This window comes from Lepidochelys kempii, chromosome 19 (assembly GCF_965140265.1).
Source record: "Lepidochelys kempii isolate rLepKem1 chromosome 19, rLepKem1.hap2, whole genome shotgun sequence".
NCBI lineage: Eukaryota > Metazoa > Chordata > Testudines > Cheloniidae > Lepidochelys > Lepidochelys kempii.
Window position 1 is genome coordinate 2,496,282 of NC_133274.1, and position 527,261 is coordinate 3,023,542.

At 51.9% G+C, this 527,261-nt stretch overlaps 12 protein-coding genes and 1 long non-coding RNA gene across 38 annotated transcripts; 7 read left to right on the forward strand and 6 right to left on the reverse strand.

Annotated features, from left to right (window-relative positions):
* The first annotated feature begins 93,936 nt into the window (after positions 1 to 93,936).
* On the forward strand, positions 93,937 to 115,584 carry CSF3R (colony stimulating factor 3 receptor). Of its 2 annotated transcripts, none has more exons than XM_073317624.1 (16): positions 93,937 to 94,158; positions 96,050 to 96,187; positions 97,366 to 97,665; positions 98,273 to 98,396; positions 98,685 to 98,872; positions 100,306 to 100,460; positions 102,197 to 102,350; positions 103,374 to 103,456; positions 103,803 to 104,016; positions 104,902 to 105,093; positions 105,903 to 106,004; positions 106,569 to 106,715; positions 109,644 to 109,784; positions 110,811 to 110,901; positions 111,543 to 111,624; positions 112,306 to 115,584. In XM_073317624.1, the coding sequence occupies exons 2-16, from the start codon at positions 96,121 to 96,123 to the stop codon at positions 112,837 to 112,839; spliced, it is 2,574 nt and encodes an 857-aa protein (XP_073173725.1). In that variant the 5' UTR covers positions 93,937 to 94,158; positions 96,050 to 96,120; the 3' UTR covers positions 112,840 to 115,584. The 2 variants fall into 2 exon arrangements, with proteins under 2 accessions (XP_073173725.1, XP_073173726.1); XM_073317625.1 differs by having other exon boundaries at positions 112,309 to 115,584.
* Positions 115,585 to 118,485: 2,901 nt separating this feature from the next.
* MRPS15 (mitochondrial ribosomal protein S15) lies at positions 118,486 to 130,799 on the forward strand. The gene is made up of 8 exons (XM_073317598.1): positions 118,486 to 118,682; positions 120,786 to 120,848; positions 121,356 to 121,431; positions 124,698 to 124,746; positions 126,273 to 126,357; positions 127,762 to 127,820; positions 129,539 to 129,730; positions 130,594 to 130,799. The coding sequence occupies exons 1-8, from the start codon at positions 118,559 to 118,561 to the stop codon at positions 130,711 to 130,713; spliced, it is 768 nt and encodes a 255-aa protein (XP_073173699.1). The 5' UTR covers positions 118,486 to 118,558; the 3' UTR covers positions 130,714 to 130,799.
* A 919-nt stretch (positions 130,800 to 131,718) lies between these two features.
* LOC140900323 (cornifelin homolog B-like) lies at positions 131,719 to 139,983 on the forward strand. Its single transcript, XM_073317452.1, has 5 exons — positions 131,719 to 132,028; positions 133,524 to 133,657; positions 133,992 to 134,128; positions 137,735 to 137,832; positions 139,907 to 139,983. The coding sequence occupies exons 2-4, from the start codon at positions 133,546 to 133,548 to the stop codon at positions 137,828 to 137,830; spliced, it is 345 nt and encodes a 114-aa protein (XP_073173553.1). The 5' UTR covers positions 131,719 to 132,028; positions 133,524 to 133,545; the 3' UTR covers positions 137,831 to 137,832; positions 139,907 to 139,983.
* A 105-nt stretch (positions 139,984 to 140,088) lies between these two features.
* On the forward strand, positions 140,089 to 158,697 carry OSCP1 (organic solute carrier partner 1). Of its 3 annotated transcripts, none has more exons than XM_073317449.1 (10): positions 140,089 to 140,291; positions 151,345 to 151,499; positions 152,208 to 152,375; positions 152,833 to 152,913; positions 153,584 to 153,687; positions 154,141 to 154,269; positions 154,953 to 155,022; positions 155,815 to 155,954; positions 156,742 to 156,805; positions 157,547 to 158,697. In XM_073317449.1, exons 1-10 carry the CDS (start codon positions 140,180 to 140,182, stop codon positions 157,661 to 157,663), a joined length of 1,140 nt encoding a protein of 379 aa, XP_073173550.1. In that variant the 5' UTR covers positions 140,089 to 140,179; the 3' UTR covers positions 157,664 to 158,697. The 3 variants fall into 3 exon arrangements, with proteins under 3 accessions (XP_073173550.1, XP_073173551.1, XP_073173552.1); XM_073317450.1 differs by having other exon boundaries at positions 151,345 to 151,484; XM_073317451.1 differs by lacking the exon at positions 140,089 to 140,291 and adding an exon at positions 145,395 to 145,452.
* Positions 158,698 to 161,546: 2,849 nt separating this feature from the next.
* On the forward strand, positions 161,547 to 163,400 carry LSM10 (LSM10, U7 small nuclear RNA associated). Of its 3 annotated transcripts, none has more exons than XM_073317360.1 (2): positions 161,547 to 161,636; positions 162,433 to 163,400. In XM_073317360.1, the coding sequence occupies exon 2, from the start codon at positions 162,589 to 162,591 to the stop codon at positions 162,958 to 162,960; it is 372 nt and encodes a 123-aa protein (XP_073173461.1). In that variant the 5' UTR covers positions 161,547 to 161,636; positions 162,433 to 162,588; the 3' UTR covers positions 162,961 to 163,400. The 3 variants fall into 3 exon arrangements, with proteins under 3 accessions (XP_073173461.1, XP_073173459.1, XP_073173458.1); XM_073317358.1 differs by having other exon boundaries at positions 162,572 to 163,400; XM_073317357.1 differs by having other exon boundaries at positions 161,548 to 161,636; positions 161,934 to 163,400.
* On the forward strand, positions 161,548 to 236,170 carry STK40 (serine/threonine kinase 40). 12 transcript variants are annotated; one of them, XM_073317346.1, is made up of 14 exons: positions 161,548 to 161,636; positions 187,568 to 187,680; positions 190,009 to 190,128; positions 191,174 to 191,259; positions 191,798 to 191,941; positions 194,008 to 194,235; positions 195,453 to 195,505; positions 204,669 to 204,784; positions 208,629 to 208,773; positions 209,201 to 209,320; positions 210,075 to 210,159; positions 219,899 to 219,988; positions 230,415 to 230,532; positions 230,817 to 236,170. In XM_073317346.1, the coding sequence occupies exons 2-14, from the start codon at positions 187,662 to 187,664 to the stop codon at positions 231,218 to 231,220; spliced, it is 1,728 nt and encodes a 575-aa protein (XP_073173447.1). In that variant the 5' UTR covers positions 161,548 to 161,636; positions 187,568 to 187,661; the 3' UTR covers positions 231,221 to 236,170. The 12 variants fall into 12 exon arrangements, with proteins under 12 accessions (XP_073173447.1, XP_073173445.1, XP_073173444.1 ...); XM_073317344.1 differs by lacking the exon at positions 161,548 to 161,636 and adding an exon at positions 170,661 to 170,791; XM_073317343.1 differs by lacking the exon at positions 161,548 to 161,636 and adding an exon at positions 170,661 to 170,761.
* Positions 236,164 to 253,184, reverse strand: SH3D21 (SH3 domain containing 21). Its single transcript, XM_073317356.1, has 15 exons — positions 253,091 to 253,184; positions 250,654 to 250,769; positions 249,711 to 249,801; positions 248,534 to 248,628; positions 247,990 to 248,065; positions 247,393 to 247,493; positions 246,409 to 246,507; positions 245,302 to 245,338; positions 242,577 to 242,645; positions 241,642 to 241,759; positions 241,121 to 241,185; positions 240,303 to 240,418; positions 239,021 to 239,187; positions 238,218 to 238,281; positions 236,164 to 237,681 (listed from the first exon to the last, which is right to left on the reverse strand). Exons 1-15 carry the CDS (start codon positions 253,131 to 253,133, stop codon positions 237,571 to 237,573), a joined length of 1,368 nt encoding a protein of 455 aa, XP_073173457.1. The 5' UTR covers positions 253,134 to 253,184; the 3' UTR covers positions 236,164 to 237,570.
* Positions 253,185 to 261,201: 8,017 nt separating this feature from the next.
* THRAP3 (thyroid hormone receptor associated protein 3) lies at positions 261,202 to 333,310 on the reverse strand. 5 transcript variants are annotated; one of them, XM_073317338.1, is made up of 15 exons: positions 333,201 to 333,310; positions 322,897 to 322,980; positions 321,306 to 321,570; positions 300,506 to 300,597; positions 297,326 to 297,566; positions 283,488 to 283,649; positions 278,859 to 279,764; positions 276,356 to 277,096; positions 272,935 to 273,107; positions 272,249 to 272,360; positions 270,660 to 270,744; positions 268,150 to 268,334; positions 265,033 to 265,225; positions 264,221 to 264,367; positions 261,202 to 262,730 (listed from the first exon to the last, which is right to left on the reverse strand). In XM_073317338.1, exons 6-15 carry the CDS (start codon positions 283,622 to 283,624, stop codon positions 262,509 to 262,511), a joined length of 2,901 nt encoding a protein of 966 aa, XP_073173439.1. In that variant the 5' UTR covers positions 283,625 to 283,649; positions 297,326 to 297,566; positions 300,506 to 300,597; positions 321,306 to 321,570; positions 322,897 to 322,980; positions 333,201 to 333,310; the 3' UTR covers positions 261,202 to 262,508. The 5 variants fall into 5 exon arrangements, with proteins under 5 accessions (XP_073173439.1, XP_073173438.1, XP_073173441.1 ...); XM_073317337.1 differs by lacking the exon at positions 297,326 to 297,566; XM_073317340.1 differs by lacking the exons at positions 297,326 to 297,566; positions 321,306 to 321,570.
* LOC140900361 (uncharacterized) lies at positions 303,823 to 315,476 on the reverse strand. The gene is made up of 2 exons (XR_012155611.1): positions 307,897 to 315,476; positions 303,823 to 307,818 (listed from the first exon to the last, which is right to left on the reverse strand). It is a non-coding gene; the product is annotated as an uncharacterized lncRNA (long non-coding RNA).
* An 8,170-nt stretch (positions 333,311 to 341,480) lies between the features above and the next one.
* MAP7D1 (MAP7 domain containing 1) lies at positions 341,481 to 379,426 on the reverse strand. 3 transcript variants are annotated; one of them, XM_073317555.1, is made up of 18 exons: positions 378,688 to 379,426; positions 357,945 to 358,952; positions 357,292 to 357,360; positions 355,862 to 356,025; positions 355,290 to 355,404; positions 351,917 to 352,027; positions 349,001 to 349,123; positions 348,018 to 348,163; positions 347,331 to 347,464; positions 346,816 to 347,087; positions 346,230 to 346,413; positions 345,761 to 345,929; positions 345,013 to 345,117; positions 344,286 to 344,339; positions 343,771 to 343,834; positions 343,124 to 343,241; positions 342,677 to 342,873; positions 341,481 to 342,212 (listed from the first exon to the last, which is right to left on the reverse strand). In XM_073317555.1, the coding sequence occupies exons 1-18, from the start codon at positions 378,740 to 378,742 to the stop codon at positions 342,202 to 342,204; spliced, it is 3,099 nt and encodes a 1,032-aa protein (XP_073173656.1). In that variant the 5' UTR covers positions 378,743 to 379,426; the 3' UTR covers positions 341,481 to 342,201. The 3 variants fall into 3 exon arrangements, with proteins under 3 accessions (XP_073173656.1, XP_073173655.1, XP_073173657.1); XM_073317554.1 differs by having other exon boundaries at positions 347,331 to 347,467; positions 378,688 to 379,425; XM_073317556.1 differs by lacking the exon at positions 351,917 to 352,027 and having other exon boundaries at positions 347,331 to 347,467; positions 378,688 to 379,425.
* A 15,177-nt stretch (positions 379,427 to 394,603) lies between these two features.
* Positions 394,604 to 405,023, reverse strand: LOC140900428 (uncharacterized). Of its 3 annotated transcripts, none has more exons than XM_073317707.1 (15): positions 404,646 to 405,023; positions 403,809 to 403,984; positions 403,157 to 403,317; positions 402,812 to 402,971; positions 401,945 to 402,115; positions 400,630 to 400,721; positions 399,883 to 400,040; positions 399,295 to 399,398; positions 398,729 to 398,953; positions 397,801 to 397,886; positions 397,353 to 397,489; positions 396,769 to 396,858; positions 396,136 to 396,344; positions 395,548 to 395,754; positions 394,604 to 395,219 (listed from the first exon to the last, which is right to left on the reverse strand). In XM_073317707.1, exons 2-15 carry the CDS (start codon positions 403,965 to 403,967, stop codon positions 394,932 to 394,934), a joined length of 2,247 nt encoding a protein of 748 aa, XP_073173808.1. In that variant the 5' UTR covers positions 403,968 to 403,984; positions 404,646 to 405,023; the 3' UTR covers positions 394,604 to 394,931. The 3 variants fall into 3 exon arrangements, with proteins under 3 accessions (XP_073173808.1, XP_073173809.1, XP_073173807.1); XM_073317708.1 differs by lacking the exon at positions 404,646 to 405,023 and adding an exon at positions 404,434 to 404,623; XM_073317706.1 differs by lacking the exon at positions 404,646 to 405,023 and having other exon boundaries at positions 403,809 to 404,600.
* Positions 405,024 to 408,662: 3,639 nt separating this feature from the next.
* On the reverse strand, positions 408,663 to 430,330 carry LOC140900407 (angiopoietin-2-like). Of its 2 annotated transcripts, none has more exons than XM_073317655.1 (9): positions 429,740 to 430,330; positions 422,557 to 422,712; positions 421,632 to 421,753; positions 419,270 to 419,502; positions 418,607 to 418,731; positions 417,741 to 417,842; positions 415,655 to 415,821; positions 411,129 to 411,259; positions 408,663 to 409,229 (listed from the first exon to the last, which is right to left on the reverse strand). In XM_073317655.1, the coding sequence occupies exons 1-9, from the start codon at positions 430,043 to 430,045 to the stop codon at positions 409,069 to 409,071; spliced, it is 1,503 nt and encodes a 500-aa protein (XP_073173756.1). In that variant the 5' UTR covers positions 430,046 to 430,330; the 3' UTR covers positions 408,663 to 409,068. The 2 variants fall into 2 exon arrangements, with proteins under 2 accessions (XP_073173756.1, XP_073173757.1); XM_073317656.1 differs by having other exon boundaries at positions 409,092 to 409,229; positions 411,129 to 411,392.
* A 23,133-nt stretch (positions 430,331 to 453,463) lies between these two features.
* TRAPPC3 (trafficking protein particle complex subunit 3) lies at positions 453,464 to 461,624 on the forward strand. Its single transcript, XM_073317467.1, has 5 exons — positions 453,464 to 453,631; positions 458,046 to 458,143; positions 458,639 to 458,738; positions 460,105 to 460,287; positions 460,867 to 461,624. Exons 1-5 carry the CDS (start codon positions 453,590 to 453,592, stop codon positions 460,984 to 460,986), a joined length of 543 nt encoding a protein of 180 aa, XP_073173568.1. The 5' UTR covers positions 453,464 to 453,589; the 3' UTR covers positions 460,987 to 461,624.
* Positions 461,625 to 527,261: the final 65,637 nt, after the last annotated feature.

A 527,261-nucleotide genomic window follows, 5' to 3' on the forward strand; every position in this document is an offset into this window, starting at 1 on the left:
AGAGACCGGAGGAGCCGCTCTCCCATGGCCTAGGCAGGGCTAGCGAGGCGGCGGAAGAGGGAGAATCGTACCTGGGCCCTGAGCTCAGGGGACCCCCCCCCAAAACACCTGTGTAAATGCAGTAAAATGGGAGAGGGTGGCGCCCCAGCAAACAGGGACTGGAGCCCCAAATTTCTCTCCTGGGCCTGCCTACAGGAGCTCTGAATGCAGACAGTTCAAGAGAGCAGGGTAGATGCTGAAGGACTGGAAAGCACGGTCTTCTGTGGAGTTATTTTTAAGCTTGTGTACATGCCAGATATGACGTTGCATTAGAAATGCAGGTGGAGAAATTAGGGAACTAGGCAGCTAGAGGCCGCTTGAAGGGCCCTGTGACGTGTTCGGAACAGCGACCCCTGGAAACGCTCACACCCGGCAGGTTGTATTTTTCCTGCCAACTTGCCCCCACAGGTGTCGTTGTCTTTAAAATACGCGGGGGCGGGGGGGGGGGGGTATCTGTACATTTTTAAGTGAAATTAAATAGCAGTGAACGCTGGGTCTGATTCTGCTCTCACTTTCCCTGGTGAGACGTCAGTGGTGATGTCAATAATGGCGCTCCTGATCTGCAATGGTGCGGGTGAGATCAGAATCAGGCCCTCCATCTCCCCACTACTTCCCCCACCTCTTTAGCATATTTACTGGAGGAGCATTTAAAAAAGACAATAGCATCTAACTACTGGTTTTATATCGGCTGTAAGGAGACAGCTGGACTCAGTGGCAAAGCTCCCCTTGAGTTACACAGCGCTAGGATCTGGCCTTGATTCTTAGGGTCAGTGTTGAACCTCAGTAAGATTTCTGTTCTTATAGCTCAGGACACTCCTAAAATTAAATTCTAGTCATTCCCTGCTGCAGAGCCATCCCCGACGGTCACTGAATTAATTCTGAAGTGGGTCGAGCCCCTTCCTCCAGCACCATCTCCAAGACCTTCCCCTGGCCTGACAGGTTCTGATGGGGGAGAGTGTGGTTTTCCGAACTTGACTTCTTTTCCAGCTAGCTCCAGACATAGACTCCTCGCCCCCAAACCTGAGTTGCTTTTGGTGTCTTTCTTCTACGGCTAATTGTGAGCCGCCCTCAATGAAATTAATGCTGCCACTTCCGGCACCAAAGGCAGCTCAGCCAGAACAGTAACTTACAAGAGTCTTCGAATCTACCTCAACCTTTTTGTGAGGTCCAGTGGAGCTATTATTTTGAATGATGCGCAAACCCATGTGGGAAGCAGGAATCAATGGTGGGTTGAAAGGCTCGGTGCAGGGGGCCTCCCATCGACTTTCTGAAGAGAGGAACTGCCTGGGGGCTTGGCTTTGTTTAAATATAAAAGTGGAACAAGGATTCTTTTCTGATGTTTCCTGGGTGTTTCTTCCTATTCTCTAGCTAACAGAAGAAACTGATTCCAGATTGTGTTTCTGTGTTGAAGGCAATATGACAATCTTATATTTCACTTGTGGGCCTGAGGACAGAGCTCTATTATTCACACTCTGACTTTAACTTATAGCAGTTTTTGCGTCAAACGTACTAATTCCAACAGATTTAACGGAGCTGTCCTCTGTTCCCCTTTCTATGTGGTAGCTGATATTTTCTACATAGATCAACTGTATCTACAAGCAGAAGAAAAATCTATTACACCTGTGACTGTTGGTTTAGAACAGCGTAAAGGCAGAGTAGAGGGTTCCTGCTATGGTCAGTTGAAAGTCTACACAATGTGTACTGCTGTGCATGTGTGTGATTGTGTGTGTAACTGCTTGTAGGTGTGTAACTGTGTGTGAATGTTGGTGGGTTGGGCATGTGATGTGGGTGTGTGATTGTATGCACGTACGTAGACCCAAGAATGTGTGTAACTGTGCGTGTCATGTGTGATTGCGTGTATGCAAGCCTGTGAGACTGTACATGTGTGTGCATGTTGGTGCGGTTGTGCACATGCATGAAGGTGTGTAACTGTGTGTATGATAGTGGGTGTTTATGCGCAAGATTCCCACTGTGAAATCAAGTGACTGCATTTTTAAAATTACACATTAAAATAAGTGGCCAGTTAGTTGGTGTTGTCTGCAGCTAGCTTCCCTCTACTGGCTCTGCTCCCAGCACCCCTTGTGTTTGTGGGGATACATTGTGAGGGAGCGGAGATGGGGCTCCCGACACCCAGCGTCAGACCCAGGCGATGCTCAGCCGATTCCCTTGCTGGAGGAGCAGTTTCCATGTTCTCTCTCCTGTGTAACGATTAGAGGTGGGTCAAGCTAGACAGGCAGGATGGTCTTGTGGTGCAAATAGTGAGCTACCGTCAGGCTGATGCTGGTTCTATTCCCAGCTGTGTCTACAAGCTCTCTGAAAGCTTTAATCTCTTGGGGCCTTGCTGGCCCATCTGCAAAGGGGGAATAGGCTGTTTCCCTCCCTCCCCTGGGTGCTGCGATGATAAAGTCATTAAACTGTCTGTGGCTCAGAAGCTGTAGCAATGAGGGCCATAGAAGTGCCCTCCTGACAGGGTGGGCCAACAGATGAGCCCTGTATACAGAGCAGGGGGATTTTATTTTAGCAAAGGGCAGAGCTACCCCTCTTTGCACACAAGCCCCCTCTTCACGGTCCTGCCAGTGCACACTGCAGCCAGCACAGGCAAAGCGTCCCTTCCCGTCAGCGCCCAGGGCTGAGTATCCTTGGAAGGGAATCTGAGCCACCCCTGAATGCCCGGATGTCTCAGAGAAACCCATGGCTGGGCTGGAAGGCTGGCAGGAGGAAGGAGCAGAAGCCATGCAGGGAGAGGGGACAGGGGGGTCAACAGACATAAGCAGTGAAATCCTGGGCCCCTTGAACTCAAGGAGAGTTTTGCCTTTGTCTTCATTGGGCCAGGATTTCACACAGGGGCTTCAGCAGTACAGAGCAGGGACTGTTTCCCATTTGACTAATGGGCAGCTCTGTGCATGCACTGCCGAAGAAGAAGAAGAATTTCACTTAGCACCTGCAGAGTGTTTCTATCTTCATAACTCCTTGCAAACGTGATGCTAATGAATTCCAGCAGTGTCCCCAGGCAGGAGGTTCAGTATTATAATCCCCATTTCACAGATGGGAAACCAAGGAGTGGAGACTTGGCCAAGGCCACACACAGTGAGTTAGTGGCAGAGCCACGTCTGGAGCCCCTGAATGACAAGTGAGCCTGCCCTTGAGAAGCAGTCAGTTCATACTATGGTAACTCTGATTTGGATCATATAAGCTAGAGATGGAGAAGGCCTTATATCGTTGGGTCCAGCCTCCAGCGGGCAGAGGATAGATTTCTCCTGCAGGGAACCTGTACTGAGCATGCTGGACGTCACCTTAACCAGAGGAACAAGATGGAGCAGCTGCTTGTGCCTAGCATCTGTGAACTGCACAGTGAGACTCCAGCCACAGTGGGTTCCCCACTGATTACAGGCAGCCCCCACTCAGGCGGGGGTGATGGGGCCCGGTGAAGCTAAAGGGTTTCTCTTCACTTGCCAGGTACATAAGGATGCAAGAATTAGTGCTTCAGATTGGGCCATTGGGCCATCAAGCACAGGGCCCTACTTCCTGCAGCAGCCAGGGAGATGAAGAAAAGGGAAAAACCTGCCTGTTTGTGGAGTGTTCTCCACCCCCCACCACAATCCAGTCCCATTCTGACCTAGGAGAGCTAATTACTTTTATGTCAGCAGGCCCAAAGTATGATCTAGTAACACTCACAATGAGAGGGGCCCAGACCAAAGTCCCGGCTCCAGAGGTTCCCAGATGTTGGTGGTGTTTGAAATCCAAACCCAGATTTACACATTCATTTTGGAAATGGGGCCTATTTCTATAGTGGCACTGTGATGGGGTGTACCCGCCGTTGGCTGCCCCGTGCTGAAGGCCCCCCTCACCATGGCACACCCCACCCGAAGAAGGTGTCCTTTTGGGGAAAAAGAGCACCTGCTTTAATTCTCCAGGAACTGCCTAAATAAAAACCACCCAGGATCAGCTACAGTGGAACCAGTGAGTATCGGTCCTCCAGTGCCTGGAAGGGCTGGGATCAAGCAGAAGCCAATCAGGGCCCAGCAGGCAGGATAAAAAGGACTGGCTGCTTCTGCCAGGGGCTAGTCCTGGGTGAAGGTGGGGTTTGGGGGAGGAAAGGTTGCCTCTTGTCTTAGTCCAGGAAACCTGGCCAGGCCTTAACTCTGACCACACCTGTTTGTCTGAGCCACTGCCAGACTATTCTGTTTAGTCTGTGGAGAGCAGCTGAGTTTCTTACGCTGTCACTTGCAATGATTTCATAAGAGTTTTCTCGGCGTGTGTTGCAGTCTGTTCTCGTGGCAATGACGATATTAAGCATGGCAGCCAGGCTCCTGCACAGCTGTCTCTGAGTGACATTCTCGGCAAACACAGATGACATATGCAGCATTGAAATGGCTGAGATTTTCAAACTCAGACTATAAATCACAGGAGGGTTTTTTGTAGTTGTTGGTTGTCGGGCAGGGAATGCAGGTACTAATCAGGGCAGCCAGCATCACAGCGCTCTCCTCCCCCATCCCCAGGTCTGGAATAAACCTGGCTCGAGGCAGCTCAAAATTGCCTTCCTACCTTCTAACTTTCTCCCAAGACTGTCTGGACCATGTCTCCATCTTCCCCATTCCCTCGGCTCACCTATTTGGGAAAGCTGATGAATAGATGGGATATATAACATGTTGGATGTACTGTGCAAGGAAGACAAGTAAGTAAGAGGAATTATAGCCCTGTGCACTGACGGTCTGATCCAAAGCCCACTGAAGTAAATGGAACAATTCCCACCGTGGGTTAGGCATTTAATTGGGCTCCTGCTTCTAGCATGTCCCACCTTTCTGCGCACATGTATTTTACCACAGCAATTACCAGATAAAGGTGCCGGGAGGAGGAGATGGGGAGGAAATACTGCAAATCCTTTGACTAATTAGTGAATCATTTCCATGGCTACAGCAGCAGCTGCCCATTGATCTTGGCCTTTTGCTCAACAGCAGTGAAGAGGGAAGGTGACCACGGTGCCTGATAAACGGGGATGATGGCAGGAGAATTCCGAACAAATTTTAACACAACTCGTGATATTTAAGCCCATTGGTTTTGGCTTGCACTCCATGCAGCAGGTACAGGCCAAGGGGCCGCTGGAGCTGCTGGAAACTGACCTTAATACATCAAACAGAGGACTGCGAAGATGGGTTTGAAAGGAATCTGCCCTGACAGCTCATGGCTGAGAGCTTGTCTCATCTGCAAGAGAAGGGGACACAGGTGACTCATCTAGAAATACTGATATGAAAATTTAGCCAAAGGGGCTTTCGCATGGACTAGAGCCGCGTCTGTGTGTGGGTAATGATTGCTGCACATGTTCACGCCAACCCACCCCCCGCATCACAGCTCAGGAGTATTTCTGGGGAGACTGGTGCTGGCTTTTTCAATTTCAGGGATATTTTTGCCATAGAAAGAGCACAGCAGCAGGGCAAGCGTTAACACTCCTCACTATGGTCAGCAGCTGGAAGGGAACCAGCAAACCACAGAGCTAAGAGCATGCCCCTCCACGGCTGGAGCTAAAGGGTTAAGTTGCCTCTCTAGGAGCTGTAACAGACTCATAGCCTCTGGCTAAGAGGGAGGCCATGCCACACACTGAACAGTGAGTGCGGCAAGCTCACACGCCCACCATAACCCTTCGTGGATGGGACGATCCAAAGAAGAATTTGTTCAGTCTCCATGTCCCACTCCATCTTTGGCCTCTTGCTGTGTAATAAAAGCCGATGCCTTAAAACAGGCTTGTGATTTTCTGAAAACGAGATTTCTGTCCACAGAGCCACTGCTCCTGTAACCACCTGGCAATCTGCCCACCTCTTAATTTTTACAACTAATTATCTCTAATTATCTCATGTCATGACAACAGCCATCAAGGAGATAAATAATTAATTGGCAAGTATAATGCACCAGGCAATGGGCCCCAAATGGCTTGCTCACAATTGCAAACATCCTTTTCCCCCTTAACCTCTTTAATTTGCTCTTTCATTAAGCCAAAATGGTGAGAGAGACAGAAAATCTGAGAAATCAAAGCTCATTATTGAGTCAGCCCTGGGTAAAGCAGGTGAATGCCGGTGCAAAGGAGCTAGTGTCGACCATATCAAGGTGTGACGTTATCTGATTTAAATATAACCATATAGATCATTGTTACAACCACTGTTATGTATTTGCAACAAATCTTGTACAAAATGTGGCATGTAAGGTGTCTATGAGAAGGTTATGATTTGCCGGTTAGGATTAGGCTATCTGTATGTGTGTATCATTTTTGTATTTGAAGTTCTGCGTATTGGCTCTGTACTAGGGCTGTTGATTAATCTCAGTTAACTCACGCAATTAACTCAAAAAAATTAACCACGATTAAAAAAAATTAATCACGATTAATCACGCTGTTAAACAATAGAATACCAACTGAAATTTATTCCATATTTTAGATGTCTTTCTACATTTTCAAATATATCGATTTCAGTGACAACACAGAATACAAAACGTACGGTGCTCACTCTATATTATTTTTTATTACAAATATTTGCACGTAACTGACAATGGAGACACCCATCTACACTGAATGGACTGTCCTGTCCTACAGACCTGCTGTCTGGGGTGTAGGTAATGATCTCCTGCAATGACTAGGCATAATGCATGGACATGTGACTTGTCCATGTGACTCCAGCCACCATCTTGTTACTCTAATTTTCCACAGTAAGAACAATGGCATTCCCTCCACATGGCAGAAGATATAAATGGCCCTGGAAACTCCTCCATTTTGCCTCTTTCCTGCTCAAACCTCTGGACTATAGATTTATACTAGTGGGGGTATTCTAACCAAGGGACTGAGGGCCTTCCAATGATTTGGAAGCAGCCAGAGACTTGACTTAAGCCAGCAGTTTATTCCATCACTGCTACAAACTTGAACCAAGAACTTTGCATTTATTATATGTATTTGATTCCTTTAACCAATTTTAACTCTCACCTTTCTTTTTTTTTAGGAATAAGCCTTTAGATTTTAGATACTAAAGGATTAGCATCAGTGTGATTTTTGGGTAAGATCTAAGCTATATATTGACCTTAGTGTGTGGCTGGTCCTTTGGGATCAGAAGAACCTTTCATTTGATTAAATTGGTTTTAAATAATCAGTCATCTCTCAAACCAGTGTTTTTGGGTGGTGATATAAAGAACTGGAGTGTCTGAAGCAACTGTATTTAAGACTTCTTGTTAGCCAGTGTGGTGAAACAGAAGTTTACTTTTGTTGCTGGTATATCTTATGGAAGAATAACCACCAGTTTGGGGTTGTCTTTTCCCTATTTCTCAGCAGTTTGCCCTGAATTTAGCGTTCTCATTTATGACCCAAGAAGGCATGGTGACACAAGGATAGGTGTGTGGGATACACTAGCCAATGAAAGAGAAATTTAGAAAACAGGAATCTGTATTAAACTGCCAATACCACGAATCACCTTCTGTGTCGCAAGCAGCAATGCTGGTGATAACACGAGGAAATGATTGTTAGTAATAGTGAATAAATCAGGACTCAGAGAAAACTTTGTATTTGGTTCTAACTTTGGAAAATATCATTTAAAAACATAAATTGCTCTTTGGTTGTGTGTGTGTGAGAGTGCCCGTCTCAGAAAACCTCAGGGCGTGCTGCTGTTACACTGATAGTGACCATTAATCCTTAAAGCTGTGTCCCACGCAATTTTCTGCACGCAGGACTCTTAGACAAGCCCTCAAGTGCCCAGGCCCACTTGCGCCGTGTGGACATTGACAACCCACAGCACTTTCCACAAGATCCTGGTGCCCTTGTTCAAAACCCCCTGGCGTCCGTCCAGTTTCCATGTTATGTTCCCGTTCCTGGCTTCCCTCTATCCCAGCCCCGGATGCACACTGTAGGTTAAGCAGTACTTTGGGGCTCAGAGGGTGCCGTATGAATGGGAGCTGTTACTGTAACAGGGGTAGAACCCCTGTGCATCTCAGGGGCATTGCAGGCAGCAGACACATACACACACAAGCCCGTGAAGACAGTGGATCACTCCTTCTTTCTCCTCCCCACCTCCCCCCAGCACACAGAGTACACGCACTGGGAAAGCCCTGGGCGTTTTAAACACAAGTAACAAACACTCTGCGGGACATGAGACATGGAAGTGTTCCATAAGACCGAGGCAAATTTCCTCTTCTTCAACTATTTTGCATGATTTGCTCCAGTAGCCCCTATGTTGTGCTTGGAGAATAGCAAGCAGAAAAGAAGGGTTCACACGTTAAGCAGACAGACAGATCGAGAGGTTTAAAGGGTACGGAGCAAAGCATTCTAGGAAACCCTAATGTCATGCCATCACAAGGAGAAGTTCCTATTTTTACCATTTCCTGCTTTCACCATGATCCAAAAGCTCAGTCAGGACTCCTGGGTTCTAATTCTGCTTCAACGTTTGGTGTCACTCAACTTTTCTGCTCCTTGCTTCCCAGCCCCTAAGGGGGGATAATGATATTTGCAGTTCCTGCCTCTCAAGAGAGTTGCAAGGGCTTGGAACTCCTCAGATGCAAGCCTGTACTGAAGAGCCGTGTATCCTTTCTATTGCTACAGCGACAGGGGCCAGGGAAATGGAAGCTTTGACTCCTTTGTCCTCAGAGAAGGAGGGATTTAATTTCTCCCAGAATCACAGTTGCAGCCGGAGGAAAGGGAGGCTTAGAGATACATCCTGCCTTGTTTGAAGTTAGGAAGATAAGGCTGCAATTTTTGTATTAAAATAATAAAGTTATCAAGAGAACAGCATGGTCTCCCGAGGCTGCTGGGGCCAGAATTGGCACCTGCTGCTCCAATTCAGATGGTCCCTTTGACTAATCCCTTGGCCCACAAGGTGGAGATCTGCTGTCTGGAAGCAGGGCCTCTGCAGGATTAGCACTCTTCCTGGACTCCACGCTGCTAGGCATTTCTGCCGGCATCCATTTCCAGCTTAGGGAAGCCACCAGGTGCCAGCCAGCCAGATCATTCTGCAGGAAGGAATGTCATGCAAAGGTTATCACAAAGTTAATGGGGTACTAGACGGGTTGCCTGCTGGTCTGGCTGAAATGGCAGCCAGAGCAGGCCAGCTGTCCAAAGAGGTTTCTCTTTCAACATGGTTTTCTCCGACATTCTCCTCAGTCTGCATGTGGATTTAACCTAGTGCCATCCTACAGGCAGAGCGGTACCCACTGCAGCAGTTCTCACAGACAAGAGAAGAGCCCATCATGCAGCCCCGCCAGCCACTCTTACCCAAGCAGCATTGGCCCTGCACCCAAGGAAAGCTACACACTCTTCCTATTGACTGTATCGTCCCTTGAAACCTGCCGCTAGGAGCAATTAACAGACCAGCCACCACAACCGCAGGGACAGGTTTCTTCATTCGTTCATTCTTCGGCTGCTGGCAATGGGGACTAGTCTGAGCAGAAGAAGGGCAACAAAAATGATTAGGGGACTGGAACACATGAGTTATGAGGAGAGGCTGAGGGAGCTGGGATTGTTTAGCCTGCAGAAGAGAAGAATGAGGGGGGATTTGATAGCTGCTTTCAACTACCTGAAAGGGGGTTCCAAAGAGGATGGCTCTAGACTGTTCTCAATGGTAGCAGATGACAGAACGAGGAGTAATGGTCTCAAGTTGCAGTGGGGGAGGTTTAGATTGGATATTAGGAAAAACTTTTTCACTAAGAGGGTGGTGAAACACTGGAATGCGTTACCTAGGGAGGTGGTAGAATCTCCTTCCTTAGAGGTTTTTAAGGTCAGGCTTGACAAAGCCCTGGCTGGGATGATTTAACTGGGAATTGGTCCTGCTTTGAGCAGGGGGTTGGACTAGATGACCTTCTGGGGTCCCTTCCAACCCTGATATTCTATGATTCTATGATTCTAAGAGTTCTACTGAGATGGGCCCCCAACCAAATCCCCAGATTAGGGGAAAGTCTGGATGTGGGTCTAGATCTGAAGTCTGTATCACAGGCCCATGTCTAGATTCTCCTGATCTGTAAATGATGTTCCAGATTCAGCACTGCCAAATCTAAGCAGTCAAAAATCCTGAGTCAGTCCCAGAAAATTCTCATGAGATTGGTTCTAAAATCATGACGTGGCTTTATTTTTGTTTTGTTTTTGTTGTTGGGAAAAAGGGGCAGAGGATTGTTTTTTAAATAGTAACTTTGTGGTTCTGTTTACTTGTCTTCTGGTTTTCAGGCCTAGGGGGATCATATTTTCACACTTTTCTCCACAACCATGTGCGTTAGAAATGTACTTTTTTCTTTTAACGAAAGTTCAGAGTCTCACATAATCAGGTTTCAGAGTAGCAGTCGTGTTAGTCTGTATCCACAAAAAGAAAAGGAGGACTTGTGGCACCTTAGAGACTAACCAATTTATTTGAGCATAAGCTTTCGTGAGCTACAGCATCCGATGAAGTGAGCTGTAGCTCACAAGAGCTTATGCTCAAATAAATTGGTTAGTCTCTAGGGTGCCACAAGTACTCCTTCACATAATCAGACGTTTTAAGGAGCTGGGAGTCAAAGGAGAATACCAAAGATCACAACACATCACCAAATTCCAAGAGTGGGTAACACTGCGGAACCACACCTCGTCCATGGAGCACTGAGTGTCTAACTACTTGAGCTAAAGGATCAGTGCGGATGAAATCCAGGCCCTGTTGAAATCGTTAGAAATTTTGCCATTCACTTCAGTGGGGTGAGGATTTCATGCCAGGTCTGTTAGCCTGGAGGTGGTAGCAGATTCATAACCCTCTGCATGTGGTCCAGCCAATCTAGAGAGCCAAAGGCCCACACTGGGTTAGAGTGCGTTACGCTTTGCATGGCAGAGAGTAGGGTTGTCTGGGGTGATGCGATTGTTGCTTTGACCTGACAGAGTTCCAAGGAGCATTGCTGTTTTACTGAAACTAGCCAGTTCCACACTGGATGCTGAATCCATGCTGGAAGCTGAGCATTTCTGATCCCACTTCGCTCTCACGGTTCTGCGCCCGGTATGGGCGGAGAGTGGGCAAGGGCCCTGGCTCAGTAGTATGGCGTTTTGCCTGAGCTTCTAGCAGACTCCCCAAAGGGACTTCCACCTCCCTCACTGGCAAGGGGCAAGAGAAGCCAAGGGCTGATGGTGCCCACAGAGAGAGAACTCCTTGCCCCTTGACAAGCTTCTCCTTGGGCCGAGTTTGGGACACCTTGGAATGGTGAGATGGCATTGCCCCTTGGGTGTCCGTCCTGCAGATGCACTCGTGACTTGAGGCTGTGACTCAAGTGCCTGCCATCAGAAAAAGACCCATACTAAGCCCGTTCCTTGCAGGGCTAGTGCGTGTTGTCCAGCCAGGTGCTCTAAATAGACCCAGTGATTAAAAGGAGGCAGACAGGCTTCAGCTTCGAATCACTCCTGCTGATGCCTTTGCTCTGCAGACAAGCTGCTCGGGGAAATACTTCCTCCCTGCAGCTTATTTACTTCTTTGTTGCTTGTCCAAAAACTACCACCAGCCTGCACCAACCGTCCCTTTGAGACTACATGTCCGATGGAGAGTGAGCCCACAAAAGCTGGCATAAAAGTGTGGGACTGATGAGCCCAGACATTAGCCCGACCAGTAATTTGCTTGGCTAAATCTTCCACTTCCCAGCCATTGGCAGAAAGCTAATCATGGCTAAACACTGGCAGCTCTATCGTTATCGGACAGTGACATCCTCCGAAGCGCTCCCTCTCTCTCTCACACACACCCTGACGCTATTAATACCCTGATAACACTGTCCTAATTGTATTCTATGGATGATAACACAAGATTAGCCCTCAGACACACCAGCGGAGCAGCTCCCCGGCCAGCATGTGCCGCTCTCTCTGTGCCGCGACTGCAATGTCCCATTATTCAGCTATCTGCTCCAGTCGCATGGGTCCTTCATGGGGTGTGTGCACTGAGCCAATAAATTAAACTGGAGTGGCTTCACCGTTATTAAGTTAGGTGATACTTTAAAGAGAACCTGAGCCAGGAAACTGAACTGTCTGTTAAAAACAAAAGCAACTCTATTAACCCTGAACTGGTCCCACTTGTGTCTGTAGCAGCTCCCAGGATTTGGAGGTTACTATATTATTGCCTTTGGAGCCGTGGAGTGAAATCTGCTGCAGGAGCTCTGTTGGGAACTGGACGCCAGACCTAACTCAGAGGAGAGATGTTGCCTGGCACAGTCATTAGGGACTTTGGGCCAGAATTACCAAGATATTAGGCTCCTCAAGATGCCAATGGGGGTTTACAAAACAGATTAGGTACCTAAGTCCCATTGACTTGTCCCTTTATTCAAGCCATACATCTCGGGTCCTAACGCAGATCCCCATGAGCTTGCAAACTTCTAAACGGGAAAAGGCTTCTGGGCAGGAGCTCCATCAAAGACAACTTCCAGAGGGCTGCTTTCTGGATTACAGGCTCTCTTGGAGAAAAGACTTGGTAGTTTTGGCAAGTACCTATTGATTTACAAGCCCTGTTTCATGCATCCACAACTAGCTGGCCCAACAGAACATGGGGCAAATACCATGGAATAAATTGCCAGTCACCAATCCCTAAATTTCATCCCTCAGCACCCGCATGAGCATAGTCAACCGTGTGGAAACAGGCAAGCTTTTGCATGCACAGCTGAGCACTCACTCACATGAGCAGCCATTGCCATGAGCCCAATGCTTGTTCTGTGCACAAAATTACTGGTCTGCCCAAGCCAGCAGAATGAATCCAGGCGGAATCTCTGGGCCACACCAAGTCTGCTCATCACTAATTACAATGCCATGCTTGAGGCACGTGCACCCATAACTCGGAGGCCATCATTCACTAAGCCTTAGGCCTGCAACATTCAGAACCTGCAACCCAGGTTCAAATCCCAGCAGGTTCAACACAGCCTTTCATCCTTCTGCTCTTGATCAATTGAGTAGTGTGACATTTACTCCTGGGGATAACCAAGGTCCTGTTTGCTCTGCATGGGCGTTAAATGTCCCATGATATTTTTCCTTGTAATATTATTATGGCTTGCAAAGAACCATAGGAGCGCAGAACGCTTTACATATATGTGGGGCCAGATTTTCAAGGGGCTTTAGAGTCTAGAAGTCCCTGAAAATTTGGCCCCTGTTCCCTGTCCTGCTAAGCTTCAGATCTAAGGAAGTTGAGCTCCACTGTCCCTGACAAAATCTTCCCTCCCCTTGTTGTGGTGCGCTCCGCTGCGGTCTGCCCGCCATTCCCGAGACGGCTGCGCTCCGTTGGTGCGGGCATGCGCACCTCGTTTCTGACGTTCTTTGGGGAAGTTCCGTTTACTCAATGATCACAGCTGGAATTAGAATGTCCTGCAGGAACAGGATGTTCTTGTGATGTCCACACACACCTGTCCTGCCTGATGGGGTACCCGCCCAGCTCATCGAGGGGCACTGAGTTATACACCTGGGTAAGGGTTTCCTGTGGCGTGGCCTGAGTGGCCTATGGACCAGGTGGAATTGGCAGGCAGTATGTGGGCCAAGTGACGCTGGCAGTCATTCTTGCTATTCTTTGGGTTCTCTGGTTTCATGTTTGGTTTCCTTTTAAACCTTTAGCAGACAGACGGCAGCCATCACTGGATACCTCCACCAGCAGTGCAATCTCACTAGCCAGTAATCCGGAGCAACCCTGAAAAGAACTAACTCCATTTGCGTAGCTCAGCAACCCTACAGTAACAAACCCTGTGTGCAGCTCAGCATTCACAAGCAACCCTACAATAACAAACCCTGTGTGCAGCTCAGCATTCATAAGCAACCCTACAATAACAAACCCTGTGTGCAGCTCAGCATTCACAAGCAACCCTACAATAACAAACCAGGGTTAGGATGTGCTCAGTGAGGGTTGGGGAAAATCTGAAGGAGGAAAGTATCAAGTGTCCTAAGTGGTTTTTTCTACACAAAAGCATATGGGAACTCCCTAGAGAGTGTCACTGAATGTGCTGCCAGGAGACACTGCATCCCAAACTCACTGTACATCTCAGGTAGTTCTCTTCATTCCCTTGGAGAATAAGACGTGTAAAGGTGCTTCCGTCTACATTTCAGTAACTAGACTGGAGTAATATGAGACATCATTGCAAACTCTGCTCTTAATTTTGGTTGAGAGGTGGAGAGAGGACAGGGTTGCGTTTGTTTGTTTGTTTGTGCGGACTGTAAAGTGTCCTGGAGTAGCAATGTGTAGCTTAGTGAGGGTTCTAGATTAATAGCAGAACAATGTCTCCTTAGAGGAGTAGCCGCTTGGAACCCTGGACAAGAATTCTCCAGCAGAGTCATTCTGCAGCCTAAGTGTCCTCTGCAGTGCCGGGACTTCAGGAGGCGGGACACACATGATGCGGGGTGCAGATTCGGACTCTGCTGAACCAGTCGGGCTCTGCGTCTTCTGTCCAGTTGTTCGCTCGAGTGAAAGGATGCGGCCGGCTGAGCTGTTTATTACATTTGTTTGCACCCTTGAGTGCACAGCAGCCCCGGCCTGCTGGGATGCACATTTCGGGTTCAGTGAAATTTATTCCGATTTCACAAGCTCACAGCTCAAAGATCCGGTACAGGCGCCAGCAGACGTGAGGTACATGAGCAACAGGACTGTGATGGCAGCAGTGGAGTTGGGGGTTCACCAACTCTACGTACACAACAACACGGCCATGCCAGTCAGCTAGCACGCTCAAAGCCTGCTCCCCCAGCTCCACTTCCGAGGACCTCAGTGATGCCTGGTCTGTGTGCCAGCCCTTTCCACACAGCTGGATGCCTTCTCTTGCAGAGGCCTCACTTCATGGCACCTTCATTAGCACGTGAGACCCAAACAATTGCACATAAGCTCTAAAGCTGTGGAATCTCCTTGTGGAAGGAAGGAAGAAGAAGAAGAGATCGTGAGCGAAATCTTCGGCAGATATAACGCAGAGGACATCCTCCTTTGGTAGCATACTGCGGGTTCTCTGACTCTCACGTAGTCCCTTGCCCTCTGCAGAGAGGAATCTCTCCGAGCGTGGTGCCATCTCGGTACCCTCTTGTCCCAGTCTGGCAAATAGAAAACATGCTCAGACAATGAACTGAGCGCAGAAGGAGTTAGAAAAGGGGCGAGTCACCTCTACGTTGGCCACTGCTTCTCCTGGCCCTGCAATCACTGAGTCAGACCCTCCTGAAAGCACTGGAATAACCTCCCACACCTAGGAATGGAAGCCGGAGCCAGACCCAGGGTAAGGCAGGGAAGAGAGGGAGAGAGTTTTAAAAGCTTCCCTGGCACAGAAAGGCACATCTGGGCTGAGAGACCCAGCACATTTGAAAACAGAATGGTTTCTTCAACTCTGAAACTCCCCGAATGGCTGATTGAAGTGACTCGATAAATGTAGGGTTTGCCAAGCTCCGAGAGGGATGTAATTTGCAAGGTAAAGACTCTCACCCAGCCGGTCAGGGAGAGTGAGCGCCCCATTGCAATCACTGCAGGGAAGGAGTTTGCTTGCTAGGAAAATGGACCAATGCTGCCATCTGCTGTGTTTTATTTGATTAGGCTGGTTCACACCCTACATTACTCTGGCTCTAATTAACTCTTTGTTTCACCGAACGCCTGATGAGAGCCTTATCCCTTGGAGGCAGTTGTCAGCAGCAGGAAGGGCTGTGATTTGCTCTGATCACAGGTTTTCCAAATCAATTTTCTGCCAGCAGGAATGGACTGGGGCTGTGCAAAATGGAGATGTCTTACTCCACTGCATTGACAACTCCACCAAGAATGGTGCCGGCAGCCTGGTGCCATTCGTGGGCCTTTATTCTGTGCATCGTGCAGGTTCCAGAGAGATCATTGCACACATCTCAACGACCTTCTGCTAAGGGGCGCATCATCGGTAACTGACCAGTGAGCTGGACTGCAGTTAGCTTTCTGCTCCTCAGCATTTGCAGGCCAGATGGGACATGCTGCCTGCTGCAAAGGGATGCAGATCCAGCAGTGCAGAATAACTTTAAACCACACTGCAGCCACCCTCCAGGCCCACCTCTAAGCCTAGCCCAGGGACACCAACTGGATCTTCCCCTCACACGAGGGCAGGGCCGCAGTGGAAATCGGTTATTGATTTCCAATTTCAGAGAGCCCGGGACATTATGAAAACCCACAGAAATGCAAACATTTCCTCCCCAAACACACCTGCAGAAACACACACACATGACATCAGCTGATCTGAGTATCCTGTAAAATTCCTGGCTGGTAATTTAATGCCATGAGATCCCAGATTCCCTTTCAAATAACAGCAACTAGAATCACTATATCAGCCAGTGAGAATGGCTCCTTGCTACAACTTTAGCAGGAAAGCAATTTTGGACCTGGTTTTGAAACATGCCTTGTAATGAATTGTGAACACATGCTACCTAATTGCACCCTCAAAGTGTAGTTAGATGACTAACTTGCATAGTTTCAGGTGTCATAAATCAGTGGTTCTCAACAGGCTACATAAAAAGCAGTAGAGAAGTCAGTACAAAGTAAAATTTCACACAGACAGTGACGTGTTTATACTGCTCTGTGTGCTACACGCTAAATGAAAGAACAATATTTATAGTCCAATTGATTTATAAGTATATGGTAAAAATGAGAAAGTCAGAGAAATTTTTTGGTAATAGTTTGCTGGGACACTTCTGTATTTTTAAGTATGATTTTGGAAGCAAGTAGTTTTTAAGTGAGGTGAAGCAGCGGTACACAAGACAAATCAGACTGGAAGGGTTGAGAGCCCATGCCATAAATTATGGGTGTAAAACTGACCTCAAAAAATTTGAGCTGATTTTCAAATAGAGAGCTTTCAAAGTAACAGCCGTGTTAGTCTGTATTCGCAAAAAGAAAAGGAGGACTTGTGGCACCTTAGAGACTAACCAATTTATTTTAGCATGAGCTTTCGTGAGCTACAGCTCACTTCATCTCAACCTGTGTAACGGGGCTCAGTGCCATTGACTTCAATGTAGCTGCCTCCCTTCATACCATCTGAGGAAATGGCCCTGCGATGGGTTAAACATCCTGCAAAATAAATAATCCTCAAAAGACATGTGGGGCGATAATGTTTGTGTTTTGTGTATTTACATGTGTATGGGTAGGGTCCCACAGTGTAATCAACAGTCCCTGTCTATGCTGTATTCTGATAATTCAGAGGTCAAAAGAACATCCTATCATTTAAATGAATTGTAAACACAGGATATCTCTGTATTCATCTCTTTGAAATGTATAGCAGATAATCTGTGAATGGTGGAGGAACAAGCACATTGCCTTATGTTAATGCTATGGCTAAGTACCGGTGATGGGCCTCCTTCAAAGTTATCCTAATTGCCTTTTGTTCCTGGAGGAACTCCCAACTTGTCAAAGAAGACATGAAATTGTATAAAAGATCCTTGGGTCCTGATTTTGTCATCTCAGATCTGCTTAGGCTTCAGCAGGGGAAGTTTGAGTCGCAAGACTGAGGTCCCAGTTATGCTGGTACGCCCTGAATGTGAGATTTGGACATTGGACTATGACCTATGAACTATTTCTGAAAGAACTCTTTGCAGCCACACAACTCACCATCTCTGCTACGAATCTGCACCTCGAAGAATTGAACTCATGTCTCTATGACTTTTAACCATACTCTCTCTCTTTTGTTTTTTCATAAAGTTTAGTGTAGTTAATAAGAATTGGCTGTAGTGTGTATTTGAGTAAGATCTGGAATATTCAATAACCTGGGAGGTGATGTGTCCGATCCTTTGGGATTGGTAGAACCTTTTCCTTTATATAATGAAATAAGATTTACAGAAATTTTCATCATATTTGACGTGGGTACCAGGATGGAGGCCTGAGGCTGGATCACTTTGAGGGAAGCTGTTTTATGCTGGCTTGGTAAATCTACATATTGGAGTATCCACCAGCTTTTTGGGGATTGTCTGCCCCATTCTTTGCAGTTCACCCTAATTGAGTGACCACGGTAGGACCCCGGTCACAGGCCCACAGCCCTTTTAAGTTCTCAAGAAGAATATGAGCAATCCAATTACACTGAGGCCAAATGAGTCCCAACCACTTTTCATTCCCCAGTATTTAAAACAGCAATGAAAATCTCATTGATTGCTTCATCATGGGGGTCTGGATGGGTAACACAGCTCTATGGGCAAATGGAATCAGAATGTTGTGAACTAGGCAGATGCTTTAGCCCAGGAGCCATAGGAAAATGCTATTAATCTCCATGCAGAAGTCTTGACCTGTAAACAGTATTACTCGGCAATATGTCTCATGCCAAATTACTTCTCTCTTATTACAAATGGGCTAGTAAAGTGTCAGGCTGCAACAGTATTCTTGTGCTAGCTGAATATTAAGATTCTTCTTTATCCAGCTCTCTTTTCTTGCTTCACATTCAGATTTTTCTCTGTGCAGTGATAGGTGGTCACAAACTGCCATGATCACAAACAATACAAGGAAGTCTATTCTGGGCTCTGAAATAGCTGACTGTTCAATTTAAGGCTCATCACATCATGGGTGCCAATAGCACTAGGAACCAGAGATGGGAGATCACTTTTGGCAGATTTTGGTTGTCATACTCTTCGTATGCTGCTTGAAATGATTGAATTGTGGTGCTGTTGAAACAGCTGCCATGCTCTGCCCCAGGAGTGGCTACCTCACCCAGTTACTCCTGTATGGTTTGTACAAGGTATCTTGGGAACAACCTGGATGGAAGATACTATCCATAAGATGAGAAACATAAGTACATCCATACTGGGTCAGACCAAAGGTCCATCTGGCCCAGTATCCTGTCTTCCGACAGTGGCCAATGCCAGGTGCCCCAGAGGGAATGAACAGAACAGGGAATCATCAAGTGATCCATCCCCTGTAACCCATTTCCAGCTTCTGGCAAACAGAGGCTAGAGACACCATCCCTGCCCATCCTGGCTAATAGCCATTGATGGACCTGTCCCCCATGAATTTATCAAGTTCTTTTTTGAACCTTGTTATAGTCTTGGCCTTCACAACCGCCTCTGGCAAGGAGGTCCACAGGTTGACTGTGTGTTGTGTGAAGAAATACTTCCTTGTGTTTGCTTTAAGGTGATAATAACAATAGGACTAAGTAGAGAGGCTAAACTTAGGGTAACCAGGTCAGGCTAAGAATAGGGCAGATATCTGGCACATCAGACCAGCGAAGCCCAGAAAACGTTTGCAAGAATAAACCGGAGAAAAGAGATTTCCCCAAATCCTGAGTCCGTTGAGCGGCATGCTCAGCACCCGGCGCTGCGCCCGAAGACCCCTCGCCTGGGAGCAAAGGCAGAATGCACTTACAGTAATGGAGCATTCATAGCTGACACCTTTTAATTCCTCCAGTGATTAACGTTCAGTGGGTTAGAACCAGGATGGCTATTTAATTAGCAGGCATGTCAAGCTTGCTTATGAGTCATTGAAAAAAGAAAAACACCCTGGTGATTGACTTGTTAATATGGAGGAAATCAATTACCTTTTTTTCCACTGAAGTTTTCTGGCTTCAGCCACAAGGGTGGAGGGAAAAGGAGCCCAGGTTTGAGCTGAGCTTTGTTCTTGGTGACAGAGACTCCTGGGAATGCTCGAATCCCATAGATACAAACACACATGAAGCAGGGCACTATACATCTCTGTTTCCTCCCGCACCCCATGGCTCAGAGGCTGCCGGGTAGACGCAGGGGTGCGTGCATGTGGCCATGAAGTCATACAACACCTGTGCTCCTGTCATTGTTAATTACTGCTACCGGAGGCACGGGGTGGGCCAGTGGCTAAGGGCACCAGCCTGGGACTCCTGGGACCTCAGGCAATTCCCTGTTCCGCCACAGACTCCCTGTGGGCAAGTCACCGAGCCTCCCTTTGCCTGAGCTCCCCATCTGCAGCAGGGGGTCGGGAGCTCGAGGCCTGTGAGGCACACGCTGCCTGTAGGAATGGGACCAGATAAGTAGCTAGGAGACGTAGATTATTTATTTGTGTTACCATAGCACCCAGGGGCCTCAGTTTAGGATCAGGACCCCCTTGATTTGTCTTGAAGTCAAGCTGCAACGAGCAGGTATAAGAATCAGATGGCAGGAAGGAGCACTGAAGGGACAGCGGGACAGTACCAGTGTCGGGTGCATGCCGGACATGGACTCGCCCTCTGCTCATCTGGTTGGTCTTGAGCCAGGTGATTTTGTTTTAATGAACCACTGGTTCATTAAAAGTAAACCCTAGTTTACTTCTCCCTCCTGTAAACGCAGCTGCCAGCCCAGAGGTGAGGGCGCAGATCGATGGCTGGCTGCAGACAGAAGAGCCGATTCAATGGGCTGTAATAACAGCGCTCCCACGCAATGGGCCCTCGTACAGAAGCAGCCTCGCCACCCCTGCAGACAGGCAGCACCGTAGCTGACGGCTCAGGCCGCTTGTTTAGCTGTCACACTGCTGTGCGTAATAGGGGCCTATAGAAAGCAACTTGCTGGGAGCGCCAGTGGGAAGCAGCAAGCGGCCACTTTGAAGAGCATTTATGTAGCTGTAAAGGCTGCACCGTTCACACCCACCTCCCACTTCACTTATCACCCACCAGGCTGGGTTGGGGAGGGACAGTGGGTGTGATTAGTGCAGGTAGTTTGAAGCGGAGGAGGGGACAGCGGAAACCAGCCTGGGTCACCCCTTTGGGCAGCTTGCATTTGAACACAGGAACACAGTGACTTGCAGCTGCAAATGGGCAGAGGAATTGCAAATCAGCCGTCAGCATGTGCTGGGGAGGGGACCTGGCTGCTGCATTACAGTAATACACAGGCTGGGCCACACCCAGGGTAATCCCTGATTGCTAAAACCAAAGGCCTGGTTTCTAGAGGAGCTGAGCGCCTGCACCGAGGGGTAGCAGGATTGGAGCGCTAGGGAGTGCTTGTACATTTTATTAGGTAGGGCCAGAAAGAAAATGGCAGGGTTCAGAGGGAGGCTGACTTGCCAGCACTTAGCAAATGGATAATCCCTCTAGCCTACCCAGTGCCTGCCACCAACCCCTTCTCCTTAGCCCCTCACCCCATTCCTCAGTCCCCCATCACCGCCCCCCCAGGCCAGCGGAGATATCCACAAATCCGTTCTGTCACTGGTATGTTCATCTTTTTCCTTCAGAGGTCAGACATAGTGCTGGTATAATGCTGGTGAAGTTCCAGTGAGCTTGGTCACCGTTTGCGGAGCCATTTGCAGATCACCGTACCTGCTGTCTTCCCAGCACCGTCTCCCCCCAGCCCACTCTCCTAGCTGATGCCCAGGAAGAATCTCTCTTCCCTTTTCCCATGGCTGGAGTTCTGCAAGGCCAAACTCTCAGCGGGCATAAATCAGTTTCTATCAGATGAGGATCCGCTGCTGGCTCTTCAGCTCAGCGAGGGAAAGGGTCTGCTCGGCCCCTCTGCTCTACTAGTTCTCAGCAGTGTTCCCCTCACACCCGGGATTTTTCGGGCGGTGCTGTGTTTCCTATAGTTAGTCAATCCCGACTCAACAAAATTTCCGCCCTGAAGTTGACTCGCTCCACAAAAGTTCCCGAGAGCTGGGGACACTCTGAGGCCATTTTCCCCTGCAAGGAGTGGGGCAGACACGGCTTGTTTGGACTCACAGAGCTGCTGCGTGATTTCCCCTGTATGTTAATATGTTACAAACACAGCATGGGCCGACAGGCAGAGGCACCGAAGATAGATCAAGCTGCAGAGAGATGCCAGCAATACAAATGCCCCTCCGGTGCCTGAAGCGGACTCGGAGTGACATGACAGTGCAACACACTTTAGTCTGGCTCTGGGAGTTGACTCCGTCAGAAGTAGCCAACAGGGTTAATTGCGGCCATCGGGGAACCGAACAACGCCCCTCGTCCTGTCTGCTCAGGTTAGGAAGGGTTTGCAGCACGCTGCACTTGTGGGTGCATGGCAGCAGTTGGTGCAGTGAGAACTGAAGCCCACACAGGAGATTTTGCTGCTGGATTAAGCAGAGGTAGCAGTTCCTGTGACTTGGCTCAGGCTGGTTCAAGGCCTGTGTTCATGCTGAAGACAGCGCTTTGGAAGATACAGGCCAAGATTTTCCAAACTGGCTCGCGATGTTGGGTGTTGAGCATCCACCCACTGAAAACCAGGTCCCTTTGAGGGGTCTCAGTTTGGAACTCCTCATCTTGTCCATGGTTTATTAGCAAATGTTTGGGTGCCAAGCAGGGGAAGAATGAAACAGGAACAACCAAAGCCAATCTGGGATGCAGGCCACAGGATGCCTGGTATTGTAGATACAGGGGTGCAGGTACTGCCAGGTGCTGTGTCATGGTGTTGCCATAAGCCAGGAGATGAAATAGTAATTTCCTGGGGGAGGGGTGATTTTTAACATGCTACCAGCCCTCTCAGTGTGCTGTACCCCTGGGATTAGAACTGGCTGGCCTGTCTAGGCCTCTTTTCCTTGCAAGGCTGTGGGTGTGCGGCCAGTAGCTCAGTTGAGGTATGTACCTATTTCAAAATGTCCAGCTGCCCCCTGGAAGACAGATTGCTGTGTCGCTGGCTGAGCAGTCCTGGGGCTTTAGAACGGGACCTGCCTTGCAGGGGGAATTCCACTGAGTAATGCTGGGGTCCGGGAGAAAGGCACTTCCCTTCCAGGACTGCACCCATCAGCCGGACACCGCAGAGTGCCTGTTTGACACACCAGACTCCAGCAACCAGCAAGGGGATAGCAACTGAGAGACTGACTGTCCCACTCCTTAGGGACCGGGGGCGTGGGGGAGGGCTCTTATCAGTTCTGCGGCTGGGATTTTTAGTCTTATACTTCGAAAGTCAAAGGATCTGGCGGTGACAGCAAAGGGCTAATGGAAGCCTTGTTAAAATGTATCCTGCAATCTGCTGAGTTAATGATTACATCAGAACAATGCACAGTGTCTCTTAGCAGGCTGCAAAGGGCAGGGCTGAGTGGTGAGTCTGGAGGAATATCTGATGAATTTTGGGGACAAAGAGGAGCTCAGGAGAATGTGGGGGTAAAGGTTTGCCTGGGATGAGGGAGAGGAGAGAGTGACCATGAACGCTGAGTTGATGTCTTTAAAAGCCATGAGCTCAGCCAGAGATGTAGAGGAACCACCTGGCACTGATACAGACGAGTCTGTGCTTGATAGCTCCCTCCCCAGGCAGTTTAATAGCACCTGTGCCATAACAGCTGGGGTTGTCACATCTGGCTACTGGAAGGAAATTTCGCTGACAAGTTACTTTCTGGGGTTACCCAAAAGTCCTGTCTGTTGACAGCAAGCATCTTCTGTCTTTGTAGGAACATAGGAATTACCTAAACAGAACAGACCCATTGCCCTTCTAGTCCCAAATCCTGCCTCTCACAAAGGCTAATGCTGAGTGCATCAGAGATAGACAAAAGCTAACACAGGGTACAAGGATCAATATTCCTTAGTATGGTTATCCAATATAATATAATATAATTATAATATACCCCTTTTTTCTAATACCAGCATCCCACAATTGGCACCAATGTCAATCCTCTGCTGAACTGTGGCTGAATCCTGGGCCGAAAAGCTGGCTTCCTAGTGGAAAAGTAATCAGTAATATAGACTCTGGGTATATGCTACATGTCACTTGTTTTATTGACATTATAAACACCAGTCCTGGAACAAAGGTTGTCAAAAAGCATATGCAAACAAGCTCTTTTGCCAGAAATCTGAGCCTAATCCCAGTTCCCAGGGAGCTACGCTGTCTCAAGAATTTACTCAAATATAAGGAATAAGCCAGAGAGAAAACTGCTCTCTGCCATGGTTTCTTTTCAAGGATCACTGCCTAACTAACTCACAACAATACAGCATTCCTTCAAAGACTAAAAATTTGCTCACACACACTAAGAAAAAGAACTTGTAAGTCTATATGGAACAGCGCTCTCTGGTGATTCCTGCCATAACAATGTAATATAATATCATCTGGCTCCACTCCTCTCCTCCTCTGAACCCTTCTTAGGGCCTGATGATATTGAAATTAGGGGAAGGTTGGTTTGCTGTGGACTTCAGTGGGAGGAGAAATGTAGCCCTAAATCACACTCCTCTCGTAGTCCTGCCAGTGCAAAGCCCCAGACAAAGATGTTTTACGGGAAGTTATGATGAATCCCCTTCTTTTTGAAATTGACTTCACTGTCTGGCCACCCACTGTATTATGCCTCTTCTCCCCCACACTGAAGTGCTCGCAGTTTCAGAGCAAAGTACAGCTCTGCCACATCCAAACCCTGCCTGTGTGCAAAGAAAACGCAGCCTCATTGGGTCACTAACAGCGATTTAATTGCGGGTGCTGAAGTAAGATTGCCCTGACGCAGAAGAAGCAAATTGCAGTGCTGCAGGTGGGGAGGAAATAGCTAAAATGAGGCCACAACAAAATGTGTGGTTGTGTAGGACCTATTGTGTAGGGGAGCCATCCAGCACCAGGAAAAGGATGGGCTGGGGGACCTGATGGGCCATTTCTGGCTCTAGCTTCTGTGATGTTCTTACTGACTCTTCAGGGGAGGCCAAAGGGCCCTGGGGAACAAAGGGTTAACAGCACAAATGGCCCAGGCTGGAATTTTCAAAGCATTCTGTGGATCTCAGGTGGGTGCTTTTAACTGTGTGTGTGTGAGTGGGAGACATGCACATCAGGGAACAACCACCCCTTGCAGACAGGCCAGCACAGGACTGATGCAACAGCTAAGTCCTATTTAAACCCCACTTTGAGCTCTTAAGTGGTTCATAGGCCTCATGCTAGCCCTTTGCACAGGGGTGAATGTCACAGGTAAGGATCAGATTTGCAAAGCAAATATGCACCTTGGATATCTTTCGACAATTCAGATGGGAAAGAGGGTGCAGAATAGAACCAAATAGGCCTAGGAATATGATAACTAATGTCGGTGCTCATGTAATTCTAAACACTCTGATCCAACTCATCAGCACCCCCAAATGTATCCTGCTGGGCTCCCCATGACCCCACAGAAATGTTGGGGTACTTTCTTGAAATGGTGGATGTTTCATGCTTTTTTCATTTTCCAAGAGGCAGAGCACAAGGGGTTAAAGTGATCTCTTGCTTGGCATTATAAATTGCACTCTGCAGAGTCTGACTTTGGGAACAGAAATTCTGATTGCTTAAATTGTAGATTGCCTCTTGACATTAATTACTATGTAAATCCTTCAGATTAACATTGTCAGATGATGAGTGGCAAGTTTCTCTTGGAGACAGTTTCTCCGGTGCTTGACTGTTATATAAGTTGCCATAGCAATCGTCTCTTTTAAAAAAATAAAATAAAATATTGGAACCAGCACTCCCCAGCCCCTCCCTCTGGCCGTTTGCTGATGGTCACGAGGTCCTGGAGCCAAGCTGCAGCCTGAGACAGTCGCCAGCAGAGACAACCCGCCCGCAGCACCTCTGGGCTGAGCTGAAGAATGTGACGGTGCCTGAAGGGTCAGGCCGGGGACTAAAGATCTGGCCTCTCCTCCCAACCTGGTGACCTAGCACCAGGAGAAGATATTGCCAGGATAATAGCAATTATTGCTATTATCCTGGGCACACTCTGAGTCCAGCCCCCTGGAGCTGCCCTCCCCCGCCACAGGCAATTAGCCCTTCTATTGACTTCAGTGAGCTTTGGAGCAAGCCCTTCCTGCAGTAGCTTCAGGGAAGGGTTTTTCGGCTTTGTTCACTTGGGGGTCCTTCACGTTGGAGCCAAGGGGCCTGCACAAGGCTTGTGCCCGCTAAGCAAGCCGGACATGCGGCCTAGTTCTGGAGCGGGCCCTCGCTACGGGCACTACAGAGGAGACTTGGGGCAGGTCTACAAGGTAACTTACATCGCTCAGGGGTGTGAAAAAAGCACACGCGCGCGCACAGCCTGAGCCACGTAAGTTACAGCGACTAAGTGCTGTCCACACGGGGGCGCTATGTCGGCAGGAGACGCTCTCCCATCGGCAGAAAAAGCGTCTTCACCAGCCGTGCTGATGTCACGTTTCTGGTGTAGACCTGACCAAAGAGAGAGAGACGGGAGGGCCTTGTCCAAGCCAGGAAACTTCACGCAGCTGCACCACCACTTGTTCATGGCAAAGCCCCCTGCGGTACTTCTTCCGTCCAGGCGCCCTCAGCCTGGCGTCCCCCTGCACCACGCTCGGGCCTTCCCATGCACACCCGGGCGAAAAGCAGGGAGAACTAACACGAGAAAGAGGAAGAAGAGATTGATGCCTGTTCTGCACATGCATTTACACACACAGAGACACACACACACACCCAGAGGGACTACAGACATGCTGCCAGGTCAGACAGAGTCAGCAGCACACGTACAGTGGTGTCTGAGAGGCGGGACCGTGCGTATCTTCTGTAATTCAATGGCACTTCTCCACCAATAGTAGCCACAGACCCTTCAAGATACAGGGCAACTATCGTCACGTCCCTCTGTCTCAGACTTCCAGCCCAGGATAAATGTTCCCGAGGTCTTCAGGAAAACCGGGTTCTAAACCACTGTAAAGTGCTGCCAACCATCCCTTCAGTTCCCAGACATTTCTCCACTTCAGACTCGGACCAGAAGATGAAGTCGCATTTTGACGCATCAATGGATTGAATGCTCCTTGGAGTATTTGTCTAGCCGCTCTTGGTGCCTAAATGACCTTGATGGGAGAGATTATTGCCACTTCTGCAGTCTCTGCAGAGCAAAACCTGTTTTCCTCTGCTTGGCTTGCCCCTGCCCGTGCCGCCTGGGTGCCAGCTGAGTCCGGCGGGTATCGTGTTGCAGGGTGATAAGCGTTCCTTTGGTGGAGAGGAGCTGCCATTGCATCCTTCAGGACCGCTTGAGAAGGAGAGTGGATTGTTGTCTCTGGCTCTGAAATGGAACTATATAAAAAAAAACCCTGGTTTTCACTAGAGATCAAAGACGTAGGCTCAGCATTGAGCAGGGCTGCTTGTCACAACAGAGAGCTTTTAAAGGTGAGCTGCAAAGCTCACTAGAGAAATAGATAAACTGCCTTAGATCCTGCATCAGGACCAGAACGCAGGGGGAGGCTTAAAACACTGACAAATGGGATGACACTTTAAAAGAGCAAAGCTTTACAATCGCCTCCACTCACCTGCAAATCCAGGCGCCATCAAATCACCGAGCCATTGAGATCTCCATGTAGGATTGTCCCCTCTGCTCTATTTCCTGGGGCTTAACCCACTCTCATTTTAAATGTACCAACTCATGGGGCTTCCACCATGTCCCCTGGGAGATTATTCTATTGCCCAGTAGAGCACATAGGTCTCAGCTAAAAGAGATTCGCTTTCTTTGTCTTGCCTTGTTCAGTTTGACTTCTCTGTGCCTGGAGACATGCCTCTTGCTATGTCTACAAAGTTGAGTGCAGCGTGGCATTGCTGTGAGCCAGCCCAGAGTTGTTAATCTTCCTGCAAAGCCCATCTTGTAATGTAGGTGTGTGGATCAGAAATGGGGTGAGAGAAGTATCTCCCCGGGAGGGGGTGAGCAGATGGGTTTCAGTGTCCGTGGGCCAGCCCATTTGGTAGGGAGCTTTGGATGTGGATTTTGTACTAAATGTGTGTTTAAAAGAACCAGGAAGAGCTTAAATCTCGTGGCAAGAGCTGTGAACACTTAAATAACTCTAAACACAAATAGAATAGAATATGGATTTGCAGCCTGAGGGTGGGAGAAATAGATTCCAGTAGAAGAAGATGCTGATATTGACGGTTTTATTGTGGCTGATTTTCCCACTGCAGTACAGTAGAATTTGCCTCACTCTCCCACTCACTCTGGAGGATCACACGTGTCTGTGCGTGTGTTACTGGTCCCCATACTGTGCTGATCTGCAAAGGTTATAAGATGTCACAGCCCCCAACTACAGAGCCTTGACTCATTAGTTCAACCTGTAGCAATTCATGGCTCCGGCGGACCCTGGTCCAAGTCCTGGTGTGTTGGCCAAGAAGGCAGCCATTACACTTCCCTCTTAGTGAGATGGTTTTAACAGAGGCTCCCTGGATTTCCAGCCATTCTGGGGAAATGGGCATCTCCAGTACAAGCCACACCCCATGGTCGTTCTGGCAAAGCCCTGACTCTGGATAGGGCAGAAGAGGAGAGAGGCGTCCATGCACCTAGTTAGCTGAGGCCAACAGCAAAACGAGGCAGAGAACAAAGGACTCAGGAGGGTGGCAGCTTCTGTACCTTTGCATTTGCTTTGGAACCACTGCAGCTGGTGGCATGAGAAACAGGCGAAAGGGGAGAGGGCGCTCCAGATGGGTCCCCCTGTGATGGGGCCTCCTGTGGCTTTCCAAAGCTAGTCTGCATTAGGATGGGACTGTCCCTCGGGCTGCTGTGTCTCTTGGGAGAACATCTTCCAGCTTCACCTGCCCTGCACCCCCTGCTTGATGGAGCATCCAAAGCAATTTCAACGTGATATTTCATTGTCATGTTTATTTGCCAGGGGTGTCGTTCAGTGGCAGAGAGTGATGAGCTGCTTTTCCCTTCTCCTTCCCAGCAGCTAAACTGCTGCTGCATCCGTTACTAAAACAACAAGAGTTTTCTTGAGGGAAGAGCCAAATAGCTGTTGTTAGATTTCAGGGGTTTAGAATAAAATGTGACAACCTTGTGCCTGGCAGTCAGTGGTGTTTGTAGCAGAATGGAGTCTTTAAAGAAGTGAGCCTGTGCCGGGGATAATGCCGTGGCAGAAGGGGAGGTACCTGAGACTCAGTCTATGCCTCTTCCTCAGTTTTTTTGAAATTACGACTCCCAGAGGACTATCTAGAGAGCCACATCCACGGAATTGCCAGACTGGGTCAGATTCATGGTCCATCGAGCTCAGTGTCTCATCAGCTACTTCAGAGGAAGGTTTCAGAGGAGCAGCCGTGTTAGTCTGTATTCGCAAAAAGAAAAGGAGGACTTGTGGCACCTTAGAGACTAACCAATTTATATGAGTCTAAGCTTTCGTGAGCTACAGCTCACTTCATCGGACGCATTCAGTGGAAAATACAGTGGGGAGATTTATATACACAGAGAACATGAAACAATGGGTGTTACCCTACAGACTGTAAGGAGAGCGGGGATCAGGTAAGGTGAGCTATTACCAGCAGGAGAGCGCGGGGGGCGGGAGGGGGGACCTTTTGTAGCGATAATCAAGGTGGGCCATTTCCAGCAGTTGACAAGAATGTCTGAGGAACAGTGAGGGGGCGGGGGACGAATAAACATGGGGAAATAGTTTTACTTTGTGTAATGACCCATCCACTCCCAGTCTCTATTCAAGCCTAAGTTAATTGTATCCAGTTTGCAAATTAATTCCAATTCAGCAGTCTCTCGCTGGAGTCTGGTTTGAAGTTTTTTTGTTGAAGAATTGCAACTTTTAGGTCTGTAATCGAGTGACCAAAGAGATTGAAGTGTTCGCCGACTGGTTTTTGAATGTTATAATTCTTGACTTCTGATTTGTGTCCATTTATTCTTTTGCGTAGAGACTGTCCGGTTTGGCCAGTGTACATGGCAGAGGGGCATTGCTGGCACATGATGGCATACATCACATTGGTAGATGTGCAGGTGAACGAGCCTCTGATAGTGTGGCTGATGTGATTAGGCCCTCCTATGGTGTCCCCTGAATAGATATGTGGGCACAGTTGGCAACGGGCTTTGTTGCAAGGATAGGTTCCTGGGTTAGTGGTTCTGTTGTGTGGTGTGTGGTTGCTGGTGAGTATTTGCTTCAGGCTGGGGGGCTGTCTGTAAGCAAGGGCTGGCCTGTCTCCCAAGATCTGTGAGAGTGATGGGTCGTCCTTCAGGATAGGTTGTAGATCCCTGATGATGCATTGGAGAGGTTTTAGCTGGGGGCTGAAGGTGATGGCTAGTGGCGTTCTGTTATTTTCTTTGTTGGGCCTGTCCTGTAGTAGGTAACTTCTGGGTACTCTTCTGGCTCTGTCAATCTGTTTCTTCACTTCAGCAGGTGGGTATTGTAGTTGTAAGAATGCTTGATAGAGATCTTGTACACAAAGTAAAACTATTTCCCCATGTTTATTTCCCCCGCACCCCCCAACTGTTCCTCAGACGTTCTTGTCAACTGCTGGAAATGGCCCACCTTGATTATCACTACAAAAGGTCCCCCCTCCTGCCCCCTACGCTCTCCTGCTGGTAATAGCTCACCTTAAGTGATCACTCTGGTTACCGTGTGTATGGTAACACCCATTGTTTCATGTTCTCTGTGTATATAAATCTCCCCACTGTATTTTCCACTGAATGCATCCGATGAAGTGAGCTGTAGCTCACGAAAGCTCATGCTCAAATAAATTTGTTAGTCTCTAAGGTGCCACAAGTTCTCCTGTTCTTTTTTCAGAGGAAGGGGTGAGAAATCTCATAATGGGCAAGTATGGGCCAGCCTACCCACAGGGACAATTCCTCCTGACCTCTGTCAGTTACTGGTCGGTTTATGCCCTAAAGCATGAGATATGTGCTGATACGGCAGCAACTGGAGTATTGTGTCCAGTTCTGGGCGCCACATTTCAGGAAAGATGTGGACAAACTGGAGAAAGTCCAGAGAAGAGCAACAAAAATGCTGAAAGGTCTAGAAAACATGACCTGTGAGGGAAGATTGAAAAAATTGGGTTTATTTAGTCTGGAGAAGAGAAGACGGGGGCGGAGCGGGAAATGACATGATTACAGTTTTCAAGTACATAAAAGGTTGTTACAAAGAGGAGGGAGAAAAATTGTTCTCGTTAACCCAAGAGGACAGAACAAGAAGTAATGGACTTAAATTGCAGCAAGGGAGGTTTAGTTTGGACATTAGGAAAAACTTTCTAATTGTCAGGGTGGTTAAGCAGTGCAATAAATTGCCCAGGGAGGTTGTGGAATCTCCGTCATTGGAGATTTTTAAGAGCAGGTTAGACAAACACCTGTCAGGGATGGTCTAGAATGATAACACTTAGTCCTGCAACGAGTGCAGGGGATAGGACTAGATGATCTCTGGAGGTCCCTTCCAGTCCTATGATTTTAGATCCCTTACAAATTTTGATCCTCTCTTCTGATACTGTTCTCACTATTCACACCAATGTCTAATCCATTTTGAATCCTGCTAAATTCAAGTCCCTGCTGCTAGGAGTAATCTAGGAGACTGAGACAAATACCTTCCATTAAAAGTAGTGCAAGGTAGCGGTCAGATGCCCTTCAACTGATTTTGGAAACTCAGCCATAGGTCTTGTCCGTGTCAAACATCTATGAGTCTTTCAGGTTGTCTAGTCCATTCCTTTAGTTTTACAGCCAGTGACAATCCAGACCCCAAGCTACCTAGGTGACCTCCCTCTACATTATCCCTTGTCCCTCCAGAGATCTGGCCATGTCATCAGTGCTATCACATTACCATTAGGGCCTCCCCTTGGATTCTGACCAGATAAGCAGAGTCTATTCTCCACTGGCTGAGACGAGAATCTAACTCCTACTGCACTGAACCTGCTGCCACCAAGCTGTAAAAATGTCTTAATCTTATTAACACAAACCAATCCATTAACTCTAATTGCCCTGGTTGTTGGGGAACAGGATTTTAATTAACTCTCCTGGTTTCCCTCGTGAACGCAGAAGGGCACCGCGCACATAGACGGGGCCGTTGTGCCTTTCTTCATTGATTTGTGTATTTGCTTAGATATTCTCTCAGCATCTGTTTTGCATCTATTACCTCCCCCGCCAAGTTACCCATCGCTCCTCTCCTGGGCCAGCCTGTGGAACGCAGGTGCCACCAGTTGACAGTACAGGTGTAACAATGAGCAGAGTAGGAGCACGACAGAGGAGGAAGCAACAGCCCGGAAGGGAGTTACAAACCGTCAGGCAATTATCCAGCAAACTGGGTTTTGCCAGGTATAAACGGGACCGTCCCAAGAAACATCCAGTTCTTCTCACTGAAAAACCAAGGGGGACAATCTACGGCAGAGCCCGTCTGCCGGGGAGCGATGATGTGAGCCGTCCCATTGAGCTCTCAGGGTGAGGGAGGGCTCCTCAGCCCAGTGGGATGACTGCTGGGTTCAGCGCAGGTGGCCACCAGTGATGCTAACACCCAGCTGCCCAGCGCCCCGGCCAGCCTGGCCTCTGTCCCAGAGAGCGGGTTCCAGTGGGTGAGTCAGCAGGCGGGCTAGCACTAGGGACAGAATGGCTGGACATGTGCTAGCCACCTGCCATACTCCCAGCCTTGTAAAGGGCTTTGCATCACCCTGAACGCTGCTTTACGCCCCGCCGCAAGGGGGGGAAGGAGCAGCCCATCCTTGGCCCAGTGTGACTAAGGGCTAGCCTGGGGCATGCCTCATTCCCATCCCTCCACGACTTCCCTGGGGCCCCAGGGTGGGAACATCCCTAACCGCCATCCACTGCGTATTATTGGGTTTACTTGCATCGCAGAAGTACCCCGTCGGGCTGGGAGGGGCACAGACACAGTAAGAGCAAGACGGTCTCTGCCCCGAAAGCTTGTGTTCTCAGCAGCAAAACACGCCCGTGAGCGTAACAAACACAGGGTTGGACTGGGCAGAAGCGAGGGTCACCTGCTCTGCACACGTTTTCCGGGACATTCTTCCAGTGATAGAGACGGGGAATGGGGCGGGCGCCCCTGCTGGGCACGGCGCGGATATACACCTGCTCCTCTACTGCCCATTTCCGCCTTGCCTGTCGTGTAACACGCCCTTTGGGCTGCCAATGCCGCTGTGGGAGTCTTGCCCGAATAAGGAAAGAAACTAGAAGTAAGAAAACCGAGGTTAACAATGTACAACGCTTGAACTCACAAGTGGCCTTGTAAACAACGTTTGGTTAGTTAACAAAGAAATAGTAGGAGAGTAAAACGTGGGAAGTTTGCAGCTGCAGCTTTGGTGACTCGCACGTTTTGGAGCTCGTGGACAGTTCATAATTTGTTTCTGAAACGTGCATGCCTGAGTCGGCGGCGATAATCTGATTCCTCAGGATGTGCTTTTGGAGTTGTGGGAAACTCCCATCCCCACCTCACAGCATTTCAGCTGGATCATCTCAAAACAAAGCTCAGTGAAGAGTCCAGACTCGAGCTAGTTTCCTGGGAAGTGAGTGGAACAGTTGTCAGGAAAAGAATCCCAGCATCCTGCTCCTGTTTCACGGCAACAGCCCGGGTGGGTTCCAGATCCAGAATCCCTCACTAGGAATTACAGCCCAGCGTGGGCTCCGGGACTGGAGCGGGGAGGACTCCATGGGCAATGAAGAGGGCCGCCACCAGGTATTTCCCTAGCTCAGGTATACAGACGCCATATTGTGGGGAATCCCTGCGAGTCCTGGAAGAGCCCTGTGGGTGCAGCGGCTTGAGCAGCTAGTTGCTGTGGTGGTGATTGGGGATCCTTTCAATAGCGGAGAGAGACTGGGCACTTCAAAGCAGTGCGTTGCCAAGAGCCCATCAATCTTGGTGAGCAATTACAGGCCAAGGCGTTTAGCCAGGACATAAGGGCACAGGGGATAAGCACAGGAACCAGGACAGACTCCCATGGCCCAGGCTCAGGAGGCATGGCAGGTGGGAAAGAAGGACCTACGTCTGTTGTCTATAATGAGGCCGGCCAGAGTGGATATGTAATTATGGCTCAGGTTGTGCAGAAGGCGTTGCTGCTTAACCCCTGAGAGATGCAGGTTCTGGCCCTTTCCCTGCTTGTTTCCAGACTCGGCCATTGCACTGTTTTGGTTCTGTCGCCCAGAGCGAGCGTTAACTGGGCTTCCAGGATTCAGCAGGGGGCTGGGCCACAGAGCCCAGAGTCACTAACGATGCTGGAAAGGGTTGCCTTGCAATGATAGCCACAGCAAAGGAGATGCATTCTCCGTCCAAATGCTCTGTCCCGGCCCCCCGGGGCACCCTGGGGCACGAACTGAAATGCAGCTAAGGCTGGTGATTTTAATGGCTCCCATGGCAGAGCAGTGGTAGGGCTTGGCTGTGGTCATTGTAAAGGGGATTCTTTAATGGGGCTGCGGGACACAGAGGCACCCCATGGTTTTCTCTGGCTTTCCAGCTCCTAGCCTGCATAGCTTTAGGTTATCACACAGGGTCTCCCGAAGGCCTGGCCTGGACTGAGCAGAGACTTGATAGGTCACAGTTTGTGCCCTTCTGGATTCCCCTCCCCCCCCCTTCATTGCCCCATTGCACCCTCTGCATCAGTACAGGCACCTGGGCATTTAACCACGCTCACACTGAGAGTGCCTCCCGAGATGGGTCCATGTCCAGCCGCCTTCAAAACAGAGCCATAGTTCCAGGGATCAGCTGAGCTGGGCCTGCATCAAGTGCAAACACACCCACAGGGCCTGATTCACCAGTGTCAGTGACACCCATGCAAAATGGGTGCAGAACTTCGCCACCCCGATCTGGGGCTTTCAGTTTGCACCTGCACGAGCGATGTCACAGGGCACTGGAGAATCAGGCCTGCCAAATGAAGGTTCTGAAATTTACCTGAAACTCCCCCTGTGTTATCCCAACCCTAGACCCTCTGTCCTCCACACTGGCCCAAGGAGAGGCTTCCTCCTGCTGTCAGGGAGTGCGCAGGGTGACTGGGAAGGGAACTCAGGGCTGCCAGCTGGGTATAGTTGGAGTTTGGCTCCTCGTTCCCAAAATGAACCAGGAGCTGTCATGATGTCTCTATTATTATTGAATCTTCCATCATTATTATTTCATCAGCTAGTCCCTGGAGGAGTTCGCCTGACAATGGGGATCACTCAGGAATAATGTGGATTGTCTTGTAGCTCCACAATGTAATTCAGCATAAATTAATGTACCATAGAAATAAAGTGTTCCCAGCTCTCTCCTCCCTCCCGGCTCACGTCTCTCCCTCCCCTGGTCGCAGCTGCCTGCGCACAAAGCAGCACTTGAGTTCCGCCAAACTGCGAGAATATTTTTACTCCAAAGGCCTGGGAGATAATTCAGCACCAGGATGTTGCTAGCTGCCACCCAGACGAGGGGCCTGATCCATGACTTCAAGGGACTTTGGATCAGGTCCTAGGTTCACTCAGGTCATCCCCCTGCTGGATTTATCCCAGCCCAAAGAGCACAGCGGGGCTGCCCGTTGGTATGGTTTTGCTGGCCCCACTGGGCCGCATTATAACAATATCCATTGCCTTTTCCCCCAGCACAGCCAACTGGGGATCTGGCGCAGTATGGACAGGAGTTACAACGCGGGCCCCGATTGGTGTGAAACGACGTATTCACCTTAGCTATAAATTACAGCTGGAAGCTTGTGCAGGGGCAATGGGTGATGTCCCAGCTGGCTCCTTCGCCAGCAGAGAGGCCCAAGGCACAACAGGAGGCGAGCTCCCCGCATGCGGTGTCTGGCCCTTTGCGGGAAGCTTACCCTGCTAATGCCCAGGCTGTGACTGGTGTGGAGAGAGCAGCACCTAGGCCCCGGGGCTCTCAGTCTGGGACATTTCATCAGCACTCAGTTTGCTGCCCACGTTCTGGGGAGTTCTGCGGGCGCCCATTTCCTTGACCCCTGCTCATACGTTGTGTTTCCATACACCCAAAGAGCAGGCTCCTGAGAGCCCAGAGCAGACAGCTCGCGCTGCGTCCCAGAGCAAGTCAGATCACCCAGAGGTGACACGAGGAATGTACCTGTGACCGTTCACTCACAAGAGGGTGGGAGCTCTTTTCTGGGCCACTTGCCCCAGGCCGCCCCAGCCACCTGCCTCTCTGCAAAGAGCTTTGTGCTGCTTGCAGGAGTCCAGCGCCAGTGCATTGCAAGATGGGGAGGCAATTAGGCCCGAGAGGAAAAGTGACCTTCCCTGGTACACCTTTGCTAGGTCTGATGCAGTGGAACGCTGCCAAAGTGCTGTAGCAGCAGGGTGGGCATGGGCCCACACTTGGAAAACAGGGTCTGTTGCCACTGAGAATGGAGGGGCATCGGCCAAGTGGCGTGTGTGGAGCCCAGGCTGGAACAGCAGGAGCTGCTGCAGGGCAGGACTGAAATGCTTTGGCAGAGCTGTGGAGGGTGGTAGCTGGGCTGGAACAGGGCAGGGAAGGAGGTGGAGCGATGCACTGGCAGAACTGTTCCTGGCCTCAAGCATGAGCTAGCGGAAGGGAAGCAGAGGGGCAGAGGCAGCCCTCTGGATGGGCAGTGGCAGGACTAGACCAGCAGGGGGTGCTGTGTGAGGGATGGTGACACAGCACCTGCCTGCATCGTGGCACTACGGGCGTGATTAGCTTAACAGCCTGGCAGGTGTCTGCTAGCCAGGGCCTTCCCTGGGAGCCAGGCTCTGCTCTTCCCCTTGGCATTCATGTCGCTCCTGAAAGCGTCCCTTCTACGAGTCATGTGACACCATCCAAAAGTGCTGATTGGCTGCTTCTGCACCCTCATTCCCAGGGGATGCTCTTTCCTAAACCTGCTACCACAGCACGCTGCTGCAGTGACCCACAATCACTGCATGTGGCTTTTGCCGGCTTCAGGCAGTGCCTGGCTTGGGGGCCCACCTCTGCACCCTGGATTCCTTAATGCACAGTTTTTCTCTCTGAATAAAATTAGACTCTTCAGATCAAATCTGGCAAATTGCATGGGGCTCCTTAATCTCCAGATTACATGCACCCCAGCAAGATTCACATGGAATCTGAAACAACGTCTATTTCATAATGATGCTCCTTGGGCATAGTGCTGGGGGAATCTCTCTCTTAGCTCTCTGGACTCTGACCTTCCGAAATTCAGCTCACAATAGAATCATCTCGCTTTGCTGGGCTAAATGCCTGTTGAATTTCAATGGGGTGTCGTTGCCATTCGAGGAATACAGCCAGTAGCACACTGGGTTTCAGCCTGGTTAAAAAATACAGCTGATGCTTTTGTTGCTGGAATCAATCGAGGCAGGGTTGTGTTCATTTACTTTTTGAACCATAGACTTTCAAGCACAAAAGGTGATTAAAAAATGATCGACCTGACAGAGATCTTCCAGGATATATAAAGTGCTACATGAAAACAGGGTCCTGAATAACTGGGATGGGCTCAAAAATGTCCATTATTTCATTCACATGTAAATCATATAGCTAGTTGGAAGAGAGTGCATGTATAATTAAACATACAGTATAAGACAATGCTCGCTGGTCCTTTGCAGCTTTGTTTGGGTTTCTGCTCTGCCGTGTGAACTGGAAATGTTTTGCAGTCAGCAAATGCCCTTGGAATCCTGATACATGGGGGGAGTTGTTTTGATCAGCGGGCAGAGGGAAACATTGGCTAGGATGACATAACTCGGCCAGACGTTTGTTACAGGGAATGTTCAGAGATGCTCCGTCAGAGACCAAGGCAGCTGCCATGAAAGTACCATTCGGAATGGTTCACACTGAAGGAAAAACCCCTGCAAGTGCAATCAGTCTGACCAACAACATATTGAGTTCCTGCAGGAGGTCAGAGCTTTAACCATAGGAAGAGATATGTGCTCCCCTACCCCCAGGTCTTTGGAGTCTGGGAAGGAGGTTTGTCATATGGTGCCTGTTGAGACACAGAGCCAAGCACTGGTGTGGGTGCCTAGGCCTCGGGCTGGTCCCTCTGTCCAGGCATGCACTTTACACTGGATGGGACTGACGCTGCAACAGATGCCTTTCCATCACCTTGAACCCCTCCCTCGTGGCTCCCTCTACTAGGGCTCTACTGTGCTATCCACAGCCCCAGCAGGCCAGGACTCGGGGCTGCCTGTGCCCTCGCACGAGTGCCCATTCTTTAGCTTACAAGGGGCAGCACCTTCTTCGACACCGTGAGATCATGCCGAGATGAATTTCTAGCAGGGCCCTGGTGCTTTTCCAGCTTTGCAGCCCTTCCCCCTTCCAGGAGCTTCTTTCCATCTCACCTCCCTCCTGAGCTCCAAGAGTCATTACGATGCCAAGCAGAGCATGGAGCAGGCAGACATCTAAAGGCAGCGTGGGATTCCCCCGGGGAAGGCATGTGTTCCCGGGGAAGGAGGAGAGAGAGAATGAAAGGAAAAGATCCCAGCTCTGGCTGGAGCTTTTGGATTGGGGGAAGGTCCTGGTGCCTTTCAATGAGATCATTACCATTCAGGTTGTTTAGTAATTATTTCCAAGAGCAGTCAGTTTGAGCTAAACACTTCCCATTCACCCTATCTGCTCTCAGGAGAGGATCCCCCAGCATTCTGGGCTTCTCCAGGTGCCATCCCCCAGCCCACCCAGAGGGGTGGCTTATGACAAAAGGTGACCTAAAAGCACTTTCTCCCGGTTCTGATCTTTGTGGGAAGCGGGTGAATTGCGTCAGAACGCCTGCTGGGGATGGCAGGTATTTCAAACAGCTCAGATAGCCGAGAAGTGGAATATCTGATGCAGCGATTGTGAGAAGCTACAAGGTGTTACTGAAAAGCAGAAGGTTTCCTTTGTGCCCTGGCTGGTCCTCAGGCAGCCTGCGGGATCCCTCGCAAGAGGTGATAATACCATGTCCGGGGAAAGGCAGTATACTTCAGTAGACTTGGCCTGGAGTCAGGAGACCTGCATTATCTGGCAATGCATGACCTTGGGCAAGTCACTTCATGCCTCCAGTTCCTCTCTAGACTATTTAAACTGCGAGGTCCCTGAGGCAGGGCCTGGCTCTCCCTGTGTGTCTGTACAGCCTCAGGGTGCGCTGGACCTGATCTCAGCTGGGGCCTCTAGAGTTTGTGTGTGTCACTTGGAGCTGCACGGAGATGCCCACCTGGAGCTCCTGACAAGATAGGGACCTAAGATCAGAGGCAGTGATGGCGCTGAGTGTGGTAGCAGAGGGGGGCTGGAAGTTATTGGGAGGTTGCTGCAGAGAAACAGGGTGGGGGCATTAAAATGAAGGGGACGGTTGCTGGCAACTATCTGCTCTGGTTTCCCTTCATAATGATTTTGTTCATGTCCAGCAATACAGCCTCCCTGCATCAGTGTCTGACCCAGGGCCGGCCCTCTGGAAATTCCCTGTGCTCTGACTCCTCCATCGGTGTGTTCTCCAGGTTCACAGCCCAGGGAGCTGAGAGATGTTCTGAGTGAACTTTCCTACGCACCCACTCAGCAGCCTCCTGGGACGTCCAGCAGCAGGCAGACAAGGCAGCTCGTCTTCTGTAAAATCAGAGCAGTTTTCCCCATCTGCCATGCTATGAGCAAACTCCTAGTACCTAAACCAGAGGCTGTGAGTGGATAGATCTAACGTGGTCTCTCCAGCCTGCAGGTCAGGTATGCCAGAGGAGTCAAGACGGCATAGCCGTGTAATCCAGTCTCTAGCAGTCGTGGTAGATTTCACTTCAGTAAAAAGCAGCAGTGCTCCTTGCCCTCATCACTAGGTTCACCTGGTCATCTTGTGCAGGGTGGTGATGGGGGAGGAAATTGGTGGGTCACTGCCTCACCTTGCCCAGCTAATACTGTTCAGTTCTGTCCCCCCAGCTCTGCCAATGGACCTCACCACTGCAGCAGCTGTACCCTCCAGTACAGCCCGTGCAGCTCAGTGCCAGTCTGCGACGGCCCCAGCTTTTCCGGCCCCCACCTCAGTTCAGACCTGCCCACCTGCAGCCACGACAACACCTAGATCAAGTCAGCCCATCTCCAGCGGCTGCTAGATCTTGGCACAGATATTCCAAGAGCAGTCACCCTGTGAGTCTGCAACAGCTCAGAGCAAACTGCTGTTTATTTTGGAGTCTGTTAAAGCTTTGACGTTCAGATCGAAGTTGGTGGCATTTGAGAAACTGCTCATGAGAAGGAGTGCATGCCGCCTGACTCCTGATGCACTGTGCAGCCTTAAACTGAAGTCAGACAGGGCTGGGGAGTTTCACTGAGCAAACAATTTAGCTAGAACACAAACCTCTTGGGAAGTCATTTGAACTGACGCTACTGAAACGGCACAGAGGCTTGACAGAGCTCTTGTGGAAGCTGAAAATGTGCTACGTGGAGCACCTGCTGCGAGCGGGCCGGGCAGAATGAGACAGCTGCCCCATCTCCTGGGGGGCGAGTCTGTTCTGGTAACGGCAGGTGAGAGGCGGCACTGGCAGTGTGGGCACTGCGAACACTGGAGCGTGGGCGTTTACTCTCCAGTTCCAGATCCACTGGGGAAACCAGATCATCACGAGTTCATGTCAGAATTCTGACTGAGACTGATTCCCACGGGCCGTGCTCCCCTCTGTGCGATGTATTCTTCCCTTTCATAATACTTTAGGATCTCAAAGCACATCGCTAACATTGCCAAAGACTCACAGCCCCCCTGCAAGCTAGTGCGGTATTATCCCCATTTTACAGATAGGGAAACTGAGGTTCAGAGCGGGAAACTGACTGGCCCAAGGTCATAGAGTAAGTCAGTGGCAGAGCCAGGAGTAGAACACAGGAGTCCTGGTTGCCTGTAATAACCTTAAGACCACACTGCCTTCCAAGGCAGCCATTAGCACACTGAGCTTTAGGCTTGTCAGCTCACTAAATGCCTACAAGATAAATACAGGCCGTGCCAATTTTGGAGTGCTGAGCCGTCAGGTGTGGGAACTGACTCAAGAGTCTGCCTCAGGAGAAAAAAGTCACATTCAGTATCATCTTCAAGGCTTATTCTGCAATCGCCATGCCACTGTGTAATGCACACGGTACTATGAGCTAAACCTTCTCGCTCAGGAAAAGGCTGCCAAAGGCATTTCATGTGAACAGAACTAGGGTTGCTCTGTGCATCCTAATGCCACATTAACCTGGGGGAAATAGTCAACTCCAGCACCTGTGTATGTCACCTAGAGAGTGACGCTGAACACGAGTGGGATTGTTGAAATACACGTCCAGATCAGTTCATGTCACACTTTCTTAATAATAGACCTGTTGCACTGTCCAGCCTTTCTCTCCTGGGCTCATGACAGCTGAAAAGCAACATCTGTATTGTAACAGGCGAGACACATGCTCTACCCTGCCCCCAGACACGCACTGATTTTATCATTGGTAAGTCCCATTAAAAAAATGCCTTGTGACACAAAGTAACATTAAAAGAACAGGAAGACTTCTGGCACCTTAGAGACGAACAAATTTGTTAGTCTCCAAGGTGCCACAAGTCCTCCTTTCCTGTTTGCGGATACAGACTAACACGGCTGCTACTCTGCAAAAAGTAATATTAGTGTCAGGAAATCATGGCAAGGCCCCTCTAGAGAGCCCCTGTGCTGTCACCCTGATTAAATTAGAGTGTGTCTTTTCCCCTTGCATCCAGATGTTCCATCAATATTCATGAGGGAGACTGTGCTTGTGTATGCCGCAAGTACCCTGAGCTTTTCCAGGCAGGGAAGAGAGAGAGACAAGAATAAGCACCTTTCTGGAATCAGCATCAGCACCATTTGCCAGTCGTGCTGCCGGTCCAGAAATTATGATCACGGACCATTAAAAAGTGGCACAGATGGAAAGAATGTTCTGCGTTCCTGAGACACAAACCGTCTCTGTCCTGAGGAGGGTCTGAACATCCGGAGGCGAACGGAGTTCTTTTTGCTAAGCCAATACTCACCTACACAGCATGCCCAATGGCACCAGTCAAAAATCACGTCTGCCCCTCCCAAAACCACCAGGCTGGTTTAAAAATCATGAGATTTTTATAAACAATCGTAACCTCAGGGCTCCTGCTGGTTTGCCTGCCCCTTTAGGGGTCACGTGTCCAAGCTTTCCTTCACAAGCATGAGGGCAAAAAAACTCACTATTAAAACAATAAGTCAATCAAGTCGAGATTCACATGTGATCACCTGACTCCAGAAGCTGGGACTTTAAAAACGCTGCCAAATATCACCAGACTTGTGGGACAGCTGGCCATGTTACTGACCCCTTGGGCAGGGCTGAGACTCAGAGCTTGGTTATGCCTGGAGGCACAGCTCTGAGCCAGGGATATGCGTGGTTCCTTTCCGAGGCACAAGGCCTACCCTCTTGAGTAGGGATCGGGGGAGCTAAGGCTCCAGGAATACCCCACCACTCTTCATCCCCTCCTCAGCTGCTTGCACTCAATGAGGAGCATCCAGAGAGCAGATGCTACACTCCTCCCCGCAGCTGGGTCACACTAGGCCAAGCCTGGACTAGTAAATTAATTCTCTCTCTGGTTAATTCCATCTCAGGTTGGCAGGCGCCAGAGAAGAGCAAGGGGTTAGTATCAGCTGCCATGGGGGGGTTATGTTTACAATAGACTCCAGGCCATGCTTGCCTTTTCCAGCAAGCAGGCTATTCTGGGTGGTAAATGTGCCCCTTTTCCTAGTGGGGAAGGCATCTGGAATTCTGCGTATTTGGCTCAATATCACGTAGAGGGAGGGAGGTGTAAATATTCCCACCAGCCCCGCTTCATTTCCTGCCCAATCAGCGAGATGTTATAGATGTGGTCCCCTCCCACAAACCAGAGACATCAGCTCTGACTCCAGGAGGAGAGGGACTAAAGAGCACAACAAAGCCCTCAGTGAACTCACTGGAAAGGCTCCCATTGGCTCCAAGCAAGTTGGATCAGGATCCAAGTCTCTGGCTCACTCCCAGCACTCATGGTATGTCTACACTGACAGCAAAGGGGTGACGGCAGCGTGAGCAGGCTCAGCATTGCTAGCTTTCATCATTGGCTAGCAACCCACGGCTGTTCCCAGGTCGCCTGCAGGGCTGTACTCAGGAGGGCCCATTCCGCCACAAATACACAATTACTCTGACCAGTGCTCGCTTGCAGGGGTCTGACTACCTATCTTACAATCATCCCACCCTTACTTTGCAGTGCAGGTGTACTCTCAGGATCCTAGACTGTGAACTCTTTGGAGAAGGGACCGTGTGTGTGTCTGTGTGTACGTGCGTGTCTGTGTGTCTCTGTGTGTGTGTCTCTCTGTGTGTCTGAGTGTGTGTGTACAGCATCCTGCACATTGTGGACCCTAATGAAACACAAATAATAAGCCCTCCGGCTAGCGGTGGGGGGAGCTGAGGTCAGAGCTGTCACAAATGGCGGCTCCCTCTCACAGAGGAGGGGGAAGAGATGCGCACTCTGAACATGGCCTAGCCGCAGTGGGTTTGAAAGCAGGAAGCCTCAGAGGAGGTGGTGGATGGAGACTGGGGATGTTATTTTCATTAGAGATTTCTCACACACTCACGTCCCTTTCCCTAGCCCTGGCTGGGCCAAGACAGTAGCATCAAAAGAGCTCTCATAAACACCTGGGCCAGACCGTTACCACCTAATGACAGCAATCAAATGTCAGTCAGAGATGAGCTGGCCCCAGCGAGTGACTCGAAAAGCCGTTCCACTCATTTGCGGGTACAGGGAGAAAATCCCCTTGCAATCTCCACCTCAGTCAAAACACCAAGATCTTGCTCAGGCTTCCCGCAGCTTCCAAACCGCCCACCGAAGTGGAGAGCCTGCTGCGCTGGCCAGTGCTCCTGCCCAAGGGCCCCCTAGGGATGGGGCTGTCTGCCCCTACGAAGCTTGGGACGTTTCCTGGTCTAACCCTAGAGGCAGGAATCCAACCCAACAGCAACTTCCCCGGGGAGCTCCTGGCACACAGGGAAAGGCAAACCCGGGGCAAGATCTGAGTGAAGCTCCTGAGGTCTGAATTCTGAGAGCTTCTGGGAGCCAAACCAGGCAAAAGCTGAGGAGCCTGCGGAATGGAACTGGGTCGCATGAACCCTGGGAACTGAAGCCGCTGAGCCTGATGGGACTGGAATAAAAGCCACTTTCGGCACTGACTCGTACAACACAAGCCCCGAGTCACTGCCTCCAAAACCGGAGTGATGCGTGATGAACCAGGCCCATGGAGTACACAGCCGGATTCACCCTGGATTCACCCCACCAATGAAGAGAATTTTAAGGTCGTTCAGTGCCTCTCCCTGCCAACACAGGACAAAGAATCACAGACATGTCTGATACAGGGCTAAATTGTGCACTTTCCTCACGCAGGCAAGCACTCATTCATGTGCATTTGAGCACTCACCAGTGGGTACAACTCACCTTTGTGCAGTGCGAGGTCTATGTACCATTTAAGGGCTGAATTTCACCCAGTGGCGAGCCCTTGTTCACATGTGTGTGAATATGTCTACACTGCAGTTAGACGGGCTTGGCTGGTCCGTGCCAGCTGATGGGCTCACGGGGCTTAGACTGTCACTAAGGGACTCTTCAGACTTTCGGTGCAGACTTACGGACTCATGCTGGAGCCCCGGCACTAGGACCCTGCGAGGTGGGAGGGTCCCAGAGCTCAGGTTGCACAATCATAGAGTTGTTCTGACTCCAAACTCAATAGTCACCGAGTCAAAGTATTTCGGGAGCTCTGAGGCCGAAGTAATTCTCCTGTCTGTGTTTTTCATTCTTTAGCTAGCTCTAAAACAGCCTTTCTTACCCTCTCCCACCTATTGCATTTTTAATGGACTTGTTTAGGAAAAAAACAGTTCATTCCCCGGCAAATTAAAGCTACAATTCAATTCTCTAGCTTTATTTAAGAACATAATTAAAGTGGTCTGATATTTGCAGAATTCACAGCTGTAACTTTCCTTCAGGGAAGCATATACTGTAGCCCATGAAAAATCAAAGTGTCAAATTGCTGCTAAAGAAAGGTAGAAACGTGTTTTAATTGATTAAACAAGTCAGAAGCTTCTCTGGTTTCACAAAGATGCTGCATTTTCTGGAGCCTTTTTGTGCTTTTTCCTTTGACATCTTGGTCCAAGTCCCACCCGAGTGTAGCCCCACTTAAGTCAGTGGGGCTGCACCAGGGAGCAGTACGGCTGTTTTGTCTTTCCTTCTCGGGACTCCTGGACACGACTCTCTCTTCACCTGTTTTCAGCTCTGCTGCCAAGACTTTGTGCTCCAAATCCAGATACAAAGGCAGAAAGGCATGAAAGCCTGGCAGAATGCTTCCCACGGGCCGTTATTTCCTTAAAACACTGTGGTTGCTGCATGCTTCTGTCTGTGACAGGGATTCTAAACTATGGGTTCCAGGTCCCTTCTCCCTGTCTGCCTCTCAGTATAAATACGGCCCCTTGTTGGGGGTCCTGCCAGGTTCCTGGGGTCAGAAACCTGGTCCAGAACTCCTCTCTCCATCCTCTGAGAACCCATCCAAGCTCTGCTCTGCGATTTGTTCTCATTATGCGTTGTTTAGCAGCACACAATCCAAGCCCATAATTTCTCCTGGACTTAATAGCAGCATGTCTATATAGCTCAGTGAAAGCAAAGCCCAGGCTAAGCGTCCACCAGGGAGAGGTGGGATATACTGCAGGCATTACCAGCGGTTGGGAGCACTGTTAATGCTGGATGATTATTCCATAACTCTGTGTGCAGCTCCAGAGGTGATCAGTTCAGCGAGTGACAGCACACCCAGGACAACAATGGGGGAGCGCTGCGGTGGGAGCCGGAGCAGACCGTGCAGCCCTGGCAGTCACTGGGGCTTAATGGGGTCATCGTCTGTTTGAAAGGTACTGCCCCAACCCCATCAGGAATCCAGGGGATGAGAAACAAGGATCCCCTCCACCCCCAAGCTTCACTGAAATCTCCACCTGAGCCTTCCTTTTGGAGCCAGGGGGCCCTGACTCCTTATCGCCCTGCTGGTTGCCGCCCACAAGCAGAGGTGCTAAGGAGTAAATGTCGTCCTGGCCAAAGCACCAACCCAGTGCCACAAGCTCAGGAGTTTGGGCGAAACCCCAGTCCCAGGCGCTGCATCCCCACTCCACCAGCAGGGCCAAACTCTGTGCCCCAGTCCCAGGCGCTGCATCCCCACTCCACCAGCAGGGCCAAACTCTGTGCCCCAGCCCCAGGCGCTGCATCCCCACTCCACCAGCAGGGCCAAACTCTGTGCCCCAGTCCCAGGCGCTGCATCCCCACTCCACCAGCAGGGCCAAACTCTGTGCCCCAGTCCCAGGAGCTGCATCCCCACTCCACCAGCAGGGCCAAACTCTGTGCCCCGTGTCCACTCCCAGCCCAGCCCAAGCCCGGGAAATGCTGTCGCCTACTTACTCCTGGGATTCAAGTCCCTCCTAACCCTCACCTCTTCCGCAGGGCCCGGGGACAGGAACCTAATGAAAAGGGAGAGAAACCCACACACACACGATTCCTCCCGCTGGGCTCCCATCTTCTCTCTTATTGTGAGTCTGGCAGGAGCACCTATGGGCCCCATTGCACTGGGTGCCGCACAGATACATACGGCGTGCCTGCCCCAAAGGTTGACAGACAGAAGGAGAAACTTGTATAGATGGGGAAACTGAGGCACTCAGCGACTGATTGTGACGTGGAAATTGAATCCAGATCTTCTGGCTAATCTAATCGCCTTCTATTATGAGATAACTGGCTCTGTGGATGAGGGGAAAGCAGTGGACATGTTGTTCCTTGAGTTTAGCAAAGCTTTTGACATGGTCTCCCACAGTCTTCTTGCCAGCAAGTTAAAGAAGTATGGGCTGGATGAATGGACTATAAGGTGGATAGAAAGCTGGCTAGATCGTCAGGCTCAACGGGTAGTGATCAATGGCTCCATGTCTAGTTGGCAGCCGGTATCAAGTGGAGTGCAACAAGGGTCAGTCCTCGGGCCAGTTTTGTTCAATATCTTCATAAATGATCTGGAGGATGGCGTGGATTGCACCCTCAGCAAGTTTGCAGATGACACTAAACTGGGAGGAGAGCTAGATACGCTGGAGGGTAGGGATAGGATACAGAGGGACCTAGACAAATTAGAGGATTGGGCCAAAAGAAATCTGATGAGGTTCAACAAGGACAAGTGCAGAGTCCTGCACTTAGGATGGAAGAATCCCATGCACCACTACAGACTAGGGACGGAATGGCTCGGCAGCAGTTCTGCAGAAAAGGACCTAGGGGTTACAGTGGACGAGAAGCTGGATAGGAGTCAACAGTGTGCCCTTGTTGCCAAGAAGGCCAATGGCATTTTGGGATGTATAAGTAGGGGCATTGCCAGCAGATCAAGGGACCTGATCATTCCCCTCTATTCAACATTGGTGAGGCTTCATCTGGAGTACTGTGTCCAGTTTTGGGCCCCACACTACAAGAAGGATGTGGAAAAATTGGAAAACGTCCAGCGGAGGGCAACAAAAATGATTAGGGGACTGGAACACATGACTTATGAGGAGAGGCTGAGGGAACTGGGATTGTTTAGTCTGAGGAAGAGAAGAATGAGGGGGGATTTGATAGCCACTTTCAACTACCTGAAAGGGGGTTCCAAAGAGGATGGATCTAGACTGTTCTCAGTGGTGGCAGATGACAGAACAAGGAGTAATGGTCTCAAGTGGCAGTGGGGGAGGTTTAGGCTGGATATTAGGAAAAACTTTTTCACTAGGAGGGTGGTGAAACACTGGAATGCGTTACCTAGGGGGGGGGTGGAATCTCCTTCCTTAGAAGTTTTTAAGGTCAGGCTTGAGAAAGCCCTGGCTGGGATGATTTAGTTGGGGATTGGTCCTGCTTTGAGCAGGGGGTTGGACTAGATGACCTCCTGAGGTCCCTTCCAACCCTGATATTCTATGATTCTATGACACCCTTCCTCCGTCTTCTTCTAGCTCTGTGACTGTGATGCTCTTCAGCACTGGGACAAGCTCGCATTTCTACGTGGAGCAGTGTGGACAAGTGTGTTATCTGCTCTTAAAGAAAGAGCAAAGAGCCTTCGGAGGGGGCACTGTGCTCTAGGAAAAGTGAAACTGGGGCTCCAAGGAGTCCCATCACGCCTGCCCCACCACACAGCATCTTCCAGGGGGTACTTCTTATCTAATTTCCCAGAAACAACAGCCTCCTGTCAGGTTCCCCTCCCCCAATATTTTGAATCCACATAATTATCCCCTGGGCTTCCTTTGAGCTGTGTTTGAAAGGACGCTCACCTTGAAGTTGCAGCCAGGAACTGTTTCATTCTGCCACTTCACCAAGGGCAGCGGCTTCTTTGAGGCAGAAGAATAACTTTTAAACACACGCTTGTGTTGTCCTGCTCCCCGGGAAGGCAGCCAGATTCCCTTCAGAATTACAGTTCTTGGGGCGAGATGCAGGAAGCACGAAAGGCCACGGCAAAGCTTCAAAGCCAAAGGATTGTATGACTGGCATTAGCTTCAAACCGCAAGTAGTTACCGACTTTCCCTTGCAGGGGGCTAGTTGGGAATGGGCTGCTGGGAACGCACCCACAGAGCACTGGAGCAAAGGAGCTAGCTGTGAGATCTCCAGGCTTTCACCCCCAGATTGCCAGTTCGGCTCTGGGCTGGCCAGTAACACCAGGGAGCTCTTCTCCTACTAGCCAGGGACAAGGGAGGTGCCTCCCCTGAAATGAGCTGAGGGGTCTCAGTCCAGTCCCTGTTGTGCAGGTCACACAAACCAGCATCACAATCGTCACCCTTGTTGTGGAGAGACGAAGACCAAGGATACTGAAGACCCCCACACCCATAGAGGTTAGAGCTGATGCCAGTGACAGGAGCGGACAGGGAAGCCTGCCCTGGACCTGCCTGTGCTGGAGACACACAGAGCTCTTTGCTCCCCAGGGCTGTCAGGGCAGCTCCTTTCAACTGCACAATATTCCCTTGAGCAACGAACAAGAAGGGGAGCGCCCAGCACCCAAAGCACCTGAGCAGTTCAAGTCCAGGTGTTCACACGCTCCAGCTCTGAGAGAGCTCCCACAGCAGGTTTTCCCACCCATCTCTGGGAGCAGTGGGTTCCATGGAGTTTCTAGCTCATTAGATCCTGCTATTTTAACACCTTCCTCAGGAGCTTCCAGTGTGGTTTTCCAGGGACAACCCGCACTGCTTTTCTCCATGCAGTTAGTGCCGTTCTAGAGAAGATGCACCACTCAACACATCTGCAAAGAAACAGCCTTTGAAACATACAGTGACACAAACACCAACCTTAACAGGCACACAGACTATGAAACAAACAGCTCAATGGCTGGCACCTAAACAACTTCCACTCTGCCCCTCAATTTGGGTTACCATTTTAAGGCCTGATTCATCTTCCATTGCCAGTGGTAATCTTGCCTCTGGCTTCAGAGGGATTTGGGCTGTAGCTTGTAGCATTATTGATGTGGATAAAGGAGTATGCCTGTATATTATTTGTTCTTAGTGTCAGTTGGAAGGCTGCATGAAGATCCACACACCTGAAGCTACGGCAAGATGTGCTGTAGCCATCATTTGGTAGGTAATATCATCACCTGTGGTTGGGGCACATGGATGCAGAATCCCAGCCCTTCTGAAACAAGATGTGTTTGTTGGTCAGTAGTTGTGTGTTTTGTTTAATAAACAGACTTCCACACATTTCGTTTTCCAACCTTGTCTCCTTTGTTTACCAGAGGCCGCTTCTTGGAACTCTGAGCAGCACACAGAGTCATCTAGCAGCTGAATAATATACTGCAAGTGAACATACCACTGAAACCAATAACAAGTTTGTTACTGCTAACAATGGACATGCTTCATATTTCCAACTGCATTTCAAAAGCAGCACATTGCCACATATTTCTGATGTCCAGAAAAGATTTAGGGCAGCTCTAATAACAGAGAAGCAGGATGGGAAAGGAACAATGACGTTTAGGATTTGTTTTTTTCCAGGTTAGACCTACTTTGTAAGAGGACAAAAGATGTTAAAAGCTTTGTTCAGAGAAGGTAAATGGTCCCCTCCCCTGCAGGGTAATATGCGATTTCAGCAGTTTAGTACAGACAGAAAAGTGTGTTGAAGGAATGTGGAATATTGATTTCCTTTTGTGGGGATGCGTGATTCCTAATGGAGAGCTGTAACGTCTTGTCATACTAGTCTGGGAGGCCTATTTACCACCCTCCTGAAAGCAAAGGTCCCTGTAATTGATTTCATTCTATGTTTACATGCACTTCGCTCCCTTAATGTAACAAGGACAGTAGCAGCAAAATTCTCAAGACCTCTAACTCCAAGAGATAGTGCCTTCATTTGAGATAAGCTTGCTCAGTAATTATATAATTCTAACAGAGGGAACAGTAACTCTCTCCCCTTTATAAGTAGTTTGCATAGAGCTAGGCAAATAATTCACCAGCATTTGTATTGATTCAATGAATTTTGCTGTTTTTTCCCAAATAAAATGTTTCTTTTTCATTATCCGCCCATCTCTACGTTTGAATAGACCCTGAGGTGGCTGCTAGAATGGGGCTGGGTTATTAGGAAGGCAATGAGGAGCCTTCACCTCTAGGCTACAGGCTGCAATCTAGAAGAGGTTGATACAGCTAAAAAGCCATTCCCGTTTTACAGCTGTTTGGAGGCTTCTGTGCCAAGACAGAGTCTAAACTCCCTGCAGGACCCAGGGGAGGGAGCTCACTTACATTATTTTAAACATAGTTTAATTTTTTTTGTGAAACTACTGCCAGGGTTTGAGCCTCACAACTTGCAGCACAGCTACACAGCCCTTGACTTCATGACCTAAGGAGCAACTCCATTAGCTGGCAGCAGTAGTAGGTTGTTACCCTCTATCTACTGCATTTGTATTTGTGAGACTCATGGGATATGTGAGTCTTTAGCCAAGACTGAAACACTGTTTTCTAAACTCCCTCTGAAGCTGTGGCCCTACCAAAGAGCAGAGACCTTCCCTCCCTTGTCTGTGGGGACACAGTCATTTGAATGGAGATGGCACCGAAATAGGCAGCCAGTTCTCGGCAGAGCTCAGCATGCTGGGTGCTTGTTGGGTGCTGGGCTCTGGCTCATAGGTGTGGAGCCCTTGGGAATCCAGCCCTGAGCTCTTGCGAGAACCTGGTGTCACCTTTGACCATTCTGCCCCTCCTGTGCTGAGACTGAGAGACAGCTGTGGTAGGCAAGAGCTGTCCAATGCCCCCCCCCCCCCCGACCCCCAACCTGGCAATCTGTCTGGGCTGGAGTGAACTGATGGCAGGTCTGTCTGTCCATGTTGCTGGGACAGATGTAACCAGCTGCAAAAAATGCAGCCATGGCCCCTTTCCTGGGGCTCCCTGTCTTTCCAAACAAAGGGGTGTGTACCAGAGGGAGGTTGAATCCCCCTGGTCTGTCACTCAACACCCCCCATTCTAATTCTGGGCTCCCCACACACAGCTCTGCAGATGCCCCTGAACCCTGAATCCCAGCACCCCCTGCTAATCCAGCACTGGGCTCCCCGGACACTCCACTCTGCTGATGCCCCCCTTGCCCGAGTCCCGGCCTGGAGTTTTCTTTATTTGAAAATGCTGGTTGGAATGTGTCACCTCAAACTCAGGGGTGGTTTGGGGATGTGGCCAAAAGAAGACTAACAGGAGAGCACCCTAAACAATCCCCCTCGCCCCCCATACACACAGACCAGCGGGCGTACATAGCTTTCCCCAGCAGGCAGGAATTCCCCAAAGCTGCCCCCCCACCCCCAGCTCCATTCTAAAGCACTGCGCACATCTTCTACCCCATAAACCAACAATCAGAGGAAAACGGAGGGCAAACATCTCCTCCGCCTTCCTTTTATAGCTTCATTGGCAGGATTTAGATGACACCCGTCACTTCCAAGCCTCTGTTGTTAACAAGAGCTTCATTAATAGGGACCTTAGGGTCCTGTTCAGCCTCTTTAGACACTGGGATTTGCCAGGCAAGGAGCTGCCTGCCTGGTTTAAGGTATAATTTAAAGTGTCAGGACAGAGAAGTGTTGGGCACCAAGTTGGAGGCCTTGTTTTATGGCTGGTGTTCCCTGTGGATAGACCCCGCCTGGACGGGAGCAGGAGATGCACAGAAGAGAGGCCGTTCCCGGGTATTTCAGAACTAGGCAGAAAGAAAGGCCATTCCCTCACTGTGGAGGCTCCCACATGTCATGGAGATTTGGTGGGGGAGGGGAGGCTCACAAGGATTCCTGTTCTCGTGATGTTTCCAGCCTGATGCCAAACTAAAGAGTCTTGCATGACCTTTGGATAAGCAACCCACCGTTAGCTCCATCTCAGAGTCAAGCCTTTGGAAATCTGTCCAGTGCTAGGAGATACCTGTGCAGTCACACACCAGCCCCAGGCCATGTCCGGTTCTGTTCACCCCACTCAGCTGGGGTGAGGGATTTCTTTTGGCTAGTAGCCAAAATAGCTTTAGGTTTTTCACCATTGCCCACCATGACCAGAGGTGGGCAATATGATACCCAGGCAGATAAATATTTAGGAGTTGTCCAGGCTGCTTCACATTTGTAGGAGCAGGGTTTGAATCACAGTAGCGTCCAGAGGCTGAGATCAGGGATCAGTGTCCCTGTACACCAGGCACTGTAGAAACATCCCGTACAAAAGACAGCCCCGGCCCCAAGGAGCTTACAATTTTAGCATATGATGAGAAACACCAGAGCGGACACAGCCTGTGCAATGGAGGCAAAGAACAGTGAAACAACCGTGTCTAGTATAGCAGGTAGTGGTCAGAGCGCACCAACCTCCCCGGTGACCTACACAGATCTGAGTTCGTGGCTTGGCCGGTTAGGGTAACTGGTCTGCAAGGTTTTGCCTCTGCAGACTGGTGAGAACAGGTGGAATGTCTGCAAATGGAAGATGCTTCCTTTTACCTCTGGTGAGACTCAAGGGCAGAAAACGCTCCAGACTGACTCTACCCTCTTGCATGCAGATGCCTGCAGCCTGCTAATGAGCAGCATTGATTTAGTGACTCATAACAAGCCCCACTTGTTGCTACCAAGCAATAACATTAAATCCATCCCCTCACAGGGCGCCCCGGAGTGTTGTTTACAGGGCATTCGATAACTTTTGTAATTACAGAGCCGTACACTGCGTTATCAATTGTATCCGGTGAGCTGGGATAGGGCCAGCAAATTTCACTTGCCGAGATAAAGCCGGGAGGCTGTAAAATAGTTTTATGGCACCAAGGCTGAGCCTACCCCTGCCATCTGTCCCACCCAGCTGGTGAATGTGTTTCCCAGGCCACGTTGGTTGTTAATTCTTCCAGCCCAGCGGGTGTTTACAAGTGACCAAGAGGGAGACTGCACCGGGTGGCGCTGACTTGACCCAGGATCTGACACAGACGTGTTTGCGTGAAGGGCACAATGCGCCTCCTTGATGCTCTCAGTAGCTCAGTTCCTGTAGCTTGTATCCAGTGGGGAGCAAAAAGGCAGTGCAGAGCCCCAGCCTCTCACAGAGCAAAGCGGGCCATTGCCTCCCCAGTTCCCTAGCAGTCTCCTGTGAGACGAGGCCTCAGTAGGGTCTCCCCAGTTCCCCTGTCCAGAGCCACACCACCGGAGAAAAGCTCCCAGACTAGCCTCCATGTCCTGAACAGAGCCCAGCACAAAGCCAAGAGCCCAGTCGCAGGGTTCGGCAGGCGGGACATGCCATAGCTGCCGAATTACATCGCGAGGCAATTATTGAGCGTCTTTCTATCGCCGCTATCAGTAGGTGCCTATCAAAGTCTAAGCCAGGCTCTGCTCATTACCAGGTGAAGGCAGGCCTCATTTCTTCCCCTAGACTGGCCCATCGTAGGGTGGCACTGCTCACGACAGATTTCAGACAGTTCCTGACAATTCCAAGGACCTGGTCCCAAGCCAAGGGACTCAAAAACTCCTGCAGCCTCCAAAGGGCTCTGGACTGGGGGCTGAGGAGAGCAGCACACCAAAGTGCCCTCCCATAGGCACAGTGGCTGCAATCCCCATCTCTGCAGAGTCATCAATTTTTAAGGCCAGAAGAGACCTCTGTGGCTGTTGTGTCTAGGCCCCACCTCACGGGCCAGCCAGCCCCAGCCAGCGATTTCACCTGCACTGAGCCCATCCCCTCCGTCTGAGCGACAGCCGATCTTTTCGGGTTTAGCACTTCTCAGCTCGCTGTGCTAAATCCAAAGCATGTTCCATGCAGCTGCAGAGAGGCAGCGAAACTGCAGGGCTGGGGCTGGGGTTGCGCTGGCTATAAACCAGCTTTACAATGGCGTCTGCGTTCTTCCTGGTAAACTGGCATGAATGTGGCCGGTGTTTCCAAGCCCCTAATATGGCTCTGACTGTTGCTGGACAGATTAAGCAGCTGGCACTGATTTGCTTGGTTTAAAATATAAACAAGGCACCTCCCCAGCAGATGGAAGGGTCCCAGTGGGTGCTAGAACATGTGTTCCGGTTGGCACAATGGAGGGGAACTCCTGGGCAGGGGAAACCGGCTTCACACTGTCAGGCCTCATTAGCATCCTCTCCTTACAGAAAAGCAGAGGGGAGGGGAGCGCTCTCATTCCGGCTCCAGCAGCCAAAGAACAAACATCACAGCCTCCCCTCCCCATCTCCAACGTGTGCGGACACACACTCACCTGGACAGGTTAGGCCTGATTCACCATTACCCTGCGCCTTGTGCGGCCATTTGCACCAGTGCGAGGCAGGCCCCGAATCCGGCTTCCATTCTGATTAGGCGCATTTCACTCCTGTTTTGCGCTGGTGTAAATGACTGCACGAGGCACGGGGTAGGTAATTAATGACGAAGTGAGCCCTGGCTCTCACACACACACAGGAAATCTTGAAGTGACCGCGAGGCACCAAGTGGCTGCCAATCCCAATGCCTCCTCCACTCCCCTGCAGATCCACACCCCACAGCTCTGAACCAGGACCTCTCTCACACCTAAAGGAATCCAGGCTTCCCTTGCGTGGGATGTCCAGGCCCAGAGCTCTGCAGAGAGAGTGATCTCTGGGGAAATCACTAATCTGACATGTCCCCTGCTTCCAAGGAAAGGGACGGCAATTCTGAAATGAACGCCACCTTGCAGGCCATGTTGCTGCATGTTCGAAGGAGCTCTCTGACTTTTTTCTTCAGTGAACCACGCAGCACGGTGATCCCCTCCGTACTCGGGCATTTCAGCTATTACTGAGAAGCAGAGACAGAGTTGTCAAAGCTGGCAAGTGCTACTTTTGCTCTCCAGGAAGGGATTTAGGAATGGTGGGCTGGCGGGAAACAAACTCAGAGTACAAGGCTTGCAGAATGTAATATAACTGCACATCCAAGGTTGTCTGTTATTAGCAGTATTTCAGGGATGTCTAGCAGACAGCGGGACCAAGGAAGTATCATTTTCCATATCGGGAACTAAGGCCCAAAGACATTAAGTGACTTGTCTGTGGTCACATATGGAGTCTGTAGCGGAGCCATGGATTGAACCCAAATTTCCTGAGTCCTAGCCTGCTGCTTTATTCACTCACCATCCTTCCTCCCCTTGCATTTACCCTACTTTGCCCAGAAACTTTTGCAAAGAGCAGAACCTTTTTTGAGCAAAACCAAGGCAGTCTGGGGGCAGGGATAGCCAGAAATGTGGACCAGCCAGTTTTTGCATCAAAAACGCGCACAAAATTGCATTTCCTTCACATGTTTTCAGTGCAGAAGTCATTATTTTTGAACATGCAAAAGGAGCAACGTCTCCTCAGGAGCAAAAGCTCGTGGAACAATCTGCTCTAGGCCAGATCCTCAGCTGGGGTAAAACGGTGTAGCTGCACCAGTGTCACTCGAGCAACACTGCTTTACATCGAGGATCTGGCCCCTGGGAGTGTGAGCCATCCGCATGGTGCTGGCTGTTCCCCACCTGCTGCAGACCTCAGCAGCCTCTCCTTTCATCTCACCAATGCTTCTCATTAACATCATTTGTCTCTTAAATAAAACATGCATTATCTGACGGGGCGATGAGTGCAAATATGCTTCCAACCCGCTGACAGATGCGGTGAGCATTCCTGGCAGTGCAAGGAACCCAGCTGCCGTTAAATGAGGGACAGGGCCATGCACGGGGACGTTTTTATCTGGACGTGCAGGGCACTAGCAGGTTGCTTCCTCAGAAATCAGCCCGGTGTGTATGGACTGAGGTGGGCCTTGGAGAGAACTCTCTGCAGAGACGGGGGGAAAGGCCTCCAGGGTTCCCAGGGCCACAGCTCTCCTTCAGCATGGCTGCTTCCTCCAGAATTTAAGACAACAGGCTTCTCCATCCCCAGCCAGGAACGCTTGGGCATTTCCAGGAGGACGGAGACCCCAGCTAACTCTCGCAGGGCTCCCACATCACACAGCGAATGGGAGGTTCGCAAAGCGGGGCTCAGCTGGAAGGATTTTCTAGATAAAAGGGGAAACTGCTTTGGCCTCAGATGGGAACTTTTCAGCCTAGGAGACCACTGATAAGGTCCTTTGACACAGACACCTGCTCACAGCAAGTGGTCGGAGATAAATGTATTTCACAGAGGCTGTTAACTAGCCACCCGCAGGGACAGAGTTTTGATCCCTGCTAAACTAGGTGGAGTTTGAACCGGTGATCTAGCAAGGGAGAGGCGTTATTGCCTATTTTCAGTCCCCTAAGCCATCCCATCCTTCTGCCGAGGGGGTTAATGCTTCACTATCCCTAATCATTTTAGCAGGCAGCACCTGGCCTGAGCCTTTGAAAACGGCGGATATGACTGCACAGAGCTCCCCAGAACAAGGGAACTCTGCCCTCGCTCTCTTCCCCGAGCTGAGCCGCTGTTCGGCATCCTCCGCTCCATAATTAAACTGCTTCATCTTTGCAGGAACCGAGACAAGCTTTTAAGGCACCTTCCATTCACTCCGCTCCTTTCTATTGACAGGAGACGGTTCTTTATTCTGGTAGCTGTCGGTGAGCTATACACACTCTCATATTTGACACGTCTGAAATGAAGGTCTCGAGAGCTGTGGTGTATCCAGAGACGGATGCCTGGAGAATAAAAAATATTCTCTGGGAGAGGGATACACACACACACACTTACACTTCTAGCCTAAACAATTATCTATATTTTCAATTTTCCATTGGATTATGTTTTCTTCTTAAAAGATGTTGTCTCCTGCTTCTTGACCTGAATCAGCTGAAAGATAATAGAATCCAGATGGCATATGCACATGCATTAATCTTACACACAGAATGTCTTTCCCATGCTGAAGGGGGAGCGCAGGGAGTGGATCCAGCATGTAATCAGGCAGTGACCTTTAGCTGTGTAATTTCCACACTGCTTTAACAGGAGTCGATGCATTTGTGCACTGCAGCCGCACAGCCACCTCCATGTGTTGTCTGTGCTAAGAGCATAGCACTGAAACACGATCTTGAGTTCAGATGCGAAAGGAGCTTAAGCCTCAGAGCTGCGCAGGGCAAGAACCATGAGGCCCTGTGGTGAGCAGGGATGTGGCCATTTTTAACGGGCTCTCACAAGGGAACGAGGCGGGATAGCAGGGAGGCACTTTGGCTCCAGCTGCAGAGCACATTGGGGCAGCACCGGGCAGACGCTGCAGCACGGATCCTCAGAGACCCTGCTGAAGCCACTTCCCTGGAATCCACCTCATCTGTTCTTCAGAGGGGGTGGGAGCGAGGCTCCTCTCCCAAAGAGTCCCCACCCTCCTACTCCCTCGAGGCCAGTGCCGCTGGAGGAAGGCTGGAACCCTGAGGGCTGCAGCTTTCCTGCCCTCCAAACCCTCGCCACTTCCTCACCTCAGCCCTGGCTGGGTGCTGCCTCCCAGCCCTGGGGGGATCCCAGCTTTATCCCCAGTGGCCCCAGATTGTTCTGCCTTCCTCCACAGCCGCGAGTGCCAGCCCCTGACAGAGGCAGGGCCCTGGACTAGCTGGACCAGAAGTCAGATGTCTTCAGGAGGCAGCCCTCAAAATCAGGCCCCTGGGAGATGGCTCAAACTGGGCACCCAAAATGACTAGCCATTTTGGACACACACGGCAGCAGCCTTTCTACTCTCCACTCGTCTCTCGCACGGTGCTGCCAGGACAGCTTTAAGGCAGGGTGGCTGGGCAGACGCTCTCCATACATCTTACAGCCATGGCCATCTCTCTTCGCATCCCCACACCACTGCCAGTCCTCACCCGTTGCCACATGCAGTCAGATTTAGGCTCTTGGGAGATAGGAATCTTGGCCCCACGCAGATCCATGACAAAACTCCCATTGACTTCGGTGGGGCCAGGATCGCTCCCTTGGGATTTAAGACAAACACCCCAGGTTTTTTGAGGCGGGGAGGGAGATGTTTGCCCTACATTGGCGGCTCACCATCCCCCATGCACACAAATGTCCTTGAGCAGGAACTTCTCTGAGGAATCCCAGCTTCTCTGTCCATTGTGAGGCAAACCGTGAGGCAAAGAGAATTCATGGGCAGGAAAACACTCCTGAGACTCCGAGCATCCTCCCTGCCACGGGATGGAAACGGCTCTTCCAACCACTGACCAGTTCAAGTGTAAACAATCCAGGTGGCTCCGGCAGTCAGCCGGCTGCAGCCACCTCCTTTGTGTGGTAGAAGAAGCAGAAATTGGATTCAGGGAAACAGAAAACAGTTCCCTTGAGAAGATGTGCATTTCCATTATACTTAGGTGCTGAGTAATTGGTGGTAATACAAGAGATATGGGCAGTATCATTATACTCCAGACTGTGCTGGAGATGTATTATCATCATCTGTCATTATCTGGGCTTCCTTGTGGCTGCTAAATTGTAGAACATGATTTTAATAACCCTGGCAGGCAAAAATCATTTTTCTTTTGTCACTTAACAACTCGGCCTTATTCAACAGTTCCTTTAAATAATAAAAAAAAGAGAGAGAGAATTAATTTCTGGTGGAATACGCAGAGCCACAGTTTGCCTTTCTCTGCATTTGCAAAAACTCCCCAGTGCAGCCAGACAGCACTCAAGGACATTGCAGATAATGACGGGTGAAGTTGAGAAAGGTCGGGGACTCGTACAACCATCCAAATGTCTGGACAAGGATGATAACGACAGCAACACCACATGCTCCCCAAACTGTTTTGCAAATGAATGTCCACGTTATATACACTAGGGGATCGCTACCTCCGCTGCTGAAATGCAGCCACCTCTAGTGTAGGACAGTAGCAGCTGCTGGGAAGGGCAAATTGACGCCACACAAGCGTTTGGGGCAGTTTTTTTTTTAGCCAAAGATCCTCAGATCTGCTTGGCCTGGAAGTCTAGTGGCCAAGGGATGGATAGACTCATTCCAGCAGAGGTGGCCGCAAGCAGCTATGGGAAAGGCTAACCTGACAGCCCAGGAGTTGCTTCTGGATCTGACACAGACACCACCCTGCCCTTACAACCACGGTGCTTCGTAAAGCACCTTGCGCTACTCTGGGCTCAAAGACTGGCCCAGGGCAGGAAATCTGGCTTCAAGCCTCCAACACCACATTCAAGCTCTAGGGTGTGTGGCTGTGACAGGGGCTGCAGAAAAACCAACCCCTTTACAAAGCTGCAGAGAAGTTCTCCCACACTCTAGCCAGAAGAACGGTCTTGCCGTGTCCTGCGGCACTTCTCACTCACAATGCTGGAATCAAGCTGCCTGGTGAAATCCCAGTTTGTTTGAATCACTTCAGATCAAATGACCTCAGAGGAGACAGGCTGGGGAAACTGATAAAAGAAAACAGGCTGGTGGGGAGACTGCACGGAGATTGGCTCAGCATTGACTCTGACACCTTCAGCAGCAAACTCACAGAAGAGACTAGATTGAAGAGGAGAGTCCTTAATCTGCCTTGTCAGAAAAGCCTGGCGAAATTAATTGGAATTTGCAGACAACAAACCAGCCCAGGCGTGTAACAATGGTAGCAGTGATAAGTGTTCTAAGCATTCTGTTACTGGGATAAGGCCTGCCACAGCTGTGTCTACAAAATGGATTAGGTGTCACTTTGGCTGATTTATAGCTTTCAACTGTTTAAAGGAGCAGACTTGCCACCTGACACAACCCAGGGATTTTCACTCCGATACCAAGGTTGATGTAGGTTGGGATTTTTTTTCTTTTCCTTTTTAATTGTACTGCGGAATGGAAGGTCTCGCGATATTAAATCCACGGGCCTGCCTGGCTCCATACCTGTGAGGAGCAGGAAGGAGACTGGAAAGAGGCACTAACTTTTAGCCTTTGATACAGGACACTCAAAGGAGCCTAGAGCTGTTAGGTGCCCAATTCCCACTGGAATTCAATGAGCCCCTAACTCCCCTGAGCTCCTTTGAAGACCCTAGCCTCACGTTTCAGACCTCTCTGTTCTGAAGATCCATCCTGTCCAATCACTCCCATGGAGTGAAACTCACCCAGAACCAGGCAAGGCCCACACGCTATTTAGACTCTCACCACTGGACCCAGGGGATGCTGAAATCCTTGTTCTGCCTCCTCGGTGCTAGGGTGAATCTCCTCCTGAGATCAGCCCGCAGTGCTCTCCTTACCCTAATCAGTGTTGTGAGGCTGCACCCCGTATTCTTCATAAAAATATGGTTATGACATGAATATGGCATACCTAAGACATATTGTATGCATGAGGGGTCACGTAAGGTATCATTCGAAAGGTTACGATTTGCTGAATGTGATTATCCAATTCTTGTGCATGTATCATTTCTGTATCTGAGGTTAGGAATATTAACTAAGTAACAATTACAGCTGTGTGTGTACTTGGGGGAACGCGCACCAGACAGTAGGCAATCAGCCTGAATAGGCCATTTAGGAAGGACAATAGAACTTTGAAGATAATACTCTCCCACCTTCCTGAGGAGCTTCCTGGGATGTTGCTTTGACCCTGCAGGGGCATCTGATGATGTCACTTGGTACAAAGTACCACCTTGGACATTGCTGGGATTTTTCCACTGGAAACAAAGGATTCCCGCCTCATGTAAATCCTACTTAAGGCTGGGAAGTGAATCAATCGGGGCTCTTCTCCATTGCCTGAAAGCACCTGACGAGACAAAGAAACTAAGCTGGGGAAAGTCCAGGGCTGAGTCCAGGCTGAGACTTTTTTTGCAAAAAGCTGTGCATATCTCCCTCCACATTGAGGGAGGGGCAATTTTTATGAGCATGCGCTGTACAGATCTCTCTATACAGCACAAGACAATATAATTTTGGGTTTACACCCCAAAGGAGGTGTGCACGTGAGTACTGGGTAAATCCCTGAGCTGAATCCTCCCACAGAGAGTTGATTTCAGTCTGTGTCTGCAGCTGGGTGTGGCCTTACCTGGGTGTTGCCAGAGAAGGCTTGAGGGCCTGGCACAGCAAGGCTGGTAGAACAGGCAGGCTCAGTGGAACCCCAGAACATCAGGTGGCATCCCGGATGGGGGGTCCAACCTGTCACAAGTGTAATTCTGAGCTGCCATCAATCATCCACAACAGACCTCCAGCAGCTCTTGAGGGTCACTTTGGATGCTAATTCATGCCTCTGGCCTGGGAAACTCCTATAAGCAGGGTTTCTCTTGAGATTTCTAGGACTGGGGTGGGAAGCCCACCATAGAATCATAGAAGTGTAGGCCTGGAAGGGACCACAGTAGGTCATCTCGTCTAGTCCCCTGCGCTCAAGGCGGGACTAAGTAATAACTTTTACTAGACTATTCCTGGACAGGGGGTTGTCTAACCTGTTCTTAAAAACCTCCAAGGGTGGAGATTCCACAACCTCCCTAAGCTTAATGACTGTGACAGGAAGATTTTCCTAATGTCCAACCTAAACTGCTCTTGCTGTGATTTAAGCCCATTGCTTCTTGTCCTTTCCTCAGAGGTTAATGAGAACAGTTTTTCACCCTCCACCTTGTAACAGCCTTTTATGTATTTGAAAACTGTTATCATGTCCCCTGTCTTCTCTAAACACACCCACTTTTTTCAATCTTCCCTCACAGGTCATGTTTTCTAGACCTTTTATCAGTTTTGTTGTTCCCCTCTGGACTTTCTCCAGTTTGTCCGCATCTTTCCTGAAATGTGGTGCCCAGAACTGGACACAATACTCCAGCTGAGGCCTTATCAGTGCGAGCAGAGCAGCAGAATTACTTCTTGTGTCTTGCTTACAAGACTCCTGTTAATACTGTGACATGGAGGTTTGAAACTCTGCCCGGACATTCGGAAGCTCAGCAGGTGCGTTCCAGGATGTTCCAGCAGCGCCGCTGATGCATTTGACCGTAGTGTGCCCCATATTGGTCCATCCATGCTGCAGGGCTAGCATACGTCACAGAGAGATGGGGCATTCAGAAGCACAGCAGATGTGTCCATCCACCTTGACATGCCCCGAACAGGTGACAGTACAATGCATGCCTTGTAGCTGACGGCACCTGCAGTTCTGGCAGGGGCCACAGGGTTAACGGCCTCATGTTATTCTGCAAAGCAGTTCCCATTACCCCCTCCCTCCTGCGCAGCACGCCCTGTGCCACGATCTCGGCCTGACGTCTACCCACCAGCGAGAGCGTTCCAGCAGAACGATATGGGCACCCGCGGTTACTGAGACGGGGAGGGGGAATGCACCCTGGTTTATTCTCCCCACTCTCCGAGGCAGACGGAGCACATATTAAAAGGGCCACCCTGGGACACCAAGAGACGCTTGTACTTTTAAGAAATATGCCTTTTTTTTTTTAAAGCGGTTGCTTAGCCCTTTCTGCAGTTGCTACAGGCAACAATCTGCCCAGGCCCCAAAGAAAAGCCATATACAAGAAACACTTAACAGGTCTGACACCATCAGGTCAGTCTATCTGCAGAGCTCACTCTCCCCTGACGGGAAATCAGTAACGCCACAAGTGATAAGGGGTATTTATGTGGCAACAGCTTGTGTGCTGGCAACGGCACCTCACCCTGGGATGCTGCTTTCCATAACCGACTGTCCTCATAACCCAGCCTCATCTCTTCGCCGTCTCCGTCGCTCCTGGGAGGGATAACTATAAGTCGACACCAGCACGTTCATTGGGGCCAATTATAGACCATTTTATTATTATCTGAATTACCTCTGGGCAACGTCTTACACAGGAAATTCATATTTAATGGCCCGGGTGCCGCCGCTGGGGTTCACATGGCAGCTCTGTTGGCAAGGAACCTCTCCCCTGTGACACCTTCTTTTTGCCCATCACGGTGGGGAAAGCACTTTGAAAGCATCACCCCATCTTCCTGGGCAGAGCATCGGTGTTATCCCTGAGCTGCAGATGGGGAAACAGAGCTACAGAGGTTCAGTGACTTGCCCAAGGTCACAGAGAGAGTCCGTGTCAGAGCTGGGATTAGACTGCAGGGCTGGCTGGCTCCCTGGCCTGTGCTCAGAGCCCAGGCCTAAGGGGGGATTGCTGGTGGGCACTGGAGCCTGTCACCTCTAGGCCACCAATTCAGCTCTGCGGCCAGGTGGGGAGCTGGAGCTCCTGGAATCCCAGGAATAACAGTGTGTTGTTATCAGAGAAAGAAAAGGGTCGGCTGGGCAGGGCTCCTGTGGTTAAAACTCTCCCACCACAGAAGCTGCGCTGTGTCCCATGTGCAGAGAAGGGCAGCAGCAACTTCTTATCCGAGCTCCGTGTGACAGACACGTTCCAGGAAACAGGAACATGCCTGTCGTCCCAGTCTGAACCCTGGACTTGGCACCCCCCCCCAATGCAACCCTGCTCCCACCTGGCCTTCCGAGATGCTCTGCCGTGGGCTGGGTCTCTCGTCGCCTCCAGCGACGCAGCACCTGGTTCGAAAGCTCTGTGTTTGTGCAGCACGACCGGTGAACTCCCTCTTGTCTCCACGGGGCATGGAGCCCCGGTGCTTGGGACCCCATTATAATGTCCCCTCATTGTGTTTCGTTTCCAGGGAGGATGCCTCACACCATGTGCTGGCTGGGCACTGAAACGGGTCCTGTGGTCAGCGCCAGCCCACAGCCCAGCTCCTTAAACAGGAGGGATGGCGGGGGGCGCTGCATGCTGCCAGCCCTCAGCAGAACTCAGGAGGGTTCTTACAGGAGCATTTCACTTTCCTGTACCAGAGACACGTCCCTGCAGTGTTCCTGAGCATTATTGCCCAGCTCTGCCTTCCTGGTTAGTTGGTGTATCTGCCCAGCTCCTTTGCTTCCCACATCCCGTGGCTCTTCAGTGAAACGATCCCCTTGAAAGCTGCTGGGTTTCATGCCTCAGATGCTAGAAGGAGTTTAAGGGATCATCCCAGACCGCAGCAGTGATTCACTGAGGTCTCTGGGAAGCTCCTGCTGCTTTGCAAGTCACCGTTTGCATAGGGGCTTTTTTTTCACTTCTCTCTGAAAAGAACCATCAGAGCATCAAGGCTGCGTCAAGCTCTGCCTCCAGCCTGGTTAGCTCACGCAAGGGCTAGCTGGAGAAAGCGGTGTAAGAGTCCATCGCAAAGTCGCACGTGCACCACACAAACACTCACACAAATGTACACTAGCACCAATGCAGACACACACCTAAACACACGTGTGATCACACAAAGACACACTATGTAGTGTCAGGCACACACAGGTGTACACTCATACAAGCGTACGGACATCTACTTGTAGGTACACACACACACACACACACAATCACACACACCTGCTCAGATCTCTGTCACACGTTTGCTCGCTGCATCACTTTCCTTAATCTAAGTAGTTTTTCTGCGGATTGGCAATACGAGTTTCCCCAGTGCCTCATGGCTGACGGAGTCCCATATGGCACAGGCCTGGTCACTGACGGGGGCAGTTTTGCAGGGCAATAGATGCCAGGTGCCCGCACCGGCTGCCAGCTCCCTCGTTGAGACAAGTTATTGTTACAGAGCGATTGTGTCTCGGACGCTGGCCAAGCTGCCGATCAGTCTCCAGCCCGAGGTCAGTGCTTGTTGCATGAGCAAAGGAATCGAAAAGCACCGCTGAAGCCCATTTACAGCTCCTGGGAACTGTTCTGCTCTCAGCATGCGTGTGTGTGTCGATGTGCGTGCGTGGGGGTACATGTGGGTGTGCAACGTGTGCGTGCGCATGTGCGCACAAGCACTTAGACCTAGGCGAGTGTGCAGCACACGCAGCATAATTCAGAGTCCTTCCCACAAAGTGCGGCTCGATGCCGTGCAAAGGGTACCCGCTGGGTGGCCTGGCATGACAGTTCTCTGCCCTTGCTGGAGGGGATGGACTAACCCTTCGCTCAGCCAGACCGCGCTCATGGCAGACGGGCCACATCTTCTCCTGCACGCCCTAGCTCACACCTCCCTGCAGGGCCAGCCGCCCAAACTGCCCCACATCCCTCTGGGCATTCACCAGTGGTGTCATGCCACAGCCCATTACAGAACTCTGTCATCAGGGGAGGAGGTCTGCAACCCCCCGGGTGTGAACAGAACAGAGACAAATACAAAGCCCTGCCCTCAGGCACCTCTGCCCCCGACTGAATGGAGAGAACCCCGGAAAATGCTCCAGGTGGCAACACTGGCAGCAGCTCGGCATTCCCTGCAAACATCCTGCTCTCATGTGCCATCCTGTTCCCCCAGCACCATCCCCTTCTCACTGCACCCCAGGCTCTGCGGACATCCCTTGTGATGGTCTCTGCCCTGGGGACACAACTACAAAGAAAATCGCATGCTCTGGAGGAGTGAGCGTAGGCCAGGGAGTCAGGACTCCTGGGTCCTATCCCAGCTCTGCTTTGGGTTCCCTCTGTGCAAAAGGGAGGGCAGGATCTGGCCCCAGAGGTTCATGGCAGGGCCCTGGCGTCATCCACAAACCCCTCAGTCTTTGCTGATGTTCTCATTGTCACCTGCACTCCTAGCTCTGCACCGCAGCCAGGGGCCATTTATTCAGCTCCCTGCAGGGTCCCTTCCATTGTAAGGATCGCTGCACGTGCCGTACTTCCTGCGGCGTTGCTTTCTCCCAGGAAAAACAGCACCAGAAATCCAATACCTACCCAGCATGAATTCTCCAGCATTGCCACAGCTGGGCGTGAATGGGGCTCTCTCTGCTACTGGGCATGTAGAGGAGAGAGAAGGCTGGATCTTGGCTGGGATTCCTCCTCACTAGCTCTTAGCCCTGTGCAATCCCACAGCTGGCTGCTGGGCTGTGCAGTTAACCCTGGACACAGGGCAGACCGAGCTCCCCACGGCTCACAACGCAGTCCAGGCCACAGCAGAGAAACAAGCCCAGGCCAAGACGAGCCCAGCTCGGCTGCTCACTGCCGAGGAACACAGGCCGCCTGGGAGCCTTCCCTCACCTGGGCACAAACCAGAGGCAAATGTAGCTGATTGTAAACTCGGATGTGGTTGGCTGTTTGAGCAGCACGGAGTGCGCCTTTCCAGAGCAGCTGCGTGGGCCTGGAGGGGCCAGGTGGGCACGGGCAGCCGGGGCGTGGGCAGAGGGGGGGTGGGCTTTGCTCTGACATCCCGAATCCCTGGGAGTATTTAGCAAAAGATAATGCAACTCACAGAACACTAGAGAGGGAGTGTGGGGCAGGACATGCATTCCAGCTGGAAAGTGGCCGCAGGGACCAGCCTGCTTCCAGAGGAGAGAATCCCCCGGCTCCCCGCACGCACCACAAATAAATCCCCCAGCTCGCACGCAGCCTTGGGCCCTAGCAGCTGCTTTGACTGAGGAAGGAGATGTTGGCCAGGACGCCTGAGGGATCTTTGGCAGAAGTGAGACAGGGCGGAAGGAGCTTCACTTGAATGTCTCCTCTGAAAACCAGCAGCTTGGAAGGCCCCTTGCGCAGCTCAGCCCAAGGGCTGGGGTGAGCTTTGCCCCAACCTTGGGAGTTTACAGCTGGGCTGGGACAGTCACCTATTGCGGCTGGAAGGGGCAAGACCAGAGCTGGTGTAATTTGGATAGATACCTGCAGATAGCCACACGTTTCCTCTTTGCTGCAGGAAGACTGTCCCCTCCTGGGGCAGGGAATCCGGGAACTCAACCCCTTTGCCGCTATGCATGTGCCAGAAATAGAGTTGCTCTGAGGTTTCAGTCCCAGCCTTGCCAGTGGCCTGGGACAAGTCCCTGCCTTTCTCTCTGCCTCAGTTTACCTAGTCGTGGGGCTGTCAGGATGCACTGGGGCTCACCGAGCCTCCTACTAAGAGACAAAGAAGCTAAATCCTGCCCCATCGCCTTTCATGGCTGCCAGAAAATGGAGCAGCCACATCAACGCTTTCCCTTGGCCTCTGCCAGTGCAGGCTCTGAGCAGCGCTGACGCAGAATAAGGACAGATCACGACAAAGGAAAGACATAAACGCCTCCCCCAGCCCCGTTCTCTCGCCCTCTCTGGCTCTAGGGGCACGACCCCAACGCACCGTGAAGCCACACTGCGCTCAGAGGCCACGTGTACGAGAACGAGCCCAGGAGAGGAAGCTAGAACCTGCGAGACAGGCGCAGAGGTGGCCTCAAGACCTTAGGGGAGGAGCAGGGCTCTGGGTACATTGCTGGGGTGTCAGACAGCTGTGCCGAGGAGGGCACCATTCCCTCCCTTCCACCAGGATCCAGGTCACTCCCCTGGGGAGACCAGAGCCCAGGGACCTGTCTGTTCCTGAGACGTGCAGGTGGCCAGTGGGGGGACCGGTTAGCTTAAAACATCCCAGCAACTGGCCCCCTGGCCAAGCTGGGGCCTCCATCCTGGAACCCAGTGGAGCAAAGAGGCTGCCGGTTTCCTCCTGAACAAAGGGCTTTTCAATCCCATTCGCTCCATCCTCTCTCCCGCAGCTGGTTTTAAAGCCGGCTCCTCTCCTTTGTCAAGCTGCAGTTGCCCTGTTTAGACAGAACCGTCTGCGAGCTGTCCCCCATGTCTGCGGAAAGCGCTGCGAAAGGGACGTCCACCCCCTTCCCTGGCTGGCCCCATCCCCCAGCATCTCACATGACTATAAGCCCCCCAAGTCAGCCGGCCGACAATCTCTCTCTTCATTCCAAGGGTTTCTACAGCAGACCTGGAAATGGAATGGTGTGATTCAGTCCCCACAGTGAAAATCACAGCCGGGCCGCCCTCCCCACTGTCAGGTGCAGCCGCTGCTTTTGGCTTCGCCCCACTTTCATCAGAACCCCCCCATTCGGTCCTGGCTCCTGACAATATTCACCCTGCCCTGGTCCTCTCCTGCACAGGACTCGTGATCATTCACAGCTGTCTATAATAACCTGTTCTTAGGCTCTGATCAAAGGCCCTTGAGTGGCTTTCCATTGGCTTCACTGGGCTTTGGATTGCATGCCTGCCAGTGCCGCAGGGAGTGAGCCCTGCAGCTGGGCAGACAAACTCACGCTAGCTCAGTTCAAGCTAGTGCACTAAAAATAGCCATGTGGACGTGGCGGTTCGGGCTTGCCCATGGATGTTTGTACTTCCCTGGGGAAAGTCTAGCTCCGTTTTTCATTCACTCCTGCACCAGAATCCTAGTGCACGGAGAGGCCGGAGTCTTACCGCTCAGCATGGTATTACGGATGGCTGGAGTCTCTCTACCCCCTTGCCATGCTGTCTCTGTGCGTCAGATGCTCTGGAAATACAGTGGATGCAGTTTGCTGGTTATATTGTAGCTTTGCAGGTCACAATCTCCTGGCTCCCAAAGCTGGTGTAATAACTGTGGCTGCTTGTCACAACCGCCAGGACGAATTGGGGGATCTGAGTCGTTTTGACCCAGGCTGACATTTTCTGGTTTATTACCCTGAGAATATCTCATTTGTCCCTCCCCTCCCCTTAGCACATGTCGGCATCAGGCAATGAACAAATCAAATTACAGGGAGGCTAATAAAAATGACGGGGAATAATGTACTTTGGGAGGATACCAGGCTGCTCCAATGGGTTTCTAGCTCTATGTATCACTTGATTTAAATCACTGATGCTTGAAACCACCAAATACCCATCATTTAATTTTCCTTTGTGATTATTTTCAACTCAACTGACTGAACGTGTTCATACATTTATGGCTCTGGACATTTCGCCAATAAAAGACGGCAGATCTGCCCGAGCTGCCTATTAGCAGAACAGTCTTGTGGCAGCATTAATCCCATAAGCAACCAGAGGTATCTCCTCCCACGTGCAATACGCACTACGCCAGGAAGCGAGGGATAAGCGAGGGATAGCATGCAGTGAATCCACGTAAAGTGTGCAGAGGCAACATAGGTGGTGGCTCGGGCTAGTAGCCTGAGTGCGTGCCCCATGGCTCTGAGTGCGTGCTCCGCAGCTCTGAGTGCGTGCCCCACGGCTCTGAGTGCGTGCCCAGGGGCTCTCAGTGCATACCCAGGGGCTCTGAGTACGTGCCCCGCAGCTCTGAGTGTGTGCCCAACGGCTCTGAGTGCATGCCTAGGGGCTCTGAGTATGTACCCAGGGGCTCTGAGTGTGTACCCAGGGGCTCTGAGTGTGTACCCAGGGACTCTGAGTGCGTGCCCAGGGGCTCTGAGTGCTTGCCCAGGAGCTCTGAGTGCATGCCCAGGGGCTCTGAGTATGTACCCAGGGGCTCTGAGTGCGTGCCCAGGGGCTCTGAGTGCATGCCCCCCGGCTCTGGGCAGCTCGCCTGAGTGCGTACCCAGGGGCTCTGAGTGTGTACCCTGCGCCCTGACTCAGCAACACACCAGGAGCACAAGCAGCCAGCTGATGTGCGGAGGACCCACGGGCTGGCTATCGGCTGTCCGTCAGGATGGGCAGAGTTTGAGCCAAACCTCTCGAGACGGATGGAAGTTCCCCAGGCACTTAACTGATTCCCGGCTCCTCCCAGCTGCTCCTAATCCTGTGCCGGTGCTAAGCACGAGTCTCACTGCATGAAGGAGCTGTCAAAATATGGCAAGTCTCCTTCTGAACAAAGGGGAAAACCAGTGTTTGGTTGTTAGAACAAAGTATTTTGACAAGAAACAAAAAGTGAACTTCACAGGGTGAATAGCGCTAGATCCAATGTATCCAACATCTAATTGGCACTTGGCTCAGGCATGTTTTATTCATCCCCTTCTAAATGGTTTCCAGTGTTTTCTCAGGAGCGACTCTCCTGCTCCACGTTACCCTGACTATTGATTACGGTGCCTTTGGGACTTACCGGTGGTACTATCGCCGTGAAATATTTCTAAAGATGTTTTAACCAAAGGGAGGAGCCACTGAGGTCAGCCAAAGGGTCTCTGCAATTAATACGGGGTAGCATAGAGGTCTCAGTAGAGCTACAGTGCATTTTAACTCAGGCAGTTGGATGGGCTTGTGATTATGGCCCTGGCCTGGGGTGCAGGAAACCTGGGTTCAAGCCACAGACTCTGTGAGCCTTGGGAAGGGCCCTGGTTTCCGATCTGCACAATCAGGACAGTAGATGTGCTTTGCCTCACAGAACTGCCAGGAGGATAAATACGTTAAGGGTTGCGAGGCCGTCTAAGCCCTAGCACAGACAAGGTGCTGAGCGCCTGCAATGCATGGAAGCCAGTGAAGAGAAGCCAATGAGAACTACCTGCACGCTTAAAGTTAAGGAAGGGCTTCAGGGCTTTGCTAAATGAGTTTGGAGGGAGTCTGAGCCATTGGGGGTTTAATTAATTTCTGAGGCCCGCTCTGCGAGCTGGGCTAATTCAGAACCTGCGCCTGAAAGCTCCAGCTCCTGATCCTAGGGCCTATTCAGCAGGAGCTTCCAGCCGCCCATTTACAAAGCGAAGTATTCTCCACAGGATGGAAATATCGATAGCCCTGTGCAGAAAGCAGTAGTGATTGTGTGTATATTTAGCCAGGCTATTGTGAGATTTTTTTAAAGCATTTCTAGAAACGGTTCTGTTCCTTCAAAAGACAACCCCTGTCAGGCATTCGCTGGGGCTAACAACCTCGTGCTGCAGCTATTGACTAAGAGTAAATAATTTTCGGATATATTTTCCCCCCGATAAAAGCAGAATTTCTCTATTATGTTTGGGGGTGTTTATTAGAGCAGAAAAATGACAGCACTGCACTTTCAGCATGATTGCCTGGAAATGTCAGAAATCAGGCAAGCACCGAGTGGCACTTTGGCATGAAATGCGCCTTTTTGTGCCTTCATCAAAAGGGAAAAGGTTGGGGGTGGGGCTGGGGGGAATTAGTACAAAAATCTGTCTCCTCCAGTAGCTTCAAAGAGGCCACATGGGACTGCGCTGACCTCCTGGGTGGAGGGAAAATCTGGCAGGTGGAGTTTTCGAGCCACCTGGCACCGCTCTAGAGCAGCAGACAGAATGCAAGGGGGATGGGGACCTGCATGGAGAGGACGTGCGTCTTGCTTGGCTATGGCACTGCTGCAGCAGAGGGGACCCCACTCGCTGGATCTGACCTTCCTTTAAGCCACTGTCAGCATCCGAAAGATGAGCATCACAGAGGGTCAGTGAGCACTCGCAATGGGAGTGCTGCAAGGAACAAGCCCGTAACGACCAGCCAGATTCTGGAGGACTCACTCTGCCCCGGCGGAGGCTCAACAGCTGCAGGACCTTCCAACTGACTTGATTTTGAGCAGGGAGGAAAGCGTGAGGAAGGGTCTGACTGCCCCCGGATTTTCCTGCCCTGCCTGCTCCATCCCTGCTCCAGAGGCCTCCCTCAGTAACTGGGAGTTTTGCTTTAATCCTTGTGAGGCCAGCACTGCCCGTGTCATCCCAAATCCCGGCTCCAAGGAGTTAACAGCGCGGCACTTGGAGCTGGACGACTGATCCCCTCCTGTACACTAGATGCAATTTCTCATTTGAGATAACATCATAGAAGCAGCTAGCTCAGACGCCTGCCAGCTTTCATTACCTGGCTAGTAGCAGGTAGGAAAAATGTCCAGTGGCATTTTTCTTTATACTGATAACGGGAACACACCAGATATATTGTTACCTTTCCCGCCGTCTAAACAAAGCTTAAGCCTTGGCTCGCACTGTCTAAAGACGCGCTGTACTGATTGACTGCTGCTGAAATGCCTCATGCTAAGTACCCTTGACAACTGTCTGCTTTTGAGGCAGTAGGGATGTGTCCACGAATATTCCTTCAAGCTAAAAGGGAATTTACATTTGACCCCATGAAAGGAAATACTTTTTCCACACACTTATCCAGTGGAACTCACTGCCACAAGATGAGGCAATGAGCTGGTAGCCAGCCATAAAAACTTTCTGCAGCTTGGCAGCCCCTCCTTCTTCCTCCAAGGCTGGAGCAGCAGCCTGGGGCAGGGCACTGCTCCCAGCCATGGAGAAGGGGTCTCTGGTTGTGTCTGGGGGTTGGGCTGCGCTCAGCTCTTGCTTTGCTGAGGCTGGGGCACCCCGCTGTGAAATGCACTGGGGAGGCCTCGCTCTGCCTCCTGGCAGATTCCCCCACAGTCACCTCCGAGGAAACAACCTCTCCCCCCCACACACCCCAATTCTCAGCAGGGGCAAGGCAGGGGGTACTGTTCCCATAATAAGCTGCGGTTCCATTGTGTCCCGTTCCCTGCTCAGATGAGAGAAGAATAGTCCAATCCCAAGCAGCGACCAGCCCCCTGGCTCCCAGGAGGGATTTTCTGGATCCCAGCAACAAGGAAAATTAATATTCCTTCCTGGTTAATTACCGTACCGTGTCAGGAGCCTTGTTCAAGGTCAGCCTCTTAGACCCTGTGTAATCAATTCATGCCTAATTTACATATGCATCGTTGGCCAGGCCTTCGGCAAAGGGAGCCTTGCTGCTGCTCGGAGGTGATTAACTCCTGTAACATGAGGGGGCTGGGAAGAGCTCCGGTGCTCTTGTTTGTATGGCAATAGCTCGCAGAGGCCTGGGTGAGACACACTCCCTGCCCCAGCGAACTCACCATCTCACTGGGCCAGACAGACAGAGGGGAAAGTGCGGCCAGAACCGGGAAGTGGCTTGCCCGAGGTGAGTCACCCAGCAGGTCAGGGCGGAGCTGCGATCAGCAGCCAGGTCCCCAGGCCACCACTGCTGGGCCCTACTCCCAGGGCCATGCTGCCAGGATTCGTACGTCCTCCTGAGAGATGCTCCCTGCTCTAGCTGTTGGCTCTTATATTTTGTCCATTGGTTAGGCAGGGCCTTTTTCAAAGCCTCTCTCCAGGGGGCCGGCACCTTCACTACGATATTAAAATCCAAACCCAGCAAGACAGGGGAGGATCAGCGCAGCAGGCTCCAGGCATGGCCAATGCAGCTGTTTCACATCAGTCACTAATATTGTTCTGCGGGCACCCATGCCTGTCCTTCTGCTGAGGGCACGAGGTCTGGCAGTGGATATGCCGGAACCACCCTGTGACCAGGAGCCGCGAGGGCTGCAGGGGCAGCTGACAGTGATGTATGGCTACAGAACCACCTTGGGTTTGAGGAGAAGGCAAATGTGTGTGTAAAAAGCTGTGGCGGGATAAATTGCGGTTGCGTGGCAGGCTCCAGGGCAGAGGCAGAGCGAGGAAGGTGGCAGGACATACTGGCAGGGAAGGCCCCTGGTACCCCCCTCACCCAGCAGAGTAAGCAGGAGAGGCCCACACCCGCACCAGGGACATTGTACGCCGAGAGAGAACAAAATCCCAGCAGCAAACAGCCCTCCTGTGACCCCACCGCGAGGAGTCCTGCTCTCAGCATTGCCCGAAGACACTTCTCTTGGCAGGTGGAGTTTCTGGAACTAGTGTCTTCTCCTGATCCCCTGTGTGTGGCACTGAATTGCTCTTTCCTAACAACACATCTCTTACCCGCTTCCAGACTCCTTACACAATAACAAAACTGGCCCTTAAAGAAAAAAGGGAAAATGAACGGGAGGACAACATACTATACAAAGTCACAGCCCTTCTGAAACAGGAGGTGTTATTTAAGGAAAATAGCTACAACCGCAGACACAAATAAAAACTTTTCTGCACAGCTTGAGCCCCAGCTTTGTCTCCGTTGTACACCAGGGATTTCGTCATGCCCGGAACTCTGTCCTGCAAACAGGGACATCTAGTGGCTGAACAGTAAACTGCAAGTGAACATATCACATTCCTGAAGGTGATGCAAAGGGCAGCCTGACCTTTCACCCCTGCGGCTGGGGTTTAGGGCTTGCTTGAGAACCTCCCCATCCAGCGCTCTTGGTTTGCTCTGCAGTCCCCTGAAATTATTCCGCCGTTAAGAGGGACACACCAGGGTGTTTGATGTCCTCTGAGCCTGGGGTGGGGCAGGGTTAGGGTCAGAGGTCGGGCTTCCTGCTACTCACCATCAGTGTCTGCTTGTGTCCCCGAGCGAAAAGACTTTGGGTTTCCGGGGCCCCATAAGACTGACGGGCAACACCTGGTGAGCTTTTAGCATGCAGATAGGAACGTGTATTGTTTTGATGTGTTTTCTCTGCAATGTACGAACGAAGGTGCTGCTTAGAAGGGGCTGGATGGTGACCCGTGGCTCCAGTGGTCATGGCCCTCGGAGAGAAAGCAAAGTGCAGGCGCTGGCCGTGAGGCAGTCTGGCTTGCAGGGGGTATCACAGTGTAAGGCAGGGAGCTGAGCAGCTTTAACCCCACCCCACCCCGAGTCAGAAAGGAGGGGGATAAAGTCCCTGCCCAGAGACAGGTGACAGCTGGAGACGTGGGACCTGGAGTGGACCACGGGGTTGGGGGACAAGCGCAGTTACCCTGAAACTGTGACAGGCATTAACAGTCTCAGGCTGGAGACACTCCCTTTCCCCCCCACCCACCCCGGCCCCAGTGCCTACACTCCCTCCTGACCACACTTTCCCGGCAGGTTCCTCCCTTTGAAGCCCTGCTCCCTCTGACCCCTTGTTCCAGTTCTGAGGGGGACACGCAGAGCCGGGTTTGATGGAGTCAAGTTCTGGGTCTCCTTTTAACTCTTCCTCCTTGTGATGTCGGCGCTCCCGGGTTCCCCTGCCGCGGTGGGTTAACACGGCTCCACAGTGCCGTGTCAGCTGGAGCCCTGGTGCTTCAGAGGAGCTCTCAGCTGTTCGCTGATTCCATTCAAAGCCTCCTGCTCAGGCGGGGCTAGGGCATGGCCCATTTCAGGCAGTTCCCTCCCGACTCAGAGGCTCCCAGTCTCCCCCTCCTCCCGCTTGAGCCCGTAGCTCTCTGCCCTAGCTCCTCGGGCAGTGCCCATGAGTGCAGCATCTGGGGCTGCATTTAGGGCTCTGGAGATCACAACCAACGCCTGGAAGCGCCACTTGGTGCCTGCCCCCAAATCAAGGTTTTCTAACACACAGGGGCCAGGCAAACGGGCTAAACACTGGGCCCTGGGCCCAAGCACAAAGCAAAGCCTGAGCCTTCGCGGAGTGGTTTGCCCCTACACTGCTGGTTCAGCCTTGGCCTGGGAGGAAAAACAGCCAAAATCCACAATTCGTGCTGCATTTTCCAACCCAGACAGACTGGGCAGGGGCGTGGGGGAGACACGCCTTTCCAGCCGGCTCAGCCTCGTTTACAGACCACAGTGCCATGGATAAACTCACATTAAGTTTGCACCATCTGAGCTTCATCTTTCAAATCTAAAGACCACAAAAAGCAAAACACAGCACAGGAGCAGCCTGGCCTCTGGGGTTGTGAGGCCCATGGCATCGCATCCCATTGTGGAGCTGCAATGCTAGCCAAGCTGCTGGGGTAGATGCTCCCCATATGGAGTGCGCGATGGATGGACCTGCACCGTGAACTGCTGTGCCGGGATGTGGGGGTCTCTGCAGAGGGCAGGTACTTGCTGGCAGCCGGCGCGCTCAGAGGCAGGTGCAGGATATAAATTGTGAGCGCTTTGCCCCAGTGCTCGTTCACAAAGGCTGAGGCCACTGGTTTGGGGGCATCTCTGAGCAGATGTTCTGGGCCCTATTGGTTGTCGTGGGCCACAGATGGTTTCCCTGCAGCCTTCTCAGGGGCAGCTTAACCTTCCAGATGCTGGTGTGCCCCCCTTCTGCCCAGCCTAGCACTGCGCTGGGCGGTCAGACGCCACCATCCTGTCTCGCCGGTGAGAGGTGCTGGGAGAGTTTGCTCCACATAAAAGGCTTGCTGCCAGCAGTTAACCAGCATTCATTGCTGCCATATGGAAATCAATTTAATAGAGCAATAAACTCTTCTTAATGAGATTGCTAACCAACTGCAACATCAGCTCTGGGCACAACATTGCCGTGTAACTGAAAATGTTCCTAATTTCTAGGCTTCCGTAATGAGTGAGAGGCTTAATGGCTGGATGTGACGGAGGCCAGACTGGGCGTTCTGGAGTAGTGCAGACCAGAGACTGGCTCTCAAGCCCTGCCTGTGTAACCCACACACCTCCTGGGTGTGGTGTTCTGTCCCATCTGCTAGCACCAAAACCACTTAGAGAGAGACAGAGAGATTAAGGAGTCTACTCTACAGCCTTAGCTAACAGCCAGTTGGCTTTTAGCTCATGCACTAAGCTCCAGAGGCCCCAGGTTCAATCCCACCTGCCGACGACCGGGGTCTGTCGGTGTTACATCTGCACCGCTCCCTGGCCACGGGTGCAGCTGCCTCCCTCAATCTGCGCCCAGAGGAGCGTGAGTACGAGGACTGGGACAAGGCTTCCTGGGGTGGGACGCTTTGGGGGCACGGTGCAGGGAGGCAATGGGAGAAATCTCGCTGTCTGTGGGCAAACAGAAGGCACTCGATTGCGGGGCTGTCATGCCAGCACCTTAGCCACAGCTAAATTCACTCTTAAAATACCTGTCACCGTAAAGGAACACCCGGAGTTTGTAACAATGTGTAGGGTTCAAAATCAGTCACTCTCGGGGGCACCGCAGGCAGCAGTGCCAGCCTCCTGCTCATCGGGCGATTGCTGGGAAGGAAATCCCTCTCATTCCAGGGGTGGTTCAAAATGCCAGCTCTTTGCTCTCAGGGCGTCCTCCCCGGGGGCCAGCAGGCATTGGCCAAAGTGATGGCCCACGCGCCCCAGGGACGAGTCTGAGTGTGTGACTAATTCCTCCACAGCGCCCTGCTACCGCGGCTTCCTCACGCACCCTGCAGGCGCTCCGGCACGCAACTCTGCAATGTGACCTCCTCAGGTCCCGCAGCCAAACTCCAGGAGAGAAAAGAAAACAGGACAGAATAACCCAGAGCTCTTGGGGCAGGATGAGAGGGGCAGCTTTTCCTGGGGCTGCCCCCAGCCTTCAGAACTCGGCTCCTGCAGGGGTAGATGCCCTCGGTAATGGCAGGGGAGAATGGACACAGTCAGATCAGTGTCGCAGGCTCAGCCCCAGACACCTGACCGCATTTCCCAGCCATGGGGCTCCTGGGGGAGCCCAGGGACTAGAGATGGGCAGGAAGTGACTTTTTTCCTGCCAAAAATTTTGATGAAAACGACCATTTTTCTTCTGAATCGTTCAGGTTTTCACAGAACCCTTCCACTCAACATTTTCCATTTTAAACCCCAAAAGTTTTTTTACAAAACCTGGACATTTGCTATAAAAATGGATTTTTTTCACAAAAATTTCCATTTAATTGAAAAGCCACTTCCTAGCCCAAAAAAGGGCAGCAGAAATTTTTCAACCAACTCTAGAAGTAATGGATAAAATTCTGTTCTACGTAGGTTTTTATCCCGCGCCATCACCATAAGGGTCTGAGCGCGTTCCAATCGTGCATTAAGCAGCGTGACTCACATCTGTCCTGGGTAGTTTGTTCTCCCTTCCTCTCCTGGGGGAAGAAGCGTGTGCGTTTTGAGAGGGTTAAATATCCCTGTTGCTCTGTGTTTCTATTAGAGAAGACACATCAAAGAAATGTGCCTTGCACTTGAAGCAGAAAGTGGCGAGGTTTGTGATCCGGACCATCCTGGGGAAGGGTCTATCTCCTGCACAGACGAGTGTCACTCTTATTGTGGAGACCGTCATGTGCCAAAAACTGGCCCAGAAACTGGAGTGAGTTTCTCTGGTAGACCCCCTACCTACTCCCCCACCTCACTTGCATCTGTTCTTCATGCTCCATACGTGTGATGCCCACAAGATGGCGCTGGGCCCCCTTCAGGCATGGGGCTGCAGCTGGCGTTCTCCTGAGGACAGGTTTGCTCACCCCACGGTGTTACTCCGGGTTCTTTCAACCCAAAGCTCTTGGCAGGGTTACTCTGTGCGAGTGGTGTCAGGAAATAACTCAATGGAGACACCGTGGTCCAAAAAGTCTAACACAAGAGCGCTCTCACTTAAAGCTAGACTTTACTGAAGCACTTACATGCATCCACAGAGGGTTAGTAAAACACCCCAAGACCGAAGTTTGGTACCATAGCAGCCGTCTGATTGGCCCATCTTCCTTGGGGAACCCAAACTGTGTCCAGGAAGAGATCCCACTAGTCCAAACCTGTCCCCCCTTATCTATCCTTGGAAGACAATAGCATGTCAAGAAAAACACTTGCTAGTTTCAAAAGCTAAGCCCAAGGTCTCCTCAGGTTACTCGTTAGCCAGCTGTATTCCTGCAGGGTCTGCATGCCTTGAGGCCTGGACAGACACAGCCCAGAAGGCAAGTATAAATAAGCCTCTGGCTTTTCTCCTCAAACACAGACCCCAGCATGTCCAACAGAGACTTCATCCGGAAGGGGTGCAAGGTCAGGCAAAGGTTGAGCAAGAAGTTCCCTTCCCTCTTGGCTTAGTCACTGCACTTGCAGTGGCCTGCCTTATAAGACCTGCTGATTTGGGCTGCTGTTAGTGACAAGTGTGATAACCAATGTTTCACTCTGGGGAGTGGTCCCTGGCCCTTTTACTGCTCCAGCAAAATCTCTCCATATGCTGGGACTAGCCGGGCAGCAGTGTGAGGAGGATGGCTGTTTCTCCTGGGCGGCTGGGTATTTCAGATTCTGGGCCCAGCTGGAAGGAGTCAGGAGGCACTGTGGGAGCTGTGGACAGTTTAAAGTAAGACCAATAAAATGGCCTGAACTATATTTAAACTCCCAGAAGATTCAGCCTGAGATTGGGCAAAGGTCCAGACCAGTTCTGGTTCCATTTACACCGATGAGCCAAGTCCTGTTCCCCTTATTCATCAGTGCCAAAGGGAATGTTGCCGGAGTGAGGAGTGAGCAGGGAAGGCAGGGACCCCGGAGCACTGCCTCACTTTATGAGCATTGTTACCCAGGTGGCCCGGCTGATGCTCCCACTGCCCTGCCATGAGCTGCTGCGCCAAGCACCGTTTGCCTTTGCACCTTGGTCAGCAGCAGGCCCAGCAAGTCAGGCCTGGCCAAGAGGACGACCGTTTGCATTTAGCAATGCAGCATCCAGCCTTTCCCTCCCGCGCACCAGGCTCCCATTCAAGCGCTCGCTCTCCCCTGCCTGCATACGTGGCTGGTTCTGCTCGTTCAGTGCCTGGGCACCCTGAGGCTGAAACACAAGCAAGTGGTGCCAGCACCCGCTTTGCTTCTGGGGATCAGCTGCTGTAGGGCTGGAGCTCAGCATGAATTCCACCCAGCACAAGCCTGGGGAACCAGGAGACTTGAGACCCCGGGGGAGCCCAGCAAGGAGCAGCTACTGAGCCAGGGCCCCCCGCCTGAGCTGGATTCCAGCTCCTGGGTGTGTTTAGATGCCAGTGATGGGGCCCATGCTGTCCCAGGAGTAATGCAAAAACCTGGCAATGGAAAGGTCTTTTAATTGGCCCACTGCTGGTGTCACTCCAACCTGCAGCAAGGAGTGGGAATAATGCAGTCATCAGCTATTAACTATTAGCTTCACGTCGGACTCAGTTTTGTTCTTTATGTCAGTCAGTGGCTAAACTCACTTCATTCAGTCATTACTCCCAGCCACGCCCTGAGAGCCTTACTTGGATTTTACTGTGCCCGGGTCCACACTTAAAATTTACATCGACTTAGCTACATTGCTCCTGAGCGCCATAGGTCAGCCGACCTAACCCCCAGTGCGGACACCTCTAGTTTGACAGAAGAATTCTTCTGTTCCCCTGGTACCACCTCTTGGGGAGAGGGATAAAGCCCTTCGATCGACACGGGAAGCGTCTACACTACCGCCGCTGTACCGCCTGCAGTACAGATGTGCCCTCAGTCCTGACTCCGGCAAAGCTCCCCTTGGTTTCACTGAGAGTTTTGCCTGAGTGAGGGTGTCAGAACTTGGCCGTCTGTCTGGCACCCAGCTCCCCATCTCTCCTGACTGGGGGTGAGTCGCTTTCCTCCTCCGCCACCCTCCTGGCAGGTTTAACTGATTGCACCAGGCACCACAGTGCAGGAGCAGAGACACGACTGAGCCACTTTGCCCCCCGAGGCCCTTGCCAAGCAGTGTTACCCAGGCAGCCTCTCTATTGCATTTGACAGGCCAGGCCCAGGAGCACGTAAACACTCATCGATCACATCGACCCGGCAGCCCAGCCCCCAGCCCACCCAGCAACCCTCCAGCACGGAGCAGGGGCGTCGGCACGCAGAGGCCAGGACAGCCAGGCGTTGCTTCCAGCTTGCTGGCCATGGACCCTGCACTGCTGCTTGCTGGAGCTGGCTGGGGAACACGGCCAAGGAGCCACAGCACACAAGCTGATGCTCCACGGGGACAGCGGGCGGGGTGGCAAAGGTGGGGGAACAGTGCCATCTAGTGGGTGATGGCCGGAGGATCTGGGGAAGGCCTTTTCCGCAGCAGGATTTCGGCTTACTTAGCCCAGCGCTGTCGCATTCCCCCAGTGTGTGGGCGTCACTGGCAAATAGAGCAACAGCGAACCGTGGCAGCTAGGCCCTGAGCTCCCGGCTATGCGCACGTGGCCCTTAGTTTGCTGAGACACTTCGCTCTGCTGTATTGTCTGTGGGTACTGTCAGCCAGTTCGAATCAGGGGAGGCAGGGGCCCTCTCTGAGCAGCAGACAATAAATCAGACACAGCCAAGGCAGTGAATGGCTGAATGCCCCCCACACACACACACACAGAGCCCAGCAACACACCAAGGTTAAACCCAGCAGGAGGCGGATTGGGCGGGATGTGCCAGGCATGCTGTCTGCCCGTGAGTCTCCCTCCTCCAGGACCAGAAGCCCATAAAGAAGCTGGGAAGCCAGAGACAAAAAACCAGTCCCCACTCTGCAGATCTAGTGCAGAACTGTTCCCTCCGGCAGTTTGTCCAGCCTAGTTTTAAAAGCCCCAGTCAATTGGCCCACTGTCTGGCAAACCAGCCTTTAACTGGGGTCAGAGTAAAGTTGCAATGGGGCAAACACTGCCCTGTTGGCCCTCAAAGGCAGCTGCTCCCATCCCTCTCTGCTCTCGCAGCACGTAACTGGGGCCAGTCAAGGGCACAGAGCTCCCATGAGCCAGGGCCAAATACCCGAACTGCAGATGCCACCAGCATATCCCGAGGCCACACAGTGCCACGCGGTGCCATAGTGGGAAGAGGGACAGAACCCTGGCCACATCACGTCAGCTCCCTAAGCACTGTCCCTCTCCTGCAAAAATCTCCTGTAGATCCGCCCGTTGTTTTCCTTTTCCCCTTTGCAGCTGGATTGTTTGTCTCTGCCGCGCCCAGTGCATCGCAGTGGGAATGGAAGCTGCCACCAGGCTGGAGCTGTATACAGTGTTCCCACAAGTAGCTCTGGCTGTGCAAGGAAATTAGCAGCTGTCAGCCTCGGACAAAAGCAGATTAGCAAAGCCTCTGCTGCTCAGGGCCTCTTTGACTTGGTCTGTGATTTTCATCTTTAAAGGGCCTGGATAAAATTTTCATATTTTGCAAATAGCTCTGGATGTTAAGAAACAAACCCATTGCCTGCCTAGAGAAGCTGAAAATGCTTGGTGATTGGAACAGACAAAGATCTTCCCTTCTGCAGGGAACATAATTATCTCTTTGCAAATCAAAGGCCATTTCAAATCTGTCATGTTTTGTATAGATCACAATAGGAGCTAAAGTAATTGAGGCCTGGAAAAGCAACATCAAAATAAAGCGCAAGCAAGATTGCATCTTCCCTCCCACATTAACCAGTGAGTGTCATTTATTATTGCGGGAGCCTCAACTGAGATTGGGGCTCTTTGCGCGAGGTGTGAGACACTCTTCCTGTCCCAAAGGGCTTGCAGCCTAAAGAGACAAGACAAACAGGTGAAAGGAAGAATCATTATCTCTGCTTTATAAATGGGGAAACTGAGGCACAGAGAGATTTTTAATGGGTCTGGTTTTCAGAGGTGCTGGGAAACCCACAAAGTTGGCGTCAACGGGCATTGCAGGGGCTCAGCATCCCCAGCATCAAACCTGGGGCCAGATTTTCCAAAGTGCTCAGCCCCCATGTAGATACCAAACTCAGTAGCTTTGACTTTCCCCAGAGCCCAGCACGTCGGGGCCCGGTTGGGGGCTGAGTGGCACAGGAGGACGAGGTGCATGGCAATAGGGTCATCAAGCAACACAGCTCCGTTCTAGCGAGTGGACCATCTCTGGGCCACGCCAACACACCGACCACCCGGTGGAGGCAACGGCCTTTCAAGAAGCTTCTCCTGGAGCTGCTCTGAGCCACCTCAGCCTCGGGACCTTTATCCTCCTGTCTGCAGTTTTTCATAGGGAGAGTGGGAGGCCACCCTGTCTGGCAACACACCGGGGAGCCACAAAAAGCCTTCCAGCCCCAGGAGGAGGGGCTCGGGCACGCTCTCCTCCGGTCCACGCCTCTTCCCAGGAGCTCTCCCATCTGAGCTGATACCGGTGATCAGGGTATGGCTGCCACGCCAGGGCTGCCAGCAACTGAGCAAGACTCTGCCGTCCTGGCTGGCACCCTTGTCAAGTAGGGTAATGATACTGGATAGACAAGGGGGGCAGACACAGAGGGGTGAGGACAAAAAGGAGGGGGCTGCAAAGTGTCCCTGCCCCCAAGTGCTGGCCGGATACTTGCCAAGGGGGGCTCTGGGGCATCTTCCCTTCAAGATCAGATTTTCAGGCATAACCACAAGGGATTGTATCAATTGCCATCTTAGCTGAAGGGCTGGAAGCAGGAGCCTCAATAGTTGGAGCTAAAGAGACAGGCTCTGCAGCTGGGGGAAAGAGATAGATAGATAGATCGATGGGGTAGATGGAGATAGATAGATGGGGGGGGGGGTGTATGGGGATAGATAGATAGAGAGATAGGTAGATAGATTAGATACTGTTCCCTTCAGCTGGATATAGTAATCTGCTTCGTTTTGTGTCCTCAACTCACGTGCAGCGTTGCTATATTGCATCTCAGTGCAGAGTGAAGTGGCCTCTGTTTTTCTTTACTACCGTCATTTAAAGACCCCGGTGAGCCATCCGGATGAGAGTTGCTGTATAAACGTACAATTATTATCGCCGTCACTGCTGCACAGAACCCCTGAGTAACCGAGGCGATTTGTGCCTAGAAAGCGCACGGCATAAATACATATCGAGGTCTATTTAGCTCCCACTTCTCCGCAGATGATGAAGAATTACCAGGTGTCTGTCAGGGAGGTACACAGAGGTCACCCTGGCTGTGCCTGATTCTCTTTGGCCTTATAGCTGTCTCGAAATGCAGTGGATTTTTTCTTTAGCAGTTCCGAGCAGAGAATTGTATTTGTATCTCCCTCCCTAACTGAGCCTCTTTCTCTCCCATCCCTGGTGCTGGAGAGTCCCCTCCAGTGAGAGTAGCAAATTGCATGGCTTTGTAACACCACTTGTTTTGCCTGCCCTTTCTGGAGGCCCATTCATATCAATTGTCCTTCTGCTGGGTTTGATTTATGGACTGTGTTTTGCTGCGCTCCTGCCTGATGCCAATATGTTTGCAGAGAGGAACTGGCTACAGGGTGGACCCTGTTGTCTGCAATGACAGAGTGCGCACACCCTCTTTTGCTGAAGGGCTGGAACAATATGGTTTGTCTGAATAAATCATGTCGGGTGGCAATTAAACATGTCTCCCAATACATTAGCGAGCGTGTACTAGGAGATGCACCAGATTTTACACTTAGATCTTCATGTTAAGTGACTGGCAATATTTTAATTTTTTATGGAACTAAAAAAACCGTCTTTTGGGGAGTCAGATTCTTGCGGGCAGCTGAGCTGATATGAGCAGGCAAATGTACTTTATACAGCTTAATAGCAACAATCCATCTGAAGGGCTGAGGAGCATGCCTGAGGAAGGAAGAGACTGAGGAACATTTTGAGGGATTTTCTGTGCAGCTTTTTCCCTGGCTGCTGACCCATGAGTAAGGCCCCACTGAATTCACGGTCCATTTTGATCAATTTCATGGTCATAGGATTTTTTAAATCATACAGTTCATGATTTCAGCTATTTAAATCTAAAGTTTCACGGTGTTGTAGTTGTAGGGGTCCTGACCCAAAAAGGAGCTGTGTGGGGGACGCAAGGTTATCGTAGGGGCTGGGGGGGGGGGGTACTGCTACCCTTACTTGCAGCTGCGCTGCCTTCAGAGCTGGGCAGCTGGAGAGCGGCCGCTGCTGGCCGGGGGCCCAGCTCTGAAGGCAGAGCCCCCGCCAGCAGCTCCGCAGCAGTGAGGACAGCACGGTCTGGGATTGCCACCCTTCCTTCTGCGCCGCTCCCTGCAGAGCTGGGCCCTCAGTCAGCGGCCGCCGCGCTCCGGCCACCCAGCTCCGAAGGCAGCAGCGCAGAAGGAAGGGTGGCGTGGTATGGTATTGCCCCCCTTACGTCTGCGCATGGGCGGCAGGTCGCATAGGCAGGGGGAGGCATTGCCTCTCCAAACAGCCAGGAGTGACCCCACCCCCTGCTGTGATGCTCCCTATGTGCAGCTGCGGCGCTCCTTTGGGGCTGGCGGCTTGCCGCAGGACTGTGCCAGGGGCCGCAGTGGGGCGGGGGGGTCTCTGGGCTCCAGCAGGACCTGGGGCAGAAGGGGCGGGGCTGGGGGCTAGCCTCCCCCAGCCGGTGGTTCACACACAGCCCATACTTCTGCGCTGCGGCTGGCGGGGCTCCCTGGGCCATCTGAGGGGATACATGCTTCTTCTGCAGCCGGGGTCTCCGCTCAGCAGCTCCCACTCCTCCTCCTGAGCTCAGCGTTCCCGTGCCACGCGGGGGCACCTCGCGGCTCTGCATGGGGCTGGCAGGCCGACCCTGACAACGCTGGGTCTGTGCCCTGCCCCTCAGCACAGGGGTGTGACAGCTGCCAGGGGACGCAGGGCTGTGAGGCACAGCCAAGGCTCCCTCACAACCCCGCCACTCCCGGGAAGAGTCCCGGGGGGCTATGTGCTCCCCTGGCGTGGCTGCGGGCAGAAAGGCTGCAGAGGGTTACGGGTGGAGGGCCAGGCAGAAGAGGTTCTGGCTGTTTGGAGCGAAGGGGAAGCCCAGCCTGGTGTTCAGGAAGGGTCGCCCCTCACAACACAGACACCTCCTGGCTCTCTAAGGATCTGGGCAGGGAAAGGGGCCGCTGCAGGGTGGAGACATGGGGCCTGGGGCCCTGGGGCTGGAGGGGCAGCAAGGAGCAGGACAGTTACACTCTCTGCAGGCATGGCAGAAGCTGTGGGGTCTCTGAGGATCCCTGGGGACACTGGGATCAGGAGAGCGGGGCAAGGGGGAGGGGGTGATGGCGTTGCCCCTACAGGCCGCTCCCCCTTATGCAGCAGCCTGCGCTCTGAGCAGTGCCGGGGGGTGCCCAGCTGCCCTTCGCTCGAAGCTTTCAGGCTCAGTTACCAGACGGCACCCACACATGGTTACTCTGGAAAAGCCCTGAGGAACAGCCACGGCCACTTCCCCTTTTGGGGTTCCCGCTCTCGCTGTGTCACAGGGCGGGGAGCAAGGGCATTGTTGTGTCATTGACCAGGAGCCTGCTGTTCCCACCAGCTTTCACCTTCACTTCTCCAATTCCACTGGGCAGCCCTGCACACCCCACTCTGCCCTAGGCTGGTGATGCCCAGCACCTAACACTGGGTGCCAGCCAGCCCCGGCCACCAGGGCTCACCTTCCCGTCTCAGAGCCAGCTCCCTCCTTCCCCTTTGTGCCCAGGCACCCAGTGAGGACACCGGTTGGTGCCAGCCACACGCAGGGCTTCTGGTTCCCAAAGGGCCCTTGTCTGCTAGGAGCCAGCCTGATTCCCGGGCCATGACACAGAGCACCGTGCACCATCACCGCTAAGCTGGGCCACGCTCCGCCGGCACCGGGGACATGAGCTCTAGTCCCAGAGCCCTCGCCCTGCTGCACTCCACACTTCAGGGAGTTGAACCAGGCCTGACACAGGGTCCCACACTGCCCGATGGGAGGGAGCAGGAGGAGATTCTCAGGAGCAGCCTCTTCCTGCCCCAATCCCGTCCCTGGAGCAGCTAGTAACTGTGCCGTTCAGCCCCCATCTGTACCCGCCCCTCGGAAACTGGAGCTGCCAGGGGTATTACCAGGGACATGCGGAAAAGCCTGTGTCAGCTGAACCCCACTCACTGGGGCCTTGGGTTTTCCCCACATCCCTGTTAGCTCCTGTATCACGGAGTCCCTGGGCGATGCTCTGGAACTGCTCCCTACGAAGCCAGTCAGGACTCTGGGGAAGTCTCCTTTCTGGGAGCAGCCTGTCTTCAGGGGACACAGCTCACACAGCTTCCACCTTCCTGGGTCTGACCTCGGAGCATTCAGCATCCTCTCCCGCTCCGTGCGCTTCCCACAGCGAGTCCGCTCAGGCGGGGCTCCTGGGGTAGCCAGAGGGTCCTGCCCCCCAACTTTGCAGTCAGACGGGACTCTCAGCCAGCCAGTAAAACAGAAGGTTTATTAGACGACCGGAACATGGTCTAAAACAGAGCTTGTACGTGCAGAGAACTGGACCCCTTAGCTGGGTCCATTTTGGGGGGCAATGAGCTGGACAACCACGTCTACACTTCACTCCATGTCCCAGCCAGCCCCAAACTGAAACTCCCTCCAGCCCCTCCTCCTCTGGGCTTTGTCCCTTTCCCGGGCCAGGGGGTCACCTGATTCCTTTGTTCTCCAACCCTTTAGCTCTCACCTTGCAGGGTGGAAGGGCCCAGGCCATCATCTGCCAGGAAACAGGGTGTCAGCCATTCTCTGTGTCCAGACCCCTGCACACACCTGTCCTCTAAGGCTCTGCAACCATCATACACCCTTCTCCCCCCACCTAGATACTTAAGAACTGCATAGGGGAAACTGTGGTACCCCCACACTATTCAGAGGAACCATTAAGAACAGTCCCACTTCGTCACATCCAGTCTCTGCACTTTCGAGGGAAAACCACTGTGCCAGGCACTGACCAAGCAAGAGACAGGCCTGCCCAAAGTGCTCCCAGTCGGAACTGTCCAGGCAAAGGAAGGATTATTGTCCGTTTTATAGACGGGGATCTGAGGTGCAGAGAGATATGGGGACATGCCCAAGAACCCAGAGGGAGTCAGTGGCAGAGCTGAGAAAGCTCGTGTGCTGGCACCAAGACCCATCTCAATGGATGGACCACTGACCAAAGGGACAGAAACCAGCACCCCAGAGCATGCAATGTTTGAGCAGGGCAGCATCCTGGACCCCATCAGACCCATTGCCAGAGCTGGGGGACATCCAAGACCATGGTGGGGGAGACCACAGGAATTAGCAGGGCCAGGAGAGAGGGAGAGAGGAGAGCGTCAGGGACCTATTGGCAGCTCAAGGAACGAGCCAAGTATTGGCATATTGCACCCCAGGGGCGGGGGGAGGGAGCGGAGCACCGCTGGCTTCAGGCAAGAGGAGAGGGGCTGCGGGGCTCCAGCATGGTGTGAGAGCCAGAACCCAACCCAGTCCAAAGCTCGGGTGCAGTTCACTTGCTCCTGCTAAGACAGGACCCCATTGCTGGGGATCCGAACCTCCATCAGGTCCCCAAGGCCAGCCCCTGAACAGGTCGGACGGGCGTTGGCCCCCCAGCACCCGCTGGAGCAGCCAGGCTGTCGGGGTTGGGCCCTCGGTGTACCCAGAATGCTCAGCACTTCTCTGGCAGCAGCTCCCTTCGCGCCAAGGGTTTCAGTGATGCTTGTACCTGCGCACCCCGGGGTGACCTCCGGGGTGTCCCAGCTCCTGGGCATGGCTGGGCTCAGGTTCCCCCTCTTGGCCCTGGGGCAGGAGGAGAGGGGCAGCAACATTTGTTCTTAATTCCATTTTTTTTGTTTGTTGCTTTCAAGCGGCCCCCCTCCCAGGTTCCCACGAGGACATGCGTGTCGCCATAGTTACAAGAAAAGGAGCTCCCACTCTCTGCAGTAAACAGGCTGCAAGAAGTCAGGTTTCCGTGGTAAAATGCTCAGGTTGCTACACTCAGGGAAGATGTTGCAACCGCAGCCTCTCCTCCCCATCCCCCATCTGCCCCTGCCTCTGCTCCCATCACTTGTCTGCAGGAAATCGCTGCTGGACAGGCGTGGGGTGAGGCGGGCATCAATCAGGGAGGACGGAAGGGCACCCACAACACGAGCGGAAAAGGGTTTCTGATTTTTTTATCAGAACTGCCAAGGCCAAAGTATCCTGGTTCTCCCCCAAACAGACATCACGAGGTGCCCCTCTCCCATGCGTCTAACCCTGGGCAGCATGCCCACACTCCCCACAGCTATACCCGTCGTCGAGATTCCAGCCCTCATTGCACTTGTTCTGGGGCGGGGACTGTCTTTTTGTTATGTACCACACCTAGCACAATGGGGCTTAAGCCTCCTGGTGCTACCTCAAAGTAAATACTATCACCAGTCAAAACTACTAACAATGACATCTGTCAGTCAGGTAAATCCTTGCCCAGCAGTACGTAACAATGCTCGGTGTTGTGTGAATCCTCCCGTATAACAAGAGACTACACTGATGATCCTAGAACACTCCATCTTACAGCAGATTACTGGACCTTTGCTGTACAATGCTGTCTGTGTGTTTTTAAATGTTTAGCAAGGCATGTAATGAAAGACTTTATTGGAATGCATGCGCTCAAGGGTCCAGAGTCCGCACGGTAAGGACTAAAAGCTTCTGATGCTCATTATACTTAGTCCTGCCTTGAGTGCAGGGGACTGGACTAGACGACCTCTCACAGTCCCTTCCAGCCCTACGATTCTATGATTCCAACATTACATTTGAAAACTTTAACCCCTACAAGCTGAGATTTGTGCACTGGGCTTGACTCACTCTCATTAATATGGCTGGACAATCAGCACATAGAACAGGTGCTGAGGGGAGCTTGGCATTTCCCATCTTGGAGCAATTACATTTGCCATGGTAGTGCCCATTCTAAACCCAGAGAATTCCACCAGGACCATGGCACGTGTCTATATCACGGTGCAGTAAAGATCCTGATTTGAAAGGCGCCCGTTCTGGAATGGCTCTGCATTTTTTAAGCTGGGCCCTAACAAAGTGACAGCAAACAGCTCCCAAAAGCACAGGAAGCCAGGGCAGTTTCCATTTAAATTTGGCTTCAGATGTGAGCCGGTGTCCATGTAAGGGACTACTCAGGCAAGGCATGACCTGTGGAATTCAGATGGAGGAGACACCATCTCTGCAGACCTGACTTCCCCAAGAGCACCATGCACTAAATGATTGGTGTTCAGGGATTGGGACCAACTGCTGAATTCTGGGAGGAGGGTTTTGTTTTGGAAATGCTCTTCATTCCAGGAGCCCTGGGGACAGCTCCATGCCAGTCCCACAGCTGATGGGAGTGGCTCAGTCCCACTGCTGTTAGCTATCATACAGTTTTTGCAGCAGGGTCCAGCAGCAGCTGCTAGGGCAATCCCGTCTTATAGGCACAGAACCAGCTTGGCCCTATCAAAATAAAGCCACTGCTGTGAGAGGCAGCAGCAAAGCTGGGTTGGGGAAGTGTTATTTACTGGAAGGTTTATTTATAATCCCATCCCTAAACTCCATCTGCCAGTCTAGCACCTGGGCTAAACTGATAATAGCAGGGAATGGATTTTTGGTGGGATGGGCGGCGGAGGGAGCTCAAGTGATTGAAGCCCTAGCCTAGGCTGTGATGTTCCCTTGCTAATGTTCCCTTGCTAATGGGTGGGATGCAAAGCAAATCATCAGGGAGGAAACAAGTGAGGCAAGTGAGTGTAGGGCAGGATTGCTGGTGCCCAGACCGGGACTTCCTCTGGCAGGAGATAAGCATCTGATAGCTCCAGGCTTATCTCCCTGGCTCAGCCCCACGGAGCCCCCCGCCTGGGGTAACAGTTCCATAAACACTCAGCCCTAGAGAGTGGAAGCCAGCAGGAGCTGAGCAAGATAGCACGGAGCAGTCGCTCTGGTTACTGGTTGCAGGCTGCTTTCCAGCAGGGCCCGGAGCTCTCACTCTTGAAAGACAAGAGACAGATCAGGTTTCAGAGTAACAGCCCTGTTAGTCTGTATTCGCAAAAAGAAAAGGAGGACTTGTGGCACCTTAGAGACTAACCAATTTATTTGAGCATAAGCTTTCGTGAGCTACAGCTCACATGCATCCAATGAAGTGAGCTGTAGCTCACGAAAGCTTATGCTCAAATAAATTGGTTAGTCTCTAAGGTGCCACGAGTCCTCCTTTTCTTTTTAAGAGACAGATCAGTGCAGCACAAAGGGGACTCAGCCTCTCTCCCAGGGAGCCACCCACCAGAGCAGACAATGCTCCCTGCTCCCTCACAGTGAGGAAAGTGGAAAAGCCTCTCACTCAGCTAGCCACCATTTAAGTCCCACCACAACCCGTGGGGCTAGGGTCTTGTGCTGCCTCCTCCCCCCCCCCACGGGGTAGGTTCCACCCCCTCAGTGGGGTTTGGCAAACCCCACGAGTGTTTATCTTTAGTCCACCAAGTCCCTCTGGATGGGGCACGTTCACTGTTATCATTTACAGTGAGGGGAAACTGGGTGCAGTGACAATGGCTACGCACTGGCACAGGGCTAGCCGAGGGGTTTGCTTTGGCCTCCTGCTCCCTTTAACTCAAACTCTACTGTTGTGATGAAGTGCCGGTGTCTCCCCAGTGAATTTCGCCCGGCCAGCGAGAGCTCTCCGACCAGGGGGTCTGGGAAGCGAGCAATACACACCGAAAGGGGCATGGTCTGTTGCATTTCCTAGGGAGCAACCTGGAGGCAAGTGTTGCAGGCTTCATACTGTCCAGAGCAACAGTGGCTTCACGCCCGCAGAGCAATGCAACCCCTTCTGGAGGAGAGGAGAGGAGAGGGTTTCAGAAATAAGCATAACCCAAGCTAGAAACTGTCATGATCACAGTATCAACCAACACACTGGATACTGGCCAATGTATCAGTCAGCAGACTGGTCACTATGTGCCTGAACCAAAGCCCAGTGAGTCAGCGGGACTCTTTCCAGCCTATACTGCCAGTTGGCATACTGGTGCTCACATGTTCTCCAGCTAGAGAAGACACAATATGAGTTGAGCTGGGCGTTATTTCTCTTGTGATGCCTGGGCTCGGGACCTCAGGTCAGCGGGATGCCCTCCGCCCCACCCCCACCCACACCCCAGAGAGAAGGGGGGCTGATGTGAGATTCTGGAGGAGGTGGAGGCATCGGCTCCCCCTGCACACAGGGCCCAGGGAGCAGAGGTGTGCAGGCCTCAGCCTGATGGGTTTGGAGAGGCAGACACAGCAGTTGTTTGTGGCGGGGTGCTGCATGGGCAATGAGTAATGTGCCACTAACGCATATCAAGTAAACAAACACATTACAGATTCCATAGTAAACAGCTGTTTGCACAATAAATGCTACCACTGGAAAGGTCACCAGTGCATCATGGGATTGGGCAATGCTCTGTTTACACAATTGCTCCCGTACTCCAGCTCAGCAAATGCAATGTGCTTGTAACACGGTCTAAGGGATGTGATGCTGCCCTAGGACGTGTGGGTGAAACAACAGAGATGTTTAAAGCGGAGATGTTAAAGTCTAGGAGCCCTCACCAATGACCTGTCTCGAGCATGGCTGTTCCCAAGAGGCAGCTAGAACCCAAAGTAGATCACAGACCTCTACAAGTGAAGGATTTGTTTTCAGCATTTGTATCGCAAAAGCCACCACAAACTAGCCCCTTCATAGGCACAGAACATAGCACCGCCTACACACAGAGAAGTTAGAGAAAAACATCAAATCCTCTTGCCGGAAGGTTGCAACATAACATGACTTAATTTCTTAGAATCAGAACAATAACACAGAAGAACCCAAACTGGGAAGAGACAAAGCAGGCTGCTCCCTAAAATAGAGAGGCCCAACTCACTCTACTTTACACTAGGCTGGTTCTTTGCAGACCAACTCCAATTGCACGCTTCCTTATAGAACCCCCTGGCCTGCAAGCAGGCCCAAGAAAAAAACCTAAAATTTAAAGTGACAACCTACAATTTTAATACAATTTTCAATACACCACAGTTGGATGTCTCAGAAAAAAAGACAAAACTGTGAAAGGGCCCAGAAGATAACGCCCCCTCTGAGCGCTAGAGGGGCCCTGCGAAGGCAGAGTTAAGGGTTATTGTGTTTCTGTCTTGTCATTGCAGTAACTGAGCACTACAGAAACATTGCAAGCGTAGTCTGTGTGGGTAATCAGTGTTATTCCCATTTCACACCGGGGCAAGTGAGGTTCACATGAGGAGAACTACTGAGCAGAGAATCCTCCCACAGTGCCAGGAACACTGGTTAAAACTGTAATGAAATGGAATTCTGAAAGGCCTAGATGAACGCGATCCCACAGGGACAAACCAGCCCAGCTCCGTAAAGGAAATACTGCACCTCTTCAATCTACTAGAGTTCCTGGAGAGGGAGACCCAACTAATGTCATTGATTTGGACTTTAAATAGCTGTTGACAAAGCCCCTCACAAGCAGCTATTAAGGAAACAAAATCAACTTGGGGTGAGAGGCAGAGTATTGTCCTGGGTCAGACACTGGCAAAGAGGCGGGACACAAAGGATTAGATGGCCAGTTCTCAGCATGGCCAAAGGCTGGTGGTAGGGAGCCCCGAAGAGCTGTGCTTGAACTTGCAGTGGCGAATTCTTGGAATGAATCCCAGCAGTGCCATAGTCAAGGCTGTGTCTTGATTTCCACTTCAGTGGCACTTGGACTGTGCGCCCCACATCATCCTGGGGTGAGTCAAACCCATCAGCGTGTTCTCCTGAGCCCCTGGGGCTTTTGGAACGGAGCTGGCTGAGCACATGCTATGCTGGGGGGAGATATGTCCTCAAATCCACAGGGACTTTGCTGAGGTGGGTCTCCCCTTTTCTCGGCAGCCTTTGCTAGGGCCCACCGGCTCATCACCTTGGTGCAGGAAACTCTGGGTGTTTAGAAAACACTAGCTGAGCTTAGCGGGCGGGTGCTGAGTGGGCTCGGTGGCCTCTGATACACAGGAGGTCAGACCAGGTCCCTTCTGCCCTTAAACTCTATGGCTCTGTGACTTGGAGGACCCTGTGTCCCAGCGCATGGCCACTCCAACAGCTCTTACTGGATTATCCTGGATTCAGGCCTTCCCCATTCAGTCTCTGCTGGGAAGGACCCAGGAGCAGACCCCAGGGAGGATGAGGAGGGCGGGCAAGGGCAGCACTCACAGTAGAGACCCTGGAGGGTTATTCTCCGGCGTGGGGTGAGGGGACAGCTGTCACGAAGAGCTGTGGAAGGGCCTGGCCATGGGACCAAAGGTGGAGACTGGGGGATGGCAGGGCTCTCCCCGATGTGCCACTGGCTGGGCAAAACCCTGGAGAACATGCCGCAGATGAGCATAGAATCATAGAATCATAGAATATCAGGGTTGGAAGGGACCCCAGAAGGTCATCTAGTCCAACCCCCTGCTCAAAGCAGGACCAATTCCCAGTTAAATCATCCCAGCCAGGGCTTTGTCAAGCCTGACCTTAAAAACCTCTAAGGAAGGAGATTCTACCACCTCCCTAGGTAACGCATTCCAGTGTTTCACCACCCTCTTAGTGAAAAAGTTTTTCCTAATATCCAATCTAAACCTCCCCCACTGCAACTTGAGACCATTACTCCTCGTTCTGTCATCTGCTACCATTGAGAACAGTCTAGAGCCATCCTCTTTGGAACCCCCTTTCAGGTAGTTGAAAGCAGCTATCAAATCCCCCCTCATTCTTCTCTTCTGCAGGCTAAACAATCCCAGCTCCCTCAGCCTCTCCTCATAACTCATGTGTTCCAGTCCCCTAATCATTTTTGTTGCCCTTCGCTGGACTCTCTCCAATTTATCCACATCCTTCTTGAAGTGTGGGGCCCAAAACTGGACACAGTACTCCAGATGAGGCCTCACCAATGTCGAATAGAGGGGAACGATCACGTCCCTCGATCTGCTCGCTATGCCCCTACTTATACATCCCAAAATGCCATTGGCCTTCTTGGCAACAAGGGCACACTGCTGACTCATATCCAGCTTCTCGTCCACTGTCACCCCTAGGTCCTTTTCTGCAGAACTGCTGCCTAGCCATTCGGTCCCTAGTCTGTAGCTGTGCATTGGGTTCTTCCGTCCTAAGTGCAGGACCCTGCACTTATCCTTATTGAACCTCATCAGATTCCTTTTGGCCCAATCTTCCAATTGGTCTAGGTCCTTCTGTATCCTATCCCTCCCCTCCAGAGTATCTACCACTCCTCCCAGTTTAGTATCATCCGCAAATTGGTAAAGCAGGGTGGTTCTGAGCTCTCAGCATGCTGCCTTGAATGGTGCACTGGGCTGTACAAACAAGGGCACTTAAAGCGCACATCCAGCCCCTCCCAAAGGCTGCACTCTGCTCCAGGGCCCCTTGGATGCTGTATTCCTCCTGCCAGCCTCTCAGAGGCCAGGCTGGCCTGGCTGGCTCTGGCAGGTCACAGCAAACTAGAGTATTATTGCCCCATCCCGGCCGCTCATGGACTCCCTTTGAAGCTCAGTGGGCGGGGGGAGGATGAGCAGGGAGCCCTTTCCCCAGCCACTCGCTGCGTGTGATGTGCTCCTTCCTTCCTGCCATAAAGCCAGGCAGATACAGCCTGCGGGGAAGCATTTTGCAATCACCTTTTCTGAAAGTCAGAGCAATTAACGGCACTGGTTGGTGGGTTTCTTTTTTTTTTGTTGTTTTTTTTTTTCTTTCTTTTTTGAGGAACTAACGGTGAAAGCAACATGTTAGAGAAGAGCTGGAACACTCTGCTCTCCTGGGAGCCAGGGGCCGGTCCTGCGAGGGAGTAGTGAGCCGGCGCGTGCAGCACGAGGCGCTGAGATGAGGTAAGGGATGGAGCTCATGCTGGCTGGGTGCCGACTCAAACTTGGGTTGTACAGAACGTCCGATGGGATCCCACTGCTCTGGCTCGGCTCCATCCTTGGCCAAAGCTGCTCGGGGTGGATCGTCCCACTTTTAACAGGTGGTGAACGATGCATTCTTGTGAATCTGGGGGTCCCGGCATTCAGCGCCATCCTGCTGCTGCAGCTCAGAATCATTCAGCGGCTGTTCAAAGTTTGCACGGTGCTTTGGAGCTGAGAAGTGTTATCCCAGCTCGTTTCCCCGTAGCAGGGGTGGAGAGATGGAATAACCTGTTCTCACACATCACCAAGCACCATGAGCCACAGATCCAGGCTATCATACCATTGACCCCACCCACCGAGGGGATCCTTTTGTGGGACTCAGTGGAGCAGCCGGATATCCAGCCCCAATCATGGTGGGAATTGGCAGCAAGGAGCAGGTGAGGGAGTCAGAACCTAGGACCCAGCAGTCTGGGGTTCAGGAGCAGAGGGAGGGGTGAGGATGGGGGAGCAGGGGTGGGCTGGGAAGAAGAATATGAAAATAGTTTAGAGGATGTACAGACTGCAGAGGAGGGGGAGGCAAGATCCCAGTGGCCTGCAGATGTGGCCTGTCAAGTAGGGAAGCATTTCCTCATTCATTCCTTTCGTGAGTCTATAAATAACCCCAGCCTCAAGCCACCTTTCATGTTTCTTAAACCCACCCATTGGATGGCATGGGAGGTGAAACCACCCTGGCACTGTGGCATGCCACATCTGGACACGAATACAGCCGTCCCTTCTCTGCAGGAGCCAAGGGACCTGCCTGCCTTGTGTGTGGCTGAGTGGAGCTCTGAGCTGGCTGCTGGGGTCGCGCTGGTGGCCGAAGGTCATGCTAGCCTCTCCCCACGCATGGGGCTGGTATACTGCCAGGGTGCTTTCCCATTCTCTGTGCTCTTTGCCAGCCCGGGCAGCACCGGGGCTCTAGGGGGGGGGGAGGTTTGGTTGTACAGGCTACAAGCTCCTTGGAGCAGCAGGGGCAGTCTCTTACTAAGGGGGTGCCTACCCAGCAGCTGGGAGCAAGTTCCCAGCCTGGATGGAGACTCGTGCTTGCGGGGCCAAGCTAGCATGTTATGAACAGCAGGGTGGGTGTTGTGGCTCTGGCCATCTGAGCTCAGACCTGAGGGGGGCAAGTCTCTGCCTGAGCCAAGAGGCAATCGCTCACCCTGGGCATCGCCGCACCCCCAGCCACTCAAGTTACTTTATTTCCCAGGCTGGAGGGGGCTGGAGGGGCTGTGTGAATGTGTTTCTGACCCAGAGAGGTGGCCTGAAAATGGGCAGTGACAGGCTGCAGGCACACAAGCCTTGAGTCCTATGAGCCTCTTCGTCCCAAATGTAGTCAATGGGAACAGCTGGAGGGGCGTGGAACACGCTCACTTCTGTATGTACCACGGGCGAGCACTGAAAGGACCCGTCACATGCCACCACCATCTGTAACACGGGTCAGCACCAAGAGCATTTGTGCTTGGCTCTGCTCTCCCAGGATGTGAACGGTGTGGAAACGCTTTGATGCAATCAACCAAATGTCTCAGACCAAGGAGGAAATTCACAGCCTCAGGGTGCCGATGCAAAATGAAATTTGCTTTGTGAAATACAAATGTAGTGTATATGTCAGATGCCCAGTTAGCGTGTGTGTCTGTGTGAGATAGATAGATAGATAGATAGATAGATAGATAGATAGATAGATAGATAGATAGATAGATAGATAGGGGGTGCATCGGGGTAGATAGACGGATGGATGAATGAACCCAGTACATTTTGCCTGCTATGTAACTCAGAAAGTCTCTGATGTAGGATTGTACCAGGCCAGGTTAATCTGAACACATTCCCATCTCCACAGCCATCATCCCGGGCCTGTAAAGGGGGCTCATTCTGTGAATTCCAGGTGATGCCAAAGCCCAGGATCAGATCATGGCCACACACTGGAACTCTGGGATGCTGCTGGGATGCTCCACACTCTTCCTTCTGCTCCTGGGAGGTGAGTTTCAAAGGGACGTGGTTCCCAGCAAGGAACTGGGAAATCCCTGACTCCGTACAGATGCACTTGACATCAATTCTGTGGCCAGTATGTAATGAGTTCGCTAGTGTCCATATCCCAGACTCGGCGCTGACTGACAGTGGCGGCAGGGGGCTGTGTTGGGGACTAGCCTGATGGAGAGGTGGCTAATCCAGGTCAGGCTGGAGAAGAGTGGTGGGACGGTCCCCCTGCCCTGGCGGTACTGGACCCTGGATCTGTAGATAAGTGGAGAATTTCCCAGCCCAGTGCCATTCGCCAGCCACAAGTGAAAATGATAGATCAATGTCTCAGGGCTTTGAAAGGGAAGAGCCCCACTGAAGTGACCGTGGACCGAGCACAAGAGCCCAAAAGCAAACGAAGGCCCCACTCCTAACATGTGACCCTCTAGGACAGACCCCTGAGCCTGGGCCCCAATCCCAGACCCCGCGGCGTCCCAGTCCTCCGAGCCAACGCTGGAGTTGCTGGAGTCCCGGCGCTGGTACCCTTCACACTCTAACAAAAGGCACTGTCCACATGTCTGGCCCTTTGATTGTTCCTTTGCCATTTCAGACTCCAACATGGCCCCTTTGGTGCTAAGCTCTTGCTGTGCAATGTGATAGCTCCTTAAAATCTCCATTTGGGAAAGAAAAATTCAACCTTAATGGCAGCAAATTTAAAGCTGACAAAAGCAAACACTGTTTTGCACCATTAGCCTATGGAACTCCCTGCCACAAGGTCTCCTTGAGACTGGGAGTTTAGCAGGATCCAAAGCAAGGCTTGGACATTTATCTAGCTAACACCACCATCCAGATTTGCTATAGAAAGGGTTAAAATTCATAGAACTTTGGAAAGGGTATAAAGTCTCCTCCTTCAGGGCATCAGCCAACCAACGGGGCTGGGGGAAACCTCTCCCTGGGGCAGGTTATCCCAGAACTGCAGGGTTTTGGCACCACTCACCCCATGCTGCAGATGAGGCGAGATACTGGGCGAGATGGAGCCCAGGTTTCTAAACATGGGGCTGGCTTTCAGGAAAAAAGAGTAACACACTCAGGCTGCAAGAAGGATTTCCTGGCGTGCCGGTGAAGGAGCAGGCCAGAGGGGCAGCCTCTTCTGCCCCAACGCCCTGTCACCCTGATGTGCTGTTCTCTCTCACTCTCCAGGAGCCCGAGCCTGTGGCTGGGTAACAGTGGACTCACCCACCACTCTCTTGGGATCTACAGTCACGGCCTCTTGCACCATCCAGAGCAACCGCTGCAGTGGTTTGGAAGGGGAGGAAATCCAGATCACATGGAGACTCGACAGCATGTCCATGTCAGGGAGCCAGCACAAGAGCGCAGAAGGAACAGAAGTTTCCAATCTCACCATCAGCCATTTCAACCGAACCAGGGCCAAGCTGTGGTGTTACGTGGTGTGGAACGGCACCCCACAGCGGATAGGCATGGCGGAGATCCATGCAGGCTGTAAGTCATGGTCTCCTCTGGCCTCGACTCAAAGGGCCATGTTTTCCTGCATGTGCAAATAGCACATCCCCGTCCTCTTGATATTTGCACCAGCATCCCTTTCCTTGCACCAAAACCCCTGTGTTTGCACATGCAAATTGGGTTAAACTGAACTCCCAGTGGGGGCAGGTAATTAGGGGCCACTACCTCATTTGCAGGCACGGTCACTCAGACTGCCGTCGGCCATGTCTCCAAGAGGCTGGCTGGATCTGGTGCTGAATACCGTCTCACTTCTTTCTTGCTTTGGCCAGGGAGAGATGGGGTGGGGGTTATCATTTCCTGGTGTGTGGGGGAGGGGAGGTCCGTTTGAGGTCATGTGCAGGTTGGCAAGATATAGCAGTGTGGGGAGGGAGAAGCTTGTGCTTGCTGCCTGGCTCGGGGTTCCAGGGCTTCAGGCATAGGTATCCTCTATACATGTTACAGGAGAGTTCTACAATTGTAGGTAGGTGAATAGTTAACAGACACAGGACCAGTCAATGCTGCTCAAGGACACGCAGCTTAACTGCCCAGACCTGGGAGGTCCACTCAGTGCATCTCAGATCCTTTCTCCCCATTGCTTTCTGCCTAGATCCACCAGCAAAGCCTGACAATCTAACCTGTATGATGAACCTCACTGAGAACAGCCTGACGTGCCGATGGGACCCCGGGCTGGACGGACACCTCCCAGCCAAAGTGGCTCTGAGAAGCTCCAAGTAAGTGTTGAGCCGCAGCCGCATGCATGGCCTCCAATCCATCAGCAGGGCCATGGTCAGGCCTGTTTGCCCATTGCACACCACGCATGGAGAGCCCTAGAAATTATAGGGGAAAGGGGCCCGTTTGGGTCCCCTCCTTCCCTTTGCAACCAGCAGCAGCTGGGTGTGACCGCTGAGTGCAAGTTGAGAGGAAGGTGAGGCTGGTAGCTCGGGCGGATGGGTCTCCAGTGAGAACACACAGAATGTTCGTGGGGACCTACAGACTGACCCTGTCTCGTTGCACTGCAGGAGCAGAGGCCAGTGTGAAGTTTCCCAGGAGGCGATCCCAGACTGTATCCCACAAGCCGGCCAGAACTACTGCACCATTCCCCGCAGGTTTCTCCAGCTGTACCAGAAAATGGACATCTGGGTGTCCGTCCAGAATGCCCTGGGCACAGCTGAGTCTGAGCATCTGTGTATCGACCCCACGGATGTAGGTGTGTAGCGGAGCTGGGGGCTTCCTTTGTAGCCACCTAAATCAGAGTTTGGACAAAAGAACTGAGAGAGAGAGAGAGAGAGAGAGAGAGAGAGAGAGGGAAAGTTAGTTCTGTTAGACCAAGTCCCATTAAAACACTTCAGATTCTTAGCTCACACTTTATTTTAAGGTTCCATTTATAAATGGTTTACGAAGGGTTAATAAAGGATTACTAGCTGTTCTAAGCTGGTTACAGATGTGAGTAGGATGTGTTATCGGTGGTTACAAGCATCTCAGCACAAAATGTTATAGATGGTTATAAGCAACCTGTTGACTGACTGGTCCCGCTAACAGGTGGTTAGCCATTGCTTGAGCTATGTGCAGCTCGAACATTTGGCCCTTCCACCAGCAGCGGCTGATCCAGTCAAAGATATTAGCTCACCCGCCTTGTCTCGCTCATGTATTGAAACATCAGCGAGTCATTTGTTAACCCTTTGGAAACTACTGATCAATGGAACCTTCGTGTCAAATACGATGTATCCTTATTACTATCATTTTGCTGTTTAAGGTCCTGATTCGAAGCCCATCAAAATCAGGGAGAGTCTTTCCATTGACTGGGCAGGCCCTAAGTGCTCATTTCTGCCGGTGAAATCCTGACCCTGTTGAAGCCACTGGCAAAACTCTGGCATAGTGTATCAGTACCTGGGATTTCTGTTACCAGAGTCCCTAGGTGTTGGGGGGAGGTTACTAAGTAGGAGTTAACTCCCAACATCCTGGCCAAATTACAGTGCAGTCGTTATAACTTGCTCACTGCACCCCCCCTCCAGGCGGTTTTGACTGATGCAGGATGATGTTTCTCTCCGCAGCACAGAGCCCTTCTGCTAAACAGCTGCTTCATGTCAGCCCAACATTACAGCACGAGATGGGGTAATTCCTCTCCAGGGTGGGGAGGGGGATAAGTGCATTGGGAGGTTTCAGGAGGAAAGACACAACAGGAATGCCAAAGCAACGATTAATTAATGAGTTATTGTCAATTATTAATAATAATACATTTCCCTCAGTCTCTGATTGGCCCCTTTTCCCCTACTGCAATTATGGATCAATCTCCCCGTAATGCCCTGAGGCTCATGCGTGGGAGATTGTTTCATTTCATTTGCATGTTGAATCCAACTCCTTGACAGATTATTTCTATTTCCCTTGGTCTTTTCATGCTGCATTCTTTTAACCATTTATTTTTCTTACTCACCTCGCCGGGGCTTAAAGCCAGAGCCAAGATTAAGACAAACCCTAAATCAGATCAGATAGATGGCTGGGAACCCCCGTGTGAACCCCAGGGTCTGGGGCACCCACTGACTGCAGGAGAAGGTGTGCCGGCAAACGATGAGTGGGGTCGAGCCCGGGCTGTGGTTTGTGCTTTTCCCCATCTCGCTAGCTACCTATCTTGATTCCCTGTAGCCAAACTGGATCCCCCTGTCCTAAAGAGCATCCAGTCAGTCCCTTTCCAGACTGACTGCATCTCCGTGGCCTGGGAAGGGGCTCCCACCAGCTCCCACATAGAGCAGCAGTGTGAGCTCCGCTACAGGACCCATGAGGACCCTGGATGGACTCTGGTGAGTGACTGGCTGCGGGCGAGGGGGGCTGGCTGGGGCATTGCTCCATGGGGCTGTGTTCCTTTGGAGGAAGTCTGGTCCAGTGGCCAGGACTCCTGGGATCTGTTCCTGCCTCTGTTTCCATGGGGCGACTGAGAGCCCCCCATTTTCCCCATCTGTAAACTGGGAGATTCCAGCTGCTCTTCCGGCAGGGTCCTGAGGGGAGAGAAGTGAGCCATTGGCTTCTTTCTCCTGTTTGGAAGGAGGGAAGGAAACCTCTCCTGTCCCCCTCAAGCCCCCACTCCTAAAATGCAGTGTCTGCTCTTCAGTTGTACCCATTCAGCTCCCTGCCACTCAGGGATAGTCCAGAGACTTATTCTGCACTTCCAGTACCTTCATTTGACCCTCCGCCCCCTCCCCTCGTCACTGGGTTTGCCACACACCCTGTGCCCACTGCTGATGGGGCACAGAAGAGAGGCAGCCTGCTGGGCACTGACGGCTAGATTTCCCAAGAACTCAGGGCTGGATCTCCAAGTGTGCAGCGCCCCCTTCACCCTCCCCCTGCCTCCCATCACCACCACCATCGGAGACAAATTTCCCACCCTCAGGAGCTCCCATTGTGACACTGGTCAGATTTTCCAGAGCTCACGCCCAGCCCCCTGGGCTCTTTGGGCAATCGGGCCACTTGCTTAGATGCCAGAAAGGGAGTAGAGCACTTGGAAATCTGGGGTGACGAGGCTTTCTGAACACTTCAGCCTACGGCATGCGGGGGGCAGACACCAGCCACGGGGGCCAAGATTCTCCAAAAGTGGCTAGTGATTTGGGGGCCTGGATTTTCAGAAAGTGCTGAGCAGCCACCCTCTGAGACTCAGGCCCCTTTAAGGCGTCTCCGATTGGTGGCTCCAAATCAATAGCCACTTTTGCGCCCATTGGGGATCTGGCTCATTGACCCCAGGGGAGCGAGGCTGAGCACCTGCCCCACCAAGCAAAGACCAGAGCAGAGCGATCCAGGCCAGACTGCTTGGAATTCCACCCTCTCGGAGCCACTAACAATCACGTCTTCGTCTGTGCTTCTCCAGCCCCATCAATGCATCTCCTGCCGCCAGCCCGTTTCCGCGCCGCTCCCTGGCAACCTGCGACACAGATTCCCTTTGGAGATGTCCCTCTAGTTTGAAGCAGCACCATTCCCTTGTTTAGATAACAAGTTTTCTGGGCTGATTCTCCCCTCCCTTAGGTGTAACACCCCCCCACCCCGCCCGAAAGGCATGGGGTTCCCCTGGGGAGTGCGCGGAGCCAGGCCCCTGGAGCCTGGCCCTGGCCTTTAAGAGCGGGGCTCTCTGGGAGCACACAAGAACTGATTCCCCCCGGGTCTGAAGGCTGCGCTGGCCGCAATGGACTTTGCCCATCAGATCCCACACTCTGTGTGTGACTCTTCTTTTCGGACCCGTCTCCAGTGGGCTGTGCAGCTTTGTCCACAGAGGGGTGAAAAAGCTTTGCTGGGAAGGAGCAAGAGAGAAGCGGGGCTGGCTTCCCCCGGGCCCAGTCCCTCACGCGCTCAGTTACATCCACAAAAGGCTGCCACAGCAGAACGGGTTGTCAGGGGCTACCCCAGGTAGCTCTTCACGCCCACTTCGGTCTCCTTTGCCCGGGTGTGAACGACGCGCAGGGCCCAAGCCGGGGGAGGGTCGGGGGAGGGTCGGGGCCACATGGGGTTGCCTCTGACAGCTGCCAAAAACGTTGCTTTACTTTGCAACCAGGTCCCCGACATTGTCAGCCCCAACCTGAAGACCCATCACTGCGGCTTCCTCTTTGGGATGGATTATCGCTTCCAGATGCGCTGCAGGAGGGTCACAGCGATGGGCTACTGGAGTGACTGGAGCCCAGAGTGGAATTTCATCACCCACGAGAAAGGTGGGTCCTGACGGGGGACCAGCCGCACCACAGGGTCAGACTGACTCAGGCCCAGGGACCCAGGGAGTCCTTCCCATGCCAGGGCTGTTGGGAGGCCCCGGTGTGAAACAAACACGACAGAGAGCCATCCTCACTGCTGCCCCATACCCACCCCAGCAGCCTCAGCCGAGAGACCACGGACCGAGCCCTAGGGCTGGGACCCCACAGCGTCCCCAGTGCTGGTGCGTTGTGATCCCACAGCGCACCTGGGGCTGTGGCTTTGCCGAGTGACCGGGGCAGGGTGGAAGGACACGGTGACACACGCAGAGCTTGGTGATGGGGCACTGAGGAGGGCAAAGGAAGAGGCCCAGGGGCGCCTGGGGTCCGACCCCTGCTTATTGGCGTTTGCAGTGGGTCTCTAAGGCGCCCCATGCTGGGAGCAGTGCCCATTTACTGCCCCTGGCATGTGGGTCAGGCCAGTTTCACTCTCGCACGTGGCCTGGCTTCTGCTCTGGGGCAGGTGTTGTTCCGGATGATTATTTGCTGGGCGATGGGCCAGTTCGATGCACAACGAGGAGACAAGGGCTCTGCCCGAAGGTGCCCACGGTCTAAGGGCTGCTCTGCACACATGTTTGGTCCCTGTAAAGCAATGTCCCTTAGGGGTGTGATCTTTTACCCATCTGTTTATACCTGTGGGTGCAGTTATAGTGGGCTAAGGGGGCCTTGTCCTGGTACAGCTATTCCTCTTCTCCTATACGGAGAAACTAACCTGGCATCGGGCACCTTTATACCAAGAGACCCACCCACACGGGGACGGTACCAATGTAACTGCCCTGGCAGAGGTCCGGTATAGCTTGTGACCGTAGACCAGGCCTAGGAATGGGGCTTGCAGCTGTCGAAGGTGCAAGACTGAGTTTTAGTGACGTTCCGATCCACTGAGACCAGCACATCTGTGTTGGGTCTGTCACGTGTACCAGTAAAGGGCAGCTGGGAAGAACGGGTGAAAGAAACCCCCACTCCTCCCTCTCTTCTTGCGTGCCCAAGCTCCTGCAGGGAAGCTGGACGTTTGGTGGAAGATGACTCCCGTGGACTCTGGGAAGAGAGCAGAGGTTCACCTGCTGTGGAAGGTAAGGCTGGACATGACCCTAGCAGCAGAATGCACACGTGGCTCGTTGTACGATGGCCCCTATTATTACCCATGGCTTGTCTGTGGGGGAAGAGACAGGTGAGCCCTTTATCATGGGACACACTGAGACTGCCCCAGCCCCTGTCGCTGTCCTGGGCTCCCCATTGCTAGGACAGTCTGCCCCACCCTTTTCTCCCCTGCCCAATTGTTGCTGTAGGACCCGTCCCCCTAAGAGCTAAGCACCAAACACAGTAAATCAGCCCTGCATGGTGCTCTCCACAACGGGTTCTGGTTGCAGGCCGGGGGCCCCACACTAACCCAACCGCGGTTCTACCCACTCTGTGCAGGCTCTGAAGAGGAACGAGATGAATGGCAGGATCCTGGGGTACTGGGTCTCCCTGAATCCCAGACGGAGGAATGTGGAGCTAACAGCTGTCTGCAACACGACAGAGACTCAGTGCAATTTCTCTGTGCTGGCTGGGGTCAGGAGAGTTTATCTCGCAGCCTATAACTCAGCGGGCGAGTCTGCAGCAACAGAAGTTATCTTCCTTGAGAAGAAAGGTAGGGGCTCGCTAGACATCCTTGCAGTCTGTTCAAAGCAGCATGTCTCTGAAACCCTGAAAGCACCTTCAGGTGGGCTCCGCTCTGCAGAAACCCTTTGATTTCTCAGCTCCGCTGCACGTGGGCCAGGAGCCCCCCCTGTCACTCCTTTGTCTGGCTTCAAGAAGTTGGACTGTCTGTATTTGGTCACGGCCCCAGTAATAAGTAGAGGCACTTGCCTGTCGGAGTGTGATCTCTGGGCTCCTCCGTGATCCCGCAGACACGCAGTGACCCCGAGATGGGCACCCCGGTGCACTTCCTGGGCTGCAGAGCATTGCAGGGGAGCCGGGGATGAAACCCGGCCGACACCATGCTGGCCTCAGGCGCATGTTGTAAAGGCTGTTGAGAGTGATTAGCCGGAGGGCCAGCTCCTCAGCTGGTGTGAATCAGCTGGAGCCAACGGAGTGACACCAGTTTACACCAGCAGAGGAGCCAGCCTGTAATCTCAGAACCATCCTTTTGAATGACAAGAGAGCAACTAATGGCCAGGCCTGTGCCCTGAGCAAGGGCAGAGTGCGAGACCCCAGACCAGGCAGTGAGTCCTGACATTCCCATGGCTGCTTGGCAAGAGAAGACGCTTCCCTGGCTCGCAGACTCACAGGCCCCATGCCCTCTCCTCTACCCCAGGCAGCTGCAGAGGGTCCGTGGCATCCTCTGGGTTTTCTGACTCCACGGTGAGCTCAAAGAACAGCAGCACAGATTCTGATGCCCTCCCCGCCGCCCCCCCATCCCTGCCCACCCCCGTCCCCCCCATATCCCACACACAGCTTCTCTCACCCCTCCTGCCTCCTGGGGCTGCGGCTGTGACTGTTTGTGCCTGATTGCGCCCTCCCACGCTGTTCGCAGGTCAGCCCCTGGCCGGGATCCACACTTCCCCCTGCGATGAGCACAGCCTCTGGGTGCACTGGGAGGCCCCCAGAGCCACAGCCACTGGGTACATACTGGAGTGGCGCCAGGCATCCTTGCCGGGGCCAGCCGGCCGCAGCGTGAGCTGGCAGGTGGAGTGGAACAGGAGTGCTACCAAGGCACTAATCCGAGGTAGGGCGCTAAGGGGCAGGGTTTGGGCAGAAGCCTCGGGCGTGGGAGGGCAGCAAAGGTGGGTTCCTGGCCTTTCGCCCCTTCGATTCACTGGTCTAAGGTCTATCCGCAGCACATGGAACCTTAGAGGCTGGACACCTGCCAGGAGGGGATCTGCTGGCCCGGGCTTACAGGGGGCAGCCTGGTTGTGTCTTCTGACTCCCCATGTTTCTGAGCTGCCCCTCGATTTTACAGGTCTCTGCCCTGTATCCATCCACCGAACCCCCCGTCTCTGCTCTGTATCCATCCTGCAACACGCCCCCGTCTCTGCTCTGTATCCATCCACCGAACCCCCCATCTCTGCTCTGTATCCATCCGCCGAAGCCCCTGTCTCCGCTCTGTATCAATCCTGCAACACACCTCCACCCTGTCTCTGCTCTGTATCCATCCACCGACCCCCCTGTCTCTGCTCTGTATCCATCCACCGACCCCCACGTCTCTGCCCTGTATCCATCCACCGACCCCCGTTTTTTGCTCTGTATCCATCCTGCAACCCCCCTTCAGTTACCATGTACCTTCCAAGGTTTGTTTTCATTCCCATAATGTCAATGCTATGCCATTTAACCCCTTGGATGCTGCCTCATGTACCAGGTACATGATGGGAAGTAAACATTTGATGCATCAGCCAACCCGTGGTGTCTGATTGAATGGAGATGCAAGGTATGCTGGCAGTGCAGAGGGCACCCTCCCTGCTTCTGAAGATTGAGTAAAGGGCTCTCAGTGCTTGTAGCCGTGCTGGTTTAATCACCTCCTCTTGTTTTCTCTTCCAGAAAATATTGAACCTTTCCAGCTATACAATATCTCCGTGTACCCCCTGTACGCGGACGCGGTGGGGCTGCCCCTGCACACAACAGCCTATTCAAAAGAGAAGGGTATGTGTTTCTATAGCATCTCCCATCCTGAATGACCCCAAACTGCTTCACAAACTAAGTCCAGGCAGCATGACTGAAATGCAGCCATCTCTGGGGTGGAGGGTGGCAGCCCAACAGCACACATGAATGGGGGTGCTGAAAGACCAGCCCAGGGCAGCGGGCCAAACCCCTGCTCTTATGAAAAGTGTCTCCTGGCTCCGTGGAATTTGGCAGATCAGAGGATTAACTGCAGAATGATCTTCTGCAAGAGATCACCGTGCAAGAACCACAAGACAACCAGACTTCTTGGGTGAGGTGCTCAGCTGGGGCAAATCAGTGTAATCCCACTGACATACTGCACCGGCATACACCAGCTGGGGATCTGGCCCCCTGCTTACAGGGCATTCAGGTGAAGAGGTGTGTGGGTCCTGAGCTCCCCGACCTCCAAGCAGTCAGATTTCTCACAAATACCTGCTCTTATCTAGGCCTCTTTGCCCTCCGGCCCATATTGGGGACCCTATAGGAATCTGCACCACAGTGCCCTGGGCTGCTTTTTGTACCTTTCATGTTCTTCTCCCACTTCAGCTCCATCGTGTGCCCCTAAATTCCACCTAAAGAGCATCAGCAAGTCCCACGCCGAGCTCAGCTGGGACCCAGTCCCCATTGAAATGCAGAACGGCTTCATCACGAACTACACCATCTTCTGGACCAGCACCACCAGGGATGAGCTCCGTAAGTCCTGCCTGCCTCACTGCCACCCTTGCACTCGTCGACCTGCCCAGTGCTTTGTAGCACTGTATTTCCCATGGGCTGGAGGGATAGTAATCCAAACGTGATCCCCTGCACAAGGGCCTGTCAGCAGCAAGGAAGCTCCCACCATGCAACATGCTTAAGGGCAGGAGCAGGGATGGGTGTGGGCCTCATTACAAATGTGGCCTTGTCTGACACCTCTTGCGAGGAACTCATGATGAGATAGATGGGGGTGTGTCTGGGACACATTGTGTCTGATGGCTGGGCTAGATGGGCCTGGGGCATATTAGAATTGGTCTCCTTGTGATAGTCCTTTAAAACAAAACCCTCTGAAATATGGAATTAATGGGAACAGCAGCAGGGGAAGGGGCAGAGAGGGGGCTATTTCTGCAGTGCGCTAAAACGCAAGGTACATTTTAGTCCTAGAGATTGCTAAGAGTTCGCTTGTTCCAGGCATGCAGGTTGTTTCTTTTTCAACCCCAAGCGACTGGGCGCAATGCAGGAATCCCTGCGGGAGGGGCTCTGACCCAGGCTATGCAGGAGTCAGATTAGAGTGTTATAATGTCCTGTCTCTTGTGGCTTTAAAAATCTATGGGGCCAGATCCTCAGCTGGTGTAAATCAGTGTCACCCCACTGACTTCTCAGGATGTGGCCCTGTGAACCTATATCTGTCTGTCTAAGGTATTATACAGCTTCCATCATCACAGTGTCTGAGTACCTCCCTGTCTCTAATGGATCTATCCTCCCAACCCTCCTGTGAAACAGAGACCTGCTCTTATGCCCATTTGGGCAGGTGGGGATCTGAGACTCAGAGACAGGTTTGTACAGGTATTTAGGCACCTAAAATGCAGATGAGGTACAGTGGGATTTTCAGAGGCACCTAGGTGCTGAACTCCTGTTGATTTCAATGAGGGCTGGCAGCCTAAGTGCTTTTGCATCCAAGAGTTTTAAAAGAGCTGGCTGAGGAGCTTGCTGAACCATTATTGTTGTTTTTCAATAAGTCTTGGAACACTAGGAAAGTTCCAGAAGACTGAATGAAAGCTAATGTTGTGCCAATTTTTAAACAGGACGACCTGCGTAATTATAGGCCTGTCAGCTGACATCGATCCCAGGCAAGATAATGTAGGGCCTGATGCAGGACTTGTTTAATAAAGAATTAAAGATGGGAGATATAATTAATACAAATCAACATGGGCTTATGGAAAACAGATCCTGTCAAAGTAACTTCCTATCTTTTTTTGCTGAGATTACAAGTTTGGTTGATAAGGTTAATAGGTAGTGTTGATGTACTAGACCTAGACTGCTGGAAGGCTCTTGCCTTCGTATCACATGCTATTTTGATTAAAAAACTTGAAAGATATAAAATTATCATGGCAGACATTCAGGGGTTAAAAACTGGCTAACTGATAGGTCTCAACATGTAACTGTAAATGGGGAATCATCCCTGAGCAGCTGTGTCTCCATTGGGTCTTACAGGAATTGGTTCTTGGGCCTATGCTATTTAACATTTTTATCAATGATCTGGAAGAAAACATAAAATCGTCACTGATAGTTTGCAGATGACACAAAAATTGTAAATAATAAAGAGGACAGGTCACTGCTTCTGAGCGACCTGGGTCACTTGGGAAACCAGCTGCAAGCAAACACTATGGTTTTAATGTGGCTCAATGTAAATGTATGTGTCTAGGAACACCGAATGCAGGCCCTACTTTCAGAATGGGGCTCTATCCTGGGAAGCCATGATTCTGAAAAAGATTTGGGGGTCAGGGTGGATAATTTGCTGAACATGTGACCATGTGGCCAAAAGGGCTAATGCAACCCTGGGATGCATAAATGAGAATCTCAGGGAGGAACAGAGAGGTTATTTTACCTCTGTATTTGGCCCTGGTGCAACTGTTGTGTTACTAGTGTGCCCAGTTCTGGTGCCCACAATTCAAGCAAGATGTTGATATACTGGAGAGGGTTCAGAAAAGAGCCACGAGAATGATTAGAAAACCTGCCTCCTAGTGACAGACTCAAGGAGCTCCATCTATTTAGCTTAACAACGAGAAGGCTAAGGGGAACTTGATTGCAGTTTATAAATATCTGCGTGAAAACAAATATTTAATTATGGGCTCTTCAGTCTAGCAGAGAAAGATCTAACATAATCCAATGGCTGGAAGTAGAGCCTAGACAAATTCAGACATGGAAATAAGGTATACATTTTTAACAGTGAGTGTAATTAGCCATTACAACAATTTAGCGAGGGGCCTGGTGGATTCTCCATCACTGGCAATTTTTAAATCAAGATGGGCTGTTTTTCTAACAGATCTGTCCTAGGAATTACTGTGGGGCAGGTCTCTGGCCTGTCTTGTACAGGGGGTCAGACTAGATGATCACAGTGGTCCCTTCTGGCCTTGGAATCTGTGAATCTATAAACATCCCATTAGGCGCCTACCTGCATCCTATGGTGCCCAAATCCCTTTGCAAATCTGGCAGGAGAGGCTGAATGACCTATGCGTGGTCACACAAGCCATCGGTGGCAGAGCAGTGAATTGATCCCAGCTCTCCTGAGTCCCAGGCCAGTGCCCATCCTTCCTCTAGGTGTGTGAATGTCGGGGGCTGTACTATAGGTCTGGGAAGTGGGGGGAGGTTTCAGGGGGTCACACTGTTGTGGGGTCAGGGTTTTATTTTCTCTTCTCCCTCATCACCGTCCCCTCTCCCCTTCCCCATTGTTGTCCTGTCTTTTGTTGAGGAGATGGGGGCTCGATTCCAGTCAGACCCACTGGTGCAGGTGACCACGGCCCCAGCGCCGGGCTCTGGATTTAGCTCCTGGAGATGATGCCGGGACTAGGAGCGGGTCCGTAAGGGGTGTGAGCACGTGGCGGGATTGGGAGCTCAGGGTCACTAAGAGCTGTACCTGCTTCCTAGGTGCCGTTGTGAACTCCTCCTTCACCACCTTCACCCTCAGGGGCCTGCTGCCTTCGACGATGTACAAAGTGCACATGATGGCGTCCACAGCAGCCGGCAGCACCAACAGCACGGCTCTGACGCTGGTGACCCCGGCGCTGGGTAAGGCCGTGGGCTGGGACCCCACGGCGTGTGGGGTGGGCCCAAAGCGGTGATCAGAGACGCTATGTGGCCCATGTGGCAGCGGTGGGGGAGGAGATAGCCCTGGGACCACACCCCTCACACTCACACTCACACAGACCGGCACACACGTGCACACAGACCGGCATGTGCACACACACGCACACACAAACACACACACACACACCCATGAACTCTAGGGACAGATGGATCCCAAGTTGCATGTGAACTTGGCCCAGCCCTAGGTGGCAGGGGAGCACATGGGGGTTGCTGAGGCGACTGGGACTAATTCCTGGGTCCACTCCAGCTGCTTAGCACAAAGCACCCCAGGATCATAAGAACATGAGAGCGGCCATACTGGGTCAGATCAAAGGCCCATCTCGCCCAGTATCCTGTCTTCCGACAGTGGCCAATGCCAGGTGCCCCAGAGGGAATGAACAGAACAGGGAACCACCAAGTGATCCATCCCCTGTCATCCATTCCCAGCTTCTGGCAAACAGAAGCTACGGACACCATCCCTGCCCATCCTGGCTAATAGCCACTGATGGACCTGTCCTCCATGAACTTAGCTAGTTCTTTTTTGAACCCTGTTATAGTCTTGGCCTTCACAACATCCTCTGGCAAGGAGTTCCAAAGATTGACTGTGTGTTGTGTGAAGAAATACTTCCTTGTGTTTGTTTTAAATTTGCTGCCTATTAATTTAATTTAGTGACCCCTAGTTCTTGTGTTATGAGGAGTAAATAACACTTCCTTTATTTACTCTCTCCACACCAGTTATGACTGTATAGACCTCTATCATATCCCCTTAATTGTCCCTTTTCCAAGCTGAAAAGTCCCAGTCTTATTCATCGCTCTTCATATGGCAGCCGTTCCAGATCCCGAATCATTTTTGTTGCCCAACCCCCACCTGCCTCGGGGGGATACTCCGGTCACGCCATGCCACCCACCTGACCCCCTTATGCACAGGGCTGAGCTTTTCATACAACCCAGATCCTATCTCTTTTCCAGACGAGAAAGAAATCCAGTATCTCCTCCTGTTCTTTGGCCTCTTGTGTGTCTTGCTCATAGTATTAATCGTCTGCTTCCAGAAGAATCGGAGGTGAGTGCCCATGGATCAGCAGCCCTCTATGGGCTTGGCAGCGCGTTATTAGCCACTTAGCCTCCCGCATTGCAGCTGTGACCTGTGCGGCCCTTCTGTGCGACACACGGGCACCGACCTCTGTCCAGACAATGAAGGGGGCTGGAGTCAAAGGGCTGGGCAGACATTTCCTCCCTCTTCGGCTCAGGGACACTCACAAGTATGGGAGCTTTGTGCTTTTCACACCAGGCCAGATCCCACGCTGGGGTGAATCAGTGGAGCTCCATGGGGTGTGGACTCAACCCCAGAGGAGCGATGTCCTCTTCACTGACGGCAGGTATCTGAACAGAGGCAGAGGTAGGCTCAGACAGGTGCAGTGAAGGACTGTGCACTGCCTCCAGTTATTATTTATATTGTGATATGACAGACGCAGAGCCTCTGCTGGGTGTTGTACAAACACAGCCCCAAGCCCTGGATTTCACCCTGCCAGCTGAGTCTCTGCCAATCTCCCCAAGAACCCAAGCCCTGGATTTCATCCTGCCAGCTGAGTCTCTGCCAATCCCCCCCAAGAACCCAAGCCCTGACAGACCGATCGGCCAGCCGCCCTGTCATTAAGCATCCGCTCGGCCTCTCATTGAGCTTCTTTGTTATGTGACCAACAGAGTGAAGAATCAGTTCTGGCCCAGCGTCCCGGACCCAGCTAACAGCAGCCTAGGCAAGTGGGTGCCGGCCGATCTACAGCAGGTAAGAAAGGGTCCGGCAGGTGTCAGTCCTCCCCCATCACTGCTGACTCCAGAGCACAATATTGAGTCACCCCTCACCAGCTGAGCACCTGGCTGGGAGACTGTACAGTGCCCTGGTGAGAAGGCCAGACACAACTGCGATGGGCAGGGATTAAGCACCAGAGTAGAAAAGAATAGAAACTAGCAGCTGGATCAGCAGCAGCCAGCCTAGCAAAGCTCCTTCAGATCGGCCGGTAGGGCCTGGTAGCAGGATCAGCCCTGCTGGGCAGCCAGGTCTAGCAAACAGCTCAACTGGCAAAGCGTGGGGCCTGATCCTGCAAAATGCCGAACACTGACTTACCCAGCGCCCTGCAGGATTAGGCCCCGTGGTGAGATTGCAGCCAGGCCCCAAAGCAACATGGGATGGAGCGCCGCTTCTGGGTGCTGCAGTGGGGCTGAGAACACAGAGCCTGGCGGGAGAGGGGCAGGACGGGGGTTGGGGGGTCAGAGGGGCTTGCGCAGCAGATGGGCTGGGGTGAGCAGGCGGTGCAGAGAGTGTCCCCCCTCAGGGGTACTGAGACGGGGCGATAGGGGAGGCGGTAGCAGTCAGGAGAGGGCTGTGCCCTGCAGTGGGGCTGGTGGGGCCAAAGCTACGCACCTCACTATCAGTCGGGCCTTCCCTGAGCAAACGCCTGTTTCCCAGGAGACTCTCCAGACAGCCAGTGCGAGGGAGCCTGGCCTGGTGACCATTTCTGACATCACAGTGCTCGAAAAAGGAGCCGAGAAGAAGGCACCGCTCTGGGGGAAGAAGGACCCCGTCCCAGCAGCTGCTGGCAGCTTCCCGGATCTCCCCAAATCCTACATCCACCCCAGCAGCTCCAGCCTGCCGAGTGGCAGCCGAGCTCCCGGAGAGGCGAGGCCGGGCTCCTACGTCAACGGTGCTGGGGCCGTCCAGTACGCCAAGATAGTTGCAGACGGCTACAGGGGCCAGCAGCAGCACGTCCCATCTCCCCTCTACATCCGCTCCGACTCCACTCAGCCCCTGTTGAGCGAGTCGACGCCCAGCCCCAAGCTTTATGAGAACCTGTGGTTCCATGGGGCCCCGCAGACCGGGCTGCACTGCCAGAGTTCCCAGGGGGACGCAGCCTTCCTGGAGGAGCCGCTGATCGACTTCCCCCTGCTGCAGGGCCTGAAAATCAATGGGGCCGAGGACCTGCATGACTTCCAGAGATTCTAGCGCCTTGCGGAGGCCTGGAGAATGGGCAGCTCAAACAGACATGCGGCTCTCCTGGCCAGCCCCTGCCCTTCCCAAAACCTCCATGGAGTAGGCACCGAGCTGCTGTTTGCATTTGCACCACATACTCTCAAGGCAGTGCCTGGAGCCTTGGGGAGGCGAAGGGCTGGCCAGCTGCCCGGGGATGGTGCATCCCACCGCCCTGCAGGAAATCGGAGTCTGGCTCCCTGGCTGGCAGGGGTGGAAGCTCACATCCTGATCCTGCTCAGGGAAGCAAGGAGCTGGGTGCTGTCTGCTCTGCTCTTCTGGACTTCAGCGAGGACAGTGTACTCTGCAGCCCACAGAATCAGGCCCTAAGTACCTTCCCTGAAAGCTCCTCTAGTCTCTTTCTCCCCAGGCCGGCAAGGCTGGGAATACTGAAGAGAGCCCTACGGAGGGAGAGAGCAACCCAGGCAGCCCCGCTGGCCGACACTCAGGGCAGTGCTGACTTACTAAAGGAGCTGCAGCCATCTGCAGCTGGGGGAAGGTGGCTATGATGCAGAGAGGAAGGACGGCGGATCCCTGAAAACAAAACATCAGCTGTGTGCAGGGTCCATGCAGAGGCTGCAGGCTCTGGAGTCCAGACTTGCTCTGCAGCTGTCTCCTTTCTGCAGCTACTGTCCCCTGTGATGCCCTGGTGGGGAGGGAGCCCCGCAGACTTGGCTAAAGACTTTATAAAGCTCCCTATCTTCTAAGGAAATGTCAATGAACAGTCTTCTAAGCTCATTATCCGGCTACCTGGGGTTCTCTGGCAAGGACCAAGCCACGGATCTACGTGGCCCTCACGGAGATGGGTAGCTGAGAAACTTCACTGCACTTTCTAAACCCCAAGTTAATGTTATGCTATTTATTTGCTTCTCTATATGCTCACTTGTTACCCTGGGGACATTTGCAAAGAGTCAGCGCAGCAAGAGCTATCTGAGGTCAGGGGACGGGTACTAAGCTGCTGAGCTGTTTACTGCTAGGTCACCAGTTCAAACCTAACCTAGGTCCATAGTGACCAAAAGTCGGGACCTTTCATGGGTCTTTAGGGGTTGGCGTATGAAATGAACTGGGTGTCCAAGTGGGACCATGTTACCAAAAGGGATAATGAACTCACCGGTCAGCCTGTGAGGTGGGACGTCCAGCCAAGGGCGTGGGGTGCTGTGAGGAACGTGTGCCCTGCCACTGCTCAGGCTGTGCACTGGGGGGCAGGATGATCCCACGTTTAGAGCGCTAGCCTACGATGGGGTCGACCTGGGCTAGGTTCCCTTCCTCACTCCTATGTGACCTTGGGCATGTCGCAAAGGGTGTGTTTACTCTGCAGTGTAAACCCGGGGCTGTGGGACCTGGGCTTGTGGACTCGATGGTTCCAAGCCCTCACTTGAGCATCTACACTGCATTGCACACCTGGGTTTACAGTTGCCGGCCCCAGGTCTCACAGCCGTTCTAATGGGTCCATACCGCACTACGCAGCCCTTCTGACTCCGATCTGTGGCTTGGCCTGCAGCCACGCTGCAAAACAACAAGGCTCGGACCTGACACTCAGCGGGACTCGGTCTCTGACTCACCCCCCCAGCAGGACCCAGGTCCTGAGCGCTTGCTGACCCCCAAGTCAGACTGATTTGTGTGTGGACCGAAGCGGGGCTTGGGTTCAAACCTGAGTCAGAGCCCATGCTGTGTGTGCAATGTAGACATACCCTTCGTCTCTCTAGGCCTTGGCTCCCTATCTGAAAGCACCATCCGGCCTCCTGGTGTGTCATTGGGATAAATGCCTAAGGGATTGTGAGGTGCTCAAATACCACAGCTTTACAGGGAGGCAGTACCATAGATGGCAAGTAAATTAAGGCATTGAGTCTCCCAGCCTGCCAGCCCAGCATGGAACCGCCACTAGCCTGTTTACTTTTTGAAACAGTATTTTTTAATCGATTGGGCTGGCTTCGGAGATGGAGCGTAGCGATTTTCCGTAGCTTTGGAAGGAGTAGGCTGGGCACGGGATGCTGCAGCGGAAGCTGCACTGCAGCAAACCCACCCCCAGCTCACCCTGAGAAGCCCAGAGATGAAATGCAGCTTCTTAAGGCTTGTTCAAAACTCCCCCAGTGTTGGGGTTTGGGCAGTGATTCGAGTAGACCCTTCTTTACACTCAACCAGTTTGCTCATCCTGACTGTCAGCTCAGGAAGTTATTGGTCTGCTCGCATCACAGCAGCATTAGCTGCTGTCAAGCATTAATATAGCCAGTCGCGATCCCTGCTCACCCTGCGAGGCAATGGTTTCTCAAGCTGCACCTGACCTCCGCTCATTAGCCATAGGGTTATTTCCTTTCAGGATTTTCAATCGAGCCATTTGGCAGGCGGGCTGTGCTTCAGTTCTCTCGGTTGCTCTCAGTATTGCACTGGATGGGACTGTTGGGTGGTGGTCCAGGCTGCCAATAAAACGGTTATTATGTGGCAGTGGGGACTGGCGATGCTTCGCAGGTAAAGTGTTGTACAGCCATGTAACCATTCCAAACCTGTATGTGTTGCCCCAGCAGCCACTCCGACTCCGGCTCTGTGTGTCGTATACAATTCGTAGGGAAGGTTTCCCTTTCGGGTTTTTTTTTTTTTTTATGTTACCTTGGTTTGTTTCCTTTGAACACGTCATTGTAACGTTCTGAAATCCAGTGTTTGCCAGCTGTGTGTATTTGTTTCTGTGATGCTGCAATGGTTCTGTCACCTCTTGCTCTCCTCTCACGGGCAGATTGGCAGGGGGGGGGGGGGGGGGGGGCTTCTGTTCCCTCTAGCTCTACTGCAGGAGTGACATATCCACCCATCCTATCATTGCTGTTATTACTCTCCAAGCCAGGCCTGAACTAGCTGCTGGAAAGGGTAGGGGGGCAACATAGTATGGACCTGATCTCCTGAGGTGCTGAGAGCCCCCAAACCCAGCTGAAGTCAATGAGAGCTGAGGGTGCTCAGCACTTCTGGAAATCAGGCCCTAGGTGACGTTCAAAGTCCAGCGCTCCTGCAAAAGGCTGGTTTTCTTGAAGGGACACTAGAGGCAAGCAAGCCAGGCCCCGGCATGTTCACACTGTGCCGGCCAGCAGCAGTTCTGTGCTGGAGCAGGCAGATCACAGCTCGAAGTTCAAAGCACTTTATGTCATCACTAAGAGTCTGAGAAGCGACGCTGCACCGAGTGTGAACGGGGACTGTCAGCCACAGACACCTGACTTTGAAAATCATTCTTATTAAGACACTTGCAAAGCAAGGGGAGAAAAGAGATTTGCTGGCTGGGCTATCTGTTTCTCTGCTCCATGTGCCATCAGTTACCCCGTGCAATGTGAGTGTGAAACACCATCAAATCAGAATAGTAACAATTCATTCCCACTGTGCACTGGAGTAAATGGCTGCACAAGACACAGGGCAGCAGGAAATCAACCTTGTATTTGCTTCTGTGAAACTTACATTAGGAAACCTACAACCAGCCAAAACCCACCTGGCTCAGCTTCCGTTATCGACTCCACTCTCCCAGCTTTGCGTAACCTGGGGCGTTTAAAACGTTTGGTGTTGAAACTAAGTGACACTCACATTTCAATGTGAACTTTGGCTGCTCTTCTCTAAGTTTTACTTTGAGAGTTTGGCGTTGTTCAGACCATGAGCCTCGAAGCAAAACTGGCAAGGGTGACACAGGGAGGGTGCATGGAGCACCCAGGAGGACATGCAAGTAGTTGCCAGCCATGCTGAGGTGGTCTTCATCCTGCGAGAACAGGTGTAGTAATCGTCTGGTAACGGCGCTGAAGCTCGGAACCCTGAATTCTTACCTGCTGCAAAGGCCACCATGATGCAATCCTTAGCCATGATGCAATCCTTATTTGATTGCCAGGGTTTACATGCCATCCTATTTGAAGGCTTCCCCAGCTCACAGGCCCTGGGATGGGCCAGTTCCAATTCAAGCCAACTCCACAGCAACTGAGCATCAGTACAATCTGGCGGCTCTTCAGCAGCCCCCTGGGGAACTGAATGCGGGGAGGGTCTCACTTCCGTTCCCAGAGGCATTTCCCTCTTGTTTGCAGTCACAGTAGCAAGGCTGAGGACTGAATGAGGCAAGGAACCTGCACCTCCTGCTCGCCCTCAGAGGTGAACCCATCAGTGCACTGACGTAGGCTGGAGATAAAATATGGGGGAATCTGCTACTGCCCATCCCATCCCATCCCATCCCTGTTTGGGCACCTCTCCTGTGTGGGGCTCTGCACAGAGTCTCCCATGGGCACTCCTCCCCTGCACATCTAACCCTGTTCATGTTCCTCATTCCTTTGGGGCCCCTCCTGCCTCACTGTCAGGATAGCCTTTGAATGCAGCAGCCATGCCTGGCTGGCACCTTCACTGAACTCCCCTAAAGTAATGTGACGGAGGAAAACAAACCCTTGTAACTAGAAGACAAGCACTTCTCCCTCGAGAGAATGAGGGAGTGACGTGCACTATTTTTTATAAATCCCACGTGTAGCTCAGTTTTCCTGCGTGACGTTATCCTGCCTGACCACACAGAGTTAAATCGAAGGGGAAACTGACAGGAAACAGAACAATGGCAGAGAACAGGTAGTCTCACAGAGAATGCCAAGGGTCCTGGGGGAAACAATGGGGAGGCTGTTCACTGGGGAAGACCCCTGGCCTGGCTCTAACAAGACTGGCAAAGTCTGCTCATTCCCAGGCTTCGCCATGCACCAAAGCGGGTACTAAAACCATAAAGATATTGGCCAAGGAGAGAAGAGAGGTTGTCAGGGGCTGCCCAGAAAGCGTCAGGGAGTGCTGACGGGGATGCTAGGAGACGCCGCAGGCTACACCAGGACAGTCTGCTTCTCCCAGCCCAGAAGGTAAGTGGGCTGAATGGAACTTACCCCAGCTTGCAAGGAAAGATAAATGTTTAGAGGAGGGAAAATATGTGCATAGACCTTTATGGTTTTTATCTTTTACTCTAGGTGCTTTGTACCTTTGGGTGAATAAATACTGCTTGGTTTTGAAGAAGCTGGTTTTGGGTCACTCTAATCAACTCTCTGGGCACAGTTCCCCAGGGGTAAAGGGCTTACAGGTGCCAAACCCCGCTGGGCTGCTTGCGTTAGCACTAGTGGGAAGCGGGGGCACCCGGAGGGCCGGGAGCAGGACGGCCACCGCCCCATCCCCAGGATCAGCACCTCCCTTCGGCGGTGCCTGCCCCTGCCCGGGTGAAATGGCACGCACCCTGTGTGTGAGGCCACCCCGCACACAGGACACCCCTCTGCCAGGCGCCCGCGGGCACGACCTCGCCTACCCCCCGCTGCCGGGGCTGGGGCGGCGTGGCCGCAGACAGACCCACCTCCGGTTTATGTCCGCCCCGGAGAGGGGCGAACCACCCTGAAGCAGGACACCCGGCCGGCCTGCCCCAGGCAGGGTCCCACCCCGCGGGAAAGGGGCAGGGAGCCAGGCCCGTCCCTGCGGGGTGCACCCCAGAGGGGCTGACGGGCCCTGCTCCCCCAGCCCACCCCAGCAGCACTGGGAGCCACGGGAGGAACTGGGCCAGACCCCACCCTCCTCACCTGGGCAAAGGTCCCCTCCCCCCCCGGAGCCCCTCCCCCGAGCCCCTCCCCCGCCCGGGGCCCCGCCCCGGCCTGCCATCGATTAGCTCGGCGATCGACGGGCCGGGTCTGTCCCAAGATGGCGGCGCCCATGCCAGGCGGCCGGTAGGGCAGGGGAGATGCTGCTGCTGGGGCTCCGCGCGGCGCTGGGCTGGGCCCGGAGCTGCCGCCTGCCGGGCCCCGGCTGGAGCAGGGCGGTGAGCGGGGCCCTCCGCCTGCAGGAGACGCGAGACCGGCGCTCGGGTGAGCCGGCCTGCGGGGTTCGGGGGGCCCGCACGTGGGCCGGGGGGCCGGGGAGCAACGGGAGGAGGGGGCTGGAGCTGGGGGGGGAGGGGCGGGGAGAGTTAGGGGAGGATGGGGGAAGGGGGAATAGCTGGGGGGAAGGAAGGGGGGGTCATGGGAGGAGGGGCGGGGAGCTGGGGAAGGAGGAGGGGAGTGGGGAGCTGGGGGACGGAAGAGGGGGGTTGGGGAAGAGGGGTGTGGAGGAAGAAGGGGTGAGGGGAGGAGGGGCAGGGAGCTGAGGGAAGAGTTAGGGGAGGATGGGGGAAGAGGGAGTAGCTGGGGGGAAGGAAGGGGGGGTCATGGGAGGAGGGGCGGGGAGCTGGGGAAGGAGGAGGGGGATGGGGAAGGGAGAAGGGGGGTGGGGAGCTGGGGGACGGAAGAGGGGGGTTGGGGAGGAGGGGTGTGGAGGAAGAAGGGGTGAGGGGAGGAGGGGCAGGGAGCTGAGGGAAGAGTTAGGGGAGGATGGGGGAAGAGGGAGTAGCTGGGGGGAAGGAAGAGGGGAGTCATGGGAAGGAGGAGTGGGGAGCTGGGGAAGGAGGGGGATGGGGAAGGAGGGGCGGGAAGGAAGAAGGGGAGTGGGGAGCTGGGGGACGGAAGGGGGGGTTGGGGAAGAGGGGTGTGGAGGAAGAAGGGGTGAGGGGAGGAGGAGCAGGGAGCTGAGGGGAAGGAGGGAAGAGTTAGGGGAGGAAGGGGGATAGAGGAAGAGGGAGTAGCTGGGGGGAAGGAAGAGGGGGGTCAGGGGAGGAGGGGTGGGGAGCTGGGGAAGGAGGGGGATGGGGAAGGAAGAAGGGGAGTGGGGAGCTGGGGGACGGAAGGGGGGGTTGGGGAAGAGGGGTGTGGAGGAAGAAGGGGTGAGGGGAGGAGGGGCAGGGAGCTGAGGGGAAAGAGGGAAGAGTTAGGGGAGGTAGGGGAAGAGGGAGTAGCTGGGGGGAAGGAAGAGGGGGGTCAGGGGAGGAGGGGCAGGGAGCTGCAGGAGTTAAGGGCCATGGGAGTAAGGGGAGGTTCGTCAGCAATTGTCTGAGGACTGCCCGCGGGGTGGGGGGGCAGGAGTTGCTGGTAGGGTTCTGGGCTGTGAGGTGCTGCAGGGGCGGGGTGTACTGCGGGGGCTCCCTGCAGCTTGCTGCCAGGACAAAGGTGATGGGGGAAGCACAGAGTCCTGCAACTGGGAGATTGGCCCCAAGGGTGGGTGCTGGTCCTCGGGGGAAGGGGGAGTCAGGGGTACTTGAGGCCCCAGGACAGGGTGAATGCCGGATCCCAAGGTGCAGCGTATACTAGAGTGTTAACAGGTTGGGATAGGTGAGGACCAGTAAAGCCAGGAGCCTTCTGTGCAGGTGGAAATGCTGGGTCAGTGGCTTCTTCGTTGGCTGCTGGGGATGCTTGATCCCCGGACGCTGTGATGGTGCATGCATCCAAACACGCGCACAAGCACCAGTTTGGCTGCCACAGGCTTGTTTACCAGCTACTTTAGCCGATTCCTGCCTCCGCCTCTGAGAGAAGCTTCTGTGCCGATATACCATTGCTGCCTGTCTCCTGTTCGCCTCCTCTCTGTCCCGCTATGGAGCTTGAGCTGCTCCAAACCTCCTATTGTCATCAGACCGCATTTTACGGTGTGTTGGTGACACAAATGAACAGGAAATGACGGGCTGGTTAGTACAGACAGAGTGTTCCTGTGGTCATCCGGGACAATTGCTTTAACAGACTGGAGAGCTGCTGCATTAAGATGTAGCGAGGAGATGGTGAATTGCACGTCCTGTAATGCTCAGTATTGGGCAATATCAGCAGGAGCCTGCTATTGAGAGTGCTCTCCTTCAGACTCCCTGCTTCTCTGGACATGCAGCATCCTTGGATTCTGGTGCAATCGAACATCTGCTTGAAATATTTTCTCTAGTGCCTCTGACGCAGACCTGGATAGCTCACATAGAAGCCCAGGCAAAGGGTGCTCTAAAGACAATCTCCCAATACAAACTTATTTACGTTATATTGAGTATATGCTTACCAAATCTCAAAAGCATATAGATGAAAGATATTTATGTGTCTAATAAATCTTTGCTTTCTTCCATGAAGTTTACAGCCCGCTTGTTCAGACAGCCAGAGGTTATGTGAGGCCTGTTAAAAAGAGGAAGCAAGGTATGGTAGAGACCGAATTTTGAGCACATTTCACAATGTTTTATTCTTAATAACATTAAAATTATCACTAATTGGGAGTGGGTAGGAAGGATTGAACCTTTAAAGTATTATTAGACACTTGAATCATGCTGCAGAAATCCTAAACAATTTTCAGACAGTAAGCATGCTGGGTTGTTCAAAAACGTTAATTGGACTGTCATTTCTCGAATACACAGGGAATACTCACTGAAGTCAATAGGAGCATTTGCATTGATCTCAATGGGTTTGGATCAGAACCTAAATCCAGAATACTGAAGCCAGGAAGTGGGATCATATCAACTCCCATCACCTGTCTTCTCCACACTCAAGTTCAATTCAAAACTGCTTTCTTGGTTTGCCCTTCACAGTTGAAAGAGCCATCCCCTCTTTTCTCTTGAATTATCTCCCTCTGATTCATTCCCCCTCCAAGGGTATGAGACAGCCCTGATTTGATGTGCTGTTCCCCATGTGTTGATCTTTTCTTTGCAGCACTCCCCAGCCATCTGGATGACCTTCCTCCTACCATGCTGAAGAAAGATTATGCCAATGTCCCAATAATAGATAAGTATGTTGCAGAGCCAAAGGAAGGGGGACTGCTTAATCACTTCAGAGATTTAATTATTAAAGACATCCAGCCACAGAAAGTCGTAGCTGTAATGCTGCAAGTACTTACATAACACTGTACAGTCATTCGTCTAGAGAGAACTACAGAAGTTTTGAAATAATGGGTCCAGAGTGTGAAATTTGCAGAAGTGGCCACTGATTTTAAGAACATAGGAACTTAAGAATAGCTATACTAGATCAGAGGAACTGTAGGCAGTCCAGAGGGAATGAACAGAACAGGGTGGTCCATCCCCTGTCGTCCAGTCCCAGCTTCTGGCAGTCAGATGTTTAGGGATACCCAGAGCATAGAGTTGTCCCCCTGACCATCTTGGCTAATAGCCATTGATAGACCTTTTTCCATGAACTTATCTAGTTCTTTTTTGAACTCTGTTATACTTTTGGCCTTCACAACATCCCATGGCAACAAGTTACACAGATTGACTGTGTGTTGTGCAAAGTACTTCCTTGTGTTTGTTTTAAACTTGCTGCCTATTAATTTCATTGGATGACCCCTAGTTCTTGTGTTATGGGAAGAGGTAACTAGCTCTTCCCTAGTCACTTTCTCCACACCAGTCATGATTTTATAGATCTGTATCGTATCCCCCCTTAGTCGTCTCTTTTCTAAGCTAAACAGTCCCAGTCTTATTAATTGCTCCTCACATGGCAGCTGTTTCATCCCCCCCATGTTTTTTGTTGCCTCTCTTGGCACCTTTTCTAATTCTAATAGATCTTTTCTGAGATGGGGTGACCAGAACTGCACACAGTTTTCAAGGTGCGGGGTACCATGGATTTATAGAGTGGCATTATTATATTTTCTGTCGTCTTATCTCTTTCCTAATGGTTCCTAGCATTCTGTTCGCTTTTTTGACTGTAACTGCACATTGCGTGGATGTTTTCAGAGAACTATCCAGGATGACTCCAAGATCTTTCTTGAGTGATAACAGCTAATTTAGACCCCATCATTTTGTATATATAGTTGGGATTGTTTTCCACTGTGCATTACTTTGCAGTTATCAACACTGAATTTCATCTGTCATTTTGTTGCCCAGTCACCAAGTTCTGAGAGATCCCTTCGTAATTCTTAGCTGTCTACTTTGGACTTAACTTTCTTCAGTAATTTTGTATCGTCTGCAATTTTTGCCACCTCACTGTTTACCTCTTTTTCCAGATCATTTATGAATATGTTGAATAGGACTGGTCCCAGTACAGGCCCCTGGGGGACACCACTATTTACCTCTCTCCACTCTGAAAACTGACCATTTATTCCTACCCTTTGTTTCCTGTCTTTAAACAGTTACTGTTCCATGAGAGGATCTTCCCTCTTATCCCATGACTGGTTAGTTTGCTTAAGACTCTTTGGAGAGGGACTTCATCAGAGACTTTCTGCATGTCCAAGTACAATATATTCACTGTATCCTTCTTGTCCACATGTTTACTGACACCCTTAAAGAATTCTTATAGATTGGTGAGGCATTTTCCCTTTACAAAAGCTGTGTTTGACTCTTCCCCAACATATTGTGTTCATCTACATGTCTGATCTTTCAGTTCTTTACTCTAGTTTGAACCAGTTTGCCTGGTACTGAAGTTAGGCTTACTAGCATTACATTAGCTATCCTCCAGTCATCTGGTACAGAGGCTGATTTAAGTGATAGGTTACATACCACAGTTAGTAGTTCTGCAATTTCGTATTTGAGAACACTTGGGTGAATATCATCTGGTCCTGATGACTTACTACTGTTTAATTTATCAATTTGTTCCAAAACCTCCTCTAGTGACACCTCAGTCTTGGACAGTTCCTCAGATTTGTTGCCTAAAAAGCATGACTCAGGTATGGGAATCTCGCTCACATCCTCTGCAGTGAAGAGCAATACAAAGAATTCATTTAGCTTCTCTGCAATGGCTTTGTCTGCCTTGAGTGCACCTCAAGGTCCAGTGGCCGGCTTCCTGCTTCTGGTGTACTTAAAAATGTTTTGCTATTTTTGTCTTTTGCTAGTTGCTCTTCAAGTTCTTTTTTGGCCTGCCTAATTATACTTTTACGCTTGACTTGCCAGAGTTCATTCCTTTCTATTTTCCGCAGTAGGATTTGACTTCCAATTTTTAAAGGATGTCTTTTTGTCTCTAACTGCCTCATTTACTCTGTTTTAACTATGGGGGCACTTTTTGGTCTTCTTACTATTTGTTTTTTATCTGGGGTATACGTTTAGTTTGATCCTCTAGCATGGTGTTTTTAAATAGTTTCCATGGAGCTTGCACGCCTTTCACGCTTGTAGTCACAAGAAAAGTTCCTTTTAATTTCCACTTATCTAGCTTCTTCATTTTGTGTCATTCTCCTTTTTGAAGTTAAATGCTACTGTGGTGGGTTTCTTTGGCATTTGCCCTCCTACATGGATGTTAAATTCATTTACATTATGGTCACTGTTACTGATTGGTTCAGCTACATTCACCTCTTGGACCAGATCCTGTGCTCCACTTAGGACTCAATCAAGAATTCTCTCTCTTCTTGTGGGTTCCAGGACTAGCTGCTCCAAGCAGTCATTAATGATATCTAGAAATTTTATCTCTGCATCCTGTCCTTATGGATACCTTACTTTCTGGGTGCCCAACTTGAGATGCCTTGGTGGTCTGATTTTCAGAAATGCTGGGCACCCAGAGGAGGAATCTGTGGGTACTTGGATGGCCCCTTCTAGAAATCAGGCCTTGAGATGTCTCAAGTTAGGCACCCAAAATTAGTGGTCACTTCTGAAATTTGGGCCCAACTGCATCTGTGTGGCTGGACTCTCTTGCCCATGTGGAATCCCACTGACTTTGGGGGGATGCTGCACAGAGATAGTTTGATAGTTCATGGCCTTAATCGGAATCCTTTTGTCTTTGAATGTTCATGGAAAGCTAATCTTCAGCACCCGGATTGCACGTCATGTAGGTTTTGGAAGTTTCAGCACTTCATAGTGAATTGAAACATTTCAGCCGTAGTATCCAATTAAACCAAAAAGCTACAAACTACCTCCACTCTTAGTAATGATTTCTTTCAATGAATGCAAGAAATGGTTTGATTTCCTTATTACTTTATATTGGTAGAAAGCCTAATCTACTCTATTTTAAAGCTCTCTGAAATACTTACAGAAATGCTAATCTGTTCTGAAAATCTAAATCAACCTTCTGAGCTAAAAACAAATAAATACATTGCATGTTCTGCTTTGTTTTATAAATCAGTCTCTGATCTCCCTGCAGGGTTGATGACGTAGTGAAAAGGCTGTTGTCTCTGGAAATGGCCAGCCAGGTTAGTGTCTTTCTGCTTGTGTAAACGCTGGGACTTTGGATGGCAGTGTCTCTGTAAGATCTGTCTATATGCGCAAAAATATTTCGTAATTTACGTCTTCTGGTTTGTTAGTTTTGCCAAGCGACTTCAAACCTGGTGGTTAATAACTCATCCTGATCTGTTGGTAATTAGCTCAAAACACACCTGAAATTCACCAAAAAATTCTCTCATTTATACTAGTAAAATACATGTATGTGCTATTATTTTTTACATATATTAAAATAAGTGAGAAAATGCTAGAAGAATCACAGAAAGAACCATAGGGCTGTTGAGTGCCAGCAAATGATATCTGTTAATTCTAGAAAATGATACACGGTCAAAATTCATTTAAAAAGTGGTTTTATTACTATTTTTCAAGTGCCCCAAAAATGCAGGAACATCAAAGACAAGAGAAGGCCCTCATCCCATGGAGCGGCTTAGTATCTAAATTCAAAAATGTACAGCAAGAATAGGACATATGCAGATAACCTGTAGTTCTCCAACTGCACTGAGAGAGACCGGGCCCAGTTCCTGGTCCTTCATCATGCTGGCAGGAGCTGAGAGCACTTTGGTGTGATCATGGTCAATTCTACAAACTGTTAAATGTCTAAGTGCTGCTCAAATATTAATATCTGGGAAGCATTTAGTATTACTACCCTTGTGAGGTGCAGAATACATAACTTGTGGTTAGGCTTGGAAGAATTTAATTATTTTTATATAATTTTATGCATAATATCCATGTTTATTTTTAAACATTTTTGTATTTTTTCATAGTTGCAGGAAATTACGGGGGGGTCAGACAATAATTATTTAACTACTAGACGTTGAGATTCAAAAAGTTAAAGCTTTATAACCTTTAAAACACAAATTGTCAAAATATACAAAGTAAATATCCTTAAATCAAACTCTAAGTTCTCATGCAGCATTTTTCTTACCTTGCCTACCTGTAAATTTTGACTGTTATTGGGGGAAATGTTTTTTCATCTGTTTGTGTGTGTACATACAGTGATACCATCCTTTACCGACTTTTACCAATTAAAATCTAAACCTTTCAAGCCTAGGCTGGTGTTGCTTAATAGCAGATCTCTCTGGCTAGTTAAAGAGAGAAACTGCCAAGGTTCTGAAGGGGAGTCACGCATTCCGGCAGGGCTGGATGAATGAGCATGTCAGCTGAAGGGAACGAAGGGGGTTGAGTGTGAGCAGGCACCTTGCTTTCCACATCTCTGTGTGTGTCTTTCTAGTGCTTACAGCTGAGACCTGAGTTCTTCTCTGCTATACTCTGACACTGTCACCATCTCACACTCAGTGGCTGCCTTTCCCTCCACTCTTTGCTGGCTGAAGAAGCTCCTGCATTGAGCAAAGCCATTCATAAAATAGTTGGCTTTTCCCCACACTTCCTCTGGGCATGTTGGGTTGGTGTCAGTGCTTTGAGGCAGTGGGGTATCTTGCATCCAAAATAATCCCAAATAGCAAAGCTGAGGGCCTTGGTTTCTGTCTGTTGCCCCCAGAGAGAGAAGGTGAAGATAAAGACACAGCAGCTGATAGAGAAGGTTCGGAGGACTCCCAGTGACAACGGTTCCTTCGAGGTACAAAGTAAGTCCGAGAGCCAGAGGGAAACCCCCAATGGAGATCATCTCTTTGCTTTAATCCCGCTGTTTCCCCTATCATTTTACCAAGGTTCCTGCGGGAACTACAAGAGCCACCTTTGTGGGAATGCTGGGAAGGTGTCTCACCTGCAGTACGGCGCTGGGGGACCCTCAGCATCTGGGAGTGCAACAGATGTAACATGCTTATCCACTGGCAAAGGGAGCAGTTTGAATTTTTCTAATGAGTGCCTCTGGCTGCTGCATTCTTATAGCTCCCTGCTTGAGAGACCTGGGGTGGAGGGTTCCTCTACAACTGTTGATGTTGCTGCAATACTTTTCCAGTAATATGTTTGTTCTGGTTTTTCCTCCACTATTTCTGCAACTGTGATGTCCCATGCCTATCAGAATGAAGAAATACTCTGGGGAGGGAGTGCATGACAGAAATTGTGGCTTTTGAAAGATCACTGTTGGGTTTGGAAATAAAAGTCCTTTCTGTACACATACCAATTGTTTAATGAAACCCCAAAGGATGGGTGCAGAAGTAGGGGTCAGGCTGCTGCATGACAATTCATTTGACAGAGTGTAATCTTGTCCAAAGTTTTGTATGGGGCAGGGAGAGGTGAATCCCTCCAAACATGTGACCCTGCGTTAAAGCTCCACACTGCATCTGGCACCCATTGCCACCCCTTTCCCCATCTGGAAAAAAGAGATTTGCCTCTCCAAGCTTAGTCAAAGTGCTCTAAGATGCTAGAAAGTTCACAGTACCATCATCCTTCCTTCCAATGCTTTCCATTACAAATGTCTGCTAGGAGCCTTTCCAGTTACAACGCGGAAGCGCCACACAACCCAAAGGCAATGTGTGGGTTAACCAATTCCAAGCATCCACGTCGCACAAACCACTGCGGCGGGCAGTTTCAGCACAAAGGCTGAATTGGCCAAGGAAACGGAACTTCTCACCTCCAGAGGCAATCCCTACAGGTCAAGTCTGATGTAAATTGGTAGGGGGCAGTGGGTACTGCCAATACTGAAATTCACTACCAATTTAAATATAGCCACATATTGTTAAACAGACTGGGCTTCTTCCTGTTCCTCTGAGATATCCACCAAGTGGAACAGAGTGAATATAAAGCTGTCAGCAGTTAAGCAGGGCATCAGGCATTTCAGCTGTAAAGGCAGGCTCCCAATTGTTGTTAAAATCATCTTAATACATACTATATAATTTCACAATAATTTTAAACTGATGTTTAGGTTTTTGGTGTTTTTAATTTTGAAGGTTTGTTTTTTGCATTTTTTTTACAAATTCTGTACAAATGCCCAAAGTTCTCTGCAAATCTGATACCCAAAACGTATCCGCTGTAGCATCAGGGAATGCATTGCTGCTTTTATGCAATCTCTTGTTTATCTTTTATAGCTGCTATTTTGACTGCCAAGATTCAAACTCACCGGGAGCACCTGCAGATGCACCCCAAGGTAATTCTCATTAGATATGTAATCTACAAATTTGAGACCAGCCAGTGGGTCTTGTACTTTGGTTCAGAATTAGAGGATTTGAATTGTGTGGAAGATCCTAATTCAGTTTTTAAAATGTCTGTATCTCCTCCCTTCTAAAGCAGTGAGGTCACTGGTAGTGTTTGAAGCTGGAGGGTACTATAGGCAATAGCTCATGTTTCAAGGATTGCTTTGAATTTTGCTGCACCAGACCGGAGAATCTATGGATCACAGTTACATTTTCAAAGATTGAAATTTGTCCAAATATGTTCCTGGAGCAATGGAAGCCACTGACTAGATGCATTTGAATTAACAGCTAAACTAAATCATGCTGCAAGTGCAGACAGGCTTTTCATGTGTTTTGTTATTTAACATTGTATATTTATGTATTTCAGGTACAAACCCATTTCCTTCTGACTATAAAACATTTTTACCAGATGGGATTTATCTCAATGCCACAGTGGCTTAAAATCTAGTCTGTTGTTTCAAGACCTCCTAGGTTCGAAGTCCAAACTTGGATCATCAGTAAAAACAAGTTTGTGGACAAGACACCCTTAGGTTCTTGCTGCAGTTGTACCAGCTTGGAAATGTATTAACAAACATGCCCCCAAATGTGCTTCAGTTTCTCGCATTAAAATTGTTTCCCGTTTATCTTTAAGTTTATGGAATTAAAGTCTTCAGGGTCTGGCCTGCACTCCAGAGTTAGGTCGATGCAAGGCAGCTTACTTCAACATACTTATGGAAGTGTCTACATTTCCATTTTGCTCCCACCAACGTAACTGCCCCACTACACTGACTTAATAACTTCATCTCCATGAGCGGTGTAGAGTCACGGTCGACGTTGTGGGGTCAATGCAGTGTCCATGTAGACTCTGCATTGCTTATGTCAACTGTTGCAGGCTTTCAGGAGCCACCCCAGACTGACAGTACAATCAATACAAGCATTCCTGACACGAGGAGCAAAGTGTAGAGACACACAAGCGATGTAACTACTGCAGTGGCTGTGTGCCAGCATAAGTTTGGTCGACTTAATTTTGTAGCGTAGACTTGGCCTGAGAAGGTAAGGGTTGTTATCCTGGAGTGGGATCCAGCAGCAGTTCTACCTTATGTTTCAGTAGAAAACAGAAACTCTTGCACACTGTCAGCCAAGTACATTTCAAGTGTTGTGCGTATAATGTCGGGAGGGGATTGCTTCTGACCCCTGCAGGAAGTTCTTCTGCCCTGAAGCTGGAGATTCCCTCTAATAGCATGGCTGAATTATCCAAACTCCTTTGCAAAGGATGAACCAATGGACCCTGCCAGATCAAACTGGTCCCAAATGCTTCTGTATGATTTTTGGAACAATAAATGTAAATGGAAGCAGAGGTTTTAGCCAGTAAGACTTCCCCTGCAGACTTTGGCACCTGGCCATTGCAGCTTATGCTAGTGCAGAGGAATGTGAAATTGAGCAGTAAAAGGGAATACACAAATTGAAACTAACCTAGCAGAAAAATTGTAAATCAAATGCAAAATGCAGATTGACTTTTCAAATTTTCTTATAGAAATCTGAGGTGCCGGTTATATCATTTAAAGAAAACGGTTCTTAAAATATTACTCTTAACCTGACTGAGTCCCCGTCCGCAATAACCCAGACTGTTGTGAATTGCTTATTGGGATGGAATTCGTCTGACTGCAACTAACGAATATTAAATCCTCTGCAGGACAAAAGTAACCGGCGTCGCATGCTGATGGCCATAGATCGCCGGAAGAAACTGCTCAAGTATCTGCGTCGCACCCGCTATGAGACTTTTGAGCACACGTGCAAGCAGCTGGGCATCCAGTACACATTACCGCCACTCTATTGCAGGAGAATGACCCGGCGATGGGCCGCTAAGAAGGCTTTCTGCCTCAAGGTACGAAGTGGAACTAGCAAGCACAGCTCAGCATAGTTTCAAGGGGAGCAGGCTGGGGACTTGTTTGCACATCTAGAGCAGACTTTCCTGCTACGGGGCACAGTGGTTTGGATCACTGTGCTGAGGCGTGGGAGGAGGGGAAGTTGTGACTATCCTCGGTTTAGTGTTGCAAGTTTGATCACTCTGGGATATGACTGGAGTTTGAAAAATTAATGAAAATCGGAGGAAGGTATGAGATCTTCCAACAGCTCCACAGAAGGTGAGTTCGGAGCTGGACGTGCTGGAGTCACGGAGTGAGCTACAAGTGCAGCATGCTTTTTAACTGTCTGGAAGCTTCAGGTTTTGTTGCTGAATTGCTCCGAATGGGAGATTCTGCTCTCCATTGCAAACGTGGGACACATCCACTTCTTCAGCGTTCCACTAGGAGAATGAATATGTAGACGTGAAAGTGTGCAAGCTTCTGTTCTTTCCTGGGAGGGGATGTGGGCCTCAGCTGTGGGTCAGTCTAACTTGTCGTCTACACTCATGTGACTGAGAGCAGAAGCGAAAAACTGTATTTAAAAAAAAAAAAACCAAAAAACAAAAACCTGAAAACAAATACAGTACTTTGGCCCAGCAAAAGAACAGCTGCATGGAAATGAATATATCAACTGGAATTCTTGTATTTGGAGTCCCAGAAGGTGAGAGCATGTCAGGTGCAGTTGCTTTTATTGAGACATGTAGTGTCCCTTCTAAACCTTGATGTTCTAGGATTGAATGGATCTTCCCTAAGTTCTTGCATGACCCTGACCTGATGATAGAACTGTTTTCAGCAGGGGTACACAATCTTCTTTCTTCCCTTCCCCCCTACCGCTCTCCTGCAGGTTTTCAATGAGGTACAGAAACTGAAAGCACCCGAGAGGCTAAAGCAGAGACGAGAATGGCAAGCAAAAGCAAGGGCCAGAAAGGAGCAGACGCTGCAAAGTGAAGGGACCCCAGTATAGCAGCACCCTGAGCAGATCTTGCATTCTGTGCCTGCATGTGAAAAGTAATTTGTCCCTCCAAAACGCAATAAATGATTTCAAAGCTACCATTTCCAATGTCTTCATGTGGGAGGAGGGTGTGTGTAGTGTGTCCTCTGTATCGGGTGTAACCTGACTGCGCAGCAGAAATATCCAGGGGGTATAATGAGTAGTTTGAGGCACTACAGTCAAGTGTGCTTTCTTGAGCCTTGTCCTCACTGATTGTGCTAACAAAGCTTTAATTTTAGGGATCCCACTCCATCGTAGGTTGGCGAGTGATTGTGTCTTCAGCATGAAGCTCCCTCCCTTTAGATGGGCGTCTAGCTCAGGGGAGGGCCAACTACAGCCCATAGGCCGGATCTAGCCCATCAAGGCTTTCAGTCCGGCCCACGGGATTGCCAGCCCCATGGCGCAGCGGGGCTAAGGCAGGATCCCTGCCTGCCCTGGCCCCACACTGCTCCCGGAAGCAGCCAGCACCATGTTCCTGCAGCCCCTAAGGGTGGGAGGGAGGCAGAAGGCTCTGTGCGCTGCCCTGGCCAGCAGGCACTGCCATCCGCAGCTCCGATTGGCTGGGAACTGGGGCCAATGGGAGCTTTGGCGGTGGTACCCACAGGCGAGGGCAGCGCATGGCAGAGCCACCTGCCCCACCCCCAGGAGCCACTGCCGGACACGCTGGCTACTTCCGGGAGCGACACGGGGCCAGGGCAGGCAGGGAGCCTGCCTTAGCCCCACTGCATGCCACTGCCACCCCAGAGCCACTCCAAGGTAAGTGGCACCAGACTGGAGCCCGGATCCCAATCCCCTCCTGCACCCCGTACCCTAGCCCCCTCCCTTGCGCCCCCTGCCACACCCCTCCTGCACTCCAGCCCACTCCTGCACCCCAGCCCCGTGCCCTGAGCCCTTTCCTGCTCCCCGCACTCCTCCTGCACCCCAACCCCTTGCCCTGAGCCTCTTCCTGCACCCCGCACCCCCTCCTGCACCCCAACCCTCTGCCCCAGCCCTACATTCATGGCCCTGCGTACAATTTCCTCTGGCCAAAAGGTTTGCCCACCCCAGTCTAGCTCCTCTTATCACACAATGCAAAGTTAACTTGGAGAACTCACTACCCAATATTGCTGATGTCAAGAGTTTAGCAGAATTCAACCAATGATTATCCATAGAAATGCCTGATAAAGGAAACGAGGGGCAGTTTCAGGAAGTTAGCTGACTTGTGATTTAAGACAAAGCCCCTGTACTGTACACTTCAAATACATTTACCCTTTCGGTTCTCTAGCAAGTGAGAAGACAAAGCTTTGAGGTAAGTAGATTTTTTTTCATTTCAAAATGTACATAAATTGCATGTTAAATTACTCTTAGTTATTAATCAGGGGGTAGCCGTGTTAGTCTGCATCCACAAAAACAACAAGGAGTCTGGTGGCACCTTAAAAACTAAGACTTAAAAAGTCTTTAAGGTGCCACCAGACTCCTTGTTGTTTCTTAGTTATTAAACCATTTCTAGTGCATATTAGCCAAGTACAATGTGTGCATATTAATTTGTCATGCATCCAGAACTTTTAAAGCTGCTCTTTGAGAAGCATTCTAGACCTTCAGAATGCTATGTTTACTTAGGGAAAATAGATATATTCACAATATCAGCAGTCTGATTGAAAAGTGTTCTGATTGATATGCCAGAGAACTAGCTGAAAATTTTTCATTTCTATATCAGTGGTTCTCAAACTTTTGCACTGGTGACCCCTGTCACATAGCAAGCCTCTGAGTGCGACCCCCCCGCCCTTACAAATTAAAAACACTTTTTAATATATTTAACACCATTATAAATACTGGAGGCAAAGTCGGGCTTGGGGTAGAGGCTGACAGTTTGCAGCCTCCCTCCGCCCCATAATAACCTCGTGACCCCCTGAGGGGTTCCAACCCCCTGTTTGAGAACCCCTGTTCTATATTTTAATATAGAGGGATTTTTTTAAAAAAAATCCCAGTTTAGTAATTGGGAAACAGTCTCTCTTTCTCTTTATATATAGAGAGAGAGAGAGAGAGAGAGAGCGACTTGGACTTTTTTTGGTATTTTCAAATATTGAATTGCATTTCTAACAAACAATTCTGTTTAGTAACTGATGTGTGGTAAATGAACACCTGTAGATAACTGACTGCAACTGTAAACTCATGATTAAGGATAAGATTATGTCACAGAAGTCATGGATTCCATGACTTTCTGAGACTTCCATGACATTGTCCACTTCAGCCCTGAGGCGTTGGGGCTGCAGCTGGCAGAGGCGGTCCACAGCTCCCAGACACCAGCCCCAGAGCCCTGAGCCACCGTGGGGGGGCCTTGGCGCACTCAACCACCGCAGCAGCAGTGGGTCCTGGACTCCCCCCACCCCACAGCAGGACTTGGGCTCTCATTCCTGCTCCTGCCCCTGGGGATTCAGTCATCTTCCCCCCACCCCAGTCAAACCCTCTCCATTATTTTTAGTAAAAGTCATGGACAGGTTACGGGCTTCTGTGAACTTTTGTTTAGTGCCTGCAACCTGTCTGTGACTTTTACTAAAAAAATAATCATGACGATATCTTAACCCTACTTGTGATTAATCTTGTGTGCTAACTTCAGACAACACAGATTGGATAAGGTCACGCACCCTTTGTCTCCATTTCCCCATATGTCAAATGGAGATTATACTGACTTACTTCACATGAGAAGCAGAGGGCTAATATTGCTCTTTTTATAAGTGCTTAGGCTTACTGGTTCTTTAAGGGGCAAATATGATCTCTAGCTGCACCTTGGGCTTTGTTTGCAGAGGCTGCATTGAGCACTAGACAATGTCCCAGACCGTGATCATCCAGCAACCTGGCTCCGTGGGGTCTGCTGTCATGTCCCCAACGGGTGACTGGAGCACCGGGAGGTACGAATGTTGTGCAGACTGTGCAACATGTAAGTACAGGACTTGCTGCAGTTGAGATGCATTTTTGAGGCAAGCCAGATGATCTCTGAGTCAGGTAACAGGTCTGCCGACTACTGAGGCTCTTTTTGAAGTGCATCAAGCGCTGGGTGAGCATTTCTGTGAAGATATTAAACATAGGAAAATGGAGAGGGCTGAGACCTGACTACGTGTTAAGGAAGTTGAACAAAAGGGGAAGGGGTAGGTGTGCAGAGAGGGAGGAGGAATATAGTTCCTTTCCTAATGGTTCACTACCCCACATTGGCAAAACTGACTGATGAATGACTGACGTCCTGTACGCTGTTTGTGTATACTCTTGTTTTGAAGGCTGTTTAGGTACGTTTTGCCCAGCACTTCTGGCATGTTATGTGGCAAACAAGTATGGAGAGAACTGCTGCCTTGGCATCGCTTTTGGAGGCATGACGGCGCTGCGAACTCACATGCGTCTCTCTTACGGCATCCAGGTAGCCTTGCTTTTGGGAAAATTTCCCTTCTTGTTTCTGTCTTTTGAGCAATGTTTAAATTAGGTCAGGCTATCCGAGCAGCAGGATTCTATTTAGATTGTGAAATGGACGTAAATGGATCAAGAAAGCACCAGCAGCACTGAATGGGAACGGATGGAGGGTAATCTTTGCTGTGGAGATGTCTAACATTGTCTGAAAATAAGAACATATCTGCTGTATTGGGTGAAAGTTAAAGTTCTGCACCCTAGTGTGCTGGCAGGCAATGCCTGATGTTTCAGAGGAGGCCAACACCGCTATCCCCACCCCATTACACAATTCAACAATTGTACAGTGTGGTACATGGGAAGGAGAGATTCCCTCCTGATCACTGTGATGATTACCTTGCACCCTGACTTTTGAGATTTTTATTACCCTTTTTTCACCATGGATAACTTCAAACGTTATTGCTTGCAACACAATCCAGCTACGGTATTTGACTCTGCCTTCCTGTGGGCAGTGATTTCCATGGCCCACCACATACTTTGTGATATATAATTCCTTTCATTTGTTCTAAAATTATCCACCCCTTGATTAACTGACTCCCCACCCCTTAGCTTGTTTTCCAAGATAAATAGCCAAATTCTCAATCCATAGCACGGAAATGCTTCCTATGTTAAGGACCTATCTGACCACACTGGCTGACTCAACCCTCACCGGAAACTCCTTTGTGTCTAATGGTTCGACCAGATGAGAGAATCAGAAGTGTTAGACATGGATAAATCCTGTTAGTCTATCTGCTTGGTGGAGATTAAGGTTTCAGTTTGTAGAACAGAATTGATTATGAAACAACACACTTCATCTAGCTTTGGACCAGCGGCTTAATCATTTTAACTCCTTTGCTAGGACCTTTTGATAGAGAGTGATGTTAAAATCCCTGACTTTTGAACAGAGCTTAAGATCTTCTGTTAATTCCTTACCTACCACACTTGCAAAACCTGCACAAATGAGTTTGTTCTGTTCTGCAACAGCACAAATAACTGATCCCCTGTGGAGAGGGAAATGCAGGTCTCTCTTTTTTTCAATGCTACAGTTTCTCTTTTTGTCCAGCAAATCGTTACATTACAAAACACTTGGTTACTTTGCTGAGGAAGTGGGGAGATGTGCTGTGGCTGCAAACAGCCTCTCCCTGAATCGGAGGCTGCAGTTAGAACTATTGGGCCTCAGCTCTGGTATTCAGCCCACGCATACTGCTTCCCCTTTGCTTTGTGTCAGACAACAAATACCAGGGCTGTCAAGCAATTAAAAAAATGGATCGCAATTAATCATGCTGTTAAACAACAATAGAATACCACTTATTTCAATATTTTTGGACATTTTCTACATTTTCAAATATATTGATTTCAATTACAACACAGAATACAAAGTGTACAGGGCTCACTTTATTTTTGAGTACAAGTCTTTGCACTGTAAAAAACAAAAGAAATAGTATTTTTCAGTTCCCCCAGTATAAGTACTGTAGTGCAATCTCTTTATCATGAAAGTTTGAACTTACAAATATAGAATTATATACAAAAAACCCTGCATTCAAAAGTAAAACAATGTAAAACTTTAGAGCCGAAAAGTCCATGCAGTCCTACTTCTTGTTCAGCCAATCGCTCAGACAAATAAGTTTGTTTACATTTGCAGCAGATAATGCTGCCCGCTTCTTGTTTACAATGTCACCTGAAAGTGAGAACAGACATTTGCATGGCACTGTTGTAGCTAGTGTTGCAAGATATTTATGTGCCAGATGCACTAAAGATTCACATGTCCCTTCATGCTTCAACCACCATTCCAGGGGACATGCGTCCATGCTGATGATGGGTTCTGCTTGATAACCATCCAAAGCAGTGTAGACCGACACATGTTCATTTTCATCATCGTGAGTCAGATGCCACCAGCGCAAGGTTGATTTTCTTTTTTGTGGTTTGGGTTCTGTAGTTTCTGCATCAGAGTGTCACTCTTTTAAGACTTCTGAAAGCATGCTCCACACCTCGTCCTTTTCAGATTTTGGAAAGCACTTCTGATTCTTAAATCTTGGATCGAGTGCTGTAGCTATTTTTAGAAATTTCACATTGGTATCTTCTTTGCATTTGTCAAATTTGTAGTGAAAGTGTTCTTAAAATGAACAACATGTGCTGGATCATCATCCGAGACTGCTATAACATGAAATATATGGCAGAACGTGGGTAAAACAGAGCAGGAGACATACAATTCTCCCCCAAGGAGTTCAGTCACAAATTTAATTAACACATTATTTTTTTAACACGTGTCATCAGCATGGAAGCATGTCCTCTGGAATGGTGGTTGAAGCATGAAGGGACATATGAATTTTAGCGCATCTGGCACATAAATATCTTGTGACACCTGCTACAACAGTGCCATGCAAATGCCTGTTCTCACTTTCAAGAGACATTGTAATTAAGAAGTGGGCAGCATTATCTCCTGTAAATGTAAACAAACTTATTTCTCCTAGCGATTGGCTGAACAAGAAGTAGGACTGAGTGGACTTGTAGGCTCTAAAGTTTTACATTGTTTTTGTTTCTGAGTGCAGTTATGTAACAAAAACCCCTACATTTGTAAATTGCACTTTCATGATAAAAAGATTGCACTACAGTACTTGTATGAGGTGAATTGAAAAATACTATTTGTTATTTTTACAGTGCAAATATTTGTAATAATATAAAGTGAGCACTGTACAATTTGTATTCTGTGTTGTAACTGAAATAGATATGTTTGAAAATGTAGAAAAACATCCAAAATATTTAATAAATTTCAGTTGGTATTCTATTGTTTAACAGTGTGATGAATCAAGATTTAATTTTTTTGAGTTAATCGCGTTAGTTAACTGCGATTAATCAACAGCTCTAACAAATACACATGGGGCACCTCAGAAAATAATACACTACCATCCATGCCCTTAAAATAACAGTACCTAGAATCCATCTCTGTAGCAAAATATACGGTAGTGAGGACTGCCCCTGTTCTTTCACCAGTTGTGGCCTCACTGAGGAAGCCACTGATAGGGAGGGATGGTTAGTGGTATCTTTAATTAAACAAATTTTAAATAAGTCTGTTAAGTAACTGGGTGAGAACTGGCCTTTGGAGCCTCTCACCTCTAAATCACTGAATGAAAATTGTCAAGATGGGTAATGATCAAAAGTCATTAATGTCTGACAGCGCTTTGCCCTAGATATGAAGTGAGTTTTAGTGGTCTCAATCCAGTTCCTATTGGCCATCAGCCTCCTGACAAACTGCTCAAGTGGCTTGTAGTTGAGAAAAGCATGTCCAGTCCAGTTGGGGCAAGTCTATACCTGGTACAATAATTAGGTTATGTCGGTAGGTATTTTTAAACAAAACCTGAAGCAAACCTAGTATTTTGAGGAATGGAAATGTACTATTCAGACAAGGCATTGCCAAGAGGAAATAGCTGCTTATATTAAAACAAAATTCCTACCTACAGCACACAACAGGTGTCCCCAAGCCATATAAAAGCACAAATCTGTGACCATTTCAAATAAACAGCACAGAATATTGGATTTAGGATATGGTTGATAATAGCCCTCCCATTTTATCTGGTGTACACAGGGAACCATCTGCAGGGACGTACTGGCGATGTGCTTTTGTGGCCCTTGTGAGGTATGCAGAATGGCTCGTGAAATGAACATCCGCTCTCCACACTAAAGGTAAAGAGCACTGCGAAGTGGGCACTCGGTGGGTGAAATCCCAGACACGCCATTGTCCTTCTTCACGAGGGAAGAGGCATCAACTTTTGCATGACTGCCCAAAAGATCTCACTCTGTGGGCTAAGGCCCAGACCCCTCCATGCAGTTCCGGTGGTTGGGATGCAGTATTTCCGTTAGAGGATGTGGCTGCAGGGTGAGAGGATAAAACTAGCATGTGTGTGTTGCTGGCTGATAAACGCTGAGTGGCTGACTGGGGCTGTAATGTTCGGGGGGGGTGAGCTCTGTGGGAGGATCTGCAGTAGCTGAGATGGATTGTGGGGGGGGTTCGGAGGGGCCGAGGAGTGGGCAGTATTTGAGGGGACGGGGGAAGGGGAGGGTATATGGGTGGGGGGATTGGGGTGCATGGGGCAGAAGGGTGTGTGACGGGGGTTCAGGGAGGAGGGTAACTGGGAGAGGGGTTACAGTGTGGGGAAGGGGCAGAGGTGTGGGGAGGGGGCACAGGGGTATGTGAGGGATCTTGGTGTCATTGGGGATAGTTCTCTGAAAACTATCTGCAGCGGCAGTCAAAAAAGCAAACAGACTGTTGGGAATCATTAAGAAAGGCATAGATAATAAGAGAAAATATCATATTGCCTCTATATAAATCCATGGTATGGCCACATCTTGAATACTGCGTGCAGATGTAGTTGCCCCATCTCAAAAAATATCTATTGGAATTGGAAAAGATTCAGAAAAGGGCAACAAAAATTATTAGGGGCATGGAACGGCTTCCATAGGAGGAGAGATTAATAAGACTGGGACTTTTCCGCTTGGAAAAGAGATGACTAAGGGGGGATATAATCGAGGTCTATAAAATCATGACTGGTGTGGAGAAAGTAAATAAGGAAGTGTTATTTACTCCTTTTCATAACACAAGAACTAGGGGTCACCAAATGAAATGAATAGGCAGCAGGTTTAAAACAAACAAAAGGAAGTATTTTTTCACCCAACGCACAGTCAACCTGGGGAACTCCTTGCCAGAGGATGTTGTGAAGGCCGAGACTATAACAGGGTTCCAAAAAGAACTAGATAAATTCATGGAGGATAGGCCCATCAATGGCTATTCGCCAGGATGGGCAGGGATGGTGTCCCAAGCCTCTCTTTGCCAGAAGCTGGGAATGGGTGATAGGGATGGATCACTTATGAGGGAGAAGGGAAAGGGATGGGGTAGTGAGGGGTAAGTGGGAGGGGGCAGAGGGGTATGTGAGGGGGAAGGGAAAGGGGGTTGCAATGTGGGGAGGGGTAGAGGGGTATGGGAGGGGGAAGTGAGATGGAGTTTGGGGAGGGGGCAGAGGGGTATGGGAGGGGGAAGTGGGATGGGGTTTGGGGAGGGGGGCAGAGGGGCATGGGAGGGGGACGGGGATGTGGGATGGGGTTTGGGGAGGGGGCAGAGGGGCGGGGCATGGGGAGGGGAGCTGAGGGGCATGGGAGGGGGAAGGGGATGTGGGATGGGGTTTGGGGAGGGGGCAGAGGGGGAGGTGGGGGAGGGGCAGAGGGGCGGGATTTGGGGAGGGGCAGAGGGGGATGTGGGATGGGGCTTGGGGAGGGGGCAGAGGGGGAGGTGAGGTGGGAGAGGGGTGGGATTTCTGGAGGGGGCAGAGGGGTATGGGGGAGGGGCACGAGGGGAGGGGCAGAGGGGGATGGGGGATGGGGCTTGGGGAGGGGGCAGAGGGGCGGGGTTTGGGGAGGGGGGGCAGAGGGGCATGGGAGGGGGACGGGGATGTGGGATGGGGTTTGGGGAGGGGGCAGAGGGGCGGGGCATGGGGAGGGGAGCTGAGGGGCATGGGAGGGGGAAGGGGATGTGGGATGGGGTTTGGGGAGGGGGCAGAGGGGTAGGTGAGGTGGGGGAGGGGCAGAGGGGCGGGATTTGGGGAGGGGGGGCAGAGGGGCACGAGGGGAGGGGCAGAGGGGCGGGGTTTGGGGAGGGGGGGCAGAGGGGCATGGGAGGGGGACGGGGATGTGGGATGGGGCCTGGGGAGGGAGCCAGAGGCGCTGCCCCCCCCCCCGCTAACTCGGGCCTTTGTTTTTGTTGCAGGCCCGGCCCGAGCGGCGGACCCGGCGGGGGCGGGGCGCGGGGGGGGGCCAATAAAGCTGTTACCGACCGAGCCGTCTCCCTGCGCCGCGTGTCGGGGGGAGCCCCGGGGATTCCTGTCGGCCAAATCACCCCCCTTCCCCTTTAAGAGGCCGACTCCGTCAATAAGCCGCCCCCTGATTGGTTGCCGCCCCCTCCTCGGTGCCCTGGCAACGGCGTCCGCGTTTCCGGGAGCCCGGAGCGGGCGGCCCCTCAGGCGCCGCCCGGCCCCGCGCCATGTCGGCCCGCTCGCTGCCGCTGCTCTTCCTCAACCTGGGCGGGGAGATGCTCTACATCCTGGACCAGCGGCTGCGGGCCCAGAGCATCCCCGGGGAGAAGGCCCGCAAAGGTGAGAGCCCGGCCCGGGGGGGGGCCGCCCCCCGACAGAGCATCCCCGGGGGGGGCCGCCCCCCGCCCCCCGACAGAGCATCCCCGGGGGGGGCCGCCCCCCGCCCCCCGACAGAGCATCCCCGGGGGGGGCCGCCCCCCGCCCCCCGACAGAGCATCCCCGGGGGGGGCCGCCCCCCAGCCAGAGCATCCCCGGGGGGGGTCGCCCCCCGCCCCCCAGCCAGAGCATCCCTGGGGACATCCCCCCCCGCCCCTCCCCAGAGCATCCTCCCGGACTCAGCACCCCGCGGGGCCGACCCCCTGCCCCTCCCCAGAGCATCCCCCCCGGGGGGCCGCCCCTCGACACAGCATCCCCGGGGGGGGCGCCCTTCGCTACAGCCCCCCCCCCGCCCCTTCCCAGAGCATCCCCAGGGAGCAGGCCCGCAAAGGTGACAGCCTTGTGCTAGGGGACAGCCCCCAACCGCCCCCCCCCCCCAGCATCCCTAAGAAGGGCCCCAAAAGTGAGGCCTGGGGCAAGACTGCCCTGGTGCTACTCTGCCCACTCACCTGCCATGTATTGGCTTTAGAGCCCCTCCAGCATTGCAGGCTGGTGGAGAAGTTCCTGTGTATCAGAGCCTAGGCTGACACTGGGAGCGGGGCGTAGGGAATGGAGCATGTGGGAAGGTCAGGGCTTTTTAGAGGAGGCAACTTCACCACCACCCCTTTCCCTGCACCTCTGAAATGGACCCAACTTGAGTTCCATCCCTGTGGCAGGCTTCAAAATGCTCTCCCCATGGGGCCAGTAGGAAGCTTTCCTGGAGCAGCTCAGACCCTTATGCAGAAATTAGATACTTGTCTGGGTTTTTTTAAGGCCCCACTTCTTGCCCCAGTGGTTTGAAAGGGGAGTCTTGTGTCTGTGACTCAAACTTATAGTTGCTGTTTAAAGTCCTGTAGACAGCAAACAATCATGTCAATTTCACAGTGGTGCTTAGGAATCTTTGAGCCACAGAGGCAGGGCTGGCATTGTTCACCAATGAAGGGGATATGAACACCAGAGGCTGCGGGTAGGGTGGAGCAGCAAGCCCACAAATCAAGTGCCCCTGCAGGGCCGTGAAACAACACTTTCCCTTCCAGAAGCCAGGAGGGCTGGTGCTTCAAATGTATCAAATATCTACTATGCACAGAATAGAAAAATAGGACAGAGTTTGAAGACCGCACCTGGGTGCTCAGATGCCATGTTGATAAGTGCAATATAAACACCTAGAGAGAATCTGAGCACCTGGGAATAGGGGAGGTGCATTTCTCACCTGTATTATCCCTCCTGCACCTGGGTGACTGTAGCTCTCCCTCTCCTTGCCTTTTGGTTGGCCTCTGGCTAGTAGCTCAGATGCTAGGACTAAGTTCGAGAGCCCTAATGGGGAGGCATCACATCTCCAGATGCTGGTGGTGGATATCTGCCTAAAGACTCAGTTTCCTTTACATGTCTGACATTTCTAGAGTTATGTTCATATTTACACCGCTACGCAATTTAGCTTCATCCCTAAAGAGAGTCAACAAATAATTCACACACTCTTTTGGATCCTGTATCTTTGGCTTTCTGTTCAAGAGGCTTTGTACACTGCCCTCTAAATAGCTGAGACTCCATGAGCAAATTTTGTGCTAAACTGATTTTAAAATGGCTTGTTGCAAGTACATATTGAGCCAAGCTGTTTTTTTCTGGAACCATGTTTAAAATTTGTCTTTAATGGAGTTTTAGACACAGCACTGCTGGATACTTAGACTCATAGATGTAAAGGGTGATGTTACATTTTGAACAGAAAAATTCTGGCTAATGTAAGTGTGTGTGTCGGGGGGAGGATATTGTTGAATGTGGATCAAAGCTACACTCCGGCTGTCTATACTCCTTTTCCATTCTGTCCGGCACAGTCATGCTCTATCCCCCTACCTAATATATAGGTTTCTTCCGACTGTTACATCTTTTATGGAAACCTTGAAATCAACAGTTCCAGTCTGAAACCAAGGTTTGTGATTAGATCCCCTTAATTTAGGGGCAGATGTGAACACCTCGTAGCTGCCTGGGTGGAAGCCTGTGTATGGGAAATGTATGTTCCACTAGAATATTATAATGTAAAACGATACGACGTCGTGCAGAGGAGAAAATGTGCCCAGGTGGAAGACTTTACTGGGTGTGCAGAGGACACATTCTTTGCTGCTTTGGGGAAAGGAATGACTCCTTCCCACTGATCCAGGAACAGACTGGAGGGCAGTATCTACATCTCTGCTCTTGGTCACTGTGAAGTAGAGGAGAGGAGGGTGGGAATTAAAAAAGAAAACTGAGGAAATCCCAGAAGACCAAGAAGCAAATAGAGAGAACACCAGTCATGGATGTACAGAATAAGGTGAAATATTATCCTTCTACTAATTCCATCTACCAAGAAGCGACTTTGCTGCAGCACAAAAATGACCTCAAAGATGTTCATTCATGGTAGTGTCCTGTTTTTAGCAATTTCACTCTGAAATATGATCAATCACTCTCCTGCTCCAAAGTGATCTACCGTTTAGTAGTAAATTAGTCTCATGCAGTCATGTTTGTTGGGTGATAATTTCCCTGTATTTCATTTATATAGGAGAGTTATTAATATACTTACTATGGTATCAGAAGGATCCTGCAAAGACAACATAGTCATAACAAGCATTTCCTAATCAGGCCATTATGGTCTTAGATTAATAGATTCCAAAGCCAAAAGGGACCATTGTGATCATCTAGTCTGACCTGTATAACACAGGCCATAGAACTTCCTGAGAATAATCCCTAGAGCAGATCTTTCAGAAAAGTATCCAATCTTTATTTTAAAATTGTCTGTCGGTGATGGAAAATCTACCATGACCCTTGGTAAATTGTTCCAATGGTTAATTACTCTCACCATTATAAATTTATGCTATCTTACACTAGGTATCTCTCTGGTAATAACTGCATGAAGCTGTTATCATTAGGGCTCCATGTTTGGCACGGAGGTCACGGAAGTCATTGATTCTGTGACTTTCCGTGACTTCTGTGGCAGCCAGTGGGACTGACCCCAGAACTGCCCAAGCAGCTGGATCCAGGGCCAGCTGTTCAGGTGGCCCTGGGGACAGTCCCACTGGCCGCTGCTGGAGCGGCTCGGCAGCTAGCCACTTGGACAGCCCCGCAACCAGCTGCACCAGCCACTGCTGGCACCAGGGACCCCCTGAGCAGCGGTCTCCCAGGCGGCCAGGGTAGCCGCTGCTTGGCAGCCCCTGGCAGCTGGTGCCACTGGCCCTCCCCCCCCACCTCCCCAGCAGCGGGGCCCCCAGACACCTCCCTTAGCAGCAGCAGCCCCAGCTCCCCCTCAGCAGCGCCCTCCACCTCCACCCCCCAAGATTTAGTCAGGGGTATTTATAGTATAAGTTATGGACAGGTCATGGGCCGTGATTCTTTATTTCTAGCCCGTGACTTGTCCATGACTTTTACTAAAAATACCCGTGACTAAATCGTAGCCTTAGTTATCATACTTATCTACATCTCCAGAAAAATCATCACTTCTTTACATACTAGAGATTGCTACACTTATTTCAGTAAAGAGCTGGAATGGGTGGAGGCTTACAATAGAAGAAAGTAAAAACTAAGATTGTGCATTTGGTTATCATGGAAACTCAAATACACTTGAATATCTCTGTATTTGTATTTCGGAGCTTAATGCCTCAGGGATCCATTTATGGAACCAAAATAACTCAAGATTTGGTCTTCTCAACAATATTTTCATTATCCTGGTTCTGAAATATTGCAATAACAGCAGCTGAGGTGTTATTTTTGGAGAAACAAAAACACACAATTTTAAAAATAAGAGAAACATAAATATATGACTACTGGACTTTGTGCCTACCCTAGTAACATGTTTTTGGACCCTGTATTTATCAAGTTGTAGCATCATTATTAAATGTACCTCCCGCTTCGATTTCATACTTACTGCACAAAAGCTCCAACCTTAAATCAGTAGCATTATGCAACTCTCATTGTAACATTTTCTGAATTAAACAAATTAAGGTTAAAAATAAACCACTTTCTTCTCCCAACCATGATTTTATATGGGGCAGGGAAGGAGAGCCCAAGAACTTTAAAATTTCATAACAATAAGAAATAAGGGAAAAGGTTCATTATGCTTTTCCATCTGTCCTCCCAACCTGAAAAAACTGCTTAACAGTAGCAGAGGATAGATTACAGGAAGCTATTTTTAACAATTCATATTATAATGGCTAAAGTAATGACAGGGCTATCTTATTGCACCATCGCTGTGTACTGTTCAGGTGGCTGGAGGTACAAAACTTAGGCTTGGCCTACACTACCAACTTATGTCAGTATAACTACATCACTGTGGGATGTGGAAAATCCACCCTCCTGAGAGACGTAGTTATACCAGTCTAACCCCCAGTATAGACAGTACTATGTCAACAGGAGGGCTTTTCCCACTGACATAGCTACCACCTCTGGGGGAGGCGGAGCACCTGTGCTATCAGGAGAAGCTCTCCTGTTGGCGTAAGTAAGGTTTTCACTAGAGCTACAGTAGCTGCAGTGGGGTAAGTGTAAACAAGCCAGTAAACATAATGACCCATGAGGTGTGAATTAGTGAACAAGTTCTGACACATCTCGATGAGAACATAGGACCTGCACTGCTGTAGCTGCATTTTGCACTCTGGAAGATTCAGGCTTTATTTCGGTTGAGATGTGGTTACAGCTATGTTGTGATATCATTGGTTAGAACTGCGGACTCTCTCTTGTTCACTTGTGAGTAATAAATCTAGTTGTATTGAAAAGAACCAGACACATTAGCTCTTCCCTTTCCCAGCTTGATGTCAAAAGTGCTGAGCATTTGCTTGGGATAAAATTCTGGCCTCAGTGAAGTCAGTGGGATTTTTGCCAATGACCTCAAAAGGGCCAGGATTTCACCATTGGTGTTTGGTTTTTAATGTGAGTGAAAGGTAAAAATAGCAGGCAGCCTTTTCTTGTTAAGCATTGAATGCTGACATGAAAAATAAAGTCCATTAACTAGATTTTTCCAATTTCTTTCTTTTAATCTCCTTGCAAGTATTGTTCTTACTACTTGAACCACTGTTTTTGTTTTGTATGCTTCGTGTAGATGAATGGACAGATGTGGACAGGAAACGAGGTACTGTAACCTTTTAGCTGCATGCAGTAGATCAACACAACCATTTGCACATACGCACACCGAACCCATATGCACATATACACTCCGAACCCTGTTGCCACAGTGTTGTAGTTGTAGCAGTTGTCAAGAACACAAAACAGGTGATTCTTCAACCAAGACTTTCTGTTTAAAAAATACATTAATAATTTTAGATCTAAACACATGTAAATCAAAGACCCTTTAACAATAAATATCTTTCAATCATGCAGCCCTTAAAAATAGCTTCTCTGAAAATTAATTATAATCAGAGCAATGCATATTAATAGATGGTATCTTCACCAGAGAACTTTCTAGCCAAATCTGAATGTCTTAGTTGATTAACCTTATAGAAATACAAGCATATGACTGCATGAGTTCTGTGAGCATTGTTCATGTGTAAAATGCAGGCAGTAATCATGTATGCTGCATAGCAGTATTTCTGTAAGGATATTCCCAATTCCCTAATTCTCTACCTTCCCTGATCTCCAGTTTCCAGGGCCCAACACCTCTTTAAACAGCTTCCTTTTTATAGTTATGATTCAGTTTTCAGAATAAAGCCTTCAGCATTCTCTGTACATTTAGCTAAGGTTCTTTTCACTATGATATATAAGTAGGGCTGTCAAGCGATTAAAAAAATTAATTGTGATTGATCGCACAATTAAAAACATTAATCATGATTAATCATGCTGTTAAACAACAATAGAATACCATTTATTTTAAATATTTTTGCATGTTTACTACATTTTCAAATATATTAATTTCAGTTACAACACAGAACACAAAGTGTACAATGCTCACTTTATATTTATTTTTTATTACAAGTATTTCCTCTGTAAAAAACAAAAAAAATTGTGTTTTTTCAATTCACCTCATACAGGTACTGCAATGCAATCTCTTTATCATGAAAGTTGAACTTACAAATATAGAATTATGTACAAAAAAAAAAGAAAACTGCATTCAAAAATAAAACAATGTAAAACTTTAGCGCCTACAAGTCCACTCAGTCCTACTTCTTGGTCAGCCAATCACTCAGACAAACAAGCTTGGTTACAATTTGCAGGAGATAATGCTGCCTACTTCTTGTTTACAATGTCACCTGAAAGTGAGAACAGGCATTCACATGGTACTGTTGTAGCTGGCATGGCAAGATATTTACATGCCAGATGCGCTAAAGATTCATATGTCCCTTCATGCTTCAACCACCGATCCAGAGGAAATGCTTCCATGCTGATGAGGGGTTCTGCCTGATAACGATCCAAAGCAGTGCAGACTGACCCATGTTAATTTTCATCATCTGAGTCAGATGCTGCCAGCAGAAGGCTGATTTTCCTTTTTGGTGGTTTGGGTTCTGTCGTTTCTGCATCAGAGTGTTGTTCTTTTAAGACTTCTGAAAGCATACTCCACACCTTATCCCTTTCAGATTTTGGACGGCACTTCAGATTCTTAAACCTTGGGTCAAGTGCTATAGCTATTTTTAGAAATCTGACATCAGTACCTTCTTTGTGTTTTGTCAAATCTGCTGTGAAAATGTTCTTAAAATGAACAGGTGCTGGATCATCATCTGAGACTGCTATAACATGAAATATATGCAGAATGCGAGTAAAACAGAGCAGAAGACATACAATTCTCCCCCCAAGAAGTACAGTCACCAATTTAATTGACGCATTATTTTTTTAACAAGCATCATCAGCATCACCTCTGAAATGGTGGCTGAAGCATGAAGGGGCATACGAATGTTTAGCCTATCTGGCATGTAAATACCTTGCAACGCCGGCTACAAAAGTGCCATGTGAACGAACGTCTGTTCTCACTTTCAGGTAACGTAAATAAGAAGCAGGCAGCAGTATCTCCCGTCAATGTAAACAAACGTGTTTGTCTTAGCAATTGGCAGAATAAGAAGTAGGACTGAGTGGACTTGTAGGCTCTAAAGTTTTACACTGTTTTGTTTTTGAGTGCAGTTATGTAACCAAAAAAATCTGCATTTGTAAATTACACTTTCACGATAAAGAGATTGCATTTCAGTACTTCTATGAGGTGAATTGAAAAATACTATTTCTTTTATCATTTTTACAGTACATATATTTGTAATAAAAAATAATAAAATCAGGTGAGCACTGTGCACTTTGTATTCTGTGTTGTAATTGAAATCAATATTGAAAATATAGAAAAACATCCAAAAATATTTAATAAATTTCAATTGGTATTCTATTGTTATAAGTGCGATTAACTGTGCTTAATTTTTTTAATCGCAATTATTTTTTTGAGTTAATCGCGTGAGTTAACTGCGATTTATTGACAGCCCTATATCAAGTGGCATTGACATGTGAATATGCTGGAGTTTGCTTCCGTTCTTCTCTGTGGCTCCACAATGTGTTTTGTGCAGTTACATGTTCTTGCAGCATTTAAAATGTACTAGCATATCAAAAGACTCTGTCAGGCTCTAATGTAACACATTCAAAAGTGGGATGCGGAGGGTAAAACCACCTGATTTTCATATTGATTTGGTCCAAGGCACAAATGTGGATTCCACATAGATCAATCAGTAAAGCTTTAATACTTTCATTGTGCAAGGATTATACAGTAAAAACATGCCGTATCCATTGCTGGATGCTACTATTAAAAGGAAGGATCCCTGAGGAGTCAACAGTCCAAAATCACAAGGTTCTGTTGTTGATGATATCATGATGATTCAGGCATCATCCATCCTCATCTACTTCATTGACTTCAGTTATTTATCATTGATATAAAATTGTTCACGTTTACACAATGAGTAGCTAAAGGAGCTGCTGCAACTGTGTAAAATGTAACCAGTGACTGGTGTCTGAAGCAGTAATTAGTAGTTGGCGGACTGTAATGTGAACATGTATGTGTCTGTTGTTCACGGCTGGAGTCAGTTATAACGTTGGTTGTCAGCAGTTGTGTACCTGGATTTTGTTTTAAATGGAAACTTGTAGCAGGTAAAAATGTGTAACTGTTTTGGTCTTGGATTATTCCTTTGGTTGATTTGAATGTAATCTGGGAAGCATGAGCTTTATCAAGAAAGAAAGTTATCTGCTTCCTGTCATGCTGGTGAGCCATCTGTTGTTAAACTGCATTAGAAACTGAGATGTGTGGAAAGAAAAGGAGGACTTGTGGCACCTTAGAGACTAACAAATTTATTTGAGCATAAGCTTTCGTGAGCTACAGCTCACTTCATGTGACATGATTATGGAAAAACCTCTGTGAATCCTCCATCTTCTCTCTCATCCATTGCATTCTCTCCTTGTGGGAATGTCTCCTGTCTGCACTTGGATCCCTTTCCCTGGTCCTGCTTGCTGAGCTCCCTCTGTGCTTAGTTGCCTTTTTGCTGCATTGCTTAGAGTGACACACCTCTGTTTTTTTTTTATTTTCCCAAACTCAAATGGCTAACATGTTCTCCTTGGGAGAACCTACACTCTGGGATCCCTTTGCTTGATCCAAAGCTATTGTCTTTAGTTCCTATAAAGAAATTAATACCACATTTCACTATCAGAAGTGTGTTGTCAAGGTGTGTTTTTTTGAATGATACTGGGGTTGACTGTGCCCTTTTTATTTGTTTATTTATTTGAATATTTGTTGCTTTCACAGATCTATTTTAAGAAATGTGAATGGTTTTAATTGCAGGAATTAATTTATGTAAGGATTGATGTGTGTGGTTAATACAAGTCGTCCCATTCCATTCCATTCCATTCCATTGTGAAACACTTATAGAGAGACTTTGAGTATTGCTGCAACTCTAAATAGGATTGTTCTGCTACTTGTTTGGATGGCACTGGTAACAGGTGAAGGAGAAGACCTTAATGGATCTTGGTGGGCACAAAAAGTGTGCAGTGTGTGCAAACAGCTATAAAATATTCATGTTCGTATTGCCATGGAGCAGAAGGTCTGATTTTTTTCATGTCTGCCCAGCTGCAAAATAAAGTATGTAATGATTGATACTTATTAACATTGCATTAGATTTTCTTCATTACTAAAGGGATGTTGGATTAAGATTCATTGTACTGCTGTGAAGCAAACTTTTCTGGCTAGGACTGACAAATAAAATGTTTTATGGACAGTACATTCCAAAGGTGGGCAGTGGGGGGAAGAAAAACCTTTTAATCGTAGTTGCTTTTATTTGGGTCACTGCTTCTTAGAAGCTGAGAATAGATTGGGATCCCCTATGAAATGTCTTAAGATGCCCACAAGGGGAAATGCTATTTTGCATCTTTGTAAATATTACCTCCAAGCAAGCATAGAGGGAATTGCATCAGTAGTGACTTGCGCTCCAGCACCCTGAATTATCTGTTTCCAGCTTCTCAGCACCTGAATGGTACCTAGCAGCTGCCCTGGATATCTAACTAAGTTTCCAGTATTATTTAGCGCCAGAGAAGGTGAAAATTGCTGCGACATAGCTCCCGCTGCTGTGCAGTAGACCCACTCACCACCCCCGCTCCCACAATAGTGAGCGTGCACGGCGAACTCTACCAGTAAGAAATAATGTCAGTATTTATATAACTAATCACGACCACCAAGTATCTCTTTGTTCTCTGACTTCTGTCCGAAGGTTTCTGTAATCCGCTTTGAATTTGCTAGCATCACTATCTTTGGTAGTGGTCATCTGCTTGGAAGAGGCTTAATCCTTGCTCTGTAGTCTTGGTATGGACTGCAATATTCGCTTTCATTCAGCATTTCCATAGTGGGACGTGAGTGTGTGTGATACAGAGTTTAGGGCCAAATTCAGTGCTGAAGACAGTGGAGTTACACCTCCTCACATCACTGCTAAATTTGTCCCTGGTGGCCTTGGTCCCTTTCAGAAAAGCAGTGTACAGTGTACTCTTGATGTGTACGCTAGCAGTGTACTCTGATGGTTAGATCAGAGCACTGCGAGGCAGGACGCCATGGTTCTGTTCTTTGCTCTGTCACTGCATCTCTTGAGTAAGTCACTTAACAGCTCTGTGCCTCAATATACATATATAAAAAGGTACTATTCACCTCAGCAGGTTGCTGTGAAGCTTATTAAATGTTTTGAGGTGCTTTGAGATTCTCATATGAAAATCACAGTGGAAGAGCTCAGTATTATCTTGCAGTGATGCCAGTGTTTGAAATGCTTTCCTTACCACCAAAAATCCAAATCTGTGCAACACAAAAACTTCAGACAAGGAACCTTGAATAATTTGATAGACTTCTGTTAAAAAGAGGGAAAAAATGATTTCTTACATTTCTAAAGGGAGAAAAAGATTCAGTTGACTATAATTTATTTTAAGATGGTAATGTGTATGTCCAATCTAATTTAGAACCACAAAGCTTTCCCTGTGGAGCAGAATTACAGCTAAATAGGCATTAGACGCAGTATCAGCCTATTCACTGAACCAGACATTTCTAATTTAAATAAAAAAATAATAAAAGTGATAGACATGACTTTAAAAACAATGCACTAAAACGAGTCTTATTCCCATCAGAAAAAAAGTGTTTGTTGCCTATGGCTATGTCTACATTACAGACTTCTGCCAGCCCAGCTCTGTCATTCGCAGGGGTGAAGAAGTGTGATCCCTGACCTACAGAGCTGTGCCAACGGAAGCTCCTAGTGTAGATCCATTTATACTGGCAGAACTGCACTTTTACCAGTATAATTTGTTTCTCTCATGGGAGATGTTTTTTGTTTAGCTGCGTGCACACTTGAAGTGTTTGCTGGTATAGAATACCAGTATTTTTTTCTGTTGTGGCTCTGTGTGTGGTTTGCATAGGTAACAATTCATATGAATCCTCGCACACCCGACTGTCTGTGTCCTCCATGTGGAACAAAATAGAGCATTAGCTATTTCTGAAATCTGTCAGTATAGAAAATCAACAAGATAGGTTCTTTTGTCTTTACAGTTATGAATGATATCATCACAACCATGTTCAATAAAAAGTTTATGGAGGAGCTGTTTAAACCACAGGAACTCTATTCCAAGAAGGCCCTGAGAACAGTGTATGACCGGCTGGCTCATGCTTCAATCATGAGGCTGAATCAGGCAAGCATGGATAAGGTAAAAAGATTGTCTTCCCCTCATAGATTATTCTAGATATTAGAAGCCATTTGTTGCTTTCTTCAATGCTGCTTCTCACTGGGTGTTGATTGCAGTAGAATTTTTTTATATCATTCTCAGTTTATCAAGAATTTTGTGACAGAAATACTCCATGCAAAAGTTCCTCCTCTTTGCTTTCTTTCTAAACCCAGGAAAGGTGTTAGAAAATACACCTTAGTATCAGACACATTAAGATAACTCAAAACAACAACAAATTCAAAACTCTATGTTTCTGCTTTGATAGTGTGAAAGTGTTTGATTTGGGGTATTCATTAGGTGTGTCTTAATTTTAACTGTGTGTATGCTTATTACTGTTTGGGCATCCCCAAATTCATACCCTCAATTTTGTATGTGCAAATACCTGAATGTGTGCCTGCAAAGAGTATTTCTACATGCAAATAATTGTGGCTGTAACTAAGGAGGTTGAGGGAAGCCCCTGTGAACACTTTACCCTATGGGTTTAGATACTAAAAATTAAATTCTGCATGTAATAAGTATGTATAAAACCTACCAAAGGAATAAAAGATCATAGCTCTTACCATACAGGTATTGGGATGAGTTTTCAAAATCACTTTCCAGATTAAACTTGACTTGACGGTATGATTTGCACTAGATGATGACTGACCTAGGCTTTTTGATCTAACCAGATTTCCCTGTATTATTTTACAGCTCTACGATCTTATGACTATGGCTTTCAAATACCAAGTTCTGCTCTGTCCTCGACCCAAAGACATACTGTTAGTCACTTTCAATCATCTGGATGCTATCAAGGATTTTATACGAGACTCCCCTAACATTCTTAACCAAGTGGACGAAACATTTCGGCAGCTAATCGATGTAAGAGCCCAGTTATTGGATGAACTATAGACCTCCCAGCTGTTTGTTTTTTCACTCTTTTTCCAATGTGGATCTTTTCTTTCAACCTTAGGGAACAACTGAAATCACTCTGCTCCCCTCTGAACCTGAAGGAAGGCTCTGAAGTGTTTTAAAAACACTGCTTGAAACTGAACAGTTTAGAATTCCAGTGTTGTTTTCATATTGGCTCACTTTAAGCTCTTTATTTATTTAAGGCCCAATCCAATTCCCATGAAAGTGTAAGTCTTTCCATTGACTTCAGTAGGAATTGAATTTGGAATTGGTTTGTTAACAATTACAGCTTACCACACTGCCCTTTTTTGATTTTTATTTGCAACACAATTTTGACATTTTTGTGGCCACATTTGACTAGATGGGACAGGTCATTCACAGAACAGCTTAGAAACATTACAGTTATAATTTCTTTTCTGTTCTCTAGATGTACAGTTGTCTCTCTGCTGGTGAATTTCAGCTGATCAGGCAAACACTCCTAATTTTCTTTCAGGACATGCACATCAGGGTAAGTGTCCCATTTCATTAGCCCATAAGAAAAACAGTGAGTTTGATTTTGTGGCAATAAAATGTACGTATTTTGTTATAATTACATTATTTTGAAACAGGTGTGTTTTTGCTGCTCACGCTTGTAACTTGCATTGATGTGCTTGATCTCTCTGTAACTGAAAAAACTGAGCACAATATAAATAACAAGTGTGCCCAAGAGCTTTTACTAAATGAACGTCCCCTTCACTAGAATGGTATGAAAAGCAACGACTGTCCATACTCAGCTGCAGTTCTTTAAATACTAATATACAGACTGTTTTCTGGACTTGCGCTTTTCATTATTGGGAGATTTCACAAACCCAGAGATACCTGTTTATGTACAAACTCGACTGACAAACATTTTTCTTTTTAATTAAAGGCTTGACTAAGAAACCATGAAAAACTGGGGATTGACAGCAAGGATTTGACATTCCTAAATAAAATAAAGGGTTCTGTTTTATTCATTTGAGTATGATCAGTTAAAGTTAGACTAATACTTCCAGTCTGTGGGCGATGACTTTCGAAATATCAGCCTTCCTTTGATTTTTCGCAAGAATTACTATGCAGGAAGGCTGCAGGATCAGGATCCAAATGGTTTACATTAGGAGTCCTTTGACTGGTATTTTTGTGGGTGGGGTGTTTCTTTGCAGGTCTCCATCTTTCTAAAGGATAAAGTACAAAACTCGAATGGTCGCTTTGTGCTGCCAATATCAGGTCCTGTTCCATGGGGAACAGAAGTTCCAGGACTCATCAGGTGATTTCTAGACCATTATTTATTATGTATGCAGCTCCCCCAGTGTGCATGGCTGCCCACAAAGGAGCAGTTGGTACCAACTGTAAAGAGAATACTTGTCCAGTGGGAAGTGCACCAAAACGATCATTCATTTTGCATAGATCACTGAACATCTGTTGGGTATTACTTATATAGCTCAGGATTTGGAACAATCTGGCAATGATCTGGCAATGAAAGGCTTAGTATTTCATCTGTAATCCCCTGTTCCAGCCCTTATGTTCCAGCCCCTTATTTATTCTTTTAAAATTACACCACTGCCTATTATCAATTTAGTAATTTTTTATAATAGTATCAAACATTTGACAGAAGAGAGCTTGATTCCCCATCCTCCAGTATGAAGAGCAAAGCAAGTCAGCACCAAAGAGCATCACTAAATATCTTGAGATAACAATGATTTATTTTTATTCCTTTAAGGATGTTTAATTGCAACGGAGATGAAGTTAAAAGGGTTGAATTCACCAATGGTGGAAATTATATCAGTCCACAAAGGGAAGGTTCATTTGATCTTTATGGAGACAGAGTGCTTAAACTGGGGACAAATATGTAAGTAAACTGTCCTACATAGAAACTACATATAAAATTCTTAATAAAACCTGCTGAAGGTCAGCCTTGAAGATAAATGGCTCTTGATTTGTTGAGGAAAATATGTCTTCAGTCTTTGTATCTCATTGGCTTGTTGATGCCACTTCTGCTGCTCTTTATCAACTTGACACCTTTAGTTTAGTGATGTCTTCCTGGGAGGAGAATGACACAACTAGCAGTAGCTATGTATGGATGTATATAAATAGCCCCAGAAAAGAAACAGCAAAATCTTAACTCCTGTCCGCAGCAGAGCTGAGGAATGGCTGGATCTGGTTTAGTACTACACCTTCCGTGAGCTGCATGTAATGATCACTTAGGTTGCATTCAGGGAATACGTTTGATAACATAGATTTCTTCTGAGTAATTTTGCCATTCAGGAAAGAAGAGTTAGGAGTACTTTTTGCCCATTTGTACTTTTCTTCACTCAAGCACTTTAGCACAGTCCGTATGTCAAAAAACTGAATTAGAACTGCTCATCCCAATTATTCACTGTCCCCAGAAAAGAATGTATGGATATAATGTTATCATCCAGAAACCGTATTTTGAGCCTATGCAGGTAGAGAAGTCTCTTTGGCTCCTACCCTGTGTACAGGAACTGACTGTTTTTTCCCTGCATGCAGTAACTTTTTTATTTTTCCCTCTAGGTACAGTGTTAGTCGGCCAGTAGAGACGCATATGTCAGGAGCATCCAAGAGTTTGGCATCCCACGCAAAGGTCGGATGTCCTTCTATCCCCTTCATGCTTCACTAAGTTCTTGACCTCAGTGACATTCTGTGGCAAAAAGTATTTTGGTCTAATTACGCATTATGTAAAAAAGTATGTTCTTTTATCAGTTTTGGATTTGCCACTGTTTTAGTTTCATTCAATCTTCCCTTGCTCTTTTATGAGACGTGAAGAACAGAAGCTCCCAATCTTCCTTTTCTAGACCATTCAGTATTTTATATACTTTTATCATGACCCCTCCTATTCATCTTCCTTTCTCAGATAAACAATCCCAGCCTCTTAAGGCTCTGTGTATAGGAGAGTTTTTCCAGGCCTCTATGTTGTTCGCCCTCTCTGAACTCCTTCCAATTTTATACTGTCCTTGTTGCCATGGGGTGACCAGAGCATATTAGAGGAAGCTACCAGTGGTTTATATCATGGTTTAATAATTTTTTTCTGTATTGTTCTCTGTCCTGATCTTTATGCATGCTAAAATCGTTGTTTTTGTTGTTGTTTTCCCTAACCAGTTGTTTGACCTATTGAAACAATTGGAAGTTGGTTTTACAGACTTTTCAGCTGTTCAGTTTAGCCAGGCAATTATTTTGTCCTGTATGTGTAACCTCAGTTTGAGTCCATATGCGCTAAACATCAGTCAGCCACCATATTGCTTCTATAATATAAAATATTTAATAATAATATCACACTGAAAAATGTTGTCCTTTACAATACCAGGAACCAGCAAAACGAGTATAGTCCTTCTTTTTCTGTTTGTCCATCCAATGAATCCATTATTGTTTTCTGCAGGAGAATGCAGCCCCTAACCCTCTTGCTAAAGAAGAACTGAACTTTTTGGCTAGACTAATGGGAGGCCTGGAGATCAAGAAACCCAATGGCAGTGAGCCGGGATTCCGATTAAACCTATTCACAACAGACGAGGAGGAAAAGTATGCTTAATTCCAACGCAATTTTGTGTGTGTGGTTTTGGTATTGGGGAGAGGCACAGCATTGACAGTCCTGGAGACTGAAGCCCTTTCTCCAAAGCGAAGGTACAGCACAGGGCAAGCTTTCTATTATGGCTCAATCCTGACCTAGATGGATCCTCTCCAGGGACAAGAGAGGAGTTCAGTCTCTCTGGTGTGTTCACGCCTTGGCCACTGTTGAAATTACCAACCAGAAATCCAGTTAGCACAGGTGGGGGTTTTTTGTAACGTGGAGTCTTCTCCACTATAAAGTGACTGAGACCTCTAATTCCCCATTGGATGGTAATGACTTTTGATCGCTAGTGACCTGATAGATTTGAACTTGTGGCTGAAGCGAAATACTCTCTATCCCATTTCCAATCTCCCTCCAGCTCCTTTTAAGCAAATAAACATTTCACAAGATAAGAGCTTTATTATAGCCTTAATGACAAATCAGCGAATCCGGTCTCTCAGCTCTAATCATCCTAGTCTCTTTGATAAAGGATCTATTTTCTGGCTGCGGGGGGGAGGGAGGGGAAGAGGAAGGCTGCCATTCCACTGTCTGATTAGTTAAAGTTAAAGCTAGCTGGATGTGTTTTGTACTAGAGAAATACTAGCATCTCTTCATAGTTAGCAAAAGAATCATGGATATTCAGGGGTTGCTATATGAAGAAGGATGCTCAGTAAATTAATAACCAACCCGATATTTCCCCTTCACTCCCTTATCTGTCATACATGAGATTAAGTAAACTTTTTTTATGCTTTCAATCAGATATGCAGCATTGACCAGGCCTGAAGAGTTATCTTACAAAGTTATCAACATACAAGCAACCCAGGCATGTATAGTGTATTTCAGATCGTTGATCTTTGTCATCTTTTTGTTTCTGAGAAAATAATTGATAAATTTTAAAAATGTTAATGTATTTTGACAAAACCCTGTTAAGATCACAAATCAGTAATGGAAATTATGTGCAGACTTAGCAATTACAAAGTAATAGAATTTGAAATATAGCAAATATCTGCAACTGTATCTCCTTTACTCACCTGCCAAAGCACAAAGTTTTAAAAATATATAGCCTAGAGAAGGCAGACCCTATGGACCATTTGCCTGCTCCTGTTGCCCTATACCTGCAGATCCTCACATGCTTAACTTTAAGCAGGTGGTTAAGTATGTCACCTGAGTTTTGTATTCTGATTCCAGTCCTGTGGTCTGCACAGGCCAGAACTGCAAGGGCAGGCTCCATCATTAGCTATTGTAAGGGAAAAGAAATGGCCAGTGTTATCATTAACCAATGGGGGGAAGAGGGGGCTACACACTTGTTTTTATTTGTAGTGTTTACAAAACTGGTGGTTCATCAGGGGTTTAGTTAATTTCTCTGTAACTGAAAAGAATATTTTCTTAAACATACTTTTTATGTTAAAATTCATAAAATTCAGAATGCTGAGGGATTTTCTAAGGTTATGATGACAGTTCTAAATTAGGTCAAATTTTGGACCTAAAGTCTTGAGGTGAACTCTCTGACAATAATTGCGAAATTAAGAATTTAGATGTTGGGGTTTTTTTTCCTTTTCAACAGGACCAACAGCAGAATGAGGAGCTGGCTCGAATCATGGGAGAGTTTGAGGTGACGGATCAGCCCAGTCAGAGCACAAGCAAGGGAGATGATTTACTGGCTATGATGGATGAATTATGATACTCTGCTTCCCAGAGGCACAGGCAGAACAAGAAGCTGTTTATTTAGTCACTTACAATTTGACATAGACAGAAACCTGCTGCTAGTCTCCTACCACATGGAGCTATTACAAATCCTGTCTGTGTCATGACTGAATGCACAGGCCAGCCTCTGAGCCCCGAATCAGTCTGGGTGGCATTAATACACATGCTACCAAAACCACTCTAATTTTAAATGTGACCTTTCAATATTTGCCTCCTTCATTTTCTGTGAAAACTCTAGATTGTTCCATGCCTCAGACTTAGAATCTTGAGTATTTCAAGGAAAGGGGAAGTGGGCATTCATGTTCTGCCCTGAACCTTAGCTGGGGGAAGTCTGGATACGTTAAGACACCATTTATAATGGGAAATGTGAAGCTTGGTGTAATATATACTAGCTTGTGTGTGGTTCTTAAACACTCATGGAAGGAACAGTCCCTTCTCTTTGCCAGTTGAGCCAGAGATTTTGTGTGCTTCAATTCATGGAGCTAGCTGTCTGTCCACCACTAAACAGTAGCAATCTCTTTTTTGCTGCACTTATAAACGTGAGAGGCCTCGAAATGACCGACTATCAAAGAAAGTGTTGTCGTTGCGTTTCTATGTACCTGATGTATATTTGTTCACTTTTCAGTAAGGGACGGTAACATTCGTCACTATTTGTTTCTACCCCATCACAAAACAGCGGACACCAGTTCTTCAGAAATATTTTCCCGAGTGCATAGGTTTTTCTGCCTTAGCGTAAACCTGTTGGCACTGAGCAATGTAAACTTCAGCCCCTAAAGGCTATCTACCCCTTTTCTTATTGCCCCGTAGTGATATTCCTCTTTATAAATGTAGCAATTGGAAAGTAACTTTCAGCTGGATTACTTTTGTGGTCTGTTGTTTGCAAGAAATAAGGAACCTTCTCTTGGCTACAAATTAACTTGTCGATATGAATAAGTGGATTTAGTTCCAGTAAAATGTCAATAGTAGATTTACGGTAATAAATCAGGAGCTGATCCTAAATCATACATGCTAGTGAGGGCAGGGGCATTTTCTTTTTATCATTAAAGTAAAACAAGCCTAATATATGGATGAGTATAAGAGGGAGTTCAGGGTAGGGGAGACGGGGGGTGGTTCCATGGCCCAAGGGCGGAGATGGGGGGGTTCTATGGCCCAGGGGGGTAGGGGAGATGGGGGGGTTCTATGGGCCGGGGGGGTGGAGAGATGAGGGCGGATGGGGGGTTCTATGGCCTGGGGGCAGAGATGGGGGGTTCCATGGCCCAGGGGGGATAGGTGAGATGGGGGTTTCTATGGCCCAGGGGAGATGGGGGGTTTCTATGGCCCGGGGGGGGTGGGGAGATGGGGGTTTCTATGGCCCAGGGGAGATGGGGGGGCTCTGTGCCCCGGGGTGGGGTGGGGAGATGGGGGTTTCTATGGCCCAGGGGAGATGGGGGGGCTCTATGCCCCGGGGTGGGGTGGGGTGGGGAGATGGGGGTTTCTATGGCCCAGGGGAGATGGGGGGTTCTATGCCCCGGGGTGGGGAGATGGGGGTTTCTATGGCCCAGGGGAGATGGGGGGGTTCCATGGCCCGGGGGCGGAGATGGGGGGTGGTTCCATGGCCCGGGGGTGGAGATGGGGGGGTTTTCTGGCCCGGGGGCCGAGATGGGGGGTGGTTCCATGGCCCGGAGGTGGAGATGGGGGGGTTTTCTGGCCTGGGGGGGTGGGGAGATGGGGGTTTCTATGGTCCAGGAGAGATGGGGGGGTTCCATGGCCTGGGGGGGGTGGGGAGACGGGGGTTTTTATGGCCCAGGGGAGATGGGGGGGGGTTCCATGGCCCGGGGGCGGAGATGGGGAGGTTTTCTGGCCCGGGAGAGTGGGGAGATGGGGGTTTTTATGGCCCAGGGGAGATGGGGGGGTTCCATGGCCCGGGGGGGGTGGGGAGACGGGGGATGGTTCCATGGCCCAGGGGAGATGGGGGGGTTCTATGCCCCGGGGGTGGAGATGGGGGGTTCTATGGCCCAGGGGTGGAGATGGGGGGTTCTATGCCCCGGGGGGGTGGGGAGATGGGGGGTTCTATGGCCCAGGGGAGATGGGGGGGTTCTATGCCCCGGGGGGGTGGGGAGACGGGGGTTTCTATGGCCCAGGGGAGATGGGGGGGGTTCTATGCCCCGGGGGGGGGGAAGATGGGGGGTTCTATGCCCCGGGGGGTGGGGAGACGGGGGTTTCTATGGCCCAGGGGTGGAGATGGGGGGTTCTATGCCCCGGGGGGTGGGGAGACGGGGGTTTCTATGGCCCAGGGGAGATGGGGGGGGTTCTATGCCCCGGGGGAGGAGATGGGGGGTTCTATGCCCCGGGGGGGTGGGGAGACGGGGGTTTCTATGGCCCAGGGGTGGAGATGGGGGGTTCTATGCCCTGGGGAGATGGGGGTTTCTATGGCCCAGGGGTGGAGATGGGGGGTTCTATGCCCCGGGGGGTGGGGAGACGGGGGTTTCTATGGCCCAGGGGAGATGGGGGGGTTCTATGTCCCGGGGGGGGAGATGGGGGGTTCTATGCCCCGGGGGGTGGGGAGACGGGGGTTTCTATGGCCCAGGGGTGGAGATGGGGGGTTCTATGCCCCGGGGGGGTGGGGAGACGGGGGTTTCTATGGCCCAGGGGTGGAGATGGGGGGTTCTATGCCCCGGGGGGGTGGGGAGACGGGGGTTTCTATGGCCCAGGGGAGATGGGGGGGGTTCTATGCCCCGGGGGGGGAGATGGGGGGTTCTATGCCCCGGGGGGTGGGGAGACGGGGGTTTCTATGGCCCAGGGGAGATGGGGGGGTTCTATGCCCTGGGGGGGGGAGATGGGGGGTTCTATGCCCCGGGGGGGTGGGGAGACGGGGGTTTCTATGGCCCAGGGGTGGAGATGGGGGGTTCTATGTCCCGGGGGGGTGGGGAGACGGGGGTTTCTATGGCCCAGGGGAGATGGGGGGGGTTCTATGCCCCGGGGGGTGGGGAGACGGGGGTTTCTATGGCCCAGGGGAGATGGGGGGGTTCTATGCCCCGGGGGGGGAGATGGGGGGTTCTATGCCCCGGGGGGTGGGGAGACGGGGGTTTCTATGGCCCAGGGGAGATGGGGGGGTTCTATGCCCCGGGGGGGAGATGGGGGGTTCTATGCCCCGGGGGGTGGGGAGACGGGGGTTTCTATGTCCCGGGGGGGAGATGGGGGGTTCTATGCCCCGGGGGGGTGGGGAGATGGGGGGTGGTTCCATGGCCCGGGGGGGGAGATGGGGGGTTCTATGCCCCGGGGGGGGAGATGGGGGGGTTCTATGTCCCGGGGGGGGAGATGGGGGGGTTCTATGCCCCGGGGGGGAAATGGGGGGTTCTATGCCCCGGGGGGGAAATGGGGGGGGTTCTATGTCCCGGGGGGGGAGATGGGGGGGTTCTATGCCCCGGGGGGGAAGATGGGGGGTTCTATGCCCCGGGGGGTGGGGAGACGGGGGTTTCTATGCCCCGGGGGGTGGGGAGACGGGGGGGTTTCTATGCCCCGGGGGGGGAGATGGGGGGTTCTATGCCCCGGGGGGTGGGGAGACGGGGGTTTCTATGTCCCGGGGGGGGAGATGGGGGGTTCTATGCCCCGGGGGGGTGGGGAGATGGGGGGTGGTTCCATGGCCCGGGGGGGGCAGATGGGCGGTGGCTCCAGGGCCCAAAGGGGCGGACGCAGTGAGGGGGCGGGCCTGCGACCTACGCAGGGCGCCCAGCCCCGCCCCGCCCCGCCCCGGACATGAGCCAATGGGCAGCGGCCGCCCTGCCCCCAGACGCGCGTTGAAAGGGGGCGGGCCTCAGCGCCTGGGCCCCGCCCTCTGCTCACTGCGCAGGCGCCGCTGGGCGCGCGCGGTGATCTGGGGCGCGGGTCCGGAAGAGGCCGAGTTCGGCCCGGAGCGCGCGGAGCCTGGGGGCGGGGCCAGCCCGGGGCGCCCCTGCAGGAGCAGCAGCCCGGTGAGCGAAGCCGCCAGCCTGCGTGTGCGCGCCCGCGCGTGGCTCCCCTCCTCTCCCCTCCCCTCCCCTCCCCGCGGGCACGCGCCGGGCGCTCGCACCCGCCGGCCCCGGCCCGCAGCGGGAGCGGGGTCAGCCGGGCCGGGCCCCTCTGTCCCCCGTGGGTGGGGGTCGCTGTCTGAGCCGGGGCGACCCGGCTCCACGGTGAGGGGCTGGCCGAGCCCGTGGGCTGTTCTGGCCCCTCGCGGGTCGGGGCGGCCCTGTGACCCCCCCCCCCCCCCCCACTGTTTTCCACTGCAGGCATCGGATGAAGTGGGCGGCCGCTCAGGAAAGCTGAGGCTCAAGTAAACGGGCCCGTCTCTGAGGGGCCACAAGTCCTCCTGTTCTTTTTGCGGAGACGGAGGAAGGCAAAAACCTGCCGTTTGTCTGAGCATCCGCTTTCCTGGGCGCTTTGGGATCTCCGACTCTGCCGCCCCTGGGCCCCTGCTCGGGCGTCTAGGCCTTGCCGCCTCGTGAAGGGGTGCGTGTCCCCAAAACGGACCCCCCACGGCAGGCACGGCCTTCCCCGGGACTGACTGGTTTCGGCAGAGCGGTTTAAGGAGGGAACGGGACGGAGACCACCCCCCTTCGGCCTGTAGAGGGCGGAACCGGGGCTCCTGTCCTGTCTGAGGCGCCTGTTGCAGAGAGAACTTCGGAGGCTGATGCTTCTGGTTGTCTGGCCAGCGCCGTGTACCAGCGCTCAGTTCATCCTGAAAGCTTCAGCCGTGTACATATGTGTTCTATAATGTGGTCCCGACAGACTGGCCCCAACGTTGCAGAACTCGGGACTAGCGGAGGCCGGGGGCAGTCGGAGGTAGCAGCAGGACCTGTTGGAGAGCGTTAACGTGGGGTGAATTCCGCAAGCGTTACACAGGCTTCTCTTGCGCTTTTCCTTGTAGTTGGGTAGCGCTGTACAATGGAAATCAGCCACTCTGTCAAAGAGCGCACCATTGCTGAGAACAGCCTGGTCATCCTACTCCAAGGTATCCACGGCTACGTCACCACAGTCGATCTCCGCGACGAGAGCACCGTGCTGGGCCGCATCACCAATGTGGACGCCTTCATGAACATTCGCCTGGCTGAGGTGACCTTCACAGACAGGCAGGGCAGAGTCTCCCAGCTGGATGACCTGTTTGTGACCGGCAGGAATGTCCGCTATGTCCATATCCCTGACGAAGTGGATATCAAGGCCACAGTGGAGAAGCAGCTGCAGCTGATCCACAAGGTGCGCTATTTTGGAGGCCGAGACAAAGGGAGAAAGGAATTCCCTACAGCAAGACACAAATAAACTCTCCTGGGCGTTGCCCAGAATTCCCAGGGAGCTCTAACCTGGAACGACAGCTCTCAGATCCCTTATAACATCACCCCCACTTCTGTACTGGAAATCTTCCCGTCTCTGCTACCGTTTTAGAGACTACAACAAACATGTCTCATCCTGAAAGATCCCCTGGGCTGCTCTATCAAATCCCTTCTCCATTTGTTACGGGGTTTTGGTTTCTTAGGGCAGCTTCCTGACATTGGTGTTGGGGGGATGAAGGGGGGGGGGGAATGCAGACAAGGGATCATCCATAGGGGTTTATTTTTAAATTTTAAGGCCTCTGTGAAACCTTCTGGTGTGTTTCTTGATGCTCTGGCAGGTAAAGGGAAGGAGGACACTTTTATATCCTGTCTCGTTCTTAAGTTGATCAGTAAACGTTTTTTCAAATAAAATCTTTATCCAGAAACCAACAGGCTTCTTCTGTGTTATCATTAGGTCTCTCCAGTGCCCTTTGCCAACTCCATTGATCTGTGGCTTGGGCCATCGCTCTATTTTTATTCTTTGATCAATGGCTGGTGGATTATTTCTGTTATCACATAAATCTTTGCTCACCAGCTAAGACCTGAGAATTCGCTACCTTCTCTCCATTAGGAAGTTAGAACCAGAAAGATCCTTCTGAATGGAAGGCAAGATGGAAATCTCAGCTCATGAGACAGGCCAGAGGGCTAGCTAGCAGGGACAATTGGATTATTAACTGACCCCTGGTTGCTCACCTTGTGTTATCCAAATGCTGGAAGTGGTTTTGCCTTTGCAGTGGAAAAGAGATCAGAAAGGCCTAGGTCATTGCCGCAAAAAAACGTAGCCATGCCATCTTTCCCTGGCTGATTAAACCCTGTCATCTCTGGTGTCCTGATTTAAAATGAAATGAAGTGAGCTGTAGCGCACGAAAGCCGATGCTCAAATAAATTTGTTGGCCTCTAAGGTGCCACAAGTCGTCCTGTTCTTTTTGTGGATACAGACTAACACGGCTGCTACTCTGAAACCAGGGATAAGCCATCCTTGCTCTGCTGTGCGTATTCAATCCTGTGTCCGGGTGAGGTGGGTCGCATAGGCTGTGCCAGAGGCAGGAAAGCACACAGACTGCTGATAGCTCAACGGGACGAATCCCCTTCTCTGACACACACACAGAAGGAGTCGCTCCTGAAATAGTTATGCCCTGGTTAACAGCTGACAGCCCCGGAGCTCTCCTAGCCTGTCACTGGTGCAGGTGAGATGGACAGTGACCCCTTGGCCAGTCGGGCTGGGAGCCCTTGTGCCTGGTTTGGCTCTCAAGTGAGACACAGACCAGTTCAATAGTGTCTAGCTGAGTTTGTCCATTTCCTGCTAGCAGGTGGGTGGGAATCTGTGAAGCTGGATCTTAAGGGGGGAAATAATAAAAGGATCCTTCCATGCACATGCTCTGTCGTTTTTGCCAGCCTGGCACCTGCTATGAGAGAGGACTTCGACCCCTACTGCTTTCATCCTGGCACAGTGTACCAGCACTGCATGGCGTAGTCACAGAAGTCACACAGCCTGGCCTAGCCCTCCTCTGCAGAGCACAGTGAGTGATCAGTGCTACGTGGTGCTGACATTTGATTGCACAAGAGACAGGCCATCTAACCCAACAAAGACATGTCAGCCGCAGACCACTCTGTTCATCCCAGCCATCCAGGGGGCAGGGAGGGTTTACCTAATCTTAGTAGAGAGGTGACTTTCACCAGGGAAAGTAATTGGACTGGAATTGCTTTTTGATGATTCACAGGTCTAAATGTCCCTCTGGACGCAGCAAAAGATGTCCCTGCCAGCACTTCAGCTCTCTGCTGCTCCCTCGAGCCAGGAAGGAGTCAGCCTGGGCCACAGCCAAGGGCAATAGATGATTTCATCCTATTTTGACAGGGCTCTTTTTGCCAATCAGCACTATCTGGCTCCTCTGAGATGGAGCTCTGGTCTCTTCACTCAGACACAGCCCAGTCCTGGCCTGTATCACAGGGTGACCGCGCACCCGTTGTGTCCTGTTTATCATTCGAGCGGGCAGGTGTGGGGTTGGCTGAGTCACCTGCAGCAGGTCAGCTGGTAGCTAACACATGGGGACTGTCAGAGCTGGACTGTGGAGCTGGCAGGAGCAGTGTGGGAGCTGGAATGGTGTGGAGGGGAGAGCAGACTGGTAAGCAGAGCAGAGTCTTGACTTCCAGCTGCCGTTCCCAGCTCTGAGAGGGGTTGCGGTCTGGGGACTGGAGCCACGGGACTGGGAGTTGGGACTCCTGGGTTCTGGCCCTAGCTCGGGGAGGGGATTGGGCTGTAATGGTCAGAGCAGGGGAGTGGGAGTCCAAACTTCTGCGTTCTAGTCCTGGCTTTGCCAGTGATGCTCTGTGGCTCGATTTCCTCATCAGTGGCCTGGGTTGCGTGAGGCTGAATCCCTGTACCGTGGAGGGGGCGGAACTTGGAAGCCCTGAGGCAAGGCACTAGCAAGGAAGCTGTCTGATTTACTCTTTCCAGGATCTCTAGGGCAGCAGCTGCTGCAGGGTCAGGTGCAGCCGGAATGGTTCAGGGCCAGCCCCGGCACAAGCATTGAAAGTGACAGCTTGGTCACCACCCTGGGTGGCTTGAGGGTCTGCATGACATTAGCAGACACGGGCTTTATGGCTCCCCAAGCTTTGGGGCTGGGAGGAGTTGTTTCTCCTTGGGGGCTGGCAGTCTGCTGCGATGGTAGTTCTGGGGCAGAGCCTGCACCTTGTACTAACATGGCCCACATGGAGTATGTTTGGGACATGACGCTGGGCTGCCATTCAAGCCCCTCTGGTGGGTGCCGCATGATGGCGCAAAGCAGCCTGCTCCCAATGCTGGGGCGGGCTGGGCTTGGCACTGTCGATGTCCACACTGCTGCTCGGGAGCCTCATGACAGCACAGAGCAGGGAGCCAGGGTTTGTGCAGCAGGCGGCTTTTCCCTGGGCCTTCGGGAGAGGTGACGTTACATCTCCTGGAATATGATCAGGGCCGAATTCCTCATCACTGTGCACCCCCTGCAGCCATGTTTGGATGGGCAGAGGGTGAGGCATTGCCCAGTGACCACGCAAGTGTTTGCACCCGCTCAGCCCAGGGGTGAACAGCCCCCCTAAAGTGCTGGTCAGCAGCGTACTTGGCTCCTACGAGGCAGTTCCCGGACTGGGCTCTGACATACCTAGCGAAGGCTCACCTAGCTCGTCCAGCAGGGGACAGAGCCATGCCGCAGACGCACACAACTAACACATCCAGCTGCATCCCTCCCAGATCTGACCCCTCCACACATCCCAGACCGCCACTCACACATGCATTCTGCCCCCGGGTTATGTTTTTCTCCAGCTAGTGAAAGTTAGGTGGGAAATGCCCTGACTCAGCAAGAATCAGAGGCCGTTTGGAAAACTGAGACATCCGCTTTCACAAGCTGGCTGGTGCTGCCGCTGGGACCTTCTCTGAGTTAAAGGGCCCCCCGGGAGCTGGTGTAGGAGGAGGGGGGCTTGTGCCATCCTTCTTCGGGATCTAGGTTTCTCTTTCTTGGCACACATGCTTTGACTGTTGCTCTGTCTGCCTGAGCAGCCCAGGGAGGCAGGGCTCGACTTAGCTCACTGTGTCTGTGGAAGAAGCTGAGCAGCCCTGTGGGCTGTGGGAAGGGGGGACCAGCTGGCAGCCAGACAGAGCAGGGATGAGCGGCTTTGGGCACTGATTTATAATGATGTGGCTGTGCAACAGAATTAGCTCCATGGTAATCGGCCCCTGATTCCCTCGTCCCACCAGTGCCCAGCCAAGAGCCTCCCGATTTCATGCACTTTATAAAGAATTTGGACCTGAAATTGGTCCTTGTGAAGCAACAAGCTGGCGTCACTGGTGTTCAGTGCAGTGCTGGCAGGAGCTGGGCAAATTCTCCTGCTCCAGCTCTGCAGATAGCCCTCGATCCCAACCCGCAGCCCCCCTGCCATTCCAGTTCCGGACTGGTTGTCTCCTGGCCAGAGCCTGCCAATCGTGCCAGTTTGGGGAGCGGGGAGGTGTGCATGTGTGCGAGGCAGCAAGAGCTGGTGTGTGATGAGAGACTGCAGGTGTGCGTGGGTGTCAGAGGTGAGCAGGGTGTGAAGAGGAGAGCGAGTGTGTGTCTCTCGGAACCCCTGTGAGTGAGCGTGGGAGGGCGGGGCACTGCACCCTGGGCTTGGGGAAGGTGTCAGCTCGCTGGCCCTGCAGACCTACCTCCCCCTCCCCCCAGCACGTCCATCCCTGTGCGTCATCCAATCACCAAGGCAACCTGGCTCCATGACCTCAGGGGTGTAACATCCCAGCAGCTTTGGAGGAAGAAAACAAACCTCCCTGTATCCTAACTACAGCCCGAGCTGTGATAGATGGGGGCTGGCGGGGGGTGCGTAGGGGTGTAGGCTGATTTTCGGGACAGGTTGCAGCTTTGTATCTGTCCCGGTGGAGAGAGCCAGCGGGCCCTGCTGCTGGATTCTGTGCTCCCTCCCAGTGATGTATTTGGTCCCTCAGCACCGTTTCCTGTTCCTGCAATGCTGCTGTTGCATGAATAAGGAGAGGCTCCGGAAGTGACATTGTCCCTTCTCTCTCTGGGGCCAGCGGGGTCTGGAAATAGCTCTCAGCAGTGACAATAACATGATCAAGATCAGTTGGGCATTAAACCCCGCTCTGTGCCTCAGCTGAGACAGAGCCTGGGAGAAACCAGCTAGCCCTTCCCACGAGCAGAAGACCCTGCCTGTCCTGGGGTCAGGGCTTCCCAAAGAAGCATGGGAAACCTCAGGCTGCAGCATTGGGTGTCAGTGCGGGACAGGGATGCTGCAGCCTACCTACATGCACCTCTCAAGTCCCCTTGGGAGACAGGGGCAGCAGAGGGTGTGTCCCATCTACACCTTACTCCTAAAGGCAAAGTGACCCACCCCCCACACACACCTGGGCAGTTTGCAATGTGTCCAGGTAGCTCCCAGGAAGAGGGATGGACCCACAGACCTCAGGACAAACAGCAGCCCCTTCTCTCAGCAGCATTGGCTGACTAAGTACAGTTCAAGCCTGGGAAGTGACTGGAACTGCCGTTTGTGCGGACCCTGGGCCAGTCTGGAGCAGCCGGAGAGACAGCTGCACATGGGTGGGGGGACCTTCTAACAAATCCCAGTCCCATCTACGTCCCACTTTTAGGAGTGGGAGTGTCTAGGAACTAGGCCATGGGGGTTTCCCAAGCCTTCCCAGTAGGGAGGCAAGCACAGTAACCACAGCCCAGGGGCCTTCATTACTCAGCATTTGTACAGTGCCGTGAGATCCTCAGCTGCATCTCCATGTCAGGAGCCCTGGGGCCAGCCCAGGTGTCAATCCTGCAGAGCTCCAGGGCGTGTACGGGGAGGGAGCTGCTGGTCTCCTTAGCCATGCTGGGTCTGGACTGCGGCAGAACTTGACATGTTGGGCCACAGACAGGAGCTTCCCTCCCCGTCCCCTGCCACCCTCTCCTGATGCTCATTAATGCAAGTGCTGGCCTCTCACATGGCACAGTCTAGGAAGGACCATGTGGGCTGTTGGTTCACTCTGCTCCCCTGCAGGCATGATGCTGTGGAGTAACTGGGCATTGGAATATCCCACGGTAATGCAGATACAGTAGAGTCTTCCCTGCCTCCCTCCCCAGTCTGTTCCACCCACAGCTCTCCTGTGGCTGGATGGTACAATCAGGAGGAGGAGAGGAATTGACTAATGCTCCTGGGGGTTTTGAGGTTGCCTCTCCTCCTTCTGTTGCTGAGAGGCAGAGAGAATCCAGAGAGGGAGGAGGGTGCCCTGCCTGTTACATGATTCACCCTGCGTGATGCAATTGCTTTAGAGTACCTGTGTGCAGCTGATTCACCAGAGGAGTGGCAGGGGGCAAAGGCTGGGAAGAGATTGCACCAGCTGCGCGGGGCTGCTTATTGGGCTGCTTCACAGGAAAGGCTGCTCCAGCACCACACCTGACATGAATCACCCCTGGCTAAACCTCTGGGAGTCTCATGAGATCACAGAGGGCTGCCTGCCATCTCTGATGCATCCCCATCACATCCCATTCTGGGTGTGGGGACTCAGAAACCCCCGGGGCGGGTTCGTGCATGGGCCCCACTTGCACTCGCTTTCCCGAAATCGCTGGCCCTGGCCCAAGGATCTGGGAGATCAGCTTACGAACATAGGGACTGTCAGACTGGATCAGATCACTAGCCTGCCTAGCCCAGAATCCCCTCTGTGACAGCAGCCAGGAGCAGGTGTTTCACAGGAAGGAGCCCTGCTGGGGACCTGCCCCCAAGGATAGTTAACCCTGACAGGGAGAGGTTGGCCTAGGCCCTGAAGCAGGAGTATCTAGATTCCTTCAAGGCTGCTAGAAGGGCTTTGTGTGTAATCCTGGCTTTTGGGCTGTGGATGCTCTCCATATCCATAGAAACATCCCATCCTTTTGACCCCTGCTATGCTCTTGGCCTCTCTGGGATCCTGTGCAGGGAGTTCCCCAGGTTAATCATGTGTCATTTGTGTGTACAATGTTGTTGTAGCCACATTGGTCTCAGGCTATTAGAAAGACAAGGTGGTGAGGGAATATCTTTTATTGGACCGACTTCTGTTGGTGAGAGAGACCGGCTTTTCAGCTACACAGCTCTTCTTCAGGTCTGGGAAAGGGACTGTGAGCATCACAACTAAATATAAGATAGTTTAGCAAAAGTAGTTAGCACATATTCTAAGGGACCATTTAAGGTGAAGTGGCCCATTAATATCCCTGTAACCACGGGACAAAAAGGGCAGTTAGCGGGGTTACAGATTGTTGTAATAAGCCACAAATCCAGGGTCTCTGCTCCGTCCAGGATCCTTAGCATCGAGCAAAGTTACGCATTTAAGCTCCCAGGCCCGTCTTTGGCAAGTGTTGTGCAGGTTTCCTCTGAGGATGAGGCCCGAGGGGGTCAGCTGCGGAACGGTCGCTGCGTGAGACACGTCCCCGTCCCCCCCCCCGGGCAATGGGGCGTTTCCTTCCTTCGCGAGCGCGCCCACCGAGCTGCTGCTGGGGCCTTGGGGGCCCTGCATGAGGGTCCCCAGCGCGAGGCACGTGTGGGCCCCACGGCCCGTGACGGGGGGGGGTGGGGGGCGGATCACTGTCGCAGTGCAGCTGTGATGTGCAAGGCGGACAGGCACCCTGGGCATTCGTGGGGAAGGGAGCTCTAGGGGGGCCCCCCCCCGGGGCATTTGCCTCGCAGGGGCGGGGGGGACCCCACATTGCTCAGGCTGCAGAGAGCCCACAGGTGACCCGGCAAATAGCCACCCAGCTCTCCTCCAATCACAGCCAGGCCGCTTTTTAATCCCCCCCAGTTACCCACCAATCCCCATGCTCCAGGCCAGCCCACCTGGGGCACAGCCAATCAGCACGGGAGGTTGACCAGCCCTGCCCAGTCGCCTATCCCGCCCCTGCGGTGATCAGCCAATCAGCAACTAGCACCCTCCAAACTCCTCAGTCGCCTTCCTGCCCAGCTAAGGTTTCAGCCAATCAACATTGGAGGCGCTGGCCCAGCCTTCCAATCAGGAGCGGCTCTGGGAAGATCTGTGACTTCTCCGGACAGCGGCAGCCGCCATCTTTGCTCTGGCCAGAGGCGCCAGAACAAAAGATGGCGGCTAGCAGAGGGGGCGGAGCCGGGCGGAGGCGTGGCTTGGCGTGGTGCGTCACTTCCGTTGTCAGGTGGCCGCCGCCGGGAGCGGAGCGGAGCGAGCCGGGGAGGGGGCGAAGCGGGCCTGGGCTGCGGTAGGGGATCCCTCCGGCCGGGCCCGGGGGTCATGGGTGAGGAGCGCTGAGCGGCCGCCGGGACCGGTGGGGGGGGCGCGGGTCATCCGGCAGGGATGTGGGGCCATCGGGGTGTGGGGGCTATCCCCCCTCCCTTGGGGGGCCGGGGGGCGGGGCGCTTAACCCCCCCTCCCGGGGCAGGGCCCCCCCTTTCCTTTGGGGGGCCGGGGGGCGGGGCGCTTAACCCCCCCCCACTCCCGGGGCAGGGGCCCCCCTTTCTCTTGGGGGCGCGGGGCGGTTAACCCCCACTCCCGGGGCCCCCCTTTCCCTTGGCGGGGCGGTTAACCCCCCCCCTCCCGGGGCAGGGCCCCCCCGTTTCCCTTGGGGGGACGGGGCGGTTAACCCCCCCCTCCCGGGGCAGGGCCCCCCCGTTTCCCTTGGGGGGGCGGGGCGGTTAACCCCCCCCCTCCCGGGGCAGGGCCCCCCCGTTTCCCTTGGGGGGGCGGGGCGGTTAACCCCCCCCCTCCCGGGGCAGGGCCCCCCCGTTTCCCTTGGGGGGGCGGGGCGGTTAACCCCCCCCCTCCCGGGGCAGGGCCCCCCCGTTTCCCTTGGGGGGGCGGGGCGGTTAACCCCCCCCCTCCCGGGGCAGGGCCCCCCCGTTTCCCTTGGGGGGGCGGGGCGGTTAACCCCCCCCCTCCCGGGGCAGGGCCCCCCCGTTTCCCTTGGGGGGGCGGGGCGGTTAACCCCCCCCCTCCCGGGGCAGGGCCCCCCCGTTTCCCTTGGGGGGGCGGGGCGGTTAACCCCCCCACTCCCGGGGCCCCCCCGTTTCCCTTGGGGGGGCGGGGCGGTTAACCCCCCCACTCCTGGGGCTGGGGACATGCCTGCTGGCCTGGGGCTCCCTTTCTTGGCACAGTTGCCCCCTGGCTGGAACCCTTCCCCTCCCCCTGCTGTTCTCCTGTTACCTAGCAGTGGAGCAGGGTTACACCTCCAGGGACCATGGAAACGCCCCTGGTCCAGCAGGGATGGGGGCTTAGAACCCCTCCCCAGGAGCTCCTGGTGTTTAGATAGATAGTGTCCCCCTCTGAAAGCTTTCACTTGTGTTGTGGGGCAGATTATGGGGGGCATAGGCTTGTCAGAGCTCTCCCAAGAGCCCTGTAAGTTTCCCTGAAGGTCCTTGGCATGGGCTCTGCTGCCTGTGGCTGATAGGCACAGCAACAAGAGTGACCGAATCCGCGAAGTGCTCCTGCTGCTATAGTGCTGGGGGTGCGCCCAGCCAATCGAGTAATGAAGCCCAGCACGGGTAGTGATGGGAAAGGCTAGATCTAGTGTCGTATGCAGTGGTGGTGTAGCCACCTTGGTCTTAGGGTATTGGAGAGACAAGTCGGGGAGGTAGTATCTTTTATTGGACCAACTTCTGTTGGTGAGAGAGAAAAGTTTCCAGGCTGACACCTGAAAAGAGTTCTAGGTCTCTCTCACCCACACAAGTTGGTCCAGTAAAATATATTACCTCCCCCACTTCATAGCTGTGTCAGGCAGGCTCCTTCACCAGGAATCTCCCAGGACACTTTGTAGAGGGAGATCCGGGCATTCCTCTTCCGAACCCCCAGCCTGGCAGCTTTGTTTCCGAGGTGACTGATGCATGGTGGTTTATCATTATTTATAGGCTGTTGGGCTAAATGCAGCATTTCCCAGTTTCTGATGATTCGCCCTGTCGGTTTCAGGTTTAACATGTAATATGGTTTGGAGTGTTCTCACCACATCAGAACCCACTTCAGATAGCGCCCGCCCTGTGACTGGCAGCATTGGTTTATTTATCTTGCTGTGTCCTGAAATCTTTAACTACATAGATGACAGAAACAAGAGTCAGCAAAGACCTGTTATTAGTCATATAGTATTGCAGATGTGCCAACTGTTTTCTGATGAGTATAAACATGCTGAGAATGGAGTCCTGGCCTGGAAGAGGCTACGTCTGAATGGGTGAGTGGGTACCATGCAGTGCAAACAGTGTTGCCAGAGAGTATTATCTAGGAGTTTCAGCAGGTCACTGAGACTTTTTGGGCTGTATCTACTGTAGGAAAATTGGCCCCTAGAATCCCCACTGGCTGCGGTAGTGTAGACAGGGGTCAGATAGTTGTACCATCAAGTCATTTATCTTACGCCACATCTTATACCTTTCCTACAGCTGGTGGAACTGCACTGCTGGGAAAGTATAGATAAGCCCTAGGCTCTGTTCTTAGTTCTGCTGCTGACTCACTGTCATTAGGAAAATCACCTTTCCATGCATCTCTACCTTAATCTGTAAAATGTTGGGTATAGTGCCTTCCTGTCTGGCAGGAGGCTTGCAAGTCTTAATGAATATTTCCAATCTACTTTGAGCTCTGGATGACAGGTGCTATCGAAGTGTGATCATGTTGGGGGTGGTCGCTGTAGCTGGAATGCTTGGTGGAAGACTCGGATTCTCAGATTTGAAAGAAAAGAAACATGATGTCTGAGTCTCTGGTTTAGCCCTTGTAAGTGCCATATTCTACAGCAGGGTCAAGGAAACTGCCCCACTATCTGGTTTTTTTTAGCTGCAGAAACTGAGTAAATAACTGGTTGTCTCTAAAACCTGCAATAACTGATTAAAGTGGCTGAGAGAGCCTGAATATTTTCTAGGATTCACAGTGGCTTTCACAGAAACTTAGAAAGAAGCTGCACTGAAATCTTGATGGAAAGCTGGAGGAGAAAATAGTTAATTTATGACAGGTTTCAGTGTAACAGCCGTGTTAGTCTGTATTCGCAAAAAGAAAAGGAGTACTTGTGGCACCTTAGAGACTAACCAATTTATTTGAGCATAAGCTTTCGTGAGCTACAGCTCACTTCATCAGATAGTTAATTTATGCACATATTGAAGCTGTCTGGTATGCAAATATTGTACTTGGGATGTTTAAGTATTGAATAGCCTAGAGAGGTTGAAGTGGTCTTGATCATGAAATTATTCAGGGACTGAAACTCCAGTTCAAAGTGTTCAACTTGTTTGTATGTCTGTCCTGCTATGTGAGAATTGGAAACATAAGCTTGCATGTGAACTCTTACAAGGATAAGTGGGGGAAGGAGGGGCTTGAAAGTTACTCTAACCATTCACATCTAGGCTTTGGATTTAAACCCTGATAAGGCTCCTACTGGTACTTGATTTTCTGCTGCTCTGGTCCTTAGTAGTGATTTGTTCTGATCTGTGAAGATGCAGGCTGTTCAGGAAGGCACCTGGGACTAGGTTGAGTGGTGGTTACCCAGCTGATCAGAGATGCTTGCGCACTGGCTTCCCTGCTAGCCAGTGTTAATCTTACTTCCATAAACATCAAATTAATCCATTGACTCTTTAAAAATATGTATGCACAAAAAAATATTTTAGAGCTAAATGTCTTTGTCTAAAAGTTCTTTAAGTTTGGTATTAATGTTTGTTTAGCACTTCTTGCATGTAAAGTACTAGCCCCGTGCTAAGTGTTCCTTTCTGGTGTCAGTGCACAGAAAAACTCATGGACTCCTGTGGAGAAGATTGCTTTACATCTGTACTGTTAGGAAAGAATCAGATGATAGTTTTACCCACCTGTGTAACAGCTTTGATACTTTCTGATACTTCGATACTTTGACTTTAGAATCGTGGAAACTTAGTCTGACTTCTTTTTCTTTGCAGGTAAAGTAGGTGGGAATTTACAGTGAAGAATTTTAGGGAAAATGTGAGTGACTCTTTAACTAGGTGCTAAAACCTTAAAAGGAAGTTTTGCTTTTAACAGAAATGACTTTCTGAGAACATCGACAACCTTCTGAGTAAAGGTTTCCATCAAACTCGACAATGGAGTTGTAACATCCTGACTCTCTTAAGATCCCCTACTGACTTGCTAGTAAGGAAAAGTGGTTTCATGATGCCATTCAAAATCTAAATGTTTTCTCTTTCTGACCAGGCTGCTGAAGCCGAGAGAGATTTTCCTGGTCTTGCACGGTTTTTTTTGTGGTGTGGAAGCCAGTGGCCTATTGACTCATCTCTTAAGGGTGTGTTCAAAGGTAGCAGCAGTTAGATAGATTTTGGACCAGTTCATGAAACTACAGAAGTGCAACTACATTCACATTGGCCTTCAAACAATTGCCACATTCCCTTGCCTACATTTGGTCAGAGGTAAGCTTCCTGACTTTCACTGAGATAAATTTGCCAAGCCTGCATAGCTTGCATACCTTCCACAACTAACCGCTCCAAAATAGGCTTGTTCCGTAACAGGCCTGTGTGCTTGTGAGGCACTTTGAAAAGCAACTTTTTCTGTCTTGAGTAACATCTGAAATACATTTGTGAGCCTGAAGAAGTGTTTACTTCATTAATTCTGGGTGTGCATAGTGTACATTTATATGTACACACGCTTACTTCAGTAATATCCGCTCTTTTCCAGGATCCAGATTGTTGTGAGACATTAGTTGGAACAACCTACACCTTGTTTGTGCAGAAATGGTGTCCCTAGCCTCTGTTTGCCATAAGCTGGGATTGGGTCACAGGGCATGGATCACTTGATGATAACCTGTCTGTTCATTTCCTTTGGGGCACCTGCCATTGGCCACTGTCAGAGGACAGGATACTGGGCTTGTTGGACCTTTGGTCTGACCAGTATGGCCGTTCTTATGTAAGTCTGAGCTGTCCTCTGCTAACTGATCTTGATGGTTCCCGAGTCTTCCCAGAACAAGACAGTTCAGCACCTTTCAATCATAACTAACAAGTTCTTGTCTAAGATACAGCTGTACTATACTGATGTACAGTACAGGTGCCAGGCAAATGTAGTGTGCACTTACCTATATGCACCATTCAATTGTTTACTCTGATGGGGGTCTCCATGGGGTATGACTGCATGAAATGAAACTAATGAAATTCCCAAGTGTGACTTTCCCCTCTGGTGTTAGCCAGACCGGTGATCTGCTAGGTCACTCCAATCCTTGACTCTGGGAGCCAGCCTGACCCTGCTCTGCTGTGAGAACCCCCACTCCTGGGCTGTTTACGCACAGCCTCTGGCATGTAAGCTGCTCCTTGGATTGTGCAACTGAATGACACTAGCCAATATCTCTGGTCCCAGACACAACCCTAGGAACCTCTGTCTTGCAGTGTCCAGTTATGCCCGCTGGATGCTGCAAACTTATATAAGTTGGTCAATTTAACAAAGAATTGATATGTACCAGGCTTGTTATCCCAAGGGGAGCCTCTGACACACTTCAAACCAAACACACTGCTTCAGGTAGAATAAACAAATTTATTAACTATAAAGATAGATTTTAAGTGATTATAAGTCAAAACATAAGTCAGATTTGGTCAAATGAAATAAAAGCAAAATGCATTCCAAGCTGATTTTAACACTTTCAGTGCCCTTACAAACTTAGATGCTTCTCACCACAGGCTGGCTGGTTGCTCTTCAGTCAGGCTCTCCCCTTTGATCAGTGCTTCAGTCACTTGTGTGGTGTCTGTAGATGTAGGTGGAAGAGAGAGAGAGAGAGCGAGCGTGGCAATTGTCTCCCTTTTATCATGTCCTTTCTTCCCTCCTGGCTTTCCACACCCCTCCGCCCTCTCCCCCCCCCCACACAAGTCAGGTGAGCATTACCTCATTGCAGTTCCACACTGACCAAAGGAAGGGGGGTGACTCATTGGAGAGTCTAACTGATTCTTTTGTTGCTGCCTAGGCCAGCATGTATTGTTCCTGTGAGGCTGGGCTGGGTTTGTCCAATCCATGCCCTGATGAGGTGTGAACTGCCCCTCTGCTTCTGGAGAGTTTTTGTCTGGGCTTGCTTTAAGCCATGGGGATACATTTTCAGCCTTACAACTTTATACATGAAATTATAACCTTACTATAACATCACTATTATAATCATGCTCAGTGCATCATAAGCCTTCCGAAGATGCCTGACATGACAAACTTTGCATTGGATACCACACAATCATTTTACAAGGATGAACATGGGGGTGCTGGGTGTTCCCCCCAGGTAGTGGATGTAACACTAATTTTGCTTTAGATTGATAGATACAACCTACTCATTCATGCAGCAAAGTAGCACATTGTGAACATGCTGAGGGAACAAACAGTTCATGTGTAGCACTATTTCTGTTTTCAATCAGTGTTTAGCAATTTCTTGTCTTTCCTTTTCAGGCCCCAGCAGTGAAGGAGAAAATCTTACATACTTGTCTTAGTTGAGGTGGACAGTGCCGGATAAGAACTGCTTAGACAATAATAAAGCTTTAAAGATGCGGATAGAGGCTAGCAGAAGATGAGTTTCTGTGGCTATGCTATTGTTCCCTTCATTAGAATCATAGAATATCAGAGTTGGAAGGGACCTCAGGGGGTCATCTTAGTCCAACCCCCTGCTCAAAGCAGAACCAATCCCCATTTTTGGCCCCAGATCCCTAAATGGCCCCCTCAAGGATTGAACTCAAAACCCTGGGTTTAGCAGGCCAATGCTCAAACCCCTGAGCTATCCCTCCCCCTTGTTCACCTGAACAAGATAACAGAGAACTCATTTTACTTTGATCTACCTGGGACCTTGTCATTTTGTTCTGTAATTTACTTGTGGCTCTTAACAGTGAAACTTAGATTAAGATGCTTCATTGTTGCAATATATAAAATATCAGTCTTGTCTTAAATTTGTCATTGGGAGAGCCCACAGGTGCCCCTCCCTGCTCACTTCTTCAGAGATGGCAAGAGAGTGTCTGTTGTTCTTGCTTTTATTTTGGCTGCCTAACCACCCCTTCCTTCTAACACCATCTTGTTTATTGTTTGCTCAGTGATTCTGATCTTGAATTTGAATGAGACTCTTCTGTGTAGTAGATGATTCTTTAAGTGCTGAAAGCAGACCAGGAAGCTGCATGTCTTGGTGCTGTGATTGATCCTCCTTTGCAGGAGAAATAGAGAATCCTGAACTCGGGACTTGGCAGCATAAAAAAGCAAAACAATTTTTCTATTTTTTAAAAGCATTTATTTGGCATGTTGCATTGTTTTCAGAATCTCTTGAACATTGTGTTAGCATGGCTGAGGTTTACGAATTAGACTCAATGTACATTACTATTTATATTACATTGCCTAAAAGTATTCTAGGCACCTCACAGGACAAATAAAACACAGCTCCTACCCTGGAGAGACTCCATTCTAATATCCGATATGGTGTGAAAATGGGCTGGATCAAACCAATCTAAAGGTACTTTAATTGTGTGGGCGTTTGTCAGCCTAATCACTTTACAAATAAAGATTTTAAATTACTGCAGTTCAGATTGAACATCTTTTCTCTCTAATTCTTCCCAGACCATGTTACATTGAGTATTGGTCTTCTGGCTCTCCATGGTTGAGCCCTTTCTCTTCCAACTAGTAACTGACAGTTCAATCCCTGGCTCAGTCTAGGCTGTGCTCAGTATAGGAGCCATACCTCTGCTTAGGTTCTGCTGTGGGATTTGCTCTCTCAGATGCTGTGCAAAGCCTGTAATTTTTACTGAGTTTAACTGAATAAATCCTTGAGCACATGTTCATTTTCCCATTAAACATTTTCTAACTGGAGAATTCTTTCCTGGAAATCTAATGGAGAGGCAGCTAGTTAGTAAAGTTTGAGCCTGCCCTGCTACAGTGCGTCTGATACTGTTTTGCCAATGAACGTAACAAGTGATCCTAACCAATGGGAAGGTTTCATCAACCACTGAAAAGCATCAGTGAGCAAAATCAAGTGTAACGAGTAAGGCGCAGAGGGGTTCCTCTGCAGAAGGGATTCTTTTTCCTATGGCTAATTACAAAACTGGTCCAATAGCTATTTGGTCTGAGAAGTCAGTGGTCTCTAGGTGGGGTCAAGAAGACAACAGGAGCTCAGACTCGTGTCTCTGTAAATAGAACTAGGGGCAGCTTCTGGCACATTCTCCTTTTGAAGAAGAGCCTGTATTAATGCCCATTTAGTGAACAGTCCCTGAGCAATGGCAGTCATTAGGATGCAGGAAGTATTTCCCTCATTTTGTAGTGTTAACGCTACATCCTTTCATTGTTTCTCTGTGGCATCCACACAAATGATTTGGTCACATAAACATATTGCTTAAAAGTACCCTCATCTTCAGCTGCTTTTTATTCTTAGAATGTTATGGCATCATCTCCTTTTAAAGACCACACAAAGGGAAGCCTTGTAGGTTGTTAGCTGCTCTTTGATTAAGGATGACCCTATCGATTTCAGCTGCACCACACTTTGCTTTTAGTCTAAATAGGCCTTGTGTTATCTCTGTTTGCAGAGGAGACTTGGAAATGCTCTGGGTTTTCTAAATACGGTACCACGCTCCCATTTGGTGTATTTTCTATTTGGAAGCTGGCGCTAGGATTGCTGAAGTTCCATCCATATTTTAGTTCGTCATCAGGAGTGTCCCTCTCCTGTGAGTTGTAATCGGGATGCAGGTTTTGTGGGTTTATGGTGCTGGTATCAAGCAATGTTTCCTCTAATTTTTTCCATCCATGTGCGGAATGAATTTTGTTATTGCACCAATATGGAGGTGATGTGTGTCGGGTGGGGCCGAGGAGTTTGGAGTGTGGAAGGGGGCTCAGGGCTGGGGCAGAGGGTTGGGATGTGGTGGGGTGAGGGCTCCGGCTGGGGGTGCCAGCTCTGGGGTGGGGCTGGGGATGAGGGGTTCAGGATGTGGGAGCGGGCTCAGGGCTGGGGCAGAGGGTTGGGGTGAGGACTCCGGCTGGGGATGCTCACTGTGGGGTGGGGCCAGGGATGAGGAGTTTTGGGTGCAGGCTGCTGCGATGGGGACAGAGGACCCCCCAGCCTTCTCCCTGCTGCAGCAGCAGCCCCACAGCGAGGAGAGAGGCGTCTCTCCCTGCCACAGCTCTGCACACCCCAAGCTCCCCGCCACTCCCTCTTCCCCACCTCACACCACACCTCTCTCCTCTCCAGGCCCCTGTGCCTGCATGGCTCTCCTCATTGGATGCGCAGCCCTTAATAGGCTCCTGTGCGGCCGTGCAGGTGCGCACCTTAGAGGGAACACCGGTGTCAAGCATGCTGTCATGTAAAACGCTGCATTAGTCGGGTTGTACCACATAAAGACCATGTAGGCAATCTGAAATGCAGCTTTTAAAGTGTTTTATTTCTGCCCAGTTAGGGTTATAGGGTATATTACATCTCCTGTTAAAACCAGCAACGGCACTTCACTGCAAAGAATACAAAATTCAGCATGTGCATGAGTCCTATAATAATATTCTGTGCATGCAAAGGAAGCCTGACTGCAGCTAATTTGTGGAATGCTAAATACACACCATAATTTAAGTAAAATAAAATCCAGTGTAATCAACATCTTATGTGATGGGTACATTTTTTTTTAAAACAAATACCTGAGTGGCTTTATGCAAGTTCTGTGTGAATTGCAGCCCTCTGAGTTAGGGATACGCTGGGCATGGAGTCCCTTTCCAGGCATCTGTCTGCAGGATGCAGCAGCGCTTCATTTGTAAGTGCTCCCTCCGCACTGTGCCATGTCCTAATAGGTTTTGCATCAAGCTTATAGACCATATAAGCAAGCATGTATTTTTTGAATGGATTGGAAACATGGATACTAAATGAAATGTGTTTGATCTGTCTCCAGTACTAAACAGTTTAAGCTTTCTAGTTAGGAAGGGACTGTGTAAAGACATCCCTGTCCTCTAATGTTATAGCCAATAAGAAAATGTTTCTCCGTCACTCCTGCTGACAGTCCTTAACTGTTCTCTTCTATGCCACTCTTCTATAGGCTTTTAATCAGAAAAACTGTTTTGCTTTTCAATTCTAAAGTTTTCTTTTAATCATTCAGTTAGGGGAGGAGCCGGAATCAGTCTGCAGATTTCCAAGGGCACAAGTCAAAGCTTCCTGAGTCTAGACTCCCTCCCCCCACTCCCTCCAACCATGTTTCTGTAGAAGGCTTTGTTCCTCCAAAAGGGCTTTCAAATCAATACACAAGTTCTTTGTGTGTCTCGGTGCTTTTGAATAACTAGACTCAGTCTTAGACTTTGGGCTCTTTGAATCTGTACTGACAGGTTTTCATTTCATGTAATTTAGTTTTCTGAATAGAATTGTTACATTTCTGAAGGTTTATTAGTATTTCAGTTGATTAAATGACCATATAAACTGAATCAGCACCAAATTACTGCCATCTCCGTAAGGCAGAGGAACTAACTTGATTTGTACTTTTTTTTAGAAAGGTCTCTACTTCACTGGCTACCCTCTGCACATATCCTTCTTGTAGTGAAGGGGATTGTCTCCACTGATGAGCCCTTGCTTTGCACCCAAAGGACAGTGGAGCTGATATTTGCATTCGTTTTTGAAGGTAGCGTAGCTGCGGGGAGAAAGGAAAGGTCCTGGCTTGTAGAGTAAGCTGCTGCACTGACCTCTGGTATCACCAGGCCAAGTCGCAACCTCCTTGCTTTATCATGCTTCCTTCATATTTTGAATCTGTCCTACAAAGCTTCCCTTAACCCAGGAGCCAGGGCCTCTTGCTCATCTCGGGTCCAGTCAATTTTGAACAACCAGGCTTCTAGAGAGGTTGTTTAAATAGGTGTCTGAGTCCTGTATTAAGACGATCTGGGCAGCTTTGTCTCAGAAGTTCTACAGTTCTTTCCAAGTGGGAAGTGGCTCATGGAGACACATGAAAATGCTTTTCTTGGAACATTGTTTTTCACCATAATCTTAACCAATTATACATCTCCCAACTGATAAGTCAAGTCATACTTGAGGTTTTACTGTGTTAAACTTCAGTAAATGCTTAAATCGTTCATTTGGATTGAAGGTCATGTCCACTGTGACGTCTCATCTGCACACCAAGTTTAAAAGGCATCTGATAATCTTGATTAAATGGGAATGGATTTTAGCTGGTAAACATTTAGAGGCAAACAGATATATTTTGACCTGTTCTGTTGACTCAAATGTGATCTTTTGCTGTTTAAATTTCAGTAAAAGCTAAAACTGGCATTGAAGCCTGTCTGATCAGGTGCCTGGATTGGAGGAAGCAAGCAGAACAGTAACCTTTGTGCCAACTCTTGTAACTTGTGTTGGAAGTATCCAATCATTTTTGGTCTTATTCTCAAGAGAGCCTACGTATACATTTCAGAGTAACAGCCGTGTTAGTCTGTATTCGCAAAAAGAAAAGGAGGACATCGGATGCAGTGAGCTGTAGCTCACGAAAGCTTATGCTCAGATAAATTGGTTAGTCTCTAAGGTGCCACAAGTCCTCCTTTTTTTTTTTTTTTTTTTTAAGTATACATTGCTGCACATTAACAAGCACTCAAAATGCTGGCTTTTCCAGACAGCAAGTTAAGATGTAAGATGCATTGCAAATGGCTGGGTCTCCTGCAGTTCATCTCTAAAGCTGCTGAGCACTGCAAGGAGATGCTAATGTGGCTTCCCCTTCCTATGAATAAACAGGTCTGAGGGCCTTTGTTCTCTCCCTCGGTGCAAAACCGGTAATGCCATTCTAACTTCTGTTTTGGAAAATGGACTGAATCCTGCAGGGAGAAGCACAGTTATATGGACACTGAAATGTCAGTCATGAGGGCTGACTAACTCCACTGAGAACCAGAATGTGGGTTCCTTGTCTTCCTGATCCAGTAGGTATTGGGAGAGCCTCGCACTCGAGCAGTACTTTGGCCCACTTCTGGCAGCAGTGGGAGAAGGATCTGTGTCCAGTGTTCTGTGCCTAGATGGAGGGTCCCTTGCAGTGTGAGGAAGAGATATATGGGGGAAGCTTTGAACCTCTCTCCTAGCTGCATAGCAGCCAGAGTGGTGATGAGCTGATTTTTTTTTTTATTTTTATTTTTTTATTTTTATTTTTTTGGGCTGTTTCCACTGGCGTCTCTTCCTTTCTGTGTCTTTAGCTGACATTTCAGGTTCGATGACGAATTGTAGCTGCCAGGAGTCTCCGGGGGAAAATGATTCATTTGTCCTGTGTGCATGTTTAAATTAGCAGTCTGGGAACTGCACTTGTAACTCCGTTTGCCTATCTTGTTTTGCCTGCAGTGTTTCCATCTTAGAAACGATACCAAAGTTTCAGGCACTTCAGTAATCACTTCAGCAAAGCAAAAACATAAGAGTGTGAGAATATTCATCGGTTCAGCTTAGAATTGTTTCTGGAGGTATCCTGGTTTCTGAAGGCTGCTATTTGCTGCACGTAAAGCTCAGGGACTCTTTCAAAAACTGCTTGTTCAGCTCTTGGGAGGTGTTAGGTAGCATACGAGATGGTTTGGGGATACTAAATGCAAGACCAATGAAGCAACTTTATTTGGAATCCTCCATTCTAAACCCAGCATGAGCTGTTGTTGTGACAAGCAGCCCTGTGGTAGCTGGTGCATCCAAACTCTGGGTACAAAATAAGACTCGCAGTTTTTCTTGCTTGACTTGTAACCCTTAAATTCCAGCAAATGCAGGTCTCCTTTGCCTTTGATCTTTGTTCCGGGTCAGTCAATCTTTTCTGCTTTTTTCAGCTGACTTCAGGCATTTATAAGTTAGGACAATGCAGAGTTTCCTAGTGACTTGCTAGGTCTCCGTTCTTTTATGGAGAGAGAGCACTGCTGAGCCATCACAATGCCTCCCACAACTTCTGTCCCTAGAGCTAAATATTTTCAGGCAGCTTTTGTAGAATTCTGAGGTGTTCACAGGGCCGTCCCTAGCTCTTCTGGGGCCCTATGCAGCGCCCTCCCCGCCCCCCATCGGGGGGCCTGTGTGGGAGAGGGAGCTGGCTTGTGGGACGGGGGGGAACCACCCCCCAGCACTCACCAGCAGCGTGGCTGGGGCTGGGCCACTGCACTTCCCGCTGCTGGTGAGTGCTGGCCCTGCCCTGCTTCAGTCCTAGGGCGGGAAAGGGCTGGGGCGCAGCAGGGGCGGGAAGAGGCGGGGCTGGGGCGGAGCAGGAGGGGCGGGGGGCCACTGGGAAGAGGTGGGGCAGGGGCTGGAGCAGCATGCAGCTGCGCAGGGCACTAGGAAATGTGGTGCCCCAAATTTCCTGGTGCCTACGCAGCTGCGTACTTTGCGTATGGGTAAGGACGGCCCTGGGTGTTCGTGTCTCATTTTGGCACTTGATTTAGGAAACTAGGTTGAATCCTGTACTATTAAAGTGGATCTCCTTAGGCTCCTGAGGGTGAGAATGAGACCCAGCACTGTTCAAGGCTGTCTGCAGACATCATTGTAGAAGTTCATCTGTGGTTCGTTCTTAACCATCATAATGCTCAAGAGTTCGATTTTCTATTTAAGCAAGTGTAGATTTTAGAGCATGACTGTGTAGCAATCTTAAAATAATTAACAATTATGTTGCAATTTGCATGGATGCGTAATTGTGTTGTACACAGGTCCACTGTTGTTACTATTCATTAACTCTTTGGTTCCCTATTCATTGTGCCTTTGCAGAGCATGATGCAGTAATCCTCAGATTTGTCTGCTTTCTTCTTGTGAGCAAACAGGACAGGGGAAAGCCTCTTCCTACTTTTGCAAATCAGTGGTGGTAAAACATTCTACCAAAAGGAAATTGGCGTTTGGGACATGAATTTGGCCTTTGAAGGAACTGTGACACTTCCTGTTTCTCTCTGGCACCTCCTCCAGCTGATGTAGGGATAGCGTTGATGGGGTCCATTGGCACGTACCACCAGCCTACCTTGTCTGGAAGGAAGCTGTGATTGTTTTAAGGGAGGCTGGGGACCCTGTGAGGCCCTTTGGGGATGGAGGGGACTGCAGATTATTTAGCTTTCTGAGATGCTTGTAGAACCAGATTCCCATCTCTTTCATTGCCCTCTGTGCTCTCAGGAACTGAGCACACAGGCAAAGTGCAGGATAGGATTAGCATCAGTGCTTCCAAACACAGCTGCTGGATCTAATTTTAGGTCTACTGGTTTAGATGGTGTCCCTTTAAATACGATTTAACATATCTTAGATCTTTTCAGAATATAATTAGTTGGCATCTGAGCTGGCAGCCAGACCAGATTTCAGTGCAATTCATAGATTCCAAGGCCAGAAGGGACCATTGTGATCTAGACTGACCCAGAGCAGCTCTGTTGGGAAAACACCCAATCTTTATTTAAAAATGGCCAGTGATGAAAAATCTACCACGACCCTTGGTAAATTATTCCAATGGTTAATTACCCTCACTCGCTTAAAAATGTACCTTTATTTCCAGTCCAAATTTGTCTAGCTTCAGCTTCCAGACATGAGACTGCTATCCCTTTCTCTGCTAGATGGAAGAGCCTATTATCAAATATTTGATACATAAATATCTCCTCCCCATGGAGAGCCCATATAAATGAGTGGTTTCAGAGTAACAGCCGTGTTAGTCTGTATTCGCAAAAAGAACAGGAGGACTTGTGGCACCTTAGAGACTAACCAATTTATTTGAGCATAAGCTTTCGTGAGCTACAGCTCACTTCATCGGATGAAATGAGTGTTATAATGGCAGTGCTCAGGGCTAAGACAAAACAGAAGCGCTAGCGGATCTGCATGTTCTGTATACCTGTGGACTGGGTAGGGGGAGGGGAATCTCCTGCATTGCAGTTTCTTAAGGCTATGAGGATGATGCATTCTGTACAGGACACTTTCAAGAAAAGGCAGCACAGTGGCATTCCTGTTGAAAGGCCTCAATAGATTCATCACCTAGATCCTGTTTTTCAAAGCAATGTATTGTTGTAGGTGAAACAAACCTGTCTCTTTGTGGGCATTCCCTAGTTACTAAGAAAGAAGCTGCACATTGAAACCTGTGGCCTTTTGACCACTTTGCTTGGTTTAACCAGGGTTATGCAATGTCAGTATATGCAGAAAAGGGAACAATCTTCCTGGTATTTGAGAGCAGCTGCCTTTGACTTTCTTCCCTCTGCTTCTGGCACTTTCTCTTTCTATCTTGGGTTTAATTCATGTTCCATTGCTTAAAGGAGCTTCAACATGAAATCCTCTCAATTTCAAAACATGAGTTAAAAGTAATTTCGGGTGCTATCCTTGCACCCGAATCCCCCTGTTAATTTTTGTGGCTTTACAATTGCATTTTCCTATTTATTAAGTTATTCTCCTCCCTTTTGCTGTGTGAGATCCCCAGACTAAACAGGCGAAATGCCCTATAGAGGGAGAAACAGGCTAGACAAAGTGCTGTCAGATTCGCAGACTGAAAACAGGATTTTCTTTAATTGTTCAGTCCTAGCTGTTTTAGACATTGCTTGTAACAACAGTAGGTAAGTTTTCCGACAGGAGTGTGATAGTTAAGTCAATGTCCCTTTAACAGGGCAGGAATGAGATCTCCTCCCACTCTCTTTGTGATAAACTCATAGTGAAAATGCTGCATAGACCATGCTTGTAGGTTTGTGAGTTTGCCTCCTTTGCACTGCTACAGCCCATCCGGCACAAGTCTATAGTAAATCCGCCCCCTCAAGAGGCAACTGCTGAATTGATGGAAGAATTCTTTCCTTAACCTAAAAAAAGAAAAGGAGGACTTGTGGTACCTTAGAGACTAACCAATTTATTTGAGCATAAGCTTTTGTGAGCTACAGCTCACTTCATTGGATTCATGTGAGCTGTAGCTCACAAAAGCTTATGCTCAAATAAATTGGTTAGTCTCTAAGGTGCCACAAGTCCTCCTTTTCTTTTTGGGGATACAGACTAACACAGCTGCTACTCTGAAACCTTTCACTGACCTAGTGGTGTCTACCATCTACTAGCTTAGATCAGTTTAACTACGGCTCTTGGGGGGGGGGTAAATTTTTCACACTGCTGAGTGACATAGCTAGGTGTAGACCAACCCTTAGAAAAATGACAGGTTTCAGAGTAGCAGCTGTGTTAGTCTGTATTCGCAAAAAGAAAAGGAGGACTTGTGGCACCTTAGAGACTAACCAATTTATTTGAGCATAAGCTTTTGTGAGCTACAGCTCACTTCATCGGATGCATAAAGTGGAAAATGCATAAAAAATCCTCACTGAATTTTCCACTTTATGCATCCGATGAAGTGAGCTGTAGCTCACGAAAGCTTATGCTCAAATAAATTGGTTAGTCTCTAAGGTGCCACGAGTCCTCCTTTCCTTAGAAAAATGTTCATTGCAGTCTTAGCTCCTAGTGCGAAGTCCTTTGACATTGTAAGACAAAATATTAAAAATTGACACTCAAAGTACAGTGCTATATGGCCTTTTAAACAAGTCCCAGTAACCAGATGTATTGCGACTTTACGGCTTATCTGACCTCAAAGGAGGTTGACTTTTATTGTGTCCCAAATATGGTCATGTACGGGTTTATTTAGGTTCAGCTTCAGTTTATTATTTAAACAAATACAAGTGGATTAAAACATTTTTGGGTTTAGTAAAGATGAACTAATCGTGTTATACAATATTTAAACCTCAAATGTTTGTAATAATCTGTTGGTTTTTAATACACTGTCTGATTAAATCCTAATTGCAATCCTTATTTGCGCATGACTTTGAGTTGTGACCAGATTAACTGTAAAGATACTGAATTTTAGTGGAATTATCTTTGTCACAGGTTTGCTTGGCCCTTTTAAAGAAAGGTCCTTGTGCAACCAGGATTTAATAAGAAGGTAGTTTCTGGTTAGGACAAAGTTTGATACACTGTCTGAAGTGCAAACTTTGTGCATGTATTAACCCTTTCATAGAACTACAAAAATAGTTGGTAGCCTTGAGGCTAGTACTTGTGTTCTGTTTGTACAATACATTTAACTTTCCAGTAACAGCTTCAGTAGCCCTTCTCGCTTGTCCACAAGCAGCAGCTTAGAGCGGGATCTGGAGGTTATTCTAAGACAAACAAAACATAGATGTTGAAAATTACAGAACTTTTGGTGCCTACCACATTATCATCGTCACAATCACAGAACCACAGCATCAAGTGCATCGCCTTTTACATTTACAGAGTCCCCGACCTTTCGATCCTCCAGCCGTCTCCAGAGTGATGCCTGCTGTTTCCTGAGGCATTGGAAAACCTAGTTTGGAAGAAGAATAAAGATATGGTTGATGCTGAACTACGTGAGTCCTCGGATTTTTTTTTTGTTTATGACCACGCCATGCGCACCAGTGAGTCCTAATAAACACCGATTGCGCAGCACCAGATGTTGCAGCATATGTATTAGCTGGGGGTTTCCTCAGTGAAATTTTGATTGTGCAGGTTTCCATCTGGAATGATTAAATTGCAGGGAATTGAGTGATGTCAGCAAGGTCAGGTAGGAAGTCAGTGATGCAGCATGAGCAGAACGAAGACCATTGTGGCACCGAGATCTTGGTTCTAACCACTAAACATTATGGGTGCCATAACTGAATTCAGTTAATTTCAGTTAATACTTAAGTTAAAGGCAAAACCAAATATATGGGTCAGTAATGGGGGAATCTAAACCTGCTGATTGATTTCATGGAAACATCCCACTTGCTATTATAAAATGTCTTGCTCTGCTGGGCACAGTGCGAAGTGCTTTTGTATAAGTGGTGTCATGTTGAGTCAGCAGTCAGTGAAAAGTTCATGCCACCGGAGGTGTGAACTTCCCACTCTACCTAGTCACGGCTGGAGAGGGGGAAGGATTTATCAGTCTGTCTCATCTTTTAAATATTAGCTGTTTAAAAAGTACTCAAAGCACCCTTCGCCTGCCCAAAAATCATTGAAACTTTGCAAGGAATTTGTTTGGGATAAGTGAGATAGGAAAGCCTGGCCCAGGGGCAGTCCCTATTGAAAGTCTTTTTTTAGTCATTCCTTTTTGAACTGCTTTTAAAATGTGTTAGAATGAAGACAGTTAATCAAAGTGGAGCTGGGGCATCCTCTTTAAAACGACTCCTAAGCCAGGGAAGGGGGTGAGGTGTAAGGGGGGGACTCTCAGCAGGCCGGCGCTCACTCCAGGGATTGCTGCTGCTGGAGTAAGACCTTCACGCTAGCAGCGAACCCACTGAGTGCAGAATGTAACCACTGCAATAGTTTCATGTCCAGCCTGAGGACAAAGTCTCTTGCCAGTGAACTGAGGCAAGGCCTGTCCCCTGTAGAGAGAAACGTGTTGTGACCAATCGGAGACTTGAATTAACCTGGGCCTTTAGATGTTGGGGCTGCAGGGCTATGTCAGTACACTTTCTGTAGGGCTCTGAGGAACAGAAGGCTGGTTCATTTTAGAAGAATCCAGAACATCTCTGCAATCCCTGAATAAGGAGAAGGTAACACACTTCAGAGCCTAGTCCCGAGTGATGATCCATTCCTTCAGTCTGTCTATATATAATGCTGTTATCTGCACATTTGGATGCATGCCAGACACTCCTGTGATGGACAGGAGTATTTTCCTGCATGGTGGTAGAGCAGGGGAGCTCACATCCAGGTTTTTTTTTTTCATTAAGAATTTGTGCACTGCAAAATATCTATTGAGAACTGGTGGCAATGTGTAGTGTGCTTTTTCCTTAGACGAATGTAAAGCACAGAAATACAAGAGAGGCAGTGATTTTTTATACAGCAGACTGAAAGTGCCTGAATTCAACTCAGTCCAGCTGGATGAACATAGTGAAGGGATAAGAGTACAGATTAGGCCATAGGGTAAACAGGGACAAAGAGAGGGGGACTTTAGTTTATACTAACTATAAAATACATATCTATATATAATTTTTCTCTCTCATTTACAAATAAGTTGTTAATTAAGGATGAATGAGCTAATCATCTGGAAGTAACTAATAGAGATGTGTGCTCTCCCTCCGCAATGCTCTGTCCCAGGAAAAGCTGAAATGTTGTGATTCAGCCACATGGTCAGTTTTATTCCTCAGTGCTGAGAACTAAAGACTCTTGTGCTTCTCAATAGCTGGTGAGTTGGCCACAGTCATTAAAGCATAAGTGTTTCTGTGAATAAACCCCTAGAGTCTCATGGGTTGACTTCAGAGTTTTTTGGAACTCAAATTTTTTTAGAGCTCAAATAAATTGGTTAGTCTCTAAGGTGCCACTAGTACTCCTTTTCTTTTTCGAGGAACAGAGGCAGTGTCTTCTGGTGCTTTTTAGAATGTATTCATTCATGTGCTTTATTCTGCTGTAAAAGAAGTCTTAATTATTTAGTGTCCTCTCCCCCCCCCCCCATTACATGTGTCAAATAACTGATCTAGGAACATTACACTCTAATGAAGCTGCCTTGTACCTTCCTGAAATGCATGAAGTCTGTAGCTCCCAATTAATCAACTAGTAAATGAGCCATAGCTTTTTGTTAGTAGGAGCTGCCTTCTACTACACAAATAGGCGGAAGTGCTGTGCATCATCAAGTAAAAGGTTTCCAGTGCAAGATAGGATATAGTGTAAGGAGAAGAGCTTTGTTACTCACTGAAGTGTGATCTTCCCTGTCTTTCAAGAGCTGAGGATGAAGCGGCGAGCATCAGACAGAGGAGCTGGGGAAACATCTGCTAAGGCAAAGGCTCTTTGTACAGGGATTTCTGGAAGTAATGCCAAGAGAGCAGGCCCTTTCATCCTAGGTAAGCAGAAGAGGTTTTCTTCATCCCCTGTGCTGTATGAGGTGGAATGTTAATGGTTGCAAAGCTTAAGGAAAACAGATTCAATAAAATGAGTCAAAGCAGACTTGTAATCTAGGTCTTTGTGCCTAGCAAAATTCGCTTCATCTGATGTTGATAAAGCAGCAATCCTTAGAGCTCCTGTAACTGGAAAATTAAGGGTGTTTGTAATGTGTGTTTAGCAAGACAAGCACAGCCATTAGGAGCACAACTGTGAACCCCTGCTTTTATTGATTTGGGGTCTGAATATTTAAATTGTATCCAAAGGCAAACTCTCTTCTTGAGGATAATGTGTAGTAGGATAGTTTTCCCTAAGGAGCCCTCGGGTGTATGTTCAACCCCACTTCACTCTGAATATGCTGTTAAATTAGCACGCACACAGTTTATTGAAGTAACACAGTGGCTGCTCTCTCCTTGTTGTGTCCTGTAGGCTGACCCGCTCCCCCAGTAGCTCTCAGCTGTCACTTGAATAACGTATAGTTTTTAGTTATTTTGCATGACCCCAAGATCCCAGTGAAGTCTATTTTTAAAACCTATCAGATCATCTGTTAAAAATGGGCTAGTTAAGATGGGGAATCAACACAGTGGGTTATTCTGGTGCATTCAATAAACTGTTAAACTGAGCAGCCCCTTTTAGGAGTGGCAGCTAGGTTCAGAGGTTCAAGAATTCCTTGCCACAACTGCTGATAGCGAATGTAAAACCTATATGGTTTAGGCATGCAGAAATCTGTATTTCTATAAGGTTCAGCTGGACACAGCAGTGTTTTGCCAAAGGTCTCTTCTGTGAACAAATGGACCATTGTCAAGGAGATTCAGAATCCAGCATCCTTTGTTTTCTTAAGAGCAATACAATCTATGGGAAGAAATTGACTGTGGATATTCATGCCCTGCTGAAAAAGGAACTTAATTTAGACTTATGCAAACTGTATGACAGCTGAATATTGACATAACATTGAATTAGTCATAGCTTCTTACAGGAAAACAAATCTGTTCTGCTTTGTGCTGGTAGGTCCACGTTTAGGTAACTCCCCGGTGCCAAGTATTGTTCAATGTTTGGCTAGAAAGGATGGGACAGATGACTTCTATCAACTAAAGGTAAGCAACACACCTGGGGTGCGGATCCTCTGAGACCTTTTAACTCTTGCTCCATTAGAGAAACTGCCTGAATCCAGGGAGAATGCAACAGTCTAAATCCTTGTATACACTGGGGAATGGCTGCTAAAACTTCCTGCCAGCAGTTCAGCAACACTGGTGCAAGTGTTAGCTCTCAAGCAAAGCCTCAGCTGCTGCTGCTCTCAGCAGGGTTAAACAGCCGTGCTTAACACACCAGTGGGTTTCTGGAGCTCTCTGTGCACTACTGCCACGAGGGGAGCTGAGCTGTTGTACTGGCAACAAAGGGGGAAAGGATCTGGGGTGCTTGCAAATGGCAATGTGTTTCCTGTGAGCTCATCAAATTCATTCTGCACATGTTAGTTCAGACACTTTGTGGCAAGCGCATAAGTCAAGCACTGGTGTAATTCCATTCAGCTGTGAAATGCACATGTGAATGTTGAAAATGTACAGCTGTAGCTAAATATTTGGGGTGACTTCAGTTTTCCCTAAAGGAATAAGGCATTTTTCTCCTTTCCCAAAGATCCTTACCTTAGAGGAAAGGGGTGACAAAGGAATAGAAACCCAGGAGGAGCGACAGGGCAAGATGCTGCTGCACACAGAGTACTCTCTCCTTTCCCTTCTGCACAATCAGGATGGAGTGGTTCACCATCATGGGCTCTTTCAGGTACAGCCAGCCACCTCGCAGGCTCTCTGAGGACAGTGGCAACTGCCATGAGCCTGAACTACTACTCCGAGCAATGCACTACTCACACTGACATTCTCATGCATAGAGAATTATCAGGATGCCAGCCATGATTAAGGCTAAGTTTTTTGTCTTAGATATTTTTAGTAAAAGTCACGGAGAGGTCATGGGCAATAATGAAGAATTCACGGAAGCCTCCGACCTGTCCTTGGGTTTTACTACAAATACACGTGACAAAATGGGTAGCCTGGGCAGCTTGGAGGGGCGGAATTGGGAGCTCCAGGGTCCCCCTCCATGGGAGTTCCAGGCTGTGGGCGTCCCCACTGCCTCCCACGGCAGCTAGGAGCTCTGAGGGTCCCCCTGCTGCGGCCAGGAGCAGCAGGGATTCCCCCTGCTGGGGCAGGGAGCTGTGGGGGTCCCCCTTGCTGGCCAGGAGAAGCGGATCCCCCTGCCTCCCGTGGTGGCTAGGAGTGGTGGCGGGAAGCTGTGGGACTCCCCCCAGAGGCAGGGAACCCTGAAGCTCCCAGCAGCTCTGGCCGAAGTTACAGAAGTCTTCGGAAATCACAGATTCTGGGACCTCTGTGACTAAATCGCAGCCTTAGCCATGATTAATCGGTGCCTCTTAAAGCAAGCAAGTGTATTGCAGAGGCAATTAGTGTTAAATACTGATGAAATAAGACTTGTGATGTGTGATATTAGATTATAAAACAGGACATGGGTCTTTATATGTGCACTTGTGAGCCTTCCTGTGCTGCTTAACATTCAGACGTAGCCTAAAGTAAGTACAAGAAACATGAGTGTCGGTCTGAAGAGGCTCTTCTAATATGATACAATTATAGCAGTAGTACCTAGAGTTTGGATCCCACTCCAGGAAAATGGAATTGCTCCATGCCCCTTAATTAACATAAACTGATTTTCAAATGTGAAGCAACAAAGTGCCTTTTTAGAATATCGTCTCTGCTTTCCAGTTTCTGTAATTGGTCTGTTGTTGAATTGGGAGAAGCAGACAAGTTTCCAAGATGCTGTTTCAATATGTTAAAATAAATTTGTAAATGTGCTAATTAGCAATTAAATATCGCTAAGTGAACCAATTGCAGGGCTGTTAACACCTCTGAAACAAGTCATTTATTGAGTCTGTGACATGTTGGCTGATAAGAGATGTTAGCTGTGATGCAGGTGATTGTTCACTTGCTGGCTAAATGTTTGTCAACAACCTGTTTCAACTGAGGCTCTGTCTATACCGTAACAAAACCAGAGGGTCCAGCTATATTAACTGGAATTAATTTGCAAACTGGACACCATCAAATTAGGCCTGAATAAAGACTGGGAGTGGCTGGGTCACTACAAAAAGCATTTTTCCCTCTGCCAATACTCACATCTTCTTGTCAACTGTTGGAAATGGGCCACCTTGATTGCATGGGCCTCATTAGCACTACAAAAGAAATTTTCCCTCCCTTGGTATTTACCCCTTCTTGTCAACTGCTGAGAATAGTCCACTTCCACCTTAATTGAATTGGCTCATTAGCAGTGACACCCCCCCCCACTTGGTAAGACAACTCTCATCTTTTCATGTGCTATAATATATATTCTACTTGATTTTATTTTTTCACTCCATGCATCTGATGAAGTGGGTTCTAGCCCACAAAAGCTTATGCCCAAATTTGTTTGTCTCTAAAGTGCCACAAGGACTCCTTGTTGTTTCAGCTACATTACAGTTAGTCCTGTGTCTGGTTTCTGAGCATGCTGGCATTTGATGTAGGTTTTGCTTGGGTTGAGTACCCATGCTAGTTGAGCGTATTCTCACTGTATCAGTTCTTCACTACTCAGGCCAGGAAATGCAGACTAAGCCCTATAGTTGCTAATCTTAAACCAAATGAGTGTGTCCCAGGTAATCTCTTATCTGTGCTTTCCTTATTTCTTTATTGTAACTATCTAAAAGGCCATATTATTCTCTAATGCTCTGTTCCAAACTAATACATATGTCCCCTGCATGTGCAAACTAGACCATTTATTTAAACTCCATTCCTTGCCTCCCTCTGCCACTGCAGGACCGAACTTGTGAAATCATAGAAGATCTGGAAACCAACAGAATGGTCAGGAAGATGAGGAAGCGCATTTGCCTTGTTTTAGACTGTCTCTGTGCTCACGATTTCAGTGACAAGACAGCAGATTTAATCAACTTGCAGCATTATGTCATTAAAGAGAAGAGACTCAGTGAACGGGAGACTGTTGTTATATTCTACGATGTGGTACGAGTGGTGGAAGCATTACACAAGGTACGGTCTCCATGTAGCCTGTGCACATGTCTTGAGGGAGTTTCATCCCAAATTAACATTCTGGACTTCATAAAAACAACAGAAGGATTACAAAGGATGGATGTCTCAGCTCTTTTCCAAAAACACAATCCTTTTAAAACATTAAGCTCTACACAAGGCTCGGTATTCTGAGCCATACCAGAGCATCACCTCTCTCCCAGGTTGTTTGTTGCTGGCACAACATTTACTGGCTGAGGAGAGAGGGCAGTTGGATTAGATGTAAATCAAGTGAACAGCAAAACTATTAACCTCAACAAAAAGAAACTTTCTGGGTTTGAAGCTAATCAAATCCAGGAACCACTCCAAAGCATTTCCCATGGAAGCAATATAAATCATAAGTAAGATAAAAATTGATCCTGAGATAAAAACCCTGTGCTGCTAGTTTGAGATCAATGAGCTGGAAATTACTGTGCTATAAAAATAGATTCCACTGAGGTTTCTGACTTGTTACGCTGTAAAAAGTGACATCCGGCCTCCCTTAGCAGAGCCTTGCCAGTGAGCTAATAAACATGCACATTCAGAAGAATCTCTCAGTCGAAAGGGGCATTGCCGGGGCTGGGCAGCCCGCGGCTCAGACCCAGCAGCTGCAGTCGGATGTGCCGTGCAGCAGGCCTGAGTTAGCAGGATTCGTATACTGCGGTTTTGAACCCTGGCAACAAGGGTGGAGCAGACAGAGCAGGGCTAGAGCACTGGATACACCCTCAGTGGCAAATTAACACTTTGAATTTCGTTGGGGTGTCACCAAGCTCATTAGATGTAGGGCCCGAGACATCTGACTGTTAGCGTTGTATTATTTGGGTGTAGGCAGCCTTCTTTATGGCTGTTGGCCCCCAGAACCAAGTGAAAAGTACCAAACGGGGCCTCGGCGGTGTTTGCAGACATGTACGTTGCTATTTTGAACGTAGACGGATCCAGCTGTTATCTCTGCATTGTCGGCTTTACCTTCCATAGGCTGCTTGTGTGCAGGAATAGCTCTTGGATTGTATATCACAATAACAAATTCAACAGGTGAAGTGTGAGTGTTTGCCTCTAATATTCTTCTAGTCAGAGTATGATGCAGTCTCTAAAATAGGATTAGTGCTTGTATCCTCTGAGTGCTGGGGCCAGAATTGAACTCATTCTAAGGATGCTTGTGTTCATATATCATCATCTGATCTAATATGGAATCTGTCTTACAGAAAAATATTGTGCACAGAGACTTGAAACTAGGAAACATGGTGCTAAACAAAAGGTAAGTCATTCCTTCTTTTTGCATCTGTTTTGTGGTGCTTCCTTAAGGGATTTCCTTTCTAGCAGACGTCTCCTTCATGGGTTACAGAGGTGTGCAGATCATTAAGTTCACACATGGCTGCTATTCCAGAGATGGTGAGAGGAAAGGAACAGTTTAATCTTTTGTCTGTTGTCCCCTGCCCTGCCAAAATTCTGTTCTTAGAGGTCCCCCAAAAGTGAGCAGAGCCAACCAATCTCAGTTCCCCCCAATGTACTTCCACTGCCCACACCAAGCGGTTAGCCTGTGGTCTAGAGGTCGGGCATGCAGACTCTTGAGTTCTAGTCTCAGCTCTGCTACTGAGCAGGGCCTCAGTTTGCCCACCTGTATAATGTGGATGACGCCAATTGGCAGTGTTGAGTTTTAATGTTTGTCACATGCTTTGAGATTTGCGGATGAAAGTCCCTGTGTAAGAACTGAGCATTACTCCTGTGACTGGATCTTGCCCTCAGAGCCTGGGAATTGTGACAATGATAGGCAAACTGCAGCTTTTACCCTTCCTGGTCTCTTGAAGTGCATCTCCTAGGACCTAGGGGTGACAGTGGACGAGAAGCTGGATATGAGTCAGCAGTGTGCCCTTGTTGCCAAGAAGGCCAATGGCATTTTGGGATGTATAAGTAGGGGCATAGCGAGCAGATCGAGGGACGTGATCGTTCCCCTCTATTCGACATTGGTGAGGCCTCATCTGGAGTACTGTGTCCAGTTTTGGGCCCCACACTTCAAGAAGGATGTGGATAAATTGGAGAGAGTCCAGCGAAGGGCAACAAAAATGATTAGGGGACTGGAACACATGAGTTATGAGGAGAGGCTGAGGGAGCTGGGATTGTTTAGTCTGCAGAAGAAAAGAATGAGGGGGGATTTGATAGCTGCTTTCAACTACCTGAAAGGGGGTTCCAAAGAGGATGGCTCTAGACTGTTCTCAATGGTAGCAGATGACAGAACGAGGAGTAATGGTCTCAAGTTGCAGTGGGGGAGGTTTAGATTGGATATTAGGAAAAACTTTTTCACTAAGAGGGTGGTGAAACACTGGAATGCGTTACCTAGGGAGGTGGTAGAATCTCCTTCCTTAGAGGTTTTTAAGGTCAGGCTTGACAAAGCCCTGGCTGGGATGATTTAACTGGGAATTGGTCCTGCTTTGAGCAGGGGGTTGGACTAGATGACCTTCTGGGGTCCCTTCCAACCCTGATATTCTATGATTCTATGATTCCTCCCAGGCCTTGGGCTGTTCTGTCTCCAGATGGAGTCCTGCTGTTCTCCCACTCTTGAGACCAGGCCCCTGGGGCCACTGTCCTCTGATCCCGTGTGATTACCTCAGCAGGTGCAGTGCCTGCAGTTCTGCTCCCTCTGGGAGTCATGATCAGACAGCCTTCTTAAAGCAAGGTAGTTTGTTTAGAACAGGGGTTGGCAACCTATGGCACGCGTGTCAAAGATGGCACGCGAGCTGATTTTTAATGGCACGCTTCTGCCTGCCGGGTCCCAGCCACTGGCCCTGCTCAGCCCGCTGCCGAACCCAGGCTGGGACCCCGGCAGGCAACACCGTGCCATTAAAAATCCTGCCTGGGTTCTTGCCCCTCCTCCTCCTCCCTCCCGGCTGCTGATCAGCTGATGGCCCTTGGGAAGGAGGGGGAGAAGCAAAGCGGAGTCCCAGCATGCTCGCTGCTCTGGGGAGGAGGCGGAGACGAGGTGGGGACAGGGCTTTGGGGTAGGGGGGTGGAATCGAGGCATATCCCCTCCAGCCCCCTGCCTTGAGCTGCTCTGGGCAGGGGGCTGGGAGCACTCCCACGACCCCAGCCCTCTGCCCTGATCCCAGCACCCCCCTCACACACACCCAGCCCTGACTCCAGCCCCCCAACCCTTTGTCCTGACTCCTGCACCCCACTCACATGCCCCCAGCCCTCTGCCCTGACTCTCCTGCACCCCCCTCACATACCCAGCCCCCCTACACACCCCATGTCTTGACTCTTGCACTCCCCACATTCCCACCCCCACCCTGAGCATCAAGCGGGAGCTCCTACACCCCACCCCCCCACATTCCCACCTGCACTCCTCGCACCAAATGGGAGTTGCCCAGGTAAGCATTACACCCCCAAATCTCCGGCCCCAACCCTGAGCCCCCTCCCTCATTCTAGCTCCTGGCCAGACCCTACACCCCAACCCCCAGTCTGCTCTTTCACCCCCAGCACTGTGCTCAGTGCACTCCCACGCTCAGCTCCGTGCAGAGAGAGAGAGGAAGAGAATGGGTTAGAACCAGGGAGAAGGTAGGTACCCACTATATGTGGGCAGGGCCGGGATCCCGGACCAGTAGCGGGCTGAGTGGGGCTGGCAGCCGGGACCCTGGCTGGCAGGAGCTGGCAGACGAAACCCCAGACAGGCAGCGGGCTGAGCTGCTCAGTCCACTGCCGGTCTGGGGTCCTGGCCACCGGCCCCGCTCAGTCCACTGCCGGTCTGGGGTTCTGGCTGCTGGCCCCTTGCCAGCCAGGGTCCCGGCTGCAGGCCCCGCTCAGTCCCTTGCCAGTCTGGGGTTCTGGCCGCCGGCCTAGGTGAACGGAACCCCAGGCTGGCAGCGGGCTGAGCGGGCCGGTGGCGTAAGATCAGCATTTTAATTTAATTTTAAATGAAGCTTCTTAAACATTTTAAAAACCTTGTTTACTTTACATTCGACAATAGTTTAGTTATATAATATATAGACTTAGAGAGAGCTTCTAAAAAACGTTAAAATGTATTACTGGTGTGTGAAACCTTAAATTAAAGTGAATAAATGAAGATTTGGCACACCGCTTCTGAAAGGTTGCCTGAACCCTGGTTTCGAACAAAAGCGTATAAAAGAAAATATCTGAAAACATTAACTAGTCTATAGGCATGCCCACATCTTCTTCCTCAGAGTTCCCCATTCCCCAACTTCTCTGACACTCCCACAACTCTCACAGGACCTGTCTTTGTTCTTACCAGGAACAGCCCTTGGCAATTGACCCCACTTCCTCTCCTGACAGAGGCTTTTCGGTGTCCTTTGATTTCTTTGTTCCCAGCATTGGCAGAAAGAGCTGTCACTCAGGCCCAGAAGTAGGCCATTGTCCTGTAATTTTGCCCCTTAACCCTTACTGGGAGGCTGATTATTTATAGCTAGTTGTTTTCCTGCTTGCTTTTCCCACAGCCCCTTGTTAAACTAGATCCATGCATTCAGACAGGAGAGTAACCAATCTATAATAACTTAATCTCTCTGACCAGGTCACATACAGTGTTCCTAAATTATTACATTGCAGGTCCCTGTCCATCAGTTGCATCTTGATGGCAGTGCCTTTGAAGTACAGTTTGTGAGAGGCTTGAGGGAACAAAAGTTGTCTAACTTGACTTTGTAAACAAATAATCCAGATTGAATTTCATACCCTAATTCTAGATGGACTTGAGCCTGAAATTTCCATTCTTAGCTTTTACATTGGAGGCTGCTAATACACATGGCAGAGTTATTGCAGATCAGTTTTCAGTTTCTAATTCAAATGGGTAATCAGCCTCTACTAATTCTGAGGCTTCCTGAGCAAAGTCAATGAAAATCTCATCCTTACTGCCAAACAATTAAGGGTTTTTTTCATTCTTTATAGAAGGCAGGATAAAACCTTTGAATAACCTATGGCCAGTGTTAAGACAAAGTCGGACTAGATGATCCTAATGTCTTTTCTGGCCTTAAACTCTACAAATCTATGAAAGAAAAAGTATATAGCAAGGAGAACATAAGTGTGCGGGTGGTGTTTGATGGCCTGTGCTGGATAGGAGGCCAGACTATCGCATCAGTCTTCTGGCCTTAAGCTCTAAACAGCTTCCTTTCTGCAGGCTGGAGAGTGGGTAGGGACTGGATTGGGAAATGGAGTTTATCTCGGTAGGCCATTGAAGAGAGAAGGGAACAGATGCTGGCTTTACCTGTAAGCTAGTAGTTATTGTCTGTCTTCCTGGGATTTTACTAGTAAAGACAAAATGCAAGTTAGCATAGAAAAGAGATGATGGTGTGACAAGTCTAAAGTGCCTGGGTTTTTGTGGGGGTTGGGATGTATGGGATACTAAACTGTAACTCTCCTGGGATTATTCATGTTAGATATAGCTCAGATCAAACTAGCTTTATAAGATCCACTCCTCATTATAGATTAGTGCAGGCCTAGGCTACAGCAGGATATAAAAAGCATTGTATTAATGCAAGATTCCCCCTTAAAGAGCAGTTATAATCTGCAGTCAATTTTACATTTACTTTGCAGGTTTTCATTGTTTGATTTACAGGGCAAAAACTTGCTCGGTTTACAAATCAGATGATTTTTTGGTAACTGACACCAAATTCTGCCTCAGTCTGAAAATGCAACTTTAATGCCTCTTACCTCATCACTAGTAACAAAGATTCTGTAGTTGGGTTGCACAAGGCAGAATAGAATCCTGTTGGTTCTGCAGGGCTAATGGGAGTAAAAGCGTAGTCAGTAAAGTGCAGTCAGATCCCAAGATGTGTAGGGAGCTAGAAATTGGTTCCATATTTACATGGTCACATTTCTCACTAGCACCACACTCTATATTCAGCCTAGGAGCCTTCTGAGTGGTCCTTTTAAAAATCTGTGTTCAGCCAGTTCTACACTGGCTAAGATGACTCTTCTGTCTCTCCCCCAAGTTGTATTTGACATCAGGCACCTGTTTGCTCTTCCTCATTTTTCCTTGCAGGATGGGTGCTCCTAGCCTGTTGCCTTGTGACAGGACCTGCCTTCATTCTGTTGTCGTGCTGACTCCCTTTTCAGCTTCAGTTGCATTTTGCTGCTGCTTCTTTCACAACTGGTTTGAAGTTGCTTAAACTCTGGGACCTGATTCTGCCCTCATTTGCACCTGAGTTACTCCATTGAAGACAGTGGGATTGGATGGGTGTAAAGAAGGCAGAATGGGGCCCTTGTTTTTGTGGAAATCAGCCAGGAGTTAATTACTTCTGATAACTTATTTCAGTTAGGCTTTCAATTTCTCTTCCACTGGCCAAACAGCAAAATTTTCTGTCTTGGAGCCATTGTGCGCTAAGTGTGCATACCTCAGAGGGCAGGATCTGGTCCTTAAGTTATATTTGGAAAATAAAAACAGGGGCTGCCCAGCCTGAAATATCTGAGTACCGAGGTATGTTCCCCTTCTCTGGAGAAAGTGAACTCTCCTGTTCCAGGGAGGTTGGCACAGCTTCCCTTCATTTTTATGGGTAGGAGGTGCAACCCAAGTTCCTAGAAAAGAAGAAAACAGAGCATCAGCCAAAATGCTCATAACTGAAGCGTGACTCATTCAAACCAAATGGCGCTGATGCAAATCTTCGTTTATTTCTCTCTCCCAGTCCTGTTGGAATGGGATTGACTGCCTTGAGGGAATAAAGCCATCATTTCTCTGCAGTTAAACTGTAAGAGCTGGTCACCAGTGACTCAGTAACCAAGTAAAGCTTAAAGTCTGCCAAAAGAACGTGGAGGATCTTTTGAGTTAATCTTGTTTTCTGACACTCATTCAAAACTGGACTTTAATTGAGCAACCAGTGGCTCAGTTCTGAATGCTGCAATCCTATAGTAGTATCTAACACAGCATGCTGCTTTATCCCGACGTACAGTCGGCCTTGTTGGTCTTTCTTTAGTTGTCCCAAAAATCTAGTTTTGTCTTAACAAGACAAACTTAGCTGGTGACTTCTCAAGCCTTTTAAGAATTTCCCTTTGTGCATCAGTGTTAGGGTATTCCTATCAAAACATAAATTGACTTGAAGAAACATTCATGTTCTTTCTGCTCTTAGTCTCTCATCGTTTTTAGCCACACATGTCCTCCCAGAACATGAGCTCCATTACTTAAAATACCTCATTGAACTTATTAGTTCAACATTCAGTGTTTAAAATGCACATGTTTAAAGTAAAATGGCCATCTAAGTTGTTGAGTTACCACTTTACTAAGCTGATGTGATTTTCACAGTAACTTTTAGAGTTCAAAATTTTAGTGACAGTGTTTTAAAATAGCTTAATCAGTCACAACTTTCACCAGAATTGGCAAGATGCCAGGGGAATGTGTTTCCACTTGATTCAGATTACACTGCTTTTCTATTCCACTTCTCTTCTCATTACCCCATGGCAGCACCTTCGTACAATAGTTCATCTGCATAGTCTATATTGTGGTCAGCGTCCAAGCTGTGGAGCATTTCAGACGCTCACTTATATCCAAACTTTGTCAGGGAAATGGGCACTCATTGAGCATCACTTCTGCATGTGCTTCCATTAGCTTTGTGAAGGCTGTTTAAGAGTATTTTGGTAGACTAATCTTATGTTGCCTTGCTACTGTGTTGTCCCTATCTTGCTTCCAATGTCCACATGTAGAATTTTCTTCTTAGAGCTTCATGTGTCTTTGGCCATCCATGTCTCCTGCATCGTGCCTTGGAGGTACTTTCCAGAAGTGCACAGAATTAATGTCTTTTATCCAGTTTCAGATTTCTAGAGCTTTGATTTGGGGTGCAAATAGTGGTCATAGTCTCAGTAGTTCATGTTGGGGCTATGGGGGCCTGGGCAGTCAGTGTGTTACTGAACCGCTGATTGTTAGATGGAAGTTCTATATCAAGCAGTTTCAGGAATGACACGTACTGCACTTGCACATTTCTTCTACTGTTGTACCCTGAGCTAGAGGCCAAGAGGGCACATTTCTTATCCATCTTTCCCTGCAGCTGGTCTGATTCACTGGACGGTGATTTGGTGCTGTCTGGTTTTCTTGTTGGGTGGTGTGATCAGAGAGAAGTTGTGGGAATCTAAAGTCTTATGCTCAGCTCTCCCAATACCAGCCTTCTGCTCCCATGCAGAATCTCTAGACACATGCTGGCTGCGTGTACGAGCCTACTCAGCCCCCAATTCCTATTTGAACACAAACAGAAAAGTCTTTACCTTCCCTGACTGAATTCAGTTGTTCCCCTGCAACGGTTGGTGGCTTTCAGTGCAAGGAGCTGCATTCCCTGTATTGTGTTTAATGATCACAGCTGCAGGATAAGCTTTCTGTTTAACTCATTTGGTTGCTGGAAAGAGGCAAAATGAGACTTCTGTAGGGGTCCTTGCAGAACTCGCTCCTTGCTCCAAATGTCACATGCTGCTGCCGCGGGGGGGCGCGAGCGGCACCAAACCATAGTCAGGTTTGCGCACATGCATCCCTTACTAGCAAGAAGGGAAAGACATTTGAAGTGACACCAAGATGCTTGGCTATAAAGAACTGTTTTAGCAAATATATGCTAGGTTTACTCTTGTCAAAAACAATGAGTTTTATGGCAAGAATGCCATTAACTGAAGAGAGAGAAACTCACTGAATCTTCTACAGCAATGAGCCGTTGAAACTGGGCAGGAAGGTAAGCTTTTGAGTAGCTTGCTGTGGAGAGGGCCAGTGATTTGGGCTGATCAGAAATGTTCTCTGGCACCGAAAGATGCCTGTTGTAGAAACCCATGTTTTCTCTGTTGGCTGCAGCAGTGGAGTTGGCTGACTATTGCTTGATAAAATCCAGACCACAGGCATCACGTTCCTAGGTTAATGAAAATACTGCAGCCGTTGTCACCTGGGAAACAGATCCCTGCATGAAAACCTCTGGCTAGCTCAAGCCACCCCCAAAGTAGCCAGTGCAGCAGCTTGATTCTACATTTGCAAATCAGATCAGATTTCAGTGCCTAAAGAAAGCCAAGCAACCCTGAACATCTTTGTGTCAGTCTAAACACCGAGCCTTTTACAGCGCTAGCAAAGCTTGGATCTGCCATCTTTCCACAGCGTGTCTCTTGATATTCCACTTTCAGTCTCTCTTGACAATAGTCTAATGGGAGTCTCTTGAACATCAGTCTTGTTTCTTAAATAAAAGTAATGAGGAAACTCCCCATTGCCAGCCCACACTTGATTTTGTTTGATTCTTCTAATATTTCTGGATTAAGTCAGTCAAAATTATCCATGAAATATTAGAAGAATCAAACAAAATCAAGTGTGGGCTGGCAATGGGGAGTTTCCTCATTACTTTTATTTAAGAAACAAGACTGATGTTCAAGAGACTCCCATTAGACTATTGTCAAGAGAGACTGAAAGTGGAATATCAAGAGACACGCTGTGGAAAGATGGCAGATCCAAGCTTTGCTAGCGCTGTAAAAGGCTCGGTGTTTAGACTCTAAGGTGCCACGAGTACTCCTTTTCTTTTTCCCAGGGTATAATAGTGTCATTTCCAGACAGTGGCTTTGGCCTCTATCCTTTGAGTTTTATGTTAAGATTCTTAGATTGTTCAAGTGACTATTGAAAGTAACATGGAGGTAATTAATTTCATAATGAGCTTAACTCTGAAAGAATTTCTTAAATCAGATCAGGAAATCCTGTAGAAACAAGGGTATTTTAGTGTGAAAAATGTGTATATCTAAAGTTCTTATCCTCTTTACCTAGAAACAGTTATCCCTAAAGAAACCCCTAGTTATTGATTAACCATTGCCTGTACACTGGGTACTTTCATGGAAAGAGTATCCATGAATGCCTGGTTGTGTGCTGTGAAACCCTGGTGCAGTGTAGAGCTTGTTTGGAGATGGGTCTGTGGAATGATGGGGAGGTGGGGGGAAAGAGGGTCAGCTTCTCAAATGAGAGCGCTGCCATTTCTTACTGCTCACAAGAGGTGGCAGAGATTTTAAAAAGAAGAAAAGGAGGACTTGTGGCACCTTAGAGACTAACCAATTTATTTGAGCATAAGCTTTCGTGAGCTACAGCTCACTTCATCGGATGCATGTGAGCTGTAGCTCACAAAAGCTTATGCTCAAATAAATTGGTTAGTCTCTAAGGTGCCACAAGTTCTCCTTTTCTTTTTGCGAATACAGACTAACACGGCTGCTACTCTGAAACCAGAGATTTTAAAGCCCAACACAGAGGTCCAGCTGGGCACTTTGCCTCTTGCAAATATGTTGCCAAGTCCTGTTTTGGCATATTTAGAACGGCTCTCCTTCAGAATGGGCTGGGTTTATAACCACGGCTGCCAGTGTAAAGCTAGCCTTTGCTTGGCGTTTTACTGACTTCCTGCAAAGAAGTATAGTTGTTTCTGCCTTAGTGTAAACCAAGGGAATCAACGCTGTCTGGCTCCTGACCTGGCTCTCCAATGCCTTGTAATCCTCCCCAGGACTCACCGAATAACCATAACAAACTTCTGTCTTGGAAAGCACCTAGTGAGCGAAGACGACCTGTTGAAGGATCAGCGAGGGAGCCCCGCCTACATCAGCCCAGACGTTCTCAGTGGTAGGCAATCCCTTTCCTTCCTCAGTGGGAGTTCACAGCCCCTGCCTGTGTAGTCAGCTTTGTTTTATCTGTATGCTGCTCTTGTTCCTGGAAGAGAACTCCGCCTAGTCCTTGTTCCCAGATGTAACATACCTCTAAGATCCTCTTACCCACTAATATGAGAGCTAGTCTGTTTTCCACTGGGAGGGGAAGGGAAGAGTGTTTGTAATTCTTGGGTTAAGCTACACTGGAACAATGCTCTCTGACTCTGAAATCAGCATGTCCACACATGGAGTTGGTCAGGAACCCTGATGAATTCCATGTATAGACAAGCTCTTGTGCTCTCAGTCTTAATTCTGTCCCACGAGGGATCTGTGCAGCTTAGCTGGGTGATGGGTGCACACCCCACACAAGAACCAGGGCTAAGTCAGTTCTGACACCGTAGGAGTAGCACTCGCCCCAGGCTGTGCTGTTTGATGTTACACAGCTCCCTTTTGCTTAGTCTCCAGGGGCTGCCCTGGTGGAAACTAAAGATCCCGTGGGCACTTTGTGCTGGGTAAGGGACTCTGACAACGTCCCGGCCTCTGAACCGGCAGCAGCTTAGGAGGTGGTGGTTGTGCTTGACTAGGCAGTGACTGCACTGCCAGTACCTAGTGATCTGCGACTTTAGAGCGTTTAGGGTACCTGGTGCATCGCAGCGTGTCCAGCTGGAATCCCAAGTCTGTGCCGCTACAGCTGAGCTGTTTGTGCTTAGAGAGAACGGGGCTTAGTGAGCCGGGACGTTCAGTGTTGCTTCTGAAAGGCTTAGGAGTCAGCCCTGGCTCGTTCAAGGCCTGGCTCAAGCTGGTGTTTGCCAACTACCCTGAGAGAGCTTGACTTCTGTGTGTTTTGGCACCTGCCTGTTTCTGCTAGGAGACCTCCCTTGGTCTGCGGACTCTGGTGGACCCCTCTTAAAGTATCAATACAAATGGCTTTTTATGTTCCAGGAGGCAGCAAAACCTGCAGACACAGGCTCCCCTCTCTGTCTCTCCCCGTGGTCTGTGTTCTTCCTGTCGGCAGGCACCTCTTAGTCCTGCCTGCAAGGCTTAAGTCTCTTCTCCCTGGCTTCATCCTGCGTGGGTGGGGGAAGAGACAAATCCACACAGCCGTGAGGTGGAAATTGGAGAGCTCTCTGGAGTGTCTGCTTCCCATGGGTGCCTCACTGCCTGTGTCCAGGCCCTGATCCTGAGATACAGCCAGCTTCTGGAAATCCCTGGGCCATTTGATCTGCTTCCTTCCAGGGTCTGTTTTAAGGCCCTGTCATTATCTTATGCGACATCTGAGATCTCTAGCATTGTAGCAGGCCAGCATGTGAGAAGTGAGCCCTGCGTTGTTTGGTCCGCTGTAATCCAGGGGCATCATTTGCCGTGGAGCTTAGCACTAGAGTGTAGTGACTAGCTACATGCCTGGCTGCTGCTTGACTCAATTGCGGGCGAGTACAGAGATCGATGGGGGGACAGGGGAAAGGTGGGCAAATTTTTAATTTTGTTCATCTTATCCTCTCCCCTCAATGCCTGGTACAGAGGAGCCCAGTGAGCCTCCGGAAGGCAAAGCCCCATGGCTCCATGTTACACAGTATCTGTCCTAAGCCAGCAAATGCCCAGGGCCTCTGTGCAGAGAGAATCGCAGGCAGGAACCTGCTGAGAGCTGTGCAGGCCTGTAAGGTCTCTCCTGCTTCTCGAGGTATTGTGAGCTCCTGTGCCCAAGTGGGTGGGGTGAGTTAAGTACATTTCAGGGCACTGGGGCAGTCTGAGCAAAACTGGCTGCTCTTTGTGATGGAGGTTGCTTGGAACTCCCTGCTGCTGTCTCCAGCCCTCCTGCTTTACCAAGCTGGGGCTTCTCCTCACTCATCAGTGGGGTTCTGCAGTAATCCGGTCTGGGCCCAGGCCATGCCTGACCTTGCCACTCGTGGCTGCATAGTGCTATTGGGAGCATTTCTTTGCTTTTCTAAAATCTCCCTTGTTGCCAAATTTGAGGATGACACATCTGTAGGTCCAGCCCTGCAAGGTTCTGGGCACCCTCCAGTCACACTGACTTCCCTGGAATAGAGGATGCTAAGGGCCTTGCAGGATAAAGCCTTGTATATTGGGACAGCCCATAGCTGAGGCACCGATGGCAGACCTACCCAGGCAAAAGCGCTCTGTGGTTCTGGGATGCATCCCTCTGGCATGAGCACCTTCCGAGCCCGTCCTGTGAAAGGGAAGGGTGTGTGTAACCCTTCCACGCCTGGGCTCTACACACCCAGGAGACTCAGGCTGGAGCCTGCAGTAAGAATGCAGCTCGGGAACCACTCAGTCCTTAGCCACAGTATCCTCTGAGCCTGGCAGCAGACAAGACCCAAGGCCATCAGATTTTCCTTCCAAACTAGATGTTCATTTAGTTTCTAAGAGACTGTTCTTGGTGTGGTGGAGCCTCCCTCTGTCTGCATGTCTAATATTCCTGGGTGAGGGGGAGCTAAAGACACAGGGATGATTACTCCTTGTTTTAGGGCTCTCAAAGGAGCTGTCTCCTGCTAAGAGATGGGCTGAATTTCATGGCTGACAAAATGTCACTGCAGGAGAAGTCGGCAAGCAAGGAGGGGGGTGAGGTGCCTCTTGAGTTGCACAAAGCAAAGAATAATTAGTACCGATAGGGAATGCTGCAGCGGTGACTCACTGGTGACTCAGCGGAAGTCGTTCCCTTAATCCTGTGCTGTGGTACAGCAACAGGAGCTTAATGTTCAACCTCCTGCAAGCTCTTACGTGCTTGATTGATGAGGTGACTGCAGGGATTCTAAAGCAGCAGTTCCCTCTAGCGGATTCCAGAGAGCCATGGGGGCTGCAGTGGAGGGTTCCCAGGATGCTGAGGCATGGGGGAGAGGTTCTATGAGCTGTGCCTCGTAATGTCAGACTTCAGCAACCAACTATTTCAGATCTCACCTAAGGGCTGAGGCATGTCAGCTCAGTTGGGTGCATCAGAGCCATATGTGACAAGCTTGGGAGTCTGCACCTCCACATGAATGGTGATGTGTCCTATACAGCCAGGCGATAGGGCCTGTAGCTTTCAGATTGGTGCTGACCTGATGTGGATGTTTTTCCAGACTCTTTTCCCAGCCCCCCACCCCCGCTTCTCATTGCAGGGATCTTTAGTCTTCTGTCGTTTCACTATTGCCAACAATCAAATTCCTCTGAACCTTATGAACCCGAGTTGGAGCAAAACACACCCAAGAGTACTTTGCCCAACACTTGCAGCACCTGGTGTGGTGGACACTGATCATCAGTGCATGGCAGTGGAGTGGGGAACAAAAGAAATGCCCCCAAAGGCCATCCCTGGTGTGGATGTAGAGGAGACAGGACTTTAGAGGAACCCCAGATGGGTTCAAGATACTCATTCTGTCTGCTTCCGGGCAAAGGAAGGGCTGCATGAGCAGTACCAGAATATGAACCTGCAGCTTTAGAGAACAGGATAGGCCACATCCCAAGCTCCTGTGAAGTGCTGCACGGTGTCAGGCCATGAGAACTTGAAAATGTAATGTAATCTCAAGATCCTGTGGTAAATAACTTTTCCCCACAGATGGGAGAAGGCTTCAGCTAGAGAGCAGCTTGACTTCTTACCCATCAGTGTGTGTCCTGCAGAGAGGAGTTCACATGCACACTGCATGCATTGTCTTAATGGACACTCCTTTGAAAGGTGGCTGGCTAGCTCAGGATCCAAAGGGTTCTCCCCATGCTGATCTAATTCTGAAAGAAGAACTTGCTTGGGAGACAGTTCCTGTGCTGTGCCACACTGAATGAGACACCGAGGTCGCAGCATCGCGTGACCTGCTTTTGTCCCTTCCTCTCTCCAGGTCGGCCATATCGTGGGAAACCTAGCGATATGTGGGCACTGGGCGTGGTGCTCTTCACCATGCTGTACGGCCAGTTTCCCTTCTATGACAGCATACCTCAAGAGCTCTTCCGCAAAATCAAGGCTGCCGAGTACACCATCCCTGAGTGAGTGACCCAGCCCCTGGTGCTCCCAGCCCTTAGTGCACGTGTAACAGTGGCTGTGGGAGCTTCAGCTAGCGAAAGGCGCTGGGGGTCAGTGGTGCTGGGTGCAAGTGTCCCAGCATACAGTGGTCTACAAGGATGCAGGAACTGTACTCTGACACCTTGTTCGAAATGTGAGCAAGGCCCTAGCACTGCTGTCCCCAGCTTGAACAAGGAAACACATAGAAATAAAATGGAAGGAAATCAAACCCAGTAGTTAATTTTGAGCTCTGGTGAATCAGAGCACAGCCCCTGCTCTCCTGTCCACTGCCCTGCTCTCCCATCCACTGCCCCACACCAGCCCCCAGCTATTCCTCCCACATTCAGCAATCTCTGGGCTGTGTAACCATCATGGCCTTTGTCTTGCTCTGACGGCATGTTTCTCTGGCAGAGATGGGCGGGTTTCTGAAAACACTGTGTGCTTGATCCGAAAACTGCTGGTGTTGGATCCGCAGCAGCGTCTCACAGCCTCCGAAGTACTGGAATCCCTCTGCTCCATCATAGCATCGTGGTGAGTGCTCCAAGCTTCAGAAGAATGGGGAGTTTGTGCTTCCTGGGGGTCAGGTGTACCTCGCTTGTGCAACAGGAATATGTTGCCATTGAGACTTTGGCGGCCCACAGATTGTAACCAGCAATCTGAAGTCCAACTAAGTAAAACCAGGCATGAGCCCTGGAAAAGGGTACGGGTTAGATGTTTGTTCTAAACTAGAGTATGTAATCATGGGGGGACAGGGATGCCATTTAAGGATAAATCTGACTCTAGAACTATGCACGTACTGAGCAGGAGGAAGCTCCTCTGTCTCAGCCCCTAGCCAAGGGCCCATTCCAGCAACAGTCCCTGCCTCTTCTCTCTTCTCTCCCCCCCCTCCCCCAGCAATTCATTCGAATTACCCCCATGTGACTCCCCAGCTGCACAATGCAGAGTCTCTGCTGCGAAGTGCCCCTAAGCCTGGAGCTGGAGTGGACACCCGGTGGGTCAGCAGTCAGGCGCAGCAGGTTTTGGAGCACGGGCTATTTTCATTTCTGCCTAAACAAGGTGGTAAGAGTGCCACATCCTGCTTAGAGCACTGGCAAAAACCAAGAGTGTGAAGTAGCGTCTTCCTTGGCTGTGGTCTGCGAGGCACTAGAGATGCCTGGTTGGCTGGAGCTGCAGTGACTGCACTGAGGCGCTCCATGGCAGGTGGGATGTACCGTGTCTGTGTGTTTCATGACTCTGGTGTGTCTGTGCCATAAATTGCTAATACACTGTGTTCTCCACGCCCCAGGCAGTCCATGTCCTCACTAAGTGGCCCTTTGCAAGTGGTACCTGATATTGATGACCAGGTGACTAACCCAGAAACCCCACAAGAGGTAAGAATGTAGCGTGGTGGTGAGCTTATTTCACACGGTGTTGAGATATAGGGAGGATTTGATTGTGGTGGGCAGAGAACCAGCTGTCCTGCCGAGTGGGCACATAGGAGAATTTGTTCCTGCTCTGACAGCCAGCTCCTTTCCCCCAGGCCTCAGCACACTTCCCCTTCAGTTGCCTTTCTCCTCAACTCCCACTTTCTCTTGTCCCTTCACTTTCCTTGTGTCTTCTTGTCAGGAGGACCCTTGCCCTCCACCGCACGCCCCCTAAACAGGGAGGGGAGCATTGCTGGAATCACAATGCAGAAGGTTGCGTTAGCTCTCCAATCTCCGTCTGTAACAGTGGCACTGGTCGGGGTAGTCAGTAGGTGGACTGGGCCAAATCCAGGCCGCCAGATACTTTTGAACGGACCCTGACATTTTTTATTTACTTATTATTATTATCATCATCATCATCATCATCATCATCCATCATTATTATTATTATTTTCTCTGGGATCTGGACCTGGAGTATACCAAGAAATTTGGACCCTGGCAACAAATAATTGACTACCCCTGCTGTAGGGGTGGTCAGTTACCCTAGATGTACTTGCCCTGTTTGATGCCTTCCAACAGGGTAATGACAGCAGGGCTATGCAGAGGAAGCAGCCGGCAGTACCAGCTAGCACATACTATGCTGGTCTCTTAGCTTTTCTGTTTAACAATTGGGCTTGAACTTTCCACGTGTCAACGAACTCCCCAGAGTTGCCGCTTCTATGCGGGGAGAACCAGGAAGTGGCAGCCGCACTACCTCTGTGCATTCTGCAGAGCAAATAAACATCCTGTTCTCTTCGCCAGTGCATTTGTGTGGGAAGCGATGGCTGGTGACCTCGCTGCACCGGCATGCCCCTTAGAGCCTTCGTGCCGCTCCACGCTAACCAGCCCGGGCTGCGCTCCGGGTTTTCCAGTTGGGGAAACTGGCTGCCACTTGGCCCACTCACCTCGCTGGGCTCACCGTAAGAGTGGCAGAGTCGTGGTCAAACTACTCCCTGGCAAAGTCCCAGATCAAGTGTAGCTGGCAGCTCTGGGATGAGATGCCCGCTCTGAGTGGGCAGGACAGCTCATGAGTGCCCCATTCCTACCTTTCCCTGGTGGCGACTGCATGGGAACCCTGCACGTGTCTGTGTTAGTAGACAGGATGCCCAGAGGCCAGCATGCTTTAGTTGGTAGCTCAGGACTATCTAAGATGGGTATTGGTGAAGGCGAATAGATGCACTGTGAGTGCCAGGGCTAGAGAGTGCTTGTCTGCTAGGCCTCAGGGGCTCACACCGCCTGGCTGCACACAAGCGTGCTTTGCCACGGGACTGGCAGTCCCACAGCTCTGACTCACTCTGTGTTGTCTGCAGGCGAAGGTGACCGAAGAATGCTCACAGTACGAGTTTGAGAATTACATGAGGCAACAGCTGCTCCTGGCTGAGGAGAAGAACACGCTGCACGAGGCGAAGAGCTTCCTGCAGAAGCGGCAGTTTGGGAACATCCCACCCGTGAGGCGCCTGGGGCATGATGCCCAGCCCATGAACCCTTTGGATGCTGCCATCCTGGCCCAGCGATACCTTCGGAAATAGCTTCCCACGCATCCAACAGCACAAGCACCATCCTGCAGTCTGCCTTTCACGTCGCGACTACAGCTCAACAGCAATACCAGTGCCCTGTGATAGAGAATAATGTAGCAACTCCTTCAAGCTCTGTTGAGGGGGACACACTCATGCTCGCTCTGTTGGAGGGAGAAGACTTTTTCAAAAGCTAGTTTTGGAAGCAGCAAACTCTTGGCATCTTCTGGAATCTCCCATTTTTAAATCCAAGCCTGGATGACTAATCTGCTTTTAATCATGACTTTTTAATCTACCTCTGTCTTTTTAACTGTGCTGTTCTCTGGATCGAGCAAAGCCTCTGGGAAGAGAGAAGATTACTAAGGGTGAAATCGGTTTGCTGGCGCAAGTGCCATGGCTGAGTGTGCAGTATGGAGAGTTGGCTGGTAGCATTTGCTCCATATGGTTTGAATAAGCTTAATTTTATCTGAGTTTCATGAAAGTAACAATTTCTTGAAACCTCCCACCCCTTATCTGCATGAAACCTTCGTTCTATTTTTAACACAACACCTAGGTTGGATATATTTTGTCTAATCCTGGCTGGTGTCTGGCGTCTCAGTAACAGCACTTTGGGCCTTTAATAAGCTTCATATGAATATTAACATCCTGGTTACCTTAGACAGCTAAGAAATGAAGCCTGCTTCCTGAGCAGTAGAACCAGGGTGAGATGCCAATGACCATTTCAGGCCAGCGTTACAAATGTCTATAAAGTCTTTCCAGGCTTATTCAGAGGTTTTGCAGAACCCTATTTAGCCCATCTTAGCCCTGACTCCCCTCTCACCTTTCACGGATTCTTTTAGCTTCTCGAGAATATATGATTTAATCTGTTTTTCAGTAGCTTATCTAAGGTGCAGTAAATTTGCATTAAATCTGTTAGCATTTTCACCGTTCATTGTGGTACAGATATAATATATGAGTTATAATGTGAAAAAGTTCCCCAGCATAATCTGTGTAGAATTAGAGGGAGAGTTGGCTAAAGCCTCTGCTATATGTGCTCTCTAGTTTATCTTGCCATCCCGGTCCTGACATGCGGATCTGGTGCTGTTCCTCTGGTCTAGCCATTGGGAGTCAGCGTGGACAGGGACATCCCAGCTTCCACCACCAAATGCCATTAAATAAGCATTGGGCTGTGTTGAGAACAGGGTAGATCATTTGAGCCTCATTTTGTGAACTGGATGCCTGTCTTGCCAGAGAACTGTTCTCACCAGAGATCCCGTGGCCTACGCTGCCCGATCCAGGCTTCTGATTAACCCAGAAGCCAGTTTTGCTTTTCAAATGCGGTCTTTCCCCTAGACCTGACCACACACTGTTCCCAGTCGTAGCTTGGAGCCCCGCAGCACTCACAGGAATAAGCTGTGATGTAATGGTCTCTTTCCTAGTTGTGGTAACCAAAGAAACCATCTGATTTCAGTGGAGCTACATAGTGAAGCAGTGGTGTGGATAGCTGGGAGCTGGCTGGGCAGGTGCAAGGAAATGCTGGAATAATAGATGTGAGAAGCAGGCAATCCCTGGACCCTGGCATGGAGGTGGGAGTTGTGCGGGCCGCAGGTTGGGCTCAGGGTTGCCGAATCAGAAATACTTCTCACTAGATACAGGAGTTTGTGCTGAGAAGTAGCAACATCTGCCAAGTACCTGGAACAGGTGCTCGCTGGCCGAGCCCCCCGTCACTGGATATCCAGTAGAGCAGCTGAGGGCCCGTCGCCAGCACCAGTTGTTCCGCGCCCCCGTTACGTCCGTGAGCGCAAGCGTGGAGTGAGTCGTGGGATTTATTTGTAGCTTGTTGCCGTCTCTTGCCTAAAGGCTGGAGATGTCATTAGATAATGTTCCCAGTTGTATTTAAATCTGCAGCCCTCTGTCAGTGGATTCTGCCTGTTAATGCACTCGGGGGCTGAACTGAGATTCCTTGGCAGGAAGGTTAATTGTAAGCTTTGGGCATTATGTTCTGCCTCCGAACTCCCTGAAGCAGATTCACAGTGTGCAGGAAGTTAGACTTATGAACACTAACAGGGACTAGAACAGCCTCGCCGAGCTCGCCAGGATGAGCCAGTAGCTTGAAGTCGTCTTAGTCTCTTATTTATTTTGTTCAAAGATGCTACAGACGGGGTGGTACCACTACCCCTCAGTGCCATCAGCAAGAGAGCTGGCATGTGGCGCCCCCTGCCATCGGCTGTTCAAAAATATCAGCCAACCACCACATAACAGCTCTGCCGGGCAGGCTTCCCTGTGGGCTTGCCCTGCACCGTGCAGGAAGGACTTTCCGAGACCTGGACACTGCACACCGCCTCATGGGGCGATAGCCTGACGGCCCATTCTTGCCAGTTCCTCTTCCCCTCCACAGTTCTCACAGCAGGCTGGAGCCCAGGAGCGCTGTGTGGATTGTCACACCTCCGTCCCCCCCCCCCATCCGTCCTCCCGGTCTAGCTCGCAACTTGTTCATGTTACATTTTTTCCCAAAGTTAAAGCAATATTCTGGGGACTCTGCAAAGTTGTATAATACTGAGTATTCCTGCAAATGGCTAATCACCAGTGAATGATCACATGTTTAAATTAAAGAAACTGGAAAAAGATGGCAGTGCATGGGGAGGGTTTGAGAGCTGCTGGGTTTGGTTTCAGTAGATTAGACATATGACATGCTGTAGACAAGGATCCTATTGTAAAAAATGAAGAAGAAAATTTGTATAAAGACATATTTTTGTACTACATCAAAACTCTTCCTGCATGTCAGCAATAAAATTTCATAATGTAGAACTGGCGTCATGTGGCCCAGCGTCGTGCGTTTGTGTGTGTGTGGGTCGGGGCTGTGTGTGTGTATGTGGGGGGGTGACAGCTTGGCCCTAGGCCGAGTAGCCTGAGTGGGGAAGAATAGCGACTCTGCTTAGCCTCCCAAGGAGAAGGGGGTGAGCTGGACTAGCCCATCTGAGAATCCGTAACCCCTCCCACATCTTCCTGCTGGGACTAGTGGGGTGTCTTGTTCCTGCTTTGGGCTTCTGCCTGAGGGGCAGCCCCCAAAGTAGGGCTTGCCAGCTGGGCTCCTGGCTGCAGTTTGTGGGGTGATGCACTAGGGGGCACTCAAAGCCAGAGCCTGGCCCTGTAAGAAGTGTCCTCAGGAGGTGCCCTGGTCTTACTCTGACAGACGTCACCTGGCTGGGGGGAGGGAAACCCCCTGGGGGGTGAGCCTGGGCCAGGGGCAGGGCAGCCGGGCCAGGGGCAGGGCAGCCGGGCCAGGGGCAGGGCAGCCGGGCCTGGAGCGTCCTTGGGTAGACGCAGCTGCCTGCTAACACCGGCCATTCAGCCGTCGTGTCTGAAGTCTTGCTCCTGCCGCGCTGCTGGGGAGCCCACGCCCTTGGTTGGCCTGGCCTAGCCCCCAGCGAGCGGAGGGAGCCGCAAGAGCAGAGTTAACCCCCAAAGCGGACAGAGGAGATAGGGTGGAGGGACGTGTGGGGACGGAGAGGAGGGAGGAAGCACTGCAGGCCTAATGCAGGGGAGTTGGGGGCGGATGCTTTCCATTCCCCGTCACTCCCCTTCACTGCCTGGAGGTTCAGCAGGAGGGATCTGCCAGCCCTCCAAGGCAGCAGCACGTGGGGCCTGCTAACACCCCGATGCTGGGGAGATCTCTGGGACAGGTGACGCTTCTGTCCGAGGCCCCACTCCCAAGGGGACGATTCAGCCCGGTGTGGCTGCTGTGTGAGGAGCCCATGGTGCCAGCTGGCAAGCGCCATCTGAGCGTGACCCAGCCTGGAGGGCTGCCCGCCTCTTTTGCCTGTTGCTGCGGAGGGTGATTCCTAGGTCCCGGGTGCTGCGGGGGTTGGGCACTTCCTAATGCACAGGTTTTGCTAGCCTAACTGGCTCGGCAGGGGTAGAATCATAGAATCATAGAATATCAGGGTTGGAAGGGACCCCAGAAGGTCATCTAGTCCAACCCCCTGCTCAAAGCAGGACCAATTCCCAGTTTAAATCATCCCAGACAGGGCTTTGTCAAGCCTGACCTTAAAATGCTGCAGCATTGCTTGTTGCAGGGTCACTCCTGTGCTGTGCCCTCCCCTGCCCTTCCTCTGTAACTCCCCCATGCCACCTTCCCTGCCCATCTGCTGGCCTGTGACTCTTGCTCCCCTGGGGCTGGGGAGTTACTGACCCCAGCATGGCTGGCGCTTGGTTTGGCTGCGTGCTGGGCATCTGGCTGAGCACGTCCAGCCCTTGGCACCCAGAGCCCTGCATGGACGAGGACATGACTCGGATCCTGCTGTGAAAATGCCCCATGTCCATGTCGTGCCCTGAGTGCTCATCAGCTCACTCAGGCCTGTGCAGGCTCTTGCAAATGCAGGCTTTCCCTGTTTGGAGCTGCATCCCTGAACTGGGGGTAGCACTACCTGGGGGTGGAGGCCATGGGGTTCACCCTGTACATTGGCCTCCTGGGAAACACTGGAGGTTACATGCTGGCTGTAGGAACAATCCTCTGCAGCAAGGGAGGGGCTGTCATCACTGACTGCTGGGTCAAACCTTGCACCCCCACCCCCTCTGGCCTGGGCCCCTAGGGCTTCCCCTCCCCTTGTTAGAGAAAACTAGCAGGGCACCAGGCCCGCAAGGCCATGTGCTTCCCACTGCAGTAGCAGAGTGGGGCTGGGAAAGGAGCCCCCTCAACCTGAGAACAAGCAGGGTCTGGGAACGCTTAGGCCCCAGGGCTGGCGGCTGGCTGCATCCCAGGGATTTTGAGGCTGCTCCTCCAGCCAGTTCAGGGGCTTTTCAGGCTGCCCTGTGTCACGGAGTCCCCGAGCGATGCTCTGGAACTGCTCCCTACGAAGCCAGTCAGTATTCTGGGGCAGTCGCCTTTCTGTGAGCAGCCTGTCTTCAGGACACACAGCTCACACAGCTTCCACCTTCCTGGGTCTGACCTCAGAGCATTCAGCATCCTCTCCCCCTCCGTGCACTTCCCATAGCGAGTCCGCTCAGGCGGGGCTCCTGGGGAAGCCAGAGGGTCCTGCCCCCCGACTTCGCAGTCAGACATGACTCTCAGCCAGCCAGTAAAACAGAAGGTTTATTAGACGACAGGAACATGGGCTAAAACAGAGCTTGTAGGTGCAGAGAACAGGACCCCTCAGCCGAGTCCATTTTGGGGGTCAACAACCACGTCTGCACTTTACTCCATGTCTCCAGCCAGCCCCAAACTGAAACTCTCTCCACCCCCTCCTCCTCTGGGCTTTGTCCCTTTTCTGGGCCAGGAGTGCACCTGATTCCTTTGTTCTCCAACCCTTTAGCCCTCACCTTGCAGGGGGGAAGGGCCCAGGCCATCAGTTGCCAGGAAACAGGGCATCGGCCATTCTCTGTGTCCAAACCCCTGCACACACCTGCCCTCTAGGGCTCTGCAATGATCACACATCCTCACCCCACTACCTAGATACTTAAGAACTGCATAGGGGAAACTGAGGCACCCCCACACTATTCAGAGGAAACATTACGAACAGTCCCGCTTCGTTACACCCTGCTGTGGCAATATGTGGCTGGCTGGTTCGGAACAAGTGCAAGAGCAGGGCCGAGCGCTAGAAGGTGGCCGTGGGCTGAGTTCAGGGCCGGGCCAGGTTGTTCATGTGCATTTAATAAACACCAAAAATCCCCAGCATAGAGAACTCCAAGCTGAACTTTGTGGGAAGCCCCAACTCTGGAACAAACAGGGTAACATGACACCTAGTCTGTCCCCAGTGCTCCCTGCAGAGCCCACCCCAGCCCCCTTCACCCTTAATCCTAGCCCCTTCATCTACCTCAAACCGTGTCCCTGCCTCCCTGGTCCTTGGAGGGGAGCTTGGTGCTGGTTTCAGGGTGTCCGCCCCACCCAGCTGCCCTGAGGGGAGTTTTCCCAGCTGGCAGCTCCCAGTGCCTGGGGTATGATGGGATGGAAGAAAGGGCTCAGGAATGCCACAGGGGCTAAGGGCCCCATGTTCCTCTGGCCCTGCCCACACACTCCTGCTGTTATGGGGGTGTTGGCATGAGGGGGCGCACACAGCCTTGCCCCTCACTATGGTGGTGTCATGCAGAGACCCCATTGATGGATGGCTAGCAGAGCCTTCTTGGTGCCTAAATTTCAAGCCGCTCTCAGGAGCTGCCTCTTACTTACTCTGTGCATTACGGTCTTGCGTAGAGGCCTCAACCGAGCGGGGCCTTGGTGTGCTGGGCACTGCACAAAGCCCCAGTGAAAGCCAGGCCAGGCCCTGCCCTTCATCTGTACAGACTGGGGGATGGGGGCAGAACCAGCCTCACCCTGCCAAGGCCTTGGCTCCAGCAGGGAGATGGGGTGGGGGTGCTGTGCCAGACCCCTGCCCCCCACTGCTCTGACGCCAATCCCCTCTCTGAGGGCTGCGGCCATATGCTGGACTCCCTGGGTGGCCAGGTGCAGGCTGGCTGGATTGGTGCCCTGCTCCCCCCAGCTCTGGCCCTGCTGTTCCTTGCCGGGCTCCTGTGCATGTTAGCGAGTGTGGGGGCTGGTGCCTCTGAGACGCTGGCAGAGCCACCAGTGCTGAGTGACTCCCCCCGAACACGAGGGGTTCCCGTGACTAGGGCCGACTCTCTGCATGGAACCAAGTGGGGCTGGAGCCCAGAGGTTCCCCAGTGGATCCATGTGGGCAGCAGGAGGGACAGAGACTGTTTTAAAAGGTCACTGCTTCTCTGAGCAAGGGGCCAGCTGGTGGCCACATGGCAGGAGAGCGGGCTGGAGGAGGGAGCAGCAGGAAGGGCTGCCTTGTGTATGGACGCTGACCAGCCCTGGGACTCGCAGGAGGGGTGAGCTCGGCTTCGGGGGAGGGGGAGGGGGAGGGGGGGGGCGTTCAGCCCTCATTTGCCCAAGCTCTGCGCCTCGCTGTGCCATGGAAGAGTAAAGTGCCTGGCTAGGAAATCCCTTTGCTGCACCCGCGTTCCTTGCTCCCCTGCCACGACAGCCCTGAAAGAGTTAATCGAACACACCGTGCGACCCCAGGCAGGTGGCCTCGGAGGGGGGGGGGGGGGGACACGTGTCTAAGTGACTGGGACCCTGGCTCCAGGGTCCGGACGGACAGACTTCCCACGTTCCTCATGCACATCCCGGAAGGCGCCGGACGCAGCCTCCTTCCTTGTCCAGTTTTAGAAGCTGGAGCTGAGCCAAGACCCCTTCCCTGGGCACCGCGGCCAGTCTGCGGAGAAGGGCGAAGGCCGGTGCCCGCAGCACCTTGGCTCAGGCCCAGTGACGGTGGACTAGTGTAGCCACTGTCCCAGCGAGCAGAGCCAGGCCAGCTCCTGCCTTGCTCGCCCTCTCCCAGCCCCGAGGGAGTCGCCCAGCTGGGCTCCTGGGGAGAGGTGGGGTGCTGGCTGCTCTCCCCCGCAGGAGTGGTACCAGGCTAGTGCTCCCTCCGCCAGGCTGTGGCTGCTGGCCCTGACACTGTTGCTGAAGGAAGCCAGGGCAGGTGGGCCGAGCTGTGGAGCAGCCGGCTCTGCTCTCACCTCCCGGGGCAGTACTAGACCCTAGAGGGGCCTGGGGGCTGCGAGCTCCTGAGCGGGGGAGGATGGGGCCACAAGCAGCCATTCGCTAGGGGAGAGGGGGCCGGCAGGGCTGCTCCCCTCAGGCTGGGGCCTGTTAAAGGGCCTGGGGGGCTGGAACAGGGATCTGGGTTTGAGTCTCAGCAGCCCGTGTGACTCAGACCCAGTTGCGTATGGCCAGGGGTCCCAGCTCCCAGCACGGCCCCGAGGCGCTGGGCCCTGGGGCATCCAGCCTGGGCTGCAGAGAACCTGGGGCGTCCCCTGGAGCAGCCAGCAGGAAAGGTAGGGGAGGTGGAGGGCTGAGGGGTTCAGATGTGGGGGAGTATCAGAGCTGGTGGGGATGGCAGGGCTTTGGAGCTGGGGGTTGGGGCAGGCCCGTCTCCTGTACAGGATGATGCACAAAGCGCTGCCTTTGCAAAGTGTTTTCCTCTGGGCCCTGCCCCCAGCTCCCGCTGTCTCCAGGGAGCCAGGTTTAACCCGCTGCCCCCCCCCCCCCGGCTTGCGGGAGGGGGGCTGCCATGAGCTGCTCTGGGGAGCGCTGACCGCCAGGCTCCTCCAAACTATTTCCTGTTGCTGCAGCATTAATGCTAAACAGAACTTTCTCTCCCACGTCCCAGCCAAAGTGCAGCCGGCTCCTGCCGCCACCGCGCAGCCCCAGATCCTGCATCAGCCAGGCGGCCCCGTGGCCCCCAGCACCCCTCGGCCCGGTGAGTACCAGCCCCACCAGCAGCCGCCTGCGCGGTCTCCCTTTTGGTCGCTCCTATTCTGGCCTCGGACGGTCCTTTGCAAAGGAAGCTGCAGGGACTAGAAAAGGCATTTGGGAGGGAGCCTTCCTGTCCCAGTGCGGGGGGGGGGCAGCATGGCCCCCAATGGGTCAGAGCTGGGGCCAGGTCACGGCCCCTTCTATCCTAGCCACCGCCGACAGGATGGGAGCAGATGCCCCCAGCCTCTCATCCACCGTACCACAGGCCCCCATCTTCTGTCTGCGTCCTGGACAGAGGCAGGACAGCGGGAAAGCCTGAGCATGCCCCCATCCCATGCTTCATGCTCTGGGCTATGATACGGGGCCCTTTCCACTATGTGAACGTGTCACATTTGGGGGTACTCCCATGCACTGCCCACACCCTGGCTGGCTGGCTGGATTCCCCAGCCTGGCACTCCCTCCTATCGCCCCCAGCCCCCAGCGCAAGGGGGTGCAAGAAACAGGCTCCTCCTTGGGACATGCCAAGGAGAAGAGCCAGGAACCAGAATTCCCTGAAGACGACGGTGCCCGGGCAGCCTGGGTGCCCCCGAATGCTGTCTGCTTCGCTTTTTGCCACCTGGTATCAAAGGGCACGGGAGGAGGCTGGTGCGCAGCTCGCCTCTGCCCTGGCACTGCACCCAGCGTGCTCCCCCCTTACCCCAGACAGTCTAGCCCCCTGTGCCCCATATCCGCCTGGCTGAGCAGGTGCCCTGGCCCAGCTCCCCCTGACCTGCTGTCCTCCCTGCATTGCACACCCTGACTCAGTGTCAATCATTAACCAGGTGCTGCCCAAGGCTGGTGAGTGCCATGGCCCCTCCTCCCCAGTGGGGGCCCTGGCAGGTCCATGCTGGACCAGCTACCGGCTGGGCTAGAGCAGGCAGGGCATGTGGGCTTTGGAGAGTCCTGCAGCAGGACTGGCTCCCAATCTAGGGAACCCCTCGCTGCTGCTGGTATCGAGCTAGACTTCATGTCCCACCCTAGGGGCATCGAATGCATCAGGGACCCAGGCTGGGGTTTCCAAAAGCACCTCAGTCATCTTGGAGCGCCCTTTGCAAGGGCATGCAATGTGCACGCCACAATCACCTCGGCTGCTGGAACCCCTCCAGAGACTCCAAGGGGCTCCCTACCCCACTGAGCTCCTGGGGGGCCAGAGGCAGGTTCCCCATTGCAGGGTGGGGTTCCCTGGGGGCTCTCAGAGCCCTGTGCCAGGGCTGTTGTGCATTGGGAGGGGCCCTGCTGCCTGCGGGGAGCGCTAGCAATGGCCTGTCCAGGGACAGTTCTGCTGATGTGTCACATATTTGCTGCATTTCTTTCCTCATTCCTCCCTGGGTAGAGACATTTCTGGGAAATCAGCTCACCCCTGCCAGGGCCCGAGTGCAGGGAGAGTCGCTGGAGCTCTGGGGGTGTCTTCTACCCACGCTCCTTCCAATTCATCCCCTTGACTCCTTCCCCCACGCGTCAGACTGCACCAGTTCTCGGTGAAAACCCTCATCCTGGCTGCAGACTGGCCCGAGGCCAGTCACATGCGACTCTGGGCCATGCCTGGGGGAGGGGGGCATTTTGGGAAGACTGGGCCATGCCTGGGGCCCCGTGTTGGGGCGACTCTGCTCCGTGGCTGGGGCCCCATGTTGGGTGCGTTTGGGCCATGCCTGGGGCCCCGTGTGGGGTGACTTTGGGCCATGCCTGGGGCCCTGTGTTGGGTGCCTTTGGACTGTGTCTGGGGCCCTGTATTGAGTGCGTTTGGGCCGTGCCTGGGGCCCCATGTTATGTATTTTTGGGCCATGCCTGGGGCCCCGTGTTGGGGGGACTTTGGGCCGTGCCTGGGGCCCTGTATTGAGTGCGTTTGGGCCGTGCCTGGGGCCCCGTGCTGGGGGAACTTTGAGCCGTGTCTGGGGCCCCGTGTTGGGTGCGTTTGGGCCGTGCCTGGGCCCCGTGTTGGAGGGACTTTGGGCCGTGCCTGGAGCCCCGTGTTGGGTGCATTTGGGCCAAGTCTGGGGCCCCGTGTTGGGGAGACTTAGAGCCGTGCCTGAGCCACATTCCAAGGGAGCCAGAGGCTGGAAATTGAGCAAATATCTCAGCTTGGGGTGAGCGTTTCTTTGAGGTTTTTGGCTCGTTGGCCCCCGAAGTAGAAATTAATTGGGCGGTGCTGGGCCCCAGAGGCCCCCTGTGCTTCCCCATGCAGTGCCAGGGGATTAGCTCGTCCCTGCTGTGACCCCCCCCCCGCCCTCCGAAAGGCCCTGTGGATCCACGGGGCAGTCTGAGCAGCAGAGGGACAGAGGGTTCCTCAGGGCCCAGCGCCCCCTTTTCCCATTGCCTTTAAATCTCCCCCCTGCTGAGCTTCCTGCCGAGGGGGGGGGAGGGGCTGGCCAGGGGAGGGACAGGCTTGCCCTCCCCTCCCCTCCGACAGCGACTTTTCCCGCGGGCGCTGTAGCCCGGAGTCGAACACTTATTGCCTGTTCTCACATCTGGAAGGAAGTGAGCGGCTCTTTCCACTGGCCGCCGGCACTGGGGCGGGGGGCTGGCAGCCAGCTCCCGTCCCGCCCCAGCTGCAGAGGGCCCGGGGAGCACCAGACCGGGGCTGCTCCAGAGCCCGCGCTCGCGGACGGACCTGGGGGGAGCCGGGAGCCCCAGAGCCGCAAGGCCCCTGCTGTGAGGGTGGCAGCACGCGGGGTAAGCTGGTGCCTGCAACGGGCACCCCTCCTTTCCTTGGCATACGCAGCGGGGGGTGTGGGGCCGGTGTGGGGGGCGGTTGGGGGCGAGACCTGCTCCTTAATGTCACGGTCCCAGGTACTTCAGCATTAACCCTTGCCCGATCCCTGGGTGAAGCGACACAGGTCTGCTTTCGCCAGGCCCGGGCAGCCGGGCTGTCAGCAGGAGGCTGGCGCCCTCGGCCGCTCTCTGTGCCCGGCTCCCTGGCTGCTGGCGGGTCGCGCCGCGGGGTGGCATTGTGTGCGATGCCCCTCGGCCGCGGGCTGCTCTTGCTGCCCCCCCGTACCCCCCAGGGATCTGGCCTCTGGCTGAGTGACTCCCGTGGCTGGGGTCTCTCACAATGTGGGGCTCTGTTGTGGGCCCCTGGACCACGCTTCCCCCTCCGGGGGCCCCAGAGCTGGGCAGCGCATGGGGCTGTGTTCCTGGAGCCTTGCACGAACCGGGCGTCTCCCTCAAATCCGCCGGCCATATCCCCCCGGGGTTCCCATGTGCAGCCAGGGGCCAGGCCCAGCTCTACTCCCCGCAGGCGGCTCTGTGGATTCCAGCCTGGGGATTGGCCCCCAGGTCCTGCCAGCGCCCCCAGCCAGGAGCCACCAAGTGCTGCCATGAGCTGCCTCCGTGCCCCGTTGTTGGGACCTCACTGCAGCCCCCTGGCAAGTGGGACTCTCCCGCCACACAGCTGGCCCCGCTGGATCGCGCTGTCATGCCTCCCCTGCTCTGGGAGCAAGGGGCTGGGATGGGAAGGGGGGTCCCGGCTGATCCAGCCCCACAGCAGCCAAGAGGCACCCCCAGCCCACCTGCCCCAGCAGCAGGGAGAGCCCGAGGTGTCTGAATTCCCCCCACAGTGGAGGGGAAGGGAGCGAGGGGGCAGGGAGCAGAGCAGACAGGGCTGAAGCCACGCCAGTACCAGCTGGTTATCAAGGCCTCAAAGCAGGGGAGGGGGTCGATTCTGCAGGCACACGGCTGGTGGAGCAGTCGCGGTGGCCCTGGCAGCCTCATGTACCGTCCATGCACCCCGTCCTGCTCTGCCATGCTGCCCGTCAGCCCCGTCCCCGCCTGCACTGGCAGCGTCACTGCCCAGCGTGGGGCACCGAGCCCCGGGTGTAATTCCCTGCTCCCAGGTGCAGGAAGGGGCTGTACGGCGGGGCGGGGCCCATGCAAACCAGTGACATTACTCCACCCCACAAAGCCACCGCTGGCCTGTCCGGGGAGGAAGCCAAAGTTGCCAAGTCTCACAAGATAAATATGCCACTCGGCCTTTCAAAAACAAGCCCAGGCCGCCCCAGAACAAGCAGCTCGGGAAGAGGTGACTTGAGTCCGTCCCCCCGCCCTCCCCAGGCCGGCCAGCCACCCCCGGGTTCCTGGTTCCACTTCCTCCCTCCCTCTGTCTCTTCTCCTACACACCCTCCCCGCCAGGTTCCCAACTCTGGGCTCCCTCCTCTCTCTGCTCCCTCCAACCCCCTACGCTAAGTAAACACATGGCCTGCAGATAAAGTGCTATGGTTTTAATTTAAAAGGCGAGGAGGGGGAGGGAGAAGTAAACTGGCCCCTTCTAGTTGTATTTAGAAACCTGCCAAAGGCACTCATCAGAGTTTCCCACAGATTAGGTTCCTTTGAAACAAATGGTTATTAAAGGACTAAACTTCCCGTCGTCCAGCCAAACGGGAACTCTGAGCCTTCCTCTTCCCTGCGGGGAGCCCGCCCCTCACAGCTGCTAAGGCCCAGAGAAGTTGTCAGTACAGCATCGAGGTGCCAGGCTCTTTAGAAGGGCAGCAAGACCCGGTCCCTGCCCCCAAAGAATTGACAGTAGGTAGGCACCATACCATTGTGGGCAGATGGAAAGAAGGCAATAGAAAGCCAGACATCTAAGCAGCAAAGTAAGGCGCAGTGTCTGGTTAGTTCCCTAATTTGTTTGAAGTATGTGTTGGGAGGGAAGTCAGAGGACTGGCGGGAAGATCAGGGTTTGAAGGAAGACATGCAGACTGAAGGCGGGCCTGGAGGAGAGAGTGGGTACATGGCAGCTTGGTGCTGAGAGGGGGATCATCCAAAGTGCATGGAGTAAGAGTCGGTTCTCCCACTCCCGTGCTCCTGGTTCCCTCACGCCCAGGGCTGGGGCAGCAGGGGGCTGTGGGTAGAGATTGAGAGGTAGGAGCAGATGGTGGGGGAGAATCCAGGGCTGCAACAGCTCGGGGGGCCGGAGATCAGAACTGAGGGGCCATCCGCAGAGCTGGGGGGCCTCGGAACGGGGTCGCGCTGACGGAGGGGCATGGGCTGGCTCCCTCCCTGCTGGCTCTGTGCCTGGCTCCAGCCCATGTTCCTAGCCCTATAATTGCTCAAGTGCTGAATTCATCCAAAACGTTCAGGGGAAAGAATAGAGGCGTTTCTGTGCTCGGCTGCGGCTGGTTTCTGCATCTGCAGCTTCAGAGCCCCCAGCCAAGAGCGTGTGGTCAGGAGCCCGGCGTCTGCAGATTTACTGCCATTCCACGCATTGTTGGGATCATCCTATTTACTCAGCGCAAGCCAGAAACCGTCTGGGGCAGATCTGGGCAGGGGAACAGTGGTGGCGGGGCTGAGCTGGGAGAGCTGCAGCCTGCTGGAGTATCCCAGGGAGAGCCGCTGGGGGCCTGGCAGAGCCACACTTGGGACAGTGGCTTCTTAACATCTGTGTCCGGCTGCCAGCCAGCCCAGGGATGCAGGCTGGCCATGTGGTGTTATTTCATGGCTGGGGGATGGGCAGCTGGCACCCAGAGCTCAGTGCATTGGGAAACACTAGTTAGTGGGGCGCCCTCCTGCGACACGGTCATAGCACAGGGAGACAGTTGTGCTCTCTCCCCCGAGGTGGCTGCATTTGGCTGGTGGTCTCTGCCGAGCTGTGTAACGTGCTCGGGGAGCCCTCAGGACGCTGGAGGAGTGCCAGCATGGAGCATCGCCAGCCCTGCCTTCCTGCCACAGGAGTGACCCTCTCCTTCGTTGTCCTGGAGGATGCTGGGAAGGGAAGGCTATTGACTGGGTTATTTGGCTCTGCTCCATATCCACCGAGTAGATGCATGGCGCAGTCAGCAACTGAGCAAGCTTCCCCCTCTTCTCAGCTCTCAGCGTCCCCCTACGGACCGCCCATCGCTCCCCGGCATCTCCGCTGAGAGGCCAGCAAGGGCTGCAGTCAGGGCCAGCTGTGGGGGGCGGGGAGTTGCCTGATTTCCATGGCTGTTCTCCCCCGGTCTGCTAGTGCCCAGCCTTGCCAGGCTGAGGGCTGGTGGGTGCGGTGGGATCGCCCATCAGATGAGGAGGGCAGAGGAACGAAGGCTCCAGCCAGAGCAGGACCTCCTGAGCCAGACTCCTCTGAACTGTGACGCATCATCAAGGGAGGACAGCAGTGCTCCCCCATAGCGGGCAGCCGGCCCAGCCCTGTGCCCCCAGCCAGTGCCCTGGCCAGCACTTGGTGTCGAGGGCCGGGAGGCGAACAAGGGAGGAGCCTGGGTTTGCTCCCATACCTGATAGCAGCAGCAGGGTGGGATCCCACAGGGGCGTGGGACCCATTGCTCTCAGCCCACTTCTGCCCTGGGCATTAATGGCACCCTGAGCTGCAGGAAGGGATGTTGGCAGGGCTCTGGGCTTTGGACTGAGAGAGGCCATGGCTCAGCATGAGAGGGGTCCCTGGGCGCCAGCCTCAGGGAACGCACCTGCTGCCTGCTCACAGAAAGCGAAATCCCCAGTTCCTGTAGGCTTCTCGCCCAGCTGCTTCTGGAGAGGTTCTCCTAGGAGCCCAGCACACACCATGCACCCAGTTCGCCATGCTCTGCTGAAAGCCTGAAAATCCAGCCCTGTCAGCAGAGTGGTGGCTGCACCGGACTCTGCAAAGCATGACCAGGCCCCTGCCCCAGAGAGCCGACGGCAGGACCTGGGCCAATGGGGAAAGGTGAGAAGTCCTTGCTGAGCTGGAGCCCATGGAGAACGTCAGTGCCCTAAGGCACCCAAGGGCCTGGATTCTCCACCATGTCCACACAGGGGCAGCTGGGAGCAAGTTAGGGTGACCTTGCACCACTCCAGGCTGGGGAGTAGCAGAGCTTGGCTCCACTGTGCCCCTCCGGGGCTGATGGGGGCAGTGGGATCTGTGGTTCCATCTTTACAGAGTCCCTGCCCTACAGTGCAAGGTCCCCGCTGGCTGTCTCCAGCCGTAGCCTGCAGGAGGACCTGGCTCACCCAGGGAGAGCCGGGGCCAGGGCTGCCTAGGACCTCGGGCCTAGTCGAGGGTTATCTGGGTGCAGCTGGGGAGCGATGGGTCACTCCTGCCCCCGGAGCAGCTCTGCCTGGCACACGGCCCTGGCACTGAGTGGGCTATGTCTGGCGTGGTCTACGATGCTCCCTGTGGAGGAGCCGAGGCTGCCCTGGGCTAGGCCCCCCCTGCTTTCGGCCAGAGACGCCCCCCGGCTCCTCCGTGCGCAGCTCCGTCTCCTGGTAGCAGGCTCGGCGCTCCATGTGCAAACAATTCACGCCATGAGCGGGCCCTGGGTTGTCATGACGACAGCATGTCCTCGCCGTTCCGGTGGGGGGATCGTCCCCAGACACTGGCCCGGCTGAGTGGGGCGAGCGCTCGCTCCCTGCTGCACAGTCACGAGCCGGGTGCAGTGGGCCGGGGAGGGGTTTGGCACAGCCGCGCCGGGTCATGCACCAGACAGGCCATGATGGGCTGGGCCCCAGCTGGGGTTGTAGGGCGGAGGGGTGGGGGGGCGGGGTGGGGTTCAGCACAGCTCCCTGAACAGAAGTCTGGGAAAGAGGAGTGGAACTGGATGGTCTAGCATGGGGGGTGGGAGGAACTCCTGCATCCTACCCCCCAGCTCTGGGAGGGGAGTGGGGTCTAGTGGTTAGAGTGGAGGGGGGGGCGCGGCTGGGAGCTAGGATGCCTGGGTTCCGTTTCTGCCATTGACTTTGGTCTTATCACCTCTGAGCTCTGTGCCTCATTGTCCCCTGTGTGACCTGGGAGCGTGCACTCCCCTGTCCCTGGGGCTAGACTAGGGCGATGCGGAGGTTTGCAGGCTCCTTACGCTGGCATGGAGCCAATCGCTGTAGTTTCGAAGCCCTTCTTAGGTGAGCCTGTAACGGAGTGTTTTCCTCGCATTGCCATCCCCCAGAGGGGCATCCCAGGCTGGGTGCTGTCCTGTCACATCCTGCGGCCTGGGCGTCTCTGCTGAGCTCAGATCCTGCCTGGAGCACTCCAGCACTCAGGTCTGGGGGCGCTGGGCTGGAGCCATGGCTGCGTGGGGCACACGCCCGGAGGGACATTCCTTTCACCCGCCCGTTTCCCGAACTGGGTGTGTGCCCGTTAGCCACCTCCTCCATCAGGGCTGCATTCCTGGAGACGATGGGCCCTGGGGGGGCCTGGAATATGGTCTCACTGTGCTGGGGGTCGGGGGGAGGGCTGGAGTGTTTCCCCTGGGGAAGGGGTGCACCGAGAGGTTCCTTGAATGGAAAACTGGGCCCTAGGCAGTAGTTGTCTCTGGCCTCTGGGCTGCAGCACTCCAGGGTGATGGGCGGCACGGGGAAGCCTTGGCTGGCTGGCAAGGGCAGCTGCTAGGGCCCCCGCTGGGCTTTCCCCTCCCTCTGGAGTCAGAGGCCCTGCAGCCTCGGGCTGTGTCTGCTCTGGATTTCCAGCCTCCCTCCACCCACCCCGCTTGCCCTCCCCTCCAGCTGCAATGGGTTTGGCTTTGGCTCCTGCCTCTTCCTTGGCACCAGCACCCGTTGGGGCCTGTGTTCCGGGAGCCAAGGGGCAGGGGCGGGAGTGGTGCGAGGGGGCTGTCAGGGTCACACAGGGAGCCAGGTGCTTCCTCTCCAAACCTGCCCCCGGGGGGGTGGGTCTGCTGCTCACAGCCGAGCCCAGCGGCTCAGAACAGATGGGCAGGGCCCTGGGTGAGCCGGGGCGCTCCTGCACTTACTGGGGCGCTGGCTTCCCACAGCCCCCATATGCTCCCAGCTTGGTGGTGTTTCCTGCTGCCTCCCAGCGAGGGATCCCCTGCTCAGCGCCCAGCTGGCCCTGCTGCGCTGGACTGCGGGGAAGGCTGGGGCAAGATGGTGGCTTGGCACCATCTGCAGGGGGCCTGCTCCCTGGGCCCAGGATCCCGGGGGGAGGGGAAGTGCTGCCCTGAGCACCCTGGCCCTTGCCTGGTCGCGGGGGCCCCCGTTCGCGGCGCAGCGTCCTGGCTAATCCCCCAGCCCAGCGCGCTGCTCCAGATGCCTGGTGTGCAGCTGCATGGACATAATGGGCAGCTCAGCCCCTCCCCGCAGGCAATAAAACGTGGGACGGCTCCGAAATCGGCTGCAGCTCCCCCAGCAGGGCCTGGCGCCCCGAGCCGGTAAGGACTCCCCCTCCCTCCCCCGTGCCCGCGCCTCACTGCCTCCCCCCGTGTCTGTGTGCGCCGAGGAGCCACGTGGGCGCCCAATGCCTCCAGCTAATGGGGCCTTTGGGTGCCTGCAGCGTTGGGCTGGCTTAGGCGCCCAGGTCACCTTTGGGGTGCTGCTCGAGCCCCCACGCTGTGCAGAATCCCTCCCGCTCCCCAGCTGCCGCTGCGCAAAGGACACCGGCTCTGCTCCTGCCCGCCCCAGGAGACTAGCCCAGGCGGTGGTCTGAGCACAAAGCAGGGAGCTGCTGGGTTCCAGTCCTGGCTCTACGATCGAGGGCTAGGCACTTCCCCCTTCTGTGCCTCAGTTCCCCCATCGTTGGCCCAGGGCTCGGGGCGGGCCCTGGGTAGTTGTAAAGCGCTGTGTGAGGGTTAGTTAATGGCCCTCTTGGAGTGTGTCCCGGGATAGTGCAGGTTACACGCGTCTCTGGGGCAGTGTTTCCCTGGCACGACCTATAGGGAGGGGCCTGGCCCCAGAGCCCTGGGCAGTGTAGTGGGGAAAGGATTCCCTGTGGGTGTCTGGGAACGGGCGGGGCGGGGCTCGCGCCTGGCAGGAAGAGCTGGGCTGACAGTCACGGGATGGGGCTGGTGGAGATTAGTCCCAGGGTCTGTGCGCTGCCTTAGTTTGTTCCCTGGGGCTGGGGGGGTTGTGGGGCTGCAGGCAAGCGCTGCCCTCTCCCAGAGCACCCCACTACAGAGGGCCGTGGGCTGGGTTCGGGGAGCCAGCATCCCAGCTGAGAGGGGTGGGCAGCAGCCGTGCCAACTACAGCCCTGCGTGGCAGCTCTCAGCCCCAGGCTGGGCCATGACCTGCGGTGGCGGTGGGGTGTGTGGACTCATGTGAAAACCCCAGAGATTTCCCACACCCACCGCCCTCCCCTCCCGACCCTCCGGGGGCGGGTGGCTGCCCATGAGCTGGTGCCCGGAGTGGCCTGGCGCGTACCCGCGAATCGCTCTGGCTTGGCAGGGGCACGGCTGTAGCGAGGCTCCGCTGAGCTGGGCCGGCCACCTGCCTCCCGTGAGGCGCAATCACAGGAACCCGGAGGGCAGCGGCCTGATTTCGTCCTACAACGAAAATCACGGTGCCTGGCCCCCGGGGCGGGGGGGGGGGCGGCGATTAAATCACTGCCATCAGGCAGCCCCCACCAGGCCCCGACCTTGGGCGGATCTGCGCCTCCGAGCCAGCCATGGCCCTCCCCAGCCAGCAGCTGAGGGGGGCTGGAGCAGGGACAGCGGGGTGGGGGTGCCTGGGCAGCCCCATTTCAAGCCCCCACCCCCCCCCCGTCTCCTAGGTGCAGCGAGCTCGTTGCCCTTCGGCCTGGCGAGAGCCCCCGTGTGCCACGATGGAGACACGCAAGCGGGAGATGGAGCTGCTGAGCAACAGCATGGCCGCCTACGCCCACATCCGAGGTGGGTGTCTGGGGGGGGGGGGATGACCGGGGGGGGCTGTGCTGCCCACTCGGGCACTGGATGCTCCTGGGGCAGATGGGAGGGGGAGCAGGGCAGGTGTTTAGCGCCCCCCCCCCATTTGGGCAGCTGCACAGGGCCATGGGGACTCAGGGCTTGGCAGGCACCAACCTCCCAGGGAGAGCCCACTGGCTGGCTGCCCCCGGGCTGGGCATGGGTGCCAGGCGTGTCGTACCCAGCATGACAGGTCCCTGCGCTCAAGCCCCTCCCCTTTGTTTCCGTGCCAGACAATCCTGAGAGTTTTGGCCTCTATTTTGTCCTGGGCGTCTGCTTCGGCCTGGTGTTAACCCTCTGCTTGCTGGTGATCCGCATCTCCTGCCAGCCGCATGCCCGCCGCCTCCCTGCCAAGCCCCGGCGGCGCCTCCAGGACATCAGCGAGGAAGATGAGGAGGAGGAGGAGGAGACGGTTGACCACGTGGCGGCGGAGTCCCCGCTGCCCGTCACCGAGATCCCCCTAGAGGACCACAGCCCGGCAGATGGCACCTTGCCTGCCAACGTCTTTGCCTCAGCGGAGGAGCTCGAGCGGGCACAACGGCTGGAGGAGCGGGAGCGCATCATCCGGGAGATCTGGCGCAACGGCCAGCCCGACATCCTGGGCACGGGCACCGCGGGCCGCGTCCACTACTACTGACTGCGGGCACGGGGCCAGGCTGCCCAGCTCCCGGAGCGAGCCTGTGAGGGCAGCCTCCCCCCCCAGCCCCGAGGGCCCCCCCCGTGCACGCGCTGCTCTTGGGCACCCTTTCCGGGAGTGCCTGAGAGTCTGGAGATGTTCCACAGCCCTTGGCATAGCCCCTGGGCACTGGTCTGTGTGCGAGCTGGGCGGGGCTCGGCCCCCCCTGAAACGCCCCGTTAGCTGGTGCCAGCCATGCATGGCATTTCTTACTGGCTGAGTGAGGGGCGCCAAGCTCTGCTGAGCAACAAGCTCCTTGAGGAGCTGCTCCCGTTAACTGGCTGCTCAGGGCCCCGCGAACGGCGCAGGAAGGGTCGCCCTCATCGCTGGCGACGGGGATCCCCCCGCTTCCTGCAGGAGCGCCCTGCCCCCACCTGATCAGGGACAGACCGCGCATGCCCTGCCAGACTGGCTTCCCACCCTCAGCGAACTGCGTGCATGGGACGGCAGCAAGGCGAGCGCTGACTGCCCGGCAAGTCCAGGCCCTGGAAAGGCTCCTCCTGCCAGGGCATGGATGGACTGGGGCTTAGCCAAACCTGGCCACCCCCGTGGATGGACACTCCCAGAACTGGCCACCGTGGGTGGAGGCTTTGCCCCTTCCTCTGAAACACCTGGTACTGGCTGGTGTTGGAGGGACAATGCCAGGCTAGGGCCCCCCCCCTCCCCAGTCCAGCCCCCCATGTAGTGCAGAGTGCTAGGTAAGGGAGAGCTCAAAGGCGAGGGGCAGCGCGATCGTTATTGGTCTGTTAGCAGTAGTTCCTGGGGTGCACATGTCACTGAGTGTGGGGAGTCAGGGCCCTGCACCCCCAACTTCCTGCAATTCACTGGGACTCTCAGCCAGCCAGTAAAACAGAAGGTTTATTAGATGACAGGAACACAGTCTAAAACAGAGCTTGTAGGTACAGAAAACAGGAACACCCCCCCTTGCCCCCCCCCCAGCCAGCTCCAAACTGAAGCCCCCTCCAGCTGTCTCACCCAGCCACACACCCCGGCTCCTCCGCCAGCCTTTGTCCAGTTGCCCGGGCAGAAGGTGTCACCTGGCCCCGACCCCCTCCTGGGCTCAGATTATGAGGGGCAGCTGCCATCCTTTATGTGCTGAGTGTCCAGTATCATCCCTCAGTGAAGTCACACCCTTATTTCCCATCCCCATCTAGCATCATTGCAGACAGTAAACTAGTAAAACTCCCATGCAACATTACCAGGTTAATACGCCCTGCTCCGTCACAGCTCGGTTCAGCTGCCCAGCCCTGCCCATGGCTCAGGAGGCAGGCATGGGGACGGGCTGCCCATTTGCTGTGCCGTGACCAGGTCTGCCTTCCTGTGCCACAGGGTGGCGCTGCAGGGGGCCCAGGGCAGCATGGTCCTGCATCGCCCCGCACGATGGGGTCTGTGCCCATGGGGCGCTCCCAGCCCTTGCAGGAGAAGGGAACCCTGCTGACCCCAGGGGCATGCGGCTGTGATGTGACTGGACCCCCTTTCCTGGCACTTTCCTGACAGTGCCTGGCCCAGCAGTCTAGCCCCTCGCCAGCCCCTCAGGCATACAAGCCCCAGAGCTCATGGTGCTGAGCCGCCCAGGGCCCGAGCAGCTCCTCTTGGCCACTGGCTCAGCACGGCCTCCTGAGGGTGGCTGGGGATGTGAAAGGAGCCAGGGGCCCAGCAGCTGCAGGGAGGGGGGTGACGAGCTGGTGCCGGTGACTGTGTCTAGCTCTGGTGCATAGGAAGGGAGAGACAGGGGCAGGGGCTTGGGGCCGTGACTCTTACACTCTGGGTACCCTGTCGGTGCCAGGCCCTGGGGATGCAGCTGACGGCTGGGCTTTCCTGGGGGCTGCTGGAGGCAGAGGAAGCTGCCGTGTGTCTCTGTCACAGGACGAGTTTCCCATGCCCCAGCGGCTCTTAGACCAACTCCAGCTGGGCCATCGCAGCCCCGCCAAGCCCCCGCCTCCCCACATCTGCCTGCAGAGAGACACGCAGCCCTCCTCCCACTCCCAGCTTCACCCCCAGGGCAGCAGGGAGCCTCGCCATGGGCTGTGCCTTCCCCCGCACCCCCAGCCAGCAGTGGCTGGGAGGGGCAAGGGCCAGGGCACGTTGTTTCTCTTGGACACTAGGGTGGCACCATGCGGCGTAGGGACATTGCTGCACCTTGAGCAGTTGGTACGATTCCTTCCGCCCACCCCATAGCCACTCCCTGGGGAGCTCCTGGAAGGGAAGTCATACTCGTGCTGCCCCCCCCCCCCACTCCAGCTTGCAGCCTGGCACCCAATCAGCCCCGTGGGAGCTCACTAGGGTGGGTGAGGTCAGTCACCGGTGCTTCCCTGGGCAGCAGGGGCGCAGCTCCCTGGTGGGACTGTGAGGCCCACGCTGCCATTCCAGCCAGCTTGGTGGGTGCCTGGCCAGCCTGCCCCCTGTCCCCAGAGCATGGGGCACATGGGGGGTTAGAGCAAGCCGGCCCTGTCCCTTGGGGGTTTGCAAAGAACATTAATTGCGGCAACATGGTGAGGGCGTTTGGCCATCTCTGCCCGGGCCAGGGGCACTGGGGTGTGTGCCCAGGAGCAAGGGGCAGCCCCAAAGCAGGATTTTCTGCATGCAGTGCCTGGCTCTGGCCAAATGAGGGTCTTGCCGGCATGGGGCCCGTCTCTAGAGTGCCCCTGGGGCAGTGCAACGTAGGCAGAGCTTGCTGTTACCAGGTCAGAGCCCTCTGGCCCTGGAACGTGCTTTTATAAACAGCATGGAACCATTCCCGAGGCAGCAGCATGGTCTCTCGCAGCCCCCCCAGGGCTCGCCCCCCCGGCTGCTCTCCCCGGGGCAGCAGCCCAGGCTGGAGCTCAGCTCTGCCTGCTGGGAGCAGCCTGTTCCTGTGAGCAGGCCAGGAGAGTGCAGGGAGCCCTGCGCTCCAGAGACAGGTTCCAGCCCCTGCGGCCTCCCCACAGCTCTGCTGCCCCCACCCAGGCTTCACCCAGCGCCGAATCACTGCAGGGCAGCCCCCAGGGGCTGGCAGAGAGAGGCCTGGTGGAGGGCATGCAGCACGCTGGAGACCTGGGTGACGGTGAGGTGGACCCCAGCATGGCCCTGCCTGCAACAGCAGCAGGGCCTCCAGCCCCGTCCCTGCTGTGCAGCTTGGGTCCACATCCCCCCTCTCTGCACCTCAGTTTCCCTGGCTGCAGCCTGGGGGTAAGAATCCCTTTCAGCGGCCACCAGGCAGTAGGTGCAAGGAGTGGTGATGGTCCAGGCATTAGAGCCTGTGCCCTTGGGGGGGGAGATGCCCCAGGGCACCTGGGAGCCCCAGCCCAGCAGAACTGGGCTATGGAGCTGCTCCTGCCCCCATCACCTTGCTCCTGAGCCCGAACCTCCCCCACCCGTGGGGGAACGGCTGTCTGGAGAAACCTTCCCAGGCTCCTTCCCCTCCCCTGGCCCCAGCATTCCTGCTAAAATTAGCTGCTGTCCCTTTCCGGCAACATCTGACCTGCCCCATCAGTCACTCGCTGCTTCCTGCATAGGGGCGGTGCGCGCACGCTACCGGCGGTTCTGGGCTGGCTGCCAGCCGGGTAGGCCAGCCTGCTGTGGTTAGTCCAGCCAGCCACAAGCCAGGGCCATGGGGTGGCTCCCAGCCCGCTGGGGTTTGGGCTGCTTTCAAAGTCCATGGCAAGTTACACCCCCCTCCCCAGCCTCGTGACCCAGGGGCTGCCCTTCGCTCTGCACCCCAGCCAGCTCTGCTGTTCGTTCAGTGCCTTGAGTAAAGACCCCAGGGCATGTGCTCGCTGGAGCTGGCAAGGTGCCCCCCTGGGCTGCCACCCCCCCCTTAGCCAGTACGAAGGAGCCCCCCCCCCCATGGCTCTCACTTCCAGCAGCTGGCACTGATCCTGTGGCAGCCTAGAGCCACCTGCCTACAATGGTGCAGTGCCACATGGCACCAAGGGGCCGACCACTCAGCCTGCTGCATGGGAACAGCTGGCTGCCGGGCAGTGAAGGGCTAGGTCCCAGCCCAGCCCTAGGCGGGCCGAACAGCAGGAGCTGTGCTGAGCCCGGACAAGCCCAGAGCTGCCCCTACCAGGCCACAGCCTCGCTGCACGCTCCTGGGGCAGCCCTCAAGCAACATTTCGGCAGCAGCCCCCCCGCCTTTGTGTGCGTGGGAGAAGAGTGAAACCTTCCCCTGCCTGAGGACACAGCCCCCGCTCCGCACCAGCCCAATGTACAAAAATAGCTCATTCCCACCAGGGCCCCCCCGCCGCCAGCTGTAACAGGACCCAGATGTTTTCCAGATGTGCCCTGCTGGCCCCAGGGCGAGCAAGCTGCCAAGAATGCAGAGAAGCTTGTGTCGACCTGCACCGAGCTGATAAACAAGGGCAGGGGGCTGGGTGCCAGGTGGGCCCCCCCCAGGGGTGAGGCCTCAGGGGGGCAGGGGTACCAGGCTGACAGCAAGGAGGAGATGGGCTCTGCCAAGCCAGGACCCAGGAAGCAGCTTCCTGGGGAGGCTGCCCTGGAAAGGAGGGGGGTGGAAGGGATGCCTGGAGCCTTTGTGGCAGATCCAGAGGAGCAGATGTGACTGCCCAGCCAGGAGGGGCTGGCAGGAGCCGGGAAAGCACTAGGACACAGACTGCTCTTTAACCAGGCAAAGAAAACCCAAACTGGCCTCGCCTGGGTATTTCTCACCACCCCGCCCCGGACTGAGAAATACATGGCCTGGAGCTAACCTGATGAGCTGGCCAGCAGCGAGCTCCTGGCTTTCAGGCTGACCTTTCCCCAGCACTTTGCCTGTGGCTGGACTGTTCCAACTCAGCAGGTCAGGGACCGGCTCTCCCCTCAAGTTTGTACAGCGCCTTGCACATCACAGATGCTGTCAACACTACAGCAGCCAGGCAGCGGCTAAGATTTGTATAAAAATAGTTTATTAAAATTTTACATGTATTTATAAAATAGTTTTTAAAACTTCAGGCTGTCGGCCAGCGGCTCCTGGGGGCAAGGGACATTCACAGTTGTTCCAGACCCACCCCCATGTCAGACAAGCATAGCGGGAACGAAACCACTGCAGAGAGCAGCTCCCAGAGCGAGGGAGAAACTCCCAGTTCTCAGGATTAAGGGGGCCTGGGAAGAGCCAGAGGCATCAGACAGGGCTGCTGATGGGAAGGAGGCTGGCATATATCAAGGGCCACTCCACAGACACCTATGCTCGGTCACATTTGAACATGTGCTCACTAACATGACTAGATTCTAGTGCAGACAGGACACAAGCATTGGGTAACCCTAGGGGTCCAGCCTGCATGAGTTATCACAGGTTAACCAGGATGAGGATTCCCGCCCCCACATCTGGCCCAGGGACAGCTTAGCTAACACATCTGAGTGCCCTAGTGTGGACAGGGCAGGATGCAACATGTTAGCTGGGAGCCCACTCCACAGGGCCAGCTGACCAGGACAATGCAGATGGCTGTCTGCACTAGGGCGAAGTGGTTCCAAACCCTCTTATCCTGGTCTAGTCAGACCCCAGGGTCAGGTGACCCCAGGGCTGACACGCAGCAGACAGGGCTGGGGGCAGTCAGCACAGGGCTTTTTCTCTGGGCGGGGTCAGCATCAGCAGCCCCCAGGGGGTTGTAGGGCTAGGGTCACAGGTGGGCTTTGAGAGTTGTGCTGGGCTAAGAGATGGCTATTCTCCCCCCACACACAGAGGGGCTGGGAACAACATGTGGACGAGACGGCCCAAGGCTGGGACAGGTCAGGGGGGGAAGAGGGGAGCCAGGGGCTCAAGACCTGTCTCCAGAGAGGGACGGATGCTGCTTGGACATGGGGCGGCCTCTCCTGGGGCAGGGGGATGGAGGGGCCTCCTTTGGCCTATATGCAGGAAATTCAGAGCAATGATGACTGCCCAGCGCTGGCTAAATCCAGGCAATGGCCAGGCCCCCACATGAGGCCAGGCCTGTGCACTGCTGGCATGAACACCCTGGTCCTGCTAGGGCATCGCTAACTCCCTTGGTGGCCCCGACTGTTTCCCAGCAGGGAGGTGCCCCGTGCTGCCCATCACAAAGCCAGCATCCCCCAGAGGGTCAGCCCAGCGGGACCCGGAGCGGGCAAAAGGCTGCACCCCACCACAGTGCTCATGGGGCTGCATGGCCCAGGGCTCCTCATAGTGCTTCCCCTGAGGGCCCAGGGAGCAGACGCAGCAGGAGAGGAGCTGGAGGGGCTCTGGGCCTTCTCCCCACTACCCGGGGCAGGGATCCGGCCTCTGCGTGAACGTAAACCAAGGGGAATTAATAGCCAGTGATTCTCTTGCAAGTTTAACGGCCCCAGCAGAGTTTGCAGAGCGGGCCTCTTCACAGTGGACGTCACAGTGTGGCCGGCAGCTCCTCCAATTCACTGCCCAGCATAGCTGCTCCTGCTCCCACCACGTCTGCTCCATCGAGGGCAGGCATCTGCTTCATGCTCTCGATTTCCACCTGCAAAGGAGAGACGAGTGGGAGCGAAGGGAACCAGGGCAAACCCCAGCCCCGCTCGCTGTCCTGCCCAAACAGGGCGCCTCAGGTCGCTGCTCAGAACGGGCATCCCTGAGCACTTGGTGGAGAGCAGCAAGGCACCCAGGCCCCAGGTTACCGATGGGAAAAGCAGGGTCACCACAACCATCACTCTTCAGCCAGTGCCCATCTGCGGGGCATCTGGGCACCACACACAAGGAAGACGCAGTTGCCCTGCTGCCCCCATCCACAGGCTCAGCTGTTAATCCTCCTACATCCAACTCCAAGCACCAGCTCCCACTCTGACCCACGTCCCTCCTCACGGATGGAGGCAAGTGGGATTTCACTGATGGACACGCTGCTATCGCAGAACTCCCTGCAGCAGCATGATGCAGGTTTGTTCTGGGGGGTCAGCACCCCAGTGACAAGCCTTCGGTTTGTGGGATCCCAGTGAGGGAGGGGCTCGGGCAACTCCCACCCCTGAATTTCCCATGCAGCACCGCGTCCCCAGCAGCTCTCACCTGCAGCACCATGCGCTTGGCCCGCTCCTCCTGCATTTCCATCTTGAGCTCCTCCATGTCCTTCCTGCAAAGGGTAGTTCACACAGCTGGCAGGGGCTGGCTCTCTGGGGGCCCAGGGCCGGGGACTCAGGGCCAGACCCTCAGCCAGCTCCAAGAAGTCACCCCAGGCACATGGGACCCAGGAGCACCCAGCTCTGCAGCCCACTGCTTCTCATGGGCCTGAGTTGCAGAGCCTGCCGGAGGCCAGAGGCCAGGGCCTGGGCTGGGCCCAGGAGAAGCAGGGCCTCCCATGAAGGTCAGTTCCAAACCTATCTCCCCAAGGCCAGGGGATGGTTCCCAGGGGTCACCTGATTCTGTACAAACAGAGCAGGACACTGGGACCTCATTCCCCTTCCGGCCACGGCGCCCTGAGCCGATTCACTGCTCTACCGGGTCACATGGACACGACCGGCCCGTGGTGTTCTGATACGCCGGCCACAGGGTTCTCAGCCACGGCTAGCACCAGGCCTGCCCTGGCCGGTGTTCACCGGCCCCGAGTGTGACACTGCCCACCAGGGTAGACGTGCACACAGGCTAGCAGGCCAGGCCAGGGCCGAGGCTGCTGTAGGCAGTTGCCACCAGCCCAGGAGAGAGGCAGCTCCAAGCACAGCTAGGAAGCAAAGTCTCGTGCTGTCCCCTGGGGATGGGGAACGCTGCATGCAGCTGGCAAACTCGGGGCACTCCGGCTGGCCATCTCAGCCACTGGGGTCAGCACCTGCCACGGCTCCAACAGCTCCCACCTCCCCCCACTCAGCCCCACTCACTGGTGCTGCACCCTCATCAGGTCCATCAGGATCTGCAGGGACCGGAGCTCGGCCATCAGCACCTCCAGGGACAGCTTCTCCTGTGCCTTGGGAGGGTCCCCCGGGCTCTCTGGGGGCTGCAGCTCCCTGGCCTGGACGTTGCTCTTGGCTGGGACCAGGGGTGCCTTCTGCAGGAGCAGAACCGATGGGAAACAATCCCAGCAGGGGCAGGGAAAGCCAGTCACCCTTTGCAACTGGGCACCCCCACCTATCAGTCCCAGAGCTATGGGCACCGGGCAGGCGTTGCCCTCGGAAGAGCTCCTCAGGGAACGCAGCAGGTCTCCAGCACCCACCTCCCCACTGGTGCTACCTGGCCTCCTCAGCTGACAGGCCAAGGACAGAATGGGTCCTGCCCGCCAAGCTCCCCCTTGGGTGCTCCTTGCAGGGCAAAGCCATGGCCCTGGGGCCACCCATGCTGCACCTTCTCCCCAGCTCTGAGCACCCGGCCCACATGCCGGGATCCCCAGACGGGAGGGGAGGGGCCAGCATGGGGTCAGAAAGGTGGTTCGGGTGGAGCTCCCCCTACCCTGAGCGCAGCCCCAGCCCCAGGGAAGTGGCCCTGGCCCTGCCTGCCCCACACACGTGCTCCCCTCCCTGCCGTGAGCCTGGCAGCGAGACGGCACCCTGCTCTTCAGCGTCTCCTCCTCCACCACCCTCACCAGCACCCATGTGACTTGTTAACCCAGCTCCTCCTACGGGAGCTCCAGACAGCTCCGGTGCTGCCGACCCATCCTACGGGGCTCCTGGGGCAGGGCCTGGGACCCGCCAGGAGACTGACTCCTGCTGCCCACTGCGCCCCTCTGCCTGTGTGTGGGGCGGGGGTTTTGCTGCTCTATCTGTGCACGGGGTTGGGTCTACACCCTGTGGCAGAGGGCGGGACTCGCTCGCTTCAACAGACCCTGCTCCCGTGGGCCAAGCCTGGCCCTGACCCATGATTTCAGGTCCAAACTATCCAGCCAGCACCTTTAAAACCAGCCGGTGCCAAGGCCAGAGTCTCCGCCCCGGTGCTGAGCACACGCCAGGCCCTGCCGGCTCACAAGGAGCACTGGGTGAGGTGGGACGTTCCTCCCCAGCACTGGGACTCTGCGTTTCGGGGCGGGGGGCGGGAGCAGAGCGGTGAGGGCCGCTCACTCTCCGGACAAGGCAATTGCAGCAGAGAAGCTGTGGGCTGCAAATGCGGCACACAGAGCTGTGCCCACCCAGCCCAGCGAGTCCCAGCGAGGGGCACTGCCCAGGCACTCACCGGAGAGCTAGCAGGCGGCTGGCTGGGCGGCTTCCTGCCTGGCATTTTGGGACGGGTCGTGGTCGGGTGGCTCAGTTTGGCATTGGAGACCAGGATGGCATCAAAGCAATTCGCATCTGCAAAATCAAGAGGCATCAGCAGCCCCCTGCCCATCAGCAAATGCAGCTGGAGCCAGACTCCAGAGAGGCCCCAGGCGCAAGGACTCCACCGGTTCCAAGCGGTGCTGTCAGGCTGAAGAGCTTTGCACCCAGACTGATGCCCAGCCAGCGGGGCATCCACACAGCTCAGCACCCACCCGAGGCACCGAGCTCTTTGGAACACCTGGGCCTTGGGCCGGGCACAGCACGGGGCTGTATGGGGACTGAGCTGCTCCCTCCCCTCCCAAGGCAGGTCCCCCTTTCTGCTCCTGAAGGGAGGGAGACCAGTCGGCAGGACTCCTGGGTTCTGCACCGAGTGGATTAGTTGGGCGAGCCGGCACCGGGAGGCCTGTGACATCGTGTGGGCTCCTCACACACAAACCCCAGCAATTTCCTCACTTTCCTAGCTCAGGAGCAGCCCAGGCTAGAGTGCGCCTGCCGGGAGTGCTCAGAACCAGGGCAGGGCAGAGTCTGGAGGTGCCAGCCCTGACCCAATGCCCTCAGTCCTGCATGTGGCAGAAGACTCCTCCATCTTGCAGGCCTGGCTCCAGTCACAGCGACTGATGGGCAGCTCCCCCTTGGCCCAGGGCTCCGCAGCTGGACACCGGAGGGAGCGATGCTACTAGCCCGCCCCGTGAAGGGGGGGGGGGATCGGAACGTGCCAGGTGGCAACAGGCTTACCTGGGTCCTTGGGCTTGCTCTTCTCCCCACTGGCTGGGGCACAGTTCATCGGGGTACCGGGGGGCCTAGCAAAGGCAGAGACATGCCTGCACATTAGGGGGCTAGCAGCCCGCAGAGCCCCGGCCCCCTTGTGCCTCTTTCCCGCCTCCCATTCGGCTAGGTGCTGTGTCCATCCCATTCCAGTCAGTCCCTGCCCACCTGGGGGGCCAGGCAGGAGCCTAACTCAGTTGCTCTGCCCCTTGCAGAAGTTTAACAGCCACCTGCAAAGCTGGTGATGGCATTATCGGAGCTAGAGGCAGGGGGCTGAGGCAGGGGGCTGAGCCCAGATGGGCAGGGAGGGAAGCGTCTGCCCTGAATACCAAGATCAACCCCTGGAAGGTTTGCGAGAAGAGGCCCCCACCTGACACAGCGCTACTTCCCCACCCCTTGCCAACCTGCAACAACAGGCAGCTCATGCCTAGACCTCCCTCACCAGCTAGAGCCTGCCCTCTGCACAAGGGAAGGGGGCATGGGCCCCTCACCTGCCCATGAGGTTGGAAGCCAGTTTGGTCTTCGCAGGCACGGGAGGGGCGGGAGCCGCTTTCTTGCTGGCAGGGAGGTTCATCTTGGGCAGATCCATCTTCTTCTGCACCTTGGGCACTGGGGGCAGAGGGACGGGTGAGCAGCAGGAGCCGGGCTGTTCCCCAGAAGTTACTGCTCCCAGCCCATGACTGGCCAGTGGCTGCAACCTGGGTCCCAGGACAGTTCCCAGCCAGCAGACAAGGGCCCACAGCCCGGGCCCCATCATGGCCGGGTCCCCCTCAGAGGCACGTTCTTGGCCGAGGTCCAGGGGCGTTGGACCCCGGGGCCATGGACGTGCTGGTGTTATACTGGTCTTTGGACGCTAGCCCTGGCCTGTGCCAGCCGCTACGGAGCGTGGCAGCCTCGGGGCCCAGCTGGGAGATCGGCAGCCTGCTGCGGCGACTCCCCTGCACGCACCAGGGAGCTGCACATGGCAGGAAATGCCTGCTGCACTCTCGCCTCTTCCCCAGCTGCCTTGGAGCCTGGCTGGCCTCAGGGGCTGGAGTCGCCCAGGGCAGGCCAGGGCACAGACCAAAGCAGGAGGGGGCAGGCGGGCTACAGCCTAATGTGGGAAGCAGTTGGCTGCGAGCTGCTGCCCTGGCAGTGCCCTTCCCCTCAGCTCCCCACCTGACCAGGGGATCCTGAGCTGCCTCCCTGGGGCGAGGGGAGGGAAAGCTGCGGCCTGTCGCCCACGGGGAAGGGGGGACTAGCCCCGCACACCCCACCTCTACCAGCCGGCTCCGTTTTATCCAGCTGGGTCCCACGGCACGTGCCCTCACGGGGGAGCAGCCCAGCAGTGCAGGGGAGTAACTCACAGGCACTTGCCACACCCCCCGCTACCAGGGTGGAGACTTGGCACTTCCCCCAGTGCCCATGGCCAGCCTGGCCCATTTACCTTTGGGCTCTCGGGGGGGCCGCAGCTCTGCTTTGCTGGCGCTGGACACTTTCTTCTCCGGCCTGAAGACTGGCACAGAGGAGCGAGAGGAAAAGTGACGTGCTGGTCGACTTGGTGGTGGCGGGGGGGGCGTGCTCCCCCCTGGCACCGTCCCTGCTCCCTCAGCCCCATCTGCCCCAGGACCTTCTTTTTGTTTTTATTTTTTTTGGGGGGGGGGGAGGAGGCTGGGCTTGGAACCCCCCCTGGCCTGAGTGGCCGCCAGGGCCCTGTGAGGGCAGCCAGCCCTGCTCCCTCCCGCGCTGGGACCAGCTCCATCCACCTGGGAGTGTCGCCTCCCCTCAGAGGCCAGGGCTGGGGCGACACCGGGCCACCTCCACCCTTTCACCTGGGTCGGGCGCACTTGCGGACACTGGAGAGACTCCCCGGGGCTGCCCAGGGGAGAGGAGAACCCGGCCCTGCCCAGGGGGGACACTCGGGCCCCACTCCTGGCCCCTGCTCCCCTGCCTGCGGGGTTCTCTGCCCTGTCCGCTCCAGGACAGGGGCAGAGATGGCATCTCGAGCTCGCCCCAGGCCTGTGGGCCCGGCGAGGGGAGCAGAGGTGCTCGCTCAGGGGTGTCAGAAGCTCCTGGAAGGCGAGCGAGTCAGAGGCCTGGGGCTGACACCCACGCAGCCCAGCCTGGTGCATCCGGGGAGCGACAGCGGCACCCAGCACCTGTGTGCGTGCGACGGGGGGGCGGGCAGGATGTGAACAGTCACAGGGACCTGAGCTCCCCCAGGCACAGAGCTTAGAGCAGGGCTTTGGGCTAGCTTGGACTTTGCCTGCACTGCCAGCATCACTGCCCCTGTGCCAAGGGGCACCAGGAGGGGGAGCTTGGCACTGTCCCTGGTGGTGCTCACAGCAGCTGGGATCTCAGAGCCCAGGGTGCCCCCAAAATACACCCAGAGTCTGACCCCCCCCCCCCGTGGGATGAGCTCAGAGCTGGCCCATCCCCCAGACAGCTCCAAGCAGCTCCCCACAGCAGCTACAAAGCCCGCTCCGCTCGTTGTCACATGCGGCCATGGTCCCAGGCAGTGGCGGTGTCCGCAGTCTGCACTTCCTCTGCCGGCTGCTGCCTCAGCACACTCCCCATGCCCCCACCCCCAACACTGCCCCCGTCCCACGCAGAGATGGGCCCCCCACTGCAGGGCAGGCTGCCCTCCGGCCGACAGCCCCAGCCACCTCCCTCCCCTACCCGTCACCGCATCCATGCGGAGGGCCCAGCTGGGAAACCAGCCCCAGCCCCCCCCAGAGCTCTGGGGCGGCTGGGCCCTGGGGACAGGCTCCACCCCACCGCAGCAGCACTGACCCCAGCTCTGAGCAGGCAGTTGGGCTCCCAGCCAGCCCTGCCTCTGCTAAACCAAGCCCTGACCCCTGAGGGTTCACACAAACCAGAGCCACCCACTCACTGATTTCGTCCCTTTGCCAAGCCCCGAGGCTGGGGCGCCCAGGCCACAGTGCCCACGCCTCCTGCCTGGGCCCCATGCAGGAGCTTGTGCCAAAGGGGCAAGAGGGGAGGGGTGCCAGCCCCTCCTGGCAGAGCCAAGGGGAGAGCCCTGGTGATGGAAGATCTGCCCATCCTGGGGCCAGAACGATCCCAGGTGGCAGTGGGTTCAGTCTGCCACTTCCCAACAGATGCCAGCTGGCTGGACCCCTGCACCCCCCAGCAATAACCAGCCACCAGGGGACACTGAGTGGGGCTGAGGGATGGGCTGGATGGGGGGGGCGGGGGTGCCACCCTCCCTCAGCCCCTTGCCAAGCCAAAAGACGACAACACTTCAGGAGCCTGCAAAGCCCCTGGCCCAGCAAGAACCTCCATGCTGCAGACTGCCAGGGCCGCTGAATCCAGCCCCGACCCTCCCCAACCCCGGGGTGCAGCTGCTGTGTTCCCCACCCCAGAAAGGCTCCTGTACGCCCAGCCCGTTGGGATACTCCAGGGTGCTAGAGCGGGAGGGCAAAGGTTGGCACAGCGAGCAGTCGCTCATAGGAGGGACCGCTCCCCTCCATACCACTCTGCACCATGCACATGCCACAGACAGCACAGAGAGCAAAGGGGAGGCAGGTACCTGCCACCACAGCCACGCACGGGGCCTTCACAAGTGTTTGCAGGGGGACGGTCCTGGGCCCAGGCTCTGGACTCCAGCCGTCGGCTGCACTCACCAGCCGTCAGTAGGGACCTGCCCGCAGCTCCGCAGAGCTCTGCTCCGAGCCAGCCTTCCCCAGACTGCTGCTCAGCCCCTGTACCCAGGGCACGTGACGCAGAGGAAACCAGCACCTTGCTGGAAAGGAAGTCACAGATGCAGAGCACCCAGGGCTTTGCCCAGCTCTGCAGGTCAGGAGCCTGCGCCATCACCTCGTCCCCCGCTCGCTGCCTGGCAGCGCTACCGAGAAGCCAGCTAGCCTAGCAGGGGGAGTCTTGGTGACCCCGCAGCACGGACCATGCGCAGACTGCTCTGAGCTGCACTTGGACCCACAGCTGCCCCGGTGGATGAGCCCACGTCCAGCCCAGCCTCCGGGGCTGGCAGGACCCCCAACAGCCATGCTGGCTGCCTGCCTCCCCCTTGGCAACAGCCCAGGACTGGGAGCCAGGCAGCACCAGCCCACAGCCTCCATTGGGTCGGTTTCACTAGGGAGGGGCTCACAGCCAGCCCCCCCCCGCCCCGCCCCCGCCGTGGGCTCCTTCCTTACTTGACTCCTGGCTCCGCGAGGGCACCACCGCCGTAACCTGCAACAGAGCAGAGCACGATGAGCAGGAATGGGCACATCCTGCGGCGGCTCCTGGCCATTCTTCGCCCCGTGTCCAGAGTGTCTGAGCCGGGCCAGCCAGCACCGCACCGGGCAGGCAGAGGGGCCATCGGCTTTCCTGCAGCTGGGAAGGATTCTCTCCCCGCCCCACCCCAGCTCACACCCCGCCAGACGCATCCTGGGCTCTCCCCTCTCAGCAGCTCCGGGGCTGGGTGCTGGCGGAGGTGAGCCCAGGGGCTGAGCAGGGGCAGGGTACCAGGCTGGACGGGCAGAGCTGAGCTAGGGATTTTATTATTCCTATTGCAAGCTTGCCATGTGGATTTCCTCGTCCAGCCACAGCGCCCGCGTGCCCAGCCAGCCCCGGCCCAAGGAAGGAGAGGGACTTCTGGCCCCTGCCCGCGGCCCTGGGGGTGCCTCTCACCAGCTGAGCAAAGGGACGGGCAGGGGCCACCCCTGGGTGTTCCCTCGGGGTCACTGCGCCACCTGCTGGGGGAACACAGAACCTGGAGTGCTGCCGTTCCCGCCCCCACTGCAACGGGGCCAGGAGCCATTTGCCCAAGTGACAGGCTGCTCACTGGGCCCCCGAGCCCCTGCCCCGAGGCCGGCGCCCCCCTGCCCCAGACAGGGCTGCTCACTGGGCCCCCGAGCCCCTGCCCCGAGGCCGGCGCCCCCCTGCCCCAGACAGGGCTGCTCACTGGGCCCCCGAGCCCCTGCCCCGAGGCCGGCGCCCCCCTGCCCCAGACAGGGCTGCTCACTGGGCCCCCGAGCCCCTGCCCCGAGGCCGGCGCCCCCCTGCCCCAGACAGGGCTGCTCACTGGGCCCCCGAGCCCCTGCCCCGAGGCCGGCGCCCCCCTGCCCCAGACAGGGCTGCTCACTGGGCCCCCGAGCCCCTGCCCCGAGGCCGGCGCCCCCCTGCCCCAGACAGGGCTGCTCACTGGGCCCCCGAGCCCCTGCCCCGAGGCCGGCGCCCCCCTGACCCAGACAGGGCTGCTCACTGGGCCCTCCCATGCCAGCCCGCCCAAGGCAGGGACACCCAGCCCCAGCACTCACTTTTGGCACCAGGGACTGCAGCAGCATCACAAAGTTATCGGGGAAGAGGCCTCTCTTGCCATCACATTCCCCTTCCCACCAGCCCTCATCCTCCGTCTCCTGCAAGGCAAGCAGGGAATGCCCAGCTCAGGCCGGGGTGCTACCCCCCGAGGCCCCCCGCACGGCCCAGCACCCCAGCCACAGGCTTAGACACCGCGGAGCACAGGGGGGTGAACACCAGGACAAAGCCCAAGGAGGTGGCACCTGGTCCAACCTGCCCTGCTCCCTCATGGCACCCAGCACTGCCAGCAGATCCCACCCGGGGCCAGACCCCTTTAGCAGGAGGGGCTCAGAGTGCCCTGGAGGTCCCTGGCATTCGGGATATGGCCGGGAGGGGCAGTGAAAGAAAGACACTGGGGGTGCATGGTGGTGCCCACAGCTCCCTCCATGCCGGGAGGGGATCAGAGCCCTGTGTCCCACGCCTTCCTGGCACACGGAGATGGTGCATTGCCGGGGCCCCTGCAGGGCAAGAGGGCTGACAAAGGAACTTGCCCCCAGAAGCTGCAGCCCGTGGTGCTGATGGGACTGGCAGCAAGAGCATCTCAGCCGGGCTCCCAGAGCCGGGAAGCCAGCCAGAGGATTTGGAGCCCCTCTGAGACAAGATGGGGTGTCTTGGGATCAGAGGGCAGTGGAGCTGGGGGGCTGAGACCCAGAGACTTACGTCCTCCAGTGCCAGGCTCCACCATTTGGGGTTTCCCCAGCTGGTTGGTGGAGCAGAGGGGCCAGAGCTGTCGGTGTCCCCTGTATCATGGCCAGAGGCCACAGTGATGGGCCCATGACACAATAATGAGCTGCTCCCTGGCTGGGGGGCAGGCAGCTGCGAAAGCTGGCTTCCCCACCAGTGAGATGGGCAGATCAGCACCCCCGCCCCAGCGGGTTCACAGCTTGCCCTGGCAGCCCCCCCACCGTCCCCAGCTCCCCTTGGCTCACTCCCCATGCTCCCACCTTGCAGAGAACCAAAATGACGTCTCCTCTCTTCAGCTGCAGCTCATCCTGGAGCTCTGGCTCATAGTCGAACATGGCCTTGCAGTACTCGGCTTTGCAGGCTGGGCGGGAGGGGAGGGACTCAGAGGAAAGCCCAACACGGTCACTAATGGGGGACGCTGTGCTGCTCACAGGGAAAGGACCCCCTCTCCCAGGTGCGCTCGAGGAACCAGCCCAGTGAACCCAGCCCGTGCATTGCACTTGCAGAAGCAGGGCAGGACTCAGACCCTGCTCGAGTGGGGGCGGGGAAGGATCCATGCTCCTGCCCTGCAGATGCTGCAGGAGCCAGCAGGAGCACAGGCCTGGGGGCCTGGACTCCAATCCCAGATCCCAGCCCCACCACTGCCTAGGCCAGAGGCTTCCCTGGGCTGTGGGGACCCATCCTTCCCCAGGGCAATGGCTGGGAATCGCTCCTTGAGGACTGTTGGGTTCTCCCTTCCCATCCACTACAGCCCCAGGGATGGCCCCTCCCCAGCTAGGGCCCCCACAGGGGACACGGCTACTCAGCAGAAGCAGCAGACTCCATGGGGCAGGGGAGCACAGGCAGGCCTCACTCACATGGCTGCGGGGGCTGGCTTGGCGGGGAGCTCTGGGCTGCGGGGATGGGCTTCTCCAACTTCTTGGGGGGCTCTGGCTGCAGAGGAGACACGAGGCTCGTTAGCACTCAGGGAGTGGGTGTCTCAGGAGGGAGGGGGTGCTCAGAGCATGAGCTTCCACCCCTCCACACCCCAAGAGCACCCCAGAGTGGGGGCAGACACCTCCACTGACTCCCTTCCTAGAGCCGGACCAAGCTGGGCCCACGTGAGCCTGGGGTAGCCAGCAGTGCCAGGAAGGGCCTGGGCGAGCTCCCCTCAGTCCCAGCTCAACTGGCCAAGCCTGGGTGGGGCTTTATGGCCTGGGCCCAGGAGCAGCCGGGCGGGTTCACCTACTGGGTCAGGCCACCAGCTAGCCTGTCTCTGGGGCTGCTCTGGCGGGGGGTTGGGGGGTGGGGACAGGACAGGACATAGCATGGAAGGTGAATCCCAGGACGGTCCTTCCCCCCTGCCCTCTGCCCACAGTGCCAGGGGCCGCTCCCCCCCCCCCGCCCCCCAAACACACTCACCTGCTCTGCCTCCTTTACGATGAAGGTCTCATCGGTCAGCTTCGGCCTCTGCTTCCCAGCCCCATTCTTCGGGAGGGGCTCCGGGGCCACTAGCCCTGCACACACCATGGTTGGAGCGGGTTATCTCAGGGCACCTGGGATGGGACAGCCCCTCTGCGGGGGGCACAGACGCTGCTCTGACCCAGAGCGCCAGCAACCTGCCAGCTCTCAGGGCGCGCAGACCCTGCCCGCCCCCCGCCCCACATCCCCCACCCCAGCTTGTGGGGACGCAGCACTGAGGGCGCTCACGCTTCATGCCTTGGGGTCTTCCCAGATCAGCCCCGCCACATGCCATGGGTTGCTGTAGCCTAGGGTCTCTCCTAAGGGGAGGATCAGGGCAGTGGAAGAGAAGGGAGCCAGGCCCTGCTACCTTGTGTGACGAAGTGGGACTGTTCTTAATGTTTCCTCTGAATAGTGTGGGGGTGCCTCAGTTTCCCCTAGGCAGTTCTTAAGTATCTAGGGGGTGGGATAAGGGTGTATGATCACTGCAGAGCCCTAGAGGGCAGGTGTGTGCAGGGGTCTGGACACAGAGAATGGCTGACACCCTGTTTCCTGGCAACTGATGGCCTGGGCCCTTCCCCCCTGCGAGGTGAGAGCTAAAGGGTTAGAGAACAAAGGAATCAGGTGACCACCTGGCCCGGGAAAGGAACAAAGCCCAGAGGAGGAGGGGCTGGAGGGAGTTTCAGTTTGGGGCTGGCTGGGACATGGAGTGAAGTGCAGACGTGGTTGTCTGGCTCACTGCCCCCCAAAATGGACCCAGCTGAGGGGTCCCGTTCTCTGCACCTGCAAGCTCTGTTTTAGACCATGTTCCTGTCGTCTAATAAACCTTCTGTTTTACTGGCTGGCTGAGAGTCCCGTCTGACTGCGAAGTTGGGGGGCAGGACCCTCTGGCTTCCCCAGGAGTCCCGCCTGAGCGGACTCGCTGGGGGGAAGCGCACGGAGGGGCAGAGGATGCTGAATGCTCCGAGGTCAGACCCAGGAAGGTGGAAGCTGTGTGAGCTGTGTGTCCTGAAGACAGGCTGCTCACAGAAAGGCGACTGCCCCAGAGTCCTGACTGGCTTCATGGGGAGCAGTTCCAGAGCATCGCCCAGGGACTCTGTGACACCTCGCCCCATTGCTGCTCCCCGCTCCTTCCTACCTGGGGGCAGCCTGTCCAGCTCCTGGACGAAGTTGGAGGGGAAAGCACCAACCTGGCCATTCTTCCTGCCTAGCCACCAGCCATCTTCAATCTGCAGGGGAAGAGAAAGGCTCAGAGCTGAGCCCTGCCAGCCGCTGACCCAGTGTGCCCAGAGCATCTCCAGCAGCCAGGCTTGGAGGGTGCCACTGTACCGATCCCTGCCATCGGGCCAGCCCCCCACTATGGCATTTCTCTTGGCCGTTGGGAGACAGCCCGGGTATCCCAGCCAAACACCAACCTCCTGAAAGTGCTCCCTGCAACAGCCATTGGTCCCGACCCCCAGCATTGCTGTGTGCTGTTATGCCGCGGCCAGACCCCACCCCAGACATGGCTGCTCACGTCAATGCCGGATGATGCGACCCTTGTAGCTTGAACAGGAGATCCAGAGGGGCTCGAACGGGGCCAGGCTGCCCCCGAGGTCTCCCATCACCTGCCCAGCTCCCCACCTGCCTCTGGTCTTTCCTCACCCTGCTTGCCTATCCCATGGCCCTCCCAACTTTGGGGCACTTGCCTGCCCCTGGCTCCCTGCTGCCACACCTCTCCGGTGGAGCTGGGAAGTGGATCTTGCCCTGCCTGCTTGACCTCGCTGCTACCCTCATGGCACGGAGGGGAGGGGGAGGCTGGAATGGGGCAGGCTTTGGCAGCACACAGGCTGGCCTTGGCCCTCTGCTGCTGGGCCGTATCTAGAGTGCCTGCAGACAGCACCACGACCCAGACACAGGCATATCGCAGGTGCCAGGGGCTGGAAACAACCCTCCAGCCACCTCCCACTGCTCCAGCCTTCCTGCCCCCCAGGAAGGAACAACGCACCTGCATCCCAGCCCCCCACCCCCAGCCATTCCCAGGCACATGGGCCTGGGTCTCCTCTCCCTGGCTCTGGCAGGTGCCCCCCAGCCCTGCTCACCTCCTGCAGGATCTGCACCAGCTCCCCGGCCTTTAGCTGCAGCTCATCCGCCTTCTCCGGGGTGTAGCTGAAGTTCGCCTTGCACCAGCGCTGCCCTGGCACCGGTGGCTTCTTCGCTGGCGTGGAAACAGCATGAGACACACGTCACTCAGAGAGGGGAGGCTGGGGGACAGGCTGCACTGTGCCTGCCGGGAAGAGCTCAGAGACTGGACCCCACCCCTTGGTCTGATGCACGAGGGGCAAGCTGGGGTCCCAGCTTCACGGCTCAGCTTATAAGGGGCCACCAGACTTCGCCTGCACTGGGATTCCCCCTCCTCTGACTGTCCTCCTGCAAACCCTGGTAACCCCAGGAATGGGGCTGACCCCCAGCAGCTTGTGAAACCAGCCCTTCTCCCCCAGAGGCTGCTGCCCTGCGCGCCACCATCTCAGCTCTCGCTAAACAGTCAGGGCTTCAGCCCTTAAGGGGGCAAAGCAATGCTTGAAAACGTGAAACCTGTGGGAAGCGAGGCAGCCAGCCTGCCTGAGTCTGCAGACAGCCGGAAACGAGAACTCAGAGGTGGAGAACTGCCCTGTGCATCTAGAAGGGATGTTGACTCTGAAACCTAATGAGGGCATTTCTGGTCTCAGCCCTGATAACCATTGCACGGCTGATTAAAGCAGAGGACAAAGAAGGGTGATGGTGTGGTGCGCGGGAACCTCGTTTTGCTGCTTTGTGGGAATGGAGCTTAGGAAACGATCACCACTTCCACCTCCCACCCTAGTTCGAGCTCCCCAGCCACCCTTTGGGAGCTCAAGCCCTGCTCCCTTACAGGAGAGGACTCGTCCGTAGCGCGCTGCTTTGCTAGTGTAGGGCAGGCGCCTCCCAGGCCAGTCTTGCTGGAGGGAGGCCAGGCCGCGGGGGTGGGAGAAGGAGAGAGGGACTGAGAGCCAGAGAGTTGCCAGTGTCTGGCATAGCTAGGCCCAACTCACTCTCCCTACACACTGACCCCACGCCCCAGGCAGACCCCTCTCAGCTCAACACCGGCTGCGGCCTGGCCGGCAAACCCGGAGCCTTTGGGGGTAAGAGGCAGGAAGCCCATTTCCCCATCTCCCCCCAGCAGGAAACCTGGCTGCTTCCCTACTGCTGGAACAGCCCCACCCCCAGCCAACCCCCCACTCCCTTCCCTCTCACAGCCTGCCCTGAACCCCCATGGGCTCGGTCAGGCTCCAGGCTGCCCCCCATGCCGGTTCCTGGCCCAAGCAGGGGACTGAGGCCTTGGCAAGGGGTCCTATCAGGCCCTAGCACACAGCAGTGGCGGGGCAGGAAGAACGGAGCTGCACCACCCCCCAAGTCAGGAGGCAGCCACACCCCCCCAGCATGGTACCCCCTAGCGGCTCCCGCTCCTGCCCCCAGCCTCAGGCAGTGGTTCAGCAAGCGGATCCTGAGCTGACGGCAGCGGGCGCAGGTCCAGACCCTTACGGGGAAGGCAGCCGAGGCGGCCCACAGCTGAGGTACTAGGAGCTGTTGCTGCCAATCTGTGGCGGGCAGCACCGCAGGGAGCCCAGGCAGGGCAGGGGGCAGTGGCATGGCTCCTTCCCTCCCCAGCCCTAGTGCAGCAGAGATGCTGCCGCTCCACCAGACCCATTGTGATCTGCTGGGTTCCCATTGGCTTGGAGAACAGGCCCATTGTGTACATCAGCCAATCAGAGGCCAGCGTGTCAACAACAGGTCTGCCTGGCAGGCAGTGAAAATGCCACAGCTGGGCCCTGCGCAGAGCCACGGGTTGACGAGCGAAGGGTCCTGAGCTGACGGCTGCCACCATGGCCCAGAGCCCTACGGGGACCGTATGGGGGTCCCACCCCCAGCTCTGGGGAAGGGAGCGGTCCTTGGCAGGCAGGACAGAGGGAGCAGGGGGTCTTGTCCCCCAGGCTCAGCGCACCCAGTCGTGGGGGGAGGAGAGGAGAAGGAGACACGGTCAGGGCACCTGGGTGTGCCAGCTGGGGGACCCAGATGGCCAAGGCACAGAGACTGGGGATGCAGCTCGCCTCTGGCTGGACGAGGAGCCAGTGGGTCTGGGACAGGCAGGTGATGCCGCACCAGTGAAAAGGGCAGTGCGACACCCTGGCTGCGTGCATGGGCGCTCCCCCCAACAGAAGCACCTAGGGACCCTGGAGACTCCTTGCAGAGATGGCAACAGAACCCAGGAGTCCTGGCATCCACTGCTGTGCCCAGCCCCCAGCTCTCCAGCTACCAGCGCATTTTCAGGTGCGTCTCCAGGCCAATCTCAAACCCCGGGTCCCCAGATGCCTCCTTCTCCCCGGTTACTATGGCACCCACCACTTGCACGCCCACCCGACGGTTCGTGCCACGGCATCCTGCAGAGTGAGGGAGCCTGGAAACCGTGCTCTGCACGCCCTGCCCGAGGGGCCCTGCCAGCGCACTGAGCCAGCCACTCACCAAAGCGGGTCGAGCGGGGGCACCTCTGACCTCCGTCAGCCATGAGCGATGCTGGGATTTCCTGGGGCAGACAGAGAACAGGCAGGGTAAGGAGCCGACGTGCTGAGGGGGGGGGAAATGTGAAACCCGCTGCGGCTCGTTGCACCTCAGCTCCTCGGAAGTGAAACTCCCGCGGCCACGGGGACGTAGCAACCTTGGAGATCTGCTCCCAGGTAAAGGGGGAAGCTCAGGGTTCACGAGGCGCCTGGCCTAGATGGAGGAGGAGGAGGGTAGCACCAGTCCCAGCCCCAAGGGCCAGCTTGGGGGCACTCAGGTGGGTCTACTGCACCCCACACTGGCTAGTGTCTAGCACAGCCTGGACATCTGAGAGGAAGGGCTCCCCAAGAGTTAACCCCTCACTCTCGCTAGTCCTCCCTGGCCTGCCACACAACAACCCAGGACACAGAGCACAGTCCCCGCGGGACAGACAGACACGGGTGGGGCTGGGGGGCACTGAGCTCACACAGCAGCCTGGGTAGAGCAGGATTAGAAGCCCGGTGTCCTGACTCCCAGCCCTGTGCCTGAGTCACAAAAGAAAACTCCAGGATCCCCAGCCACAAGCACCCCATAATGGGCAGAAAGCAACCAGTGCAGGGGGGACCCAGCCCCACCCCAGGCAGGGCCAATACCAGCATCAGCCCTCACTCATTTCCAGGTGCACCCCCCTGGGATTATCCAGAGAGGAAACACCACAGAAGGCCCCGCCCAAGGGAAGGGGGTGGGCTCAGTGCTGGGGCAACCTCCAGTCAGGGGCTGCAGAAGGAGCCGGCTCCCCCCAGCTCACCCGTCTCACACAGCAGCCCCCCACCCACAACAGCCCCCTGAGCAGCGGTGGCAAGGGAAAGCAGCTGCCTGTCCTCCTTATATAAGTGACTGGGGAGGGTGTGGCCCAGGGACACCACCCCTTTGCCCTGCCCCCCAGAGAGAAGGCAGGCCCAGGGGAATGCTGGGACACCGGAGGAGCTGGGGCCTGTTTTGCATTGCGTGATTTGCAGCTCCACACTGACGGCCAGTGCTGCTGAGCATCCCCCGACCCAGGAGCTCAGCACCCCTGAACGTCAGGCCGTAGGTCACGCTGGAGGCCTGAGGTGTGTATTGGTGGACACGCCTTCCGGATGGCTGCAGGGCATGGGCGTGCACACCTGTGGGGCTTGCTGCGCACGGTCCCTCCCCCGCCCAGGTCAGGTTTGCTTTGGGAAGCTGCCAAGCCACCTGCAGAACCCGGCCTGCCAGGCTGCATGGGTAACTCATGCAAGAAGTGGCTGCAGCAGGCCGCAGTGAGATGAGCCCCGGGCTGAGGGCAGGAGCATGTGGAAGATGGTCCGGTCCCCTGGGCAGAGCAGGGGAAGTGCTCCGGCTTCTGCACGGCAGCGTGTCCCCCCGTAACCCGGCAGGATCCCCCGCCCCGCTCACCTGCACAAACTGCCGGGGGAAGAGCCCCGTCTTGCCAGCCAGCTCCCCCTGCAGCCACCCCTCCTCCGGGCCCGACTCCACCTTCCGCACGATGTCCCCAGCTTTCAGCCGCAGCTCATCATCCCGCTGCCCGGCAAAGTCCACCAGAACCAGGACCTCCCCTGGCACCGGGAGAGAGTGAGGCGGAGAGGGGAGTTCTGCTCAGCAGAGCCGCCACCCCCCACCCGTGGGGGCAGGAGTGGAGCTTCCCGGACGAGGCTGGGCCCATGGGCCGCCCTCAGTTTGCCCCGCCTGGTGCAAGGGCAGCACCCCAGCCACAGCCCCGGCTCTCTCGCGCGGGGCCGGGGGCCATCGCTCTGGGCTGCCCACCGGGGCGCGAGCGTCAGGGCTGGGGCTCACCTGGAGGGTGCCTCCCTCCCTCGGTTAGACTGTGAGCCCGCTGGGGCCGGGACTGGCTGTGTCTGGGCAGCACCTGCCGGTGGGACCCTGGGCGCTTCTGCAGCCAACTGTTAACGGTAGCAGGGGCTGGCGTGCAGGTGTTCAGTGGGGCAGGGGGCCTTGAGCCGGAGAGCAACGCCAAGGGCCGGGCGCTGCAGGTGGGGACAACTCGGGCAGGCCCCAGGGGGAAGGGGGGCGGCGCGGTCCCCGGGCCCCAGAGGGGAGGGGGGCGTGCAGTCCCCAGGCTGGGAGGCTACTGAGCATTTTGGGGCAGGTGCCTGGCTTCTCCCCCCTCAGCGTGTGGACAGGGAGCAAGCTCTAGGAGCCAGCCCGGCAGGGGGTCCCCACAGAAGCCAAAGTTTTAAGCTCAGGTCGTTGGCTAGCCCCAGTGACACGCGGAGAGCAGCTGGGCTGTGGCCCCTCCGCTGAAGGGGCCGCTCAGCCGAGGCCCAGCCCCTGAGCCTGTGTAACTCAGGGCCACTCCACGGCGGTCGCAGGCAGCATGGCTTGCTCCCGCCTGCCCTGAAGGGGTTAAGATTGCCGCGTGTCTGTGGGGTGAGGTGGGAAGCACCCAATGTCTCCAGGCACATCTCCTGCCCCCCGCCCCTGACCAGATGGCCCCCGTGAACCCCGCCCTGGGCAGCCCAGCCCCAGCGCTCTGGGCTACATACCCATGGTGGTTCCCGCAGCCTCTTGCTTGAGAGCGTGTGAGCAGGCCCCAGCGCGGAGCAGGGAGAAGCGACTCACGGAGCTGGGAGGGGAAGGCCGGTTATGACAAGCCTGGCATGGGGGCCGGGCTCTGGGAGGCAAACAGGCGAGGCCGGTTCTGATAAGTGAAGGCGATGGGGCTTTTTACAGCCTGGAGGAGCTGGGAGCGGAGCTGGAGCCGCAGGACCTTGGAGAAAGGCAGCAGCATGAGAGGACCGGCTCTGCCAGAGCTGCAGGCCAGGCAGCAGGACCGGGGCCTTGCCCCACTCTCCAGGGTCCCAGCCCAGGCTGCAGCAGTGACCGGTGGGAGCCTCTGCCACACAGGCCGGGCGAAGGGGGCTGTGCCCCTAGCAGGAAGCCCAAACACCACGGCAAGGAGAAGGCGAGGGCCAGGGGCTCCCAGCAGGGCCAGGGGTGTGTGTGTGTCAGGGGGGAGCAGCAGGGAAGTGTCTAGTGTCCCCCTGAGCCTCCCAGGCCTAGACAGAGCAGAGCCTCTGTGCACCGCTGAGCTCAGACCCGGCGAGGCGTTCCGAGTCTCGGCCCCGGGTTAGAGGCAAAGGGCCTTGCCCAGGGTGGCACAGAGCAGGGAACGGAACCCAGGAGCCCCTGGCTCTAACCCCGCGGCCCCGGCAAGACCTCTCCGCTGTGCTGGCTGCTTCCCCAGCGCCTCTGCATCTGCTAGGTGCAAACGGATGCCCCAGAAGGGCCTGACAGGCTGCAGCCCAGAGACGTGGCTGGGAGGAGCCCGTCAGACCTGGTGACGGCTGTGGCAGACGGGTGGCCCAGCTGCTGTGCGGGGATCCCAGCATGCTGGGCTCCAGGCAGGCAGCCACCCGCTGAGTCAGGGCGGTGTTCCGCTCTGTGCGGGTTAACAGCACCCAGCCCCGGGCCACCGGAGCTGTGATGGGCTGCTTGCCCCCCAGGGCTGTTAGAGAAGGACAGGCACAGCGACTGGCTCTGGAGCATAGCCATGAGCCCCGGAGCCCCTTCTTGCTTCTCCCCCTGGGGTCCAGCCACGGTGCGGTGCCTAACTGGGAGCTTGTGCGTCAGCCTGGCCCGGTAATTCCCCCAGTGGCTCTGGTGGCAACGTCCCGGGGCGGCTGGTTCAACAGCACGGGGTGTATTTTGTGAAAAGTCCCTGAGGGGACCCCCAGACCCACCGGCTAGCATGTGAGGAAATGCACTCCATTGCAGTAGCTGGCTGGAGCCGGGGAAGGGTGGAGGAGGTGCGCTGACAGGGCAGGATTTAGGGGCTCTGTCTTGGGAACAACTTGAGGACTTCAGCTGACACTGCTCGCTGTCACCATGCATGCATGCTAGCCTTCACTGCATTCCCTCTTTCCTTCCTGCTGGGCTGGCAGGGCGCCCCGTTCCCATGCTGGGCTGGGGCAGGGAGCCCTGCTGAACCCCGGGGCACCGAGAGCTCACTCGGGTTAGGCCAGAGGCTGCTGTCAGAGTTTGATCCAATACATAGGGACTATCCACTGCACCTGCTTCTTCGCCTGGGGAGGGAACCGCCCCACCAGACGGGTTGGTTGTGCACTGGTGGAAGGCGCTCAGCTCCTGGTGAGGAGCGCGCCATAAGAACCTCTCCATCTGCAGGGCTGGGCTCAGCTGCCTAACAGGGTTAGCAGGAGTGTGACCTCAGCTAAGGTGAGACCGTTTCAGGCCAGGTGCCTGCAGCCTTATAGAGCAGGGCTGGGGTTTGTTCCCGAGCACCCAAGATTGAGAGCTGCCCCCCCACCCCCCCAATTGGTGGAGTCCTGCCAAGAGCCCAGAGGGGATCAATCCTGCTTAAAAGATGGCCGAGTTGCCTACGGCGGGGGGGTCCTGATGGAGGTCACTGGTGAGAGCTGCCAGGGATGTCTGCATCCACAGCCCAAGACTCCCGTTTCCTGTCCCTCTGCTATCTCCATTGGAAATGGAGTCCGGGGGCAGATGAGAGAGACCCCTCCACATGCCTCTAGATCTCTGCTGCCCATTTAGGCACCGAAAGTAGTGTCCAGATCTTCAGATGAGCCCAGCCCTTTGGCTGCTGAGCCCTTGGATTCTGTCCCTCGAGGGGGCATGTAGCTGACAGTCAGGGGCTCGCAGAGCGCTGAGCTGGGACTCTGGGATGTGTAGCCCTCGGCTCTGCAGTTTAGTTTGAAAAGCCCCTGGGGGCCATGGGCGCCCTCACAATCACGGAGTGCAGGGCCCAGGCCCACTCACACACCATGTTACCTCTGAGCCATGTTGTTCTCAGGGTTATTTACATTGATTCATTTATTTGTGTTGGTTTGTTTATTAAAGAAATTTTAACTATATGAGCCCATCCCCCCTCTGCATTTATTTCCCCACAGCATGGTCCCGCGAGTTTGGGGTGGGTACAACTGGAGAGGGTGGAGCAAGAAGCACCCGCCCATCGGCAAGGGAGACATTTACTTTGGATAAGAGTAGCAGAGCAAACAGGAAGGAAATACAGGAAAATAAACAGCACCTGATGACATACCTCCCTGGGTTGATTAAACCTCAGTCTGGCAAAGGGACAAGGAACAGGAGAGCCCCTTCTCCACCATCTCTGCACCCTGCCTAACTCCTGCATCTTACCCCGTTTGCATGACCTATTAGATAAGTGGTAGAGGAGGGGTTGGTCCCCTCCCTGCGCCAAGATCACCTAATTGCCTTCCAGACTGTCTTTGGGAAGTTCCAGGATGTCAGCTCAGACACCGAACCCTCTCCCCGCAGGCAGGTGCCTCAGACTGAGGATTCAGCATTGACCCGGCCTTTGCAACTGACCCGTGCTGTCGTCTCAGGGGACATGGCTCATTGGCTGCAGGTTGAAACTATAGAGCTTGTACCTTCACGCTGCTCTCCAGCAACCCTGGATTGCTCAGGGTGGGCCCTCTCCCCCCCGTGGCTTGCATACACATGGGTAAGTAATCTCGGTTGGTGCAGTCATGGTCCCTATGTTCCTCTCCAGAGCTTTGGCCACTGGCCTGTCCTAAAAGCAGAACTGTCCTTAATGTGAATCATTCCGGTTCTCCCCTGACTTCACTGCCCTGGCACCCCTCAGAGCTGCCATCACTACTGCCATGCCGAAGTCTACCTGGCAGAGCAGCTGGAAAAGGGGTGTGCACAACACGTATTGATTGATTGCAGGGTGATGTCAGACGAGAAGGGGCAGTAACTGTCCTCAGCTGTGACAGAAGATCCTGGAGGCAGGATCACTTGGCGATTCCCCATTTACAGCTGCATGTTGAGGGCAATCAGTTAACCAGCTTTTGACCCATTTTTCTGATTCTATTTTTCCCAGCTGATTGGGCTCAATTGTTTTCAGGCTTGTGAAACTGGCCCTTTAAAGCACCAAGTGCGTGTGCGCATGCATGTGCGTGTATTATTCTGTTTGCACAGAAAGGTAATTAGACAGTTGTAACATTAGGTTTCTGGCACCTTCCTCTGAAGCAGCTGGTTTCTGGCCAGCCTCAGTAAGAGGACACTGGGCCAACAGGTTTCAGAGTAGCAGCCGTGTTAGTCTGTATTCGCAAAAAGAAAAGGAGGACTTGTGGCACCTTAGAGACTAACCAATTTATTTGAGCATAAGCTTTCGTGAGCTACAGCTCACTTCATCGGATGCATTCAGCGGAAAATACAGTGGGGAGATTATAAATCTCCCCTCTGTAATTTCCACTGATAATCTCCCCACTGTATTTTCCGCTGAATGCATCAGATGAAGTAAGCTGTAGCTCACGAAAGCTCATGCTCAAATAAATTGGTTAGTCCTAAGGTGCCACAAGTCCTCCTTTTCTTACTGGGCCAATAGTTGATCTGGGACGAAAATTGTTACTTTCCTATTTAGGTGTTATAATACCCAGGTTCTGCGAGGTGACAGGTTTCCGATCTGGGTTTTGTGGGCACGTTTAACAGCTTTTCACATGACTGCACCCCATAGTTTTGAGAGTAACCACATTTTCATGTTTAAATTTGTAACTTTCAGAGACATTACAGTTCTAAGTTCGCCGCGAATGCTGTTGTTGAGCACACCTATCACCACATCACTCTGGTTCAAGTACCCAGGGGTTAAATTAGTGACATCAGTGAGAATATTTCAACTTTGATACCAGTGAAATGGAATTACCAATTCATTCTCTGCCAGTTTATGGAGCTATAGATTTGCACTGTTCGTTTTATTGATGGGAAACTGAATTGGTGACTGTGGGGCCCAATTATAGCTTCAGTCTCTCTCTACCAAGGAAGCTCACTTTTGGAGCATGCTGGTGGGTGGTTTCTCCTTCACCTGTCCCAGACGTAAGTCTCTCTCATCAGACAGTATCACAATACTCTGAGTGCTTTTTAAAGCTGCTGAGCTTTTTACTACTCCTAGTAAGTCAAAGAGAGAAGCTCTGCAGCCTGAAAAAAGCCTTTGAACTTTTACACCCCTCAGGCTGTAGCTCTAATAACCTCATCACTCCAATAAAACCCAGGAGACAAGAACTGGACTGGTGAGATGCTGCTGCAGACAAACTAGCTGACAGGTGACGGATGCAGGAGACCCTCCCTCTGGATGCATACACTAATATTCTAACGTCATTGCTCTGAATTTAAGTGTTAGAGTGGAGCTGCCCTCCCAGTGCTATGTGATCCAGAATGGGCAAGAACCGTATTTCAAGAAAAAGCAGGGTGTGTGCTGTGAATGTGGTTCACTACAACCATACCTGCCAGTGCTGCTCCCGCCCTAAAGCAAGAACAACCTGCCCCAGTTCTTGAGAATTTCATTTGCTTAAGAAACAAAGTCTTTGTGAAAGACAAGGCTTGCTGTGTGTGAAAGTCAGCAGCATCCTGGCCAGGACTGTGCAGTGAACAATTCCCAGTGGGCAAATCCATAATCATTTAGGCAGAGGCATGTTTTAACTGATCACCATTAAGTACAGCACTCAAGGTACAAATAACCACTTAGTGCCCGATTACTGTATCTAATCTCTACTGTACAATCTATGGGGTAAATAATCCCTTACTAGATGATGTGTTAGTATAGTACTGCGGCAAAATAACATCTGAAATAATACAGGCAACAGTGAGTGCATGGAGAAGGCTTGTATTCCTCAGACCCAGTCTCTTGTTTCTACACTACAGAATGAAATAAGGAACGCTGTTAATCTTCTTGTCTCTCTTTAAGTACAGCCCTCCACACCTAGCTAACCATGTGACCTAGAACTTTCTTGTTCTGTACTTTATTTAAACCTGCAGTCAGTGCAAACAGTTGAACAATGGAGACAACCACAAATGCATCAGTTCAGAATTCCCTCCCCACTGTGTGTCACTGTGGCTGATTCCAGTTTGTCTCTTCCAGATCAGTCAGCACTTTTTAAAGCCTCCATTTCCAACAGCACATAAATTGCTCTAGGAGTCTATCCTGTTGCTGGACACAGCATTTACTACTTTTGGCTTCCCCTCTCCACTTGGAAGGCAAAGGTCTGGTGCAAGGGGAGGCCCCGTACTCAGCATGAGAAACAAACTGGAGTTACACCTACGGCTTATTTTATTGTATTTTTATTTGCATGAGGAGTTGAAACAAACTTTAGGGGTTTACTAAACAGGAACTGTTCAAGTCAAACAAACTATAATTAGCAGGTGATAGGGGGAGGCCCAGCAATCCTGGGGAAGGCAGAGATGGAGGGGGGCAGAGGCTGATGTCTTTTTACAACATGTGCACACACTATACCTGTGCATGAATATGCCTCTCCTCCCTACAGGCTCACCAACCACTGAGCTATTTGCTAAACCTCTTCAGAACACTGTAAATGTAAAGCTGAAGGTAAATGAAACCACAACTTTCCTCAGCCAGCACAGGAGGAATTTGCTTTTTTGTTTTAGAAAAAGATTAATAAAAATATTGAAAAAATTCTTCTCCTTTTATATATTTTAACCTAGTAGAATTCAGAAGTTTTTTAGAAAACTATGTTACCCTGGAAAGAACATTCAAGTTCACAACCAGCTGCAAAGAGGATACACACAATGCCTACAAGCAGCTTGGGATTCCAGCACACAAGAACCAGGTCTACCGGCACACACACTAAAATGGGTGAAGAGCAGGGTGCATTTTTGCCATGCTAACTTTAACTTTCAGCATAAAAGAAAAAAATACGGTGGTTTTAAAAAGGCTCTAAACTCAACTTATACATACAAAAATTAGTTTTTAAAAATAATCATAGCAGTTTGGTCCCAACTCCAAGTTAACATTTAGATGTTTATTCACGTGCTTCATTGTTTTCTTATGAGAACCAAAAATAGTTTCCAAAATTAGCCATCTTTAATTGGTGTTACTACATACGCAAAGGCCTAAAATAAGTAGAATATGAATTTAAAAAACAAAATACACAAGAGGGGAGAAGAAAAATAAGCAGGTGAGTTAATCCCCACCTTTATCATCTCTAATTATAAGAGAAACAAAAAATGTCAAGATACTGGGTTAAGCTGGGCACAAACTGAAATCCATATAGTCTTCAAAGACTGTTGCCAAAAAATATCTGACCATCTAATAAGGTCACAAACAAGAGACAAAATTTAGGATCACACTTGATATTGGACCGTATTCAGTCCAGCAGGTAAAGTCTTTGGGAAGAAAGATATACTCCAAGAGTGGATCCGAATGTAAGTGATCAGTCCCAGTCCACATGTATGGAGGCTGAATTTAAAAATGCAGTTAACTTAAGATAATTTCAAAGCTCTTTGGCAGAGCTCTGTTCAGCACATCAGCATTACCCTGGCAGAGACTCCAACACTGCCTTGCCGGATCCTCTTCCTCCTTGCCAGGGTGTTCAGGGACATGCAGACTCCCTGGCTAGTCAGCAGCTGACTGTAGGTTGTCCTTTTCCTCTCGATTCTCCGTTCCACTTTCATCATCCTCGATTTCTCCCTCCTCTCCACTAAATTTGTCGTGGGCCCACTTGGGGCTAGTGCTCGATTTTCTGAACATGAAACGACCTCTCCCTCGGGGGAAGGCACCCCGGCCTCTGCCTCTGTTCACCCACTTCTCACCACCTTCACCCTCCCGGTCATCATGCTGCACAGGGAAGAAATCAGCCAGGTCAGACAACACTCACAAATCACTTTCATCAGTAAAAACATAAATAGGCACAATATCATCCCCTAAAATAACCCCGACTTAAGCTGTGCAATACTGCAGCATAAATCAGATCCCCTTACAGTTTGGGCAATGTGTGTCAAATCAGATGACTAGTGAATTCAATACATAAAAGGCGTTCAAGTACATGTTTGTGTTTGAGAATAGCAGCCCACTGGTTGAGGCTGGAAGGGCATTGCTCACTAAGCATTCTTTACTTTCCCCTCTGTTTTGTGCATGTGTGTTTCTTTTTCTGGCACAAAGCTTTTAGCAGTTTTCTGGACCAGGAAGGACACTGGTGGCACCAACACACTCCAGACTCAGTGGGCCTGCAGCTGATTCTGTGCTTACAGCTAGGAAGCTATTTTATGGAGGATTTTACATGCAGTTATATTCGTCCCACCTAATTAACTCTTCTGAAAAAGCTTTACACACATTTTCAGATGCTCTTTTGACCATGAATGTTATATGTACAATACATTTTTAAAAACTTTTGGGAACATTTTGCATAAGAGAAAGATGTTATTGGGACAGCTAATTTTGATTAGGTTTATGGACTGATTACATGACCCAGAATATTGTATCTAGGAGAGTGAAGTAGAGACCAACACAATATATAATAAAGATTATGTCTTCAACAGCAATCAGAAGACAGGGCAGAAGAAGGGACAGCAAGAGTGATTTAGGGCTAAGCCACATACGACCTTTATAATAACTCTGAAGAAAGATTAGAGGGATCTCAAATATCCAACAGAATGGGGGGGAGGGGGGAGGGTTGGTGAAAATAAGCTATAAAGCTGACACTAACTCAAAAGTGAAGCCCTAAGAGAAATCCATGCAGGATTTTGCCAGACTAGCCGATAGAAAATGAAAGAATGCTACAGCCAGCAATAAAAGTGAATCGCATTAGCCAATCCCAGAAGAAGCAGGCACTGTAGAGAGAGTTGAGATGCACAGCTCAGTGGTTTGAGCATTGGTCTGCTGAACCCAGGGTTGCGAGTTCAATCCTTGAGGGGGCCATTTAGGGATCTGGGGCAAAAATAAGGGATGGTACTTGGTCCTGCTGTGAAGGCAGGGGACTGGACTTGATGACCTTTCAAGGTCCCTTCCAGTTCTATGAGATAGGTATATATCCACATTAAAGTTTCCATACTGCCCATGGAGGACATGTTCTTTTACTGGGCCCTCCAGATTTTGGTTAGTGGCAAACAGTTCTACAACGGTCAGAGCCGACTGCTCCCTAGATGCGAGTAAAGATTTCTAGAGGCCTCTTGTGGGGGACAGTGATTTGAGAACCCCAGAACTGGTATTTTAGATGGCTTGATGGTTGCTGGTTCTCTCTCCCCTGAAGACTACACGTAACCTGTAAAAAGCAGATAGAATGCACAGCAAGGCATGTTCATACATACCCTGGTTCTTCAGAAACATACCAGATAATACTTCTTGCTCTTGGGTGTGTATTCTGGGTCCCACTCCTCATCCCTGTTTCGCTTCTGGAAGTCATTGCCGCTGCTGTTGTTGTTGTTATTGTTTCCCGAAAAGGTACCTCTGCTCCACCCTCTGCCTCTTGCTCTGAACTGGAGTAGCAGCGAACAGAAGAGGAAAAGAAGAGGGGTAGAGAGAACAGGGCTTAGAGAAATGGCATTAGGTCTTGTCTTTTCTGCAGCTCTAACTGTTCCCAAGAACACCTTTAGCCTAGCCACAAGAAGACTGTCAAACACCTATACTCTCATTACCTATTAATATTTTTGACCGTATCTGATCATATAGCTACCCCTGGAAATACACAGCTATCTATCGGTTTATATGCACGTGCAGGGAGTGCAAGGGAAGGCATTTCACACATACAGTGTGCAAACACAGCAGGGCTATTTAATTAAAACATGAGCTATTTCTAAAGGAACCAGTGCAATTGCAGCCAGAAGAGTCATTAAAATGGCTTCATCGTAAGTTCTCTGACACAAGCTCGTCTTTACTCCTGTCAGTGCCGCTGAGCAAATACTGACACACTAGAGCCTACTGGACTGGATACAGTCTCAAACATCATCAGCAAGACTGCCAATTTCAAGCTCCAGAATTTATGCTGGGCTGGTGATTGGGAGCCACCATAGAGTGTAGAATCACCACCAGACTAGTGTACTTCCAGTCACCTTTAAGATCACATTACCTGGTAAAAGCAGCAATTTGCACAAAGTCTTATGCAAAGGTTTTATACTCTTGTTTTTTTTAGGGGGTAACTTACGAAGGTCCCTCTAGCTCTTCCTCTCTCATTTGGGCCAGCAAACTCTTTTGTCCCAAGCCGGGACTTGTCAAACCCTGTGGTACTCTCCTCCCTCTCCTCGCTCTCCTCTGGGTAGTCCTCCCCTTTGTACGAACGAGAAGACTGTGAAGATGAAGAAGTGGACCTGGATCGCTCACGCACTCTCCTGTGTTTCCTGTACCAGGGATTGAGAGGGGGAAAGGGGAAGAGAAAATCACCAATACAGTCACTAACTTGGTACGGTCCTGTCTCTGCTGTGAAGTCACGCTATCACTCCTCCGCCCTCCCTTATTATGTCCGTGCACAGCCAAAATCACAGTTAGTTAACGGCTCAGAATCAGCTACAGTGTGCAGCTCTGAGAGGTCACAGGACAGCTCCTTTCCCAGGATTCGTTCTTACAACCATACACAAATTGTAAGGAGGCATCTGACCCTTTTCAGCTTACACTGTTTGTAATAAGGTAGCAAACTGAAGCCCAGCTGAGAACAGAGCCACATTGTGCTAGACGCTGTACAAACACAGACAGTACCTGCCCTAGAGCTTACAGACAAAACAGATGAGACAGAGGAAGAGGAGATGGGAAGTGACTTCCTTAAGGTCACAAAGCAGGTCAGTAACAGAGCTGGGAACAGGACAACCCAGGTCTTCTGACCCCCAGAGTCCAGGGCCCTGTCCACCAGGCTGTGCTCTCTGATCACAGAGGTCTTTAAACCTATTGTACAGCTATGCAGCCGGGACTAATTTATTCCTCCTACTGGCCTCCTTTCTCCAGTAGGTATCTCGACCTGCATCATTACAGGAGAAAAAAATCCACTCAGTTGAAGAGGCTCTTTTTGTTAAGAGTTTCCAGTTATGGCACACGTTTGTAAAAGAAATCCAGCTGCATTCTGTTATAGGAGAAATTTCAATTTAAGGTAACATCACTCCATGACATGACCAGATTTGCAAACTGTATCTTTATAGGAGGAAATAAAATGGTCAGCAATTGCATGGTAGAAGAACATTACAGAACAATTCCATGAGGCTGAGCTGTTGCTCTAAGCCCGATCCAGCAAAGCACTTAAGCGTGTGTTTAACTTGATGCACGTGAATAGTCACAAACTTTAATGGGAAAACTCATAATTCATGGTAAACACAAGTTTTGATGGATCAGGGCCCAGCCTGCCAATTCAGTCTGAATTTATGAATGTGCACTAAAAGGCTATTTCTTTGCCAACTTTGACAGACATGGTGTCATTCAAAAGCCAGCAGCTTATAGATAAGCAGTAAAGATATTTTATTTAAAAATTAAGTCACCCATTGGTCCAGTGAACTCAAAAACACATCACAAGGTTTCTCCTGGGTTACAAATTAGTCACAGTGCCAAGTGTGCATCAGTTAAAAGGAAAATGGAACCAATGGGAAAGTATTAAAATGAACCTAAGAGCAAATCAGTGGAGTCACTGACAGCATTTCTCCATTCTGTGTGAAGCGAAGGCAGTAACAAAACAAAAAGGTAATTTGCTCATCCTGGCACAAGCAGCCACTTAGTTTGTTTCCCCCGATTATTCAACACGTACGATAGCTGTACTTCCCCTTTGTAGTTCTGCATCTAATCCCAGAAGGCAAGCACAGCTCAGCTCTACTAGTTACAGCAGCAGGCATACTACTAGGGTTGTCAAGCAATTAATCGTGATTAATCGCGCTGTTAAACAATAGAATACCAATTATTTTGAATATTTTTGGATGTTTACTACATTTTAAAATATATTAATTTCAAACAGAGAATACAAAGTTTTAATTTATTTTTGAATTAAAATATTTGTACTGTAAAAAAAGATAAGTACTGTAGTGCAATCTCTTTAACATGAAAGTCGAATTTACAAATGTAGAATTATGTACCAAAAAATCCTGCATTCAAAAATAAAACAATGTACAACTTAAGAGTCTACAAGTCTAATCAGTCCTACTTCTTGTTCAGCCAATCACTAAGACAAACAAGTTTGTTTACATTTGCAGGAGATAAGGCTGCCTGCTTCTCCTTTACAATGGCACCTGAAAGTGAGAACATTCACATGTCACTGTTGTAACTGGCGTCACAAGATATTTACAGATGTTTTTGAGTGCAGTTATAGAATAAAAAACTACATTTGTAAATCGCACTTTCATGATAGATAGATTGCACTACAGTACTTGTATGAGATGAACTGAAAAATACTATTTATTTTGTTTATCATTTTTACAATGCAAATATTTTGTAATATAAAGTGAGCACTGTACACTTTGTATTCTGTGTTGTAATTGAAATAGATATATTTGAAAATGTAGAAAACATCCACAAATATTTAAAAAGAACAGAAGTACTTGCAGCACTTTACAGACTAACAAATTTATTAGAGCATAAGCTTTTGTGAGCTACAGCTCACTTCATCGGATGCATGCAGTGGAAAATATAGTCTGCAATCAATCAGGAAGTAAGGGGGGGAAATGGGAACAGGGGTGGGGAAATTGGAATCGTGTTTTGCTAAGAAGGGGGAAAATGGGAACAGGGACACAGGTAAGGCTCTGTGGTGTCAGAGCTGGGAAGGGGGACACTAAGGAAGGAAACTGGAATCATGCTTGCCGGAAGTTCACCCCAATAAACATTGAATTGTTTGCACCTTTGGACTTCGGGTACTGTTGCTCTCTGTTCATGCGAGAAGGACCAGGGAAGCGAGTGGGTGAAGGAATAAGCCTCCTAACATCTTCCACTGTATTTTCCACTGAATGCATCCCATGAAGTGAGCTGTAGCTCACAAAAGCTTATGCTCAAATAAATTTGTTAGTCTCTAAGGTGCCACAGGTACTCCTTTTCTTTTTACGGATACAGACTAACATGGCTGCTACTCTGAAACAAATATTTAATAAATTTCAGTTGGTATTCTATTGTTTAACAGTGCTATTAATCGCAATTGATTTTTTTAACTGCGATTCATTTTTTTTGTTAATCGTGTGAGTTAACTGCAATTAATCAACAGCCCTACATACTACCAATTCCATAATGCAAGGTCTTGTTTCCAATTACAATAGAAGTGGCAGGGATCATGCAATAAAGAAGTGAAGATTAGCCTTCTACATACTTCTTTTTTGACCCTTTGTGACTTCTCTCTGGTTTCTCAGTTGATCTTTCCCTTGAATGGCTTGAATCTCTTGAGTCCACGGATTCTCTCGACTTCTCTCGTTTAAGATCTCTTTCTTTATGTTTTTTACGACGTTCGATATCAAGGCGCAGGTCAACTGGGTCGTCTTTATATTTCCCTTCAGTCTGCAAAAGCAAGGAATGGGTGAAAGTTTAACAGAAAGGTTTAGCAGCTTATCAAAGACTTCAGCACCATTACTTTGCTACTGTCTGCAGAGACTTCTGGAGGGCATGAGTTTATAAACCAACCATTCAAAAATGCAGAATGATTCACTACAAGAATATAAAATCTTCATTTGAAGTCTTCAGTTTTCCTACATATTGTATTATATATACACTTTTCCCCTTTAAAATATTATAAACATAGCTTGATAATACAGGGATGGGGAGGAAAGGGGAGAGGAGAGAAGGGGAGAGAGCATATCAGGAGACCAAAGACTAACTTGGGTTATGTATCACAGCCAGTGAAAATTGAGAACGTTAGTGGTTAATGGTCCTCTAATGGGAAGTCAAGTCCAACTGACTTTGTATAACTCAACTGGGGCACATATGCAACCCTAGCTCTTTATGTTTCTTGTGCCCCCAGGGGATTGCCACTGAATAACAGAATTCCTCTCACTCCTCAGAGGGACCAGACCCATCTCCCTAAATGTCAGATGAAATTTTAAAGTGCTAGATCTGAAGGCAGCACTGAAAGAGAGAGGGGCAATAGCTATTTGCCACTTGGAAGATGTGATGCTAACATCACGGTTACTGAGTCAAGTGGTGGAGTTACACAGAGGCCAGAGAAAAGCAGCTGTTGAATTTATTCTGGGAACTATGAATATTCTCGGAATCTTGTTTTAATCGCTGTCAAATCGAAACCAAACATCCTTACTAGTAATGATCTTCACAATGAATGACACACCAGTTGCACTTTATTTCACAGAACCAGGGGACATTCTACAGAAGATTTTCCCCTCCATGTGTCTGTCTAGCAGGTCTATTAATGTAAGGTACATTATGAAGAGAAGACAAAATAGCCAATAACCAGAAAAGGTACAGTCGAGAATAGTACAGTCAATTGTATGCAGAAAAATCTTCAGCACTAGGCACAATCTTTTAAATTTAGTTAACCAGAGGAAATTTTCTGGGTGTGTAACACTTGTCTTAATATCATTTTCCAATTAAGAAATTCTCCTTTGAAAAAGGAAAATAGTTATTGGGTTAACTGAGCAGGCTCTAGAGTATTTGCACACAGTGCTATGCTTGGGAACTGCACGACTGGATTTGCAACATACACCAAATGATTAGATTTATCTTGAATTAAATAAAGAGAGAGATTAGTAATTCTCTAGCTATTAAATTTTTACTTACATGAATTTCTAAACACTTTTTTGTTTAAAAAAAGATTAATTTCAATTAGCAGCAGGAGTGGGAGCTGGTGCTTTGTTTGTATTGTTTGCTCTTCTGCTTTCCCCAGGCAAAGGGCTTTAACTGTTACTCAGAGCAAAAATGCTCCCAACACGATGGCTGATAGGTAAGTGACAAAATCAGCAGCAGCAACCTTATGTAGCGCAGCAGACACCTATTTGCATTTGTGAGGGCACATCTGTTTCATGAAGGGCTGGAGAGCTGTTTGAAAACCATGTTTTTTATACACACTGCCAAGCTGGCGCTCAGAGATCAGGCCCATCAAATTCATCTCACCATCGTCCATGTCAAGCCACAAGTGTGTTTGGAAAAAATCAAAAACAAATATATGAAACAAGTAAGGTTTCAGCAGGACTGTTTAAATCTCTTCACTGTAAATATGTATGAAGTTGAACACACAAAGGTTAAAAACCCCAAAATATAACATTTTAGGTTAAACCATTTTTATGATTGCTTATAGACTGTACAATGGCTTAACATGGTTCTACTCATAATAGCTAATATACTGGATTCCCAGGGGCCTGGTCTATCAAAACAGGTGCTGAGTGTTAAAGCAACAGCAATCAACAGAAATGATACAGTAAAAGTGTTAGAACAAGATTTATTATCTGCTTAGTAATAGTGTATTTGGTTTAGATATGGATTTATTTTTACTTTCCTTTTTGACATGCATGTCTTTTGAAAACATGGTTGGAAATATCGCATGTATACAATTGATTTAATAATACTTACAAGCAGAAAAATATCACAAAAAGTCTCTTCTCTCATCATGGGCACTTGTTCCAAATATCCTCTCTTTTTTTCTCAAGCTCACCTCAATTGACTTTGGGGTCATTTACCATATTCTAACCACTTCACAAAGGTTGATGATACATTTTTAATAAAAATTAACCCTTTGTAGTTCATTTTTAGAATTATGCCCATCCTTAAAAGAAAAACACAAACTTAAGTAGAGAGTAATTTAAACAAAAACATCACTGTTAAGTTCATGCCCAATGCACTCATTTTGTTCAATTATTGATCAGATCAACAGTTCACCTTGTTGCCAGGCTCTCTGGAGCTCTTCATTTCCTCTTGAGTGAATCCATGTTTTCTGAAAGTACTGGGAGAAATATCTATCCTCCTAAAAATAAAGCAGAGAATGAAGCTATTACAGCCTTCCCATAAACAGTACTCCAAGATCTCCTAATCCTAATTCTATTTTAAAACAGGTAGTTTCTCCATTATAAATATACATTCTATACTGCTTTTTAAAGTAAAGTTGAGCAGGCAATTATACCCTGAAAGTGAGATGCTGTGCATACAGAGTAACACACAATCCTGATACTCAGACCATAACAGGTGCATTATGTTAATGAACTGACCATTAATGTGTTAAAAGTCCTCGTAATATGGTTTTCTTACCCATGACTGACTGGGCAGCTGATGAGCATGCGTTACTGTGCTGGCCCCCACAAATCACAGGTCTCTTGTACAATATTTCATTGCCTACTTCAATGGCAAAGCCCAATAGCTCCAAAGAAACAGTTATCTAGCAGATTGCAAATATGGTAAAGAGGTTATATTTATTTACAAAAAAGAGATCGGCAAATTTAAACTGGGTTTGGGCTGAAAATCTAGAGTGATACTTCTCTGTGTCTAGATAATAGCATGGATGATCACACAGTGCAAACAACAATCCTTAGGCAGAAACACAAGTAGGGGATATTTTAAAAAGATAAATTCATATAATTTGGGAATAGCCATGTCATAGAGGCACCGTTGTCACTTACTTTTGTGGGTTTAAAATTGTGTGCGTGACAAGACCAAACAAGAACAAGAGGCCATTCAATAAAATGGAAAGAGACAAAATGTAAAGGTGAAAGGAGTAAAAATTTGTGTGTGATGATTTTTTTTTTTTAAAAGGACTAATCAACCTGTGGAATTCACTTCTTCAAACTAGGAGCCAGGAGCTAGCACGATTCAAAGGCAATTAGGCATTTCTGTGACATGAACATGCAATTACATTAGACATCATCAAAACAATTTGATAAGGGATATAAGCCTTCATGCTTCAGAGCTTTCAGCCATCCAACAAGGACTAAGGACAACCTTTTCTGAGTCAGATTATTCCATAGTTGTCCTTGTAGGGTTTTTTAAACCTTCCTCTCAATCAGCTGGGACTATCAGAGAATGGAAATCAAACTAGAGCAGGGTTTCTCAAACTTCATTGCACCGCAGCCCCCTTTTAACAACAAAAATTACGACAAGACCGGACCGATGCCTGAACCCTCACCCTGGGGGGTAACGAAACTCGAGGGCTTCAGCCCTGGGCGGTGGGGCTTGGACTTTGGCTTCAGCTCCAGGACCCAGCAAGTTTAATGACAGCCCTGGCGACGCCATTAAAATGGGATCATGACCCACTTTGGGGTCCTGACCCATAGTTTAAGAACCACTGAACTAGACAATTCACTGACCTGGCCCAAGACCCAGTATGGCAATTACTATGTTCTTAACTACATGACTGATAAGTTTTGTTTACTGTTGGCTCCTCTCTTGTATTTTTGATTTATGCCCCATAGTTAACTATTAATATTTTAAAAATACCCCTGGAGCTTTAGAAAAAACATTAAAACAATACCCCCCACCTGTGGATTTCAGGGCTCTTCTTGTTTTTAGCTTGATCTTGCTCCATTCCTCTCTTTAGGTATTTTGTAAAGCGTTCATTCAGTGTCATTCCTGAAGACCCAAAGTGATGCTCTGTCGGGGTTTTCATTGAAGAAACATCACATAATTAATACAAGTCAGATTTTAGGAAAAGGCATGTGAGCTCTAACACCATGTCTGCAATGGCTTCAGAAAGTAAAAATGTGTAGCCAGGTGACAAACGGATGAGAGTCAATGGCTCTAGCAAAAGTGGAGGCCACTCACTTGAAATCAGAAAATGGCACATGCCTGTGTCAGTGGTGAATTCTGCCTCAGTTGTGTTTAACAATGAACATATTTTTAAAACAAAAACTAAATTTATGCAAATCCATTAGACTACCCCAAATATCTGCAGATCCCACGCCAGTCTGCTGCAAGAGTGTTACTTTTTGCAGTTTTGAGGGTAGGCAAGATGGCCTCTCCCCTCTCCTCCTACAGCTAAATGCAAGAAGTTGGGGGAAAACATCCCACATGGTTGCTATTTTACTCTATCACTTGTCCTGTTGGTCAGCAATTCTCTTGGGTAATTAACTAGCATGAATGGAACACCGTTCCAAGGAACGGATATAGTGGGGTGGAGAAGCAAGGGGTGAACTTTCAACCAAGAATGTGTGGACACTTGACTCACCTTTTACATGATGGACTATAGTCACTATGTGCTGAGCAAATAATTCAGAAGGACTTCGCTGAGACTGAGCTGACTGTATATGGTGGAAAATGGAGCGGAACTCCTGCTCTTTTTTGTTGCTGTGTACTAAGTCACGACATAGCTTCCGCTCCTGCGCCAATAAACCACTTGGACTAGAAAAGAACACATATTTTAAAAATATAACCATCATAAAACCACGCTAAACAGAAGCAGCTTTCAAACTGCAAGTTGACAACCTTCAAAGCAATAAACTGGACTTATTCCAGCTACTGCATTTCATATACTACTAGAAAGTCCTCTGTAATACAATTTTCAATGGTTCTGTGTTTGCCCCCTTATATGGCTTCTGAATTACAGGTTCCTCTTTTCTGCAAGGTTCATCACAAACTTCCTTATTTATAGCCAGATCTTGTTACAATATGCAGATGATGGGCTGTCTGATTCAGCCTTATATAGGAAGAGATACATTTTACCTTCCCCCTCCCACCCCCAACATCTGGGGCTAGATTTTAATCTCAGAAGCAGTAGAGAGAACTGGATAGGACCAGGCCCAGAAGCTCATCTCAGCCATCATTTATCTGATGCCCAGGGGTGTTAAATATCCCAAAACCAGTGGAGGCAACCACAGAAGATGGAAGAAGGATCTTCAAAGCCCTGAAAAGGTTGGGTAAGACCTTAATATTGCCCTAGAATAAATCTAAGGAAAGCTGAATCTGTTAATAATAAATGTGCCTCACCACAGTGGGCCATCAGACCCACACAGAGGATGAGAGAGTAGCATTAACAAAAGGTTGCTCAGAAACAGGAGAGCTAACTGTCCAGTATTGCTCAACCAGCATCCCAGTTCTTGTATGTAAGTCAAACCCTTCCCAGCACATCATGGATCCCACCCAGCCCTACATCCCTGGGGAAGAATAGCAGCCACCATCACCCTGCTGCAACACAGAGAAGACTGATTTAAACAGAAGTGATTTAAAGCACCGAGCAGGAACTTTAAACTTTGATTTTAATCTTGTTTTACATTTGTACTTTAGTATAACCTTTCTTTAGGAAAATAACTCACCAATGAGAATGGACATTTAAAACATGTTGATCTACCATTAAATGTAGCCTTGACACTAAATTTGGTACCATTTGCGAACCAGGAGGATACGCTGTATCTATACACATTTATTTAAGCAATTATATAGCATTACTTACTTTTGTTCAGATTCTTACATTATTACATTATAAAATGGTGACTGATGCATTTCTTACACACTAGATGCTAATTTTTTTACGTGTGATTTGTATCAAGCTGCATTCAGATGAAAACTGAAATTCAATTAAAAATGCAGAAAAACAGCATTTTAGAATTTTTTGATTAAATAAAGCTCCCTTAAATGTGCCAGATACATAAGAAAAACTGACTGACTAAGCAAAGGAAGTCTGAATTGCAGTGAGTGAATGGACTGCTTATGGTCACAATGGGCCAGATTTTCAAAAGGTATCTAAAGATGCAGATAAGTGTCTAGTGGGATTACAAAAGCATGGGAGTTAAGCACCTGACTCCCACTGAAGTTAATGAGAGTTAGGTACTGTGGGTGCTTAAATGCTTTTGTAAACCCAGTAGGCACCTACATATCTTTGAAACTCTGGCCCCATGTTCTTCATGTTCTTAGAACTAGTAGATCTTATTCTCTCCCACTCAGTTATTATTCATAGACAAGAAGAGGAAAACAAGCTTTCCTACTTTTTTGGCTCTTAATGGATTTTTCATCTTTGAATGAACTAGTCCAACAGAAGACAATCACCTCGCTACACCTGCTAGCTACACTGAATAATTAATTAAAGTAAATGCTTTCTGGCCCAACAGAAACTGAAAGCACTCGCTGAAAGCATTCTCTCCAGACTAAAAATAATGAAAATATAGATCCTTAATGCAGTACACAACATTGTTTCCCCCCAATTCTGTATAAAAAAGCAACACCCTGATTGAGTTGGGGATTTGTCCTGTGTTGAGCAGGGGGTTGGATTAGATGACCTCCTGAGGTCCCTTCCAACCCTGATATTCTATGAACTCATTAAAACTGAAGAGGCTCACTGATGCAGTATTTATTTACATTATTTTAACAGATTATGGTAAATCTAGGCCTTAACATAGGTTATCATAATTTCAAATTTAATTTTAAACTGATTTTTAAAAAGAAAAGTGTATTTAATATAAAGTCTGATTTTTTTAAAGTGAGGGTCTTTCATCCGCTTTGCTGCAGCAGAATATAATCCACCATCTCCACAGCACACATCCCATGTATAGAATTGCTTCAGTAAAAAGCAAATCCTGTGGCTCAGAAAAGACTGTTTTTTAAAGCACATCCAAACTGCATTATAACGCTGTAATGGTAATTCTGATCACTTATTGTTTGCATGTTCAAAGTGCTGTTCAGATATTAATCCCTAAAACCCATGTTGCATGTCCTCACATGTGACTCACATGCCATTAGCAGCCATCTTAGTTCCTTTCTCTTCATTCCTGCTGAGTTTTAGCACTCCCTCCAGTGTTCCACAGAGCAAACTGACATTTATTGACTAGTTTCAGAGTAGCAGCCGTGTTAGTCTGTATCCGCAAAAAGAAAAGGAGTACTTGTGGCACCTTAGAGAATAACAAATTTATTTGAGCATAACCATTGCATTTGAGCATAAGCATTGCATCCGATGAAGTGAGCTGTAGCTCACAAAAGCTTATGCTCAAATAAATTTGTTAGTCTCTAAGGTGCCACAAATATTCCTTTTCTATTTATTGACTAGTAGCTCTTCCCTTTAGCAGAACTAACTTTATTGAGCATCCCCTAGTGGTCTCCTGAAGCACCAGAGCCTTACAGAAAATTTTAAGTGGCTTTTGGGGCTTCTAGGAGGATTTCACTAGCAATGTTACCATACATTGAGAAGAGAACAAAGTGCCTTGCAAACATACATTTTTTAAGCTGTAACGCTGACATTGCAACATTCTGAGTAGCTCTGGACAGTGGAGAGCAGAATTTGATTACTTTTGAACACGGAATGGTGTGGCTTGAATGAAGGACTGGGATCCAGAATCTCCCAAGTTCTAAACTAGTGTCTTTGCACTGACTTCCTGGGTAGCTCAGGGAAAGTCACTCAAACTTTAAGCTTCACTTTCTCCATCTGCAAAATGGGAATAACATGATTCACCTTCCAGACAGGAGAGTCATATTGGTGTGTTAACATTTAGAGATTCATGTGCTCTCTGTGACAAATGACGTGTTGGTAGCTGATTGTACAATATTCTTTATTTAACCTGCCTATGTTTTAGAGAGATCCACAAGGGGTTGGGGGGTGGGGGAGAAGGGGAAATAGGCTAGTGAAGCCACTACCTAGATTTAACTTAAAGGCAAATCCTTACCGTGCAAGATCTTCATCAAAGGAATCCATTCGGACATTGACCTGGGCCTCCCGGGTAATGGAAAAGGAGGATTTGCCAGTGGCTAAACCATCTCCTCTGGTTCCTGGCTTCTCCCGACTCTCAGAGGCCTTTCTCAGAGGTGGTGATGTACTTTTTTCCTGACTTGCTTTGTAAGCAGTTACTCTAAAATTCTTTTCAGGAACAAACCCCCTGTGACCAACTTCTGCTCTCTTGGATGCTAGCTTGTCTTCCTTTTTAGATCTTTCAGAATAGGGATCCTCCTCCATTTCCTCAGCTTTCCTTTGCTTCTCCTTTGCAGATGGTAAGAACACTATGCCTTCCCATTTACCTGGCCTATCCTCATCCTGAATTTTGCTGGAGGTTGCTACCACTTTAGACATGAATTTGGGCTCATCATCAAACTCCGAATCCTTTCGGCCCTTTGCCTTGTCTTTCTTATCCTGTTCATCCATCTCGTCTTTGCCATAATGACCTTCCTTGTGGAACTCTGCCATCTTCAGCTTCTCAAAGTCATCTCGAAACTTATAGCGTTTAGGAGACTGGCTACTGCGATAAGGCTTTTCAGGGTCAGTTTTGGAGGTGTACAGGTCTGATTTCATCTTTCCATCTCCTAAACCCAATTCAGAGAAGCCTCCCTTCTCTTTCATTTTTTCCTTTTCAACATTTGTTAGTTTCTGTTCCTTGTCTTTCCCATTCTCAGTCTTCTGTTCTTCCAAATACCTATTTAAAAAACAAACAAACAAACACACACACACACACACACATACACACACACATTTAAGCAATTCTCTTATTAAAGTATAGACAAGAGTCTTTAATTCCTAAAATTCAAAGCAAGCAAACAAGTCTTAAAAATTCCAAGACATAAAAACATAGAAGTCTCTCTCTGGTCCCTGATAAATAAGGTAAAATGTAAAGCTACCCAAATGTTTACTTTAGAAGACATGAATATGGTCTTAATATATTCAGCAAACGTGCTGGAAGATGGGTATGCAAAATGGATGATGTGAGGTTCAAGAGCAAAGTGGAACAGCAAAAAGCTCTTCTTGAGCAAATAAAAAGAGAACCAACTTACCTATATTTTCTAAGGAAAATATTAAGGTCTTACCCAATCTGTTTAGTCACTTACAAACCTGGTTCAGAAGAATTAACACATCAAAACTTTCAACTTGGACTGTTCTGCTTTAAACAACACACTGGAAATAAATGCCTCAAAAGCTACGTCACATTTTGGATGCAAGTTTCCTAGGAAAGCTAAACATTTCATATACTGTAAACACAAATAAAAGCAAAAATAAAAAGGTTAATGGGAAAAAGATTTCTTCTCTTGGGAGGACAGACAGGCACTTTATTCTAGAACTGGGAATGACAATCCCCCAAACCAATTTAAAGTTTAACACATGCTGGTGAAAGATTATCAGCACATATTTCAATGTGATAGTGGTGGGTTAAGTCTAAAGCACCTCACACTATTTTAAAAGTCAAGAGTGGAGCAAGACCTAGTTCTGCTATCATCATCATCAGAGGTCTTTGATAATTAATAGAACTTGCTCCAAATAATCTTAAATTAACAGAGAGAAATGAAAATGATTAACGAGCATTTGAGAACACAATAGTACCTTTTGAGTGAGGAGGTCCTTTAAAATGAAATTAATTAGAGGGACACTTGTCAGGGGCTTTGGGCTGCTGACTGGACCATATCAGAAAGATACTCCTATACTGAAGATCTTTTTTTTCCTGATTCCAATCATACATAAAATGTATCCCAATGCATGTGCACCCTGGCTCTCACCGTGTTTGTATTGGTTTGTTTCTATTAGGATACACAGTTAGTTGTGTGTTTAAGTTTTTTAAACAAAATTTTTCCCTTTGCAAACCTATAACATTTGCTGGAGTCCAAGAGCCACAAGCCTACTCACTCTGGGATAGATTTCAAGAGGGAATCAATATTTTGTCTGTTAAATTTGACAGTGCCCAAAAGCAAGCAAACAAGCCTTCTGCAAGTGAAGGTTTCAGTTGCATCGCACCTCTTCCCCCAAAATCAGCAAGTCTGGCATCAGCAGCACCAACCGAATTTTTGATGCTCCAACATCCATTTAAAATTGAGAAATGCCCCAAAATAAGTAATTAACCATATGTGAGCTAGGGAATATACAACCACAAATATATATGTTATATGTAGTGATTCAGGAATGTGACAATTTTTAGACTAATAAAAAAAATCTAATTTCTGGAAAACTCCTTGAGCACTTAAAAAATTTATAAAAATAACCTTCAAGTTTAAAAGGGAATTCTGAGGTATCTATGTCATCTTTACAACACTAACAAAGTTATGATGTTAAGAAAACAAAACTAGAGAACTACTTCCTATAATGCAGAATCAGGCCTACGACTCAATGAGAGTTACACACACCTCCTCAATTCCCCCACCCCAGAGTACCCGGCACGTGAATTGAACACAAAGGAAAAATGCACAACTTGCCTCTTTGAGAAGGCTGCCCCACCAGGAGTTGCTGCTTCCTCCTTCTGCGAGGCACCATAAATTGAACCGATTGTCGTGGGACTTTTACACACAGGACTCTTCCTCGTTGGGCTCAATCCTGATGAACCATGGTCAAACGGACCCTGATGTGAGCCTGTCTGAAATGAGGCACTGCTTTGTAAAACAGACCCCAGCTGTGAGGGGTTTGACAGTGGAGGACTGGGCTTCTGCAATGGACTTGGCCGAGGAGAACGGCGCCTCACCACAACAGACTGGAGAGGGCTTTTTAGCGCAGGACTGCGCTCTCTTGGGCTAAGCTCAGGCACGGCAGATGCTCTTGACACTGAACTTGTGCTGTAAGTGCTCATGTCTTGCCATGGCTTTGACCCCTCAGACACCTTGACATCTTGAGCAGCTCCTCCCGAAAACAGCGGATCCTTCGAATCATCACCTTGATTATCTCCTGCAGCCTGTGATGCCCGGGTGTCCTTGGAAGAGGATTTTTTTTCCTTTATGGACCTACGCTTAGAAGACTCAACTCGGCTGTGGTTCGAGGAAGACCGGGAAGATGAAGACCTCCTTGACCTATCAGAAGATGACTTATCAGAGTTTCTAGAATGGCTTCTTGATCTTGGTGATGGAGACCTTCTCTTCGGCGATCGAGAGCGGGAACGCCCCCTACGAGGGCTGTAGGCTTGGCGATAATTTTGCCAATTTGACCTGTAATTTCCATAGCCTCCTCGGTTATACTGGCCCCATGGATAAAATCCTCGGTTCCGTCCACGGAAATAATATGGTCTCCTATACCCTCTGTTATGACCTCTGAAATCCCGACTCTGATACACTCTTGGGTGGTTCCTTTCTCTGTTGTGAGACGGAGAATATGATCTTGAACGGGACCTAGAACTAAAAAAGAAAACAGTATTTGGAAACCTCTCTCTCTCAGTGCAGCCTTCTGTTTGAAAAAGAGTTTTAAATGTTATTTTACTGGTTGTATGTAGGGGTCACAGTCCCTTAAGTGATTTTTCCTTTGCTCATGCGAACACTATACCTTTTCTCCCAGTGAACACTGTTGCCCCATCCACACACAATCCCTGGCAGTAATTTCACGACATCTGAACTACAGCTGGACAGGAAATCAACCTCCTTAGAATCACGGCTGAGACCATGATAGGGATACATTTGTTCTGACTATCCTCGGACTAATGTGGCTGGTACCCACCTTCAGAAATCCAAGTGGCAATCTCCAATGTCCAGTCTTCACAGTTCAAAGAGTGCCAAGGCTAACTCTAATCCTTGGTCTCCGGCAGGGTGGGAATGCATTTCTACCCCATAAGGCCAGCGCTGTCTCTTGTAACAGACTGAACTCTCCCTTCTTTGCAGCCCCTAAATATCTCATATGCTTTTAATTTAAACAGGATTTCAAAAAGAAAACTCTTTCCTTGCCAGAGAAATTAAATGAACTTCAACACTTGTAAGTGAAAATGGTAGCACTGAAGAGAAAAACCAAGGACTGACTTCTCTATATTTCTAATCTCAAACCATACATGAATTGCTGCTGTTCTTAATCTTGATCTCCATCAAGTAAAATAAAGACAGAGCATCAAGAAAAGATTGCCGAAGGCATTTAACGTATCCGTAGCCTGATGCCACATGATGGCACTGTTTATCAACACACATCAGCTTGCTTTTCAAGGGGTAGATATAAGCATGCAGGTTATGAATGGAAGAAGGAAGAGAACGGAATTTAGGACTAAATGGGAGCGTTCATATCTGGGGTTATAGATTTAAAGAACACAACATTTCAGGGGATATGTAAGTGCTGATCAGAGGTGGAGAAATAAAAGGTGTTTTTCCAATATAATTGGATTCCCCTTAGTTTTATCATGTATTTAAAAACCTGCAGTAGTTGCAGTTTTAAAAGTAGTATCATGGCTCAGGATTAATCAGGTTAATGTACTTTATGAATATTGGACAACTGCAAAGTTGTACTGACAGGGAAAGGTATTAGCAACTATGTTCTCGTAAAATATGAAGAAAAAACTCCAACACTACACAGGGTTAAAAATCCCTGCAGCAAATCTCACTCACTGCTTATGATGATGGATATTTACTGCAAACATTAAAACACTTTTCTTACTGTATTAATAAAGTTCCAGTTATCTAAAGAGTTGACTAACTCTGGCAGTAACAGTATTTAGGTATCTTATCCTGACGGGCATTAGCTTCTACATCTCTCTCCCCAAAATATTAGTAAACTGTACATAACACTTTGCCACTGAAGTTTCTAAAGCTTAAAATTAATTCTCACTTTTTAATTGGGTTAAAATGAGGTTCTCTTTTGTCCAATTATCAAATACACTAATGTTTAACAGCCAATGGCTTATGTTACAGCTGTAGTAACATCTGGTGTAAATCTGTGTCAATATAAATTGCTTCATCATCTCCTGATAGAATTTGTCCTCCTTTATTCAAAACAAGAAAACAGTGCAACTTACCTTAGATACTTTCTCATTCGAAAACAGTTATCAACACAAGAAAGAAGGAAAGAGACATGCAGAGGCAGGCAGTGAAAATGAACGGATTAAGAGCAGTTCTCCGAAAGCACTAAGCAGAATTCACATGCTCCCGTCCCCAGACGCCTACTGCATTTGTTACCAATTACTAGTGAGGGACCTGTTGGATGCTGCTTCCAAAATCCATTGTGTCATTTTATTGAGGCATAGAACATGAAAATCTCACTCCAAAATCTGCAGAGACTGTTCACAAGAAATTATTTAAAAAGGATGCAGTATGCAAAATACATGTGCCAGAAGTGATAATTATTTTGGACTGCATGGCTAGCCAGTTAATTTAATATACATTGTTCTCAAGTTCTGGCCATTCCACTCTTTTTACAACGGTCAAAAATGAAAAGAAACAGCAACATACTTGACCCTACAAACAAAAGTTAAGTACACAAGACTAACCGGAAGCAAACATGCAGAAAGAGCACAGAATACAAGTCAAAAAACCAAGGGACATGGAAAGCAAAATGATGTCCCCAATTTTTTTTTCTGAAACACAGATTAATTTTCTAGTCTCTTCTCCCTAAGATATTGCACTACACCTACCTCAGTGAGTATGTGAAAGCCTTGCAAGAAGATGACTTGTCTATATTAACCCTCTCCATTCCAATTTTCTTAACAATTTATTACCACCACCCAAGTTGTTTCAGCAGCAACACAAGACAAGAGAGATTTGCCCTGTTCGATTTAATGCATCTGGATTTCCATTTATCATAGTTTCTTCAATGTTGGCCAGATCCTCCAAAGCTATACTGCACCCTTTCTAATACTTCGGTTTCCCTGCAAAAGAACTCAGTTCCACTTGGGTCTCCATCTCTGCTTTGGTTTTGTCCTGGCCTTCTCCTCTTTCTGATTGTATTTTTATTATGTTTCTGTATCTTAAAAAATCCCTTTTAATAATTAACAGTTGCATACGTTTACAAGCCTAGCAATGTTCAGAATCTTAACAATGCATTTAAGATTCAAGAAAAAGCAGACGAACATCATAACATATATCCCAACTGGTATAGAGGGTTTTTTGTTTTGTTTTTTTAAGTGAAGATCATTACCAAATGGTGGTGGCCTTGCAAGATATAAAAAGCCTTAACTAGTCATGTAGGATACTGGGTGATAGAAATCCATGCTTTCTTTTTATTTAGTCTTAAATTGGTCCAGTCAGAAGTAATTCAGAGATGCAGCAACTATCATGCACACTGAGGATTTCTCACCATAGATCTCAGCAGTGAGATTAACTAATTTACATGATCTGCCCATAGTTACCATTGCAGAATTCAGTTATTGATTCCCCTCATGCTAGACCACCACCACCCCCCTTTCCCATCAGAGGCTTAGACTGACATTCTGGAAGAGACCCTCCTGAACTCAACTCTAAGAAATGCATGACTTTTCCTAAAGACCTTTTTTAAAGCAGTTATCAATAAAGTTGGGGGCGGGGGGATAGAGAGAGAAGAGAACAGAGAAGCTAACAAATGAAAAGAAGGAGCACATTTCGCTGTGGAATCTCTCAGCTGTCTTTCCCATTTGTCAGTTCTGACAAGGAATGATGCCAAAAATGTCAACACTCTCTGATTTCAGGCCCTTAAATCATTAAAGTGAATAATTTACAAAAAAATTGATCAAGAACAACTTAGGTCTGTTAAGAGGTTTAAAATGAAGCCGTAAGAACAGATGTTATCTACTGCATAACAAAATAAAATTTATTCTTTCCTCCATTTAATCTGGGTCAACATTCCTTCACTAACAGCACAGTGTTCCGAGGAACATCATCTACATATATCAGAAACAGACGGGAATGTTACATTAAAATGATCAGCGATTACTAAAGAGTGCAGAACAATGCAAGACACGCCTGTTGTAGGACACACTATCAATAGCATATTGCAAGACAGAACAGAGAGCAAACAAAATCAGTAACCCAAGACACAGAACACTTAAGCTACTCTAGAAACTAACAAAAGGGTTTTCACAGGAGGGCTTGTTAGTGCAGCCACCATCTGAGCAGAACAGAGGGAGAAGAAACACTCTTTGAAATCAAAGGGTGCAATCAAGCCGCATGCATTACCTGAGCCTGCGTTTTCTTGATCGCGAGACAGAACGGGAGCGTGAACGGGATTTGGAGAAGGATCGGGAGCGTGATCTCGATCCAGATCTTGAACGAGACGAGCGGGATCCAGATTTTGATTTGTTAGTTTTCGACATCTTTGAAAGCTCCTTTCAGTTACACCTGGTTGATATATGGGGGAAGGAAAATAAAAAACAAGTCAGTGAATAGTTCTAACTGCTTGGTTAGCTTCTCTCTCTGGCAGTTTTGATAGTTCCAGAGACTCATACAGTTGCTGCTGAATCATGAAACCTTTTAATTCCTCTTTGCAAAAAGAAAAACTCTGGAGTGCAAAATTTTTTTAAAAAGAAGCAACGTAGCACAGAAACAGGAAGCAGAAGGAGGCCTCTGTGCTTTTTCAAGCATCCTTTTGCTCCAGATAAGTGAGTTAATTTCACCCCGTCATTACCAATAATTATGGTGTCTGTTTAAAAAAAAAAAAAAAAAGTGAATTAGCTCAGGTTTTCCATAAAGCTTTCTTCTGCTTTACATTTTCGAAAGGAAAAGCAGAGTAAGATGCCACCAGTAAAATAATCATCCTCCAAGATATCCTAATTTCACTCCTTTAGACGCAGATCTGTTCAACCATGAAATGAAGTTCTGGACATCTTACAAGCCTCACTGCTCCAAGTGTGGTTCATGCAGTCCTAGAATCAGTTACAAGAGTGCAACACTCACTGATGAGCCCAGCTGCAGTCCTTCTCAGTATTCACCCAGTGTTTCAAGTACTGACAATAAAGAAGACTATCCCAAAGCATTAAAGGACTTGAAAGAACCACTCGATTATACAGACACTTTATTAAAAAAACGTGAATTTACCTGTGCTAGTTTCAGGAATATACCCGAGAAAAGCCAGACCAACCTCTTTGAAAGAGACCTTAATGCCTACACAATTGTTTCATTTATACCACTACCCAATCCCTACCAGACATACAACCAATAATGAAGAGCCATTGGAAAACGACATGTTGAAGGAAAACTTGTTGGGTAGTCTTGCTGTGGTTTTCCAATGGCTCTTCATTATTGGGTCCTTCCTCAAGATTTGGCTAAAATATAGGTAACAGATATAAAACATCTTAGATTAGGAGAGTAATTTCACGAAATTTATTAAAAATTTGGAACAAATAAACCATGTAAAATTCAGATGTGATATTTTGTATTTAGAACTGATGAACTATTCTTCTTTATCAGTATCTAATTAAGTCACAAAGTCTTGATACGCATTTTTCAGGGCCCAGATATAGATCTTAAGAAGTCTAATCATGCAGGTTATAAATGCCCTCCCTTGCGTACTCATTTCCAAAGAGTACTAGGCATAATTCTAGCGTACCAGTCAGGGTCTACTGCCATTTCTACTTCATAGCTCCAAAGCAGCAGCAGCGAGTCTCATTCCTCACTTTGTTCAGCGACAAAGCAAATCTTTAGAACTCAAATTCTACAGTGCTGCAAAGAATCCACCAACTTTCACTGCTACTGGCTTCAACAAAACTTTCCCACTCAAAGTGAAAATGCTCCAGCCTCTCAGTTACTGAAGGAAAGGAAGAAAGTGCTGTTCCTCAGCGTAAACTCTCTTTATTCATTCCAAGATAGTACTTACTGGGGTGAAAGAAGGGTTAAATGCTAATGCATTTGGATTTCTAAGGGGTCTTCACTGGCAGCGCTTTAACGTGGCTTGTGTAGCCGCGGCATAGTGCTGGGACAGAGGTCTCCCAGCACTCTTTAAAAAAACCACCACCACAAAAAAAACAACCCACCACCTCCACGAGAGGAATAGCTCCCAGCGCTGGTGCACTGTCTACACTGGCACTTTACAGCGCTGAAACTTGCAGCATTCGGGGGGTGGGAGGGTTCCACACCCCTGAGCAAACAAGTTCCAGCACTGTAAAGTTCTAGTGTAGACAAGCCCTAAGGAGTCGACATTAGTGCTTGGCGTAAAGCAATTAAATTTTACCTCCAAATGACAGAGCAAAACTGAAAAGAACAAATGCTCCCAGTTTTAGCAAGAAAGCTAGATGGTATTCAATTCATCAAGCCCTAAACTTCACTGGATAATAGAACCAGCACCAAATTATTTAGCATGTAACAGGACATTAAGAAAAGGAGGACTTGTGGCACCTTAGAGACTAACCAATTTATTTGAACATGAGCTTTCATGAGCATATGCATATCCGATGAAGCGAGCTGTAGCTCACGAAAGCTCATGCTCAAATAAATCAGTTAGTCTCTAAGGTGCCACAAGTACTCCTTTTCTTTTTGCGAATACAGACTAACACGGCTGTTACTCTGAAACCTAACAGGACATTGATTCTCAACTGGTGAAATGCAGACCCCATTAAGAAGCAGAACCTTAATGGGAGCACGACTGGAAAAAGGTACCAAAATGGGATGTGTAATGCAACTTCTGCCTGAAACATGAGCAGAAATTTTGGATCGGTTTCAACACATACTCCTGCCTCTTTGGTTTTCCTCAATTCTTTTCCCACTTGCCTTCCACACCCTACTTTAGAATTCTGATGTATTAAGAGGTTTTAGAGCAGGGGCCTAAGAGAACAAACAAGCAAGAAAGAACCAGTCAGGTTTCTGGGGAAACACTGGAAAATATTTGCATTCATAAAACAAGTCTGACAACATTCTCTCCATGATATTTTGTTTGCCATTCAAATAAATCCGTATCAGGAAATTCCCCACATCAGGAATCAGCTGTTCCCCCACCCCTAACAACTTAAAACAATAAGATTTGGGTACAGATGGCAGCAAAGAAAACACAAGCGCTGTTTGATCACTCATGCAGTTTCCTTATTATAAATGTGAAATTGGTGCACATAGAACCTAATGAGAGTACAGTGGCAAAATATATGTATTCATTATATCCTTATCTTGCAATCTGAGACAGCAAGGCAGAACTCCTCCATGTTAACTAATTCTTATATGAAATTTAGCATGCAAAGCCCTTTACAGCAAAAAGAGAGACAGCTTCTGAGGCTGTCACTGGTATTTTAAGGAAACATGACCTTAATTTAAATCTGAGTATTAGAAAGATGATTTGCTACTAACTTTCCTTTTATTTTAGGCCCTGATCTATTATATTCACTTCTTCAAAATGCCATAGGCAGGCCAGTTTCAGACACTAGGTAATGTGAATTGTGTTTTTTTTACTACCTGGTTGTATTCTGTAGTCCCCAATCAGTTACAAATCCTCTACCATTAAGCCTGCACTGCTTCCATAAAAGGTGAACTGCCAACACACAGACACACAAAATTGTTCTCTTTGTTTCTTTAGGATACATAACCTAAAGCTTATTGTAAAATAGATATTCCGCTTTTTTTTTTTTATTATTATTAAACATTAGTAATTCAGGTTTTGCCTATTCAAGGGAATGAACTGCTATGTGAACAGCAGGCAGGCTCGGTGCCGACGTTCTTGTCAGCACCGGGGGAGAGTGTGCTGTCCGTACCAGGTCTATTTTTGGTGCCGAAGGGACCAGTGCCAAGGAGATCTTCCCTGCACTGGAAGTCAGGTCCCTGCCTCTGTGCTCCACGAGAGCCATGGCTTAGGTGCTGGAATGGTTGGAGGTGCCTACCTTCGGTGCTGACAGCACTGAGGGTAAGGATCTCGCAGGAGACCCTTTACCCTTGTGAAAGTCTCTGCTCAGAGACAGTTGGGCTTCTTGCCTCTCTGCCTGAGAGGGTGAAGCCATGCTCCCAATTGGTTCAGCCCTGGCCAGGGAGAGGGTTTGACAGGGCCCGTCTCCAGAGGTGGCTGCAGAGATTTCTGCTTGAGAAGCATTTTCAGCCACAGGTCCGTCACGACAAGCCCTGGTTTTGAGGCTCGTGCAATGGACACACTTAGCAGAGACATGTGTCTCGCTGAGGCACTTCACACAACGTGAGTGTCCATCGGACCTTGGCATAGAGTCCTGACAGGAAGCACGTTTCTTAAATTCTGAAGTCCCTGGCATTATTGAACTTGGAGTGCAGGGGGAGAGTGTCTCTGCAGTAGACAAGCTTGAAAAAAAAGGGGGGGAGGGGTTTGGTTTGTTGTTTTAAACTAAGTAACTATTCTAAGGGAAGGGAAACAACTGGGATGTTACTAACTCACTCTTTATATATTCTTTGTAATTGTTTCCTTCAGAGACCAGGGAAGAGGATCAGCACTGCCCAGAGTCCCATCTTCAGCCGAGGACAATCGAGAAGGAACTGAGGGGGGCGCAGGACGTGCGCAGTCAGGCAGACTCTAACAAGACCGCGAGACAGCAGCTGAGCGCATGCATCGCGACCACGCACTGCTACCGAAGATCTCCGATCAACGGCGCCGGGATGCACCATCACCTGGAATGGAGCGCCCACAGGGATAGCACTCGAAGAATCCAGATTTCTTGACTTCTAATGTTATCTTAGATTCTTTTTGTGACTACCTGATCTGTTCTCCTAATTTCCTCTGCCTAGGGGAGATTACATAATTCAATGGACTGCTATAAATATTAGTGCCAAATTCTATCTTCTGATATCTGCAATTCAGACCCTCTGGTTCCAATGGGACATGCATGTGCATATTCCAGGGCAAAAAATGGCTCAATGTTTGCAAAATGTGTTGTAACCGCTTACTGCTGACTTTTAAAAAATTCTTTACACTGCATCTTCATTTTTCTAGAGTAACAGCAGGGGTACAACACACTACAGTTATAACTAGGAAGATTTTGCATTTTGAAAAAGGAGTTTTGCCTTTCCTGACATGTCTATCTGAAACAGAGTCAACTTTAAACAATAAGCTTTTCTGTCCATTTTGGAAAGTGACAGATGGAGACTTAAATCCAGATTCCTCATCTGGCACATCTAGAAATATACATACCAGAAAAGTATTTACGGTTAGAATGCTTGGGATACAGGGATGGAAAATATTGGGAAAGTAAACAGAGATACAAGGAACAGATTATAGGATCAGTTTCCCCAAGCAAAACCTCTCATGGACAGTGGCAGCTGTCTCCGTAATTTCAATATAAAAAGTAATGTAATCACTTGGAATTTCTTTATAAGTGTTACCAGTAACATTTTAAGATTATCTCTTTCTAAACTCTGTGTTGGCCCATAGATATTCAAGCTGGATCTCAGGACAGGCTGGCATCACCTGCTTACTTCATTTATGGTAAAAACATGTGGAAATAATGGTAGCATAACCTGATCTTGTCAGAGGAAAAGCTCCCTACCATGTTCCATTAATTGCTTTAGCTATAAAATATGAGAGCACAACATGCCAATCCTTAATTACAATAATGGATAATTGTATTACTTAAAATTTATGCATGCAGTCTCTTCTACAAATGTATTTAGTCAGCTGCCACCATTAAACTATATATGTGTTTACATTTGTGAAGAAATGTTTGTCCCTCGAAGCATATGTTAAAACATTAACCAACTAGAAAAAATAAAACCACCATGTTATTTACTATTCAGTTTTAAATTACGCAATGCCCTATATCAGTAACATACAAAACCTAGCTCTAAACCCTCATGAATTTGGGACACGAAAATGTGTGTTTTGGAAGACAGTGAAAATTACATCACTACACCACTAGATTATGTTGACTCAGTAGGATTATAACTGCCATCCAGAACATTTCCTAAAAAAATTCAATCAAATACCTGCCTCCCAAGGTCACCAAATAGACATCTTAATTGCAACTACATCCATTAATGCGTAAGGAGTCAATCTCTGTTACACCGCTCTACTGTGATATGTTGCCAATGCTCATAGTATTTATTCAGTCATAGGTTTTCATTGCTGAAAGCCACCTGAAAAGTTTTATAAATCCTTATTCTTTGGCCTGTGTTTAACTTTTTTTAACAAGTTTTTTTTTAACAAGTTTCATATCCACGTTTATTTATTTTCAGTAATTTTCTCCATAATCGTCTGAACTAGCAATGTTTAATGTAACTGAGTATGAGCAATTTATCAATATATCCTTAGAACAAGACAAGCCACACCCTAGAAGTAGACTATTACTGCATGGTACTTAAATAGGGTCGTTAATACCAAAGTACTTACTAATCAGTACTTGGTTGCAGTTTAAAATACAACAGCACACTGACTGTACAATCCAAAGGCTCTTTGAGACACGGTGTTAATGCAGAAAATATTAAAATGAATAGGAGTGGTGAGGAAAAGAGAAATTAGAGGTTCTTAACCCCGAAACTAAAATTCTGAAAGAAAAACCTCTTATGTTATGTGCCTTATAGCAGATGTTAATAAAATTTAAAGATGTTCTGTTACAAATTATGTTATGAAAACAGATTTTACTCAGTGTTGTAAACGAACATAAAACTAGACTAAAAAGTATTTTGCCAGGGCTAAAATAAAAAATACCCAAAAGCTATTAACGAAAGGACAACCATTACATGCCATTAAGCATGCAAGAACTGAACCTTCTACAAAAATATCCAAATAATTAAGTCTCCTTCCCATCTATCGTTAGCAGCCAGTTAAATATTCATTAGAGCTGCTGCAAGAAAAATTCACAATTTGCAGAATCAGCTTTTGTGTCTTTGAACCTACTTTGGCTTTGAAAACTCACAATACAAAAACAAAGCCCTGGTGAAAGAATCTGTTTATAGTCTTGAGACTCCCTGAAAAATCTGCTCTTCTTAGGCAAATGGAACAAAGATTAATAGCAGCTTTGGGATGTCACTGGGTTCTTTCTTTTCACCCTAGGGTGGCAAAGAACAATAATACCGTGACTTTACAGCATATACAGACTGATGTTATTAGGGAATCGCCTCTTCCTGGAAGGACTAACAAGTTATGATCTGGGTTGCAGAGTGGTAGCCGTGTTAGTCTGTATCAGCAAAAAGAATGAGGAGTACTTGTGGCACCTTAGAGACTAATACATTTATTTGGGCATGAGCTTTTGTGGGCTAAAACCCACTTCACTGGATGCATGCAGTGGAAAATACAGTAGGAAGATAGATAGATATATATAAACACAGCGAACATGAAAAAATGGGTGTTTATTTTTATAGTTCAATGGCTCTAAATTTTTCAAATCAGAAAACAAGCATGGAGTGGGTTTTTTTTCAAACTGATTATTCAACTGGGTGTTTGCAAAACAAATATTTAGTCATAATTCTTTCAGTCTTAATTATTTTTCATTATACCATGGGGAGAAGAACATATATTGCAGTGGAGATTATTGCAGCAAAGTAACATGTGAGATACGATTATATATATATTTTTAACGTGCGATATCACAAGTTGTCCTTGTAGTACAAGAAATTAAGATGCTTAAAAACTACCATCTAAATACCTAAAAATTGTGAGAAAAGATGTTATGACATAAAACAGTGCATTTAAAACTTTTGTGCATAAGAAACTGATTTATAAACTGGGCTCCTCAGTAATATACCTGAAATGTGTGCACTATATTACTACTTCTGGGCAGTGGGAAACAGGCAAATAGTTTAAAGTTAAGAGTAATGTTAACTGAATATGGAAAATTGGTCAAGTTAACACAAGGTTCAGTAACCTTTTTGTGGATCTGGTTAAAATAGTAAAACTTGCTGTATGAGACCAGAAAGAAAAAAAAGGAATTACATAGCTAAAACCCTATTCTTTCTTCAACTGCTATTTATATAAGCTAAATACTTCTATTTTTAATCAGCAGAGAAGAAATAATTCTGTCTGCTGCTTGTGTCCATTTAAAGTGAATTCCAATGGATTGACTTGAAATGTTTTCATTTCCAGTTGGTTTTTTTTTGAGTCCAAAGTATGTGGGATACTCCATCAACCATGGTCACCAACATCGTTTTCAGGAACAACATGATGGCAGTCACAGAATCAGCACTATACAAAGTGGGTCATGCCCAAGAACAGATGAAGTTACCAAGCGAGAAGTTACTTTAGTTTCTTCATTTTAAAAATGACATGCTCTGCCTCCCCCTTCCAAGAAAAACTGGTAATGGCAAATCTATTGACAATAGTTATCATATTCCGTACTGTAAGGCATATGGAAATATACATTTTCCTCTCTGGATGCTGAAAAATACAGCAGTAAAAGATCACAGATGAGAAGCATTATCAGCAAAGTAGGAAAGCCCCAAATGACAGCCACTTTTCAATGAGAGAATACTTGTGAAAGGACAGTTTTTACATAAAAATTAAAAGAAAAAAATCTTTATAAAATAATTACGTTGAGACACTGGCAGCTTTTCAAATGGCCATTAGCCAAATGTGGACCAAAGATTAAAGGACCAAACTCAAAATACAGTGGAAACGAAGGATGTAAGTAAAATATAATAATGGAAGGAATTAAACAGTCACAGGGCTTAAAAAGATATTAAAGGCCACAAAAGATGGTCCATGTTGCACCTTGAACAATTAAATCTTTAGTGGTGTTCATATAACAAAACTAACAAGAAGCTATGGCCTGGTCTGCACTAAAAAGTTAGGTTGACCCACATATCACTCAGGAACGTGAACAAATACCCAAGTGGTTTAGTTAAACCAACCTAACTCCTGGTGTAGAGAGCGTGACAGGTTGACGGAAGAATTTTTCCTCCGACCTAGCCACTGCCTCTTGGGCAAGTGGAGTACCTATGTTGACGGGAAAAGCCCTCCCACTGGCGTAGGTAGCACCTACACTGAAACAGCTGCAGCTACACTACTGTAGCATTTCAAGAGCAGACAAGCCATGAGTTCTCCAAAGAGGTTACCCTACTTATGGGTCATTTTTAGCAACCTCAGGACTGTTTTCCATTAATTTACAGTACAGTATTTCAAGAACTATAATTAAGTGTATAAATAGCTGTAAAATATATTTATAAAACATTTTATAGTAGTAAGAATATTTCAATGAAATTAATTGTTGAAGAGGATTAGCACCAGTAGAATGCAAGGCCTTTACAAAAGCTCTCATCCCAATAGTCAATACTGCAATAATTTCAGAAAGTCTCAAGTAATATATGCCACTTCTACAGAGTAAATGAAACAGTTAAAAACTAACAAGAACACAAGTGAAAATGGCTGGTACCCTAACTGTCCCAAGTGCAAGCATACTGCACTATGCAATAAAGGAACTGACAACTAGCCAAAAAAAGAGCTTACCATTTAGACTCAGAAAACTGACATTCTGTAAGAGATTTTCCCCCAATCTCTCTTGGAGGCAACACCTGATGTGTCCAATTTCTGCATTTTAGATATCTATCATATCAGCCTGGTAACACTGTAATTACGTTTTTACAATCCCATAACAATGGAAAATTTAAACAAAAACACACTCCCAGTGTACCCACTATTAAAATTATAATCAACTCAAAAAATCTGTTACACTATTTTAAAAACTGTGACATGAATAAATTTTATGTCCTAGCCATGATGAATTTACTGCCTTCCACAAAAGTGGAAGTTATGCAACAGTTCAAATTGTAATCTGAGGGGTAAAGCTGGGTCTCTGAAGACAACTGCATCATCCTGATGTATTTTATAGGATACCTTCTTAATGTCAGAATAGTTGGAAAGACAAAGTGTTTTATCATCTGGTATCATCATTTCACTAATTTAATACAAAATGTACAAGTTGGAAGTGCCCTCCACAGACATTAGCTAAGATGCAGTGAGGCAGAGATTCCTGAACATTTACAATACAAGTGACAAAATATTAACATGGAAGCTCAACTGCATGCATGAAGGTAGAAAGCAGGAAGAGATTCATTTCAAAAGAACAGAAGGGCTGATACTCCCTCTACTTGTGAAATTCTCTTTAAAGTTTTACATGCTGGAGTGGGATGGAAGAACAGTAATTTCTGGCATCCCTTTTTCTGGATTATATTAGCTACAATAAGCACCCGTAAAGTCCAGGGTTCACTTCAAAGCAATTGCTAAAATGCACTCCAACATCCACTCTGGCATATATGCAGATAGCTTCCAATTGGGTTAAATTACTGTGTAGTCTATTTTGACTCAATAAACAAAGCTTACAGAAGTAAAAAGAAAAGTTTGACAAATTACTCCAAGTCTCTACCTAGAATGGTCCTCGAAGAATAAGGATAATACTCTGCACTTCCTAAAACTATACATTTTCAAAGCTCTTTCTGTTAATAAGGACTTGTATCTATTTTTCTTTCTCCCCCCATTTTTAAAATTCACTTTAAATTTTAATATCTACAACAAGGGTAATAAATAGGCAACTGTGGGTCAAATGTGGACCACCAGATTTTCAAAGGACCCCAAAATTTTTTTATTTAGTATTATGTTTTAAAATTATTTTCTCTGGAGTCTGAACCTTGACTATACCATGACCAAGAAATTTGGATTTTGAAAAAAAAAATAACTGACTGACCCAATCTACAAAATGCTAGACTCACACACCAGGGAGCCAGCCTTAATGAAGTCCTGATAACAAAGACTACTTTTTATCCAGCATAAAACCACGTTTTAGAGGGTCTGAAAACACTATCAGCTCCTCAGACTACTACTGACCACTTGGAGAAAACACTACTCTCCCTCATCCCAGGATTAGGTATAGGAACACGACCATGCTTAGATTAGGAAGATGTTACACTTTCAACTGTTCGGAGATTTTAAATTTATGCTTCTCTTTCATGCAGAAGATCATAAAGTGGCCTGAAGATCACAAAACAGGATCTTAAAAAAGCTGAATATTGTTTGTTTCATCAAACTAAATATTTTTAGGGGATTTTTTTTTTTTGTTATCACCATGAGTCTACTTTGGTCTACAACATTTACTAGTTAGTCATTCTTTTGTTTGGTTAAAGTGCCAAAAACTCTCCTCCCTGTAAAGTTTTTTTGGTTGCTTCTTTGACCGTCAATGTAACTGCACGCAATAAAAACAGAAAACAGAACTCATTCCTAGCAAGTGAGCTGGCTCCTAGATATAGCTCTTTTTAAACAGCCTCTGGACTCAAAGGGTTAAAACAGAAGAGCAAGGCAGATTCCTCTCACCTCACCATGGTAACATTGCATTTGTAAGCTTGGAACAGCTCAGCCTAGAGTTCTGTCCTAAAGGAGTTAAATGATTTATTTACTGAGATTGCCTCTGAACTTTATAGTATGAAAATCCTAAGAATATAAATAATTCTCTCTCTCCCATTCCTTGTAGAAACTTGAAATAAATTCTCAGATGTTTGACGGAGGCAACATTTAAAAGGAATTTATTTACTGTGAGACAAGACTCCTGAAGATTACTCTGGTTCTAATGGAAAGAGTTACCTTTAAACGGAAGAGAGGGATTAACTCAAAATGGCCCTGGCTGCACACCTACCTTATTGTTCGGACTTCTTGATTGGATGGGGGGAATCCACCTAAAGGAAACATGCACAATGCCTCACATGGCTGATTGAGGAGAGCAGCTCAGGAAGTGGGCAGAAAATGAAAACATGCCTGGCTCTGCGAGTGGAGAGTGCAGCAGAAGCCTGTTACACATTGCAAAGAGAGCTATGGAGGCTCCTCTTTAGTAATAAGCCTGCGAGAGGTCACATTTCCTTCCTGCTTTCAGTCCTGACTGACACTTCAACCTCCGCCCCCTTCCACATTTAAAGGGCCAGGACTATTTTCCTCCATTGCAAAGTAGGTCTCATCCAGCAGCAGAAAAAAAGTTTTGGTGATCCTGCCTGAGCTGTTGCAGAGAGCAAGGCCGGAGCATGACTTGTGTGTGCACTTGGAACTGTTTTCATACAGAGGGAGCCGGTTTGACAGCCAATTTTCAACCAAAGCTGTTGGTTCTGTCTGGAAACCAGTCTGCAACCTTGTGTTAAAGCTGTTAAGTGTTGAAATAATCTTTCCAAATGATGGTTTAGTGAGTCCGATATCTAGGAACAGAATACAGTCCAAAGCTATCTTTCAGAGTCAAACTTTAAGGCAGTTCTACTGATGGATTGTAACTATTTCAATAGAAGAACACAAATAGGAGCAGAAGCTTTACATCCACATGCTGGGCAGCCTCAATAATCCACAGTCCAGTTAAAATATTAATGAGTTAAAATACTACTGCCATACTGCGGAAATCTTAAAACAAACCTTTATTAAAATAAAATTATATACCATGAACTTTTTGACATTTCATTTCTGATTACATAATCATTTCTGATAATCAGTGCTGATTACTGTAGAAAGATGTTTAATACACAGGCCTTGGCTTACTGGTTTCTAAAGTACCACACACCCTTAAGGTGCTGTACGAACAGCAACCACCACTAAATCAACTTGGAATATAAACTGCTTGGTCTTTTTAGTTAGTTTAGTAAATTAATTCATATTTCAGTGGTTTAAAACATAACAGTTTCTTCCACAGTGAAGATACAAAATAATGACTCTGACACTACTAAAAGAATCAGAGTAGTGAGCTAACAGGAACTAACCAGCTTATTGGTCTAGTTGGTTCATGAGTACTTCACATTCTCCAAGTATTAGTAGCAGCATGTTCTGTTATACTATGTGATCTGTAGATCACAGAACGCTGCTGTTCCACCTTAGAGAGGTAGCGGAAATATGCTCAGATGAACATAAATATGTGGACATCAGCTTGCTCTACCTCAAATGCAGTCAGCACCATCTACAATGCACTGCAATAGCTGCACAAGATCAGCAACGAGGTGAAGAGCAGCTGGTTGAAGCTAAACTTGGGCAAAATGGAGCAGATACTGGTGGAGAAAGGAAGCACTCCAAAGAACTAGCTGCTACTACCAACATATCGCTCTCCTTGATGGCATCTAGCCTGATTAAGATGGTCCACAGCCGCTGGATCCTCAATGCTTCAAATGAGAACATTTCTTAGACTACATCATGTACTTGTTGACAAATTTGATCGTCTTGTAGTTTGCATATTTCTATAGCATCTACAGTTGTTAGACCTCAATAAAATGTGCTCACTCCAAGTTAGCTATAGTTCTCAAGTGTAAAAACATGTGTCTGAAGAGAGTTAGGAGTTTTTAGTAATTTTGGCTAAATATTCTGTAGCAAGGTTAAGGGTGTTAAACATCTGAAACCAGAGTTCTTTTATCCACAAGCCAAGCACCCTTATAAATCAAGCAGATGCAAAGCAGATTCCCTGTCACATCTATCCATTTGGTCTCCACCTTAACTACAGAAACTAAGATTATACAGGCTACTAGAAGCCTTTGATTGCTCTGTCACCTGAAAAAGGAAAGAAGTCAGTTTTTTCTTGTGATGGTTACAGAGTATTAGTTTTAAAGGTGAAACACTGATGCTGTATTTTATTAAATACAAACATTCTGATAAAGATGGCTGAGAAATTCCACACTAGAAGGCCAAGGCTCAAACAAAAATGCAGCATGGTCAAGTTCTGGCAGTGCTTCCCTGCACTTTGCAGTGTTGATGAAAGGTGTTCTCTCTTTTAGCTAGTGGCGCAGGGAAAATGAGAAGTTCCTAAATGAGAGATGATGCATTTCCAGTAGCACAATTTTAAAATCAAGTAATCTTGCTAAAAACTAGATAGCACTGCTAAATTAACAAAACTGCTGTGATTTCCTGATTTTAAGGTACACGTCACAGAAAGGTGCTCCCCTCTAAATTATCACAAATTACAAATAAAGAAAACCCCCAGAAACAAGCCATTTAACTATCTTTTTTAAAACTTCAAGTAAAATTTTTATTCTATGTACGAATTGCACTGCTTTGTCTTTTTTTGCAGAAGTTCCTTGGATCTGGTCAAAATATTATTTGCTTGACGTGTTGAAAAGAATTCTTGTTCTCCCGCCCTCAGGCAAAAAATCTGAACTAGATACTTCCTGCATAAATGGAAAATAAAATAAGGACACATTTATGGACTTACCCAGGGGCCAAGTGAGAGTGGAGTAGCAGTATCTCCAAAAGTCATTCCTTTTGGGTTCCGTGTAAATGCTTGCAAGCAGCAGCACTTAGAAGGAAATATTTCAGATATGTCTTTGCATCACTGAGTTCAGGATAATCAATCCAGCCTTACTTAGTCACTGGCTTTCCAGGGACTAACATGCAGCTTAGTTGTTGAGTTCAATTACTGCATCTGATTCATCTATTTCCATATTAAGACACTTCTGCAAATAATTGAAAGCAAAATGTGTACAGCTACCATATCAAAGCATTAGTGTATGTATACACACAAAATGTGGGTAAAATGCATTTAAATTAGCTTGTATTTAGGCAAGGTTATTTTACCTTTTTGTTCTGTGTAGTCCTTGCTATTCTGCAGAAGATATGAAAAAGCCATCAGCTAAAGCCTGCTTTTCACTGGGTGCTGTGAGTACTGCTAAACTAAAGGCAACGCAAGGTCATCTTTTTTGAAATCATGAGTTGCATCCAGAAATTCTCGGTACTGTGAAATTCAGATGGCAACAATCTGCTGTTGGAACAAACTTTCTTTTCAAAGCTCTCTCCTGCTAAGGCTTTATATGGAAAATTACATCAGAGTTTTCCGGAACTATGGAAATTTCACTTGGTGCTCAGAACTGGAGCAGACTCTCAGAATTTGGCTTCTCAGATAAGTAGTAAAACACTATAGCACTTGCTTTTGTCTCCATCCTAACAGCAAAGTTCCACGTATCAAGCTCAACTTCATTTCACACATTAACCAAAAGCACACACTGGGGGCTCTTGCTTGCACAAGAAATGTATTTGGAGAGCAGGCAAACATAAGCTGGTCACAGTGCTTTGTGCAGGTCTAATACTATTTTCATTGACAATGCAAAGGATCCTGAACTATACACATTTAGTACAGCACCACTAAAATGTTGCCACCTCAGAGATGGCAGGGAGACAAGCAGAGCTCTGCAGGGTACACAAGAGTGAAACAGGGACAAATTTTGGCCAAGAGCTATGAAACAAAACCTTGTTCTCACAAAAATGCCATAGGGTCTTGAACACCCATGAAGAAGAAGCAGCAAAACTTGTTTTCTAAGGCCTTGTCCCAGAGTTGCCCTCCACCGCATAGTTAAGTGAATGAAACTCAGTTAATCTATCACGGAAGGATGAAGGCCAGAGTCAATCCTACTGCGATTGAACATGAGGTCTCAAGGTTACTGCATAGGAAAAGCTGTGGGCAAGCTTTCTGCAGACCACAGATAGCTATTTCTGTACTTTATTAAAAACTAGAACAAAAATTAGGGTAGCCATCTGCTAAAAAATAGCTAATTTGGAAAATGTTAAACATACTATTTTAATGATGATGATGAAAATAATACTAAGTACGTCTATATATTTCAAAGTGCTTTACAATGGAGGACAAGGGTTAATATTCCCATTTTACAGATTAAAGAGGGAGGCAGAGAGAAGTCATGGAAATTGCCTAAGGCTGTAACAGATGGTGAATGTCAGATCCAAAAACAGAACATGGGGTCCTGACTCCCAGTTTGTAACTTGCCTGTGTCCCTCCACATGTGTAAGAAACAGAGAGAACAATACCCTCCCTTATCAAAATTTTATCATGACAAGTCAAAAAATTATCCTTTGATACACAAGCTGCACTGTATTGAAAACCACCTGCTTTTAACTGTGTGCAGCTGACAGAATTAACCTTTCTGAGCAATGAAGATGTTGGGACAAGTCAAACTGGATGTGAGGCTCTGTTTCACATTTCGTAATTTAATCAGGGATTTTATTTCCTTTGGTGACTCAGCTCACAAATAAGGACCTTTGTTTGCAGGCAACCATGGCATTCAAACTAAAAAAGACGGAAGGGGGAGCTTCAGTTGAGCCACTAATCAGGACTTGTTGGCACAGACTGCAGAGATCTGGTGGTGCAATATGTACACACTGTAAGGGAGGTTAATATTTTACAAGTGTTGAACTTTGGGACTGAACTCAAACAGCTGAAGATTTTTTCAGTGCTAAAATTAAATCCTTCTTTACAATGAAATCCTTTAAAAGCTTTGTGGTTCAGACATCCCCACTCATTGTAGCTATTCTCTCTCCCCTACCTTTTTTAAGTTTGTGGTTGAACTATCTTGATGCCCTTCCTTGCTAAGAGGTATCCATTTTAATGGCATGAACATTGCTCTTTCACAAATTTCATAGCTCATGGCAGAGCAGGTTAATACAACTGAACAGCCAGCAACTAGTGTTTCTCCATGATTTTCAGTCTAAGAGAAAGGCAAGTTGTTGGTGGGAGTAAACACTTCAAAACTAATTAAGCCCTGCTGTGGTTTAATACCATTTTAAAGATGTTTGGCATTAAAAAAAAATACTTTCCCCAGCTCTTATTCTCCATGTGGTTCAATTTGACCTCATTTTTGGACAGTTTCCAGTAACCCAGTGAATTTTCCACTGTCAAGAAGTTATCACTGCTATGCACTCCCATTAGTTGCCAATGTTTTTAGACTAATTATTCCAAATATCCTTTGCACCTAATTTACTGGTTTTTGTATTTGGCTTTTCAAAGAGCAGCCACTTCAAGTAAATTTGAAGATATGAAGCATTAACACAATAACTGACATGGTTCTATAAGGGGAAAAAAATACTAGATGCTACTCTGACTCAAGTTTATGACACAATGCCCAAATAAGGCCCACGGAAGGGAAAACATGGACTTTAACCCAGTAAATATTGACGGGTTGTAAGTACTCAAACAAGCATTAAAAACATTTATGAAAAAAGATTTTAGGTATCTGTTCTTTCTGGGACACTTAAGGTCATTCTGCAGAATGGGTTCATACCTTGTAAAGCAGTAGCAAATAAGACCAGGAAGTACAAAATCAGCAGAGTACACTCCCAATCCAGTAACTAGAGGAGTTGCAGAATTTCCTTTTTATACTGATTAAGAGAATACAGGTTCAAAGGTATTACATATTGCCTTGCTTGCACAGCAACAATGCTGGTGAGCAAAACAAACTCAATTTACAGAGTCAGCGCTTAAACTGAGGCAGCAATGCTAAAACTATAAAGCCCTGCTGCTATACGGTATAGTCCAAGTCTCAAAGAGAGGCACTCCCTTTCCCTCCCCCACAAGAGACGTTAGGTCTTAATTTTGTAATAAACCTACCTTGTTGCTGGAACACGCACTCACACCTTCCACCCCTCAACAGTAACCTGTCACTGTTTCAGCTTCTTCAATTATGAAATCAGGAAACAATTCTGCACAAAAAAGAAACTGTGTTGAAGCAGCGGTATATTTAAGCTACACACCATTGGTTTTATTTTAAGGGAACCAGTTTTATACACAAAACTATGGGTTTTATCATTATCAGCTTAAATCTGGGAATTGGTCACCTTCTGAGAAAGGAATTTGGAAAGTCAATCCATTTACCTTCACCCAGCCACTATTTTTTCTCCCTTCTAATTAGGGTAACCAGACAGCAAATTTGAAAAATCAGGACGGGGGTAGAGGGTAAGAGGTGCCTATAGAGGAAAATGCCCCAAATATCAGGACTGTCCCTGTAAAATAGGGACATCTGGTCACCCTACTTCTAATCCCAAACTCCAAGCTAACAACTGTGTCAGTGATCAAGTAGTCACTTCTACTATCCCCAACAAGAGAGTGCAAGCAAAGACAGCTTGAATTCTGGCACCTACTGTAGATACACCCTCCCTTTCTAGGTTTCAGAGTAGCAGCCATGTTAGTCTGTATCTGCAAAAAGAACAGGAGTACTTGAGAGACTTAGAGACTAAAATTTATTTGAGCATAAGCTTTCATGGGCTACAGCCCACTTCATTGGATGCATACAATGGAACATATAGTAAGAAGATATATATACACATACATAGGCAGAACATGAAAAGGTGGAGTAAGAGGCTAATTAATTAAGATGAGCTATTATCAGCAGGAGAAAAAAAACTTTTGTAGTTTATCTATTTCCCCATGTTAAGTATCCTCACACCTTGTCAACTGTCTAAAGGGGCCATCTTGATGATCACTACAAAAGTTTTTTCTTCTCCTACTGATAATAGCTCATCTTAATTAATTAGCCTCTTACTCCACCTTTTCATGTTGTGTGTGTGTGTGTGTGTGTATCTATATATCTCTATATATCTTCTTACTACATGTTCCTCCCTTTCTAGACCAATGTTCATATTTTGTCTTCAAACAGAATTGTAACTTGGTCTGCATTAACAGAGTGCTCATAAACTGTGCTAGAATCTTGTTTGAGCTGAGGAAGAAGTGTGCTGCATGGTTCTGGCCAGCACAGTGAAGTATCGGATTTTTAAAATCCTTGTTCACACTGAAGCACCAAACTGAGCTGGCTACAACGTGTGAAAATGCTTGTAACTAGCATGGTCTGTGTCTCAGCAGGAACAGTCCCCACTGCACTCCCAGCTGCTACCCTATGGACCAAGGAGTGGCCGTCCAACATCACTCACTGCTTCAGGCATAAGAAATTGTGGCAATTATAGCCAGGCGCGCCACTTTCAGACTGTTGCTATTTTCACCGCAAAATAAAATTAACATTGGGTTTAAACCAAAGCAGGTGGACAGAGTATTATGTACAAATTTAATAGATATTTCAAATAGAATGTTTATAAAGAGTCTTAAAGATAAAACACACTGTATGCAGTAAGCATTAACAAATGGGGAAAAGAGCCAGCCTGACTCTGCACTTCTCAAATCTCTCCAGGTGTGCTGTAAAGGGGACGTGTATCTCTTGGGAAAGCAAAAACACAAGATGCACCACACTTGATCACTACCACAGCCATATTCATCCGTGGAGTGGCACAAACGATTACTGTACCTGTAACTTTAGAATGCCTTGGAGATTTAGTCTCTTTACATTTAAGTCTTATTTCCAATATAAAGACAAATTACGAGATACAAAGGAACAACTTTAAGGCTGTAAAGGGAGAAAAAATGCAGGGGCACAAGCATTATTTTGGGAAAAAATTTTAGATCAGCCATTTCACAATGAAATAAGGTCACTTGACTAGAAGACGAAACATCTGTGCCAGTGACATCTCTGACACAGATACATCCATCCCTTCCCACCCAATTAAGGCCCCATTCTGCCCTCAGTTGAATGGGTGTAACTACAGTTAGAACTGAGTCCTAAGTCTAAATTGAAAACCTGCTAAAAACTTTCTTTACCTAAGGCTTTTGCTGGCATCAATGAAACAAGACAGATTAAGCTGCGACGGCCCATGTTGAACATGTCGCCTGGGAACCAAGTCTGTTAAGGCGTTACATAGCAATGGAGATTTTTCAATAATGAGCTCTGCATTTTAATGAATTTATTTAGAGTAAAAACTAATAGGTTCAAAGCAGCAAGAAAAACTTGAGAGTCATCTGTCCAGGAAATATTAATAACTAATACTGCATTTTATAGCACTTTCCACACAAGACACTTACAATGTTTTACAACCTAATAAATTAAACCTCAACTTCACTGTAAGGATGTTATTCCAATTCTAACTATGGATAAACTGAAGCACAGAGGTGAAATGGCTTGCCCAAGGGCCCATAGCAAATCAGTGGTTGAGCTGAGTATGAAACCTGAACTCCTGACATCCAGTTCTGTGCATTACCTGCCAGATAAGGCTTTCTTTCTGCTCCGGTCTACGTTTAGCTATGCACATTAAAACAACTCCTGGTGTGTATAACTTCCACTACAAGAGGAAATGCAGATCTGAACTATTCATTTGCAGACTGATCTGAAATGGATGTACACGGGCACCACCTGTTCAGAAAAAACAACTCAGCTGATAGCTAGCCGTGAAGTCACATTTTTGATTACTTCTTAAAACCAGACCAGCAGAGAATCACAGATCTGAGAGAAAAATAAAAAAGCAACTAGAGACTGAGAATGTCACCAAGTCCCTGGCAGGCTGAAGGAAGGCTCCTCGATACCATTTGCCAGCTGCACAAACCAAACATGTGCTGTGTGACTGTATTACTAAAAATAACACTGTTTAGCAGCCCATCTTATTTAAGTTCACAAGTAGCTGGTGGTTTCAGGTTTAGCGCCACTGCTATCATGTAGTCATCCAATGCGGATGAACTTTCCAGTATTGTTAATCAGCACAGCAAGCAGCCCAGTTTAGGCTCAAAAGTGGTCAAGGCTACTAAAGTTACAGAAAGCTATTTCCTGATTCTTTTGTTTATTCATCCTTAAGTTCTGTTCTTAGATGTGGCTAGGAGGTACCTGGAGACAGCTGAATACAGACAATGTTCACATCTTTATTCTTACAATTTCTGTGAGGGCTGGGAAGGGATTCCGTACAGTTGCTATGAAAGTTTGACCTTTCATTGGCAACAACAGTTGTCATTGTCATAGCTCTAGATTACTGATTTAAGTAGTCTATTTACTGAAATGCTGGCACTTAGCTGCTACAGTGCAAAGTTAGGATAGACTTTTCTTTTTGCGAATACAGACTAACATGGCTGCTACTCTGAAACTTTTCTATCAGACTTTCCCAAATTCTGAGATGCGCCCCTGGAAGAGTACAGACAGTATATAAATTAGGATGGGTAGGTTTTTAACACCGTATTATAGCGTGGGAGGGCAACCAGTTTCATTTTCCATGCCTGCATGACATAACTTCTTAATTTGACCCTGTATTTTGTACTTGCTACTTAACCGTGCTCATATAGCCAGGTTTGCTATTCTGTATTGTTCTCTAAATTATTAATTGTGTGTTTTACAGCAACCTGTACCTCCAATCAGGCATACCATGGGAGCCTGATATCTCCCCTTCTGGATCATTACCAGTGTTATCACCAAGGAAACCATGGGACTGACTGCCAAAGGCACTACCTGAAGCTGTATTAGATTTCTACATTTCCATGACTACAGATTGACAAGTTAACTCTCCAGACAAAAAACCACTACTTTCCCCAGGAGCATCTATTTCACAATATATGCCAATTCAAAACACATTTCATTATTAACCTATGCTGTTAGCCGTCAGTGGACCTGGAGCATGTAATTCTCTTAACGTTAAAGGAAGCTACAAACCAAGAGATGCAGTTCTTTACTTTACACGTGCATGTCAGCATAACATTCCTGTAGAAGACCTATCTATTTAAATATGAATATATCAAGGCTTAATGGGTGAATCATATATTAAGGTTTCATTACATAATTCTGTATAAAGGGTTGCAATTTTCAGAAAAATGGAACATAAGAGTAAACGTAAATGGCTCTTCAAAGATGACCATTTGCACAAGTAAATCAGATCAAACATTCCCACAAACAGACTCATTTCAACAAGGTCCAATAGCGGAAGTGTCTCGTTTTCTCTGGGTATGCAACTAATATATCAAATTCACAAACCACCCCGACCCTGACTTAAAAAAAAAAAAAAAAGTCAACTATTCACCACCAGTTCCACTTACTTTACTGAATGCACAATCTCAAAGATTTCCTTTGGGTCTACGCTATTATCCATGTTTTGTCAATCCTCCGAGAAACCCATAATCATGAGATTTTTAAACAAACAATTTCATTATTTTTATTAAAAGAAAAGGAGTACTTGTGGCACCTTAGAGACTAACCAATTTATTTGAGCATAAGCTTTCGTGAGCTACAGCTCACTTCACCGGATGCATTTTTATTGTGATCTGTTTTGACTCGATGGAAGACAGGGAAATTTGTCTTATGTTCTATGAAAAATAAGCTCTGTGAGAGTGTGCTGCCTTTCATAATCTTATGAGAGGAAAAATTCACTCATGTTAGATCAGTTTTCTCCTTTTACTAGAAAAACCCTTTTCTATTTTTATAGCTTATTCCCCAGCATACTTATCTCATAGGTATCTTTTTGTACGGTTATTTTATGTATTCCATACAAATTTCTCTTTCAACTAAAAAGCTCCACTTAATTTAATGCTTATTATTTAATACTGCTTTTTATCTTCAGAGTAGTTTATCATAAGCATTAATCCAACACACCCATGAAGTAAGCAAGCTTTATTATTCCCCATTTTACAGACAGGGAAAGTGAAGCAGAGAGGTAATGCACTCAAGACTGCAGTACTGAAGCTGAGATTATAGATCAGAAGTTTTACGTTCCAGCCCATTTTTAAGAACATTTTCCTATGCCAAGACATGGGTCAAAACAAGAACATTTCTGAAGTTTACATGCAGTGCGTTTTTCTAGAACTGTTTCTCCTCTTTTTTTCCTTGTGGCCTCTATTACATTATCTCTCAGGATTCCCTCCCTTCCCAATTCCTTTTTGGAATATCTTTCAAGGAATCTATAATTATTACTTTAACACATGTGAAAGGATTGAAGCAGAAAATAATCCCAACATATCCAGGCAAATTCTGTAGACACCATCATAGCTGAAAACTCGTAGCCTGCTACATGACACTCAAGAATCCTAGAGAGAACTTCTATACCACAGATCACACAATACGTTGCCAAGCCCAGCAAGCAAAAATACTGGTCTCTACCAAAAGAAACACTTCATTTGTCTTCATAGATGTCTGTAAAGCATCTACCATAAAGCTAGGAACATTTAGTAATCAATGGAATAAAAAAAAATTAGCTTACATGTACACCGTAATGTTCAAATGCCACAGAACCAATTAGGCTCAGCATTCTCAGAGACCAGGAAAAAGAATAATGCTTTGTAGAGTTTCTGTCAGAAGATGTGTTTAGTTAGGGAAAGAAAAATTAATTTTTACCTACTCCCAATCTGGCCAGTTCTGTTTTACCACCAATTTAGCAAATAAAAACTTGCAGTTTGCTTATACTATAGTAAGCACTCAAAATGAAGTACATGCTGCCTACAGAAAGGCAATTCCTCGCCCAAACAGCTCACAACCTAATTATAATTTAATAAGTTCAATGCCAGAAAATCGTTCAGTTTTAGCAACTGTTAAACTTGACTTTATTTGCTTAAACTAACTGAAAATGAAATAATGGCTAAGATAAAATGCTTTCTTCTTTAACATACTTGTACTCTGCAAATCTGAACTCCAAGAGCATGCTAAATAGAAAACCACAGAAACAGTTGTTTTTAAGTACAAAATGTAATTTGAATAATTAAGCAGTGGAAGCCACTTGTCTAGACAGGGAAATAACAAAACTTCATAGTAAAGGAAGATAATTTGAAACTTAATTTTCTTTAAACACAGCAACTTTCCAATGTCCAAATTACTGACTTGAATGGCTTATATTGTTTCAACTCATCTAGCCCTTGCCCACAGCCACATCGTTATCATTTGAAGATCACTTACTGTTGGTTGCCACAACTCCCCGACCTATATTTTCCAAAAAGGAGTCAGGGTTCTATACTGCTGACGTGAGTGGAAATGCAGCTGTTCAGTTCCTTCTGAAAACGTTCAGTTTGCCAACTTGGTAACTACCTGCAACAACAGGCTTTGGATTCAACAACTAACTACTAGCAGAGGGAGGAACTGTAATATTAATTAAAAACTCCTGGTCCCCATTTCTGGTGCTGTTACTGACTTCACCTGATCTTAGACAAGTCTCTTACCAGCAGGAGAGTGGGGTGGGGGGGAGAGAAAACCTTTTGTAGTGATAATCACCCATTTTTTCATGGTTTGTGCGTATAAAAATGTCTTCTGTATTTTCCACAGTATGCATCCGATGAAGTGAGCTGTAGCTCACAAAACCTTATGCTCAAATAAACTGGTTAGTCTCTAAGGTACCACAAGTACTCCTTTCCTCTTACACTCTGTAATTCAAGTTAGCCATCTGTAAAAAGTGGTGACACTTGTGTGCCTTCCAGGGAGATGGCAGGAGGGGCAGGGATCAGAGATGTACTTTGCCTCTGTATAGTGTTTTGGGATCCTGGAATGGAAGGTGACGTAGGAGTTCAAAGTATTAGCTCAAATTAGGGGCATGGAATAAGAATCAAGTTATTATAAAACAGAATAGCCAGCTATCAGCATATTAAGTATGTTTTATAGCATGTTCATTTTCAAGTTAATAATCCATCCATGTCTTATGAAGTGCAGTGTGACTGGAGTACATCAAATTGCATGAGAAACGTAAATACTGAAAAACAAGGCAGACACATCTCTATCTACACCAGACATGAGCTAATGTAATAATCTAACACACACAAAACCAAAATAAACCATGTCCTTAGCACGTTCTCTTGCATTCCGGTACTATAAACTTACTGAAAACTGCTCCAAAGCAACATTGTAGCATCATGACTTTCCTGCTGTCTTTACATTTTTAATATGCACATTTGGCAAAGGAACGAGAAGGGGCACTCTTTCTCCTTCCACTCTAGTGCCCAAGTGGAATATTTTTCATTCTATGCATTAACTCCCTGAATAAAAGAAACCATAGTCCAATCCTCATTTACCACTTGCACCTGTCATATCTGCTGTATTGACATTTGAGAGTCCAACGCCGCGTGACAATCAAATGTCTAGGGGCTAAGTCAACCTAAGTTACGCAACTCCAGCTATGTGCTTAACATAGCTGGAGTTGACGTACCTTAGGTCAACTTATTGCGGAGTCTACATCATGCTGGGTTGACAGGAGAAATTCTCCTGTCGACTTTCCTTATGCGTCTTATTCTGGTGGAGTAGTAGAGTCAACAGGAGAGCAATTGGCGGTCGATTTAGCAAGTCAGCACTAGACCCTCTAAATGGACTCCTGGTGGATGGATCACTGCGCGTCGATCCCCTGTTAAGTGGAGACAAGCCCTAGAGAACAACCCAAAATCTGGACTCTCCTGCACGCTCAAACCAATAGGCACTGTTCATACTAAGAAATAGGACACCTGCCTGCTCTCCTCCCTTCCCCCATCAAGACCTGGGAAACTTTCCATATCAATCTTGACAAAGGAATCCCTAAGATAACATTTGGATTCAAACCAGGTTTCTCAGAGAAGGATTTATTATCCTGTTGGCCCCTCGCACAGAAAATAAGCATGCCAGCAAGGAGTGACCATTTGCAATTTTCAAAAGGTGGTGCACTGCCATTTATCCTGCTCAGAAAGAAATGTCCTTACCCTTATAGAACTTACTACAGTACCTGAGCCTGCCATGATTACTTTATGTTTTATTGTTAAACCAAAACTACATTTGTGTTAGTGATTGTGGATGAAAGCTGAACTAAAATCACTGTCTCCACCTCAGTGCAAGGAGAAAGATCTGCCACTTTCATTAAAGAAAAACATTATTGGAACAGTTTTTGATGAGCTTGAATATCCATAAATAATAAATAATAATAATAAATGAAAGATGAAAATGATATGGTCTTACTTCAGTATCCTAGACAGTTGTCAAATTTAATGACATGAAGCCAATTAAAGTTGCTGTTCTAAATGAACAGTCCAGCCTCATAAAAAAAAAAAAGAAGAAAAGGATTATATCTGCTATGTGTGACAGCTGCATAAAAGCTGTTTACCAGCAGCACTGCTCTGCAACTCTGATAAGGTAATGGTAAAACCTGTCTGAAATACAAGAGGCACAGCTAACTACGTCAACGTTACTTCTCTCTGTCAAGGGTACAAAAAACATTTAAATCTTACAGAAGACTGAAAGCACCTTTTGGTTTTGTTACTTCAGAAAATGAAGTCTCAGTATTATTTTACTTTTCTAGTGGATTTTTACTTCTTAAGTCAAGGCTTGATCTAGCAATGGAAACCACACAGGCAGAATCCCTTGAAGTTAGCAGAATTCTGTAACAGGAGGAAGGACCACTTACGCACATCCCGCTGTAGTATTGGGGGTCTTGCATAATTAAATGAGCTTTCATTCACAGAGTCCACAATCTTCTTTAAGAGGTGGTCTACACTTAAAAATTAGATCGACCAGCTACGTTGCGCAGGGCTGTGAAAAATGTCACACTCTGAGTGCTACAGTTAGGTCAATATAACCCCCATTGTAGATGCAGCTAGGTCAACGAGAAGGATTAACTACATCAATGGAAAAACGCCTTCCGCGGACACAGGATGTGTTTACGCTATAGTGTTGTAGCTGCCACCGTAGCACCCGCAGTGCAGACATAGCCAAAGATTGCATGGATCAACATAAGCCTGAATGCTTTTAACACACCTTACTAAAAACGTGACATAGAATCATAGAATATCAGGGTTGGAAGAGACCTCAGGAGGTCATCTAGTCCAAACCCCTGCTTAAAGCAGGACCAATCCACAAGTTTTTGCCCCAGATCCCTAAATGGCCCCCTCAAGGATTGAACTCACAACCCTGGGTTTAGCAGGCCAATGCTCAAACCACTGAGCTATCCCTCCCCCCACACATTATTCAGAAGTGTGTGTATGGGGGGGGGGGGGGTGCGGAATATTAGGCACCTTGGCAACGACAGAATTCAAAAGCCAAACTAGAAAGGCAGAATTTTAAAATGGTTGGAGTTTTTCAGTGAATCCAAAGTAAAAAGAAAAACAGTACTGCGGGTAATGCCCTACTGGTGTATGAAAGCTTAAGACAGAAAATGATATCTATGTACTCAATGTTATTTATTACAATAATTTTCTAAGAAGATAACCATACAAGTCTGTTGAAGTTTCAAACATATTCCACATTAGTCAATTTTTAAATTTTATTATTCTGTAGAGAATTTTATGTTTTTTAATCACAACACAACCTGTCTATTTAGCAATGTTAAAGCAGACTTTGCTTTTTATTTTCACTGGGAGCTTCCAAAGAAAGCAGAACACTGTAATTCCCTTTCATAGATTAGAATATAAGCAAAATGCTGGGTACTTAATGGAGGTTAATGAGAGAAATCAGAGTACAGTACACAGAATATCAGTGGTTTAAAATAACTGCACCTGCCCTACCATCTTGAAAGGGAATCTTCCTGGACAACACTGCCACTTTAACTCACGCCAAATTTGCTTTGAAAACAAGGTTCTAATTACTTGACTACTTCAAGGAGACACTAGCTTTGTCAAATATAGCTCCGCTTACCCTAGTTTCTATTCACTTTCAAAGACTGATTTTTCCCGTATGAAACTCCAAACTCCTGTAACTAACCTAACTTTTAAGAGAGGTGTAATGGCATCAAGCAGTTAAAAATTTGGTTCACAGTGTGATAGAAAAGTTATTTACAGATATTTTGAAAGATTATTCTGAAAACTTGTCAGTTGTGCCACACAAGGCCTGATTCTGCAAAATGATGATTCCTGAGTACCTGCCGTGGAAACTGACAGTCTATAGGCTGAATGGAGATAGTCAGTACCTTGCTGAATCAGCTGCTTCTCCTCCCCCTTCCCCCCCAAAAAGGGAGGGGGGGAATATAATCATTATAAACTTGCCCACCCTTACTAAGCCAATGCTAATAAATATCTATTGTTACTGCACTGACTCAGAAAATGTTTTACCCTACTGCAAGCAAGGGGGCAACTTCAAATATATTTTTCAAGTCTGTTACACAGTATTACATAGTTTTTTTTAAGCAGCAGCACCAAGGATCCTCAAAAAAATTGCATTATGAATTTACATGGTGCTCTGAGGAATTGCTTGGTCAATATTCTAGGGTCTCTACAACAGCTGCTCTTCCAGATTATAAAGCAAAACTGGTTTTTGTCTGAATTAATAGTGTGGGATACTCCCTATGATACAGACACAGCAACACTGGGGCCCCATCCAAATGTATTCTAAAACAATGAAATATGAAATGACAGAATAAATCTATTTTATTGACATTAAATATGTTTATTCTCTTTATGTAACGTTGAAACAGAACAATCTATGTATTAGTTAACCAGCCTGAGGCACCATTCCCCCCCGGTAAGTGAAATTACAAGGATAGAATCATTTAGTCAATTGAGTTTGTTGGATTTCCTGGACAGTCGAATACTTGTTACTTTACATTACACGATTACAATTGTTTCATGCAGAATGAAAAACACACTTGAACAAAAACAGTACAATTCAGGTATCACCATCACTTTTTAAAAAATGTCCGATCCCCTTTTTAATGTAATTCCTGATTCTACTAAAAATTCACCTGTTTTGTGGTATTTAGTGATAAATAGTTTTCTATAGACAAAGCACTAGTGATTTTTCCAGCAAATTACACTGCATTTGAAAAATAGAACTATAAAATTAGCAGAAGCCTCCTAAGGGGTAAATGTCATACAGTGCAATTTCTTATTTTAGAACATCAATTGTTTGTTTTGCAACAGATGTGTCACTGCTGACCAATGCCTTTATGCATAACCAGTGGAAAGTACTGATTTGGAAAAGTTATCAAAGAAAGAAGCAGCAATCCTTAAAAATTACAGTCTTATTTCACTTTACATGTACAGGCAGAGTGAGAAAATACATGCTTGCAAGCTGACATGAAATGCAGAACATACGGCCTCCAGCAACAGCTTGCTGCATAGCAATAAAAAAAACTCAGTGTATAATTTATGGTTTAATAACTTCCCGGTACAAGATTATTTGGTGTACTATATGTTGCTAAACTTTCTAAAATTGAACTTCAGTTTCTAAGGTTAAGTATTTGCTGTCTCTGATACCATGAATCAATGTCATGGCATAGCAAGAATTTAGGTATCATACATTTTTGTCATGAGGCAGAGGGTAGCCCCTATTTTGATATTTGAAAAACACCCAAAAGTATAAATACATACTTTATATTTATAATAATTATGTATAGTGTCTCATTCTCAAGAAGTCAATTAACTGAAGATCACTCATATTCCAACAACAAATACTTACTATGCACTGCAACTCTGTTTATCCAACACCCTGTTTTTACACAGAGCAGTGTTTGGGAGCATGGTGCTTCTGGTGGTGCCAGATGTCCTCACCACTCAATTGTCAAAGATCCCCTGTTGCCTTCCCCCAAGCACAGAGACCTTCACTCTAAATTTCGGTTTAGGTATTCCGTCTAACTATTGCTTCCACTTGGCTACAACAGCCATCACATGCTGTCTTATTGGATGTGTAATGCTGATGGCTAATAGCTAATGCATTCTATCCCAAAGGTAGCTTGCAAAATGCTGTTAAAAGCACTTACCCCTTCAACAATTGTATTTCTTCTTAATCTGGGTTCAAAAAATGGATATTAGCATCTCCCCATGATGTTTGGCATGGTGCCATAGGCTAAAAATCAATTTAAGGCTAATTTAAAGTCCTGTCCACCTAAACACTGCTAGCCAATGTTGTACAGACAGATTTCAGCTCATTTTTCAGGAAGGAAGAAAATGGTGGTTAATTCTATTTTACCACCTGTGTAGAATTTAAAAAAATCAGCTCCTGAAAGCTAAATCAGCATCTGAGTATCCACTTTCACCAACTGTTTACAGGTTCTGCAACACACAAAATTTCTGGAAAAGAGACCAAAACATCATGCAAAGTCTCTAACTGAGAAGTAAGAAATTATTAGAATATGATGACCCTGGCAGAAGAACTGGTGAAACCCCAAGAACTTCTCTGAACTGGCATCTCTTAAAACAGCCTTGAATGGGAGAAAGGAGGGGGGAACATGTTCTGGTTAAACTCTTACAAGGGTAGACAAAAAGTAAGAAGTACCGAGACCTCCTTGGGAAGGGCAAATTATAATCCCATTTACTCAATCACTTGGTTGTAATTAAGGATACGATTTGGTCACGGAGGTCATGGGTTCTGTGACTTTAACAGATCTCCATGACTTCTCTGGCTGTCAGCCCAGGACAGCGGGGCTCTGGCTTTGGCTTCAGCCCCGCTGTGACCATACCCTGATTTGTCCCACCCCCCCATGACTGTTCTGTGATTTTTGCTTAATTTTACCATGAAAAAATTGTATCCATGATTGTAATATACCCAGAATGTTGGTTGTAAACATCAAATGAGGGAGAACTGACACTCCAGAATCAAATTTACATAAGAAAACAGAACAAAAAACAAACCAAAACCCTAAACACTAGTTCAAAAAAAGAAAAAGAAAAGGCTGTCTGTTTTTAAAAGGAACATTATAAAAATGTGTCCTAGTTATCATAAACCTGTGGGAAATGTCTAGATTTTAAATGCTTTTTTTCCACTTGTTACCATACACGAAATATGAACAGCCAACAGAACAGAAACATAATGGTGTTTCTCCTGCTGCTGCAGCAACCAAAAAAAAACTGTTCCTAGCGCCACGCTGACCCAAACAAAGGAAAAACATAGACCACTGAAAACATGGAGATAGGAAGGAAAAGATGTTTGCCAAGCAGCAAACTCTCAAAAGGGTGTGACAAACAATGGAGAGTGAAAAAATAATTAAAACCTATATATTTCACTGATTGCTGGAAAACAAATTTGCATCCAAGGTATGACAAATACAAAAGATGAGTTTTCACAAACGAATGCTTTATAACAAAAGAAAATCCAACATATTTTAAAGAATATAAATTAAAATCTTTAGATTACTCAGAAGTATGATCCATAAGTTACACCACCAGTTTTCACCGATGCCATTTTATATATCAGAAAAATGTCAGTCCCCTAAGAAGAGTGCTCTAAACACACATCAGAAATCAACTGCAGAGCCAGAGAAAATACTCACTGGCTTTTAGTCTCAAGTTAATAGTTCTCCCTCCATGCTACCTAGTTACATTTTCTATTTCCCACACAAATTATCCCCTTTTTCTGCCCTCACATAGTTTACCTCCACATTGGAAAACAAGTATTTCTGATATAAGCCCCTTATAAAGCTTACAGGTTTTTTAACATTTTGCAGTACTGTAACATTCAACACCATCAGGTGGTGACGTGTTATCCCCATATATAAAATGGGGATATTGAAGTTTGAAGAGGTCAATCAACTTGCCTAAGGTAACAGAGCAAGTCAATGACTGATCTGGCAACTGAACTCAGGTATCCCAGCATCCAGTCCGGGGTTTTAACAAGACTACCCTTCCTAAACATACATCACACCCCATTAATAGTTTATAATCTAATTTCAGGAGTTGTAGCTGTGTGTTTCCATTTGATAGCCACAGTTCACGTTTACAAAGGAACTCCACCCATAACTCCAAATAGCCATTTCACAGATAGGTTCTGGAATCAAACATGTGGAATATCATACAAATCTCATTGAGAGCGAGTCCCTAATGCATAATAAAGTGGATGATGAAACAACACATCAAGGGATGCAGTTCTTCCATTCTAAAATAAACGTATGAAAATGATCATGAGTGCTTATGGATCAATATCCTAATAAAGCACAAGATGGGGTATTAGCTGGTATGTGCCACAGACCACCAAATCACACCTGAGAACAGGATGACTGGATCCTTACACAACTAACATGTGAGGCAAAAACTGCATGCAATCAGGATTTGCTGATAAGCAGGGCTCAGGCAAACAATATGTTGTTTAATATGGCTAAATGCAAACCTATATATCTAGGAACAAAGAACATAAGGCCATACTTACACAATGGGAGATTCTATCCTGGGAAGCAATGACACCGAAAAAGATCTGGGGGTCATGGTGAATAATCTGCTAAACATGAGCTCCCAGTGCGATGCTGTGGCCCAAAGTGCTCATGTGACCCTTGAATGCATAAACAGAGGGCTCTTGAGTAGCAGCAGAGAGGTTATTTTGCCTCTGTATTTGGCACTGGTGTGACTGTTGCTGGAATACTATGCCCAGTTCCAGTATCCACAATTCAAGAATGGGGTTGATAAACTGGAGAGGGTTCAGAGAAGAACCATGAGAATAGATTAAAGGATTAAAAAACATGCCTTATAGTGACAGACTCACAAAGCCCAATCTATTTAGCTTAACAAAGAAGGTTAAGTAGTGACTTGATTCCAGGCTATAAATACCTATGTGAGGAACTTCAATCCATCGGTGATCTTCCTGATAACACCATCCTGGCTACTATGGATGTAGAAGCCCTCTACACCAACATTCCACACAAAGATGGACTACAAGCCGTCAAGAACACTATCCCCGATAATGTCACGGCTAACCTGGTGGCTGAACTTTGTGACTTTGTCCTTACCCATAACTATTTCACATTTGGGGACAATGTATACCTTCAGATCAGCGGCACTGCTATGGGTACCCGCATGGCCCCACAGTATGCCAACATTTTTATGGCTGATTTAGAACAACGCTTCCTCAGCTCTCGTCCCCTAAAGCCCCTACTCTACTTGCGCTATATTGATGACATCTTCATCATCTGGACCCATGGAAAAGAAGCCCTTGAGGAATTCCACCATGATTTCAACAATTTCCATCCCACCACCAACCTCAGCCTGGTCCAGTCCACACAAGAGATCCACTTCCTGGACACTACAGTGCTAATAAACAATGGCCACATAAACACCACCCTATACCGTAAACCTACTGACCGCTATTCCTACCTGCATGCCTCCAGCTTTCACCCTGACCACACCACACGATCCATCGTCTACAGCCAAGCTCTGCGATACAACCGCATTTGCTCCAACCCCTCAGACAGAGACAAACACCTACAAGATCTCTGTCAAGCTTTCTTACAACTACAATACCCACCTGCAGAAGTAAAGAAACAGATTGATAGAGCCAGAAGAGTTCCCAGAAGTTACCTACTACAGGACAGGCCTAACAAAGAAAATAACAGAACGCCACTAGCCGTCACCTTCAGCCCCCAACTAAAACCCCTCCAACGCATTATTAAGGATCTACAACCTATCCTAAAGGATGACCCAACACTCTCACAAGTCTTGGGAGACAGGCCAGTCCTTGCCTACAGACAGCCCCGCAACCTGAAGCAAATACTCACCAACAACCACATACCACACAACAGAACCACTAACCCAGGAACTTATCCTTGCAACAAAGCCCGTTGCCAATTGTGCCCACATATCTATTCAGGGGACACCATCACAGGGCCTAATAACATCAGCCACACTATCAGAGGCTCGTTCACCTGCACATCCACCAATGTGATCTATGCCATCATGTGCCAGCAATGCCCCTCTGCCATGTACATTGGTCAAACTGGACAGTCTCTACGTAAAAGAATAAATGGACACAAATCAGATGTCAAGAATTATAACATTCATAAACCAGTCGGAGAACACTTCAATCTCTCTGGTCACGCAATCACAGACATGAAGGTCGCTATCTTAAAACAAAAAAACTTCAAATCCAGACTCCAGCGAGAAACTGCTGAATTGGAATTCATTTGCAAATTGGATACTATTAATTTAGGCTTAAATAGAGACTGGGAGTGGCTAAGTCATTATGCAAGGTAGCCTGTTTCCTCTTGCTTTTTCCTACCCCCCCTCCCCCAGATGTTCTGGTTTAACTTGGATTTAAACCTGGAGAATGGTCAGTTTAGATGAGCTATTACCAGCAGGAGAGTGAGTTTGTGTGTGTATGGGGGTGGGGGGGATGTGAGAAAACCTTGATCTATGCAGGAAATAGCCCGACTTGATTATGTAAAGAGTTGTCACTTTGGATGGGCTAGCACCAGCAGGAGAGTGAATTTGTGTGGGGGGGTGGAGGGTGAGAAAACCTGGATTTGTGCTGGAAATGGCCCACCTGTTGATCACTTTAGATAAGCTATTACCAGCAGGACAGTGGGGTGGGAGGAGGTATTGTTTCATGATTTCTGTGTGTATATAAAGTCTGCTGCAGTTTCCACGGTAAACATCTGATGAAGTGAGCTGTAGCTCACGAAAGCTCATGCTCAAATAAATTGGTTAGTCTCTAAGGTGCCACAAGTACTCCTTTTCTTTATGTGAGGAACAAGTATTTGATAATGGGGTCTTCAATCTAGCAGTGAAAGGTAAAACAGAATCCAGAAGTTGAAGCTAGAGAAATTCAGACTGTAAATACAGTGTACATTTTTGAGAGAGGGTAATTACCCATTAGAAAAATTTACCAAGACTCATGGTGGATTCTCCATCACTGGCAATTTTTAAATCAAGATTGGATACTTTTCTAAAATATCTGCTCAAGGAATTATGTTAGGGAACTTCAATAGCCTGAGTTATACAGGAGCTCAGACTATAGTTACTATGGCCCCTTCTGGCCATCCAGTCTAGAAACTGGGAACTTTTTGCAGTTTTCCCCATCTCTGATAAGAAGGAAAGATTGGCTGTTTGATGCAAGTGTCTCTCCTGAAGCAAAAGGCTTGATTGTACTCCTTGATCCATCTTTCATTTTCTTGGAAAACCTGGTTTCCAGTTGCATTCTGAATTTTAGTCTCCTGGCATGGCTATTCAGCAGTGCAACCATAGAAAAGTAGGGTTTAAGTATAACCTCTCCACAGTATGAAGTGACAATCTGCAAGACATTTTACTTTCTGGAGGGAAAAAAAACCCCAAAACACCTTCTTGGGTGATATTTATCTGATGACAGTGTTTGCTTTTCTAGTATTCCCAGATATACTTTTCTATAATCTGGATTGCTGAAATTCTCCAATACTATTGACATAAATCAAGCTATGTATGTGACTGAACCAATGACCAAAGTACTTTATAGCAAGACATTATGGCTCCAGGTCAAAGCACTTTTCCAAACAGAACAAATGAACTAATCAGGAATATTAGATTTCCAAATAATTCCACTAGCTATAAATTAATCAATGCCTCCAACTCCGGTGCTAGTTACTTCACCACTAAACTGAATTTATAAATCACACAGAGTAAGAAGCCTAGACTTTCATTAAAGTCATTAAATAATTTCAGGTTTCAGAGTAACAGCCGTGTTAGTCTGTATTCGCAAAAAGAAAAGGAGTACTTGTGGCACCTTAGAGACTAACCAATTTAACCAAATTAAATAATTTGGATCCCAAACATACCAATACATCCAACAGAAAACCTTGACCGGGCGTCCAGAACTTTTGGATATTTGTAATGGAAAGCTGGAGACCTTGGTTTTCTGTTACAACAGTAAAAATGAACAAAGGAAAAGTTCCCACGATACAGAGAAAAAATGGATTTTGCAGTCATGACTTTTTTTTCCCTCCAAATGCACGCAAAGGAACAGAGGTAAATGAGCAATAAGAACATCCACCAAAATTTCTCACTTCGAAACTAATAATAATTTCCTCATAGTGATGTCCTACTAATACTGAGGGCACGGCTACACTTACAGATGTAGAGCGCTTTGAGTCAAACCAGACTTTGTAAAGCGCAGTAGGGAAAGCGCTACAGTCTGTCCACACTGACAGCTTCAAGCGTGCTGGCATGGCCACATTTGCAGCACCGGCAGTGGCATTGGGCGCAGTGCATTATGGGCAGCGATCCCAGCATGCAAGTGACTGCAACGTGCTTTTCAAATGGCGGGGGTGTGTGTGTGTCTGTGACAGGAGTGTGTTGTGTGTATGTGGGGGGGGTGGGGTGGAGAGTAGGTTTTGGGGGGGGGGGGCTGAGAGCATGTCAGCATGCTGTCTTGTAAGTTAAGACAGCAGCAGACCCCCACCACCACCACACAGCATTCCACACTAATGGTTGCTTTGTCTTGGAGCAGATAAGCATGCCAGCTCTCAGAAACAGAGCTTTCAAAGGGCATATCCCCATTCCTACAGTGATTCAAAAACAATGACAAAAGTGGCCACTTGACTTAAGGGGGTTATGGGACGGTTCTGGAGGCTAATCGGAGCGCAGTAATGCAACACTTTGTCTACACTGGTGCTGCGGTGCTCCAGCGGGGGCATAGCAAATGTTATTCCACTCGCCGAGGCGGAGTACCAGCAGCGCTGTAGCCACAGAGTCAGAGCACTCGACATGCCTTGCCAGGGTGCCTTGGTAGTGAGCTAGTGTGCCCAGGACTCCTTTATTTTGTTGTAACTCGCAAGTGTAGCCAACTCCTGAGTAGCTGGTACAGTGACTTGCGCCCTTGTGGAAGCAGTTGGAGATCCATTACTGTTTAGATTTTCACACCCCACAAGAAGAGCAGGAAATGCTCAAAAAAGATCCCCTTTGTTTTGCATAACAAAACTATTCATCAATCAGTTCATAGAAAGGAAGACTAGACTCATATGCATAATTCAAGTTATTGTGCTACTTTTTATGCAGCCAAAGGAAAATAAATGGCGTGCCTGCCAATGAAGTTCCAACCCCCACAGGTCACTAGTTCCAGTGTAGTCTGGAAACCAGCAGACTCCACATACTACTCTCATTAAAACTGCACAACTTTACATGCAAAACTCTGGAAGTCATGTTTCCAAAGAAATAGTGAGTAATGCTAAAAACAACTGAATCCCAGTCCCTTTGGGGTCTTTTCTGATGCATAACATGAACAATTACAGCCAATATTGAAGAATTAAGATACTTTAGAAATTTAGACTAGACTACTAAAAGATTAACCTGAACAGCTTTTATTTATTTGAGCATAAGCTTTCGTGAGCTACAGCTCACTTCATCAGATACCCATGCATCTGATGAAGTGAGCTGTAGCTCACGAAAGCTTATGCTCAAATAAATTTGTTAGTCTCTAAGGTGCCACAAGTCCTCCTTTTCTTTTTACGGATACAGACTAACACGGCTGCTACTCTGAAACCAGCTTTTATTTACAAGCTGCAAAACCAAATCAGATGTTTATTCCCAAAACAAGTGGTTTGATTGCTTATTTGAACCTTGACTAACTCCCACTCTCCCCAGCAGAAAAAGTGGAAAGACAAAATGGTTTCAGATTGTAATAGATATGGCAATTCCCTGTGATATCCTTGGGAGACCTTACTGAAATAAGTTCATGTATCTTTGGGGTCACTTGTATTAAATGAATGGTTCATTTATTATTGTAGTCTGGGATTGTATATAACCTCTCAAGATGGGGACATGTGACAGAAGTGAGACCTGGGGGTTCAAAGGAATATATGGAAAATGTACCAAACAAGTTTCAGAGTAGCAGCCGTGTTAGTCTGTATTCGCAAAAAGGAAAGGAGCACTAGTAGCACCTTAGAGACTAACCAATTTATTTGAGCATGAGCTTTTGTGAGCTACAGCATCCGATGAAGTGAGCTGTAGCTCACGAAAGCTTATGCTCAAATAAATTGGTTAGTTTCTAAGGTGCCACTAGTATTCCTTTTCTTTGTACCAAAGAAGGAAAACCTGACTTTTGGGACAATGTGTGAACTGGATTTCCTTGGGAACGCCTGGGGAGAGGTTAATGCAAATTGCCCATCTTCGGTTATGCAAAAAGCAAGCCTTCTGAAGCTATGGCCTGAGGGGTTATTGTTTGCTGATCACCTGAGGCCAAGATCCAAGGCCCAAGATGTATAAAGGAAAGACTGAAGTATTCATAGTTGTTCTGGTTCTGAATCAGACGGTTATGAATTTGTAGCCATGGGGAAAATCCAATTACAGGTTTTGAAGGACTGACACCTACCAGAGCCCAAGGTTGGATCTGGGGTGACCTCTGGTAAGCTTTTTAGCATGTGTGTAGGTTCTTTTATTGGTTTTAATATGTTCTCTCTGAAATGTTCCCACCTTAACAATAAACATGCTTCCTTAAAGGGCTGTGTGGTAACTTGTAACTGCTAGCAATTGTGTTGTTTAGAGCCTTTGGAGAGAAAGCAAAGTATAGAAGTTGGTCAATTTAGGCAGTCTGCCTAAGATGGGGATCTCATAGCATAGGCTGGGAACTGTGCAGCTTGGAAAAACCCTGGTCAGGACAGAGAGTCACGCAGGTCTCCACTCAAAAGAGGTGATGTCTGAGGAGCCCGGAGGGTAGAGTGGGTGCCCTTGATGAACCACAGAGGGAAAAAAACCAGAGGTGCAGTTGCCCCGAACTGTGTATTGATTATCTTTTCATGATGTAGTCCTATACTACCCATCGCCACAGAATATACCATACTCATGTTTTGCTAGATTGCAGCAGTGTTGTTCTAGAAGTTATATGTCATTTATCGCATTTTTAAGTACCTCATTTCCCACCCCTCTTAGCTAGAGGAAAACTGACCCCACTCCAGACACTGTCCTGCTGCTATTTTACAGCACTCTTTATAAAACCCACTCTAAGAGAAAAAAGGGACATATTTACTGATAACTTTCTTGCTGCAACTCTTTCGACCCACTGCTTCAATCCATCGAAGTGCTCTTATATTCTCAAAAGTGACTGCCTAAAAATGAGATTGAGTAGTTCCGTGTGCTGTTCCAGGGTTATAGTGTTTCAGAGTCAAGATGAGTTCTTTCTGGCTCACGCACAGACACCAGTGATAAAAATTATCTGCAACTGGAACTTCGTATAATTCAGAGCCACGACAGACTCCAGATCACTCTCCAAAAGGTGTACTAGCTCTGTAAGACTAGCAGGAGGAGGAAAAGAAATCAGATCGGTTTTTTACAAGAAATGTGCACGTATACATATATCACTATCTTTTATTTTAGATATTTACAGGGCACCTATCACTTTGACTCAGAAAACAACTCTTAATTAAGACGTCAATTTTTGAGAGTTTTGTTTGTTAGTTTGCTTGCTTAATTCAGAATCAATAAGGCAAGAGGGATAACAGGCTCATTGAATGACAATGCAGCAGACCGCCATCAAGCAAGGATGGCATGGTATTTACCAGAAGTGGTTTTTAATCAAGAAAAACATGGTCTCTTCTACCCCAGGAAAATCTAGTTAGCACCAGTTTAAGGCATTTTTTATTTAAAAAACTGTTTCATTACATTACACTACACATCACATTACGCTTAGCTTTAGTTATATATTCAAATTGTGATTAAATAAGGCAGTAGATACACAGATTAATTTAGGGTTGTACAAATAAAAAGTAAAACTGCAGTGGGTGTAACGCTAAATATTATGTAACATATGTAAGTATAATACTGAACATTGGAATGTCTGTATATATTTTGGTTCGGTATTTTCTCAAGGAAATTATATGTTATGATTCATATTTCAGTATTATATAAACAAAAGACAAAAACATTCAATTATATGAAAACAACAACAGTTCAGAGTTGTAGGCTTGAAGCATTAAGCAATCAGAAGCACGCAGAGCTGCAGATACCAGTCCAGATCCATTTGGCCATGCAGCATTCTGTAGCAGAAGACCAACTCTGATGCAGTGGATAGGCCAAGCCTATTCCTCAGTTTTGAATGAATGTAACCATAGTTTGAAAAGATTTGCTGTATGCCTGCTGAACTTGCTGGACACTGACGCAATTATTTTTCCCAGTTTAAAGCAGGTTTAATCTGATATTTACCAGCATCTTGTCCTAAACTAGCTTTTCCTTGGAAATTGCCAACCCAGCTGTCAAGAGAGATTATTTCCTTATCAGTGTGATAGCCTCAATGAGTAGAGAAGATAGGAATAGCATTTGCAGTTAATTTTTATTCCCTCTAACAGAAGAACAATTGTAACTTCCATGTAGTGATGATTTAAAATACCCAAGTTGTCCCACTTCAGGCAGTGAGATACTCACACCATCTAAATTAGCCATTTAGGACTCTCCAAAGTTCTACCTCTTCAAAATGATTACTTACATCAATGGCTTGCTTGGTTTTGCCTTCAATGAGGTTCTGGTATCAGCTCCACACCCCTTACTCACACCTTTTAAGAGCACATATTCTTTGCAAACAAGTTGCATTTGAAAATTGACCAGACAAGAATGTATTTACATACCTTGTGTAAGTCTCCAATTAACTGTGGTTCTTAGCTCTTAAACACCTGGTCTTTGTCGCAAATGGTTAAACTCTCCCCCAATTTCTAAAGAAAAGAAATCATGTATCAGCACACATGTAGGTTTACTGGGATAAGAAAGGTAGACCACTGAGTTTAGTCATTCTCCCTTGCACTCCTCCCCACAAAGTACCAAAAAGTTTCAAATATTCAATTGTGTCAGCAAAGTAGTTTAGTTATAAAGCCCTAAGTCAGCAAGCGATCACAACTATGACACCATACAAACAATAAATAATAAATTAAGTTAGTTGCTGATTTATTTTATATTTGTTGCCCACACATCGAAACTGGTCCTCTTAACAGATCTAGCGCTCCTGGGGACAGAATTTAAACATCAGAAGCAAGGAGCAAAAAAGCAATGCTTCCATGTTTACAGTATGAAACCCAGGGGCCTATTCACTAAGCTTAGTAGTTTAGTTTCTGCTGTGAGAAGTGAAATACAAATGAGAACAAGTTTGACACACACACTCTGGCTGTCTCTGGAAACTACTGCTCCCCTCTCCTTATCGCTAGTATCTTCTTACAGCCACATTACCATCATAAATCACAAACAAATGATCAGCGTGGGTGGGAGCCAGAGCTGTCAGTTTACATGTGGGGGCAGGGAGAGAACAGGTGGGTCCCCTGTACATCCCCCCTCCCCAGAAGTAATGAGGCTCCTTTGAAATGGCCAGGAGAAATTTTTGCTTTTTTTAATTTTATTTTATTAGTTACAACCAGAGAAAGGCTAAGTGTCATACATGGAGTGGGCAGGGATGAAGGAGGTTGAATAAGGGCTGAGAAAGAGATTGATTAGTAGCTGAATTGAGGGAGGATGAGTGAAAAAGGCTTTTATGGAGTGACAAGTAGAGAGAAACTGCACTGTAACTCCTGACAAGTTGTTTGTTGTCTGTTTCTGTTTGTTTGTCTTATCGGTTAGGCCTTATCTTCATAGCTCTGTTTTCTCTGTTTGTACAGCCTTGCACAGGGGGTACCCCCAACCTCGCTCAGGGCCTACAGAGACTGCCAGAACACAAATATTTCCCTCTTCCTTGTTCAGAAATACTGCACTGCGTATGGAGGGATGTGGTGTGAGGGTACACTAGGGCTGTTGTAATGAAAACTGCAGGGTGATCATTATTATAGTGAAAATAATCTACAAATTTCCTACAGACCAGGTACCAGTTAATATCTCTTTATACTGCCCTGAGACTATACAACATTGAAACTTTATAATGGAATATGCAAATTATCCACAGTGGATAATTGAAAATAAGAGCCCAGCATACATGCAGAGAGCTATAAAAGAGCTGAAATCAAAATGTATGCTACTAGCTGACACACAAGACTAAGGGGAAAAACCACACACACACTTGACTCATTACATTGGGAAGAAGCCAGAAGGGAACTTCGTTCTCAGAGGAAGGTATTCCTGAGAACAATCCCAGCAACTGCCAGTCATCCCTTCACAATGCTGCATCATTCTAGAATAAAGCTACATGGCTCTACTGACACTGCCCAGAATGGTCAGTGCACCATAAATTATTTGCTAGGCAGCCTGCATATTCTCCTATTTGAAGAAGCTTGAATTTTTCTGACACTGCGCATCTTTACAGAAAAGAAAAGGTCAGTGAAAGACTACTGAATAAAAATCCAATGCTGCCTCACTGAGATTAAAATACTCTGCCCATCACTACCCAGTACTTTAGTGTTCTCTGAATTGCCACTGTGTTCTATAAAACAGCAGCTTCCGGTTATCATGGAGTGAAACGATGCAAACATGCGTCTCATGCCAGTGAAAAAGTAATGCCATGTTGTTATCACTGTTCACAGCTCCAATATTACAAAGTAGAGAAGCAGAAATTCAAAGCTTTCTCCCGGCTAGTAGCAGTGATCACTTTCATTACCCTGCCCCTCTTTTTCAGATGCAATAATGCTCTTCACCAAGAGACAGAATGCAGAAAGATGTTTCCCAGCATAAAAGACCCAGGGAGTTAGACTTAAGTAGTCACCCAGAGAACCTTCAAAATGGCAGATATTTCTCTCCAGACACCACTTCAGGGCACTAAGAGAACAGAGTAGGCCAAGATGAGCTCCTGTAGGCACTTAAATGTGCTTTCATCGTCATTCAGGGATCTGCCATCAAAAAGTACAGGCCAGCTTGTCAATCACCCAACACATGGCTGCTGAGTGGTGAAACCAGTCAGTCTATCTTTGCTGAAGGAAGGACTCTAGCAATATATGTCTGTAAGCATGCAGTATGTTTGAAGGACACACACATACTGACTGCAAGGAGAGCCACCATGGCTGTAATCGCTACAATTAACTCATGAGACACTGTAAACAGTTATCTTCCAAATATTTTCCAGAGTCACAGTACCTTTTGAAACCTAATGCTATTAAATCTATCTCAGACACACTTGTCAATGCCAGCAGACCTACACTAGTCTATATAAATGAAAAGCAAAAATATTCTCTCGCACACAAACAACCACCCTCCCTGTCACCATCGTAAGTAATGTTAAAACAAAAGAGTCAGATGACCTCAAACATTCTCTGTGCCAGGCAACTACTACCTGAACACACCCAGGTATTAAATACAGCTCAAAGTAACCTAGCTTTTCCAGCTACGGAAAAGCATTAAGGATATGCGGCTGCTTAAATAATTATCCAGTTCTGACAAGCCAAACCGTCATTCTCCAAAGACAAAACCAAAGAGCTGAAAATAGAGCAACTGGCCACTATTATTTTACACAGCTGGTGGACTGAGCGGACAAGGAATGCCCACACGGCCAAAAACACCCTCAGTCTTCATCTGTCCACCTAGATGCTTACATGGCCTCCAACAGCATACTTTTTTTTTTACGCTACATAAAATGAAATCTCTTGATGCATCTCCATTGACTTTAGCGGAACTGCACCTGCTTTATGACAGTGGCAAATTTCACTCAGTACATTTTGTTTTCAACTAACACCCTTGATAGTCTGACCACATTAAAGGACACCCACTTCTTTATCTGGCTACCAAATTTCAAAATGCCTAACTGGTAATAAACATTCGGAACACAGTTCTAATTTAACCTGAAAGGCTGACTGCTTGATTTGAAAATGGAATTTGCAAAACTATTTGAATTAACCAAGCTGGATTATGCTGATAACCATCAATGGCCTTGGCGCCAAGCACTATAATACAGGCTATGCATATTTCATTTAGAAACACCCATACCACAGAACAGCTCCACTAAAGCAATTCAAATTAAAAAAATTAGCAAGGGGCCTGCTTCACCATATAGGCAAGGCTGCCATCTGGCATGTTTAAATTTGAGTCTTAAGCTCCCAAAACTGACAGTGCATACAGCTCAAGGACGACAGAGCCTCACACACTACTCAAGCAATCCTCCTTCTATATAGTGCTTGTTATCCAAGAAAGGGTTGCCACAATGTGACACTAGTCAAGGACAGGGCAGAGATGCAGGGCAGGTAAAGTAATTTAGAGATGAGGGTGATTTCAAAAGGTAAAATGAGCAGAAATTGCAAAGCATATCTCAGCATGATCACAGACAGGACTTCTACAAGCAGATAACCACTTGAGTAAAGTACAGAGCACCATGTTTGGCCACATGTAAGCAGGGTGGATTTGATTTAAATCACTAGACAGGAAGACTCGATTTAATCATGTATTTCTACATAAAAGTGCTTTCTTGTTGGCTGTTATAACGTTAATACATATTCTTCACAGTTCAGAGATAGATGAAGGTTTCATTTTTAGAAGGTACACAATATATACATTTTTAAAGTGATTTATTTTGAAAACTTTTCTGATTAGTTTTACAGCTATATCAGAAAATGAATGATTGGTTATTTCATTTACCAAAGGAAATTGAAGCAGATATTTATGAATATCATGGGAGGTGAACTATCTCCAATTCAACAGGTTAATCATTAATATTTGTAGGATTTTCTTGCCATACTGTATTAGGAGAAGAACATCACCACACAGACATTTAAATGGTTTTATTTAACTAAAACAACGTTATGTATTCTGGATTTTTTTCTTCAACAACAAACACATAATATTTTAACAAAACAAGCATATGAATTTTTGAATTTAGTTAAACATTCAAGTTTTTTTAAAATCAGGTTTGTTTTTGTTAAAATTGTTAACTAAAATAGTTAAATGAAATATTTAAAAAACCACAAAAATTAAATCGATTGTGTCAGCCAGGTCAAAGTGAGAAACTTAAATATTGGCTTCTGCAGCTAACTCAGTCGTCTTCACCTTCATTTTTCCGTTTGTCCATAATCTGGAAAAGAAAAATAAGCTTTCCTGCTTTGCCAGGTCCCAAACGATTTCTCGATTTGGAATGAATTAGTCCAAAGGAAGAAAATAGTCTTTCTACACCAGCAGAAGAACCTACTGCTGTGAAAAGTGAGATCATCACTTCAACAATCTCTGAATCCAAGTGCTTAAGTGACTTCCACCAGTTCACTGGTGTGACTTTCTTTAAAAGATCATCAGCAAACATGTATTTCTTGAATGGCTCTTATTCCCTAACTTGGTCTCCTTTATGGCCTGCTGCCATTATAGGTTTTCCCTTCTAGTGAGAGAATGGTATGGTAGATCTCAAATCAATGAAGATTACACTCAGAAAGACCTCAAGACTTCTGGAATATGCTGCTCAAACTGTTTCACTTTTGCTTCTACTGCTTGTCCCTCCCTTCTCACATTTATCTCCAGACTTCTTCTCCTTGCCCAGACCTATTCCGCGCCCAACAATCTTCTATTCATTGAACTTTCTGAAACTTTGCACTTTTAAAGAGAGATAAGGGATTGACTCTGTGTACACAAATTTGCAGAGGGACAATAGGGTTGAGGTCTGTTATTTCTCACCTCTGTATTTTATTTATTTACTTAAAAGCATTTTTGCTGTTATCAAGCATGTTATCTCCAGAGACACAAATCCACAGTTTGAGAACTTCAAAACTAAGCCCCTCTGATGGCATCTTCTAGACTGAGAACTGAGTCCCATTGGGTAGATAGAAAGATTAACCTAAATAATCTATACAGAAGCCCCTGGAATCCCATAAGATTAGGTCCCTAATCCATGAACTATTGGAATTCATTTACAAACCTTTTCTTAATCATTACATGAATATATTGTCTCATTCTATAGAATTACAATTTATAATCCCTATTCCATGATGAGATATTTTTGAGCTATAATGTATCTTAATTAAAACCATCTTTAGATAGGGATTTTTCCCCTCAAAAAGCATTTTATCAAAAAAACCCAATTTAAATAAAAAATCCAATTTAAAAAAAAAATCATTGATTTTTATCCACCCCACACATAAATTAGAACTTGTAACTGATGATTGCCAATGCACAGCCAGCCACTGATTACCAGATAGCTCAGGAGCACATTAGGCATCAAATATTTTAAAAAGGCACTAGATTGGGAGTTATATGGGCCCATATTTACAAGATCAGATTTGGTCTCCTTACAGAGAGTTGGACGGTGAATAAGAACACAGGGCTATGAACAGGAGGAGAGAGAGCTTGGCAAAATGTTTCTGTGCTGTCATTCTGCCTTCAGAACAGCAATTACCCATTCTTCAAACCTATTATTCCTTCCCAGAAGGAAGGTGCACACCCAAGGCTACCGGGAGATCACTTTGGCTGCCCAGGCACATCAGTTTGGGTTTTCCCATTAGCATGTGATAAGACCTTCTGCATCTTCACTGTTTATTACATGCTGTTCAGCACTGCAGTGGAACAATCACTTTGCCTCCTCCTGCAGAGAGAAGCCCAGGATGAAGACAGAGCTGTATAACACCACAACTATTAGTCCAGAGCTGTCGAACATTCTCCCTTCGGTGCAGGAAGAATTACTCCTCATAAGTTAATGACGCATTCTTAATCTTAAAGGATCGGAAAAGATTTGTTCAGGGATAACTAAATACAGTGACTCAAGATGTTAAAACTATCAATATATTTCAAAAACTGATCAAGGTCACTGGTCCCTCTGCTTTGAGATAAGTCTCATAACCAGCAGTGTCTATAATGGCACTCTCCAAAACTTTTTGAGACAGCTCTTTTCCTTTGGCTCTCAGCATAGTGTCTTCTGTAGTTGGCAAGAGAGAGACCAGCACTACTTTTTGTACTACTGTAGATATGCTGCCGGAACAGGAGGAAAAACAGATTCCAAGAAAAGCTGAACTATGGCAAGGCATCAGAACTCCTTGAAGTATTCTGTGCTTCAAGAACATACATTTTGCATGACTCTCCAGAATAACTACCTTGCTTCACATGCCTTTCCAACTGCCCTTATATCAGAGCAGGTGACAATGCCACTCATTACTCAGCCCTTTCCTCACACTGCTTTGCTTTCTCCCAGTAGATTAGTTCTTGCCTGTTCTATCTCAGGTATCGCTAAGGTGCCTTTCATTGTAGATCATAGAATCATAGAATCATAGAATATCAGGGTTGGAAGGGACCCCAGAAGGTCATCTAGTCCAACCCCCTGCTCAAAGCAGGACCAATTCCCAGTTAAATCATCCCAGCCAGGGCTTTGTCAAGCCTGACCTTAAAAACCTCTAAGGAAGGAGATTCTACCACCTCCCTAGGTAACGCATTCCAGTGTTTCACCACCCTCTTAGTGAAAAAGTTTTTCCTAATATCCAATCTAAACCTCCCCCACTGCAACTTGAGACCATTACTCCTCGTTCTGTCATCTGCTACCATTGAGAACAGTCTAGAGCCATCCTCTTTGGAACCCCCTTTCAGGTAGTTGAAAGCAGCTATCAAATCCCCCCTCATTCTTATCTAAGCACTTAAATATCTAAGCACTTAAATAATCACAAAAAGGAGGAATCAGATTTCTTCAGCAAATTCTGAAGGCCTAAGGTTTACAAGCCGACTGTTGAGAAATACTGTACATCCTTTTCCTGGACTGCAAAGAGGGTCAGAATTCATAGCAAGACAGGACAAACAGAAGCAGCTCTCCTGATACCAGCATCTGACTGACAAGATGGCTATACACATACACAGCATGCCTTAATCCTATATTGTAGCTACTATCTTACTAGATACATACATTATGCTCATCACCATAAGGATGCACACTAGCTCCCTGATTTCGGTGCCAGAGGGAAGAGGGAAAAAAAGTAACTGCCTTTGCCAAACAATAATGTGAGGAAAAGCACACAAGAAGAACATAGGCATTGCATCTGCTGTTGTGACTCAATATTCACACCAACAAGCACTCTGTTTTGGCACTTCCACAAAGACTGAAGCAGCTGCAAAGCCAGGCAGAGGACTCGCTCCCTGCATTTGATTATTTAAGTTAGCATACAGCACCCATCACTGTCATGTCTTAGCACTGGCACAAGTTGGTCAGTTTTATGAAGCGGGCAAGTGGTTGTAGTCTCATAATCTATTATGTCACAAAGTACTTTGCTCCTTGTTCTATTCAGTGAGTTTGCCCATAATGTTTCTCTCTGAGTAGAAACACAGTTTTCCTGGGGGTTATCAGAAGATTCATGTTGGAATATCTGTCTCCTATCCCAGCAGAAGTCTAGTGAGAAATGATGCTATACAAACCAGTTGCAAACCTCATTCTCCTGAGCTTATAAACAGTTATCTGGGTCCAGGTTTACAAGTCTAAAGCAAACAGATACCCCATAAGAAAGATGTATTGAGGTGGCATGAATCTTCAGTACCTGCCATATTCAGAGCAGCGTTCCTTCTGAGCTTGCCTCACAGAGTGGTTGTCACATCACCTTCAACTTCAGGGAACACTAAGAGGCTTGGCAGAAGGCAAGAGTGATGACAAAGCCCATATTAGGCACTTGTCAGTTAGGAATGGGTTTAAATATAAATTTATTATATTTAGATAAAGGGTGAAGGTACTGGCCTCAGCTTTGGGGAGCATCAAGTTCCAGGTCTAAATTACATGAGTGAGCCCAGTTAAGCTGGAGTCCAGCTTGTCTTATATTTTTACAGGTTACATTAAATACGTCTGCCAAAATAATCCTTATAGTCATTACAAAGTAAAACTTCGCCATTTCTAAAAGCAGAAACAAATGATTTAGAAGCTGGATAGCCAGACAGCCTGGTGTCAACATACTGCACTGCTGGAAACTCCAGCTTAGCGTTCTAGACATTGTTATTCAAGGTATGAAATGAGCTAGAAGGGGAGCAGATCTAGTCTTTGGGCAAAGCAAGCAACGTATCACTGTGATGTCCCTTCCAGTTTATCAAAAAGTGACCTGGATAGTCTTAGACAAAAGCCTTGTCCATTTTAGTCCTCCTATACAGAAGGTACGAGTATGATTATGAGACTTACAACAAAATAGAATCATTAGAGTAAAATTCCACTACAACCACCACATTCTCTGCAGTTTTATAGATCCTTAACTTCTAAACATGGCAGGGAAAAGTCAAAGGATAAATACTTGGCAAAATTACATTCTGCTTCAGCAACTAAATTTAGTATTTATTATTAAATATCAGATCAGGAAACAGCGTATGTGCATTGTTGTTGTTATAGCTGTGTCAGTCCCAGGATATTAGAGACACAAAGTGGGTGAAGTATTATCTTTTATTGGACCAACTGCTGTTGGTGAGAAAAAGCTCCCAAGCTACACAGAAGACCACAGCAAGAGCTCTGTGTAGCCTGAGTTTGTCTCTCTCACCAACAGCAGTTGGTCCAATAAAAGATATTACCTCGCACACCTTGTCTCTCTAAACAATAGGTTACTAAATTATTCTGAGGAATCCCATTTTCCCAAGGGACTGGAAGTGGAATACACAGCATTTCACATCCATGTCACCAGGAGTCCTTTATCAGATGTTCATACAGTGACTAGCACAAGGGGGCCCAACCTGGTTGTGGCCTTCAGACTATACTGCAGTATACATGTTAAATAATTTAACATTTTAATAACATTACATTGGCACTGACTAAATATTATCTTCAGTGATTTTGCCTATATCCCTCCAAGGGAGGCAGATCTTCTAGAAAAGTGGTTTCTTGACCCTTTTTGGCTCAGGACCAATTTATAAATGTTGATAGCCTCTGGCAAGCCAGTAAACAGGCTGGGGGGGGGGGGAGGGGGGAGAAATGAGAGGTGTCAGGTTGCAGATCCCATCCCACCCCACCCCTGGAGTGGCAGTTCTGGTTCTGAAGGGCTGACTGGACTTGGCTCGCAACTCCAGGCACTGCAACATCTGGGGTTGCAGCACCCCTCAAACTGGGCTCATGGTCACGATGGCAGCCCACTCCAGGCAGCCCCGTGGCACCAGAGACACAGCAGCCACCACGGGACACCACGAAAGATTCTGGCGACCCAATTTCAGGTCACAACCCGGTGGGGCTGAGAAACCCGGTTCTAGAACAGCTCCTGCCCCATCACCCCTGGCCGGGCAAAGCCTGTTATAACACACGACCCACGTTGCAGCCCAGTTACAAACACGGAGCCGGTCACGGGGCTTGCCCAATTTTTCAACAACAAGGGGGGGGGGTCTCAGACTTTGTTCCTCCCCTGCCCCTCGTGCTCTAGGCTCCCCTTCCACGGCCTGTTTCCGACCAGGCAGCTGCATCTCCGTGGGTCACGGCTGTGAACCAGTCCCACCGGGGACACTGCCGAAGCGAGAGGTTTTCTTACGCCCGACGCCAGGCTCCAAGCCGGCCGACTCACGCCCCAGCGCCGAGGCAGCTGCCGCAACAGCAAAGCGGCTTCGGGGCCGCTATAAACCGCAGGGCCACGGGGTGAGCCGGGGGGGGGGCGGGCGCTGCACGGCGGGCGCGGGGAGGAGACCGGGAAAGCAGCCGGCGCCTCTGCGCCATAACCCGAGGCCGGCTGCGGCCCGCCCCCCTCGCGCAGGGCCCGCGGGCGGAGGCCGCAGCCGGGGCCGGCGGGGCCTTACTCGCGCTCCCCCCCCCCCGCGGCCGCGTGCGAAGCGCGTTATCCCCCCCCCCCGGGGAGGAGGGGGGCGGAGGCCGCCCGCGGTGACTCAGGGAGCCCGCCCCCAGCGCGAGCTCCAGCCTGGGGCCCAGCGCAGCGGCCCGTAGCCCAGGCCCGGGCCCAGCACCGAGCCGCCACGCGGCGCCGCCCGGGGCGGGGGCTGGTTTCGGGGCGGGGGGGGGAGCCCCGCGGCGGGGCGCTCCCCTCAGGGCCGGGCCCGGCGGGGCGCTCCCCTCAGGGCCGGGCCCGCGCGGCCTTGACCCCGCGGGGCGGGGGCGGCGCTCGGCCCGTTCACTCACCGGCTCCGGCTGAACCCGCGGCCTCCACCGCTGCTGCGACCGCGCCGCCTCGCCTCCTACGACACCGCCCCACAGGCCGTCGGCTCCCGCCTGCCGCGCGGGCTGCTGGGAGACGCAGTCCCCCGAGCGGCCTCCGCCCATTGGCCGCCGCGGGGGAGGGGACTACAACTCCCGGCAGGCCCCGCGCGGGAGCCGGCCTCCTGCGCACCACGCGCTGCACGCAAGGACGGGGGGGGGGCGTGCGACGGACGGGGTCAAAGGTCTCCTCACTGGGAATGGGGCCTTATGGGGTAGACTCTCCAAGGGGGGAGGGCCCAGAATGTGGGGGGGGGTTAAACCCTCTCACTGGGGTCGGGGGCAGGGAACAGGGTGAGGGTGGCTAAGCCCTGTGACTAACCTGGGTCCTGAATTGGGCCGCAAGGAAGATTTTAAACAGAACTGGTGGGTGCTGGCTGGAACGGGGGCCGCTCAAATCCTGTCCGCGAGGAGAGCCCCTCTTTGCCTCGCGGCCAGGACTGTCCCGTCTCCACCTCCCACAAAGCCTCGAGCCCCCTGTGACGGGTTGGGTCACAGAAACCCCCTGGGAGCCGCCCCCTGACGTGCCAAGGCTACTTCTGCCCCTGCTTTCCGGCCCTGCCGGCTGAGGACTCCAGCGCCCTGCCTGCTTTGAGCCAGAGCCGCTAGCCTGCTGCAAACCCAGACCCAGGTCTGAACCACGTCCCCGAACAGCTGCAGGCTTAACTGAAAGCAGCTTACAGAAGCGTGCCTGTCCTTGACACTCAGATGCCCAACTCCCCATGGGGCCCAAACCCTGAATAAATCCATTTTACATAAGCTTTATACAGGGTAAACTCATAAATTGTTCGCCCTCTGTAACACTGATAGAGAGAGATACACAGCTGTTTGCCCCCCCCCCCAGTACGAATACATACTCTGGGTTAATTAATAAGTAAAGTGATTTTATTAAATACAGAAAGTAGGATTTAAGTGTTCCCAAGTAGTAACAGACAGAACAAAGTGAATTACCAAGCAAAATAAAATAAAACCCGCAAGTCTATGTCTAATAAAACTGAATACAGACAAAACCTCACCAGTTCCAGTAAGCTTCCCTTTGCAGACTAATCTCCTTCTAGTCCCGGTCCAGCAATCACTCACACCCCCTGTGGTTATTGTCCTTTGTTCCAGTTTCTTTCTTGGGGGTGGAAAGGCTCTCTCTCTAGCCAGCTGAAGACAAAATGGAGGAGTCTTAAATAGACTCTCTCTTGTGAGCGGAGACCCCCTCCTCTCTCCTATGCAAAGTCCAGCTCCAAGGTGGAGTTCTGGAGTCTCCTGGGCAAGTCACAGGTCCATGCAAGACTCACAGTTTTTACAGACAGAAGCCATTGCCCACCTGGCATCTTGAACGTCTCCAGGAAGACTTCTTATATGGACTGGAGCCTTCCAAGATGCACTGTTCCTTAAGTGCTTCTTGATTGGGCACTTAACTTTGTGAAGTCCTTTCTCCAGGAACTGACCAAATGCTCTACTAAGGTTATTTAGAAATCAAGCCAGTACACGGCCAATATTCATAACTTCGAATACAAAAATGATACATGCAAACAAATAGGATTGATAGATTCAGTAGATCATAACCTTTACAGAGATATGTTACATGGTATATGTAGCATAGAACATATTCCAGTTATGTCATATATATTCATAAGCATATTTCCATAAAGCCTTATGGGGGGCACCGTCACACCCGTTCTATGTCAGGGTTTCTGAAACCTCTACATGTGACTGGGAGAGGCCGACCCCCAGGACTTGAGAAGATTCATTACTGGAGAATAGGTCATCCACCCACTATGAATGGATCTGGAAGCTCAGCGAGAGGCGTAGACCCTTCTGCAGGGCATGGGGAGCTATGGAATCATGGACGTTAGAGAGAAATCACAAAGTTCGTATTCTGCTTCTGACCAGTACTGGGTTAAATTCATTCTCCATGTGATAGGAAAGGTCAGGACATGAGACACAATCTGGCCTCTCCAGCAGGCACCCTCCCTGAAGCTGGCAGGAAGCTGTGCCAATCTGGAAAGGATGCCACAGAGGAGGTTAAAAGGGAAACAGCTAGTTCACATGAAATCAGCTGCAGAAAACACAGGCAGCCTTTTGCCAAAGCCTGATGAGCTGGCAGTTTCAGAACAGGCCTACACGGAGCTGCTGCGGCTGCCTTTGCCCAGATGCTGCTTCCTTGTTTAGAGTTCTCCTCCCCACTTTCTGCAGCCATCGCTGCACTAGAATAGGACAGAACAAGAAATCCACGAGTTATGACCTAAAAATTCATGTGTTGAGGCCGGCACATGCAGTGCAGCTTTCCCAGCAGGCACTGGGGATGTGCAAACTGGCCTAGTGAGTGGCAAATTCAAGGGATTGGAATCTGGCTAGGAACCAAGAGGTTTAGAGGCTGGGTTAGAGCAGAAGATCCAGAGTGTGGATTCTCAAGTTCTGTTCCTGGTTCCTCACTGCTTGAGTCTGGGCAGGTCACTTCACTTCTTTGCCTCAGTTTCCTCACCAGAGAGAGCGAGAGAGCAGAATGGAGCTCGTCTCCTTAGCAGAGCTGCAAGGGTGAGTTTGTAAAGTGCTGCCCAGGCTTCTTAAGTCTAGCTCTGCAAAGTCAGGCGGGGAATCTCCTGAGAACTGACTCGTGGTTTTGAAGCATCCGGGTTCCTGCCTCTGCCTGAAACTGGAAATGAGGCCATTTCTCCTGACCTTTTGGAAACTGAACAAGTATGTATTTACAGTTCGCTTTTAGCCTTGGACAGCGACTGGAGGGTCTGGGCTTGTTCCAAGCCACCTCTGTCCACCCAAAGCTGGGAAGGTCCCCATGCGGGTGCCCACTCCTAGTGATTCCTTTGTTGCACGCTGCAGTTTTAAGAATCGTCCCGATGGCTTTCGGGAAGTCTGGCTCTGGGGGCAGCAAGGCAGGGGCGGGAAAGTGGTGGAGCAGCACAACGGGTGTAGAAGCCCTGCCTTCCCTTCAGAAAAGCGCCTGGTTTCGGAAGCAGTGAAGGAAACAGCTATCCTTGCTTATAGGCCCCAAGCCAGAGGAGTCTAGAATGTTTTTCATGGACCTTTGAAATTACCCACAGCTGCTCTTATGATTTGCAGGACCCCAAAATATCAGCCAGGGAAAAACAGCAGGGAGTTGCCTCCTCGCCTATGCCTGCTGCTAATGAGAAATGGTCTGTGTCAGAAAGCTGCCCTGGGATGAGGGCTCTATGGCAACAGAAGCCCAAGTGATTGTTTCTCTCTCTAGAAGCCTTGTAGCTGGAAAGATTTGTGTGTTCACAGCAAGGCCCCGCTGCTGTCGCTACCGAGCCACTCCTAGCCCACACCTGATTCACAATGACTCTTTCCTTGTTGGCCTGCGCAGAGTCTTTATGGGCTAGAGATCAGAGCATAGGGCTCAGTTTGAGATTCTGCCATTAACTCACCATCTGGGCCTGGGCAAGACTCTTAATCTCTTTGTGCCTCAGGTTTCTTACCTGTCCAATGGGGCTAAGAATAACTTGCCTTCTTCAAGAGGGAAGGGCATGAGGCCGGATTCCTCTATGTGTGTACTGGGCTTCCAGCAGGGAAGGAGCTGAATGTTATTTCCTTTATTTGTGGTGAAGGGCAGCTGTGATGGTCCCATGGCAAATAACAAAACAAACAAAGGCCCAGCTCAGCTGATGCTGATTTCCAGCTGGAATCCAGTTGGTGCCTGCAATCTTTGAGGACCACAGAACCTGCTCAGCTGCCCCAGCGCTCTCTTTACAGACAGGCTCTTGTTCTCAGTGGAGTTTTACTGGGAGCTGACACCTGTTTCATTTATTTGCCCAGTTGAGTCTCAGGCCTTAGAATTCAGCCAATAAAAACCCAGCTACGTACACTTAGGACTCAGTCCTCAGCCAATGGAAAGTCTGGCACTGGCTGCAGTGGATTTGGGTTAGGCCCACTGGCACTATGCTGCCCAGCCTGCTTTGGAAAGATATTGCAGTACCCAGATAACTGCATCGCAGCCAGCTAACCAAGCACCACCTGTCCCCTTCCCTGGGTGGCTAGGGCAGCTGGGCCCTTCCTAGTGACAAGTGAACATGCAGGGGACTTGCAGGCAGAAGTAGAGGACAAGTTGTGGGAGAAGAGGGAAGATCCCTGGTTTGACTGTGAACCCTGCACTGCATCAGGTGCTGCTCCGCCCCCTGAAGCCAATGCATGGGCTGTTCCCCTCCCATCAGTCCACAGGGTCCCTCTGGGACTGGCACACGGACTGAGCCCTGCTATATACAAGTGGAAGGAAAATCTGGGGCTTTCCGCACTCACAGGCTTCTTGGAGCATTGCAGGGCTTGCCAGCATGGCCTGTGGGTTTTTCCACCTGCAGATGGTATCGTTTTAATTCCTCCTGCTGGAGGCCCATGATCCATCAACCTCAGGGCTGGATTGGTGACATGGTGCTAACTTAAGGCCTCTGATGTCTTTATGTGTGAATTTGTGATGGCAAGAACTCACCTCCCAGCCTCGACCCCAAGAGCCAACCTAACACCTGATGTGTCCTCTGTTGGAACAGATCTAACAGGACGTCTCAGGGGCATGACGGAGGGTTCTGAGGTACACACCATGGTTCAATTCCCTACTCTGCCACTGACTCCCTGTGTGACCCAGGGCAAGTCACCAGCCTCTCTGTGCCTCACTTCCCCAGCTATCTCCCAGCCCTTGTGTGTTGTTGATTTAAATTCTAAGCCCTTGGAGGCAGGGACTGCCTCTGTGTCTGTGCAGCTCCTGGCACAATGGGGCCTTGAACGCAGTTCGGCCTCTAAGTGCTACTGAAATACAATTAATAGTGAGTCATTTTTAGTTCCATTAAAAAGCATCACTCCTGGGTGTAAGGCAACCTGTGTGGCTGTGCTGGATGCAGCGCAAAGGTCTAATAAAATTCATGGTTTTGCTCCATGGCTGCAGTGGTGTTAACAGGCCACTTCACCGTGGCTGGTCCCTTCAAACATGTGTTAACTGCTCATGTGAACAATCTGGTCCACATTGGATCGAGCTGTGACACTCCGAGTTCCTTTCCCAGGCCTGAAGCAGAGCTCGCGGTAAGCTCAGAGCTCGTCTCTCTCACCCACAGAAGTTGGTCCAATAAAAGACATTCCCTGCCCCACCTTGCATCTAATAAAATCCGTGTTATGGGCCCGTGGCTCCTTCCCCACAGTTGCTGCTTGGGGGGTTGGGGGGGACAGGGGGAGTTCAGCTCTCTCTGCACTGTCCCAGTCTCTTCCTGGGAGCAGTAGTACTGGGAGAGGGACACCACTGCTCCTTACTCTGCCTCCAAGGTCCATGCTGGGAGGGTCCCCCGCCCCCCATCTGACCACCCTCCCTCCACGCGACCTTGTAAGGAATGATGGGGCCATTTGATCTGGACAGATACCGCAGCAGAGCAAAAACCGTTGAGATGGGAGGCCCAGCTGAGAGAGCAATGCTGATCCAGGTGCCGCAAAAGCCACAACAATCTCTGCTGGACACCTGGGGGGCCCTGTCAGGGCTCTGGAGCAGAGCTGCACCGGGGAGCACAGCAAAGCAGTGTTCTTGGGGTATGTCAGACAAGAGCTATGGGGAGCGTAGTGTCCCCACCTTGTCACTCAGCTGGTCACCTCCTGGCCTACCTAGACGTGGGAGAAGCATCCTGCACCACAGGGATAGGGGTGGGCATGCTCACGAGAGCGGGTTGTGTGACCCACAGCTTCATCGAGCCCACCAGCAAAGAGCACCCCACTGGGCCGGGGCAGGAACTCCCTCCCCTCAGGGCACCATTGAGGTCTATGACCCGCCACCTTCCATTCTGTTCTGGAGCCCTGGCCCTTTAAGAAACAACAATCTAGTGCTGAGAGGAGCCGACTTAGAATGTCCGATTCCAGCTGCCATCGCTGGAAACGGATCCCGGCTTCTGCTGGTTCTGAACCCCTTCCTAGGACCCCAAGGCTTTGCTTCGACCGGTTGGGCGCAGCCCTGGCACAGCCTGGCATTGCTTTTGAGCAGGAAACTGGGAACCAGGAGAGCTGGGCTCTGTGTTGACTTTGCCATGCTGTGTGACCGTGGACCCTCTCTGTGCCTCAGTTTCCCCATCTGTATAATGGGGGCACAGCCCTCTGAGCACTGTGAAAGGAAGAGTCTCGCTCTTCGGTTATTATTAGCAGCATTGCTGCTGTAGCGTTGGGCTACAGCCGGACCTGCCCTGGCTCTGCTCCTGGCATCGGCAGAGCCGGCACCATCACTGCCATGTTCCTGCTGCCTTCCAGCCTGATGCCACTTGGAAAGAATGCCCCCGGAGGCCCCTTTTCCACCCTTGCCAGGCTTTGTGGGTGGGTAGGGGAGGAAGCCAGCGAGAGCCATGTGCCAGGGCCAGGCATGCTGACCTTGGTATGCTGAGGGGGTCTGAAAATAGACCCCCAGGGTGTCATCGACATATTAGAAGGGAACAACAGCTGAGCAGCCAGCTAGAGGGAGGAGGGGAGTCCTGGGGGTGGGGTTAGGAAGTAGATTTAATGCTTTGAGGAATCTGTTCCTCCAAGGGAGCAGCGAGATCCTGGGTCCCCAGGGCTGGAGCCAGCCTGGCTGTCTTCACAGGCCGGGGTGGAAAGTATCCAGCAGCCCATCACAGAAACCTTCCCCAGCAGCGCAACCCTCCGCTCCTGTGATGGGGGATGAGCAGGCTCCCAGCCCAGGAGTCAACACTGGGCACTAACGACTGCTCCTCGGCATCTCAGCGATTAACACAACCCTCAGAAATCCTTTTCCCTGCTTGCATGTTACAGGCCTGGCAGCTAGCAACACAGGGCAGAGGCCAAAGGGGAGACCTTACCACAAATGGCTAAGAAAGGATCTGCCTTGCACTACTGTTATTAACTCATACCTGCGCTGTGGTAGCTTCTGGCCACTGGGCACTGCCTGGCCAGACCCCAAAGACACTGTCCTTGCCCTTACACTGTCAGCATTGCAGCAGGCAGCATAGGCATCTGGCTAGCCCAACGCCGACTGCTCTGCCAGTCCCAATCCCCCAAAGCACACCAAGCCAGGAGCGAGAGCAGGATGTCTACAATACATCCCCAACCACCGGGCTCACTGTGCTAGGACCAGTTTTCCCGATAATCAGAGACCTTCCATATAACAAACAGACCTTGCAGGTAAGAGGAAGTTCTGGATAGCAGAGGGATCCTAAGCCTGGCTGGGCTTTGCACACAGACACACTACGCTGTGGGTGGGCCCATAGCTATAGGGTATTAGTTCTTTACGACTGAGCGTTTATTACAAACAAACTCCAATCTCTCCCCACGTGGGCTGCAGGGGTAGAGGCAGGCGGTTGCTTATGGCATGGGGAGAAGTGCAAGCAACTTGTTCTTTATGGAAGGTTTGGGTTTTGTGAAACATTCAATATCAAAAACCCACTTGCCTCCCTTCTCCTCGATTTAAATCCTATGTTTACATTTTAAAGGGAAATTTGAAATATTAAATCCAGGTTTAGAGGCTTTCAGGTGGATGGAAAATTTCGGGAACATTTTTCAATAAAAGTGTTACGATCTAAAAAAAAAAAAGTTCACAAAACCAAACAGTTCGGTGAGTTGCGAATTCTGCAAACGGAAGCAGCTGCACAGGTCCCACAGGGGCTGGAAAATGGGCTCTGGGTGTGTGTCTCAGGTCCTGCTGGATGGAGCTCCAGGGTCCTGCTCTGCTCCTTTCTGGCACCTCCTGCGCTCAGTGGAGCTGCACCAGGGCTAGGGCTCAGTCTCCTGTAGCTAATCCTGGGGCCCCTGCCAGTGCTCCGGAGCGGAGCTGCACCAGGGAGTGCATTTTGGCAGCTGACTAGGAGAGAAGACAGGGCCTGCTGGGATCTCACGCCCCATCAGCGAGAATAAAGAGCACAAAGGTTGCTGCCATCTCCTGGACGGCAGCGGCGATGTAGCAGGAAAGCTCAGACCCTGCAGCACCATCTCTCACAGCTAGAAGATGAAAGAGCAAGGGGTGGCAGGCTGGGAAAGGCCAGGCTGACCCTTGGTTCCCTGCACTGGGCTCAGCGTGGCAGGGGGAGGCCGTGTGCATTTGGCTCCAGCTTCGGGTCCGAGGCGCTGACGTCACCGGCTGGAGACGGTAAGAGAATCCCGAGCCCTCCCTTCTGCCCACGCTGTCACCTCCCGGCCCAGAGCAGGAGGCAGAGACAGCGAGGGGCCAGGGCCGACCGGCGGGCTCCGCGCGCACACAGAGACGCGGAGGCGGGGCGGCTCTTCCGTTTTATTGTTCAGATGCATAACACTGTCACAATGGCACCGAGCGAGGCGGGCGCGGCCCCGGCAGCCCCCTCCCACACACACAGCACCGACACCCGCGCCCGTGGCGGCCCAGGAGAATAGCACGTCGTACGGGGGCAGTGGTCAGAGTGGCACCAAGCAGCTGGCTGGGCCCGGCTACAGGAGGTTAAATGAGCTCAAACCCTAGACCCCTGAACACAGCCGGCCAGTGCCAGCCTCCTGCGCCCTCCAAGCTTGCGGGATGGGCCCTGCCTTCTGCACAGAGAGAGATGGGCCTGGTGCTCATCCCTGATGTCACACGGAGCTTTATTTACATTATTCACATACACTGTCCCCAGCAAGTTAAATAACTACATTATTACATCACACGTTGGGGGGGGGCGGCACGGTGGGAACCGCTAGGAGGGGCAGGGGTGTCAGTCTGATAAGGTGCATGTTAAAAACGAACAAAAAGAGAAATCAAGAGTCCCTGGGGCTGGTGGGAGGGGGGCACGTCCCGGCCCCCTGCCCTGCCCGGTTCATCCTCTTCATGGGGCGGTAGGTGGGAGTGACGTGGTTTTTCGTCTGATAACAGCTATAGTTCTGTGAGAAAGTCCGGAATTGGCACTTCTCCTTGCCCCCGCACCATGGCAGCCACGGCGCAGGCCACCAGGGGGCGCTCTGCCCAGGGAGACGCATCTGCCCCTCACAGCACTTCTGTGGGGAGAGGGCGAGAGAAAGGGGGAGGCAGATTAGGCCAGCGTGGCTCACGGACACTGCCTGCCAGCCCGGCCAGCGGGCAGAGCTGTGCCCGCCCTGGGGCTCCGCGCACAGCATCCGGCGGCCGTGGCCGCACTGGCAGGGGGTGACCCCGCAGGACGTCCCAGGACAGAAGGGGCCACGGTGGCAGGAGGAGGGGACGGCCCCTGTGCTGCCCAGGTTTTCTACAGGCTGATGCTGTCGCTCTGCCAGGATCTGCTCCAGGGCCAAGCTGAGCCTCTTCCCCCAAACCCTGCTTGGGCCACCCCCAACCCCACCCTGCTGGGGCTCTATCCCTCCCCACTGAGCCCCACACCCCCCTCCCCCGCTGGGCCCATGCAGAGGATCCATGAAGGGTGGGCGCGAGCTCCGGCAAGAGCGGGCTGGCTGGGGCCGGGTGGGTGAGCAGGGGAAGCTCCTACCTGTGACCTGGGGGGGCTTGACGACGGCCGCCTTGAGGAAGGGCTCCTTGTCCCCGAAGGGGATGATGGGGTCGACGCTGCCGCTGTGCGGAGAGAGCTCCAGCACGCCCTGGCCCACCTCCTTGCCGGGAAAGCCGTTCTCGTGCTTGCCAGGCTGCACACCATTCACCAGGGGCGCTGCGTCCTTGCTGGGGGGGCTGTGAGGGGAAATGGGGGGGCTGCAGTGAGCCCAGAAGGGGGGTGCACAAAGCCCAGCCCCCAACCCCCTCACTCCAACCCTCACAGGCTGCAGAGCTGCAGCTCCCCCTGGCCCCAGGGCTGGGGGTTCCCAGCAGCCCCCTGCATGGTCCCAGCTCCCCCCGGCCCCGGAGCAGGGTGCTCCCAGCCGCCCCCGGCGTGGTCCCAGCTCCCTCTGCCCTGCCCGGTGCCTCCCCCCAGGGCAGATACCTTTGCTGCGGCCCCTCAGGGACAGGGTCCATCCGCACACCCTGGCTCTCTGTGCCGGGTGTCTCTGACTCAGGGAACTCCTCTTCCTTCGCCAACGGCCCTGTTCGCTTCCCACAGCCTGGGGACCGGAGCAGAGATGGGTCAGTCCCCCCCGGCCTGGACCCCAGGAGGGGTGGGATGCTCAGGCCCAGCAGGGTAGGGTTGTGGGACAGTGTGGGGTGGGCATCCCACACAGACCTGGCCAGGGAGACCTGGTGTGTGCCATTTGTGGGTCTGGGCTGCATGTCTCACAGGGCCAGTGGGGCGGGCTGGGCCATGGGAGGGCCCTGCATGATTGGCCTCGTGTGTACGGGTCTGGGGCGTGGAGGGGTGGGATGCCTGGGCTCAGAGGGGTGGTGTAGTGGGGTGTGCTGCCCAGGCCCGGATGAGGGAGGTGGGGGTGTGCCACTCGGGGCCCAGAGGGGCGGGGTGGGGATGGAGAGGGGTGTGCCCCAGAGGGGCAGGGGTATGCGGCCCGGAGGGGCAGGGACGGAGCAAAGGGGGGTGTGGCCTGGAAGGGCGGGGTGGGGGGTGGGCTGGGGCCGGGGCTCTCCCATGCAAGCCTGGTGTGGGGAGCAGCTTTGCAAGGCCCCAGGCTCGGCGTTTACCTGGGCTGGTGTCAGCCTCCCGTTTGGCTTCTTTCCCATTCACCATTTTCTTCTCTTCCTTCTTCTGCAGAGGGAGAGGAGCGCACTGAGCTGTGTCCCAAGGCCCAGCGGAGGGGCCAGGACAGGCCTGGGCTGGCAGCCACTGGGACCCCTGCCGCCGGGACCCCATGCTGAGGGGGAGCAGGCATAGCCAGGGGAGAGACCCCAACCCCTCCAGGCCCATCCCAGAGGCTGCTGGGATGTGGGGCAGCCTGCTAGCCCCCATGGGGGCAGTGACCTCCACAGCCCTGGCCCCTGCCCACTCACCACCTCCGGCAGCCCTAGCCCAGCAGGGTTGGGCACAGAGGTCAGGCATGCGGCATCCCAGGGTCTCACCGAAGAACCAGGAGGGGCTGGGCCCAGAACCTCCCCCCCGGCCCATCACCGCGTGGCATGGCCACCACCAGGGCCTCCGGATGGGCAGCCCCACGTGCAGCTGGGCTGCTCGCTGGCACGCCGCACCCACAGGTACCCACCTTTGCATCGGCCGCGTCTGACTTGCGCGTCCTCTTCATGATCTCTTCCAGCCGCTGCGGAGAGAGAAGGTGGGTCAGTCCCAGAGCCCTCGCCTGGCACCCCCCACTCTGCCCAGCTGGGCTCGGGGCTCCACAGGACGATGGGTCCAACCTTGCTTGGCTGACCCAATGTGGGCTTCAGGGGCAGACACCCCTGGGGAAAGCGCTGGAAGCTGCCCCCCTCACACCTGGTCTCCGGGGCACAGGGGCTGTGAGCCGGCAGCTCACTGAGCGCTTCCCCAGAGTCCCAGCTGCCATCGGTGCAGCGCCCGGGCACCACCCTCTGCACTGTGCTGCTCCCCGTCCCCAGGGCTCTGCCTTGCCCTACCGCCCCTGCACCACTGCTCCCCTTTCCCCCTCCCCAACTCCGCCTGGACCAGCTCAGCCTCCTGGGCTCCACCCCTGCACCCTGACACGGCCCCACCCCACTTCCTCACCTCACCCCCACCTTCCCCTGCTCTCCGCCCCGACCCTGCCCCACTTCCCCACCCCCAGCTTCCCTTGCTCTCTGCCCCCACCCTGCCCCACTCTCCCCGCCCCACTTCCCCACCCCACCCCCATCTTCCCCTGCTCTCTGCCCCCACCCTGCCCCACTTCCCCTGCTCTCTGCCCCACCCAGCCCCACTTCCCCTGCAATGCACCCCGCCACCCTCCTGTGCACCCCACCCCACCCCTCCTCCCCGCTCACCTTCTTCCTTTCCAGCCGCTCCTGCTCCTCCCTCTGGAAATGCTTCTCCCGTTCCAGCCGCTGCCTCTCGGCCTCCTCACGGGCCCGCGCCTCCGCCTCCTCTCTCTGCAGGACACGCGGGAGCCAGCCCCCAGGGTCAGCACACAGGCAAGGGCCCTGCCCCGCCAGGAGGGGCCGTTTCCCACCGCTGGGCCTCGCCAGCCAGCACCCCGGGGAGGCGGAGCGAGTGTCCAGAGGAGGTCCCCCGCACCCCGCCCTGTGTGCATAGCCCGGGCACAGCTCTGGCCCTGCCGGGGACGGCACAGGGTAACACAGCCGGGAGCCAGGCCCAGGCTGGGCCAGCGGGGGGTGCGGGTTGGGAGTGAGGGGCACCGGCAGTGCTGTGGGGGGAGTGCAGGCGGGAACGGCGGGGGGGCCAGCACTGGAGGCTTGTGGGGGCAGCTGGGGCACAGCCTGGCACAGCCCCCTGCCGGGGAAGAACCAGGTGTCGCCAGCTGCTGCGTGGGAATTCCAGGCCACTAGTGCTTCTCTCCACCACTAGGTGGCAGGGCAGGTACGTGGCTCCCTCCCACATGGGGGCGGGGGGGGTGTCTGTGCCCAGGGCCCGGACCTTGTGTCACCCCCGCCCTGCCCACCCCACGTGCCGCCCTGTGCCCATCCTGCCCCTCCCCGTCCCTCCCCTCCTCTCGCCCCCCATCCTCCCCCACGCCCCACGTGCCCACCCCCCGCCCCACTCTGCCACCTGCACCTGCTTCTGCAGCCGCTCCATCTCCTCCTGCTCGGCTCGGGCCCGCTCCTCGGCCTGGCGCTCCTCGGCCTGGCGCTCCTCAGCCTGGCGCTCCTCCTGCTGCCGCATCTGCGCCTCCTCCCGCCGGCGGGCCTCGGCCTCCCGCCGGGCCTGCGCCTCCCTCTGGCGCCTACGGCACACGGCACCTCAGTCCCCCTGCCCCGCCGACCGCCGCGAGCTGCCCGGCCTGCGAGACGGTGGAGGCTTCCCAAGGCAGCCGGATGGGGCACAGGGCGGGGCTGCTCCAGGGTCTGCCCCTGCGGACAGTCAGCGCCCCCAAGTGCCAAGCTCCAAAGGCCCCTCTGAGGCCCGCTGCGGGGTATCGGGGCCCCTGGCAGTGGGGTGAGCGCTGCCTCCCCATCCCTGGGCACGGCGGGGGGCCCCAGCAGGCACAGAGGAGCCCCCCGCCCTGCGGGGCTGAGCCACTGACCTCTCCTGCTCCTCCTGCTCCCGGCGCTCCTGCCCCTCACGCTCCCGCTGCTCGCGGGCTTGCCGGCGTTTCTCTGTCAGGAGCCGGGCTGCCTCTTCCCGGTCTGTGGTGCCCGCCGTGGGTTTGCCCGAAGGCGTGGCAGGAGCCGGCGTAGGGCTGGGGGTGCCGGCGGGGGCAGCAGTACCTGCAGAACGCACAGTGTCACGAACAAATTCATCACACCCACTTCCTCCGCAGGGAGAGAACCCAGGCGTCCTGCGCCCACGCCCCCTGCTCTACACCACTAGACCCCACGCCCCTCACAGAGCGGGAATAGAACCCAGGAGTCCTGGCTCTCCCTCCCTCCCTCCCCAGGGCCAGCGATAGAACCCAGGGGTCCTGGCTCCCAGCACCCTCCTCCAACCCACTAGTCCTGCCATTCCCAAGCAGGGAGGCGTGAAGCTGTTTGATGCAGGAAGAACCGCGCTCACACCCGAGCGCTGGAAGCAGATGCCCGCTGGCTCGGGGCCCCTTTCCCACCTGACCCTGCGAGGGGCCGGCGGGGGTTCTGGGAGATGGGGCTGGATCAGGGTGCGTGTTCTCAGACCTGGGGGCTGCTCAGCGGGCCCAGGAGTCTTGGGGGTGTCAGGCGGGGCCGGGGAGGCCGCTCCCCTCTCCTCTTCCTCCTCCTTCCTCTCACGCGCCTTCAGCTGGCTCTCGCGCTCCTTGCGCTCCTCCTTGGCCCTGGGCCGCCCCTTGCGGGAGGTGTGGGCGCTGCGGGGCAGTGGGGGCTTGTGGGGAGAGCCGAGGCCTGGGCTGGGGGAAGCCGGCCGGTGGCTGGGGGTGGCAGGCGATGAGGGCCGGTTCCTTGGCCCCGGGCTGTGAACGAAGAGGAACAAAGTAGTAAGGTGAACCGCGGATGCCCCCACCCTGAGCCTGCCCACTGCGCCGTGGCCCTGCAGTTGGCACCACCGCAGCTTGAAGCAGTGGCCAAGGGCCCTGCAGAGCCCCCCGGTCTGGGCCCAGGCAGGCCGCATCCCAGCATCGCTGGCAGGGCCCCATGGCTCTCGGCTAGTCGGCTGTGGAGTGGCTAACAGTGCTCAGGCCGAGGCAGCTCCTGACCTGCTGTCCACGGCGGGCCGGGGGAATCTGGGCTGGCTGCTGGGCAGGGGCTGGTGCTTCTTGAGGCCCCGCTCACGAGACAGGGCGCTCCGCTCCTTGGCGTTCTCCCGCTCCTTGTCCTTCTTCTCCTTCTTCTTCTGTGCGGGGGAGGAGAGAAATCAGAGCCCAGGAGCAGGGAGAATGATAACGAGGGGCTGGCGACCTGCCAGCTCCTTGCGAGATGGGGCCAAGGCTGGGGGCACACGAATCTCTCACAGTCCCCTGGCTGTCACCCCCTGGTACAGAGGGGAAACCGAGGCACAGAGATCTGCCCAGGGTCTGGGAGCAGCTCAGGACTGGGCTGTTTCTATGGGGCACAGCCCGAATGCCAGCTCTGAGACCCCCCAGGGGCAAGGCCTGCTCTGCAGGGGACACTAAGGGCTGGCCAGGCCCTCGAGGGCTGGTCGGGTCTGGCTGGTGGGTGGCAGGCAGCAGCAGCGATGTGATCTGTTCCTGCTGGGTTTGCTGTCTGGCCAGCGCCCATCACGGGCTGGCTGCAGCGGGGTCCTGCCCGACAAACCACCCCATCCCCCAGACACGAGGGGGCAGAGCCCGGGGCCCAGGGGAGCCAGGCGCTGGAGATGCGCTTGGTTCCCGCGCAGGGCTGCGCTTAGGGAGAGCTGTGTTCGGGGACAGGGCAGCACTCACAGGCGAGGACTCGGCTCTCCGGCGCGGCGTCACGTCCGGGCTGCTGGCCACCGCCCTGCGGCACTCCCAGCAGCGACGCTGCATGCGGTGGTTGTTGCAGGGGCTGAGGGGGCTGGTGGAGGCAGAGCGGGGGCACACCGGCACCGCTGGGGGCAGAGAGCACACACGGTCAGGCTGGCCGCCCTGGCAGGGGCAGGGATCATCAGACAACAGGCTGCAGGGCTGTTCCTCCAGAGGAGTGGGGGGACCCCAGCATGTGGAGGTCTCCAGAGGAACAGAGGCCTGGGGACAGACTGGGCTGAGACCACTAGCCCCCTGCCACACAGCGTTAGCGCCCAGGGCACCCTGGTGTGGTGACTGGGGGCGGGGAGCCAGACCCTTGGGGGATAATCCCCAGCCATGCAAAGCCGAGAGGCACAAACCCAACAGAGCAGAGACCCTGCCAGGCCCAGCCCCAGGGGCCAGCGAGTGAGCGACCGGCCCCGGCCCATGGTCTCCAGAGCAGATTTCAAGGGCTGGGTCACCAGAAAGGAGCTGTCGGGTGCAGACGTGCCCAGGACAGTACAAGGCGGGGTGGGAGGGGGGCAGTAGGAGAGAAGAGGCAGGTTACCATAAGGCCACACTGTCCCCCCAGCAGGGAACCAGGGCACAGGCGCCCAGAGACCCAGCATCCTCCAGAGACACCCAGCTGCCCTCCCCTGTCAGTGTGCCCTTCCCCGGGGTCCAGGTACTGCTCTGCAGGGCCCAGGATCCCAGCAGAAGCCACTTCCCGCCCCAAAACGCACTGTCTGCTCCCGCATCCCACCCCCAAGCTTGGAGAACCAAGGCCGGCTGGCTGCATCTCTGACCTCAGCTTGTCACGGACTGAGTCACCAGGCGCCTCCTTGGACAAGGTCTCGTGCTGCCCAGCCCCTGCCCAGCCCTATGGCTTTGGCTTTTCCTTGCTCCACGCGCCCCCGGCTGCCCCGCGGGGTGCAGCTTACCCTGCTCCTTGCCAGTGCCGGCCAGCGTCACAGCACTTCTGCTGCGGGCCAGGAAGGAGAGGGTGGGCGTCATGAGCCGGTCCACGATGCTGCTCTCCCAGGGGCTCAGCTGCAAGCTCCGGTCTGGCAAAGAAATAAGAGTTTCGGGGAGGGGGACCTTAGCACCTCTCCAGGCCCAGGTGCGCCCCCACCCTCAGGCCCTGGGTCCATGCTGGCACCAGCTGGCTAAACACTCACCCCTCCCCCACCATCTCCATTCCCAGGCCTCCTTGCTGCCAGCCCGTTCAACGCCTCAGTGACACCCCAAGCCCTCCGCCTACCCAAGCCCACGGAGAGCGCCCCGAGTGACGGCGGGCCTGGGTTAGGGCCCCGGTGCCCCCGGACGCCTGCCAGCGCCCCCCCGGTAGCAGTCCCACCTGCAAGACCTTTGGAGAGGCTCAGCTGGGCAGAGCCCTTTCCAGCAGCCCCCTCCCTAGGGCTGCTCTCCCCCACCCCAGCCTGTGGGCCCTGCTTGAGCCACTCTCCCGGTGGGCATCCCACAGAGCCCACACGGCATGGGAAGGGATGGGAGCCCGGCAGGCCTGCAGTTCCTTATCCACCGGGGTGCAGGGGGAATCGCCCTGCAGGGGCCAGGGCAACATGCCGCCAGCTTGGGCAAGGAGCCTCCAGGCCCTGCCTGTCCACTGCAGAGGCGCCCTCTCGCGCAGCCCGGTCTCAGCAGAGGGCCAAGGACTGAGCCAAGCATGAAGCCTTCTCTCCTGCTGCTCTGAGGCCCCTCCAGGGCAGGACTGGGATAGCTCACTCTGCTGCTGCCCAGGTTGCCCCCAGCCAGCACCTTCCCCAGCCTGGCACTCGCCTCGGGGAAGCCCCAGTGAAATCGGGGCCAGACGGGCAGACCAATGTACACAGTAAGAGGAGACCAGCCGGCAACGGTGCAGCAGGATGACAACGGGATAGGCACTGCCCATGCCAGCTCCCCAGAGCTGGGCAGGGCACTCATCCCCAAGGCCTCTGCACACCGTGGTGGCCAGCTCTGGGCCTAGACCCATGGCTTGCATCACTCCAGCTGTGGGGGAAGGGGGCACTGGCTTTGGCATCCCCATGGACCCTGGGCCCAGCTCAGCCCCCGGACGGCGAACACCTGCTCAGCCACGCGGGCCGACGCTCCGAGTGCGACGACTCCACAGGGCTGACACCGCAGCTCCAGGACCATGTGCTGCCCTTGGCAGTCTCCCCCTACCCACCCCCATTTTGGGCCCTGCTGGGATCCATCTGTCCCTTCACTGCAACCCCCACCCCGAAAACAGCCTCAGCCACGAGCCAGCACCCCTCCTGGGAATCCCTCTCATGGGGGGGAGCAAAGACCCTCCAGGCCAGGTCGGGTGAACTGGGGACACGAGTGACAAAGGGGGGCACCAGACAAGGACCGCCAACACCGAGTTCTCCAGCCCTTCCCCTGGCACCACGCCTGGCTAACACAGCCCCATGGCTCCTGGGGGTCAGGCCCTGGGCTCAGACCATCACACTCCTGGAGACAGGAAGTCCTGAACTCAGGGGTCAGCTGTAACCCTGTCCCACTGAGCCCCGAGACCCAGACCCCCGCCCTCATGTGCCCTGGGGTTTAGCAGGCTGCAGCACCTGCTGCTTGGGCCCTGACCCACAGGCCTGGAGGGCAGCTCAGCCCCTGGCACAGAGCTCTGCAGCCTGCCCGCTCACAGCTGACCCCCTGGCAGAGCCAGCTCCCCTCAGCCCCCGTGGGGCAGCTGAGCCACGTTCAGACAGCCCTGCCCCTGCCAGTCACCACCCCATCAGCTGCTCGGGTTATTTATACCTCCGCAGCACGGGAGGGCTGCAAACTCTCATCACTAGGCAACTGGCAAACAGAACAGCAGCTCGGGGGTTATAAATAGTCCTCCGGCGCGGGGAGCCGCGGTGCAGGGCTGGGAACAGGGCTCCGGCTCCTCGAGCAAGCTCCTTGCAGAGCCAGGCAGCCCGTGCAGGCAGCGGCCATGGGCCTGGCACTGCCAGCCTTCTTCGCGGCGAGCTGCCCTGCCTAGGAGCCCGTCTGGAGGGGCACGGCGCATACAGACTCCTGCTCCACCCGCCAGGCCCCCATGGCCCATGCTGCCAGGGCGGGGCGGAGCGGAGCCGGACCAAGAGCTAGCCCCTTCCCCCCCCCGAGCACTGCGGTGGGGGCGGGCCAGCTGTAGGCCAGCAGTCCGGAGGGCGCCATCCCTCAGCAACCCCCCCACCCTGCCCCATAGCCGATGGAGCCCAAGCTGCTGGCAGCCCAACCGTGACCCCATGCTCTGAGCACAGCAGCGCCATCCCCACCCCCTCCCCCCGGCTCACACATGCAACCCCAGGTGCCCCACATGCCAGTCACACTAACGGAGCATCACAAGCACCCGGCCTGCTCACCCTCCCCATCCCCCACCCAAGGGGCAGCAAGGACCCCAGTGCGTCTGGCACCAGCCCCTCTGGTGCTGAATTCACCGGCCCTGTGCAGCTTTCCCCCGGCTCCCTTGAGTGAGAGCTGCCGAGGGTGGGGGGCGATGCCCGAACATGGCCTCAGCTCCCACCGAACATGGGGGGTTCCCCAGAGAACCGGCTGGTTCCCCACTGGAGACCTGGGTCACAGGCAGAGCGCCACGCTGACAGGCCGGGGAGGATGCTTCGCCCAGCAAGCGAGGAGACACCTGCGGGCTCCTGGCTCTTCCTGCAAGAAAAAACAGCAAACGGCTTCTCCCCTCTCCATGGGCGGCACATTGCGAGGGCAGGGATTGGGGGGGGGTGGGCACTGCCTGGCACTCAAAGGGGCATCTCCCTAGTGCTGGGCTGGAGCTGGGGTCAGCTCCCTCAGCTGCTTCTCCCCACTGGCCCCATGCACTGGTGGGAAAGGCAAAGGTCTCTTACTTCTACTGGGAGAGTTCCAGAGAGTGGCGGAGGATTTGGAGAGCCGCTTGTTGATTATAGAGTCCACGTGTTTGGGGAGGTTAACAGCGGACACTGAGCACCGGCTCGCACCTAAAGGAGGGAAAAGACACAAGGGCATTAAGGTCACGGCGGCTGGAAGCCGGGGGAACCTTGCATGCAGGCATGCAGCATCGTGCGCCCCTCGAGTGGCAGGACGGAGCTCCCCTCGACGGGGATGTGGGCATTGGGGCGGAGGCTGGGGCTCCAGGAGGAGGTCTGCTCCCAGCACAGGACCGCAGGGGTGGAGGGGCAGCGTCAGAGCAGCCCAGCGCAGGCAGGAGACAGAGCCCTGGGAGCAGCACGCAGGAGGCACAAGGCAGCTGCTGGGATCCACTGAGAGCTGTTGAAACATCCACCGGGGGTGCTGGACGCTCTGCCCAGGGGAAGCTCCGGCTGGAGGGAGCGCTGAACAGCATCAGTGCCCCGTGGCACTCTGGCTTGGCCCGGCCCGTGAGGGGTTCTGCTCATCAGACAGGGATCTCCTCCTCCAGGACCTGGCTGGGTGCTTTGGGACGACGCACCTGGGCCCCGTACAGCTGGGCCTCTTGAGAAGCCGGGTCTGTGTCTGGTCTTGGAGGCTGCCAGGAGCAGGGGCGGTGCCAGGATGGGCTCAGAAGTTGCTGGTTGAGGACTCCAGCTTGGGGTCAAAGGGCAGTTCACCTCTCCTGAATCCAGCCCCATTGCACAGCGTAGCTGGCGCCAGCAGAGTTTGGTTGGAGAGGAGGCTGGGGGGGCGTGCGAGAGGGGGTGGGCCACAGGCACTAGACAGGCTCCCCCTAAACATACACACTGAACCCAGCCCCCCGACTCTACCAGTGGCCACTCGATCCTGTCCTGCTCCAGTCCCGGCCCTCTCTGAGCACGGCTCATTGCATCGCATGGCGCGGTGGGAGTTTGCATCAGAGTGCCATGGGCTGGGGACTAACCTCCATCTCAGACATGGGCCAGGGCAGGCTCAGCCCACCCGAGGGGCTGCCCCAGGGTGGAACTGCCCGCTCCAATCTAACTCATTGCAGCTTTCCCTGGTTGGGGTCAGCCCTCCCGGGGCGGTGCAGGGGAGGGGGAGCAGCTCGGCTACTGCCAGGAGTCCCAGCCAGGGACCAGCCATGGGACGGCTGGGAGGAGAGTTCCTGGGAAGGTCCCACAGTGCTCCAGGCAGCCCCACGCCTTGGAGGTGGGAGCTGGGGCTTCCTCTGCACCGAGCCAGCAGCTGCTGAGCGGCACAGGCTGGCAGCCAGAGCAGAGCCCTGAGGCAGGGACGTGGCACTCAGGCCAGGGCTCCAGGGCTGTCTGTGGGGCAGGTCTGGGCGCCCTTGGCCCAGATGCCAGGCGAGCCCGACGGAGCAGACCTCCTGCGCATCCCGACGCCCCACTGAGAGCAGGGAGCCTAGCAGCATGTGAGAGACCCCTGCAGCAGGATGGGGTGTCAGACAGGGCCGGGGGGAGCGGGAGAATCTCCTGTTCAAGTTCATTGCTTGGGAAAGAACCATTAAAAAAAATAATAAAAAATTAAGAGCAAAAAGGGGCTTTCCCCCCAGACTGCCTAGGGTCGGAATCTGCAAAAGCAGCTGCTGATGGGCGGAGCTGGCCCGAGACGCCAAGGGGGCTGCCCCATTGCGAGCTGCACAGCCTCTTGGACAATCAGATCCGGGGCATCCCATGCTGGGCTCCCCGGAACCAGAGGGCAGCGAGTCGGAGTGACAGGCGTCCCCAGCTGGCTGGGTTGCTCCAGACTGTTCAAGCACCTGTCAGAATTTGGGGCAGGGCCAGGGCTGGGCCCAGCTCTCCCAGGTCAGGACCCTGCCTGTGAACCCAGCTCCATCGACGGCTCCCAGTAGAAACAAACTAAACTCAGCCATTCCCTCCAAGTTCCCCCACAAACGGGACTTGGACTCAGCCAGCAGGCACCCCCACCTCTCTCATGCCACTGCCTCTCCAGTGCCTCGGCCTGCGCCCCTTACAGCCAGCCTCTAGCTGCTCTGGCTGCAAAGAGAACCCCAGAAACATGGCCCGCGTGTACATGAGGCAGAGATATTTACTTGAGTCTGCAGAGAGCCTGCACCCACAGCTTGGCAAGGAGAACCGCCCCATTCGCTCAGCGGCCCAGCCGGGATCACTTCAATGCCAGCACTGTTCACTATTTCACGCCTCACGTGTGGAAGAGCAGAGAGGGTTGTGGGGGCGTGTCCCTGATCTGCACAACTCAAGGGAGCAACGCTGCATTTTGGTGCCACGGGTGGGCAGCTTGGGGAGCTGCCTCCATAGGTTTCTTTCCCCTCAGTCAAAACGGAGCTGAGCCCAGCAGAGCCCTGGGCGTGGTGAAGCCGCACGCAGAGGCGGCTGAGCCAGGAGCTGCTCCCACCGACCCGGAGAGGGGACCTCACAGGGCGGAGCTTCTTTGTGGGCAGAGCTTCCCCCATTCGGGCCCTGCTCAGACCTGTTCGTTGGGGGGGGGGGGCGGCGCGAACCCTGGGCAGTGCCAGTCCCAGCTGAGTGCCCAGGAACGGGGGGGAGTGGCAGTAAAGGGGACAAATGACTCCGAGTCCCATCCCACCTGCCCGTGAGGGGCTCCCCGGAAGGCGAAGCGAACGCGATGCATGGCGCTCTGTGCAGCCCCAGCTCAGCACACGCAGACCAGCCGTCGACTGGCCCGCGCCATGGGGACGGGGTGACGGCGGCACGGGCCCCCAGAACGTCGTGCCATTCCCACACATGCTCACATTCCCAGCGAGACAGAGGGCGACACGGCACCAACACAGATCTGTAGTCCCAACGACCGGCCGACGTCACTCCCCTTCCTGCGGGCTGCCCAGAAACGGCCAGGCGGGGGCACGGCTTTGGAGACGGGGAGCGAGTGGGCGCCAACACCCCTGCCCGCGGATAGGACACCAGCCACTGAACTCCGCTGGGCAATGCGAACACGGAGAGCCCACACACAGGGCGAGGGCACCAAGAGCGACAACCCGGCGCAGAGGGAGGGGCCCTGACGGTCGCAGGGTACCACGCTGGTGCCGCTTTGCAGAAGGCAGCTGCTCAGGGGCAAGGAGGTTCTGATGGATCCCCCCGGCCCTGCCCCTACCTGGACACTGCAAACCTGTCCAGCCCCTCCCTCGGCCATTCCCAGCAGCAGCCTGGAGGCAGGCTGCGGTGGGTGAACCCTGGCACAGCCGACTGAAGAGCCTGGCCCGCTGCAGAGAGCCCGGTGCCCCACGTGGCCTAGGATTCCACATCCCCCCCCTTTCATCTTTGCACGCCAGTGGGGAGCCCAGGCAGCTTGTGCCCAGCCAGGCGTGCGCCTGAGCCCCCGACTCACCATCCTTGTGCCGGGAGGAGTTCTGGTGCAGCGCGCCAGCCCATGACCACCTCTGCTGCCGGATCTCGGCCCAGGTCTTCTTGGCTGACCTCTGGATGGCGGCTTCGTAGCGCTCCTGCGACAAGGAGAGGAGGGGGTGAAAGGCTGGGGGAGCAGGCATCCCAGCATCGGGGCCCCGCCTGAGGGGCCGGGGTGAGGGGCTGGCTCTGAAACAAGTACCGGGGAAGGAGAAGCAGCCGTGACGTGGGCTCCATAGCGAGCCAGGACAAGCACCTGTCGCCAGCCGCCCCCAGCACTGCCAGGGCCTGTGGAGGGAGGCGCAGGACACGGGTCTGTGGGTGCAGGGGGAGCTGGGGAGCAATTGCATGCTGGGGGCGTGCAGGGGCACAGGGGAGGCGGGGTGGGGCATGCAGTGGGGGTTACAAGTGCACAGGGGAGGTGGGGCCTGGGGTGACTCTTCTAAGGGCTGGAGAGTTTGGGGTGGTTTTTCCATCCTGTTTTGTGCCTGGAGATCTCGTACCCAGGGGTGTTTTATGCCAACCAAAGGCTGCCCCCCCCATCCCCGCTCCCACCTTGTTCTTCTCTAGCTTCTGTCTCTGGCGCTCCTCCAGGATGGCCCGACGCTTCTCCGCCTTCAGCCTCTGCTCCTCCAGCCGCTTCCTGCGCTCCTCCAGCTGCCTCTCCCGCAGCACCTTGGCCTTCTCCTCCTTCTCCAGCCACAGCGCTCGCTTGGTGGCTGCCAAGAGAGAGCGCGGCTGTGAGGGGATGGAGCCCGCAACACGCAGCCCCCGGCGAGCTGGCCGGCCTGCGCCACAGGGCCAGGCTGGGCTGGGTTCCTGCCCGGGCCGGGTTCCTGCCCAGGGCCATGGCTTGGGTGGTTGGGCTCAGGCCGCAGCGCCCCACCCCGGCCCTTCCAGTTAAGTCATGACAGTGCAGGGCCTCTAGAAACGGCCCTTTCCGTCCTGGGCCTCTCTGCTCTTGGGGCCAGGCAGTGCCAAGCACGATGGGCACCCCATCTAAGCTGGCCCCCTTTCACTGCCCCAGGCAGATACAGCAAAGGAGGGCAGGGGAGGGCACCCGGGCCCAGCTCCGATGCCCAGGAGGCAGCCCCCAGCACAGTGTTGCTGTCCACAGGCATGATGGACTTTTCCCCCTTCCTCCGGACACTGGCCAGGCAACAGCGGGGGGAGCAGTGGCCACTCTGGATCGGCAGGGGATGGGGCACTGCCTGAGGAAGGGTGGGAAGCCCTGGGACAGCACCTCTGACTGTCCGCTCGCTTAGATCCCCCCAGGGAGTGCTGGAGCAGAAGCTCTGGAGGGGCCCAGAGCTGGACAGGGTGGGGCCGTGCAGCTGCTGGGGTCAGGTGGCCGGAGGAGCTGGGCTCTGCCAAGCTCCCTGCAGGCGGAAGCCCACGGCAGGAGTCAGAGCCACAGGTGTCGGGGGAGGATTTGGGGCAGAGGCACCCGCAGCAACGGCTGGGCGCGGAGGGGAGGAGCCCGGGGCCAGGACAAAAGGGAGTAGAGAAGCCGGCCTGAAAAGCATATTCAGGGAAACAATGGGGGAATGAGGGTGGAAATAGTTGGGAGACAAGGAGGCTGCTGTGTGGGGACGCAGAGGGGGCCCTGCAGTGCGACTGCCGGGAGCTGCAAGAGCACGAGGCCCTGGCTCGCTCAGGGCTCCTGGGGCAGCAGGGGCACCATGTTTCGCCAGGATCCCACCGCCCGGGCCTAATCCTGCGACTCCCGGCTAATCAGACTCCCAATGAACCCACAGAGCTCCTCTAACTGGGTTTGTCTTTATCCCGCTTTCCCCTTTGAGAACCAAATCCAGGCCACGTCCCTGGTGCCCACGGCGCCCTCTCCACGCTGCCGTGTGCCCATCGCCCACCAGAGACAAACAGGTCCCCAGAGCCCAGGGCACCCGCACACACGGCCCTCTCCCCCAGCTCCCTTCTGCAAGGGGCCTGGCCTGGGGCTTACGCCAGCCTCACTGGCTCCTCACCCAGGTACTTGGCCCGCTCTTCCCTCCGCTCCTTCGCCTGCCTCTGCCTTGCTTCAGCTTTCTGGGCACCTGGGGGGAGACGAGAGAAAATCTGCTCAGCACAGGGCTCTGAAGCCCTACCCTGGCCCCAGCCAGCCGGCCAGGGGAGGCTCGGGACATCTGCTGGGCAGAGGGGAAGGCGCCCGACGTGTGATCCATGAGGGTTGTGCCTGTTGCCTCTTTGCCCTGGACACATGGCCTCAGCCAAGAGCTGCCCAGGGAACCGGACCGTGGCCTGAGAGCACGGGCAGGTGCTCCGTGCCGTGACCGGCGCAGCCCCCATGCTGGCCAGGATGCTCCCGCTAATCCCTGCAGAGGGGTGCTCTGGGGCCGCACACCCGCCCCGGGCCCCAGCTGCCCTGGGCAGTCCCTGCAAAGCCTGGTTCAGCCCCCAGAGCCGGCTGCAGGGATCAACGCACCAGCTCCTGTGAGTGAGCTCCACGATGGGGAGATCCCAGGCGCCATGTGGGCCAGCCACGGGCACTCGGGTCATCCCAGCCCCGCTGCTCTGGGCCTGTCCGCCAAGCGGGAATCATCCCTTCGGGCCAGGGCTATGGGGGCAGAAGAGGAGGTACCCAAGGCCCTGTGCAGCACTGCCCCAGAGATGCACGCACCTTGCTTGGGTCTGGGGCTGGTGGCCGCTGCGGCAGGTGGCGGAAAAGCGGCGGTGGCAGGGGATGGCCCATCGCTCCTGGGGGGTAGCGTTTCTCCCGTGGGGGCGGCTGCAGCTGGGGAAAGCCGGGCATTTCCTGGAGGGCTCTTTGCTCCTGAAGGGGTCTCTTCCACAGGGGCTGGAGCAACTACTGGGGCTGGCTGGTGTCTGGGGCTGGCTGGCTGGCTGGCTGAGGCTGGCTGTGGGGGCAGAGCGTCTCCTGGAGATGGGGGGGCAGCAGCAGGGGCTGGCTGGTCTCGCCGGGGGGGCAGAGCTTCTCCTGGAGGTCGGGGGGCAGCGGCAGGGGCTGGCTGGTCTCGCTGGAGGGGCAGAGCTTCTCCTGGAGGTGGGGGGGCAGAGGCAGGGGCTGGCTGGCCTCGCTGCGGGGGCAGGGCTTCTCCTGGAGGTGCGGGGGCAGCGGCAGGGGCTGGCTGGTCTCGCCGGGGGAGCAGAGCTTCTCCTGGAGATGGGGGGGCAGAGGCAGGGTCTGGCTGGTCTCGCCGGGGGGGCAGAGCTTCTCCTGGAGATGGGGGGGCAGAGGCAGGGGCTGGCTGGTCTCGCTGGAGGGGCAAGGCTTCTCCTAGAGGTGCGGGGGCAGGGGCTGGCTGGTCTCCCCAGGGCGGCAAGGCTTCTCCTGGAGGTGGGGGGGCAGCGGCAGGGGCTGACTGGCCTCGCTGTGGGGGTAGGGCTTCTCCTGGAGGTGGGGGGGCAGCAGCAGGGGCTGGCTGGTCTCCCTGGGGGGGCAGGGCTTCTCCCAGAGGGGTCACTGCAACAGGGGTGGATGTGGCAGGGGGGGAGGGCTGGTCGCTCTGGGGTGGGATGCAGTCTCCCATAGGGGTCGCTGCGGGAGGGGCAGGCCAGTCACTCCTGGGGGGCAGTGTTTCTCCTGTAGACGGGGAGGAGGCTGCAGCAGGAGCTGGCTGGTCACTCTTGGGGGGGACGCTCTGCCCTGAAGGGATTGCTGCTTTAGCTGAAACACAGAAGCAGAAGAGAACAAGGTCAATCCTTCCCCAGAGCCCAGGCCAGCCCCACGCTTGGGCCCCAGGGAAGATCTCCACCATGTTGGGGCAGGAATCGGGGGAGGTCGGCATGCCAGAGCCCCGCTCTGCCACCCCACCCCACCCCAGCGCCCTGGCCCATGGCCTCACTCAGCAGCAACCCCTGCCAGCCGCGTTCCAGGGCCAGGGTGATCAGTGGCCGGGCAGGGCCGTCCTGGCATCGTCCTGGCTCCACGGGGCCGCCAGCGGTGCCCATCTGCACTGGGCCATAGCGGCAGAGGGGAGCCAGTTGGCACCGCCCTCCCCAATGGGCGCAGACTCTTCTAGCCTCGAAACAGGAACCAAGGACAGGATGTGAGAAGTGACACTGAACACTGCTCACTCCAGCCCCAGGGCCTGTGACTCACGGCCTGGCTCCCACTCCCAGCTCCCCGAGTACCCCTCTCCCCCCAGTCCCTCAGCAGCCCCCTCCAGCTCTGCCAGGCATGGGGCAGCCCCTGGGGGCCCCCATGCGTCTCATACAAGGGCCACCCAGTGCTGCTCTCTCAGGCCTGGGCAGTGGGGTCAGCCCCAGCGGAGGAGGCTGGGCTTGGAACCACCCTGGCGGGCGGCTTGCCCAGGGCACATTTCTGGGCACTGCTGGGCCCAGATCCCACAGGCCCTGCCTTGCCCCCTCCCGAACACAGCCGTGCCTCCCATGGAGGGCAGGGCCCCACGGCAGTTAGCAGTTGCCCACGCGCCCCACAACCCCCACAGTCACACAGCCCCATGCTACAGGTGCCAGGCACATCGCGTCCCTCTGGCCAGCTCACACAATGCATAGAGCGCCCATCGGCCAGGGCCTGGCACTGCCCGGCACCGGCCATCAGCCAGCAGGGCACAAAGCCACCCTGTTTCCTGTGGGAGCAGCTGCCTGCCCTACTCCCAGGTGGGGGCCGAGGGTCCTGGATCCTTGGCTCAGAGCTAAGCCTGCCCCAAAACAGTACCACTCACAAGGGAAGGGTTCCCGGGGTGGGGAAGGGGAGGGCCTGGGGCTGGACAGATTGCACGGCAGGAGGCAGGACCCCCCCGGCTGGCTGTGGGTACAGCACCCCATCCCTTCCCAGCGCTGGAGTGGGAACTGCCTTTCCCAGCCCAGGACAGTGCCCTCCCAGCTCCCACCACGTCATCGCTCCAGCCCAGCTCTGGTCCCAGCAGCCGAGACAGAGCCTGCGGCAAGTGCTCTGCGCACAACAATTGACTAATGCTGCAAGAATGTCCATGTGAGGCCGAGGCATCTCCAGCAACCAAAGGCAGCCTCCCCCGTGCAGGGCCACCCAGCGCCTCCCGCACCCCACCCGCTCCCACAGGAAGCGACAGACTGGGCCTGACCGGATGGACGGACAGGACTCTCCCAGCCCAGCAGGAGCGAGACAAAGCAGGGGAACACACACACACACCCCATCCCCGTCCCCCCCCCACACACACACAGCTGGGTTGGTGGGAGTCAGCAGAGAGCGGGGCAGGCTCCTGCCCATGGCTACAAGAGGGCGCGTTGGGAGGGCACCCCACACCCACCGTCATAGAGCCGTGCGGGCCGTCCAGCAGAGCTGGCAAGCTCAGCGCCGGTTCAGATACAGGCTAGTGGGGGCGGCAGTTCAGGATCGAGGGGCACTGATGTTCCTTTGGGAGCGTGGTACCAAAAGGTCACCCGGAGTGAAGGTGCCATGACTTGTTTGCTACCTGGGGCTCAGGACACTTGCCCCTTCGCTGGCAGCACCCAGGTCCCTGCCCGCTGACGAGAGGCGTCGGCCCCCTCCGGCTGCAGTGGGGCCTGCGTGCGGGTTGGAGAGCGCGTCCCCTTGGGAGCGGTTTATCCCAGCCCTGGCGTCGGGGCTGCCCGTGTCCATCACAGGAGCCAGGCAGGAATTCGCAATGCCAGCAAGTGGGGATGGAGAAGGGCCTGGATCCAGGGCTGTTGCATTAGTAAAAAGAAAAGGAGGACTTGTGGCACCTTAGCGACTAACCAATTTATTTGAGCATGTGCTTTCGTGAGCTACAGCTCACTTCATCGGATGCATGCCGTGGAAAGTATAGAAGACGTTTTTATACACACAAACCACGAAAAAATGGGTGATTACCACTACAAAAGGTTTTCTCTCTCCCCACCCCACTCTCCTGCTGGTAATAGCTTATGTAAAGTGATCGCTCTCCTTACAATGCGTACGATAATCAAGGTGGGCCATTTCCAGCACAAATCCAGGTTTTCTCCCCACCCCCCCAACACACACACAAACCCACTCTCCTGTTGGTAATAGCTTATCTAAAGTGATGACTCTCCTTACAATGTGTTGCATTAGTGTGTCACTATGGAGCGTCCACAGAGGAGTCCGACGGACGGACACACACATAGGAAGGGCACGGGCAGCTAAGCCAACGCCTGTCCCCACAGACAAGCCGTTGCCTCAGCCTGCCCACTGGGCCCAGGCTGCCCCCATTACGCCAAGGGGTCACAGACGCATCATAAGGCGGCACGGCCAATGGGAAAAGTGCCCCCAGCCATAGGGCCCTGGGGGAGCAGGCCCACCAGATGCCAATCACCGGGCTGGACCACGTGGGTGCTCTCCCCACACTGGTGCCATGGCGGCATGGCAGCAACATGGCCAGTGGCTGCACCAAGGCCCCATCAGCGCTAGCCCAGGAGAGGGCAGCCCCTGGGCAGTTTGGGAGGGGCCAGGATCCCACCGCAGATGCAGGGGGGCCTGCAGTGCCGTGGGGTCCCTGGTGGGACACCGCCACGGTCCAGGCTGGGGAGAGTGTGATGGCACTGCTCTCCCAGAGCCCTGGCCACTCCTGGGACGGCGAAGGGCCCAGAACCCTCCAGGGAAGGGGCCTGACCATGGCTAGTCCCTTCCCCACACTCCCACCCCTAACGAGGACCAAGAGCTAACCCGTCCAGGCTCTGCTCTGTGGCTAGGGTGGCTCGTGCCTGCTCCATGCACCTGGGCACCAGTCGATCCCTGTGACCCCCTCTCCCAAGCGCGGCGCCCTCGCTTCCCCGAGCGGGATCACACCTCTGAGCTCCTCAATTCAGAACTCAGCTGGGGCAAAACTGCCAGCACTGACCTCCCCCGCAGCGGGGAGGAGACAGACGGACGGACGGACGGACATGGAGGGGCACTGGCTGCCCCAGCACAGGACACGATCGAACCCACAAAGGGCCTTCACTGTGGTCAAAAAGTCAGCGTGCAGCTGGGCATGAACAGCTGCCTCTGTGTGCCAGGCAGAGGGGCACTGGCAGAGCCATGGGCGGCCTAGGGCTGGGACAGCAGCAAGGGCTGTGGGTCGGGACTGAGGGGCACCGGCAGAGGTGGGGGGGAAGGGAGGTAGGGAGTTGGCCCTAACCCTGATTTCTCTGTCTCGCTGGCATTGCCTCCAACACACCCAAAGAGCCCTCCCCAAACAGGTAAATCCCTGACACACAGAAACCCATTTCCCCAGTGGCAGGAGCTGGCCCTGGTCCCTGCGCCCACAGACACAGCGTCCCCCGCCTCTGCGAGGAATTGCTCATGCATGCACCTCTCCTGCCAGGCTGCTCCCACCCATCAGTCTGCTGCGGCGTGGGCACGTTACATGCCAGATCAAAGGGGCGTTTTGTTTACAAGGCAGCGGGTGTCAGCATTGGCATCACCGGGGCCGCACAGGCAGCGTGAGCCGGGCAGCTCGGCTCCAGGACTCACGGCCCCCGTGCAGCCGCACCAGGACAGCTTTGGCCCAGTTGGGCCAGATTCTCACAGAGCTCAGCACCGGTCCTCGGGGCTGGGTTCCTGGAGAGCTCTGCTCGCAGTCAGGCTTGGAAACAAGGGCTGAATTCTCATGCCCAGCAGCTCCCAACTGGGACACCAACAGCCAGAACCTCCAGAGAACCCAGAACCGAGTGTGAGCTCAACAGGGCATCCAGCCCCATGGACCCAGCTCCCAAATTGTGATGCCAAGGCCAGGGGTCAGTTACACCCCCCTCCCGCCACCTTCTGCTGCACTGTGTTTGCCAGCCGCTGCTCAGAGCCATAATCACCGCTCTCCATCCGTTAGGCTTAAATGTGACACGTTCTAACCCCAATGTCCCGGTCGGGGGCTGCCTGCACCGATTGCTCCTCTAACCTCTAACTGCGAGGGCCCTGCCTGGGCAGCCTGGCTCGGCTATGGAGGGGTTTGGGAGCCGGGATGGGCAGTGGGATCCCAGCCCATGCTTTCATAGCTCACGAGATTTACTGCACCGATTCCCTCCATGCCCCTGCTCAGAGAACCGAGCGCTCAGCTGCTCCTGCCCATTCACGGAGCAGCACGAGAGAAAAGCCAGAGCACGCTGCAAGGGCGACACGCGCCGGGCACGCACCAGAGGGACGAATGCCACTTCCAGCCCATTCGCCAGCCCCAGGAGCGGGGCCGAGGTTGGGTCAGAACCAGGAGAGGGTGGAAACTGTAACACAGCGTGTTTGGAGAAGTCTTGGGAAGGGCGTGTGCCCGATGGGGGAGAAGCGGGCGCACGGGCACGTCTCAGTCCATCCATAGGAGTCTGCCTTCGTAACACCATGGACAGAAAACTCCCCATTCAGACACAGGCCTGCCAGGTTCGAGGGACTCACGCTCACACAAAGACTGACCAGGAGAACCCGTGTGCCCGTCAGTGCAGCCCTAGCTCAGCAGCAGTGACTCAGCCAGCCTGGGCCTCGGAAAGCAGCCAATTCCCTGGCCAGGCTGTTGCAAAGCCACTGAATAATCGCCTAGACTAAAACAAGCAGGGAGCAGCCTGGGAAGCACTGGGCCAGCTAAGTAACTGCTGCAGCAGCCGCCAGGGAGGGGCAGGAGAGACGCCCAGCTCCCCGGCAGGGGGAGGTCACTCCTGGGCAGTCCAATCTCATCCTTGGCACATTTCCTCTTTTCCTGACCTCGCTCGCCTGCATCCAAAGGCCCAGCCAGCGCCCAGCCCTTCTTTGGCCCCCTGCGGAGATCCCCTGGCCACTGGGCGCAGCGGGAGGGGCACATGTGCAATGCGGTGTGGGCACGCTGGACGTGCAGTGCAGCTGTGCCATCCTTGCACACTCACAGAGCACCAGCAGGGTGCGTGGAGACGCCGCTGCCCCATGGCGTCTCCTGGCCTCAGCCTGGGTTACGGGGCCAGTATGGATGAGTGGCCAAGGACGTTGGAAGCTCGCATGGGAACAGTTCAAAGCCCCTCGGCAGGAAGTGCCAGTTATAAGCAAGCAGGTGACAACTGATTAGCGTCTATTAATCCTTTATAAATGTGACCTTAATACACAGCGTGACCCAGACCCCCGCCTCTGGCCAGGCCCTGCTACCAGCATCCTTGGTGGGAAGGGCTGCCAGAGCCCTGTCTACACGAGGGCACCTGCCCGGGGAGAGTCTTTCCTAAGCTTGTGGGTCACCCAGTCAGCTGTGGCTCCGTGTTCCCAGCACAGCCGTGGAGACCCAGCCCCTGAACACACCACATCTGAGCTGGGATCCCATGAATCCCGCTGACCATGCCGCAGATGGGAAGGGGATCAGGCCAGCAGAAACCAGGCACTGGGGGCTCAAAGGCCTGAGAGCAGCTCTGTCTGCAGCCCAACACTGTCCCCACCCCGAGCCCGCCCCAGGAACAGGCTGTCACCGACTCCCTGGGCGATGCTCTGGAACTGCTCCCTACTAAGCCAGTCAGGACTCTGGGGAAGTCTCCTTTCTGGGAGCAGACTGTCTGCAGGGGACACAGCTCACCCAGCTTCCACCTTCCTGGATCTGACCTCGGAGCCTTCAGCATCCTCTGACCCTCCATGTGCCTCCCACAGCCAGTCCGCCCAGGCGGGGTCCTGGGGAAGCCAGAGGGTCCTGCCCCCCGACTTCGCAGTCAGACATGACTCTCAGCCAGCCAGTAAAACAGAAGGTTTATTAGACGACAGGAACATGGGCTAAAACAGAGCTTGTAGGTGCAGAGAACAGGACCCCTCAGCCGGGTCCATTTTGGGGGGGCAGTGAGCCAGACAATCATGTCTGCCCTTCACTCCATGTCCCGAGCCAGCCCCAAACTGAAACTCCCCTCCAGCCCCTCCTCCTCTGGGCTTTGTTCCTTTCCCAGGCCAGGAGGGCACCTGATTCCTTTGTTCTCCAACCCTTCAGCTTTCACCTTGCAGGAGGGGAAGGGCCCAGGCCATCCGTTGCCAGGAAACAGGGTGTCGGCCATTCTCTGTGTCCAGACCCCTGCACACACCTGCCCTCTAGGGCTCTGCAACCATCACACACCCTTATCCCACCCCCTAGAGACTTAAGAACTGCCTAGGGGAAATGAGGCACCCCCACACTATTCAGAGGAAACACTGAGAACAGTCCTGCTTCGTCACACAGGCTCCAAGCCCCAAGGAGCATGCCGGGGGCTGGCACCGTCTGGCTGTGGGAGCCAACTGGGGGCACCATTTGGCTGCTGCACGCGGAGCTGGCGCCCTGCTCCGTTTGGGGGAGAGGGGCTGCGTTCTGCTCCCTTGGCGCTGGCTGTGTCTCTTCAGGGAGCCATCAGCCCCAAACTCTGCCGAGAGACCGTGGGAGCAGCAGCTCCGGCCAGGAGACCCCAATGGGACCCGCAAGCCGCTGGTGGCAGGGAAGGGCGACGCTGCCATGATTGCTGAGCGTTCGCGTGGGGAATGCCTACCAGAGCTGCAGGGTGCAGCCAGCCCGTTCAGACACACACATGCACAAGGGCACGCGCATGGCGAGTCGTCGCTTTGCCCGGGGAAGTGAGGCCTCCCCTCAGCTCCAGGGCCACAGCCCTGCCTATCACAGCAGTGTGGGGCCTCTTGGGGGGTTCAGACCTTGCACTCCAGACTGAACAGACCCTGACGTCATGGTTTGTAAATAACGGTCTGATCCAGCACTATCTAGAGCTTAGAGCAGAGCCCTGGGAGCCAGGACTCCTGGGTTCTGTGTTCTCAGCTCTGGGAGGAGAGTGGTGTTTGGAGAAGGGGGTGGAGGGGTGAGAGAGCTAGGACTCCTGAGTTCTATTCCAGACTCTGCATGCCTCAGTTTCCCTATCTATAGAACACCCGGGACTATTAGGAGGCCCAGCCACTGCTCTCAGATCAGTCTATGTATGGAAACCTCCCGGCTGGGACGTGCCCCTGCACCAGCAGTGGGGAGGCTGAAGTGCAGGCAGCCCTAGGGCAGTCAGCGCGTGCCAAGCTGCACGGGAGGTGAGATGTGGCCGCAGAGCTGGCCCCTCCCCAGCAGGGTGACGTAATGCGCCCCGAGAGCCGAGGGTTGGGTAATGTTTGCAAAGCACTCTGCAACCTGGGGCTGGACAGGGCCACAGAGACATGAGCTGCATAAAGGGCCCTGGCACCACTCCTGCCACAGTCAGGACAGGGGAGAAAAACAAACGCACAAGGGCCAGCCCTGGCTGGCTCCTGATGGCACCACGGAGCACCCACAGGGCCAGGGGCTGGCAGGCCAGGACATCCCCGCTGCCGTCTCGGCACTTTGGCCACAAAGGCAGCAAGCTGCCGGTCGGTATTACCCAGCATGCGGCTGGCAAGGGGCCATTTGCTCTAGCGCAGGGGCTGCCTAGGGAGAGCGTCCCTGGGGATCCCAGAGACACCCCGTGCCACCGGCAGAGGCCTGCTCACCCAGGGCCTTCGAGAGCAGCCCTGGCACTGGGAGGCAATGGCATCGCTTCCCAGCAGCAGCCCAGCCCACAGCTGGAAGGGCTTATTCCAGGGGAGAACGTAGAAAAACCACCAGTGATGGGCACCCCACCCTCAGTGCCCCCTACCACATCGTGCAGGCCCCCCCCAGCACATTCTGCACCCTGCCTTGCAGCTCCTGCAGGGAGGCATCCTGGCAGGCGAGCCCAGCTCCCGGTCACTGCCAGGGCTGGGGAGACAACGGGAGGAGGGAGAGCTGCAGCCCAGAAGCTGGAGGTGGCAGCCTCATGGGTTCTTGGCTGTCTGGGCTGGACCAGCTCCGCCCGGCTGCGTGGTAAGAACCGCCCCGGCCCTCTGCCCACAGCACTGGGTGCGTCTGCACAGGACTCTGCCCAGTGCAACCCTGCAATCAACGGAACCAGCTCTGCCCGCAGCCCCTGTGCCCCCTGCACAGCAATGCCCCCGGTACTGGGGGGCAGGCAGGAGGGGGACTAGCAGGGTCCCCCATCCTGGGGCTGGCAATGTCCTGCACAGGAGGGGTCAGCGAGCTGCTATGTTGCAATGCCGGCGGGTCCTGCACATGGCACAGACCAGCTTGGCTGCTCCAACGGGTTAGACATGCGTGTGCATTTCCACCAGAAGCGGCAGCTCCGGTCTGCCCTGTCCTAATGCCCCAAGCCCTCCCGGGGTGCCACCTCCAGGGATTCGGCCTCCGCTCTGCCCGCCTCGGACCTAGCACTGAACCAGCCACCCCAGCACTGGCCTAGTGCACACAGGCCAGGGAGGGAGCCCAAGGGGGCTTGGCATGAGCCAGAGACAGCCCCTTCACAAACCTGTCCTGTCCCATTTCCCCCCCACACACACTGCACCCCTTCTCTGCCGCCCCAGGGCAGAGCTGCTGGCAGGTTTGGCTGCACATGGAGCCAGATCCGGCGAGGAGACTCTGGCCATCTACGGGCCAGGGGTAGTTGAAGGTATCACCACCACCCCCCAGGGTCACAGCTCCCTGGGCACCCACACCCAGACGGCCCTCCATGGCCAAGCCAGACAAAGACTCTCTGAGAGGCAGCCATGTCCTGCCCCACCCGGGGGCCTGCAGCCACCAGATGAGCGAAAGCTTCAAGCCCAGGATGACGCCTCAGAACAGATGGCAATACTTTCCCAGATCCCCAAACGTGCCCAAGGCCAGGCTGGGGGATGGGCGACCCTGCCCAACGCCAAGAGCAATCAGGGTCCCGCTGCGGGCCCTGACCCCTGTCTGGATCCCCCTGCACACGATTTCCCTTCAGGCCTCTCGGACCTGCAGCCGAACCGCTGTGGGCTGCAGAATTAGTGGGCTCGGCAGGGTCAGGCTTGGCCAGTGGGCAGATGGGAACCCTCCTAGGAAAGCCCAGCCGGTGCTTCGGGAAGCAGGCTGGGGGACGCAGTCGGGGCGCTCTCCCCTCGCAGCCAGCGCGGATCCCAATGCACCAGGGCTGCATGAGGCCATGTCATGCTGCAGTATCAGCGGTGTGTGAGATAAGATGTAGGATGGGGACCAGGCTGCTGGCGGCCATTAGGGACCCCCGGTTCCCTCACTTGCAGCTTAGCCTCTTGGAAGAGCTCACCGAGAACATGATGCCAGAGAAACAGGCCTGGAGGCGGGTTCCTGGCCCCCAACGGCTGCAGGTCTGGATCCTTGACGCTGCAGAGAGCTCCTCTCCCTGGGCATGGAGTCAGCAAGGCTAACGTACATCCAGTTAGCACCAGGCAGACAGGAAACACCACCCCCTTACTGGGGCAGTACTACGGAGCTGGGGCTGCCGGCCCGAGCCTCCAGGGCCCATCTAGGCCAGTTCACCGGCCAGGCCAAGATCCTTCCTGCAGCCCGTGGCTAGGTGACCAGAGAGGCCAGAATTTCTTCGGCTGGGGCAGCGCTTCTGTCGGCCCCTGCACTGACCCTGCCCTACCCCGCCCCAGCCTGTCGCCAGCTGTCGCTGTCTCATCCCAGCAGCTGCCCCGAAACCCGATGCTGTTTGTCTACCAGGACAGCGGTCAGGGTGGGTGTCCTGCGAGCGGGGAGGGAATTCCAGAGGGGATGAACTCCCCCCACGCATGCACAGAGCCAGGCTCCCCCCCGCCGAATCCCCAGACACAGGTGTTTCCCATTCGCCTGGTGCAGACTGGCGATTCCAGGGCACGCCAGGCAACTCCACGCTTGCTGTGGCGAGCCCTTGGGCCCAGAGTGCCCCCAGCTCCCATGGCTGGCGTGCAGGGGGGCGAGGTCGCGGAATGGCAGGGCCTGCTCGCTCCCGTCTCCGTGGTGTCGGGGGTGGGGAGGGGGCAGCAGGAGGGATGCTCAGTACAGGAAAAGTGTCAAAGCCATTGGAGCCAGGCAGGACACACACACCCCTGCAGCCAGCTCAAAATCCTGCCATCACCACGGCACACAAGCACTGGGGGCATCTCTGCTGGCAAGGCCCTGTCTACACTAGGCGAGAAACCATTGCAACAAGCCAACCGGAGGGACACTTTGCTCTCTCTGGGCACGTGCCACAAGTCCGCCTGCTCGCACTGCCCCAGGCGTCTGATGGGCGCTGGCTGGGGTGCCCTCCTGCAGGGCCCCCACCAGAGAGATGGAGCTGGGCACAGGCCCCAGGGCTAAGCAATGTTCAGGCCCTCCTTGGCTGCCTACGCTCTCCATGCCGCCTCGCTCGGGGCCCCATGGCAGGCACGAACACACGCAGCTGCGCAGAGCACTGGGGCTTAGCCTGGTAACATGGGGCAGCTGCTCCGAGAGGCTGGGAAGCACCCTGCTAACAGACTGGATGCTCACTGGGACCCCTCAGGGCCGGGCTGTCCTGGGGCTCAAGGAGGGGCCTTGGATCCCTCCTGAGGACGGAGGGGCGCGGCACCCCTGGCCTGGCTGCTGGGATAAGTGCTCTGCCCCAGCAGGGCCTCTGCTGGAGGGGACAGAGGCGCTTGGCTCTGTAGGAAGAGGCACTTTCCCAGGGCCCTGCTGGGAGCTGCCAGACACACAGAGGATCAGAGCATCTCCCATCATCACAGTCCCGGGGCCCTGCCCCTTCCCAGGCCTTTGGGCTGACGTCACTAGCAGGCTGCAGCATGCCAGGCTGGGGTCCCTGTGCCCTCACCCGGCCCCGCTTTGCACCAGCGTCCCTTCTAGCGTCAGCAGCTTATGCAGGGGAAGATCCAGGCTTCACACACGCCTGGGCCCGGCGAAGCTCTGAGCTAACGCCCTTACCTAGCCCCTGAAGGGCGGGGCACAGCGGTGACGCCAGGCCTGGCAATGAGCCAGGAGCTGCATCTCACCGGCCTGCTTCCCTTCGTCCCCGAGCAAGGCTGATCCCGAAGAGAGGGCAGCCCAGTCGCAGCCCCTGCCTCCCTCTGCACTTGGGAGGGGGAGAGACACCAGGACACCAGCTTCGGCCTTGGCTCCCTCCAGAGCCACAGCGCAGAGCCCAGCCCACACCCCACTGCCCACGCCACTGAGCCCACTGCCTCTCACGTGGGCCAACGCTGCCTCCTTGGTTCCTGGTGCTCCCAGCTCTGCCGGTGCCCACCTCCGAGACTGGAGGCGCCTTGGGGCTTTGTTGTCTCTGAATCACACCGAGTGCAGCGAGCTCCTGCTCCATGGGTGCCGCTCCTGGGTGCTGCCGGAGTGCAGATGAATAGCTATCTCCGGTCTTGGCACTGCCTGGCCAACCCCAGCAGCCAGTCATGAGCCTGTGGAAAGCCCGGCCTACGGCACTGCCAGAGCAGGGAAGAGGAAGAGCCAGGAGTCTCCGCTGGATGCTGCGGCAGCCCAGAGTCAGGCGGGGCCAAGGCTGAGCAAAACCGAAGAAGTGGAGCTAACTCCCAAGCATGCGTGGGTCCCCAGTCTCCATCTCAGAGGGCTGCTCTCAGCTCTGTGAGCCCCCTTGGCTGCTTGTGCAGCGCTGACCCAGCGGCGCCCTGGGGACACGAGTGCAAAAGCAGGCATCGTGCGGGTACCTGCGGTCTCCCAAGCAACAACACAGGACAGGCGATATCCCCTGGGCTGCGCACACACACGGGCACGGGCTGATGGCACAGCTTTCCTTGGAGGGTCTTTCTTGTGCAATCTGGTGCTGACTCAGCTCTCCGCGCTGCAACCCCTAACCGTGCTCAGCTCATCACCCGCTCACGGGGAGCCTCTCACAGTCATCGGGGCGGGGTGTCAAGTCTCTGCATGTGCACGGCTGGGATGGGACGGCGCCAGCAGGTTCCCAGTTACAGGGCAGCAGGTGGGCAGCCCAGCATTGAGCCAAGCAAAGGAAGTTAAAACGTGGCTTTCCAGAGCCCATCTGGGCAGTGTGCAGTCCACAGCCAGCCGGACGTGGGCTTTGGCAGCTCCCCACCCAGGGCCAGACAGCGGCACAGAGGGATCCCCACCCCAGAGCAGGCTGCCATGGGGGGTGGATAGAGAGGTCTCCCATCGGCTGTCAAAGCTTATTTCCAGCTGAATCCTGCCATGCTGGATACTGCTGCCAAGGGCCTGGGAGCGTGGCACAAAGAGGAGCCAATAGGGAATTCAGCTGAATGCTCGGGTCAGTGCAGCTGGTCACTGGAAGATGCGCAAGCGGCTGGGGCTGGCTCGTCACTGCAGGGTTCTTGTTGCTCGCGGACAACAGGCTGCAGGGTTTGGCTGTTTGAGGAAGAATTTGTTTGGGGGGATAAAACAAAGAAGCCCAACGCCAAGACCCGGGGACTGAAGCAGTCACCGCGCTGGGCGCCACAGAGCCACTGTCCCTTGAACAGAGGGATTCTGCTGCACTGGGCGGAGGCCAAGTAACTGGGCCGCCTTGGGCATGAGGCCATCGGTGTGTCGCTCACTCCCGGGTGAGCACAGTTGCTTCTGCCCAAACCACTCACACAGCTCGCAGAGGGCCAACTCCTACCCCAGCTCAGCACACCAGGGCATGGCAAGGGCCTCTGAATCCAGCCGCTGCCCCTCTGCCCCATAGCCCAGGCCCTGGCAGACAGACCTGGGCTCTTCCATCATTGGGGAGCACGCGGGGCTCGAGAAGGGCACCCCGCTGCCTGCCCTGGGAGGGGGGGTCCCCTCCCCATCCGGGGGCCACCTCCTCTACTCCCACTCAGGCCAATGTGTCTCAATGACTCAAAGAAAGCTCTCTAGCAGGTAAGGGATGGTGCAATCTCCATGGCTCATTCAGTCCTTGGCCTCCTCACTGCAACGACCAACTAGGGTCCATTGCCCGAGGGCGCCCACAGAAACCTGGATCACGTTACACAGGCCGAACCCTCATCAGGTGAGAACGTCATCAGGTGGGAACAACTGCTGGTCACTACTAACCCGACACCAGATTGGAACCAGCACCCTAGAGGGAAAAAGCCCCCATCCCATTCCCTGCCTCTGAGTCAGCCAGCCCCTGCCCTGGGGCAGGATCAGAGCCAGCACCCCTAGAGGGGAAGCCCCCGGTCCCCATTCTGCAGCCTTCCTGCCCTCCCACGGGATGATCAGGAGCAGTGGAGCGTGTCTCAGACATGCTGCAAAGCCACACACCCAATTGCTCACACACACGCAGCTTCCGGGGGATTAGCATGAACAACTGTATCCGTCACACCTGGATGACAGCATCTGAGAGTGTAACTAAGCAGCCCGCGCCTGGCGCAGCTCCTGGCAGGTACATCTGCTCCTCTGCTCACAGTGCCGCTCGCACGCCCACCCCACAACAGCGCAGAGCTGCAGGTCTGCTTGCCCTACAGCAGGATGCCATGGCCGACCCAGAGAGCACCCACGACAAGTCTGAGGGCAAAGAGCTGAATGGAACCTCTGCCCTTCCGTGCCAGCCCAGCACAGACAGATGCCACACAAAGGGGCACTCATGACACAGAGACTGCGACCCTCCCCCTTCAGCTGGCAGCCAGGTCCCACAGCACCTGGGCTTGGTGCCCAGGGGAAGCCAACGCTCCCCAGGACTGTCTTCCAGAACTCCGAAATGAAACCGGGCTGCTCCCGTTCGGGTCTGGCTCCCAGCTGCCCTGGGGTCTGAAGGGGGGTGTAGCAGGCTCAGGCCCAGGGGCTGGCAGGGAAGCTGTCGCTGGGTTTATGAATATTCACAGACTGCGCCACCAGTACCTTCCCCAGCATTCATTCATCCTCCCAGTGAAACCAGAGCTGGGGCCAGGGGGTTAACCCTTCCCCTGCACTGTTTGCACCAGAGTCATCCGGGCCCACAGGTCAGAGTGGGAGAACCCAAAAGCAAAACAGACTGGAACCAAAGCCTGAAGCTTCCCAACTCTCCCCAGACTCTGGCAGGGGGTTGTCCAGATGCCCTCTCCAGGTCAGCCTGCATTTTAAGGGGCTCTCTGCTTCCCAGGGTGCCCATCACATTTCCGCTTGCTCCTTATTTGGGGGATCTGCGAGGGCTGTTCTACCCAGCTCACAGGGGCCTGCTGAGCCGTCACCAAGCTTAGAGGAGAGACTGACACTGCCCCAAAGACCTTCCTAATGCTAATCTGACCCGTGATGCGGCCTCCCTTGTCCCCCACATGGATAACCTGCTGCATCCCCATAGCTTGTGGGGCGCCGGAGCAATCCTCGAGGAGCAAGGGAGGCCTGCTCGTGGTGCAGGAGCTGATAATACTTCACTGCAGTAGTGACCCCCAGCCCCCAGCGTCCTCTGCCCCAAAGCACTGCGCAGGGGCAAGGCAGAGCAGCCATGCGGCAGGGCAGCGTCCAGGATGTGGAGTGAGGAGTGACAGGGGAACTCAGGGAGGCAGGATCTCAGGGCAGTGCTGGGATGGAGCCTCGGGTTGTTTACAGTTCATTTAAAATAAACAAAGGAAAACCGGCCAGAGAACCTGAGCTGCTTTCAAGCCCCATGCCTCCCAGTCATGAATTTCACATGCAGCTATATCTGCACTGGACCGGCCCTGAGTCAGCGCTAGACCCCCAGGGCACGCTCTGCGACCAGACACCCATCGGGCCAGCTCGATAGGAAGTGCCCGAGGATGACCTGAGCAGCAGCAGCTTACAGCATGGGCCGAATTGCTAGCAGACCTTGGTGAGTCAGGTGCTCAGCTCTTGAGAAAACCTGCCCATCAGTGCCACCTGGCTGCTGCTGGGCACTTCTGAAAGCCTGGCCCTTGTCCCAGTCCCTAAGTAGGAGCTCAGCTCCTTCCAGAAATCAGGCCTGTCAACCTAATTTGCAGAGGTGCTGAGCATCTGCCACTTGCATTGACTCTAACTGGAGCAGGGGTGCACAGCACCTCTGCGAATGAGACCACTGGCATTAACCCTGAAGCATGAGCCCTAGATCGCTAGCAGGACCCAGCTCACAGAGCCTGCTGTTCTCCCAGCGATGAGGCCGGCCATTTCCCTAGCGCTGGGCTCTGGTGCAGGGCAGCTCCACCCCAAGTCGGCACTGCTCAGAGTGCTCTCTGGAGTGAAAGCTGCACTAAGTCTTTTGGACAATGCACTCCAGGGCTGTCACACTGCAGTTCTGCATGTTGCATCGCTCAGAAAAGCAATCAGGGTGGCCTCGGCCACCCCACCCCACCTTCCATCCTCTCCCTGAGCTGGCTTCCTCCAGAATCCCTGCTTTGGCTGGTGACCCAAGTTCTCTGTATTTGGGGTCTCCAGTGCCAGTGGGAAGAGGAAAGAGACCATCGGGCACAGGCCTGTGCCCGCTCTGCCCTTATCCTTGTCTGGCCACACCCAGCTGCTTGCATTTAGCTATCATCTCCCTGCTGATGGCTCCACAGAGCTGCCCTTCCTCGCCCAGTCCTAGATCTGTGCCACCAGCACCCTGGTTGGCTTGCTAGGGGACGCATTGCACCCGTTGTTCCTCTGCGAAGCCCTGTCCAGGTCTCTGCCAAGCCCTGTCCAGGTCAATTGGAAGATGCCTGGCCCTCCCCTGCACGACAGCCAGCTCAAGACCACCCAAAGGAGTGTAAACACCTCGGGCAGGTGAAATCCCAGTCCCATTGAAGCCAGTGGCAAAATAAGTTGAGCTGGGGACAGATTTCACCCCATGTTTCCTCGTCCCCATGGGCTCAGGGCTGTTTCACGCAGCCGGAGCAATGGGCAGAGACAGGGCGATTCCACTCTCCAAGCAGTTTGGACTGACCAAAATTAATAGAAAGGGGGAAATGTTTAAACTAACCCCTTTCCCCCAGAAATACAAACTCGTTGCTATTCGTGCCAGGCTTCAGAGAGACCCCTTCTGCAAAGTCGGGCCTAACGCAACTTGATAATATCCTTTTGAAAAGCTAAAGAGATAACTTGTCCCCAGGACTGTGGCATGCGGCAGGCTGTAAAGCTGTTATCACATCTTCCAGAGGGTTAGCACCTGGCTCTCCCTCCCACCCCCCATTCCCATTGTCTTCCTGCTAGGAGACTAACAACAAACTAGCTTCGGAGCATATTGGTGGGACACACTAAAATCCCTGGGGTGTCTGGCGGCAGGGCACTATTCCCAGCCAACTTGCCACCACTGCCCGGCCAGAGCAGCCTGGATATTTTAGGCACATGCACACGCCGCCAGGCACAGGACATCACCACCACGAGGGACAGAACTGTTCTGCTCAGCTATAAACAACGGAAAGCCAGGCCTATCGGAGGAGCCGAGAGCCAGGCACAGACAATACGTCTGCAGTTTTCTCGTTAAACACAGTATTTATCAAAGGCTGCAGGGCCCCAGGACTGCAGCTCGGCATTTAGGGCCGGTTCGCCTGCCTGCGACCAGCAGCCGCGAGCTCTGAAGGGCCCTGGTTCCTCTGTTTCCGCTGCCAACACTGTCCTCCCCTCCCCCGAACAGCCACCACAGGCCCATGCAGACTCAGGCCTCCATGAATCACAGCAGCTGTCCCTCCCACTCCTGCAACAGGGCATCGGGGACGGAGGGGGGAGGGGGCAGCCGGGCCTTCCCTCTTCCTCCATCAGTGGAAAGACAGGCCTGCCACAAAGCCATGCTTAGTCACAGGGCTGCCCTGCCTCCGCCCAGAGATACCAACACAGACAGGGCCAAAGAGCATTTGGCTGGGTCCCTTGGAGAGTCTCAGAGCCAAAACAAATCCTGGCTCCAGCAGACTCAGCTCCAGCCAGCCGCTGCCCTCCCTCCAGCTGCCCAGGAGCAAGAGAATTCAGCAGCGTTGGGCAAAGCTGCAGATTCAGGCCTGGCTGCTCCTGTGACCCACCAGGGAGACAGCAAACCCCTGGCTGGGGTACAGCAGCACTGCACCAAGGAATGCCATAAACCTGCCTAGAAATGCAGCAGGAAGCAGCCACACATGGATGTTGCATCCTCAGCATCTGTCCCCCGATGTCCTCCCACCCCGCAGCCACCATGAAAGGCCTTTTGCCTTCTCACCCATAACACCAGCCTCCTGCCTTCCTCACTTAGGTCTAGGAGGCAGCCATGCTGCGCAGGTAACCATGTTGGGGGGACCCGGTTATGAGCTAACACACCACTGTGCCCTGTGGTGTAGACAAGACCTGACAGCGTTTTAACCACGTCTCCAGCCAATCCCAGGGTCTGGATAAGCAGGGCTGCTGTCACACGGTTCAGGGACACAGTGAGCTCCCAGATCTCCACAGCAAGACGGAGCAGTGTCAGAGGCCGGACGTGTTGTACTCAGGTTGCCCGACACTGCGGACGGCCTGGGAAAGCTGCAGAGATGGGTACTGTGGCGCTCAGCAGAGACCAAACAGCTAATCACACGGATGCCAACCAAGCTCTGACTGGGGCTGGCGCAGCTCTGCCCTCAGCCACAGCAGGGGTATGAGGAGCAGCGACAGACAGGGCAGGGTGGGCACAGAATCCCCTGCAGGTGCCTGCTTTGGTTCTGGATTTCATGACCCAGCAGATGTGCCCCCGCACCCTGTGTGCCAGGGGGCTGAAGCCACTGGCATTGGGGAGGGGCCACCTGTGCAGAGTGGAAGAAACCTAGCGATGAGGGAGAACAAAATTAACGCCCCCCGTCACCCCAACTCTGCTCCTGAAGGAAGGGGGGCCAGCATGCAAGAGGATGAGACCTGGGGGAGAGATTCAGTTGACCCATGTTAGTGCCACCCCTCCTCAGGCCTGGCCCATGCCCCTACCATGCGTCAGGGCTGGGGACCCGTGCCGGTGATGCCCCAGGGCAAAGGGAGAGGATAAGCAGGCTGGTCCTGGGGGAACACTGGTCTCACCCACAGCAGCCCCAATGCCCCCTGCAGCTCAGTGGGGGACCAGACACATCCAGAAGCACCAAGATCTGTCCTCTCTGCACTGCACGACAGAGGCTGCTGCTGTCTGGAAAGGTCTTGTCAAGGGCAACTTCTATCTTGCAGCCACTTGAGTGAATCTAATTAGCTCCTAAGGGCTGCAGGCTTGGCTCTCTGTGGGCCTACTGAGACTATGTTAGCTCCTTTCCTCCTGCTCCCTAAAACTCCAGGGAGGGGGCACTGTCTTCCCCTGGACCCTCCATTTCAACTGGGTCTATCTGCCTGCCCAGCTGGATGGCGAGGAGACCTCTCTGGAGAGCGTGGGGCCTGCCAAACTGCCCTGAGCTCTGCAAAACTGGGACGCCCACAGGAGCTGGTCGTTCAGCGGGACCCGTACCCCCAGGGGCACAATTCTCCCCTCACCCCACTCAGACTTGTCTGTGTCCCCAGAGTGACTCCTGATTTACGCTGGGATGGGCAAGCGCAGAATCAGGTCCCCTCTGGCACCATCTTCTACTCAGATGCCAATTCTCCTGGTGTAAATCACAGCTCCACACAGAGGTCAGTGGATCTGGCCTGTTCATTCCAATGGGAGCGGCACCCATCCACACCAGCTGGGGGGCCCAGACTGCAGGAGTCACTCCTGATTTGCGGAGCCCTGTGACTGTGCCCCAGCCCGGTTCAGTCACGTCTGGGCTGCAAACACTGCAGGGCGAGGCTGAGCTCCTGGGCCTAGCCTAAATTAGGACATCTCTGGGACCTGGCTCCAAGACAGCAGCCCTCTGCTCCTGCTGGGGAAGACTCCAAACCGCCCCCTGGAAACCCCCCCACCCCCCGCCTAGGACTGAATTCAGGGGTTTCTACCCAGCTGGAGGAGGGGCCGTGCCCCCCCCCCAAACTCCCTCCTCCCGAGAAGGGGTCTGAGCGCCCCCCTCGCCAGGCCAGAGCCCCCACCAAGATCACCCCTCTCCCCGCAGCCGTGTGGCCCCCCAGCACAGAAAGCCCCTGGACAGGCAGGTTTGGGCGGCGGGGAGCGGGGCCCAGCCCCAGCGTGGCGCAGAGACCGGAAGGCCGCCCCCGGTTCTTCACACTCCGTTAGCTCTGCAGCCCGGCTGGGGGTCCCCGTCCGGCCCCGCTAGCCTGGGCGCGGGACTGTACCCAAGGCCAGCCGCCGTTTGCCCAGTACCCTCCCAGCCACCCCTCCAGCAGAGGCGCTGGGCGAGATGCTCCAGCCCAGCCCGAGTCCCTGGGCCCGGCGCTGGGGAGGAATCCAGGAGTTCAGAGCCGATGATCTCATGGCTCCTGGAGCTCAGGGAGGCGGCAGGCTGGGGGACCCCCCCCGGCGGGGAACTCCCCCATCTCCAGCCTGGCGCCCAGGCACCGCCACGAGCTTCCCCTGCGAGCGGGACCGGGACCGGGACCGGGACCAGCCCTAGCCCCGCGCCGCGGCCGCTGGCAGGGGAGGCCGGGCAGCAGGGCCGGGAGCGGCCCCTCCCCAGCCCCCCCTGTGGGGCTCGGGCTCTGGGGGGTGGGGGGGCAGAGCCCCTGGCACGTCCCGACAGCAGGGGGCGGGGGGGGCATTTAACCGCAGAGCCCCACGCTGGAGAGGGGCGGGCGGGCGGCAGGAGAGGCCGGGGCGCGCCGCTCCCTGGCGAGGGGCGCACAATGGAGCGGGGGGGGGCCCTGGCGCTTCGCGGAGACCGGCCCCGACTTGATGCTGCTTTTTCGCCTGCCGGGCTGCAAACCCCCCCCCGGGGAGGAGGCTGGAGACCAACCATTGGGGGGAGGGGCACACAGTATCTCATGACCCCCCCAGTGCTGCCCAAAGGGCCCCACGCAGCTCTTTACCTTGGGCTCGGTGCCGCATCGCCTCGGCCTCCCGCGCCGCCGGCCGCCTCTCCATGCCGTGCCGGGGAGGGCGCTGCTCGCTCTGTTGTGGTTCCCCCCCCCCGCCCCGGTGTTTTAAACCCAGCCACACAGCAGCGGGATCGGCGACGAGTCAGTCACTCCTCTGCCCCTTTTCCGCCTGGCTCCGCCGCAGGCTCATCCCGCCCCGGATCCAACCCAGCCCCTTCCAGGGGGAGGGGGGGCGGTATCAGCTCCGGCTCATTCCCGGGCCCCCCGCGGAAACACCACGCGCCGCCCCGGGGTGCAGGACCCCGCCGCCGGCGGGGAAATGGACGCGGGGCCCCGGGGCTCTCCAGCCCTGGCCCGGGGGGTGCAGCCCGGCTGGGAGCTGGGGGGGGGGCTGCAGGACTGGGCCCGAGACGCCCCCAGGCAAAGGACCCCGCGCCCCCCGCCAGCAGCTGATGGGGCAGCAGCGAGCCCCGGCGCTATTGTACCGCCGCCAGCCCGGTCCCTGCCCGGACTCCGGGGGAGGCCCCTACCATGCCTGCCCACCCAGCCGGGAGGGGGGTCTCTGCCTCGCCCCGGGAGAGGCCGGGGGACCGGGGGACGCCTGCTCTGGGACGCGGGGTGGCCAGGAATCCTCTGCCCTGCGCCGAGGGCCGGCGCGCCCCGGCCTGCGCGCTGGGTGCCCGGCGGGGGAGAGCCGAGGGGCCCGGGCAGCTCAGGCTTCCCCCTGCCTCTTGGTCGTGTCCAGCAGCGCGCTGAGACTATCTAGGGAAAGTTGGATTCTTTGGCGAGCCGCGGCTGGTGACTCACTTAGGAAAGAAAGAAGGGGCAGGAGCAGCCGGGCGCCAGCTGGGAGCGGGGAGGGGGGCTCCAGTCCCGGGGGTACCCGGCCGGGGGATGCTGGGAGCGGGGAGGGGGGCTCCAGTCCCGGGGGTACCCGGCCGGGGGATGCTGGGAGCGGGGAGGGGGGCTCCAGTCCCGGGGGTACCCGGCCGGGGGATGCTGGGAGCGGGGAGGGGAGCTCCAGTCCCGGGGGTACCCGGCCGGGGGATGCTGGGAGCGGGGAGGGGGGCTCCAGTCCCGGGGGTACCCGGCCGGGGGATGCTGGGAGCGGGGAGGGGAGCTCCAGTCCCGGGGGTACCCGGCCGGGGGATGCTGGGAGCGGGGAGGGGGGCTCCCGTCCCGGGGGTACCCGGCCGGGGGATGCTGGGAGCGGGGAGGGGGGCTCCCGTCCCGGGGGTACCCGGCCGGGGGATGCTGGGAGCGGGGAGGGGGGCTCCCGTCCCGGGGGTACCCGGCCGGGGGATGCTGGGAGCGGGGAGGGGGGCTCCCGTCCCGGGGGTACCCGGCCGGGGGATGCTGGGAGCGGGAAGGGGGGCTCCCGTCCCGGGGGTACCCGGCCGGGGGATGCTGGGAGCGGGGAGGGGGGCTCCCGTCCCGGGGGTACCCGGCCGGGGGATGCTGGGAGCGGGGATGCTGGGAGCGGGGAGGGGGGCTCCAGTCCCGGGGGTACCCGGCCGGGGGATGCTGGGAGCGGGGAGGGGGGCTCCAGTCCCGGGGGTACCCGGCCGGGGGATGCTGGGAGCGGGAAGGGGGGCTCCAGTCCCGGGGGTACCCGGCCGGGGGATGCTGGGAGCGGGGAGGGGGGCTCCCGTCCCGGGGGTACCCGGCCGGGGGATGCTGGGAGCGGGGAGGGGGGCTCCCGTCCCGGGGGTACCCGGCTGGGGGATGCTGGGAGCAGGGGGCTCCAGTTCTGGGGGTACCCGGTCCAGGGATCCTGGGAGCTGGGGGGTCCCTCAGTCCTGGGGCTAATGCTGGGGTGAAGTAGTTTGCCTGCCTAGTCTGTGCATTCCCCTCCATGCCTGCCCTGGCTGTCTTTACTCCCCGCCTGCTGCCGGCTGTCCCACTGTCCCTGTCACCAGCTGCAGCAGGGCTCCGGGGCTCATGACACACAGCACCTGCCAGGCCAGTTTGTTGCATTGGCTGGAGTTTGAATCATCCTGCAGAGACACTGGTTTCCCGACCAGGAGTCACCATCCCCATTTTAATCCTTGCCTCTCCCTTGCGAAATCCTCTCCCCTCCCTGCTCCCCTTTCCCCAGCCTGCAGGCGGCTCTGCTACCAGCCACTCACTGAGAGTCCTATTCTGACAGCACTGACCTCCCCCTGCTTTTCCCTTCTATGAGGGGAAGGGAGATGGGACCTTTCCTTCCCACCTCAATGTGCTCGTACACTGATGCAGCGCCTTCCCTCCCCCAGGAGCCCAGGGTGCTCCGCAGCCACCCACTGTTCTAAACTCAGCCCTTTTGTCTGGCAAAATCCTTTGGCCTGAGAAGGGTGATGGGGATCAGGGCCTGTATCTTTCACCCACCACTGCAATGCAGCCACCTCTGAGGCAGTCCCCAGTGGCTAGCCGCAGGGAGCTCAGGTTTGTGTCTCCCCAAAGGCTCCCCTGCCTGTGCAGCACACCCTGGTGTTGGGTCTTGCTACCAGCTGAACCTGCTTCTTGCTGGGGCCACCAGGGGCTTATGCATGGCGAGTTGTGGTGCTGTCACAAAGGCCCAGAGAAGAGGGGTCAAGGTAGGTGCGACATGCTGCTGAGGTGACCAGGCTGGTCAGTGAGGGGAGCAGGGAGTAAACCCACAACCCGACTGCACCAATAATCATCCTGTCCACCCCAAAGGGGGAAGGCTCCAGGTAGCAACTGGATGCTGGACGTTTGTCCATGCTAGGTGTCCTGCTTCCAACCACAACCTAGTCACAATTGTGGCTTCCCACACTGAGTGGAGGCCACAAAGCTCTAAGAGGGGCCGATGGACACAGCTGGCTCAGGGGATCATCACAGGAGGTAAGGAGCCAACATCACTGACCCAAGTACACACCGGGTCAGCAGCAGCCTGAAGTTGTTACCATGTGATGGCTGTTTGGCGGGGGACCCTGCATGCAATGAGCTTCATGGGTCTCAGTCCCCTTACTAGTGGGACAGGACTAAAACCTCCCCCACAATGTCACCCACCCCCCTTGTTGGGGCTGGTGGTTGGGTCCTGAAGACGTGCAGGGCCTAAACGAGAGCTTGTGCTCAGCTCTTTTAATTAGTTTGCAGCTAACACGAGGCTGCATGCTAGTCTAGCTGCTCCCGGACACATTTCTGGTCATGGTTATTAACTCAAGTTAAAACAGGAGCAGAGTCTCTCCTGCAGCTCTGCCTGGGCCTGCACCGGAGAGGAGAGGGTTCAATCCAGCACGAGCACCTCTCAAACAGGTAGAGGGAGCATCGCCAGGCTCTCCAGCTGGCCCCCTCACACCCAGTCTAGCACTTGCTGGGCAAGTGCTTTGGAGCCCAGAGTCTCCTTCCAGTTCAATGGCTCTGCTCTATCGTGCCCTGCCATGCCACCAGTACAGGATGTGGGGGTGGGGTGGAGCAGGGTCATTGAGGGAGGTGGGACTTTAATGAAGCATCTCCTGCATGTCATTTGCTGCAGCCCAGGGGTCAGATACTTGTTGGGTGTAAATCACTGACATTAAGGGGGTGACAGATTTGCACCAGCTGAGGCTCCGGCTCAGTAAGCCTGACTCAGTGGGCACCATCCTGCACACCCTGTCTCACACAGCTTGTCTCTGACTCAGGCAGGGCTGTTTGCACCAGGAAGGGATGCTCACGTGAACAGAGGTTTTGCTGGCCCCACGCACACTGCTGTGGGTGGACACTCCCAATGGCGCTGTATAACAGTTGGCTAGAGAAGAAGCCACCTCCGCTACGTTCTGCCGGCAGAACCTCATTACCCTCACTGGAATCCAGCCAGGAATGTGCAGAATAAAGTGAAAGATTAAAAAAAACAAACCCACCTACTAGCCCCTTAAATCTGTATTTTGAAGCCGCCAGTGGCTCAGTGGGATTAGCCTATTGATTGTGTTGCAGGGGTAGGGCGGTGCTCAATAGGCCGCTTGCCTGGGCCGGGGAATCGTTAGATTCAATACATTGTTCCGCTAAACTGCCTGTGGCTCTTTGAGGTTAGATTATCAACTGGCAGCATTGTGGGGGGATTAGCAGCATCTCGCTGGGGACTGCAAATTCCGGTGTTATTTGCATGTTTAAGGAAGGGCTCTGGTGTATGTGCGGGCAGGAATCCGGCAGCAGGGAGGAGCTGGGAGAAGATGCGGAAAGCAGCCCACGGGGGCCTGGTTGGGCAAGGCGGATGGTGTGACCGGCATGGGGATGCAGGGACATGGCCTGCTGCTGCTTGGGGTGGGGCGGTCAGTGCTCAGTAGCTGGCGGCTGCACCTGTTTGTGTGACAGGCCCTGCTCTGTGGTTCAGGGCTTCGCTACCCGAAGGGGTCTGCAAACACAGAGGCCTCAACCACCATTATCACATGCTCACCGCCGTGGTCAGAAGCTGCAATGGGGAATAGACTGGAGGGAACAGTCCCTTCCGGGAGAGGGAGCTGATGGGGCTTCCTGGTCTCTAGCCTCTGGGATCAGCCCATTGCCCAGCAAAGTGCATCCTTCCTTTAGCCAACTAGCTGCCCATCAGCTAGGAGTAATAAGGAACTTTGCCTCTAATTCAATCTTCTGTCCTCACCCTGCCATCACCCAGAAGAGTGGGGCCTTTAAATGCACCCCATAGCAGAGCACTGTCTGGATCTAAATCACATTCTTTCTATCACTAGCTCTCAGAGCCAGGCTGGCTGTTTCAACCCACCGCCAGACGGGTTTCCCAAACCCTCCCCTCTCTGGGAATGCCAGGAGTGACTCAGGGGCCAGGGAGCCTGGTGGCCCCAATGAGCTGGCTCACCCGGGGCCAGTTTGGCAAGAGCAGGAAGTGGAGGGCCGCGCCCGGAGTGCTGGGAATGGAACACCTGGCAGCCGCCCGTTCAGAGGATCAGCCCCCCAGATCCCAGTGGGTGGCACTCCATCTTGGCTCCATGTAGACCAGAGCATGCTGAGATCCAGCCCTCTTTGCCATGTCAAGGAGGGAGAGGAGGCCACGAAGTTGAGCACCAGGAGAAGGTGGCATAAAGTGCTTCCTGATGCAGCAGAGCCTGACCCACGGGCGCAGCCAGCCCACGCGGCAGGACAGGCTGGCGCGGGACAGAGCCCATCCAGCCTGTGCTCACCAGGAGTCCTTCCTGGGCTCAGCTCCTTGATACATTGGCGCTGGCAAGGCTGGTCTCGCCCATCAGGGCGATAAAGACACTGGCTCTGAGGAGTAGCTTGAAGAGGGAGAGTGGCAGGGAGGCAGCAGTGGGTCGTGGGGAGGATTCCTAGGCTGAGCTCCTAGCCCAGGGCCAGCTCCGCTCTGCCTGAGCCCAGCACTTGGCATCCCCCGTTCCCAGCCCTGGGACTTTTCGCCCAGCTCAGCACAGTGCCAAGGTTTCCCCGAACCCCGTCTGGCCTCGCTCTCCTGGCTGACTCTGTCCCGGGGAATGCTGTACGACGGAAGGAGAGCGAAGGGAGCCATGCGACCTGACCCTGGAGAGGGGCAGCTGTGTGCCAGGAGTGTGCGGAGCTCAGGCACAGAGCCTGGGGGGAGCTGGGCAGCTCCCAGCCAGCCTGTGCCCCCCGCAGAGCCCCTGGGACAGCAGGAGACAGATGCTAAGGGGCTCACACAGGCCCCTGCTGGTGGGTTGGGGGGGTGCTCCCAGCATCAGGAGCAGGACAAACAACGGGACAGGACCCTCCCTCACCACGTGCTGGCATCATGCTCAGAATAAACCTGCAGACACGCGGAGCGGGAGGGGGAAATCGGCCCCAAATATCCAGGGGGCAATTGCCCAGCGGCCCTGCTACCAACCGGTCCCCTACCCACCAGTCAAAGCTCCAATGCCCTGCTGGCTGGGGCACGTAGGGGCACGGCAGACTCGGGAGGGCAAACAGCAGCCACTCGGGATGGGGACTCTGCTTTCCAATGCCCAGTGGTGGCTCACAGGGTCAGAGAAGCTCCAGGCCGAGCAGGGCAGGATTGTTCCCTGCGCCCAGCCTGGCTCAAAAGGAGGAACCACCCCCCCACATACCAAGAAAGGCTGGATAGCTACCGCTTTTGCCCAGCCAGCCCTGGCTTCAGCCGCTGACTCTGCCTGACTGAGTGGCCCAGCGAGCCACTGTGTTGTCACTCCCCTGCCGGGGGTCTCCGGCAGCCCCACGCCCTTTCATTGCCATGACAAATGCCATCAGACAAGGGACCCCCAGCAGAGCCCAGACAGGGCTGCTCAGCAGAGACCCCGTGGGCGGCCACGGACAAGGCAGCCAGGCAGCTCTCAAAGGCATTTTTGCTTGGTGAGGCAATGGCACCTGTGAAGGGGTCATTCAGGGACACAATGGGAGCAAGGAGACCCCTCCCTGCACCTCCAGAGTAACCCCCCAACTGCCCCTGCGATGGGGCTTTGCGTTCCCCCAGCCGCAATCAGAGGGACAGGGATCGGGTGGTGCTCTGGGATTCTCCAGCAGCCCTCAGCCTGGGGGTTGCCAGCCTTGGGGCAGGGGTCTTTCCTTCCCCCTTCTCTGCTGCCAGGCTGACTTGGATACACTGAGCTTCTGGGCCAGTGGGGGTTGCTGGGAGGAATGGGGGGGGAATGAGGGGGATTCGACGCGCGATGGCTCAGCTCTCACATGGGGTCTACTAGGAATCAAAGCAGATAGTGGGGAAGGATGTAAAGCAGCTGCTCCCTGCTAGGAATGGGCTCAGCTCCCGCCTCAGGGGCAGGCTCCTTGCTGGATGCAGGCTCAGCCACGCCTAGGGCTGTCGCTGCCCCCATCAGAGTGGGGCAGGAGACCTGGCATCTCACAGTGCTGCTCACACCCGCTCTGCGTCCCCGGGCCCCGAGGACAGGATCATCTGCCTGACCTATTGCTGACCCAGGGCCTCACTCTTCCACTCCCTCCTCCCCCAGGCCTGGTCCAGCTCCTCTCTCTGGATTCAGGGCCCCAGCCAGCCCCACTTCCCTTAGCATCCCCATAATGCACTCCCCCCACCCAGAGACTCCTTCTGTATGCCAGGGGATAAGGAGCCTGGGCAACGGCGGAGTGTGTTATGGAAGGGTCATGGGGGTGCTTCCCTGTCATGGCTCCAGCTGAGCACCCCCTCTTAGCCACTCACCGGCCTGCTAGGAGAGGAGCCAGACTCTGGATCCTGGGTGTTTTAAGCTTCTGCAGTCTGAACAGAGTCCAAGCACTGTTCCTACGAGAGGGCCTCTGGGCACACTCCTGGGGTGCAGATCTTCTGTCCAGCACCCCGTCCTGAGAGCTGTGGCCATGCAGTCCACTGCCGGGCCCCTGGAGCCAGGGCTCGTCCCTCAGACTCCTCCCAGAGCTGATACACACCCTCTATACCAGAGCCCCACCCAGGAGCCTGCTGCACGGCCTCTCCAGCTGGGCATGTGGTAGGCATCAATGCCTCACACGCACTTTGCACCAGACTCTGAACCACCGCTGCTCTTTAATTAGTAGTACCAGAAATACACAGAGCTATGCAAACATCATAAACCCTACCTGGATTTCCCTGCCTCAGTTTCCTCCCCACTCCAGAGCATTCTTTGGGCTGGGGTCAGGATCCTCTGGCCAGTCAAGGTCCTCCTGCTGCAATGCGTGGCTTGGGTTGCGAAACAAGGAGCCTTCTCCTGCCAGCTCGCCTCCTCTGACCTTGGCTAGCCTGCGCCCATCCTCTCTCCTGCCCCACGCTTCCTGGGGGGCTGTTAGTCTGCCCCGACTGCCTTCCTCAGCCTGCCAACTCCGGCCTTCTCAGGGAGAGGGAGCTTCCTTCCTCCTAGGTCCTCTCTCTTCAGCTGAGCACCCCAGCTCCTTATCAGCTTAGCTCCCCCTCCTCAGGCCAGGAGGCCAGGTGTGGGGCATGACTAATTGGAGTTCTTTTCCTTGCCCAGCAGGTAATGGGGGTTAAGCCCCATCACTTCCTTTTATAACCTTTCAGTCCCTTGGTCCAGTGACTCCTGGATCCAAGTCGACAGGTGGTCACCAGACCCTCCCAGGAGGCTTCCTTGCCCGGTGCCTTCTCCCCTGGCAGACCAGTTCCCCTGGATGGGAGCCAGTCTCCTGCCTGGCATGTGTGTTTTAGAACAGAGGAGCATCCCACATTAACGACCCTCTACCCGTCCCCTTGGAATTTCAGTCCAACATGGAGGTAACAACAAAGGCAGCTAGCTCCCTCCCCCTTCCCAGTGGTCTTGGCAGCGCAGGGTGAGTTGTGAATCTCACAGAGAATTCATACACGCAGGTACCCCCACCCCACCCGTCGTCACCTTTCCCTTTCCCCAGAGACAATGTGAGGCCAGCCGGGTCCCCTTCCCTGTGCATGAGGCAGCCTGGGGTCCTTTGCCTTGGCAGTCCGTGTGTGATCTGCCACCGAACCGGCACTCCTGACTTCCTCGCCAGACAGTATTTCAGAACCCACTAAATCCTCCCCACAACAGTGGCTGTCCCTGTTATTTCTGGCCCTGTTCCTGGCCGGGTGGTGATGTGACACAAAGAACCACATTCCCCAAGCTGCCCTTCTCCTGCACCGCTCTCTGCCCCACTGGCCTGTGGGTCTCTGGAGCATCAGTCCCCAGAGAAGTGGGATTCTGGTTACTCTAGGAACCGTCATTCTGAAAACGCCCAAGTGGAAAACTACAGTGTAGCAAGAGCGAAGAGGAGCAAGTACACAGAGCCCTCCACGGCCCAGGACGGTCAATACGCTTGTATAATAACCTCAGTGTGTATTGACCGCTCCTCGGCAGATTGAGTCACTGGTTTTTTGCTCGTTCCTGTGGATACTGGAAGCAACCAGCCTCCCAATCCTTATGGAAAAATCTATGAGTTAATTATGATTGTGTCTGCACGTGCTAAGCTGGCCCGATAGAGAGCCCCTAGCCCTCAAGGCAGAGACAGCGTGTTCCTCATTCTCCTCTGCTCCGCGGGCAGAGCTCAATCACAAGGCAGCTTGACCTTGAGACCTGGGAGGTGGTTGCCTCTGGGCGGGGGGCGGGGGTATGTGCAGGGGTTATAGGCAAAGTCCCCCCTGCGTTTCCCAGTGGGATCTGACTGGGAAGATGGGGATATGATCCCAGAGGCAGCTTTGCAGGTGGATCGCTGCTCCCGCTCCGGGCCCCTGGAATGCTGCAGTCTGCTGGAGATGCGGTGGGTGCACAGGTGCTCAGCACCCATTGTTAATTAGTGGTTGCTAGGTGCCCCGTGCCTCCAGGTGCCAGCCAGCCAGTGAGAGCGTGCGCTGATGGGGTGACCCGTGGGTCTCTGCTGTGAATTGGCCCAGTGCCGTGCCAGCAAGGCCCCTGCAGGAGCACTGCAAGGGCCGAGCTCTGCCACGGGACAGGCACCGAATTGGGATGGATTCGGGGAACAGATCAGACACAAGGTGGCTCGAGCTGCCAGCCCAGGCTGCGGGTACTCATGTCGCTGAGTTGTGGCTTTGGGCTGAGCCTGGCGGTCCTTGCTCACGCAATCCGTGTGTGCCAGCAGGATCAGGGGACGCACTCAGGGAGAGCCTCTGCGGTTGGTGCTTTATTCATATGGAGCTTTGCTCTCTCCTGGTCGCCTCCTGCCGACGCACTCCTGAGACCCCGGAGCTGGCCATGCCAGAGCCTGGGACACAGCTCAGGTCCCTAAAGGGGGCTGGAGGGAGCGCAGGGGCAAAGGGCCTCTTCCCCTCCCTAGCCCTCAGCAATCAGGGGGAGTGGCTCCCAGCCTCGCCACAGATGCCCCAGGGACAACCCCACTGCCCCCACACACAGGAGTCTGCCTCTATGGCTGCGCTGTCTCATCAGAAGCGTTGAAGCAAAGTCTCGAGCCGCCTGATGAACTGGGCGCATTGGCTGGTCCCTGGCCTTGCGCTCTAAGCCAAAGACAAACAGGGAGGAGGTCAGGGCAAATAGCAGGCGGTGCTGAGATCATCGAGCAAAGTACTCGCTAGGGCTCTCCCGCTTTGGCCTGCCAGTGCCTAGGGGCTGTTGGTCCCTCTCCTCTTGCAGCCAGCACCCAGCTGAGCCCCTAACATGCAAACAGCTCCATCCCGGAGCCACCCAGAGCCGCTGACAAATATCTAGTTCTGTCCTGGCTTTATGGCACAGCAAAGCTACCTCTTCTTGAAACTGGGGGCTCCTTGCTCACAGTCTCAGGCTTGCTGGTTCGCTACCCAGGGCACAGTACCTCTCCCCCATACACAGAGTTCTGCCCTCTTAGATTCCAATTCCCCCACGGCCTGTGGTTCCCTCCTTCCAGCTCATGGTACGTTACTGCAACCGGAGGCTGTGATTTCAGTTGAACACGTGCTGAGCACAGACCTGAGGAGTGCAGCCCATCATCACAGCTATCACTGTCCCTTTCATCCCTGAGCTGGAGGATAGATAGATAGATAGATAGATAGATAGATAGATAGATAGATAGATAGATAGATAGAGTGGATGGGGATGGATAGATAGATAGAGGGGGTGTATGGGGATAGATAGATAGAGGGGGTGGATAGGGATGGATAGATAGATGGGGGGGTGTATGGGGATGGATAGATGGTGTGGGGGGATAGATAGACAGGGGGGTGGATGGGGATAGATAGATGGTGTGGAGGGATAGATAGATAGACAGGGGGGTGTATGGGGATAGATAGATAGATGGGGGGGTGTATGGGGATGGATAGATGGTGTGGGGGGATAGATAGACAGGGGGTGGATGGGGATGGATAGATAGCTAGAGGGGTGGATGGGGATGGATAGATAGATAGAGGGATGTATGGGGATGGATAGATGGTGTGGGGGATAGATAGATAGACAGGGGGGTGGATGGGGATGGATAGATAGGGGGATGGATGGGGATGGATAGATGGTGTGGGGGGATAGATAGATAGACAGGGGGGTGGATGGGGATAGATAGATGGTGTGGGGGGATAGATAGATAGACAGGCGGGTGGATGGGGATGGATAGATGGTGTGGGGGATAGATAGATAGACAGGGGGGTGGATGGGGATAGATAGATGGTGTGGGGGGATAGATAGATAGACAGGCGGGTGGATGAGGATGGATAGATGGTGTGGGGGATAGATAGATAGACAGGGGGTGGATGGGGATGGATAGCTAGAGGGGTGGATGGGGATGGATAGATGGTGTGGGGGGATAGATAGACAGGCGGGTGGATGGGGATGGATAGCTAGAGGGGTGGATGGGGATAGATAGATAGATAGAGGGATGTATGGGGATGGATAGATGGTGTGGAGGGATAGATAGATAGACAGGGGGGTGGATGGGGATGGATAGATAGATGGGGGGGTGTATGGGGATGGATAGATGGTGTGGGGGGATAGATAGATAGACAGGGGGGTGTATGGGGATGGATAGATAGATGGGGGGGTGTATGGGGATGGATAGATGGTGTGGAGGGATAGATAGATAGACAGGGGGGTGGATGGGGATGGATAGATAGATGGGGGGGTGTATGGGGATGGATAGATGGTGTGGGGGGATAGATAGATAGACAGGCGGGTGGATGGGGATGGATAGCTAGAGGGGTGGATGGGGATAGATAACAGTGACTGGGTGGCTGCTGCTGTGGGTTCTGCTCTGCCGTAGCCTCAGTCAGGGCCGTGGCGAGCACCCAGTTGCAGCGGTGGGTGGCTGCGAGGCCGAGTCACTCCTGGCGTGTGACTTTCACCGTGAGTGTGGGGGACAAAGGGACCAGCTGACGGGCTGGCCGCTCCTACCCCACCCCGGCGTGGCCACACAACCAACGCTGTAGCCTCTCGGTGTGATCTCATCATGGCCTGTGCGGGAAGCCAGGGTGCCAGCCTTCCTGGGCAAAGCTTACAGCAACGACATTAGCTCCGCCAGCTTCTCCCTCAGCTCTCGGAGCTGGGCGCTCTCCCCCATCCAGCGGGCGGGCGAGCCGGCCCAGTGCCCAGCGGCCCTGCCCTGAGAAGGGCACCTGCTCCCTCTGGGCCATTGCCAGCTGAATGTTCCCCAGTGCTCCAGGGCTTCTCCAGGGCTGGGGGAGGGGATCATGTCTGTCAGGGCCTGGAGTTGGGCTGGAGGGATCCCAGAGCAGGCCCTGGCTACTCCTTGGCCCCGATCCAGCCTGGCGTGCTCCCTACTCCTTGTCACCAGACCTTGCAATCGTTGCTGGCCTCCAGCCTGACACCCCTTGTCCACCGCCCGGGGGAGCGGCTCCCTGCACAGCAGGGACAGTGCATCTCTTGGGATCTGCGGCAGGGCCGGTGCCCTCAGTCTCGGTGACTCTGCCCTGCCTTTGCCCACCTGGGGTCCATGGCTCAGCATCTCTGCCCAGCGCGAATTCCCAGCACATTCAGCTCAGGCAGGGTACCCAGAGCTGGTGTCACTGGCCCAGTGCGGGGGGAGGGGGGTTTGGTGATATCCGAGTATTGCCCTGCAGCTGGCATGGCAGGAGCCTGGCTCAGAACTCTGCTTCGCCCTGTGGCTCTGCCTGCTTCTCGGGCCCACGGTGCCCGTCAAGCTCCCAGGGCCCCCTTGTCCCTGGAAGGCTGGGAAAGGGCCCCAGCAGGTAGGCAGCTTGTGCGACTCCCCAGAGCCAAAGGCAGCAGCTGGAAATGCCAGGGTTTATTTTCAGTTTGCTGGCGGAACAGATGCTGGCGGGAGTGACACACAGACACACAAATTCACCCAGAGACAGACCCTCCCAAACACTTGTGCACCCACGTGCATACACGTTCATGCACCCACATTTGTGGGTGCATCCACACACCCAGTGCTAGTCACACAAACAGCTGGTCACAGCCGCACACACACCCCATTTCCTGTCGCTCTGGAGGAGGGGCAGCTCTGTGGCCGGCTGCACTCAGATGCCCTGGCAGCGCGGTTGGCTGACTGGTTTCTCTGGGGCGAGAGCAGGTTTGGGCTGCAGGGCCAGACTGACCCAGTCCTCAACCCACACTCCCCCATGCCCCTCCTGCAACACCCCTGAGCCCTCTGTCCAAGCGTCACTCCCTGCCCCAACCAGCTGGGCAGCATTTGCCGTGTGCCATTAAGCAACTTCCATGGCACACCCCAGAGGCAGCTGCACTTCTGTGGGGGAGATGAAGGATCCCTCGGCAGCCTTCGACAGCGCCCAGAGAGAGCTGGGCAGCACCCTGGGCTGCTCAGATGGAAAGTGCCATAGAAGGGCCGGCTCCATCCCAGGAGCAGCATCTACCTCCACCATGTGGCCCCCAGTGCCGCTGATCCCTGCGTGGCACTGTACAGCCCTGTGGAGACCCGGCCCCAGGAGTCTGGGGACAGCTGGGCAAGGAGCCCCGTCCTCACCCCAGCCCTGAGCCGTAAGAAAAGTCACAGGGGCTAAGAGATCAGCCACATGCCTGCACGCACTGGGGTCTGTAGCCCTCACCCTTGGGAATGTCCCTGTGGCAGGGGGCAGAGGCCAGTGTTGTGTGAGATGGGGCAGGCCTGACCTGTCCCCACATGCAGCCTCCAACAGAGGGGATGGGGGCATCCATGGAGCTGGCCACTGCCTGGTCCCAGCTGCTCCTGCCAGGAAGGGCGCTGCACCGCCTGGGATGCAGAGCACAGAGCTGCGACCCTCTTGGTGCCACCCTGGCATTGTCCCGCCAGCCCTGCCAGCAGCATTGGCTCTGGGCACAGAGCCCACCCCGGGCAGGCCCAACCCTTTGGCAAGGGCTGCGCCGGGTCCCCTTCATTGCCCTGCTGCGTGGAAGGCAGAGCTGGGTCCATGCTCGCTTGAGCCCCGCAAGCAGAGATAGGGAGGGCCCTGCTCCATCCTTCCCCTGCAGACAGGACTGAGGCTGGTGCGAGCCAGGTTCTGACTCCCTGTGGCTCAGCCCAGACCCTGCTCACAGCTGCTGCCGCTCAGACGCTGCCTCAGTAAGGTGCAGAGCTGCAGAGGGAGCAGCCGCGGAGGCAGCGGGGCTGGGGAATGCCCACACCGGGTGCCAGAGCTATGAATTGTCCCCCCCATGCCAGGGGCCAAACTGCTGCCCCATGGCATGCCCCAAATGGTCTCCCCTGACCCAGTGCCCAGCTTCAGAACTGCCTACGCCCAGCATGGCCCCCCCCCCGCTATCACAGAGAAATCAAAGGAGGGCGGGGCTAGGGAGGGCCGTGTGTGCACGGCGTGTGCCTGGGTGCACGTGTGTATCGCAGGAATGGGCGTGCCACTCTTGGTGACCACATAGCCAGCCCCATCCATCCCTGCCGGGCCCTGAGCCCCTGGGGGCAGCCCTACCCTGGTGTGGCACTCCCAGCCCCCATGCCCCCTGGCTCTGGGGAGGTGCACGTGGCCCGTGACTGAGTTCCGGCCTGGCCCCTTTCCCCTTCCTGCTGGGGCTTGCTGACCTCAGGCAGCTGCGGGACTCCCCATCCCTTCCTGCCCATTGTGTGTGAGTGTGTGTGTGGGGGGGCAAGCTGCCAGGTGGAAGGGGGGGAGCCAGCGGGGTTTGTCATCCCCCTCCCCCCACACATCCACCCCCCCTGCCCTCTGCCCCCACATCCTCCATCCTCCCCCTGCACTGTCCACCTCCCCCCAGCACAGTCCCCGTGTCCATCCCTCTCCTACATGTCCCCTACCGCCGGACTGAGCCTAATAACTCATTTCACACAGGGCGCTGAGGCCAGCTCTTGGTTCCCCTGCCCTGGGCTGGCCTGCAGGGCTCACCCAGGCAGGAACAGCTCCTTGCCCGGTCCCTGAGCCAGCCAGCCCCTGCGCTGGTGGGACCCAGTAGCCTGCCAGCGCCCCTCTATGCAGCCAGACAGGCGGAGGCTGCCCAGGGGAACTACTCCTGCCCCACCCACCCCTAGCACAGCATGGCACGGGCACAACGGCGCAGACGGCCCTGTTTAACCCTGTTGGACCAGGGGCAATTGCCATCTGGAAACCAAGCTGCCCCTGGCAGACGTACGGGTCCCAGAGCGGGATGGGGCTCAGCAGAAAAAGCCCTGGCTGCTGGGAGGGGCCCGGGGGAGGCAGCAGGAGCCGGCTTGGCCCCTGCAGCCTGCTGGAGGGGAGGGGATGTGGGCTGGGATCATCCCCTCCTGTGCCAGGCTGGGCAGGAGGGAGCTGGGCTCCAGGTCCCTCCTGACAAGTGGCACTGCGGCAGCAGGGCCCTGGCTGACCCATAGCCGTTGGGCCAGGAGGTGGCAGGGCTGCGCGCTCGGCCAAGCTCCTGCCCCAGGGCAGTGCCCACCGCAGGGTCACTCGCTGGGTACATCGGTGAGTCACTCTCTGTGCCCGGGCTGCCCTGTCCGTGGGGGAGTCTGGGGGTCACTGGTGCTGCAACAGAGCTCGGCGATCCGGGCAGAGCCCACGGGGATGGGTGCTGGAGACAGACCGGCCCAGACGGAGCAATGCCTCTGGCAGGTGCCAGCCCAGGGCTGGCTTCTCGCCCTGCTCAGCCCCGAGTTCAAAGCCCCTCCCTGCACTTGGCCAGAGCCTGGCTGGGCTGTAAGGAAGGGGGGCGCCACCTAGTGGAGACAGGGCTGCACGACAGCTGGGAGGAGGGTGCCTGGTGGCATGGCGGTTCGGCGTGCCCCACCCCAGTGCCAGGAGCTTTGTGCTGCTCCCATGGCCTGGGCACAGTGGGGAAGACGCGGCCCCCTTGGGGGTGCTGTCTGGGGGAGGGTTCCTGTCTGAAAAGCAAGGAGGGCTGCTCCTGGGCACCCCTCTGGTCTGGGGGGAGGCTCCCACAAAGCAGGGGTTCGACCAGCACCCAGGTGCCCCCCTCCTTGTGCTCAGTTCTCGCCGCAATTTGGCCACATGGCCCATGCAATCCTGCCACGACCCCCTCCAACCCTTGCCCCGGCTCCAGCGCCCCCTGCTGGCCTGCAGTGCATGGCTGCGGGTGGGGAACAGCGCTGCCAGGCCCTGGCACGGGCAGGCGGAGAAAGATGGGGGAGCCCAGTCCCTCAGCACCCCCATTTCCAGCTGCAGCTTCCATAGGGGTCAACGCTGGGCAAAGTTTATTGTGCATCAAGTGAATGAGCTCCCATTGTCCCCAGTACAGCCAGCCAAGTGCTGGCCCAGCCCCCCCAGTATGGCCAGCCAGCTGCCGGTGCAGCCCCCCTAGTACAGCCAGCCAGGTGCCAAGCCGGCCCTCCCAACCCTGATACAGACAGCCATGTGCCCCTACTTCCTGGTACAGCCAGCCGGGTGCTAGGCCAGATCCCAATCCCAATGCATACGGCCACATGCTAGCCCCCTGCAGATCCCAGTACATGGAGCAGCCGGAGCCCTGGTGCAGCAGTTGCCATTCCAGTCCCTGTCCCTAGCAGCGGCTCAGGGGTCGGGAGGTGCCAGTCACAGCGAACTCCGCCCGCAGGACCTCAGAGCTGGCACATGTCTCCTGGCCCGGCTGCTGTCCGCCCACAAAGAGCGTGAAGGCGCCCGGCTCCAGCAGCCACTGCTCGGCCCAGACGGCGCGCTGCACGTAGGTCACCAGGAACAGCAGCTTCGCCGCCCGCCCTGCGGCAACGGGCACCCGGCGGAATCCGACCAGCTGCCAGCGGGGCACCGGCACGGAGGGCTGCGCCCAACGCAGGTACAGCTGCACCACCTGAAGGGAGGGGAGAGGCGGGCTGGGAACAGCAACGGGGAGCCAAGCACCCAGGGCAAGGCCAGCAGGGACACGAGTCCTGCCAGGTGCTGCTTTTCCACGGGCAGCGTCCCCGCTCAGAGACAACCTGAGACACTGGCTGAGGCAGAACCACGGCTCTGCCTCACCCCAAAGCCACAGGAGTCAGCAGGATGCCACCCCCTGATGCCCCCGGCCCCACAGGGGAGGAGCCACCAGCATCCCCCAAGCCATGCCCTGCCTCACAGGCCCCTCCCTCTACACCCCCTTTGCCCACCCCCCACTGATCCGGGGCAGGGAGAGCTCTCACCTCTTCGCCATCCCTCTGCCCAGTGTTCTCCACCACCACAGAGACACTGAGGTTGGCGCAGAGGGGCAGCGCCGTGGGGCTCAAGACCAGGTCCCGGTAGAGGAAAGTGGTGTAGGACAGTCCATAGCCGAAGGGGTAGAGCGGGGCCTCTGGCCCATAGTACCGGTATGTGCGCCCCTCCATGGTGTAATTCTCCATGGCTGGCACCTGCAGAGAATTACAAGGGATGGAAGACAGCAGCCACAGACCACGGTGCCATGAAGGCCTGGGAGGGGGCAGGATGGGGCCACGGTGCCATGCTGGCCCTGGGAATAGGTGGGGGTCCAGGGCCCCACCGGCTATGGGCACATGGAGGGATGGGCACAGGCTGCAGGGCCATGCCAGCCCTGGGAGGGGGAGGCAGGGCTCACAGCCCTGTCCTGTGGGGCTGGGCCCAGAGCAGCCGGTCCCAAGGGAGGTGCCGTGGGGCTGGGAGAAAGGTCATGTGTTTCCTGGATTGAGCGTCACCACACCAGGTCAGCTGGCATCCCCCACTGGGCACCCAGCAGATTTCCGAGCCCCCCAGCACCGGGTGCCCTTGGTCCTTACCTGGTCCATGCCAGCTGGCCAGGTGGCTGGGAGCCTGCCCGCCGGGCTGGCCCCCTCCTCCCCCAGCAGCACCTTGCGGATGGCGATGCCAGCGGCCTGTGCTGGGAAGAAGCAGGCCAGGATGGCGCCCACTCCGTGGTGGGCCTGGGCCCAGCCCACGTCCAACGGCCCCGCATTGAACAGCAGCAGGATGACGGGGCGCCCGGCAGCTGGAAGGGACAGGCCAGGTCAGTCCAGAGACCCGCCCCTTGGCATGGCAGCTTGGGGGACTGCAACACACCGGGGCCCAACACTAGGTCAGGGAGGCCCGTGGGGCAGAGGCGGGCCCGTGGGGCAGCGCATGCTGGGGTCTCATCCCTAGACCAGGCCGACTGAGGTCTGCAATGCTCCGAATACCCCAACTGTCTGTCCCGCTGGGCTCTTCCATGGGAGCCCATCACTGTGGTCTCTGGGTTGGGCACGCGGGGCACTGAGCTCAGTCCCGCCAGGGTGACCCACGTGCAGGGCAATGGGAAGATGGGCTCCCCCCGAGGGTGGGCTCACACACAGCCTGCCCCCGTCAGCTCCTCACGGGTGCCCAGATTCCCCTCCCCGGCAGGCCCCAGGGTGCGAGTGCGCCCTAAACCACCTCACCCCAGGCCACGGCGTCCTGCAGCAGCTCCCGCTGGTGCCCGGGCAGGGACAGGTCCCGTCGGTCGTTCGCCTCTGTCTCCAGGTCAGTCCCTGAGCAGGGGGAGCCCAGTGTCAGTCAGTTGTGACGCCCCTGCCCTGGGCTGCCAGCGGCTGGGTCGCGCCCTCCGTGCAGACCATGTGCCGCATCTCCACCCCACCACCCAGCGGGGACATGACGTGGGGGGAGCCGAGGGCGCCAGGAGGCCGGCAGGGCTCCCGGCGGAGCGAGGAATTGTGGGAGTTGCCATGCTGAGGAGAAGCCCTTCGGCAGCCCGCCGGGGGGCCTGGGTCCTACCGGCCCTGGGCACTCGCGGGCTGCCTTGGTGGGAGGCCCGTCACACAACCGGCAGGCCTGAGCCCCGAGTCCACAGGCCCAGCACTGCCCCCGCGCCTGGCTCTGGGGAGGGGTGGGGGGGCAGGAAGGCAAATGCCAGCGCAGCTGAGACTAGAGGGGGTCTGAGCCCACCCCCTCACGCCCGGACTGGGGCCACCACCCACCGCCTGGGGACCCTGCTGCCCCCCACCTGCCCTCTTGCCCCCCGTACCTGTGCCCAAGCACACCACAACGACGTCGGCTGCCCGGACCGCTCCCTCCACCTCGCCCGGCGAGTACCGCTGGCATTTGGGCTCGCTGCAGCCTGCGGCGAAGGTGATGTTGGCCGGCAGGGTCTCCAGGCCCCTCCTGCACCGGGATGGGACCAGCCTGCCATCAGCTAAGTCACGGATACAGGGGCCGTGGCACTCGGGCACCCCCTCCAGACGGAGAACCCGCCTCCCCGGCAGGGCCGAGTGGAACCAATGGGCAATTCTGCACCAGGTGTCGGGCAGGGTTGGGGGAGTACCACTGATGCCCCTTTGCCCTGGGAGCTGCCCGGCTCGGACCAGGAACTGAGTGGTGCCATGAGCCCAGCCCGCGGAGCAGAGAAATGCCACAACACCCTCCCCACCCAGCTGACGGCTGGAGCAAGGAGGGGGGGGCTGCTCTTGCCCTACCTGGGGGTGTAGATGTACTGGGGGTCCGGGATGGGCGCGTAGTCCCCAAACAGCACCCTGGGGTTGTCGGCAAAGGGACCAACCACCTGCAGTGGAGGGGAAACAGCCGAGGGTGGGACAGGAGCCGCCCGCTCCACCCTGCCAGCCCCAGGGCCCAGGCACTGCACAGAAGCCGGGGGGGCCACGGGAGGAGGCATTCGGAAGCAATGGAATGAGCCGGGTGGGTCAAGCGCTGGCCTAATGCAGCCCCTGGCAGCTTTGAGCCTCACTATGGGGGAAGGCCTGCTGTGCTGCCCCCCCCACCCCGGCCACCCCCTCCCGTGCAGCGCCTGCCGTCCCTGGGCCCCATCCAACAGCACCCCCCCCAAGCTCACCTGGGCAGTGCCCCCCCTCACTGTGCAGCATCCGTCCAGGCCCCACTGAGCAACACCTGCCGCCCCGTCCCCTCATGCAGCGCCCACCGTCCCCCATCGAGCAGCGCCCACCCCAGGCCCCCCTGTGCAGTGCCCCACCCCCCACCGTGCAGTGTCCACCCGGGCCCCCCCATGCCTCGCTCCCTCTTGCTCTCATCAGCCAGGCCCCAGTGCCCACCGGGACCTGCCGTTTGCACAGACCACCCTTTGGTACTGGAGGGTGGGGAGATGCAGCTTGCTCCGGGGGGGGTTGGCTGTGGGGCCCCTGGCAGGCTGTCAACATGGCAGGGTGCCCCTGGTGTCACGCAGTCCCCAGCTGAGGTGTCCGGTGTGGGGCAGGGAGCCCCAGCGCGGCCACGGTTCTCTGGGGCAGGTCTGGGGCAGGGCACGCAGTGACTGAGGATGCCAGGGGCTGCGTGCTCTGCTGGGCGGTCACCACCTCCGGGGCACGCGAGCCAGGAAGTCCCAGGCGCGGCGGCCCCAGTAGATTCCCCCGCCCCGAGCGGGACACTCACCGCGATGCGCTGGCCGGCCAGGGCCTGGGCGCTGAGGGGCAGCGTCCCCCTCTTGTTCTTCAGCAGCACAAAGCTCTTGATGGCAGCCTCCACGGCGAGGGTCCTGTGGGCGGGGCTCTGCACGGCGCTCAGGTCGAGGGTGCTGTAGGGGTTCATGGCAGGGGGGTCGAACTCCCCCAGCCGCAGCCGTGTGTGGAAGAGTGGCCGGACCCGGGCCCTCACCGTCTGCAAAGGGCAGCGAGAGCCCATTACACCAGCTAGGGGGCAGCCAGAGCTCAGATCTGGGGGGGGGGGGGCCACTGCAGCCCCACATCCCAGTCCCATCCGCTCAGGGGGTGGCTCAAGCTCAGATTTGGGGGAGACAGGCTCTCACCCCACATCCACTCTCCCACCAGTGCCAGGCACACCTGGCGCCCTCCCAGCCCCAAGCAGGATGAGCCAGCCCAAGTAAGCCCAGGCCCGGGGCCCCTAGTGCTGAGCTTGCCTGCCCCATGCCCTGCTCTGGTATTGCCACCCCACAAGGCCATTCCCATCCACCCATCCGCGCTGCCCCCAGAAGTTCTCACCTCCAGCGTGATGTTGCCCTTGGCCACAGCCTCGCTGACGCTCATGAAGACATTCTCCGTCAGGCTGAAGGACAGCTCCAGGTTGCAGCCAGCATTCACCGAGGCTGCAGCACGGCGGAGAGATGGGAAACAGCGCATTACTGCTGGGCTCAGCCTCTGCCCCCTCCCCCCGAGGACCCCCAACCCAACCGAGTAGCCTCTGCACCTGCCAGTCTGGGGGCAATGAGCTCAGCTCTTGAACTGCGGCACCAGCATCCTTGTTAACTAGGCCTCACGGAAGAGGAGCAGCAGGGTTTATACAGAGGGGAAACTGAGGCACGTGCGTGTGTGTGACTTGCCCAGGGTCTCATAGCAGGTCAGTGGCAGAGCTGGGAATAGAACCCAGGAGTCCTGACCATCAAAGCAGTGCCCAACCTTCTCCCCACACCCCCCCGACACCCCATCACTGACAGTGCCCCTGCCCTCCGATGCCAGCTCTGCTCTAGTAGTATCAGCAGGAGCTGGGCCCTGCCCTGCTCCCAGCCCAGGCGGCTCTCGGCCAAGTGGGGCCAGGCTCCTGGGCCATGGGCTCCATGCGCCCACGCTCACCGATGGCCGTCTCCAGGAAGCTGTGTGTGTAGCGATGGGCCAGCATGATCAACTCCACAGCCCCTTCGTCGCTCACCACGTAGCCTTGGAAGCCCCACTCTGCCCGCAGGATGTCTGTCAGAAGCTTCTTGTTGGCGCAGGCGGGCACGCCGTTGATCCTGCCGGGTTGGGTCTGGCGGTTATTGCAATGCCGAATGCAGCCACCTCTGGGGCGGGGCATGGCAGCTGTTTAACAGTGCCTGGCAGTTTGGGACAGGAAGTGAAGGAGAACACTGCACTCGGTTGGAATTATAGGGGGATTTACTTCAGCAGAATGTAACTGCCCACCTGGGAACCCCAGGCCACAGGGCTCCTGCCGGAAGTGCCATGAGATCACTAGCAATGACTGATGGAGAGGACCGAGGTTTGACTTCTCTTCTAGAGGACAGCGCCTCTGAGCAGCGTGCAGGGGCATTGGCTCAACAGAGATGTGGGTGGAATAGCGCCCCTTCCTGAGCCACCTGGGGACTCCACCCAAGTCCCAAACAGAGCCAACCCCGTTCAGCTGGAAAACTGTACAGCTGCTGTGGGGTTGGGCCTGCTGACCTGCACCCCCAGGGCAGAGCGGGGTGTGTGTGAGAAGAGCCCTCGTCTGCCCCGGGATAAGCTGATGATGAGCACAGGCAAGGAGCGGCCTGCAGCACAGAGACCCCTGCCCCGTGCCCCATCTCAGTGCCTGTTCGGCCGCGGGCCCGCCTCGCCCGGTACCTGTTGTAGCTACACATGATGCTGTAGGAGCCAGCGCGCACACAGGCCTGGAACTGGGGCAGGAAGGTCATTCTCCAGTCCCGCTCTTGCACCTGCGGGACGCAGAGCGCTCGGGTCAGTGCCGTGAGCCTGGCGCAGACCCCACCCCCACCCCGTGGCCCCCACCATCAGCCCTGGCGGAGCTCACCGGGACCCAGGATTCTCTGGCAGAGAGCACAGAGAGACCACAGAATTGTACAGGGATGCCCTAGGCCAGTTATATGCACCCAAGGGTGGCACGTGAGGTCTCTCCCACTGGTCATAAATGTGCGTATGGGTCATATTTCAGGCGTCCCGTATCTACACTGAAAGGTATGTTCTGAAGATAAGGCAGACAACTGGGAGGTGACACTCCTCAACCAGGTTCCTTGCAGACAGGGGGTGACAGAGGCTCATCTATCAGACTGGTCAGATATGCATCATAGGTCTTACAATGGATGCCTATGTGCCCACCAAGCCAGGCACCAGGCGTAAGATTGTGAAATCTCCATGAGGAAAAACAACCAGCCAGGCGTGGGAGCTGCTTATGACTAAGGTCAAAGGATTAATCTGGTATATCAGGTACTGCAAGGAAACACACAGTAACTTTCACCGAGCAGGCAAGCTGACAGCCTGACTGGTCTCCTGAATGAAGATCAGAGCCAAGCCTGGAAGGACAGTGAGTGAGCACTGCTCTATCAGGCAGAAAGGTAGCTGGTTCAACAAGCCTGGGTTCTTCACGCCTTCAGAGCTTCCCGGGCCAGAAGGGAGCACTGCAATCGAGTCTGGCCCCTGTACTGCACGACAGAGACCTGCCACACAATAGTTCCCAGAGCAGATCTTCAGACAAACCTCCCATGTGGATGTGAAACTGACGAGGGACGGAGACTGCCCCACACCCCAGGCGTGCTCTAGCGTGTGTGTGACGAGTTTATTTGACATGGGACCACTTGTTTCCATCACTCAACTTGCTCACTCCAATCTCTGGGCTTTGTTAAATAAACGTTCTCTTGTTTTCACTGCCAAGAGCTCTCAGCGCTGGGTGTTAAGGGGGGCGGTGAGCAGAGGTGGAACTGGCCTGCTCCTTTGGGGGCTGCAAACCTGTGAATATTGTGCGTGTCCAGGGGCTGGAGTGGGCCTATTGCTGGCCTGTAATGAGACAGCGGGGCCTGTGGGGCAGCGTTTGTGGGCGGTGGAGCTGACCCCCCAGCAGACACGGACCAGACTCTCGTGCAAAGGGCAGGTGGGAGCGAAGTCCCTCACGGCTCCGAGTATCGCCAGGGAGCGTCACACCCACCTTGGCATCAAAGCTGAGTCTGGAGACGGGCACGTTCTCAGGCCCCCCGTGCACGCTGAAGTGCTTGCAGCCGGCGCTGGCCTTGACGTAACGGGGGTGGTCGCCCTGCAGCCCCTGCACGAATGCCACAGCCAGCTCTGCGCTCAGGAACGGGTCTTCGCCGTACGTCTCCTGAGGACAGACAGACACACGGGTTGCTGCTGCTCCCGCCGCTGTCGGGGCGCTGGCTGTGGGGATAGGACCCCTGCTCTCCCGGGCCCCATCACTCATTGCTCTGCGACAGCTGCCAATTCCCCACCTGCCCTTCCAAAGAGTCCTGGAGCTGCCGCAGCCTGGGGACTTTGGGAAATGAGACCGGGGGGGGAGGAGCAGGGCTCAGTCCAGTCCCTCGTGGGCCCACGTCTCGGACACATTAGTGCAAGGGGAGCTAAGGGCAGCCTCAAAACAGAGGCCAAGGGGCCCTAAGCCACAGGGGGAGAAAGGGAGCGTGCAGGGTCTGCCAGAGGGGCCCCAGCACATCCGGATTCAGGCAGGGAGAAAGTGCAAGGTGTGTTGGGAGGGGATTCCAGGGCACACACCGCTTTGTCAGTGCCCTTCAGTCCCACCTGCAGCCCCCAGCTAGCCCAGCCCTGGGCTCCCCCTCCCTATGGCTCTGCTGGTGCCCCTCAGTCCCACCAGCCGCCCCCCGCTAGCCCAGCCCTTGGCTCCCCCTCCCTAGGGCTCTGCTGGTGCCCCTCAGTCCCACCAGCCACCCCTGGGCTCCCTGTCCCGACAGCTCTGCCGGTGCCCCTCAGTCCCACCCACAGCCCCCCACTAGCCCAGCCCTGGGCTCCCCCTGCCCCACCCCACTCCCGGTCCGGCTGTTACCTGGTTCCTGCCCCATAGCGGATGTCTCATGATGTTCAGCACCGGGCTGAAGCAGCTGAGGCCCGTGTGGTCGCCGTAGCTGCCCGTGGACATGAAGAAGTTGTGCTTGGCTCTCACTTCCGTGGCAGTGGCGTTGGCCACGCGGTGGACGAGCTCGGGGCTGTGGGGGAGCGGGGAGCAGCTGAAGCATCGCGGGATGAGCCAGGGCTGTGCCCAGAGATGGCACAGGTCCCCACAGTGCCACAGCAGCTGCCCCTGCACTAGGCCCCAGCACGGCCCGGGGGGACACCCGGACATGACAGCATGAAGGCCCCCGGTTCAGGCCCCCCCGGCTCCAGACTGTACCTGAAGGAGGCCGCCAAGCCCAGCGCTTGGGGGAAGGCCGTGGCCCAGCCAGGGGCTTCCCCATCCCCCCTCAGGCACTCGGTGTTCCAGTTGTAGGGCTTGATCCCCAGCCGCTCAATGGGGGGTGCTGGCCCGTTGTACTTAGCGCCACCTCTCGCCATCTGTGGGGCAGACACCAGAGGTGAAGGGGGGCACTGAGGGACATATGAGGCCGGGCACTCTGCCAAGGGGCTGCCCTCATTCGCCCGGCCTGGCCCTGCAGAGAGGTGGGGCAGCTGGCGCATGCGGCTCTTCCATGCCAGATCTCACTCTCCGTCCCAGCAGGAGACCTGGACAGGGCTGGGGAGGCCCCATCTGGAGGGATCTGTGGGATGGGAGATTCCAGGGGCACCCAGCTTGACCGCCCCTCCCTCCGATTCAGAAACCCCACCCCACTGGTCTCACTCCCAGCTTCCTCCCCTCGGATGGAGGGTCTTTATAGGGTGCCATGCCAGACCCAGACTCCCACAGTGAGATGCCAAGGCCCCAAGGATGCTGCCCCCGCCTCACTCCCCCCTCCCCCCATGGGGAGGACAGAGGCTGTCACTGCCCCGCAGAGGGGATGCAGCTGTCAGTGGGGTTGCTGTGCTGGCTGCAGAGACCCTCTCCGTACCTGCAGCACCAGCTCCCGCAGGGTGAGCCGCCCGATGAGGTCGTCCAGCCGCTGCTCCCAGGGCAGGGTGGGGTCCCGGAATGGGTAGTCCTGGGCCAGGCCCAGCCCTGCCCAGAGCAGCAGGGCCGCAGCACCGGGCCAGCACATGGCGCTCAGCATCCAGCACAGGGCACCGGCTGAGGAGAGAACACACCCATCGATAGCACCGGACAGCACCAGCCCAGGGGCCCTGGCAGAGCCGGGGCGAGGGCTGGACTCGCAGCTGGTCCCGGCGAGGCTGAGCGCCTCCGGACCAAGTTCCCCACTCGGAGAGATCCCCATAAATCCTGCAGCCACAGGCCACGGTCGGGGGCTTCCGACAGGCTGCGCTCTCCATGTCGTTTACCAGCCCCGCAGGCAGAGAATTACTGGTCACGATCCGCGCGGCATGTGCCCGCCTGGGGAGCGCCCCAGGTCGGTGCTGCGAGAACAACCCCAGATCCATGGCACCAGAGGTGCATCAGCTGCCGGCCATGCCGCAACCGGAGCCCCCCGGCCCCGGCAATTAACCACACTTGGCAGGAACAGGGGACCCCCCCCCCCAGCCAGGGACCGGGGGACCCCTGCTAGGAGCAGCCCCTGGGACCTGGAAAGGGGGCGACTGGGGAAGGCCCGGCAGCCCCGATCCTGCCCCCCCGTGCGCGTCTGGCCCCCCGCAGCAGCCCGTCCCTGCACGGGGGGCCGGCGAACCGCCCCTCGCCCCGGGCGCATGGGGCCAGAGCCGGGCGCTCCGCGCTCCGGGCCCCGCCAGCGGCCCCCGCGTGCGCCCGGCTCTCGCCGCCCCGCGGGGTCAGTCACCGGCCGCGCGGGGCTCGCTGCGGGCGGCGATGGCGGCTGCGGAGCGAGGATCCCCAGCGTGCCCGGAAGCCCGGAGGAGGGAGGCGGTGCCGGGGAGGAGCGTGACGCGGAGGGGAGAGCCGGGGCGGCCCCGCACCGGGGGGACGAGCCCGGCGGCGGCCCCGCGATGCTGGTGCCTTCCCTGCGCCAGGCTGGGCCCCCAGCGCCTTTCAGCCAGGCCAGGACTCGGGCTGGCTCGGGAGCCAGGAAGGGGCTTCTGTGACCCCCTGGCAGAGCCCAGCCCTGTCCCCAGCTCTTCGGGATCAGGCCCCAGGGCTGTGCCCTGGGTGAGCAGCCCCGGGGCCTGGCCGCTGTTCCCTCTGAGCACGCACACAGATCCTAAACCCCGCGCACACAAGCGTGTGCACAGAAGCACAAAAATTTGCACAGAAGAATCTTTTTGGGCACACGGCCTGTCAAAAATCAGAGGGAACCTTGGGCCTGACCCCCTGCTTTGGATTCAGAGCTGAGCCAGGCTGGGTCCAGCTGCTGCCATAGGCACCCTGTGGCACAGACCTTGCTGAGCGGGCCTGCGTCAGCGCTTACTGAGCCCTGGCGCCCTTCACAAGCAGGCTGGGCTGGGCACAGTGCCCCCGCAATCTGTGCTGCCGGAGGGGCCTACGCTGCTGAGCGCCAGGAGCCCAGGCCCGCTGCTTCCCTTGGGTCCCTGCTACGCCGGATCCTGCTCTCCAGGGACAGGCAGACGAGAGCAGGACATGCGCCAGCAGCCGGGGGGAGGCTGAGATCGGGGGCTGGAGGGACGAGTTGTAAGGAATCCTGGCAGCACTTCTCACTTGGATTGGAAAACCCAGCTGGACGGGGGACCCCTGGCCTGGTTCTGGTCTCACGCCCGTTTGACGCTGGAGTGAGCGCACGGAGTCCAGCCGGGTCATCCTGCCTGGCGCCGGGGGAGATGAGCACCAGGCATCGTGCCTTGGGCATCTCGATAGCATGTATCCGGCCGGATTGGCATGGCTTCCCTGCAACGCGAGGCCAGCAGAGGGCAGGGCTCACTTACATATCGGCTCCAGCAGCCCCTGGCAGCAGCTGGGTTGGGCACAGTTGGTGTGACGGGTGGAGGGGGGAGCATGCCTGGGTACTTAGCCTTCAGGTGGCACCATGGGGAGTGGGGTTCCCTTGCTCACTAGCCCCCTTAGCCTATCACGTCCCCCTGTGCCGAGCTTGGGGGCTGTTTGTATCAGAGCTTATGGAAGCTGAGGTGCGTCCAGTGAACTCCACAGCACCCTACAGCCCATATCCAACGATTTGCCCTCTTCTCCTATCCAACATCAGCTCATTGCGGGGCACTGATTGGTGGCCAGATGTTACTACTAGGGCAGTGCTCACAGCTGCTGGAGAGCTGGGTTGGGGAGGCGGGGAACTGTCTAATGTGTAGACAGGAGGGTAGCAGCATCCTCTCTGGCTCAGGCTGTGCCGTGAATCCCCTGGAGCTGGTGTTGGACAGCACCACCAGCCATAAGAACCCTTTGTTTCAGTTTCCCATTCCCTCAGCCTCTCTCGCGCACCACAACCCCTTGCAGCCCAGCCACCAGGGGGGAAGAAGCCCGTTACACTTTAATTAATAATAGTAGCGATGAAATTGCTGCACATGGTGGGATTCTAGGCAAAGGCCGCTGTCCTAACGTGGCACACTATGAGGTCAGAAATGCCCAACATAAGCCACAGCTATAAATGTCAATGTGGGGCTCTTTTATGAATTTGCCAGTGGGCCAATTAGATTTTAAAGCTGAAATCTAACAAACTAGATTGGCTACAACATTTTTCAAATTGGCTAATGTTGCAATGGAATTTAAATAGGAGAATCTCTTTTGCTGAGTCCAGAGAGCGTTAGCAGGCTAATTTTAATGCTAGGTTCTTTTCGGATCAGCTTTTACCTGGGACAGTAAAGGGGCTGCTTTTCCCACAGGCCAGCAACTGCCCTGTGCACATGGCCTGGCTCCTTCCCCAGGCACTGAGCCGAGAGGCCTCGCTATAGCCCAGATTGGCCATCAGCGCCTGCCCTAGCTCAGCTCTCACCTCTCCCTGCTGAGTATGACAAGGGCCCTGGAGGCTCAGAGGTGCCCTTGAAGAAGCCAGCACCAGCCACATGGATAATTAAAAAGCTGGCCTGACAGCAGCTGCCAAGGCAGGGAAACTAACCCCCTGGAGTGGATAAGAGGCCTTTGAAATGCACCCACAAAATCTTCCCACACAACCTTTGCATGCGTGGAAATTCACATTTGCATCTACACTCAGATTCTCATATGCAACTCTACAGTAACATACTCATGTGTGCAGCCCAGCGCTCCTGAGCAACCCTACAGTAACAAACCCATGTGCGCAGCCCAGTGCTCACGAACACAGTGCTCATTGGGAGGGGGAGCAAGGGCCAGGAGGCAGGGGTTGGCTGCTGGCACATGACAATTTTGGGGTTAGCATTTCAGTGAGCCAGAGTGGTGCCCCACGCCAACTCTTGAGCATGCTCCTCCTCCCTGGGAAGGTGGGGTCATGGCTGCGCTGGCCGTTTGGGGGGTTTAGACCCAGGGAGGGGGTAGCAGCACCATAACTTTGCCTTTCCAAAGCACTCCCAGGCCGCAGTGCAGCCCTGACTCCTTCACAGCCTGGGGTTCCCTCTTGTGTGCCTGTGGGGGAAGTGGTCTCCTGGCATCACCACTGTAGAGCTGCTTTGGAGAGGATGGATCGTGGCTGGGGGTCATGAACAAACCACAGTGCTAGGATCCAAACCACCTGCCTTCCAGGGGCGCCTGGCTAAACCCCTCTGCTCACTGGGCCCCAGACCCCTGTGTGCTGCGCATGGCGTAACCGCTCTCCTATCCATGCACACATTTTGTTACAACCCTGAGCCCAGGGCCTCATTCACTGAGGTGCAGGGGCCTCGACACGACCCAGCCCTGGGCTTTGCCTGAGCCTGGCCCAGTTTCCGGTGCCTGCCTTCGGGGTGGGGCACAGGGCTGGAAATGAGCAGCAGCCGAACGAGGGACCCTCTTCACGCTGCAGCACCTCAGGGCTTCGTGACGTCTCTGTGGGGCTGTAACTGCCCCAGATGCTGGGCCCTGCCGGCAAAGCCTGGCCACGTGCTCAGAGGAGACTCTGTGCCACTGTGACAGAGGGGCAGAAAGAGCTTAGAACACGCCCCTGGGGGGGTCAGGACTCCTGGGTTCTCTTCCCAGCTCCTCTGCTTCCTCCCTGTGTGACCTCGGCACATCCCTTGTCCGCTGGGTGCCCACCGTTCCCTGGCTGTGAGGTGGGGATACCAGCGCTCACCTACGGCTGGGAATCTCTGTCCCCTCCTGTTCGTACAGGCCCATTGTGAGATGCTGCAGCCGCACCAGGCAAGGGCACAGAGCTCCTCGGCCAACCCCCGCCAGCCTGCGCCTCACCTCCCAGCCCCAGTGTGCACAGCAGACCCCGCTCTGGGGTTTCTGAGCCCAGGGGCTGTGGGGATTCAGGGGCTGCATGTGCTCAGAGCAAACCCTCTCCTCTGGGCTGAGACCCCACCCCTCCCTGCAGCCTGGAGGCGGCTGGGCATTCCCCTCCCTCGCTGCCCACATGCCAAGCAGCGCGGACCAGAGGGCAGCACACTGGGGCCAGCTCAGCCCCGATACATCCAGACTGGGGGAGTAAGTGCTGAAGGATGGACCCAAAGGAAGGCTCAGAGGGCTGCAGCCAGCCTGGTCCGCACAGCACTTTACAGTCAGAGCAAACGGGCCTGCAGCCAGACCCAGTGGTTCCAGGTACAAGCCTTCTACCGGCCCTGCCTCTGCTGGGCTGACCCTCAGCTCTGGATCGGCACCTCCCTGCCTCTGGGGAAGTTCCACGTCTGCAGTAGATGTGGGGGTTGAGCTGTACAGCGAGTACATGAGAGAAAACCCATCACCCCATTTTATCTGCAGACCCCGCTCCCCACTGGGGATCAGTCCCCCAGCTCACACCCAGGGACTCACTCCAGCACAGCTGAGCTCTCCACTGATGCTTTATCTGAACAACTTGACACCAGGATCGCAAGCCCCCAGCTCCCCAGGAAACAGCAGGATGTTTGTGAGCCAGCCCCTGAACCGGGAGGAGATTAAGACCTAGACGCGCAGGCTGCGTTTGGACGAGCGGGACAGGGCCACCTCTGCTCAGGCCCCGATGGCCGGCACCTGGGAGCGAGCTCTGGTGCTGCGGGGAGGAGGCACCGTACAGAGGCAGGGCTAAGCAGGTGTCCACAGCGCTGTGCAAGCTCGCCCTTCGGGGCCAGACCCACGTGCGGGAGGCCATTCACGCGGTACCACCGGAGCCTTGGTGCAGCCGCAGCCTGGCCCATCTCCCCTGCAGGGATGGCCCAGCCCCAGCCCCAGGGCGCCGTCCCGTCTGGGGCCTCTCAGAAGTCCGCAGCCCGGATCATCAGGGTGGTGGCCTTGAGCCTGTGGCTGGGCCCCTTCCAGTAGTGCCACTTCATGCCGTTGTAGCGGACCGTCGCGGGGCTAGCGGGGTAGTAAATCCCATTCAGGTTGGAGGGGCCGCAGGCATCGAACCACCAGCCTAGGGCACAGAGGTGGGGGGTCAGAGGGACGGCGCACCAGAGCCCCAGCCAGCGGCCACTCGGCGAAGGTGGGGGCAGGGGCACAGACTGGCTCTCTGTGGGGCTGTCACTTCCCAGCGCTGCCCCAGGAAGGAAAGCATCAGAGCATAATTTGTATGTGCCCGGGGCTAGACGGCCGGTGCAGCGTGTCCCCAGGGGCCGAGGATCTTGGAGAATACTCGGCTGGACCCAGGGGGAGCCAGTTCCTGCAGGGAGAGTTAGATGGACCACAACAGAAGAGGCCCAATTACAGGCCTCCCAGCGTCTGTGTGACGAAGTGGGCCTGTTCTTAATGTTTCCTCCGAATATTGTGGGGGTGCCTCAGTTTCCCCTATGCAGTTCTTAAGTATCTAGGTGGTGGGGTAAGGGTGTATGATCATTGCAGAGCCCTAGAGGGCAGGTGTGTGCAGGGGTCTGGACACAGAGAATGGCCGACACCCTGTTTCCTGGCAACTGATGGCCTGGGCCCTTCCCCTCCTGCAAGGTGAAAGCTGAAGGGTTGGAGAACAAAGGAATCAGGTGACCACCTGGCCCAGGAAAGGAACAAAGCCCAGAGGAGGAGGGGCTGGAGGGAGTTTCAGTTTGGGGCTGGCTGGGACATGGAGTGAAGTGCAGACGTGGTTGTCTGTCTCACTGCCCCCAAAATGGACCCAGCTGAGGGGTCCCGTTCTCTGCACCTACAAGCTCTGTGTTAGACCATGTTCCTGTCGTCTAATAAACCTTCTGTTTTACTGGCTGGCTGAGTCACGTCTGACTGCGAAGTTGGGGTGCCGGACCCTCTGGCTTCCCCAGGAGCCCCGCCTGAGCGGACTCGCTGGGGGAAGCGCACAGAGGGGCAGAGGATGCTGAATGCTCCGAGGTCAGGCCCAGGAAGGTGGAAGCTGTGTGAGCTGTGTGTCCTGAAGACAGGCTGCTCACAGAAAGACGACTGCCCCAGAGTCCTGACTGGCTTCATGGGGAGCAGTTCCAGAGCATCGCCCAGGGACGCCGTGACAACTGGTGGCAGCGGTGGGATGTACTGCACCCCGTGGATGGCACTTCCTGCAGTAAGTGACTGGGGAGCAGTAACACGAAGGGGGAGAGATAGCTCAGTGGTTTGAGCATTGGCCTGCTAAGCCCAAGGTTATGAGTTCAATCCTTGAGGGGGCCATTTATGGATCTAGGGCAAAAATTGGGGATTGGTCCTGCTTCAAGCAGGGGGTTGGACTAGATGACCTCCTGAGGTCCCTTCCAACCCTAACTTTCTATGTGAAGTGCACTCTATGTGAAGATGTGTGAGTGATGAATATATATTATAGATACAGACCTGTCACTACCCTTCAAAAACATGGTCTAAAACAGAGCTTGTAGGTGCAGAGAACAGGACCCCTCAGCTGGGTCCATTTTGGGGGCAGTGAGCCAGACAACCACGTCTGCACTTCACTCCATGTCCCAGCCAGCCCCAAACTGAAACTCCCTCCAGCCCCTCCTCCTCTGGGCTTTGTTCCTTTCCTGGGCCAGGTGGTCACCTGATTCCTTTGTTCTCCAACCCTTCAGCTTTCACCTTGCAGGGGGGGAAGGGCCCAGGCCATCAGTTGCCAGGAAACAGGGTGTTGGCCATTCTCTGTGTCCAGACCCCTGCACACACCTGCCCTCTAGGGCTCTGCAATGATCATACACCCTTACCACACCACCTAGATACTTAAGAACTGCATAGGGGAAACTGAGGCACCCCCACAATATTCAGAGGAAACATTAAGAACAGGCCCACTTCGTCACAGTCTTCACGGTCATTCAGGGCTGAGTCCACTACAAACCACACCCAGCCCACCCACGGCGGGGGTCTGCACGGGCCCTGTAGTGCCCGTGGGGGCAGTTACCTCCGGTCGCCATCTGAGCGCACTTGCAGCCGCAGCGGTCGTTGTCGGCATCCTTGGTGCTGAAGGGCGTCCCCGGGGGGCTGAGGCTGCTCGTCCTGCCAGCCGTCCCGCTGTAGTCCCGCACGTGGAGCCTGGGGAGACACAGACACAGGGCTGTCCAGGAGGCGCCTCTGGCGAGTCCCCACCAGAGCTGCCATGCTGGGGCCGGGAGACCCCGGGAGACCAGGGACGCGGGAGGCCAGGTGGGCACGGTACAAGGCAGGCCTAGAAATGGGCAGCACAAAGGGAGCAAACCCCAGAGGCTTCAGAGCCTTCCAGTCCTCTGCTTCTCTGGCACACACCAGGCTGTCTTCCAAACTGTCCTTCCCGCTTCCCTCCTTAGGGCAGGAATTTCCACAGCTCGGGGCTGGGCTGTGGTTCAGGCCAGCCGCAGGGTTTTCGCCAGCTTCTCCGCCAGTGGGGCGCTTTTACCAAACAGTCCTTCCCCTGCCGCTGTCTTCTCCCTGCTAACTCAGGGCCCTGCAGGAGCCTTCTAGCTGCCCAGTGTCTACAGGCACCTGCCCTGTGCTTGGTGGAGGCAGCATTTACACTGGCCCCTTCTCCCAACTCATTCCTTGGTGGCTGGGGGGAGAAGGGAGCCCTGCGCTGCCCCCCGCAAGGCTCCAGGTCCCAGTAACAGGATCCCTTTTAACTGTTACTTCTTCCCTGGACCCTTTTCCTCTCTCCCTATATCTCCTCAAGCCTTGTGTGTCCAACGACCTGAAACCGTAAAGGCCGCATCACCTGACGGGACGACCAGTGGGCAGTCCTGCCCCCAAGGGGCAGAGTGCCCCATCGCACTGCCCATTTCTATGCCCGCCTTGCGCTGGGTGCTGCCTGAACACAGAGAGAGACAGGCCAAAGCTGCTATGACTTCATGAGCAGCACCAGAGCGGGCAATGCCCCATTCCCTCCCAACCCAGGAGAATCCACAAAGGGACAAACGTTGTGAGACAGTCCCACCCTGTGCCTGTCACACCGGCTGTGCTTGGCCTCCTTTGCTGGCTCTCCAGAGTGGGATGGCCTGGGGGGTCTGCCGGAGGGCACTGACTCGGGGACAGGGGAAAGGTGGGTGGTTGGAGTCATGCCAGATGTCCCCAGGGCCCTGGAGCCGTGCGTGTGGGCGAGAATAGGAGTTTCCAAAGCAGTTGCCAGTATTGTCCCCTCAGCAATTTGCTGTGTGCGGTCACTGCCCGTTCTCAGGGAAGGCTGCCTACTCTACACAGACGATGTTTGTTTGGCTTCTGTCTCACACAAAAACATGCAGCCTGAGACAGGGGTTATTTAGCTTGGCACTTGGGCCCGCAGGGTCTATTGTTCTCCTGGTGTCCTGACTAGCTGAGGCAGCTGGTGGCTTTACAGGCAAGAGAACCAGCTTCCCGCCCTGGACATGCACAGACACAAATATTATTGCCGGCAGGCATCAAGGAGTTGGGACTTGCCGCAGCTGTGAAGCCGAGCGCCCCCTGCCGCTGCAACTGTGTTTGGACCAACGGCCCGGTCAGGGAGAAACGCAGGGCCCCCACTGCACAGTTCCAGCCACCCCGGGCTCCAAAAGCAAGATGCAACAGTGGCTTTGGGTTTTCAAAAGCGGCATCCCTGCACTTCCAGCTGCTGCAGCCAAGGAGCTCTCGCGGCTGTGTCTAGCCCTGGAGACCACGGATGGGGCACTCGGATGGACAGTGACCCCTTCTTGCTCATGGGCCAGCTACGGAATAACAGCGTAAGAACCCACAGTGCTGCCTCTGAGTGATCCGAGCTGCGTGGGTGGTAACGGCTATTCTGGGGTGCTGGGCTTGGAAAGGGACCCGCTGGCCTTGCTTTTGATGCTGTCATTGGCCAGCCTGTCTGGAGCTGGATGGAATGCGAGGAGTCGAGTGAAGGACCTGCCATGGAGCTGTGTCAGCTGCTGGATGTGGGTTGTTACCCATGACCTTGTGTTTTGCTGAGGCCGATTGCCAAGAAGGACTCGTCAAAAGCCCTGCTTCCCATGGCACAAAACAAAGACAGCATCAGGGCAAACCATGTACACAAGCTGCCATGCCAGGGTGATGAAAAGCAAACTGGGTAGTGAGGACTCTTAGGTGTTTGCAGATAGAATTTCACAGCATAGCCCAAAGCTGCCCCAACATCCAGGGTAAAAACGCCTCTAAAATTCCTGAAAAAGCTGTCTGTGTGTCTCACCAGGTTTGGACTCCCAGAGCCAAATTCTCAGTGCTTGAGGAAAAGCTGTTAGATCAGACAAATGGAGAACGAGCCTGGTCTCCTGCCAGCAACCCCAATCCCCATTCATTAGCGGGGTGTGGAGCTGCGGTGGCCATTCCGATAACCATGATTTGTGTTCACTGGAGGGATCAATAAGAACCAAAGCCCAGTGCAGCCACTGGAGAGACTCCCACTGATTTCCACAGGCTGTAGATCTGGCACAGACTAAGATTTCTGCGCTTCGTCTTAGAGACCTGAAACTCAGGAGAGCAGGGTTAGCCTGCTAAGCACAGAACCCACTGGAAAATCATGGCTTCTGGATTTAAAGCAGCTCTCAAAGCTCTGAGGCCGAGGTTCCATTGGGTTTTAGCAAAGGGCATGTGCTTAGCCTCTTTCGTTTGCAGAGTGCAGGCCACCCTGGAGGCAGCAGGACGCTCACTGTAAAACATATTTGCATTCAGTGAACTGGGAGGAAGTGCGTGAGACTCTTGAAAAGGTTTCATGGAATTGTGTCCTCCTGTCAGACATACCTGGGGGGTCTTTGCCAAACTCCAGGCCCGGGCTGCGAGTCCTGTATTGACTCACCTCATTGGGAAAGCTCTCCCCAGCAACAGGCCCTGTCTGTACATGTTTGACTCCACCCGCGTTACCACCGTGGGGCCAATGGAGTCAGTTCTTTTGGTGCTGGAGCTGCCTGGAGTCTCTGGAGCACAGAATCATGCGTTTCCGCTGACCATGGCCAGGACTGGGCCAGCGCGGCCGCAGTGCCCAGTAGCTCTCTGTGAGGTCACGCTGGCGTTGTATGGTACAGCAACCCGTATCACCATACTGCTGCCATGTGCGAAGCAGAGCCCGTGGGTTACTGCAGCCCAGCTAGGAGGGGGCCCCGCCCCAGGTGCCTGGTAAAGGAGCTAATTCTGAGCTGACTTGGATGGTGGATAAAGGTGGGGTTGTTGGCACTGCTTGGCATGGAAGGAGCCTGCTCTGTCTTCCAGGTTGGCCATAGGCTGTTCCCAAAAAGCCGGGCTCAGACGTACAATGTGGACAGCATGTGGGGCGGGGCATGCTCTGCCGTGTGGGGAATCTAGGCTCAGTCCCCGCTCTACTCATGAGCACGGCAACGTGCCCAGTAGAGAGAGCAGGATAAGGCACTTCATGGGATCACGTTCCTTCCTAGCAACCAGTTACTGAGTCAGTGTCTGATCAGAGGCTCTGACAGCTGGAGGGGTTAAAGCTAAAGGGAGTGAAAATGGAAGGGAGGGAGGGACCAAATCCCAACGAGACTTTGCAGAAGGAACTCCGAGCTGGCTTCCCCAGGAACAGGAGCATCGGGATGGAGCCGAAACGTCACTGGTGGGCTCCAGAGCATGGTGCAATGCATGTGGCGGAAGCGTCTTGGGACAGAAAGTGCCTGTACCGAGGGTGGGGGGAGCGGGGGTGGAGCTGCCCCTTTGAAGTCCAGAGACCTGGAGCTGGCCAGCCCCATAGAGTTAGCCCTGCCTGCTGCACCTCGGATGAGGTCTCCTGTTCCTCCCCCACGTCACCTGGGATCGGGGTGGGGTTTAATTGGTAGAAACAGCTGAGCATGGAAGAGCTGATTCTCCTCCAAAGAGCAGCAGGAAGCTGCAGAGAAAGGGGGATGTACAGGGAGAGACAAGAAGAGTAAAGCTGGAGTGAGACTTCAGCAGAGGCCTGCCATGGCAGGGAATGGCTGGTGGGAGGGAGCAGGCTCCAACAGGGAACGCTGCATCTTCAGGGAAAGGCTCTGGGCAGGGAAGGCCTGAGAGGCCCCAGCAGGAAAGCCTATGTGTCTGGATTTGCTGCAGTTTTGAGAACTATATTTTGGGAATGCTTTGATGTTAATAAATCTAGCCCCCAGGGGGAAGGGATACTGAATGAGAGAAGAGCTTGATTGACAGAGTCCTGAGAAGTGGGGAAACTGAGGCAGGGCACCTGCAGAGCAACCTCAGGCCACAAGGGGGTGCTGAGGCAGCAGCTGGCCCATGTACAATGCAAGAGAAGCTTCTGCTGCGGTGTGGGAAAGGCAGGAGATTCTCCATGCCACGTGCTGTACCCATGAAATCTCTCTGGACTCTGCTGTGTGGGATGAGTGAGTGGGGATTAACCCCCAGTTCAGGAGACCCAGAGGCTGATCCTGGCTCTCCAGGACCAGGTGGGTCTAGTGGATTTGGCAAGGGCTTGATTGCCATCATGGGCGGGGTCATCCTTTGCGCACAAATCGCTACGCCCGTCTGCAGCAAGCTGGGCGAAGCGAGACTCACCGATAGAGCTGCTCCTCGCTGCCCAGGTGGAAATACCCGTAGAGGGAGTAGGCCTCGTTGCTGTCCCAGTCCCGAAGCTGGATTCGGAGGGAATAGGAGCCCTGAGTGGTGAGCCGGTGGATGAAGTCATTTCCCAGCCAGTATTCTCCAGATGGGGACCCAAAGCCCTGCATGGAAAGATCAGAAACCCAATGAAGCAGGAGGAGGCTGCCAAGAACCAGCCGGCAGCAGGGGGGCTCACCTGGCTTCGTGCTTCATGGCTGCTGCCAGAGAAAGCAGAGTCCCCAGGTTCCTGCTTTGTGATTTGTGTGGCCGAAGGGGCCAGCTCTGCTCTGCTCTGGGGGAAGTGTATGTACAATGGTAGCTTTGTAACTAGAACATCACTGTGTGGATTAAGATCCCACTTCTGGGCCTCTGGGACGCCTCAGGCTCTGGCATCTGGATCTGGTTAGAATGGCTTCCCATGGCACTGCCGTGTTCAGTGCAGCCGGGCAAAGGCCAGGAGGTGCCCAAGATGGGCTGAAAGGAGGAACACGGAAGGAAGCAGGTTTTGCAACATGTCATTCGCTCTACCAGCCCCACAACAGTGTGCGTGGTCCAGGGAGCTCTGTGCTGGTCTCTGGAATTCTGAATGAATCCAGACAATGGATCATTGACCAGTAACCTCTCTGGAGAGGCCACAAGTCAACTGCCTTGGTTAGCCCTGCTGTGCCCAGATAGCTCCCCTCCCTGACATTACAGCGCGAGACTCAGGCTACAAAAGGCCAACCAGGGCACCGCACAACACCACAGGCTGAGTCAGTGCATGAGAGGAAGGATTTTCAGAGACTCCTGCTCCTGCTATGTATGGAACCAGGCCAGTTCTTGGAAGAGACACAGAATCTCCCCTACACCCACACCCACACCCCCTCTCCCAACGCTGTGGCTACAAAACCACTTTCCAGGGCCAGCCACATGACTCACATGTGAATGAGCTGAAACCACAGCCAGGATCTGAGATCTTTCTCCAGCATCTGCACAGAGAGCTTTTCCGCAGGAGTGTTTCAAATGGCGGAGAGTGTCAGTGCGCCAGACACTTCGCCATGTCTCCACTTACCCATGGGGGCTCACAGAGCCAAATCCATGCACGGTGCATCTCTGCTGACTTCAGTGGGCAGGCCGGAGGGACTGGCTGAGATATCATCTTCTAAAACTGTCCCGCCACATGGAAGAAACCCTACAATCTGGAGCTCACTTGGAGCAGCTGGGGTCTTTCCAAACACCAAGGATATGGATCCTGATGTTCCCTTCCATACAACACAAGCAACCAACTCCCAGCAGAGGGGCCACTCCCTGGTATCTGGGGGAGAACCCTCCCTCCCTTGACCAGTTAGCAATTTGGGCATCTATGTGTGACATCCCCTTGGACCCTGGGCCGTCCATGGAAAGCAGGGCCTGGCCTGCTTTGATTCAGGAACGCTGGTGGCACAGAATCTCCGGGTCATGGCCTCTCTGTCTGCGGTACTTCTGTGCCCCGTTACCACAGTGTCTGAGCACCTCCCCATCTTTACATCACAACACCCCGGTGTGGCTGTGCACTACTCCTGTCCCCTTTTCACAGCGGGGTCCTCCCGGCATGGGTCTGCAGCACAGGTAAGTGAGGAGGGTAGGGGAAGGGTCTGGGCTGGCGCCCTGCAGTTTATCGGACAGGCTCTGTATCCCCCCCCACACACACACACATGAAAACTACCCTGACCCTATGGCAGGGGGGCAACCTCAGTTCCCTCCTTGCGATGCATCCGCTCTCCATCCCTTCCCCCATCGCTGGGTTCGTGTTTGCAGCCTCCCGTGTACCCAGAGCGAAGGCCTTCACCACATGCCCTGAACAATAAGGTAGTAACCTCTGCTCCTCCTCTTCCTTCCCACGTGTGTAGGGCCACCGGGGGCTCCGGGCAGGGAAGCGAAGGCCCTTCACCCTTGGGAGCGGTTGGCTATTCCTAGCCTGCACGGGAAGCTCTTCCTGCCCTGGTATGAGGAAATGCCGGGGGTCCAACACCACGGCCTCACTGGGGCAGCGCTGGCTGCCAACAGGACAGGGAAACCTTACGTGTTTGTATTCCTTCCAGGTGCGGTGGAAGTCCACGGAGCCGTCCTTCCGGTGCTGGATGACAGTCCAGCCTCCCCCGCTGGTCTCCATGTCGCAGAACGCCTGTGAACGGGACAGCATGGCCGCGTCTGGACACATACAGCACCGTCCCACGAACCGGTGTGGCCCGCGCCTGCCGGAGACTAGCTGCGAGCGCGAGGGCCCCACGTCCAAAGCAGGGGCTAGGCTGTGATCCCCAGGCCTGGCCTCGGCCTTGTGGCTAAGCACGCTAGTAACCATCCCCACTGTGGCATCCGTGAGAGGCAGAGTGGGCCAGTGGGGTGGGTGGAGGGGTGGTGACAGGCGGGGGTTGTTTTGGTTTGACAAGCGTCATTTTTCAGGGCCGGGGACACTCGTCCGCATCTCAGGAAGACTAATGCTCAGCCCCTCTCCGGCACATCACCCCCCAGGTGCTCGGCGCGCTTTGCCCGCACTCGTTAACCCCCCTGCCAGCCAGCTAGCAGACCCCATTTGCAGACGGATATGCGGAGGGGCAGAGCTGAAGTGATTTGCCCAAGGCCAGACAGTGAAGCAGTGGCAGAGCTGAGGAAAGAACCAGAATCCCATTGCTCTGCTCCGGGCACTAGCCACCCCCCAATCCCCTCAGAGGTGGGACCAGAAACCAGACTCCCAGCCCCTCTCTGCTTTACCCCACGCCCCGCCCTCTGCCACTGGCCCCTCCTAGTGGGTGTAAATAAGCTACTTCAAGGCGGGGGCTCTGCCAGCAGCCATGTGCTCGCACATCCCAGACCCTGGGCCAAGTCTGCCAGGGCCTGGGGCCGGAGGGGCCTGGCTCGGTTGGCAGGCTGCTGGGCTCGGAGACTTACCCTGGTGGTGGCTGTGGAGTTGGGGAAGTGCAGTGTGTAGACTCCACTGGCAGTGAGGCCCAATTTGTACGCGGCCCCGCAGTCCCGGAACACCTTCTGCTCCGCCTTGGGGGCCGGGGAGATTTCTGGGTGGAGCGGACAAGGGGACACTCAGCTCTTCCCCCAGCTGCTTCAATTCCAGACGCTGCCCGGGGGGACTGACCCAACCGTCCCCGCTCCTTAAAAACCCCCCAGCCCTGCACCACTTGTGGACCTGCTGCCATGCCACCCTGACACCGGCCCCTGCTCCAGCCGCCGGAGTAGAGCCAATGGCCTAGAATCTGCTGGGAACCCACAGGAGGAGGGAATTCTCAACAGGTGTAAACCCAGCCCAGCCGGCTCCTATGCCAGCCCTCCAACCCCAGCATGAGGGCATGCTGGGAAGGGATGGGGCCTGGTGGCGATAAGGCTATGCCCAGGGTCCCACAGGGAGCAGAGCCAACCCTCCAATTTAGAGCAGCCCCTAGGCTGCTCAAATTAAAGTGTGGTGGGGCAGCTTGAGAGTTGGGGAGCAGCTCCCCCGGCACTCCCCCAGTCTTGCACCAAGTGAGCTGGGCCATTGCTTGGGCCCGACTCCCAAGCAGCCACTCCCAGCCCTCCCCCACCACACCCCACAGTACTGACGGTTGCACTGAGAAACAAGGCTCAGGAGCTGGTGCACTGTGTCCATGAGAGATGCCTGCTGTCTCTGCAGCACCGTGTTGTTGGCTGAGGCTGTGGCGAGGTGCTGCTCCAGTTCTTGGATGAGCTGGGTTTGCCTGGACAGCAGGCCCTGCATCTCCAGCTTCTCGGCTTTGATCCCTTGCAGCTCCTCCTTGTGTTTGCCTTCCACATCCAGGACTTTCTTCTCCAGAAAGCTGAGGGGGAGGGAGCCAAGGGGGGGGGATTAAGAGGAGTCTCACAGAGAGGGAGCCAAGGAGGGGTGGGCCAGCGCTGGGCTGGGACCTGGGAGCCCTGGCTTCCACTCCTGGCTTTGCCAAATTCCAAGTGTGACCTTGGTTGGGTCACTTAGTTTCTGTGCCTCTGTTCTCATTTGCACCGGGGGATAATTGCCCCGCCTTACCTCTGAGGAGAAACACACTAGAGACTGGAAGGAGCCCAGATACCATGGTACAGGGCAGAGGAGGACCAGACAGATCGGGCACATTCTCTGCACCACTCACTGCCTGCTACCGTCCCCAAGAAGGCACGGCTCTGGGGCTCTGGCGTTCGGCCCCCACTAGCGCAGCGCTCCCAGCCCCACGCTTTCCAAAGGCAGGCTGTTTTTTCCAAACTCCACACCCCGGCTTTTCTTGAATCGGCCTCCTTTGCTTTGAACTTTTAGGGGATGCGTTTTCGAGCTGTGCCTCCACGACGCCATCGGTCCAAGCACAGCGCTCAGCAGTACCGGCAGGGCTTGTGCCGTCTCCCGTCAGCATCCTTCCCAAATGCAATGAGCTGGGGGCAGGCCGGGGTGAAGGGGGTGGGGAAGAGCCATAAGCCCCTGAATGACAAGTCCCTGCTCTGGCAGAGGCCCCTCTCCCAGCCAGAGCTGCTTGGCTGGCTCCCAGGCAGGCTCTCCAAGCTCCAGTGCCAGGGGCATTAGCTGCAGGGAGGATTTACAAGGGAGGATGTTCCCAGAAGCATAACTGGGTCGTCACCTCCAGTCAATGGGGATCTCACTGGAGCTCCGTCCCATTCACGGCACCCACACTGGGGGCCCTTGACACAAGCCCTTAGCAGTTCTGGGATGTGCAGTGCGGCGCTGTCCCTCTCCAAGCAGGAGCCCTAAGCCGGCTGTTAATCACCCTAATTGTGGGGACAACAACCTATTTCTTTACAAGACACGGTGCGGGAGGGAATATCTTTTATTGGACCAGCTCCTATTGGGGAGAGAGAGCCAAGCTTTCCAGCCACACAGAGCAGGTCTGGGAAAGATTCTCCCATCACAGCTAAATACAAGGGGGAATGGATTGTTTAGTGTAAAGAGTTAGCACATATTCAAAAAGAAAAGGAGGACTTGTGGCACCTTAGAGACTAACCAATTTATTTGAGCATAAGCTTTCGTGAGCTACAATTTATGCTCAAATAAATTGGTTAGTCTCTAAGGTGCCACAAGTCCTCCTTTTCTTTTTGCGAATACAGACTAACATGAATGTTACTCTGAAACCTGTCACATATTCAAAGGGAGCATTCAAGGTGGAGTGGCCCATTAACACCTCTGCAGTCATAGGACAAAAGGCAGGTTAGTGGGGTCACAGATTGTTGTAATAAGCTTGTCTGTCTCACCAAGAGCAGTTGGTCCACTAAAAGACATTCCCTCACCCACCTTGTCTCTCCAATATCCTGGGACCAACAGGGCTACGTCTACACTGCATGTTTATTTACAGTCAGTGCAGGCAGCAGCTGCCTGAGTATCAGACACAGTCGCCTACCTCCCTACGCCGCATTCCAGGAAAGGGAGCAGGGCGCTTGCCTGGAGACGCTTAGAACCACTTCTGGAAATGTAGGTTCTGGGCAAGAAGAGAACTCCAAAACTCTGGAGTTTGGGATCCATTTTGCAAAACAGAAGTTCCTGTGAGCTGCACTGACTTTTGTATTTTATTCCCATCCCCTGGTTGTTCTGCGAGCCAGAGCAAGAATTTCAACCAAACAGGAGTCTTTATTATGCTCACAACACAGGCCACCAGTTAATTAGCAATATAGGGGTTTAAAATGAGATTTTACTGAATCTGCCATGAAAAATATTTGAAATGAAAGGGGGAAATGTTTCATGTAATGCCAAAGAATTCCCTGAAACCCCAAACTTTTGTCAAGTCCTATGGGCCAGATCCTCACCTGGAAGGTGAAGTCATTAGAGCGGTGTGGCTTTACACCAGCTGGGGATCTGGCCCTAGAAACGCTGCTAAGTCCCAGACCACGCTGGGTTCTCCTGTTTCTATTTTGTGTGGCAGAGATAGTCAGATCCCCGCGTGATCACAGCCCTACCCAGAGAAGGGTTTTTTACCTGTTCTTCTCCTGGAGCTTGTTTATTTCCTGGGTCTGCAGCAGCAGCTGTTTCTCCAGCTTGTTAGTGGACAGAGAGTTCTCCAGCAACTGGATCTCCAGCCTTGAGGTCTGATTGAGAACCTGGGTGGGGGAAAAGGAACCAGAGTGGGATGGTCAGGAAGGGATGGGATCTGAGGGGATGTGGGTTTGGGAAACACTCTCCGAAGCCCAGCAGCAGGAGGAGCAGCCTGCATGGGGACATGGATTTTGGCCTAAGTTTGGGTGGGGAGGAAGACTGGGGATTAGGTTTCCTATCCTGGTAGAGCCCTCAGTGCAGTTGGGGGCAGATTTTCAAGGGCTCAGCTCCCACTGTCAGAGCTGGATTTCTAGAGCCCTGCGCGGATACAAAATTTGCATCTGCATCCGATCCGCAAACATGGTCCGTGGATATCCACGGATATGAAGCAGACAGCCACAGATTTGCAGGGCTCTGTAGATTTCCCAGCACACTCAGCTTCCATGTAGGCACCAAAGCCAAAGGCCAGATTTTCACAAGAGCCCAGGATCCAACATGCATGCAACGTGCTGAGCAATTCTGAAGTGTCCAGCCTCGGTCCTCTGAAAGCTGGAGCGCACCGTCGAAAACTTTGGGGATCAGGGAGAAGCTGTTTGAAATCACAGCAGCGTCAGTGGTGCACTTGTCATTTAGGTGTCTTCACTGGCGGTGGCATCGAATTCCCCTGTGCTTCACCAGCAAAATATACAAATCACCGTGCAGGGAGACTAGCGAGATGCAGTGGAACATTCTCTGCCATGAGCAGGGGACCAAATCCAGCCCTGGTGTAAACGAATGCAATCTCGTTCCAGTCCGTGGAGTCACACGCGAGGACTCTGGGGTTCAGCACCTGGGGGATGGCTCGGGGGACAGCCCAGCCAGCTGTTACCTGCGTCTCCACGTCAGTGAGCTTGCGGGTCTGCTCAGCCGTCTGGCTCAGGAGGCTGCTCCCGATCTCCAGTATGGCAGCTGTGTGGTTCTGCACCGTGTAGAACTGGATCTCAGCAAGCTCCATTTTCACATTCTCCTGGATGTAGCTCTCCAGCTGGGAACAAAAAACAGGCAAAGAAGGGGTTATGTGGGAAATGACCACTTCCCTCAGCAGTGGGACTGGAACTGCGGGGGTTACACAATGCGCCGACAATAGGTAACAGTGTGACACTGGTAGATAAAAGCCATGCTGTAGCTGTAAGAAGGTTAGCTTGGTGTGCTGACTTGGCTGCATGCCTACTTACCTACCTATCCATCTATCTATGCATCCCCCTATATGTTCCTCTACCTAGCCAGCCAGACCACCCCTGCACACTCCTCTACCTAGCCCCAATCACACTTCTGTATCTATCCGTCCATCCATCCAACCCCCGGCACACACCGCCATCTGTCCGTCCGTCCGTCTGTGCATCCACCATCGTGATATTTAGGCACCTGCCTTCTGTGAAACATGCAACATGCACTCCAGAAAACACGCCTCAGAGCCAGGTTCTCAGGTTAATAATATTAGCCAGCAGCACGTATATTAGCCTCCCATGTCTGAGCTGCTCCGCACACTTTGGTTAAACCTCACCCCCCGCCCCCGGAAAGGCAAGGCAGTGCTACTGATCCCCCCCAGTTTTCCAGACGAGGAGACAGGTACAGAGACATGCAGTGGGGTTGCCTGCAGTTACGCTCCCCCAGGGCCTGGCAGAGCTGGGAATGGGTTGTTCTCTAACCACTAGACAGTTCTCCCTCCGTGCCCTCCTTGCGCTGGAGGGGACGAGTGGTAAATGAGTGAGAGTCTGGGACCGTGAGAACCAAGCCCCACTTGCTTCTTTCTGCCTATTGTTTTGTAACTGACCCCTTGCCCCCAAAGCCTGTGGCAAGGGGGCAGAGTGTGTTTCGCTCTCAGGGCTGCCTCGCTGCATAAATAGTGCTCTCCACACTGTTTATGCAGATGATGTTCCCTGCCCATGTACAAACACGATCCTCCCCAGGGGCATTTGCCAAACTTCCTCCCATTGTAATGGGGGCATGAGGAATGGAACCCCCGACCAGCCAGGGCTTGGCTCCTCTTCGCATGTCCGAGCTGAGAGCGCACGGGCCATGCTGCTCCGGAGCAGGGGCTCAAATGGTGCCTCCCATGTCAGTACGCAGACTTCCTCACTGGACTGGGAGCTCCCTGGGGCAGGGACCATCTGTCTGGGGTGCGTCTGTACCAGTGGCCCATTTCACCACATCGCTTTGCTTTCCTCTGTTATGCAGATGTAAACAAGGACTTATTTAATCCTTCGACTGTGTCATGGAGCCCATCCTCAAGTGACGCAGGACGGGCCCAGCTTTGCAGTGACTTGTTTCACTTGGAGAGAGATTTTAAAAAGAAAATTAAAAAAAAAAAAAGGTGTGGGGGGAATTAATAAACGCTGATGGATTCCCGGCAACTCTGGGAGAGCCTCCAACATTCTCAGGTCTGGATGAACGTGAGTCCCTCTCTCACACCAAAGCAGGATGGGAGCAGGTTTTCAAGGCACTTTTCCTAGCCCAGAAAGACACTGATCCTGGGTATGCAGCAGCTCTGACAGGCACCCCCGTTGCACCAGCCACGCTGTACCTCCCGATGGCGCAGCTATTTTATCTCCTGTTCTGGAGAGAGGCTGCTGGCCCAGACCCCCAGATCCTTGCCTCCTGCTGCGGCAGTTATCAGAGATGGGCAGCTCAGTTTAATGATGTCTCTGAAGAGAACAGCAACATCTCTCTATAGCCCAAGCCCTGAGGCTCATGGTAGTAAAACACCACCTCCCAGCAGGGCATGTCTGCAGGACCTGGCCCTTTGCTGCTGTTTAAAGAGCATCTGCTGGTATTTAGTGTCCTGTTGTCTTTTATTAGGGAACTAGAAGTCCCTGAGAGCGGGCTAGGAACCAGGCCAGAAACACCCATTGGAAACTGGGATGATACTGAATCTCTAGGGGAATTGAAGAGTGAGGCGCATTTAAAATCGGCCTTGGGCAGGCAGTACGCTGGGGCTGATTGCAGGGACTGCTTGCTTGTCCCACTGAATCCTCAGTCCTCTTACTTGTGCCCAGAAGTCCCACCTGAGTCCGGGGCCCCTCGGCAGTGCGTACTGCACGTGCATTTAGCAAGAGACAGGCCGTGGCTCACAGTGTCACTAGACAAGACAAAGGGGAGAAGGGCACAGAACTGACTTCACCAGGCTCCCACAGACCATCTGGCAGAGCCAAGAACTGAGACTGAAGCCCCTGAGGCCCAGGCCAGTCTCTTAGCCGCGCCCTGTCCTTCCCAGACTGCTCCGACACAAGACCGCGCTGCTCAGGCAAAGCCAGGCTCATTCAGCTGCAAATGCGCCAGGAGGCTCCACGATCATTCCCCTCCCCCAATGGGTTGCCATGTCCCTGGCACAAGGCCTATTACTCAGCAAATGCCCTTTTATTTTAAAATCTGGGTCTCTTTGATGTTACGCGTACCCACCAAGACTATCCTGAAAGGGCAAAACTCTCCCTGGGTTTTGGTCCTGAGCAGCCAGGAACCACTGCTTCGGATCAGGGTTTTCCTGCAAAATTGCTACGTAAATCAAAAAGCCTCCAGCTGGATTCCAGCTGACTGTCGACAAGGGGGTGGGGTTTATAATGGCCCCCCGAAATGGGCACCGGTCAATAAAAAGCATGGACTTAATTCCAGTGGTACCACCCTGATTTGGCCACTTCTAAGCCCCAATGGCTGGAAAGCGTTGTCTGACGGGGTTCCCCTGCCATTCTTTCTAGGAACATATCCCATAACAGCAGGCCCAAGGCGGCCTCTCACATTCCATTCCTGGAGTGCTGGTGGCTGATTCACAGCCGGAAGCAGTTGCAGGGTGGGGGCTGTTTGGGGAGAGTTGCCCGGGGGGGTCTCAGCAATAAAACAGATTATAAACAGGAAGCTGGGTGTCTGGCAGTAATACCAGGCCCTGTCCACTGGAGGATCTGAAAGCACTTTGCAGATGTTAGTGAATTGAGCCCAGGTCACGATCCCTGTCAATGGAGGAGACACCTGAGGTACAGGCTGTCATGGTTAACATGGGGTCACCTGGCCAGGACCAGGCGACATGAAGTTAAAGCTGGCTTGTTCCGGCCTGCTCAATACTGTAACTCGGCAGGGTCATCTTTCACAGCTGAGGGACTTGGCCAAGGTCATGGGCTGAGTCAGTGGCAGAGCTAAGAACAGAACCCAGGTCAGTCAGAAAACCTTCGTTCTTGTGAGTGAGCCATGGCCAAGCAGACTCATTCACAATACAGCGGTGCGGGCAGCGTCAGTCAGCATGAGCTGTAAAATCCCCCGTCCCTTTGTCCTTGACCAGAGGTTCCTACCTCACCTGACAGAACTAGCCTGCCGGTTCCCATGTGGCAGCACCAGGGGCATGAGCCTGCACCAAGCGTGGCGCGGCTCTCCACAGCTGAGTGACAGACAATTCTGCCAGGCCTTTTTTGACTTGCAGAAGGAACCCCACCCCCACCTGCGTTTCTAAGACGCCTGATTTTCAAACCTGGGCTCCTTGCACAAAACCTATCACGCCCTTCTCTGGGCAGGCACAGCATTATTTTGGCAGTGCCAGGAGCCCCATTATGCTGAGTGCCGTAAATACACCAGTGAGAGCCAGCCCCTGCCCCGAGGAGCTCTCGGGACGGACCGGTTAGCTATCCCCACTTTGCAGATGGGCCACTGAGGTGAGAGATTCAGCGATTTGCTTGAGGTCACAGAGGAAGCCTGAAGCAGAGCCAGCAAGTGAACCCAGGTCCCCAGAGTCCCAATCCACCGCTGTACCCACCAGCCCCTCCATCATCGCCTCCTGGAGGTAGGGAGCCCTCTCTCCTACGGGCCTAGACCATGCTCGGTGTGAGGTTGGGAGGGAGGCATCTACCTTGCTAAACCCTTAAGGCCGCTAATGGGAGATTTTGGGGGGGCACTAGGCTGTCGGCTCTTCCTTGCAAAGAGTCCCCCCCCCGAGCACCGTCCCCCAGACCCTCCTGGCGAGATTGATGATGCTTTTTCCTAAGGCTCAGAACTGGCCAGTTCTATTTTGTATACGCTGCAGTGTCTAGTGGCTGTCAGAGAGCCCGAGAGCCCCCAGGCTGCCCCTCGCCCGGTACGCCCGGGGTTGCGCCCACATTCCATGGGCAGGTCACAAAGCACAGCAGCAGGTCCTGTCAGGGGAAGCTGGCACCAGTCCTCACACATTGGATCAGCTGGGCCCTAATGCTGCTCCCCTCCCCCCCGCCCCCAGCTTGCAGTCATCCTGGGCGTGAAGCGAAGCAGGTTCTCACCGGGTCACTGTTTGGACGGGAAGCCAAGGGCAGCCGTGCTGGCAATTCGGTGCAGGGGAACTTCTGAGTGGGCCACACAAGACACCCGGGCTTTCGCTGCTGCTTTCCCTCTGGTGTGCAGCTGACAGGGCCGGATCCAGCTCAGCGCCCAGGGTGAGAGACCGGCCCTAACATCAGCACCTGCCTTCTCAAGGAGAGGTCCCAGCCACGGTGGGTCTTTAGCAGGCGATGAAGCACCCCGCCCAGCATATCTTGCTCCAGGTGACCACCACAGCTATATGAGCGGAGTCCAAGCAACCAGAGAGAGGCCCAGTACGGAGCAGCCAGTGAGCCCCTGGCATTCCTCTTTGCTGTTCCCTCCCATTGCCCCTCGCTCAGCCACCAGCGTTAAGGCTTTACAATTAACCAGACTGTGTCTCCTTTCCCAGCAACCAGTGCCCCGGGCTGCAGGGTGGCAGAGCGCCTCTGGCTGGGCTCCCTGCGCTCCCAGTTGGCCACGGAAGAATCCTGCTTCCCCGATAAGTTTGCCTGAGGAACTGTGTCTCGATCCCAGCAGTGTTGAAAACAAGAGGGCCTGGGAGCAGCACCCCGGCTTTGCTCGTAGCGCTGGGTCCTGCGCAGCAGGGGACCATGTCAGCACTGTTTACCTTCCACCCTAGACAACATGATTCATGGCTTCTTGGGCAATAAACACACGTCTGGGTGTCCAGGGAAAGGAAACAGCTGAGGAGAATGTTTTCCAGGCCACTTCCTAACAGTCTGTGCATCTCCACTTAATCCCTGCAGGGCCGGAGGGCCAGGGCAGTCTGGGGAGCACCCTCTCCCACCCAGACCAGGCTCTGTTCAGCCTGCCCTCCCAGTGCATTCAGTGTGTGGCATGTTTGTAAAAGCAGAAGCTGCTATCGAGACCTGAGCCCGTGGGAGGGCAGCAGCCTCGAGAGCCTGTAACATGCTGGCAGACAGAAGGGGACTTTTCCATGCAGAGCAGGTTTAGCGGCACTGACAACTAAATCCCCCCAGTTCCGAGAGACAAAACCTGGTGCCTCATCCCAGACACATGCTTTATGCCTGCCCGGAGTCTGGGTCAGCTGCAGCAGCTTCCCAGACCGTGCCTCCGTATGGCACAATCACAAGAATGCCATAGGTTACATTGCTGCAGCCCCTTGTCTTTCAACAGGTCCCCAAACAACACAGCACCACGGAAATTCAGCCACCACTCCGGAGGAAGCCACAACTGTCCCCGGACAGGACAGAAGCAACACAGCTGAGGATTCTGGGGAAAATCCCCAACTCTGCCAGCAGCGTCCCGTGGAATCCTTAGAGCCCATGCTGAGCGGGAGCTAAGGTCTCATCCAGAGACCCCTGCACAGCAAACAGCGTTGCTCTCAATGCTGCACTACGTGTAGTCCCAGTGAGTGGACAGGGATATGTATTAACACAAGGGCGTTGTGATGCTGGGTATTAATCACTTTCAGACACGTTCCCCTGCACTGCTCACATTCCCTCAGCCTTGGAGCTGATGGGTTTTTTATTTGGGGGGATTTATTTTTAACTAAATTCTCCCCTAGTGCAAATATTTGCTTATTGCTTTGGTAGAGTGTAAAGAAGTTTGTTCTACCCTATGGTAGATTGTCTTTGGAAGGAGATGTAATATAGTCTGAATTAGACACATGCTCCTGATAGCAGCCTGGGAACAAAGAGGAAGGAAACAACCCCTTTACTGCCTGACTGGTATCTGTATGCTAAGCAGCAATTGGTATTTATAGTTTAGGAAGGAGCCCAATATATCCTGCAGGCACAGGGTGAAATCTTGGCAGCAGAAAAGTCAGTGGCAGAACTCCTAGTGACAACGGGGTCAGGATTTCACCCATGCTGCTCGATTCTGAAATTGCTTCTAAACTGGTTTCACTTCAGTGTCAGTTCATTGGTATAAGTGGAGTTATTCCTGATTTACACCCGTGTAACCGGTACCAGAGTCACTCTCAAACTCTCGGCTCATGAAGGAGAGACCCATGACCCCAAGTGAGTTTGATTTCCTGTGTTTTAAAATAACTGGAAAGAAAAACAGAAAAAGAATTTTTCTGCGGCGGCTCTGCTGGTAAAGGAACATTCGGCACAGCCAAGTAGCAGAACACATGTCTGATAACAGAGACAGAAAGCATGTCACACTCAGGAAGGGGCTAGTACAGAGTTTTAAAAGGGTATTTAAATATTAGGAGAGATGATAGGTTCCCAGGATCAATAAATAAGTTGTCCATTTAAATGATCCAAGCCCTTGTACTGTTTTCCTCATCTATAGGGGTAACTTACTTGCAGTAATGCTGAGACTGTCTGGATCAAGGTGAGAAGCCTGTTTGGTCCCTTTAACAAAGTAATTATACAGCAGTTCCCAGGCACAGACTTTGACCAGATGCTCTCGAGGAAGCCAGCGCCACATGGTTATGGTCAGAAAAGTGACCGTGCAGCCTGGAGTCACATCCACCCACATTACTGTGCAAAGAAGCTTTTGATGCTGAAGCGGCAACACTGCTAGGGGAGAGCGAGCTGGGTCCTCACCTGGCTCGTGCCCAGCAGCAGAAAGGTAGCAAGCTGCAAGAGGCCGCCCCTTGATGCAAGGGGCAGAGGGAGCCCCCATTGACTCTCTGGTCCCAGAGGGAGGTTGGCAACGCTGCATGTTTGCAGGCCAAGCCCTGCGTTTGGAAAGGGACTGGCATGCTGAAGGCACTGCTGCAATCTGTACAAGAACCACTGCGATCCAAACAGGCCCTGACTGGATCTTACCTTCTGCAGCCACTGTGTGTTGTTTTCCATGATGTTCTCCAGCTGTTGGAGCCGCTTGGCTGGCCACTTGGGCTCAGGCGCGGAAGGAGCATCTCTCTGCAGTGAGTTGGAGACCTGGTATTCGGCAGCGGAGGGGTAACAGCCCCCAAGCTCTGGGAGCAGGAAGGTGTAGCTGCAGGGCCCATGCTGCACCTGGTGCTGAGGTCTGTCAAGGCTGTCCTTCCCTTTCAGGTGAGAACCAAGTCCCGGAGCCATCGCAGCCCATGCAGCCCCCAGTAACCACAGCAGGGCTCCCCCGGCTCCCATCCTCGCCTTCCAGGGGGCTTATTCCTACCCAGCGGAAAGGGTCTGGTTTGAACTTCACACGCACGCACGTTTCTCTGCTTCTGTGCTGCCTGGTGTGGGACACTCAGTCCTCCCCCTGCACGGCGGCTGCTGCTGCTGACATGTGGCGTCTGACAGCTCCGAGGCTGGGCGCGCGGCTGGCCAGGAATCCTGCTCCCAGAGCCTGTGTTTCCACGATAAAGGCCCTCGATTGCTTCCTATATCTCTGGCCCATGTTCTCCTGACAACTGCAGGAAGTTTTATTATTATTATTATTATTTTAAACCCTCCCCTTTCCCCTGCCTCGCCCCCCAGCTCCTCTCCGCCTCCTGCGGGGCTTTGGAACACGTCCCAGCCCTCTTTGAAGATGCTTTGTCCTTTGGAATCCAGCTCCCTCAGAGGAGATAATTAGGTCACAAGAATGTGTGTCAGCCCCCAGCCCAGGCCAGGGAGGCTGGGGCTTTCCGTTTATCTTCGGCGGCTGCTTGGCCTCGCCTCCTTCCTGCCATTCTCGGCAGACTCACTTTCCCTGGCAGAGCTTGGAGAACAGTCGGCCTCACCCCCCATCAGCCCCAAGAGTGCTTCCCAGCACCTCACTCTCTAATCCTGGCAACCCCGCTCCCGCACAGACAGCTTGTTGGTGGCCCATCTATCACAGGGCGGTTACATGTGCCAGGAAGGTCTGAAAACCTGCCCCGCAGGGAGAGACTAACGAAGCTCTGACTACTTTGCCTGGTGGGTTCAGAGGGGAGCTGCTCCCGGGGCTAGGAGCTGAGCTGGCTCGAGGGGGATGTCATGGCTTGAGAACTGTCCCCCACTCGCACGAGGGTCAAGTCAAGGGGCCGCATCCCTCCCCCTACCACACCACACTGGGGGACATCAAGGACAGCCACAGTGTCACATACACCAACTGGGAGAGTCCCGGGTGCTGTACGTGTAGCTAAAATGACCGTGAATGTTCTTTGCCCTGCTAAGCTCGGGTCCATACGTTTAAGGGTTTAATGTATTTGCTTTTAACTTGCACAGAATTGTTTTGCAGTGTTTTTGTTACAACAATCCCATGGCATTTGAGACCAGCAGCGGCTGAATCCCCAAAGATTCAGAGCCTGGCCGTAGTCTAGATGAGCTCCCAAACGTTTGGTTGTTCAATTCTCCAAATGTCTCGCATCTGCAGAGCTGGGCTGGTGGGGGTCTCCCAAGAATGGGCTCCCTTGGGATAGTCTGTCATTTCCAGTCGCTGGCTAGACGCTTACCCAGACATGTCAGGACTGGCTCAGCTTCAGTTCAGCTCTAGAAATGTGGAAGGGTTTGTCGAGTTTCCAAACTGGCTCATTCATGCTCACTCATGACCCAAGCCACACTTGAACCCAGGTCCCCAGCCAACCCATCCTCAGCAGAATTTCTAAACAATCCCACCCCACCCACCCCCATACTGCGCCGTCTGAGAGGCCTGTGAGGTTAGCAGGGTTTGTTCCGGCTTGGAAGGGTCACTTGTAGCATACTTGTTCCACTCAATGGTTCCCACATGTTTACTGAAGTTCCACGGAGCTCCTGGCAGAATGGGCTTCCGCAACACTTCTGCCCTCAGCCGCATGTCTGCAGGGCCAGCATTTGTTTCTCATGTATCTCAGCTGAGGAAAACCCAAAGGGAATGTTTCAAGCTCCCATGAATATACCTCCTGCCCACTCCTGTCGCTGTAGCTGCAGTGACATTCCCTGATGCCAGCACAGGCTGGAGTATCCTACAGGATTGTTTCCTGAATCCAGTTAGGACAGGGCTCCCACGTCCACGTGTCTTGGGACCCCCTAGTAGCACCTTGTGCCAGCTGCCGAAAGGAAAGTTTATTTCTTCAAAAAGAGGAAGTCCATGCCCCAGGGATTGCCCCAAGCAGCTGGCACAAGCTCAGGAAGGACAGGTTGGCACATTCAGCAGCACAGTGTGAAGGTGAATAAACACCTGGACAAAGACAAACCTCATCTGAATTCAGGGCTTGCAGAAATTGATACAATTGAAACCTCCCTGCAGGTTCATACAGTAGGAACTTGCCCCCCTGCTTCGAGCACAGGACGCAGATTGTATGATTCTCAGGCAGATGATAAAGCCTGGAAGTTTGCGCACGGGGGCTGCCTTACGCATCTGCAGCCCGTGAGGCCTCAGGATGGCAGTGCTCCTGGCGTGCGCAGCAGAGAATACGTAGCCACCACATTTCAGTATCTGATCCATGGTCCTATTCCTGGGGCCTCCCTAGCTGATGTGTTCCACACTGGGGTGCGAGCCCAGATGGCCCCTGGCTGGGAAAGGTGCTGTGAAAGCAGGCCCTGAAAATGGAAACCACTCGCCTTGCCTGGCAAATGACTTGTGCAGGAGAGCTGCTGCCGTAGATTTGCTAATGAGAGCTGAAAGGGGGTAGGTTCCCCCCCCAACAGCAAAATAACTACACAAGGTGCATTTGTTGAATCTAGCAGAGATGGAAACAGCTGGAACTTCAGGGACTGGACTAATTTGTATCTCAACAGCACGGCTCAGAACTTTTATAAGGGACCCCAGTTATGGGCAGCCACCCATTGAATAGGGACCTCTACTTACAAGCAAGCAAGGTCGCAGGCTAAAGCTGGGGTGTACCTGGGGTGCACAGCCCCAGCATCCCGGTGACGGAAGACAGCAATGCATGCTTGCTAACAGAATGGTGCGATCGTTCCCAGGGACTCAGCCTCAGCCCGGCAGGTGAGCATGGTGCATAGCAGTCACTGGGATGCCCAGGTACTGTCAGCTACAGCAGATCTGTTAGTGCACCCCACAGTGTAATAACGGGGACCTACTCAGAGACAGGAGGGAGGTGGGGAACGGTCCGAGATTAAAGCACAGTAGTGGGCGTCAAGAGACTTGGGCTCTATTCCTGCCTCTGCTGCAAGCTTCCGATGAGATGTGGGCCAAGTCACATTCCCACTTCAGTTTCCCTGTCTATCAGAGAGAGGAGTGACAGGAACTGCTTCACAGAGGGGCTTAAAGCATGAACGTTTGTAAAGTGCTTTGAGATCCTGGAACAGAAGTTGCAAGGGAAGGGCAAAGAAATAGCTTTAAAAGGGATACTAAATAATCCAGCCTGCTGAAAGCAACATCTTGTCAGAGCTCCTGCCTCATCTCACCATGTACCAAACTCCTGGACAGCTGTGTCCTTCCCCAGTGTTACCCAAGTATCTGGGCCAGATTCTCAGGCACACAGCTCCGCTCACTCCAAGGGAACTCCTCCACTCTCTCTCTGGTGCACGTGGGGCCGCACCTCTGGCCTGTGTGTGTATGGAGCTCTGCTGGTCCTCACTGTGTCACTCCTTCCGCGAGAGCTCCGGCTCCACGTGAGAACCAGCACGTTCTGTGGATGGGGAGCAAAGAGGGGACTATGCGTGCACCCACGTAACTGGAACAGCCAGTGCCAGCATGGGCTCTGCTTAAGACAGAAAAGGGAAAGGTTGTTTTAATTCCCCTCCTGACCCACCCCCCTGTTCTTTCTGTCTTCATTAAAGTAACTGAGAAGGCTCTTGGTTTGGTGCCCGCATGAGATAATTCCCCGCAGAACGGGCCATTGTTCTGCTACAGCTGAATCGCTCACACCCCAGAACGTGCACAAATGCAAAGCAAATTCACCCTCCATTACATTTTTTTTAAAACAAACAACTCCGCCCCCCCACCCCCAAAACCCACAATCTTTGTGCCTCATCCTTGTTCTCTCCAGGCCAAATTTCCAAACACAGCTGCCACAATTGGGATTTTGAAGCTTGAGTTCTCACATGCATGACTTTTTAACACCCTGGTTTTGGTGCACACAGAAATATGGATTTGTCATTTTTACTTGGTATTTGGGACAATGCTGTCCAAAGCAGAGGGTGCGCAGTCCCTGCCCCATTAAATTTACATTCTAGATTAGACAGATGCTACGCTCAACAAGGAGTTTAGGAACAATGGTCTAATTACAAGGGGATGATATAGGGGGATTAATATTGAGGAGGGTGATTTTATTCTGTGTTGTTGCAAATTTTATTTGCATGTACAAATTGGGTAGTTAGCTGCCTCGCTGCTCCATTTGCATGCACAAAGCTGAGGATTTACATGTGCAAAACCTCTGGTGTGAAATATCGCACCTACAAATTGAGAGGCCAGCGTGAAGCTCATTTAAAATTCTCAGTCACCTTCCAGTTTATTTTGCTTTAGATTAATAAACTATCTGGCAAACTCCCAGCAATGTAAAAAAGTCTTGACTGCTTTCCAAGGAGCAAAGAAAATGTTCACCAGGGAGGCTGCTTCCTCTCTGATAACCTCCCCGTGAGACAGTGCTTCAGCTGGGCTTCACTTGTTCTTGATTATCTGGGTCTGGCACAGAAAGACAAATTGCTGTTCAGTCCTGCGTGTGTCCTGTTTGAGGAGAAGGAATGCAGAGCAGCCAGCTCAGGGCTGAGGAACCTGCTTGGGCAAGCTTCTGGGAGGAACCCTGTTCCGAACAAATCCCCCAGCCCTGTGCCCTGGTTCAGAGTTCAGTGGGCAGGGGGTTTCCCCCTGTGGTTTGTCTAACTCTGGGACTGATGGGAGCCAGCATTGTACCTCTGTGAGCAGAGACAGGAAATGTGCATTGGGGAGCTAACCGATACACAAGGGATCCCCCTGCTTGTTCAGATGCTTTCCCTGGAGACACTCAAGTGGATTCCTGGTGACTGCACAACCCCAAGACCAGACTGCCAGGGACGGAAACCCCAGCGAGGGTCTCTGTGTTCCCATGGCAGAGTTGCTGCCAGCACGTCTCAGCATTCCCAGTTCGGATCCCAGCAGAGAGGTTCCCGACGCTGGGGCCCAGTGAGTGGTCTGAGCCACAGAGGGGAGCGAACTAGTTCAGATACTGTTTGAACTGACACATCACCGTGACCCCAAACTTGCCGGGAACGCCGAGGCTCTCAGAATGGTGCAGCCTCCAGCCTGGGGTGCCTGATGTGCACAAATGGGACATTTCACTCTGTTATGGGAACACAAGAGACACAGACCAGCATTGGCGCTTGCTGGCACTGCCCTGACAGAATGAGGGACAGTCCGTGCCCGAGAACTCCAAATCGAACTAGACCAGACAGGGCCAGATTATCCCCCCATTCGACAGACAGGGAACAGAGACTGAGAAACTTGGTGACTTCGTCAGGGTGACATGGCAGAGCTAGGAATAGGACCCAGGAACCAGGTCCCTTAATCACAGCATCATCCTTCCTTCTCACTTTAGGGTCACCCTCAATGGGCACTTAGTCAACTAAGATGAAGTGTTTTATAATGAGGCATTTCGAACTTAGTCGCTTATTGCTCCAGTCAGCCAGTGTGACCTGGGGGAGGAAGTGGGGTGACACAGGGAGGAAGCCAACTACTTGGCAAGGAGGAATCTTGGACGGGGGCAGAAGAAACTCCGGTTTTCCCTCCACATTCTCCCTGCCACGAGTAACATTCTGCAAATACACAAGCCCTCCAAGTGATTTGGAGGCCAACACGTCCCATAAACAACGCACATTACTTAACGAGCCCCGGCACCAAAGCGAGACTGTAAACAGGTAGCCGAGCACAGCTACTGCTCGGTTCAGAGCCCAGGAAACTACAGCCAGCCAGGATCAGGATGAGCCCCCAGCCAGGCAGCTCCTTATAAGCCCTTCAGCGCCTGTCCCCACTGCAGTTACTCACCAGGTTTGATTATTTATCTCAACAGCCAGGCAGAAACCTGGGCGCCCCCCACCCCCCCACATCCGAGTGATTTAGTTTGCAAGAGCCTGATCTAAACCCCAGCTGAAGGCAGCAGGAGACTTTCCCCATTGACTGCTTTGGATCAGGCTGGAAGAGAAGGGCAGAGGTTCCTAGTTAGGGCAAGCCAGCGACGCATGCATAGGTGCTGGGCACGTTCCCTCACACAGCCCAGGCCTGGCCCACAGCTCCCCTGCCAGCGGACCTTCACCCTGCCCTGCAATACCCTCTGCCCTGCAGTCCTGAGTTCCCACAGCTCTGCCAATGTCCCTCAGCCTCCACACGCCATCTCCCCGGCCATCCCGGTCCTGGATCCCTTCCTTCCCCTCCGCCACAGCTCTGCCAATGTCCCTCAGCCTTGCCCTACAATACTGTGTGCTGTTCCAGTCCCAGGCTTCTTCTGAGCAGATTCCGTTCACCCATTCCAGGTCTGGGTCGGCCAGGCAGTAGGCACGGGTGAGAGCAGATGAGGGCACTGTCTGCCATGTGTGTAATCCGAATGGCTGACAAAGCCCTCAGGCCTCAGCTCACGAACCCCTGAGTAAGAGCAGAGCAAATACGGAGCGAGGTGGGCACGGAGAGAGCCAGGGCTCCTCGGGGTTCTGCGTCCGGCGCGTAGGCTGCTGGAACCAAAGAGACACGACTGTGCTACTTAGCTAAGGAGCTACCTTATATGGCGCCTGTCTCCTGGAGACACAGGGGCTGCCCTCAGGGAATTCCCCAGGCCTGACGGACAGGGAGGCCAGAGGAGGTTAAATGTTTTCTGGGAAGGTTTTAGCTCACTCTTTATATGGCAGTGTTTCAGTTAGAGGAGCTCTGTGGCTTGAATCAGCTGCTGGGGGAGACTCAGAGCAGCGGCTGCATAGCGGGTGGGAGCAACAAGACTATCTCACTCTTATTTAGCGCTTTGCATGGCTCGCAATGTGCTTCACACAGAGGAGGGGGCAAGATCACTGTCCCCATTTTACAGAATGAGAAACTGAGGCACGGGGAGGGGAAATGACTTGCCCAAGATCAGTCAGCAAACTAGTGGCAGAGACAGGAAAAAAACTCAGGTCTCCCAAGCCCCAGTCCAATTCTCTATGCATGAGGCAACATAGCCTATAGCCTGGTGGGAAGGGAGACTAGACTCCCAAGCTCCATTCCCAGGGCTGCCATGGACTCACACTGGCAGCTCATGGTGTCTCTCTGCAGCACACTGGACCCACTGGTAAAACGGGACACCAATGCACAGCTCACAGAGGGGCCTGGTAAAGTGCTTTGAGATCGTTGGCTGAAGGACGGCTAGAGACAGGCCGGGGCAGTGGCTGAGCATCCCTTGTACCTGTGGCCTGGAGCAACCCTCTACTGGGCTGAGGGTGCTTGGTCAGCCTTGGTTTCTTTGCTGAGGTTATGGCTTGGGGATGTGGACACTAAGCTGAGAGGTGTCCCCAGGCTGGCTCTCAGGCCTACCAGCAGGACTAGGCCAGTGGCTGCTCACGGCTTACACTCACTCCTGCATCTGCCTTGCTGCCCCCCTGCCCCAGTCTGCTACAGCCCTGTTCACCCGCTCGGCTCCCGACTCCAGCTCTGACCCTTGGCTCTGGCTCCCGACTCCCAACTCCGGCTCTGAACCCTGACGCCGTTCCTGGCTTCTGACTGCTCGGCCTGACCGTCCACGCCCCATCTGTGCCACATGGTGACCAGGACACCTGTGAATTTCCAGGTGTCAGGTTCCATCCCATTCATTCATTCATTCTCGAGCTCCCCCCGCCTCTGGCTGCCCAATCACAGAGCTTTCTCCACCCCAGCTGCCCAATCGTGGAGCTTCTTCCCCACAGGCTGCCCAGACAGGCCCCAGCCAGATGGTGAACAAGCGAGCAGCAGCATAAACATGTCAAACAAACTCGCCGCGAGCCAACACAAACCACTGGCGCTGTGCAGAGAGGGGTCAGCCAGCAGACCCCGTTCAGCGCTTCCCGCCACCAGCAACGCTGCTCCTCCTGGGGCCTCGCTGCACAGAACAGACTCCCAGCTGGAAAGTCCCAGCTCCCACTGAGCGAGCCCAAGAGAATGCGACGAGAAAGTCGCGCCCTCAAGCCTAGAGCCAGGAGCAAGCGTGCGAAGGAGCGACAGCTGGAAGGAAAGTGGGGACCTCGACTGTGTGTAAGTGTGTCACACACGCGGCACAGTCACTCTAACCCTCCGCACAACACGTGTGCGCACACGCATCCCAGCTCTCCCACCCATCTGCAAACCCGTTCTGCAGCGTGTTCATGCCGCATGCTCACCCCGATGTCAGACACACAAGGCTCAGCGCCCCTGCGCCACGCCATCCCCACACACGAGCACCCCCCTCCGGTGTGGACATTGCAAGGCTTGCCTCCCAGTCCCTTACCGAGCGTGCAGGGGAGAAATAAGCTGATGAGTCTATTGCATGCAAATGAAAATCCATCCCATCCCAGAGCTCTGTGGTTTTTACCAGATGAAGCACAATAAGAGTTTTGTTGCACCAAGGTGTTGCTTTGGCAATGCAAGAAAAACAAAGCTGCAGCTCCCTGGCGCGGTGTCAGTGGGGTTTGGAGAAACAATGTGTGGGGGGAGGGATAGCTCAGTGGTTTGAGCATTGGCCTGCTAAACCCAGGGTTGTGAGTTCAATCCTTGAGGGGGCCATTTAGGGATCTGGGGCAAAAATTGGGGATTGGTCCTGCTTTGAGCAGGGGGTTGGACTAGATGACCTCCTGAGGTCCCTTCCAACCCTGATAGTCTATGGTTCTATGAAAGAATGAGCCCAGAACAGCTGCTAGCCTGAATGGCTCACCCCCCTCCCCATCTGAGGCAGACAAGAACTCTCTCTCCATTTGCAAGCCAAATGAGAGACACATGGGTGCATCCAATCCTTCGGGACTGGCAGATGCCCCATGAGCAATCTTCAACTGCCAAATGAGAGCCCAGACCACGTAGCAGCATTTGTACCTGGCATGAGCTTCCCAGGGCTGTTGGGGGTTGGGACCCGGGAGTTTGCTTGGCTGATCCTAGAGACAGGGGCTAGCGGTCACAGGTCGGAACTTCCCCAGGGTTTGTTGGCCTTCAGATCAAGAACAGAAGTTTTTAGGGGCCAGAAGCCTATTTTCCTGCTGCAGGATATGGGTAACTCCCATCAACTTCATGTGCATCTCTGGGAAACCAGCGTTTAGCATGAAATGGACAGCACTGCCTGACTGCTCTGTGCTGGTGGGGTCTTGCCTGGGCACCTCAATGAGCTTTCCAAGCCTGGCTGATTAGGAAACCCCAGGATCTCTTTGTTTGCTTGCAGACCATGTGCGAATGCAGATGAGTTATGGCCCCCAAGGCTCCCCAAGAGGGCCCTGGACAAACACATGTTCATGACCACACTCCAGCAGACAGGCCTTCAAAGCTATCTGCTTTCAGAGGATAAACACCAGGGAGGAGGAGCAGCCTCTGTTCTCTCTCTGCATTTCATCATGCATCGCTCAGCGCGTAGAAAGGGTGAAGACAAGCACTTGGAGTGACAAGCTCCAAACAGTCGGGAAGGTCGCTCTGAGCCGAGGTTCCAGCATCAGTATCATTGCAATGGACCCCGCCAGAGGCACGGAAGGTAGAAAACCAGAATGTTCCCAGCCCATGGGATGCTCAGCTCAGGGGGTCTGGGCCGGGTCCATCACTGATTGAAGTGGTTCAAGACTTCCATTGCACTTCGCTATTACTGAGTTCACCACTTGTGAGTCACCTGCATCATTTGACAGTCCCTGGGAGATTGGAGCACCTGTAGTCTCGGGGCCTGCAAGAGCTGTTTGCAAGCACAGCATTGGTTATTGCACACACAAACTCCCTGTATGCATGTAGCTTTCCTTGGTGCGCGTGCAAATCTGCAGCTGGCAACCAATAGCGCCGGGGCACTGGAGCGGGTTCATCTGTTGCTGCTGCCTTTTTTGAAAGTCCACTTCTTGGTCTGATGTCTCCCAGCATTTACCGAGAGTTCCTGGCCGGGACAATGCACCTAGCGATTCCCGCCCCCCTCTGCTGATATTTGGCAATAGCTTGTTTCAAATTGCTATAAGGCCCTGCTCACTTACAGCCAACACCTCGTGTGTGAGAGTTTTCCGATTGCAGAGATGGAGGCAGAGCACCGGCAAGCAGAAACTCTCAGTCCATCTGGGAGCCGGACTCCACCGTGGCTTTCAGCACCAGCCCAAGGCTCCTGCTTATCCTCAGTTTGGCTCCAGCAGGGGAAGACAGAGGGATCTGATGAAAGGGCCATTTCACACTCTCACCTGTCTAAAGACCCCAAAGCCATGTGTTAGCATTTCCCTCCTCAGCGGGGAGGCGCTGCTCTCGGGTCGGTCTCGGGGTTCAGGGAACTGGTTGGCTGAGCTCTGGCTGAGCACAGCTGGCCTCTCGGTTCTGGCAGCAGGGAGCATCGGGATGAAGTTGTTGTTGGAAGCTGCTGGATCAGCCTCCACATTTGCGGGGCGCGGCGGAGCGCTGGCTGTGATCGATGGTTGCACCGCGGCCGCGCAGGGCGGTGTCAGGATGTGGAGTTATACAGGAGTCACACAGCTCAGGCAGCCCCTTGTCTCTTGGGCTGGGAGCTGTTCTGTGCAGGTTTTTGTATCGCGCCTCACCAGAGTAGCCGAGCACCTTCCAGTCATGCATTAAGCAACAGGACTAACATCTGCCACACGTTCATTTTCTCCTCCTCTCCCCAGGGAAGAAGCTGGGCGGTGGAGGGTCTCGGCTAGTAGGGCTTTCGGGCTGGTGTTCTGGGAGTCAGAGACTGTCTCTCCCTTTGATCTGTGGAAGAATCGGTGACATTCAGGCTGCTTGGCCCTGCGAAGTTTGAATGTATGGAAATTAAGAGCCTTAAGGGCCAAATGCGTGAACCTGGATCCATCCCAAACTGGCATTGCACAAACAAAGCAGGTGTTTGTTCAGCTACCTATCCATTTGCATGTGCAGTGATCCAGTCATGAGCCACTAGAGCTAAAGGGGAATCTCTGTAATCTATTTGCAGTACAGGGCCTAGGACACGACTGAACAGGGCGGATTGCGTCCAACGGAAGGGAGGGCCTGTGGACCGTAACCCAAACACTTTGGTTTGTGGCAAACTGTGATGTGAATCTATCCTCCTCCCCCGCTCCGCTGTGCATCAGCTGGCCATGTGGCCCCTGCTGTCGCACACTAGTTCTGTTGCGTGCTTTGTTCTACCCACTTTGAAACGGGAATAGAGCACTTGGGGACCTCCAGTGAGCAGCAGTCTCCTTGGCCAGCTATTCTGCAGCAGACTGCCGCGGGGTAGGTTTACTCCCGAGCTCGCTGCGAACTAAGTGTTCATGGAGACAAGCCCCACACACGTCAGTCACACAGGTACCTCAATAACAGGCTGTCCCTGTCCTGAGACAAAACTCTCCAGCCTGGGGGGTTTGAAATCCCCTTTCTGAAATGTTGTAGGTCAAGATGGGGCACGCAGAGAGGCAGATTCATGCTGCAAGCTCTGACTGAACCCAAGCCCAAGTCTTCTGCCTTTAGGAAAAGCCACAGCTCGCCGAAAAGCAAGTGAACACCCACAAAGATAAATTGATTGCACCCCAAAACAATCGCTCCCATGCCAAAATCCACAGCTGTTTAAAATTGGAGAATAGCAGAGATGAAGCGTGCACAGGGGACGAGCAAAACAAGGGGAAAGAGCCAGCACTGTTGTGGTTTCAAGCAATTCCATGATGCTTATTAGTAATTCTGACAGAGCCTGAGGGCTGGGCGGGGTGGGGTGGGGAGGGGGCCTGGGCAGTGGTGGTTAAGATGAGGAGGGGAAGATCATTTTTGCTCTGGGTTTCCTGGGGTGGAGCAGTCAGCCGGGGGCATTACTGCTCATTGAATGTAACAGCCTATGGCCGAGCCACTGGAGCGGGCGAGCTGGCGTTCCCGTCTCGCTGTCACTGATAGCGATTAACTGCTGAACTAGCAGCTCCCTGTAAATGGCCACTTGTCCAGGTTAAATGGTAGGAGTCCAGAGGGGACAGGGCAGCCGAGCCGGAGAGTCTTTTGCCCTGCATGAGCTCTCCATCATTCTTACACACCCAGCGGGAACTGGAGGTAGCCTCGGGATTGGCACCCTCGGTTTGGTTTCCTGTCCCCGCCCACACCCAGTGGGGCATGATCCTCAGAGACAACTGCAAGGAGGTCCGAACACTCACCCCAAGCACTTTGCCAGGCTGAGTGCCCAGTAAGACCATGGGAACAGCCAGACATCAGCATTGAGGGACCCCTCTGCATGGGATGGGCCTGCCCTGGGCCTCCCCCGCAGGCAGTGAACCTGGCCATAAGGATTAGTATCCCCCCGCCCCGCTCTGTTTGCACAGCAAGGCTCATGAGCAGGAGTAGGGCCCGGCACTCGCTCTTGGGAGGGCTCCCCATGGCTGCCAGACTCCCTGCTGGGAGAACAAACCCCCTTCTCCTCCCAGATAGCACTGGCCATTTAAAGACAGTCCCTCTGGCGTGGGAGGGAAGGAGACAGGGATGCAGAGAGCCGCCGGTGTTCACTGCGTTAGAGGAACGAGGCACGTGGGTTCTCAGCCATGGGTGCATGGCTGGATAGACCAGACAGGCTGCACTTAAAATAAGGATCATAACTTACAAGCTTCAGTGTAATGTTTACAATGGTCCCTGTCATCAGCTGTAATACGTCTTACAACAAGGGAGCGATGGTCACCCTACGAGAACTCAATGAAGTCAGGGAAAGGTGGTCACCCTAGCACCTGCACACGCAGGGGACAGGCCTGCAGAGCTTGTCAGCCGGGCTGGGAGCTCATTCCCTCCCCCCAGACCAGCTCACGCTATGGGACCAGGGGGTGTCAGCCAATGGAGAGGATTGACAGACATTGCACTGGGGCAGAACCTAAGGGCCCAGCCAGTCACAGCCCCAACAGTCCATGCCCCATGCACTCACCTCCATCCTTCTTCCACTCCCACAGGGGCTGTGTCCCCTCCCACACGTGGCCTCCTGGCAGCCCTGTGGGGTCCCATTTCAGCAGTCGAGGGCAGGTCATTCGCTCCCCATTCTTCTCAGGGAGGGGACAGTTGGGGCTGTGCACCTCTCGCTGAACCGCCCTCTGCACAGTGCCCCCCCTCTCCCAGACTGGCCCGTTGGGGAAGTACCTGCCCGAGGAGTGTTTGGAGCAGGGCTGGACTAAGCAAAGGGCTGGCTAGTTCCCCTCTCTGGAGTAGGGAAAGGCCAGAAAGAAGTTACAGCTCTCCCTAGCCCAGCACAAGGCCCGTGTGTAAAGGTGGGCAGCGCAGCTGAACCGGAGCTCTGAGCCCTGGCTTTGGTGTTCAGCCCCTTCCTCACACGCGTCAGCAGAACCAGGAGGGTTCTGCCCTTCCAGGGGCTGCATATATGGGGGGCGGGGTGAAAGGAGGTGTAAGGGCTGATACCAGCTCTTCCACCCATGGGGCACAGCCTGGAAGGAGAATCCCTTCCCCTGTGCATCTGTCCAGTGCCTGACCCGGATACTCAGGGCTCCAGATTTACTCCTAAAGTGGCATCTCGTGGGGTGTCTGTTGAAGCCAGAGGGGCACCACTAATTGGCATGATGTACATAACAAGCAGACGAGAAATGGGGCATTCTCTATAGATGCTTTATAAACCGTGTGTGCTGGAGGTGGTAAGGAAAGGAGAATGTGTCTCTTTGCATTTTAGAAATGACAGGTGTAATACATTGCTGCGAATGGTGGAACCCAGAGCTTGGTCCAGAAAGCCATCGAGCTGAGCTTAATATTTCCTGTTACACGAGGATAAAATACGAGTTCCAGATCTGGAAAAAGAAAGAGGGAAAGTTGGTTTGGGGAATTAGGTCATGGGCACTCAATATATATTTTATTCCTTCTGGCTCATAGTCAGCCAGACCGAGCCTTTGGAAAGCTACCATAATTATGATACATTTAGTCTTGATTAATGACAAAAGATATTATTTCCTGGAGGTTACATATATCTTTGGACCAAGCTTCTCATATTCTACCAGGCGTAGACATTGGTGCAATACACAGGGAAACTGAGGCACACGCAGCATTCATGCAAAACAGTAAGACTCACATACAACATAACAAGGGAAAATCTCAACTTCGTCACACAGTGCAGGATGCATCACGGACTTTTCCCCAGCAAAACCATGTATTGCTGCTCTAGTGACAACGCTGAGCTCCAGATGGATTCCATATTCTCTGCAGCTAAGTGTGCGATGAATTCACACCCCTTCCTGCTTATACTGCTCCGCTGCATCTGGAGGGAGGCATAATGGTCCGAACAAACAACTGAGAACCAGTTCCCAGCTCTGCCACTGCCTCTCTGTGTGACCTGGGGCAAGTCCCTTCCCTCTTTGAACCTCTGGGTTTCTATCTGTGGAATGGGGGTGATAACTGATGGGTCTCTTTAAGGAAAGATGCAATGTGAGTACAAAGAATTTTATTACTGACACTATGGAAGGAAGCTGGTTAATGAATAGCACTGCTGCTGAAATGGGTTGAAGCTGGCAGTTATAAAGAGAAGAGCAGCTAAACGTGCATTGGAAGAGATTTTTCAGGAAGGGTCATTTGCAATATCTGTAGAGATAAGACGTCTCAATGGGGTTTTATCCCCATTTTGCAGCCAGTGCCCCCAAACAGCGGAGTGCTTCTATTCTTGTGATCGGCGCCCTCCTCCATAGTCCTGGTTTGGATTTCAAGCCCCTTGGAGAGATGGAGGGAGTTAAGATGCCTTCCCGCAATGCTTCGCTTGAAAAGTTCCATTATGATGTTTTCCATAAGGTCCCTGTAAAACCCACATAAATTATAGAGCAGAACTGCTAAGCCAGGCCTGGCTAAGCTAACTCTCTCCAAGGCCTGCTCGACATATTCCTGGCACTGCAGTGCTCTTCGTCAGCTCTTGTATCTTCAAAGCGTAGTAAAATTCCTTGGCCAAAAAAACAATGGAGGAATTATTGGTCACTGGTAATCGTGGAGCCTTGGAACACTCTGGTTAAGTCTGGGGATAAACACAAAGCACTCCGGTTAGCATGTGGGACTCCCAGCCCCACTGCTGCTGCCTGGGCTCCGTTCATAGCTGTTCAAACTGAGCAGCGAGGCAACTGCCTTGAGACGGTGATCTGTTATGCTACAGCCAGATGGAATATGCCTCTAGCCAGGGGTTACAGGCTGGAGCAAAGTCACTTGCCTCGTGGCTTTGTCACGGACATAAATGATTTGCCAAAAGTTATACATCCAGGCCACGATTTGGGGGGCACTGGTTTTGGGGCACTCATGCTGAGACACCTTAAGAGGGAGTCTTATCTTCAGAAAGGATGGAGCACCCACCCTTTGAAAATCGTGTCTCGTGAAAGCATCTCAGGTGGGCACCCAAAACCACTCGTCACTTCTGAAAATCCTGGCCCTGGCATCGGTAAGTGGTTGTGCACGGAAAAGAAATGCAGAAGAGGGGCTGGGATAACGCTGGCTCTGTAGAGCAGCTCATCTCTGAAATGGCTCTCCCAGTCCAGGCTGGGGTGTTATTGGTAGCTCAGGGAACCTTCCTTGATTGTTTGTTTAATGAGGTAGATTCACTGAGAGGCTGGGGCGAAAGCTTTATCCGTTACTTGTGTGTACAGACTGGGACAGCGGGACATGGTGTCTGGCAGCCCTGCACCATGGGAAAGCTCTGCTTGTTGACTGAACATGGAATCCTAGAGCTGGAAGGGACCTGGAGAGCCCAGCCCAGCCTCTGCACTGGGGCAGGACCGAGTAATCCCATCCTAGACCTGCTGTGTCAGGGTGCTGAGTGTTAGCACCTACTGAGTTCTGGGAACATCTGAAGGCCCCTCCCCCAGGGCTCAAGCGATTAAGGGGGACAACTAATGAGAAAACAGGTGCAGGAAGGAGGCCTACAGTTGCAAACTCCGGGATCCAGAAGGGGGTTTTGAACGGGTGAGACAATGATGGGGCTTCCACAGGTGTGGCACAGGCAGGCTTTCCCCCAACTGCTCCCTGTGCCCTGGCCTAGAACATCACCTCTAAGGGGAGAGTTCGGTCTCTGTTTCCCATGTGATCTTTAGCCTCTCATCTGAGGCCACCAACCAGGAATCCAGACAGGCTGGTGGGTGTGTGATATAGGCACCTGCTTGCTGGGAACAGGACTGAGAACTCCCAGAAGTCATCTCCCAGCCATCCATGGCTACCTACAATGGGTCGAATGCAAACCAGCGGTTGAAGCTAAAACGCCCTGGGTACCCCCTTAGTCCACTTGAGCTGCAAGCCAAAGCCTTCATAATGGTGAGGGTTCCTGATGTCCCACAGTAGGTGCTCAGCACCCTCTACCTTCAGCTTTTCAGGTTGCAGAGCTTCTGCATCCCTCACGCTGAAGAGTGCCATGTAAGTGTAAGAGCCTCATTTATTACCTAGCTTGGATATGACAGGAGATGGGCAGGTAGTGCATATAGCACTCATTTTCCCTTTAAACATATGCACAGCAGATGCCTTGAGACATGAAAGCCTTAATCCTTACAAAGCAAACTACACAACCTACTAATCTCAATCAATTTCAACCTTCCCCCTGGGCAAGTTGCTGCAGCCTTTCCCCCAGCTGAATTCATTTCAGAAGAGGCTGCAGCGCTGCACCAAGGTGCTCTGGGCAGAGCACAGAGAACATTTCTCCTGGCTTGCTGTCTGCAAAGAGGTATCTGAGCTTCCAGGGAGAACAGACATGCACATCTGGTAAGTACGATATATGGCATCACATTGCACCAAGAGCAGCCAAGGAGTGCATTATTGTTGTAAAATGGTCCTGCTCAAATAGCTGAGTATCCCAAAGCTAGAGTCTTTCAGCCTAATAATAACTAGCTCATTGCTCCCCGGGAGCCTGTTACTACTCAAGAGGTACATTAAACATTTCATTTCGCAATCCCCTCGGGCACACCGAGTGCTGGTGCTGCTGCTACAAGGCAGAGTCTGCCAGTCTTTCCACCATGAACCCAGCCCCTTAGGGGTCCTGAAAGCAAGTGGCTTTCCCACCCAGGCTCTGTCACATCTCATGGATGCACATTGGTGAAGGGCCAAACTGACCCCCTTCCTGCGGGTTCCTTTGATGTTATACAAACTTCCTGCTAGGACTGCCCACCATAGCCCTGTCCCCCTACCCCAGGCTCAACCCTTATATATCTTGGATTCGAGCTAATAGGATCCACCTGGTCTGATTGCCAGGGTGAGTCAGCAGAACAGCTCTGCACCTTAATGCTGAGTCCTGGGAGGAGGGATAGCTCAATGGTTTGAGCATTGGCCTGCTAAACCCAGGGTTGTGAGTTCAATCCTTGAGGGGGCCATTTGGGATCTGGGGCAAAAATTGGGGATTGGTCCTGCTTTGAGCAGGGGGTTGGACTAGATGACCTCCTGAGGTCCCTTCCAACCCTGATATTCTATGACCCAACCCCCAGCAGAAGAGATTAGGCACAGGGTTAAAGAGCTGTACTAGAGATATCACAAATTTGCCTCACGGCTGAAATACCACAAGAAGCATGAAAGATAGAGTCAGTAAGGTATGTTTTTTTCCACGCTAGTTTCATCTGGTGCAGGCTTTGCTTTGGAAGGAGGATGACTACTGTGAAGAACTGCTTGTGTGGCTTTATCTTGTTGGAAAGGCATGCAGGAGATTTCGTGTTTGGGATGTGTGGAAAATATAGGGCTTCATTAGACAATGAATATTCTCATTGCGTTCAGGGGGCTACTCATGGGGTTAAAGTTAAGCAAGTAGTTAAGTACTTGCAGGATAGGGCCCAAATTTACTGAGAGAATAACAACAACAATTTACATTTATAGAGTGATCCCAAAGCATTTTATTAATTATGTGCCAACAGTGCTTCTGAAAGGTAGCCACTTGTGGGGCGCAAGGTGTCAGAATCTTATTGGTCTGCAGGGGAGGGGTCTGTTCAGTGGGGAGCTGATGCTGTTAGATCTAGGGATTTATTCATCTTGGATCTGAGGGATTTATTTTGATTGATTTATTATCTTTATCACATCCTTTTTAATGATCACATACTCATTGAAAAGCTGGAAACGTAAGAATAAATATTGCATCTGGAGAATCTTTTTGGGGGCCACTTATAGGAAGAACCTACCAGAGAAATGTCTGACAGCAGTAAGCATTGGTCTAGCCTCAGACCAGGCAGTGAGCCACTTGCATATAAATTCACTTTCTACTCATACATGCTTTATGGATACACATAAACCACCTGACATTTCTCATTATTAATCATGCGCTGAATGTGTAACAGGAGGCGTAGAAAAACCATGGGAGGACAGAGAACACAACCTGTCTGCACAAGTATATTTGAGGGACTTTTTCAATTTTTAATGAATGGGGCCCTATATTTAGCAATTTCCCTTTCAATATTATTCATCAGACAAAAATTTAATTTAAACTCCATGGGCACTGAGGAGTCCTTGCAGAGTCGGTCAGATATTTGCTGGTCCTGTTTGAAGCTAGGGCTCTGATGGATTGCCATCTTGACTTAATTTGAAAGAGATGCCTGGAAAATATCACAGGGAACATTAGCAATTTCATCAATAGAAAATAGCTCAGCTCTCCTTTCTATATGTTTAATGGATGCTATTCCTAGCAGTCATACGAATCATGTAACAATGGTTAGTTTAACTCCCATGCAGACTCAAGGAACTCAAAAGCCAATGGGGAAAAATAGCTACAATATCTTTATAATTGGGAGGTCACTCTGACTGTAGGCATAACGGCAAACATGTCTGAGGGGTGCCAAACCACCATATACTGAGCTGCCTTCTAACTGTCCCAACTGGGCTGTTTGATCCAACGCTCTCCAGAAATTGGCTGCACTTACAGTCAAAAGCCTTTGTAAGTGCAGACTCAATCCGGAGCACAGATACATTAATGTCCCTGCTCTCTGGGACACCTTGTATTGAATGCCACCCGGTGCTCCAGCAGATCTCAAAGCACTTTGCAGTGATGCATGAACTGAAGCTTCCCACATCCTTCTGAAATATCAGTATCTCCCATTTTACAGATGGGAAGACTGAAGCACAGAGCAAGACAGTGACTTGCCCAGGGTCACGCAGAGAGACTGCTGCAGGGTGGGTAACAGTTCCCAGGTTGCCTGGCTCTCAGCCCCACAAGACCAGGCTTTCCAGGCCACAAATAAAGTGTCGATGGCACCTGAAGCTGGAAGCTGAAATAAAAACATCTTCTGCCACTAGCCTTTGCTTCTGGGGCTTCCATCTGCTCTTTGCACTAGGCTGACACACCTGATGCCTGTAAGGAAAGGAGAACGTGTGTCTGCTTTACAGAAAAAATACTCTGTCCGCTGCTCTCCCTTCTCTTCTCCTGAATGTACATCCCACGGCTACGTCCAGGTTTGTTGCTGAGACTGTAGCTGCTTCACAAATCTGTCCGACCAGCCTGGGAAATGGCCCTTCCACTAAACACCCTGTCTCTTTGGTGCTGGTGCTTTGAGCTCTGGTGAGATCTTCCAGAGCCACGAAGAAGAGCTACTGTGTCGGGGGCAGGAGGTCCAGGCTTTGGAACATCGGACTCGCCCTGAGTGTGAGGAGCTGTCGCAGGGAGATTAAAGAGCACACCTCTTCTTAGCTTGCCTTCAGTGCCTTTCAGACAAGGATCCCAAAATGCTTCGTTAAATTAATCAGCAACGTCTCACAGTGCCTGTGTGGTAGGCAAGTGTGTGTTACTAAACACATTTTTGGAGGGGTGGGTGGGGGGTGGACTGAGAAGTGAAGTGGTTTGCTCAAAGTCACACAATCTAGTGTGGAACCTAGGAGCCTTGGCGACCTCTGTACAAAGCAGAACAGGAAAACCGTGAATAGACTTCTACGGCACACACCTCTCAGGGCCCTCGTGACAATGGCCACCACGAAAGCTTTGTCCTTGTGGTTATCATGACCTCATGGGAAACCTGTGAGAGGTGTGTGTGTCCTATAGACTATTGTGTGTGTCCAATAGACCATTGTGTGTGTGCTGCAGTCAAGTATCCCGCTGTCCCGTTCTCCCTCTCTCTGTAGTCAGTAACTGACTTCTCTCAGGACCCCCCTGTGTCCTCCCCAGCTGCACAGAAAGCATTTTACCCTCCCTGGGCCTTAGGTATCATTGTTACAACAGAACTTCCTGTTATTCCAGCAGTGTCAGAACAAACAGCTGGGCACCTGTCCATCCTTCCTCAGCAGGGGCCAGGCAGTTGTTTTTCTTTAAGTGTCAAAACACTGCAGATGCCAAGGGTGGTGGGGCACGGGCTCTTTTGTAGTCTAGGTGCTTTGACAAACAAGAATCTAAGCTATTACAGTAAAAGTCTAGACTTGCTACAACGAGAGGGCCAGATCCTGATCCCTTTACTCATACTGAATGATCCTTTTGGCCTGATCTGCACTAGAAAATTAGGTTGACCCAGAGATGTGAAAAATCCCCATTCTTGAACAACATAGTTAATTCTTCCATCAACTTAGCTACCGTCACTCGGGGTGGTGGGTTACCTATGCCGATGGGAGAACCCCTCCTGGCAGCGTAGGTAGTGTCTATGCTGAGTGTAGTGTCCATGCTTTCAAGCGTAGACAAGCCCTCGCTCCACAAATAGGCTTGAAGTGAGTGCTATCCTAGATAAACAAGGGGATCAGAACCTGGCCCAGATTCTACTGTGCCACAGAGCTGTGGCTTGAAAAAGGTACTTCTGGAAGAGATAGGGCCAGACTCTTCATGGCACTGTAGCGGGGGTAGCCGTCTGCGAATGGGACCTGTGAATGCTCCATGCCCCATGTTGCTGCTGGAAGTGGTGTAGTGTTACAAAACGATCGGCCGGAACAGTTATCGGTGTAAGAAGCTTTCCAAAAGCCGCAGTGAAGTAGATTGGGGCAGAAGAGGAGAGAGAAGCAAGATGGAAAAGGACCCTGGGCAGTGGCCTGAGCTTCTCCCACTTCATCTGCTTTCATTGTTGACCTAACTTCGGGCTATTGGTTAATCTCTTATTTTTATATAGTTCTGGAGAAAAATACTCCTAATTTAATATCTTGGTTTTCCTTTGCAATGTAATAATGACGCCCCCACTTCCACCTGGGTCAGCAGCACAGTATGAACCTGGCACCTTCTGCATTGCAGCACCAGTATCCACAGCTTGAGCTAAACCAGCAGGTTTGTGCAGGCAGCGGTAGTAACTTGCTCTCCTCTCGTGGCCCAGCAGTTGGAAGGAGGGAGACAGGCACATGTATGTACGTGCATTGCCAGTATGTTACCCTAAGAACAGGGCAGACTTTGTGAAGAAGGTAGAAGTGACTCAGGCAACGCGGCTCTAGTAGATAGCACGGTCGAAGCCTGCATTTTAGACTTCAAGCATGGCTAAGAGAAAACTGATGCTGGACAGATTATTGTGCCAACCGACTGCACCAAAGAGAATGGGGCTGCAGCGGCGTTGTTATACAACCTGACAGCCACGTTTCTGGTCAGATTAATTTTGGTTAAACTTTTGTTTTGCAGAATCAGACTTCTAGGCGTGCGACTCCCAACTAAATCACACAATCTCTGCGCAGAACAAGAAGTGCCCCAGAGTCCTGGCGTTAGCGGAAGCACCATTTCTCTGTGAGATAACGCACACTGTGTTATCTCATAAACGGAAGGTCCTTAGATACGGTCACCATTGTGCAGTATTAACACAGGCACTATGGGTCCTTATCTCTAAGAGCCAGTTATGTTCTGTTAACGTGTGCAGTTTGGAGAATGTGGGCACCAAATGTTGGCCAATTAACACACATGGCATATATCACCCATCAAATACTTAGTGATAGGCTTCCTTGGATGCAGCGGACTGCTTTGCTTCAGGGTGTCCTACAGACAATGAGCTCTGGTTATTTAGCTATGGTATGTGATGGAGTTAATACTATTTTCTGAACTCAGTGGCTATGAAGCAATTCAGGAAATAGATGAATAAACCAGACGTTTGTTTCTGAGGAATCACACTCCAATTCAAAGCTTGGGTCGCAAGTTCAAATGTTTGTGCATTTCTAGCCTATTGTCAAAGGTTCATACTGCAAACAGAGAACGTGGCCTGATGTATCTAGTGTCTGCTCAAGGAGAGCCAGGACTGGAACAGCAATTGGAGTTTCAGGCCGGGAATAAGGTGAATTGGCAGAGTTGTGTAAGGTCCTAGGATTGGAATTGTAGGAGGGCTGCAGGTCAGGAATGAAGGACATTGGAAGAGAGGTGTGGTGAGCCTGCATGTTTAGCAGCTGGAAGCAGGTCTGGGTTGAAATGAATCAGTGAAGTCTCTTTCACTTCTCTCCCCTGTAGCTTTCCTGAGCTGTCTCTCCTACCATACAAGGACATACTCAGCTACAAAAATGAAAAGTTTGTATTTCCTGTCAGTTTCCAAACCCACTTCCAAATGGGCCTCCTGGTTTTCAAAGGTTTCCCTGGATTTGGTCTTCCTTCACTTCTCCCAGCTCTCTGATCTTACGCCTTATAGCTGTGCTCCTCCAACGCACTCCCTGCTCCCCTCCAATTACCATCCCCCCCCTTGGACCCTCTGCTTCCCCACTCTATTCTACCACGGGGACTCTTCAGTGAGCTTCGCTCTTTCACTTGCACTGCCCTAAGTCGCAAGGAAACAATTACACACTTTATATGTTGTTCTCTAAGTAACATAAAACAGTCCGTTGCACTTTGAGGACTCCAATCCATGTTGATTCAGATTTAACTGCAAACAAACCGCCCTCTTTTTGTGAATTGCCTCCTGCCAGTTGCAAGAGCGACTGTGGAATGACACTGGTAGCAGCAGGAATATAAACACACTGTCCCCACGGTTGCTAGTGCCGCATTCATGCGGGGGGGACGGGGGACTGACACCTGCGTGAGACCTGAGCGCTTGAGGGGCCGCAGTGTTTTGTGCCTGCATGTTAATTTAGCAGCACGCGGGGTTCAGGGCGGGTCACGCCACACACGCCCTGCGGAGTTTCATAGGGAACAACAGGGCCCCCCCTCAGCCAGACAGGTGCCAGCCATGCCCGCCTCCCGGTCGCGGGGAGCTCCCCGGCTGGCCTGCCAAAGGAGCGTAATCCCAGCCAGGAGCCGGACGCCCCTGTGCCCTCTCTGCAGGGGGCTCGCGGCCCGGCTCCCGTGCTGGGGAGATGGCTCTGCCCCACCTGGCGGGGGGGCACTGACCCCAGCCCAGCCCCTGGCGCGGCTGCCCACGCTCCAGGGCCCGGGCCAGGCTGGGTGCAGGCCCGGGGCCAGGCGCCACCCCACGTCCCGAAGGCCACAGGGCAGGGGATGCAGCTGCCCCCCCCCTGCAGCCTGCTCCCCACGTGCCACCTAGAGGCCAGGCTGGCCGTGGCTGGGCATGCTGGGGATTGTAGTCCTTCCACCCTGAGCCCGCCCAGGGCATGCCGGGAGCTGTAGTCTCCGCAGCCCCCTGTTCTCCCAGGGCATGCTGGGAACTGCAGTTGAGTCAAGCGCTGCTCTCCCAGGGCCTGCTGGGAGTGGAACGTCTCCCTCCCCCTCCCCTCTCGTTCCCAGCATGCCCCGAGGGCGGCGCGCGGTGCCTTGTGGGGGTGGTAGTTCTCCGGGCGGAGAGGCCGCGCTGGGGTGGAGGAGGCGCTGGGTTCGAGGGGACTCCAGTTCCCGTCATACCCCGCGCCAGGCCCTGCCCCGAGGCTCTGCGGGAGGCTGCCGGCTGAGCGGGTCGGAGGGTCTGGGCCGGGCCGGGCCGACGCACACCGGGCTGGGCAGGATGTCGCGCCAGGCCGGTCGGGGCACCGAGAGCAAGAAAATGGTAAGTGGGGGCGGGGCGGGGGCTGAGGAGAGCTGCGGGGGTGGGGGGCCTGGAGTGGGGGGTCCGGACCGTGGGGGGTGGGGGGCCTGGAGTGCGGGGGGGGGCGGTGTCCGGCCCGTGGGGGGGGCGGTGTCCGGCCCGTGGGGGGTGGGGGGCCTGGAGTGGGGGCGGGGGTCCGGACCGTGGGGGCGGGGTCCGGACCGTGGGGGGTGGGGGGCCTGGAGTGGGGGTGGTGGTGTCCGGCCCGTGGGGGGGGGGCCTGGAGTGGGGGGGGCGGTGTCCGGCCCGTGGGGGGTGGGGGGCCTGGAGTGCGGGGGGGGGCGGTGTCCGGCCCGTGGGGGGTCTGGAGTGCGGGGGGGGTGGTGTCCGGACCGTGGGGGGTGGGGGGCCTGGAGTGCGGGGGGGGGCGGTGTCCGGACTGTGGGGGGCCTGGAGTGCGGGGGGACGCGCTATCTCAGAGTGGGGGGGCGGTGTCCGGACCGTGGGGGGTGGGGGGCCTGGAGTGCGGGGGGGGGGCGGTGTCCGGCCCGTGGGGGGTGGGGGGCCTGGAGTGCGGGGGGGGCGGTGTCCGGACTGTGGGGGGCCTGGAGTGCGGGGGGGGGGCGGTGTCCGGCCCGTGGGGGGTGGGGGGCCTGGAGTGCGGGGGGGGGGCGGTGTCCGGCCCGTGGGGGGTGGGGGGCCTGGAGTGCGGGGGGGGGCGGTGTCCGGCCCGTGGGGGGCCTGGAGTGCGGGGGGGGGCGGTGTCCGCCCGTGGGGTTCCCAAACGGTTCTGAGCTTGGGGGGGTGAAGGGGCCTCTGGGCCGGCGCCAAGCTGCTGGCAGGAACCCGGCTCATCCTGCCGGGCACGGGGAGCTTGTGCCATCCCGGGGCCGGGGGGGGGTGAGTCTGGGGCATCCCTAAACCTCTGGGATGCCTTAATTCCTGACCCCCCCCCCCGGATCCCTGCAGTGTCCCCCCAACGTGTACTCTGCGGTGATGGAGGCTGCTGCTGCGGTGTTCGGAGCTCAGTGGTGGATGTTCTGTGAGCTAATATTAGGGGCTTGTGTTAATGTTTATGTGGGGAGTTATCTGGCTTAAACCACAGCTATCCTAATCCTTAGAGCAACACCCACAGTGTAAGGAGCTGAAGTAATGCTGTGTGGTAGTAGTGCTGCAAAGTCCTGGCTTCCTTAGACTAAGAGCAGGAAGGCTCTCTTTTTTCATGTTTTTAGAAATGTGCCTTTGAACTGCACAGTACATATCACACGTTGCCCTTCTGAAAAGGTTAGGCCACATTTGGGTCTTGCCTGTCTATAATCTTATTTCGTGTTACCACTCCAGATGACACTAGAAGATGAACACAGGCGTGTTAGTCTGTATCCACAAATAGAACAGGAGGACTTGTGGCACCTTAGAGACTAACAAATTTATTTGAGCACAAGCTTTCGTGAGCTACAGTATGCATCCGATGAAGTGAGCTGTAGCTCACGAAAGCTTATGCTCAAAAAAATTTGTTAGTCTCTAAGGTGCCACAAATCCTCCTTTTCTTTTTTGAAAGATATGAGGAGCAAAGGTATAGAGCTTAAATTTCAACGTGAAGATAAATGGAGCCAAGCTCATCCATCCTTGATATGATAACTCCATTAAGTCACAAGTAAATGTGGCTCGTTGACTTAAATAGGACTTCATTCATTGATGTTATTTTCTCCCTCAGTCTTTTCTACACTAGGATGAATATCTGTTGCAGTTTGCAGGGTTCAGCAATGGGTGCAGATGCTGAATTTGGTTTGTCTGTACTTGGCAGTAATTGAGCTCCATCTGTTGCAGACCCCCTTTGTCGGCCACTGACTCCATTTTTTCTTGTGTGGACATGGCTTTGTGTTTAAGGCATTAGATTTGTTTAATTAGCATTCAAACACTCTTGTTACCACAGTAGTAGTATGCTACTGAAGATTGTACAAAAGGCCAAGTAAACTTACATTAATTTTTAACTTGCTGTGCTTTCATATATAAGTGAGAATGAAATACAAAAAGGCTATTTGCTGTAAAGCTGATAGGCAAATTGAGTCTACCAAATTATGTAAAAACCAAGCATTGATCTACAAGTCAGATCCCTGTGACTTTAGGTATTTTTAAATTGTATAGGTGCATTGACTGTAACATTTGAACATTACTAAATGGCATCATCTAGCCACTTCCCTTCAGTTGCTGGCTCCTTTTATACACTCTTTCAGATTGATAGCAGTAGATGAAAGCTTGATGACAGGATGCAGTTAATTTAAACACTTTGGACTGGTAACAGCTGGATTTTCTCCATCTATTCACACACTGCTCTGTCCAGCTGCCAGGCATGTGACTTCACTAAAATGATATGGTTCTTAACAATAATTTAACCTTTTTGGCATGTTGGTTAATTTTTTCCCCAGGTTCCTGACTATACCAGCTGAGTTAAAGGAGCCTTCTGTCCTGTCCTTTTTGAGTAATATAAACTGAGAGCATCTTAATCTTTGACTTTCAGTGATGAATTTAGCATTGTAAATGCTAAACAAAGAATATATGCCAGCTGTATAGAGCTGTAATTCTAGTGGCTTTTCTGCTGGTTTCGCTAATTCTTTTTTAACCAAACAGGAGAGCCTAGATGTGTATTCTCTCAATTGTTGACCTTGTTAATTAACATTAGGTCTTAATGACAGGACAGAATACTCTATAACTTCTAACAAATCCAAGTTCTACTCCTTGAGTGATTCCTTCCTGTGTTTCAGACTTGGCTGTGTGTGAACTTGTTCAGAAGGTGGTGTGATCAGTTTCTCACTTATCACTTTAGATAAGCTATTACCAGCAGGACAGTGGGGTGGGAGGAGGTATTGTTTCATGATTTCTGTGTGTATATAAAGTCTGCTGCAGTTTCCACGGTAAACATCTGATGAAGTGAGCTGTAGCTCACGAAAGCTCATGCTCAAATAAATTGGTTAGTCTCTAAGGTGCCACAAGTACTCCTTTTCTTTTGCGAATACAGACTAACACGGCTGTTCCTCTGAAACCTGTCACTTAACTCTGATGTTGTCTCTTTTCCCTTCCGTTCTGCCTGCCTGCTGCTTTCATTCTGTAGTATTGGTATTTGCCATTCATTTCACCTTCTGCATCTATGCATCTCATGGTAGGTGATAGGCTACTTAATTTGAGACTAGACTTTCCATGATATTTCTAACAGCTGCAAAAAATGAAACCCAAAGTCTTAATATTAAAAATAACGTGTCTCCTCAAGTAATTACATTTATTTCAGATAATGTGAAAAACTAACTTTCGTGTAGATTCTTTGCTTTTATTTTTCAGTCACTTAGGAGAGAATGAATTTGTAATCAATTGCTGTTCTGATTAATGGCTGCTAAGAAAACAATAACCATGTCTTAATCACTTTGGGCTCAGGAAATATAGTGGTAGCAGCTGTGAGAGAGCGTCTGTTCTTTTATTCATCTTCTGTGTGATTCTGGCACTTGTGGAAGAACAATAATCTTGATTAGAATTGGGCATAGTGGGTACAGCTGCATTGCATACCAGTGTACTTCAGTCCTGACCTGAAACAGTCCCTGCTGTTCCAGTCCTGGTCTTCGTGAGCAGATAAAGCCTTTTGTGTTAAATTATGTGCTGTGGACAAATCACCTTGGGGCTGGGATGTAACTACCATACTGACAAAAAATAAATAAATCAGTTTATGAATGCAGGTGTTTTATGTTCTAATGAAGGGAACTGCATGTGGAATCTGAGAAGTACAATGCAAACGTGACACAGGGAAAATATGGATAACAGAGGTTGAGGGCTTTTATGGGATATGTACACTATCACCTCTGTAAAAGTCACCAGTCCAAATCTAGTTCACATTGCTAGTAATTGTAAATGGTTGCAATGATAGTGATTATTTGGTGCTCTGTATGAAACGACTTGGAGGTCTCACTCCAGTTCTTAATGGCGTGTTCTGATTATGATCTTGAGACACTAATTGGTAGTCACCAGAGAGGCTAAGGATTGAATGACAATGGAGACTGAACAGCCCTACAGATGACTCCTTCAAGTCAGGGCTGGACACATAGTGGGGAGTGCAGTGTGTACTGGGTGCAGTGCAGGGAATGTGCTTTGCCTTTGCCCATGTGGTTCATATGCTGGAGATGGAAGATTTCTGTCTCTGGGGCAGTTAGTTTATCACCTTTGAGCAGCACCCCAAAGATTTTAAAATATACTAAAGTTTACTGTTCGGTTAAAGTTTCCTTAAAATATGAAATCTGGGACCTCTCCAGAGTTGGTGTAGTAATTGATTCCTTTGAATCGGAAGCTTTCTGGCCCCCTCTCCAGGCCAACTAAAGTAAGGTGGGAACAAAACCCAAAGGCGCCCAGGATTTTTCTGCCCAGCTGATGGTAAATTCCTTTTGAATCTGTTTAGAGCTCGGAGCTCTTCACTCTGACCTATGGAGCTTTGGTCACTCAGCTGTGTAAGGATTATGAGAACGACGAAGATGTCAATAAACAGCTTGATAAAATGTAAGTTAACATGTTGGAGTTTGAGTCCTTTGGGAAAGTTTGTAGTAGGCAGAACTGTTTAAACTGCTGTTTCTTATTTCTGCACCCAATCCAACTGGCAGACTGAACACTGTTCACTTGTGGTTTTTTCGGAACTTACAAAAGGAGGGGAAAATATTTTGTTTTATCTCTTCACATACTAGTTTCAGAGAACAGTTTCATGCACAGATTTAGAACAGGGGTTCTCAACTGAGGGCGTCGTGAAGTTATTACGTGGGGGGTGGCGAGTTGTCAACCTCTGCCCCAAACCCCGCTTTGCCTCCAGCATTTATAATGGTGTTAAATATATAAAAAGTGTTTTTAATTTATAAGGGGGGTCTCACTCAGAAGCTTGCTATGTGAAAGGGGTCACCAGTAAAAAAAAAAAAGTTTGCAAGCCACTGATTTAGAACATCTTCCGGAGCTGAGCTGTGCTGTTATAATTCTATAGTTTGCTGCTGTTTTGTGCATTGACAGGGGCTACAACATTGGAGTTCGGCTAATAGAAGATTTTCTGGCCCGGTCCAATGTAGGAAGATGCCATGACTTCCGGGAAACTGCAGATGTGATTGCAAAGGTAATCCTCCAAGTACAGCCTTGCATGCCTTTACCAGTGCTGGTCCTATGCCTGTCCCAGCATCATAGCCAGGCTGTTCATGGACTGTTAAGGTGAACAGCTTCTGATTTAGAGTGAGATAATGAATGGTGCACCAATAGTATTCTAAAATGTATCTTGTGGCTTCTTGCTTCCTGAGCTTAACTAGAGACTTTGAAATCATTTTGTATCCAAACTAGAGTTTCCTGAATAGGGGTGTCATAACCATACAGCTAAGGGTAGCCTAGAATTCCTCCTTACCTGTAAGGGGTTAAGAAGCTCAAATAACCTGGTTGGCACCTGACCAAACAGGACCAAGGGGGAAAGAAGATACTTTCAAATCTTGCGGGGGGGGAGGGGGGGAGAAGGCTTTGTTTTGTGTGTTCTCTTGGGAAGCAGAGAAGCATCAGGTCAGGAAACTCCTTCTCCTATAAACCATCCTAAAAGTCTCTCATATTACAAAAATTGTAAGTAAAAGCCAGGCAAGGCGTGTTAGATTATCTTTTGTTTTGGTTGTGAATTTTTCCTTTGCTGGAGGGAGGTTTATTCCTGTTTTTTGTAACTTTGAAACTAAGCCTAGAGGAAGTTCTGCTGCGTTTTTGAATCTTTTGTTACCCATCCTGATTTTACAGAGGTGATTTTTACCTTTTTTTTTAAATAAAATCCTTCTTTTAAGAACCTGACTGACTTCTCTATTGTCCTAAGACCCAGGGGTTTGGGTCACTTTGTAACCAATTAGTTATATTATTCTCAAGCCTCCCCAGGAAAGGGGGTGTAAGGGCTTGGGGGGATATTTTGGGGGAATAGGAACGCCAAGTGGTCCTTTCCCTGATTCTTTGTTAAATCACATGGTGGTGGCAGCATACCGTCCAAGGGCAAAGAATTTGTGCCTTGGGGAAGTTTTAACCTAAGCTGGTAGAAATAAGCTTAGGGCGTCTTTCATGCGGGTCACCACATCTGTACTCTAGAGTTCAGAGTAGGGAGGGAACCCTGACATGGAGAGAAAATAACCCAAGGAAATGGAAACTGCTCTGAATTAGGCAAAATCTGATTCAGATAGTGTTCTTGATTTTTCCTTGGGGAGGGAATATTGCGCCCCTCAATTTCCCCACCTGTGAGAAGGGGATAAAATTAACCTACTACAGGGCTAGTGTGTGCCTTTGGTTGGATTTTTGAGAGCACCTAAGGAAGTTAGGTCCCTGACTCCTCTTAACTTTCAATGGAGCCAAGGATCTGATTTCCTTAGTAAATATTTGCAAAGCTCATTAAGATTCTTTGATGACCAGCGTCAATGGGAAATACTACCGTTTGGGTCACTTGCTTGTCTCTGCTCCATGTAACTCAATAGGTGGCATTTAAAATGTATCTGGGCATCACCCCGAGCATCACCAACTGGAGCCCAGCAGGCGATGAGTTCTCCCTCATCTTGGAAAATAACCCTCTGGTGGATTTTGTGGAGCTGCCTGATAACCACTCATCTCTTATTTACTCCAACCTCTTGTGTGGGGTGCTGCGAGGAGCCCTGGAAATGGTGAGGCTTCCCTTCTCTCCTAGGAAGGGTGGTGGAGTTGTGGAGATCTTGGCTGGAAACGAAAACATGGAGCCTTCTGCAGGCATTTCAACCCCCTTGTGCAAGTTTGTGGTCTTCATGTTTTCTCTTGCTGTGAATCTATATCAAGAGCAAAATAGAACTGGAGGAGCCAGTTGGCTGGTATTGTCCAAAGGGAGGGGTCTGTGCTGAGTAAAGTTTATAACTCTGCCTCAATTAATGGGGGAGTGTGTAGATGCCCTGGAGATAAGGGTTAGCTGGATTCTGTCTTCTAGAAGCAATGCAGAGTTCTGAAGAGAATCCCAACCGTTGCTCTTGTTGGGAAGTCTGTCTGTCTAGGGAATGATATGGCCCCATCCCAATAGTATCTGAGTGCCAATGGCATAGGGGGACAAGCCTATGATCTTTGATAGAGTAATTAGTGCCCTTTCTAGGACCCCATATGATATGTCCTGTCCTGTGTCTTGGATCCCCTATCTTAAGGGGTGGACAGCTAATAGGGAAGCTTTTAGTTTAACTTCATAGCAACTTTCCTTTTGGTTTTTCTTCTCCGTCCCCCAGGTTCAGATGGCCGTGGATGTGAAATTTGTCCAGGATACGTTGAAAGGAGATGGCGTCACAGAAATACGAATGAAATTTGTTAAGCGGATTGAAGACAATCTCCCGGCTGGAGAGGAGTGAGCCACAGCGCAGTCTCCCAAAGGGACTGGAGGGACCAGTTGCTGTGGCCTGTTGCGCTTGTCATGGATTCATAGGGATTTAGTGCCCCCTTTAAATTCCTACTCCTAAAGACTCACTGACTGTTTAAGTTGTTACATTTCCATTTTCCATGAGACAACTCTCTGGGTTACTCTACTTATACCACAGGTTCATTCTAAGATTTTCACAGGGTGGATAACTTTTTCATACAACCCTCAGAGACTCTTTCTACGCTCAGTTTTTAGCTGGATATTTGGCTGTGTGCAAATGTCTGCTCCTTAAATGCTAAAAGATCTCCAGGCGTTTCAAATATGGGACTGAGTTTCATAACCAACGTTGGAGACCGAGCACAAAGAGAACCCACCATGGGAGCTGTTTTCTTTTTGAGACACACATGCATTCCTCCAACTGATGCTTGTGAGGGCTATGCTAGGCTAGCAGATGGAGGGGGTGCAGCCTGTGACTGACTGGCTAACACATGTATGTAGCAGCAAAGAATGAAGCATATAAAAGTGAAAGCAATGGGAGTGCCTAATGGAGCACACAGTAGGTCCCACTCTTTCCAGCTGTGCCTCTTCTTACTGAGGACACAGTGTCTTTTGTTAAAACTCTGCAATAGGCTCATGGTGTGAAAAAGTGATGGCAGAGCACTTCAGACAAGCCCTTTTTATCCAAATAAAGCATGGGGCTTTTCAGTGCAAATGATCTGCTTCCATTTGGGGTAATCGTGCTCTTTGGTGAGAGGGATTTGGTGGCAGAGAAAACTTCTGGTTTGTCAGGGACTGTATTTGAGGGTCAGCAACATCAGGCTCTAAGTTCATTTTGCAGAACAGAAATTCAGTTGCCATATTAGAACACCACAACTCTCGCACTAGTCCTGTGAACACTTCCAGTCTCTGCTTGGAAAAGTAGCCCTGGTTAGTTTGCTATGAATATTTGGTACTGAAGCATTTGTTATTAAATACTGTTCTCCAAAATATACAATGAGATACTGCACTGATCTCAGTTTCTTACTCAAAGCAAACTACTGCTCACTAATTCTGAGTATAATAGTTAAATACACATAAAATTCAAACCTCATTATTTTAAGGACTAGCCAGGGAAGCCTACCTAGAGTGTAGTATCCTAACGGGAGGCTGGGTGCCTTCCTTTAGAGGAGAATGGTATAAAGATGAAGAGCATAACCAGCATCTCAGGAGATTCAAATTACCTGGATCCTCCTTTTTGGAGGCAAGAATTTTCAGTTTTTCTCCCACAACAATGCTGCTAGGAGCCAGTCCTGTGGAACAGTGTTGTCTGGGTATATTGTGCTATGGTGGTGGTCTGTTATGTGATAAGGTTTATAGGGGGACAGGTAAATTGCATGATGATGCCCTGAGTATTTTTAATGGAAAAAATAAATTACAGTGGCTGAAATGCATCCAGCATTTCACAGTGTATACAGCCTGAATTTCACTTCCCCTGTCTGGCAATATCTAGATATCAAATCTAAACAGTAGAAAGTACTAAATGCATTTCAGCCAATGTAATTCCACTTTCCTGCTGTGATGTAGAAATACTGCACAGTGTGAAATGGGGCTTTGGTAGTTTCTGTTGTGCATAGTTAGATTAAAATAGAAGTTTCCACATTATTTTAATTGGTAAGATGCAGCAATTTATATCCTCTGCTCTTGTTTAGAAATAACTAAATGAATTGAAGTAGTGTTATTGGGTCTAAGATAAACCAAGAGGCTGGAAAATTCACCCCTTTTGACACTTTATTCAAATGGAAAATTCAGTTGAACATTGCAAAGTGCTTGGAGGATGAAAAGCATTTAAGTGCAAAGTTGTAAAAGACAAATTTTAACAGGCATTTTCAAAATTAACTCCTCTGGGACATGAGTTGTGACTACCTTAATGTCAGCCTTAGCCAGGAAATCGTGGACCTGACTCTGTAGACAAAAGTCCCCTTTTATCTGTAGTTGGGAGATGTCTCCAAGGTGAAGATGATGAGCACACACTGAAAGATGGTGTGAGTGAAGCTTGAGCTGCTGCCACCTCTGCTGTATCTGTTCTAGGGGTAGACCCTGCAGGTCTGTCACCTTTCACTAGCCTGAAATGCCCTTTAGTCCACTTCTGTAAAATCCTTTGCTGGGTATGTCTGTGACCCTGAAAAGCTCCCCCTATCTGAGTCACCATTTATCTTGGCGTTCAGTGCAATTACAACTCTGAGCAAATCCTGCCTCTTTCCCTTGATTCCTGAGGGGGAAGATAGGTATGGCTATGAAGTGAAATACAGTCACCAAGTTCATTTCACCCAGCCAGTGGGTTGCAGAAGGGTTTGAAATGGAACTGTCTAGATTGTGAATGCTCTTTCTATGCATTGGTCCATCTGTGGGATGCCAGTTCCTGTTTTGAACATTGAGCTGTCTGGAATGTCACCCATTCTGGAATTCCTGCCTCACCCAAATGAATTCCGATAGCTACAGGAGTTGAATACCCAGAATGGTATCTTGCAATTCACCCTTAAGGGGGCAGTAAGAGTCTATATTCAAAGAGTTGCATTGACAGAGCTGATGGCTCTGTTTGTCTATTGGGTGTAGGGTGGTGTTTCAAAGATGTGTAAGGATCACTCATTTGTTTCCCTTTATTGGTGCTTGTAAACCATTTTAAGGCTGCATTTTAAAAGCCATTGCATTAAAAAAAATCCCAATTATGACTTTTCAGTGGTGGTCTGATCCTTTCAGTAAAGTCTGGGAAGGGGCTGAGGTGAGCATGGATGTGGCATGCTTTCTTGGGCTGACAAGGTGATAGGAGTGCTGTAGAAAGAATGTGTTCGGCCGTGCGGGCACATGTGTGGTGAGAAGGAATTTCAACATTGGCAACTGAGAAACAGTAATGATTGGTTATCTTAAAGGAAACATGTGTAATTCTTCTTGCCCAGAAAGATGGTAGCTTGGAGAAGCTTTTGTGCGTGGATCCCAGACTCCTTGCTGGGTCACATTAGGGCATGGCAGAAACTGTTTTTGCTCACTCAAGAACTGGCATTCTGGCAGGGTCATCCTCTCCAATATGCATTCCATGTGCCCGTGCCGGGCAAACATACTCTGCAAAACAGTCACTAACTTTACAAGTGGCTCCTTTGTACTGGAAATTTACACTAGGAAAATACCTTGGCTATACTGCAAGGAGAGAATCTAGCCCTTATCCCTCCCACTGCCTCTTTTTGTTCAGTCTCTTTAAAGAAATGACCGGCCTGCTGGCTAGATGCACTATGACTATTTGCTGTACTAAACCTCTTTAATCTTAGTTCCGGGTTCAACCTTTTTGATGCAAACAGTGCTTTGCTCCTTCTGCCTACAACCTGCTCCTACACTTATGGCCCAAATAGAATTTGCTGAACTATAAATGAAGGTAACTTCACCTGGAAGTGATGCAGAAAACTTTCTCCCACACTAAACAACACAATGTGAGCAATGGCGAAATAAGGCTGAGGTGGGCAAATGGATGCCTGTAGCCACAGGTCCTAAAAGGCAGCAAAAGGCAGGTTGTGATGCACTTACTAGCTCGAAGATACTAATCTTAGAGCTGCAGGAATGGCGATGTAGCTGACAGAATAATTTACAGTGAATACTGTTCCTACTAGAGGAACTAGGCTTAAAACTGATTTAAGATGCTTCCATTTGCGATTGAGTGACCTGTATTTCTTTTCCCAAAGAGGTCCTGTAAATGTGTGAGATTTGCAAGGAATTGAACGAAAGCGGAGTTAGTGGTTGGTTAGAGGAAACATGCCGTCCGTTTAAACGGCAATAGATACCCAGTGACTGAGGGACCCAAATTCTGCTTTTGAGCAGTTTGTCTAATTCACTAAGTATATATCACTATGTTTAAAACAACTTAAAACCCATCTCAGCATGGACACCTTTTACTCTCAGCTGAGTTTTCAGCCTGTAGGAAATCTCGTCTGCAAGACTGTATTGGGTAGGATTTTTGCCGAGGGTTCTTTGCTGGAAAAGTTTAGTGCCAAACTGTAACGAGGTGGCCCCGAGAACTATGCCACACACCTGCCAGCAGGTGTCTCCAACCATCAAATGTAGCAGCACAGAGGCAGTTTCAGAATGCATTCAATTGGCTGCATAGCTATGTCCGAATGGATACAGTACGTTGGGTTAGTGTCATACTGGTGACACAAGCTGTATAGTGGCATGAGTCATTTTCAGTGGGAAGAATGGACTCTGGTTGGGGGTGCAGAAATCTCTAATTCACCATCATGGCAGCAGCTGGAAGGGGCAAGGCAGCTGTGGGGCGAAGGCGAGGCACCCCACAGGAAGGAGCCTCCGAGGGACATGAGTGAATTAAGTTGTCATGGGATAAGAGGGAAGATCCTTTCATGGGTTGAGAACTGGTTAAAAGACAGGGAACAAAGGGTAGGAATAAATATTAAATTTTCAGAATGGAGAGGGGTAACTAGTGGTGTTCCCTAAGGGTCAATGGTAGGACCAATCCTATTCAACCCATTCATAAATAGTCTGGAGAAAGGGGTAAACAGTGAGGTGGCAAAGTTTGCAGATGATACTAAACTGCTCAAAATAGTTAAGACCAAAACAGACTGTGAAGAACTTCAAAAAGATCTCACAAAACTAAGTGATTGGGCAACAAAATGGCAAATGAAATTTAATGTGGATAAATGTAAAGTAATGCACATTGGAAAAAATACCCCCAACTATACATATAATATGATGGGGGCTAATTTAGCTACAACTAATCAGGAGAAATCTTGGAGTCATTGTGGATAGTTTTCTGAATACGTCCACGCAGTGTGCAGCGGCAGTCAAAAAAGCAAACGGGATGTTAGGAATCATTTAAAAAGGGATAGAGAATAAGGCAGAGAATATCTTATTGCCCTTATATAAATCCATGGAACTCCCACATCTTGAATACTGTGTACAGATGTGGTCCCCTCATCTCAAAAAAGATATACTGGCATCAGAAAAGGGCAACTAAAATGATTAGGGGTTTGGAACGGGTCCCATATGAGGAGAGATTAAAGAGGCTAGGACTTTTCAGTTTGGAAAAGAGGAGACTGAGGGGGGCTATGATAGAGGTCTATAAAGCCGTGAGTGGTGTGGGGAAAGTGAATAAGGAAAAGTTATTTACTTGTTCCCGTAATATAAGAACTAGGGGCCACCAAATTAAATTAATGGGCAGCAGGTTTAAAACAAATAAAAGGAAATTCTTCTTCACTCAGCGCACAGTCAACCTGTGGAACTCGTTGCCTGAGGAGGTTGTGAAGGCTAGGACTATAACAGGGTTTAAAAGAGAACTGGATAAATTCATGGAGGTTAAGTCCATTAATGGCTATTAGCCAGGATGGGTAAGGAATGGTGTCCCTAGTCTCTTTGTCCGAGGATGGAGATGGATGGCAGGAGAAAGATCACTTGATCATTACCTGTTAGGTTCACTCCCTCTGGGGCATCCAGCATTGGCCGCTGTTGGTAGACAGGATACTGGGCTGGATGGACCTTTGGTCTGACCCAGTCTGTCCGTTCTTATGTTCTTAAAAGATCTTTAGAGACTAAAATCTCAACTTAAACTTCCCTTGCACTTCTTTCTGTCACTGCTGCCTAGGAACTTGTGTGACAGCAAGGGGCCATTTGCAGTGTGGACCACAGTGCTGTACAGGCTTCTTATGAGCCTCATCTTCTCCCACATGCTGTTAGTCCTGACCTGAGCTCCCATGCAGCTCTGCCAAGGGATGGGAGGAGATACTTTAAAGCTGTTTGGTGTTAGTAGTAGGGAGCAACCCTGCTGCAATATCACTATCCACGCACAGTCACTGCACTAAAGAGCTAATGGAAAGTATCTCTCTAACCTTTAAAACTCTCTTAAATCATTATTAAAATTGTATTATGCCTAATGTGGTGTTAAATGTCTGAATACTAGGTCTTCAATATAGCCGGCATAGTTTAACTAGTATAACAGTAGCTAATTTCATAATAAAAATAGTTAAATATTTGTAAAATATTTTAGCATAGCATCTTGTGCCCCACCCAGTTCAATTCTCATGCTTCTCAGTGCAGCAGCCCCAGCTCTTCCACTCCCCAAAGCACCTTTGCTTTTTGCTCTCCAGCTATTCCACTTAAGCCAAATTTTGATGCCACTTGGGGCTATGCTAAAATCTCCAAACTCATTCCCCCACCCTTCAGAGCTGTGACTCGAACCTGCCTCCCCAATGGCAAAAAGTCTAACTTCGTTTTCCAGCTTGCTCCCTGCAAAAAACCAACTGACCCCCCCCAACACATTTGAAAAGAATAATATCTGGATTTGATCTCCATTACAGCACTTTGGTTTAAGATTCCAAAGCCCAGTGCGCAAGCTTGGATGGCCTGTTTCTATTGTAGTCATAACACTTGTTACAACGCTGGAGTTCTCCTTTGCTTTCACAGGGTGAGGGGATTGAGTCCAAGTCAAACATTACAAAATGCCAATTTTCAAGTCTGTTTCCCCTGTAGATTAGAAAAACGGAGAGTGAGCCCCTTAGCCTTTCAAAGGGAGGCCGTGTCAGCCTCCTGCTGAATTCACTTGGGAGGTGGGGAAGTAGCAGAGAGCTGTAGAACCAGGAAAAGGGAAATGTGCCCCTGGTTAGTTTGCTGAGGTGTTGAAAGGGGAACAAAGCAATTTCTCACCTCCTGCCAGAGCTGGGCACAGAGAAGGTTTTTCAGAGCTGGATCCTGTTTTAGCCAGACCCTTTGGGGGGGAAGTGGTGAAGGTGTTGGATAAATGCCCTCGGCTTTGCTTATTTTGCCATGAAGCTCACCTCAGTCCCGTAGTGAGAAAAATTGGTTACTCAAAGTTTGCAGAAGGAAAAATCTATCTGGGCCCCAATTCTGAAGCTGACAGGGCTTATTTTCTGAGAGAGTGAGTGGATTTTTTAGCAGGCTCAAACTCAGCCTTACCGTGGAAACTCAGCTGCGGCCTTACCTATGGACCAACTGCTGCAACTCCATCATATTGGGATGTTGAGAGCTCTGATGGGACACAGCTGAATTGGACAAAGGATGAGGTTAAATTGGCCCTGTGAGAGGATTTACAGCAGTAAAGCTTGGGTTCATATACAATTAGAGAGAGCAGAAATTGCCAATGATGTATCCTTGAGTGGAACCAGCCTATCATGAGCTTGAATTACGGAGGGCTTGTCTACATGAGGAGAGGGACCAGACTAGCTATTCCAGAGTAGCTCACTGTGTGGGCACTCTATTCTGGAATAAAAGTCACTGTATTCTGGAGTAATTAGTGTTCTCACAAAGCCCACTAATTATTTCAGTGTGTTCACATGGGCAGCTATTCTGGAAGAGTTATTCTGGTCCATTTCCACAGGTAGCTAAGCCTGGAAGCTCCCTGTATAGCTCAGCAGAATGCCAGTTCTGAATTGTTTCTGTTCCTAGTAATAAGCAAATTGCAGTCCCTGCCCTAGGGAGGCCATCGCTTACTTTTTTCTGGGGAAAAATTCTTCCCTAGATGTGAATTCCACTGGCTTTTATATCCCTGATGGTTGTTTATATTTAAGTATAAAACTCAATGTGTCCCTAACTATAAAGCTGGGCCTGATGCCTCCATATTGACAGCATCGTCTGGGAGCTGAGCCCTGTTGTGCCAGGCACTGCTCAGACAAGTACCAGACAGTCTCTGTCCCAAAAAGCGACCTCAGGCAGGACCGACCTGACACATGTGGAGAGGGTGCATTGAGAAAACAAGAGCGCAAAATGAATAACGTTGCGGAAAAATCCCAGCTCGCCACTTGTCTGAGCAATTCCAGCAGGACGCAATTTGTAGGCTTCGCAGCAGGGGTAGGATTTGTTGCTGATGCTGAGCAACTCCTGCAGAGAGAGGCTGAGCTCTTTTCTTTTCTTTTCTTTTCTTTTCTTTTCTTTTTCTTTATTTTTAAGTCCTAAGACCGCTTCACTTTGCTTTGTGGCCGATTCACCCAAATACTGTGAAATGCACCTGTCGAGAGCTCGTCCCCTCCGTTGTACCCATTCGTAGATCTGTGTGCTTTTGCCGCTCAGAACTCTGGTTGGATGCCTCGGCCAGCAGAGGGCATTGACGGCACGTCGGTGCTGCTGCCGTAGCTGGCCCAGCCAGCGTCTCTGAATTGTAGTTTAATTCTGTTGCGTGGTTGCAGATCTTGGTGGCTGTATAGTTTGTTTAAAGCGGGCTCCCCACTTGGCCCTTTAAAGAGTCAGCTGCTGCTGTGATTGTGACACCACAAAAATCTGCAATCCCCCATGGAGCCAAGTCTCTGCCTGCTCACGATTATGTCTTGGGCTGGTCAGCAGAGTCTGAGGATGTAGGCTGGCAGTAAACGGGTCTCCTGTCAGGCTGGGTATTTTATACTGAACGGAAAAGCCTGAAGTCACTAGCTGGCATTTTGGCAGCTGCACTTCTTGAGCAGTGGTGTCTGACTTTCTAAGGCGAAGGCCTTGGAAATAGGAGTTGGAGTTCAAGTGGCTTTCTAGGGAGCCTGAAGTGAGAGAAGAGGTTCAAGAGTGCTAGCTAATAGCCAACGCCCAGTGCAATAAATGGGGACCGGACCCTGCCCTCTGTACCAAAGGTAGGGCTAAGCCGCAAAGGCTCTCAGTCAAACCTGGCTGGGGGAGGGGGGAGTAGGGTAAATGTTGTTAGAGCAGTGTACAGAGGAGTCCAGGTACAGACCCATAGTAAGAGGAAGTCTCTGCCCTGATGAACTTAGTCTAATTAGACAATACAGAGTGCGGAGGAACAATCCCAGAGACCTGCTGATGGTCACACAGCAGAGCTGGGATTGGCACAAACATCTCCCAGCCCAGGGCCCTGTCCACTGGGCCATGCTGCTGGTCAGTACTGGGTATAATGGCAATTGACCTGTCACCTGAAAACTGCAGGGCTCTGAGCAAAATCCCACTGGTGCATGCAAACACTAGGCCTGCTTGGAGTCTGTTACTAAAAAACAGCCCAAACGTTTGATATTTAATCTGCCTGCTGAGCTGTCCGGATGCGATGCTGACGATGTGCCCCAGAGAGCTCTAAACTACAAAAAAGCAAAAGCCTGAGAGTCAGTGTGCAAAGTGCTGGTATTCTGGGCTGTGGTAATGGTGCGTGTGGTGCCAAGGGAATTCTGGACGTGCGCAGGCAGAGGGGCGGGTGCTGTGCCAATCGCGGGAGCAGGGGAGCCACCCAGGCCTTACTGCTGTTCCCCAAGGAATTCCCAGCAGCACTTGGCCTTTTCCTAGCAGTGACAGCCCCTCTTGTCTGGTGAGAGAGGAGGACACACCAACTCCAGGAGGGGGAAGAGGGACTTGTTTCCCCTGTTTAGGGTGAATGAGCATCCCACTCACAACTCGGCACTTTGGGCCTGCAGCTGCCTGTTGGCAACTTTCTGTGAAAACGGAATAGCAGCAGCTGTGGCTCTGTGGTGCATCGTCAGCAGACAGGCTGCATGCCCGGTTAATTCATGACTGTGCACATCACTGGGGTTCTGCAATTGTCCAAGGTGTGGCAGTCAGGCCTGGCTGCTCGTTATTTAGGGCTGCCTGGCCGATAGAGGTGAGCAAGAGAAAAGCACAAAGCAGGGTATCCTCCCCTGTACCCCCAAGGTTGTGGAAGGGGGGACTTCATAGCTGCAGCCAGTTAGCTACCAAGCTGTTAGTGCTGTTACCCGAATGAGAATGAAGGGAGAGGAAAAGAGCTCCACAGCACCCAGGGGATCTGATTCTGATCTCATTTACGCTGCTCTAATTCCAATGGCTTCAGCATAATCACTCTTGGTTTACACCAGTACTAGTGAGGTCAGAGTCAGAGCCCTGGTCACAGCACAGCCCAGTTGGCAGCAAGGTTTGAATGCTGAGCATTTATCTTGGGAACTCTGCTGTCTGCTCATCCTTGCCATGCAGATATGTGGCTTGATTTCCAGCTACGTGGCTTGGCACCTACAGCTCCTGCTGCCTTCACAGGGGTGAACTGAGAATCAGTCCAATGATGCCATGTCCCTGGGGGCTCTGCATCACCCTGTTCCTCTGACCTTTCGCGGGCAGCGATACTCAAGGCTCTGCGGGGCCAGAATGCGAATTCCCAGGGCACCACACCTGGTGGTGGAAGCCAACCCAGCCCCCCAGGAAATCTCCATGGCGGAGGTCATGGCTGTGGGATGGAGTGGTAAACTGTACTGAAAGCTTGGCTCTGCTCTGGCTCCCAGAGAAAAGCACCACCTCTTACATCATGCACGCTACTTCCTGGGTTTGCAGTGGAAGTCTTCCATCCAGCTTCACTTAGCTTATCGGATCTGACACGGTCTCCGCTGGCGGTGGGATGGCTTCTGGCCTTACTGAGCCAGGGCAGGTTTTAACATGGGAAGAGCAGATGGCAAAATCCATCCGGTCACCTGCACGTCCCTTCCTTACTCAGTGACCCCGGGCATCCAAACTCATGACAACAGCCACAGAGCAGGTTGGGATTTAAAGCCACTGTGTCTGAAAGGGCTGCTCCTAATCCTTCCCTGCTACTAACGAATCCTAAAAGCCTGAGCTCAGCTACTTTTATGTACTTTGCAGTCTAAGCTGGAGCTGCTGAACAGGGCTAAGAGAAGGTGGGGATGAGTCATTAGAGGGGGGAGTTGGGAGTCAGGATTCGTGAGTTCGATTCCTGGCTCTGGGAGAAGAATGGGCTCTAGTGGCTAGAGCAAGGAACTGAGAGTCAGGACTCTTGGGTTTTATTTCCAGAGCTGTTAAACGCTTCACTGTGTGATACTGAACTAGTTACATCCCCGGTCAGTGCCTCAGTTTCCCCACTTGTAGAACAGGGGCAGTGATCCTTGCTGGTATGGTTGTGAGAATTAATTAGCATTTGCAAAGCACCTGGAGACCCTCTGATGAGCGCTGCAGAGTACTTGATGATTGATTAGCATTGATTTATGGTGTGGGGAAGAGATGCTGCTGAACGGCTGTGGTTTGTTCCTACCCTCTTCTGGCAGGACTGTCTCATTTTCCCTACAGCCAGTACAGTACAGTACAGCATGCCACAGCCATCCCAGGGCCTGTCCCGCCAGCCCCAGAGAGACGCAGCGAGAACAGGCTTTTGCAATACCGTGGCTTTTTTTTTTTTTCTTTTTACTGGAGCCGCAGGGAGTCACATGACTCCCTACCCAGCCTGTAGCAGCAGCACCAGGGCCTGCCAACCAGAACCTCCTTCAACATCGACAGCCTTGAAACGCCCCCAGCTTTCCCTAAGATAACCTTTTGTGTCGTCAAGGAATTTGACCACCCTGGGCTACGCTGGGGGGCTCGGAGGGAGCAGGCCTGTACTAAACTTCCCTATAACTGCAGGCCTGGCTGGAGTGCCGAGATTCCTGGTCCCACTGACGCAGCATCCCCTCCTTGGCTTAAGGTGCATCCAAAGGAGGGTTATGTTGCAATGGTTGATTTGCTCCAATTAATTTTCCCTTCTTCATCAGAGAGAGAAAGTGAGCAAGCTTCCTCCAGACCTTCCGGGACGGGAGCAAGGCTGCGGAAAAGCGGGTTCTGAAATCTCCCTCTCAGCCCCCACAGGAATTATAAAGCTGTGGAGTAATGTTCTGGGGCGACTGGGTCAAAAGCAGCCCAGCCCCGCTGGGAGAACAAAAAGCAGAAATTGCAGTAAGTAAATTAACAGTGTCTACTAACAAGTAGCTCATTGTGGACAAGGGAGAATATGCAAAAAGCTCTGTTTGAAACCTACTAAATATTACCATGTGCTGTTTATAGGAAACAAATGGGAATGGCATGCTGCATCAATAAAACCTACCATGGTTGGAGTTTGGACGAAAGCTTTTCCACGGCTTTAGGTTATTGAATACCCTTCACTTTGATGTCGTGCCAGGCCTGACCCCCGGACACATACCGTGGAGGGGAAAGTTGACTTGTGGGAATAATAAACATTCCTAGTGAACAATTTAACCTGGCAGGAAAAGAGGCAACTTGCAGCTTTTCATATCTCGGCCTGATATTAAAGATGACAATAGCAATATGTAGACAAGAAATGGAGAGAGAGAGAGAGAGAGGTGGGAGGACTAGACTGAGGCCTGGTGTAATGTAAAGCCATGTCATGCATGAAAATCTGCCTCCGGACTGCAACACCCAGTGTGCGCACAAACAGCCCACCCCACACAGACCCGCATGGCGCACACACAATCACACACTCATCCTCCAGATTTACAAAAGCACAGAGAAGCACAACCATACAGAGACACGCACACATGGGAACACACAAAAACCCAGAGATGCACAAACACACAAAGTTCCATAGATAGGCACCTAGGTGCACACAAAGACACACAGACAGGAAAAACACAAGCGCACAAATACCCTCTCACATACTCAACTTGCGAGAGAAGCCAGAACTGGATTAAAACAAGATTGAAATAGTTGTGAACTGGCCACTTCTATCCAGAGGTTCCCTGGGCCGGGCCCAGGCCTACATCAAAGAAGTCACACAAATGAGGGTCATTCTTGTCAGTTGCCAGCTTGTGCAGATCAAGGAGTGACTGGTTCACATTCTTGACCAGGTGCAAGGCACACTGCATTGCTGTCAACCCATTCTCCCAATCATCACGATCTGGTTTCTTGATGTCCTGGGTATACATCTGGGTATAAGCCGCTGCTTGGTTGGGTTATTTTTATAAATTGTCTCCGCTTCTCCTGATTTGCTGGCTGCTCGTTGGCCAGCTCCGCAGGCCAGCCCGGCTCCTGACCTCAGGGCTTGTATGGCAGAGGGGTCTGACTCTGTCTGATGTCTGCCCTCTCTCCTACACTCCTTACCTCTCCCTCAACCCAACACATCCCTGTACACACACACACAGCGCCATGCACGCACAACCCCATAACAACCCCGCCCCCCAATAACATATCCCATATACACAGTCATGGAACATACACACACCATAACACACATGGCACTACGTATACACACACCCATAACTCCCAACACAACCCATGTGCACACACTGAGTCAAGCATGCACACACCATAGCATACCATAACCCACACGCAAATGGAACGCTGCACACATTGACCTACAAACAACCTCCTCGCTGCCTACAGCCACCCCACTTCCCCAAACACACATGGTGCTATGCACGAACATGCCCGTAACACATCCAGCACACATCCCGTACGTCCACATGGGCACCACACACACAGCCTTGTAGCACAACTAACACCCCACCACACACACACACATGCTCGTAACACACCCTCCACACGGTCACTCAACACAAAAATGCATGCACACATCCAATACCCACTCCGAACACACTGCACACATGTGCTAAGCACAAGCTCATCTATTACACAAACCTCTCTTACACACACACTCCCCCAACACACTTTCCCACAGCTCCCCCGCCATTAGATATAAACTCACATCTAACACAGACACACAAACTTCCACGGGCAGCTTTGTCATTCTCTCCCTACAATTTTGGGAAGGTGTGTGTGTGTAAAAACAATCAAACAGCTTATTTTGCCTGAAATGTAAGAAATAGGGACAATTAAACCCCACGAAATAACAATATTACAAGATACAAAACTTTTCCCCTGAATGTTGGAGCAAATGGCTCTGAGGCCGCAGGTTGATTTTGCTGGCCCGTCCCACTCAGTACATTCCACTTACATGTATGACTTCATGTTCTAAGGATGCCATTTATGGCAGTGGGGAGAGTGAGGAAAGAATAACATGCCCATGCAATAAACTTCAAATTTCCAAATCGGAGCTGCCTTGGGAGGGGGGCAATGTGGGCCCGTGCAGCCGCCGTTCCACACTGCAATAATGGGGACTAATCTGGTACTGGACACAAGTGACATGTATTTAATAACCAGGTGTATCCCTAATGAACACAACTCATCCCACTACCTGAGAGAGAGTCTAGCTTGGGGGCTCTCAACCTTTCCACGTGACTGTTCCCCTTTCAGGAGTCTGATTTGTCATGTGCCCCCAAGTTTTACCTCACTTAAAAACTACTTGCTTACAAAATCAGACCTAAAAATACAAAAGTGTCCCAGCCCACTATGATTGAACAATTGCTGACTTTCTCATTTTACCATATAATTATCAAATAAATCAATTGGAATATAAATACTGTACTTACATTTCGGTGTATAATATATAGAGTCGTATAAACAAGTCATTGTCTGTATGCAATTTTAGTTTGCTAACTTCACTAGTGACTTCACTAGTGCTTTTTATGTAACCTGTTGTAAAACTAGGCAAATATCTAGATGAGTTGATGTACCCCCTGGAGGACCTCTGTGTACCCCATATGTAAGTGTACCCCTGACTGAGAAGGAGCTAAGGGCTTGTTGTCTCTATACAATTCCTGCACTGGTCTAGGTCAAAGTAACGTTGTCAGACCGATTGCATATCTTTCTTCTCTTGCGTTGGCGTGAGCTACATCACATGTGAAGCTGGGTGTTCATAGTGTTACCCCCTTTCTGACCTGAGCGGTTAGCCAAAATTTGGGTCCTGCAGGTTGTTTCAGATGGGAGAAGTTGGAGGAGTCAGGTATTTTCTTTGGTGCAATCATGTCTAGTTACAAAGGACGTACAAAGTCCTGTTCCCCTGAACGCAGGAGGAATGAAACAACAGGAGATTCTTTGCTCACAGCTCCAAGTCGCTTTCAGCCAGCACTCTGTCCCCACAGCTTTCTCTCTCTAGGCTTCTCCTCAGAGCCATGCTCCCAGGCCTTGCTCTGGCTCTACCTTGGCTTTCTGCTCCAAGTGTTTCTGGGGTGTATCTCGCTGCTTCTCTTTTCCCCTCAGTCCTCCAACAAACAGGACCAGACCCAACCCCACCTGTGCCTGGCATGGGGGCCTGTGTTTTGGGTAGAAGTTGCTATTGTTTCAGATACCTGGCTGCTTCCATAAAGGAGCCTAATTGTTTCTTATAATGCGCTTAAATGAAGGGCAGCGGCTACACCCTTCCACTCCCAGCTTCAGCAAGGTTTAGCCCAACCTGTAACAGTGCCTGGCCAGGCTGCACCAACCATAGCAGGTGGCATCGTGGGTAGCTACCTCAGGGTGCCTTGCGCGGCCCCCAGCCTCAATCTGGGCAGTGTTTTCATGGGACTGCGGGATGCCTCTTGGGGCAGTTGTGGGAGCAGGAGTCAAACATGCAGGATCCCTCCTGCTGGAGCTGAATTCTGCAGCTGCCCAGCGGTTTCCACGCAGTGCCGGTTGCATGGGAGACCCCCGCAAGCCCAGCCCAGCCCCGGCCTAGCAGCGGTGAGGAGGCGGGCAGGGGTCTTGCAGTCTCTTGCGGAGGCCATGGCAGCCCACGGAGACAAACGGTACATTTCTCTACGCTCCCCTCTGATCCGCTGCGCTTGGCGGAGAGCCGTTCTCGGGGCTTGGTCACACGGGTGAACTGCAGGCTACAACTGGGCATTTTCATGGAACAGCAAGGCAAGACGTGGGTCGGGACTTAGGGGCACTGGCAGAGCAATGGGGGGATCCCAGGGGAGTCCTAGCAGGGGGCTGTGGGTTGGGACTGAGCCTCGCTGAGATGCTAGGTGAAAGGGCAGAGCTGTGTTGGAGCCTGCATCAGGCAGAGCTGGGGATGCTGTGGCCAAGGCCCAGCTGAATTGGCTGAGCGCAGGGGGCACCCCCAGAGCTGTGGTGGGGGGAGCCCGGGGCTGGAGAGCAAGGGGCTGTGGGTCAGGACTGAGGGGCGCTGGCTGGGGAGGGGGTGGGGTGAGCCCAGGGTGGGGGTATTCTGCACAGCGCTGCGGTGGGGTGAAACCTGCCTCTGCCGGACTCACCCCTCACCTGTTCCAGGCCCCAGAAAACGAAAGAGCCAAAGGCAGAGGGAGGTTGAGGACTGAGGGAGGACTCCCCGCTCCAGCCTGGCCACAGCTCCCTGCCTTCTTCCCCTGTGGTCCCGGCTCACACAGCTTCGAAGGCTCCAGGCAGCAGTAAATCATCCAGAGTCACTCTGGCATTCGCATGGCTCACCCCCAAATTGGAGCGCTGCCCTGGGCTTGCTCCTGCCAATGCTGCTGATAGCCCGGGGCCTCCTCCCTTCACTCCATCCTCCTGTCCTGGGTGATCAAGGGCCTGGCTGCGGCCCGGGGCTGGCTTGGCTGAAGAGAGCTGCCCCAGGATCAGCTCCTTGGGGCGGCTCATAGGGTTCGCGGCTCCATGCTGGGACCCAGGGGGGCTAGCTGGGGCTGTGTCTAGGGTGGTTTAACTCCTTCCCTGCTGTCGCTGTGGAGGATTGGTGGGTGACTGGCAGTGGCATGTCTGCCTGGCTGCATGCAATGTTTGCTCCTTATTCAGAGCCAGCTGAGTCTGTCTGGGGCAGGGCCGGTTTCCGTCTCATCCTCTTCTTCGTGTTCAATTGATGCTTCATTTCAAATGTTTAAAATCACCAGATAGTGTCACCAGCTTGCGTGCTCTTTGGAGTTTTCTTTAAAGCCCCAGCTCATGGAGTCAGGAGAATCTCAGCTTTCGTTTACAAACACATAGTGAATTTCTAGGCCTGGTGGTTGTGGAGAACGTGACCCTGAAAAGCTCTCTGGGCAGCAGACAAATACAGAGTCCCCCCCCTTTATTACTGTTCAACATCTCAGGATTTTTAAGCCAGTTGCATGATTCTGAGGGGCTTTATTCACTATTTCTGAATGACGGAGGTTGGTGAAAGTGCAACATATATTCAGCTCATATGGGACTGGTCTATACAGGGTGATATGGCCTGGTGTAACAAGACTGTCTCCCAGACACCATAATAATGAGGACACATAGTATTTTTCTACCCTTGTTCTCAAAGTATTTGATGCAGGTGGGTCAGTAACACTGTCCTCATTTTACAGGTGAGGAAAGTGAGTCAGGGACAGTCCCATGGCCAAAGAGAAACTCACGGTCAGAGCTGGGACTAGGATGTTGCTTAATGACTAGGGGACACAAATGAGAGTAGGACTCCTGGGGTCTTTTCCTGGCTTTGTCCCTAACTTGCTGTGTGATCTTGAGTCCCTTCACTTCTGTGTGCCTCCGTTTCTCACCTGGAAAATGAGGCTGATGATACTTATTCTCCCCTTTAAAGAGCTTTGAGATCAGTGGATGACGAGTGCAATTTGAGAGCTAAAGGTGATCACTGTTAGAGCGCAGGAGTTCCTGGCTCCCAGTCCTGTGCTCGGCTCACTAGGCCTCACTTCTGCCTATTTTGGCAGCTGGAAGGCTTCCTCTCCACAGGGTCTAGGCAAGGGATCATTTTGTGTGCATGTGGGATGTGTCCCATTTTGACCCCCCCCCCCCTTGATTATTGGAGTTGGGCACATCCTAGGTTCTGTTCCCAGCTCCAGGAGGGGAGTGGGCTTGAGTGGGTGTCACGAATGCTGGGCTCAATTCCTATCCGAGGGTGAAAACGGGCCACTAATATTTCTGCCCTTGGTTTCTCTTCCTTTCCTATCCTCCTTTCTCTGCCTCTCTCTTTCCTTCCCTGTAGCAATTCCCATGGCCCGGGGTTTCTCTCCCATTCCCCTCCCTGATCCAGCCGCTCAAGTGATCAGCTCAGTACCAAAGAAGACACCGTCTCTTCACAGCAAGATCAGCTCGCTCTCTCTCCTGTAGTTCAGCTACTAGTTACTGGGTTTGATGTGGAAATTCTCTGGCCTTAAATGCTGTGACTCTGCGACTCTCTGAATGGTGTAGCCCAGTCTGGTGTTCCTGGGGCTGCAGCAGCGTGGATTGTGGAGTCAGGTGCTCCCTTGCATTTCTGTGCCAGCCAGTACCCACCCCAGTCACGTTCCCACCCCGTCTCCTGCCGGCTGGGCTGGGAGGTGAGTGCATCTGTTGGCCACATGCTGGGGTTTCTTCCCTTGCCATGCTAGAGCAGGGCTTGGGGCGTGCCACCACAGATGGGTCCCACACCCTGGGTACTGCCAGCCTGGATCACAGCCCCCAAGAGAAACAGGGGGGAGGGCTGGGAGGGCCCTGACAAGGTTTCCTTGTTCCTCTCCTAACCCACGGGCAGGAACCTGGAGTCTGCTCCTGCAGCCCCCAGTTGGCTCTGGCCTCGTTTGCGGGACACCCCTCTGCACAGAAGCTGCCTGGGGCACCCTGGCCCTGGCCAGAAGAACTAATGAGGGGAAGGGCTGAGCTCAGAGGGAGTGGGAGCCGGGGAGGGGAGGAGCATGGAGTCGGTTGCTGGCTGGGCTACTCTCCTCATTAGTCCCTGGGAAAGCAGGGGGGCTATTGAAGGTCCGTTCCGGCCGGGGCTGGGAGTGCAGGGCAGTGCGGTCTGTGGCTCGCTCAGTGCAGGTGTGTGGGACACAAGGGGCTTTGTGTGCAGGGCTCGGGGCAGTTTGGGGGCTGTGAGTGCATTCATGTGTGTTAAAAACCACCCGCACCCCCCTGTTCTCCCCGCCTTGCTGAGGGCAACCACGGGCCGGCCTTGGTGCTGAGTTGGCTCCACAGCTCCAAGGAGCCCTGCTTGGAGAGAAGAGACATGATGCCGTCTTCCTTGTACCCAGCCACGGAGACTTCGGTGGCTTTCTCCCCTCTGACACCGCCAGTTACAGTCCCTGCCTTCAGGCCCTCGTATGATGCACCGCCCCACCGCCAGCGAGTAGGAAGCTGCGCCAACGTTCAGAGCAACAGCAGCATCGCTCCTGTGGTTCTGGCCAAACCATCTCCTGCTCCTTAACCTCCCACTCGGCAGGGAACAGCTGGCTCTTGTGGACTAGCCGCTATTGCTGCTGGTAAATAACCATCCTGGCTGCCCCGTGTGTGTAACTCTATGGGGGAGAATCAGAATGGCTCCGCTGTGTGTCATAGGCCCTGTACTGCTAACGGCGGTTCCACTGCAGCTCTGAGTCCTACCGAGGCAGCTCGCTACTTTCCCTGTCTGCTGTTGCGGTATCATCACATCTCTCTGCTTTCAAGCTGTGCAAATAACGGGAGCCTTTCAATCCTTGTGGGTCTGATGCCCTTGGATGGGTCGTCTGTGGGGCCTGAACCCAGGATGCCAAAGCAGAAACCGCTGCCGGCTGAGCAAAAGGACCAGCTCGAGTAGTTCACAGGCAGTAGCAGACTCATAAACCTCGATACGTGGGCTAGGCACTAAACGGGGACAAGGCTCAGTGGGTATTACACATGCACCTTGGGGTGGGGGTTGCTTTGGCTTCAGGCTACACCCCAAACTCCATGGGAACGCGGTGGGAACTGCTGCGTTTTACCTGGTTTTGTGCTGCCACAGGCGGGCCCAAGAGTTCACTGAACACAGGACTCAGGTTCCCCCGGAAGCACCAGGCTGCCATCGGGGCCCTGTGCGCTGCACAGCATGGGATTAACGAGCCGCTGCTGCTCCTGAGTGAGCGGGCTTAGACCCTCAGGGTTCACACACCTCTGCACCTCTTCTGCCCCCCAGGGGGACGACACCTGTGCTAACACCCTGCCACATCATAAATCTGAGATTGGAATTAAGCAATAAGGCACAACAGGGTGTGAATTGTGTCACGCTACGCCAGGCCCGGTCTGCTGTGAGGCTGGAAGCTGAAGGCGGTGTGAACCGAATCCCACGCCATTCCCGCCCTGCAGTGGTGGGCTGCCATGCCTGTAATGCTGGAATACAGCTAGGGTAAGGCAGCGCTGACTCTTGGGCCTGTCTCTGGCACAGCTCGGGATGCCCTGTGGCCATTTGTGCAGGTTGGTTTCTCCTGCTGTTTCTGTCAGGCAGCAAGGGACAGGCCAAGGTTTGTACAGGAACTGTGCTGGGGGCCAGATTCTGCTCTCGGTTACACCTGTGTCAATCCGGAGTAAGTGAGAACCCTTTGTTTTTCTTCCTTTCCTATCCTCCTTTCTTGGTCTCTCTCCTTCCTCCCAATCTTTCCTTTCTTCCCTCTGCATTTCCTTCCCTGCAGCAATTCGCATCCCCTGGCTTTCTCTCCCACCCCGCTGCCTGATCCATCTGCTAAAGAGTTCAGCAGTGCAGTAGTTAATATTGATGTGAGTGTCATCATTTCAGCTGCTGCTCCATTTAGATTAATAGGGGGCGGGAGTTCATGCCTCTTCCAGCAATGGTTTCAGGCTGTCTGCAGACTCCGGAAGGCAATGCTGCAGCGGTCCCTTCTCTTCACATTTGGAAGCTTTTCTTTGCAACCATAAGGGCTAGACGCTTCCTTTTTGAAAGGTCGCTCAGATGGGTGCACAGCTGGGATGTATCGTGCAGGCCATATCAGTGTAGCACACAAGTTGAAGCTACCCGGGGGGATGCATGTTTGATGCCCCTGCTGTATGCTGACAAGACCTCGATTTTGTAAGTCGTTCATCCGGTCAGCAGCACCTCAGCATCTTCCTACTGTCACCCCCAGAGACTGGCTCAGTAGGAAAAGAGCCACTGCTGAGCTGCCAGCACGACTTCCTGCAGCACCGAGCCTCCTTCCAAGGTCTCCCAGCCCAGTGCTGACCTACTCCAAGTTTGGGAGCTGACCGGCTGCAGGGCCTCATTCCCCTCCCTGGTAGCCTGGACCAGTCAGCCCCTTAGGCCATGAGCCTTGGGAGGCCTTCCATTGACTTCACTGGGCTTTGGACCAGGCCCTGGGAGAGGCTTGGAGAACAGATGCCTCGAACCTGGGTTTGGATATTCTGTGCCCCTGCAGTTCCCTATGGCTCAGAGCAGCTCGTTCCTGGCTGACCCTGCCGGAGCGAGGCGGGAAGCCAGGGGCTGCTCTTCACACTTGCGCCAGGAGAGTCGTTCCGATCAGCTGGAAGTGTTTTGAAAGAGGCTTTGCAATAATGAACAGGGCTGAGCATCCCGGGACTGTGAGGTGGCTCCAGCCCCTGGCTGATGCAATCCCTCAAAGCCTGACAGTGGCAAGAAGCGTGCACGTCACCTGCACTGACCTGGTGAAAGCTGCGGGTATGGAATCACTTCTCCCTGACCCCAAAGCATATGTGCGTTGGGCAGAGCCCAGCGGGTCCCGGCCTGCGGGGAAATGTGCTTCTCCTGCAATCTTCGCTGCTCTGCCTCCTCCTCCCTGAGGGTCCTGCGCCCAGGGAAGGAGCATGTGTGACAAGGCAATTGCTTCCCCAGCACGCAACTCAGATGCTTCAACCCTTCAGAGCCAAAGTCTCCTCTCCTCTCTCTCTCAGTCAGGCCACCCCTGTGACATCCAGGGAGATCCAGGGGGCAAACAGGGAGCAGAACCTCGCTCTCAGCCTGCACAGGGTTCCCCCAATGCAGAGGGATTAAAAGAGTCCCTCATTGGGCACCCTGGAGAAGCCTGTAACGTCTGTCCTGTCGTTTGAGAGAGGATGCTGAATGCTGTGGCATGGCTGGGGCACAGGGCCTCTTCTTTGTGGCGTTAAATCAGCCCCCTGGGAATTAGAGATGGAAAAGGTCATGAGGAGTGTGGGTACAACATGCATGGCCGTGGTGTTCTCAGATCTGCTCAGCGGGGTTATTCCTATCCCAGGCACTGCTGTGTGTGGGGTGAAGAGCTCTGCGCTCTCCCAGGAGATGTCTCCGGTTGGTGTCTTACACAGAGATCCATGGGGAAGAGCCACTCCTGTAGCAGGTCCATTTCAGGTTTAACTTGCCCTTTACTGTCCTGGACCTCCAAGCACCTGTTTTATCCCTTCAGCAAGTATTCATTTAAAAGGGGGTTGGGGGCTGTGTAAGCAGGGTTCTGAGAATCAGACTAGATTGGCTCTCTTGGGGAGTAAAAAAGTGCCAATCCTCCAGATACAGTGTGCGGGCAGCTGCCACGTCTCTCTCTGCACGAGCTAACAGGCTGCCACGTCTCTCTCTGAACGAGCTAACAGGCTGCGGAGTTGTCAGCAGGGAGCTCGTCTGCCAGTCCAGCAGCTCAGTCCAGTTGCTTCAGAGGCAGAGCTACCCTGCTGTAGTGTAGACTCTTCCGCTATCAACAGAAGAGTTTTCTCCATCAATGTCGTTCGTCCCCCTCTCCGAGCGGCGGTAGCGAGGTCAACAGAAGAGAAAAGAGGAGACTAGGAGATGCCCAGCAAAACGTCAAACGCTCCCAATCTCAGCACTGCCACGCTTCGGGGCACATTCGGATTCGCTCCTCTTTGTGTGGAAATGCTTGCTTAAAACTGCTCCTTTTCCAAACAGCATCACGTGGCGGGAGCACAGGACACGTGGATGTTATTTGCGAAGGGGCCGCTGGTTGGTTCCCAACCACGCTTGGTGGGCCTGATCCGAAGCCCGTTAAAGTCACTGGAAGGCATCCCATTGATTGAGAGCCCGTGGAAATCAGGCTTGATCTCAGTCCCAGCCCCACATTTCTTTGGTCATTGGTCCATGCTGCGAGAGCCATGAGGAAAGAGTCTATGTCCAGCAGAGGGGAACAGGCACAAACTTAAGTCCCACTTCTGCCCTCTAAAGTGGTGCCCAGGCCTTGTGCTGCAGCGGTGGGCCATCACCGTAGGCGAATTTTACCCAGCATGTACAGCTCTTGCCATAGGGCTGCGGCACAGCTTAAGGGGTGCCCAGCCCTAGAGTTTCATCCCAAACCAACAGTGCTCTGGCAGAGGTAGGGCACAGGCCCTCATGAAATTAACCCATGAGAGCTGGAGGTGAGAGCTATGCCCCTTGGCCACATGCATTCCCTTTGCAGCAGAATGTGGCATGGAGGCAGATTCTGATCGGCTGGGACAGACCAGGAATGCTACGTCCTCACTGGATGCCTAGGCTGGGGCGAGGGTCCCTGCCTGCCATAGAAAGCGATCGTGACTGGTGGGGCTTTGGGGTTTTTTTTTCCCTGCTTCTGTGGAGTCCGACATTCAAGGAGGAGGCGACATTTGCAAGCCTTTCCTTCCTCAGTCAGCCAGGCTGCGACAGAGCTTTCCTTCCTCGAGTGGGATTGCCAGCTTGTGCCAGGGAAGGGGCCTTCCCAGGCTGCGTCAGGGATGCTGAAGTCATGTCCCATATTTGAAGCCGGGGGGTGAGGTGGAGGGAGCCATGTTTGCAGCCGGGGGGGGTGGGGGTGCCCCTCCTGATTTCTGCCTGGGTCTCTTGGAGAGGAAGAACGAGCTGCTGTTGGGGTCTTATTTTCTGGTCCTTTTAGGGCCTAATCCAAAGCTCACTGGCGTCAGCAGGAGTGTTTCCACTGACTTCAGTAGGCTTCCCTGGATATTCCAAGGCCAGAAGGGACCTCTGTGATCATCTAGTCTGACTCCCAGTACCACAGGCGAAAGAACGGCCCCAGGGTCACCCCTAGAGCAGAGCTCTTAGGAAAACAGCCGCTCTGGATGTAAAAATGGCCAGTGACGGAGAATCCACCATGATCCTGGGTAAATTGTTCCTCACGCCCCCCTGCCCCAGAGCTCACCCTGTTCGCTGAAGCCGATGCCAAAAGCGAATGTGCTGAAGCTGATGCTGGTGTGAACAGAGCTGGCTGAGTGTGGAGCCCAGGACCGCTGGACTGGGGTGAGCGTGGAGACGGCTGCTCGCTACTCACCAGCAGTGTTTAGGGAGCGAGCCCGTGGTACTTTGTGCGTATGGGGCGAGAGCCGCTCCTATACAGACGGCCAACGGGCACAGTGAATGGCAGATGATGTGTGTGCTGGGTGGGGAAGCATGGTGTAGTGCAGTGTTTATGAACGACTGGTCCGTGAACCGGCGCCAGTCCCTGAGATCTCCCTGACACAGATTAGAAAGGCAGCAAGCCGGTTGAGAAACATTGGTTCTACTGGGTGGGGCACAGGACTGGGTCTTCTGGGGGCCTGGACTCGATTCCTGGCTCTGCTACAGGCTTCCTGCCCTGTGCTAATTCGTCAGTCTCCTTGTCTGTACAATGGGGATAGCCCTCCCTCCCTCCCGGGGTGTTGAGGCTAAATCCATCACTGGTTGGGAAGTGCTGAGGTGTTGAGGGCCAGGCTAGGGGATTTGGGGGTATGGAACCTCTCAATCTCAACTACTGTCCTTGCTCCGGGTGCAGCTCCCCAGCTCTTGGCCAGATATGTGGTGGGTCGGGTCCCTGCGTGCTAGCAGGAGCTGTGTAAATGTCTGTCTGGGCTGGGGTGTGTACCAAGGAGTTGGCTGTTTCTCAGCTTACATTGGCTAAGCTGGCTGGGTTGGGGCCAAGTCCATGGGAGGTGTAAACCCACTGAGGCTGCTGAAGGTTACACCAGGGATGAACCAGGCAACTTGATAAACAATGCGTTCCTGTCCCACAAGGTCCCTGCCAAACAACACAAATGTGGAACGACAACAACACGGGTTCATTTCTTTCCGGTGCTCCTGGGCCCCGCATGTCAGAACACCCACACTCGGCTCAGGCCGAGACACACACCATCACTATGGCGATGCTGGATGCCTCTCCCGCAGCAGCAGAGCGACCTGGGCTCTCGAGCCAGTGGGAAGTTTGTGCCCTAAATCGGGTTTCTGCTCCTTCCTCAAACCCAACAAACCAACCACATTTGGACAAGCGGAAAACCGCGATTGGCTGCGTGTTCCCGGCTCCTGCAGGCCGGGAGGCCGCCAAGAACCCACTCCACCTGCCTGCCCAGCGGATAACCCCATGATTGGACCTCTGCTGGGCCGTACCCGGCTTTCCGCTCGCTCACTCACTCTCCCACCCACCCCATCTCCCTCCATTTTTAAATACCCACCTCATTTTCCCCACAGAGTTTTAATGTTATTTATATACCAGTTGCGCTGACTGAGGTAGGGCCCCACCGTGCTAGGCACTGCATGGATACATAGTGAGAGAGTCCCCACCCCAGTGTTAATTTAAATAGGCAAGAAGATGGACACATAGGGTACTGTTCTCCCCATTTAGAGCTGGGGAACCAGGGCACAGAGTGAACAAGTGGCTTATCCAAGGTCACACAGGGGGTCGGTGACAGAGCCAGAAATTGAACCCAGATCGTCCCGAGTCCCAGTCCAGTGATTTAACCGCATGGTGGGGCTGGTGAGTATTTATACTTTGGTGTCATCTCAATTTTTATTCCTTCTTAGATTTGTTTATTTTGATTTATCACACTTTGTAAACACTACTCCAGCCTCCTGGGATGATGTTATTTCAAGAAACAAAAGAACTAGAAAGAGCCTCGAACACCCTGAAAAACTCTGCTCTCTGTGTGCCGCTGTAAGGTCTCCCGTGCAGTCACTCTGCCTAATTAAAGCACCTCCAATGAACGGTGTTAGCTGTCCACACCAGCACTTTTGTCAGTGAAGTTTATGTGGCCCTGACTGACAAAAGTTTTGCTGACAAAAATGCTAGCGGAGACAAAGCTTTAGTGTGATCATTCCTGGCTTCCCCATGAATAATCCAAACAGGCTGAATTATTTGCTGTGAATAATATTCATTGAGAAATATAGTCCCTTTCTCTGTTCACATTTCAGTCTTGCTTTCTGCAGCTATCTATCCAGCAGAGCAGGTTGGAAAGCCAACATCTTCCACACAAACAACGTTCTGCCTGTCTGAAGTTTTTTCAGCTGAAAAATGTTGGTTGCCTGCAAGAAATTTCATAGTGAATCACAATGAAAATACTTGTATGTTTCAGGTTTTGTGAACTTGAAATATTTTGACAGGTTTCAGAGTAACAGCCATGTTAGTCTGTATTCGCAAAAAGAAAAGGAGGACTTGTGGCACCTTAGAGACTAACCAATTTATTTGAGCATAAGCTTTCATGAGCTACAGCTCACTTCATCGGATATTTTGGTTTGCCAGTGTCAGGTTTGGACTTGTTTTTTTAAAAAGTCACCTTTTTCCCTCAATGGAAAAAGTGTAAAGTGCAAGGAAGTTTTTGTGTGTTGGAGGGGAGAGCCCCTTTCTCACGCTTTTTGTTTTTTTAAACTGTTTTTTTTTTTCAACTGGAAAAATTGTGTGAAAGTAAACTTCCCTGTTTCCTGATGGGCTCTAATGACTGTCACTTAATTGATCATCAGCTCTGGATTCTAGGGCTGCCCCACACTGAACTGCGGTGCCAGGACTGGGTGACACAGCTCCTGTTCACCCACCAGGGAAAACCAAAGACTTTGCTGAATGTGGATTTGAAAATGGTTGAGGAAGAATCCCTTGTGAGCAGGGCTGTGTGGTCAATGTCACAGGCCGCTTTAAAAGAAAATCTGTGTGTGGTTTTTTAGTTTGTTCCCCTGGGCTCTGATTTATTTTCTGGCACCAGCTAAACAGTAAAACTACAAGTGTGCTCCTCCCAGTGCCCTGCATGGGGAAGGAGAGGGAGCGCTAGACAAAACATTCAGCAGGGCCCTGAATCAGCACCTTTCAGGGTATTAAACAATAAAGGGCTCACACTGGGCACAGACACTCCCATCCTGCAAAGGGAAACCCTGCAAAACTCCAGCAGCTTTTTCACTCAGAGGCGTAGCCCTGGGCATGGATGGAGTCATGGGACTGGCGGGGAGATCCGTGATTTATACTCCTTATTGCTAGACGTGGTAGGAGGTGGTCCAAGCTGCTGCCAAAATATCCTACATTAATCTTGGGAAAATATCCTCTTTTGCGTGTATGTGGATGTACAGAGATAGACCAAACATGGGGCTGTGGAAAGACTTCAAGGTACTCGGTTATTGGAGTATCACTTAGAGACTATGATCCTATCTGCTCTGGCAAATTAGCCCTGGGGGAGTTAGTGCAAGTGCGTCTATTTGCCATTGTTACGTACAGAGCAGGGCAAATAATTTGCAGGGAACACTTTAAGTGCAGAATTTAGCTCTTTTATTCTGCAAATAATTATCATGGATGCAAAGAAGGAAATTATCAGCTTCTTGCTGCAAAGGGGCAAGAGGCCAGTTATTCACCCACTTTCACCTGCTACAAAGGGCCCAGGGCATCTGTGACAGCAGCACGGCATGCTACCCACAAAGACTCAGAGAGCGGGGTGCGAAGAATCTAATGGGCTCAAATCAGGGTTTCACTAGAATGAGAAACATTCCAAGTAGGAGTTGGATTCCCCTAGAGTTTTGGAACCAGATTTTAAGGAGTCACATGAGTATGTCTGTCTAGTCAGCCTGCCCACGCCATGCTTATCAGTCTGTTTATCCATCCATCCATCCATCCATCCAGTAACCGTCTGGCCAAGTGTGCCTTTGTCCCTCTCCAGTGGCTAGACCAAAGGTAAATGGCTTCGCTACTTCCTCCAAGATAATGGATCCAGTCTTTTAGATTGGGCAGTTGAGGCTCATGGTCTTAGCTCCAGAGCTCCTGGGTTCAGTCCCCACAGATGACTCAACCAGGGGCACTGCTGGATAAGCTTTCCTACTGTACCCATTGCTACACTATCTAGGCATAATGGAGTCTGTGCAACAAAGACCGGCCTTGGAAAGGTGCAGGGAGGCGATGGTCCCATCATGAGAAGATATGGTATCTACAAGCTGGACAGGATGGTACTTGGGATGGGCCGTGATGGAAGAGACACGGGCTGCTGAGGGGAGAGTCCAGGCCGAATGGGCAGGGATAATGTCACTGAATCCTACCGGAAAAGGGATTAATAACTTCAAGAACATGGTCTACAGGGAGGGCTGGGATGCTGAGCGCTACTGACAGTCCAGCTAGCAGGGAGCCTGGCTGCCAGTGCAGCAGAAGTGCAGCCCTGGGAACAGTGACTGGGGTAGGGCTTGAACATCCTGAAGTGGAGGAAGAAGATTCAAGAGAAGGGGAAGACATTGAGCTCAGCCTGCTCTTGGCTACACATAGGCGATGGAGACCAGTCACAGCCAAGGCCTGTAGGAGCAATGCTGAAATATTTCAGGTACAGGATGGGTGGGCCTGGATTGGAGAAGGATATTAGCAACAGGATATGGAGCCTTTTGCCTTGCGAGAAGATGGAAAATCCATTGAGGGCCCTGGAGGGTTACCAAGAGGGCGGCTGAAAAGGATGCTAGGATCTGCCCCAGAAATATCCCACTGGTGCGGGCCTCGGACTGGTAGAGCAATGGGAGCACTAATGCAGGGCTGGGGCAGCAGGGAGCTGCTGGCATTTTAAGTACCATATTGTCTAATCCTGCCCAGAACAGGTGTAGAAGGGGATCTGGAGCAGATGTCATTAGAACCAGGAATGGATTGTGAAGCACAGGAACAAGGTGGGCTAGTGGGAAACCCGACCCTGGTGACAGTAACAGGCCAGGGGGAAGAAGGAAGGATTTAGTGCTAAGATGTTTTAAGGCCCCTGCCTGAGGCCCAAGTGTCCAAGGGTAGGAGCCAGATCCAGCTGCCCACCCTCTCTCAGGCTTAGGGAAACTTGAACATGCAATAAAGAGTAACAGCTCGTTGCTTATATAAGGACCAAAAATGATTAAAATTCTTGTGAAAGTCCAGTGTGCCGCCCTCCCTTGTTGTGGCTGGCCCTGGGCTGGATGGGAACTAGGAGAGATCCCTCGGCTCATGTAGTCTCTCCTCATATTTACTCAAACATGAAATTTGACAGCCATTTTTTTCACACTTACAGGGTGTGTGTTTCAGGCTCTCTTTGGAGTTGGCAAGGAATGTTTTGAGAAAGGGCCTGTCAGTGTATCGTCTGGGAGCAACAGGATTAATTTATACATCCCTAATGACTAATCCATGGTCAATAAAATTCCAGTCCACCCTTTGCATTACCCTTCACATTTGGCTCTGGAGTCTCCACTGTACAAGTTAGAAACATTAATTAGATATCAGCCCATGTTCTCCCACAGGGGGATATTTTTCATTATTTTTGCTGGAATATTTTTCTATTATTTTTATCCTCTTTAAAATCTTTAATATCTGTTTAATCTGAAAAGCATTTTCTCCAGTTGGGCTGATGTTTCTGAAGCAGCAGGGGTTAAGAGCCAAAGTAGGGTTCGTTAGAGCTGAGTGAATAAGGCAACACACACAAGATGTTCACATTTTAAAAATGAACTTGTTTTGGTCATGCCATGTTTTGCTTTTTGCAAATGTTCGAGTGATCAACTTTTGATGCCAAAAATGATTCACTGGGGGGAATTTCAAAGTTAGATGCACAAGGTTTTGTGGGAATCTGCATGTAAATTCATGACAAATATTGTCAGCCAGTCAGGGAAATTGAAACAGTATGATGTGACGTATCTAACCAATCAGGTAGTCCTGATCAGCCCATTGAGTAAAACATTTTGGGGGAAGTATAGTAGCCAGCTAACGTCAAACAGTGAAGAAGTTTGGGAAAATGGTTCTCGGCTATTCCACAAGCAGAAAATTTATCTCTACCTAATTATTTGTATGGCTCCATGCCCCAATACCCAAGCACATTGTATCTCAGTGCCTTCCATAAGCTACATTTGTCAAATAAATTAAATGCTAATTATTCCCTTGGTATTGTGTTATCTTGTTGCATTGCATAACAGGTGCTCAGAAACTAAAGTGCTGAGTGTGGTGTTAAATTAGATAGATTAGACTGGATCGAACTACTATTAGTCTGACCAGATTCTCAGCTAGTATACATCAGCCAGACGTAGTTATCTGACTTTTCTGTAGCAATGTGCAAGAATAATTATGACATTTACATTAATGAGGGTTACCTGGACTGACCAGCCTTGCTTTATATTACAACTATACAGTAACCTTCTCTAGCATTTCCCATCAGAGCAGCTCAGAGCGCTTTACTGGCATTAATTAATGTAGCCTTTAACAATGTGCTGGGGTCCCTACATATGGAACAGACCGCAAGAGAGGAAGTGACTTGCCCAAGTCAGTCAGAAGCTCAGATAAGAATTGGACCTGCAATTCTTGGATCTCAGGACAGGGCCTGAACCAGAAATCCATCCTTCCATCCCTCCCTCTTGCTAGACTTTCTACTGTGGTCCTAAGATTCTGACTGGGGGGATTGGCAGGGTCTTGGAGTCCTGTCACAGCTGCACCTCTCTCTCTCTCTCTCTCTATTCACACACACGCACACGCATGCTGAGCACTCTGCTGCAGGATGGTGCATGCCCGGGAGTGATGTTAACACTGAAAACAGCAGCTCTTGGAGAAAAGCTCTGCCCAAGAAGCCAAGAGATGAGTCCTCCCAGGGGCCAGTCTCCCACTCCCTGTTTGTACTTTGATGGCCTAGGTTCATGGCCACTTGGTCAGTTTGCTCGACAGTAATGGGCGGATTCCCCGGGAATCCTTAATGTGCCGCCTAGCTGCGGTGTGGTGAAGGTGCTCTGGAGAGAGGCCAGGCTCAGAGAATGTCCTGTGCTAGCTGGGTGGAAGAGGCCCTCCGACACACAGGCTTCTGAGTAGTGTCCATTTCCTGCACTGATTCGCATGGTCTGGAGGAGGAAACTGGGGGCACTCCCTCTGGGAAAGCTGGGCCTTCAGGGCCAGCTTCTTCCCTTCCTCTGGACACAGTGATGGGATCTAAATTAGCTGTTAGCACCCAAGACAGAGATCTTGAAGTCACTGTGGATAGTTCTCTGAAAACTTCAGCCCAGTGCACAGCAGCCGTCAAAATGGCTAACAGTATATTAGGAACTATTAGGAAAGGAATAGAAAATAAGAAAGAAAATACCATAATGCCACTATAAAAATCCATAGTACGACCACACCTTGAATACTGTGTCCTGGTTTGGTGGCGCCATCTCAGAAAGGGTAGAGTGGAACTGGAAAAGATTCAGAGAAGGACAACAAAGATGATCAAAAGAAAAGGAGTACTTGTGGCACCCTAGAGACTAACCAATTTATTTGAGCATAAGCTTTCGTGAGCTACAGCTCACTTCATTGGATGCTCAAATAAATTGGTTAGTCTCTAAGGTGCCACAAGTACTCCTTTTCTTTTTGTGAATACAGACTAACACGGCTGCTACTCTGAAACCTGTCAAAGATGATCAAGGGTCTGGTACACCAGGAGAGACTAAAAGGATTAGGGCTATTCTGCTTAGAAAAGAGAGGACTAAGGGGAGGGGGAGATATGATAGAAGTCTATAAAATCATGAATGGTGTGGAAAAAGTGAGTAGAGAAGTGTTATTTACCCCGTCACAAAATACAAAAACCAGGGGTCACCTGATGAAATTAATAAGTTTAAAACAAAAACAAATGGAAATACTTTTTGACACAACAAACAACTAATCTGTGGAACTCATTGCCGGGGATGTTGGGATGGTCAAAAGTATAACTGGGTACAAAAAATAACTCAGTAAGTTCATGGAGGATAGGTTCATCAATGGGTCTTAGCCAAGATGGTCAGGGACGCATTCCCATGCTCAACCTCTGAAGCTGGGAGGGGAAGACGGAGTGGATGACTCCATCATTGCCCTGTTTTTTAGACTCCCCCTGGAGTTTTGGTATGGGCTGCTGCTGGAGACAAGATACTGGGTAAGATGGACCATGGTCTGACTCAGTAGGGCAGCTCTTATGTTCTCTCTTCCCCTCTTGCATTTGGGTCATCCAAGAACCTCCCACATCCCCAAGATCCACAGTGAAAAGTGTTATTGAGAGGAACGGTGCCTCTCCAAACACATTCCACACTCATTATTGAATGAGGCCCCACCCCGCCCCAAAGGCTCCCAGCCAAATACTTTCAAACTCTCCTTTGCGATAAAGTCACGAGTCTGGTTTTAATAATACAGCTGGAACTCCAGCTCCAGGATCTGACATTAAACAGGCTGAAACAGGAATGGCATGAACCATCACTATCCTTCCAGTGTAGCCCTTGGCCATAACAATGGCCAGCACAGGGTTAAAGGAGTGGCCCCCATCAGCGGGCATGGGGCATGCCTTACAACCAGCGCCGGGGACTGCGTCACCATTCTTTCCCAAGATGAAATAAATATAAAAACAGTGGCACGGAACAGGATCTGATAGAATCGCAGTGTAAATAAATACGCACATCCTTCTCCATGGGAACCGAGCCGGGCCGTCCATCCGCGGGTGGGCTGCCCTGACCATTCCCACACTGAGAGCGCTATGTCAATAGACGGCGCAGCAGCAGGGTTACAGGGAGGGAAGCTGGATGGGACCAGTGTGGGGGAGGAGGCCCTGTTCAGGTGGCACAGCTGGACCTCAGTTTGCTTTGTTCATTGGTGGCCAAATTCCGAGTGTGGATGTTCTTCATCCCAGGCTCTGGTGCAGCGAGTTCTTCCTGGTCAGGTCCAGCTGTGATGCGGTGTTCCCTCGAATCAAGGCCTATTGCATCTTAAATATTCAGGCTGGTGGGTTAGTTGGTTAAATGGGACATTCGATGAAGAAAAGGGAAGTTTAGGCTGATTATGATGTCCTGATGTTGGGATCTATTAAACTAATGAATGTTCTTCCCTTCAGAAGTGGTGGATGTCTAAGGCTTGGATCTCTTAAAGGTGGAGCAGACAGGGTGCTAGTGAATATATGGTAGAGGTTGATTCTCCATTAGCCCAGGGGAATGGGGTAGATGGCACAATAGGCTTTTCCTACTTCTCCCTTCTCTGGACCTGGTTCTAGTCTCATGTACTCCAGGCTAAATTGGAACAACCCATTGAATGGAATTGCACTAGTGGGAGATCAGAATCTGTGACCCATTGGCTTGTTTTACCATGGGGGGATTTCAGGCCACCTGGCTCCAACCAGCTTTAAAATCAAATTAGCTGAGCCAGTTTTAAAACAGCTTGGAAGTTTTTGGGAAATTTCCCTTGTCTACACCAGTGCCATGAAAGGTAATTTGAAATGAAGGCCGGGATTGACCTCTTTGTAGGTGTGGCGATATGTGCCTGCAGTTACGAGATGTCTCTGTGTGCTGTGTATATTTCCAGGCAAGTGTGGAGGCTGGTAAACGAGAGAGATTAATCTGGAACTCAAGCTGTGTGGAGGCCTGTTTCTCTGTGTCTGTGACAATAGCTGTTCACTTTAATAACTGTCTCCTAGTTTAGAAGGACTGAATCTGTACGTGGTGGTAGTGTCCAAGGCCACCAAAGGAGATAGTGTCAGACTTGGGATTAGAACTAAGGAGTACCTTTGTGAGCCTCTGCATCTTGAATGTAGAGCACGTGGCTAAGTACGTTGGTGATCATATAAGTCAACAGCCACACTGTTTGCAATATTCCAGCTATAAAGGAGAGTCAAGCAGGGACAATATGGCTGGGCTGTGTATTGCTCTGTGCACAGGCAGTGCTTCGGAGCTAGAAAGTATCAGTGAATCTGGGAAAGAATGACTGGAAGTGCTTTGATACACTCAGATAAACAGTGACTGGCAGGAAGCTTGTCAAGAAAGATTAGAGGCTAGATTCTGCTCCCATGGCAGATATCCCAAGGATTCCATTGGTATAGGAACAGCTCCTAAAAAATAAACGAAATCATGGATTGTTTAGCTAAATGATAACTAGGGGGGAAATTATAACTGTCCACAAATAACTGAAGGGTACAAACACTGTGGAGAGAGAAGAATTGCTAGCAGTTGTAACACACGGGGATGAAACCGAAAGAATGAACATTTAGGATGACTCTCAGAAGAAATGTCCTGCTAGTGAGATGTCAGCCCGTAGAAGCATCTCTGGAGGGAGACAGTGGGAGCGCCATGGCTTGGGGAATTTGAAATGAGGCTGGACAAAGCACACAGAGAGGGCGCAATCCTACGGTGGAAGCTAGGAGATTAGAGGAAGGTTTTATTTTCTCCTGTTGATAAGCCTGGGTGGAATTCACCCCCATGTGGAGGGCCCATGTGCCATGAGAGTCCTCAAGATAGCTTTTAAGTAGTGCATAGGCCTAGCACAAGCAATGGGCACAAGGGCAAATCTCTCCCGCTGTGAATCCAGTGTGTGTGTGAGACAACAAAACATAACCTTGCCAGTGCACGTGGCTGGGACCAAGGGTCAAGCGGGCGAACACCAGTTACCATTCACCAAGGCTCCTGCTTGCAAACTCCAAGAGCACATGGAGTCTTGAAAAAGCAGAGGGGCAGGAGCGAGTCTGACTTAACTTATTGGTACTGATAGGATTGCTGCATCCTTTGCCCGCTGCCCTGGACATTGCGCAGGGGAAAAAGGAAACTCGCAGCACGAAAGGATCAAACGGGACATTTACACCAAGTTATATTGCTTTGCTTTCAGAAAACTAGGCATCCTTCCATGGGCTGTGCTCGGTGCCAAAAGAGTTGAAATGGCAACCTATCGTTCCAATTAACGTTAATATTACTATTTCAAGATACAATCCCACTGTTATGGAAAAATTGTTTGGCCGACAAACCCTGCAGAGTACAAAGTCGATGGGGAACTCTCCAAGAACACAAAAACTAGCCCTGCCCTCTTCTCCCAGTCTGCACGGTTATTTCAGAGGAACGTAGTAAGGGTCATCATTGAACGGGAGATGGAAAAATAAATTCCACTCAAAGGGAGACCTCCCCGCTGCACTGGAGAAGAATGTAGAAGTCAGCCAATTTAGTTAATGTCATTGGAATATGTAACAATTACTCACTGGCTTTGTTTCTGGTGCACTCTGGAGGCTGCGCTAACATGCAGTAGCTCTTGCTCAGTAATGCTGCACTAGCAAAACACATCACCCCGTTGGCAGTGAGCTTACTGTGCCACCGGGATGCCGTAGAATAGCTTTCTGCACCCGTCGGACTGTCTGTTATGGCCATGGAGACTGTGGGCAAAAATTCCAACTCTGGCTGCCTGAGTGAGTCTCCTAAATCTATGAGGAGTCCTTGTGGCACCTCAGAGACTAACAAATTTGTTTGGGCATAAGCTTTCGTGGGCTAAAACCCACTTCATCAGATGCATGGAGTGGAAAATGCAGGAGCAGGTATAAATACATGAAAAGATGGGAATTGCCTTACCAAGTGTGAGGTCAGTCTAAGAAGACAATTCAATTAACAGCAGGATACCAAGGGAGGAAAAATAACTTTTGTTGTGCTAATGAGAGTGGCTCATTTCAAACACTTGACAAGAAGGTGTGAGTAACAGTAGGGGGAAATTAGGTTTAGGTTTTGTAATGAATCGTCTCTTTAGACTGACGAACCCTGCGGAAGTTGATGGGAACTTCAAGTGCTCAGCACCTTTGACAATCAGGCTATATTTATGGAGGCAGCCAGGCTTGAAACTTTGGCATTCGGGTTTTGCCGCTATCTGGTTGAATCCCAGCCCACGTCCCGCTTAAGCCTTGACTAGTGGTGTCGAGGCCTCATGCTGACCTGCCCAGGAGCGAATGGCATCCTATGGCCTATTTTACATAATAGTCAGTTTCCCTTCGAAACACACAGCAATTCTCATAGCCAGAGGCCTTGAGCAAACTGAGCTTGGGGTGGGAAAAAAAATTTCATTCACAGCTTCACAATGTGAAATTTTGAGGCTCATGCTCAAAATCAGGGTTGTTCTTGGATGCAAACCAAGGACACTTCCCAGGTTTGTCACTAAACTGAGCCTTTTTTTCTTCTTCAAATTTGAGGTGACTGTTAATAGCACAGACACGACGCACCAGACAGCACTGACCTTGGGATGCAGCTTCCCCTTGGGAGGAGCGTTTTCTTGTTTCATCATTTCTGGGCAGTTGTGAAACCCACAGGAAAACAAAGACCAGACCAGCAGCTTCAGACAGAAAGATACTGCTCCTCTCTGTAAGGCAACTAGTGATCTTCCCACCGGGTCCTGACTGCACTCCCACATCCTCGTGCAAAGGGTGTTAGACACCTGGGACGGTGACGTGTCTATTGTGCTCTCCTATGGCCACAGTTTGAAGTCAATCTGTAGAGCAGATAACAAGGCTGTGGGCTGTGTCTGTAGAGGAGGTATAATCTACTGCCCATTGGATGTTACAAGTCCCTCCAGTGGGTTAGAGAGACTCAACTCAGGAGCTTTAGAGCCTCAGTGTGAGTCTTAGGCCTTGTCTACACACAGACTTGCTCTGGTTTAACTAAGCCGGCATAAACCCCATGTAGATACCATACCCTTGTTTGGGTCTGTTTTGGTTTAGCTTCAACCTGTCCCTTATGACAATAGACTGGGCCTCAAAAAGCTGAACCAAAAGATGCCTGGTTTAAACTGAAATAAGTGTCCATTAAACTGGATTAAAATCTCACCTTAAATTAATCGGGGGCAACGCTGCATGTAGACAACGCCTACACTGATGGAAATGCTCCGGGACTGATTCTCCAGTGCTCTGCGCTTTGGATGTTGAGCTTTTTTTAAAACTCGGCCCTAGTCACTGTACAGTATCAAGCAGGCAAACAGTCAAAAAATATGAGGACCATGTTCCTCTCGCAGTTTATTTAAGCAGTTAACAGCGACAAGTCTTAGCCCAAGCTAAGGTGTCACAAGCCAGTGCTCCATTCTCATTTATTAACCAGCCCAACGGCCAGGACTTCATAATCTGAAATGAATGTCAGACCCTGCGCCAAGCGGAGTAGTTGGAAAACAAGCCGTTCTTCTCCTGGAGAAGCCTTGCAGCACGCTGTCCAACAGAGGAATAGGCTGCTTGGAAGGAGATCCATCTGAAATCCATCTCATCCAAACCATTCATCACCCCAGATGCAAGATGGACATTCCATTGAGAACAAAAAGGGAAATAGAAGTGAAATTCCAGGGGAAGGTTTTTGGTGCCTGATCTCCTCTGCATGAAATCAGATACCAAAATTGTCCAAAACAGCTAGGGGATTGGGTCAGGTGAGTGTGGGGGTTTGTTTGTCTGCTGACATTTCTAAACTGAAGTTTTTTGGAATTTCTATTCTGCAAACTTTTTTGAAAATTTCAATGTTTTGTCCCAGTTTGGGATGAAAACAAATGTCGCAATGTCGGACTTTCCAGGACAGAAATTATGAATCTTGCTTGGCTCTGCTTCCAAGCTTCCCATTGGAAGAATATGAGGCTTGTTGAAATTTACAGCAGTAAGAGGAGAAGGTGCTGTAACTGACGGGCAGGGTAGCAAGAGCAAAACATCCCTTCCAAGGCAAGCAAGCGCTGAGAGAAAACAGCACCAGAAAACTCGATACAAATCTGACCTTCCCGCATCACTGGCCTGAAGCAAGGCACAGCTGTGAAGGGCCAGGGTGAGAAAGTGCCGTTCAGACTACATCAGCCTGGCAGGTTCATCAGAAGGGAAGGATGGGGTTGTGGTTAAGGCACTGGATTGAGACTTAGCAGATTTGGATTCAATTCCTACCTCAGCTGCCGGATCTTTGGTGAGTCACTGAATCTCTTTTGGGCCCCAGCTCTGTGTCTGTAAAATGAGGCTTATTCTACTTCCTGCCTCCCACCTTTTGTCTGTCTCCTTTATTTAGACTGTGAGCGTGTCCGGGCAGAGATTGTCTGTTACTGTATCTCTGCATGGCGCTTGGTATGATGGGACCATGGTCTTGGCTGAATCCTCTAGGTGACATCGTAACATGGGCTGGGCTCTTCAGCACCTAGTTCCATTAGGCCCCTTTGGAAATTCCAGCCAGAATTAAGAATAGTCAATCTGACTCCCAGAGACGAAGCCAAACCAGCGACATTAATGGCTGGGCAAAGTGCCGTCCTCGAGTCATGCTGCTCCCCCACGTCCTCTGTGGTTTTACTCCAACTGCAGGCTGCAAAGCCAAGTATCTGTGTTAGTTCCAAGGCACCTCTGGGGAGGAGCTGGCCACTTTTGGGTGCTGTGGAATGCAAATGCCCGGCTGTAGCACTCCAAGATCTCGTTGCTGAACCTCACTCGACACCAGCAGCGTGGGCTCTGGGCAGCCCAGACCAGTGAGTCAGGATGTACAGCAGGGGACTGGACGAGATGACTTCTCGAGGTCCCTTCCAGTTCTACGATTCTACGAGTCTTTTCAAAAATGCGTCGGTGGCTGAAGAACCCACAGCCCATTTTCAGAGCAGCCTTTGATTCTTAGGTCATGTAGATGTTTTTGAACATTTTGCCTGAAATCTTACTATGAATGTCCCAGGCTGTGGAATACCAGGGATTCCTATACCTCACAAAGAAAGGAGGTTATCTTTCCTTCCATGTGGCCCTAAGGATGCTGTACAGTGGTCTTTCCAATGGGAGAGAAGCAGCTCATCTGTTTTGAAGATGCATGTAGATACTGTAATCTCAGAGGAGCGAATCTGTGTGGATGGATTTTAAGAAGTGAACGTAGATTCCTTGCAGTTGTAAGCCTTTATTCAGTGCTGTCGCTCTGAAATCCAGGCCAGATGTCTGGGATTCGCTCCTCTGAAGAGCCCGTGGTTGTCTGCAAAGCAATGAAATGAGGCCACAAGTTCACTGGCCCAATCCAAAGTCAAAGCAAAGCTCCTAAAGATTCGAACATGGCCACTGGAGATTTGCTGCTCAGACAGGACAAGGTCAGATCGATGTTGCCCACAAATCACACAGCTGGGCCTGGTGATTCTGTCCTGTGAACTGACCACAGGGCTTTTCACTGGTAGCAGGCAGTGGCAGCAGGGTACATGACAATGTTCATGTCCTTGATTCAGGCTGTCTGGTGCCATTAAGACCCCGCTATTTCACCTACCCAAGTTCAAACAGGGAGGAACTGCCAAGGGAACAGCAGAGCAGATATCAGAACAGGATACCAGGCCTCTATGACTTAACCACTATGCTGGACAATTACCTGTCGCTGGCCTGAAGAGCTCAGCACAGAGTTACCTGAACTAAAATCGGTGCGGCTCAATGCAAGATCCGTCACCAGCAAACAATACACGGCCTCCTCAGTGATGAATCACCACTCGTGACTGAGAGAACCATCGCATCATTCAGGGAAGACATTATCCCTTCCTCCTTCAACCGCACAATAGTGAGACCAACACTGAAGAGACCAACCCTGGATACACTGGTTCTAGTCAACTACTGCCCAGTATCAAACCCTCTGCTCTTGAGAAAGTGCCAAAGGCCAACAACAAGCTCAACTAATTCTGTTAGGTCTAGGATAAGAGCTTAAACTAGGATGTGGGATGGGAACAGCTCTTGTATCACGGAGGGATGATCTCGGCTGTCAATGGATGGAGGGCAGATATCTCTCTTCTGCCTTGATCTCCCTGCAGAATTCAACACTGTTGACCAGGAGAGACATGGAAGGCATCCAGGAGAATGCACTAAAATGCATTAAACTCCTTCCTGGGGGGGTGCACCTGAAGATTAGGCATGGGGAACTGCATCTCCATCAGTCGCCCCCTCACTAGAGATGACCTGGCCTTCGTTATAAATGCCTTTGTCACCTCCCATGTGGACTATAGCAGGCAGTATACCTGGAAATGAAGCCACCACCCCTCAGCAAAGTGCAGCTTGTCTCTCAGCAATACAGGCTACCATGAGCACACCAGACCTGTCCTCTACACTCTAAGCTGGCTTTCCATAGAATATGGGGTCAAATTCAAGGTCTCGGTCTTTATCGTCAAGGCATTCAGCCGTCTGGGACCAGCATTTCTGCAAGAGCTTGAAGCTCCAGGATGAGGTCTGTGGTGGACAGCTCTGCTCTTCTGGCACAATGGAGCTTTCTAGCTAAGGGTAAAGCTTGTCTGTCCAGGAGACTGAGCTTCCTTGGGGGCCAGTCCAAGACTATGGAATGAACTCCCACAGGAACCAAGGACTATTGCAAACCTCCCCGCCTTCCACTCCAAGTGCCCAGCGCACTTCTCTGACTTCCCTTCTCTAACAGCAGCATGGACATTTAACAAAATGAAACCTACCAAAACTATCCACCCCACCGCATGTACAATTCTGAGAGAGAGAGAGAGAGAGAGAGAGGGGACCACATGTGATGGGTGGTCACATTCCTTAATCCATGATGGAAGGTGCTTGGATACTGCAATGACGATGAGGGAGGGGTAAGAACCTACATAGAATAGAATAGAACTGCAAAAAATCACTATATTTACTGTTCAGCCAGCACTAGGGCTGCCTGTTTCAGCAAACCTCAGCAGGGATGACCGTCTTTACTTGGGCACGTTAACCGACCATGTGGTCTTTGGTTCACTTTGGAACAGTCTATTACCTAATTTTCTACAGTGAAAAAAATCCAGCTGTTGGTGAGACCCAGCTCAGGGCAGAGGAGGACTCTGAGCTCTATTCTGGATGACCTTTTAAAGCAGTAATTCACAGTCGTTGGCGTATAAACTCGCCATGGTGCATATTTTTGGTTTTGCCTCTTCCTGAGCAGACGTGAGGCTGCAGGGAGTTGTGGTTCTCGGCTGTCATCTGGGGACAAAACAAAACTCCAAGTCCTTTCAGCTTTAGCGATTATCCAGGCCAATAATTGTGGTGAGGTGCTTGCTTTATATTCTGATGTTTGCTCTGAATGAAGCGTGGGGAACTCCTCCACACATGCCCATAGACATGTCACCTGTCCCCACATAGGCAGAGAAACACAACTTGCCCATGCACCCCCACCCCCAGAAATACTTTCCAGCTACACCCACCATAGATACACATCCTGGCATTTAGTTCAATCACAAGTTGTTGGCGGAATCACTGGGTGAAATCCTATGGCCCCTCTTATGTAGATCAGACTAAATAGTCATAACGATCCCTTCTGGAGTCAACATCTGTGAATGAGATCTTCTGGCTACGCACCCAGAGAACTCAATGGGGGATGCTACCAGAGTAAGGTTCTACGCCACACGAATAAAGATAGCAGGATCTCGGTTAGAAACTCCAGTGCAAGTTTTGCAGAGTCAGACTTGAATAACATACTTTCCTCACTTAAAGAGGGACTTGGAACATCACCCACATGTTTTATCACCTGCTGAAGGGAAAAGAACATCAGCATTACTAGCCAGAGGCTTCTTCAGAACAGCCACTGGAGACTCAAGAGACGTCCATCAAGACAGTGGGTCAGAATTTTCCAAATTTTGATGAAACATTGATAGACAATAAAATAAAATACATTTTTAACAAGGCTTTTTTTGAGGGGGAGGGGTGGAGAAAAGGAGGATGAAAATTCATCTAATTTCTTGACCAGCTGTAGCGCAGATCAGAGGATTTTGAAATTTAAAGTTTCAATGAAAATTTTTCATTAGCAAAACAGAGATGAATTTTTCACAAAACTTGTTATGAAAAATGTTTTGGTTACTCAACCAACTCTCTTTCCTTGTGTAGAAAGCAGGAGCACGCAGTGAATCCTGTCATCTGAGCTTCTGGCATAGGCTAAGAAGCATGTGCAGTGAGTTACTACAGAAAGCATATGTGGCAAAGCCTCAAAGGATATTTGCTCAAGAGAAATCTATGTTTGTCTTGGAGTTCACCTGCACCCCATTACTCTGCACCCTGGTGGGATTCCCATTCTGTTGATCTAGCCAGCAGATCTCCAGTTTGTCGTATAGGTGACAGGAGCTAAGCCCAGGCCTTGTTAGGGAAAAATAGCTGCAGACAATGCAGTGACAGTGAGGGGAAACATTGACATCAGTTTGGCTTTCCAATGGTTTGATCTAAAGGTCTGTTTTACTACGTGTTGCAGAAAGGATGTTAGAGCGTTCCCGTTAAACGAGGACTGGCCCTGCCTCTTCCCTGAGCGTGAGAAGACTCCAAGTGGGTGAGAGGTGAAACAAAGTCGTTTTGTCACCATCCTTGTGGTTTTGTTGTTTGCAGTTTCTCATTATACTAGACACAACTAAATGCTAATTATTAAAAACGCAGAGTGGCAACACGGGATTTAGCATTCCTAGAGTTTCAAGCCAGAATGGACATTAGATCAACTAGTCTGTCTTCCTGTAAATCCCACCCAGATAGCCCAGTGACTAATCCCACCCAGATAGCTCAGTGACTAATTAGATCAAAGCATTTCAGCCCTCCAAAGACAGCACTGTTGTGTGCCAGAGGCAGAGAACAGGAGGGACTGAGGTGCCACCAATGCCCAAGGCCACTGCACTGGCAGGGAATTGATTAGCTGAGACATGCCCAGATAATCCAAGCAGGCGACCCAGGCCCCATGTTGCGGAGGAAGGTGAAAAACCCAACATCCCTGCCGAGTTGACCTGGGGGAAGATTCCTTCCCAATCCCAAAGCTGCAGATCAGTAAGACCCTGAACATGTGAGCAAGACCCACCAGCCAGGCACTTAGAAAGGGGATTTTCTGTACCGCCTCAGGGCACTGGTCCGCACCCAGTCCTGTGTCCTGCCTCCAGCTGGGGATGAGGGAGCCTAGGGAAATGGTGCTACAGGGAATGGTGACACCTGTTGAGGGTACTGAGTCGGCTCCAAGCTAATAACAGCATGATATGAGGCGGGACGCTGTGCTGATGGGGGCTCTACATTTGGATGAGCCACAAAAGCAAGGTCCTGTGCACTTGTCTGTTGACGAGCAAGGCTCTCTGTGCTGGTTGCTGTGACAACCAGCTACTACTGCTATTTGGCAGGGTTATTCCTTTGGCTCAAGTGGTAGGGGGAAGTGCTTGGGTGCTGAAGGACCTAGGGTCAAACCCGGAGGGAGGAAATGGCACTAGCCGTGGTGTTATGACTCTAGTCTGCTTTAGGTGATCGCATTCTGCTGAAATTAAGTCCCTCCTGCTGTTTCAGCTGGATACAATATTCTTTTCCCCTTCCTGTCCAAAAACCATTGGGTAGCATTGCTTTGGCTGTGACGTGGTTGCCCTTCAGTGGCAGGTGAAGTGACTCCTGAACACTTACGCACACGTTTATTGGTACTGCCAGGCGTAGCCCAACTGGGTGACGGGATTAATCACGGTGGGGAAGTTGAGCATGTTTGCAAGATCAAAGCCATAGCTTGTAAAGAGCTTCTGGATGAAAGGAATGATACAAACGTCAGATGTTATTAATTATTCAGTAGAACTGGAAGAGCCCGAAAGGATCAAGGCAGTCATTACAATCCATTATTTCCTGCGTAGTCTTATGCGGAGGGGGTGCAACTTCAAAGGCCATCCTTGCAAATGCATGAAGGACCTGCAGAGCCGAAGAGTGAGAGAGCTGGGCTTTCGGGAAAAGAATTCTGGTGTATGAGAAGCAATTTGGGAAGAGTTTGGAAACCAGCAATTTTGGGATGAGCTAAATGGCGGTGTGATAAGGTCATTAGCCAATGGCTCCCTGCTGATGAGGCAGAAAAGAGACATTCCATTAAAACTCGGGTTTGGTTTGTTTATTTTTTATCTGGAAGGGAAATTCAGGAACAGTCTGGGTTTGACAATGAACGTCAGCTTTAACCGCGGGAAGAAGGATGGTCTTGAGGTCAATGCGCTAGAATTCAGGGTGTCTGAACTCTGCCACAAACTCACAGTGTGATTTTGGGTGAGTCCCATGACCTCTCTGTGCTTCAGTTCCCCGTTCGTGAAATGGAGATAATGGCACTTCCTTTGCCTGTCTTGCCTATTTAGATGGCAAGCACTTTGGGGCAAGGACTGTCTCTTGCTATGTGTATGTACAGCGCCTGGCACAACGGCAGGCACTACTGGCATATTAATAATGTCTAAGGTCTATTTCTTGCCGGTATGGTTGGATCGGCAAATCCACCTGCCACCCCTCTAGGTTGCCCTGTGGTGGGCAGGAGTTAGCATTGATTGTACTATGCCCAAACCCCAGTGGATTTAACCATCCCAATCTATGCATTGGTCAGGCTCCTGCAGGTCTCTCGGCCGCCCTCTCTCGTATTGGTGGGCTACCTACCTTCTTCCTCCTTGCTTAAGAAACTTTTCTTCTGCTGTGACTATAACCACCAGTGTGTCTAGAAGAGGAACACAAGTGGCTAAAAATAGCAGGGCGCTTCCAGAAACCCTGCCCTGATTATCAGCATCGTGGGCAGAAGCTCCCGAGAACCAGCACTGCAGCCTGCCTTCACTCTTTGATCTAGGCTTAATTAAACCTTGGGAAGAGGTCCGAGGCCTGAGAGACAATCTGATACCCTGGCTTTGTGGCTGTCCCCTCTGCTCCCCAAGCTGTTCCATTTGTTTCCATGGTAATTTCTCCAAATCCAAGTCACGTGACCTTCTCAGCTTCTTCTGTTGATTTCTTCTTTTCCTATTGTCATTAGTCTGTCCGTTAATCCAACCACCATCTGGCCCTGGCAAACAAGAGCCGAGTCCAGGCCCCTGCCAGCATGGAGCCTGAACACTGGCCAGCCTCGAAAGTATTTCTCACTGTTTGCTCTTTACATCTGGACAACAGCTGAAATAGTGCTGTGGGGGCAGCGGGCGGCGTGGAGAGACGGAGTGAGGCCACTGCTTGGCTCTGAGAAAAGGAGCTCGGATTTGGTCCTTCCCTAGGCTGGGTCGCAAAGAGCAAGTATGGATGGGCCTTTGCATTTACTGGACCCTGAACTGGGAACAGGTGCGTTTGTGTGGGTGTGTGTGTGGGGGGGCTATTGAAAGTGCCCAAGGGGTTGGATGGTGAAGGACTCAGGTGACCGAAGGTGCCTCTCGAGCAATAGTTTGCAGAGGAGGAAGCCAGGGAAGCAGCAATGCCCCCATCTGAAGTGCACAGGCCCTTGCAGCACCTGCCCTTGTTCATGTGGGAAAGCAGGGAGGGCATTCAGCTCACCGGGCCACAGATAACAAAGGGAGATGGAGCACCACCCACCTGGATGCTCATCCTCCAGCGATGCCTTGCAGGTCTCAGAGCTTCCAGCTAATTTTGCCCAGCTTGGCTGGCAAATCCAGCTGCTCCACCGGGGAGCAACCTGATACATTTGGCTAGGATCTGTCTGTACCGCATTTGTGGGGGTGACTGCAGCACTTGTGGACACACCCAAGATAACTTTAATCCCTTTACTGATAGCAGTAAATCTGCAGCAGGATGGATGTCAGCGCAGGCTAGCCATGCAAGGAATCACCCAGGGTCTGAAGCAGGTTCGTGAAGCCCATGCTGCCATGACTTCACTGCGATCACAGCCAGCTAGATTAAAGCTAGCTCAAGCCCATCGTGCCATCATACATCTCAACTGCAGCACTCCCTTGCAGTGCTCTCCCATGGAAACCAGCAAATGAAGCACTCCTGGATGAGGAAGCTGTGCTCGCTAGTGGTTAGATCAGAGGACTCCAAGTTCGGACTCTGAGGTTTATTCCCATCTCTTTATAGCAGCATCTGTGGTCAGGGCAGGGAAGCAGCAGCCAGGACTCCTGGGTTCTTTCTCCAGCTCTGTCACTGCCTTACAGTGTGATGTTGGCTGAGTTATTTCAACTTTCCCATTTGCTAAACGGAGGATAATCCAGCAATCACCCTCCCCCCCCCCAGGGGTGGTTGTGGGGCTTCGTTAATGTTCGTAAAGCAAGCTGAGAACCAGACTGGGGTGGGCTGGTATGATTGGGGCTGTTTGAAAAGTAGGAATTCTTTTTTCTGCAAAAAAACAACAAAAAATAGTTTTGTCAAAATTTCCCCCCAATTTTTTGGGGGGAAAAAAGAGCAAGGAAAAACCCAGCCTCCCACATTTGTTCCCAGCCCAGGGCAGGAGCATGGGAATGGTGTGTACAGTACCAGTGCGTCTGTCCCGGGGAGCTGCTGTCACCCACTGGTGCCCCCCTCTGTGAACTGTCCAAAGAGAATATGGGTTTGTTACAGCCCCAGCCATGGCAAATTGGCTCTTCGGCTCAAGCTGGAGCAGCTTATGCTTTGATCTCTGGAAGTCCCTGCTTCAGTCCCCTGGTGTATCCACCAAGATAGCTGTCATCACACTGCTATGGTCACTGGAGACATCTGGGACGTTCCACTGCACAGAAGCAGTGAGTGCTCCTATATCTCCCCCATTTCATTAGTGAGAAGTGGAGCAGGAAAAAGACCTGTGCAGAGCATGTGCAGAGGCCAGTGCTACATGCAGAGGCCTGTTTGTCACTAGCAGCCTGGCTTGAGCCCTTGGTGTCACCTCAGACCCCTTTAAATGGACCCCTTCCTCCTGTCCCACTCACCATACGACATCCCCTTGCAAATAGCAGTGTTCCCAGTGCAGCTGCACTGCATGTGCAAACAGTGCAGGGCAGCGCCCGCTGTCACAGGGAAGGACAGGGAGGCGACGTGTGCAGGATGCTGCCACTGACCAGCTGTTGCAGCAGAACCCAGGCCTGGTCGTGCTCCCCCATGTGTGGCTGGGTTTGGCAAGAGCTTCCTGCCTGCTTAGAAAAAACAAACCAGCTCTTCCTAGTTATTTAATGGCTCCAATGTGCTTGCCACGGTCCGGCGCTTAGACAGAACAGGCAGCGGGGCGGCGCAGGGCTGTCAGGAGCTTTAACTTTGCGTCAGGATGAATCTCGTTCTCAGCACTGGGAACATGCTGTACCATTTAGCACACAAGCTGGCAGCCTGGGCTTGCACGGTAAGTTAGGCTGAGCGCCGTCCTGAGGGCCGAGAGGCCACACAGGGAGGAGCAGCACGTTGCACAGAGGTTGCAGGTACACCCCTTGCAGCAGTCCCTGGGAAGCAGTCAGTGGGGCTGGGACATCCGGGACGGGGGCTCCAGGGGCGTAAGGGATGTGGGCAGGGCTGCCAACTCCCACGATTTTGTTGCAAGTCTTAGATTTTCTTAATGCCCCAGCTCCTGGAGTCAGATGATTATGGGAGAATCTGTTTCCATTTTTTTCAAAACAAGTCTGTTTCTAGCTCTTTTGGTTGCAGAGAAAAGCTTGAGAATGTGATCCTGAAAGGCTCAGCACCCAGAAGGCCTCTAAACACCCCCAAAAGTCTTATTTTACATCTCTTGATTTTAAAATCCATCTCTTGGGTCTTGGGGGCCTGACTCAATCTTTGAATGTGGCGGGTGATGGTTCTGTGAAGTTGAGATGCCATGTTTGGCTTTAAAAGTGGCAGCATGGCACAGTAGGCGGAACACGGGGCTGGGAGCCAGGAACTGCTGAGCATCGCGGCTGAGTTTTCCAAAGGGCTTACGTGACAAAGAACACGAGTCCCAGGGACTTTCCGGGGGCCTTGTGCGACCCAGTTATTTCAGGTATGTCTACATTGCAGTTACAGACCTGTGGCTAGCCTGGGTCAGCTGACTCAGATTCATGGGGCTCGAGCCGCGGGGCTCTAGAACTGCAGTGCAGATGTTTGGGCTTAGGCTGGAGCACAGGTTCTGAGGCTCTGCAAGGGAGCAGGGTCCCACAGCTCAGGTTCCAGCCCGAGCCCTTGTGTCTATACTACAGTGTAGGCCATCTGGCTGTGTCGCACGTCTTTTATCACAGTGTAGACATAGCTTTAGGGGCTTCTGAAAAGCTCAAGTTAAGCTCTCGGCTCTGGCACTAACTCATTGAGTGACCTTGGCAAGCAACATGATTGTGACATAGATCTATCTGTCTACCTGTCTATCCACCCACCCACCCACATAGCATTTAACAACCAAATTATGCATGACATGCCATTTACCTGTAAAGGACGCTATTTTACATTGCTCCTTTCATTCAGGGAATTCTCTCTCTCTCTCTGCTTTCCCTTTCCCCATCTTTTCCTTCTTCTCTTCTTTGCTGCCCTTCCACAAAGGACCATTGGAGGTAGGGAGTAGGGAGTAAGAACAGCCCAGACTCTGTAGCCCAGGGAGTAGAACTCTGCAAATGCTACTAACGTTTTCCCATGGATGAGGACTCCTCCTGCAGTGGGAAGTGGTGTATATAGTGTGAATAAACTATGCTAAGAAAATACCCACAGATTTCTCCTCTGGGGAGGAGCTGACCTGCAGGGTTCCAGCAGCCACTACCACTCAGCACAGGGAAAATGTTATCATTAAATGAAAGTTCCTGAACACACAGGTACCAATTAAGGCATTAGACACAATAGGCCTCCGCTCCAGGAGTCACATGATCACCTTTGCCTCTTTCCTCCCATTGGGAAAAAATGCTTCGAGCCCCCACGAATGCAAAGAAAAGTTTGAAAACACAACCCAGGCTCTGCCTGAGTCTGCAGAGAGCCTGGATCAATAGTTCTGAAAGATGTGAACCACCCTGTTCATCTCAACTCTGAAACATGCTGCACCCCAAAGAGAAGCAGGGCGATGGGGCGGTGGTGGGACCCCAGAGTGCTCAATGGATCGTGTGAGAGTGTGTGCGTGTGTGTGGGCGTGCACTAGTCAGACACGCATGCCTTGATTTGCAGTGACTGTTGGCAAGTAGATGAGTTTCATGCCCCCAGCTCCATCATCTCAGCCTCAGTGAGAACCAAGGAGCCATTTTACAAATGACTATTGCAGAAACCACTTTCTCGGAGCCGTGATTAGGGATATACATTCTGTAATTTATTTTCGGTCTGGGTTTGAGACGAGACTGAGTCCCTCCGGTACTAGGGCCTTTTACAGTAATAAGGGCATGCATGTGGAGAGCTTGCACTGAAGAAAGTTGCCAACTTGGTTGCTTTGCAGGGACACCTGACTTCTAGACTTCAGTGGTTGTCACTTCTGAAGCAATTGCCCCGTCGTGCGATGAGAAGAGGGATTCCAAACCCCAGAGGTTAGGAATGATGGGCAAGATTCTCAGCTGGCATAAATGGGCATAACTCCCTTGACTTCAGTGGATGTCCATTCATATTCAGTAGCCCTACATCTAGCCTGCTGCAGACTTCACACAATGGGAGTCTGGGGGCCAGGCCAAGGAGTCGGAAACGGTTTGAATCTGCAGTGTGCATTGTGCACTGGATATTGGGAAGGACATTAAAGGGCTTGGCGTCCCCTCCCTACCATCTGCTGGGACTGAGCTTACTCCCAACAGCTGCGGGGCTGTCATGCAATCGCAGCTACTCAGGGTGGATGCAGGGGAAAAACAAAGGCAGAGAAAACAAAAGAGGTAGAAAGGGGGAGGGAGAATGAAAGAGAGAGAGAAAGGCATGAGAAGGATGAGCAGCAACAGAAAGGTGACAGGTAGATTCTGGGTGAGGTTTTCCAAAATGCTCAACCCTGGCCCCCCTGATTCAATGGGAGCCACTGGGCCAAGCCTAAGCATTTGGAAATCCCATCCTCTGGTTTTTAAAGTGAGTTTTTAAGGCAGGTTTTCTAAAAATCAGTAAAATCCATAACCTCCCAGGAGGGTGGTGAGGTGCATTACAGCCCAGAAAGTGACGTCTTCCCTTCCTCTCTCAATTTAATCTGTTCTCCTAGACTCTGTGGGACTTGTAACCACTTTGACTGGGTGTCTTTGTTTGCACATGCTATGTTAAGATGTTGCTTTTCCCCTAAATTCTCCATTAGACCCCTTCCCCTGGGGAACCAGGAACTCAAACTGGCCCCTCGTTCTGTTCTGAACTTAGGTGGCCGACTGGAGACAGCTGCACTCACTGCTAGGGCTTGGAAGTTATTGCAGTGTATCTTCCCCGTTTCTCAGAACTAATAACTGGAACTGGGAGAATATTGTAAACCCAGAGAAGATGCCAAACGTTTCTCAGCCGCTGGCCCTGCCTCAGCAAAGCACTTAAGCATGTGCTTAACTTTTAATTATGTGCTTAAGTCCTGTTCATTTCAGCTGAGCTTTGCGCCGGGCCCTTTACACCCCACTCCCCAACTTGTACAGCTTATCCGGGGCTGGAAAAGAGCCTCCCACTCTGCCCTCCTGCCAGCTTGCCCCAGCTCTGCCCCGGAGGGGCTCCTGTCTAGATGTGAAAGGGGAGTTGGGTCTCCTAGGCTCAATCCAGTTCTTGGCCTCTCTGCAGAGGCTGCTAACGAAGGGCGCTCAGGGCTAACTGGGGGAGGGAGAGTGGTTTAAAGAGATGGATGCCTGTCTTGTATGCGGGAGTGGGGAGAATTTGTGGAGTTTTTTAAGCTTTGTCCTTTTATTATTATTATTATTATTTTATTATTTTATGATTATTTTGACTAAAAATGTTACTCACCCAGCACCCACTTGCAGCCCTACACTAACAATCTAGTCTGTGCCACCTAGGGTCCGTGAGCGATCCTGCACAGCTCAGCGCTCAGGAGCCAGCCCGCAATAACAAACTGATGCTTGTAGTTCAGTGCTTCACAGCCCCCTGGCTCTAACCAACCAAGGCACACACCACCATCCGCCCTCCAGTAGCAAATCACGGTGCACAGCTCAGGGCCAATTAGCACCCCGACAATAATAAACCAACGCGTACAGCTCAGTGTTCATCAGCAACCTGACAGCAACAGGGTGTGCACATGTGAAAGCTATGAAGGAAAATGGATCTCTGCAAGGATCCCAGCTTATGTTTCCAAGTGGTTATGTTTCTAGTATTGGAGAGAGGAAAATGATTATTTAAAAAAGACTTTTTATCTAAAATCTGCCTCCTCACCACAGCTTTTGCATGCTCGGGTGGTATGTCGAGGTGGTCAAAATCTGGAAACTGTTCACAAAAAAGTCTCTTTCTAATGGCAAATGTTGAAATTTGAAAACTTGTTGACTAGCTCTAGTGTTGAGTTCTGTCTCAGGTCCTGATACAGGAAGACATCTCTGACAAGGAGAGCACAGGTAAGTCCCACCGCAATCAATGCCACTTAAGCACATGAATAAAGTTCGGCATGTGTTTAAGTGCTGCCCTGAATCGGAGCCCAAGATAGCAGTCTGGGCTGTTCTTATTTGGTAATAATAGTTACAGCTGGTTTGAGCATCTTCTCACGCAGGCTTTGGGTTTTAAGCTGAGCTTGCGCCTTTATTACTCGCACCCACTTTGCTCTTAGCAGAGTGGTTGAAAGCCATTGGAGAGAAATCACAGACAAGCTCAAGCGTGGCTGCTGGGAGAGACCATGCTGCACAGCGTCTCTCAACCCACACAGCGTCTCTCAACCCACACAGCGTTCTGGGAGGGAAAGATATCGCCTGAAACCCGCTGGGACCTTCTGATCTCAAAGTGACTATCCTTCAACAAAAAAACTTCGAAAACAGACTCCAATGAGAGACTGCTGAATTGGAATTAATTTGCAAATTGTATACAATTAACTTAGGCTTGAATAGAGACTGGGAATGGTTGATTCATTATAAAAAGTAACCTATTTCCCCTTGTTTATTCCTTCCTTAACCCCCTTTCCCCCCCCACTGTTCCTCAGACGTTCTTGTTAAACCCTGGATTTGTGCTGGAAATGGCCCACCTTGATTATCATACACATTGTAAGGAGAGTGATCACTTTAGATAAGCTATTACCAGCAGGAGAGTGGGGTGGGGGGAGAGAAAACCTTTTGTAGTGATAAACACCCATTTTTTCATGGTCTGTGTGTATAAAAACATCTTCTGTATTTTCCACAGTATGCATCCGATGAAGTGAGCTGTAGCTCACGAAAGCTTATGTTCAAATAAATTGGTTAGTCTCTAAGGTGCCACAAGTCCTCCTTTTCTTTCAGCAGATGATGGATCATAGCCACAGTCCAAACCACCAGGTGTTGTTTGTATGTCAGTAGCATGTTCTCAGCAACACTGGCTACTGCCAGCACATCAGACCTGCCCTCTGCTCTACATAGGCGTCTCTCATAGATTAGAGAGCCCAGTTCAAGGTCATCATCCTTATCTTCAGGGCACTCAGTGGACTGGGCCCCGTATTCCTACAGGACTCCCTGAGCTCCAGGATGAGGACTGTGGTTGGCAGCTCTGCTCCTCGGACTCTGTGGATCTTTCTACCGTCAGGATGAAGCTTGTGTGTGTAGGTGATAGAACATGGAACCAGCTCCCCCAACAACAAAGGACTCTCCCAACCCTCCCCACCTTCCTCACCAAATGGCAGGCACACTTCTCTGGCTGGCTTTCCCTAACAAATAGAGAGCAGTGTGCACGCTGGAAAACAAAACGCTGCCAGAACAAACGTGCAGTTCTGGGAGGAGAGGGTGAAAGAGAACAACTCACGTGTGAGAGATTTTGGCCACATCGCTCAGTGCGTGACTGGACAGCGCTCAGACACTGCGGTGGTGAGGGTTGGCCAAGAGCCTGAATAGAATACATGGACTCCCAGAGGGGTAGGCTCAGCATCCTCAGTTTACAGGTGGGGAACTGAAGTGACTCTCACACAACGACTCAAAGAGAGAGAGAGAGAGAGAGAGAGTCGGGATTAGACTCCAGGAGTCCTGATTGTAAATTCTCTGCAACAGCCCCATGACTCACACCTAGCCACCCACCTGGAAACTGCCTGAAGAGGCCACGGGACTCGGAATGAGGGCCAGAAACGCTACACGATGACTAACAAGGAAATGGAGCAGGTATGCAGGGTTCTTCACCTCTGAACCTCTCAGCCAGCTGGGGAGCACATAGCAGGTCGAGAGAACTGAGGGAGTCGTGCAGTGGCAGGAGGTGCAGCAGAAAGGCCTGGTTGGGGCTTGTGGCTGTGCTTTCCAAGGCCCCCCACTACCCACCCTCAGCCATGTAATTGAATAACTGATTTCAAGCCGGTGACTAAGAAGGGACTGACGTGGGGCCTATGCCTTGTAGCTGTGAAGTGGGCCTCAAGGGGCCACTGCAATGGTCCTCTGCACAGGGGTGAATATCACCCTGAGAGCGCAAATAATTCCTCATCCCCTTTCTTCCCCCCTCATTTCACATTAAGGGCCATCCTCCCCCTGAGCTGCAGGAATGAGGGACAGGATCGGGGGAGAGAACTAAGAGGCCTCCCCAGTGCCGAGGAAACCAGACAGCACAGAGTTAAGTCAGGAAGCTAGGAATAATAATAATAATAATTAATAATAATCAGGGCCTATGGAATGAGGAAGTTAAGGGCTGGGTACCTCGTCGTTTGTGAAGCTCTTGGCAAGCGCTGTGGAAAACGGAGGCCTAGAGAAATGTCACAGCAGGCTCAGGTTGTTCGGAGAACCACACAAGTGTATTTAAGCCATCAAGCCTGCCATTGTTCTCCCCTAATTATTCCCACTCCCTGAGTCTTACACCCCATAATTCAGGGAAGCTGAGTAATGGAAGAAACAACAACAGTTTTAATCTCTCAGTACCGGTGGTCTCCACCAACAAAAATACTTTCAAGAGCTCTGCGGTTGCGGCTTCCTCAATTTGGTGGGCAGTAAAAGGAGGGGAAGGAAAAAAAGCCATTCACCTATTTGGGAAGGCTTTTTTCTTTAAAGAGGGGAGGGGAAGGAGGAGGAGGAGGAATCTTCTTCCAGATGGAAGGAAAGAAGAATTAGGAAGAAGATGTGTTTGAAAGCCAGGTCCCAGGAGCCGCTGGATACAAACTGAATGTGGAAATGAGATGTTATATCACAGAATTGGTTAGGCCGTCGATGGGTTTGATTCGTGTTGAACGAGAAGCTAAGATGCCTCGTGATCATAGAAGAGGCCTGAGACTTCTGGGTTCTGTTTGCCAACTCACTTAGGTGATGTCTGCAAGCTGCTGAGCATCTCCGTGTCTCAGCTCATCCATGTGCAAAGCAGGACTAATAATCCCTGCTGCCAGGATTAACTGGTGCCCGCGAAGCGCTGAGCGAGCCTTCGGCGCCCGGCCACAGGCAAAGCATGGTGATTGTGAGAGTAGCTTGCTGTGCAGGAGAGCATGCCCCTGGAGAGAAGTTTGCAAGAGCAATGGCTCTTTGATGGCAAAGAATACATCACCCGCACGACCACCATTGGCGCGTTGTCTCCCTCTAGTGGCTCCCACTGACAGATAGAGAACAGAGCTAGGTGGTCGAAACGTTTTTTGGGCTTTTCAACCGAAATGAAAATGCCCATTTCTGTAGAAATAAAACAAACCCACATTATTTTTTTTTAAAACCAAAACATTCAGGTTTTCATCTACCTGCCCCCCCTGCCCCTCCTCTTCAAAGTGGGCATTTTTCAAACCCACTCTAATATAGAGGTTTTGGAGTCCACTGCTGCGTCTGCCCTAATAAACCCAGTCCTTTTTGATCAAGCAGCAGATGCTTGTGCTTTTAGATCCCCAAGTTCAATCCCTGCTGGTGACCCCAAGGACACTGTTACAGATATCACTTTGGGTATGTCCCCACTGCAATAAAACACCCCTGGCTGGCCCAGGTCAGCTGATTCAGGCTCACGGGGCTCAGGGTGCAGGGCTATAAAATTGCAGTGTAGATGTTTGGGCTCAGACTGGACCCCGGGCTCTGGGACCCTCCCATCTCATGGGGTCTCAGAGCTCGGACTCCAGCCTGAGCCCAAATGTCTACACTTGGGGCTTAAGCAAAGAAAAATCCCCTCCCCACTCTGGCTTTTGGAATCCAAGTCCCACTACAGCCCGCACCGTTTTCTGCAGCAATCTTGTGAAGGCGCCTTAAATCCTTCGGGTTTGGTTCCGCTAGTGAGCCCCACGTTCCCTAATGGGAAAGCACGGCGCAGTCTGGTGATGGCTTCATTGGTCATTTGTTTCTAGAGCCCTAGGCTGCCGGCTGGCGCAGAGCACAAGTACAATGAGTCGGTGGTTTCAAACGAAGCTCTAGTCTAATTTAGCAAAATTTGCTGTCTGTGGTAAGGAGAGGCCCAGGAGTGGAATAGCAGGGGGCAGGACTGAGGTGTATTGGCAGCGTGTGTTTGGGGCCCAAGGACTGGAATAGCAGCAGGGGCTGCAGGGCGGGGACTGAGGTGCATTCGCAGAGCTCTGTATCTGGAAGCCGGGCTGGAATAGCAGGGGCTGCAGGCTGCCATGGAGGGAACTGGCAGTGCTGGGTGTCTGAGCGTGGACAGTACGTGCCCACCTGAGGCCTGACACTATCTGCTGTCAGTCCCCGACTCTCTCACGCGTTAAAAATTCACCCCTCAAAAGGAGAAAATTAAAAGAAACTATTTAACCCCCCTACCCCACTAGCTTCTTTCAAACCCCTCTTCCTCTGGCCATAAAACCCAGGCCTACCGCACTCATGCCTCCACTCTCTCCCCCACACCATGGCCCAAACTTCAGTTGCAGAGTGGTAGCCGTGTTAGTCTGTATCAGGAAAAATAACCAGGAGTCCTTGTGGCACCTTAGAGACTAACCAATTTATTTGGGCATAAGCTTTTGTGGGTTAGAAGTGGGATCCCACGAAAGCTTATGCCCAAATAAGTTTGTTAGTCTCCACGGTGCCACAAGGACTCCTGGTTATTCAAACTTCAGGTGTGCAGCTCAGGGCTTTGCCAGCCAGCAGCACGAGCAAGAAGAGGGATAGTCATGGCGTGGCTCTGCCTCCCGGGGCTGCCAAGCACGAGCTGCACCGGGCTGCCCCAAGAAGCTGCTGTGGCCACTGGAGTATCCTGGAGCTGCCCCCTTGGGATGTGACTGATGCAGACAACCTGTGTAGCCAAGGCGAGGAGCAGATTGGAAGGGGGTATGAAAGGCAGGCAGCGTGGTCTAGGGTTTAACACAGGGGATTGAGAGCCAGGTTGGTCCTAGCCCTGGTTCAGCCACTAATTTACTGTGCAGTCATGGGCAAGAGGCTTGGTTTTTGTGTGCTGAAGTTTCCCCTCTGCGACGTGGGGCCTGTGACGCTGACATGTCCCACGTGGGCATCGTGAGGCCAGCTGACTAATGTGTGTGATGTGCCCGGAGAACCACGGGTGATGCTGCAAGTGGGAGCTATTATTACTGCGGTTACCCTCATGTTGACTTGACTGTAATCTGGGAAGAGGAACTCTGGGGCCAAGTCCATGCCAAAATATCCCCCCTGGCCCAGCTCCTCTGGTGTCAGCAATGCTGGAAGCCCTGGTGCGGACGGGGCGACTGGCTGCCAGTGCCAGTTAGAGCTGACCTGGCCCAGACCAGGTGAGGTGGTGAAAATGCCAGAGCCCTGTCCCCACTAGAGCTGTGCTGGGGGAAATGACCCTAAATTCACCCCAGAGCACCTAGGCCCCATTGTGTCCTTCGCCATGTCGTATCCTTCATCTCTGCTTTCTCCAGCCATTCCTCCCCATTCCCTGTAAGCTCCTTCCTCTCCTGCGGCAGCCCCTCCCTGCTTTGTGCCGCTAACCATTTTAACTGATCTGCCTTAGCTGGTTTTATTTATTCATTCATTCTGCGGGGCTGCGCACTCCTGTCCCCTTGTAACTCCTCGCAGATCCCTTTCTTTGGCTGTGCTGCAGAGCATCACAGCCGGATTTATTTGCACAGCCCCAGCCCGGGAAGGCAGTCTAGCTCTTTATTTATGTCTTTTCCAATTTTTTTCACATTTGATACATGTAGCCCTTCCTTCAGCTAGGCTCCTCCAGCTCTGTAAAGTCACTTTTTCCCACTAGGCTCTTAAGATGTTATTTACAAGTCTCACGGCCTCTTTCTCTCTCTTTCTCTCTCTCTCTTTTCTTCCTTTCTTTCTTCCTTGGCTCTGCCTTTGCAATACATAAAACCAAATTAGTCCCACCATATTCCTACTTGGCTTTCTGCAGATGCAGCCGCTAACCTCTAATAAATTTAAAATTACCGTTTTCCCTCCTGTTTGATGTTGCTGCTTTCCCGAACCCCTTGTGAAAAAAGAAAGAAAGAAAGAAATAATGCAGCAACTTGTCATACACAAAACCACGTCTCAAAGGGTGGCAGGGTTCTAGTCTGACACAGTCACACTTGAGGGAGGGAGCCAGAGGAGAAGAGAGTCATTTTAAGATGCAGTATTTAGCGTCAGTTTTGAGCAGCTGATTTATAGTTTATTGTACAAGACGCAGTGAGGTTTCCTAGTGGCTGGGAAAACCTCTAGCAGGCCTCTTGTTCCCGTGGGATCTGTTTACCTGAACACAGGTGGAGTCATGTGAAGAAGGGAACTGATAGTGCTGGATAACACTGGGGTTTCTATCCACCAGCCAGAGAGAGCAGCGCAGACTCCTTCTGCCCTGCCCTGCCAACATCCTTCTGGAGTGGCCACCTCATTGGCGAGAGCCACTCCGCCTTTCAGCTTTTGGCTGCCCTGCTAAGTCTGATGGCTGGATGTCTGATCCACCTAGCTCACTGTGCAAAGGCTGATTGATCCCTGGAGCTTCAGGTCAGAAGCCAACCACGAAGCAAGGGGGGTTAGGAAGGAACTTACCCTCTGGGAAGGCTAAATTCAGTGCCTTGCATGGTGGCAGGTTATTTATAACTGCTTGCGAGGGTTAACGCTCCCATTCTTGTGATAAGTTCCAAGTGATTAGCACCTGGCCCCGGGACCGCTTGCAGCAGTAGGGAACCTAACACCAGTCTGGGGTGCTGGTTCAGTCCTGCCTCAGAGGGGCGAGCACCCCTGCCTGAATCAACAATGCTTCTCCCTGCACCAGTGTGTTCCTCAAAGGGCCCCTCTGCACCCTGAAGTCTCATTCAGCCCGGCCTACCTTTGACACGATTTAATGGGATCACCGCCAATGCTGGCATGACTGCCGGCTGAGCATCAACCCCCCATGTGTGCGTGACTGCCTCTGGGTGGTCTGCAGACATATGGCCATGTTTAGAGCCCGGTTAAAGCAATTGTTAAAAGATCAAAAATATTTAGGGCGACCTGGATTCTTCTTGCCTTTTTTGCATTTTTGAGGACTTCAGTCTGCAATCTGACAATGAGGCAGGGCCGCTGTCTGGGCTGCTGAGGGAGGGTTTGGCATGGCCTTGCGGAAGCTCTGAGGGCCTTTGGCAAGCTAGGGAAGTGGAGCGAAAGCCTTTGGAGAGTTAGCTCTGCAAGGACTATTCTGACATTGGTATGCTGGCAGCATTGCAAATCTGCAGTGAGCCACCTGGAGAACAGCTCGAGGAAATGTTCTGCCGTATCGTTTGTTCGTATCTGGTGCGCAATCACCAGCATTGCGCCAGGCTCCTGGCCCGGAGATTTTCATTGCAATGGGCATGGAGCTGCAAGAACTGCAACTGGCAGGAAAATGCTGCAGCCAGCTTCAGTTTATACTTGGCACCCCCAGTGAAACAGACACGAGGTGAAACATTCTGCCAGTAGGCGAGGAGCAGGGCTGGCTCCAGGCACCAGCGAAGGAAGCAGGTGCCTGGGGCGGCCAATAGAAAGGGGTGGCACGTCCGGGTCTTCGGCGGCAATTTGGCAGCGGGCCCTGCAATCCCTCTCTTCCTCTTCGGCGGCACTTCGGCGGCAGCTCAACCAGGCTCGGTTTTGTTTTGTTTTTTCCTTCGCTGCTTGGGGCGGCAAAAAGGCTGGAGCCGGCCTGGCGAGGAGGCAGGAGAGCCGGGGGTCTCGGAAGGGGAGTGGAGGCGCTGGCTCACAGTGTGACTTCTGGCACGCCATCCGCTCGCTCTGCTCCCCGTCAGTCCAAGAAACTTCACGCTGCAAATCTTCCTGGGGGAAGCACGTCGCAAGAAAACAAACCAACCAATGAAATCTCTTCCTGCCTGCAGTGGCAGCCTAGTGCGACCCTTTGGAGCCCAGAGAGGGAACCTGCGTCACTTCCAAACCAAACTAAAAACGCTCCACGGGGACACGTGTGTAAATGCAGTTCAGTGGCCCCTTATTGGGGTCACTGCTTAGCCTATAGGCAGGAAGTGAGCCAATGCCACAGCCCCACTAACTGTGGGGGAGAACAGCCACCTCACACTCGCTAGCCGTACGTCTCCCCACTGAATGCGAACGGTGCAGCTGAGGGCACCAGTTTCCAGCTGGGGGATGGGGGTGCAGTCAAGTGGTGCGTGGTGAGATTGAAAGTCTGGTGTCGGAATAGAAACCCTTTCTCAGGACACTGCTTAAGGAAGAAGGTGGCACACCGGGTACTTTTGCATTTTTGATGTGGCATGGTAGGTTTTAAAGTCAATGAGTTCTAGGGTCTGGGCAGTGAGTATGGGCTTATGGAACATGTTTCTTTCTGGAGGAACCGGCACTATGCCCAGGTCCGTCCCTGGCCGAGCATCTGTGTTGGAAACCAGCTTCAGACCTGTTTGAAGACAGCCGCAGCGGGGCTCTGACCTGTGCTGTGGATGGGCGTTAGGAACTGTGCTGGGCCGCGAGCCTGTGGCGTGATCACTTAAAACAAATCCGCATCCACAGGACTGTTGTTTATTGCCTGTGTTACCATAGCGCTGAAGGGCATGGACTGAGATGGCGGCCCCATTGCACCAGGCGTTGGATGGACCCAGAGGGGGAGTCAGTCTCCACCCCAAAGAGCCGGCAGGCTTACTAGGCATGCAGGCGTTATGCCCATTGTACAGATGGGGAGCCGAGCCGAGGTGCAGAGGGATTAATGGACTCACCCCAGGGCTCTGGAGCAGAGCCAGGAACTGAACCCAGCTATCCCAAGGCCATAGCCAGCGCCTTAATCACATGGCTGGTTTTTGAATATTGCTGTCAGCAGCATGGGCTCGTTCTGAAGGTGGGCAGAGGCTAAGCAATAGACACTGAGTATGGAACAGTCTTCAGCATGGAGTGTGGGTTTGTGCTCTCTTTGTGTTCTTGATGAATCGAGAGTTGGACTTTCAGGATAGGGGCACTAGTTTTTGGCTCCAGTGACTGGATGTGGATGGACCTGAGCTGGGGGGTCTGTGTTTGCAATGGGATATTTATGAGACTTGCATTCTAGGTTGTAAACTACTCTGTTTAACTCTGGGTAGAATAATATTGCTGACAGCCATTCTCATTCACCCCACCTTTGAGCACTCTGATACTACCATGTCAGTGGCCAAACAAATATTTACATAGATAGATAGGAACTTGTGTATTGCCAAACTGGATCAGACAAGGCCATTTGATCCAAGATCCTGTCTCTGATAGTGGCCAGCGCCAGCTGCTTCAGAGGCAGGTGCAAGAAACTGAACCTCTGTATTATTGGGGTAACCTGCCCCCTGGGGAAGTTTCCCTGGTCCCCATCAGTTCAAGGTTGGTTGTGCCTTGATGCAGGAGGTCTGAGATCCCTGCCAAATTTCTCATTGTTTTGTTCTTACCCATTTTGCTCTGGATATTCTTGTTCTTATATAAACGTATAACCCTCTCCTGAATCCTGCTATGCTCTGTCTTAACACTTATCAGCCCCCCATTTGCTTAGAATCTCACATTCTGCTACTGTCTGTCTCCTCACTCACCCCTGCGTGGTAGGGCTGAGCTGTTACCCCCATTTACAGAGGGGGAACAGAACTGCAATACACAGTGATTCAGGGAGTTGCTGAAGGCCGCCCAAGAAGTCTGTGTCAGAGCAGCGAATTGAACCCAGCTCTCCCGAAGGGCAGGCTGGTGTCCTCAGGGTGGGCCCACCTGGCTCAGTCTTTCTCTTAACACTGAGTTCTTGTGTTCAGCTCTGTTCACGTGGCGTGAAAGGATCCTGCCATGCCAGTTACCATGCATATGAAGGCTGGGAACCTGTGCTAATGGAGTGATGCAGGCACTGCAGGCCCATGCTGGGGTCCCTCGTAAGGCGAGCAAAACCGGACCACCAAGCGCAGTGCCCTGCAAAACACTTTCCCGCAGTGCACGCAGCGGCGTGAAATGAGAGCAGGATGTATGCCTGATGTCTGGGCTCTTCCCCCGCCCTGGCTGAGGTTACATGCCTGTTGTCAGAACAGCGTCTTCCATGGACATGCCCTGGAGTGAAGGAAACCACATCAGAGACGGGAGGGCTCTTGTCTATATTGCACCCGCTCGCTTTGCTATTTCACGCTGGAGCCTGTCCTGGGCTCCTTCCTTCTCTCTGAGGCTGCCCCTTCCCTACGGCCTTGGTGAGTGGCAGAGGCTGCCCCTTTGCCCCCTTTCAGGAGAACGCTGGCCTAATCTGAACTTCTCCCCATCTGGGAAAGGCATTCAAGAGGAAAAGGGGTAAAATCCCCCATACCAACCCCAGCTGATTTCGGGGAGGGGGGAAGCCCCTATTGTCTTTACTGCCCTCTAAAGTCCCACCTCCTTCCTGCTTGAGGCAGTTAAACTTCTTCGAAAGCTGTGCCTGGTTCTAGTTCTCTGTGTGCTGCTTTCCCGTCCTGAGCACTGTCCTGGGTTTCTTATTGGCTGGATGGGAGGAACTCCACCTTGTCCAGCCTCACCTGGCAACATCTCTGGGTCTGTATTAGCTACCTTCATACAGACAAGCACGTTTATAGCTGTTCCAGTCTCAGTGCCAGGCCCAGCCTGCTGCCATAGCAAATAGCTCCTCTAATGCAGATTTTTGCAAACCAGAGGAAGCGTCTGTCTGAATATGCCGTGGGATCTAAGATCACCCCCTTCTAATCAACAGCACATGTCTCATCCCCCTGCCCCCCCATCAATCCATATCACCTCTTGTCTGCGCTAGCGTACAGTGAATGGTCTGGATTACAGATGGCAGATGTGTTTTGTGCCAGCCACACCTGTAAGGATTTGGGTTTTTTCAATTCCCTTTGAAGCACAGCTATATGAAATATGTCAGAAAGACTAGTGCCTCTCCAAGGGCTGGAGCGGGCTGGAACTAGGTTCTCAGCGCTTTGAAACAGAACGCACTTCTGCGCTGATTTACTACTCGTCTTTTTTAAAAAAAAAACTTGTGAATAAAGAGGGGCCTAAATCCAAAGTTGTGCATCTGGATTTCAAACTCTCAAAGCCTGGGGTCCATTTGGATCAGACCATTATAAAAATTATATCAGCAGCCTGGGGCTAGGAACCCACTTCCCCAGGACAGCGCCAGTTCAGAATTGCCTATGATGGGAGCGTTTCTCCATCTTCCTTTGAGGCAGCTGGCACTGGCCATTTTTGGAAACAGGATAGTGGAATAGATGGGCTCAGGCTGTTTCTGATGTACCAGTTCCTATGTGACTAACAACTGATGGCTATTTGTAACGTTTGGATGCAGACCCAAGTTCAGATGCAATCACCCCAGTGAATTGAGGGTGTTCAGAACCAGGCTCTTGGCTTTGGCCCATCTGTGTTTCTAAGTTTTAGCGTTTACTCAGCCCATCACAGACTGCAAGTGGCTCTAACACAGTGGTCTTGACAAAGGAGAACCAAGACAAAGCAATACTCACAGGCACTCTGCCCCTTAATGTCCATATTCCCTCTCTCTGTTTATAATGGCAAGTTGATACAATGCGTGGCCCCGATGCTGAAAGCTGGGAAGTCGTTTTCCTGTTTGGCTCCTGCCGGTGTTTGCACAGAGAGGAGGAAATGACACTGGTTTTAGTGTGCCCATTTCAAAAGGCCGCCTACATCTGTATAAACACGAGCTTGTTACGAAAGCCCCATTAATTGCCGAAGCCACATGCTCAGCATTTAACTCGGCCTCAGCTGAATGGCAACGTGCATCCTAATGTTGTAGCACCAGGCGAAACAAACCAGGGCAGGCCCATCAATCAAACCCTGGTTCGCATGTGTGTGCTGCTCTTTACAGTTCAAATCCAAACAAGCCAGCGGGATCTAAACTTTGTTATTGTAACAGCAGATCAAGGGAAGGACCCTTCAACAGAGTTCCCCCTCCTGGCCCAAAGTGTCTGCAGAAAAGTCGCCGTGTTGATTTTGGGATGGGATAAAAGTCGAGCTATTCTGGTGGTGTAGCTATTCCACTCGCCTCAGATAATTCAAGAAGATTTGCAGGTTTTTCCTGTGTGTGGCTGGGGTTTATTAGGGTTCTGGAGGGAGGACAAGGGCAGCAGTTTGTTTCAGTGTCTGAGAGGTCTGGGGGATCTAGTCAGGTGTTATTTTTTTAGGCCAAGATTCAATGGGATTCAAGCATGTCTCGAGTGCTTTGCTGAATAGGGTTGGACACAAGCACATGTTTAAAGTTACGGCTTGGCTGAGTCAAGGCCTTCATATCTGTACAGCATTCAGACATGGGCAGGCAGCTTTACAAACCACTAATAACTGTGAAATCTTTCAGGTACATGATGCAGGAAACAGCCTGAGAGATTCACCCCTGTGCAGGGAGCCAGCCCCAGGCCTAGGAACCACCAAAGCATTGCAACCCTAAGAGGCCCAGGAACTCCTGAAGCCCTCACTCACTCAAGGAAGAATTCACTCTCCTTGGAGGCTCTAACCTCCGCTCATTTGTCAAATGTTTTTCAGTCCCAACAGAGCAAAGGGTGTGACAAGTCCCCTTACAGGAATGCTCAGACCTGACCCTGCAAATCCCACCTGGGCATGTGTGTTCTCCAGGCTGTCAAAGCTCCCAGGGTGTAGAAGGCAGCATGGTTAACATACGAGGCCAGAAGTCAAGAGCTCTGAGTCTGCCAGATTTCCTCTGTGATTTGGGGCAAGTCACTGCACCACTGCACATTAGTGTCCTCATCTCTGACACGGGGATAGTAACATAAGAACGGACCTACTGGGTCAGACCGAAGGTCCATCTAACCCTGTGTCCTGTCTTCTGACAGTGGCCAGTGCCAGGGGCCCCAGAGGGAATGAACAGAACAGGGAATCATCAAGTGATCCATCCCCTGTTGCCCATTCCCAGCTTCTGGCAAACAGAGGCTAACGACACCATCCCTGCCCATCCTGGTTCATAGGCATTGATAGACCTATATTCCATGAATTTATCTAGTTCTTTTTTGAACCCTGTTATAGTCTTGGCCTTCACAACATCCTCTGGCAAAGAGTTCCACAGGTTAACTGTGTGTTGTGTGAAGAAATACTTCCTTATGTTTGTTTTAAAACTGCTGCCAACTAATTTCACCCCTAGTTCTTGTGTTATGAGAAGCAAATAACACTTCCTCATTTACTTTCTACACCAGTCATGATTTTATAGATCTCTATTTTATCCCCTCTTTCTTCCAAGCGGAAAAGTCCCAGGCTTTTTAATCTCTCCTCATATGGAAGTTGTTCCATACCCCTAATCATTTTTGTTGCCCTTTTCTGAACCTTTTCCAATTCCAATAGATCTTTTTTGGGATGGGGCGACCAGATCTGCACGCAGTATTCAAGATATGGGCGTACCATGGATTTATATAGAAGCAATATGATATTTTCTGCCTTATTATCTATCTCTTTCCTAATGATTCCCAACATCAGCCCTCTGACAATACCCCTAAGCTGGGAAGGTCTAACTCACTGGTGTGTGCCAAGGGCCTTGCAATTGTACAAAATGAAGGAGCTATAGAAATACTTATTATTCTCTATGCAGCCATTGCTGGGGCTAGTGCTGTCAGTGACCCTCTGGGTGCCAATAATCTCCTTTTTAGTAAGCAGTGATGTCTGAGCTCAGGGGAGGGGCTGGAGATATGTGCAGGGGCTCCTCTGCATTCTGGAAAGCTTCACACATGAAGCAAAGACCCCCCAAGCCAATCCCAGACCATTTTCTCTTTCTGCCAGTGATTTAGTGACATTTTACAAAAATATCCCTCTTTGCTGGTACAATTTAGAACCTGAGTTTCCACCAGGAGTGAGAGATTTTGGAGGCTAAAGGAATATTTTGTATCAAGAAAGCATAAGATTTCAGAAAAATGGCTAGTTCTGGTGCCAAAAGAGTAAGTGGGGAAAGCCCCTAACCATTAGTGTGTCACTTTCAAGCTTTGCCCAGCAGAATCCAAGCAGAGGATCAAACTCTCGTCCCCCACACCCTGAACTTAACCAGACGTGGCCATGCAAAAGGCTGGTGCACTATTTTTCAGAGCAGTGCTCAGATGGTATTGACTCAGCAATGCCAAGAACCATGTTGATCCCCTAGTGACTAGTCCGATGCCCTGTATAACAGGGCAGAGAATCCCCCCAGGGATTTATTCCTGCTGAGGAGGAAACTCATCTTCTCTACTGTGTGAGTGATACTGTTGAGCCGAGTCAGTCAAGCCTAATCTGCGTGTAAGTGTTTCACATGACAGTGAGCTGTTCCCCTGGTTCATGTTCCTTGCGTCTTATTTCCAGTTTACATTTTCTAACCTCAGCCTTCAGCCACTGGCCTTTGACCCCCCTTTGACTGCTGGAGATCTCCTCCCCAGGAAGGTGTTTATAGACACCTTATTAAATAAGGTTTCAGAGTAACAGCCGTGTTAGTCTGTATTCGCAAAAAGAAAAGGAGTACTTGTGGCACCTTAGAGACTAACCAATTTATTAGAGCATGAGCTTTCGTGAGCTACAGCTCACTTCATCGGATGCATGCCGTGGAAACTGCAGCAGACATTATATACACAATTTGGCGAGTGTTGCCTAGCAACTACTGCTGCACAAATGACCTTCTCCTCTGAGAAGCAACCCAGCTTAACCCCCATACAATCTGTTGATTCTTCAAGAGCTGGGGCGGAAAGTGGGACCTTTTGTCTCCTGGCACAGACATGGTTAAAAATCCACAACTGAACCCCAGTGCCTCCCAGTACGGTAATATGGGGAAGGCGAAATCTAGAGAGGCCTGGAATGTGGGAGACGTGAGGGAGAATCACTAGAGCCTTTGTTAGGGACCTGGTTGACCTGGCAAAATGGCTCAGTCCTGCATGGGATTTCCCTTCTCGGCACATTCTTCGTGCCCAGCCTCCTAGCAACTGGCATTCTCCACAGCGCAAGGGTGGGGAGTGAATTCGGATGGGCCTTTTATGCATTATGGATATGGAGTGGAGGAGAAAGGTGGAGGGGAAATGGAATGAGCTCAGTGACACCTCACCCTGCTCCCCAAAAATCCCATTGCTCATTGGCCTGGGAAAATCCCATTGGAATCTCAATACAGAGCCGTAGGCGGAGACACTGTGTTCTTCTTATCACACGATCTCTCTGCCAGGAGCATCGAGAAACTTTATCCGAGATCGGTGCCCCAGGGTGCTGGGCATCGTGCAAACACATAGTAACAGACAGTCCTTGTCCCAAAGTGCTGAGAATCTAACTTGTCATGGCAGACAAGCGGTAGGAGGGGAAACTGAGGCACAGAGGGATGCTGTGATTTGCCAAAGGTCATGCAGCCGGCCAGTGGCAGAGCTGGGAATAGAATGCAGGCCTCCTGACTCCCACTGCCCCCACACCCATTCCTAACCGTGTGCCCTGGGGGTCACCTGGTTGCTGTGCTTGTCTCCCTTTTCCAAAGCCATGTGGCTTCAGGCAGGAGGCAGGGGGGACGGAGGAGTGGGAGATTAAGATGGATGCTGCCCTAGTCCAGGCTCACTGAGATGAAACCTCAGGGAGCGCCGCTGTTTGTGTGGCCCAAGCTGCTCCACATTCAGATGCCCACCTTGGAGTCACTCCTGGCCTGGGGGCTCAGGCTAAAGCAGCCCCGTGCTTGAGATGCAGCATTTGACACGGAGCAGGAGCTTAACGGGTCCCAGCTCTTGGGCACTGCACTGTGGAAATAAAGAGCCCCTGGGACACTCAGGGTGTTTCCAGAATGGCTGGCGATTCAGTAGGACACGCTCTGCTCTCCACGTCAGCACTGACCCCAGTGCCTGGACTCACCTCCCGCGGGCGCTATGCAGCAGGGAGCAGCGTAGGTGTCTCGGTCACAGGGGCTGTCCTCTCCTGTCGCTGATACCCCAGTGCTCGGGGGCACGGCGTGGCAGGGTGCAGGGTGGGTAACTCAGTCTGCGGTGTTCTGCCTCTGAGGCCGTGCTGTGCCCAGCGTCCCAGTGAAGGGATTTCCCCTCTGCTGAGGGCCATGTCCACCTGGACATCACAGCAGAAGTGGGGATAGAGCTTAGAGCTACCTCCTGCAAAAGCACACAGTGGGCGAATGGGGACTCTCTGCTAGCAGTATAGAGCCCATGACGCTCAGCTGAGCTGTTTAATCCCAGTCACATGCACACTAGCCAGTTCACCGCAGACCCATACTGGCTTTAAGAAATGGGTGAATGAGGATGTAAATGGTTTTGGCTGGGGCCAGTACATTATATTTTTATCA

Excerpts from the sequence above, each read along its gene's own strand:
- OSCP1 (XM_073317449.1), top strand. The coding sequence starts at position 140,180 with ATGTCGGCCCGCTCGCTGCCGCTGCTCTTCCTCAACCTGGGCGGGGAG. Across the intron at positions 152,376-152,832 it reads CATTTCGGCAGCTAATCGAT|ATGTACAGTTGTCTCTCTGC; the intron begins GTAAGAGCCCAG and ends TCTGTTCTCTAG. Across the intron at positions 153,688-154,140 it reads GAAGTTCCAGGACTCATCAG|GATGTTTAATTGCAACGGAG; the intron begins GTGATTTCTAGA and ends TATTCCTTTAAG.
- MRPS15 (XM_073317598.1), top strand. The coding sequence starts at position 118,559 with ATGCTGCTGCTGGGGCTCCGCGCGGCGCTGGGCTGGGCCCGGAGCTGC. Across the intron at positions 120,849-121,355 it reads TGTTAAAAAGAGGAAGCAAG|CACTCCCCAGCCATCTGGAT; the intron begins GTATGGTAGAGA and ends TTTTCTTTGCAG. Across the intron at positions 127,821-129,538 it reads ACCTGCAGATGCACCCCAAG|GACAAAAGTAACCGGCGTCG; the intron begins GTAATTCTCATT and ends AATCCTCTGCAG.
- LOC140900407 (XM_073317656.1), bottom strand. The coding sequence starts at position 430,045 with ATGGGAGCCGGGGGAGCCCTGCTGTGGTTACTGGGGGCTGCATGGGCT. Across the intron at positions 422,713-429,739 it reads ACACACAGTGGCTGCAGAAG|CTGGAGAGCTACATCCAGGA; the intron begins GTAAGATCCAGT and ends TTTTGTTCCCAG. Across the intron at positions 409,230-411,128 it reads CGCTCAGATGGCGACCGGAG|GCTGGTGGTTCGATGCCTGC; the intron begins GTAACTGCCCCC and ends TCTGTGCCCTAG.
- SH3D21 (XM_073317356.1), bottom strand. The coding sequence starts at position 253,133 with ATGGCTGACGGAGGTCAGAGGTGCCCCCGCTCGACCCGCTTTG. Across the intron at positions 247,494-247,989 it reads AAGCCAGCCCCCGCAGCCAT|CCTGCAAAGCCGAGTACTGC; the intron begins GTGAGTGAGGCC and ends CCTCCCGCCCAG. Across the intron at positions 245,339-246,408 it reads TGCAGTCCCTGGTGCCAAAA|GTTACGGCGGTGGTGCCCTC; the intron begins GTGAGTGCTGGG and ends GCTCTGTTGCAG.
- THRAP3 (XM_073317341.1), bottom strand. The coding sequence starts at position 283,624 with ATGTCGAAAACTAACAAATCAAAATCTGGATCCCGCTCGTCTCGTTCA. Across the intron at positions 277,097-278,858 it reads GGGGCAGCCTTCTCAAAGAG|GTATTTGGAAGAACAGAAGA; the intron begins GCAAGTTGTGCA and ends TTTTTTAAATAG. Across the intron at positions 265,226-268,149 it reads CACAAAGGGTCAAAAAAGAA|GAAACACAGGAGAGTGCGTG; the intron begins GTATGTAGAAGG and ends TCCCTGGTACAG.
- STK40 (XM_073317346.1), top strand. Across the intron at positions 190,129-191,173 it reads AGCAGGCCCTTTCATCCTAG|GTCCACGTTTAGGTAACTCC; the intron begins GTAAGCAGAAGA and ends TTGTGCTGGTAG. Across the intron at positions 191,260-191,797 it reads ATGACTTCTATCAACTAAAG|ATCCTTACCTTAGAGGAAAG; the intron begins GTAAGCAACACA and ends CCTTTCCCAAAG.
- LSM10 (XM_073317360.1), top strand. The coding sequence starts at position 162,589 with ATGGAAATCAGCCACTCTGTCAAAGAGCGCACCATTGCTGAGAACAGC.
- CSF3R (XM_073317624.1), top strand. The coding sequence starts at position 96,121 with ATGGCCACACACTGGAACTCTGGGATGCTGCTGGGATGCTCCACACTC. Across the intron at positions 97,666-98,272 it reads GGCGGAGATCCATGCAGGCT|ATCCACCAGCAAAGCCTGAC; the intron begins GTAAGTCATGGT and ends CTTTCTGCCTAG. Across the intron at positions 98,873-100,305 it reads TATCGACCCCACGGATGTAG|CCAAACTGGATCCCCCTGTC; the intron begins GTGTGTAGCGGA and ends GATTCCCTGTAG.
- LOC140900428 (XM_073317706.1), bottom strand. The coding sequence starts at position 404,129 with ATGGGGATCTCTCCGAGTGGGGAACTTGGTCCGGAGGCGCTCAGCCTC. Across the intron at positions 398,954-399,294 it reads AGGGCAACATCACGCTGGAG|ACGGTGAGGGCCCGGGTCCG; the intron begins GTGAGAACTTCT and ends TGCCCTTTGCAG. Across the intron at positions 396,859-397,352 it reads TGTGGTGTGCTTGGGCACAG|GGACTGACCTGGAGACAGAG; the intron begins GTACGGGGGGCA and ends CCCCCTGCTCAG.
- MAP7D1 (XM_073317554.1), bottom strand. The coding sequence starts at position 378,742 with ATGGAGAGGCGGCCGGCGGCGCGGGAGGCCGAGGCGATGCGGCACCGA. Across the intron at positions 358,953-378,687 it reads GATGCGGCACCGAGCCCAAG|CTAAAGCAGCAATCCCTTCA; the intron begins GTAAAGAGCTGC and ends TCTGTGTTTCAG. Across the intron at positions 349,124-351,916 it reads CTGGAACTCTCCCAGTAGAA|ACCGGAGCTTGCAGCTGAGC; the intron begins GTAAGAGACCTT and ends TTTCTTTGCCAG.
- TRAPPC3 (XM_073317467.1), top strand. The coding sequence starts at position 453,590 with ATGTCGCGCCAGGCCGGTCGGGGCACCGAGAGCAAGAAAATG. Across the intron at positions 458,739-460,104 it reads CTGCAGATGTGATTGCAAAG|GTGGCATTTAAAATGTATCT; the intron begins GTAATCCTCCAA and ends GTAACTCAATAG. Across the intron at positions 460,288-460,866 it reads TGCGAGGAGCCCTGGAAATG|GTTCAGATGGCCGTGGATGT; the intron begins GTGAGGCTTCCC and ends TCCGTCCCCCAG.
- LOC140900323 (XM_073317452.1), top strand. The coding sequence starts at position 133,546 with ATGTCCCAGACCGTGATCATCCAGCAACCTGGCTCCGTGGGGTCTGCT. Across the intron at positions 133,658-133,991 it reads TTGTGCAGACTGTGCAACAT|GCTGTTTAGGTACGTTTTGC; the intron begins GTAAGTACAGGA and ends CTTGTTTTGAAG. Across the intron at positions 134,129-137,734 it reads GTCTCTCTTACGGCATCCAG|GGAACCATCTGCAGGGACGT; the intron begins GTAGCCTTGCTT and ends TGGTGTACACAG.